The 576,716-nt window shown below is 38.3% G+C and overlaps 1 protein-coding gene, 2 long non-coding RNA genes and 1 pseudogene across 6 annotated transcripts; 1 reads left to right on the top strand and 3 right to left on the bottom strand.

The window, feature by feature from the left end:
* Positions 1-241,296: 241,296 nt before the first annotated feature.
* WDR72 (WD repeat domain 72) lies at positions 241,297-460,954 on the bottom strand. 3 transcript variants are annotated; one of them, XM_070579987.1, is made up of 20 exons: positions 460,698-460,954; positions 432,605-432,769; positions 426,669-426,775; positions 419,721-419,799; positions 418,432-418,606; positions 417,709-417,785; positions 416,539-416,658; positions 415,193-415,338; positions 414,714-414,810; positions 409,912-410,053; positions 408,045-408,290; positions 405,377-405,597; positions 402,522-402,717; positions 372,724-372,926; positions 330,773-331,590; positions 328,039-328,130; positions 323,976-324,055; positions 317,925-318,120; positions 247,351-247,455; positions 241,297-241,522 (listed from the first exon to the last, which is right to left on the bottom strand). In XM_070579987.1, the coding sequence occupies exons 2-20, from the start codon at positions 432,755-432,757 to the stop codon at positions 241,467-241,469; spliced, it is 3,309 nt and encodes a 1,102-aa protein (XP_070436088.1). In that variant the 5' UTR covers positions 432,758-432,769; positions 460,698-460,954; the 3' UTR covers positions 241,297-241,466. The 3 variants fall into 3 exon arrangements, with proteins under 3 accessions (XP_070436088.1, XP_070436099.1, XP_070436110.1); XM_070579998.1 differs by lacking the exon at positions 460,698-460,954 and adding an exon at positions 449,263-449,351; XM_070580009.1 differs by lacking the exons at positions 432,605-432,769; positions 460,698-460,954 and adding an exon at positions 427,999-428,105.
* A 33-nt stretch (positions 460,955-460,987) lies between these two features.
* LOC103556379 (uncharacterized) lies at positions 460,988-546,882 on the top strand. Of its 2 annotated transcripts, none has more exons than XR_011528372.1 (3): positions 460,988-461,149; positions 462,578-462,662; positions 478,193-480,438. It is a non-coding gene; the product is annotated as an uncharacterized lncRNA (long non-coding RNA). The 2 variants fall into 2 exon arrangements; XR_011528373.1 differs by lacking the exon at positions 478,193-480,438 and adding an exon at positions 539,817-546,882 and having other exon boundaries at positions 461,016-461,149.
* LOC103556380 (small ubiquitin-related modifier 2 pseudogene) lies at positions 514,318-515,615 on the bottom strand (annotated as a pseudogene).
* On the bottom strand, positions 533,933-540,672 carry LOC139076616 (uncharacterized). Its single transcript, XR_011528380.1, has 3 exons — positions 540,539-540,672; positions 537,103-537,160; positions 533,933-534,070 (listed from the first exon to the last, which is right to left on the bottom strand). It is a non-coding gene; the product is annotated as an uncharacterized lncRNA (long non-coding RNA).
* Positions 546,883-576,716: the final 29,834 nt, after the last annotated feature.

The following is a 576,716-nucleotide window of genomic DNA, read 5'->3' as shown; positions in this document are numbered from 1 at the left end:
CAGACCTACCCAGTCAGAAGCTCTGGAGGTGGAGTCTAGGAATCTGTGTTTTGACAGTCTCTCCAGGTGATTCTGTTGTATACTAAAGTTTGAGAAACACTGCTCAAAAGGTCGTGGTTTTCTAGCAGCACATTATTAATAGCAACAACTACTGCAGAAGGGGTGAAGAAAGGCACAGGCAGCCATCAAGGCTGATTAAGGGCAACCACAACAACCCATCAAAGAGTTTGGTCTGTGCCAGCCGTGGTGGTGCTTTCAGATATATGAGCTCACTTAATTTTGACCATAGTCTGTTAAAAAGATGGTATTAACCCAGTGTGGCCGGGGAGGAAACTGAGGCACAAACCTTTATCCAAGGTCACTGAGCAGGTAAGTTAGAGCTAGAAATCGAATTCTGGTCCGGCTGATCCCCTAACTCCTGCTTCTTCCACTATTCCACTTGGCCGCCTAAATCTTTAAAATGCACAACTTTATCCTTTGTGCTTAGTTTAAATGATTCCTATTTCAGGTAAATATTCTTTCTCTGTTTTTCATAATGCTGTATGTTTGTGAGCATCTGTATGTGAGTACTGTACTAAATTCTGCAGGTTAGCTATTTCATTTCAGCAAACATTTGTGGAGGAACTACTGTGTGCTGGGGTTGTAAAGGCAAATGCGGAAGTGCTCACGCTGGCAGCCTTGACCTCAAAATGCTTACTCAGATAACTGACCAGGATTCAAAATTACATGGAGAAAAATAGGTTAAAAATATCCCAGATATTTAATACAGATAGATCTTAAATATATAAGATTTATGATGCTAAGATAATGAGAAACTTCTCGATAGGTAATCATAGTAGCTAATGCTGAGATTGATCAATGTTGCTGACTAATTTTTACATTAGCTAGCTCAAGTCACAGTCTGAGGCAAGGGACAATGAGTAGCAAGTTTATACGAGAGTTTCATCCACATGTTCATAACAGTATTCATTCTTTCACAGCATCTTGAGGGTTTGCTATGTGTCTCGCACTTTACAAGGTGCTGCATGTGATAAGAAAGAACTGGAAAATAGTTCCTGCTCTCAGGGAGCTAGCAATGGACTTTGTCCTTTGACTTGCCCTGCTGTTATCAAGATCAATCACTTGTTTTAGAATAAAATGTTCAACTGTGCTTAAGGTCATCAGTGATCATCCCAGTATAAAAATGATTTGGTTTCTCACCAGCATTCTTGAATTTTGTTTACTATATAGGGGTCCCAGCTCAGTCAACCTTTTTTTTTTCAGTGAGGAAGATTGGCCCTGAGCTAATATCTGTTGCCAATCTTTCTCTTTTTGCTTGAGGAAGATTGTCCCTGAGCTAACGTCTGTTCCAATCTTCCTCTCTTTCGTATGTGGGATGCTGCCACAGCATGGCTGGATGATCGGTGTGCAGATCCACGCCCAGGATCTGAACCCGTGAACCCCAGGCCATTGAAGTGGAACATGTGAACTTAACCACTATGCCACTGGGCTAGCCTTTCAGTCAACCTTTTGTTTAAAAAAATCAAATATGAAGTCAAAGCATAAAGTCTTAACTAATGTAACAAATGCTTGACTTTTATTCATTCTGCAAACTGATGAGTGCTGTGATATGCAAAGATGAAAAAGAGAGTCTCTACACTCAAGGAAGTCACAGTGAGGCATCCAAACAAGATATTACAGTGAAAAGAGATGCATACTACCACAGGTACGTGCAAATAATGAATAGTCATCACGAGCAGAGCTATAGGTCTGTATGGTGAATTGCTTCATGGAGACAATGATAATTGAGAAGAGTTTTGAATGATTAGACATTCTCTGGGAAGACACAAGGGAAGGGAATTCTAAAGATAGGGAACAACATTTACAAAGGTATGGGTACATAAACTAGCATGACATATTAAGGAAACCATGGTTAGAGTTTGGGTGTATTTACGGTGAAGGGAAAGGAATTTAGGGAAAAGAAAATGTTCAAATACCAGGTTCAGGAAGTTGGAGCTCATTTGATGGGCAATAAGAACCCACTGCAGGATGTCAAGCAAGGCCAGATGTTCCTTAAGCAAGAGAATTAGAAGTTCAGATCTGTGCATTAAGTTCTATATGGCTGCAATGTGAAGAATGACTAGAATTATTATGGAGTTGGTGTGGATATCGAGGAGTAGATGAAGAAAGACTTGGGAGTGCACTTGACAGCATGTAGAAATTAAATGTGTAAGGTAAAGAGTATACAACTCTGAATATACAAATCTGCTTCACTTTTTTCATATTTGTTAGTCTGTGTTTGACTTTTATCACTTAGAAATTGATACTATTTGCACTAATTGTGAGTGTGACCACAAAGACCAATGTGTGGCCCGTTTCCCCTTTGAAAGTAATGACTTACAAAGACCTTCCTTTGCTTTGGAGGCCCACTTTCCACAAGAGCTTTGAAGAGCCTATTTACAACTTGGACTTTGAGGCTGAGTCTATAATATTGCCTCCAGCCACCATTTCCACATTGATCACGAAGCAAGCAATCAAACACCAAATGATTTATCTAATTCTGCAGACTTGCTGCTCATACACCCCAACTGCTCTGCTCCTGCCAGGTGGAGGCAGAAACAACTGATATACACCCAAATCAACACAGTTTTTGATGGCCTCTAGATGTGGCCTTGGACTCCAAAACATCCCTGATTCCCACCCTTTCCCACCTCCTATTATAAGTCTACTCTTCCTCTAATCTCCTGAAATTCTTTGCTGCTCTCTTGTCCTTTCTACCACAATTTGTATATATGCCTAGATTGTAAACTCCAGGATGGCATGGTCTTTGTCATAGTCATCTTTCTGTTAACCTCATTATTTTATGTAGAATGTGGAACATACTTATGATGCCTCAAATTTCCATCACCACACTTTTGTAGTCTTTCTTGTCATAAATAAGATACTCACTGCCTCCCTCACCATCTCATCCCCACCATAAGGACCAGAATGTGTAACTAAGAGCAATGGCTGTGCCAAGAAACTGACTGGCTCAGTGATGAGTCAACAGGTCCAGGTCAATGCAATCAGCAGAGATAAGAAAATATGGCTGGCTATTTCTTGAGATGGAAAATCTACCAAAGACAGTGAAATCTTGTGCCTCCGAACCTTATTTTTGGTAAATGCATCATCTTTTTTAAAAATATGATAATGACCTAGTGAAATATAAAGTAAGGTTTTTTTCAACACAATAAACGGATGGTTAATACCTTCAGGAAGAGTGCTGATTGGCATATCATCAGAGAGAGCTTGGGGCAAAGCTATACATGCCCTACAGGAGACCTTGGACCTAAAGTGGCTGAATTTTCAACTCCTGAAACACATTAGGTTCTGTATCAGGAACTTTCCATAAGCACTGCGATAAACACTATGGAGATATTTGTTGAATATAAATTAACTGTATGTTATCAAAACAAGAGAAATATTGAAATGGGAGTTTGGAAGTGTTTGTCACAGTCCAGTCCCACACTGGCTAGCTGATTGTCCTTGGGCAAATCATTTCCCTTTGCTGGGCCTCAGTTTCTTTATTGACTGGGTTGGATCAAGTGATCTTAATGTTTTCCAGCTCTAACTCAATGACTCTACTTTGCTGTGAAAAATGGTCCACAGATCTCCTAATGGAGCACTGTCCCTGGCTGGAAGATTTACAAAATCTTGAAAAAATCATCCCAATGATTACCTTAAATCATATTTTATAATTTTGAATGAGTGATAGTGTGTGGATTTTATTAACTGACATGACAAAACAGAAAAAAGGACGACTGAAGAAGACACTGCTAACATTCAGAGACAATGTTTTTGTTCAACCCAGTTGTACCACACTGGGCTATTTCTCTTTAGGAAAGTGGTATGATATGTATTCCAAGACTGGTCTTACATGTGGAAGAGGCAATTTTCTGAGTCAAGTGAAGGTTTGAAAGAAAGGCAGAAAAATCAATTATTTAGTGAATGATGTGATTGATCCTTAGCTTTTAAGAGTTCTTCCCAGTTTGGGGAGAAGACGTAAGTCCAGCTTGGTTTGATGTTCTTAATATCAAGAATCTGTTTCTTGTACATTTTCATTGTATTCTACGTGAGAACCCATTGGAAGGTAGGTAATAAATAACATGGTAAAAATATGGTTCATGTCTTCAGATCATTCATAAACTAGAAAAGATAAAATAGACTAAGAAGCAACAAAGATAGTAAACGTTCAAATTAGAAATACTTCAAGGTTTAAATATATTTAAAGTTAACATCATAAAATAATAACATACAGCCAAGTGAGAAAAAGAACAACCATGATGTTGAAATGCTTTTCTTTTCTTACTCAAATGATTGGTTCTGGTTTTAGATTCCACAGTTAGAACTTTCTGAATGGAAGATCAAGAAGTCCAAAGGAGCTATTAGTGTGATAGAATGGGGAAAGCCCACAGCCAGAAATTAAGAGAACTGGATGCTACTTCTGGCTCCACCACTAACTGAGTGAACTTGAGAAAGCTGCATCCCTTCTTTGGGCCTCAGTTTCCTCATCTGTAAAGTAAAGAAGTTGGGCTTGACCAGTGTTTCTCCATCTTGATAATTTATAGACCTCTTTGAACATTTCCATAGACGCCAGAACCCCATGGACCCCAGTTTGAGGAATAATGCCTTAAACTTGATTTCTTGGCACAGTATGTTTATAAATATAAGCCCAGATGCTGGTGCTGAAATCCTGGGACTGCTCTCCATTATATGGTGGTCATCCAATTGACTCACAATTTGCTTATCTTAATTGCTCCATTTAACAAATTACTACTTATTTGTGCTGGAGCTGTTCAAGGCATTTGGGATATATCCAAGGATAGACAAGATCATAGCCTTAAGGAAGCTTACATTCTAGAAGGGAGAAACAGATTATAAACAACAGAGATAGTAAATAAGAAAATTAATTTTGAGGAAAAAATTCAAAACATTTTCATGGGAAATTCAAGAACCTCTGCCAATATATCAATGGATCATGGTTTGAAAAGCATCTGACTAGAGGCACCCTTGAGGTCTGTCGTTCAGTGACTGTTGGTCACCCCTTTCAGTTTGAGCAGCAAGCGGAGAGCTTCCCCACCAAACTACCTAACTGAACAGAAACAGTTTTAATAGAAGTCTCACCAGATTCTAGAAGCAGCAAGGGACCTTCCGTGCCATTGGTTTGGTTTGCACCTCGCCTTGTTCTGAGTAACATGGAGGTGTTTCTAGGCACCAGGCCAAAACTTCACTGCAGGGCCCAGAGAGAGCACAACTCTGGAGAAAAATCATTAAATTAGGCAAAGATCCAATAAACTTAAATTTTCTGTTTTTGATTGCCTGCTGTGAGGAACACTATGACATGATTTAAAACGATGATTTAATGTAGCAAGAGGAGAGGGACTCTAAAAACCAAATAGTGCAGCCATACAGTTCTAATAAAATTAGTCTATTATGTGCAAATTGATTGCTAGTGCCTGGATTTACATGATGTTTATGATATCAGAATATCTGACAAAAATTGATGTCAATATTTATGCCTCTATAAATTACTCGCACAGCACTATTATGATGGCTTCTAATTAAAGTGGAACCAAACTAATTGACCTTTAAATCCAAAGGACTTTGTAACCCAAAACTAATTCACATTGGGATGGCAGGCTGCACTAGAATGGGAAGAAAGGGGGTTTTTGGGTGTCTTACTACAAAAAGATAACTATATATTCTGCAAGAGCTGGTTCCACCAAAAGATGGATTTTGATTTAATTCAACCTGCATTAAACTGCTGCTGTGTAGGTTCATGACAAACCACGTCCGTGGCTTTACACCTAGGGCATTCAAAAGATTTATTTTTTCAGGCAAGAAATACCTGCTGTCTCTTTTGAGTAGGTCAAATGAGACAATCGATGAAATCAAACCCTCTTTGCTTTATTTTAAATGTTTTATTTGGGAATAATTTATATTTAAAGAAAAGTTATAAACTAGACTTTGTTCTTCTTGGGGGCAGGGATTATATTTTATTCATGTTTTATAATTTCCTTTAACATCTAACACAGGGCCTGACAAAAAGCGGGAGTGCATTAGGATTTTATTTATTTTTAGGAAGAACACAAAAGGAGCAAAAACAAGCAATGCCCTGGTATTTGATAACATAAGATATTCTATCGTTATTCCTGACAAACCTTGGTCTTGGCTTTTCTTTTCCTCTTCTTAACGAATAGCCAATTAAGTTTTGACTAAATTATCTAAAATAAATCCAAATATTATTCTTTGAATATGCATTATTAGAAACACAAATGAAAATAATAATAAAAATAATTAACCTGAAGAATTTAAGTAATCATGGGGGAAGAAACGTGGTTGTTAGTCTGGAGTCAGAATAATCTGGATTCTGATTTTATTTCTTATATAAACTTGCTCTGTGTCCTTGAGCAGCTAACTCTTGTTGGGCATCTTGCCTCCTCAACTGTAAAATGAGGAAGGTGAGTTCTGTTCTTTCAGGTCCTTTGAAGCTGGAAGATGCTATTGCTTCCCATGCAAGCCTGGGAGGGTGTGTGTTTCTACTGGGCTGCGCTTTCTTTTCCTCTCTCTGCTCTTGTTTCACTGCAAGTGTGAAGAGGCAAAAGGATGAAATGCAGCTCTTACACTACTGTGTATTTTGATTAATGCATTTAACAAAAGAGATTGTTGCATGTTTAAAGTTCATCAGTCATGGTTTTCACACTTGTGCACATTGTCAATGTTCAATTGCACATTATTCTTGTCTTTGTACTGAAAAGATTTCTTTCTGGATTTTAGAGAGGGCTTTTCAGTTTTGTTATAAAACCTCATTACTTTTTTTATTACAGACTTAGTGGAGCCTTCTCTGTTGAATTGAATCATATGATTCACTATTAGCAGGATATTTAATACTATATCGTCTTTATATTGTTCAGTATTCTTCTCAGTTCTTTTATTTGCACTTTGGAAATGTCTCAGGAGAAGAAATTGAAAGATGATATTTCTTTGAAATAATTCACCTCCGTCCCAGGAAGGCAATATTTTAAAGATAATTATTTAAACAAAATATACTACCTTTTTCTAATTCTTATTAATTTAAGCTCTCTGCAATAGTGAATAGGGAGAAGGAGTAATTAAATGATCCAGAACATAATGTATTTTTTCACAAAATAAAACTGTTTTCTTTAAAAAAATTCTTTAAGATCATCAGCATGTGTCACATATTTTGTGAAATTTTCCTAAATTCCCCAAGGTGTTTACCTCTATTATGGTACTTATTAAGGTCTCTGCTACTGCCCCTTAAGAACAAGGAGTGCTCTCGGTCAACTATTAGGCACCCATGTTTGTTGACCGAAATAAAAGACTCCAATGCATTTATATAGTTATCTAACAAAACTGCCGGGGAAGTAGATGTGACATGGCTGAACATTATTTTTAGGTTAAATTTGCTTTTAGAAAGGTACGCCTTATCTACTTCAAAGTTTCTATGATCTTAGTAGCTACTCCACAATTTAGGTGATCTGGTTCGCTATTGCAGGGTAATAAACTACCTCTAAACTTAGTAGCTGAAAAAAACAATCATTTTATTTTGATTATGATTTTCTGGGTGAGGAATTTTGGAAGGGCTCAACTGAGTGGTTCATCCTTGAGGCAGTGGCATCAGCTGGCACAGCAGCTGGAGGACCTACTTCCAAAAAGGCGTCATCACTTACACGTCTGGTGCCTCAGTCCTCCTTGGCCGCTCTCTTTTTCTCTCTCTCCACATAGCATGTCTTCTTCCAGGGCCTTTCCACGTGACTTGGGCTTCCTACAGCATGGTGGTCTCAGGGTAATCAGACTCCTGATTGGTAGCTTACTTCCCCTAGAGTGATGGTTCCAGAAGGCTCAGAGAGAGATGGCCTGGCTTCTTATGACCGGGACTCAGCTGTTCCAGAACGTTACTTCCATCCCACTCTATTGACCAAACAAATCACTCAGGCTTGCCCAGGTTCAAGAGGAGGGAAGGAATAGATTCTACTTCTGAATGGAGCAATGGCATGGGCAGACAGGGAGAGAAGGAATAGATGGTGGTCATTGTGGAGACAAGCTACCACAGTAGGAGAAAAAATATATTTTTAGTTGGGAGAGCCATAGAGATAATATAATTCAACTCCCTTTTTCTATAGTCATGAAACATTTATTGTTCATTTTGACTCTGCCATCTGTCTATTGAAAACCTTTGGCTGAGTTTGAGTATTCTTAGTGGCAATAGTAAATAGGCCCGTCATTCAGTATAACATGCTGCCATCTTTGCTAGAAACCTACACACATTCGCCAAAACCATTAGAAAGATGAACTTAACCATCTCTTACTTTTGAAGTTTTCTCCTTTGCTGCAAAATCAACTAGGCCAAAAACGTGAGCCAATGTGGATTCTAGAAAACATTCATTTTCTTTATATTGACCTTAACTATGTTAGCAGAAGAACCAAAAAGATCTCCATCTCCCAGTTTCAGAAGATCTCATTCATTTACAACCTAAGACCATCGTCTTGGGATTTCATCATTTTTATACTGCACAAACATCTCCCGTGCTCCTCCTCATACTGTAGCTACTTAGTCCAGCTGCAGGCGACTTTGTTTGCATGTGGCTTTTCTCATTCACATATAATTAACATGAAAAGCATCCCACACCTGTGAAAGTAGGAATGTGTCCTTTGCGGTTCAGTCTTGGCTCAAACTTACGGTCCGTTGAACTTCCAAGCTGTGTTCTTGATCATCACATTTCAAGAAATTAAGCAATCTGCCATCTTCTCCTCTTCATTTTGTCCATTTGTTCCAACCTCAGGGACGTGGTTCTTACTGAGCTTCATAAGGCTAGAGACTGTTACCATGCATGTCCCTGCTCAAATGTCAGCTCATCAGAGAAGCCTTCCCTGACCAGCCCATCTAATGTTGCACCCCTTCCAGTCCTCTCTATAATATAATAAATTTATTTCCTTCTTAGCACTCTCTTTCTCAAATTACTTTTTCATTTGTTTCCTTGTTTATTATCTCTAATTTCCACTGTTGTATGTCCAGGTTCAAGTACCTGGTACCAAAGATCTGGGTAGGTGCTTAGTAACTATTTGTTGAGTAAAATAAATAACCACACAGAAAATTGAAAAGATGTTTGCTCTTAATTGATTGGTACTATAGTGACAAAGTAAAAATATCTTTTATGTATCAAAATAACACAAATAACCTTAAACTAAAATGAATTTCTCCAGTGGGGAAGAAGGCTTTCTTCTGAGGAGCTAAAATAATCAAACTTCATATTTAACAATCTACGGTACAGAGAACGGTTGTAGGATGACACTCACAAGCAAGAACTGAAACATTTAATAGCACTTTGAGATCGTAATATTTCATGTTGAATAGGTATTCTCAAAACCCTGTCGGTAAGAGTATAAATTAGGGAAAGCACTTACTAATATGTATCAAGAACATCAAAAAAAGAGTCCTTTCTTTTACTCACTCATTTTATTTCTGAGACTGCATCATAAGGAAAAATATGAAACAGAGCAAAATAATACGTATTGTGGTGTTCATTGAAATATTGGATATACAACTCTATATGTCTAACAGTTGTGGAACATTTCAGTAAGATATGACACACCTACATAATGAGAAATTACCTTCTCTATAAAAATCATGTTTACCGAGAGTGAATTAGCATCATAAAATGTTAATGAAAAAATTTCCAAGTATAAAAAGGTAGTGTACAAAATTGTATGTACAATTTCATTTCAACTATGCCCAAAAATAAATGTAGAGAAAAAATTGGAAATGAAATATACCAGGAAGTTTGCATGCGCTGTCACTGGATGATGAAACAGAGGTTCAATTCTTTTTTCTTCTTTACATTTTTATGTATTTTTCAAATCTCTTCCAATGAACATTGATTATTTTCATAAGCAGAAAATTAAACTAAAATTTAAGAGCTTTATAATAGATCAGTGCAATATTATTAAGTAAGGCTCTTTCAGCAATTGTGTGACTTGTTAGCTAACTTCATTGTCAAAAGGACCCAAATTCTAGTTCAGACAAGAAGACACAGCAACTGAATGAGGGGAAACAGCAAAATGTTACTAGTGGTTGATGTTTCAGCTTATGAAGATCATTTGTGGGGTTTTTTTTTGTTGTTGTGTGTGTTTGTGTTCAAAACAATTAATAATCCTAAATTTCATTTAAATATGTCCTGTAGAGTTGAAGTCTCTTTTCATTCCTATTTCATAGATAATTGGTTGAACATAGGAAATTGCCAATATTTTGCTTTTTCTGATCTACAATAAAATGGCATTTTCATGCATTTGACTTGATATTTTCTGTATCAAATATTGAGGTGATAACAATGCCTAGTGATTTTTGTAATGCCATGTACTGGCACTTTTTTCTTTTGCAAGTAATGTTGACACACATCTTCAAATAAATGGCTGTTCACATCCAGACTCATTTGGCAGAAACAATAAGTTTTCCTGCCAGTTCAGAGAGGGGAGAGGAGTTCAGAAAGACAAAAGGATTGAGAGAGACATTTTACAATATATCAAATATGAGTGATGATATCTCAGTTTGTACTTCAAAAAGCACTGGTAATACTTCATCTTTCAATAACACTTTATAGCTTACAAAGCATGTTCTTACTCATTATCTGATTTAATCCTCAAAACCTAAGAGGAAGATAATTTTATCCTCATTTTACTGTTTCTGAGTGATTGTGATTTACGAGGTCAGGCAGCTAGAAAGTAGAAGAGCTAAGACTTGAACCCAGATTAGCAATCTATATGACAGGAAAAATTTGCTAGCTAATTTGTGCGTGAAAAGAAGTCTGAATTTTGTAGAAATGAGTTATTGCCAATAATTAAAGTTTGGAAATCTAGTCATTTCTAAAGATAATTGTTGTCAAAAGGTTGCCTTGTGTTTCTCTTAAATTATCCTCATGTCCTTCACAATTATCTAAATCTTTTCAGTTTTTAAAATTGATGTTTTAAATATTCTATGACTATAAGTTTCACACATATATACATAAGCCTCTGAATTAACAACAAGAAAGAATCCATTTTTAGGACCAGTGTTTCTGGCAAATGCAGGAATTGATTTGAAATTGAAATGCAATTGAAAATCTATATAGCTGTCTATGAAGAATGGATTTTCAAAATGGCTATTTTCCAAAATGCATATTAACATTTGAGGGAAGAGGTAGAGAACCTTTTATTCTTAGAAGTCCTTGGGAGAGATCCACTTTGAGAATTACTTTTTCATTTGGAAGCTAGCAAATAACGTCATTTTAAATAAAATCATGACTTAGGGTAACAGAAAAGGAGTCAGGTAGCTTTTGTAGGAGAGCAGCCCTGAGAGGCCTATTGAACAATTTGCTTCTTGCCTAGAGAAAGAGGCATTCGTAAATAGAGGATGAAGAGCTGGGCCTGATTCCCATGGGCTTTTCTGTTTGGCCTGTCGATGGAGACCCCTGCACTTGATAAATACAGCACTGTGTTCCTCCTGGTTAGGGGTTGAAGAAAAATCCCACTAGTGCTGCCCACTTCACATTTATGGAATGACTGCCAGTTTCCTATTTGTTTGGGGCCATGTAAATCGCAAAATAAATAACAGCGACCCTCTCTTATAATGCAATGGACTGCACCACAGATAAGGGGGATTAAAATTATACTTACATTGGATTTTTCTGTGTACAATTTCATTAAGGATCACATGCCCTTAAGGAAATTAAAAAAAAAATCTTTCACCCTCATCTCTTGGTCTCATAAATGTGTTTACTGAAGGAAAATTTTATATTGGGAAATAATTTGCTCCTCTCTCCCCATAGTAGCTTGTTTTATCCTTGATAGCAAACAGATATTCTATTTCAAAATGATCTACCGGTATTAGTCAGTGCTTCTCTTAAAACGATTGGGAAAAATGCTCTTTATAAACCAGGATTTAAAGGAAATGCTGGAGAATGTTCTTGAGTCAACAGTAAATGCATACATCATCCACTTATGATTGTAATTTTGAATGATCTGGTTAACCTTTGAAATTTTGAAAGCTCCTATTTGTTGTTCCATATGCTAGTTTTTATGATGTATATTCATTCTCATGTGGAAAATCTCTGCCATTGTGAACATTCTTTTTAAAAATAGACACTGAACAGTGTCCTGGTTTCATGTGTGGCTAAAGCAAACTCAATCTGTGAGCTGGAATGCATTGGACATTGTTTCCAGTAGGTCAATAAAATGACAGATGGATTTGAGCCAAGTTGTAGCAGAGGACACACATTCTCTGTTGAAATAGCTGAAAAGACAAATTAATATTGAAGTGTGGAATACTGAATTGGAATGTCTTTCAGTGCACAGAAATAGACTGAAGTAGATTACCAAAATGAGACGTGCACTTCAGGCAACTAAGACAGAATTGCTATGCAAACACAAGGTGGGAAGTGAAGACTTGAGTGTGATAGTCTGAAAAGTGTAACAGCTCAACCTCCGTAATACATAGCGGGGGATCACAGAGACACCTCGAATTTCAGAACTTGTTCTATACCTTGAAATTTAGGAATTTCCATATTTGCAGTTCCCAGCTAAAATAATCTTTGTCACTTTTTTAAAAAGTTAGATCGATTTGGTTATTTATTGCAATCCCTTACTATATGTATAAGCAGTACATATTCATGAGTTGGATGTCCAGAGTATGAAATTCTTTGTTTTTTATTGCAGAAACATTGGCTTATAGCATTATATAAATTTCAGGTGTACGTCATTGTATTTTGATTCTTGTCTAGATTACATCATGTTCACCACCCAAAGACTAATTACAATCCATCGCCACACACATGTACCTAATCACCCCTTTCATCCCCCAACCCCTGCTCCCTACCCCTCTGCTAACCACCAATCTAATCTCTGTCTCTGTGTGGTTGTTCGTTGCTGTTTTTATCTTCTACATATGAGTGAGATCATATGGTATTTGACTTTCTCTCTCTGACTTATTTTGCTTAGCATAATACCCTCAACGTCCATCCATGTTGTCACAAATGGCCAGATTTCATTGTTTATTATGGCTGAGTAGTAGTCCATTGTGTATAAATATCACATCTTCTTTATCCATTTGTCCCTTGATGGGCACATAGGTTGCTTCTAAGCCTTGGCTATTGTGAATAATGCTGCAATGAACATAGGCGTGCATGTTTCTTTATGCATTTGTGTTTTCATGTTCTTCAAATAGATAGCCAGTAGAGGAATAGCTGGATCATATGGTGGTTCTATTCTTAATTTTTTGGATAATCTCCATACTGTTTTCCATAGTGGCTGCACCAGTTTGCACTCCCACCTGCAGAGTGTTAGAGTTCTTTTCTCTCTACATCCTCTCCAACACTTGTTGTTTCTTGTCTTGTTAATTACAGCCATTCTGATGGGAGTGAGGTGATGTCTCATTGCAGTTTTGATTTGCATTTCCCTGATAGCTAATGATGTTGAACATCCTTTTATGTGCCTGTTAGCCGTCTGTATATCTTCTTTGGAGAAATGTCTTTTCAGACCTTTTGCCCATTTTTTAAATTGGGTTATTAGTATTTTTGTTGTTGAGATGTATGAGTTCTTTATCTATGTTGGCTATTAAATCCTTATCAGATATATGGTTAGCAAATATCTTCTTGCAATTGTTAGGTTGCTGTAAACTTCCCTCTTATAACCATTTTTGCTGTATCCCATAAACTTTGGCATGTCATATTTTCATTTTCATACGTCTCCAGTTATTTTTTGATTTCTCCTTTGATTTCTTCATTGACCCAATCGTTGTTCAGTAGCATTTTGTTTAATCTCTACATGTTGTGGCTTTTCTGGTTTTCTTCCTGTAGTTTCATACCTTTGTGGTCAGAAAAGATGCTTGGTATTATTTCAATCTTCTTAAATTTATTGAGACTTGTTTTGTGGTCTAATACATGATCTATCCTGGAGAATGTTCCATGTGCATTTGAAAAGAATGTGTATTCTGTGGTTTTTGCATGGAATGTTCTGTATGTATCTAAGTCCATCTGGTCTAATGTGTCATTTAAGGCCAATGCTTCCTTATTGATCTTCTGTTTGGATGATCTATCCATTGGTATAAGTGGAGTGTTAAAGCCCCTTACTATTACTGTGTTGCTATCTATTTCTCCTTTTATGTCTGTTAATAATCGCTTTATATATTTAGGTGCTCCTATGTAGGATGTATAGATATTTACAAGTGTTATTCCTGTTAAATTGTTGAATTGCTCCTGTTGAATTGTTCCCTTTATCATTATGTAGTGCCCTTCTTTGTCTCTGTTACAGTTTTTGTGTTAAAATCTATTTTGTCTGATATAAGTATTGTTACCTTAGCTTTCTTTTTTTTTGGCCATTGCATGGAGTATCTTTTTCCATCCTTTCACTTTCAGTTTGTGAGTGTCTTTAGGTCTGAAGTGTGTCTCTTGTATGCAGCATATATATAGGTCTTCTTTTTCTTTTTAATCCAATCAGCCACCCTATGCCTTTTGATTGGAACATTTAGTCCATTGACATTTAAAGTAGCTATTGATAAGTATGTACTTAGTGCCATTTTGTTACTTTTTTTCTGGATGTTTTAGTAGTTCTTCTCTGTTCCTTTCTTCTTCTCTTGCTCTCCTCCCTTGTGGTTTGATGGCTTCTTTAAAATTATGTTTGGGTTCCTTTCTCTTAATTTTTTGTATATTCATTATAGGTTTCTGGTTTGCAATTACTATGAGGTTCATATACAATAACTTATGTATATAGCAATCTATGTTAAGTTAATGGTCTCTTTTGTTTGACTGCTTGCTAAAAGCTCTACTCTTTTACTTACCTCCTCACACATTTTGTGTTTTTGGTATCATTCCTAACACCTTTTCTGTCTGTGTGAATCTCTTACCCTCTTATCATGGAAATACGTAATTTTGTTTTTTTTTTTTTTGTCTTTTGGCCTTCATATTACCTTCATAGGTAGTTCATCTGCTACCTTTACTGTATTTTTGCCTTTGCCAGTGATTTTACTGCTTTTTTTTTTTTGATAATTTTCTTTTTCCTACTCGTGGTCTCCTCTTTTTCCCACTTAAATAAGTCCCTTTAGCATTTCTTCTAAGGCTGATTTATTGGTGATAAACTCTTAATTTTTGCTTGTCTGGGAAACTGTTTCTCTCTCCTTTCATTCTGTTTGATAACCTTTCAGGTAGAGTATTTTTGGCTGTAGATTTTTTCCTTTCTGTACTTTAAATATGTCATGCCACTCCCTTCTTGCCTGTAAGTTTTCTGCTGAGAAGTTAGCTGGCAGCCCTATGAGGTTTCCTTTGTATGTAACTTGTTGTCTTTCTCTTATAGCTTTTAGGATTCTTTATTTATTTTCAATTCTTGACATTTTAATTATAATGTTTCTTGGTATAGGCCTCTTTGGGTTTATCTTGTTTGGTGCTCTCTGTGCTTCCTGTACCTGGATGTCTGTTTCCTTCTTTTGGTTAGGAAAATTTTCAGCTATTATTTCTTCAAATAGATTCTCTGTCCCTTTGTCTCTTCTCATTCTGGGACACATATAATTCAGAGTTTAATGCACTTGATACTGTCTGAGAGGTTCCTTAGACTGTCCTCATTCTTTTAAATTCTTTTTTCTTTTATGTGTTCAGCTTGAGTGATTTCCTCTAGTCTTGTGTCTAACTCACTGATCATTCTTCTGGATCATCTACTTTGCTATTGAGTCCCTTTAGTGAACTTTTCATTTCCAGGATTGTATTCTTCATTTATGATTAGTTCTTTTTTATATTTTCTGATTCTTTGTTGATGTTCTCACTGAGTTCATCCATTATTCTCCCAAGATCAGTGAGCATCCTTATGACTTTTTGCTTGAACTCTTTGTCTGTCAGGTAGACTCTTTATCTCTGTTTCATTTAGTTCTTTTTCTGTGGATTTGTCTTGTCCTTTTCTTGGAACATATTCATTTGCCTCCTCATTTTGCCTCTTTCTCTGTGTTTATATCCATATATTAGGTTGGTCAGCTACATCTCCTGATCTTGGAGAGGTGGCCTTGTGTAAGAGATGCCTTATGAGGCCCAGCAGTGTGCTTACCTCTCATCACCAGTCCAAATGTTCCAGGAGTGACCCCTGTGTGGGTTACGTGTGTCCTTCTGCTGTGGTAGGGTTGCTCTTGCTGCAGGTTCCCAGGGAGACTTGGCTGTTCCCCTGCCTGACTATTTGTACTGCTCAGCTGCGTGTGGCTCTTATGAACCCCTCAGTCACTTTATTGGGCATGGGAAGTCCCAGCACAGTTTGCTGCAAGGTCTAATGGCACATTCCTGCTGAAGTTTTTCTGTTAAGTGAGTAGGCCCCCAGAGTGGCTGGTTGCTGGGCTCAAGGGCTTACAATTGATGTAGGCCTCTGGCCTGCAAGGCTCTTGTCAGCTCTCTCAGTATTGCAGTTGAGTGGGGCTGGCTCCAGACATTGGAGCACCCAATTGTTTCAGGCTTTGGAAGGTTGGGCTGATCCCCTATGTGGCTGTTTGAGAAGCTCAAGTCTTCTGCAGCTGACAAGGCCCACCACCAATAGGGCCACACACACCATCAACACAGTCCTGCCCTGTGCTTGTGCCCCAAGCCCCTAAAGCAGACCCAGTAGCCCCACTGCAGAGGCCCCACACACACCACCAAAGCCCCACACATTCCATGCACTCCTCATGCATGCCCTGTCCTGCAGAGGCAGATCCACTCACCTGGCTGCAGAGGATCCAGGCACCCAGCCCATGCAGGCCCTCAAGTTGTCTGAGTGCCTGCTCTTAGGTGGGGCCAGTCCTTAGGGTGGCCTATCTGCACTGGTTGAGCTGGATTAAATCAGTGCCCTAGTGGGTGGGGCAGAACCTAGGATAACAGGCCAGGAGAAGAACTCCAATGGGATCTGCCAGCATCTGTGTCAGCACACCTGTACTAGGTCACAATAATGGCTGCCGCCAATGTCTCAGCCCTTGGAGAGGTCTCACCTCTCACTGAAATGAATCCAGAGCCTATCAGCTGAGTCTCTTGTGCATGTTTCTTTCTGGTGATTTTATGTTGCTTTCCAAAATGGGTGAATTTGTGCAGGGTCCTTTAAGAAACAGCTTTTTCCCCATGTGTCTGATAGCTTTCCTGGGGGTATTCCCCATTCTTGTTAGTAGCCAGCAAAGCCAGATCTTATGAGACTTGTCTTGGTTGTGCCGAGTCCAAAGGATGCTTATAGTGGTAATGCTCCCCTGCTCAGTTCCCCTACTCCTCCATGGAAGGCTGTGTAGCTTAGGATTTCTTCCAGCCAGACACGAATTGTCACAGCTTTTGAGAGTGGCTTTTTTTCTCTCCAGAATGGAATTTCTGTCTCTTCCACCTCACTCAGGACTGTCCCTTCTTGTGGGGTTTCTTTTTATCCAGTTTTCAGTTCTCTCTCAGGAGTAATTGTTCCCAGAGTGGTTATAAATTGGTTTTGTCCCTGGGAGGAGGTGAGTTCAGAGTTTACATATGCCACCATCTTGACTCCTCTCTTCCATCTTTGTCATTTTTATTCCACTCTAAGAATATGTATTTTTAAAGGATATTTTCCAAAATATTTAGGGTTGGGGGGAAAGTACTAGTCTCATTTAACAGCTTATTAATGCAGGGGGAAAAGCAACAAAATAACACAAAACTTTAAATGTTGAGTCAAAACCTACATGACATCCATTGCCCACAAAAAAGTTCAAATCCTTTCATAGTCTAACACCCTATGTACTTCATAATAAGGCTTATATTTTATTTCCTATAATATCTTTTATAGATCAAATTCAAGGAGAAAACTACATCTTTATTTTCACTAAACTTTAAGTGAAGTTTAGCTTTCCTTTGATAATGAATTCAGGAAATCAGTCACAGGAATATTAACAGCGCTGTGATTTTGTTACTAACAGAAATTACAGATATTTTCACATAACATTATAGTTGTTGCAGGTGTCTTGAAATATATTTTTTCCAGCTCATAATGACTTTTAAACTATGGTTATTATTAGACTCACACATATAACACAAAACAAATTATATATATATAAATTTTTAATTGAGGTATGATAGTTTATAACATTGTGAAATTTCAATTGTACGTTATTATTTGTCAGTCATCTTATAGGAGCCCACCCCCACCCCTCTTCCCCCTGGTAACCACTAAATAGTTCTCTTTGTCCAGGTGTTTGTTCATCTTCCACATATGAGTGAAATCATGCAGTGTTTGTCTTTCTCTATCTGGCTTATTTCGCTTAACATAATACCCTCAAGGTCTATCCATGTTGTTGTGATTGGGATGATTTTGTCATTCTTTTTAGCTGAGTAGTATTCCGTTGTATATATATACCATATCTTCTCTATCCATTCATCAGTCAATGGGCACTTAGGTTGCTTCCATGTCTGGCTATTGTGAGTAACGCTGCAATGGACATAGGGGTGCATAAGTCTCTTCAAATTACTGATTTCAAGTTCTTTGGATAGACACTCAGTAGTGGCATGGCTAGATCATATGGTATTTCTATTTTTAGTTTTTTGAGACATCTCCATACTGTTTTCCATAGTGGCTGAACCAGTTTACATTTCCATCAGCAGTGTATGAGGGTTCCCTTTTCTTCACGACCTCTCCAACATTTGTTATTTTTTGGCTTGGCTATTCACTATTTTTGGTGTATTTCACTATATTTGTTTTTCTTTGTAATTCTATTTTATTTTATGCATTAAAAACAAATCTGAAGATGTGGCCCAGAGGCATCACCAGACTCCCAAAGCGGCCTATGGCACAAGAAAGGTTAAAAATCTTTGGAAAAACTGACCTTAATGGTCATCTCCAAACTGCCATGCATTCAATTTTAAGCCTATGCCTTTGCCTGGAAGACTGTTTCCCCCATGCTCCATTTTCATCCTTTAAGGTCCAGTCCAGATGTTATGACATCCATCAGATTGCTTCTGATCCCACTAGTCAGAACCAGTTGATCTTCCTTTATACTCCATAAAAATTGCTTTTTATGTTTCTTTTAGAACTTATCCTGCCTTTTATTCTAATTAGTTGCTTTGTTCTATGTCTTTGCTTTTAGAGTATAAGCTTTTTGGGGGCAGGAATATTGTCTTATTTAATTACCATTTCTTTATTGAATCTAACTTAATCTTAGAGTGGTTGGAGAACGTGGTCTTTACATTGATACTTTGGAATTTACTGAGACTTTCTCTGTGGCTTGATGTATGACCAATTTTTGTAAATGTTCCATTTATACTTGGTATAATCTGAAGCAGTTGGGTGCAGGTTTGCTGATTGTGTAATTCAAATCTATATTCCTACTTTTTCTTTTTTCCCTGCTCAAGTTATCAATTATTTACGGAGGTGTGTTAAAGTCTCCTGCTGTAATGGTAGATGTGTTAATTTCTTATTTTAGTTTTGTCATTTAGCTTTATAGATTTTAAATCAATATTATTAGGTACATAAAAATTTAGAACTGTTATATCTTCCTGATGAACTGGACCTTTAATCAATATGCTATTATTTTATCTTTAATAATGCTTTTTTTTTGGGATCACAATATGTTTTCTCTGATATAGATATAACCAGCTGTCAGTTAGGTTATAATTTTACTGCTATCTTTTTCCATTCCTTTACTACCTTTCTGTGCCATAATGCTTTAGGTGTGTCTTTTGAAAATAACATAATGCAGGATTTTGTGTATTTTAAAACATTCATTCTGAAAATACTTGTTTTTCACCTGAAGAGTTTAGTCAATTTACAGTGTTTGTGATTACCAATATATTTTTATTCATTTCTAACATCTTTTAAATTTTCCCTTTGCCCTGCCTTTTCTAGACTGGTATTCCTCCTTTTTTTAAAAAAAAAAAAAAAAAAGCTTTTCAGATTGAGCTATTTCCTCCCTCACTACATTTTTTCTCTATTAATTTGAAAGTCTTAAGTCTATTTGTATTATTTTAGTCATTCCCTGAAAAGTTTAATAGTCGTATTTAAAAGTCTAACATTTATCAATGTCTTTACCTTCCTTTCAAATAACATAAAGAATTTGAAAAAGTTTTGCCCACTCCTGTCTTGCTTATTTATTTACTATTGTTCTTTTTAGTTCCATAAATTTCCACATATTTACCAATTTATTTGCTCACCACTCCTTTTTCTCAGACTTTTGTGTCATCTTACTTTTGCCTTTAGAATTTCCTTTACTCACATTTTTTTGGTAAAAATTCTGTTTTTGTCATCTAAAAATGTTTTTTATTTTACCTTTCCTCCATTTAAATAGTTTTGTTGGGTATAGAATTATAAGTTGACACCAATATTTTTCTAAGCACTTCAAAAATGTGATACTACTTAGTTTGGACTTTTATCTTACTAAGCCAATTGTTAATCCGTTTTTCCTTTGTAGGTAATTCTGCCCCATCCCTCTTACCTTGAGCTGATTTTTGTCTTTAGTGTCTGGTACTTTCACCACACTGTGTCTAGGTATGCATTATTTTTTATTTATTTTGCTTTGAATGTGACGATATTTCTAAATTTGAGAGTTTCATACCTCTCATAATATCCGGACAATTTTCAGTCCTTATCTCATTGAATTTTGTGTGTGTGTGTGAGTAAAATTGGCCCTGAGCTAACGTCTCTTGCCAATCTTCCTCTTTTATGTGTGTGTGGTTTTTTTTTCGCTTGAGGATGCTTGTCCCTGAGCTAATATCTCTGCCAATCTCCCTCTATTTTTCACATGTGGGACATCACCACAACATGGTTTGGTGAGCAGTGTGTGGGTCCTCACCGAGGATCCAAACCTGTGAAGCCCAGGCCACTGAAATGGAGCACATGAACTTAACCACTATGTCTCTGGGTTGGCCCCTCATTGAATATTTTATTGTTTCTCTTTCTAATTCTTTCTATTGTCTTAGTCTAGGTCTCTGATTAGACATATATTGGACCATCTCACTCTACCCTGCATGTCTCTTAACTTCTCTCTCATGTTTTTCATCTCTTTGTTGCACTGAGCTATCTTCTATCTAGGTCATTTCTCATGTCTATCTTCTAGCTCACACATTTTTTTCTTTAGCTGTGTCTAATCTGTTTAACACATATATTCAGTTCTAATTTCAGTTACCGTACTTTTTGTATTAGAAATTCTATCTGGTTCTTTTTAAGTCTGCCTGGCTTATTTTATGGTCTCATTTGTTTGTTGTACTTTTAATTCTCTCTTTTATTTCTTCAAACATGTTAATCGTTAATATTCTACACCTGTCAAGTCTAATATATGCTGTATTTGTAGGTATGACCCTGCAGTATGTTGTTTCTGCAGATCCTTTCTCATGGTGGTTTACATCCTTGTACGGTTAGTGATTTTTATTTTTTTAATTGTGAGCTTACATTCCTTGGGCTTTCCTATTGCTGCTGTAACAAATTACCATAAACTTGGTGGCTTAAAACAACACAAACTTACTCTCTTATAGTTCTGGAGGTCAGAAGTTCAGAAAGTAATTCTTTGGTCTGAAACCAAGATGTTGGCAAGGCTATACTCCCTCCAGAGGCTCTAGAAGATAATCCATTTTTTGCCTTTTCCAGCTTTTAGAGCTGCATTGCTTGCATTTCTTGATTCATGGCCCCTTCTTCCATCTTCAAGGCTAGCAATGTAGCATCTTAAATCTTTCTCTGTAATGTCTTCACATCGCATTCTCCTCTCTGTCAAATCTCCCTCTGTATCCTTTTTACAAGGACGCTTATGATTACCTTTAGGGCCTACTCAGATAATGTAGGATAATTTCCCCATATCAAGATCCTTAACTTAATCTTATCTGTAAAGTCTCTTTTGCTATATTAGGTAACATTCAAAGGTTCCAGGGATTAAAATATGGACATTTTGAGAGGCCGTTGTTCAGCCTACCACAGACTTTATCTGTGGAAATTATTTGAGACCTGGTTTTAAAGTATGTTCCTCCATAAAAGACTTGTACTTCTCCCAGGTTTTGCTGGTACTACCAAGATGGAACTAATTTAAACTAAAGTTTTATGAATTTTTGGACCAGATGGTTAGTATATCTTTCAGCCTAGATTTGCATGAGTTCAGCTTACAGAAGAAAACTTTCCCTTGTGTTTTTAGTTATCCAGAGCCAAAACTAAGACAATCATGTATCCCAGTCATCTCCCTGTGTGGGGTAATTTTTTTTCTATTTTTCCTACTGACAGCATTAGAAGATCCAGGCTTTAGGTGGGGCTTCAATTAACTTCTTACAGTACTCAGGCCCTAGGCTTTGTCTCCTGTTTCCTGTAGGCGGTCTCAGGAATTAAACTCAGACTATTGACTGCCAGAATGGACATATTTCTCCAGGGCAAATGCTGGTTCCAACATTCACCCCTGTGGATTAGCATTTTCTATATTTTATTTCTGATGCACAAGAAATTCTCTTACTTTTCCTTCAGCACAGCCATGCTTTATTTTTTAAAACATAATTTATTCATCATTTTTAAGTGTACTGGATTAGCAGGAAATTCTCCAAAATTAGGTAGCAATATTGCTAGAAACAGAAGTCAGATATTTAAAGAGTGTCTAATTTGTCCCTCTTCCCAGCAACTAAAACAATGGCATCCAAACTGTGACTAATAAATGTTAAATTAAAAATATAGCAGATTGGAGCTTGGAAGGACATTAAAATTGAGTAGTGGTAGAGATCATATGGCATGAGGAGTCTAAAGTATTTACTATTTGGCCTATTATAGAAAAAGTTTGCCAAAGCCTTTTCTAGAGAGTTATTTTTGACCCCACCACAAGGCCAGAATAGGGATGGTAATAAGTTCATCCTCAGAAGTCTCAGTTTGTCTTGGGGAGTATGTCCTTCGTTTTGGCAATAGAGAACCACCTGGCCTCGGAAATGCCTCTTAGCTTCATGAACCCCAGGGATCAACTCCCATGTCTATTTTTTCTGCAACCACTGATACAACTAATGTGCGAAGAGCCAGCATGTGGAACATTCTTTTACTGGGACCCCTCTTCCTTTCTGTGTGTCCACCTAACTGACTCATTAATTGCTGAGATGATAACATATGGCTTCATGTTGACTTATAGATTTAATATGTTTGAAGGAGAAGAACGAGGAATCTGGGATGGCATCTTGGTTCTGCAACCAATTAGCCAAACGGATGTGGAGAAGCCATATCATATCTCTGAGCCTCACTCTGTAGAGTGTAGAAAGAAAGGTAAATTTAGTGACCTGTAAGTTCCTGTCTACTCCAGTGTTCTCTGACTCTAAAGTCAGAATAAAACGTTTTATCTCTTTTCCCCAAGGTATAGTTCCTTCCTCCTCCATGAAGATTAGATGAGTAAATATATGTAAAGTCTTGGGAACAGGGCTTGACACAAAATATGTTCTCAATGAATGTTAGCTATTATATTGCTGACATTAATATTACCAAAATCCTTTAGACAAGGTGAAAGCCTGCAATCATTAATCATTTTTTTATGGATAGTAGTCCCTTACTTCCCTGGTGAGAATTTGTTTGCGCACCTGTAGCATTGGAAAGAAATTCTGATTGGCATAAAACAGCATCCCAATGTTCTCTATGCTTTCAGATGGATTGATTAACCTCCCCACTGCTGCTGACTGCACCGCCAGCAGGTGAACCACAAGCCACAAAGCATTGACCAAAATATGCATCTGCAAAAGAAAGACAAGGAATTAAAGAAATTCAACTTTGAAAGCACAGCTGGGCCAGGGTTTCCTGGCAATGTCTACACACTGAATTGGGGAAAAGTAGAGGTTATCGTGATGGATTTGTTAGGACAGTGGCATGCTTGTTGCAGAGGTGAGGATGACTCTCAGCCACCTTGCTCTTTCTTGCTAGAAGTCTGTTGTCCCACATGTATTCTGCATCATTCAGGGTCCTAGAAGGAAATAATTTACCCGAGATAGTTCAAATGTAGCAACATTAATATACAGAGGAGGCAATGTTAAGGCAAAGTTAAAAGAACCATTGAGGGATGTTGAGGCAACCAGAGGTTAGAAATGGTGGAAACTATTATCACCACTAGCACTAAAGTGGCAAAGAAGGAAAGAGTGTGACTGGAACCCAGAGAGAGCTGGGGCCAAGGAGGAGGGGCTGCTTGGCAAAGGGCAGTTATGGAGGGGTGCTGCTACTGCCAGGCAAGCAGGAAAGGAACAGGGAAGAGATACTTCATCTCCTGATCCTCCTGCCCTCTGATCGCTTGTGGTGCCTTCCAGTTGAAAACCAGCCAGCAAGGGAGCCCAGGAAATGCCTCCACAGCACAGGGCAGAGCAGAGAATGGATGAGAGGTTTCAGGGAGAAGAGAGAACAACTACCCTTTTCCTCTGGAGCTTTTGCTCTGATGCCTCTCTGCCTGGGTATTTTTCTGGTGCCTTTGACACATCGTCTCCTATTGGTGATTTGTGGATGAGAATGTGTAAGTGAGGGCAAGTGTACATTCCTTTTGCCTAGTCTTTGTGTTGTAATGAAAAAAGTACCCAATTTGAACCAGGATACCTGACTTCTGGACTGTTAAAGAAAAAATTGTTCATGACACCCGTTAAAATGGTAAGGCAGACTTTATTCAGGACTACTATAACAGGATTTTGCAGTAGCGGAGAGAGAGTGAGCTCAACTCTGAAGACGACAAGGAATAGTGGGCATTTATAGCCAAGGAGCAGGGTGAGGGGGTCGATGGATGGAAAATTACTAAGATGAGACATCAAGGGTATGGGGGATTCTGCCTAAACTGATCGAACACAATTTTTGCTGAAGGCAGGCCAGGGAGATTAGACATGACCTGGGGGATGGTGGAGGATGAGGAATTTGGACAGATATTGAGGTGGGGGATTCTGGCTACACTGACTGCGGAAGATTCTTGCCAAAACTGGACTCTTGAAGACATGCCCAAGAACAGAGTCTGGTCAGGCTCAGAGGATCCTGTCTGGAGTTTGGTCAAGGAAAGAGTCTCTGTCATGTTTCAGCTCTGCCAAAAATTTACGTAATCTTAGGCGAGTCATTTAACCTCTCAAAGTCTTGGTTTTTATCTGCAAAATTGAGTTAATAGCATGTGTCTAATCTTTCTCATCAGAGTTCAAGAATCAAATATACTAATTAATGGTTAAAAGAAAGCTTCAAAATCAATGTGGGGAGAAAAGCCTTGAGACTAGAGTGGAAACCGAAGGGCTGTTTTTACTAGGGACTTTGTGATTCTTGGTGCACACATGGTGTGGCTTGGGGATCTGAGTAACAACACATAGAACAATGTGGCAGAGATTGCTTTTTATCCACTAATTCCATTCTTCCCTTTTTCCATAGCATTTGAATTATAATTTGGCACATGGCTGCCCAGAGACACTCCGTTTCACAGCCTCCCTTGCTAGGTGAGGACACGTGAGTTGAGTACATTCTCTGCAGTGGAATGTGAGCAGAAGAGATGTGTGCCACTTTCAGGCTTGTCCCATGAACCCTCTCACATTTGTTCCTCCACATTCTCCCCTTCTTCTCCTTGCAAGGGAGACCAACAGAGTGGTCTAGAAGCCAGCCATTGAAGGTGGCAGAGCCACCATCAGCTTGGGGCCTTGAAAGACTGTGAAGAACTGAGCCTCCTACCACAAAATCTTCCTCACTGAATTGGACACTCATTTTGAGTATCTCTTTGGTATGAGAGAATCAGGCTTCTTTTTTCCTTTAAGTCTCTGAATGCAGGAGTCTCTTTATTTCAGTAGCTTAGCCTACCCTAAAACAGGGAGCAGATCATTTCCCACCTTTCTGCTCAGAATACAACCTGGCTTTGTCAGTATGGTGACAGGGTAGAGGAGAATATTGGAGATGGCATTTGAGATGGGCACATAGCACCTTTGCAGAAGTCGTTGGCTGGGGTTTCCATCTAGTTGTGGCAGGATCTCCTGACATCAGGGCTTGCAGGAGGCAGACATCAACGAAGAGGCTGTAGCAGAAAAATGTGAGCCTATGTGCTGTTAGCGCTTGTGAGACCCTCTTGAACCTTTCAGAAATAAATGGGAGATCGTCTTACAGGGAGTACAGGGAGAGCAGTTAATTCCTACAGAAGCAGCCAAAGTCTATTAGCTACAAAATTTGCAATATTAATCCTTATTAATGACACCTATTTTTACCTTGTATCAGAATGCTTTGGTCTACAAGAAACAGTCAACTTGAGTCAGGTTAGCTTAAACAATATGTACATTTATTACCTTACATAACAAGAAGCACCAAAGTGGAACAGACTCCTGGCAACGCAGTCAGGGTTCTGCATCTGTTCTCTGGGATTCTCTCAGCTCTGTCCTCATCCACGTGGATGATTTCTTCTCAGGTTGGCTTTTCTAATCATCATGAGATGGCTCTCAGCAACAATTGTTGCAATGTATTTACTTGTTCACCTCCAATAAGAGAGAGGGAAGGGGAAGGAAACAGAGGAAGGGAAAGTAGATGAAAGAAAGCAAAAGAGAGAGAAAACTGTTCTCCCAACCATAGTACCAGGTTCTTCTCTTTGGTCTTATTGGGTCAACTCCAGTCATGTGCCCTCCTCTAGACCAACAACTGTCCTCCTGGAAATGCTGTGCTCCATGGCTTAAGCTGGGACTCTGACCATCATTGGCAAAAAGCATGAGATTGTCGTCATGGCCTAGACCAAAGGTCTGCAAACTATGGCCCACAGGCCAAATCCAACTTTCCACCTTATAATTATGGCCTAAGAGCTAAGGAATTTTTACCTTTTTAAATGGCCATGTAAGAATTTAAATAAAACCTTCCATTTTGCCTCTTGGTCTACAAAATCTAAAATATTTACCATCTGGCCCTGTAAGAAAAAGTTTGCCACGTCCTGGTCTAGACCAATCAGAATCTGTCTTTGGAGATGGGGATGATGGGCCACCTTTCCTTGAGGCATGTGGATGGTGTTGGGAGAATTCCCAAAGTGCTAGGGAAGCTTGCTTGGAAATATGAGCATGGAAAGGTCTAACGTGGCAATGTCAAATACTCATAAACTTTGGTCAACGGTGTCACAATTCCTTCCATTAGTGCATATTACTAATATTATTAATCAATATTTATTGTGTCTGTTATTTTGTGCTGAGATGTCTATTTTCTAGGTACCAAGGTAATAATCAGAACTTGCCAGTGAACAACTTCTCATCCTTAACTGGCCCAAACACTTAAGACTCCTCCCCCTAACCTTTCGTTTTAGTGTGGTGTAGGGGATGAGGGTCTCAAGTAATACATGTGCAAAGTGGACCATCTAGTTCCTAGGGCGCCGCATCAAATGATATAAAGCACTACAAGTAATAAGATCTTGTCAGTGCAGACTGGGGTCACCCATAAATGATGTTCACTTAAGCTCTCCCAAAGGCTAAAACAATAATATAAAACTTGATCCTGTGTTTGGAGTGTAGCTAGAGGAACGTGTAATTTAGATTTTAAAAATCAATGTAAATTAGTCTTAATCTGAATTCACTTCAAGAGAAAAGCAATAGTCCAGGAGATAGTACAATGATTAGGAATCAATTTTTACTGGTTTTCTGTCTTTCTTTTTTTAATTAAGATTATGATAGTTTACAACCTTGTGAGATTTCAGTTGTACATTATTGTTAGTCATGTTGTGGGTACACCACTTTACCCTTTGTGCCCTCCTGCCCTGCCTTTTCCCTGGTAACCGCCAATCAGTTCTCCTTGTCTATAAGTTAACTTCCACCTATGAGTGGAGTCATTTAGAGTTCGTCTTTCTCTGTCTGGCTTATTTCGCTTAACATAATACTCCCAAGGTCCATCCATGTTGATGCGAATGGGATGATTTTGTCCTTTTTTATGGCTGAGTAGTATTCCATTGTGTATATATACCATATCTTCTTTATCCAATCATCAGTTGCTGGGCACTTAGGTTGGTTCCACGTCTTGGCTATTGCAAATAATGCTGCGATGAAGATGGGGGTGCATGGGACTCTTGGAATTGCTGATTTCAGGTTCTTAGGATAGATACCCAGTAGTGGGATGGCTGGGTCATAAGGTATTTCTATTTTTAGCTTTCTGATAAATCTCCATACTGTTTTCCATAGTGGCTGCACCAGTTTGCATTCCCACCAACAGTGTATGAGGGTTCCTTTTTCTCCACAACCTCTCCAACATTTGTCACTCTTGGTTTTGGATATTTTTGCCAATCTAATGGGTGTAAGGTGATATCTTAGTGTAGTTTTGATTTGCATTTCCCTGATGATTAGTGATAATGAGCATCTTTTCATGTGTCTATTGGCCATCCTTATATCTTCTTTGGAAAAATGTCTGTTCATGTCCTCTGCCCATTTTTTGATTGGGTTTTTTGTTTTTTTGTTGTTGAGCTGTGTGAGTTCTTTATATATTATGGAGATTAACTCTTTGTTGGATAAGTAGCTTGTAAATATTTTTTTCCCAATTAGAGGGCTGTTTTTTTGTTTCAATCCTGTTTTCCCTTGCCTTGAAGAAGCTCTTTAGTCTGATGAAGTCCCATTTGTTTATTCTTTCTATTGTTTCCCTCATCTGAGGAGTTATGGTGTCCGAAAAGATTCTTTTGAAACTGATGTCAAAGAGTGTACTGCCTATGTTCTCTTCTAGAAGACTTATTGTTTCAGGCCTAATCTTTAGGTCTTTAATCCATTTTGAGTTTATTTTTGTGAATGGTGAAAAAGAATGGTCAATTTTCAATCTTTTACATTTGGCTGTCCAGTTTTCCCAGCACCATTTATTAAAGAGACTTTCTTTTCTCCATTGTAGGCCCTCAGCTCCTTTGTCGAAGATTAGCTGTCCATAGATGTGTGGTTTTATTTCTGGGCTTTCAATTCTGTTCCATTGATCTGTGCACCTGTTTTTGTACCAGTACCATGCTGTTTGGATTACTGTAGCTTTGTAGTATGTTTTGAAGTCAGGGATTGTGATGCCTCCGGCTTTTTTTTCTTACTCAGGATTGCTTTAGCAATTCGCGGTCTTTTGTTGCCCCATATGAATTTTAGGATTCTTTGTGCAATTTCTGTAAAGAATGTCATTGGGATTCTGATTGGGATAGTGTTGAATCTGTAGATTGCTTTAGGTAGTATGGACATTTTAGCTATGTTTATTCTTCCAATCCATGTGCATGGAGTGTCTTTCCATCTCTTTATGTCGTCATCAATTTCTTTCAAGAAAGTCTTGTGGGTTTCATTGTATAAATCTTTCACTTCCTTGGTTAAATTTATCCCAAGGTATTTTGTTCTTTTCGTTGCAATTGTGAATGGGATTGAGTTCTTGAGTTCTTTTTCTGTTAGTTTATTGTTAGTGTATAGAAATGCTACTGATTTATGTATGTTGATTTTATACCCTGCAACTTTGCTGTAGCTGTTGATTGTTTCTAATAGTTTTCCTATGGATTCTTTGGGGTTTTCTATATCTAAGATCATGTCATCTGCAAACAGCGAGAGTTTTACTTCTTCATTGCCTATTCAGATTTCTTTTATTTCTTTTTCCTGCCAAATTGCTCTGGCCAACACCTCCAGTACTATGTTGAATAGGAGTGGTGAAAGTGGGCACCCTTGTCTTGTTCCTGTTCTGAAAGGGATGGCTTTCAGTTTTTGTCCATTGAGTATGATGTTGGCTGTGGGTCTGTCATATATGGCCTTTATTATGTTGAGGTACTTTCCTTCTATACCATTTTATTGAGGGTTTTTATCATAAATGGATGTTGGATCTTGTCGAGTGCTTTCTCTGCGTCTATTGAGATGATCATGTGGTTTTTGTTTTTCATTTTGTTGATGTAGTGTATCATGTTGATTGACTTGCGGATGTTGAACCATCCCTGTGTCCCTGGTATAAATCCCACTTGATCATGGTGTATAATCCTTTTGATGTATTGCTGTATTCGGTTCCCCAGAATTTTGTTGAGGATTTTCGCAGTTCATCAGTGATATTGGCCTGTAGTTCTCCTTCTTTGTGTTGTCCTTGTCAGGTTTGGGGATCAGGGTGATGTTGGCTTCATAGAATGTGTTAGGGAGTGCTCCATCTTCCTCAATTTTCTGGAACAGTTTGAGAAGGATGGGTATTAAATCTTCTTTGAATGTTTGGTAGAATTCTCCAGAGAAGCCGTCTGGTCCTGGACTCTTATTTTTGGGGAGGTTTTTGATTACTGTTTCTATGTCTTTACTTGTGATTGGTCTATTCAGATTCTCTATTTCTTCCTGATTCAGTTTGGGGAGGTTGTAAGAGTCTAGGAATTTGTCCATTTCTTCTAGGTTGTTCAATTTGTTGGCATATAGTTTTTCATAGTATTCTCTTATGATCCCTTGTATTTCTTTGGTATCCATTGTGATTTGTCCTCTCTCATTCCTAATTTTATTTATTTGAGATTTCTCTCTTCTTTTCTTAGTGAGTCTGGGTAAGGGTTTGTCTATTTTGTTAATTTTATCGAAGAACCAACTCTTTGTTTCATTGATCCTTTCTACTGTCTTTTTTGTTTCAATATCGTTTATTTCTGCTCTAATTTTTATTATTTCTCTCCTTCTACTGACTTTGGGCTTTGTTTGTTCTTCTTTTTCTAATTCTGTTAGGTGTCGTTTGAGGTTGCTTATGTGAGATTTTTCTTGTTTAGTGAGGTGAGCCTGTATTGCAATGAATTTCCCTTTTAGGACTGCTTTTGCTGTGTCCCAAATGAGTTGGTATGGCGTGTTTTCATTTTCATTTGTCTCCAGATAATCTTTGATTTCTTCTTTAATTTCTTCAATAATCCATTGTTTGTTCAGTAGTGTGTTGTTTAGTCTCCACGTTTTTGCACCTTTCCCTGCTTTATTCTTGTAGTTGATTTCTAGTTTCATAGAATTATGATCAGAAAAGATGCTTGATATTATTTCAACTCTCTTGTATTTATTGATGCCTGCTTTGTTTCCCAAGATATGGTCTATCCTTGAGAATGTTCCATGTGCACTTGAGAAGAATGTGTAACCTGCTGTTTTTGGATGAAGTGTTCTCTATATATCTATTAAGTCCATCTGGTCTAATTTTTCATTTAATTCTATAATTTCCTTGTTGATTTTCTGTCTGGATGTTCTGTCCATTGGTGTTAATGGTGTGTTGAAGTCCCCTACTATTATTGTATTGTTGCTGATGTCTCCTTTTAGTTCTGTTAAGAGTTGCTTTACAAATTTTGGTGTTCCTGTGTTGGGAGCGTATATATTTATCAGTGTTATGTCATCTTGGTGGAGTGTCCCTTTTATCATTATATACTGTCCCTCTTTGTCTTTCTTTATCTGTTTTGCTTTGAAGTCTACTTTGTCTGATATTAGTATAGCAACACCTGCTTTCTTTTGTTCATTATTAGCTTGGAGTATTGTCTTCCATCCCTTCATTCTGAGTCTGTGTTTGTCTTTGGGGCTGAGGTGTGTTTCCTGGAGGCAGCATATTGTTGGGTCTTGTTCTTTGATCCATCCTGCCATTCTGTGTGTTTTGATTGGAGAGTTCAATCTGTTTACATTTAGAGTGATTATTGAAATGTGGGGGCCTACCGCTGCCATTTTATATCTTGTTTTCCGGTTCTCTTGCATTTCCTTTGTTTCTCGTCCCATGATTTTTGGATTACTAATTCAGGTATGTAAATTTCTGTATTGGGTGTCTTCTTATTTGTAATTTGTGTCTTTATTCTTGTTATTTGTTTAGTGGTTACCAGATGGTTAGTATAAAACATCTCATAGATGAGATAGTCCATTTTCTGATAGCCTCTTATTTCCTTAAATTAAAACCTTCTATCCCTTTTCTCTTCCCCTTCTAGGTTGTTACTGTCAGATTTTTTTCCCCCTTCTTTCTTGTGTTGTGAGTTTGTGGTTAAAATGACAGGGTTATATTTATTCTTGGTGTTTCTCTTCCTTTTATCTTTAATGTTTTATTTAACTTTTGCTAACCTGTTCTGATGGAGAGCTGCTACGTTCTGTTATTGTCCTTCTACTTATCTCCTTTGCTCTTGGCTTTGTAGCCCCTTTCCTTTTTTTGGTTTTTCAGGTATGAGGGTTTTCCTGAGCATTTCTTGAAGAGGAGGTTTTGTGGCAATGAACTCCCTTAATTTTTGTTTATCTGGGAAAGTTTTTATTTCTCCCTCGTATTTGAAGGATATTTTCGCTGGGTAGAGTATTCTTGGCTGTAGGATTTTGCCCTTCAGAGTTTTGAATATATCATTCCACTCTCTTCTAGCCTGTAAAGTTTCTGCTGAGAAATCTGCTGATAGCCTTATGGGGGTTCCTTTGTAGGTTATTTTCTTCTGCCTGTCTGCCCTTAGTATTTTCTTGTCATTGACTTTTGCTAGCTTCACTACTATATGCCTTGGGGTTGGTCTTCTTGCATTGATAAAGTTTGGAGATCTATTGGCCTCAGTCACATCAAGTTCCATCTCTCTCCCCAGGTTTGGGAAGTTCTCAGCCATTATTTCTTTGAACAGGCTTTCTGCCCCCCTCCCCGTCTCTTCTCCCTCTGGTATACCTATAATCCTTGCATTGCATCTCCTAATTGAGTCAGATAATTCTCGGAGAGTTTCTTCATTTCTTTTTAGTCTTAGTTCTCTCTCCTCCTCTGCCTGCAGCATTTCTATATTCCTATCTTCCAAATTTCTAATTCTGTCCTCCATATTATCGGCCCTACTGTTCAGTGCATCTAGATTTTTCTTAATCTGCTCTATTGTGTTCTTCATTTCCAGTATTTCTGTTTGGTTCTTCTTTATAGTATCAAACTCTTTTGTGACATAGCTCCTGAACTCGTTGAGTTGTCTATCTGAATTCTCTTTTAACTCTTTGAGTTTTTTAATGATGGCTGTTTTGAAGTCATTGTCATTTAGGTTATATATTTCATGTCTTTGGGATTGTTTTCTGGGTATTTGTCATTTTCCTTCTGTTCTGGAGATATAATACATTTTTTCATATTGCTTGATTGTGTAGATTTGTGCCTCTGCATAGAGATAGAGTTTAGTTACTGCTTCCACTTGTTTCTACTGGTGTGGTGGGGGAACAGCTGTTTATACTGCACCAACCAGGAATGCTATCAGCTATTGTTAACTGGGCCTGGGCCCCTCCTTGTAGTCACAGTGGTCATGTGTGGTCCCTCTTCAGCTGTGGGGGCAGTCACAAGGGGGCTTCAGGTTGCTGGTGCCTACTGTTGCAGACGACCCAGACGTGCTCCCTCCTTAGGGTCTGCAGCCATGTTATGGGCTTTCCCAGTGGCCAGGGGCAGGATCACTTATATTTGCAGCTCTGTCACTGTTGGTGCCCACAAAATCTCACTTGTCCACTATAGGTCACAGCAGAGCTATGGGCATCTTCTGCAGTCTGTGGTTAGCTCACTTAGCTATGCTACTTTTGTCCCAGGGTCTTCCAGCCTTGTGGTTGCTGGGTGGGGGCTCTCTACTAGTGCTGTAAAGAGGCTTTCGCTGAGGCTGCTGTGAGACTGTAGAGTTTCCCCCTGGGCCATGGAGCCAGGCTGCTGGAACTCCACCCAGTCCCAGTCCTCTCCCCTAGGATCTTGGGGAGCCCCTTGCCCTGTCTAGGGGACAGCCGGAGACCATGAGGTCAGTGGCAGCTGGCCGGCTGCTGCCCTGCCTGGGATTCTCCTCTTCGGGACCCTCCCGGTGTTCTGAATGCTGGGCGGAGCCTTTCCACTAATGGTGAGTATAGGCTTTCCCTGCTGCCAGAACGGGACCCCAGAGTTTCCCTCTGGGCCGCGGAGCCAGCCACTGGAACTCCACTCAGCCCTAGTTCTCTCCCAGGAGATCTCCGGTAGCCCCGTGCCCTGACTGGGCGACAGCTGCAGTCCATAAGACCGGTGGCAGCAGCTGGTGGGCTGCTGCTCCATTTGGGATTCTCTTCGGGAGCCTCCTGGTGTTGTGGTTGCTGGGCGGCCTCTCTGCTAATGGCGAGTAGAGGCTTTGCCTGTTGCCAAAATGGAACCCTGGAGTCCCCCCCTGGGCCATGGAGCCGGCTGCTGGAACTCCACCCAACCCCAGTCCTCTCCCAGGAGATCTCTGGTAGCCCCGTGCCCCGACTGGGTGACAGCTGCAGTCTGTGAGACCGGCAGTGGCAGCTGGCAGGCTGCTGCCCCATTCAGGATTCTCTTTGGGAGCTTGCCGGTGTCCTGGTTGCTGGGAAGGGCCTCTCCGCTAATGGCAAGTAGAGGTTTTCCCTGCCGCCTCCGGTGTGGGAGTCTGGGGTTTCCCCCTGGGCTTAGGTGTAATTGCGGGGGGCTTAGGTAGGGCTGTGGTCACCTGTTTCCACCATCGCTCCTCTGGTGTGGGCACCCTCCTGCCCTTTGTGTGTGGTGATGTTCTGGGGGTGTCCGCTGGAAGAAAGCCACTTGCAGGTACTAGGCTGTTTGGGGGTCGGGGTTGGAGAGTTCTCACCCATCTCCACCTCCTCCCGGGGGGAAGTCCGTCCGTCTTCCGATGTATAGCAGCACGGGTGTCTCAGGCGTCCTGAGATGCTATATGGATATCCTTTGTTAAGTGATGAATGTCCAATTAGATGTAGATTCGAAGGGGGAGAGACAAAGAAGACTACTCACGCCGCCATCTTGGTCCTTTCTTCTGGTTTTATTTCTTTAACATCTCATACATTTGGTATCTGAGACCAGCTCTATAATGTTAGAAAGAGGTAAAACACCAGTTGATCATGGTGAGCGATTGGCCGCTATTTATCTACTGAAGAGGCTTTGAGATTGTGGTTTAGTTTAGGAGTTACTGGGCAAGGCTGATACTGGGAAGGGAAGTTTCTTGGTGCAAACTGTAATCCTTGACTAAGTATTTAGAGACACAAAGAAATTAAGCAAGGGGCAAGGAGAGAACATTCATGAAACTGCTTATGGTCTACAATGAGGGCTGCTGGCTTGGAACACAGTCTCATTTGAGGTGTTGATTTAAATCACTGCTTAAATGTGACCTGAGGCAATTTTGGTGAAAAGTACAGTCTGTAAACTGTAAAGTGCAATGTGATCATTAGGCATTATGGTTATTCTTCTATTTTACCCTTCCATGTCAGTTCCTTCATCTATCCTTAATTGCTCTTAAAATCAATATCTGGACCAATTCATGCCAAGAGAAGAAGGCCACACACAGAAACATAGCCATTCGGGGCCTGAGAGCGGAATGTGTGAGTATGTGTGTGTGCATGCATGTGCACTTTTATGTCATGAATCACAAGGATTAGTCATTGATCAGGGGGAATAAGAAGAATCAAAATACGAGCTATGATTTATTGAGAGCCTACCATGGAGCAGCTTCTACCCAGGCACTTGTGGATGCTCCCTGCTGGGGTCTACTCAGAAGGGTCTTGGTGCTGGAAAGCCTGAGTCCATGAAGGTCTTGTCCTAGCTTGTTATGACTTGGCCTTCCTGGTGGGAGAGCTCCTGGGAGTGACTGATTCCAAAATATGTGATTGCTCTGGGAAAATGCCCCACCTGGACCCCCCAACCAAACTTCTCATCTGAAAAACTGCAAGGGAAATATGATTGCAAAGTTCAGCAAGTCATGCGTGGCTCACCAAGATCTAGAAGCAAAGAGAAGGTCCTTTTTTTCAAATCTTAGGTGGGCCTGAAATGGGGAACTCTTGGTTTCATGTCTTCTGGGCTTTACCCAGAGGTGTTCACAGATCAAAGAAGAAGAAAAGCCATCCTCAAAGGAAAGACGGGATGAAGAGAAGAATCTCTCTTGTCGCTTTTGTCAATCTCTGTACTCCTCCCATCTGCAGGGAGAGTGAGAGGGGAGGACTACCAGGATGGAATTCACCCCATTGTACAGATGGGACTCCAACCTAGGTTCAGGACCTTCAGGGGGCCACACTGACTGGGCGGTTGTCTGTAGAGCTGGGGCTCCACCTAATCGCCTTGCCCAGGGAATTGGCTCAGCGTGTAGCCTTTGCGTGGTCTCGGTGTGAATCCTGGATCTGCCTCTGGGCATTTTGGAGGAGTGAATAATACATTGAAAAATGTTGAATGTTTGGTTAAGGAGGGTTTGTAAGAGTAGCCCCCAACTCACATGAGCCCGATTGTTTCTGCACTGGTTTCTAAACCGTCCAAGTAATTTCTTTAGTGGATGAGCCTATTGTGGTTGTCTCTTTGGCTATTCAACAAATGTTTCAGTTTCTCCCCTTCAGGGCACACGAGAGAAGTGCGTTTTCCTGCCCCTCCTTGAAGGGTGCCTGTGGGTGCTGGGCATTCTCTGTTTGCCCTTTATAAATGTTCCCTACCCTGCTATGCTCTGCTCCACACCCCAGAGGACCAACTCTTTTGGACTGCATAATCCAGGTGCCTTAATAATTTTGTCACTATCTAACCTAAATCTTAGAATGAGCTGTTCCCTCTTTTAAGATTCAGATGAAATTAACCTACCCCTAGCTTCATGGATTGTCTTTCTGTACATTCAGGGCCGTCATTATTTCTCATTTTTTTCTCCTAGATATGGAAGAGTATCCATATGCATTCGTTTATCTACGCCCACTCCCCAAACCCACAATCATAAGGCCTTTGTGTGTGTAACAGACTTTACTAAGTGTTTGAGGAAAAAGGAGGCAGATTATATCACAGATAGCTGAACAATTTAGAATTGAATAGCAAATATAATTACTGGGGTTATTGTCCCGTTGTTCCTTCCATCAATTTAGGCTTTAGTCTTTCATACACTTGCTCATCCTTTTCTTTCCTTTGCCCCTCCTTTAACCCAGCCCTCCTTCTGCATAACCAAAGATTGTCAATAGCTCTGTTAGATGGGGGCACAGGTTCTCTGGGCCTTCCTTCCCCTCCTCCTCCACCTGCCTCTGCAGCGGGAAGGGAGCTGAACAGAGAGACATTCCACATCATCATGGATTATGTCACCTCATGCCCACACCATCCTCTACAGCCCCATTGATCTCCGGGCAACCTTCAGGATAGAACCTTCAGAATACAACCTTGGGGTTTCAAATGCTTACCCACCTCCACATACACTCTGATTCCAATTTGCATTGCCTTTCTTTGCTTCTTCTCACCATAGGTATGGAAAAGTCTTGACAGTGCTGACCAAGAGAAGAGGAGCCAAGGAGGCCTAGTTGTAGGCAAGACCATAGACTGCCAGTTGGTGACCACAAAAGCTTCGCATTGGTGTGTGGGAACCAGAGCTGGCTTGATTCCAAACCAGACTCATTCTGCGGGCAGAGGTACCCTAGGGACTTACACTAGGGTACTCACTGTTTGGGGAATTCTGGATCCTGGCCATCTCTCCATTTCTTTCTACGACAAAACACAAACTATGAAAACAAATCCCTCATCATTACTGGGAAATTAACGCAAAGCCTATGCGTTAATTTCTAACTCAGAATCGCTTCACTTTCTCCATCCTCCCCACCAGTGTCCTATTTCAGGTCCTCATATCCTTTGCCTGGACAAGCACTGTCTCCTAATGGTCTGTGTGCCTTCTGCTTCTCTGCCACCCTGCTTGTCTTCTGCACTGCTACTAGTGAGCTTCCCAAAATCGGGTGCAACTGAGTCAACCCCTTCTCTGTATTTTAGCTAAACAATATTTTCGTTGTGGATTTTCTCTCTAATAATGGAGGTAGTACTTGCTCATTGTAAAAATACAGACAATAAATATTTAGAGAGAAAAAATGAACTCCTTCTGATCCAGCTCCAATCCCTCCCTAGAGATGGCCACAGTTAGTAGTTTATTTTGTGTCTTTCCATACATTTTCCTATGTGTGGACAAACACGTGCACAGACATAAATACAGGTGCACGTGTATATATACACGCACACTTTGGTACCTACTTTTCTGCAACTTGATCTTTTCCCTTAAAAATATATGGAGGGATATTTCCCTGTCAATACACATCAACTTAGCCTTTATTTTCAAAGGCTGTGAAATAGTCCATTTATTTTATGGTTTTACTGATATTTGTTCAACCAATCCCCTGTTGATGAACATTTAAGTTGTTAACAGTTTTTACTGTTACAGACTGTGTGTTTCAGTGAATAGTGTTGTATCTATCTATCCATATCTTAGGTATTTAAATGGCTACTGACCCTTGCTTTCAGATCCCTGGCATTTAAAAGAAATTAAAAACATTTTATAAATCACAAATGTATAGTTTAAAAAATCAAACAGCAGTACTAGATTTATAATGAGAAAGAGCAGTCCCTTGCCCCGTGCTACTCTACATTGCCAGTTTCAGCTCCCCATACGCAACTTCTTTACCTGTGCTATGATCTCATTTCTTTTCTCATACAATTTATGATTTTCTCTGGAATGATCAATTATCTCATTTTTAAAATTTTCTTAATTTTCCACATATGTAGCACTTTTTACCCCAAATTTATTAATAAAAGTGAAAATCTTCTTTTTATACTTTCAAACTCTCTGGTCATCCCAACAGTTTATTTTCATTTTTATTTTTTTCTTGGAGATGTCTTTTTCTACAGATTTCTGTCTTTTTTTTCCAATGAGGGGTCATTTTTTTCTAAGACTGCTGCACAACTGTCAGTTGTCATCTTGGGACTTGCATTCACGTCCACTGGCATACTCCTTCGGTCTCTTGGCTGTGTTGGATTTCCTCTTTCTTCAGTGATGGATCTTCCTTTTTCTCATTTACCACTGTATCCATAGCACCTAGCACAATACCTCCACAGAGGAAGCATTCAAATTTTTGCTGACTGAAAGAATGAATAAACGTGTGATTGGATTAATGTCTTAACTGCTAGGCTAGACCATTGGTTGGGATTCCAGAAAAAGAAGATATCTCCATGTTTGCTAAGAATTCAGTGAAACCCCCGGAGAGCAAACTTGAGGGGACACTGGTAACAAGTAAACACACACATGTGAGCTGCATGGTCTAGCGTAGTGGTGGAATCCATAGCAGTGGAAAAGTATAAAGCTGGCTGGTCTTTGCGGGAATTCAGCCTCCTGCCCTTGGCCTCATTAACTCCCTACTCTGTCCAACTGAGCCAACCAGCCACAGGCAAGCAGCTCATGAAATAGCCTGGTAAGCTGGCCCCGATATCACAGCTGCTGGCTCTCTGGCCCTAATGAGGATTGCTATTGTCCTTGAATTTAGCCCAATTCCTCCCAGCAGGCTGCCCTTTAAGGACGTGTCTTATCAGCAGTCGCTTGCCCCAACAAGGTGAGGAGGGTTTCCTCCTCTCATAATGACTCTCTATGTGTTTTGTCCAGACCAATTTACTACTGCAACCCACCTTCACTCAGTAGAGCTTTGCTCTAAGCTCCAGAGGTTAAGGTCAAGCTTTCTTCAAAAGTCTTTCTTCCAAAACCTTAAATCATTTATTTGTCTGCCTTCCACTGCACTTTTTCAAGCTCAGTCAGCATTACCCTTTCCTCGCACACGGTTCAGGATTGCAGGAACCTCGCAGAATACAGACTGTTGATGCCTCGCAGGCCCTCTTTGACTCTCAGATTTGCACGAGAGCAGACAGCCCCCAGGTAAGAGCCTTTCTCTTCTGGCTGCCTCTGTGTATTTCAGAATTCCTGGTTGTCAGGGCCCGTTGCTTTCATCCGATTGCATAGATGTGGAGACTATCCAGCGAGCAGGTAAAGGGGAGAGGCTGCCTTTGAAAGGGGATTAAAGGGCAGGTGTGAGGATACAGGAGGCTAACCAGAGTGGGGGCTGCTTGGGGCAGTTTTCTCTCCCACTTTCCAAGGTGGGAGACTTTCTTTCAAAAATCAAGTTGACTCATCCTTACCAAGGTCCTACTCTGTGCTGATATGTATATATCATGTCATTGAATCTCTACAATAACTTCACAGGATAGGAAACTGAGTCTTCAGAGGTTGACTTGCCCAAGGTCGCATAACTAATGAGGAGCCCAACTGGGATTTAAATTTAGGCCTGAATTCTCCAAAGGTCATGGATATTGTCAAACATGGTGGGTGGACCAGAGACAGGGGAAAGTAAGGAAGAGAGCCAGGCCCTCCAGGACTGGGGACACAGCATCCTATCTCCCTGTGGTGGAACCAGGGATGCACCGCTCAGAATTCCCTTCTAGCAAGGACCTGATACCCAGCTGCTGCGATGGGCTCAGCAGACAGCCTCTGTCTGAAGCTCCTTCAAGGTTGGCCTAAACGTCAGAGTCTGAGCCTCAGTGAGATGTGACACCCAACACACGACAAGTGCTAGGGCTCCTAGAACGTGGGACTTTTAGTGCTGAAACAAGGAAAGTCTTGGGCAGGCCAGGACAAGCTGGTCACCCTATGACAACACTGATGGACCATATCCATTCCACAGTTCCCCACTGCATGGGCCAACGCTTTGTCTGACCTCTGACCTGCATCACAGTCCTATTTTCCCCTCTGTCGAGCCTGTTTCTTCCCCTCCCTTCCATAGGTGCTGATCCCTGATAAGCATCTTGCACATCAGATTCTATCCCAGCCTTTGCTTCTGGAGACCCCCCCTGCAAACTCCCACTGCCAGAGAGCACCAGTGCCCAGGAGGAATGCAGAAGGACCCCAACCAACTGAAGCCCCAGGCAGAAAGGGGTACCATATGTGGGAGGGAGTTGGGCTAGGAGATGTGACATTTCTGCTCTCAGACACGGAGACCCTCCAACTGCGAAGCTCACGGTACACAAGACCAGACTGATGATATTCTGACTCACTAAGCTCTCGTTGGTTAGAGGAGAGGATGAAACAGCCTGCAGGTAACCAGAGACATCTGGAACACGGCAAGGAGGGATGGGCAACACCGGCTTCCTCAGACATTTCCACGGCTATTCCTGCTCCCGTTTGCAGATGTTCTTATTACCCCCCATCTTCAGCTGCTCGCCTATGTTTTTCTTTTCTACTCCTACCTGGCCTTTCCTCGTGGTTGCATTTTGGGGAGGATATTTTATAACTGACTGAAGGGCTCTCTAGATGCTTCTTAATTTAAAAATGGATTTTGGTGATGATGTATTTTTTCAGTTAAAAAAAAAAATCCTGCTCCTGGAAATGAACTTTTTCCTTAACTATAGGTCAGAGACAATGTCTTTCCCCTAGGAAAACCTGCCTCTGAGTCCCAATGTAGCCATATATGTCTGCCCTACTCAAGTGTGCATTAAGATGGCAGATGCCTCTCTGCATGTGTCCCAAGGCCCCTGGAATTGCCAAGGCAGGATGGTTGGGGACAGGTGTTTGGACAGGAAGATAGACAGTAGTCAAGGAGTCATCTCCTCTAATAGGTAAAGTCCTCTCTATGTGACAGCTCTGCCACATCCGCGCCACATACTTCTTTACACTTCATCACACCTGTTCACACTGGGGGCATTGACGAAGCAATTAACAGCACCCTCGTGGTGCTCACACATCACTTTGCATCAAACTGGCCATTCTCTTGACAGGGGCTGACGTTTACCATCTCCATTGGAAACTTTCCAAGGAATGAATCAAAACACAACCAAACTCAATCACAAAATTATTGAGAGGATTGGTAAAGGCCATAGGCACTTCAAGTTGCAAGTGGGAGTGAAATCTCTGTTGTGTATTTTAACATGACAGCAGTTGCAATGTGTGGAGCACCAACTACCACTTGCATTTGACCTTGGGAAAAGAGGATTCCCTCTGACCTGAATTTCATCATTAAGAAAATGCAGATAATAATACTTATGATTTCTACCTCCCAGAGTTGTTGAGGATCAAATGAAATACCGTGTCTGAAAGCACAGTTGCCAAACAGCAAAGAGCTATGTCAATGCAAGATATTTTAGTATACTGCAAAAACATAAACTATAACACGTGCAATCAACCCAGCAATAACAGATTGATGAAGAAATTCATCAGAAAGACTGGTAAGTTAAAAAAAACCAAAACAGCGGTAATGGCCATTATCGGTAGCACAGCCAGATAGAATTAAGTCTTATGAAGAGATTATTTTGTACCGGATATTTCTTATTTGCTTTCCTACAATTCAGACACCAACAGTTTGATTGAAAGAGTCATGCAGGAAATTGTTCTTAAAGACTAGTGTGGAAAAAAAGGCACAGAGAGTTTAAGTAACTTGTTTGAGGTCACACAGCTAGTAAGTGTTAGAGCTAGAATTCAGTCCAGGCAGTCTGTCCCCAAATCTTTGCATGTTGTCATTCACTATACTACATCTCTGAGAGAGGAGGAAAGAAGGTGAAAGGAAGGTGGGTGATTGACAGGCTCTGAGAGGGGCAAGGAAGAAAAAAAGGTATTCCGTGCAGAAAGCACTGTGATACGCAGCTCTGAGCACTGGCAGGAAGATGAAGGGAAGGGGAGACCAGGGCAGCTGCCAGCCCAATTTGGCAGGCAGCCGAGTGGAGAGGTGAGGCTTCTTTTTGACAAGAGCAGCTCAGCAGCTACATGGACAGCCTGAGAAATGCAGAAGTTGATCCTCAGATGTGAGACCCACACACAGTTGGAGGACTGAAAGGCTGAGATCGTGGGTGTCTGGAAGCAAGAGGGCCACTGGGCAAGCTTCAGACTTTCAAGACACAGCTCCACACACAGGTAAGAGCGGCAATGACCACAGCAGCACCGCCAAAGAGGAGACACCAGCAAACTCACCCAGGCATTCCTGAGTAAAATCCTAAGACTTTCCAGAGAGCTCTGGGCCAGGCCCTTAGTCCTCACCAAGGCAAATGTGTGCTGCCAAACCGGACAGAATAAAACTCATGAGCGTGCAAAATCCAACTCATCCTTTGCCAGTAAAACGCCTCCCCTAGGAACCCACGCAGTGGGCGAGGCCTCCTCTGTTCAATGTCTGCGCTGTAATTGAATCTAATCCTTTGCTGGATTTGAAAGAAACACGCAAATGGATCCTTCATTCTGCTGCCTGCTCTGGGGTTTCCCTGTCTGCCTATTTTCCCCCTAGGGAATTGGCATTGGCGTTGGGTTGTAGACTGACCCTCATTCTATCCCAGGAAGGAATTTCTGGGATAGAGTGGATTTTCTATCCCTTGGTACAGGACTTACTCTTCTCCTGACTTAGGGATGCTGCTAGGCCCCTGGGACAGGCATTTGGTCAGCGTTCCAACCTCCTGCAATCCCCCCGTGAAGGGGCCTCATTCTACCTGGTGGGTGGCGTTTTGAATACCTGGATGAGCTACTGTGGTTCTTTTCTTTCCTTTCACCACCAGCCTTCTCATTCCTTAATCCTTGCACTTCGCGTCTCTCTATCCAGCCACAAGAAGAGATCTCTTCAAGGTCACTGGGGACCCGCAAATCCACCTGCCTCCCCTTAGTCCACATGCCTCATAATATCCAGACTGCATTCAACACAGTTGACCCATGGCTCTTTCTTAAAACTGTCTCCTCCCTTGGTGTCCCTGATTCCACTTGGCCTGAATTCTTCTCCTCTTTCCCCAGCCGTGGCTGTGCTCTCCCTCTTGAGCCCTTCTCCTTCTGCCACTGGGTCCCATGCACAAGGCATAGCTCTAAGGTGAGCGCTGGGCCCTGACACGAAGGGCTGAGCAAAACAGGCTGCTTCAGGGAGGGTTTCTCAGGATCTGGGGCAGCTTAGAGATTTGGGGTCGGGGCCTCCTAACCAGAAATATATAGGGGCATGCAGAATAGTTCTGGCCTCCAGTATAGTTTTACCTTGAAGAGCAGTTTCATTTTTCTTATTTTTGAAAAGAGAGGCTGCATGTTCTGACAGTTTGATACAGTGTATGAAATTGCTGATTTATCTTGTCTTAAGAACAGATCTGGCAGCTAAAGGTCCATGATGCTTATTTTATAAATATAAATATATCATAGTCAAGCCTCTTTAAAGCACTGGTGTCAAGGGACAAAAGAGCCTCCATCCTTACTGGGTGGCCACTTTATGTGAAGTTATGTTTTAAGAGACGGCACTGCCCTATGGTAAATCTGAATCAACATAATAACCGGGCATGCCGTAATACTGTCCAGCTGGATAACAAAATACGGTATGTTTGGTTTAAGGTCCACCAGGGGGATTTAAGTATCATTTTCTCCATGAACGCCGTTAACATTAACTATTACAATCCCTCTTGGTCTCTCTAGTGAGGTTTACCACAGTTGCATCAAGCATGAAAGCAAATGAAATTTGTGTTAAGACTCAGTAACCTTTTAATTCACTGAATTAAGGCTTTCCCAATTAGAGGCGAAAGGCAGATCTAGGAGAAGAAATGTGTGAGTATTTTCTTTCTGTTTAAAGACTTTTTGGATTAAAAGATATTGGAACGGATAACACCACAAAATTAGTTTTTGCTGTGATGGCAAGGTTAAGACTTCTGCTGTTGCTAGGATATACTGCCCTATCACAGCTGATCTTGACGGTGGAAATTGGTGCCTTAATTTCCCAGTGGTCCGTGCTACTTCTGACTTAGGCCTCATTCTGGTTAATCACACTGTCATTCTCACTGCAGATTGCCTTTTGACATCTTCATCTGCTCAAGGGTCCTGCAGCCAAGACTCAGTGTGTGGAGTCAATTCAACGGGCTTCAGTGGTCAAGGCCTGGTCTCTGGGACCTGGTACTCATGGGAGAGGAGAGGAGTTTAGGAAGACACATGCCACAGCTGGAAGCAAGGTTGGAAGGGAAACAGTATTTCTCTTTGTGTACATGAAGCTGTGATGGGGAGCCATATACAAATAAAATTATGGACAGAATCTTAATGGGCAAAGTTGAAGTCTATAATAATTAGAACCAGAGATTTCTAGTGAAGTAACACTAATTTTAAAAAATCTATCACTTACATTTTTGAACCCAAGGAAGATGGAAAAATCGGGTGTATTGTATTTGAAATCTAGCTTTTATCAACCCGTATTGTATGTACCAGTTAGTACATAAACAAAAGACTTTGAGCCAGTACCTCAATTCCCCAGTCTACAACGGCTCATCCAAAGTATTTCCTTGTTGCCAGTTATTTGTTCTAATATCTAAAAATGTCAAGGATAGATATTTCTCATTAGAATGTTATCTCAATAGAAAGCCCTGACTTGAATTATCACTGGCATTTCTTTAGCAACCAGTTTCAGGTCTAGTGTGTAACAGATACATCTCCAAAACTCGCGCAAGTCGATCAGGTAAGTAACACGGAACTAAAGCTTGGAGATTTTAAGTCAGTTGCCCAGGGACGTAGCTGGTAAATGGCAGAGCGGATTTGAATCCTTGTCTCCTTGGCCCCGAAGCCCATAGTCTTTCCATTACAATACATTAAACTGCCTCCTTTACAACATTGGAAGTTGCAGCATCTATTTCTGGAAGCACCAGCTTTATAAGTTACAAATTACAAATACTCATTATGGTAAAAATAGACTCAGAGTCTTTTCTCTTACAATTATGTTATAGGAAGGATCCTGGACTGGGGCCCCCCAAAGAACCCATACCTTGTCAGTAAGAGACTACAAGTAGGGAGGGTTAGTAAGGGGCAATTTTGCAATTTTGTTGCCACCAAGAGTAGGGTCATCAATGACATCCCTCCTCCAGATGCATAGTTCCCACCTGCATCAGTTTGCTGAAGCGTTTTTTCCTTCCAGAATACTCCCTCATGTGCGGACCGTCTGCTGCACCAGGGTTATGAAATCCAGTGCTTAGTGTCTACCAGGGTTTCTATGAGTGACCCACAGGGCTGTTGTGCACAGGCAGCCTGGGGTATGCAGCAGAATCTGGCACTCTGAGTTGACCCCCATAGCCACTTCACTGGATATAAAGGCAGCAGGGGTCACTGTGGGAATCACGTAAAACCCAGGAATCCCGAGGTTGCAACCGGGTCAAAAGATAAAATGCCTAGACCTGAGGACAGAACTCAAGAATGAGTGTGAGAATGATGTGACAGGACAGCCTTAAGGGGCCTTATGGGTTCCCAAAGAGTGGTCTATTTCCTCTCCCCAAACTTTTAGCATCTCAGTTTCCTCTCACAGTTTTGAGCACTTGCTGTATGTGTCTGTGAAATACTCTCACACGAATGATCTTACATCATCCTCCCAACATACCCTATGAGGCAGATACTATTCTTATAACGATGTACAGATAAGGAAACTGAGGCCAGAGAAGCAAAATGACAATTTTTGTCAGAGCTGATAAGTGGCGAAGGCTGGATTGGAGCCCCAGTCTTCCTGACTCCTGGTCTGGCACTTCCCCTCCGCAGCACTGCCTTCTGATGGACAGCTGATGTACACTTGGTCTGATTTCAATAGCTCCAGATGTTGAACTGATGTGTGCCTTTACTCTACAGATGCCAGCATGAAAATATTCACTGTGACCATCTTGTCCTGTTTAACAGAGAGTTAATTTGAAAAAACAAACCACTGGTTTTCTCTCTGGGATGCTAATGAGTTGCACCTCTGTGACGGAGTGTGCATGGGGCGCTGGCTGTGACTAGACCTCTCCACACAGTGGGGCCCTCCCAGCCACTTGTCCTCCTTCCTTATTGCCCTATTGATTGGCCTCTTTCATTTACAGAGAATGCCGCCCTTGAAGAAGAAGATAAATGGCTGTGAGTGTTTGCTCTGATCCCCTTCCTTCCTGCTAATGACTGAAGAAACCTGAAATACTGGGTTTGGGGGCCGTGGGTAGACACACCTTCCAATATACAAGACCCAGGAGTCAGAGCGACAGAGCAGAAGAGGCAAAAGCAAATCTGAGGCAGCCACCGCCTCTTCCTCTGCCTGCAGGTGAGGAAACCCCTCTTTACGGACGTATCATTTTTATAGGCCGAATGGATTTCTCAGTTATAGAGAAAGGTAGATGCTTGTTCAACTTTTTTGTTAAAATTAGCAGATTGGTGAGCCAAAAAAGTACTATAGGGCCCATTCTTTGTGGAGTAAAAGAAAATATTATCCCAGAACAGACCATCTCTAGCTTCTTTATTAACCCTCTGTTTCTGAAAATGTCTGCTGGTTCTCAGAACATACATGGCGAATTGACCCCTTTCCTCCGCAGGGCCCAGTGCAGCATTCAGCAGGTGCAGCTCAGAGATAAAGGTTAACTCATTGGAAATAACCCCCAAAATAGCACGCACAGAGTGCTGATGACAGTTTGCATACAGCCAAGAAAAGAGGCTTTTAAGAGATGACGGGAATTGGTGCCTTCACAAACAGCAGGTGGGGTCGAAATAGCTGACATCCTTAAAGAAATTTTGGAAGAGGATGCAAGCCGGCCTTCATCCCGGGTGGTCAGTCCACTTTCCTTTGTGCGTCAAGTTTGTCTTCGTTTTGGCACTGTAACTAAATACCCCATCCAAAATGAATCAGTCGTTCACTGACACACACTCTGCAAACTGGATTCAGTCCCTTTTGGCTCTCGCAAATTCAAAGGCTGCCTCCAGCTAACCAAGTACTTCCACTGTCAGGGCCAGTCAGGCGGACAGAATTCGTTTTTCCAGTACATCCCACCCATGTGCTATCCAGGTTTTAATCCACGGTTCCCCACTGAGCAGGCTCCTTTAACTGTTTACAAGCCATACATTCTGAATAGATGTAAAACTCAGCATTGATTTTTATTTGAAGCTTAGAGAGGGTTCACTTGCTCTTTCTGAAGCAGATGCCACCAATAATTACACTTGCGGCAGAACCGTGCAGAGTGGTCCAGATCAACCGCGGTTTCTGGAATAACAGGAATCACCTAGCATGGAAATGAGCAGTTTATTTCTCTTCCTTCTTTAGTACAGGTCTCAACATTTCTCATCGCCCTGCTACACCTCTGTAGGGATGTACATAGCATACAGATTTCCTTCTGTACCTTTCTTTCCTTTATAAAATACTTGACTATAGTGCCAATAAAAATGGCCTCTTGTAAAGCGCTTTTCAGCAAATAAAGTAGATATATACTTTAATGCACAAAGAGACTAGATAGGATGTTTAAATAATCTTGGGGATAGAAAGTTGTTCTCTTCTCCCTACTTGCAGAAGAGAAAACTGAGGCTCAGAGAGTTCGAGCAATTTACCCAAGGCCACATAGATAATAAAAGGCAGACCTGAAACAGGAAGTCAGGCCACCTAATTTCAGAGCCAGAGCTCTTTCCATTATTCTATGCTGCCTCCGGAGAATGCCTTCATGGAGGGAATTTTTCCCTCTAAAACCCTGTAGTGGCCTTTTCAACATGCTGAAGTCTGAGCCAGAGGATCCGGGGCATATACCACCCAGTCCACATCCACAAAGAGCAGACAGGCACAGAGGGATGCAGAGCATACAAACGGCTGCTCTAAAGCCCAGCCATCAATATGGATTACTGCACAGCTGATGGCGTCCGAGGAGAGCCGCGTCAATTTAGCAACAGGCAGTGATGAACAGTGTGTGCTCTGTCCTCATCCGTTTTGCATGCACCTAGAGATGGGCAAACCTGCCACTTGAAAAATAGTGGGGTACACAGGCCAGCCGGTGTCCCCACAGTACACAAAATCCTCCATTTCTGTCCGTTCTCCTGCGGCTCTGTGAGAGGGTCCGGACAAGGCTCAGATCATTACTGCAGCCCTTTGGAAGCCGATGTGGCTCAGCAGACCGGACTCAGCAAGGGCTGGCCTCTATTGGCGGGTCTTGAACCTTCCTGCCCTCTCTGTCCTTTGCCTTTCCATCCCCCACAGCTGCCGTGGAGCTGACAATAAAAAACGATGCCCTAGGCTGTCCTGTTTTTATTATTAGTTATATGGCATCATAAATGTACATAGAGATGTTCAGTAAATGAAATTGTGCCAAACACCAAACAGGGCCACTGCCCCAAAGATCTTTTGGCCTTAGGGCAGTGGCAGAACAATATAAGAGGAACAAAGGGAGCTGAGAGCCAGATGAGGTGAGGTTTTAGTACTCTTTGGCCTTTTGCAGGGGGAGGAACCGGCAGTCCAGAAGGCTGATGGAGAGATATGGCATGCAAAATGCATCGTGGCCACAAAGGGACTTCAAGGCCAGCAGCCCAAGCTCCCAGTAACGGGCTGGGGATGATTTCGGAAAGTCAAGGGAATCAGGCCCTTCTATTATTTAACAAGATAAATAAGGAGGGGGTGAGAATAAATGTGCGAATATTTGCTTTTGATCATGGGCAATCTGACTTTGTTAGGAGAGGCAGGAGCTGCAGGCTCACCCCTTTGTAAGCGTCCCTTCGGATTCCACATAGTATTAAATTGCACAGACTTCTCCGGCAGAGGCAATGTGTAAATATAGGACAATAACTGGAAATTTATGAGGTTAAATACTCAGGAATTGCTGAGTAGTAAAATGAAGAGACATAAATTACAGGAAATGCTGCCCTTCAATGAATACATTGTCCATAATAATGAAACTTTCAAAAGGCAACCGTAACCAAATATCAGAAGAGGGTATGAAAGGAGAAAAGGCAAGTAAAGACGCGGGACTAGGACAGCCCACAGTCAGAGCTGCGCTGTCACTGTTAAACGGTCAGACCAGCTCCCTTTGATTTCTGTGGCTCTTTGTCCTCAGGGAGCACAAGGTAGAATCATTGTTTAAAGGAGGTGAGCAGGTATAGCAAAAGGAGTATGAGGAGTGTGGTCTGAGGAGATGCTGTGCCTCCCTACCCGTGTGACCTTGGCCAAGTTACTAATCTATGTGATCTGCAGTCTTCCCATCTGTAATATGGTTTTCATAAAACCTACTTTACAGAATTATCATGAGAATTAAAAGGGAGAGACATGTAAACTACTTAGCCCAGGTCATAGGACTGTTTAAAAAAAAGGAAGTGTTCCCTCTAAGACCTTTATCAAATAACAAGAAAGTGTCAGCAAAATACGTATAAGGAAGATGGGTTCAGGCCAGAGAGATTGGGAAAGACTTCTCAGCTGGGGAAGCATTTGAAAACGAGGTTAGGTTTTGATGAAGAGATGGGAAGGACAGGAATCAAGTCAATGCAGAAAGAGGACAAGGAGCGTTCTGGGACTGGGAGGCAGGGGAAATGGAGGGGAGTAAGAGAGATGGGCATTGGGCCCAAATTGTAAGGGTCCTGACTGTCGTGCTAAGTCAACGGGAAATGGAGGGGAGTAAGAGAGATGGGCATTGGGCCCAAATCGTAAGGGTCCTGACTGTCATGCTAAGTCAACTGGCTGTTGTTCCATAGGCACTAGGGAGACATCAGAGGTATCAGAACAGGGAGTGACATATCAGAGAGGTGTTTCGGGAAGATGACTCTGGTATAGTGTAAAAAATATATTCAAGTGGGGAAAGACCAAAAGCAGGGAGACCAATTGGGAGGCTGTGGCCGTAGTGCAGGCAAGCACTAACGAGGGCCTAGCTGGGACAGAGGTGGCGGGAAGTGAACTGAAGGGACAAATGTGGAACACTGAGGAGGCTGATATGGCAGGGTTTGGTTATTGATCGATTGTGGGGTGAGGGACAGCAAGGAGTGTAAGAAGTCTCTGAGGTTCCAAGTCTAGGGAACTAAGGATCTGGTAATGTCATTAACAAAAATGAAGATGGATGAGTTGGTAAAATTGATTTATTGAGTCTGAGGTACTCATAGAATTTCCAAGAAGAGCTGTTGAAGAGGCTACTGGCAGTGCCTTGAGTCTAGACTAACACCCAGATTTGGGAATCATGGACATTGTAGTCTAAGTTGAAGCTATACCAGTGATGGTGTCTACTGAGGGAAAGAGTATGATTGGGGTGGAAGCAAGTGGGAAAGAGGGGAGGAGAAGACAAGGGCAAACACCAGAGAATGTGTCTGTTTGGGGGCAGGAAAAGGAGGCTGCAAAGGAGGTGAAGATAGAGCATGAGAGAGACAGGGCCAAGAAGGGCATTTTGAGGCAATGGAACCATCATCAGTATCTAGAATCAGAGAAGAGCTGAGGTGGGTAAGAGCTAAGAAGCCTTGGGTCTTGGAGACTTTTTAAACTTAGATTTAATCTCTGCCTTCTTCCAAAAGACATTTGAAGAGACTTAAAAGATTAGACCACACTTCAAATGCCATAATTGAAATAAACATTTTAAGAAGACAACTCAAAAGCCAACAAGTAGGAGGCAAGAGGGGTGAGGTAGGTGCTGCACCTGAGCACTAAGAAGAGCATTGAACTCCTCAACCGGTAGGAGATTTTGAGGTCGTGGAGTGCCTTTAAGGTTCGGTTTCATCAGGGGTAGAAGACACACAGTTTAGAATGCAAAGGGATGTGGGGTGAGGCGGTGAGGAAGGAAGTGGAAGAGCAAGTCCAGATAACCTCTAAGAGTGGTTTTGTGGTGCAGAGGAAGAAAAAGGAGGACAATATCGACATCGAAGTTAGGATGTAAGTTGTGATGACAAAGAAGAAAAAGGATGAACAGATACACTGGCCGAGCACATGAGAGAGACAAAAGCAGCCTCTCCTCTATATACCCTTTCTATCAGAAAGACCAATGTGAGAAAACTGCACACAGTAGATGGCCTCTCACTTAGACATAAGTAAAGATACGAAGAAAGAACATTCTGCTGGGAACGGTGAGTGGGGTGGGTGCAGCTAGAGCAAAGGGGCTGAGGTGCAGACACAGCGTGGCACCTCTTAAGTAGGGAAGAGTCTGTTTCTCATATGGCATTTAATAATCTACCTCTTGAGTTCCACTCAACGCAAAGGGTTCTTAACTTAATGGGTGACAAGCAGTTAAGTGGAGACATTTTCCTGGTGCATCATGGGAGAACTTACCCAGAGGTCCCAAAGAGAGAGGATCCCAGACACTCTAACATGGAAAGAGGTGGAGTTGCTGGGAGGACCCAGGGAAAGGGCCATACTGGGCCCCCTCCCCCTGGTCAGGGAGTGCAAACGCCCCCTATGGGCCCCAGGCTTGCTCTCCTCCTCAATCTCAGGTGCTCCTGTCTGGAAACGAAAGGTGTAGAGGAGTGTGGGTGGACGCAGAGCACTTCTCTGTGGGCCTTCACCCTCATTCTCCCATTTCTCGAATCTTTATCTGTGTTAGCAGTTTCCAAGCTTTTAAAAATCACAGGATGCTTTCAGCTTTTCTTTTGACTTGATAGAACCCCGAGATGACATGACCTAAAAGTATTGTCACCTTTGTTGTTGGTTTTTTAATTTGAAAATAAAGTTAAGGCATGAGAATCAAGCAAAATTATTCACATGTAATGGATCAGCAATAGCCATTTGTTGAAATATTTGAAAACTCTTTGATGCTATTTTATTGGATGCTTTTGTTTAAATCTTTGATACTCTTGGGCAAAGTGTTTTCTTATGGAAACCAGAACAGTTACTATTACTGCTTTCTTTCAACTGGAGCCCCTGGTCATTTTAAAAAGAAAAAGGGGTTATAGGAAACTGAGGGATACCAGAACTGACCGTTTTTAGAATTTTCTATGTGTCAGGCAATTTACATCTATTAATATTTTTCCAACTTCAAGCAATCCTGTATGGCCACTTAAATATGAGGCTCAGAACAGTTAACTGACTTGCCCCACATCCAGCAGTAAGGTCAGGAATTGAGTCCAGGAACAACTGACTTGAAAATCCATCTTCTTTCCCTTAGACCACACTGACTCCCATAGCAGGAGACAACAAGGCAGGAAAGCAGCCACACACTGGGCTCCTTCTCCCTTAAGTTCCGAAAAGGGTTCCTACCGTGGTTCCAAGTGTCTGCCAGCATGCCTATGCCTCAAATGAGCTGTGTATGTGCATCTCCACTGGGTATGTCTGTTGCTCAAAAGTGTTTTGTAGAATAGTGATTAGACTCCTTCTGTACCTACAACAGGTAGAACATGGACTAATGGTGGAAGTCGAAAGGAGACAGATTGTAGGTGAATACAAGGAAGAGCTTTCTAAAAGAGTAGCCCTTTATATGTGAAGGTGTGAAAGAAAAATCACAACTAAGGACATAGAATGTATCTGGAAGTGCAATAAATAATAATAGGCACTATTATACCCCATTATACAGGTGAGTAAACTGAGCTGTAGTGTGGTAAGGTAATTCACCAAGATGGAGCAGGAATTTTTCCCAGTTTGTCTAGAAGCTCCTCGCAGGCAAAGGAAACAGGGCCTGTGCAATGGACCAGAGGATCTGTTGTATATCAGTCTGTGTTCTCCATCCCATACCTGAATTCTAACATGCAAACAAAATGGTAGACTGGAACCAAAGGTCAAATGGCAAAGGTAACGTTCTCTACTTTTTCATGGTGGTTCTTTCACCAAGAAATTGCATGGAGGGCCTCTGAACTGTGACCTAACTCATTCTCCCTGACTATTTCTTCATGAAAGTTCATTTAACTAATTATTCACTTAATATTTATTGAGAATCCTGTATTGTAAAAATGATATTAAATCCTGGAGATACAGTGATGACCAAGACATGGTTCCTACCCTCAAAGGGCCCCCAGTTCCCACAAGAGGAAACAAGGCAAGTCCACAAGCAATTACCACAAATCAGGCTGTGGTGAAATACCCTGAGAGAGGCAGCCACAAGAAAGTGTTATGGGATTTGGAGAAGGGAATACGAAATAATTTTTAATGGAGGTAGGGGATCTGAAAACACTTCATGAAAACAAAATCACAAAAAACGTATTTTGAAAAGTGGATCAAATTTCAGTAGAGACAGGAAGGGAAGATCTGAGTTAGGGTCTTGATAATTAAAAAGCAAAGAGTGTGCAGGGAAGCGGAGACCAAAGACATAAACAGGGATTAATGGAGGTAAGATGGAAAGTCATGCTGGACTGAAATGTGAGCCATCTTGAAAATTGTGGACTTTTAACTTGACTTGGAGGACAATAGGCGGTATTAACAAATGAAAGCAAAGAAGGACAGTCTCCTTGGCTGCAGAACCAAGGAGAAGGGCAAGCCTTTACACAGGCTTGGGAGACAGCCAGATCCCACTCTGAATCCTGACTCCTCCCCTGCTAGTTCTGAAGCTATGAGCATGTTATTTCTTCTCAGTTTCCTCATCTATAAAAGGGAAAAAATAACACTTACATTGTCAATCTATTGGGAAGATTGAATGAAACACTGTGTATACATCCCTTAGCAGATAACCAGCTTTGGTGAATTTATTAAAACCAAAATTAGGAGCAGCCTGCTGGATCAATGTGTCTCATTCACTCGCCAGTTTCTCTGGAAAACATGTTAACTGCTTTGTGCCTGGGATTTTTACAATCTCCTCCATATTTGGCATACTCTGACGAAAAACGCCATCGTATCAGCAGATTTTGCTTCCATTTTGCCGTGGTGAGCATCAGGGCACTGGCATATTCCCCGCCATGGGCTTTCTCTGTGGGCTCTCTCTCTCTGAACTTCTATCCAGTAACAACCACACCACACAGCCAGGATAATGACATGGGACTGATCCCAAGGCCTCATCCAGGGCCCAAAACGAACTCTAGGGGAGAAGAAAAAGCAATTAACCGGTCTGTGTCTACAAGGCAAAAATAATGGGAAGAAAGTCATCTCAAGTGACTGTTTGTGAGTCAGCCTGAGATACTGACCAAGGTGCTGTGCCTTTGATGGGGAGATGGTGACACCTCTGTGAGGTCATCCCTTTTTCAGATTTGATGCGGTTCTTGAATGCACAGCACAGACTATTACCTGTGCTTTCCTTCACATGCTGTGATTACGTGTTCAGTAAATAGCACGGAGACTGTAAAGACTTTGTTGTGAAATCAAGCAACATTAACTCATTAAGTCAATAATTCATGGACTCTTTTATCTAAAGTGGCAACATCACACCATCAATTCACAAAACAGCCACTTCTCTGAAGTGTGTGTGATGATAATAATGGATTTTCTAACAATACCCTCTCAAAGCAAGGTCACTGCGCCCAGATGCTGTGGACATGCCGATCTGACCTAGGTCAGCAAAACAAGCTTTATTATTGAACCTAATTATGAACTATCAAGATAATGGTCTAGACTAAACTGTTTCCTAGGGGATTATTTAGAAACTAGTAAGCCATTTTAGTTTTAAATCTACTGTGCTTGGCAGTACCTGTGATCAGGCAAGAAATGTATTTGCTGTGTAGAATGCACCAACTACACTTGGTGCAAATACTTTGGAATCTTAGGAATAGTAGTGACATTATACAATGTTATACTGCGCTTGTATGTAATTTTCAGGTTACTGGCTATACTGTTATATACTCATCTTACATACTGATAGCTATATAGGTATAGGTATATATCAGATAATGCTCATAATGAAGTATGCAATTCTGAGTATTTGTAGGCAGTTGTGCAATGTGGCACACAGGGACACATGGTTTGCTGCAGCTGCTTTTGTGTCTTAACTTGGAAAGAACTTGTAAAGGTATTTATTTCTCATATTGATTGAGAGGTTTTCACCTGCCATCAGATTTGCGGTTAACATGTTTCTCCTATTCAGATTCACAGACTACATTTCTTTATTGCCCGACACTGGGTCATGCTTCCATACTGGCTTACTTTTGCATCAGAGTTAACATTGGGATGGAGTTCTGGGAAAGAAACCAAAGTACAGAATATATTCTGGATTGTAAACCGCACCAGCAGGTTTATAATAGCTTTTGGGGAAAATTCCCATTAAAGGTAGGCAGTGATTATAAGATAAACCACCAAATCAGAAGTGTTAAATTGAGTAAAAATGCATCTCAGACTTGAGGAAATAAGATATACCCTATTTGACTGGCGAAGTCCTGGTAAAGCTAGTCATCTGGCATGAATGAAGACTACATTTTCAGGGATAACAGTAATACCATGACCACTGAAACCAGCGTTTTGTGATTTCAGGCCAGCATCTTCACCTCCTTGCCAATGAAATAAAACACTTTGAGGTCATATCAAGCCATCTTTGCTGATGTGCAATCGGTTATAGGGTGTGTATATTTCTCAACTCTTTAGCATTTTAAATGTAAGTCTCAAAGATTACCTGACAAAAAGGTTTCAGACAATACTACAATTAAGAGCAGTATCAACCTCCAGAGTTTCTGCTTCATAATTTTTGCATGGAATTTTGCAGGAATTTTGCAATAAAGCTTGGATCTCTAAAACTAGAAAAGGGGCAAGTAGTGTGGTAGTTGCTAATATGGTCTCTGTAATCATAGTGGTGGGTTTGCGTCCTGCCTTTCCCAGTTTGTAGAAATGACTGTGGACCATGTGCTTTAACCTCTGTATGACTTGGTACTCTCCACTCTAAAATGGCGAGAATGATAGCCCCTATATCACAGGCTGGTTGGGAAGATAAGATAAAGTAATATCCATAAAGTGCCTGGCACTTAGTAAGCACTACTAAATATAAATTATCATTCCTCAATAAAAATTGCCTGATAGTACCATTTATAGGATTTCTTCCTTGGGTTGTCTTAAAATTTTTCTTTCTTGATCTGGATCAAGGAGCAGAGTTCCTACCGTGGTTATCTTCTCCCTTTGGTCTTAGCAGCTTAAACCTTTGATTACACTGCAATGATTTGTTTTTCCTTGCCTCTCTTTATTTCCAACATTTTTTACAATAAACATGTTAGTGAGTAATTGGGGTGGGGCTTACAAAACAAAACTCTCTCTTCCCATGTGTATACACACACACACCACACACACACAAATGCACAGACAAGCCCCAAATTTAGAACCATTTCAATGACAGTGATTCTGCAGAATTTTTCAATAAATCTACCAAAATAAATAAACAGACTAAAAACCGAGCAGTGGAAATATGTGGGAATAGACTTTGTTAAAATATTTGCTTGCAGAGCGTATATTTTTTTTCCTCTCCCATGCCGTAAGATTTCATAAGAAATCTTTCTCATTTCTTATGACTTTAAAATTTGGCAGCAGTAAATTTGGTACAGGAAAGAAATATTCATGGAACTTTTGTAAGAACTCAAATAATGACCCCACCAAAACCTTCCCCTCTGTTCAAGTTATAATGAAACGGTTTTACATAAGTAGTACATTTACTAGAAATATTACCAGCCACACAGGTAGTTAAATTATTACATTAAGTTGTGTGGAGAGAGGAAAAAAAATCATATTTAAGTAAAGTCATTTCATTTACATTCTGTCCTAAATTAAGAAGGATAAAATTAACTAAAGTCTGTAACTTTAAGTCATTGGAAATATGCTTCTTTCTATTTATAATGTAAAATAATTTTGCGTCTTTTATTCCCTGTATCTGAGTTTTCAATAATAATAATAAAAATAACACCTGCTATTGAAAAACGTCAATTTATTTAATGGTTGGGAATTCTTCTTTTAACTTCGGGTAATCTTCTTATGACTCAATTAATATAAAAAGACACAAGAAAAAAGAGAATTCTTAATATATGAGTGTCCCCCAAATAAACAGATGTTTCTATCTTAAGAACTAATCAACTCTTTGGGAGTTAATCAACAAATTCCAAAACGGTGCCCAGGCCATAATTAACCACTTCTTCTCGGAGAGAGCACCCATCATGGTGAGGGTGCAGGGTTTGATTAGCATCACTTCACTGGCAGAGCAGCTTCCAGGCTGCACTTAAACAACTAATCTGCAACATCACTCTTGGCCTTGGTGGCGGCTGCCCACATGTAAGGGCTTCAGGACGCAGAAGATTAATTACTCCAACACGTAATTCACGAGAGCCCAGGGCCCTGAAGCCTTGATAACAAAGCTGCCTGAGATTGATTAGTGGTGGCTCTGGCAGTGAGGTTTGGGCTTCTGTAGTGCCCATGTCAAAATGGCATAATAGGATGGAGCCAGAGAGAGCTTGAGAACCACACAGGTATGGAAGACCACAGCCCACAGGCAGAGATTCCTTCATCGAGAACTTCGCAGTTCTTGCTTCTCATGTTTCTGGCTGAAGCTCTGTACTTAATTTCTTCTATGACTTGTGGGCCACTTCAGAAAGGTGTTCACATTTCTTACCAGCCAAAGTAGGTGGAGAACAGTTAGAATATTAATACCAATAATTCCTTGCAGTTGGTGCCCACAAGCACCAGAAAAAGAATAAACGAATGAACAAATGAATGGATTAAATGTGTTAAGTGCTTTGCAATTTACAGAATGTTCTTACACGTATGGTCTCAATTGAGCCTTTTATCTGGTGAGTTTGGTATCAGTGTCTTCGCTTTTAAAGGTAAACTCCTCTTTTCTGTACTCTCAACACTTCTGAGATGAAATGTGTGGATTTTCCAGACCAAGCAATTCTGATGCTAACTACCTGGAGTTCGTGCAGACTCCGCAGGTTAAGAGCTCAATCCCACTAGCCTGCCCCCACTTCAGAAGCCCGTCTTAAGTCCCAGGTTGTCGCCTGTACTTCTGACCTACCAGCTACAAATCAGGGGTTCCCACGCCACCCTCCTAAAGTTCAGTGATTTGCTAGAACAACTCGGGAAGGTGCTTTGCTTACTGTTACTGGTTTATTGTAATGAATATGACAGAGGAACAGCCCGATGGAAGAGAAATGTATGGTAAAGTATGTGGGAAGGGGTGCGGAGCTTCTCTCTTGGGGTGCACCATCTCTTCAACCCCATTGTTTAGGGCTTTTATGGAGGCTTCATTATAGAGGCATGATTGATTAAATTACTGGCCATTGGTACATAAGTCAGTCTCCAGCCCGGGAGGTCTGATGGTGGGTCTGAAAGTTTTAACTCTCTAATCAATGGTTGGGTCCTCTGGCCACCAGCCCCCATCCTCAAAGTGCCAACTAATTAATATAAACTTAGGTGTGGTGAAATGGGGCTCATTATGAGTAACGAAAGATGCTCCTCTCACTCCCTCCACTGAGGAAGATACAAGGGTTATAGAAGCTCTGTGCCAGGAACCTGACAAGGACCAAATATACGTTTCTTATTATATCACAACATCACAACTTCGAAGGTGGGGAAACTGACATTCTGAGCAGTGAAATGACTTGCTCAGACGCTTGTTGATTGAACGTAGTAAAATAAAGGCCAGAAACCAGAAATTCTAAATACTAATCTGGTGCTCTTTCTACTTCACCTGACAAGAAGGCTGGGCAGAGAAGACCTGGCCTGGGGACAGCAAAAGAGGTTAAGAAGGCAAAGGAAAATGAGACAAAGAAAAAGTGGGTGAATTGAAAGCCCAGAGATAAAACCACACATCTATGGACAGCTAATCTTCGACAAAGGAGCAGAGGGCCTACAATGGAGAAAAGAAAGTCTCTTCAACAAATGGTGCTGGGAAAACTGGACAGCCACATGCAAAAGATTGAAAATTGACCATTCTTTTTCACCACACACCAAAATAAACTCAAAATGGATCAAAGACCTAAAGATTAGGCCTGAGACAATAAGTCTTTTGGAAGAGAATATAGGCAGTACACTCTTTGACATCAGTTTCAAAAGAATCTTTTCGGACACTGCAACTCCTCAGTTGAGGGAAACAATAGAAAGAATAAACAAATGGGACTTCATCAGACTAAAGAGCTTCTTCAAGGCAAGGGAAAACAGGATTGAAACAAAAAAACAGCTCACTAATTGGGAAAAAATATTTACAAGCCACTTATCCGACAAAGGGTTAATCTCCATAATATACAAAGAACTCACACTGCTTAACAACAAAAAAACAAACAACCCGATCAAAAAATGGGCAGAGGACATGAACAGACATTTCTCAAAAGAAGATATGAATATGGCCAATAGACACATGAAAAGATGTTCATCATCGCTAATCATCAGGGAAATGCAAATCAAAACTACACTAAGATATCACCTTACCCCCGTTAGATTGGCAAAAACATCCAAAACCAAGAACGACAAATGTTGGAGAGGTTGTGGAGAAAGAGGAACCCTCATACACTGTTGGTGGGAATGCAAACTGGTACAGCCACTATGGAAAACAGTATGGAGATTTCTCAAAAAGTTAAAAATAGAAATACCCTATGACCCAGCCATCCCATTACTGGGTATCTATCCTAAGAACCTGATATCAGATATCTCAAGAGTCCGTTGCACCCCTATGTTCATTGCAGCATTATTTACAATAGCCAAGACGTGGAACCAGCCTACATGCCCAGAAACTAATGATTGGATAAAGAAGATGTGGTATATATACACAATGGAATACTACTCAGCCATAAAAAAAGACGAAATTGGCCCATTCACAACAATGTGGATGGACCTCGAGGGTATTATGTTAAGCGAAATAAGTCAGTCAGAGAAAGACGAACTCTATATGACTCCACTCATAGGTGGAAATTAGTATATTGAGAAGGAGATCTGATTGGTGGTTACCAGGGAAAAGGGGGGGTGGGGGGAGGGTACGGAGGGGGAAGTGGTGTACCCACAACATGACTAACAAAAATGTACAACTGAAATCTCACAAGGTTGTAATCTATCATAACATTAATAAAAAAAAAAAAAAAAAAAAAAAAAGTGGGTGAAGAGTTTCTCTGCTTGCTTCTGTATGTAATGTCTAATGAAAATATAATGAGATAGATTTTACGACAAACACTGCAAAGTCCACCCGCAATTGTGTGGTGTTCCCTTCAGAATGGTCACCCTGGGATGAGGAGAAGATCATGGTTGATGGTTGAAACTGTGTTTCAGAGAAAGAAGTCAGCCTGTGCTCTCCAAGGGAGCTTGGCTGTGCCCTCTGACTTCCACTCTGCTGTGGCTTCCCAGGTGCTAAGTGGCAAGGGTGAGCCTCCACAGAGCCACCACCACTAAGGCATTCTGTCACTTTATGACACAACTGCAAACATTCTTTTTGAATTTGTGGTGTACGTTGTTGACAGTCTTCCTGAACAGATACAGCACTTCAATAAAGTGCTACTTCTCTTAATGCTTGAGTTGTCCTGTGAAGTATACATTATTTTTATTCCCATTTTATAGATCATAAAATAGAGGTTCAGAGAAGCTAAATTACTTGTCTAAGATCACACAGCTAATAATAGGGTGATAGTTTGATTAATTCATTCAATAAATAAATGTGTATTGAATACCTTCTATACACTATTTTAGAGGATACAGCAGTAAACAAGACCAACAAAGTCTCTGCCTCATGGAGCTTACATTTAAAAATTCTGATGATAAATCTGGAAATAAGAAATAAATGAAGAGAGGCTGGCCCCACGGTGTAGTGTTAGGTTTGGTCCATTCTGCTTTGGTAGCCCAGGTTCATAGGTTCGTATCCTGGGCACAGACCTACACTGCTTGTCAGCCATGCTGTGCTGGTGACCCACCTACAAAACAGAGGGAGATTGGCACAGATGTTAGCTCAGGGACAACCTTCCTCAAGAAAAAAAGAGGAACATTGGTAACAGATGTTCCCTCAGGGTGGCTCTTCCTCAACATAAATAAACAAACAAATAAATAATATAAATAAATAAATGAATGCCGTGATCCACAGCTGCCTAAGAATTCTAGGACTTCATTCCAGGGCATAAATTCTCTCTGCGATGTGTCTTTCTCCAGGCATGTTCTCTACGTCACTCTTTCCCCTAGAGGGAAGGCCTTCTTCCATCTGTATTCATGGGCTATGGAAACTGTTCCCATCCCTCTTGCACTGGTCCCTGACCAATGACTTAGCAGCTGCCCATAGTAGCAGCCTGGGCACATCTTCCTGTGTACAGGTGACGACACTGAGAGCATCCTCCATCCAGGCTAGGTGCAACCCTGCCTGATAACCATGACCACAACACCGTTTCTCAGGTATTCACGGGATCCCAGCACTGTGCTAAGCATATGAATTAATGCATTTACTCCTCACAACAACCTTAAGAGGTAGGCACTACATTTTCCACTTGAGATATCTGAGTCACCAAATATCTAGCCCAAGCCACAGAGTAGGATTGAAAACCAGATCTCTGTGACTTTGGAGCTGGGCCTCAACCATCATGCACAGCAATGTGGAGCTGACCCACCACTCAGGCCTCTCTGTGGCCTGACCGGCTGTGCTAAAAGTAGTTTTCCTGCTGCCAGATTTGCCTATCAAGTTACAGGAGGAACTGCAGCTCCTTACAAATGATTGTTGATGATTATTCTTTAAAGTAGTTTTGTAACATATGAGTTTTCTAATTAACTTTCCATTTTTAAGGCATAAACGTAATTATTTAAAATTTTTTGTTTTTTTACTTGAGGAGTTTTAAGACAAAGCAGATTATACAACTTTGACTCAGCAGAGAATTTGCATTTCTTCCATGTTACATGTCTTCTTGACATAGAAGGGCTTTGGGTTCCCTGAGAACACCATTCCCTTGACATGCAAAGGGAGAACTGAGCACAGGGTAGCAGAAGGTCAAAGCAAATTTGTGGAGAATTTTATTATAATGATGCTCATTTCCTGGACAAGAAAAGTAAATTAGTCCTTTGGGGGACAATGGAAATTCTTTCAGGGATGTGGTCAGTTGAAGGGTTATGGCTATTCAGCAACATTACTTCTTTAGTTCCTTCCCAGAGAATTATAATTTCAGGACAGAACAAGGTACAAGGTACTTACAAAAAGTGTAGCTTTTGTTGGATGTTTTTTCCCTTAACAGAACACTTGTTGTTTTTATGTAATTCGTTCTCCAAGGAATTTTGTGTAACTGTACACAACATGGACCATTCCAGGCAATGGCATGGTGTACACCTATGTTGCTGATATGTGTACAAGGATGCCTGATGGCAGAAGTTATGTGATCTGTGTATATTTCAATTGATTTGGAGGGAGGGAGGAGACTAATGGCACCATCAGCTTATTTAACTCTCACTTGGTATGAGTAAATAGATACATTTGAACCAATCATACTAATTATATCTCTGACCTAGCTCACCTAGCATGATCTGCCCTACCTGGTGCACCATATTGGCTTCTTTTCTAGAAATAGGGGGGAAATTGACAAGAAAATCTCAGAGCCTCTATTATAGACAGGACAATTATCATCATTTCCTGACAACAGAGGAAGGTGAAAGAGTTTTTCCTCAGTTGTTAAGAAAAACTACCTTTCAACCTTTCCCCTTCTTCACTTTCAGCATTTCAACTATCATCTCTAGGTGCTTAAATGATAAAGCCTCTAAAGACCCTGGATCTACAGGAGGAAAGGTCTGTAAGGGCATGAAAGCACCAGCCAAAGGAAAGCAGACACAAAATCTCCAATGTAGAGGGTTTGAGAAAGAGGTGACCCCATCACATAGCAGCAGCATTCACGCCAGGTGCTCCTGTACACCTCAACTGCCCAATATCACCAGACAGGAAGGGCTTCAGGGGATTTGCTGTGTTGCATGTGCTTCTGGAACTTCAAGGGTATTACTCTGCATGCCTGGCACCCTCTCAGTGTAGAGACTGCATAGTTTATTTGATTTAGGTATTTCCACAACAACAACAGTGGGAACACTTACTGAGCACTTGCTGTGTTCCAGTTACTTTACATGTACCTTGTCATTTGGTCCTGACAACGAGCCTATGAAGTCGGTACTACTGTCATCGTAATTCTTCAGATAATTAAATTGAAGCACAGAAAGGTTAGTAGTTGGCTCACTATCATACAAGGAGTAAGCAATGGGGCCAGGACTCAAACCTAGACATTCTAATGCCTAAATCTAGGCTTGTAACCCCTAAACTACTGGTCTTCTCTTAGGCTTAGCTGTCTGCTTATTTGCTCTCAAGATTTCTCTGGTTCTGGCCACTTATCTTCAGTATCAATCAGGTACATAATGCAGTCAGCTACAAGAAATAGAAAATCTAACTAACAAAAGCTTAAAAATCAGCGAAGGGTGTTTTCTCATGTGTCACAAGTCCAGAGGTAGCAATTGTTTGTATTGGTCCAGCAGTTCATGGATGTCAGGATAGATGTTGCTGCCACACTCTTGGCCTTTCCTCATGGGCATAATTTAATAGCAGCAGCTCCAACCATCACGTTTGCATTCTAGGCATGAAGAATTAAGAAGGGCAGCACCAGCTGTATCTATCCTCCTTTAGCAATGAAGCAAAAGCTTTACCTAAAACTCCCAGCAGACTTTGGCTTTTGTTCTCATTGGCCAGAACTGTGCCATATGGCATCTCCCAACTGCAAGAGAGGCTAAAACACAAGCAATTAGCTGGGCACATTGCTTCCTTAAACAATATTGGGCTCCTACTAACTAGAACAAAAGGAGCATGCAGAATGGGCAAACAGTTTTGGTAGATAGCAAGCTGTCTCAAAATATCTGTTCTTGCTTTCTGCCATGGTAATAGAATATTCACTGGGTGTATGGCCACTTAACTAAAGACTACATTTCCCAGCCTCTCTTGCTGCTGAATGCGGCCATGTGACTAAGTTCAGGCTGGTGGTGTTTGGGTAGATACGACACATGCCTCTTTCAGGTCCTGCCCATAAAATGATCAGCTGTGCTCTAGCCCTTTGTCTTCTTCCTATTAGCAGGGAAGTAGCAAGAACTGGGATGCTACCTTGGACTCAATGTTGAACACGGCAGAACTGACTACTGGCCCTTGATGGCCTGCCCACTTTTGGACTATTACATGAGAGAGAAATAGATCATTTCTATTTTGGATGGGTCACTGTATTTTTGGTCTTTGTTACAGCAGTTTAGCTTGTACCCCAACCATCACAGCAAATAATACTCTCTGCCACCTCATCTACACTAGATCTCAGTCCATGGTGTGCCCTAAAAAATTCTACCCTGGCCACTGGCCACCAAGTCATGGTCTCTGCTCATGCTGCTCACCAGGCTACTGCGGCCAGTGATGCTGCTCAGCCCAGTAGATAACCACGTCTCTATCATTGTATTTTCATGTGGGTTTCCTAGAGTCTGTTCAGTCTGGTCAGTATAAGGGGAAATGGGCTTTCTTGGTTTGGAGAAGGAAAAAATAGTTGCTAGGAGCCATTGTTTTCTCATCTTTCAACCCAAGCCCAGAAAGCAAAGAGCCAAGCCAGTCCTTCTAAGAGTTTCCCTGTTTTCCACTTTCAAACCTATTCCTTTCTGAGAAGAAAGAGGAAGGGAACAAAAGATAGTGCTTCAACAGCTCAGAGCTCAAGTAAAAAGGCTGTCAACCTGATGGAAAATCTTTTAGCACTGATAAACTTCAAACTCTTTTCTAATAGTCCTCTTAAGCCCCTTTTGTCTTTCTTAGTTGCAAATTTTATTGAGTTTTATCTTTTGGTTTGATATTTGCTTTTTTTTTCTTTTGAACTGCAAAGGCAGCATTTTAGGGAAAAATGATTTGATATATATGAATGATATTAATTTTTAAAATGTGATTTGCATTCATCTTTTCCATACATATATTCCACAAAATTAGTTTGTGGGCAGAGTTGATCTTGTAAAACTGAAGAGTCAATGAATTTTGTCTCCTGCCTTTTTTCCTTTTCTTGCATTTTTCTGCCCTTTCAAACCTTCTCCATCACTTTCCCTCCAGAACATCTCGGCTTGGTTATGCTTCCCTGATCTCTCTTGCTATTAAAAAGCACCTTCCTCAAGACTATTAAGGTCATCAAAAACAAGAAAAGTCTGAGCAACTGTCACAGATCGGAGGAGGCTAAAGAGACAAGATGACAAAATGTAAAATGGTGGGGCCGGCCCAGAGGCATAGTGCTTAAGTTCGTGTGCTCTGCCTCAGTGGCCCGGGCTTTGTGGGTTCAGATCCCCAGTACGGACCTGCACACTGCTCATCAAGCCATGCTGTGGCAGCGTCCCACATTCAAAATAGAGGAAGATTGGCATGGGTGTTCCCTCAGGGACAATCTTCCTCAAGCAAAAGGAAGAAGATTGGCAATAGATGTTAGCTCAGGTCCAATCTTCCTCACCAAAACAAAAAAAAAGCAAAATGGCATCCTGGATTGGATACCAAAAAAAGGACAGTAGGGAAAAACTGATGAAGTCCAAATATGTGTGGAGTTTAGTTAATAGTAATGAACCAGAGTTGGTTTCTTAGTTATGACAAACGTATCACAGTAACAATGCGCGATGGTAACAAGAGGGGACACTGGCTGTGGGCTAGAGGAGAACTCTGCAGTACCTTTGTAACTCTTTCGTAAATCTAAAACTATTCTAAAATGAACGTTTGTTTTTAAAAACAAACACTTGTAAAAACTAAAAAATAAGGGAGAAAAGCACCTGGCAAACTTGTTCACAGTAAGGATTTGGGGACACAATGCCAAGTCATTGTGGAGTACTTCCCTAAGGCAGCTTTTTCTGAAGTATGTTTCTCGGCATGCAGTCCTCTTGATGCTCCAGGACCAAATGTCCATTGGTCAAATGTTTGGTTCGCATTATTCCTCCCTTAGAAATTCCTAATACATGGACATAATTCATAGTACGTATAATACACATTAACTCAAAGAAGTCCTGAAATCAAGAGACCTCTTTATCTAATACGGAGTTTCCCGCATTTATTTGGCCATGTGAACTTTTTTTCTCAAAGTATTGCTTCCTGTGGAAATATTATGCTGCGAATACATTCTGGGAGAGCTGGCCCAGGGGAAGCAATCCTTAGCTTGGAAGCTTGGATGGTGAAAGTTTAGGGATGGCATTAAACCTCTGGGACAAAACTTCATGGTATCGCTCATGTCATCCCACGGTACTCCACCGAGCCACAAATGTGACTCCTCGGGGAATGATCAAGCTACAGGAAAATCACTAAGGTTTTATTATAGATACAAAGGATGCAAATTATACTTAGAAACACACAATGTCAGTCTCCTGACTCTGCTAATTGACTCCAACTTTAATGGCACTAGGCTCATTATTCCCCTTTTAGCAGTGTCCAACATCAGCATTTGGGAGCCTTTGAAACCATATGCATCTTGGATAGGTTGCAGTTTGATCACTTAAAGCAGCAAGGATCAATTGTCCAGGCTTTAGCTAGATGGGGCTGCAAACCAGTCGCGGGACGGCTGATCCTCTCACTTCAGCTGCCTTCCAACTAGTACTGAGTGCTGCACCCACATCAATGGGTCAGTGATCCATGCCAGTTAAAGCTGCTCAGAGGTACGGAGAGAAGTTGCTTTATGAAACTCAGCTTCAGAAATATGGGAGCAGCTAAAGGGTTTTTAGGTACCAAGTGGTCTTTAACCTATTTGTCAAATATTTATAAGTCCCCTCGAGCTATAGTCTCCCATATGTGTGTGACAAGTATGTTGAACAACACAACTTCTGATGTAATCAAAATACAACTACTACTTTCTTTCCTCACTGCTCTGCTGACACTTTATTCCATGTGAGGAATCTCTCCTGTCCCCGAAAGAAACCCGTGCTGGTTCCTGATTTTGCAGGTCACTCCAAGGTAAAGAGAGACCAAGAGTCCCTTTAAGTCACAAACACTGCCTCAATTCGGAAAATGAAATGTCCAGAATTTATTTATTTATTTTGTGATAATAAAGTCTCTAAATGCAAGTTAGGGTCCCTGCACTGGGGCCAGCTGCAGCCTGAATGCCTGAAGCGGGTGAGGAGAGGGTGGGCTCCCTGCTCTGCTCACTTTGTTCCTGACTGTAGCTGGTGCTAGCTTGCTCGTTGTCTATGAGGACAGAGCGAGTAGCAGGGAGAAATATAGGGGTAGCAGATTTTGTACATGGCTAGGTGGCATCTCACCATCTAGGCCAGGGAGATGATAGAAGCTGATTCTCTTTGGAAAAAGTGATGGCAGACTCTTGGGGGCGCCCTATTTCCTCTCCCAGTTTCCTGATCGTGGGAGATGCAGCTCTGTTCCAGGCTAGAGACTCCTTCCTCAGTCCCTGGGAATCCTGTGCTCTATTTTAGCTTTTTCCTGATGGAGCCAACTCACCTCGTGTAGGTGACTCCATCAAGTGAGACTTAGATCACCCCACATCTGCATCTCAGGAAGCATTCCCACACCCCAGAAGCCTTGCCCTAGCAAACTCTGGGACAGCAGTTCCAAGTATTCCCATAGAACCTTCTTCACTGGGCAAGAGGGGAAGGCACCAGCAGCCCCCTCCCACCCCCTTACACACACATCCCTAGCACGGGAGTAGGGGGTGAAATGGAGCTTGCAGCTATTTTCTCTAAAGACACCCCTCTCGTGAAATTCTTCTCTTTCCTTCTCCCTCTCTCTCTCCTTCTCTTCACATTGTGACTTTTTAAATTTAATCATTGATCTCATGAGGAATCCTAGAGTCTCAAAAATGATTTTTGAAATTTCACTTGAAAGTGCGCATTTGAGGTCCAGCTTCACATCTTAGAGTCTGAGATCTATTGTGCTGGTGCCTCAGTGACACTGAGGGAGGAATAGTCTGATTTTATCACCCTGTCATCCTGCTACACGTGTCAAAAAGCTATGAGATGCTTTTATTTCTGCGATAGTCAGCGTATTTCAGAGAGGATTCAATATTGCCATTTCTAGGCACAACAACATCCAGTGCTCAAAATTCTACCTAGTCTGAATAAAGCCTCCAGAACGAGATTACTAAACTTACAAAGATTTTTCTTTTTTTGCAGGAAGCAGAAAAGGCTTAATTCACCTTTTAAAAATGACATAATCTGTTCTATTAGTCTAAAGTTATTTTACCAAGGAATTTAAAAGCTTTGAAGATGTGAATTTCATTAACAAAAACCTTGAGAGCATTAAAACCACGTGTAGTGCAAGAAATTTGATTCTGTTGGAGTGATCATCATTTTTTATCACTAAAGTATCGTTCAAAACCTTTCCATTTGTACAGACTTCATTTGGATTTATTCGCTAAATCAACATAGATTTGTTGAGTGCCTGTAATATGCAAGACGCTGTGCTAGGTGCTAGAAATAAAATAATAAGCAAAAGGAGAATATATTCCACTGGGGGCTACTGGCGGGATGGCTGATGAGATGGAGACCCAGTGACTCCTCCACTTTCCAAAGGCCCTACAGTAGCTAGCTGCAGCCCGGGAAGTGCCTTACAATCCATGGGTGGTATAGTCTACAGCAGGGGTTGACAAAATTCTTCCATAAAGGGCCAGATAGTAAACTTTTTTAGGTTTTGTGAACCATGTGGTCTCTGTTGTAACTATTCAACTCTGCCATTGTAGCACAAAGCAGCCACAGACCGTAAGTAAACAAAGGAGCCTAGCTGGGTTCCAATAAAACTTTGCCTACAAAACCAGGCAACAGATAACCCAGTTAAAAAATGGGCAAAGGATTTGAATGGCCCTTCCTCTAAAGAATACATACAAATGATTCATGAGCACATGAAATGATGCTCCATATCATTAGTCAGTATAGAAATGAAAACCAAAACCACAATGAGATGTCACTTCACCCTCTCTAGAATGGCTGTAATCAAAAAGAAAATAGCAAAAGTTGAGTGAGGATGCGGAGAAATTGGAACCTTCATGCCTTGCTGGTGGGAATGTAAAGTCACGCAGCCACTTTGAGAAATAGTCTAGCAGTTCCTCAAAATGTTAAAAATAGAGTTACCATATGAACCAGCAATTATGCTCCAACGTATCTACCCAAGAAAAATGAAAACATATGGCCATGAAACTGGTACAGCCTCTATGGAAAACAGTATGAAGTTTACTCAAAAAATAAAACATGGAACTATCTTATGATCCAGAAATTCCACTTCTGAGTACACATCCAAAAGAAATTAAAACACATCTCATAGAGATATCTGCACTCCCGTGTTCACTGCAGCATTATTCACAATAGCCAAGATGTGGAAACAACAGATAAAGTGTCTGTCAACAGATGAATGGATAAAGAAGATGTGGTTTTATATACACACACACACACACACACACACACACACAGTGGAATATTATTCAGTCATGAGAAAGAAGGAACTCCTGCCATTTGCGACAACATAGATGGACTTTGAGGGCATTATGCTAAGTAAAATAAGTGAGACAAAGACAAACACTGTATGACATCACTTATATGTGGAATCTAAAACAGCCAAACTCATAGAAAGAGGGAGTAGAATGGAAGGTACCAAGGGCTGGAGGGTAGAGGCAATGGGGAAATATTGGCCAAAGGGTACAAACTTTTGGTTACAAGTCACATATTATGAATTTCAACTTCAGACTGGTATGTGCAAGTATGTGCCACACAACTCTTTCTGTATATCTAAAATCATCCCTTATCAGTCTTATTCACTGCAATCCACCAATCCCATCCTCCACTCCAGACCCCCTGCCAATTTTTCCTCTTACCACATTCTCAATTGCAGTTAGCGATATTACCATCCACATTGTGTTCAAGTCATAAATCTAGGAGGTTTCTCTTGCTCCTCACCACCCCTAACTGCCTTGCATGCCCACCCACCATGTTCCAAATTTACCCAGCTCTGTCAACTGTATCTCCTAAATATTTCATTAGTCTTTCTATTTCAGTTCATTCCAGTTCCTACTGCCATATTTTGGTCCTTAAGCATATGATAAAAGCCTCCTGGTCTTCCAGCCTATATCCTTGGCCCTCTCCAATTCATCCTCTTCCTAATGGCTAGAACAGGGAAATCTACATGAAATGTAGATTTATATGTGTCACTGCAATCTTCATAGGAAGTCCTAACAACTATGGATTAATGTCCAAGTTTATCATAACAGATGCTTTCCCATCCTTTTGCTCCTATTTATCTCTCCGCCCTAAAGTCACTATCTCCTCTTATACTCCAACAACACAAAATGAGGTAAAGTGCACCATATGTATCATTGTTTCATAGCTCCGTCCTTCTCTGCCCCATATACTCTTTCTTCTGTTTTGAGTCAGTGACACCTACAATCAGTTCTGCTGTTACATGACATGCGTGTTCCTAAAAATCACTGTGCTGTGTAAAACTGCACAATAACCACCCCCACCCCCCACCACCAAATAGGGTTAGGAGCACAGCACTCAAAAACTTCCCAAGTGACACATGTAAAAATAAGATAAGACCCTAATAAAAACCGTTGCATAGTTTTATACACGTTAAATGGTTAAGAAAAACACAAATGCTACATCAGTGGGGCACTTCCCCTTGAAAAAGACCTGCTCGTGTAAGTGGGCAGCAGAAGAGCTGCAGCCGGTGAGCCATTGTGAAGTGGTGGAAGGAGGGTTAGGTGAAATTTAGGGGAAAGTTGTAACTCCACATGTGGATGGGTGTGACTCTTAATACCCGCAGTGAACTGAGGAAGCTGTTAGATGTTTGAGGTGTATGAACATGTTTATTTGGTTATTTTTATGCAGCTCATTTCAGCAATGTGCCATTTTCTGTGTCTCCTCAGTGGTTGCTCCTCATGCACAAGCAAATACTAAATTAGTTCACACTCAAATTATCCCCTAGTATATCAATCATGCTGGAACAAATTCACATCTCTGAAACAAGCCTTATAGCAGAACTGACTATACTTGTCTTTCAAAGGATAGAAGAGTGGCAGAAAATGAGCCTGGAGCATTTTGGAATTCCAGAATAATGAACTACTCAAAAAAGAAAAAACCCGCAATGATGAGGTTATGCCAAAGGGACATAGGAGACAACTGGAGGAGTTCCTAATGGCCAAACCTGGAACAATTTGAGCAAGAAAATAAAGAAAGTAGTATTGGATTAAAACTCAAAGAAAATAAATATCCATGAGTTCATACTAAGTAAATAAATGATTTAATAAATAAATAGATGAAAGCAAAGAGATAAATCTCTTGTGCAGAAGAATTCCAAATAACTGACGTAGATACTCTATCCTCAAGGAGAGGGACCATAGTTCCCTGTTCCTTTAGTGTGGGCTATGCATCATGACTTCCTTCCAAAAAGCACAGTATGGGAAGGGGCTGGGGGTTGGAAGTCAACTTCAAAGTGGAGAAACCTGACAAACGGTACCCCAGCCAGGTGATCGGGTGATCCAAGTCAACACTAACAGCGATAAGTTATACTGATTGTATGTAGCCTTGATGTGATGTGATGAAAATGGCACTTTACCTCTGTGTGCCTCTCTCAAAAACTCAGAACCCCAGTTTAATTATAAAGAAAAGCATTAGACAACTCCCAAGAGAGGGATGTTTTATAAATGACCAGTACACTTGAAAACTCTCAAGGTCATCAAAAGCAAGGAAAGTCTGAGAAACTCAGAGGCAAGAGGAGCCTAAGGAGACAAGACAACTAAATCTAATGTGGCACCTTAGACGGGATCCTAGGATGGAGAAATGACATTTGGAAAAACTAAGAAAGTCTGAATGAATTATGGACTTTACTTAACAATAATATATCAATATTAGTTCATTAATTGTAACAAATGCACCACACTAGAGTAAGATGTTAACCATGAGAAATTCTTATGGTTATGTATGGGAACTCTCTGAACTATCTTTAAATTTTTTCTATAAATCTGAAACTGTCCTAAAGAATAAAGTTTATTAAAAAAAAAAAAAATTGGAGGAAAAAGCAACACATCTTCCACAAACTCCCTTCTCAGACCCAATCCAAGCTAAGTCAGCCCTTAATCCTACCTTCTCATGTATTCCATCAGTGTGTAATCACCTGTTTCCTCTCCCCTAGACATTTATCTTCTTCAAGGACGGAAGCAGGTTATATTTATTTTTTTTATCTCCAGTACTTAGAACTGCTCCTGTTAATAAAAGTTGCCCAATACGTTATGTATTATATTAAAACACACTGCTAAATATTAATTGATGTATCTACTTTGTGTAACTCACATTTTCCCTTGTCAAATATTAGTAAGCCAAAGAGTCAGATATATGTTAAATATGGCTGAATCCTCTTCTTGACTCTTCAAAGTCTTTTCTTTTGTTGGCACCTGAGAGAAAAGAGAGAGCAAACGAGTGAGCAATATTTCCCCATCCTGAAACCCTCTCCCCCACTGAGCGATAGGTTTCTGATTTTGACACTTTCATCTGCCTTTTCATCTGCATTCACTTCTGTCTTCTGTAACAGCATGTCAATCTAAGAAATCAAAGTGATTCTAAATAATCCATATGCCCAACATCTAAGTACTTCTTCCTTGAACCGATATGTTCTGTTTCCAGGGTCTCTTAGGTGACCCTTCAGGCAGGGAGCTCTAGGACTGTGCTGCTTGTGAATGACCACTCAGCTCCTCACTGGGCACGAGACTCGTCTTCTGGTTCATCTGTGTTGTTTGTCTTTAATCCAAACTTCCCTCAGGACCTAATGAGTTGATCAGACTACCTGACCGATGGGGGTCAGTGCTAGTTCAAACATCGGTGCTCACTTTCCCATCAAAAGCAGTTAATTTCAGGAAGAACATATTGGCAGCAGGACACTTTTCATTTTAGAACAGACGCTAAAAATAGGAAACCATATTAAGACAGGTAGCTGGAAAGAAGCTGTGATTGCTCTCTCATTTAACTGAAGACATAGCTCATAGTGAAGGAGGCATTTGAAAACAAAACAATTTTACAGAGAGTTTATTTCTTTGTTAGTTTTCATATTCAGTAGAAGCATCAAGTCATAGTGATGTTTTCCCATAAATACACATAAATGAATAATCTCTGAATGACTCCAAATGCTGACATGACACAGAGGATTTGAGCATAAGATGAGAACCCAGTGGTCTTTAAAATAGGTCTCTTCTAACAAGAAAAGTCCTGACTCAAAGATTCTGCACAGTCTATAGTCAGGATATCATACAGTATATCTGAATCAAAATTTGAAGCAAGGTCAGGAAAAGGTAATATTTTGAAATTAGTGAAAAATAGAGCACATGATCACGCTATCAGAGATCAACAAAGGTGAGCTTCATCGGAAGACGGTTTGTAGATATGCTCCTATGGAACCAGAAACCAACATGTATCCAAGCATTGCCCTGAAACTGGCAAGGGGACTGTGTCTAGGAGACAGGAATGTGTGTCCTGCTCAATAGATAGGTGTGTTCTTAGGTAGACTGTATCTTGGATAAAATACAACAGCATTAATTTAATAGACATTTATTCACATTGGACAAGACATGGTAGGGATAAAAAGACAGAAAATGCCACAGCGTCATCCAAATGATCCTTGCCCTCATTCTGTAATGTAGAAACAACCTTATGATTAATTGTTCTGTTAGTAAGGTACCTTAATACAGACAATAGGGACACTGTGGAGAGCTGGCACGAGGACTCTGGTCCCTGGAAAGATGTTCTACATTGTGAGCAATTTGGCATTTTGCTTTGCAAATAAGCTACTTATGAGTTTGGTTAACATGAGTCAGACACTGAGCATATGGTCACTCCTGATGGAACAAATTAAAACAAGTTTTTGAACCTGAAAAGCTGAGGTGAAGTCTGGGACCCATGGTGACATATTCTAAGCTTACCCTGGATTGGTAAACTAACCTCACTCTTTAATATCACTGTAGTAGGGGCTGGCTCTATGGCCAAGTGGTCAAGTTTGCACGCTCCGCCTCGGTGGCCCACTGCTTCAGATCCTGGGTGCAGACATGGCACAGTTCATCAAACCATGCTGAGGCAGCATCCCACATAGCACAACCAGATGGACCTACAACTAGAATATACAACTATGTACTGAGGGCTTTGCGGAGGAGAAGAAAAAAGAAAGATTGGCAACAGATGTTAGCTCAGCTGCCAATCTTTAAAAATAAAAATCACTGTAGCACAGCATAGTCAGCTTCATCTTCTGCGGTGTCATTAGCCCAAAAGACTCTCTATCCCAAATATGTCTGTATTTGACTTTGGAACATATTAACATTCTGGGGAGTAGACTTTTCATCATGGTTTAAATTTATAGTGAAATTATTTTTCTATAATGACTATTATTTCATTATTAATCAAAAGAGAATGAAGAAAGAAGACACGAAATGGTAGAACCAAGGGACATTGGATTGAAATTAAAATTCATCCTGGATAATCTATAAATTGGTAGCACTCACAAAGAGGGACAGTGGGAACCTCAACTGATCTATCTATCATGATCTATCTATCATCTATCTATTATCATATAAATGTCATCTATCTATCTATCTATCTATCTATCCATCACGTATTGTGCGCGAGAGTACCTTATTTAAGCACATTTCTTTCAGACTTCATAAACTTCAAATTATAGTTCAGAGACTCTGCCTGATCAATAACTAAAGAAAAAGATTCAAGAGACAGATATGATTTGGATAAAGCGATGTATACTTCCTGTCTTTCAGATCAGAGCCCACAACTCTGAGTTCCCAACCTCATGACAGCATCCAACATTCTACAGAGGAAAATAATAAATCCTAAACCTGTGTCATTACTCCTTCCAGATGCTCTCTTTATCTTTTTGTGCCTTCCTTTTTTATCAAGGAAGAGGCTCTCTGAGGATTCGATGCAAGTTTTTTGTGATGATCTGGATACTGGTTCAGGAAAGAAAAATAATTTCCTTGTTGAGTCAATCAAGGATGGATGAGTCGCTTTGAAATATGTCTGTCTCTGACTACTAGTCATATTCTTCAAAGATCCTCACCATCAATAAGAATTATAACCTCTGAAATGCTTTTCCTTAATGAAAAAGTATTTTCATTTTGATAATGTAGCATGTGATTAGAAAGACTCTTTAATTGACTTACTTTCTGGTGGTTTTGAAATGATTTTGAGATTTTTCTCGGAGAAGGAATTTCATTCACCAGAATAAAAGCTGGGCTGAATCTTCCCACGCAGGTGCCAGCAGGGAAGGCAGTCACCATGGGCTTCCCTTTGTTGTTCTTTTGGGCAAAGCCCTCTTGGGCAGCTGCCCTGAAAACAGCCTACAAGTGAGGCGACACTGCAGGTTGCAGGCAATTATTATATTAGCTCTGAGTCCCTGAGTATTTATTATGCTCCAGGCGTTCTGTCATCACTTCGTATGAATTATCTACCTCAGTCATCGCCTCAACCCTATGAACATTATCCCCGTTTTATAGGAGAGGAAATTGAGTCTGGAGAGGTTCAATGATCTGTCCAAAGACTCATAGCTAACTAATGTAGGGTCAGGATTTAAAGTGAGGTTAATTAGAATCTAAACCGTGTGCTTTCAGCCAATGTGCTGTACCTACTTCTAGTATAGCAAGGTGATAGGAGTATTGAGAAACCTGGAAAACTTATTTTGCTTCTCCAAGAATTTTCATTTCTCCTCTCTGACTCTGCCCACTTTCTCCCTGAAACCGACCAAATCAGAAGGCTGCAGTCTTATAAAATTTGGACCTTTCCTAAAAGCAAACTTGGCAAAGACAAATACTGGACAAGCAGAAGCTAATCCGTATGTGACTTCTCCTATTTCGTCGAACTCAGGAGCACTGATTGTGCGATGCACTGTGATTTTATATACACTGGGAAAGAGAAAAGGCTGCCAATTAAATTGACATGATGTTTTCTTATCACTTAGAATTTCTATTTTAAACTTCTTGGAAAAGCTTATTTAGACTCTACTAAACAGCATTTTTAATATTTTATCATCCATATGTATCCATGAAAACTATTTTAAAAAGTGGATATACTCTTTCTGAAACTTCCTTACATTTAGAGTCCTACTCTTCTCAATTTACTTACTTAGCTATGACTATACCTTTCCACACATATCATCCTCAGTGCCATCAAGTGCATTGAGGATGTAACATTTCTGAAAGAAGTCCATAAATAAACTAAAAGCCATTTGTTCTGGGCTCCTGGACTGGCTTTACCGCTATGTAGAGGTAGGCTAGCTTTGGGGATGCTGCTGAACACATCTGATTTACTTTCTTTCCCAGCACACAACCAACTGGTTTTTCGAAGTTAAGCAGGCTTCCTTATTGTTCCCTAGATTTTCTTCCAAGCCCTGACACCTGTTCTGTAGGCTTTGCTGTGAGTGCTTTTATGCTCTTTCAAGCATGCAAGCCAGTGGTTCTGAAACTTGAGTGCGCATCAGAATCACCTGGAAGTTGAAACACAGATTGCTGAATCAGATTTTCTGTTTCAGTTAAGACTGGGGTGGGGCCTATGTATTTGCATTTCTTACAGATTCCCAGGTGATGGTGATGCTGCTAGTGGGAGAGGCAGACACTCTTAGAATCATTGGCATAAGCAATCTCAACCAAACCACTGCCATGCTGACAGCCATTGCAAGATTTCATTGAATTTCAGAGACGGTCTGATTTCAGAGATACTAAAATTTGAAAAAAATACACATCTTTGAATTGATGAAATATAATAAATCCATTTTCCCTTTAACTTGAGCTGTAATATGTTTCATTCTAATTGATTGTCAATTGACTTTTATTTAATCTATTCATTAACTTACTCATAATATTCTTTGCTCATTCCAAAGATGGAATGAAATGGTTTCTATGATTTTAGCTAAAGTTTCTTCTTCCTAATGTTGTAGGCAAAAAAATGGTCTGTAGATATATGAATATGACCGTGTTTATATATGATTATATGTAAATGCGTAGAGGGGCTCACTCTACACGCCAAACTCTGCAGGCTGACATGAGTTGCCTTCATGGCGCAGCCCTCTTCACCTCTGATTACTAGAAAGTACTTCTTTACATATATGACCTGAAGGACCAAGTAATCAGCCAACATTATGAGACAAGCTAACAAAGAACCCCATGAGATAGACGACTGTACCTGCATGTCACATACTTCTCTTATTCTGAGAAAACACACGAGAAATATTTCTATCCAGTCCTATTATTGGGAACAGGTGTCTTTGTCCTAAATAACTTTTTTGGGGGTCCTTACGGGTAAATTTGCCATTGATCATGTTTCCCTTTTTCCTTTTTCTCCCTGGTCACTTACAATTCAGTTTCTTGCCACCTTTTAACATCTAGCTGGACTTTTCTCCCTCTGCTCTTGGACCCCTGTGGCCTCTCACATCTTTACCCTCCGGCCTCTCCACCCTCAGACTGGGCTGCTCTCTGCTGAGTAGATGTCGGTTCCCCTGAGCGAGGCTGAGACTTTCTCGCTGGGATTCACTCCATCATTAGATGCCAGAAGAGAGACTGAAGCCATTTTCTCAATCTGAGTCTGAGACCTTCTTATAGTGCAATCTTTGCAAGGTGCATATGATTCCTGGGATACCTGGGTGCCCACTGTCCACTGGAGATGTGGTAGGTGCATTCTGTTGCAACCTTGAGCTGGTTATGCCTATTATGTTCTACATTTCTGAATGTCAGCTGGCTACCCTGAGCACAGGTCATCTGGTCATCTGTTTTCTCCAGTACCTTCCATGTTTCTTCTTCATGCAATCTCTTCCATCCCAATATTTCCACTGTGGTCTCATGAACCTTGTTCTCTGAGCTTGTTTGCCCTCATCACCAAACATTTCTTTCACCTTCTCTCCCATCAAAAACCTAACTTCACCTGGAGGACTTTCCTCTGGTCAGCCTTTTAAGGAGAGGCAGCTTTTTCTCCCACTCCAAGAGCCTCAGAATCAGGAGGTAGGGCCAGCATTCTCCTGGCAAAATCCCTGCTGACTGATAGGTGTGTCATTCAGCTTGACCACTCTCTCTGTATCTCCTCATTATGGCCACCTACCATTATTCCAGTTACTCCCTATTTACTGAAAACAGGGGCATCTGACTTACGGACTCATTCCCCTAAACTTTTTCTGCTGTTGTTCTGGGTGACTTCAATTTGATATCGATGTTGTACTCAAGATTTGCTCCTTAATTTTCTGACTGGAGAAGATGAAATAAGAAAGACTGGATTTTCCCTTCTGCCTGAAAATTAAAAGCAAAGGTTTTCAAGGCACTAGGCATTAGGCAACAAAGGACAGGGACCCCTGAAGGGTGAAAAACAAATGAGGTGAGCTGTCTGATTTCCCCAGCTAACGTCCTGGGGATTGCTTCTGGGCTGTGGTGCAGGGAGAAGGATCCCAGGTGGAGCCCAGCAGTCTCCCTGAGCTAAGATGGAGATGGGAATCCAGGTAGGCCAAAGCGGCCAGAGGTCATAAGACAGAGTACCAAAGAGGAGAGAGTTTTACAAAGAAAGAGTTTTGGGGATCTAAAGAGGGTCTCCCTCAAATCTTCAGCTGTTTACTCATTAGCATGATCATGTCACAAAACTACCCACAGCTTGGGAAAGAACCAACTGAGAGGATTAGAGGAAATGATCTTCAGAGTGCACACGGGGCAGCAATAGTTCTGATCTCGTTCCCACAAGTCAGAGAAGAAAATTTCATAACTCATGGGGCATTAGTGAGAGTACTCAAAAGAAAAACTTAGTCCTAGATGAAACTCTGCTCTGGTCCTACCTGAGAAAGCTTAAAAGCAAGATCCAAAGGGATCAAACTGTTTATAAGAAACTGCACTGTATCCCAGAACAAATTTCAAATATATTTATAGCAAAGGAAAAATAACTAGCTCTTAAAAATGTAAAATTCACAATGTTTGCGCTCTAATCAAAGATTACGAGGTATGCAAAGAAAAAGGAAAATGTGACCCATACTGAGGAGAGAAACCAATCAAACAAAACCATTCTAGAAATAACTTAGAGGATAAAATTATATTCAAGGACATAAAAATACTCATTATAACTGTATTTAATATGGTCAAGTAGCTAGAGGAAAGATTGAACACGTTAAGTAGAGACATGAAAGATATAAAAGAGACCCACATACAACATCGAAGGATAAAACCCACAATACCTGATACAAAAAATGCACTGCAGGGAATTAATAATCAGATTAGACATAACAGAAGGGGAAATTTATGAACTTTCAAGCTTAGCAATAGAAATCATCCAAAATGAAATACAGAGGAAACTTCAACACATCTTTTTGAAGGGATACAACTCAACACATAACACAAGGTCACAGGGTATAAGGGATGACACACAACAATCAAATATATTCCTATATATCAGTAATAAAAATTAGGAATTGAAATAATAAATGATACATTTACAATAGCAGCAAAAATTTACTTAGGGATAATTATAACAAAATGTGTAAGACCTGTACACTGAAAACTACAAAATGTTGCAGACACAAATTAAGGAAAACCTAAATAAATGGGAAGATATATTCCATTCATAGATTAGAAGACTAATTATTATAAAAATGTCAATTCTCCTCAAATCCATCTATAGGTTCAATGTAATGCCAATCAAGATCCAAGCAGGCTTTTTGCAGAAATAGACAAGCTGAATCTAAAATACATATGGAAATGCAGAGTACCTAGAAGAGCTAAAACAATTCTGAAAAGGAAGAAAAAAGTTGGAAGATTTACATTTCCTGATTTAAAGACTTACTAAAAATCTTCAACACTCAAAATAGTGTGATATTGTCGTGAAGTTAAGCATGTAGATCAATGGAGCTGAACAGTCCAGAATTACACCCACGCATATACAGTCAATTGACTTCTAACAATGGTGCTAAAGCAATTCAATGGAAGGAAAAGATTGTCTTTCAAACAGATGATTCTGGTACAATTGGATATCCATATGCAAAAAATTAATTTTGACATTTATCTAATCATACACAAAAACTAACTCTAAATGGATCATCTACCTAATGTAATAGCTAGCACTATAAAACATTTAGAGAAATACCTAGGAGAAATTCTTTGTGACTTTGGGTTAGGCAATTAGTTCTCAGATAAGACATAAAAAACACAGACCATAAAAGAAAAAATTGATAAATTGTACTTCTTAAGAATTAAAAGTTTTGCTCTTCAAAATACACTATTAATAAAATGAAAAGGCAAGCTTCTAACTCGGAGAAAACATTTGCAAAACCTATATCTGATAAGGATTTGATTTAAAATATACAAAGCACTCAAGTCTATAATAAAAAGACAAGCAACCCAATAAAAGATGGGTAAAAGGTTTGAATAGACACTTTACCAAAGGTGATATATAGATGAAGAATAAGCATATGAGAAGATGTTTAACATTATTAGTCATTAGGGAAATGCAAATGACAACCAAAGCCAATAGTATTATACAGCCACTAGAATGGTTAATATTAAAACGACTGACAGCAGCAAGTGACAGTGAGGATGTGGAGTGGCTGGAATGCTCATACATTGCAGATGAGAACACAAAAACGGTACAACCACTTTAGTAAAGTTGGTAGGTCCTTAAAAATTTAACCATACCATATGACTTACAATATGACCCAGGAATCCCAGTTCTAGTATTCAAGAGAAATGAAAAGGTATGTTCACACCAAGATGTGTATATGAATGTGTGTAATGGTTTTACTCATAATATCCAAAAAGTGGTGAATGTATAAATATATTGTGATACATTCATACAATTGAATACTACTCAGGAATAAAAAGAATGAACTCCTGATACACACAACAACATGGTTGAATCTCAAAAGCATTATGCTAAATAAAGAAGCCAGATACAAAATGCTATCACTCTATTTATATGAAATTGAAAAAAGGCAAAACTACAGTGACAGAAAGCAGATCAGTGGTTGCTATGGCAAGGGGTGAGGGGAGGTGACTGATTGCAAAGGGGCATGAGAAAACTGGGTTGATGAAACTGTTCTTCGTGATGACTGTGGTGGTGGCATGACTATACATTTGTCAAAACTCATTGAATTGTGAATTTAAAATGAAGTTGATTTTAAAAATCACGTGTCCTATTTTTTTGTTAAATGCAGTGGACATTATTCTTATTTGCACTCTATATAGCAATTGACAATGTTGACTACTGACTTCTTGAAATTATCTCTTTCCATGTCTTCTATGACACCACATTTTCTTGGTTCTTTCCCTAGCTCTCTGGTAATTCACCTTAAGTCTCTTTCCAGGATTCTCTTCCTTCAATTGTTCATTAGATATTGGAGGTCCTCAGGGGTCTGTTAGGAGCCCTGTTCTCTCTTCCATCCATTTGGATGCTCTCATCCAATCTCCCAGTTTCAACTGCTTTGGATATACTCATCTCTCTATAACTCCAACTTAGATCTCTCTCCTGAGATTCAGACCCATATATGCAGCCACTTACTGGAATCTCCATTTGGTTGTACCACTGACATGTCAAACTCAACAAGTTAAAAACTCAACTCATCTCATCCCCTTTACATGTCCTCTCTATCTCAGTGAGGGGCATACTATACCCCATACCCTTCCTTTCCCTCAACACTCACATCTAATTGATTAGCAAGTTCTGTCAGTTCTACCTTCTGCTCTCTCTCTTTTTCCGTCTGCTTTTCTCCATCTTCACTGCTACTCTCCTAGTTTAGAACACCTTCACCTATCTCCTGGATCACCCCCAACAGCTTTCTGACTGGTTTCCTTACCCTCGAACTTTTCTCTGTTTCTATTCCAGTCTGGCTTCTGAAAAACTATAGATTAAGATCAGAGGACTTTAGTATTGCTTGTCAACTCCCCAGACATCGCTGACATTTGGACTTCATTGTTTCTACTTATGCAAATGGAAACATGAAGATCATAATCTCTAGGAATATCAATCACACTAAGAATAACAACCAGTAGTAATAAAATAATAGTAACAGTTCCTTTCTTTAGAACATTAGGCTTTAGGATGCACTGTCACATGTATATTTTATTCTCAAAGATGTTCTTATGCACAATTCATAGTTGGGGGAACTGAGACTTGAATCACATTCAATGTTCACCATAGTAACAGCTCAGGGATTTAAATTCTTCTATTTTCCAACCCAAAGCTCTTTCCTGTGCTCCAAGCTATACCATAACATAGGTTGTGTTTTACATTTAAAACGCCAATGACTCAGTTCTTAAATGGAGAAAACCATAGAAGTAATCAGAATCTATCCTGCACAAAGCTGTACCTACGTCTATTGAGATGAATGGAGTAGAAGAGCCGTTCTCTGACCATTGGCCACTCAGATAACTGTGATGAGAGTCTTAATGCAGCACCACGAATGCAGCTTCACATACGGGAAACCAGAACATCAGTTATGCCTGTTACAGCAATATTTAGAAAAAACAATAGTGGCCATCTTTGCTTCTTAGCACTTTTTCTCATTTTCTTTGACTGTTCAGGAAAAAAAATCAACAGATTCTATCTCATTTGTCCATTTGTTTGAAAGAGAAGTTGCTCTATTTTTAAAGTTACAATCAATAATCTTGAAAATAGAAACAATACTTGTAATTGACCAAGACATTTTTTTATAAAGGTAAAAAATCCGATGAGTACATTCAAAGTTTAGTTCAGGAGCAAAGAGTGGTATTTATTTGCCCCTTTATTTGAGAGCCCTGAGCTGTCCCTCTATCCGAGGTACATTATGAAGCTGGAATAGGAAGACTGCCCGTACTTAATTGAGGAGGAATAGTAACCTATAGCCTGATCTGACATTTGCCCTGTTCACTAGGGAGGAGCTATTTAAAGGGTTTCAAAAAATAGCTGCCAGCAGCCTTAATTTAATAACTGTGCTGAGCTATTGGGGAGCACCCAGACGCGGATCCCCTGTGGGAAATAAAATCCAGCCGAAGGAGGAAGTAATGGTTACCCTGTAGGCCCAGGATTCCCAGGGTTAGAGAACTTTGTTTAAGGGGTTATCAGACTAATTACTCATACACAGGCCAGTGGAAGTTTTCCCAATTGAGTCATCTTGTACTATGCTGGCTCCTTCAAACTATGGTTATTTGTCATATTATAGAAAATACCGAGGGCCAGGAGTATTTGTAGGTGTAAACTTACAACATCTCACGTAGCACTAAAGTTTGACGATGAGATGAACTCAACTTTATTTCAGTGTTGTGACTTTTTCTTTCCCTTTATTCTTCCTCACTTCAGGCCTCACCTTCCCCATGGTGTCAGTCTTTGGGTTCTAATTATGCAGACTTACATTATTCTGCCAGAGCATCTAAGAACCAGTTTAGCTGTTAAAATAACTTTATTCCCTAAGCCATATTTTCCTCCACTGCAATAGCTTCAATACCAGGGCAAGTAAACAATGACTAAACAAAAGATGGTGGCAGCTATCTCCACATGCTCTGTTCTTATGCCTAAAATCTCAAAGAAATGCTGAATTCCCCAAGCAATGGAAATGATCCTCAGATTTGAAGAGAAGCCATTTATTTCCTGGTGTACTTCACACTTCACCTTCAGAACTGCCATTTTTATAATTGTCCAATTCAGAATTCAAATATAGTACTGTTCTGCCTAGAAATTCAAGGCAAACTCAAGGGCTAACAGCAAAATAGCCATTGTCTTTTATGCATTAGATGCAAATGTTTTAAAGTGTTTTCTTCTACCGTCATATAGAGGAGCTAAGGCTCTCAAGCCAGATAGAAAGTAAGTTTTCAGAGATACTTCCTGATTTGCTAGCGTGGGTTGGATTTACTCATATTTGCCTAACCGGCTCTAAACCACAAAATGATGTTCCAGTCCCCATTATTTTCTGCAAACAAGTTATCGGGGCAAGGCATGCGGGGAGTGGGAGAAATTTAAGAGTAAAATAAATGCAGCCGTGATATGAGAGGCAAATGCACAGACCTGGGGGCCTGGAGATCTGGGTCTAATCTGAGCTCTGTCACTAACTTCTGGGCAGTTTGCTTCATCTCTCTGGGCCTCAGTTTCTCTGTTTGCTAAATGAAGGGCTTAGACCAGATGAACAATCAGGTCTTACTGGCTCTGACATTCTACATTTTTGTGGGAGATAAGCAATCCTGTAAAAGCAGGTAATGATTACAACCAAGTATTCCCTCCAACACAAAGTATGTTTTCATGGGGGAAACTGGGAAAGCAAGTGACCAACCCCAGAGAAGTTACAGAGCCCTGGGGAGGTGACCATCTTAGTAGATAGGTAGCTAGACTCAGGAATCATCACTGCCTTCAAACAAGCAATGGAACTCTGGGGGAGATCTAATTGGGAGAGGCAGCTCGGGCAGCTTGTGAGCAAGTCAGGGCCAAGGAGGTGACAGGTCTGTACAATGGACACACACACACACACACTGAGATTTCAGGCAGGTTCCTTTTTACGTAGCTCAAGCTTGGAAATCGAGCCTATTGTTCTCCCAGAAAAGATTTTCTTTTTTCTCTTTCAAGCATTAGGAAAGCAATTTGCTAGTCTATACTGTTTATTTCTTGACTTCCAGCACCGATACCCCACTTCCAGCCTGAAATGATTAAATGGCAGTTACAACTGGTAAGGAGTCACACCCAGTGGGTTGCTAATTAGCATAGACACCCCATCATTGGGTTAAAGAAGAAACGTTCAGGAAAAGAACTGCACAGTAAGACCCGTTCTCCACTCCCACTTGTTCTCTTGGATGGGACAGCTCACTGGAGAGTCATTTTCATCTGTTCTCATCAAGCTTCCGTGCACCATATTTGTCCCAATCTCTCTCCTTCCAGTATTTTGAAAAGCTTATCCACAATGTTTTTCTTGAAAATTTCTTCTCCTTCTTTCACCTGTTGAGATCCAGGAATATTTCTTTCGTTTTTCTTTTTGAAACGGCAACAACAGTTATAATATTTTTTTTCAGGTGCTTTATGTACAGGTGGTCATGCATGTTTGCCTTTGCAAAAACCAAGTTAAGTTAAAGAGTCAAGTGCTTGCTTCTACTTGATTTGTGCAGTGGGTGGGTGGTCCGCACTGCCAGCTGTCTCCCTTCATGCATTCCTTTTCCCTCCTTCTGTCCCATCTCTAGTCCCCTACCCCTCACCATTAATCCTCTGTTTCTTGAACAGGCACTTCACAAAAATGGGCATCCAGATGGCTAATTTACAAACGCAAATGGATCAACTTTATTATTTATAAGGGAAATATAGACTAAAACCACAATGAGATAGCTGTATTATCCATTATCGTGGCTAAAACTAAGAGAATTGACAATAACAAGTGTTAGCAAGTTAATGCAAATGATGGAACTCTCATGCACAGCTAGGGGGAGTCTAAAGTGGCCAAAATTACTTTGAAAAACTAGTAGTATCTACTACAGCTACACACAGCAACATGAATGACTCTCGCAGATCTAACGTTGAATGAAAGAAGCCAGGCAAAAAAGAGTACATACTGTTAATTCATTCACATGAATTAAAGATAAAACTAAACTATGGTGATAAGAGTCAGAATAGTGGTTGTCTTTCATGGGGAGGGGTGGTTGTTTGCTGTGAAGGAAAACAAGGGAGTCTTCAACAATGTTGGAAATATCCTCCACCTTGATCTGGGTCATAGTTATATGACTGTATCACATATAAAAGTTCATCCAGTTACACACTTAAGGATAGCATATTCTACTGTTTATTGTGGCATAATAGACCAATAGCAGAAAAAGACAAAAATAGTTTTCCCCAGGGAGTGAATGTAGCAGACCCTGATCATTTCCTTGTCATGTTTCATGTGCTCACTAAAATCAAGTGTTACAGAAGTGTCTGAACATCAGTGTTTTTAAGTGCACTGGATGTTACTTTCTAATGACTCTAATTCTGATGACTTGTGGATCATATTTGGAAGACACTGTAAAGAAAGTCTAGGAATAGCAGCTCTACACATTAAGACACACCTGTAGGCTGAGTACTCAACCAGATATCTGAGAGAATCTTTCCAAATGATTCAATAGCAGGCTGGCACCTGCCTGCTGGTTCCACTTTATAAGAAAGATAAATTAATAAAAAGAAGAGCATCAGATAATGAAGATCATTCAATTAAATTAAATAGTTACTGTTACAGTAGACAGTGTTATAGGAGCTGAGGTGATTCAAAGATGAACAGGACAGGCTTCTGTTATCAAGGTACTTACCTTTATTGGTTGCGGGAAGCAGGTATGCACGGAGCTAAGTGTCATTTTAGGAAAAGAGAGTAGGAGGTAGGAGAGAGGCATAATATGTTACCGGGGCACAACCAAGAGAATAGTGGAAGGCTTCCTGGATGGGTAGCATTCTACTAGAGTCTTGAAGGATGGGAAGGGATTTCACAGATGTAAGTGGGAAAATGGAAGGGGAGAAGGACACATCATCTCAGGAGGAAAACAAAGCCAAGTTTGATAGGACCACCCTTCAGCTACTCTCAGTTTGAAGGTCCCCATCTCATGTAATGGCTCATTTGTGCTGACAAGTGTTCTAGTCTGAACCTAGTGGCTGCCTTACCACCATAAGCATCTGACCTTACCGCTTCTGCTCCAGATGCTGATATATGAGAGTCTGTGACACGGGCAGTGATGGGTGCTCTGTAATGTCGCTTCAAACCTACAACAGATTAGTGAAAAGGAGACCTTTGAACATGGACCCCTGGCACCTTTGCAGCACTTAAGAGCCCTCGCTCTTCTGACTTGGAGATAACTTACCAAAAGGCCAAGCATGGGTTTAATTTATTGCCAAACTGGTTTAAAAGTGAGAGCAAAAACAGACTTTAGCATTTGTTTTTTCTAATTTGCCATGAGGTTGAAGTCCATCTCTTGCAATAAGAAATCACTCTTACGGACAACTAGGGTGAGAAGCTCATCCTGTGTCGCATTTTATGGGCTCAAAAGCATGAGGATTAGAATAAGTCTTTCACCCCATCTTATTTGACTGAAAAGATCTTTGATCTTTTCTCAACCTCCTAACAAAGGCTCCCACATTTACTATTTTCCTTCTTTCAAAAAAGATCATGAAACTTCACATGGATAAAGGCTTCCCTGAGTTATATAAGGTGATTGTTTAATTTATCCCCCAGACGGTGATACCTTTGTTAGAGTGTTTGGTCCTCCATTTGGATGAGATGTCAGGACATAGGCACAATGTAGGACCATCTTGGGAAAATCAGGATATATGAGCATCTTCCTTATTATAGAGAGAAAAATTTGAGGAAACAAAGTAAAATTTCAAACAGTGCCTTAAAATAAGCATCAGATTTGGAAATGACCATTGAAAATCACTGCCACTGCTGGGCATGGAAGTTCTGCACAGTTACTGAAGAGGAAGGAGCAAGTTTCATCTCTCACATTATGTTTCATTGAAGAGGTAGAATCTCATTTCCTATCCTTGGCATATTTTAGTATCTTTGTGACAGTGAAATATGGGTGAAGCTCTAAAATTGTGATTTCTGGTGCTTTCCCTTTGCTCCCTGAAAGAGAGCTCCTATCAGTCAGCATGCTTCCCATCACCACAAGGTCTGGTGGGGAGGTGAAAAAGGCAAGGCACAGCACACAAAGGTTTTGCTAATTCAAAATTCGTCATTGAGATATTTGGAATTATGAATGTTTAACTAAGTTTAATGTTCCTATTATATCATAACCATGTACTTTATGCTTTAGTTTATACTCTTCTTATTTTTAAAAAAATATACTTTAAATGTGAATACATTCACCATCTGACCACATGAACTAGCTAATACACACATGCTTGTGTGTTATTGGTTGTGGGAAGCAGGTGGATCACTATGGATCACAGTAGATCATTCTGTATCCTCAGTGATAGGGGCCTGAGCCCAGACGGTTGATCATCTGACCCCCATAAGCCCCTACTCTGACTGGTATCCCGCAGACTGGCATTTGGGGTCTCCAGGAATTAGCATCAGTTCAGAGCTGTTGTCCAGTAATCCCCTTCCTAAATGCACAGTCACTCTGGTAAATGGCCACAGCCCCTCTGGAAAAGACCGAAGGGGAAGATACACAGTGTAAATTGGTGGTGGTGTAATAGATTCCCTTCTCTAGAGGATCCAGCCTCCCCCTCATTCAAGGGGCTTTGGGTTTGTGAACTGCCCCAATCTTCAGAATTTGGGACTCTCTATTGTGATAATTCAAGTCAGACTTCCTTTTTACCAGACTTAGAGCTTTCCCACTTACACCAATCAAGTGAAGCTTTTTTGATTGTTGCTTTGACTCTGTTGCCCTTTATCGTAATCATGCTCATGTAATCTTTGGTGATTAAGTACCACCACTTGGCCTCTGCCATCGAGAAACTCATCATCCCTGTTGAATTCAGAAATCCCAGTTTGATCCCAGAGATCCCAGTAGCATTTCCCACTATCATTCATGACCTACACTGAATGGCACCACAGAGCTCTTCACGGATGATGGGGCTCCTATCATAAATGTAGTTCTCACAGCTTGGACAGAGGAAGGATACTCCAGAACTTTCCAGAGAACATAGTAAGAGGGTGAATGAAGTTCTTACATAATGAATCCGCTCTAGTGTTCCAGTCTCCGAAAGACTGCAGGTCCCTTTTAAAACCTGTGTCCCAAAATTATACCTTAAGAAACTAAACAAAGAAGAGCAAGGTGGATCAGAGTAAGTAAAAGGAAAGATGTAAAAAATAAATGTTTAAATGAAATAATAATAATAAACATTTAAATAAATAGTGAATGAAATTGGAAACAAACAACCAATTGACAAAATTCACAAATGAGTACTATGGAGCTGTAAAAATGAAAGCAGGCTATCATCATTTACTACAATGAAATACTCCTTAGGATATGTTGTTAGGTGAAATAAATCAAGGTGAGAAAATGTGTACGTGTTATGCTATTATTTATTTAAGAGGGGTTTATAAAAATACACATGTATTTCATTATGTTTTCCACAACTATGAAAAGACAAGCCATTAGAATTGGGAAACAATAGAATAAGGTAGAAAAGACAGGAATAGAAGGTCGACTTCTTGGAACATACCTTACTTTAGGGATTTGACTTTAGAATCTTGAAAATAGTTTACATAACTATAAAATACAACTAAGTTGAAAGGAATCCCTTTAAACAAAGACTATTTTTAGTAATTGTATTTTTATTGATAGGGTTAGTGCTTTTATTATCCAACTGTTATATACGATATAGCTATTTTGGGATAAACCAAATGAGTAATTATCTTCATGTCATTAATAAATACAATTTTTGTTATGGGAAAAAGGAGGTGCAGATGCAAGATCAATGAGGCTAAGTAAAAATACTGTGTTCATGAATCTGAATTGGAAGTACAGTAGTCCCCCTTTATCCACGAGGATTACGTTCCAAGACCCTCTAGTGGATGCCTGAAATCTTGGATAGTACCAAAGTCTGCATATACAGTTTTTTTCCTCTACATACATACTTCTGATAAAATTTAATTTATAAATTAGGCACAGTAAGAGGTTAACAACAATAACTAAAATAGAACAATAATAATAATACACTGTAATGAAAGTTATGTGAATGTGGTCTCTCTCTCTTCAAATATCTTATTGTACTGTTCTCACCCTTCTTCTTCTAGTGATGATGTGAGGTGATACAATGCCTACGTGATGAGGGGAAGTGAAGTGAACGATGCAGTCACTGTGACATAGCATTATTTTGGGACCGAGGTTGACCGTGGGTAACTAAAATCTCACAAACGAAGCTGTAGGTAAGGGGGGACTACTGTATCAGCATGAATTTATTATGTATTTCAACTTTATTTAAAAACACAGATTTTTTAATGACTTCCACTAATAGTGGAATCACCTTTTGTGAACCAACCTTCTTACCAATCACAATTAGAAAAATTGGATAAAATACCAAGAGCATCAATTTGAAGACATCAGAGAGCTTCCAAAGCTGCCAGGATCTAAGGAGAAAAAGTTCAGAGAGTAGAAAAGCCCAGGAAGTGAGCTATTCTACAGTATTGTAGTTTGGGACTGAGAGCAAAGCAGAGCAAAAATTGGTGGCTCCGTGGTTGGGAAGCTGAGAGGCAGTTTTGTTAGCATGGTGGTGCTGGGGAAACTTGTGGTTCTTGGAGTTCAAAGTGGGCCAAGGAGGAGGAGTGCTGTTCATAATTTCAGATTTCTATTTAGGAATTCTTAGAGCTCCCCCTGCCCCGAGGAATAAGAGTGAACCGGAAATTGACCAGCACATAAAAAAGAGTACAACAAAATTTCAAAGCTGCTCAGTCCCAGTCATGGACTAAGGTGATCTGCTTTTATTTTACCACCTGAACGAAAGCAAAAATCTCCTCTAGAGAAAGATAACACCAACAAGAACCTCTAATTATCTCTATAACATTTTATAAACAATGTCTGGTATCCAATGAAAAATTAGTAAGCATAACAGAATACAGGATCAAATGACCAAAAACTAAGAGAAAATACCAGATAATAGAATTAGACTCACAGGTAATGGAGATATTAAAGAAATCAGGCATGATTTTAAAATAACTGTGATGAATAGGTAAGGAAAAGAAATGACAAAATAAATTCTCGAGAGAACTCGATTTTATAAAAAAAGTCAAATGAAAACCCTAGTACTAAAATGTATAATAATTGAAATTAAGGACTCAATAGATGGGTTTAACAGGAGATTAGACACAGAAGAAGACAGATTAGTGAAATCAGAAGGTAGATCAGCAGAAAATATCCAGTCTAAAGCACAAAGAGAAAAACGTGGATAGAAAAACAAAAGAGTCTAAGAGACATATGACACAGTATTTATGTCTAACAAATGCATAATTTCCTCAGAATGAGAGGAAAGAAAGATGGTATAAAAACAGTATTGGTAAAGAGGCCGGCGCTGGTGGCCCAGTGGTTAAGTTCAGTGTGAGCTCTGCTTCTGCGGCATGGGTTCAGTTCCCAGGTGCAGACCTACACCACTCTGTTAGTGGCTGTGCTGTGCTGGTGGCCCGCACACTAAAGAACAGAGGAAGATTGGCATGCATGTTAGCTCAGGGCGAATCTTCCTCGGCAAAAAATATGTATATACATTGGTAGAGATATTAGCTGTAAATTTTCCAGAACCTCAAAGTCATCAATTCCGAGATTCAAGCTCTATAAACTCCCAGCTGTATAAATACAAGACATATAGTAGTTAACCTGCTGAAAGCGATGCAAAAAGAAAGAAAATTAAAGCTCTCAGGAAAAGAAAAAGACTTTCCCTTTAAAGGAGGAGCAATAAAATATATAGCTGACCTCAACAGAAATCATGGAAGCAGGGAAAATGTTTATAGTTCTGAAAGTTAACTACTAACCTAAAATTCTATATCCAATGAAAGTATTCTTCAAATATAAATATGAAATAAAGATATTTTTGCCAAAACAAAAATTTTGGAGCATTACCATTTTGAAAAAATACTCTTAAAATTGGTAATTTAATCATATGCAAATTGCTTATCAATACAGCTAATTTAAAAAGAAAAAGAAATACTAAAGGGAGTTCTTGAGGCAGGGTAAAACGACCCCAGAGGAAAACATGGAACTTAGGGAAGAAATGAAGAACACTAGATAGGATATATCTGTGGGTAAATCTAAATGAATATTGATTGTACAGAACAGTAATTTTAATGTCTTCCAGAGTTTAAAATATAAGTAGAATTAAAATACATGTCAAAAACAGAACAGGAGGGGCTGGCCACGAGGCCGAGTGGTTAAGTTCGTGCGCTCCGCTGCAGGCGGCCCAGTGTTTCGTTGGTTCCAATCCTGGGTGCGGACATGGCACTGCTCATCAGACCACGCTGAGGCAGCGTCCCACATGCCACAACTAGAAGAACCCACAACGAAGAATACACAACTATGTACCGGGGGGGCTTTGGGGAGAAAAAGGAAAACATAAAATCTTTAAAAAAAAAAAAAAAACAGAACAGGAAGTTCAAGAGTTAATGTGTTCAAAGTCCTTGTATTTTCATGGAAATGGTGAAAGTAGTAACTCTTATTTATCTCTATTAAGTCAAGATACATATTATATTCTTTATGGTAACAACTCAGAGCAAAGTAGAGAAATATATAATTAACAAGCTAACATCTTTTAATAAAATACTATTATTACTCTAATGGATTATTTATTAGATGTGATAATAATTTGGACATCTGTTTATATTTATTCCTAGGTATCTTATATTTTTGTTGCTATTAGAAATGATATATTTTAAATGTATTATTTTTAACATATTGTTGCTAGTATATAAACACATAATTGTTTTTATATACTAATTTGTACCTAACTCAACTAGCTAAATTCTCTTATTCATAATTTTTTTTGAGTTCTATTGGCAATCATATTATCTGTACATAATTGTAGAGGTTTTTTTTTTTATTCTTATGTCCTATTTCTTTCTCTTGTTTTATTGTATTTGCTGGAATCTTTAATACAATATTGAATAGAAGCAGGGACTCTGGACATCTGTGTCTTGCTTCTGATGATTAAGGGAATCTTTACATATGATATTTGCACTTGTTTTTTGTTATGAGATTAATGAAGTTCCCTTCTATTTCTAATTTACTAAAAATAATTTTATTATGAATATTATTAAATAATTTTTATACATTACTCAAATAATTTCTTTTTTCTTATTCATCTATTAGTGTAGTGAATTACATTAATAGATTTTTCTAAAGTTAAATCAATCTTGAGTTACTGGAATAAGCTCAACGTGGTAATGATATATTATATTTTTTATATATTGTTGAATTCCATTTGCTAATATTTTGTTTATGATTCTTGCATCTACAATTATAAATAAAATTGGCCGGTAATCATTCTCTCTTTTATTGTCCTTGTCCAGTTTTGATACAAGGATTATCCGTTTTCATAAAATAAGATGGGGAATATTCACTCTATTTTCTAATTGCTGGAAGAATTTGCAAGTGGCTGAGTCTACTTCTTGAAAGCTTTTAAAGCTTATTTGTAAGATCATCTGGGCCTGGAGTTTTCTTTGTTGGAATATTTTATATTAATTTTCTTTCTACTTCTTCAGTTCATTTTGGGAAGTATATTTTGTTTTAGAAATTTCTCTATATTGTGTAAATTTTCAGATTGTGTAAGTTTTAAATTTGCTGATGTAAAGCTGTTTATTTTATTATGTTTTCTTTTTATTCTTTAATATATTTCTAGTTTCTTCTTTTTAACTGCTCCTACTTTTGTATCTTCTTTCTTTCTTTTACTAATCAGTCTTGCCAGACGTTTATCTACTTATTAGTTATTTCAAAGAATCAACTTTTGTCTTTGCTGGTACTGTGTTTACTATTTAATTAATTTCTGGTTTTAACCTTTATTATCTCTATTTTTTTCTAATTCCTTTGGTTTATTCTATTATTATTTTTCTAACTTCTTAGTTTGAACATTTACACTGTTAATTTTCAGCCTCTCTGTCTTCTCTTCTTACATAAGCATTTAAAGCTAGAAATTTCTCTCAAAGCACAGCACTAGTTACATCCTACACGATTTGATATGTGGTTATTCTTTTTCAGTTTAGTCCCTCCAGTCCTTCTTGCTTACACAGCCCTCTGATGTGTTAAAAATATGAGTTCTGTAATTTATCCAGATTTTCAGTTTTTCTCAGTGGGAATGTTGGCTTTTTCTGAGTTATTCCGCCCTAACCAAATGTGGAAGTACCACTCATTCTTTCTTCAACAGATCTTTTCTTTTTTTAATAGATTTTATGTTTTAGAGCAATTTTAGGTCCACAGAAAAATTCAGCAGGGGGCCAGCCCAGTGGTGCAGCAGTTAAGTTCGCACGTTCCCCTTTGGCGGCCTAGGGATGCTGGTTTGGATCCCAGGTGCGGACCTGTGCACCTCTTGTTAAGCCATGCTGTGGCAGGCGTCCCACATATAAAGTAGAGGAAGATGGGCATGGATTTTAGCTCAGGGCCAGTCTTCCTCAACAAAAAGAGGAGGATTGGTGGTAGATGCTAGCTTAGGGCTAATCTTCCTCAAAAAAAAAAAAAAAAATCAGCAGAAAGTACAGAGTGCCCATGTACTCCCTGAAATCCCAGACACAACCTCCCTCACTATCAACATCCCCTACCAGAGTGGTACATTTGTTTCCATCAATAAATCTGCATCTTCTCACATAGAGTCCATCATTTACCTTAGGATTCACTCTTGGTGCTGTGCATCCTATGCATTTTGGCAAATGTATAATGACATGTATCCACCATTATACTATCATACAGAATAGTTTCACTGCCCTGAAAATCTACCGTGCTTTGCCTATTCATCTCTCCCTTCCGCCAACCCTCAGGAACTTCTGATCTTTCTACTGTCTCCATAGTTTTGGCTTTTCCAGAATGTCATATGGTTGGAACCGTACAGCATGCAGCATTTTCAGATTAGCTTTGTTCCCTAGTAATATACATTTAATATTCCTCCATGTTCTTACATGGCTTGATAGCTCATTTCTTTTTATCACTGAATAATAGTCCACTGTCTGGATGTTCCACAGTTTATCCATTTACCTACATGGAGATCTGCATTGCTTCCAAGTTTTGGCAATTATGAATAAAGCTGCTATAAACATCTGTGTGCGGGTTTTTATGTGAACATTAGTTTTCAACTCATTTGGTTAAATACCAAGGAACCCAATAGCCAGATGGTATGACAAGAGTATGTTTAGTTTTGTAGGCAACTGCCAAACCGTCTTCCAAAGTGGCTAAACCATTTTTTATTTCCTCCAGCAATGAATGAGTTTCCTCACCAGCATTTGACATCAGCATTTTGGATTTTTGCCATTCTACTAGATGTGTAGTCACGTCTTGTTTTAATTTGCAATTTCCTAATGACATATGATGTTGAGCATCTTTTCATCTGCTTACTTGCCATCTGTATATCTTCCTTGGTGAGGAGGTGTTTGTTCATCCCTTTTGCCCATTTTAAAATCAGGTGATTTGTTTTATTATTGTTGGGTTTTAAGAGTTCTTTGTATATTTTGAATAACAGTCCTTTATCAGATATGTCTTTTGCACAAATTTTCTCCCAGTCTGTGGCTGGTCTTCTCATTCTCTTGACAGTGTCTTGATAGGGTCTCTGAAGGTAAAATAGAAGTTTAAAATTTTAGTGATGTCTACCTTATCAATAATTTCCTTTGTGGATCATGCCTTTGGTGGTGTATCTAAAAAATCACTACCAAACCCAAGGTCATCTAGATTTTCTTCTATCTTATCTTCTAGGAATTTTATATTTTTGTGTTTAGGTCTATGATCCATTTTGAGTTAATTTTTGTGAATAATGTAATGTGCGTGTCTAAATTCTTTTTTTTTTTTGGCATTTGGATGTCCACTTGTTCAATCACCATGCTAATCTGGTTCTTAAGCTATTCAATGAGTTTTAAATCGTAAAGATTCTGTTTTTCACTGTTAGAAGCTAATCTGGTTTATTTATAAATCATTTACTTGATCATTTTTTATAATATGTTTTTTTGTTCATATCTTCTTCATACCAACTTCAAAAATTTTATGCACAGTTATTTTTTAGTCTGCGTCTGGGCATTCCAATATCTGAGATTTGTCAGAGTCTAACTTTTGTGCTTGGTTGGTTCTGCTAACCCTTGGTGGCTTACCTCCTCATGTTTATGGTGTTATTTTTTATTGTGAACTTATATTTAGCTGAACTTAATCGATATCTCAAGGAGCTGGGTTGATAACGCACTCTTCAAGGAAAAATTAGTGTTTACTTCTGTCGGATGTCATGGGCATTATTAAACTGAGACCACTTATTTAGTTTCTTAGCATGCCGTTTCCATGACTAAACACAGAGTAGAAATTCGAGTCTCAGACCCATCTGAGAGCTGGTCTGTGGTTAAAAATGCTTGGTAGATACTATTATTATTATTATTGTCCTTACTATTATTTTCTATCTAGAAGATAACAAGTGAAGGCAAGTTTCCTTGTTGTCTCACTGTGCACCAAGCAAATTTTTACCTAGCTCTCATTACTGAGTCTGCAGCACCTTCAAGCATACTGGCTTTATGTGGAGTTTTCAGATTCAGCTCCAACTTCGCAGTGGACTAAGATACAGTCCTGTGTTCCACATATCACCATTAGCCCCCAACTTCTAGTTTCAGGTTGACGACATTTGCTATCAGGGCAACCTCTACTCACTTATTCTGGTTTCTGGATGTATTTGCTTAACATTCTGGTTTCAACTCCCTTTTAGGGAGTTGCCTCGCTTTTTAGTGGGCTCAGCAATGCCTAAGCATATGTGTCGCAGTTTCGACATCATCTAGGAGTTTTGCAGAGGGAAGGCTCTTCAAAATATTCAGTCTAGAATTCTTGTAGAAGCTGAAGCCTGATGGTTCTGTTTTTACATCAACTTGTAGATTCATTGTCTTCTCAAATCTCTCTAGGGTATTGATTAGAGTTTTCTTTTAAGTTTCCTCTGTCCCCCAAATTATTTTTTTCAGGGGCTATGCTTCCTGCTGTTTATTTTTGTATCTCTTTAACATTCCAGGGGTTTCCTCAAATATCTGGTGACCTTAGCTTATTGGCTCATATTTAAAAATGAGATAACAGAGACTCTGTTTGCAGATTTGTGTTATATTAACAGAGCTATTTAACCATTGGTTGATAAAGTGCAGAACTCATAGTAACAGGGGGAGCCCTGACTTTAAAAAAACAACTAAAAGTCTTCTCTTGAGAACTTCTTAAGAATTTCTTAAGAGAGGAAGCTTCTGATTTCTTTGCCTTTGGGGTAGATGCCTGACTGTCTTCAAGATGCTGCATGAAAGAGCAGAGGAGGAATTGCAGGTGGTGATTCACTGTTCCATTGACCAGCTTTCAATTAATCACAAGGTTTTCAGTTCCACATCTTACTCTGGCTCCCACATTTGCCCTTCGTTATTCTTTGTTGTTCTGAGACTCAACCTTTCTGTGGTTTTGCCAGACTGTTGGCATCCGCCTTAGCTGTAGCCCTCGGTGCTTATTTTGGGCTGCGACTTTCTCCTCCTGCACTGTCAGGTACCACTCCTCCATCCGCTTAACTTGTAGAAAACTTCCTCCTGCTGAAGAACTCTCCCATTTTCTTAATTGTTCAGGTTTTATTTTTCCGTTTATTAATTTATATGATATTTCTGGAGGAAGAGGAGATAAATTCACAGAGTCAACCCAGTTTTTTTTAATTGGAATTTCTATATACCTGACCTCTGACTATAATAGCTGGGTAGAGTGTCTTAGTCCATTCAGGCTGCTAGAACAAAATTCCAGAGGTGCAGAAACCAAAGACTGAGTATGAACAACAGCAGAAATTTATTGCTTACAGTTCTCGGGGGTGAAGCCCAAGAGCAAGGAGCTGGCAGAGTCAGTGGCTGGTTGGGGCTTGCTTCCTGGTTTGTAGATGGTGGTCTTCTCACTGTGTCTTCACGCGGTAGAAGAGGCAAGAGAGCTCTCTTGGGCCTCTTTTATAAGGGCACTAATATCATGCATGAGGGCTCCCCCCCATGACCCAACGCCCTCTCAAAGGCCTCACCTCCAAACACCATCACATAGGGAACTAGGGGGGGATACAAATATTCAGTCCACTGCATAGTCTTCCCAGTTCAGGTAACTATGTAGAGCTGTATGTGAATGGATTCTTTAGCTTGAGGCATTCTGCAGTTGAGAAGAAAATACATTGGGAATAGCCGACTTCATATTCTGCAGATAGATTCCGTAACAATTGAGAACGTGGACTCTGAAGTCAGAAAGATCCAGGGTCAAACCGCAACACTGCAACTTATCCATTTCATTTATTGTGTGACCTTAAGTAAGTCACTTCACCTCTCTGAGCCTCACTTTCCTCATCTTTAAAAGCCATACTTACCTCCTAGACTGGACAGAAGAATTAAATGAACATCACCCAGTGAACGCTGAGTAAATGCTACTCCTATAATTAACGTCACCTATAATAAGAACTATACCCAGTCTGTTCCACATGGTTGGTTATATACAATCTTGTCCATGATGCCTATTTCTTAGACATCATTTTTGCATTTGCCCAGACTTTAGGTGAGAAATTTGTATTGACGTCTATAGGAGGTCACTGTTCTTTCAGTACACCCTGCAAAATGCCAGGCTTTCTGCCTCTCTAAACTGAAAGCGTCCATGTGTGTTGGTTACCTGTCCTCTCAATTATAACCAGCATTCTTTCATACAACATGTGATGAAAAAGAGCTAAAGGACTTTCGTCTTGGAGGCCATGGTGAAGATGTATTACCCACCATTGTGCAGGACCATGACAATTCTTACTTAATGTTTAACAAGCCTGTAAGGCACAGCAGAGGTATTATTACGCTCATTTAACAGAGGAAAGAGTTGAGGTGCAGAGAAATTAAGTTGTGTACCTTGGGCCTTTATATTTGAAGCGTCACCTCATTCTGGCCCTCACGTGGTGGTTCAGGGAATGTCTCCAGTTTATGCTGGCTCTCCCTTTCCCCTTGCAGTTTCCAGCTGTATTTCCTGTACTTTAGCATTGCAAGTGTGATGGATTGCTGAAAATTGGATGGCTGGAGAGGAGAGGGGTTTGGACGGTATATGAGACATATGCAAATCTCTAAGTGCACAAATGATGATGGATAGATGTTGTTCTACTATGTGAATTAGCTGTAAATGTATTTTTGTGATTCAATTTAGGTTGGAGGATCTAACCTTAGAGGTTCTAAGTAATGAGGCATTAACTTCACTACTATTTTTTCAAACTACCACAAAATATAAGCACGTCAAAAAAATGAATCAGATGATGATAGCTGGTTTATGGGTGGTCTTTTTAATATCATTATTGCCATGGCAAACCCAAGCAAAATGAATTTGGTCATTTCCATAAAATCCCCAGTGAGCAATAGTTTCTATTCAGAGTCAAGGCTCACATCTTGGTAGGTCTGCCCACAGCTGCTCAGATGGGGCCCACGGCTGTGTAGGTTATCTTTCCTGGATTGAGGCGGGCCCCTCTGAGTCAAGATTTCTGACATTGCCATTCAGGGTTAACTCATCCAGGGAACCTGAAAATTTGCATTTAGGATCCAGAGTGGTTCTATATTTTATTCCCCAAGAGAGTTGTCAGCTCCACTGTTCCAAGGATCTACTGAAACTTCTTATATTATCTGCTTTGTGGGACTACATTTCTGGGTTTTCTCTCTTTGTCCAGCTCTAAATAAACTTGTGACCTGATCTTACACTCTCTTCCTGGTTTTAACATCACGCTCCTGTAGGATCCTGCTCCTAGTAACTATGCCCTGGAGCCTCCTAAAACCTCAGGCAACAGGCCATGCGAATTCAGCAATCCTGCTTTGATCAGGTCCACGTTAAGCCCAACCTTTGTCTGTTAGGGAAGGAGGAGGGGGCTGGAAGAACCCTCTTCTCTCTAGTTTAGTGTTTAACTAGCCCTTTCTTCCTTCCTCCATACATACCCGCTGCCCTCAGAACCGCCATTTCCTCTCAGATCCACATGACTGATAACACCAAGCAGTGTTTCATAGACTTTTTAACCACCAAGGATGCTAATTACTACTTTCCCCTCCATAGATACCATGTTTTAAAAGATTTTTATCTATCAAGCTTGATTATTAATTCATTTTCAGATTTCTTTATTTGTCAAATACATATACACATGCCAATCAGATTTTTTTTATTGTGGTAAGAACCCCTAATGTGACATCTACCCTCTTAACAAATTTTCAAATGTACAATATAGTATTGTGGATTATAAGTACAATGCTGTACAGCACATCTCTAGAGCTCATTCATCTTCCTTGACTGAAACTTTACGCCCGTTGATTAGTAACTGCCCATTTCCCTCTTCACCCAGCCCCTGGCAACCCCATTACACTCTTTGAGTCTACAAATTTGGCTATACCTCTGATAAGTGGAATCATGCAGTACAGTGGTCCCCCCTTATCCGTGGTGATATGTTCCAAGACCCCCAGTGGAAGCCTGAAACCACGGATAGCACCAAACCCTGTATATATATTATGTTTTTTCCTATACATACATAGCTATGATAAAGTTTAATTTATAAATTAGGTACAGTAAAAGATTAACAACACTAATAATAAAGTAGAACAATTATAACTATATACTGCAATAAAAGTTACTGTAGATCTTAGGAACCTCAACATTTTATTCTTTTTTTTCTTATTAAGTAGAGAACTTTCACCTTTTCACTTAAAGGAAGCATTTTATGGCTTCTCTTTGGCATATCCGAATTGCCAGCATCACTACTTTTGCACTTGGGGGCCATTATTAAGTAAAATAAGAGTTACTTGATCACAAGCACTGCGATGCCATGACAGCTGACCTGATACCTGAGGTGGTTACTAAGTGACTAATGGACAGGTAGCCTGTGGATGTGCTGGACAAAGGGATGATTCAATAGCTGGGTGGTGCAAGATTTCATCAGGATACTCAGAACAGCACACAATTTAAAACTTATGAATTGTTTATTTCTGGAATTTTTCATTTAGTATTTTTGGACCACAGTTGACCATGGGTAACTGAAACCAAGGAGAGTAAAACTGCAGATCCAGGGGACTATTTGTCTTTCTGTGATTGGCCTATTTCACTTAGCATGATCTCCTCAAGGTGCATCTATGTTGTAACATATTACATAATTTCTTTCTTTTTAAAGGCTGAATAGTATTCCATTTTATGTGTATACCGTGTATATTTTCTTTATCCATTCATCTGCCAATGGACATTTAGGTTGTTTCTACATCTTGGCTATTGCGAATGGTGCTACCATGCATGTAGGAGTGCTAATATCTCTTCAGGATCCTGATTTCAGGTTTTTTGGGATAAATACCCAGATGTGAGATTACTGGATCACATGGCAGTCCTATTTTTTGAGGAACCTCCATACTGTTTTCCATGGTGGCTGCACCATTTTGCATTCCTATCAACAGGGTTCAATGGTTCTAATTTCTCTACGGCCTTGTCAACACTTGTTGTCTTTTGTTTTTTTGATAAGAGCCACTTGACAGGTGTGAATTGATATCTCATTGTGGTTTTGATTTACATTTCCTGATAAGTGGTGTTGGTGGTATTGTGGTGAGCAGAGCTGTTTTCCGATCAGATTTTATCAGTACAAGATAACCAGGCTTACCACACTGATTTGATAGCGTCATTCCAGCCAAAAGCAAAGAAACGTAAATTGTAGTTAGCCTTTGCAGCCTTGTTAATATTTTCCATTCAGCTCTTTTATATTGGAATCTTTGCTCCTAAGTTACAACTGCTGATTATTGTTTTTCCTCTCAGAGGGAGTTCATCTGAACAGGGCAAAAAGCTTCAAGCTAGAGATAAAACTCAAAAGGGAAAATCAGGCAGTTGCTAAGGAAAGATCTCTAGGGATATTCGGAACTTTTTGGGCCTCTGAAATAATTCTATAAAGTTAGACATTCAATTAGACTGTGAACTAAAAATAAACAGTGCATCTAAGAAAAATCTAATAGAACAAATTTCAGGAAGATCATTGAACACTGTAAATGTTGTCAGCGGCATCTCTGATGTGGTCATAGTTAGGACATGGTGCCATTAAAGTCAGATAAACAAAAAAGCGATTAAAGAGGAGGGGACTAATGAATAGTTTCTGTTTAATTGGTAGGGGAGGTATGCATCAGGTGAATCTAAGACGCAGCCAGTTTTGAAAACCACTGCTTGTAATCTCAAATTGTAATTTGAGAACAGTTGTTCTTGAACTTTAACGTGCATCAGAATCACCTGGAGGGCTTGTTAAACTACAAATTGCCCACCCCAGAGTTTCCGACTCAGCGGGACTGAGGTCGGTGCTATCCTTGCATTTTCAACAGGCTCCCAGGTAACGTCGATGCTACTGATCTGGGAAGAACATGTTGAGAACCTAAGGTAGGTAGGTACATGCTCGTCTCCCTCTAGACTGCAAGCTGTGTAAAGGAAGGGGGCCTTGTCTTGGCCAATTGGTAGCAAAATGTCTGGCACGTACTGAACGCTTAAGAGATGTTGTATTACAGATCAGTACGTTAAAATACAAATCAGTGTTACGTGAGTTTAAACATGGCAAACCACAAGGTCCAAAGCTCGATCCTTCCCATGATGGCCCCAGACTGAAGTTTCTAGACCTGCCAGTTCGGACCTTGAGCCACCCCCATCCCCTCCAAGGGTTTCAGGCTGAATCTTACAGTTCAAGGATGCGGGCTCAAAATCTGAAAGCTCATCTGTTTTCATCAACTGCCCTATACTCTTCACTTTTAAAACATCAAAAATACCTCTCCTGGCACTGGTTTTTTAATTTTTTTCCTAAATCCTTATTTCAGGCAAATTATTCATATCTTAGATTTGTATTAATTAGTTAGAAAATGGTGTTTTACAACATTTTTTGATCTGTGGATAGAAAAAAAATTATTGTGATTTAAAGAACAAAGTTACGCAGCCTAATGGATATCATAAACATTCCTGCCTTCCTCTTTACCAGGTTCCATAAACACATTTTTAGGAGTTAACTGGAATCTTTCTTCATTTAGCAAAGCATTACTGCCCATGCAGCATCTGTGTCCTACATTCAGGGAACACATGGATGAGCAAGATCCAGCCCTGGCCCTCCAGAGGCCCACAGGCTGCTGAGCCTACGGCAGCTTGGCGAGGGCCCGAGGTGGCTATCAATCCCCTGTGTGGTCCAGGGCAGCACGAAGGAGAGGCCTGTGGTCCAGCCCAGGAGAAAGAGGGGGTGACACAGGGGGAGGGGGAGCTAATCCTTAGAGAGGAGACATTTTTATTATTCACCTGGTGAATCCTTCTGAGACTGCTTTTAATAAAGAAAAAAGAAAAGGAGGCTTTTTAGGCCCGAAATTGTGAACAAGTCCCATTTCAGAAATACAGGGAACAAACAGGCTTCCTTCATAAAATTTAACTGTTGTTATAAGAGGGTAAAAAGCAAGATTCTGAGATCCTCAGGATTTTTGCTGGTTGGTGGGTGCCGGTAGCCCCCTCTACTCCAACCACCACACCAACCAACTCCCCTCCCCCCGGTACACATATGTACGCAAACATGCACTCATCAAATCTTCTCTGGTAATTTTTTCAAGTGGACCCTTTGTTTGTTCTGCTGTGTGTCCCAGTGTCAGCCACTCTGACTCCTCGGCAGACATTAAGGATAAGGAAGCAATTACACTCTTGACAAAGCACATTTATGGACACTTTCTATGTCAGTTCAAACCCTTTCCCCTAGAAAGTCTTGCCTTTGGCTGCCTGTAGATAGGGAGGCCTTTGAGAGCCAGTATGTGTGCGTGTGTGTACCATCACAGCTTCAGAAAACACTGACACATTTAGAATCCTTTCTCATCTTTGCCTTCTGTTAAAACAACCAAGGATTATAATACTTGATCTTTAAGTGTGAGACATTACTTTTGGAAAAAGATTTATCAAATCCCCCTCAAATATAACTCCTTAGGTTTTCATGGTTTGGAGAGAATCCATTCTCTTGTAAAACAAGTTTTTTTTTAAAAAAAATCTCATTGATTTTGAGGCGAGCTTGTGGTTGGGATGTGCACACTGGTTTCTGTTCAGGAATACCTCTGGAGTTCTCTCTAGATGGGCCAGCATACTTGTCTCACTACAGAGCAATGATAAAATCATTTTAGTCTAAACAGGATAGCTTTTCTTTACTATCAAGCATATTTTAGATTTTATTTTTCTGAATCCTTTTCAATCTTGAATGAAAGGAAGACGTGCATTTCTACTTTTTTCCTGATTTCCAGGCTGGATATTTATTTTACACATCTTTCTCTCACCAGAAACTATACTTGAGAAAAAGTGCATTTTCTTTTCTTCTCTGTGTCTGTGGAACTTTCCTATTTTTCTGTACATCTGTAACATCTTTGTAGACACCTGATTTGGGCTTGGCTTTCGTTCCAAAAAGATTCCACTTTAAAATTCCCTCTGAACAAAAACATGGATAGTGAAATGCATAGCTTAAAATGTTAAATCAACTCAAGAAGAACAAGATGTAAGAAGAGATAAAAACACAAAATGAACAGAGATGTATATCTCACGAATTTTGTTTAGAGCAGTACAACAAAGGAAAATAATTGTATCTCTGTCCAAGGGTTGTTGCAAAGATTAAATTAATTAACACACATCAAGCAGTTACGACTGCCCGACCCTGTCAGTGCTCAGTAGTGTTAGCTATTATTATTATCTGAAAAAATAAAAGATAGAATTTAAGACAGCATTGATGCCCAGTGTTTTGTGGAGGAGGAATCTGGTCAAGGATTATAAATACCTGATTTTAAGTTTATTTGAAACGCCCCACTCCCTGGCTTTTTAACCTTCCATCATTCTAGATAGAAGTCGATATATTTTCCACATGGGAAACAAAACAGCCTCTCCTTTTCCTAACCGCTCACCCTATTAAGGAGATGGTGGCCTCTGAGGCACACACAAAACGAATAATAATAATAATGAGATCCTTTCTTGAGGCCATCCTTTCCTAAGTCCGGGTTTGTTGTTGGCTAGTCACTGGTTCATCACTCAGAGCCCTGGGTTTGGGGCTACGTAAGCGGCTCTCTCTCCAACAGGATGACTCTCCGCTAATTGGAATGAGAAGTTAATCTCTCTCAAACTGAACCCAGCTGAGTCTCCGAGAGCAATGATGTATTTAAAAGATCTCTGGCAGTCCAGGGCATGTGGCACTAACCGGATTTAGCTCATTAGCAAATCGGCAAGGCCCTGCTGACACTGCACCCAGAATAAAATACATGAGGCCAGCCCGTGCCCTGTGGGCACCTACAGCATGACTACATAATAAAAAGGCATTTATTAATAATCTCATTGGTCACACAATACAAAAGAAGGCAACAAGGAGTCAAACGCTGTCATTTGTCGTGACTAGAGAAGCCTAATTAAAATAAGTGTCATGTGATTAACCTTTGAAAAATTAATCTGGTATAAAAAAAGTCACAAAAACAAGGAGATAGGCTCTTAAAGTAAATTTAATGCAATGGGCACTATTCAGAAGAATTCTGAGCTCTCAAAGTAACCACTTGAGCTTTAGTTTTTGGGTGGTGAACATGATGTAATCTACACAGAATTTGAAAAATATTAACGATGTACACCTGAAACTTATATAATGTTATAATCCAATGTTACTGCAATAAAAAAATTAATTTAAAAAATACAATAGGCAGCTGTTGTATGCACTTGGATCAAATTGCATGTGCTCATGAAATGTTAGTGCCACTGACAGCAAAGAGCAATTAGCGAATTTAACAAGTGGGTGTCTATTGTTAAAGATAACGGCTGACCACAGAGAAACAGGGTGCATGGTGGTAAAGAGCATAGGATTTTGGTATCATCCATCTAGATTTGAGTTCAGATTCTTCCACTTACCACCTATGTGTCCTTGGACAATTTTCTCAACCTTTTAGTATCTCATCTTTTAGTTTCTCCATCTGTAAAATGGAGATACTAATATGTCTCATGTGATTCTTGTGATGATTAAATAAGATAGTATAAGTAAGCTTTCAGCACAGAGTTAGGCACATCGTAAGTGCTCAAAAACTGTTAGTGATGATAAAAAGCACTTGTTAGCTTAAGATCCTTGCTATGCAGAAAGCAGTTTGCTCTGCATGGAAGGCATGTGACGTGCACACAGCACTGTGAGCTGTGATGCTTCGATGCTGGTCATGGAGATTTTTCCAGGATCTTGCTGACAGTGGTCCTGTCTTGTGATTTAATGTCAGGGGTGGCACATTGGTAATCCTGAAGGAAGGTTACAGGCTATGGCAGGACAAGTTTCCCGAAGGTTCGAGGATAACATTTGTACATTTGGTCTAGCCCCAGAATGCTCAACTCAAATCCTACAGGCGCCAGGCAGGGACTGAACTGGCTGGGAAGTGTGGGGGCTTTGGCAGCGCCACTCAGGTGAAGCCACTTTCTGCCATGTGGCAATACAAGTCTGATGTTGCCAGATATTCTGAGTTTTACAAGGGATGCTAGAAGTAATGATTTTCATGGGAAATGTCCCATTTTGAAAAACACTCTGCTGGCCACAACCAGTCCTTCATCCAGGCCTGGGACTGGGGTGAGGCAAGTGAGGTACTCATCTCAGGGGCAAAACTTAAGGGAGTGCCCAAAAATTCAGTAATCAAATATCTTAATGCACTGTTTTAAAAATTGAAATCAAAGCAAAAAAAATTCACGATAAAGAAAATATCAAAATCTTAAATTAAGACAGGATCGGTGTTACTAACTTTTCCTTTTGCTTGAGGCTCCAGCATAGCTCTGCACAGCACTGCCTTCAGCCTTCAGCTTGCAACCTCTGGTCTGGACTCTGCCACCTGACTGCCAGGCCGACTGCTAGCTTTGCATTGGACCAACTCATGAAACAACCAAGATATTGCCCCAAATAAGATAGTTGGATAAATTATCGATTAGTGTTAAGGATATACTCGATTCCATCTTTATTCAACTAAATTTCACTAATATCAACTAAAGAGGAATTAATGAAAAGTCAGAATTAATCTATTTGTAAATAAAAATGTTGTGTTGCTTTCTAATACGATTATCTAAGAAAATATACTACTAATAAAATGGCTTCAAATGGATGACCCACTTTTATGAACAGAAAAGAAGAGATTTATAAATAGGTAGTAGGACAGGCATTCCGGAGTCGAAAATCCTCTTTGAAAGCACATGCAACATCTGAGTATGTTCTGTTTCTCACTTTTCATCAAATTCTTATACGGCCCAGGACCCCAGAGGACCAGGAATGACTGCAATATAGCATGAAGAAGAGAACACGCGCTCTGAAGCCAGCCAGACCTGGATTTAAATCCTGACTCTTCCCTGCCTTGATACCTTGGACAAGACAAATAATCTCTTTCTTAGTTTTCATATCGGTAAAATTGGACCATCTCAGGGGCTGGCCCTGTGGCCGAGCGGTTAGGTTCACGCACTCCGCTGCAGGCGGCCCAGTGTTTCGTTGGTTCGAATCCTGGGCACGGACATGGCACTGCTCATCAAACCACGCTGAGGCAGCGTCCCACATGCCACAGCTAGAAGGACCCACAACGAAGAGTATACAACTATGTACTGGGGGGCTTTGGGGAGAAAAAGGAAAAAATAAAATCTTTAAAAAAAAAAAAAAAATAGGACCATCTCATAGGCTTGTTGTAGAGACCAAAGTGGATAATACATCATGTTATCTCCTGATTCTTGGTCTGGCCGCAGACACTTGGTACATGCCAGTTGTCATTATCATTTAGCATATTCACTCAAACCGTCCCCTGCCAACATCCTTAAAAATACATGATTATATTTAAGAAAGTTAATTATGTCCTTTATTTATGCTATTAATTTGCTTAGTTCATCTTTTCTTCAAAACAGCCAAAATTCAGCTTCAGTTTGGGTAGAATCACTCCAAATCCTGAATTCAACGGCACCTAAATGAGAAAAGTTTAACTGTACTTGATACAGCAAGTTTTTTCCCTTTAAATTAAAAAAAAAAAGCATTAAAACCATAAACTGGCAAAATCAATGGCTGTAGCCTTATTGCACATTCTGAGAGGAGAATGACTACTGGCCAGTGAGTGACACAACCTAATGCACCACAGGGCGGTGCGGGACGTGGTCCAGTAGAATCAGCGGTGGAATTCAACTGCAGCAGCCGGGTCTCCTGGTGTTCAGTTTTGTAATAATGTTCCTGGTATCTCTGTGTAACATGGACCCTCCCGAGATGAGAAACAGCATCGTAACTCAGTGGCTCTGGGTTCAAATCCCCTTCCCACCACAAATTTGCAGAGTGACTCAGGGCAAGTTCAATTAACTTATCCGAGCCTTAGTTTCACCCGTTGTAAATTATTTCCCAGAGGGCTTCCCACTGGAGCCCTGTCATGTGCATTTAAGAAAAATGCGAAACTTGCATAGCTTTGCTATCCTCTGCAATACATCTTTATTTTATGTTTCTTCTCCTCCCAACTGTTCTTCTAAGAAGCAGCTAGGATTTCTCATTTAATCAGGAAGCCATTTTTTATCATCCATGAAAGTGTAAAAACTCTATCAGTTACAATTGGAAATTTATGTCAGGTTCATCTGATTGGAACTTAACTCTATTTCATTAATACGGAGAAATGTCACCCTTTTAACTAATGAAATGCATCCAAAGAGAGCTATATATTTAAAGGTATATCATCAGAACTAGCCATATGCAAAATGCCTTTCAGAGTCCACACAGACTCCTCAACAGCACTTGCTCTCTCTCGCGTGTGCATCCCTGACCCAAGTAAAAACTCCTTTTTACCGGAGGAGGCAATGTTTCATTATGGAGAAAAACTATTTCCATTGCTTCCCCATCCAAGGAAAATATTTATGTATTAACCTCCCACTTAGGTATATTTTAAGGCATTATAAAACCTTTAGTTAAAAATATTCGATGCCACAGATGACAATCTGGAATACATCTTGAAGACCAGAGGATTTGCAGAAACACTCGAAGCCAGTTAATTTTTTTTAAAGTCACAGTTTATTGAATTTTAAGTGCAGAGAGAAGATTCTTTTTTTTTAAAGATTAGCACCTGAGCTAACATCTGTTGCCCATCTTCTTTTTTGTTTTCTCTGCTTTTTCTCCCTAAAGCCCCCAGGTACATAGTTGTATATTCTAGTTGTGAATTCCTCTGGTTGTGCTATGTGGGACGCCACCTCAGCTTGGCCTGATGAGCGGTGCCGTGTCCGCGCCCAGGATCCAAACCAGCAAGACCCTGGGCCACTGAAGCCAAGCGCATGAACTTAACCACTCCGCCACGGGGTCGGCCCCAGGTGCCAGTTAATTTTGAGGCAGTACCACTCTCACTAACGGTTTTCTCTGCTTCTGTCCTTCACCATGCTACCAAATCTATCATCAGGAGGTGCCCAAGGAACGGGTTTTTAAAACATCACCCCAAATCTGGTTAGGAAGTCCCATCCCTTCTTCCTGTTGGCAGCATCTTCAAGAAGACTTTGTAGAAGCAAACGGTAGAGTCTTCAAAAGAAATCACTGAGCAGATCCTGTCTCTGGGGCTGCCGTCTTAGCTCTCCAATACAGAGCTGGTGGGTCAGCAAAGCAGTGCTGAACCCTGAGCACAAGCCAGCAGACTCCATGGAGAAGTTGGTTTTTCATCTTCCCTTTCTTTCTCTTCCTCCCTTTTCCCTTTCCTTCCTCTCTCTCTTCCTCCCCTCCCCTTCCTCCCTTGCTTCCTTTCCTTCTTTTTCCACCTATTTATTAATTTATTAAAAAAAACACTTACTTACAGTCTGGTATTATCAAGTACAGTGTTAGGCTCTGGAAATATGAATGAATGCCCTCGGAGAGCCCTCCAGTTCAGTGACAGGAGGTCTTCATGTATTAAATAACCCAACAATGGGATGCTGTGTAATAGAGCTCAAAGGTGAGGAGATCACCTCTGCTTACCTGGGTCTGGAAGAGGAGGCGACTTTGAAGTGGCTTGTGAAAGAGCAATCATGAGTTTGCCAGGCCAATGTGGAGGGAGGACATTTCAGGTAGAGAAGTCAATAGGGACAAGGTGTGGCACATGGCAGTACCCAGGCGACATCATGCACCTGGACACTTTAAGCGGATAGTACAGAGGAACCTGAGTGTGGGGGCAAGAGGGGATAAAGCTGGACAGGTAAACCAGAGAGGACACTGGGGCCAGATCTGGGAAGACACCCCAAACAGATTCGAGAGAGGTTTGAAGCCACTACTGTGGCTCAGACGCTGTTCTTGACGCTCAGGACATAGTCCACGTTCTCAGGAAACTCATATTATCTGGTGAAAAGACAGACAATAAAGAAGTAAAGTCTAATCTGTCAGATCTTGATAAATGTTATTAAGAAAACAAATAGGTTAATAGGATTGAATAGGATAGAGAACACTGGGGGCATTCTCCTTTGGATAGGACAGACAGGGAAGCCCCCTCTAAGGAGATGACACGCAAAAGAATATGTACTTTTCACATTTACTTACTTTGAGGGGATACCTGGAGATCTGTGTTTTTAAAAAGCATCCCAAAATCCTGATGCGCAGCTGAGGTGGAGCAGCCCCACCCAAAGTGGTGGGGCCACTGGAGCATTTCACACCGGCAGGGTGACCTGGCTGAGTGTGTGTCCTGGAGGCATAGCTCATTGTGAGCGGCACTGACATCTGTGGGGAATGAAGCTTGGAGCCTCTGGACTGGAGAAGGGAAGCCTGTTGGGAAATCACTAGGTAGTGATGGGGAGCTGGCAGGTGGAATTATATCTACGGGCCTCTGCCTGCAGAGGTGGAAAAGACTCGGGCTGAACTGGCATCAAAGGAGCTCAAAACTTGGGACCCAAAGAGATGGAGGTAAGAACCACAACTGCGATGGCCCCTACTGTAGCCAGCCAGCCATCACCCTGGACAGCTTTCCCAGAAAACCTCACCCAGGAGGTAGATTTCATTTTAGCTTTACTAAAGCTAAAATGAATCCAGCGTTCAGCAACTTTTCCTGTAATAGACTAGACAGCAAATATTTTAGGTTTTATAGGTCACAGTGTCTCTGTCACAACTATTCAACCCTGCCATTATAGCTCAAGAACACCCTTAGACAATATGCAAATGAGTGGCTGTGGCTGAGTTCCCAGAAGACTTTATTTACAAAAACAGGCACCTGGCTAGTTTGGCCCGTGGGTGGTAGTGTTGTTAGTGTCATGTCCTCCCTTCCCCGCCTCTAAGCTGTCCAAGAGATTCTTAGGATTGTGGCCCTAGGCTCTAATGGAAGGAGGCCAGTGAATATCTTCCTAGGTATATATAAATATTATAAAGAACTTTACTTTCTTATATTTATTAAGTAGCAAGTTTAGACTCTATTTCTAGCTCTGCTGGTCCTGGTTTTGTGCTTTGTTGGCTGGCGGAATTGTCATATACTTAATTGCACAGCGTGAGAGCATTCATGGGGATCAGAAGACCTGGGTTTAAAGTCCATCTACCTTCCCATGTGGCTTTACCTCTCAGAGCCTCAGTTTCCTCTTGATTAAATTGAGAGGGTTGGACTGGGTGACTTTTAAGGCCCTGTCTGGCAATAATAGTCTAATTCTGTGTGCTTTGTACATTAGCTGGGATGCTAGTGATATTTGATAAATAGAGGCCCAAAGAGAAGAGGTGGAAGTCAACCAGATGAGAAATGACCTTAGTCTAGATGAGGGGTTTGGCAGCGTGGATGGAGATGACAGCATGCAGATGACAGATGTTCATAGTATGATGCCAAGCACACTATTAAAATGAAATGAATGAGTGAGGTTGTCAATGTGAATGGAAATTGGATGGATGTGGATATCATGGGATAGAAAAGAGCAGATGATCCTGAAACCTTGAGTCTGAAGACAAAGGCCTTTACCATGTTCAGTTTGGATGAAGGGTGGGGAATAGATGGATGTAGACCCAAAATGGTGACCTGGAAGTAAATCGCAAAGTAAGGGCTGAAGGAGTCTGGCTGAGGATCTTTTAAATGTGGGCACATCCACTACCTGAAGCTGGCCTTTACATCCCCCATCCAATTCCATCTGGTGTGTGACTTCTAGAGAAATATTCCCCAGCACATAGCTTCTACCCTGTAATTTGACTGCTCAGGAAACCGTGGCTCCCTCTCACCCATCTCCTTGCACCAGCATTCTAGATGGCTGATAATCTGGCCCACCTGAAATTTTAGGTCCTATGGTTTCCTTCAACCTCTTCACAAATCCTATACCCCACACCCCAGCATCTCACTGACCCCTGAGCACACCTGGGCTTTTCCACCTCCATGTCTACCGTGAATCACAGACTTCCCTTATCTGGAGTATACTTTCTCTCTTTTCTTTCTACGCCTGCACCCCCTGTCCTTCAAGCCTCACTATTACCCTGAACTTTTCATGCTACCAAGTCCATAGTGTCTTTGTTCTTCCTCACATTCCCCAACCCCTAATGCTCGTGGCTACATCGGGTAAGTTTTACACACTGCCTGACGCAGGAAACCCACCCCTGCAGCGTGTCTCCTCTGCATAATTCTGCAGCCTGTGTGGATTTGTATAACCTTTGGGCAACTCGGAGAAGTTCAGTTCTAATCCCCATTTGGGAAAACCGAGGCTCATAGGGTGGGGACCAGCTGACAGCAGAGAGGAGTCAGGGAGAGAAAAGAATCCACACTGACTGAGCACCTTCTATGCAGCAAGAGCTATTTTGATACCTTAGAAACATCGTTTCCTTTCATTTTGCAACAACCCTGCAAAGTAAGTTGTGAAATCCCCATTTTCACAGGTGAGAAAACTGGTTGAGAAAAATTGGGTAACTTGGCCAAGACTGGAAAGGAACTAAGCGGTGGGTCTGGAGTCAGCAGGGGCGTGTAAGATGAAGCCCACGCGGTCGTGACTAGAAGAAGAACAGCACTGCAAAGAGCTTTGGAGACAGGCAGGCCCCAGATTAAACACGGAAGGTTAAATGCGAAGATGCCCAACCATGCCTTGCACAGAGTAGGTGTTTAATAAATTGTAGTTATGATTATTAAACCACATTTCGAGGCTATAGTATTTTATTTCCTCTTTGAATGTCCTATATTACTCAGCAAAGATATTACTCAAGATTTCTCATATAATTGATATAAGAGCTGTTTGATCTACATTTTGCCAAGTAATTGGTTTGACATTTTTCTTTTTCTAATTTGGATGGGTGTGCTGTCTCCACATGTCACACAAAAGAAGACCAAATTTGAGAGAATGTGCAGTGTCGCATGTAGTCTATAATAAGTACCCCGAGTAACAGCTGTCTTTATTTTCATCACTGCCATTGCTAACACATGGTAGGTGTTTAATACAAATATATTCCATGATACTGTTGAATCAATGAACATGTTTAGGAAGTGCAATTGGTCATCTTGTCATCACTTTGGGCACATTTACTCCTGATGACTCTACTGAATGGATCTAGAGTTCATTCCACTTGTTCTTAAACAATTCATCATCAAAACCTCCTGGTTTTTGTTGTTTCTTAAATCACAGATTCTTGGGCCATATCCCTGGAGAATCTGCTTTCCTAGCTCTGGATGTTTAAGAAGCTCCCCAGGAAGATTTGCTCACCAGTCAGGTTTGGAGATACCACATATCTAGATGGTGATGACCAGCTTCCACCCACACTTGCCAAATACACTCTCTCTTTAGCTGAGGAGGCACTCAATGGCCATGAATCAAATTTCCTCAAGGCTGACCAACCACTGGCAACAACATCGCCCTTCCTTCTACCCTATGCTGATCACAAGCCTCCGGAAGACAGTGCCCATTGGAAAGGAAGCAGGCGCTGTTATTCAGGTCAACTTGATGCTAGAAGAGCAAAGGAAAGAGGAGGCAGAGGGAATAATGAGGAACCCTAGGTCCTATAGGCCACCCTGCCAAAGAAAGCCCCTGGCATTGCTGAGTGCTCATCCTGAGGGCACCCTGGTTCCGTCCTTTCTGGTCTCAGGCTGGAAACGTTCCTGTTGGACGCAGGCAGAGCTTCCAATATGCTGAGAAGCCACTCTTCACCCCTCTCACCACGACTTTCCATCCTCTACTCCTTGGTCTTAACTTCTCAGGTACTGAAAGTTCTCCTGGACCTTCTAACATCCCCCACATGGCCTGATGTCAGGATGGCAACTGCCACTCTTTGTGAGACAAGTCAGCGTGTTAAAGGGGAAGCAGGCAAGGCACATGAAATGGGGACTCCACAATCGTAGGTTGGAACCAGCCAGGCCTTTGCCCGTGCCAGGATCTCAGTCTGCAGCTCTGTCCTTGTTTTCCTGAGCCCAGGATGCTGGCTTTCCTAGACAGGCACCAACAGACTCAGCCAGGCGCCACACCAAATTCATCTTTTGTTCCAGACTTAATAGTATCGACCTGGATGGGTCACAAAGAAAATGTGATAAAAAATGTGCTTTGAAAACATTAACTTGCTGAAAAATATAAGAATAAAAATAATTGTAAAAACCTTTTTGAGAGCTTATTTAGTTCTTGGGAATGCAAAGAAGATATGAAAGAGTCCTGGCAATATCTATAAAAATTGGGGTAGATGTTATCATTACTAGACACAAAAATATTCTAATTAAAAATTTTAACGCTATTAAATTTTAACATTAACAAAAACAAATATCTTTCTACGTAGAGATTTCCAAAGCAGTAACAATTTTATTTTTGTTTGTTTTGCTTCATTTTCTATTTTTGCATTATGACATACATGGAAGATATTGGTGGAGATCTTTCTATTGTGGCAAGATATACATAACATAAAATTTACCACTTTTAAGTGTCTTGGACAGATTGTTTTTCTCTTTTATTTTTTGTTCAGTCTCTTGCCTATATTCTTTGCTAATTTTTATTTACTTTAAATAGATATTCAAAGATTTTCAGATGTTTTTAAGTCATGTAGATACCCAACTTTGATTAAGCTCCAAAACATGTGCCAATTACTGTTCTAAATGTTTCATACATCTTGTCTCATTTATTCCTTGCAGCAACCCTTGTTCAAAGTCACATGGCTAGCAAGAGGAGCCGCTGGGAAGAGTTTTCTATACTGCAGAGGCTAGATGCTAAAACAATATCCATTGCCTCTATGGCTCTGAATATCACAGATGAGTCCACTTTGCTGAAGACAAAATTAACGGACATCCTAAATAATGTACTTAAGTCTCTCGGATTCCACCACTGTAAAAAAAGCCTGAACAAATAGAACAAACAGAATCTTCTTAGGTTTTACAATTTGCATTCAGTTTCCCTGAAGACTCTGAATAACTGCCACAACCCAATATGTCCAAGGTTGGGATAGAACCATCATTACTTAACCCACAAATGGAATCATAAAGTTCTCATTTGTATACAAAAGGAAGGATGGGCATTCATCCACTATTGTGTGGTGGTGTAGCTCCAACTCAGGCTCTTTAGTGGACTGAGTGCAAATCCTGACTCACACCTTGTTGACTGCTACTTAATCTCTCTAGAACTCAGATTTCTAATCGGTACAATGGAGATGAGAGTAATACCTACCTCCTTGGATTGTAAAGATTAAAGCGCCTGGTACATTGCTAAATTCTAGAGAGAGACTAGCTATGATCAGCCATTCACTGGGCAAATATTCATTGAATTTGTCCTGTGTGCCAGGCACAGGGCTGGCTTGGCGCAGATGACTAAAACGTGGCCGTAACTCTTCATACGCCCGAAAGGGTAGACATGGATGAACAAATTCTACAATGGAGGCTGTTATACAAATCTCCACAAAGTGGAAAGACAGAGAGGAAGTGGGGATGGGAGCAGGAAACAGAGAGGGCTTCAGGGAGGAGGGGCTTGTTCTTGGCTAACACCTACTGCATTTCTATGCTATACAAAACAAACTCTGCTGAAAATTTTGTCCAAAAAAACTATATTTTTAAAAAACTTTTTATTGAGTTAATGATAGGTTACAATCTTGTGAAATTTCAGTTGTATATTATTGTCTGTCAGTCGTGTTGTAGGTGCACCCCTTCACCCTTTGTGCCCACCCCGCCTTTCCCCTGGTAGCCACTAATCTGTTCTCTTTGTCCACAGGTTTAAATTCCTCATATGAGTGGAGTCATACAGAGATTGTCGTTTTCTATCTGGCTTATTTCACTTAACATAATTCCCTCAAGGTCCATCCATGTTATTTTAAAAATACCTTTATCCTCCTTAACTAAACTGTAAACAAATAGCACTAACCACCACAAAAGGAGAGAACGTGGAGCTTTTTGATGGTCAAGAAGAGAGGCAGAACCCCGCTTGCCATTGGTAGTGTTCTGTGCTGTGAGAACTCACGATTATCTTTGGGTCCTGGAGGGCAGTTCTGTATAAACTGAATCTGACATTCTGAGCTAGTTTCCTAAGTCAATATTACCATTGAAAGGAAACCATTGATCAACCAAGTGGAGCTGCTAAAAATGGATTCCAGCCTGGGAAAAATTCAGTGGGGGAAGCTGTGAATGTGCCTGGCCTGTCTAGGCAGGGCTGGGTTCTTTGTGATTCAACTGGGTGCAAGCTGAGGGCTGCCAGCCAGACAAACCAGTAGCAATGATCACCTCGCTCACCAGGCTCCAGATCCCAAGCACCCACTTAGGGCAGAGGAGGGTGGGAGGAAGAAGCAGGCCTCCCCGTGTGGACCGGGCAGACATAAGGTCTGCCGTGGCTCAGTAGCCATCCACAGATCCCAGCTAATTTCAGCCTCCCCAGAAGCTTGACTCTATAATGAGGGGCTGGTGGTGGCTTGGCGCGTCTCTGCCCTCCTTTCTTGCTTAGTGGCTCATCACACTTTGTTGGAGACGAACAATGGGGGGAGGGGCTAGGAGGCCTGCGAGTTAGACAAAGAAGGAAACTGTGCCTTGGCCGGATCCACGCCAATTATGTCTGAATAAACAAATCCACAGTACGAGCTAAGAGCCTTCCCTCCCCACCTCACCCTATTTTTATTTATTTTTATCTTGGTCTGGAAAGTTGGACATATTCCCTGTACCGTCCTGGTACCCAGATGGCCTGTTTGAGTAAGCAGTGGGGAAGAAGGTCAATAATACATCAGCATGCAGAGTCTCCGCTAAGGTCAGTCCTGCATAAAATATACCGTGACAACCTGAGGGCAAGTTTAAAATGGTGCTCCACAACGGGGTGGGGGTGGGGGCGGTACAGATGCTGCCTTCTCACAACGGCTATGAAACTGACGTCTGGCCCCCAAAAGTCTACACTACTGGGTTCATATAGTGGTCTTTTAGGAAAAGTTTTCTTCACACACAGGAGTGCTCATGATCCAAGTGAGGAGGATTTTAAGAGAGTCTGTCTTCGTATATAAATACCTGTGTTAGAGGCTTTTTCAAAAATAATCAGATCCACTTGCCCCAAACGGGAGCACAATGGCTACCACAGTGTCTCAAATTCTGTCCTATTGAATCAGCTCCATATGTGTGTATATATATATATGTATATATACATATATTTTTTTGGTCTCAAGATATGTTTGAATAAGATGTGAGTGCTGAACTAGCTGTTTTAAGATTCTTGTTATTGAGAGGCATTTCTCAATTATATTTGGATTATGAGTTTTTAACTAATAAAGATAAAAGTAGATAAATGTGGATAGAGTCACTGGGTATTTTATAAGGGTTCTGCTTCTCTCTTCCTTTTTTAAGATTGGGGGAAACCCAACAGCACCTTTTTAATGTAAAAAATAGAAGAAAAGTCCATTTCACTTGGGGAATGTATTCAAATTGGAGGTGAATACTGACACAAATATTCTCAAAGATTGATCCAGGTTGAAGCGTGTTGTGCATGGGTTTACTGTTCAACTTGCAAGTAATTTGTAAGGCCAGAGTCAGTCTTGACTATGAAACATTGTATCACTGTGATTGGAATCAATAGTTCTTGCACTGTCATTTGTCACATATTTACAAGCTTGAAAAATAGTTCATTTTGTCCTCATCCCATAACTCAAAAGATTGAATCAGAGCCCTGGAGGGATCTGCCAACAGGACACATTCATTACTGATCACCCGTCTTGGTGAGGTTATAATCACAACCACACCAAAAATAGAATATAAATAAAAATTAAAGCACTGCTCATTTGGTACACTCTTAAATATTTTCAGCTTCAAATATTTAAAAGTCTGCAGGGAGATCTCCATCACCTTGGTGACCTACCTCATTGACCACAAAGAGAAAATTCATTGAAGCTGATTTTCCCATAACACTCTCAAAACATTCAAAGGTATCATTTTTTTTTTTTTAAAGAAGAAAAATCAAAATCTAGAGTTAATGGTCCAAAAACTTCATAAAGTATACTTCTTCCAGCCACCTCGTGTATAGTTCATAAATGACCTTCTATTCCCATGAAAGATTTGTAGAAGACATTTAAAGATAATGCTTTCAATTTTAAGATAAAAGATTTATGAATGATAGAACTTGTGTCTATGAAATCACTAATCCCAACTCTCTAATATTTCAGATGGAGAGCTTCATAAAATGAAAAGACTGCCCATAAAGTTGTACCACACCTGCTGTCAGAGACAATCAGTAATAGAATTGCAAAGTGAATATTGAAAAGGATGTGAGATGTGCGCATTTTGGGTTATAATAATGTATTTTAAGTCCCCTTCACTCTACTGCTGTATTGATAAAATATTAATGGTTGAAGTGCTGGGGGGCCAATTCAGATTCTTTAAACAAGTCCCCAGAATTTAACAGATAAATACGTTGTTCATCACATTTACTTGCTAAAATAAGCCCAAATGCTAGGATTGCAACTAGTTTCTTTAGGCATTTTCCTGACTGAATTCAACCTGTGGGGGGTTGAATTTCTCGAGTCTCAGCCTGAATCAACCTAAAAACTCCAGATTGCCTTCCAAATGCTCAGTTGAGTGGCTCTGTATAGATACAGCCTGTCATCTCTTTTGTTAGAACAAGGCTGAAAACCGATGTGATATATCAGTCATTCCCTCCCTAAATCTCTTTAATTTGTAACTTTAATATGTAGGTTCTATGACTTTAATATTTATTTTATGAAGTAACCCCATTTCCTCCATTCACATCCTCACCGAGAATGGCTGAAATTCTACTAGAAGCCATGCTGAGGCGGAGCGTCTGATCTATCTCTGTCTCTTTGGAGAAGAGGTGGGAAGGCACAGCTTCTCATGAGGAGGGAGACCTGAACTTGAACATAGAGAGTTCGTGATGTCTGCCCATGCATGCGTCTGCTTTCAAGAAGAAAGAGAGTGGGTGGTGCAACAGGAGATTTGCACCCTCTTCCTCTGCAGCCAAATCCAGAGGTGTCCCTTCCATGACCTAGGATTATGTATTCTGGCTTGAAAAGATAAGCTGGGTAAATTAGACTCATTCTCTGATAACTTAACTGAGAGACAGAATGAGAAGTCGTCAGTGGGGCGTGTGCTAGAAGTAAAAGGTTTTATAGGGATGTGGCTGGGGCAACCATTGCTGGCCACATGCAAGATGAGACAGCTCACCCTCAGAAAGAGAAGAGAATGCAGCGCCCAGGCAGGCGGTGCTGAGAGAAAGAGAGAGAAAAAACTGGTCCTGGGTGCAGCCATAGCTCTGGTCTTTCAGAGGCGTAGCTGTTCAGCCTTGCTCAGATTCTCGAGAAACCTCTCTGTAAACACACAAGTCTCCTCTGTTTGGAACTTGCTTGAATGACCTTCTCTCTCTTGAAATTCCAAAAACAGAACGAGATGTATTTAATGTTCTGTCCAAATCAGAGCTAAGCCATCAAGATTGCGGACGTTATGATGTTCATTCCGTGTTACCGGCATGCTTCTCTGAAGATCAGTGCCTACTGAAGTTCGATTTCGGGGCCTGTCTTTGTACCTCTTATACTCTAACAGGAGACACAGATATTCAGTCGCAAGTAGTAGAAAAATGCCTGGTGAAGTGGATAAGTAGATGTGCTGAGAAAGGCTGGGAACTGTGCTAGTAACCTGACAAACTAATTGGAAGCCTCAGATATTCTATGGTAGAGGTAGCTGACTTATAATTTGGGGACAGGAGTGTAGGGAGATGACACAGCCCAAAGGAACATGCATTTTGAGTGGAATCCAGGGGGAGGAAACTTTTCCTTCTGGGCAAAAAGCACAGGGTCGAGTCCATGAAATCTGGGTTTGAATTCTGACTCGGCCATTTCCTGGCTATGTGACCTTGAACGAGTTACTTGATGTCTGAGTCTCCATTGTATTTGTGAAATTGCTATAATAATAACTTTTCTTACAGAGAGGCGATGATTAAATAAGATAATATATGCAAAACAGGGCGTTGAATAAATAAACATTTTGCCGAGATCAAAGGAAAAGGTTTATTGTCTTCGTCACTGAAGCTTATTTCTCTGTCAAAAATCTACTGAGAAGCTCATCACATGTATTATCAAAATAGTTCGTATTCAGGGAAACTCAAAGAATTTAGTAAGCATCGTCTCTGGCTCACAGATCATTTCTGAGAGCTGGTTTGGTGGCAAATGTTAATACATCCATTTTACTGATGAGGAAGCAGTTTCTCAGGATAAATGAAACTCAAAACCAGATAGCAGTGGCACTCTTGAAAAGGAAGCTATAGGGAATTTAGGGGGAACAGGCTATACTCTCTTGAGTTTATTAGGGGAACCTGTGATTGTTGCAAACCAGACCCCCTGATAGACTATTTAATTTTGTGGCTGTGGGATCTGATAAAGTATTTCTTTGTTATTTCTGTTTTGGCAGCAAGTTCAAATGTTCAAACAATAAACTTCCTATGAGGATATCCTTAAATGGTCTTTATTATGCAATTTCAAAACTGCATTCATGCTTATCTACTTAAAAAAGACATTAGGCTGTTATCGTTACTAATACTTTAAGCTTATCATGACCATTTCTGATATTAATCTACATATGTACTAATTCCTCATCTGCTGCTCTTAGCAATTGAATCCCTCATTAAGACCTCCCCCACTTCGTTTGTGAAGACAGGTGGAAGATAATTGCTGAATGTAGATTTCTTTGTTCTCTGTATCCTAAATTTCATTGTCTCTTTAAAGATCCAAATTGCCCTTGACATTTATCTCTGTGCACATGAGAGCATTTTTATTAACAGCTGAAATTATATATATACACATATATACATATGATGTGATGCTCATTATTTACTGTTTCTTCTGCCTTTCTAACTTGCTGCATCCTCTTTCTATAACCTAACTAATTTTCCTGGGACAAAAAGTCATGGAGAATTAACAAGAGCAGAATTCGAAGAAACACAAACTAAAGAAGGAAATAAAGGAGGGCACCCAGGAATAACACATTTATAAATGCCAGATGTGTTTTGATTTGTGGCAATTATGTAGAAAAAACTTAACGATACTTCCCCAAAGTAAGTAGACAATGTGACATTATGAAGCATTGACATATAAGGAATGGGGTCTGCTATGCAAGAAGATAATCCACTCTACAAAATAATTGGAAAACAGCTGGATGAGAAAGAATCAAGTTTAGTCCACGGAACATATGTCAGTCTCAGAGAGGCCAGACCAGAATGCGATTGAGTAAGGAAAGGTGGATCAAGATGAGCTGACTGTCACTGGGTCTGGAGAAAAGAATGTGTGAGTTGATGGCACATAGATCATCTGCATTTGGCCAGGAGAGGAGGGGCCAGGGATGAAGGTCTTGCAGGGTGTCTTCAGCATGGTACCCTGGCCAAAGAGCGCCTGACTGCAGTCCGCTTCTTAAATTCAGTCGGCAGATGTTGCGCATTCCTCTGGACCATACGCTCTGCTATATGCCCAGGGTCAGTACGGAAGATGGGTAAGCTCCGTGCCTTGTCCCTCTCCTTGCTTTGCGCAAGCAAAACCTTTTTCTCCTCAGCACCGAACATTATCTAACATACCATTGAGTTTCTATTTGCTTTCTTCTCTGTCTTCCCTGCAATAAAATGCAAGTGTTATTAAGATAGGGATGTGAATTCAGTAGTGTCAGTTCACTGCTGTATCCTCATTGTCTAGAACAGTACCTGGCACATGGTGGTGCTCAGTTAGGTTAGTGAATAAATTGATCAGAAGTTAACAAACAAGGAAATAAACCTATACAATTAAGAATGCTATAAAGAAGATAAAGAAAACGTCTGTAAAATTCTCCCCTTGGCCCGCATAAGACACATGACTCTCCTCATTTTGGTGCATATCCTTCCATTCACAGAAAAGTAAACGTGTTTCCCCTTGCCTTCTGTTTCTCAAGCAGCTTTTTCTTTGTCCTTAACAACACATTGCTTATCTATCTCATAATATAGCTTTAATTGGTTGCATAATATTCCATTGTTTAGCCTATGTCATATATTTAAGCAATTCCCTGTTGATAAATATTTAAGTTGTTTTCCTTGTTTTGTATTATAGACAGTGCTGTGTTGGGTCTCTGTAAACAAGTATCTTAACATACTTGTCTTATGTCATTCTTAGAATTAATTCCGAAAAGCAAATTCACTAGGTTAAAAAGTATGTCTAGTTATATGTTGATACATATTTTCAAATCATCCTCCAGAGCACACACATTTGTGTTCATAACACCAGAGAAAGAAAATATCAATTTTCCCCACAACTATCAACTCCTGGTATTCTTCTTTTTTTGTGTTTGTTAATATCATAAAAAAATTTGTATTTCATCATTACCATGATTCACATTTCTTTGGTTTCTCTTAAGTTTAGATGCTCTATATACAATTTAGCCATCTGTATTTGTGTGTGCGTGTGTGTGTGCGTGCACATTGTTTGTTCTTGTCTTCTGCTTATTTTTCTACTGTAGTAGAACAATATTTTTGAAGATTTATTTTGAAATCTACAGTCTTTCCAAATTGGCCTATATTAAAAAATTCAACGTACAAGGCCTAAAAACATAGGATCTTTATTTCCAGAAGAAATGAAAAGTACACACACACATTTGGGCAGTAAAACAGTATGATATTAGTCATCTGATAGAAGCGGCATATTTCCTAAGAATTCCTGAATTCTAACTTCAAATATCTACCTCAATTCAGCCTTTATGTTGAGCACAATATCCACTATTCTAAGACTTGATGGCACCAGTACTATCTGGAGAGAGATTAAAGAATAGCTCACGTAAATGGAGAGGACCTCGGATGCTATTTCTTCAAGGATGCAGAGCCACTATACTCCTCAAACATTCTGGATGCGCTTGGGAGTTCGTGTGTTGCCAGATACGCCTACCGACTTCCAGGCCAGAAAAGGCTCAATCTCTTTCAAAGTGCAGCTTTTTTGCCATTTTGGGAGCAGCGGCAGTGAAACTCATTTATGCTGGTCCCATGTGGCTCTGTGTCTGGTATAGATTGTTCAAATCTCTTGGTCCCACCAGAAAACCTATAAGCCTGATGCTAAGTTGTCTCCTGTGTGTCATTTTGGCTCATATCCTTTTGCTCAACCTGTCATCCTTCCTTTTCTGTCCTTAGAGGACGATGCGAAAAGCCCCATTTGAAGGACATGCACAATCCCTAAATATCCCAGCAACATCAAAATCTTGCCATAAAAAGCATTATCCTTTACCTGTGTACCTCCTCTCTAACTAGAGTGAAGAGCTGTGCAGTAAAGCGTGCCCAGAAGCTCACAAGTTTCTGTTCTGTCGAAACCGTAAAGGAAGAGAACTTTGTGCTGAAATTATCCTCCTTTCTTTCTCCTACCACTGTTTCTTCTCTTCCATGTGTGTCTTGTCTGTCTCAGGCCTAAAGTCTTGTCACTACAGGGACGCTTGTCTTCATCTGTACCACGGACACTCCCTGGGACATGGCAACGGAGGTCACTTTCACTTTCTGAAAATGATAATTCATACTTTCCTCCAAAATGCACATTTCTGAACTTGACTAGATTTCAGTGAAATAGAAACTGACTTGAATGCACTGAAAATTTTAAAATTCTGCTGGCAACTGATGAATAATAGGATTTTTTGGATGCCTTTATGAAACTGTATCTGAGAGGTTGTTTTTGAATGTGGACCAAGGAGTCATCCCATGCAGTTTCATCCTAGAATAGAAAGTAAAAGAATGTTTGGTTGTACGTTTTTTCATATATGCATTAAGAGTTCAAACATATTTAGGCTAAATATCATAAGTATGACCAATATTTTCAAAATAATAGATATATGCATTATATGTGAGATATCCATATTTTGGAATAAAAAGTAGACATATATGTGCTTATTTAATGTTTAATTTATTTAATAAATTAATACGGCCAACACAAAAGTGGGTTTTCAGCTCCTTAGTCTGTATATTTAATATACATCCTCACCAGTTTGACTGTTCCTTCCCTGAGACCATAAAGCTCTTTAGGATTTTACTTGTCATCATTTCAAGACCATACAGGCGTCTGTTCCAAAGCTATTATTAAAATTGCTGAAGATGTCCTCTAGCATCCTCTGCTGCAGATGCAAAGACTCATTTCCCTTTCCTGTAGACTCTTGTTCCTTATTTGGAAGCACTCAATAATAAACAAAGCAGGAAGCTGGAAGCACAGGCCCCCTCTGAAATGGCTGAGCAGTATTCAATCTGGTGGCAAAAAAAAATAAACAAATAAAATTATGCTAGTGATGAGACATCACTTACATATACACTCAGGAAGCAGAGAGTGGCCGTCCACTCTGGGACTTAATAACAAGGCACATATTAATGCGTCTTTCCATCTAAAGGAAGGGTCAACCCCACTTAGCAGGCAGCCGTGCAATAGGGAGGTGCAGCCTGAAGAATGCGATTCGTGGGTCCATGTCAAGGTCGGATGTGTTCATGGTGGCTGGGGCCGTGGAACGTATCTTTCAAACATCACAGCGGTAAGGCCCAGAAGATTCTTTCTGAGACACAGTCAGTGCCTATGCCAGACCCCTCTGCTCATCTCTGTCACTGCCTCTGGACTCACCTTCTCAGTCCTTCTGGAGATGTCCTTTTGCTTCTTCTTCGACATTTGTGGCTCAGTTTAAGTCATCTTTCACAAACCCTTCCCCAGGGGCACCAGGATATTGAGAGTGTGGGATTTAGACCTGGAGAGAACCACCATTTCCTCGGCCACATACTAGCTCTGTGGCCATAGCCAAGTAACCTAAAGTTCCTACACCTGTAAAACAGGTGTAAGAATCATGCCTGTTTCTCAGGGTCGTTGTGTAGATTATAAGGTAATATTGAATGGTAGCTGTTAAACTGAACAACGAGTATATGGGGCTCATTGTATTATTCTCTCTGCTTTTGTGTACATCTGAGCATTTCCATGATAAAAATCTCTTCATCAAATGTAATGCATATAAAGCACCCAGCACATAGTAGGTAATTTCTATTTCTCCTTCCTTCCCACTCAATCTTCACTCTTTCTCCTCCTCAGAGCTTTCATGGTTGCTCATTCCTCAGATGCTCCTTAATGAGACCCCCAAGGAAGACCTGGCAAGGTGGATAACATCAGGCAAAGGAGCCCTTGTTATCAGTGGAGGCTCTAAATCCAGACTCCAGTGTGGGCACCTCATGGGCTTGGCCCTGCCATGGCGCCTGCAGTGCTCTTTTCTTTTTCGCTGAGGAAGATTCACCCTGAGCCAACATCTGTTGCCAATCCTCTTTTCGTATGTGAGCTGCCACCATAGCATGGCCACTGACAGACAAGTGGTGTAGGTCTCTGCCCGGGAACTGAACCCAGGCCTCTGAAGCAGAGTGTGCCAAACTTAACTACTAGGCCACTGGGGCTGGCCCTGCGGGGCTCTTTTCCTGCAGGCCAGAGGCAGACCTAAAGCCTCAGCCAGCTGAGTAACTTCTTGAGCTTTCCTTTGGGCCCATATCCTAATTTTGCACCTGTAGATACTTCAACTCTCATAATGGGGAGAAATAAATTGAAGGGAAGGAAGAGGGAGGAAAACAACTTTTCCCCAGGGCCTAAAGCCGAACTGTCTCAGCCGCTCACTCCTGGCTACTGCAGAGATGGCCCCTCTGCCCCAACAGGGGAAGGAGACTGGCCCTTCTTAGGGACCAGCGCTCTCAAGGAACAAGCCAGAAAATGGCGGCATGTGGGAGCCACAACGAGCAACAGAGGGAACTCTTCACAAGGTCCTGAGTTTTATTCCCTTTGTTCCTCTTTCCTTCTCTCGCGAGGGTCCAGGAAATGTCGTCATTCTTGAGGCCTCTTCCTGGGAGGCGGCAGCGCACCAGGTGATGGTGGTGGGAGGAGCCTTGAATTCTTCTCAGAAGAAACAGAAGCTTAGGGTAAAGCCATTTATTTGCTTTCTGTCAGAAACCAGGGAGGGAATGTGATGGGTAGGTTAAAAGGAGCAGTGAGAAGGGGACGTGGGCTTGCAATAAGGAGTCTGACTCCGTCTTTTGGTTGTTGACTGCAGACAGCTTTGAAACCTCACTTCTTCCTCTTCCCCTTCTACCCTACGCCCAAGAAAGCCGTGTGTCCCCTCCTTTGGCACCAGTGGAAGATTGAAACCGTGTAGGCCCCAGCCCTCCTGCAGGAACTCTCCCTCGCCCTGGCCCCAACCCTACCCATCATAAAAGCCCAGCCAGTCTCCTTTCCTTGCTCTCTCAAGTCATTTTCAGACCAGTTTGGGAAGCCTTTCCTGCTCCTTCCAGAAAAGCCTCAATTATATAAATAACAAACTTTTTATACCCTGTTGGTGTGTGTGCGGCAACATCAGCCTCAGCATCCGAACCAAACGCTGTTTCCAAATGGTGGCTTCCACAGGAATAGAAAGAAGGAATGGTAATATTACCATCAGCTATTTCTGAGTGACTGGATTATGAGCGATTTATTTTTCTTTTATAGTTTTCTGTAAAGGTCCAAATTAGTAAATATTTTAGGCTTTCCAGGCCACATAATTATTCAACTATATAACTATTCAACTCTACTCAACATTCAACTAGCAGTGTAAAAGCAGCCACAGACAATACTAAACAAATGAGTGTGGCTGTGTTTCAATAAAACTTTATTTATAAATATAGGTGGAGGGCCAGATTTGACCTGCAGGTCATAGTTTACCAACCCCTGCTCTGATGTTTCTACACTGAAAGTCTATTACTTACATGATTAAAAAATACGACATTTAGGGGCTGGCCCAATGGTTTAGTGGTTAAGTTTGTGCACTTTGCTTTGGCAGCCCAGGTTCACCATTTCAGATCCCAGGTGTGGACTTACAGACTTACATCACTCATCAAGCCACACTATGGCAGGGTCCCACATACAAAATAGAGGAAGATTAGCATAGATGTTAGCTCAGCGGCAATCTTCCTCAAGCAAAAAGAGGAAGATTGGCAACAGATGTTAGCTCAGGGCCAATCTTCCTCACCAAAAGAAAGAAAGACGACATTTATAAAAATAGAAAAATTGTGACACATTGGTGATCTTAAGGCCTATTGGTCAGCTCTTACGGAGGTGATAAAAGGAGACAATAGGAGCTGGCCCTCTCTTTATCTATGGTTTCTTAAGGAGGCTGGCTTACTTCAAGAGAGGGAAGTCTTAGTGTCTTAGATTGTCCTACTCTTCCCCCATGAGATGCCTCTGCTCCGGCCCCCTGACTTTGCCAGGATTAATAACTGCTCCAGTCTCGTGTCTTATAATCTGGAATGAAAGAGCACATCCTGAAAGGAGTCTATTGATCCCAGGCTTCTAGTAGCAGTAGAATAACTGAGACTCTTGGAGAAAGCTTCCGATAAACTCAACATGGTATCATTGACTGACCATTACTTGGTGTTCCTTTTCACTGGACTTAGGCTTTCCTGATTTGTTTCTGCTGACAAGGCTGGGACCTTTCAGGAGAATGAGATGGGGCTGAGCAGCTCTAGAAAATTCTACCCTCTGCCCAGCAACTCTGGGGAATTCCCACCAGGGTTCATATTTCAGGAAAAATACTACCAGACTTCCAAAATGCTGCTTTGGCCCTGGCCATGTTCAAAAGCCCCCGACTTTCTCTTCTAAAGTGTGTTTCTCTAATCAGCAGGATTGCTGTGAAGGAAACACCAAGTGTGGCAGAAATTGTCTTCCTATTGGGAGAACGGGGGAGAGTAGGTGCTTGAATGTGGGAACGTCAGAGCTCAGAGTGAAGGCAATTATTTTCCCCCATGTAGCTCAGCGTGGAAGAGAAATTAGCCAGGAAAAGGCAGGCAGCTTCTCTGCCCCCAGTGTCATGGGCAGCTGCAGTGAGAGGGCGCCCCTTACACCTGGGCACACGAAGCCTGTGCTGGCCCAGCAGGCCTCGTGGCCCAGGCCCAGGATTCTGGAGATGCTCTCAGAGGCCTGGGCCAGGAAGGAGCTGGAAGGAGATTGATCATTTCTGGACTCCTTGTGGGAGCTGGAGGTGAAACCTGGAAGACAATGCTTAGGCATCTTCCCCAGTAGGAACATTTTTCAAAATCAAAATTGACTCAGAGGAATAACATTATATCCGCTCCCCGGATTGACACTCATCCTTCCAGGCTCAATTTTTACCCAAATCAAGTAACAAAACTGACAGTGGTCTGTTCCGCTTTCTATGAGCTAAGCCCAAAGACGGGGCCCCAAACAGCTTATCTAGTGAGAATGGGAAGGGTTTTAATGGGATGACCTTCACCCGGGTTTCCCTCAGGGAGGGGCAGGCTATGGATTCAGGCTTCCCAGGAGCACATACTGTTAAACCCAGCTCGACCCTGGTGATCAGGAAGGTTCAAGTTCCTCTTGGAGCCTTGCTGTGTGAGGTCTCCCCATCCTCCTCTTCCCTTTGCGCTCTGCGGCATCAGAAGTGTTAGAAGATTCTGACAGAGGCCTGAGATAAGGGGTACTGTATTGGCCAGAGAAAAGGAGGATTTCTAATGCAGGCACCTGTCATTTCTGTGTGGCTAAGCAATCCTGTGCTGGCTTTTATGTTTCCAGAACTCATTTGTTTCAAAGGCAAAAATGAGAACTCCCCTGGGGCCTACAGGGTTCAGTTCTTAACTATGTTAGTGACTGTGTTAGCTCAAGGCTGTGCCAAACAAACCCCCTAGTCTCAGTGGTTTAACACAATATTCATTTTTCTCATTTGTGCACAAGTCCAATGCAGATGTTCCTGTCTGGAGGGTGGCTTTGCTCCACATGGTCTTTCAGGGACCCAGGCTCCTTCTACCTTGTGTCTCCTGCTTCTTCTAGGGTCTCAGAGTCTTCTCCAGTTACTGACAGGTGGGGAACAAAGCAATGGGAAGGCATATCTACTTCTTATCCACTCGGACCCGAAAGGGATACACGTCCCTTCTGACCACATTCTATTCCTGATAATTAGTTGCACAGTCACACCTAGAGGCCAGGCAACTGTGACATGCAGTCCCCGGTTGGGCAGCCACTTCCCAGCAACAAGCTGACACTATGGGTCAGGGGTGGTCAGCTGCCTGTCAGTATCTTCACTGCCTGTCCGCCCCTCCCAGAGCTGCCTGCTGATGCTGCTGCTCACATCCAGGATGACTGTCGCTGAGATGCTGCTTCACTTTGCCCTGCCACTGTCCCTCTATTCTTAGAGGTCCCTCAGGTAGCATTTCATTTCTGCAAATGCTTCATTCTAAGCTAAAGATAGATGTGGAGCTGGGGTTGGGGTGGGGGGAACTCTAGGAAGGAAGGCCAAGCTGGCTGCTTTAACAGAAGTTGACGGTGCCTGTAGTAGGGCCAGGTTCGCTTGGGGCTGGGGAAGTGAGAGGGGAGAGTTAATGGTCACCAGCATGAAAGGCGTGGCCTGACAACCTGAGGGATGCAACTGTCAAGTGGGAGACGGTCCAAGATGGCTTAGTGAGCAGAGTTCTGTGCAAAGTCGTTGCTCCAAGTGAGACGACCAAGAGTTTCCATTTCTTTACATGGAGCGTGTGTGATAAGGTAAACATTTAAAAAGAAAATTGTAACAATCTGGATGTCAGTGGTGCTAGACAATTCCCAGTTGCTTCTGATCCATTTTAACACAACTTCTGATAAATTTCTCCTTGATGCTTTTCCTTCTCCAAGGTCTTATCCAGGGTCTTCGTTTCTAGGGCGTTGTTAAATTGTTTCCAAGTCTTTCTGGAGCTATTCTCTCCTTGTTCCTCAGAAAACTCCTGTGGGCTAGGAAGCACACAGAAAGCTTGAACGACACAGGAGATATGATGTCACATGGCCAACTCAGAACAGCACTACCTCCCAGATGTCCCAGACATCCTTAACGTTCTCAGATGCCCCAAGTGTTCTGACTCCCAGGATCTAAATTTAATTGGACTAGGCTATCTTTCTCATCTCTTTCACAGTCCATCTCACTGGAAGAATTCCTGTTCAAAGAACCTTCTGGACACCAAGCAGTGGGCCATGCAGCTGTTTCCTACTGCATCCTCTCGCTACAAACCCTCCCACGGCAATGGGTCAGAAAAGTTTTCTTCAAACCAGTGTGCTTAGAAATACTCACAGCTTACCTTGGCACACCTTCATCAGTATAGAAAGAGAAGGGATTTTCACGAATCATCATATGGACAGTCCCCATCTCCAAATCCTTACAAGTCAAGACACCTCAGTGCCTCGTTATGGATGGGGAAAGTGAGCACATGCCGCAGAGTACCATGTCCATTAATGGAAAAGAACCACCACCCTTATCCAGAAGTTGAAGTTCTACTGCGTGCCCTCCCTAGGGGGAGATGAAGAGTTTCCACCCCTGATATGCTGCCCCCAGTGGCCTTTGTGGTCTACTTCTTTATACTCCAGCAGGTGAGAGGCGGCCTAAATCGATGTGCCGAGCACAGATTTGGAAAAATCCACTCTCTGCCAGGTACTAGCTGTGTGATCTTGGAGAAAGTACCTAATTCTCTGTTCCTGGATTTCTCATCTGTAAAATGGGGATGATAACCTGTCTTGTAGGGTTGTTGTGAGGATTAAATGTGTTGATGATATAAAGCGCTTTCAGCTGTGCCCAGTGCATAATTAGCACAACATAAGCACTTGCTATTTTGTAATGAACATTATTTGCCCAGGTGTGGTCTGCCAACTAGCAGTGGGAAATCTGCCAGACTGCAGGGAATTTTGCCTCGGCCTTGCATGCTTTCTGAAATCCGTACCTTGGTTGGGCTCACTTAGGTTTAGTTCTCTCCAGAGGAAGAGGAGTAACAGGGAGTAGAAACTGTGCCAGCAGCTTACTTCTGCACCTGTTGAATGGCTGGCTTGCTCTAAAACTGATTGTTTGGTTTTCATATAACTTATTGTTCAAACTAGGCTACTTCTGAGGGTCCAAAAAATGTTAAACCAAATGGGACACCATGTCAAGAGTGATAATCCAGGAATACCCCAGAAAATCAAGACATAAACCTATGGTCACCCTAATACCATTGATTTGAGGTTTGACTATTTGATCTCCTGCAGCACTATGTTAATACTTATGACATTTAGTACAGCATTGCACAGTGCATTAGGCACTTAGACGTGTTGTTGACTCCTTTCAACATCCTTGTGAAATAGATTTTATTATTTTCCCCATTTTATAGATGAGGCAACAGAGGTTTATGATGTGCTAAAGTTACACCAATACTAAGCAGCCCCATTCTCTCTGTTCTACCGTGTGAAGGTTTCCTTTATTCCCAGAGACCTCCCAGTTTTGGAACATCTTAAACAACTTTGGGCAACCATTTAGCTGAACTGTCCGGTCCACATGCTTTCAAGATTCCCATTGCTTGTCTGGTCTCTGATTAAGTTTGTGCCCACAACAAGGCATAAAAGTAATTTTAAAAACTATTAAAAGAGATGTATGAGTTATTTATCTTTTCTCTGGGCCATAATATAGGGGAAGATGGTTTTTGGAAGGAGAAAATTTAAACTCTGGCTCTACCGATCACCAGCTGTGAGATCTGGCCTCAGTCTCTCACACTCTTTGTGCCACAGTTCCTGGAATTGTAAGCGTTCCTTATCTGTAAAATGGGAATAATAACACTTGCCTAGTTTTGTAAGGATTAAAAGAGCTACTGTCGGGAAAGAGCTTAGCAAATAGTAAGTGCTAAAAATAGAAATAAAATGATGAGGATGATTGTTTTAATTACTGAAGACCTAAAAGAATAATCTTTGAAACAGATGAACAAATAGGTAAGCAAATAATCAGCAACCAGGAAGCCTTAAAAGAAAATGTTATGCCTTCCTGTCTAAAAATGTATCCTATACTTGCACAAGTATGCAAGTATGCAAAGATGCATACACAGGATTTTCATCATTACGTTATTTGTAAATGCAGAACACAGGATATATTTGACTTTGGCTAATAATCATGGTATCTCTATCATTGAATTAGACGGGCAGTCTACTTACTTTTTATAAGCGGAAACACTCTGGGTCTGGTGACCAGAAGTCGGATTGAGTCACCACAATATAGAGGTGCAGCCCTACCAAGCCCCGTACCGGAGCCAGGGTGCAGACCCAGAGCCCCTGGGATGAAATGGAGTTAGGGTCCCCTGGAGGCAGGAGTTTCCTACATTACCAAAAATGTATACTGTAAATCTCCCTCCTGCACTTCTTTGTGATAAAAGTCAGTGGAAAACTATATGACAACTCACTGCAGGCAGGACTGCTAATGGTCCAGACTCTTCAGGAATGAAGATTTAGGTCATCCCACAGGACAAGGAACGTCTGTAGCTGAGGGACGACTCTAGCTAAGGTGCTTGCCAAGGGCAGAGAAATATGGACTGAATAATAACAGAAGGTACTTACAAGTACTAAGTCTAACCACGTGACAGGTTGAGGAAACAAAGGCTGTAATAGTTACGAGCATTTCTTCAATATTTTCATCTAAATATATTTGCATATACATTAGCCAATTTTGTCTTCTTCTTTCTCAATCCTCTAAGATAAAATGTGTCAATCTCATCACGAGAAAAAAAATATAAATATGTGAGGTGCTGGATGTTGACTAAACTTATTGTGGTAATTATTTCAAAATATATACATATATCAAATCACTATGTTGTACATATAAGACTAATACAGCATTATATCAATTATATCTCAATACAACCAGAAAAAAAGGAGAAAAAAGATATGTCAGTAGTAGTTGACCCTATAGCTCAGTATGTAAATTATAGGCTATCAAAAAGAAAGCGTGACTCAGAAGAAGAAAAAACATCAGCCACATATGAGTAAAACGACTTTTTGTCCTCTTTTGTAGACAAGGTTAGTGTGTTTTGCAGGAGGGCTAGTTGCATCCTGTTAGGTGTAAACAAGATTTTGCTACTGTCTTTATTTGGAAGTTATGTGTGGTTAGAGAAGTGTGTATGGAAGCCATGTTGACAAGGGGTGGACTGCAGTGGCTTTGTATTTTGTCAACTTTGCCAAGCTGGAACTATGTTTCCAAGAATTCTCTTTCCTGTATGATTTTGGATTAGGGTTGGTCACAAGAGGTATTTATCTAAGATTTGGGAGGTGAAGTTAAGCAGCCGCCTTTTTCATGCTCTGAGGGTGCTGTCAGGGCACTGTGACAGCTTGTGCATGTTGCTACTGATATGGGGGCTCACGTTGGTGGCAGTGGGCAGCACCCAGGCCTGCAGCTCCTCCCACTCCCACTAGACCTCCTCCTTCACGTTCCTGGGCCAGATGTGAGTTCAGTCTCATGGATGAAAGTGCCAGCTTCTGCTTGTCACCCACCTCATCAAGATTGGAGTAACGGAGAGACAATCATGGGTTCCAGTCTGCCCTTGCTCTCTCTTACTTCATGTCCAGTTTCTTTGCCCCTGCTGCCATCACAGCTGACCTGGAGTAAGTTCAGCCTGCCGCCAGGTGCAGCAGCCTTACAGGCCCTCCTTCACACCTCCCATAATTGTGGACGTTCTTACCCCTGCTAAAAATCCCATATTCTACACCACTCGGAGTGGCTCTGCTTGTCTGAGCAAGCTCTGACCTATCAGAGCAAAATCTAATACCCATTATCTTGCTTTTTATATCCAATTTGATAGTCTAGATGTCCAGCTTTGCATGACAGTAGATTTTATCACACTGATCCCAGACTTCCCATGGCCACAGTTAGCTGGAGCCGAGCAGCGGCTGCTCCCCGGAATGACTCAGGCACTGTCCAATTTGCTACAGTCCCCATCTGGCCCGGTTCACTCATTTATATTTCATGCCTGGTCCCCAAAAACATTTGGGTTTCTGACCCCTGCACTGGAGGCATTCTGAAAAGATATGGTCTGATTTCTGTTCACTGGACTTGAAGACTTTGTTATTGCCTGATGCAGACCAAACAATATTTTCAGGTTGGCTGAGTGGCATGTAACAAAAGTTCTAGTATCTCATTAAAATAAATATTCATTCTTTATTAAAATTATTATTCCACCCTCGTAAGCATAGAATAACACCCACATTTCATTCAGTAGACACAAGCTCAGGTACCTCCCCCAGAGAGAGAATGTAAGTCGGTAGCATGATGGGAATTATGCTTTTCACAAGCTTTGGGGTTGAAAAAGACTTGAGGCAATACCCAGTTGTATGGATTTCAAACTCCTCCACCATCATTCCAGTTCCTTGGAAGCTCTTCTGGGCTCAGAGATGGGGCTGTGGGTCTCAGCAGGTGAGGCTCCTCCACTCTGTTCAACCAGAGAAGCTTGATGTTACTCGTTTGGGTTTCTCTTGAACTTTCTTTTGCTGTAAAAAAAGGGACCTTGCCTAACCCTCTCATTTTACAAATGAGGAACTTTAGGGACAAAGAGTCTCAAAGTTAACAACTAACTACTGAATGAGGTGTAACAAGATCTCAGGACTCCAGACTGCCGTCCAAGGATTTAGCTCATACACCTACTGTCTCAAGAGGCATTGTATTGGTTGTGTCAAGAGAACTGGATTATGCCCCAAGATCAGACGGATGTGGGTAGATCAGCTTCATGACCAACCCAGAAGGGGCTAAACCTAGGATGGGGCTGGTTCCCTCTCAGCTGTGTGGGGGAGACTTACAACCCTTATTATCAGTCTTTCGAGGTCTCTGTGCCAGGACCTGAATGAATAAGAAACAGAGAAACATTCAGAAGTTATTTATTTCCCTATTTAACTGAGGCAGTTTATTTTTTTTTCTTAAAGAAGAGGCATCTTGTTCCCTTTAAATCCACTTAGACAAAAACTAGATGTTATTGACAGAAGGCCTGTGATATGCATCTCAGGTTTTATATGGGGATTTTCATTTTGTCACATTCAGTTTAAGCCACCAGCCTAATTTAATTACAATTAATGAATCACCATTCACCCTGAGGCAAAACCAGGTTTTCTTGCTGAAGAGGTGTTCAGTGCATAGCATTCAAATTCATGACCTAGACCTCAAATTAACGGGCTGTCCATTAAGAATGGATGAGTGGCTTTGAAGACTGCATTTATCGGTTGTCGACAGTCCTCTCTTGCAGTCCCTAGCAGTCCCTTTGGAAGAGACAATCAGAACAACGGGAGATCCCGCAGAGGGAATGTCTAGGGCTACCTACTGCCAAATGAGGTTTCATTAAAGAATAGCTTTGCCCTTGCGGGGGTGGAGTCTATCAAGTGGTAGTTAGTCCTGGGTTGTGAGAAGAGGTTCCGTTTCGGCAGCAGGATTTTCTGTACCCAGAAAGCAATCAGCCAGCTGAGAGATGCCATCCTTCCCACAGCAGGGGATGCTTCCATCCGGCGTCCAACCCCTAAGGGTCTTACTGTTGGGGAAAAGCTAATGAAACCCTACTCCCAATTCATCCAGTGGGGATTTGGTGCGTAGCTATGTGCCTAAAGCTCAAGATATTTAGACAACAATGCCACGAAGTGTAGCGGTATGTGTAAGTATGAGGGGTGTAGACAATCTTGAGGGACAAGAAGGAGGTTCGTCTTGCAGAGCTGTCAGTCACAGCATGCTTGCCAGGGTTGACTATTCAGCCAGTCTAATTGGCTGGCTTGGTGGCCCTTTCTTCCTTCTACTGCTCCACCGGGCAAAGAGGGCACCATTGCATGAGAGAAAGGGACATCCTTAGGTAAATGCTACGGGAGCTGTGCTTCTGCTAGCACTCCAATGGTACAGGATTCAGAGACTGAGATGGGTACCTCAGAGCTATAAGAGGTGTAAGAATGACCCAGAGAAGCAAGAAGGCCTGAGAGTTGTCATTCGTGGTACTGACTGCAGAATGTACGACGGCTGCCCACAGCCAGGCCCGTGGATGCGCAGGGCACTGCTCTGCCTAGAGGGGTGGGATCCTTCTGGGGGTGAGTCGCAATGACTGCTGAGTCAGTCTCTCTGACATTTGCAGCCCTGTCTGCAGCCTCCACTGAGTGTCGGCCATGGCTGTGGCTGCTTCTAGTGGAGCAGTGCTAGCCTAGAGCAGTTCTTCACCTGGCCACCACACGCTGTGCCCTTTCATCTCTGTTCAGTGTGGTGCTGACTCCCCACAGCTGTGTGCCCCGAGGGCCCCAGCCAGAGGGTCCGCACTGGCCTTCACCAGACCCCTCACGTCTCAGACTCCTGGAGCCCTGGCCCATCCCCCTTTCTCTCAAGAAGCTTCAACCGGAGTTGCAACTCTCTTCTTCTGATTTCTACCTCTGCCGCTTTCCTGCAGTCACCCTTGACTTAAACAACCTCCCTTTTCAGGTGGGCAAGTCACCCTGCTGCCTCCCTTGAATTCTCTGTAGAAGCCCCAACTGGCACGTGAGGCTGGAGAGTGGGAATGACCAGGTGCCCAGCTAGGGGGAGATGCGCTAACTCTGAGAAATGAAGTTTGTGGAGATTGAACTTGACTTCCTCCCTGCCAGCCTCCCTAATTCCTCTGGCCAGCATCCCTCTCTTCTCTTTCTATAGCCCATGGGACTTTCTAAGCTAAGTCTGAACGTCCAATTTAACGTTTGATACCTGTTCATTCATTTAGCAGGACAGAGCAGGGCCCGTGGGATCACATGGAGGCAAATGACCTGGTTCTTGTCCCCAAAGAGCTGACCATTTTGTTGAGGAGACATCATCATCAACAGCAACAACAACAACAACAACACACACACACGCAATTAAATAGCAAGACAACAATGCAAAGTTTGCTTCAGGACTGGATATAAGAAATGCCAAATGAGTGCTCTCAACCTTAAGCGTGGTCTGAGTTGGGTGGAGGCAGGAGTCTGTGGGCTGGGATGTGATTATGAGAGTGATATAAGCTTGTCCAAAAAGAGGGTGAGAATTCGATAAGCTTGTGCCGTGACGCTGTACCATCACATTCTCTACTTATTTAACGTGTCAGGTTGTCTCCTCAGCCAGACTACAAGTGCAGGAACCCTGCCCCATGTTCCTTCTGGATCTTTCTCTTCTTACAGAGAAAAACGCAAAGTCTTCTTGGAGTGTATGCCAGAGACATGCACTGGATTGAATCCAATTAAGTCACACCCTGAGACATTCGTGCTGGGCTTGTCCACATAGAAGAGAACTTGAGGTCTCAGGCCAGCTTGAGGGAAAAGGACTCTCCAGGCACTAAAAGTCACTTAGACCCTCCCGGGAAATGCAAACTTGCCCTTCTCTGAGCAACTGCAGCACGGTCAGAAATTCTCCTTTCTAGCCTATGCCTTTCTAGGAAGACCAAAAGAGTTTGCACTAATAATTTTTACAATAATTATCATCTGATTATCACTTTCCCCAAGGTGAAATTGTCATGAATATTAGGATTCATGGACTCTCACGTGCAGAGACACCTTCCAAAATCTTGTACTTAATAATTTAAAATTCCTTCTCTTAAAGAGGGCCCCGCAAATGGTATTAGCTTCAGTCCTCAGAAAATTTAGATCTGTCTCTGCAGTTTATTATTCATTTACTAAATGCTTTTCTCATAGAAGCCTCACAACAGTCTCAAGAGGTAAATTCTATATAATTTGGACTTTATCAAGAGTCCCAGAGAGGTGCACTGACTTGCTCAAGGTCACAGAGCAAGTTGATAAAGATTCAACTTCTATAAACGAGTTTCAGAGCAGAGATGAGATATTCTTATAAATTATCCAAGATAGAACGCTGGAGTCTTTTCATTTCCTCTCCCAGACAGTGAAAATGAGAACACAGCTCTGAGTAACACTCTGTTCTTTCGAAGTTACCCTCTCCTGTAAGGTGAGAAGGCTGGGGTTGTGGTCCAAGGCTGGCAGGGCTCACAGGAGCAGACACCAAATGGAATTCTGCGGTTATTGGTGCTTAAAGTCCACTGCATTCTCCACTTCAAACCACAGCAGCGAAGGTATAGGGAACAGTGTTGGGAAAACTGCCTTAAATTGAAGACAAGTCTGCAGCATCCAAAGTGTTCATAGTTTCTGAATTTCATTTTGTTTTCTGTCTTTTTTTGGCAGCAAGGAAGTCAATCATGTCTCATGGGATGGTTCTTTTGTACAGGAAGGAAGTGTGCCCACATCCAGTCATTTGTGAATAGGTACTTGCTCATCAAACATTTCACGAGCATCCACTCTGAGCCACACATGGTGAGAGGGGCTGGCCACAGCCTCGTCGTGAGCACTGCTGAGTCACAGGCCATTTAGGCCACCATATCTCTTTCTGGAAACACTTAGGCCTCAGATCCCTTAAAGTGAGGCTCATCGGAGGGCCAGGAACGTGGGTAGAGGGCCTGCATGAGAGTGCCACGTGGCCAAAGGCCTCAAATGCACATTTCTCAACTTTTCTTGAGTGAGGTTTTAGAGATATCATCATAATAAGATTGAACGGAGACGTTCATAATACATCTTGTAACATGTGTCCCATTTTCAGAGACACAACAGATTGTTATAGATGTAAATGCTGGCTTAACCCCTTTGTTCTTTGGCTTCACTATCTTCCGACAGAGATAACAATAGTAATAACAATAATAGTGGCTATACTTACTGAATACCACGTTCTTACTGCTGTGCTAACCATTTATAAAAATTATCTTTTTGATTTCTACCAAAAACTTGTGAAATAGGAACTGTGGTTGTCTCCATTTTACAGATGTGGAAACTAAGGCTTAGAGGTAATAAACTAACCCCTCGTGAGCTGTGTAGATAATGTTGAGTATAAACCAACAGAACAGTCACACAAAGTCTGTGTAACTCAACTTTCCTTTGCCAGATTTAAATTATAAAGCACACAGACCTTTCCAGTAATACTCAGAGAAGCAATTTCACACCAGAAACTTTCTCAGAGGCTGGTGTCTCACAAATGAGAGCCCCTCTGTTTCTGGGGGCTTTTGTGTTATTCCCAACAATTATTTTTCATTTTCCTCTGCCGAGCAAGCCAATAATTGGTGACTTCTCATCTAGTGGCTTCCCTGGATGACAAATCACATTACTCTGAATTCCCCACAGCTTTCTAACTCTCTCCAAGTCCAGTGGTTGGAAACAGCGAATGAAACTTTGACCACCTGTGTTCGTGACAAGGAGACCAGGATTCCAATGGCCCTCGGTTACTGGTGACAAGGCCCGTGGCCTCAGGAGGCCTCAGTTCCCTGGAGCTGCTCTGTGGACTCAGATCAGGCAGAGACAAATGTTGAAGGTTTGGGGCTATATTCATTTCCTGTGGCTGCCATAACAAATTACCACAGACTTGGTGGCTTACAACATTAGAAATTTATTCTTGCACAGAAGTCTGAAATAAAAGCATCTGCAGGGCTGTGCCCCTTCTGGAGGCTTTATTGGAGAATCCCTCCCCCCTCTTCCTGCTTCTGGTGGTTCCAGTTGTTGGTGGCTTGTGACTGCCTAACTCCAACCTCTGGCTCTTCAACCTCTGTCTTCTTCACATGGCCTTCTCCTCTTCTGTCTCTTATAAGGACATTTGTCATTGGATTTAGAGCTCATGCAGGTAGTCCAGGATGACCCCATCTTGAGATTGTTAACTTAATTGCATCTGGAAAGATCTCTTTTCCAAATCATCTCACGTGCACAGGTTCCGGGGTAAGGACTTCGATGTATCTTTTGGGGGACCGTCATTAAACCCACAACAGGGTCCATGCAAAGTTCTCTCTCCTAGCTCCAATTTTTAGCATGGACATGGCAAAAGACTGAGGGATATCATTAAAGTTGCACAGATCTCCAGCTTTTAAATAACTTGGCTGTTACTTCTCCAGCTTCTATTTTACAAACAATTTTTGAGTATCTACTGGGCAAGACCCTGGGAGCTCAGAGCTAACCTGAACTGCAAGCCTGTTCTCTACTTGTCAGAATCTAATTAGATAGACAAGAGCACAAATACTTATGATCCAATGTGGCTTTTTCTCTAAAAGGGGTGTGTACAAAGAGATCATATAAGGTGTTCAGTGAACATGTAAAGAAGGCAGGGCAGGCAGTCTAGATGCTCTTTTGTAATCATGGAAACTGAGGCCCCATGAACTGAATGGTCTAAGATCCCATGGCTCAGACATGATGGAACTGAGGCTTAAACCCGGAGCTTCTGACAGTTGATTAGAGGTCACATGCTTCTGGCAGCTGAAAAAAGAGCTTGACCTTCTAGAAGGCAGATCCTTATGTTCTTAGTGACTCTCTTTATTGGATCTGGAGAGCAACCACGGGGGAAGGTTATATAGCCTGGTGATTATCTAACATTCTTGCTTTATATCTCATTGATCTTCCTCTTCTTTTTTTCTTTACCTCTTCCTTTTCTTTTTCGAGTCAGGAGATGATGGATATGGAAACCCAAAGTATCTTTTGATAAGACATTTTCAAACAGCAATCAAACAGGAGAGCAAGGTCCTAGGCCAAGAAACACTGTAAATTATAATTTTGCTGTAAATATGTTGCACATTGACTTCCTTCTTAGCCTTTCCTTCTGGGAGAAGCTCTGCGAAGCCCTTGAGGTGAGACTTGCTTCAGTCTGCCCCTCTTCTCACTCTCTTATGTATTCTATTCATTTACTCAGAGGCTCCATCTGGGGAGAGGGGTAGGGACAGATGCACAATTATCATGGGCACATAGGGGTCCTCAGGATTGGGCTCATTGAGATGCTCCATTCAGTTCAACAGACACTTATTGAGCACCTACGAAGAGTCAGTCACTGTGCTTGACACTAGGATGCAAAGACAAGACAAGGTAGAGGCTCTGCCTTCAAGGAGCTTATTGTCTGATGGACTCACAGGACATAAACACTTGCTGCTGAGCAGAAGGAACAAGTACATTGGAGAAAAATCCATTGCCAAGGTTCCTACCAGTAGACCCAAGGGAACGCAGGATAAGCCAAAGCAGACTGATGGCTGGAGATGGGTTATTCTTGCAGGGCGACATGGAGACTGACGGAGATCACATTTCTATATGGCTTATAGAATAATGGCTTAGACTGAACCTGCAGGTAGCAAAATTGGGGACGAATGGGATCATGGCAAAACAGTCTCCAAATTATAAATTCTTTACCAATCCAGATGCTATAGGGCAATCTTACTGCCTCAAAGAATTTTGACATTCAAAACAAGCATCCACATCTCCTTTGATAGACGTGTTGTAAGAATAAAGAAAGATAATAAACTATTATTAACAGTTATTATGCTGCCAATTAGGCTGAGTATGTCTTCTTGTCCAGGCTTACTACTGGCCTTTTTCTGCCCTGACACAAATTTCAAAGTGATCCTGTCATGTCCTTTCTCTGGGGCCCAGTTGCTCTTTCTGGGGGCGTAACCTCGTCAAATGGTTGTTGGGAAACTCTTTTTTTTAAAATGCACATTTATTTAGCAATTCCAAAAGAGTTATTGCTAAGAATAATTTATGTAAGCTCTAAACTGAAACTACTTCCTTGTCAAAAGCCATTGTAGCTATTTTTCAGATCCCATAGATAGTGTCACAGAAGAGCATTTGCTCTTTGTTGTTCCAATATAATAGTGGGGTAAAAATGGCAGATGATACTACAGAAGGAAAAGGAGATAGATGCAACATGCAAGGTGTCCCAGTTGAATGGGAATCATCAGAAGCCCGTTGAGGATATAACAGGAGCTCAGGGTAACATAAGCCCATCTACAGTTGTAGGGCCCTGAGGCAAATGTGGACTTCTTCCTTGTATACTGGACCTCTCCATCTGATCCTGATTTCTGGTGTAATCCAAAATGATTTCTTGAACACAAGATGCCTTTCTACTCAATGGGGATGAAGGTCAATGTTGAAATTTCAACAGGCAGCCAGGAAAGAAATAGTGTGTTGATTCTGGGATAAGTGACTGTTCTGAAACCCTCTTAAACACTTCAGGTCCTCTCAGCCCTGCCTGTCTCTTATGCCAGCCACAGCAGCAAGCTTTGCACGGGTGTGACCTGGGACCATTGTGCCTCAGGCTCCTGCTGTCCTCGGTCTACTGCCTTGTGGATCACCACAGGAACCCATTCATTTGACTTCCGGAATGCAACCTAGAAGTGAATGGAAGTTAACACCGCATGAGTGGGACTTCCATCAATGAGGGATAGAAGCTGATGAATAAACACCTTCCCCTTTCTACTCTAAGGAGGCACTTCTAAGATGTGTTTCTTAAAACTTCTCAGATGGTCCTCTGGGATGAAGCAATCTGTGTGGGGTGGCCATGCAACCTTGAATTGGAATCCCTCCTTCCCTGCTTCCTTCTCCACCTTTTCCTCCTGCTCCCTGGATTTACATGTGCATACCCATTTCTAGGGAACTCAAGGTAAGATGGTAGTCATTAAAAAAACCCCTATTTTTGGAAGTCACTAGATCTGCATTAAAACAAACAATCTCCACCATCACCACCCCAAGACCCTTAGGATTTGTAGATTTAGAATTTTCATTTTTATCAATTTGTAGGGGACTCTCAAGTTCACTGAGATATGATCATTTATAATAATGGTGCTGAAGCATCCTGGGAGTCTTGTCCCAGAAGAGCTATTTGGCTAATGAGACTGACCCCTCAGTTAAGTATCTTCTTGGTTAATGCACAGACAAGGATGTGCTATAAAGATGATGAAGACACTGCACCCCACCTAGCAATTTTTCTGCAGGGCTTCTTCTTCCCCCTCTCCTGGTGGTCTGCTGACCAGAGCTGGGAATCAGTGTTATAGGAGACTGTGACTTGGTTTTCTTGTAGCTCATGGAAAATGAATGCTGGACAGCATTCTCCTCCTCTTCCCACTTTTTTTTTTTTTTGGCTGAGGAAGATTCACCCTGAGCTAACATCTGTTGCCAATCTTCCTCTTTTTTAATGTGAGCCACTGCCACAGCATGGCCACTGATGAGTGGTATAGGTCTGCACCTGGGAACCAAACCTGGGTTACTGAACTGGAGCGTGCTGAACTTAACCACTAGGCCACTGGAGCTGGCCCTCATCCTGCTTTTTACAGCATTTATTCATTTGGGAACAACTTGTGCCATCTTAGGCAGGAATCATGGAGTGAATCCCTAAAGAGAGTTATCACCTATGTGTACAATCTAGTTTAAAAAAGTCTGGTTGAAGTCAATCCAAAGCATAAGTTTATTTTAACAGCTGATCAAATTCTATCAAAAACTTCCATTAAAAGATGGATGTTAGGGGGCTGGCTGAGTGGCACAGTGGTTAAGTTCACGTGTTCTGCTTCAGCAACACAGGGTTTGCCATTTTGGATCCCAGGTACAGACCTACACACCTCTCTGCAAGCCATGCTATGGCAGGCATCCCACATATAAAGTAGAGGAAGATGGGCATGGATGTAGCTCAGGGCCAGTCTTCCTCAGCAAAAAAAGGGGGATTGGCAACAGATGTTAGCTCAGGGCTAATCTTCCCCCCAAAAAAACAAAAGAAAAAGATGGATGTTGGGGGGCCAACCCGATGGCATAGTGGTTAAACTTGGCGTGCTCCACTTCAGCAGCCTGGAGTTCATGGGTTTGGATCCTGGGCGTGGACCTATACTGCTCGCCAAGCCATGCTGTGGCAGTGACCCACATACAAAAACCAGAGGAAGACTGGCACAGATGTTAGCTCAGGGCCAATCTTCCTTAAGCAAAAAGGGGAAGATTGGCAACAGATGTTAGCTCAAGACCAATATTCCTCACCAAAAAAGAAAAAGAAAAAAAAATGGACGTCGGCCTCTGGAGTGCCGGTAAAGTTCTATTTGTTGATCTGGGTGCCGATTATGTGGATGTGTTCATTTTGTGAAAACTAACCAAGCTATGGCCTTGGAACCTATGCACTGAAGATTCTTGTATGTGTGTTAAACTTCAATAAAGAAAGTTTGCTAAAAATTAAAAATGGTTGTTGTCTGCTTCTATCTTTTGAAAAAGCTTTCTGTTAACACCTGGAATCTGTCCCATTAGTAGTACATACATTCACATGTAAGATGCCAGGTCCAGATCTCATCTCTGGCAATGTAAGTGCTCTCACTGGGGAATTATTTTAATACCTTGCTGTCTGGTGATGAGAGGCCGATCTAAGACCATCAGTCTATCATAGCCCTTCGCTTGCCTTGTGCTTGGAGGTTTTGGCTGCGTTTTCCTTCAGCGGTGTGTTTTTAATCCTTGCCCCTCACTGGGTTTGAATCTAACACCTCCATTTGTCCTCTGACTTGGGAACCAGTTTTGTTGAGAAATTAGAGAAGCTTCTCAGTTTGGTCTAGGAACGGGATCTGGGTCTTTTCCCATTTGTGTGGATTTTGTCAAGCCTTGCCCTTGACAAAATTATGAAATATGTGAAGTTTTTGTTCGTTCATACGTCATTCATTTGTTTCTTCCTTTCTTCACTCTAAAAATTTCTTGAATGTGCCAAGCACTGTGCTAGGTTGTGAAACTACTAGAGGGAGTGACGTGTAGACCTGGGCCTCCGGGAGAATTTGGTCTAGAATGATGTTTCCTGAAATACATTCCTCACAACCTAGTTTCATAGGGCTTTCTTTAAAAAAATAAAAAGGGAAGCAAAGTATTACATACTAATTGCCCTTCTTAAAGATTCTCATTGTATATCAGCCTTAAAAATTCTGAAAAGTCTGGCCTATGAAAATGTTTCTCTTTGTTTAACCCAGTTTTTCCCAAATGTATTTTGTCAAGTAACCTTTCCCCATCTTCTTTTTTTTTTGGTGGCTCCTATTAAAATCCTTCAGGCTCCAGTTCTGGGAATGTTACGTACCCCGGTGCCATGACTCTCCTTTGAAGCCTCTCCTGAGGGGGCCCCAGGGATTCTGAATCTCTAGGCAGTGCCCCCCACCTCCCACACAACCACTGATGCCCACGCTGGCCCAGACTAAGCCTGGTCTCCCAGCCTCACTCTCATAGGAGTGAATCATTAAAAAATGACTCAGTGGCCGCCTGTTTAGCCTTTTCAGACGGCAGGCAGCAAGGTGAGTGTCGTACTTACATTGCTTCCTTTGTCCTTCAAACAATCCTCTGAGGTCGGTGTGAGTGTTCCCATTTGACAGAGGAGGAAAATTAAGAATGATAGCAGTTCAGCAACTTTCCAAGGACACTCAACTAACAAATTGCAGAGATGAATATGAGCTCTGGCCTATGTGACTCCAAAGCTCGAGCCCGTTATCGGTCAGCCAGCATTTCCCAAGTGAGTTACCCGAGCTGACTTTAATAGAATAATGAACACTTTTAAATATATATTCGTTATAAGGAATATTAGACAAATATAATCAGTATAATAAGCTTGGGATGACATTTCCCTTTGAAATAAATTTCTTTCAGTAAAAAAATAAGTAGATCTAAAGAAAAAACATTATGTTAATAATTATTATTATAACTAAGCCCATCTGCTTCCTATCGTTTGTACATATTCCTGATATCCCTCTAGGAAACTACAGACCCGGTCCCTCTGCTGACTTCACTCCTGGGTGGCATTCCTCACACTGGTGGTAAAGTCTCCTGGGAACCATGGACACGACCCCAGGGGTTCCATAAAATTTTCTTAATTTTATACATTGATTTTGAATCCAATATTTAAAAATATTTTTATCTATTATAGATGAAAGCATCTTTTGCAGTGATAAGTAGCATTTGAAAGATATTTTTGATAAAGGTTTTCATTTCTTAAGTTAGTTTCTCTTCAAATGAAGTTTCCCTTTATTAATTTTTTAAAATGGCTGAGCCAGCCCTGATGGTCTAGTGGTTTAAGTTTGGCACTCTGGCTTTGGTGGCCTGGGTTCGTTTCCCCATCATGGAACCACATGAACTGTCTGTCAGTTGCCATGCTGTGGTGGCTGCTTAAAATAGAGGAATTAGAAGGACTTACAATTAGGATATACAACCATGCACTGGGGCTTTGGAGAGAAAAAAAAGGAATAGTGGCAACAGATGTTAGCTCTGGGTGAGTTGTTGCCTGCAAAAAATGAAAAAAGTACATAATGCACCATGTAAGGATAAGTTATTATGAATTATTATTCATTAAATTATAAAGTTAGGTAAGACATACTTTTTTCCCTTCAAGGAAAGTGATAGATGAAAGAGTAAGGATAATACAAGTTCCATTTAGGTGAGAAGTTCAAGAGGCACAAAATGGTATGCCAGTGTAGGAAAGAGAGAGAGAGAGAACTCGAATAAGAGCCATAGAGAAAGTTCTGTTGAGTAGGCGTGCACCACACTCCATCTTCTATTTGTTTCCTAAAGTGCAGTGTGAGGGAATTTTCTAATGTGGCCAGTTCCAGTGTGGAGTAAAGCAGGACCCTGAGATGAATCGGTCCCCTTGGACCACGGGAGTTTGCAGGGCCTCCCTGAGATGGCCCCACCTGGACTTCCTGTTTTGTAGACTGTCAGAGACCACAGATGTTGAGGGTGGTGGTGGAGGTTTTGAGAAGATGCACACTTAGAAATGACGAGATAAGTCATCATTGAGTTCCAGACTTGACTATCTATCATATTGACCTCTCCATTTGGATATTTAATAGGTATCTTTGTGGGAATGACAGTAAAAGTCAAAACAACCCCTGTAGGGGAGGCACAGTGAGTGGATTGCCCTAATTCTAGCCACAATAAAGGAAGAAAGGGTTGCTCATTTGTTTAGTAAGCTACGGTGGAAGCTAGGAACAAACCTGGTCAAAATGAGAGACAGAAGCAAAATTAATATGCGTACTAATTAATTTCACAGTAGGAGGGAAACTAAATCCAGGGTAGGATAACAAAACCACATTTATAAGACAAAACAAGCTTTCAAATCATTGCTTCTGTATTTGTCTTCTGAAGTAGACTGACAGGAGAGGCCCATGTCATATTCTCCTTTTACTTCCTACCTCTTCCTAATGGGATTTATGGAAGCTTTCTTCTATAAAGCTTGGCCCTCAGCCCTCTTCTCCGTCCACGCTTTTCTCCATAGGTAACTGCCTTTATCTCGTTGCTTTAAACATCATCTATATGCCAACGACCTCCACATTTATATCTCTAGCTCAGACATTTCCACTAAGCTCTAGACTTGTATATCTGACAGCCGAATTGATTTCTCCACTTGGATATCCAGGAAACATTTCAAATTTTAAAATGGCCAAATAGAATTCTTAACTTTCGCTCCCAAGCCTGTTCTGCCCTGAATCTTCTTACCTCCATAAGTGGCACCACTATACATACACCCACATCCTCAGGACAAAAACTTTAATTCATCTTTTATCCTCACCCATTGCATCTAATTTATCAGCAAGTCCTGTTGATTCCACCTACAAAGTATATCTCAACTCAGCCCCAATTTCTCCATTTTCATTCCAACTACCCTTGTGTGAGACATCACCATCTCTCACCTGGACAATGACAATGGTCTCCGGACAGTGATCTCTCTGGTTCCCACTCTTGCTCCCCGACAGTGCTTTCTCCATACAGCAGCTAGAGGGATCTTTATAAATCAGATCATGTCACACTTAAAATCTTCCAATCTTTCCTCATCGGGAACACTGACAACACCAAATGCCGGCAAGGATGTGGAGCTACAGGAATTCTCATTCATTGCTGGTGGGAATACAAAATGGCACAGACACTTTGAAAGACAGTTTGGCAGTTTCTTACAAAACTAAATATACTCTTACAATATGATCCAGCAATCATGCTCCTTGCTATGTACCTGAAGGAGTTGAGAGCTTATATAAATGCAAACACCTGCACACAGATGTTTATAACAGCTTTATTCATAACTGTCAAAACTTAGAAGCAACCAAGATGTCCTACAGTGGGTGAATGGATAAATAAACTGTGGTGCATCTAGAGAATGGAATATTTTTCAGAGCTAAAAGGAAATGAGCTATCAAGCAGTGAAAAGACATGGAGGAAACTTAAATGCAAATTACTAAGTGAAAGAAGCCAGTCTGAAAAAGCTACATGCTGTATGATTCCATCTACAGGACATTCTGAAAAAGGCAAAACTATGGAGACAATAAAAAGATCAGCGGGTACCAGTAGTTCAGAGAAGCGAGGGAGGAAGGCGGGGAGGTGGAACACAGGACTTTCAGGGCAGTGAAACTATTCTGAATGATACTGTAATAGCAGAAACATGTCATTACACGTTTGTCCAAACTCAGACAATATACACCCCCAGGAGTGGACCCTAATGGAAACTATGGACTCTTGCTTTAGATAAGATTTACTTTAGGGAATTGTCCAGAAAATCACACAGGTATCTATTTTATTTACATCCATATCAGTGTCACATCAATTTCGTTATCTGTAAAAGGAAACATGACATAAGGCCTTGTAGAAATGTACACAGGGAACAATGCCTGGAATATTACAATAATTATGAATGTTTTCAGATTCCCTGAGGTCTCTTAAAACACGCTGGGCCAAGTCAAGCACATACAAGCTTAGTTAGCCAATTTCTGTGTTCTGGCCCTTTCCTACCTTTTCTTCCTTCTCAATGTGGTCAGCCCTGCTTTGATTCACAATTTCAGGAAGAAAGCAGCACTTAACGATGGTATCTAGGGTTTTGTACTATCAAGCATACTATCTAGAAATAATGAAACTTCTGCCAGTCAACAGGTGTAAACCAAAACTGCTCCATGGAAACTAGACGTTCCACGCTCATCAGGACTTCAGTTTTAAGAGCTCCCTAGGGTCTGCTTACATTCCTGACCTTTTCAGGTTGGAGCTCCTTGTCCCTGACACAACCCGCAGATGCCTTTGAAAGATACAAAGGTGCATTTCCAGGACCAGTTCTATGGCATAGTGGTTAAGTTCGCATGCTCTGCTTTGGCAGCCCGGGATTGGCTGGTTCAGATCCCGGGAGGCGAGCTACGCACCACTGGCAGATGTTAGCTCAGGGCTAATCTTCCTCAAAGAGTACACAACAAAACAGGGGCTGGCCCGGTGGTGCACCTTCCACTGTGGTGGCCCAGGGTTCCCGGTTCCAATCCCGGGTGCAGATATGGCACCACTTGGCAAGCCCTGCTGTGGCAGGCGTCCCACATATAAAGTAGAGGAAGATGGGCACAGATGTTAGCTCAGGACCAGTCTTCCTTAGCAAACAAAGGAGGAGGCTTTGTGGCGGATGTTAGCTCAGGACTAATCGTCCTCAAGAGAAACACAACAAAACAAAGGTGAATTTCCATAAAAAGGGCAGCCTGGCTCCCTAGATAACTATGATATTCAAATCAGCTTACATAGAGAAGTCCATTCCCAAGATCCAGGGCTGATACGTGAATAGCATTGCACATATCCGAATTCTTCCTCCTCCTGGGCAGTCTGTTAGCACTCTGGGAATGGCAGCTATAGTGTGCCCGACTTGTTCCAGCTTAAATAGTTCACTCCTTATAGCTTACTCAACCAGTTGCTTCTGCAGTAAGACAAGGCCTGGACATAGGCATTTAACAAAACTTCTTCTACTAACTTCGGTTGATAACTGCTTCATCAATATTATTCAACCCTGCATCATCCTCTCTCTTGACTGTCGTGCCACCAGAAGAGCATTAAAATGTCCATGGAGTTAATTAGTTCTGCCCTATAAGCCCATCACTGAATGCTTTTAAATGTGTATTTGCGAAAGCTAGAGCTCTCTTTGACTTGAATCTCTGGGCTAGGTCCTCTTGTTATGGTCATAATCCCTCTAGGCTTATGCTAGTTGCGGCTTCAAAGGGCCAATCATCTTGGAGGGTTCCACAGTAAAGACTTAAAGTTTGTCTACAAGGCCAGACTGAAAGAGCTCTTTTCCAGTTGACTTGGTTTTATCAGCCACAATATCAGCCAGTCAATGAGCTATCTACGGACTCATGCATGGTTGATCCAATTCAGTTGTTAAGGTGCCTGAAATAACATCAATCTCATTGATTGCTTCACCATTAATGACAATCAGCCTTTATGATGACCAAAAGAACCTATTTGATTGGGAAATTATCAATAGAGTCATAATCATAGCATTTAGATATGGACCAGGTGGGTCCCAGGGGATGTTTCCTTTCCTCAATCCCAAAAGATGAGTCTTCCTGATTCTGATTATGATCAGGAAATGTCTTGTGTGTGTGAAGGGAAAGGGAGGACAGAGGGTGTGAGGCACTTTAGGACAATTCTTTTCTCAACAAGCACATGTGAGGGCCTTCCTTTGATTAGTGATCATAGTCAAAGAGGCTCTATTTCTAATTCTCATAATTACCATGAACTTGTGGTAGTCACTGCATTCCTCACAGAGACCCACTTGTTCTCTCAAATTCTGATAAGCTGGCAATGACATGTGGGATAGACCATAATTTTATCAACTACCTTGAATCGGCCACATGTGAGCTGAGTCAATGCAAAATGATTGCCCATAATCTGCTTTTTCCCCCCATTTTGCTTCAAATGGAAGCAAGCGTATATGTTATATATATTATTTACATTTATCTGGTTTGTGTTCATTTGTTTCCAGTTTAAAGAGAAATGAGCAAATCTGGTCCACTATTTATTCAGAGGAGGAAAAAGTGTTCTAATGCCAAAAGCTCCCAAATATACTTCATATTATTTTTGGAAGTAAGTAGGAACTAAATTAAACATTTTTTAAGAATAAAAAATGTTTCAAAACCTGAAATTACATTGAAACATTAAATTTATAGAAAAATGTAGGGGAAAGTATCCTAAAAGCCATTTTGTATGAGAAAGGAAAAGTTTTATAGAAGAATACAGAATAAGTATAAAGAGCATGAAAATGGAAACATGCAAAATAAAAACATTTAAAAGCATTGAAGTGCAATTACTTAAACTATTTCTCTACCTGGAAAACAGAGACTAACGAATTACAACGGTAATGTACATATTGTCAGACAAGAATATTCTCTCCCACAATTTGGGCTTTTGGGTTAGGGAGAAGTTTGAAGAAAGGAGCCAGACTAGTTAGTAGTTAGCCTCTCGCATTAAGGACATGTTGCGCTCATACACCTTTCAGAGCACACCTTTTCCCATTCCTGGTGGGTTCCATGCATTTCTCTTGACTCTCTACTTCTTAATGAACTGACTGAGTTAAACTTGACCACAGAAATCAACTTCATGCACTTGAAAAAATGCTGACACCTTATTTTACCACAGACTTGACAAATGCTGGTGCTATCACATAAATTTTTATTGGGGGAAAAAGCTGTTTTGTCTGACTAGACACTAACTTTTCTTTTGAAAATTTAAATTATATTTAAGGAGCAACTGATATTTACCATCTTCAGAGTATGGAATGTTGCCTTTTAAGTAAAAGAAGTGCTCCCTTGTGCTCTGTAATTGCTAAGAACGACAGGCTCTGGGACAATTTCTGCTATTAAAGGAATGCTTGGGCTGCAAGGCAAGAGGTCCTCTTGCAGAAAGAGTCTTGGCTCAAAGGGGCTGGGTTCAAGATGGCTGTGTCCTTGTTCCAGAAGCTATGCTTTTGCTCCACTAAAACCAACACCGCAACTCCTCTGTTCTTTTACTTTCTTTCCATTCAGCCCTAACCTTCTTATTCACCTGCTGTATGATCCTAGGGAGGAGAAATTTATTTCTCCTGGCACTCAGTTTTCCCACCTGGAAAATGAGGATTCGAGGCTCGCTCAGTGGTTCACAACCTTTTGTTCCGATGGCACACCCTTAAAGGAGGCCATTCATGCAAGCACTCTCTTTGGTATACCTAGATTTAACAAAGCTCAGAGTACTACGACAATTTGTCAATTGCTCTCTGATGGTGAATCAATGACGGTCACGCATCGTTGGCTGCGGAGAAGGTAAGGTATCAGCTGTAACGCTGACTTTCTCCCATTCAATAAGTCTTTCACCATGCAGATGGCTGAGCCTGGAGTCCCTTTAGGTATAACTTTAAATGGTCTCTAATTTAAACAAAATTTTAAAGTAAATAATATCCAACTTTGGTACTTTATTTTGCTTAACAAATTACTTCTTACATTCCTCCCAGCTGTTTAGAAGACATAAGTGTTTTGTGAGGCTGTAATAAGGAAATGCAGGGTCTCAGCAACGAGAATTAACCAACTGCTGTTACAACAAGCAATGGATCTCACAAACATGTACTGAGGGGAAGAAACCAGATACGCAAGAATAAATATGGCAGGGTTTCACTTACATAAAGTTGAAAACAGGCAACACGAATAGGCAGTGAGAGAAATTTGACTAGTACTTATGTTTGTTGGGAGGAATTGGCCTGGAGGGGCAGGAGATGCATTTCCGGGGTTCTTGTAAAGTTGTGTTTCTTTATCTAGGTGGGGTACGTGTTCACTTTGTGAAAATTCATCACACACTAGGCAAGATTTGAACACTTTTCTGAATGGATGTGTTTACTTAAAATGAATACATAAATAAAAGATATGCAGGGCTAGGTGCCATCAGCACAGAATAACATCCACATTATCCTTTCAGTGTTTACTGTGTGCCAGGCAAAAGGTTTCTGGATACATTATCTCGTTTAACTCTCACGACACTATTAGAATACTATTATTATCCCCAGTTTACTGATGAGAAAACCACAATATAAAGAGAGAAATTAATTTGTCCAAGGTCCGTGCAGGGAGGTAATAAGCAATAGAGACACAGACTTTTCATTGCCAAGCACATGTTCTGAACTACCACACTGCCGAAAGCAATGAGCTCTGTTACGCACCCCAGTGTGTCTGGGGCAAGTCATCTGCTGTCTTGGAGCCTCAGCTTCTTCCACTGCTTCTTTTAGTTCTCCCATTCTAGCTCCACCTCGATTTGCTAACAGATACCTGTGTCTCTCCACTTCCCCTTTTGTCCTTGGCCCCCTCCCCTCAGAAAAGTCTCCTGTTACAGCCCAATGGGATATTAGCATGCAAACAGAACTTTAGCCCAAAGCACAAGTGCAGAACCATTGTTTTCCTTTTCCTTTGTAGGTGAGTGGAGTGGTACACATGCCAGGATTGCCTGAGTCTGTCCTGCTGGAATGTTGTTATTATTTGATACAATTCTGTCAACCTTTAAATCGTCCTTGTGGCATCCTTGCCACCACCCAAACATGGGTGGGTTTTTCTAAACAAGGCCCTGCTGCTCCACCATCCTATTCATTAGAATGGGATTCTACCTGGATAATGCCTTTTGAGGAATGCATCCCAGCATTTGAGGCAGCTCCCAGCAGAACAACCTGCCATTTGTGATGCCTCCTTCAGGTTAAACATTTTAGATTAATCAATAAGTAAATGGCAAATAAATGGCATGAGCCCCATGTCCAATATAAATAAGATCAACTGAAGAAGCAGAAAAGGGCAGTTTCAACATTGTCCAATACGCCTTGAGCCCTGCTGCCTTCAGCTCTACTTGAGGTGAAATAGCCAGAGGAAAAGTGAACAATGAAGTGCATCATCCAGATGTTTTAGAACATTAGGGTGTCTGGCGTCCTTTACCTTAAGACACTGACTTCATTTTGAGGTGCCAGAGGTGTTATTGTTCTGAATTTTTGTCACCCAGAAGGAAGGTCACGACTCTGGCGAGACAGTCTCCTTCCTACAATATAAATCGAACCAGCCAGCCTCGGAACACAGCGCGATGAAAATGCCAAGGCCAGCGCAGAAGCATCACTGGCTCTGAGAATTTGCCAAATGCTGCCCCAAATGTATGTTTCATAAGGAATTCCATTCGTTTCTCCCAATTCTTTCTGCTAATTTACTTCAGTTACATTTTTCAGATGTGTAATATCTCATTTTTGAGGAAAAATACGTTGCAGCCAAAAGAGCTGACCTTCGTGCATTTTCAGACTCTCCGCTGTGTACCTGACAAATGAGGCACCAAGGCCTTTCCATATTCTGTTTGGGGGTCTATTGGCTGAGGAATCCTCGGTCATCCCACCTGCCTGGCATCTAGGATCATGATGAATTGTCTCCAACTCTAGCCTCAGATTGTTTTTTAACATTTAATTTAGTTTCTTCCTGTGCTTGGATGAACATGGCCATGTTATGGATTTCTGCTCTAATGTACACCAGCAGGCTGGAAGAACAAGCCTCAGCAAGCTGTGGAAATTAGAGAGGCTGGATCAATAGGCAAGGTCACGACCCCCTGGCTCCGATTCTGTACACTGTCCTGAAATTCTCTCCCCTGAAAATCTTCCTGCTGCTTCTAATGTGAATCCATGTGTATTCCCAGAGAGGAATTCATGTAAACCAGCCTCCCCCAACCTCTCACATCTCGGGGAGGGACACCCATCACCACAAACACTGAAAAATTTGTGTAAAGCACAGCCTAGGAATATAAACATCTAGGCATTTGCTTTATGTGCTGTTTGTTAACTCCATTGTCCAAAGACCCTTTCAGAGGGATGACAAACGGAGGAGGACAAAGAGAGAGCAGACCTGCCAATTCTGGAGCAAACCTCTAAGAAATTATCTTGTATGATACACACACTTCAAACAAAGGGACGCAATCCTCTGAGCCTACGTCTTGAAATTTTTATGGAACACAGAATTGTAAAAATCAACCTGATTTAAACTCTGAGAAATATCTCTGGGCTCGATGAAATAGGTTGGGGAGAAAATATTTGAAAATATTTTAAAGCTAGCAGGTGCCAATAATACTACAAATTTAGATCTTTTCGATACAAAGGACCTGCTTTTCCAAATACAAAGCAATATTCTTAACAAACTAGTTTCCCATCTGGAGATTTAGAAGTTGATGTTGCACAGTTATAATTTTCCTAGGTGGAAATAACTAATGCATCAAAACCTCACACCTACAAAAGCAAACCCGCTACTGGTAATTTATCATTTTCACTAATCACTGGTTCCAAAGTGACCTGACATCAAAATGATCAATTTAGAAAAAAAATCTTAAATATATCTGCCTTTTGAGGAAAAGGTTAAGGGTGTGGGAAAAAATGGGAGAAGGAGGGAGGTTCAGGTCAGGAGGAAGAAGAGGAAAGCCCCAAAAGCCCTTTTCTCCTGGTTTGTGGGTGCGACTTTCACTTCAGAAACCTGAAGCCGCACAGCCCAGAGAAGCAGGATCTCTTTTATTTAGAGAGTAAATTTAGTGCGTGATAAGGTACATCCTTATCTTTCCCCTCATTCAGGAGCAACAGCAGAAGCACTTTCTATACAGCCCGGTAATTCTACAATGTTTGGTAGTTTGGCTTCATAATTTAGATAACTGGATTCTAGTCAGAGGGGGTAAACTTCTGTTTCATTTTTGACAAACCACTTAGTCAATCTCTCATCTTTCTTTTATATTAGGGATGTTAGGTGAAATAACATCACACTTTAAATCTCCAAATGGAAAATTAGTTTATTGAGAATATTGCTGTGTACTTGAGAATGTAAGTCTTTGCTGGCAGAGGATGTTATCTGCAAGAACTCTGGAATGTTAGGATGTTTTCTTCACAGCACAGAGACTCATTGCAAAAGAGAAGAGTAAATCTTGCATTTTGCCAGTACTTTATTTTGAAAGGAAAATATGCACAAATACGCTGTTTCTTTGTAGGTGCAGCAAGAATCCCATTCTGTGGGGGTAGCCTCAAAGACCTTATATGTGAACAGGGCTGGTGAGGGAGCGGTTTAGAAGACACAAAGAGGTGAGTGATAAGAATTTTTCTTCCACTGCTAGTGCTGTTTTTCTACCTCATTTTTCAGTAGAGGCTTTCAGTTTGGAAATAAATCCCAAGTTTGATCGCAATGGCAGTCACAAAAAGTATTTGGATGAATAAATGGCAATTTTGAATCATAAAGTCAAGAGCAGTATCTAACCTAATCTCAAGAGCATCTCCTTTTAGGTGAATAAAGTCATCATGTCAGTTTTTCCAATGAGGTATGTAAGATCTGAGACATTTAGACTTCTGGCCCAAGGTCTCCCAGCTCGGGGTAGTGGGTAGACTGGAACTCTGTGTTTCTGCCTACTGCTATAGGGCTTTGCCTTCATAGAAAGCTGTATCCCCTTTTCAAGGCTCTACTCTAATACAGGGTTCTGCCCTCTAGTGCAGGGCTCTATTGTCCATACAGAACTCTACTACAGTAAAGGGTTCCATCCCAACAAAGGACCCTACTCCAAAACAAGGCTCTACTCCAAGTACAAGGGTATTCAGCCTTACTCTATTTGTTGAAGAAATCACAAACTCTGCCCAGGTTCGAGGGGAGAGAAAATAGACCTCACCTCTAAGTGGAAGGAGCCTCAACATCACATTGTAAGGTGAGCAGATGGAATGGGAGATATTGTTGCATATAGGAAAATACAATCTGCCATAATCTGCCTTCCGGCCACAACAATTCAAATCCTCCTACATACAAAATATACTCATGCCCTCCCTCCAAGCCTCCAAGTCTCCTCACATTGAGGCATCAACTGGAAGTCCAGGATCTCATCATGTTAATCAGGTCCTGATGAGAAGGAAGCTCCTCCAGCGCAGTTCCTCTCTTTCAGGTCCTAGAGCACTAGTCCTGTTGTTATGAAGCACCGTGCACTAAAGAGACATCATATAGAGTGGATAACTTGTCTCTGGTCCCCTTGGTATCAGATAGGGTGGTTATAAGGTTGGGGGCTGGAATCATCTGAAGTGTCATTCACTCGCATGTCTGATAGGTGATGCTGGATGTTAGCTAGAGTTTCTCAGTTTCTCTCCAGGCGGACCTTTCCACGTGATCCGTTTGTGTGGAGAGTTTGGTTTCCTCATCACTTTCCCAGAACAAACATCCTAAAGAGTGAGCTAGCTGGAAGCTATGGTCTTTAAGAGAGCTGGCCTCAGAAGTCACATAGCATCACTCTGCAGTACTCTGTTGGTTGGAGCAGACCCCAGCTCTGTCCAGATTCAAGTGGAGGAGCCCTAGGCTCCAGTCTCAGCGGAAGAAGCCTCAAAGATACGTCATAAGAAGAGTAGGTGGGAAGGAAGATATGACTGTGATCATTTAGGGAAATGCAATCAGTTGGAATGGGCTGCCTTCCAAATGAGTGAACTCCTTGTCACTGGGGCCGTTCACACTGAGGCTGAATGACCAGCAGTCAGTGGTGCTATAGAAGAGGCTCTACTATGGGTAGAAGGTTTGAATAAATGACCTTTGAGGCCTCTTCCAACTCTCAGATGCTATGACACTAGGAAAAGTTTAATTGAACCCAGGTAATCTGAAGACTTCTAGAAGCTGAATTGAATAGCTCTGTGGCATATAAGAAAAAGAGCAGGAGAAATGGGATGTACGGATAAATTGAAGGTGCCAAGAATGCAGTCCTAGGATAACCCGTGTCCAAATACCATGAGCCTGTCTCCAAATAAGAGCAAAGGGCCGTGACCTCACAGCCAGAGTCCAGAGGCATACTGTCCAGGCTGGTGAGGAAGGTGGCAGCTCATGTGGCAGTTCATGTTAAGAACTGAAATCAGAGTGAACCTGAGCACAAGTAGAGAAGGGGTTGTCCTCTCTGTTGGCCCAGAATGTAAGCACAGACAAGGTGAGGAGCCTTTGAGCCAGCCCTGATGGTCTAGTGGTTAAAGGTTCAGTGCTTTGGCAGCCTGGGTTCACTTCCTGGTCACAGAACCACACCACCTATGTGTCAGTAACCATGCTGTGGCAGTGGCTCACATAGAAGAACTAGAAGGGCTTACAACTAGGATATACAACCATGCACTGGGGCTCTGGGGAGAAGGGGAAAAAAAATAGAGGAACATTGGCAATAGATGTTAGCTCAGGGCGAATCCCTCCCTAAAAAAAGGAAAAGGCAAGGAGCCTTTGGACTAATGAGAGTCAAATGTGGTTGTGCATGTGAAAGGGCTTTATACACTGAAAAGTGATACGTCAAACTTGTTTATTGTGTTGGGACTTCTAATCACACCAAGCAGAGATTTCTGTAAACCAAGCTGAACCTTTTTTTGCTCTCTGTCCCACACATGGGTTGCTTACCTTTGGTCAGATCATCTTTCTATGAAGCGATTTGTCCCCATGCATTTCCCATGAGACCCTTTCTTAGCATTCTTAGTCAACCATTCAGTTTGGTTAAAATATCGGTTCCGAACCAACGGCAGGGGTTGTGTCAGTGGACATAGCCTGAGTGTATTGCTCTAGGTCTGCTTGTCATCTCTTACTGTATCCTCTTCCCATCAGTTTTTCAAAACCAGGCACTTTTTCTGCTGCCCTTCACTGGGCTGGCTTCCAGCAGTACCTTGTCTGGGGCAGAATTGTACTGGCGAATGCATAATTCAGTGGTTTGTACTTTACATCTATTAACCATGGCACCAAATGCAGGAATGACACAATGTTGAGGCTTTTGCTTAGATAGTGTTTTTCCTGAGTGAAGCTTAACATTCAAACCAATTTATAGTTCCTTTGCATAGTAGATAAGTATCATAATAGTCTTTTAATAGATGACGGCGGAAATACATACATTATAAGGTCAATGTCATTGCAAATTATTACAACAGGTCTAATTCAGGGGTCCTAACTCCCCATATCTAACTTTTACTACTAGATTACGCATAGTACATAGTAGGTATTTAAAAATATCCATTCAACTTTATTATATTATCAATAGGCAATTAAACAAAATGCAATTTCAAGGCTTTTTTTTTTTTTTTTTTTAATCCAAGACTGACTTAAGACAGACCCATTCAACTGGTTTGTAAATCTCTGGCAAAATAATAACCATTATGTTCCCATTGGATAAACGATGGCAGCCAGATAGGTCTCAACTAACTAAACATTGTATTTTATTTGCCCTTATGCTAGTTTTGGAAGTAGAAATAGAGCTATTATGGAAAATCTTTATTTCTTTTCCATACTTTACACTAAATACCTTTTAAAAAGTGCACATACTCATTGTTCTATTCATTCACAGAACAAGCCTTGGAGATCTGTTGGTATAGATATTGTTCTCATTTAAAAGATAGGAGTCAAAAGGCTAGAAGTGATTCATTTGGAATTAGAGCTTAGGCCCATTCTGTGGTTCAATTTTCTTTCTAATACACTGTGATGTTAGCTAATAAAATAATAATAACAACAACAGCAACTATTCATTGAGCGTTTATTGTGCCCCAGTCCATATGCAGCACTTCACCCACATTATCACATGTAATCTTCACACAGGCTCTTGAAGGGGACACTTTTACTAGTATTATTTTACAGATGAATAAACTCAGGTTCAGAGAGTTTGGGTAACTTGTGACAAAGTTCTAAACTAAAAAAGATGGATTTTGAGACCATGCAAAAGTGGTTAACCACAATGCTGTGCAATTTCTCATGCCAGATACCACAGAGAAAATTGGAGATGATAGGAAAGAGTGTGGGTGAAAGAAATGGGTAAGTACAAACATTATTTTTTTCTAAAATAACATTTTAATTTCTAAAACTAAGACTCAGCCATTATATGAATGAAATCCTTACTTCTGTAAGGTTAAAGGGACCCCCCCCTCCCTCCCTATTACATTGTCACAGACCAGTTAATGTTCAAATAGGAAGCAATGTGCTCTGGAGTGTATTTATATTTTATAAGATGGAATAGGCCATTTTCATGCCCCATTCACTTAGCCCTGTTCTCTATCTGTATCCTGGTAACACCTAAGTGTCTGTCCATTCAAGGGTATCATCCAACTTGGACAGGCCAGCTTGGGTAAACCACACTTTCCAGTTGCCTGGTTATCATTACTAATGTATCAGAATGCGTTCTGAGAGCTTCTGTGCATCTTTCAACCCATGAGCCACAGTTTTCTTATTCAACATCTTGTCTGTAGAAATTAGGCTTCTTGTTTTATGTGATCGTTTTCTGCCTCATGCTAGTTCTTCAGGGCCTCCATTGCAGGCTTCTCATCAGCCACTCTCATTGATGCTAAAGGCAGTGATGAGAGTATTTAGATTAAGAAAGTTTCCTTAAGAACTCTTTCATCCTGATCTTCTTCAATAGCCAAAATTTTGGGAAACATCAAATGAGTCCAGGAGCTTAACTCAGTCTGACCCTGAGATGTCAAGTTATATATAAAATATCTTGATCCAAGTGTCAAGGTGAGTTGAGCAAGACCAGGTTCCTGAGTCCCCATTAGGATACTCTGCCCACTTAACTCCCCATCACAGCACTAAGGATCACATGATCACTGATTTCCAAAGCAAGAGACTCAACAATATGTTGGAATCAACATTGCCGCTGGTTTGCACAGCAAACCTATGGCCAAAATATCCTTCCACCTTTCCTTTCTGAACCTAAAACTATGACCTGAGTCTGGATACTTCCATTTCTCTTCTTCTTTTTCTGTTATTAAAATACAACCCCTCATCAAGTGTTCTTTCTGACAGATAATTGAAAATTCCTCTAAATTGCTTCTTACCTAAACAGGAAGCACCCATGGTTTTCAAACACTTGCCATTCCATGTCATGTGGAATCATATCGAACAAATAACTTCATTTAAAAGTGTGGACCATGGTGAATGGGGATTGCTATTGTCTGAATTTTTGTGCCTCCCAAAATTCATATGTTCAAATCCTAACCCCCAAAGATGGTGGTATTAGGAGGTGGGGCCTTTGGGAGGTACTTAGGTCATGAGGGTGGAGCCTTCATGAATGGCATTAGGGTTCTCATAAAAGAGACCTCGCAGAGATCCCTCACCCCTTCCACTCTGTGAAGACAGCATGAGAAGTCTGTGACCCAGAAGAGGGCTCTCTCCTGACCATGGTTGTGCCTTAATCTTGGAATTTTAGCCTCTAAAACTGTGAATGTTTCTTTTGCTTATGAGCTCCTACTCTGAACATCAGACTAAGCCCAAACAGCCTAAGACAGCGTTTGTCTATGTAATAACACCATCTTCAAGGAAACTGAAGTTTGTCATTACCTGTGATCCTCACTTATCTGCTGCAGTAATTTTTTCAAGGTTGTGAAGGCTCTCCTTCTGGCTAAATCCAAGTCTCTATCTCTTCTCTTTGTAGCTCTTAATACTGGTGACCATTTATTTGAAGCTTGTGGTAAAATTATCCCTAGCAAACGATACCCCCATGTTTCTCTCCCCTGGTTCTCTCCCATCTATCTGATTCATTCTCCTCACATAGGGACCTCAGCTCTTATTTTTCCAAAATCTCATCCTGAGAGTATCTACCAGTCTTAGATTTGAATACTATCACTGTGGACATAACTTTCAAATCTGCCTCTCCAACTTAGTCCTGTATCCTTTATCCTGCCAGTTTCTTAAGATCAGCATATACCAAATCTAATCCATCATTTCTCCCCAAACTATTTTTGTCCTGATTTTTCAATTTCTGAGAAAAATTAAGATGTGAAGTTTAGGTGAATGTGGACTGATGTGGTAGCATGAAAAACTAGAAGAAAGAAATGTGCTTGCAAGAACTTTCCAAGGAATAAATATAGGATTTAATGACTGGTGAGATGTAAGGAATGATTTAAAGATAAAGAAACTATTATTAGCCTAAGCGTCTCCTCAGTGTCCCTGCAATGGGCTTTACGTCACTTTTGACCCCATTCTTTGTTCTTGCCTTACCTCCTTTCTCCAACTAACCAAAGTACTTTCTCTAAATTACTCCTTCTTATGTTTATCCTCCACTGAGCCAGTCATAGTTATAAGCTAAATAAATATTTGTTAAAAGAATGACTCTCATTTTCAATTTTCTTGAGGAAACTGATGTGACCCGCTAGTGGCTGTCAGTAGCTTTGAATGCCATTCTCTCAATTCAGCTCTCTGCTGACAACTTTGGAGGTTATTGTTGTTTCCAGTTTGTGGTGGGAACCTAAAATCCACATGATTCTTCTGTCAACTGATCTGTGGCAGAACTCTCTTGGAAGCACAATCATTCCAGGTCTTGGTTAATCCCTGCTGAGAGGACTGCCATTTCCAGCTCTATTCATCCCTTTACCAGAGGACTTTGTGGCACCTGTGGGAGGCAGATGTCCCAAAGATGTCCACATCCTCATCTCGATAACCTGTGAATATGTTAGATTACATGGCAAAAGGTCTTCGCAGATCTGATTAAAGATTTGAGATGAGGGACTATCCTAGACTAACCAGGTGGACTCAATGTAAGCATGAGCATCTTTATAAGGGAAAGAGGAAGGCAGAAGAGTGAGAGGGAGATGTGATGATGGAAGCAGAGGTTGGAGTGATATTGCTGGAAGGGGACCACAAGCCAAGGAATGAAGGCAGCCTCTAGAATCTAGAAAAGGCAAGGGACAAATTTTCCCCTAGAGCTTCTAGAAGAAATGCAGCCCTGCTGATCCATAGATTTTAACCCTTTGTGGCCCTGTTTGCACTTTTGACCTCCAGAACTATAAGATAATGAGTTTGTGTTGTTTTAAGCCTCTAAATTTGTGGCAGTGTGTTACAGAAGCTATAAGAATATAATAATCCCCTAAACCAAACACTCTTCACCACCCTGTTATCCTGGTCATTGCCTAAGACTCACCATTCTCTTCCGTTTTCTCCCAGACTCTCATCCACAGGCTGCTCCGTGCTTCCTCTGCGGATCTGACCTCCCACCAAGCCTCTCCTTTTCAGATCTTTCCCCTGAGTTCTCTAGGCTTTCTTTTAGATTGCACACAAACTCCCCTGTGTTCTCAGACTCTCCACCAAATGCATCCCCTAACTGCCAGCCATAACTGTGCAATGCTCTTTCCTGAGGACACCAACACCCCTGAAAGTCCCTCAAGAAGACACCTTTATTTTTCTTATATCCCCAGTATCTTACTCCCAAAATTGTACGGCTTACCAAACACGACTCTTTTACCCTTGTGTAAAAATCCCTGGTGCTTACAGACTACTCATGATATTTGGCCATATCATTCTTGACTTCTTGTCACTCTCATTTTCTAGGTTCGTGGTAACTCCTCGTTTATTGAAGATTTTAAACTGGGATCACTTAATTGGATCTGTGCACCAAGCTCTGCTCTCATCTTGGGGGATTTGACAATTCTTAAGAGCAATCTATCCTAGCCAATCCATTTCTTGATCTCTTGTACTCCAGTAACCTTCACTTCCACTCCACTTCAGCCATTAATTCCCAGGGGCACACTCTGGGCCTTTTCATCACTTAGAGTTTCTCTACCTCTGAAATTTTGCATTCAAATATAGTATAAACTATTGAGTTAAAAAATTAGAGGCAAAATAAAAAGTTAAAGACAAAAATAACCAGAACCCATTATCTAGCCCCACTCCACCCCACTCCAAAGGAAACACTGGATCTTCCTCTCACGATGCCTGTCTCAGTAAACGGCAGTCCCATCCACATGTGTGCCCAAGACAAACACTTAGATACTGTCTTTAATTCTACCTCTGCCTTCCAATTTCCACATCCAATCATTATAAATTCCTCTCGAGTTTACCTTCTATCTCTGAAACCTGTCCTTTTCTCTCCAGCCCCACTATCACTACACTAATTAATCTTTTCTCTGTATTACTGCTAATTTCTAGTTGTTCTCTCTCCAACTGATTCCTTCACACACACCAAACCCAATTCTTTTCAGGTTAAGGTTGATCTTTCTGAAATATATTGTGCTCATGTTATTTCTCTGCTTAAAATCTTTCAAGAGTTTCCCATTGCCTTTGTAACAAAGGTCTTCTTAACATATCCTTAACAGCTGACTGCTGCTTACCGAGGGAGCTTCACCTGGTACACTTGCCACATGTCATCCCTTCTCCCCTCCCATCCCAAACACACTCATTCTAAAGTTGTCCTGAACTACTTTCAGTTTTCCAAACTAATTTTGCTGTCAGTGTCACCTCCAAGCTTTTCTACCTGCTGCTTTCTCTGGGAATAACTCTGTTTCACACCTTATCTGATGACACCATACATCCTTCAGATCTTAGCTAACCTATTACTTTTTCTGAAAAGTCTTGCTTTATTTCCCATCCTGCCTTCTCTCATCTCGTCATTGAGAAAGGCTCCTTTTCTGTGGAGCAACCTGTGCTTACATCTCTTCTAGCACTTGTCACACTCTACTACAAACGTCTCTTTAGTTATCTCTCCAACCAGTTTGTAAACTTGAGGAAAGACCAAGTCTTTTTTACTCTTGAAGTTTCGATGCATGACACAGACAATAAGAAATTTTTACTGAAGCAACAAATTAACTAAATACAGATTTGTGTTCCTAAATATACTCTCTCCCTTTTTACTACCTTTACTAATTTGAGGCTTCTTATATCTATCCCAATTAGAGTTAAACTTTAACATCTAGATTAAATAATGTCTTGATGCATGCTCTCTAGGTGGTTCATTTTGTCCATTCACATTAGCAAAAATGATCTTTTTTTCATGACCTATATTTGACCCACACTGGCTTATGGACATGGTATTCTAATCCATCCAGCCATCATCAGTCCTGTCTTAAGACATTTCCAACCCCCAAGGCCTTCCTATGCATCCTGTTCTGGCTTAAGCAAGTATCTGTGTGGCTCCTGAAATATCCCAACCACACCATTACCAACAACCCTACCTACAGTCAAATAGAGAAGCCAGGACCCAACTCACAATTTGTTCCTTGGTCAGATTGAAACCCTAATCTGGCCTCTGAGTGGCTGGAAACCACCTCTACAGACCACTATACTCTCAGCTAGTCTAAAAAACACTGATTCAAAGACTTCTTGTCCAACCACAAAGAGAATGATTACTAAGAAACTCTGAGAGAACCATTCTAATGAGATAATAATGAGATGAATGTCAATCCCCTCTTACATAGAATGACGAGGCTGCAAACCTTTCCAAGTAAGAAAACTCTTTTTTTCTTGCAAAAATATCCCAAGACTCTACATGATAGGTGTTGTGCTGTTGGTTGATGGACAACAAAGAAGCTCCTATGAATTCATTAGCACTTTAAAATAAATGTATTCATTATTAATCACAGAAGCAATTTACATGTTTTAAAAAATTATAGCACATACATGTATAAGAAGTATGAGCACACGAACTTGCAATAGCTGTAATGTTTCCCAGGCTTGAGAATTGCTCACAGTTTGAGAAATTTTTAGTTAGAAAACCACTAAAATCCATTCCACCATTAACATTCTCTGATTCTATTAGTTTAGCTAACCCCCCATCACTAGTCAGATCAGAGCTTCTCACTCTCTTTAATTCAGCATTTCCTAAACTTTGTACCATGGAAATCTACTTGTTGATTAAAAGAAGGGCTTCAGGTCAAAAACTTTTGGGAAATGCACATAATATTGTCTCCTTAGAGATGTTTCATATGTATAACCATATTAAAGCCTTCAAGAAACAGTAAAGAAATTTGTTTATATTATTTAATCCAGTATTTCTCAACTTTATTTGTCCATGGAACAGTGTTTTTCCCCATGGAACACCTATCAACATATGGAGCAGTGACATGAGAAAACACAGTTTGTAAACACTAGGCTAGTGGGCGGGACACTGTCAGCCAAGGGAATAGGAAGTCCAAGAGAACCACATCCCACTGGTTATTACACGCATTATGTATTCATCCTCAGGTAGGGGCCAAGGCTGAGTAGATGTGCATGACAGTCTGAAAGATTTTGATCCAGAGTTGTGGCCACTCGTGCAAATCACATAGTCATTGAACCAAATTTGGGGCATGGCAGAGATTCTGAAAAATCCGTTTGGCCTCTCAGATTACAGTGTAGTTGCAAATCTTTCTGTCCTAAAGACATAACCGTGCTCTTTAATGTCTCAGATGCTGACCCTTAAGAAGCATGATTCACACAACAAAGCTGATTCTACACCAGGATGAGAAGGATGGGTGCTCTCAGTGTGGCGTGATAAATTTCCTGAAAAAAGACCTGCATCTTCCTCAGCATTCCAGCATGCACTAACCCACTGCATTTGTCAGAATAAATGCAAAGCATCTCAGTCACCTTCTGGTTCAGCACAGACATGTTCAGCATCCAAGGCAGGCTGGAGAGGAGATAAGGAAACTCTTCTGGGTGTAGCCGTAAGGTCAACAAATTGGAAAAAGCCACAACTCACCCTTGGGAAGGATTAAATACGCTGACATCCTCCAAATTGATTTACCTAGATCAGACCGCATGTTAATGAGGCCAGCAAGTTACTCTAATTCATTGTTACTGTTCTAAATGCAGAGACCTTTTCACATCAAAGAGGCGGGACCATGGATTCAAATGAGCGTCACTTACTTGTGGCTTGTCACTCACCCTGTCTGGGCCAGTGTCCTCAGAGCCATTTATAATTGCTGTCATCTAAACCAGTCCAAAAAGAACTGGACATTCAAAGAGCACAGCCCCCAAACAATGAAATGTGTTTTCTTCCCCTGTTACTGGCACCTCTGAATAGAGGGGCATACATGCTCTTAGCCCGCAGAGTGTAAGCACTTAGATTTCTTCTGGGTGCAGACACGTCTAAGTGCTCGAAGAATTTCTATTATTTGAAGTATCCCCTTGAAAATGTCTCATTCACTTTCTAAAGCTGACTCCTCGGTAACACCAAAATGTTATTTATACTACAGATCTCAATTTTGCCCAAATTATGAGCTGGGAAGGAGGATTTCTTAATGGCTTCACATCATTTAGCTGTAAGCTTTATCTGTATCGAAAGGTAAAGGTCATGCCTATATGAAAGCAATATTTATTGGTGTATTTATATGATACTCACACAGTGCTTTGCATTAATCATCTAATAAGTTTCCCTAATAGGTAAAAGAATACATCAGTTGCAAGGCCGGGTAGTAAATACTTTAGGCTTCGTAGGCCATATGATCTATTGCAACTTTTCAACACAGTTCAAAAGCCACAGTTGATATGTAAATGAATGTATGTGACTGTATTCCAATAAATTTTTATTTATGGACAACGATGAAATTTGAATTTCATATAATTTTTGTGCCACAAAATATTATTCTTAAAAAAATTTTTTTCAGCAATTTAAAAAAGTAAAAACCATTCTTTGCTGGTGGGGCTGTACTAAAACAGGTGGCAGGCTGCATTTGGCCCATAGATTATTGACCCCTGCCTTAACCTGTAGCTTTGAAAATAAGGCATATAACCTCTTTCCTTACATTTCATTTTCAAGTTCTTTACCAACATGAACTCATTCCACCTGATATGATAAGAAGATCAGTGGAACCATGAAAATACATACAGAACAACTATTGCAGTGTGTGAATGCTAGTAATTTCAGATTTTACTTTTACAGAATTAGGAGAGTATCCGGAAGAAAAAAAAATCAAGAGGCATAAAGATGATTTTCCTTACAATATGTACTTTAAGAAAGATTGCTGTGATTTTTCTTGTACTTTTACTACTCGTAAAGTTTCTCCCCATAAAATTGTACTCCTAGATTCATAATGGATTATGACTTTTGCTTTCTAACAAATGAATTTTCATTCTTCATAGTCACAGAAAACTCCATAATAAAAGTTACTTTTTCTGATTACAAAAGCTGTATTTGTTTCTTTTAGACTACATGGAAAATGCATAAGAGCGCAGATTACTTTTAGGTCAAGAAAGATTGCCGTTTAAAACCAAGAGATTTTTAAAATCGTCTCCCACGTGTTTATAGCCAGTATATAAAAATTTTTCTGTTGGCAAATCAAATGTGAAATAGAACACTTGGCTTCTTGGCTAGAAAGCTTACAGTTTAACCCTGCGTGTAGATTCAGGGTGAAGCAAAGGTCTCTAATTCTAAATATTTGTTGGTAAATATTACTCCATCAGCTACTTGGAAATCAGTTTCCATCAGATTGGGTAAAGTGGGCTAACCAAACAAAGCAGCAATTAAGACTCCAGGCAGAACACGGCCTCTACTTTTCTTCTCCCTGTGCCTGTGCTGTGTCCATTTGTCCCTGGCCTCAGTCCTCCCACCCTCTGCTTTCTTCGGTATAAAATGTCTTTGGCTTGCAAAGAACATCAGTGAGTTTATGAATACATTTTGTAGCAGGCTCACTATACACTGCGGGCCGCACAGGTGTTCCTTCTTTGAGAAGGCTCCATCTGGGTAACTGTGGCTTCTTCGAGTCATCTTGCTTCCTGGCAGGTAGCTCAGAGCCACGGCCCTGTTGCTGCTTCCCTTTAATGGGAACAGGAGTGCCAAGAGGGCAGCCATGGACTTGCAGGGCTTTCTTAAAGCAGATTCTGCTCTTTAAAGAGAAATAACAGTAATCCTTTGCCTGCAAACCCCTCTCCCCTGCCCCCAACCCACATCCCAAAATCAGACAGGCCAGATGTTTGTGAAAACTGCAGTTTCTGCAATCAAAAGTACAACATTTACCATAGCTTTTATCAAAGATTTCAATTCCCCTCATCTTAAGGAAAATGACCCTTTTATTTTGTTGTGGACATAAAATTATGGCCCTGGGAAAATTGGAAGCATTTCCGTTGAGGGAAATCAATTTTCTCACTGCCACATATGATCAACATGTCACAGCCATCACCCAGATAATAATGGTAAAGTACAAGTAAAATGGTTGGTAATACTGGCTTTAAAGGTAGAAACAGAGAGAAGCAAGATAACACCCCCACCTATTTTTAAAGCGTGTTTGCAAAAAGAAAAAAAAAAGAAGAAAAACCTCTAACGGTTATTTTTGTTCTTTAATTTTCTTCCTTCCCGCCCCACTTTCTTCCTCTGCTCGTGCTTTCTAGAGTATGAGTATTCTATTTTGTGTACTAATCGGCGAAAGCATTAATGAAACTGTAGAGATATGTGTTCTTCCTGGAAAAGAGTAAGCACTTTATGTGTAAACCACTCTGGCTCCTTTTCAATCATCCTGTTAATGGGTGGCTAATTGTCAAAAGATGTGACCAGTGTGAGATGACCCAAGAGTGTGTTTAGGTGGGAGGCAACAGGGAAAGTACAGAAGCGGCTTCTTAATTTGGATCCTGCAAACAAAAGGAAACATCAAATCTGACCTCGCTGCTGGAGTGTTAATGGCACTCTCCCCATCGCCCCCTGCCACTTAGCATCTTTTGTGCCCCACCCTGGGAAGCTTCCCGGCAGAAGCGTGCATTAGCAGAACTCTACAGTTACAAAATGCTGCTTACTACAGACAAGGGGAAAAAAGCCTTCAGAGTGATTAAATGTTCTTTGGACAAACACACCCACAGCCATAAATGTGCCATTTTTATTTCAGGCAGGCTTCTCAGTGACGTCCCTGCTATGGCCCCAGCACAAAGGAGTGTGGTACCCAGGATGTCATGGAAGCCCTTCAAAGAAGATCCAACACGATCCCTCTTTATAGGAAAGTTGGCTCCACATGTGCATATGGGAAGCTAAAACTGCATTAATTCAGACCAAGACTATAACAGAGAAAATAGGAGGCAAGATTTTGGCAAAACTTCAAATATTTTAAATAATTTAACCATTGCAAAACATCAAACAAAACCAACTGCTTATTGTGGAATAAGAAAGAGAGAAGGAAGTGAAAATGAGAGGAAACCGAACCACTGAAATCTAGGCTAAGGGAATGTCACAGTTAAAGTCATTGTGTCATGCACAAAGATGTTCACAGAAGTATTATTTAGAACTGAAAATAACTGACATGTCTAGCGATAATGGATTTAAAAGGATAAACTATGGCACATGCATTTGATAACACATTTTTGCAGCTATTAGAAATAATGATTTTGGAAAAAAGAAATATGGGGGAAAAGCATAGACTATGGCTTTAAGTAAAAAATAATAAGAAGAAGAAGTTATAGCTATGGAAAAATGCATGCTCAGGAAAACATACCAAAAAGAATGCTGTGGTTGTGTTAGGACAGTGGTATTATGGGTGAAATGTTTCCCTTCTATGTCTATTGGTAGTGATTTGGATATTGTATTAATTAAAAGCAAAATAAAACAAAAAACTAGGCAGAAATAAGCCCTAAGAAGCTCTTTTTTGGGTGGAGAACATCATTCAAAAAGGATAATTTTTTTCCAGATTTTATTAAAATGTGTTAACACCACATTTGTCCTGTGATTAGGTGACAAATTGGGAATGAAAGGACCCAGTAGGCTCTTTCTAGCTCAGAGGAGGCCATTTCACTCTGTTCCTTAGAGCAACACCCCCAGGGTCCTCCCAACTCAGCCTTCAAAACGTTGTATGCCTCTGTGCTGCTGATTTCCACAAAGAAACTGACATGGAATTTGGAGATCCTAGACGGTGCCTAAAAGTTCAGTGACGGGTAGCTAGATAGCATCTATACTCAAAGAGGAACAAAACTATCTGTTTTCTCATTCATTTTATAACCTTTTTTCCCCAAACCTGCATTTCACACACTGGATATGTGAATAGTGCATCTGAAGTTTATTTCTAGCTAATCTCTTTTTTTAAAAAAACTAAGAGTTGTCCGAGGTATCCATATCCCAGCTCATTTCCCATTCACACTTCCCAAAATGGGTGGGTTATCTTCAGGTCAGGATGCAAATCCTGCATCAGGAAAATATCCACCCTAATGGGGGAGACTTGGGTGCCTATTGGTCCACTTAACACTGTGGCGGGTGAGGCTCTCAGCTCTCCAGACAGCGGGATGAACCATGTGTTGGAAAAGATCAAACTCAGTGGCTTATTGGAGTGGAATGGTTGGGAGAGAGGTGTTCAAAGAACACTTCCTGTCAGTTAGTAAAAGCACATCGATAAAAATAAATCAATGCCCACTTGTTTTCTAGGAATCTGCTTCATATTCAGCAAAGGTTCCCATTATGCTGCATTTCTGATCGAGTAGCCTAGAAAAGATGTGGTTAAGCTAGGGTAAACTACCCTGAAGAAAAGCATTACTCTGAGGTGCTGCATCTTCCCTTATGCCCCAAAATGCAAAGCACAGATAAACTTAGCTACAAACAAATAAAATGTTCTGGGACTTATTTGACAAGTGGATTGGGAAGGAATTGCCTTGGATTGGATAACTTGAGTTTGATTCTTGACTTATTCATTGGGCTTCTGTGCGGTTTTGATTGTCTTCCCCTATTAGGGCCTTAGCTTTATTAATTGTGAAATAAAATGGTCGAACTAGATCAGGGAACTCTACATGGCACATACACCACCACTCGGCTATGCAATACTTGTGACAGACATTGTTAATCAACTGTGGCTCTTTCCCACTGAGCCAGGCTGAGGCCTCAGAATCCTTCATTTGACAGTGTTCCGGGCAGCCATTATTAATTGATAAGTTTAGATATAATGGATAAAACTTTCCCATTACAGGCCAAAATGATTTCCCAGGTCTCTGACCCTCCATGACCCTGTAAGCTCTTTCTCAACCCTCAACAGAAGAGAACTAAGACCTCTTCCATTAGATATCTAGACGCTCAAGTCCACTGACACTCTGTAGACTCCAGATCAACTTTGCTCCATATTTACATCTAAGTGGTTCTATTTTTCAAGAATTACTGTGCTAAAAGCACCAATTTAACCAAATTATTTCCCTTTTTAGTAGCCAATTTGTACCAATGGCAGATACCAAGTGTTTCTTTGTCCGGCATGAGTTATCCAGCAATACCTACCACAGCCATCCGATATACTACATAAGAGGACATGCATTATTAATTCTTGCAAGTGCAGGGTGATATTCAGTAATTCGTAAGTTTAATAGTTGATATACAATGTTATACATAATTTTATCTTCTCCCCAAATCCATAATAAAGAAGAACAATATTGGCCCCTTGTATAGGTCAGCTGTCACACATGTCAGAATCCAACCAAACTGCTACATTAAATGCTCAAGCTATGAAAACAGATACCATGTTCCTTCCCCAAAACCTGAGGTCCTCCACTGTCTCACTGGCTCCAGACTCATTGCTCTGTGCTTTATAGCCTGTTATTAGCTGGATTTATTACTGTGCTCTCATGTCTTATTATTAATCTTCACATTGTTACTCTATTTAGAGAGACCTGCTGGTTGTCTCTGTCCCAGGCTTGGTGAGGCAAGTGAGGAGATTAAGGTGTAAAATCTGAAGAGACACACTTTCAGAGTAGTCTCTCCTTAAATTTTGCACCCAGGCAGTTCACTTGCCTTATTCTGGTTCTGGCTTTGCCTAGTATGATCAACCAAAAATAACAATTTTTATTTCTTTCTTGGTTTTCAGCTCTTCAAAGCCAATTCACATGCAGAATCTCATCTTATTCTCTCAGGCCTTAGAAAGGCCAATGCTATTATTTTTCCCACTCTACAGGTTGAGCAAATCTGAGTTTGAGAAAAGTTAAAGTTAGGGAGTGTTAAGGTTAGAACTCGATATCAAGTCTTCTGAATCTGAGCAGAATATTCTTTCCAGGAGAATGAGACTATAAACTCCCTTTTCTGTGCTCTGTGAAAAGCATGGTCTTCTCTTCTGTCAAAATCCAGATTTTTAACTAAACTTTTCAATTCTAATTATTTCATTTATTCTGAGATTTTCCCCATACCCATGCATTATTCCTCATTTGTTTTGCAAATATCTATTACGTGTTATTATCTCTTACTGGGGTTTTTTTTTTTTTTTGGTTCTGTTCCTTAATAGGTTGGATACTCCTTGAAGTGTGAACAATATACAATAAATAAAATTCTATGTATTGATAGAGCCTGAACTTGTCGATGAACACTGTGAAGGATAGAAAGATTTGCGTTATAGCTAAGTTTTAGAGATGAAGTGAGTGATAAGGAATGATGATAACAACTAGCATTTATTGAGGACATTAATGTTGCAAGGACTATGCTAAGCAGCTAACATGCAACATTTCCATGAATTTCATAACTTGATGAGGTAGGGATTGTTATTCACATTTTAAAGATGAGAAAACAGTTTCAGGAGAAAAAAGCTTTAGTAAAAATAGCAAACTACACAAGGTCACAGCACTTGTACATGTCAGGGCCAGGATTCAAACCCAGGTCTGACTCCAAAATCTATGCTTTTGAATGATTATTCCACAGCTGTGGATCCAGTGAGGGGTCAAGTTGGAAACTGGCCCTGAGATTTAGTTGCTTCTTCATTGTCTTAGTCTGCTTCCCATGTTCACAAACTAGTGTAGGCATTTAATGTCTTTTTGTTTCAGGGGAACTGGTAACTTCAGCATAATTTTAGTCGATCTTTACTTTAGAGATTTAAATGTCTCCTTACTTGAAGTTAAAGCCTAAGTAGAAACATTACAAACCTCTATATCTGCTACTTGGTTATCAAATGGATGTAGTGTCTTTGGAGCATGCAAATACAAAGATGGCTCAGTAGGGTGTGGTCTTCATGTCTGTGCCTTGCAAGCTAAGAAGCATAATAAGGCTTGTGATAATTAAATACTGGTGGATCCCCAAAGGCATAAGAGAAGTGGGTTGCAAGAACATGTAGCACTGGGATGGCAAATAGGCAGCATGGCTCATCTATCCCGGCCTTCTTTCCCATGGGGCTCTGCAGTGGCCTCACAATGCATTTCAGCACAGAACTCCAGGCAGCCACTACCCATTTACCAGGGTTGGCTCTAGAGAGGAAACTTATTTGGCATCGTCGGCCATGGACTGGCAGAGACTTAGTTTCCAACCCTGGAAACTACTTATTCGCTGAGTGGCCCTGGGCAAGTTATTTAACCTTGAAGATCCTCAATCACATTATTGTTAAATAGAGACCCTGGTAGTACCTTCTTCCCAGGGTTGCTATGAGGTATAAAATGAGATGCATATAGCACAGGACCTGAATAGACGTTAATTATCCTTGAAAAGAAAACAGGGACAGTGCCTCTTTAAATCTCCTTTCTAACTGCAAATTCATCCAGGAAATAAAAAATAACGTAGAAGACTCTAATATCCCTCCCACCTTTTTTGCTTTTTTGATTTCTGAGCTTAGTGAGAATAATCTGAGTTTTCGCAGATTTTTCTTCTTTTTAATCATTTGGTGGCATCAGTTCACGGAATTTGGAGTTAGCCAGACCCAGGTCTGAGTTTCAATTCTGTTATTTACTCAGTGACTAAGAGCAAATTACTAAACTTCCTGAGCTTCAGTCTCCTCGTCTACAAACCAGGAATAGCATTACCTATACCACAAAGTTATTGTGAGATTAAAACAAGACAAAGCACATAAGCCGTAAATCACTTGGTAAATATTCCTTGTAATTCCCGCAGGGCAGGTCTCTAAGGGGCACCTGTGTCCATTCCAGTGAAAGGAGACATCTGGCCATGACACTGCACTTTGAGCTTGTCCTGTTTGGTGTAGCCATTGTGCTAGCTGTTGTTTACCTAACTCTGATGAAGTTACTCAGTTCTCGTCCTTGGCTACTTCCTGGCGCTTGTGCAATATCTCCTGATTTGAGGCTGGATTTCTGCAGATCATATAACCTGGTCACAGCAGAAGTAGTTATGCTTTAACTCTCTTTTCAACTCGGTGTAATGAACTATCAAGTGGAAAGAGAGGGAAGGGATTCGGGGTCAGAGCTGGGGAATATTGGGAGTGATCTTCTTGATCTTTTGCATCTGATTCAATAATTATTGATTGCCTACCGTACACCAGGCTCAAAGGTATAAACAGGACACACCCTTGCCTCGAGGAGCTCAGAGCCTGGTGATGCGATGAGAATAAGTTTTCACTTATATGAACAGTTACACAAAAACTAAGTTGGATGTAATAAGTGATCCCTTCAAGAAATGTATGTAAGTGTGCACATATCAACCTCAAGGAGAATACAAATACATTTACTCAAAAAATCCCCTTGAACTTGAAAGAAAGAAAATACATACATCTTTCTTTAAAGAAGAATAGAAATAAAAGCTACTAAGACATACTCAGACTTTAAATGTGTATATAAGTTTTACTAAACATATATGGAAATTGAACCTGAAAATTTTTTCAAGTGTGTATACACATGTATACATACCATACCTGAAGAGTTCAGTGAACTTTCACAAACTGGAGATGTTTATGGAACCAGCACACAGATCAAGAAATAGAACCTTACCAGCACCCGAGAATCCCTGCATCATGTCCCTTCTAGTCACTGCCCCCAGATCAACCAATACCTTGTACTCTAATAGCATGAAATGTTTTGTATCTGTGTATTCTATATAAACAGAATCATAAAGTATAATCTACAAATTTTAAAGACATTTTCCTTCCAAATTTCAATTCATTATTGATGCTTTCTTCATTAAACAAAACCAGGAAAAGTTGACCCACTGTGAAACATAGGCTTGGAATAAAGTATTTTCAGGCTTGCATAAAAATCACCAACTCTTTCTGCCCAGGACGATGCCTTTTGTACCTGGCTGTCCTGATCTTGGAGGTTACACTTTAGAATGTGAACTCATTCATTACAAAATGCTTTATTTGATTGAGGGCCAGGTACTCGCTTCCCAGCAACACAGCTTAAGTAAATGCCCAACTCAGACAGTCAACATTACTGTCTCAAAAATCTTTCATTCTGACATATTATCACACATTTGTCATTAGGGAACTACATACCCACATATGTCCATAAATATTTGGTCTTGGTAGACCCAGGTTGACCTGCTTGAGAATCAGAAGGAAAAAAACCCTTATCTCTGTCCTTGGAAAGCGTACAATTAAATGAAGGGAAAGTTTGAATGCGGCCTCTGAGAGACTTTGTTTCCCTGAAAACAAAATCATTTCGCTCTAGTCAATCAATAACTCTGCATGGTAAATGTGAATCTTAGGCTCAGATAGAGGTTATCGGCCATAACATTTCTTAACACTTTCATAATGTTATCAGGAATTAAAAGGTAACATTTATCAAATATTTACAAGTTGCGTGGGACACAGCACAGTGTAAACATATGAATCTGATAATCTCCAAGCTGCAGTTTTAAAACAGATCCAAAAAAATCTCAAAAATGTTTGCTCTTCGATGATGCATTCTCCATCATGTAAAAATTTAACTATTGAGATGCTCTAATAACATGCAGAATGGGTCACACAAGGAGGAATGTGTCTTAGGTGAAAAGTTAATATCAACACGGATGAAAGAGATTGCATTAGGCAGGTTATGCCGACCAAGAAGGACGTATGTTTTCTAAATGAACATTGAAAAAACTATTATATAATGGAAAATGTGAGACTAATATTGTTTACTTCAGTTGACTTCACATGAAAGGTGTGTACTAAAACACACAAAAACAAAACAGTCCTATCTTCCTATGGTCAACTCTATTCTCCTTTTTGTTGCCCATTGTGGCATTTCTCCAGGTTCTTCGGGGGCAGAAACCTTGTTTCTCTTTCTCTCTCGTCAGTCCCCTGGGAACTTTGCCTCTATGTATGGTTCCAGCCCAGAGCCTCCATAGCGGCCTCTCTCATAGTGGATCCTCTGTTCTATTAATTAGAGATAGTCTAGAAGAACAAGGAGGAAGAAGAGGAAGAGGGATGAGGGGGAGAAGGAAGCCGAGAGGAGGCGGAAAAAGTGGAGGAGAGAAGTGTAAACTGACAGGCAACAATCTTAAAGGTCATTAGCTGGAAAAAGAGAGTCACACAGCCCCACACCCCAATCTCTACACTCCCCCTCCTCCTGGTAGACTTGACGTCCCAGGACACCATGGTTCAGTCCTAACCCACGCCCTGCATGCTGTCGGCCCTAGTCTTTCACCTCTGGGCCATGTGTGAGGGCCAGAGGACAGACAGAACTGGAGTGGGTTTGACTGGAGAGTAAGGTATAGCTAGAGTGGTCTGAAAGGTTTAGAACAATGAAATAGCACTTTCCAAAAAAGAAAACTTCCTAAAGTAGATTTTGTTAGTAGAACATTTCTTTCTTTGTTTTCAGAGTTGGAAGTGTTTACATTGTGAATTTCTTAGCCCTTTAAATCTGAGAACTGTATTTAATTCTACAGTGATGGCTGAAGGCAGCCAGAAATTCAAGGTTGCATTGCAAGGGTAATTGGAAATAAGGCCCAGATGGCCTAACAGAAATAGAACCTCCCAAAAATGTTTCTTCTTAAAATATAATAAGTGAAGATTTTTATCAAATATGAGAAGAGAAATTGAGGGCCAAAGAGAATTAAACTTGAATATTATGAAACATTGGGCTTCTACAGAACAAGCATATGTACATTTTTTATTCCAGTGTTTGCCGGTGTGTTAAGTACTACAAGTCGTGCAATATAACTACTTATTTTTATTTACTTGCATGACAAATTAATGAAATAAAGAGCAGCCTAAGCTTTTTAAATTAGACTATAGAATAGAAATCAGCCACCACTTCATTAAATGGGACCTTTAATGGATATTCACCCTGTATAAATATGAGTGGGAAAAAGGAGAGCTTTATAACTAATTGACTTCCTGCCCCAGGCACCCAAACGTCTTTCTGCAACTCTGGATTTGTCCCTCCAGGATACTACTGCCAAAATGATCAACACAAGGCCCCAAAATAACAATTTATTCTGCCCAAAGGACATTGTGCCCTCAGTCTCCTGGCCAGATGAATCGGCACAATTACATCCTTCTCTCTTGCGTTCCCCCTCAGGGTATCCTAGGTGTCAAGGCTTTACATGTTGCGAGGATTCAGAGCAAAAAATCTGCTAAGAGGGAAGACAGTGCTACAAGTGTCTTCCTAGATTCTTAGGTCCAAACTGATGGAGCAAAACACAAATCCTCCATTGGTTTGTTGCCTTCAAAACTTCACTGCCCCTCAGGCACATCCACAGATCAAGAGGAGAGTTAAATCCTTTCCCAACGCCTGACACAAATATATTGGTGTTAACCAACGATGGCCGCAAATTAGCCAATTTCAAATCTTCTTTTTCAAGCACTCCCCTCTTCCCTCCTCCCACCAAGAGTTAGTGACAAAGACCGCAGCACAAATGCCGGTTTAATCTCCCGAGCTCCAGTTCTCTTTTTCTGAAGTAGTCTGATAGAGAGGAAAACATACATTCATTTCTGCTTTAGGAAATAAAATTCCTTCAGTGCGGTTTCTTGATGATCACCTTTTATTTGCTTTGCCTTTTTTGCCTTCAAACTCTCTTCGAGTACTGAGAAGTACTTTTCCTTTGGACAGAGCTGGCTTTTAAAAAATGTTCCTTGTACTCATTTTTCTTTCTGAGTCAGACTCACTGAGCTCTGCGTGAACAAACTGTTTCATCAGGAAACCCCACAGCTCACCCTCGGGATGTTTGGAAACAGGTGTGTGTCTGCTGCAAAAGCTTTTCTGGATGTAAGTAAGTTCAAGGTGGGGCTCTTAATAATGAGCTGGGTCATTGGGAGAGGAAGGTGGTTATTCCCTCAGACATCCCATCCCCCCTGAGGTCCCCACTGCCCGTGTGAGGATGAGTGACTCTAGCCCCACACACAGGTAGACACCTGACCAGTGCTTCTGACCCTCAAGAGCTTCCTGTTAAAAGATAATTCACACCACTATTTAAATGCTATTTAAAAGAGATATTGCAGGGCTGGCCCCGTGGCTGAGTGGTTAAGTTCACATGCACCGCTTCGGTGGCCCAGTGTTTCGCTGGTTCGGATCCTGGGCGCGGACATGGCACTGCTCATTAGGCCACGTTGAGGCAGCATCCCACATGCCACAACTAGAAGGACCCACAACTAAAATATACAACTATGTACTTGGGGGATTTGGAGAGAAAAAGCAGAAAAAAAAAAAAGAAGATTGGCAGCAGTTGTTAGCTCAGGGGCCAATCTTTAAAAAAAAGGAAGATTGGCAACAGTTGTTAGCTCAGGGGCCAATCTTAAAAAAAAAAAAAAAGAGATATTGCTATTACTTGGTAGGGAGAGGGGTCGAGAGGAGGAAAAGGCCAGGAAGATTGTTCTCAATGAAAAGGAAAAGGAGAATTATACAAGAACTTCTCAGGAGTTCATTAAGACTAAATTCACAAAATTTTGCAACAAAACACATAAATAGGCCATATCTACTCACTGCCTATTTCATCTTTCGGACACTTACCAAGAAGGACATAGCTTTCTATTGAACTTTAAATTTTAACGAAGATTAATTAGTTTGAAGGATCACCTTCATTCTCCATTTGCTCATTTGTTCATTCATTCATTCAATATTAATTATTGAGTGTCAACTATATGTCAGGTGTGGTGGTACGTACTGGGGAAACGACAGTGAGCTGAACCAGACACCTCTACCTCTCTGTGTAGATGATGGAAGAGCCATTAATCAACTCATCACACAAACAAATATAAAATTACTAAGCCCTCTGAGGAGAGGGGCATGCGACTATGCAAACCTATAGTAGGGTTTTCCGGCCTAGTCAGGAAGGTCAGGAAACACTTACCCAAGGAAGTGTCAATTGAGCTTGGATGTGCAGGAGGAAAAGTACTCAAGGAACTGAAGGTGTGGCTGGATTGGAGAGAGTGAGGATGGATGGGAGGTAAGATAAAGCAGAAACAGGCCTTTAGGGACAGGATCATGCAGGACTTGGGCTTTATCCTAAGAGCAATGGAAAGCCATTGAAGGGTTTTGTACAGGAGAAATGATAGGATAGGATACAATATGATATGAATGACATATGATATGACATGACATAACATAATATGCTCAGGTTGGATTTGTCTGGCTGCAGCATGTTGATGGCGGCAAGAACAGAAGGGCAGGCAAGCTATCAATAGACTGAAAGAGACCAGAAAGCTGGATGAGTGGAGGGGATTTCATTCAGAAATCTTTACAAATTAATTAAATCAGTCTGATACTTATGAGGCAGATCAGACCCTGGTTTTTATCAGACACACCATATAATTCTTCTAGTGGGGCCTGTAGACCTTTTCCCACTCCCCTCCTAATAGCCCCTTCCCTCCATTTATTCAACAGAGGATTTTGTTCTGCCACTTACAAGCCAAAATCACTCAGCCAACCTGTCTTAGAATCTTTGTTTGTAAAAGGGCTAATTGTAGTCTCCAGGCTTTCCTCAAGGGGTTGGTGATTATGAATATAATCTACAGTAACAGGTAAGCAATGGCCTTGTACTCTAGAACACGTGAGATCAATGTAGGCTGGCATTATTGCAACGCTCCTAATTATGTGTGATGTCCACCTGCTCTGGGAGTTAACAGCAAGTTGGTATGAATATTTTGGAGAGAAAAAAATTTCAAATGCTTTAATTAGGCTACTCAGCCAATTCCTAGCCAAGGCAATAACTAGTTCAGAAATAAAGGACAAAACAGAAGCAAGGCTGGAGAGGGAATTGGGGTGACTTCAAAGCCCCAGCCTCAGGTCTCTGCACACTATAAGGCTGTACTCCAATCCACTTGCCATGGTGAAAAGGCATGTGTAACAGCAGCAGGTGGCTCTCATGCCCTCAGAACGCAGCCATTCACAGCTGCAAGGAGCTAGAAAGGTTTTAGAACTGAGAGATGACATCACTGCTCTCCGTCAGGGACAATGGTTGGGAAGAGCCACTAATTTCCCCAGAAGAACAAACAGAGCCATGCTTACCCTTCAACTTCTGTTTGTGTAAGCAGGGTCAGGATTTGATCAAACAAACCTATTTTGCCAGTGAAGGGGATGAAGGGCACCTCAGGGACGGGAGAGGGTAGCAGAAGAGTCAGGGCAGAGAAGCAAATGAAAGTATATCAAACTTATAATGGGCCTTCCATCCATAGTCTGTGGGAGACCAAGCTACTGCAGGAATCAGAACCTCTCATATCTCTCTGTTCTCTGCCCTCTTGCCCTTCCTCATCAAATTTTGGTGTACTCTCTGATGACTTTGGGAGTAGAAAGAGCCCTACTTAAATTCCAGGGAGGAGCAGGCAGTCATGAACATCTTTGTGGAGAGGAATGCAGAGAACAGAAGGAAAAGGTCTGGAGCATCCCCTTCATCTGTGAGCATTGCCTCCAATGCATTGAGAATCAGTCCTAACTTTACGACACCCTCGGTCTCTCCTAGGGTCGTTTCAAATGTATTGGAAAGCTTCTCCCCAAATTGAAGCAGTGAATTCTAATGTACGATAGACATATCCAGTGTGCAATAGCTCTAGATATTTCTATTCTCTCCTGGTAAGGTAGTACTCCCTGGAGGACGTTGTGAGGAGGTGCTCAAGGAATCCAAACCATGCTTATAGGAAGTTTCAACTTGAGAGCAGGGAGGGCTCTTATTGTCTGAGAAGGTAAGACCCTGAGAATCCCACTTCCTGTCTCTCAAAGAGCCTTTGGGACTGTGTGTTTGTGACTGTGTGTATGTGACGGGGGGGTAGGAGTTTTGCGTATTTGCCTTTGTAAGAGATGGGGTGTGTGGAGTGGAGCTGAGGAAACTTCTGAAGAAGTTTGGATGGTCTATCAAATCCAATAAACATTTACTGACGTGATTGTAGTTTGAGATGGTCTTGAAGATGGGTAGGACTTAGGAGGCTGAGATAGGTTGGGAATTGGCAACACATTGCAACTAGAAGAAGTAGCCAGAGCAAGGAAAATGAAATATGAAAATGCGGGACTTAGACAAAAAAATATCCAGTCAGCCAGTATGGCTGCACATTTCTGAGCTGGTTATGGAGGAAAAAATAAGACTGTAAAGCTTGAGAATGATCACATTAGAGAGGGTTTGGAAAGCCGGTCAGAAAAGGCGGGAGGACCATTTACTCAATCATTCCAGAAATATTTATTGAGTCTGACTATGTATATATCTATGCCAGACACAGTTCCAGGTGCTTGGAATACATCAGGGAACAAAAAAGATGAACATTCCCGCTGTTATGGGATTACATTCCAGGGATGACAATCCACTACTATCTGCCATTGACTCTTAATGTTCCTAAACTAATTTCATCTTTACAACAAGCTCACGAGGTTGATACTGTGATTAACCTGCTTTTACAGATGGGAAAATTGAGGCACTGGAAGGCTAGGCATATTGCCCAAGGTCACACATGTAGTAAATGTTTACTGTCACTCTTAACTACTGCATTACACTCGTTGTTTAAGAGCTGGAAGAAAAGAATTTCAAGGTGGTACGTTTGGCGAGGGGGGCTGGTGAAGAGTCAGCAATGGCAAGATCATACCATAATGAAACCCCATAGACAAGGTGGCCAATCAACAGACTGTTCTTTCTCACAGTTCCGGAGGCTGGAAGCCTGAGATCAGGGTGCCAGCATGGTCAGATTCTGCCGAGAGCTCCCTTCCTGGCTTGCAAACAGCTGCCTTCTTGCTGTGTCCTCACATGCCCTCACATGTGTGTGGAGAGAGAGAATTCTCTCTCTTCTTTTTTCTAACCACCTTATTGTGGTATGATTGACATACAAAAAGCTGTGCATATACATGCTTAATGTATACAACTTGGTGAGTTTGAAGATAACTCTGTATCCATGAAACCATCACCACAATCTATGCCATAAACGCATTCATCACCTCCAAAAGTTTCCTCCTGCCCTATTTATTTATTTATTATTTTGTGTATGTTATAAGAACAATTAACTAAAAAGCAAACTCATAGACAGAGAGAATGGAATGGTGGCTGCCAAGGGCTAGGGGGAGGGGGAAACAAAGAGGTTTTAGTCCAGGGTACTAAGTTGCAGTTATACAAAATGACTAAATCCTAGAGATCTGTCAGCTAGTGCCTATAGTTAGCAATACCATTTTGCATACTTATACATTTGCTGAGACATCTTAAGTGTTTTCTTCCTCTTCTTATAAGGGCCCCAATCCTATCAGATCAGGACTCCACCCCTATGATCTTATTCAACCTTAATTACTTCTAAAAGCCTTGTCTCTAAGTACAGTCACATTGAGAGTTAGACTTCAACATTTGAATTTGGCCGAGGGACACAGTTCAGCTCACAGTACCAGGCAACATTAAGATTTTAAAAATTCTCTAGTAATTGTCCATGCTTGCCACTTACATGTGTTTTCTCATTTAATCCTGTTCATAGCCCTAGGCAGTGGGCGATATTCTCCCCATTTGACAGATTGTGGAAAATGAAGTTGCAAGAATTTAAAGACATTTTTTAGCCACTCCTACATCTGTCGGTGGTCCCTGACTTATTACTCTAGATTCGCCTTCTCTGCACCACACGCATCTCCTGACTGCTGCCCACACCGCAGACTTAGTGCCTGGCTCAGTCCTGAAGGCTCTGTGATCCCTGGAGAGGGGGCTCTCAGCCTGCAGGGGAGGGTCCTCCTGTGCCCTGAGGCCCTACGCGGGGCAGAGGGCCTGGAAGAGCTTCCTGGGTGCTGGGAAACAGCTCGGCTTGGGGAACCCAGTCTGGAGAGGAGATGCAGAGAAGGAAGGTTTGAGTGGAGAATTTATTTAAGTCAGTTTAAGAAAGATGACTTTTTTAAAGTTTTACAAAAAACTTTTTTAAAGAACTTTCAATGGGAAAAATGGCAGATAATTTCCCAGGATATAATTATTGAGTTATTTGGGAGAAATTAAAATGACTACACAGAGAAATCTGAACTTCCTTTTTTCATGACTACCTCCCATGGACTTGCTTTTTTAAATGCCTTCATTCTTTCATTCATTTCCCCGTGGTCTGTTATGAACACGGCTCTGTGGAAGGGCTGAGGAAAATGTGTCTGTAATTGCTGTGAAAAGCTTCTGGAAAGTGCCACGAAAAAGGAGTCTAGCTAAAACTATGAGAATGCGTTGGTCAAATGGTTCACTACAGACACTTTCGTCTTTCCATCCTGTCTATCTGTTCTTCTAGATAGAACCATGCAGAGTTGGGATGCCTAGAAACTGACTTGCTCCTCAGGTGACAAGAAGTGAGCATTAACAACATTCTATCACTTGCATCTTGTGTACCAACAGCTCTGTGGGAAAGGTAAATCAAAGCTGGAGCTAAATTCAACAGCGTATATTTGAACAAGTTAATGTATTTTCTCTTAAAGTCATAATAAGTAACAGAGAAACATGAGTTTGTTATGAGATGTCTATTATTAGTGAGCTGATATTGGTCTCCTGAAATTCTAATAGTTCATCTTTGCTTTCGAACACTCTCAGATCCTACATTTAATTGAGTCATTCCTCTGCACTTGGAGAATTCACATATGTTAAATAATTTAATCTTCACAATGACCTACAAGGGTGCAGTTATTTCCATGTTACAAGGGAGGAAACTGAAGCTCAGAGAAATGAGTGATGCATGCCAGTTCTATCTCCTGTAGGTTCCCTGAGGACTGTGCCTATGCAAATTCATCATATCTCCAGGGCTCACTGATTATCTGCTGTATAGAAGATGCTCAGTAGTATTTGTGAAGTTACCAAAAAGCACAAGATCTGAGACTTAGAGTTTTGGCTATAATGGCAGCAAATATCAGAATGGCTTCTCATTTACTAATAATAGAGAATTATTTCCCTGCTTGGGGCACTACTCTTGAAGCATTATAGACACACTTTGCAATATCTGTTTGGACTTTTCTACTCTTTTTAATAACACAAGAGACACAATGTTCACTGTGTAAGAATTAGGGAGTGCAAATGAACAGTAAGAAGAAAAACAACAACAAACAAATTTAAGTCACTGGAAATCCATCCACTCAGAAACACTTGCTCATGTTCTGCAACATGCTTGGCTATAACAAAATCTGTATTCCATTTCCTAAATAAAAGAAGTATCTTTCCCATCTACTTTCTGAGTCTTTCTTGGAGTCAAAGACAAGACAGGTTCTCTCTTTATGATCACCCAACAGGATCTACTAGGACCATTCCTTGGGACTGTGGACCAGAAATACATCACTGGGGATGACAAGCCTCCCATTTCAAACATTTTTACCCAACTGCTATCAGTTAAACATAAGCCCAAGGGCAACCTGCGAAGGGCAACGACTTTGTCCTCAGCCTCATGTTGTTCAGTGGAAAGAACATGTTTAGGTGATTTGCTGCTACCCAGCAGTGTGCCCTTTCAGTGCCGCCTTGTAAAAGGGAAGGTGATCACTCAAATAGTGACCAGGGTTACTTCCAGTCCAAGAATGCTATGTCTCCGTCTACAAAGTTAAAAAGGCAATGTGTATAAGGTGAGTATAACTCCCCTGCCAGCCTCCTCCATGAGAGGTGGGCTGGGTGGAGCTAAGTAAGCACACTGTACTCCCATTGCGAGTTGCCTCGTGAACTCAATACCAGTTGCTTCCCCACTGCCAATCACTGCTGGACGGTAAGTAACTATATTTGTCAGGGTTCTCCAGAGAAACAGATATATATTTATATAGGAATTGGCTCAGGGATTATGGAGGCTGCGAAGTCCCACAGTCTGCTGTCTACAAGCTGGAGAACTCAGAAAGCCAGTGATGTAATTCAATCCAAGTCTGAAGGCTCTAGAACCAGAAGCATCAACGTCTGAAAGCAGGAGAAAATGGATGTTTCAGCTTAGAGAGAAGGAGAATTCATCCTTCTCCACCTTTTTGCTCTATTCGGTGTTCAGTGGGTTGGATGATGGCCACCCACTTTGATGAGGGCGATTTGCATTACTCAAGTTTGTGAATTCAAATACTAATCTCTTCTGGAAACACCCTCACAAACACACCCAGAAAGAATGTTTTGCCAGCTATTTGGGCATCCCTTAGCTCAGTCAAATTGACACATAAAATTAACCATCACAGGAACATTGTCTTATTGACTTTGGAGTCTGAGGGCGCAGACACCAAAGGAAGATGGAGAGAGGCACCCATTTCTCCACCAAAATACAACATCCCAACGGGCTTCTCTTGTTGAAACCACAATAGCCCTGTCTGACTGACGGATGACAGGAACTTTCATTTACCATTAAAGCATCTCAAAGAAATTAGAGGGTAGGTTTCAGGTCCCTCAAGATGAGATCCAGATCTGTAATAGCCATCTACCCCTGCTCCTGGCTAGTCACCTACCTACCAGAATAGGCCAATTGGTTTTCCAAGTTCTCTTTTCTCCTACAACCTAGGACTTAGACATACTTCCTTATAATTACTTGCCCAAAATACATCCTTATTTCTCTGACTTCATTTGACTTAAACGATAACTAAAAGGTTGATTTGATTGGTAAGAGATATTAAGAAAGAAGCCATCTATCCCAGTAAAATTCCTTTACCACTGTCAAATAGTGCTTTGTTTTTCTCTCAACTCGTACCTCTCCTTGGTGCCCTAAAGTCACTGGAGCCTTGTGCTTTGCCTGGCTCTGCCCCATGTCCCTCTTTCCTAATAGCAATGGATGGATAGTTCTCAAGAGTGAGGAAAGTTCTTTGCTAAGGGTACTGCCATCAGTCTTACTCCACAAGAGCTTTCCTTTCTTATTCTTTTACTATTATTTTTAAGATCTATGGCTTGATTTCTGTAAGGGAGGTAGGGGAAGAGTGGCAAATGTGGAGGGAGAGAAAAAAGTAACATGATATTATCTTCTGTAGAAAATGCATTTTGGGTGTCGAGAGCTGACAGGGGAAAAACACACAGACATTCAAGGCAAAAGACTTGATGGAAGCTTAGGAGACTAATCCTGATGCTTACTTTATTTTCTTTTTAATGGGATGTCAGTTCTGAAGAATAAACGTCTTCCCTGAATCCAGAGTTATAAGCACTTATTTGTCTAGATAAAGTACAGAAAAGAAATATTGTGTGGTGCGGCCCATAAGTCATCTTCATGGCCTTTCAGGTAAACTACCAAGGATTTTTACTGTTCAACTCAGTGGAACACAAATTGGTAAACTGAGAGCTAAGTGATCATGACCACTGAAGCAGTCCAGAGCTGACACCCAAAATTTCATCTTAATCTGAAATGGCAACATCAATTACCTGCAAACGTGCCACAATAGGGGATGCCCACGAAAAAGGGCAGCAGGCATCAGGTGCTTCAAGGAAAGCATCATTTCAGGGAATTGACTGAAATCATTCAAAGAGTTTTCCTTTTTTAAATTGGACCTGCTATTAAAATTGAAAGCAGTGATTAAGGAGGCTTCAAGTTCCAGTCCAAACTTAAAATCTGAAGAATGGTGGTCAGGACCCAATGTATATGTGGGCTTGAGTTTGTATTTTTTTTTTAATTGTTTTTGTGTGTGTTTGAGGAAGATTCACCCCGAGCTAACATCTGTGCCAATCTTCCTTTATTTTGTGCACGGAATGCCTCCACAGCACTCACGGCTGACGAGTGGAGTAGGTCCTCACCTGGATCCAAACCAGAAAACCTGGGCCCCTGAAGCAGAGTGCACAGAACTTTAACCACTTGGCCACAGGGCTGGCCCCTTGACTTTGTATTTTTGATTTATTTCATCAGCATTATCTAGAAAAAAGGAACACACTTTGGCTGGACTCTTAGATACTTCTAGACTCTATCTGACCCAATTCACGTTTTATGAATTTTTTTCTTCTTTTTTAGTGACCATAATGTGCCAGGCATTGTGTCCGAGGGCTAAGGCCACAGAGATGTATACAGACAGTCTCTCCCTTCCTGGAGCTCACAGTTTAGTGGGAAGAGAACATGCCCATGACTATGACACAACAGACTAAGGGCCACATTAGTCATTTGATTACAATCACCATTTAAGTGGAGACCTGAGGAGTGTGTCATTAATTCTGCTTGGAGAGACAGGAAAAGGGTTCTTGGATCCTGTGACATCAGCCAAATCTCCTACATTCTCAAAGTTTTCCTCAGGCCCACATACCCCTGACAAGAGTAGAAATAGAGGCCCAAAAAGCAGAGTCCAAGTATTTAAAAGTCATAAGTCAAGCTAACGGACTCATAAATAAATTATGCTTTACTGTCATACATTGACAAATGTAACTTAATCACAACCTGGAAGGCCAACTTTGAATTTAGACTTCTGGGAGTTCATATGGTATCATGCAGAGAGCAGGCCTAGCTCCTGGCTCCTGCCTTAAAGTCAACTGATCTTATGTTTCCATCTTGGCTCCATCATAAAGAGTCTCTAAGTTTCCTTGGAACCTGGTAGATTGGCCAGTCCTGAGGAGGATGGGCTGGGGAAGAGCACATATAGGCCCAGAGATGTTTGGGGCAGGAAATTGTGGGTCCTAGTACCTACAGTGTGGTCCAGAAAAGGTGTACTGTTTCCGAGTGGGAGCATCTCCGAGATACACATACCCCTTGCTCATGTGTCAAGATGCAGACAGCAAAGGACAAGAGCAGAGGTCTCTGCTGTGCGGCCCAGGACAGGGGCCTGTCTTGGTCAGGTCTGAGAGTAGTACTCACTCCTCCCTTCTCATTCTTGCTCTAACTAAAACCTAGTTCTTCCCTGAGGATATTGTTTCCCTGAAGCGTTCTCAGGGGGTGGCTGTTTTCCTCTTGCACTTCTTAAATCTGGGGTAGGTGTCTTCCTTGCTCCTTATTGCCACTCCCAGAACATTCTCCCTCTCTCTACCCTCTTCCAAGATTGAGCCCTTGAACTGTATCACCTGCTACCTCACCTTGTGACCGCCATCCACAAACCTGCAGGTCACTTACTCTCATTTCTTAAGGGTTTTTAGCATCTAGATCCCTGCCAGTCTCTTCAGAACAATCTATGTGAAATTTTTGGTGATTTCAATTTCCACCTAGGTAATGCTTCTCAGTTCCTTAACCTCCTGTCTTTCACTAATCTTGTCCTTTACCCTACCTCAGTCAATCATTCTCATGGTTACATGCTAGACTTGTCATTTTCAATAACTGTACCCCCTCCATAATGTCAATTTCAAGCAGTCCTCCTACTTTTTCTAGTCATTCCCTCTAATACTGTTATTCCTACAAATCTTCAACCACATCAGGACTTCCAATCCATTGATCCCATCTCCTTTACTTTTCCTCTGTCCTACGCCCACCTCATCTCATCATTTCTCTCCTGATCCAACCTCAGTTCATGGCCAATCTTTATAATGTCTTTTGCTTTCATCCCAGTCTCCTTTGTCCCACTCTTGCTTTATCGCCCCCTCTTAAAGCTCCCCAGTTAAAGCCAATCCTCTTCCTATTCTATGGCTGCTCACACAAAATGGAAAGTTTTGGTAAACCCAAATTCAGACTAATTCAAGCTTAAATTCACAGTCTCTAAGTATATAGGCCTTAGTGCTGCCCAGCAATCCTTCTATGCTCTCCTAGAACATTCTTTCTCTCTTACATGTCTGCTTCATCCCTTTTCCTCTTTCCAAAAGCTTCAAATCTTTCCTCTCTGCATTCTCTGATAATAACCTGGCTGCCTGTCTTGCTAAGGAGGCAGAAGCAGTCAGAATGGAACTTCCACTCCACATCTGTCCACCTGCTGCTTGCGTTTGAACCCATATTCCCCATATTCCTGCCTGCTACTGTTTGAACTGTCCTTGCCCCTGGCTAAGAAAAAAATCCTCCACTTGTACGTGGCATCTCATCCCCTCCTGTTTATTCAAAGACCTCACCACAGCAATTATCCTTTTATTCTTCTGTGTTATCAAAATTCTCCAATCTACTCAATTGTTCCCATCAGAATATAAACATGGTATTATTTGCCTCATCTTAAAAACTAAGAAAAACCCCAACACTTGCTTGGTCTCTCTTGATGCACAACTCTCGCCACCTATTACACTGTTTCTCTGCTCCCCTTACTTGATGCTTTTTTTTTTTTTCTGCTTTATTTCCCAACCCCCCCCAGTACGTAGTTGTATATCTTAGTTGCAGGTCCTTCTAGTTGTGGGCCGCCTCAACAGGGCCTGACGAGCAGTGCCACGTCCGCGCCCAGGATCCGAACCCTGGGCCACCTCAGTGGAGCGCATGAACTTAACCACTCGGCCACGGAGCCGGCCCCTACTTGATGCTTTTGATTTATCTCCTCCCATTCTTTCTTGAACCCACTCCATTCAAGCTTTTGCCCCAACTACTTGACTGAAAATATTTTAGACAAGGTCACTTATGACTTCCACGTGGCTAGATCCAATGGTTAATTCTCTATCATACTAACTTGATCTGTCAGTGGCTTTGATACACTGTCTACAACAGTGGCTTTCATACACTGTCTACAACAGTGGTTACCAATAGTTCCTCCCAACCCTGAACACTTATGCTACTCCTCCCATCAAAAGGTGACACTTGTTTCTCTGGTGGGGCCTTGTGACTTGCTTTGACCAATAGAATGCATTGGAAGGATGCCGTGCCAGTGCCAAGCCTAGGACTGCATTCTCTTTTGCTTTCTCTCTCTCTCACTCTCATTTGTATCTATATTCATATCTATTCTCTTAAAAATTCTTACTGCTTGGTAGATAATATATTATAGTGTAAGCTCAATAAATAACTGCTAATAAAAACACAGATGTTGGAATTTTGAGAGGAGCCTTGAAGAATGAACAAGAAATCAGGACGAAAGAAGATGGGTAGGGAAGGCAGAGAGGCGTTAAAATTCATAGAAGGTTTGGGACGCCTGGTGGTTCTTTGTATCTCAACTATTAGGATGGGAAGAAAGCAATAGTGAAGGTTGGCCCAGGTTATGAACAGTCACGAATTCCATGCTTACCTACTCAGGTTTGAATTTTACCCTCTGTAGCCTAAGGAGCTTCTGTGCTAGAGCTTCCAGATGGAACTTTTTAAGCGTAGGCCTCAGTCACTTCACTGTTCCAGGATTTACAATGACTCCTCCCTATTTTCTACTCCTTTTAGTCCTTATCTTTCCTTTTTGACTTTCTTTCTTTCTACATTTTACTTTCCAACTCTCAATTTGTCATTTAGGTAGGCGACACTGCTCACTGGGCCATGAACACACTGCTCTTTCCAGACAGTCTTTCCTGGTGCTTCTCTTTACCTCCTGATGTCCTTACTACCCCATCCCCTCTATAAATCCTATTTACTCCTTGAGGTCTTGCCTTGCCCTTAGAGGCTCCAAGAATCTTTTGCCAATCAAAAACCCCACAGATTTTTCCCCATTCTCTCAATTCCCTTTTTAATTATGGTTAATACATCTTGGTATGGCACTGGATTGTTCTCTGCATATGTTTTATGTGATTAATCTTAAAATCCAAGTATGTAATAAACTTTTGAGGGCAGCATTTACATCTTATGACACATTTTGGAATTCTCTGCAGTCTTAGTGTAGTTGGGAGGGTAGCGGTTGTGAGCTGGGGTTAAGTAGGACACACCCCAGGTGTCTGCTATCAAGAGATGGGATGGAATGACAGAGGGGGATCCTGGTAGCGTCTGTGGTGCCCATGACTTATGTACAAGGAAGTGGTTATTTTATTCTGAGACCTGTTCCAAGTGTCCCCTACCTAAAGAGAAGAGTATGGCCTCCCCTCGCCCCACCACCAGCCCTCCATAGGGCAGCAAATGTACAGGAATGCAGATCATAAAGTGCAAAGATGGAAAATGGGATAGTAGCACTGGAAAAACAGAGAAATGAGGTTACTGGAGTTGGTATTTTAAGAACCTGTGCTTCTGTTTTAGTATCACAAATTGTGGAGGTAGAAACATCAGTGGTCAGAGCTATGGAATAGCTAAAGATCAATTTAAAATCTGAACCAGGCACAATTTCTGAAGGAAAGTCTGAGAATTCTCTGTAATTGCTATGAAAAGCCAATGACAAGAGGCTGCTTTAAATAAAGAGCAGAATGGCCTGAAACAAAATCAAAGAACACAGAACAAGCAGACAATGTCAAATCTGAATGACAAAAGAAAATGTAAAACGGTTTTACCAATTTCTTACAGAGGAAAGTTGGAAAATTAATACCAGAACCATACTGTTTATTATGGCATTATAGCACATATTATTCCTACGGAGATTCCTTTCTTGCAAACGGTTCACATATTCCTTAAGTTTGAACAATGCTGGTGTAATGGAAAACACTAGGAACTAGGCTTCAGGTCCTATATATGTCTATTGCTAACTGCTCATTTGGTCATTCATGTATTCATTCAATCATTCCAACAAAACTTTTTGAAAACCTATTTATATCTATTTATAGTCTAATCTCTTTGTGAGCTTAAGCAACTGTCATACCTTTGGAATTCAGATTACTCATTGTAAAATAGGAATGGCAATTCCCATACTAACAACATTACAAGGTCTACAGAGAATCAGATGAGATGATGTGAAAAGGAATTAAACTATAGATATAACCTATCTTTTTTTCTAGAAAAGAAATATAAGTTCATCTAACTTATTTAAACCTGGTCAAAGTAATGTCGTAATTATCTTGAAACTACTACTGCAAAACCATCTTTTGATTTTCTAAGCCACTATTGAAACTATGAGCAGAGCTTGGTCATCATTCTGAGTACTTTCAACACTCCATATGTGGTTGAATTTTACTTGAAAATTGTCAAATATCAGTTGGGATTAGTCTGATTCCATTGATCTCTTCACCCAGTTAAATAGAAAATACCACATTCAGAGACTAGCACATGAAACAAAAACAAAAAACCTCTGTTGCTCATAAAGGAGTCCAGAAAGTAGCAGAGAGGGCTGCAGTGAACTGCTCCTCGGCACAGACACTACCTCTTGTCTTCCAGAAAGCCCTGTCTTGTCCATTTGTGTCCAGGTGGTCTCAGAGTGCACCTTACACTGGTGCCGACATTCAACGTGCTTTATGAAGATGCCTCCCAGTTCTTTCCCTTCATGCAAAGAGGCCAGTCTGTAAAAAACCTTGCTGAGTAGTTGTAAACTCAACTGACAGAGTATCCAGAATATTAGCATACGCATCTTTCTAGCCTAGGGATGGAAGAAGATTGGTTACTTTTGGGTGGTTGCTCAAAAAGTGAGAAAATTTAGATGTATAACCACTTTCCTCTTTTTCTGGCTTAGCTTCTCACCTATGACCAAGCTCCTTCCTGCATGTAAATGGGCCATTTAGGAGGCAGAAAAAAAAATCTCATGATAGGTGGGATAATTTTAACCCCATTACCAGGTTTTTAGTGTATACACAAAGTCAGAGACAAACAAACATTGCTCAGGACCTGGGCTAGATACCTGTCAGCAATATCACCAAATAGAAGGAGAACTTCTTCCTTGACCCAATATCTGTAAATCCCCATTGCAGTTGTCCCTGCTCTCCCCCTTGCATGTGACATACTTGTCTGCTCTGAGCTTTAGAGTTCACAGAGCACTGTCCCTGGACTCTCTCATTTCATAATCACAACTTGGCGAGGTTTATTATCCTCAGTTTATAGAGGATAATTCCAGAGGATGAATTCATCCTCATAGGCTCAGTGAGCTTGATCGGAATTCAGGTCTTCTGACTCCCAGGGCTTTGCTGGTGATGTTTTGAACCAGCCTGTACGTGCAGGAAAAGGGACCTAGCACTGGGTGATAGACAAATTGTCATAGCACCTTGGATGTTCTGTATGAGTCACCTGACCACTAATTCCATTTATGGAAATTTATAAAGAAATCCCCAAACTTCACAACTTATTTATTACTGCCCTTGTCATCATTTTTGCACTTTGCCGACCTTGACAGGGTACACTACATATCCGGGTATATCGTAAAGCTTCATACAAGTTCCGTTAACCCATCATACTGAAAACCATGCTTTCTCACCCCTGGCATGTAACAGTGTTTGGGGGAAGTTTTTAAAAATATACACTCTGAAGCTGCATTGATAGAAATACAGTATTTGGAATATAGTAGGGGATAGTACCACTCTATGCTGGTCAGATCACTTCTCAAACACAACTTTCAGTTCAAGCCATTGATAAAATAAATATTGCATGTATCCTGAGGATCATGCCTCCACCGCTAGGAACTAGGAACGAAGGATTTGAGCCTGGGGATGAAAAAATGTAGGGAGAACATGATCGCTGTTCTCACTTTCGCAAAGGCTGTCAAAGGGAAGAAGGATTAGACTCACTCTGTGCTGCCCTTCAGGGCTGAACTAGGGTCAGCGGGTGGAAGCAACAGGGAGGCAGATTGAGGCTCCATGGAAGGAAGAGCTGTCTAAATTATTAGGTCAGCTCACGCTGGAGTGAGTTGCCTCAGGAGGTAGGGAGCTCCTAGGTACCAGCAATGTACATGCAGAGGCTGAGCTGTTCTTTGGCAGAGCTGTCACTGCAGGTGTTCAAGCACCAGAAGGGGATTTAAAACAATAACATCTCAGATACCTTTTATTCCAGATATTCTTGGGTCCTGGGACTCATGGCGAAGGAGCCTGCTTAAAGCCTTCTCTCTTGTTTCAGGCTGTCTAAACCAGCTTTCTTGAACACCTCCACCAACAGGCAAACAGGAATTTATTGTTTTTGGCTATCCCTTTGGGCTTATTCTCAATTCTTCCTTATTTTCCCTTATTTAGGCAGAAGAATTTATTCCACAGTGGAAGTGTAGATATCCTTGAATTTCTTATAAACTCCTGAAATATAAGATAAAGTGTCAGTTTTTCTTTTTAACAAGCACTTTGTATTTTTAAAGCAGTTTTAGGTTCACAGCAAACTTGAGAAGAAGGTACAGAGATATCCTGTATACACCCTGCCTTCACATATGCAGCGCCTCACCCATTATCAACATCCGCCGTCAGAGTGGTACGTTTGTTACAACTGATGAACTTGCGCTGATATATTATAACAACCCAAAGTCCATAGTTTACATTAGGGTTCACTCTTGGTTGTACATTCTGTGAGTTTTGATAAATGTATGATGACATGTATCATTATAGTGTTTCTTTTTATAGAAAACATAGTACCACTCTGGTGGGGGATGTTGATAATAGGGGAGGCTATGCATGTGTGAAGGCAAGGGGTATACAGGAAATCTCTCTACCTTCCTCTCAATTTTGCTGTGAACCTAAAATTTCTATTAAAAAATTTTTCTCTATATATTAAAAAACAGTTTGTGCAAAAAGACCTTGACCCTGTCAGATTTCTGTGAAGGGGATTGTTCTGCTCTTTCATGAGCTCTTCTGGTCACATTATCAACAAGAAATAAAGGCACAAACTTCATAATTGAGTGGAGTGTGACATAGGAAATTTTTTCAGAGATATGGACAGGGTTTAGAAAAATAAATTGTACAGAACCCAGGGTCTAATATTGGCAGGTGTAGTTACCATCCTGAAGAAGCAAGAAGGAACAGCAGTTTCAAAAACCCACCGAAGGTCACTGTATGGAAAGAATGACTCTCTGGAGCTGGGCCTCTGATAGAGAGACCAGCTAACCCACCATGACCTGGCAGAGAGGAAGCTGAGGGAAATCTCTCTCATCCTCATTTTCCTCCCACCCTCTGTCATCTACTAGTGCCTCTTACTGGGCAGAACCAACTGGAAGCCAACAGACGAGAGTTCCTGTTGATGCTGTCCACATGGGTCAGCCTCACAGGGCACGAAGTAGTGTGTAGAAGGGTACAGGGTGGACATGGGGAGACCAGCAGAAAACGTCCAGCACTGTCCTCTCTTACAGCACACGCCCGGGTAGCCATTTACTGTCTGCTGTCCTTGTAGTTTGGAACTTACTTCCTAGTAGAGCCTACTTAATTAACCAAGACTTGCAATTGGCTTTAAAATAGGGTTAAAAGCAATAATTATTTTAAAAGAAAAGTTCTATCTTCTGATTATGAAAACTAAAAAATTTATCAACAATAAACATTTCAATGGAAATCAAATATTTGGATCCACTTAAGAAAGAGCTTTATAATAGGGGATTCATAAAATCTCCTGCTTCCCAAAATGCTTCATCAAAGTTGAACAGCTCCTTTTCTCAAGGCAGCCACAGCCTTTTTATTGGCTCTTTCTCCCACAGCCATCTGGTACTGTCTTTGATGGGAAATCTGGGATATATCTTCTAATTTCATTCCAAACATTCATATTCAATAAAACATTGTATCATCTTTTTTAGATAATCAAAATATTCAATTTTATTAGATAGGTTAAATGTAAGGAAGATAGTTTCAATATTAATATTTGTTGTGAAGCCTGTAACAAGCTGCCAATAGAAGATACACACTTGGTTTACGGGATGTGAAACACCATGACGTCAGGGAAATCAATGTGCTTATGACTGGAGAGAGGGGGGATGGGCTAGATGGGGAAACCAGATTCTGTGCACACACTTCCCCCTCCTTGCCCATAAGGAACTATCAGAAAGCTAGTGAGTCTGATATTTAAACATAAATTCACTGTAATTTGGTGCTTTTCAATGGAGGTTTTCAGAGCTCAATTTCAGTTTCATCACAAAGTGGAATTTCAGAGTGACTTGACAATAACAGGTTTGCTCTTGAGAAATGGAAGTGGAAAGTGAAGTCTGGATCCCCCTGACTTACCCTGCTGTAGGCTCTCAGCCTCTTCTAGAGTGAAGAGGGTGCTCAATGTTGATGGAAACACGGTAAGCTACCTTGTGGGAACCTCTTTAGTGAAGCCAAATGTTTACTGTAGCAGAAATATCTGAATCTTACTGAGAAATTCATAGCATTAAAAGTAAAAAGCATTGCGTAGACTAGTAGACTCATATATTTAACCTCCTGTAAAGTCTAACATGCTTTTGGGCTCAAATAAAATATATGCAAATAGGTCCTGATGGAGTTCTATATTTTGATCCTGAATTTCACTAGTTTTGTATATAGGAGGGTTTTCTTTGTCACGCATCCAGCTAGAGGAGCTGATAAAACAAAGGCAAAGGTGTGTTGTGCTGCCCCAAAGAACAGATCCAGATGGTTTCCAAAACAGAAATTGTCCCCAAACAATCACCGTAAATCTTTCACATTGGGGACCAGGTTTAAAGAATGTGGTTGAGCTGAGAGTTTGTAGATGCTCTCTGCGACTGTTTAGATTCTGATGGGGATGTAAGTGGTATCAGAGGTGTCTCAGATCCAAAAACGGTAGCTAATAAAAACTAAAAATCAAATCTTCTGTTTAATAATTTGGAATTCAATTCCATTTAAATTTGATAGAAAATAAAACTATTAATAGAATTCCTAAAAACACTGGGGTAAAAGGAGGAAAGGAAAAAGTATAATTTGTTGTCAGGAATCAGATATAAGGTGGTAGAAAATTTATCTTGTGGTCTTGGTTTAAACAAGCAGGGTTTAGATAGCACTGCTCCATTATTGCATACCAGTTACAATTCAAGGATATGACAGGATTCAGTTCAGGTTATTAATATATGACTCTCTTATAATTTACATTTTGATAAATATTGTCCAGGGAAAATGGTTTTTTTTTCAGATTCAACATGTTGCTTTTCTTAGAAAATACTCAAAGCAGATGCCTTTCTTAAGTAAAGTTGAAACTTGTACGAATTAATCAAAAGGACATTTTCAGTTCAAATAATGGAAAGCTACCCATTGATCAAATAATTGGAGGTTGGGCAGAGGGAGAATCCAGAATATATTACATGTTATCCCAACCCTTGTACAAATATATCTTGGGAGACAGTCTGCTTGGTTCTTTTGCAATAGAGTCAGTTTGAAAAGCAACATAAAACCTTCACTATGTCATGTGCATTTTGTACACTTTACAGTGTTTTGGTAATAAAATATGGAAAGGGTTTGTCAGAGTGTGAAAATGACAAATGATTACATATAAATTTTTTCTTATGTTTCAGGTGGGAATGGAGGCAGAGAATGGTGTAAAATGGTTACACTTTCTCTTAAATTTTGAACCGTTTAACAAACAAGATAAAAAACTGCCTATTTACTCCTTCTTCCCAAAGTTGTCTGTCACTGGAAGAAGAAAAAAGCAATAATGTAATTAGCAATCAGCATGGAGCAGGAAGAAATTGCAGTGTTAGGCCAATGGTAGAATGCAGCATTTCCTTTCAAAATCCTACACAAGCACACAGGGCAGAGACTATGCAATTGCTGAGCATTCTTTGTTCCCAAGGTCATATTTCTTACATGGGTGACCTTGAACAAAATACCAAAACCTCATTATGTCAAGACACTCACTGCTTCAACATTCCTCAGCAGTTGCCCATCGTTCGAGGATGACATTCTCATCACTCCAAATAGCATACAGGATCCTTCACAACCTGACCCTCGCCTGCCTCTTCAATCTCATATTCTGACACCCACACATCCACCAATCACCACAGATGTATCACAATTAATTATGGTAGAGCCTAAGTGGACTGTGTCCGCTTAGCCCCCATGCCTTTCTTTACTCATTCAATAAATATTTTGGGGATATCTGCTGTGTGCCAGACACCGTGCCAAGAGCTAAGAATAAATGAGGAGCAAGGCAACATGACCCAAGGACTCATGCAATTTATACTCTAGTGGGGATAACAAAGAAAAATAACACACCCCTGCCGAAGTAAGTAAATAAAAATAAATAAAATAATTAAATTGCGATAGGTGCTGGGAAGAAAAAAAACCAGAGTGTTGACACAGAGACTAAAAGGGAATGAGGGGCATAAGGTGATGACATTTAGAATGCGCCAGGTGGAGACCTGGGGCCAAGACTTCTAGACAGTGGAAACAACATATGCAAGGTTTAAAGTATGAAAGACTTTCTCAGGTTCAATGAATTGAATAAACTCCAATGTCGCTGGAGTATGGTGTGGGGGACACAGCACTAAGTGAAGATGAAGGGGTAGCCAGACCTCACGTCAATCAGGGCCTTCTAGCTCATAGCAAAGAGTTTATTCCAAGTGCAATTAGAAGTTATTGGTTGGCTTTAAACAAAGTCGTAACATAGTTCAATTTATGTTTTTAAAAGATTGCTCTGGCATCTGTGTGATGAATGAATTAGAGAAAGACGAGAGAGAGGTACAGTTACTTAGGAGGTTATTCTGGCAGATCAGAAAAGAGATAATAGTGGATGAACTCAAGAGATATATGGGAGTAGAATTAACAATGCAAGTGATGTTCCCTATTTTTTGACTAATTCCTACTACCTTAAAGTCCCAACCTAAGCATCACCCCCCCTAAAAAGCTACTTTGAAACCCCGTCAATCCTCACAGAGTTAGAAAGCCCCTCCTGTTCTGTAAGGAGCCTGTCACATGGCTCCACAACATGACATGCCCTAATGTTGACTTCCTTGCCTGCTTTCTATAGGACTATGAACTTTTTTTAGGACAATGGCTGTGTCTTATCCATTTCTGTATCCTTGGCCTGAGCACAGAGCCCACTGCATCAAAGGTGCACAACAGATGTCAAATGTGTGGGTGCCTCATGCCCTCCGGACTGTTGGAGAGCTCTCCATGTGACATGAAACACTGAGTGGGAGCCAGATCTAGGGGCTTGGTATTGATTCTCATATTGAAAGGACTGTGGAAGAGCTGCCGCATACCTATATCTGTTAGAAGTGACCAAGAAATCTCAGACAGGAAGCCAAATTGATTTTTCCAAGGCCATTTCAGGGGAAGGAGTTCTTGACAAAGGTGGACTTTCTCAAAAGTACTTCGAGTTCCATTTCTAAACCCTGCTGCGACAATTACAGTTCAGTAACACTTGCTTGCAACACAGAGCTTAGCAGACACTGTCATTTTTGACAAGGCGTTTGCATTTATCAGGTGTGTGTCTGGGAACTGTTGGACAGAAATCATAACCAAGCTGTCACCATGGCCTCCCATTACCTTCAAGCGGATTCATTTTAATTCAACTCCGTAAAGATTTAAGTGGCCGGCGTGCACCAGGTGGTGTGCCCGGATGTTAGGATAGAAATGGATGTCAGAATATTTGTAAAAGGTCTCTATTTGTAAGGAACCCATAGTCCTGTGGGGCAAACGATTCAGTAAGCACTGCAGTTCAGGATGTTAAGAGGCTATAATGTGTATTTATAACATTATATGTATATACTTGGTGAGAGAAAACATAACAGGATAATTTATTCATTCTTCTAGGAGGAATAGAGTATATATTTGGTTAGAAAGGGGCTTAACTCAAGCTGGATCAGTAGGAGTTGATCTATCTCTCTCTGTCAACTTCCCAGATGCAGGGAAGCCCAAGGCTTAAAGGCACTGGCTCCAGAGGTAGAATGTCTGGGTTCAAATCAATTACTTCATGACCTGCGTAACCTCTGCCAAATTATTTAACAACTCTTCACCTTAGCTCACTCAACTGTGAAATGGGATAACAATAGTATATACCCCATAGAGTTGCTATGAGCGTTAAATGAATTCCTGCATATGAACATGAAAATGTCGTACCAGGCAGAGAAAACAGCATGTGGAAAGGCAATGGGTGTCCATGGAATGTGAAGGAAGAGCAAACCTCTGGTGTGAACAGAGTACAAGGTGTGTTCAGAGAAGGAGATTGGAGGGAAGATTGGAAACATGGTTTATGGTCCAGATTCTGAAGCGCTTTGTAAACCATGCTGAGAAATTTGGATTCTATGCCATAGGTAATGAAGAAATACCAATGGTTTCAAAGAGTGGAGTGATATGATAATGTCTATGTCTTAGAAGGATTCTTCTGGCAAGAGTAGAAAGGTTGGACTAGAAGGAGAAAGAAAGTGAGAGGCAGAGTACAAGCAGGTGGTTATAGCAATAATCCATGAGAGTTGATTTAAAACCTAGAATAGGGTGGCAGCAGTAGGGAATGCTAACCTACTAAGTTGAAGGTTTCCCAAATATTTTGACCACAGCACTCTTCTTTCCTTATATAATATTTCAAGAATTCATCAGGACACAGTTTGGGGAATGCTGGCTCAACATCCACTCATTTTTTTGATGTTTTTATTTTGTCTCTTTGCATCCTTGTGCATCTCTGATTTTCCATTCCTATAAGCCAGCAGGGAATCATGATCACAGACAGAGGTACTTGTAAATTATCTGACGTGGACAGTTTAGCAGATCAATAAATGAGCAAGTGTTCCATGGAAACCGAGTTTATGCTGAGCTCTCCGGATTTTCACATTAGCCAGCCCTCTGCCATAATGCTCTCTTCCCTTTGCTGCCAGAGAAGCTTTGTGGTAACAGTTGTATTTGGGTAATATTGTATTTGGGTAATATTTGGGTAATGTTGTTGACATACATTTTAGATTCAAAGGAGAAAAAAAATGATGCTCTAGGGGTTAGAATTTCCTTCCTAACGTGTTTGGTGCCATTCTCTCTGAAAATAAAAACAACAAATTCTGAGAATGCACCAGATATTATTCTAAGTGCTACAGACATAAACAAACAACACACACACAAACGTGCACACTATTTAATCTTCACAATAACACTGCAAGGCAGGCACCATTATTATTCCTACTCTATGGATGAGCAAACTGAGTCACAGAGAAGGCCAAAGTCACATAGCTAGTAAAGATTAAAACTAGGAGGGTCAGTGGCAACAGCTGCTGTTTAATAAATGTTGAATGAATGTGTGAGTGAATGAGCGAGGGAGTGAACTGAATGAACAAGACACGGGTGGTAAGCATTAGAAAAGAAAGAAAAGGGGCCAGTGGCACAGCGGTTAAGTTTGCACGTTCTGCTTCAATGGCCCACGGTTCGCTAGTTCAGATCCCGGGTGCGGATCTACACACCACTTGTCAAGCCATGCTGTGGGAGGCATCCCACATATAAAGTAGAGGAAGATGGGCACGGATGTTAGCTCAGGGCCAGTCTTCCTCAGCACAAAGAGGAGGACTGGCGGTGGATGTTAGCTCAGGGCTAATCTTCCTTAAAAAAAAGAAAAGAAAGAAAAAATTATACACTCAGGTTAAGGACAACCTTAGGAATGAAAACAGAAAAGGAGGCCCCTTGTTAACCTGGGAAATATTCCAAAGAAATTATTCTCCAAATGAGAGAGTTGAAGTAGAGGTAGTAAAGAAGAAAAAAGAGTGAAATCTACCCAAGATTACAGAAAATATAGCACATTGTTAACACATTTCTCTGTTGTCAAGATCAAGCTCTTGTATTATTATTGGCCCTTATAAGCAGCATTTGAAACAGATACCATTTCAACTGCGAAGAGTTTACTGAGTGAGACCCAAGAAATGTTTGCAATTTGCTGAATTCTGTGACCTCGAGAATAGAAATGGCATCTGTGTATCTAGAAAGAGGTGCAGAATGCGTCCTGAGGAAGGCTTGCTGACACAGTTCTAAATAGGACCTGAAGCTGTCTAAGCTCTTACTCAGCTTCTAGGCACGTAGTCCTGTGTCAGTGTTATCAGAGGACAAAAGAAGAAATATCATCAGTCAGTAAACATTTCCAGAGCATATACTAGTGCTAAATACTAGGGAACCCAAAACGGGATAAAATATAATCCCTAATCTCAAACGCCTCCTAATCAATTGGGAGGGAGAGGAGACAAACACAATTATACGTTCAGGTGACAGGCTTATAAAATCGACTGTTCCAATAAAACATACCCAGTAAGGTACAGTATGCAAATATAGCACATGAGTTGTATAAGAAAGACCAAAATTACAAAACAAATTTGAGTAAGAATGGCTCAACAAGGATTTAGGACCAGAGAATGAATTTTAGATGGTTCTAGATTATTAAGCAACGGATGATGAGAATATTTCAAGAAGGAGGGGAAGCAGCAATATCTAATGCTGATAAAAAATCAGGGACACTGTGCAATGGTTAAAAAAAAAAGCCTTTGGGCTTCCCCACTGGAGAAGGATTTTACTGACTTTGAATTATGAAATTAATTACCCAGAGGCTATACTGCTAACTACAAACTATTATTTCATCTGAAAGCAGAATCCACTCTTAGATCTTCATAATTCATTCTCCTAATCTTTCCACTTTGGGTTCTTTGGTCTTCAGAGCCCTAGAAATCTTCTCTCATGCTTCCAATTCTTTCATTTCCAAAGTAGGCATCCATAAGGTGTTCTGAGTCACTTTTTCAGACATCACAGAAACTCTGCTTTCTTACTAGTTTAGAATTCTGTCCTTCTCCAACCAGTCCGTGACCCTGGATGAGGCACAGCTGAGCACCTATCCAATTAGGCTCATCTTTATGCTAGGAGGTAGACCCAGGCCAACATCGTCTTCAAGCTGGTCTTCGTGCTGTACTTTTATATGAGTGCACAGCTCTCGTGTCACAGTAGGCAACCCGATGCTGACATATAGCAAACCCTGATTGCCATCAATCTGCTCCCAGAACCATCTACCCAACTATCATAAGATATCACTTTGGGGCTGACATCTTTGGGACTTAGTCCCAGGCAGGAGATGTGAGTCACCCAGGGATGACAGTCTGATCAAAATGCATGATGGATAGGGTCTAACCATCATCCCATCACTCATGAGCAAGGAGGCAAAAATTGTCAAGGTAGCAGTGTCAGGTGTGGGGAAGGTAATTTCTGACAAGTGATTAATGCCAAGGAGCAAGCAATCATCCAGGTGCTGCCAAGAGAAATGGGCAGTTACATATTTTTTTTCTTGGACAATGCCTCCCTTCCCCCACTCTTGACCTCTGGTTATACAGTATGCTGCAGAGAAACCTCACAGATGACTTTTTTTCTTTCCCAAATTCTAAATACGTAGGCCCCTCAAAATCTAGAGCTTATATACACTCTACACACACACATACACCAAACGTAATTTTAGTTAAGACCTCATAGCCCCATCATCTTTGGAAAAACAACTGAAATTTTCCCCAGTTAACATTACTCTAATGGTCATTAAAGAAGCAATAGGTCAGTGTGGCTGGGGCCAAACGTTGGTTTCATTCATGATCTGGAGCAAATGATCGTACCTCTCTTTGTCTCAGCTTCCTCATCTATAAAATAACATTGTTTCGAGTATTAAAGGAGAATCTCTCACCTTTGTGTTTTATGGTAAATGCTTAAGAAGTGCTAGGTAATATTATTATTGTCCTCTGTGATGCTTGCCACATATGAGAGAAAATTCTCAAAAACTGCAACAATTTTGTGGAACATAGGGCACCTGAAGGAGGCAGGTAAAATGGGCGAGGGTAGAGAGGATACTTTGAACATTTGGATTAAAACAAAATGGGCGTGGGTCCTTTGAGATGGGAAGTGGAGCAAAACAGCAGAGGGCAGGGAACAAAAGCCACCCTTAAAACAGCTGAAAGCTGGTCCTCCTTTCCACCAAGGCCCATGAGGAGACGTCCTCAGCTTTCTCAATACATGGAGGATTTAGTGAGGTAGTAAGATCTGACAAATGATCCCAGGACTCATCTGTGCAGCCAACAGGGAGGAGAAATCCAGTCCAAGGTCACACTGGGAACAGGCTTGGATATGCTGAGGGTGGGCACACTGCAGCTTCACTCAGGCTCCAGGCAAGAGACAGAAGCCACACTAGCTATTTTAACAGAGAGAATTTGATATTGACAAATAAAAATGGCAAGCAATAGGATATATTGGAGAATATGAGGAAGTCATTTGGTGTAAACCTAATTCGGCCTGACCTTGTCTTTCCAAAAGGGCTTCTCCATGGCCGTTGAGCATGCATTGTATATCTGCTTTAGACATTCCCTATGGCAAGAACAAAGGCCCTTGAGATAAAGGTGAAACTTCCCTCCCCCTCCCAAAGTTGGCATTCCCTTAAGGATTAAGCATCTTTCCTCAGGCTAGGAACCGATTGCTGCACTCACCTGTGACCACCCAGCTCAAGACAATACACTTGCCTCCTGCTACGCCCGCCAACACAGCAGACCCACTACCTGCTGTGTCCATCAAGCGCTGTGCCAACAGGGCTATCTTGTGACTATCGTGGGAGGGACATTTCAATCATATGTGAAATGTCCTGTATGGGGGTATATAACCACTCTGTATACCTCACTTCTTTGGTGCCCTTTATTCCTTTGGGAAGAAAGACCCCGGGCCATGGTCCTCAGATTTCAGCTCAGAATAAACTCACCCAAATTTTCATTTATAGATTGGTTATGGATTATTTTCGTTCACAATATAAAGACTTGTTAAGTATGTTTTGAAGAACCGAAAATGTAAAAGAGAACTCTAAGGTATTACAGAGGGAGCAAGTGCAAGAAGCAGCTTCAAGCCTTGGGTTGAGGGAACCAAGGGAAGAGGTTACAACTGTTCCACCTTGGAAGCCTGGCCAAAGGGCCCCTTGGAGCTGAAAGTCAGGCCTCTGAGGTAGGAGCGCTGCTCAGCTGGAGCTGGGGTTCTTGAGGGTGTCATGTGGGAGAGACTGACTGCCAACAGGACTCAGTTGCTGCTACCAGAACATGAAGACACTTACTGAGGCTAGGGAGCCCCTGACAGGAACAGGAAACCTACAGGAAAGAAGGAGCAAGTCACTTCTCCCCACTGGGGCCTTGCATTCTCCCTCTGGCGCCCCCTACTGGATGCACCTATCAAGGAGACTCTGGCAAAGCAGAAATATGTAATTTGTGTCCCTGCTGGGACACAAAACAGTGTAGAGGAGTGTGAGTGTGGAGCTGAGACACAGTAGCTTGTTAGTGGCACACTGTCTACCATCCATCCACCCACCCAATAAACACTGCCTCCTTACTGGGTGCCAAACATTGGGGGTTAAGATGCAGTACATTGCCCTTCAGGAATGCAGGCAAGGGCAAGCCAAGAAAAAGAAAGAGAATATGATATAGACAGTGCCTGAAAAATGTAGACCAGTGTGGGGAGAGGGAGGAAAGGGAGAGAAACTGCCCTGAGCTGAATGTTAAAAATGAGTAGGGATCCGTGAGAAGAAACGGAAAGCAGGTAGACACTGATATATGGAAGAACAAATCAGGAGGGGTCTGAGATGCCATATATGGAATTGGGATATTTTTCCTCAAGGCAATGAGAAAACACCAAGAGTTTTAATGTGACATAACCAGGTTTTGAGAAAAACATTTTGAAAGTGGTTAGAATGGTGGCAGACTGGCCTGATTTAAAAAAATGCAATAGTCTAGGAATGAATTTAAGTTTCTAAGTAATTAATACATTTACAATATAAAAATGATATGAAAAGGTAAATGCTAGGAAATCTATCTATCCATTAACCTGCTGAAGGATTTCTTGATTGCTTCTAGGTGTTGGCAATTATGAATAAAGCTGCTATAAATGTCAATGTGCAGGGTTTTGTGTAGACATAAGCTTTCAACTCCTTTGGACAAATACCAAGGAGCATGACTGCTGGATAATATGGTAAGAGTATGTTTAGTTTTGTAAAAAACCACCAAGCTGTCTTCCAAAATGGCTGCACCTTTTGCATTGCCACCAGCAATGAATGAGAGTCCTTATTACTCCACATCCCTGCCAGCATTTGGTGTTGTCAGTGTTCCAGATTTTGGCCATGCTAACAGGTGTGTGGAAGTATCTCATTGTTGTTTTAATTTGCATTTCTCTGATGATATATGATGTGGAGCATCTTTTCACCATCCGTATCTCTTTGGTGAGGTGTCTGTTAAAGTCTTTAACTTTTTTGTAATTGGGTTGTTTGTTTTCTTTTGGTTGCATTTTAAGAGTTCTTTGTGTATTTTGGATAATTGTCCTTTATCAAATGTGTATTTTGCAAATGTTTTTTCCCCATCTGTGGCTTGTCTTCTCATTCTCTTGACATTGTCTTTCACAGAGCAGAAGTTTTTAATTTTAATGAAGCCCAGCTTATTAATGATTTCTTTCATGGGTTGTGCCTTTGGTGTCATATCTAAAAAGGCATTACCATATCCAAAGTCATCTAGGTTTTCTTCTATGTCATTTTATAGGAGTTACATAAGTTTGCATTTTACATTTAGATCTATGATCCATTTTGAGTTAATTTCTGTGAACAGTGTAAAGTCTGTGTCTAGACTCAACTTTTTTGCATGTAAATGTCCAGTTGTGCCAGCACCATTTGTTGAAGAAACTATGAGCTCTGTTGTATTGCCTTGGCTGCTTTATCAAAGGTTGGTTGGCTATATTTATGAGGGTCTGTTTCTGGACTCTCTATTCTGTTTCATTGATCTATTTGTCTATTTTTCTTTCACCAATACCGCACTGTCTTGATTACTGTAGCTTTATAGTAAGTCTTGAAGTTGGATAGTGTTAGTCCTCCAATTTTGTTCTTCTCTTTCAATATTGTGTTGGCTATTTTTGGTCTTTTGCCTCTCCATATAAACTTTAGAATCTGTTTGTCTATATTCATAAAATAACTTGATGGGATTTTGATTGAGATTGCACTGAATCTGTAGATCAGGTCAGGAAGAATTGACATCTTGACAATATTGACTCTTCCTATCCGTGAACACAGAATATCTCTCCATTTATTTAGTTCTTTGATTTTGTTCATCAGAGTTTTGTAGGTTTCCTCTTATGGACCTTGTACACATTTTGTTAGATTTATACTTAAGTATTTCATATTTTGGTGTGCTAATATAAATAGTATTGTGTTTTTAATTTCAAATTCTATTTGTTTATTGCTGGTATATAGGAAAGCAATTGACTTTTATATATCAACCTTGTATCCTGAAAACTTGCTATAATCACTTATTAGTTCCAGGAGTTTTTTCATCAATTCTGTCAGATTTCTAAATTGCTGATCATGTCATCTGCAAACAAAGACAATTTTATGTCTTCATTCTCAAGCTGTACACCTTTTATTTCCTTTTCTTGCCTTATTGCATTAGTAAGGACTTCGAGTACAATGTTGAAGACGAGTGGTGAGAGGGGACATGCTTGCCCTGTACCTGATCTTAGTGGAAAAGCTTCAAGTTTCTCACAATTAAGTATAATGCTAACTGTAGGCTTTTTGTAAACATTCTTTATCAAGTTGAGAAAGTTCCCCTCTATTCCGAGTTTACTGAGGGTTTTATCATATGTGTTGAATTTTACTTTTGCTGCACCTATTGATATGATGATGTGACTTTTGTTTTTTAGTCTGTTGAGGTGATTGATTACATTAGTTGATTTTCAAACGTTAAACCAGACTTGCATACCTGGGATAAATCCCATTTGGTTGTGGTGTATAATTCTTTTCATACATTTTTGGATTTGATTTGCTAATATTTTGTTGCAGGTTTTTGCATATTGCTTACCTTTGTACTTCTGTAGGTAAGGTTTTTTTTTCCTTTGGCTTCTTTCAGGATTTTTACTTTATCTTTGGTTTTCTGTAATTTGAAAATCATATGCCTGGGTGTAGTTTTTTGACATTCAACTTCTTGAGGTTCTCTGAGCTTCCTGGATCTGTTGTTTGGTGTCTGACATTAACTTGGGGAAATTCTAGTTGTTATTGTTTCATATATTTCTTCTGTACCATTCGCTCTTTCTTTCCTTTTGGTATTCCTGTTATGCACATGTTATACCTTTTGTAGTTGTCCCATAGTCCTTGGATTTTCCGTTCTTTTTTTTTTCTGTATTTGTTCGCTTTGCTGAAAACTGAAAAGTTTTCAAGAATTCTATTGATGTATCCTATAGCTCAGAGGTTCTTTTCTCAGCCATCTCTAGTCTACTAAAAGTCCATCAAAGGCATTCTTCATTTCTGTTACAGTGTTTTCTAATCTCTAGCATTTTGGGAGAGTTGCTATTTAGAATTTTCATCTCTCTGCCTATATCACCATTTTGCATGCTGTCTACTTTATCTGTTACAGCCCTTAGCATATTAATCATAGTTGTTTTAAGTTCCCAGTCTGATAATTCTAACATCCTTGCCATATCTGGTTCTGATGCTTGCTCTCACTCTTCAAATTGTGTTTTTTCCCTTTTGGTATGCTTTGTAATTTTTTTCTTGATAGCTGGTCATGATGTACTGAGTAAAAGGAACTACTATAAGTAGTAATGTGGTGGTAAGTGTGGTGAGGGGGGAAGCATCTGTAGTCCTATGGTTAAGTCTCAGGCTTTTATTGAGCACATGCCTCTGGACTGTGAACTGCACAAGTGGTTCTCAGCTTTTTTCTTCCCTGTTAGATAGGATAGGATGGTTAGGTGGACTGGAGTTGGGTATTTCTCTTCCCAAGGTCAGTTAGGTTCTTACAATACTCTAGCAGGTTAGGCTCTGGTTAATTAGTTTCTCCTGGGGGCAGGCCTTATTAAGAAGAGCAGAGTGCTCTGATGTATTTCAAAATGGTTCCTGTTCCCCTCCCCCTGCCAGAAGCATGAGGGGATTTTTCTCCGATGTTTACTGTGGGAATATGGTTAAGCTCCTGGAGGCAAATCTCACAATATTGTGGGGACTCCCCTATGACTGAGTCTCCTGGAGTTTTTAACTCTCAGAGTTGTCCACACTTAGCCTCCAGCAATTTATCAATTATAGTTCAGGTTTTCTTCTCCACTCCAGGTTCCCCTGGCAGTTTCCGCTCCTGAGGCTCTGCTCCAGTAAGCAGTGACTCCCTGGATTTGCCTGTCTCTCCAATGTCAGGGGCAGATGTTTGCCTCTTTACTCTCCTCTCTTATGGATCCAAGAAGTGTTGTTGATTTTTCAGTCTGCTCAGCTTTTTACTTGTTGTTAGGACAGAATGGCAACTTCCAGGCTCCTTATATTTGAAACCAGAAACTAGAAGTCTCTTTTACCTGTTTTTCTACAATATACTACATATTATACTAGCTTTTAAATAGAAATTACTGCTAATATTTAAGCCTTTCTCAGCGACTCAGAGAATTTATTATGAGCACTAAGTTCACAATTTATGAAATAAGACCTGTAGTCACCAAGGGTATATTTGCCTCTATGTTAAGTGGCTCCAGATTGCAAACGTTGCAGATGCTTTGTACAGATTTTCTATCTCCTCCCTTTCTCCTGGTCACTATTAGGAGGCCTGCCAGTAGCCTCTCTGCTCTCTTCTAACTGGGAGCTAACTGGATAGCTAAGGATTCTCTAATGAAGAAAGTTTGTGAGTGCCCGTTCATACCTATCTCTGTAGTTACTCCTTGCCCTGACTTTTTCTTCTCTTGGGGTAGATTCAATCAGGATAATTGCTGGATTTGTCCAGCTTTGGGTAACTCTCTGCTATACTGATGATGTTTCTGTTTTCTGAATTCTCTGCTCTCCAGTTTCCAGATTGTGAATCCAGGCTCCGTTCGTGTTGTACTTACTAACTTGCTTAGGTGCTTAGACTAAGCTGTAATCAAAAACATATTTGCTTGAAAATGTCTTCATCATATGGGAGGATAAAGTCTAGTTCAAATGTCACCTCTTCTGTGATACTTTTCACAATTCCTTCAGTTCGGTTTAATTTTTCTTTCTTCTCTAGATTCAGAGCATCTTATTCATACCTAAAATATTTATTTTCTTGTACCTTGCAGTTTAAGAGGTTATTTATGCCTGTCTCCCTATGCCCTGCTCTATTCCACCACCAGCATTGTACCCCATCCCACTGTACCCCCAACTCTAATTTTAAATACTGGGATCTGCATCAGCTCGTAGCAGAGGCTCAATATTTGCTGCATTTGAACATCCTTATGAATTGTGAATATGAAAACCAATTATAATCAAGCCTTCTAACTCTGACTACAAACTCTTCCAAAAGCACAGTGAGCGGGGGAAAAGTCTCTGGGCGGGAATATTTTGAAGAGTCGGTCTTGCTGTTTCAGACGATTGGGATGATCCTTCCCCTTCTGCGTACTCTCCCTGCACTTAGGAATTTTCTCTCCATTTGCTTGGTATCCATGCATTATATTACCAGGGCTCTGGGCCCTGGCTACAAATCTTTCTAAGACAGGTCACTTCCCTTATGTCCAACATTCCTTACCCTAGCCAGAGTGCTTTCTCTTCTGCAACTTTCTTCATGGCAGTTACAAAAACACAATCCACTGATCCTGACCCCTGCTTGTGCATTCACTGCTTTCCAGGTGAGAATCTGCTGTGCTCCCTTTGGCTCTTAGCTGCTTCCCTGGGGCTCCCCAGACATTTGGCTACCAGTTGTCTCATAGCCTCTCTACCTACCATCTGCCCCATGGGAGACTGACTATATTGTTACATCCTTCTCTTTCTCACTCTCTATATAATAAAAGAGTTATTTACTTGAATAGAAGGCCCTTTCCCCCAGGAAACAGACTAGAAATTATTTCTATGGTACTTTAGGTTTTCTCATTTTCCCTTTAGTAAAGCAGCAGGATCCTGAGGCTGGGTTTCAAACATGTCACTCTCCATATGAGTTTCACTGGCCTTAGTGGCCTCTGTTTTCACTGCTTATTTTTTTTCTTTTGTTCTCCCTTCATTGACAGAGTAGAAAGTATCACTAATATGTCTTGTTATACTTTCCAATAGCAATACCCTGATTTCTTAATAATAATGGGCTTCCACTTTTGATCACCAGCAGTACCAAGAGTTTTTTTCTGGATTCTGTGGTCTGTTCTCAACCTCTAGGATTCACATTTGTTACAAACTTCATTTTAGAGATGCAGTTTGCATTTTATTCTCATCCAATGTAACAGCAATTATATTTGTTTAACTGATTCAAAACCAATTTTGATTAATAGATAGATCGGTGAAAAGATAGATAGATAGATAAATACTTTTCTCTAAATCAAGATTTCTCAACCTTGGGACTATCGACATTTTAGGCTGGATAATTCTTTGTTGTGGGAAGCTGTCCTATTTATTGTGGATGTTTAATAGCATCCCTGGCCTCTCTTAACGCACTAGATAGTAGTCTTCCCCCGACCTCAAAGTTTTACAACCAAAAATATCTTTAGATATAACCAAATGTTCCTGGAGGGCAAAAACACCCCTAGTCAGGAGTCACTGCTCTAAACTTATTCTCCCAATTATTAGTAAATAATAATGACAAAATATTTTTTTACCATTTTTAAAGTTAATATACAGTGAGTGAATACTGTACACCAGGCCCTTTTGAAAGCATGTTCACATATAAACTTATTTAGTGCTTAAAATATCTCTATGAGTTAAGTATGAGGAAAGAGAAGAGAGTCAGATAGCTAGTAAATGGTGGAGCTGATTTTTAAACAATTAGCCAATTCTAAGGCTCATGCTTTTTACAATTATGTATTACATTTTACATCTTATCTTCCATGACATAGCTATATCTATCTATGTGAACCTTTTTCTTGAAGGATAAAGTTTTCATCTCTCTAGCTCATTAGTACTGAGCCTAAGCATGATTCTTCAGCCATAGTAGGCATCATGGAATGCTAGTTGAACTGAATATCTTATAGTTTGATGTGAGAATGAAATATTGCCATACTTTGCACACAGTAGGTTTCCAATAAATATTTGCTAAATTAATATACTACACAGTCTAGAAAAACCAGATGTCTTACCCTCTTTTGGTTTTCTACATCCCTCTGAACTTTTACAATGGGGGGTAGGGGAGTGATGGGGGGTCATTTTGAGATAACATTTGTACTCCTTTTCATCTGTTGACTTTAATATAACCTTTCTGAATGTTTTCCTTCCACTCATTATTTTCTTTCTAATTTGGTCTTGGTCAAGAATCATAACCAGAGTAATGTTGCATTATCTTTACATGGCACCATTTTCTGAGGAAGTAAAGCCGTATTACAAACACTATTCAATTTATCCTTAGTCTTTAGTGAGGAGAGTAGGGGATATTATTTTTTCCTTTTAGCAGACAGGGTTAATTGGAGGCATCAAATAACTGACACACCCAAAGATTATTAAATCAAATTCCTGGCTCCTAATCCATAGCATTATCATTACTAAAGTTAACTTCTCTATTAAGAAATATTAGAGCCCTCACGCTCTATCCCCACCCCCTTGATTTACTCAGTAGGCATGGACTGTTTCCTATAGACAGACATTGTGGAGATGAAGAAAAACACACTTATTTTTTGCCCAAACCATCCTGACTACTCTGCTAGTCACTTTAAATTTGTAAGCTCATTTTGGAGTAGGTATTAGCATCTCCGTTTAAAAAAATGAGGCTGAGAGAAATTAAGAAATCTGCCCCAAATCTACAGCTAGAAACTATCAAAACCAGGTATCAAAAATGGTTCAAGTTTCAACAGCATTTCTACTATTGCTGTGTTTTAATTAATTCCCACCAAGTTTTCTTTAAATAAGAAGCCATCAGAACAAATCAGCACCTTCTCTAAGTGCTCCACAATTGTTCAAGAATCAGCCTTCCCACTGAAGCAGAAAAGGAAGAAGTAGAAGAGTATCTTCTGGGTCCACAGGTTGTACATATGAAACTAGAGCATAAGCCAGGTACGCTCTGGAGGGGCTAGAAGAGTGAAACTTGTTTGCTCTTGCCTTCTCCCCAAGAATACCGAGACTGTGTGTGGAAGGGCTGCCACTGTGTACTCCAGAGATTGTTGCATTTCTTGAGCAGATGATGTGATTCCAGGATACTCCACATGGCACTTTGGGTTTCTTATAGCTGAAAGGTGCTATATACATGTCAGATATTATTATCCAGCACTTATAAAAAATGTTTCCACTTATTGGTGTGGACTCACGGTTGAACAGCTTAGAGATGATAGTTCTTGCTGGTAATAGCAGTCAGAATAGCAGTGTAAATGGCCCTTTTTGCTATACTTTGCTCTGTATTTTACCATTTTTTTGCTCTATAATCCAGTCTGGCCTGGAACAACAGAGGAAGATATTTGCTGACAAGCCTTAAAAATAGAAAGATGACTATTTTTCTTATTGTGGTCAAGGTCAACAGCAAGGAAGGAATTTCCGTGAGTGCATCATAAACAAAGTTAGACCACAAGAAGGTTTTTTTTTGAGGAAGATTTGCCCTGAGCTAACTACTGCCAATCCTCCTCTTTTTGCTGAGGAAGTGTGGCCCTGAGCTAACATCCGTGCCCATCTTCCTCCACTTTACACATGGGATGCCTACCACACCATGGCTTTTGCCAAGCAGCGCCATGTTCCCACCTGGGATCTGAACCGGCAAACCCCGGGCTGCCAAGAAGCAGAACGGGCAAACTTAACCGCTGTGCCACTGGGCCGGCCCCCACAAGAAGCTTTTAAAAATGCTAGAATGTAACATTTTTGCTTTTAAAACTCATAATGTAAATGCTATTATCCTCTGGCGGCACAACCATTGTATTTGGAAATGTGCATATTTTATTGGTAGAAAATGCAATATATTGCAACTTCTTTATGTTTTCAATCTAATTTTGAAATCTCCTTTTAGGACAATCATCTGGGTTCTGAATTATTTGGCTTGGCCAATTGTGCTACCCACTTATTTCCATTGGCTTCCTATCTATTCTTCAAGCTTCTGTAAGAAGCCACTAGATATGCCCATCCCTTGACCTTGGTGTCATTGAACTCTTCACGATCAACTATTGTTCAGCTAAGGGGATAGTGCTACTTTGGGAAGCAAAAATCCCTATTCTTTTTATTTCCAGTTTGGCTACAACTTAGATTTCCACTTTAGTGTTAGGAAAACCTCAGTATGGCAGAGAAATGAGCTTTTCCTTTTTCTTTCTCTCTGAGACCTAACAAAACTACTCTTTATATTCGTATGCACTAGTTACAACTTTTCAATTACAAACCATTGTTGTATACGTTGACTTAAATAATTCTCAAAATTTCTTGAATTAGGCATGATTCCTACTTTTCAGAGAAGGAAACTGAATACAGAGAAGTTAAATGAAATGCCCAAGAGCACACAATCATTAAATCTAGTCAGAACTAAATTTCAAATACAGGTCTCTTGATTTCAAATTCCAAAAACTTTCCTTTATTTGGGGGGTTTGGACATTTCCTGTAAAAAACTAAACAGTAGATATTTTCTGTTTTGCAGGCCACAGGATTTCTGTTGCAAATACTCAACTCTGCCCTTGCAGAGAGAAGTCAGCCATAGACAATATGTAAACAAATGGCCGTGTTCCAATAAAACTTTATGTATAAACCGGGCAGCAGCTGGGCTGTAGTTTGCCAACCTCTGCTTTATATTATGTTTCCCCTGTAATTCTATTCCATTTGGGATTATTTATAGACTCTCTTCTGGTTAAATGTTCATAAAGTTTATTTATAAAGATTAGAAAGAAGAGAAAATAACTTCTGCATTGTTTCCTAACCTAAGCTACAGGGGACAAAATTTACTAGTGTAATAGCCAATTAATGAAGTAGAAACAGCGCTGGACTTAGAGTCAAAAACTTAGATTTGAAATTGGGCTCTATACAATCTCAGAGATGTGTGACCTGAAGGAAGTCATTAAATTCTCTGAGACACGAGCTAATATGATTTTAACAGTTGTTTCACAGGGTGCTCACAAGGATCAAGCATGGTGTACGTGGCAGTGACTGAGCCCGTACCTGCTGTATAGTAAGCCCTCAATAAAGACTTGTCAAATCTCTGAATTTCTGTTGTAACATAATGAGAGCTTTCTGTCTTATTATTCTGGGGTTTGGGTGAAGAAATATGAGCATGATGTCAGTCAGGTCATTTCAGGTACGTTTGCTGAGCCATTAGTTTTTAAACCCAAATGCTAATAAAAAGCAGCTTTTACAGAATTCTTGGATTATGGGTATTACTATATTTCTACTAAAATTTGTTTTCCAGCTATTGATTGTAATCAGAGGTGTGGTAGCCTTTGTGGTTGGTTCTCCCAACATCCATTCTACTCTCTAAACATTAATCTAAGAGAATCCTGGTAATCCTATTTATCTTCTTGGTGATTGGTTTAGGAATAGCGTGTCTCCTAGTCCTGGTCATTGAGGTAAGAGAGGAATTCTGCTGTGCAAAGCCTTCTGTAAAAAGTTTCTTCCCTCCTGAGGATGCATAAAAAGAGACTGTTCCTTTCTTCCTCTGCACGTCCTTCTCGCTAGAGGTTTTGCCTGGAATGACCAAGCCAGCATGCAACCGTGAGGGGACAGCTGAAGGCGAGGCTGACAGAGGATGGCAGAGCGGAAGGATGCAAAGGACTGTGACTTCTGATGACCCTGTTGGGCCTCTGAAGCAACCAACCCGGGAATCTTGTTATGTTAGGTAACAAGGTTATCTAAGGTGTTGTTTCAGCCCATTTGATTGGAGTGTTTGATTCCTCGAAGTCCTGATACTGCAGCTTGGTCTCATATATTGTTCTGTATAATTTTTACGTGACTTATGAGCTAAGCATGAAAATGAGAAATGTTGATTGCTTCTTGATTCTGCCACTCATTAACTGAATGATTTCTGGAGAATCATTTTACTTCTTTGGGTTTTGGATTTTCTATTCATGTAATAAGGGAGTCAGATCAAAGGATTAAACTTCAAATATATTTCCCTGTTCTAATAATCTATAATATAATCCATGATAAGGCATAGAAATGCCTCCTTAATTCTTTCCCACAACACATTTTAGTCTAGATCTAAGCTGTCCAATATTCCAATATGTTAGCCATTAGACACAGGTAGCTAGTCCAAATTGAGATGTGCTAGAAGTGTAAAATATGTATAGGATTTTGAAGACTTGGTCTGACAAAGGGAATATAAAATATCTCATTGGTTACTTTTATATTGCTTACATGTTGAAATAATATGTTTAGATACATAGGGTTAAATAAAATATATTATTGAAATTAATTACCCTTACATCTTTTTACTTTTTTAATATGGCTACTAGAAGATTTATAATTACTTAAGTCATTCACCTTATATTTCAGTAGGACAGTGCTGATCTAGATTGTATCATGTGTACTACAGCTCAGCAAAAGCAGTTCTCATGGAGGTCAGACTGGAATAAATGCCAACAAAGAATTTGTTAATACAAAGGCTTGTAGAATTTTCTTCTGCACCTTACTTCAAGGACAAGAAGTATCTATTTTTCTTCTATTGAAATTAGTTTTCTCATTCTAACAAAAGAAAATTCTGAAAACTCAACCCAGAAGCAGGTTGAATATGGCATCAGGTATGAACAGAACAGAAACTTAAAAGAGAAAATTCTCTGGAATGTTGAAATATTGAGAAAAAGAACAGATAGGTATAAGTTTGTTTTGTCTTCCTGTCAATGGAAGATATTCAGGTTCTAATGATTAGGAAGTTCTCTCAATACAAAGAAACAAATGGTGGAAGAGAGTGGTTTCCATAGCGTGCCCTCCCACAGTGAGCTCTGCTCGGGCCAAGTACTTTCAACTTGGTGTCCTGATGTCCACCATATTCACACATATGTAGCACCAGGATCTACATTCTACTCTGTGGCCTATATCATTTTAGCAGATGAGCACTGCAGGGTCTCACATGCTCAGCAATAAACTACGAGCCCTTTAACAGCCATGTGTCCTTCTGGCCCCCTTCTGGGTGGAACGCCAACCCTCTGGGATTTGTAATGATATAGGGCCTGGCCAATGCGGATCTTAACTTGTCTCACTCAAAGAGCATCACTTCTTGAAGGAACACAGACCCTTCTGAGGCAGCTGCTACTCCTGGGAACGTTGGTCCTACCAAGGGCAGTCCCTCTTGGCAAGCACATAGCCTTTAGTCCCCTGCATATATAAGCAACCCCTCTCTGCCCACAGTAGCAGGTGCAAAACTCCATCCAGCCAGCTGCCCCTGGACACTCCCTGTAAGTCAGTCCCAATAAACTTATACGTCTCTTACGCTGTCTCCGGGTCTTTTCTTCAGTCCCTCTGTTACCTATCCCACACTGCTTGCTCAGTCGAGCGTGTGGCCAGACAAGCACCTACTCATCATTCAACATGGGGTCTAAGAATAGAAGTAACTGCAAGCTACTGACTTTCCACTTAACGACTGAAGTTTTATGCTTTGTACTTTTTGGCAAACTGTAATCTGCAGGCCAAAGCCAGTCTACCACCCGGGCCCAGGAGCCTAAAATATTTACTATCTGGCCCTTTACAGAAAAAGCTTGCTGACCTCTGCTCTAGATATCCTTTTAATGAAAATGAAAGAGAGAGATACAGAGAGAGAGACAGAGATGGAGACAGAGACAGAGGGGAAAAGCCAAGAGAGGGAATCAGCTGAGATTTTTATGACCAGGGAAAAATCCATCCAGGGCACTAGCTACACTGTGCTGCTGTCTTTAAGTTCATGGTAGAGACAATGTTCTCGAGAACTTTCCACTTCACCTTGGACCAGTGCTCAAGCAGGGTTAGAGTAGATCTCGCTGAGATTATGCAAGGCAAGACTTAAAGAAAGAGCAACTCGCTCATCTCCATAACTCTTTTTCTTTTATCAGCTGCTTTGCTTTAACTTTATTCTTTTAATTTACTGCCTTTTTCTTGTTTTAATATTTCTCTGTTTTTTAACTGCTTAAGTTGAATAATTACTTTCTTGAGTTTTTTTATTGAAAAAATTATTTTATGCTATTAACTCTCAGGACAGTTTTGACGGCATTTTGCAAGTTTTTGTATGTAATATTCTTGTTATAAGATCTAACGCAGCTCTTACTTTGTTTTTTCTTTCACCCAGGAGTTATTTATGAGAGTGTTCTCATATTGCCAAATAGATGAGATTTATTATTTGCTTACCTATTTTAGCAAATGCTTTTAAAACATGTCTCTTGATAATCACATAATTTCTCTCCATTAACTTACTGATGGGGTTAATTTTGTGAATATATTTTGTTAAACAATCCTTAAGCTTCTGCTGGATTTAATTAGAATTTATTTATTTATCATCTATTTATTATTTATTTATTCTATTACCTTTAAGAAGTTTCGATCTGGTACTTACTATATTCCAGGCATTGTTATTTTTACTTAGTATGTTTGCATAGTTCTAAACACTTGATAAATATAAACTCATGTAATACTTTATTTAGAATTTTTTCCTCAATATGATTAACTGAGATTGCTTTGAAGTGGTGAGTGTATGTCATATGCATATGTGCTATTATTGTTAAGTTCAGGGTACTTATTGGAGACACATAAAATTAATTGGGGAGCTTTTTATTTTTGTATTTTAATAGTACAGAAATTATCTGTTTCTGGAAGGTTTAGTGGAAGTCCCTAATAAAACCATTTGACTTGGTGTTCTATGGAGAGGAGATACTTTCTGGACAACTTTAAAAAATTGTTCTATGATTATTCACTTACACAGGTATTCCATTTCTTCTTGAGTTAATTTTAGATACTAACATTTTGTTTTCCAGAAAATTATCAAATTACAAGTAGGTCTACACACGAACGTATACACACATACATATGAAAGTCTTGATTAGAATTTCATTAATTAGAAATTTATAAGGATAATTAGCATTTTTATAATTTTGAGTCTTCCCATCCAGGAAAATGGTATGTCCCATGATTTTTTTCAATCATCTTTAATACCATTCAGTAAAATTTTATAGGTTTTTTCCAAATAATTTACATACATTTGGATTAAGTTTTCTTTATCCTAGCTTCTAAGTGTTGTTAGTAATGTCAATGGAGTCTTTTTCTGTTCCTTTTGATGACTGGTTATTCCCAGTGTATAGGAAAGTTATTGCTTTGTATGTTTATGTGGCCATCTTACCACAATTTCATTTCTGTTGGTCCTCTTGGAATTTATTTATATCATTTGTAAATTTTGTTAATTTGTTCTTCCTTTATAATGCATATCACCATTTATTATTTTGTCTTTTTGCATTGACCACACCATAGAATCATTTTGAGAAGCAATGGTGAACAGTTGACCTCAGTATATCTGTTTCTGATTTAAATAGAATGCCTTTAGTGTCTCATGGTTAAGTATAAAATTTGCTACAGATTCCTGGTTTTTTATTTATCATACTGAGGAAGTATCCTTCTCTTCCTAGTTAATTAAAAAGTTTAGTTTTTTAAATTGTTATTTTATTTGTTATAGTTTTTAAATTTTAAATTAAGAATAGATATTGACTTTTATTAAGTGGCTTTCTGCCATCTATGAACAGGATCAATCACTTGGTTTCTGTGTTTTAAACTATTAATGAGATGAATAATTTGCCTGCCTTATTAAAGTTATGGAGTTCTCACTACGTGCTGTTAGGGTAAGGAAAAAATAGCCCCTTCATCATCAGTGTCTCAGGGGCTCCTTGGCAGGAGGAGAGAGGAACAGTTTTCAGATTGATGGCTCCATTCTCAAGCCAAATGGTTGAGAAACTGAAATTGGACTTGGCAGTTCCTTCCAGCTATTCCTCTTCTCTTTCTTCTTTGTTACTTTCAGTGCTCAAGTCTTAGAATTAGTGATATCTCTACTCATTTTGCCTATTTTTAACATTTAGTTTTCAACTGGACCTAACCAATCTGGTTGCAATGGCTCTCTACAGAAGCTTTATTGACACTAGTTTTTCTCCTTTATCTCTTTATAGGTTTTGACACCCCGCCTCACTCGTCGCTCCTTAAGTCTTGCTGAGACTGGGGTTTTTAAACAGAATTCATTCACTCTCTTTGTCACTATTGAAGAGTTTGCTGATCACTATATGCTACCTACGGCAATCCAGGTCTACCAATGTGTAGAATCCAATAAAATCCCACCTTTACTCTTGCATTAGTTAGGGTTCTCCAGAGAAACAGAGTCAACAAGATAGATAGATTGATAGAGACAGAGATAAAGATAGAGAGGTAGAGATATAGAGATAGAGATGATAGAGATATATAGAGAGATTTTAAGGAATTGGCTCATGCAATTATGGAGGCCAGTTCTGGCATGTCTGAAGTCTGAAATCTGTGAGGCAGGGCAGCAGGATGATAACTCAGGCAGGGTTCCTATATTGTAGTCTTGAGAAGAATTCCTTCTACTTTGGGAAACCTCAGTCTTTGTTGTTAAGGCCTTCGACAGATTAGATGGTGCTCACAAAAATTATGGAAGGTAACCAGCTTTACTTAAAGTCTACTGATTTAAATGTTAATCATATCTTTAAAAATGCCTTCACATTAATGCCTAAATTGGTGTTTGACAGAATAACTTGTCATCATTGCCTAGCCAAGTTAACATATACAATTAACCATTGCAACTCCCATACTCTTTTCTCCTACTCTAGAATTCGTGTGCTTTCAGTAGGTGAGAAATGTATTATGTTGTTATCAAGGATTTAGGTTGTATTACTCTTTGTAGTTTTTTATACCCTTTGCTTTCCCCCCTTATTGTCAGCAGTATTCATTGTCTCAGGGGAAAGATGACAAGATGCACAAGCAAATTACATTCTTTTGAGTTGCAATAAGGCTTTTGCATTTTAAAATCCTTAGTTCTATAATACTAGAGTAAAATGTTTATGTCACAAAGAACAAATCTGAGAAAATAGACAAGTCAGGCTATCTCATTGCAGAAAAGGTAAAGATTACATGGGGAGGACAAAGAGAAGACAAATAGCTTAGATGTAGGTGGATTCCTAAAAAGTAATCCTGTGTGTTACCCACAGTCTGTTTCCTAGTTAGGGGTGGGGTGCAGAGTAGAAACTTGAGACAGAGTTCAGAATTCAAGAACAGTGGAGAGCTCTATCTGAATTTCTGGGTGGAGCTCAGGAGGATTACAAACTCCACAAAACGTTCCTGCATGCAGCCTGACATAGATGTGGTTGAGTAGAAATGCCGAAGACAGCCACATGCTGTGTCAGTGAAGTTCAGGAGATTCAAATCTTTTCTGTTTATCTCACTGGGGCTTGGAAGGACCTGAAAGTGAGCCAGACTAGAGATGCCTATTGCTAGAAAAGAGGGCAGAAGTAGCTGAGATATGTATGGGCAGATGACCAAAGACCAGAGAGGAATGATTCAAAATATTTTTTCCCCTCTAGACACTGTTTATCTGGATATACTATTATCTGTCCATCTAGTATGGACAGATTATGACTGAATAGTCTCCAGACACCTGCACCGCTCTACTACTAGACTGACATTACCTGTCAGAGGTGACCATACATCTCCATTTGCCAGGGATATTCCTGATTCATACTGGTTGCTTGACACATAATTGTTAAATAGTGGTCCCTCTCACTCTAGAAAGTGTCCTACTTTGCACTAAAAACTATATGATCTCCTACCTAAGCCCTCAAAACTTGGAGACAACATAGGAGAAAAACTGCGAAGTCTGAACCAGTTCAGATTGTTTCTTCTACCTGGAAAAATAAGGAAGAAAATCTAAAATAGAAATTAAATTCATTTATAGAGAAAAGATTGAGTTTTGGGCATACACAAGACTGTGTACTGAAATTCACCTTTCCTATTTAAAAGGCACCTAAACCTCAGGAGTTTGCATCTTGAAACCTATTACACTATGCACAAACTATTACTTGAATACAATAGGATATATAAAGTTTCAATATTTTACATGTTTAATTTCTGGTTAAAGTTCTTGTAGTTCCTTTATTCCAGCAGCAGATGTAATCCTCACTAATTTATTATTATAAGATGGTAGAAAGCAAGGAATACTTTACGAAGGGCTTCACAAGCCCAGCTAAGGGGGTTTGGATTATATTCAAGGGAGTAAAAGACTGAGATTTGTGTTTTAGAGAGAGTGCTTGGGCAAAAGTGTGGATGATGGTCTGGAGGCAGAAGGACCAGTCTGGAGGCTCCTAAGGCAATCTGAGCGGGAAATGAGCCTGAACTGAGGAAGTGACAGTGGGAATGCCAAGAGGACAGATTGGAGAGCCACTTAGAAAATCAAATGGAAAAATATTGGGAGACCAATTTTACACTAGGAGTGAGAAACAGAGATTTATGGAGATAGAGAATGAATTCAGCATGGGACACATTGACTTGAGGTTCCTGTGTGACGTTCAGGAGATGATGGTTTTTCAGGTGAATTTTGGGGTATGGAGTTGGACATGAAGATGTGTATGAGGGATGTGTAATATGGGGTTACCAGCTTATAAGAGTTAGGGAAAGTCGTAAGCATTGAAAAAAAAGAAAAAATAAGGTGATTGCTCTTTCTTTGTCTCTCAACAGATGATAATATAACCCAAGTAAGTTTCTTCTGAAGTCAGGCTAGAAGGTATTATTTTGAAATAAATAAAACAATATAACACTCTAACTTTTGGTTGGTAATTTATGTAGGAAGAATTTTACCTTAGACCAGTGTTTCTCGACTGGGGGCAATTTTGTCCCTGCAGGGGACATTTAGCAACGTCTGGAGACATTTTGGGTTGTCATAACTGGATGGGGGCATGGGGATTTGTAACTGGCATTTGGTGGTAGAGGCCAGGGATGCTATTAAATATCCCACAATGCACAGGACAGCTCCCACTGAACAAAGAATTATCCGGCCCAATATGTCAATAGTGCCGAGGTTGAAGAACTTCTGCCTCAGACAATTGAGCTAACAATTTTGTTGAAAGAGCTGAAATCATCCTTGAACTGTTTTTCTGATCAAGAAACACCACAGAAGGACATTGATGTAATGCATGAAAGAACCTTGATATTCTGGCTGGGAGGTCCATTCTAGTTAAAGTCTAGTTAGCTTTCTAACTCAAAAGGTCACTTATCTGGTCAAAAGCCCTTGAGTGCACGGGAGCACTCTGGGCACACACCACATTGAAGGCTCCAAGAAAGTATGGCACTTTTACTCACTGACTCCACAACATAGGTTAGCAGTTGATGCAAAGATAACAAGTTCCATAGCATGAGAACAGATGGGAAAGCATATATCACCAAATACATCTCAAAAGTGGAGGATTGCAAATGACCATTAAATTAGGCTACCGCATTGCCAGATACGAGGACAAAAGGTGGTGAAGGGGGTGAGCAATGTAAGACCATAGTTAAGAGCACAGGTTCCTGAGTCCAACTATCTGGGTTTGCAAGACTCCTGGTTGTATGATTCGTTAGTTGCGTGATCTTAAGCAAGTTACTTATTCTCTTACGTGTTACACTTTTTTCATTTGTAAAATGGGGGTAAAAATAAGACCTGACTCAAAGAGTTATTTTTGGGAGTAAATCAAATATCACATACAGAGCTAGCAGAGTGATTGACACACGACAGACTCTAAATAGATGTCATCCACATGTGCTTTGGCAGCCTAGCTGGTAGAGTGTGCTATCAATGGAGCAAAAGAAGACCTAGACCCAGTCCACTGCTTCCAAAGTGACCTTCCGCTAAGGGCTTTCAGGTAATTGCCACAAAGATGTTTACAGTATTAATGCTGGGAGTATGAAAATACCTAGTTTTTCTTTTTTAATCAAATCAGTAATTTGCTGATCCATTTTTATTAAAAGTGGTGATATTCTTGCTGTTGATTCCCCTAGTTTCTGCCATAACGAAAGGGAGTAAATGAAATAGATTCATGCTTTTCAAATTGTCGTCTCATACTCCTAATGAAAAACTGGGATCTTCAGATAACGCTACAGTTATAAGACATTAAATGATTCCAAAGAGTCTGAATGCAGAACCTGCATGCATACTAACTACACTGTAATATTTAACTTGTTTTTTCACTGCTTACTAGCTATGTGGTCTTTAGAAAATTACTTAGCCTTTCTGTGTTTCTATTTCCTTGTCTATAAAATGGGATAGAAAGTATCTCATAAAATGACTGTGAAGATTAAATAAGAAACTGTACATAAATTGTTTGGCACAGCACAACCAGAAAATGTTAGTTATTAAAATTTTGTGCATTTAGCAAACATAAATGTATATGCATGCAAAACTTAAATGATTTTTAAAAGATAAGCTACAGGGAAAGATCCAAGATGGCGCCGTGAGTAGTCCTCTTTGTCTCTCCCCCTTCGAGTCTACAATTATTTGGACACTTATCGCTTGACAAAGGATATCCAGACAGCATCTCAGGACGTCTGAGAGACCCACGCGACTATACATCGGAAGGCGGATGGACTTTCCTCCGGGAGGATGTGGAAATAGGTGAAAACTCTCCGACCCCGACGAGCAGCCTAGTACCCGCAAGCGGCTTTCTTCCAACGGATGCCCCCAGAGGATCTACACACATCTAGGGCAGGAGCGAGCACACAACAGAGGAGCGACGGTGGAAACAGGTGACCAGAACCCTACCTAAACCCCCCGCAATTACTCCTAAACGCAGAGGGAAACTTTGGAGTTGCACACCTGAGCCCGCGGGGAGAGTCTCTCCCCGCCATTGGCGGGGAGTCCCCGCCGGGGGTTCGCGGCACCCGGAGGGTCCCAGAGAGAGTCGCTGAGGGTACGGAGGTCTCCCAGTTGCCGTTGCCCGCCCCGTGGGACTAGGGATTGCCGGAGATCTCAGAGAGGACCGGGGCTGGGGGAAGTTTCAAAGGCCGGCTCTGCGACCCGGACGGGAAGCGCCAAAGTTCTGCCTGGGCAGCAGACAAAACTCTCTGTCTGCCATTAGCAGAGGGGCCACGCCGAGCATTCACGGCTCCGGGAGAGGCCCGGAGAGAATCCCAGAGGGCGGGGCGACCCCCAGCTGCCGTTGCCCGCCCCGTGGGACTAGGGATAGCCGGAGATCTCGGAGAGGACCGGGGCTGGGGGACGTTTCAAAGGCCGGCTCTGCGACCCGGATGGGAAGCGCCGGAGTTCCGCCCGGGCAGCAGACAAAACCCTCTGTCTGCCATTAGCAGAGGGGCCACGCCGAGCATTCACGGCTCCGGGAGAGGCCCGGAGAGAATCCCGGAGAGAATTCCAGAGGGCGGGGCTACCCCCAGCTGCCGTTGCCCACCCCGTGGGTCTAGGGATAGCCGGAGATCTCAGAGAGGACTGGGGCTGGGGGGAGTTCCAGAGACCCAGCTTCGTAGCCTAGGGGGAAACCCTACAGGCTCACAGCAGCCTTAGGGAAAGCCTCTGCACAGCACCAGTAGAAGGCACCCAGCCACCAGCCACAAGGCTGGAAGACCCCAGGGCAAAAGCAGCATAGCTAGGTGAACTAACCACAGACTGTAGAAGATGCCAATAGCTCTCCTACGACCCATAGAGGACAAGTGAGATTTTGTGGGTGCCGACAGCAACGGAGCGACAAATATAAGTGATCCCACCCCTGGCCGCTGGAAAAGCCCATAACACCATTGCAGACCCCAAGGAGAGAGCACATCTAGGTGGGCTGCAACAGTAGGCACCAGCAGCCTGAAGGCCCCCTGTGACAGCCCCCACAGCAGAGGAGGGAATCCAAAGGGCCACTGTGGCTACGAGGAGGGGCCCAGGCCCAGTTAGCAACTGCGGACAGGGTTCCTGGTTGGTGCAGTATAAACAGCTGCTCCCCCACCGCAGCAGCTGAAACAAGTGAAAGGAGCAACTAAACTCTATCTCCATGCGGAGGCACAAATCAACAACATCAAGCAATATGAAAAAATACATTAAATCTCCAGAACAGAAAGAAAGTAACAAATACACAGAAAACAATCCCAAAGAAAATGAGATATATAACCTAAATGATGATGACTTCAAAACAGCCATCATTAAAATTCTCAATGAGTTAAGAGAGAGTTCTGACCGTCAACTCAACGAGTTCAGGAGCTATATCACAAAAGAGTTTGATGCGATAAAGAAGAACCAAACAGAAATATTGGAAATGAAGAACACAATAGAGGAGATTAAGAAAAATCTAGATGCTCTGAACAGTAGGGCCGATAATATGGAGGAAAGAATTAGCAATTTGGAAGATGGCAATATAGAATTGCTGCAGGCAGAGGAGGACAGAGAAGCAAGACTAAAAAGAAATGAAGAAACTCTCCGAGAATTATCAGACACAATTAGGAGATGCAACGTAAGGATTATAGGTATACCAGAGGGAGAAGAGAAGGAGAAAGGGGCAGAAAGCCTATTCAAAGAAATAATGGCTGAGAACTTCCCAAATCTGGTGAGGGAGATGGATCTTCAGGTGACAGAAGCCAATAGATCTCCAAACTTTATCAATGCAAGAAGACCAACTCCACGCCATATAGTAGTGAAGCTAGCAAAAGTCAACGACAAGGAGAAAATACTAAGGACAGCCAGGCAAAAGAAACTAACCTACAAAGGAACCCCCATCAGGCTATCAGCAGATTTCTCAGCAGAAACTTTACAGGCTAGAAGAGAGTGTAATGATATATTCAAAAATCTGAAGGACAAAAATCTACAGCCGAGAATTCTCTACCCAGCGAAAATATCCTTCAAATACGATGGAGAAATAAAAACTTTCCCAGATAGACAAAAATTAAGGGAGTTCATTGCCACAAAACCTCCTCTTCAGGAAATCCTCAGGAAAACCCTCATTCCTGAAAAATCCAAAAAAGGAAAGGGGCTACAAAACCAAGAGCAGAGGAGATAAGTAGAAGGACAACAACAGAGAGTAGCAGCTCTACATCAGAACAGATTAAACCATGGGACGAGAAACAAAGGAAACTGAAGAAAAGCGGAAAACAAGACACAAAATGGTAGTGGTAGGCCCCCACATCTCAATAATCACTCTAAATGTAAATGGATTGAACTCCCCAATCAAAAGACACAGAGTGGCAGGATGGATCAAAGAACAAGACCCAACAATATGCTGCCTCCAGGAAACACACCTCAGCCCCAAAGACAAACACAGACTCAGAGTGAAGGGATGGAGAACAATACTCCAAGCTAATAATGAACAAAAGAAAGCAGGTGTCGCTATACTAATATCAGACAAGGTAGATTTCAAAGCAAAACAGATAAAGAAAGATAAAGAGGGACAGTATATAATGATAAAAGGGACTCTCCACCAAGAAGACATAACACTTATAAATATATACGCACCCAACACAGGAGCACCAAAATTTGTAAAGCAACTCTTAATAGAACTAAAAGAAGACATCAACAACAATACAATAATAGTAGGGGACCTCAACACACCATTAACACCAATGGACAGAACATCCAGACAGAAAATCAACAAGGAAATAATAGAATTAAATGAAAAATTAGACCAGATGGACTTAATAGATACATATAGAACACTTCATCCAAAAACAGCAGGTTACACATTCTTCTCAAGTGCACATGGAACATTCTCAAGGATTGACCATATTTTGGGAACCAAAGCAAACATCAATAAATACAAGAGAGTTGAAATAATATCAAGCATCTTTTCTGATCATAATGCTATTAAACTAGAAATCAACTACAAGAAAAAAGCAGAGAAAGGTGCAAAAATGTGGAGACTAAACAACACGCTTCTCAACAAACAATGGATCATTGAAGAAATTAAAGAAGAAATCAAATTTTATCTGGAGACTAATGAAAATGAGAACACGACATACCAAAACATTTGGGATGCAGCAAAAGCAGTCCTAAGAGGGAAATTCATCGCAATACAGGCCCACCTCACTAAACAAGAAAAAGCTCACATAAGCAACCTCAAACGACACCTAACAGAACTAGAAAAAGAAGAACAAACAAAGCCCAGAGTCAGTAAAAGGAGGGAAATAATAAAAATAAGAGCAGAAATAAATGATATTGAAACAAAAAAGACAATAGAAAGGATCAATGAAACAAAGAGTTGGTTCTTCGAAAGAATTAACAAAATTGACAAACCCCTAGCCAGACTCACCAAGAAAAGAAGAGAGAAATCGCAAATTAATAAAATTAGGAATGACAGAGGAGAAATCACAACAGATACCAATGAAATACAAGAGATCATAAGAGAATACTATGAAAAACTATATGCCAACAAATTGAACAACCTGGAAGAAATGGACAAATTCCTAGACTCCTACAATCTCCCCAAACTGAATCAGGAAGAAATGGAGAATCTGAATAGGCCAATCACAAGTAAGGAAATAGAAATGGTAATCAAAAACCTCCCCAAAAATAAGAGTCCAGGACCAGACGGCTTCTCTGGAGAATTCTACCAAACATTCAAAGAAGACTTAATACCTATTTTCCTCAAACTGTTCCAGAAAATTGAGAAAGATGGAGAACTCCCTAACACATTCTATGAAGCCAACATCACCCTGATCCCCAAATCTGACAAGGACAACACAAAGAAGGAGAACTACAGGCCAATATCACTGATGAACATAGATGCAAAAATCCTCAACAAAATTTTGGCAAACCGATTACAGCAATACATCAAAAAGATTATACACCGTGATCAAGTGGGATTTATACCAGGGACACAGGGATGGTTCAACATCCGCAAGTCAATCAACGTGATACACTACATCAACAAAATGAAAAACAAAAACCACATGATCATCTCTATAGATGCAGAGAAAGCATTCGACAAGATCCAACACCCATTTATGATAAAAACCCTCAGTAAAATGGGTATAGAAGGAAAGTACCTCAACATAATAAAGGCCATATATGATAGACCCACAGCCAACATCATACTCAATGGACAAAAACTGAAAGCCATCCCTCTGAGGACAGGAACAAGACAAGGGTGCCCACTTTCACCACTCCTATTCAACATAGTACTGGAGGTGCTGGCCAGAGCAATTCGGCAGGAAAAAGAAATAAAAGGAATCCAAATAGGTAATGAAGAAGTAAAACTCTCATTGTTTGCAGACGACATGATCTTATATATAGAAAACCCCAAAGAATCCACAGAAAAACTATTAGAAATAATCAACAACTACAGCAAAGTAGCAGGGTATAAAATTAACGTGCATAAATCAGTAGCATTTCTATACACTAACAATGAACTAACAGAAAAAGAACTCAAGAACTCAATCCCATTCACAATCACAACGAAAAGAATAAAATAACTTGGGATAAACTTAACCAAGGAAGTGAAGGATCTATACAATGAAAACTACAAGACTTTCTTGAAAGAAATTGACGATGACATAAAGAGATGGAAAGACATTCCTTGCACATGGATTGGAAGAATAAACATAGTTAAAATGTCCATACTACCTAAAGCAATATACAGATTCAATGCTATCCCAATCAGAATCCCAAGAACATTCTTCACAGATATTGAACAAACAATCCTAAAATTCATATGGGGCAACAAAAGACCGCAAATTGCTAAAGCAATCCTGAGCAAGAAAAACAAAGCCGGCGGAATCACAATCCCAGATTTCAAAACATACTACAAAGCTACAGTGATCAAAACAGCATGGTACTGGTACAAAAACAGGTCCACAGATCAATGGAACAGAATTGAAAGCCCAGAGATAAAACCACACATCTATGGACAGCTAATCTTCGACAAAGGAGCTGAGGGCCTACAATGGAGAAAAGAAAGTCTCTTCAACAAATGGTGCTGGGAAAACTGGACAGCCACATGCAAAAGATTGAAAATTGACCAGTCTTTTTCACCACACACCAAAATAAACTCAAAATGGATCAAAGACCTAAAGATTAGGCCTGAGACAATAAGTCTTTTGGAAGAGAATATAGGCAGTACACTCTTTGACATCAGTTTCAAAAGAATCTTTTCGGACACTGTAACTCCTCAGTTGAGGGAAACAATAGAAAGAATAAACAAATGGGACTTAATCAGACTAAAGAGCTTCTTCAAGGCAAGGGAAAACAGGATTGAAACAAAAAAACAGCTCACTAATTGGGAAAAAATATTCACAAGCCACTTATGCGACAAAGGGTTAATCTCCATAATATATAAAGAACTCACACGGCTTAACAGCAAAAAAACAAAGAACCCGATCAAAACATGGGCAGAGGACATGAACAGACATTTCTCAAAAGAAGATATGAATATGGCCAATAGACACATGAAAAGATGTTCATCATCGCTAATCATCAGGGAAATGCAAATCAAAACTACACTAAGATATCACCTTACACCCGTTAGATTGGCAAAAACATCCAAAACCAAGAGTGACAAATGTTGGAGAGGTTGTGGAGAAAAAGGAACCCTCATACACTGTTGGTGGGAATGCAAACTGGTACAACCACTATGGAAAACAGTATGGAGATTTCTCAAAAAGTTAAAAATAGAAATACCCTATGACCCAGCCATCCCATTACTGGGTATCTATCCTAAGAACCTGATATCAGAAATCTCAAGAGTCCGTTGCACCCCTATGTTCATCGCAGCATTATTTACAATAGCCAAGACGTGGAACCAGCCTACATGCCCAGAAACTGATGATTGGATAAAGAAGATGTGGTATATATACACAATGGAATACTACTCAGCTATAAAAAAAGACAAAATTGGCCCATTCACAACAACGTGGATGGACCTCGAGGGTATTATGTTAAGCGAAATAAGCCAGTCAGACAAAGACGAACTCTATATGACTCCACTCATAGGTGGAATTTAGTATATTGATATGGAGATCTGATCGGTGGTTACCAGGGAAAAGGGGGGGTGGGGGGAGGGCACAGAGGGGGAAGTGGTGTACCCACAACATGACTAACAAAAATGTACAACTGAAATCTCACAAGGTTGTAATCTATCATAACATTAATTAAAAAAAAAAGATAAACTACAAAATTCAAGAAAAATCTCACATTTATAGTGTGCTATTTTGAGGCTACTTCTGTGTACTATTTTGCTTTTCTTCTAAGAAAACTTTGGTAAATTTTTGAGAAGTACAGATGTAAGTGGCCTTCTAGTCTACTGGACATCTATGCAGGCATAGAATATTCTTGAACAATATTCTTAGATGCTATCCAAAAAAAACCTTATGAATAGCTACACACTCAGTATCATTTTCAGCTGTTTAAATTTCACTATCTCACACTCTTTAATCACACATTGCACTCATTAATCATGCTACAAAGGAGGATCATTAACAATTGTGGCCAAATGTGCAGGAGAATCCCCTGCCTGGAAGCCATGGGTGCTGGATTACTCCAGAGACTGGGTTACACCCAACTGTGGTGGGGCAGCATCAAATGTGTGACATCGCTGTGGAGTTCAGAGGAACCGCACAACCCACGTAATTTCTTGAGCTATGATCCTGAGCAATCAGAGAGATACAAAGATAGGACCAGATACAAGGCAAGCAGAGGTGAGATGCTCAAAGGTGCCAGATAGTTCTTTTTGTAAATAAATTCAATATACCAACACTTCTATAACAAAGTTTGTAAAGGAGGAATTTACCCACTGTTTCAGATTAATTGAAGTTCTCAATTTTAGTGATTCCTTAGCTGTTTCCTCTCTCTCTCTCTCTCTCTCTCTCTCTCTCTATGTATCTATATATGCCCATATTCTATTGACTTATAGAAGATGGGGATTTAGCTTTCTTTCCCCCATTCCCCACTCCTTTCATCCATCTCCCTCATTCTCCTGATAGTTATATTATCTTTTTTGTTAGAGTAATAATTACTTTGTAATAATTACTTGTTTTATTCACAGTTGGACCATGTAATATACTATAATTACATTTTTTTCTCTCTCTTTTCATTTGCTTAGTTTTCTTTCACACACAATACCTATCACTAACTCACCACCAAGCCTATTGATAGGACCCTGAAATCATTCTCAGTACAGTCCAGTTTATCAGGTAATCTACCAGTTTTATAGTTGTCCTGGAGGCATCCCTACTGGAATCCTCTACTTTCTGCTACAACTGGCCCGGTTGCTTTCTAGGTTCACATACAGCAGTAGACATGCAATCTACTGTCATTGTGCTCTGGGGAATGTCCTTCTTTTCTATATTGTATATGCTTCTTTTTCTCGGTTTACTCCATCTTGAAGGTAGATCATATCCTCTAGTAGTTTTATGAGAAAGAATGTGTGGAAGATAGATTGGCTAAGTATAGAATTCCTAGGTGGAAATGGTTTTCATTAGGATATTTAAGTCATTGCCTCATATTCTTCTATCATCCTTAATTACAATTGAGAAGTCTCATGCCATTATGATTTCCTATCATTTGCACTGGGCAAAAGTTCTCTTCCTTTTCCTGAAGTTTTTAAGATCATGCCTTTTTCTAGTGTTCTGAACTTTCACTAGAATGTGCATTGGTGTGGATCTTTTTCATAAATTTTACCGGGCGCACCATGGGTTCTGGAATTTGTTTTCATCATTTCTGGAAACTTTGCTCGATTTGATTTTACATAATTTTCTTCCCGCTGATTTCCTGTTTACTCTTTCTGGGACCCTCATTAATATTATTTTTAATATTGGACCTCCTCTAATTTAATTGATCTTTAAATTTTCATATTGTCGCTCCTATTTTCTACTTTCTGAGAGATTTCCTCGATTATATCTTCCAAACTTTTTTTTGGAAAAAGAAATTGCTAGCCTTTGAGTGTGTATGTGTATGTATTGTTCACTGCTGTATTCTCAATGGCTAGAACAGTGAGTGGCACATAGTTGAAGCTGAAAAAAAGATTTGCTGAATTGAATAAATAACTGCTATCACATATTTTTAACTTTGTGAATGTTCTTTTTTATAGCCTCTTATTTTTGTTTCTTGAAGGTAATTTCCTCTCTTATCTCTCTGATTGTATTAATTATAGATGTTTGGGATTTTCTTGTAACATACCATATTGCTCGTTTTTGCTGTCACCTTCTACTTGTTTTAATCTCTGTCTTTCCTATTGAAAGCTTTCTTCATTTATCCAATGATTCTTGGCTCTCCAACTAGTGAGGCACAAAAATATTTTGTGTTCTTGGGCACACCATAGGGTGTTTTGGGTGTGATGTTTCACTGAAGGAGCCTGAGTAGGCAGCATCTGTAGATATTTTTTATCAGCTGTTTTTAAAAATTTTTAATTGTGGTAAAATAGACATAACATAAAATTTACTATCTTAACCATTTTTAAGTGTACAGTTCAGCAGTGTTAGTACATGTACACTCTTGTGCAACTAATCTCCAGAACTCTTTCATCTTGCAAAACTGAAACATTAAACCCATTAAACAAGAACTCTTCATTCTTCCTTCCCTCTCCCTCCTGGTAACCACCATGCTACTTTCTATGAATTTGACTACTCTAGGTTCCTCATATAGTTGGAATCATACAGTATCTGTCATTTTGTGACTGGTTTATTTCACTCAACATAATGTCCTCAAGGTTCATTCATGTTGTAGCATGTGTCAGAATTTTTAAGGCTGAATAATATTCCATTATATATATATACCACATTTTGTTCATCCATTCATCTGTCAATGGATGCATGGGTTCCTTCCACTTTCTGGCCATGGTGAATAATGCTGCTATGAACATGGGTATACAAATATCTCTTTGAAATCCTGCTTTCAGATCTTCTTTTGGATATGTACTCGGAAGTGGAATTGCTGGATTATATGGTAATTCTATTTTACATTTTAAAAAAAATTATATAACTTTTAATATATATTTTTTTAGGAAGATGGGCCCTGTGCTAACATCTGTTGCCAATCTTCCCCCACTTTTTTTCTCCCCAAAGCCCCCCAGTACATAGCTTTATATCCTAGTTTAGGTTCCTCTCGTTCTTTGATGTGGGATGCTACCCCAGCATGGCTTGATGAGCAGTGCTAGGTCCACACCCAGGATCCGAACCCGTGAACCCAACCGCTCAGCCATGGGGCCAGCCCCTATTTTACATTTTTTAAGGTACCATCATACTGTTTTCCATAGAAGCCACACTATTTTATCTTCCCACCAACAGTGCACAAGAGTTTCAATTTCTTGACATCCTCATCAACATTTGTCATTGTCTGTTTTTTTGATAGCAGCCATCTTAATGTGTGTGAGGTGGTATCTCATTGTAGTTCTGATTTGCATTTCCCTAATGATTAGTGACGTTGAGCATCTTTTCATGTGCTTCTTGGCCTCAGGCTGGTTATTTAATCAGAAAAGAATCATCTGTCTCTTGTCTAGTGTTTGTAAGAATGGTTATCAGCATTTTGGGAGCAAAGCAGAAGGGAAGTGGGTGTGTGGCCAACCTGTTCAGGGAAGGAAACTCCAGGCATCAGCTGAGGAGAGAAATGGATGTGGGAATCAAGAATATTAACTGTTTCTTTCAGTTCTTCTGTTTCAGCCACGCCTGTACCCCCACTTTCGGAGGTGATAGTTGACTTCAGTGTCTGAGCCTTTAAGGCGCTCTGCAACACCAACCAGCTCCCTTCTTGGCATCATCTCCTATGGCATTTATTTGCCTTCTGGTTTTTAAAATTTTGCCGTTGTTATTCCTTTTCCCGTTCTCTATTTTTCTTCTGGGTTTATATCTTTTATCCCATGATTTCAATGGGGCTTCAGGAGAGGGTGGAGATGAATGTGTGTCTTTAATTTTCCATTTTAATTGAAAATCCCTCTAGTCATTTTATCATTATTATTCCTAATCAATACTCTTTTTTTTTCCACTTAGAGAGGGGAAAGGAGGGGCGGAAACAGAGAAATATCGTGAGACATTTCACCAACCTTTATTAAAGTAAAAATAAGGATGAGCATCCCTCTAGATACATTCTGTTGGTGTTTGATGTCCCTGATGCCATAGTCAGCCCCCTACTTTGGCCCTTCCTTGACTCAGATTTTCTACTCATTTCATCCATTTTCAGATTTTTGCCTAATAGGAAAACATTTCTAATACACACCATCCTCATTGGGAAGGTAGAATTTTATCTACACTGTTTTGCTTTACACACAGTCTTTCAGGGATTCATTGACTTTCTATGTTTGGGATACCTCTTTAGAAGTACTTATGTCTTTTGGTTTGGTCTCATTCATCACACTCATACGAAACTATAGAAACATGCTTTTTAGTGTTAACTGATGATATGAAGACTGATAGAAATCAAGAGGGAAGTTACTTGTTGTTTAGTACAACCTTAGATGGACCATGGCCTATCTCATTCCGACATAAAACATCCCCAGAGGATTATCTTTCATGAGCCAGAAGAAAAACTATCTACTATTTACTATTTATTATTACTCACTGAGCTGGGGAAAGTCTTTACCTTTAAAAAAATTGTTGAAAACTTTGAAACTAGCCCTAGATCCCAGGAGTACTCAGTTAACATGAAACATTTTAAAAGAGGAAATTCTTACCAAAACAATTTATATAGCTTGGTTATGTCCAATCTGAGTAAAAAGCTTGCTTGAGCACCTGGAGATCCATTATGGTTATCTAAAATTAAGATTCTAAGCAGACTTTTTTGGTATGTGTAGTAACTTCAATTATTTGTAATATTATGTTCAATAATAGTAGTACATACATATGGTGCTTGAGAAATTGGAATTATTAGTCTCAGTGTATAGATGAGAAAATTGAAGTTCAAGGTACTATATGAACTACTTTGCTAATGTCAAATAACTAGTAAGAAAGGGAAGGAGCTGAGACACATGCCAATACTTCAGACTCCATGTTCAATGCCTGCTACAATGCAAAACACTTGCATTAAACTACATAGATATTTGGGGAAAGTAATCAAAGATACGAAGGACAAAAGAAGTGACGAATGGAATAAACTAGATTGAAACATGTTAGATACAGAACCCGCTCCTCAATCTACCTTCTCCAAACCATTCAATGGCCTCCTCGTAGCCTGGGAATTAAATTGGCGTCTTCTTCACCTGTGTCTGGAATTGTGTATATTTGCTTGGTATTTCGGACACGTTGAATAACCCTATGTAAAAAGAACACTCTGAAGATTCCTTCACACAAGCTGCCTATGTTTGCTATAACATGTATTAGTTCTAGCAAAATGCCAGGAATTGGAGAAAAGCTTACTGCTCATCGGTTTCCAACATTAAGGAAATCGATTTATATAAGGTGGGCATCCTGGTTTCATTCTGCCTGGGTACACTAGCCACTAGCTTTCTCAAGGCAGTGACCTACATCCACACAATGATTCAACACCCTCAGTGTTAGTCTGCCTGTCCTCTGTTTGTCTTCTGGCTTCCCTTTCAGGTGCCCTGGGCCTGTCTGCTCGGACTTAGCCTTCATTTGATTTGCACACAGAACTAACTTGAATGCAGTCACCTCTCCTTAGGACAATCAGAGAAAATGCCTTCATTTGGAAGACTAAAGGAAAATCTCTCCACATTGACTAAATACGCTGACTTTTTAGATGCTTTAATATGCTGACTTTTTAGATGCTTACAAAGAATAAAGGGGCAGACTTTTACTATTTCCCAGAAAAAACTTAGGTGGTAGTGGGATAAAGCAGTTTTCTTCCTTTTCCTTCAGAGAAAGGCTTTAGCCTGAGGGAAGGTAAAGAAGTAAGATCCTAGTAAATAAAGAAACAGAAACCTAATACTACCAACATGTATGAGAGCAGAATATGACTTCTGTATTAAGGGAAATGATAAATGTTTTCACATTATGGGAACCGCTTTAGCACAACCTTAAAATAGTGCTTTAGAGATATGTGAGGACATAGAGAAATTTGTCTCTACACTTTAAACCTTTTCTCTTCCACAAGGATTTTTAGTAAGAATATGCTTTGGACTAGAGCTAAGAGAATGTGAAAGGAAATTTCTAACCTTGAGTGTTGCTGCCACCTACATGGCAGGAAGACTACACACAAAACCCAACACCTTTCCAGACAGGCATCAGCTGCAGGATACTTTCTATGAAAACATATTTTAGAAATTCCCAAATTTGTTTCTTTATTTGACTATCCCAATGACAAATGAAATGACAGTATTTGTTATTTTTACCTCACTTCCTATCTCAAATTCTTGCAGAAATTGGACCAACTGGTTTTGCTTAGATTGGTGGGAATACATTGATTATTTGAAATAGGGGCTCATCTAAGGAAATCTTTCTTATCATAAAAACAATCCCAGGGGCAACTTGATCCCTGTGGCTATGACTGTCTCAGGGAGAGGAGGAAGGCTCTTAATCTCACTGTGCTACAGGTTTTTGCCTTTTTCTTTTTTCCTGGCAGGCTCTAAAATACAGAAATAAAAATTAAATAAAACAATGTTTTCTCAGTTGATTATAACTATAAATTGATGCAAATAGAGATAACATAAATATAAGAATTCTTTTGACATACAAGAGAGGTTATTTCTGATAGGAAATGTAGTTGTCACTGCAGAATTAACAGGAAATCTCTTTAAAAGTCTAAAAGAAACTTGTAATATGTCAAGAACACATCATAGACTGTCCTTTTATCTTAGATGGCATCATTTGAGGCCATGATGCTAGTGACTGAGGCTGTGTGAAAACACCTTCTCCCAAGAACATACACATGCAAGATTGAAAACACGACTGATGACTTTACAAAGAATTGCTAAGTGAATAAATGATAGGTTTTGTAAGCATGTACCGACCAATTATTGCTATTGCATAACGTTATCAATATTGGCATTTTGCTGGCATTTGGCACTTTGCAGCTTTAGGCACAGTGTTGTACTAAACATGTACTAATTATATTTGCTGTTAAAAACCTTGCATCCTTGAATAAAAAATCACTGCTACTTTTCCGATTAGTAGTGTGTTGAAGACAGAAAAGATCTCTAAAACTGATGATAGGAATTCATGCTTTTGTACAGTGATAAAAAGGCATTTGGAGAAACAATGTCAAAAGAAAGAACCACACATGCTCGACAGTTCCCCCTGCAAACCTCTAGAAGTAAGCTATTTTAAACATTTTCAATGGTCTATGGCTTTAGTTTTCACATGGTATTAAAATAACTATTTCTTACCATTTGTATCATTATAATCACGCTCATAATGATGCAATTGTCACAGTCTATTTACTTGTGGTATGCTTCCTGGGTTAAAAGTGAATTTATCCCAGACTTAATGAACAGGGCCTAAGACTAGAAGGTGGCAAAAAAATTCAGTAATCAAGCTAAATATATTTTAATACAATATTTATAAAAATCAAATTAATGCAAAAAAATCCATGATACAGAAATTTTAAATGCAGATGGGATCTGAGAAGGTTGGGATGAGAGGGAGAGGTGTGAGGGAGTTGTGCCAAGACAGACGTCACCCCAGTCCCCTCCCGCCAATGAGATGAACTGATGTGCGCAGTCTTGCAGGGCTCAGTTGGATGGGAGTTTCCTGAGGCATGCTCTTACTGGAAGACCTGTTCATTCCAGTTTACATTTTTCTCTTACATGCCATCTGTAGGGTCCTCGTTGATGAAATCACAGTGCAAAGCAGTCTTGGGACCACTGAACATGAAGCCACACAATTTCATCAAAAATGTATCTATGCAAGATTTTTTTTTTTTTTTTAAAGATTGGCACCTGGGCTAACAACTGTTGCCAATATATATATATATATTTCTGTTTTATCTCCCCAAATCCCCCCTGTACACAGTTGTATCTCTTAGTTGCAGGTCCTTCTAGTTGTGGGATGTGGGATGCCGCCTCAACGTGGCCTGACGAGCGGTGCCACGTCCGCGCCCAGGATCCGAACCCTGGGCCGCCGCAGCAGAGCGCGCGAACTTAACCACTCAGCCACAGAGCCGGCCCCTATGCAAGAAAGTCTTAACCGCAAAGTTTTTGGTCACAGCTAGTTTTGAAAGTATTTTACAATGCCAACTATGTACATGTTTACAAAGCAGTGACTTTCATATGAAATTAGACACAACTTTGGGTACTTTACATGTGAAACAACATTTTGTGGAGAATCAAAGCGTAAATAGCACTGCTTTTAAATAACTGCATAATCAAAAAGTGGGCAATGTAAAATTTTTAAAATTACACAAATGAGTCCATTTTGTGAAAATAAGACTTTTAAATCAATTGGAATTAATGTATTCTGAGCTTTCACTTTAAATACATGGCATAACACTTAATTTTTAAAAATTCAATTATTATAATGTGCCTTAAAAACATTGAAGAGAAAGAATAGCTTTTATAAAATGTTCATTTAAATAATTATAAAAGGCTTTTTAAATACAGAACATTAGAGGAAAATGTACAAAGAAGGAAATAAAAATTACCCCCCAATACTACCATTTAGAGATAGACTGTTAATATTTAGCAAAATATTTTCTTATCATTTTTCTAATAGTGACATTTTCAAAGTAGCCTTAACTTAGTTTCTAAAACAGCAATAGACTGTTTCAGGCCTGAAGCCACCTATCTAATTGTACATTTCTAATACTATAAATTTTACCTTCTATTTGAAGTGCTGTACAGTATTCAAACTGCTTTCCATACATCATCTCATGGAGTGCCTTTGCATGCATAAGCCCTGTCAGGGAAGTCTCATCACGGGTGGGAAGTGGGGCTCTGAGAAGCACAGCAAGGACACACTGCCTGGACACATGGCAATGAGGCCTCGGCGCTAAAGCCTAAATTCTTTCCAAGATTCTTTCCTCAGCAATGTAGGCAGTGTGTAACTCTACCATGAATAACAGGATCCCAGCTTGCAAATTTGAAAATACGATATTCCTTAGAGGGAAATACATAATCATAAATATTGCCAAGATTATTATCAAAAAAGAAATACAAGATAATTTTTTTAATGATTTATTTATTACAATGACAGGGAAGACTCTGGATACAAACACATCCACTAATACAATGACTCCACTTGTTACCTGAGGCTGGATGTAGAAAAGGACAAACACATAATCAAGAGGCGGTCAGTTTTGAGTTTCTAGCTATGGTACCAAGTGGTTAGGGTCACCATGTGGTTGATCTGGTTAATTATGTGGCAGCTTACTATTTCAAGTTCTCTTTGCAATAGAAATTTCTGGAACATGTTGAACATAAGTCAATATAAATTAAAGAAATGATGTTTAAACAGACTCATGGATTTGTGTCAAAACACACTTGTACACGGATATTAGGGAACATTATTTAAATATTTATCTCTAAAACTCTCATTTTAGAAATTAAAAGTTTTGATAGTTAATGGCCCTGGCCTCCAGAATTCATATTGGTAAAAAGATTTTAATTACTCATTTAATATGAATTATTAAATTTTAGCAACTGTAAAATATGATGTCAAAAAATTCTTAAAAATCTCATTTAGAAATGTCAGGGTCACACTAGTTCTAATTTTCTATAGCTAGTGGCATCATAAAATATTTACCAAGGATTCAATATTGGTTTCCTTACACCTGAAAAAATGCTAAATTTGGCACTTATTTTGATTCTTCTTTGAAAAGGGAATAACAGGACATAGCTATAAAAATAAAGAAGCTTGTTTTTAATAAACCTAACAGAACTTGAGCATCCAAATCAGTTTTAACTATTAAAATTGCCCTATTGATAGGACATATACTTATTTGATATTGCCATCATTAAAAATGTTTTTGGGAGTTCTTCTTGCAATGGCCTCAGAGCCAGTACACAACATGCAAGAAAAGGTGTTCCATTGCTTAGCTTGTTACCTTCTTTTATTCTGAAACTTGTTCTAAGTAGTTTTTGACTATTTCCAAAGAGGGGAAAGTATACATGTTGATTTGCAAAGGATGACAATTTTCCATGATTATTCATATTAACAATGTTACTATTTTTGAAGTACAACTCAACAGTAATTTCAAGCAAAGGTATCATATTGCAGGGGAAAAATACACATTTCTATCTACTTTAAAGGAGTCACATTCATTTGATGTCTACGTTCTGGTATATTCATTCAGGTCAATCATTAATTATAGGTTCCTTCAGGGTAGGGACCATACTACTTCAATTATATAGTTCTATTCTAATCTCTCCCTCTCCCATGCCCACTGCATCCCAGCACAGAAGCTGATGCTGGTGCCCTCCGAAACGTTTGGTGAATTGAAGTGACTGGAACTTCCCTATTGGATACATAGATAGATATAAATATCATATATTTAACACTCTATTTCCATTTTTCTATGATTTAGGCAATATTTGTATTCATATGCACAGTAGTAATCTTTTTGATGATTTTCTATAAATCCAGAAATTATACAGTATAAATCAAAGCAAATACGTCAGATCACTAAGGGCTTTAATAGATGAGCAATTTATGTCTCTTCCTACTTATATTGCTTCTCATATTTTAGTTTAAGAATTCCTGCTAGTCAAGCTTCTTTCTGGGAAAAGAACTGTAAGAGTTTATATTTTATAAGGATCAATTGTGACGTGCTATAAGCAGATTCCCTTTCCCTAGTTCCCATCTATGGCCAACGAGATCAACCTTTAGCTAAAGACATTAGCCTCTATGTCATTAGAAGTCCAAATTAACTTGACGGCACAAGATTGGTCCCTGTTATACTGTGTATCACTTATTTGGGCTAATTGATGACTAAATGGAACTGGCTATTTGTTGACAACATTTCACGCTTAGGGATGAGATTTACTGCAGGGTGATTGATCTAAATTAAAGCATCTACTAAAACAAAATGTCCTAACCTAACAAATCAAACAAATTTGGTAAAGTTTTAGATTAAATACATTGAAGCAACAGTAAATTTAAAAGCATTATGTGTTATATTGCTTAAAAACAATGTGGTTTTAATGTTGCTTATCATACAATTCAGGGACTGAAAAGATGGAAGAAAAACTAAAATGGTATTAAATTTATCTCCATTGGCTGGCATTCCGTGTTGGAAATATTTTTTAAAAAGTAAGAAGCAGTACTATATAATAATTTAGACAATGATTTTTTAGAATTAGATGAACCTGGGTATTTTCAATCAGTAATTACACTTTCAATACACTCTGAAGTATTAGCAAATCTACTACAACTTAGTAACTTGAGTTATTAATAACATTATATATGGCTTATATACAATGATAAATGGCATGTTTTGGGTTTTTTAATTTGTCCAAATTCTGTTGCTATAGATGAGATTCCATTTAGCACAGCTTGCAGGAGCACAGCTTTGCTATCCAGGAATGATGCCTTGGCTCACCTAGAAAGAAAAGAGATTATATGGTTATTTGGTGAAATAAAGAAAGAAGGGAAGGAGGAAGGAAGGGAGACAGGAAGGCAGTGAGAGAGAGAAGGATGAAAGAAAGAAGGAATGAGAAAAGAAAGGAAGAAAGGGAGGAAGGAAGAAATTGCCTATAATTTCTACATTTCTCTTCTATCTTGCAATAACATATGTTAAGATAATAAAAATATTCTCGTCTTATAAACCAGGCCCCAGGTAAATATGTTAATACAATAAAAATATTCTTGTCTTATAAACTAGGCCCCAGGTAAATATATTTTAATTGCACACACTATTAATATAGGTTCTTCTTTTAATTGCCAAGAAAGATGAATGTTTTCAACAAGATGAATTGGGTTTGAAATTATTAAATTTCCATAAATTTCAAGTGGCTGAATTGTTCTTAGAGAAACCCACAGCTGCAGTTTTAAGGTCAAATGTTATAAATGTTACTTGAAATATGATTTGAGCTAAAGAATCAAAAAAAGCATTTAATTTTCAGACTACTTGGATGATTGTTATTGTAGGCTAAAAAATATAACTTAATTTAAGTTAATTTGACTATCAAACTAAGTGGAGCATCATGCCTTAGTGAACTACCTCTAAATACATTTATATTAATGATGTGCTCATGTATAGTAACTCCTATTCCTACTGGCAAAAACTCAAAAAGCTGATTATGTGGTTTAGTTAACCAATATTCAGTATTGTATGATATATACACTATATAGTGTATATATAAATATATTTATAAGTATAAATATATATAAATATTATATATTTATATATATAAATATGAATGCATATTATTACCCTAGAATTCTACATCTTTTAAAAGTTATTAGGTTGATGTTTAAATTCTTCCCTTTAGATAAATTTTTTAAACTATTGATATTGTTAAATGCAACTAAAAGAAAGAACTTAAACGTTTTTTGCTACTGAAATTGTTCTTACTTCTAGAACACTTTTTTTAGTGCTAACCATAAGTGTGTTCTCGACAGCTATGATTGATGGGCTGCTCATACATTCCACATCTTTTCTGCTTCATGCATCATCATCAGCCATCTCCAACACTCCAGTTCTGAATCTGTCCTACTTTCTGTTACCTGATTTTTGCTAGTGATTCATGAGCCAGAATAGTAAAAGAAAAAAAACATCCACCTTGGCTTTTCACATGTAGTATCCCCTGGAAACCATGAGAAATCTAGTTTTGTTCATCAGATTCATGCAAATGCAATATTGATTGACAATGATGTATACAGATCTACACACATAACGTGCTATATAAAAACCACTAAAATGTTCTATTAATGACAGAACACATACTGATTATAACCTACTTCAGAATGATGTGAAAATGCTTGTCTGAATGCTTTTATTTGTACTTTCAAGCTCTCTCTTGTCACTACTATTTTCAGCTGAAGCTATATTTAAGTGCACGGTCCCTGGTGTACTATGAAGTACAATCCTTAATTTTCCAAGCCAATAAGGTGATAAAAGCTCAAGGTCTCTCATTAACACTTGGATAACAATTGTGATGTCACACGAAATTTTTTATCATCGTGAGTACAAAGATGAGGGGCAAGGAACACTTTTTATCATATTCTGGAGAACGCGGATTGAGCTTTAATCACTGTGGAAGAGTTAACAAGAAGTTAACCAGCGAAAGACTAGACTGAACTATTTTTCTGATAGCATCTTTCAGATTCAGGAGCAACCAGGCCTTAAAGAGCCAAAGAAAGAAAGCCTAATGGCCCTAAAATCTCAAAAAAGGGAGCTGCAAGTTCACGATGTTGTCTCAGTGCTTCTATTACTAGACATCAACGTTATTCCCACTGGTTATGGGAATGTATAAATGCCAGTGAAGAAGCAAGTAGACTTCACAGACTCTGAACCAGAAACTTCAATCTGTGATTCACCTGTGAGTCAAAACTCCTTGCTAATGAATAATTCCTAAGAAAAGACACTGCTGAGGGAGACCTTAACCTATCAGACAAGACCTCCAGGTTCACTAGTGGGGTCAGAGTAACAAGAATGCTCTGGTCTAAAGTTGCTTTGCCAACCTTAATGGACTACAGGCACTCACCTGGGTATACAGCTTGAACCAATAAAGAGATCACAATGGCATGATGAATAAGGTAGAGCACTCTGGAGACCAGGTGAATGACCACTCCACTAGGCATCTAAATTGTGACCTATATGCACACACCAGCCCATTTACAAATGGGTCATCCTAGTCAATTCAGTACTGGAGAAGCAGTGATGTCAATGGAGAAATAAGTTCAAACAGACTGAGTTCAAAACCCATTGTATTAAAAGATAATCAATTGACAAAGTCAATCTTACCATTTTATATATATTCTAAACACTTGATTTTATTGATTACATTTAAAAATGTTCTATCAATGTTTTAAAAACTTCAACCTCATCTTTAAAAAACACTATTTTAGTTTTTCTGTGCTTCAATGTTCCTTTGCTCTCTGCATATGCAAATAAGTTGTTATTAGCAACATGAAGCTATAAGCGCTGAATTAAAATGATGTTTACAGGATGTGCAAAGAAAAGACTATTTGGAAAGAACAATATATAGGCAATATTCTTGAACTGTGCTTGGATGGGAAACTGATTTTTTGTTTTCATTTTCTATATGCTCTTCGAACAACTGGTCTATTCATTAAAAATGATGTAATAAATATATTAGTCATTTAGAATTGCATAGATAAAACCATGTAAGGTCAATATCCATTAAAGCTAGAAGACTGACCACATACATTCAACTTTGTAACTGGGAGATTTTGCATGTACATGAAAATGTTAAAAGGAATTTTAAATGAGTGATAAATATTCCAGGTGAAAATGGTAAGAATGATGCATTCAGATTTAAATGCACTCCTTTCCATATAAGGAATAATGAATATACTACAGTCATGTGCTGCTTAACGACGTTTCTATCAACAACGAATGACATATATGATTGTGGTTCCATAAGATTAGTACTATACAACTTAGATGCGTAGTAGGCTATAACCATCCAGGTTTGTGTAACTACTCTATGATGTTTGCACAACCACGAAATTGCCTAACGATGCATTTCTCAGAATGTAGCCCTGTAGTTAAGTGACGCACGACTGTAATACAATTATAAGCTTAGCTACTGAAGCACCTCTGTTGATTTGAAGACATCTTCCCAAAGCTTATCACTTAAAAACTCCAAATTTTGTTTTTTTCTTCCAACAAAGGTGGTTAAACTTAGTTTCCAGAGAAACACCACTCATACCTGGTAAATAGAGGTAACTAAACCACCATATAAAGCAATGTTTATAGTTTTGGAGCCCCCGCATTTGAATGACTTGATATTTTGAAGTTAATTTGTGGACACTGAGAAGTGGACAGTCATATTTTCACAGTTCAAGAAAGTCTCCCAGGGACACCAATTTCACAAATCTTCCTTCGTGTTCAATTTTAAGAATTTTGCCTCTCAAATGCTCATACTTCAAGGAAATGCACTCTCTCATCAAAATCTTTCTACTAAACAAGCACCTCTGTCAGAAGTGTCTTAATTTCTTATCACAGAATTTTATCCACACAAGGAGCAATAAATAATTCATGTCACTGCCTCTTTGTTGTGTGTCCCTGAACTGCACAGAGCTGGAAGGCTGACAGCTGTGTCAGGACAAGCACCAAAGATCTGACATGACAAGTGACTAACAAGTTTCTTTCAGTTCATAGTGAAAGAAGACAATGGCCCAAAGTGCAGAAAGAAATCCTGAAACAAAATAAAACTGCTTCTTTCTTTTTACCTAAGTGTGTGCTATGAGCTTATTTCCAACCCACAAGCCCTGGTCATTTTATAGGACTGCCCAGCCCCCTTTATTCCTCACACTCGCTTGGCCATTTACGCCTGGCCACGGATCAATATGAGCAATTCTTGGAGAAATACGATGTCTCCATGACAACCAAGCCACAAATTCTCAGTGGAAGGCAGTGAGACCAGTAGTGAACTCTCTAGAGGTTTCTAGGCCTATAAGGCAAGACGTCTTAAAATGCAGGAATGGACAGAGGAAAAAGCCAGAGTAATTCATTCTTTATTACCAGTTTAATGATGTCCGATGTATAGAACACTACTCACTTTTAAAGTTAAGATTCTTTATCAGTGCCTATATTTCCTAATTAATCTTTCTGTTTTGATATATCGTTTTGTTTATATAAATCAGACGGATTATGTTATATTTGAATCACTACAATTGCACTCATATTGAGGAACGATAGAAATTTATTCTACTTCTGATATGGTTTAAAACTGATCTATTCTTGCCGAAAACAATTAACTCTTAGGTAAAAACTTGACTCATGAATTTAACTGCCTGACAAACGGTCAATAGAAAACTGTTTACTAAGACATTTTAAAAACCTAGTCGAAATTAGATAATTTTAGTCAAAACTAGGAATAATTTTAAAATAGTTTTTTATAGAAATTTAATGTTACTACTACACTCTCTCTTTTAGATTGGGACTAATCTACATTTGTCTTCTAGATATTATGGCAGGGGGTGGGGTTAACGTGCTGATTAAAAATTTCTGTTATTGCTAAAGATGCCATTTCTCAGGTGCACGGGATGCTAAAGCAGGAGTGTGCTTGAGAACAGACACACAGCAGCTGTTCATCTTTGAGGAACCTTGGTGTGGTGGAGGGGACTGAAATATAACGCCAGTGCCACTGGGCCTATTGGGGTTCCGAGATGACTTAGGGGACCTGACATAGATTGCAGGCTGCACCTTTCACTGAAAATTAAATCTCAGTAGCTCTCCTCGGGGAAGGATCAGGGGACTGTTTGCAGCTGCCCCCTGTCAGCGAAGGCTACAAGATTTGGAAATCTCTTAACTAAGCTGACAGGCCACAGAGAGGATGAATCAAAAATCTGATACATGGATCAGCACACAAAGATGCAAGAGGGTAGAGGGTACACAGGAGCCAGAGAAAACAGGAAAGAAAACGTTCAATGGGGGGAGGTAGTTAACTCTTTCACTCATGGAAATACATGGAAATAAGGTACCCTCTGGCACCTTAGGGCTTTGTACTGATCTAGGAATGTCATTCTACTTTTGCAAGATTTTTTTTCTTTTAATTAATTAGTTAAGACTAAGCATGCTTCAAAACAAAACAAAAACAGAGAGAAAAACTCATGCTCAAGTGTTTCTGGTCAAATCCTTCCGGTACATTTCAGTCTATTCTTTCCACAAAGAAAATACAAACATAAGTAACTTGGACATAGGGTAAATTTTATTGAGTGAGGAAGGGTTACTATTTTCTTTTTTCTTGTTCTGAACAGTTGACAACATCCATGAGTCCATTATTGTGATGCTAAAATCCTCTCACCCCAGTTAGAGTTCTGTTTGTATTTAGAAACGTAAATAGATAGTAATGGGGACAATTTGTTTCTCTTTTCTCGAACTCTCCACTTGCGCTTGATCCCATTATTTGAAATATTTAAAATGTTGTCATGTCTCCAGTTTCCAATCTCTGCCTCTATTAACCAGTTTAGCCTAAAATTGATGATAATGAACTAATAGTGTCAGCTTCCCTTCTCAGTCATAAAGCCTTTGTACTTCCTCCAACTGAATTCTTGATGAAAGAGGAAAAGATAACAGCTCCACACTGTGACCCCTGGAGGTGACCATTAATTTGACAGTGCAGCTGCTAAGAGAAAACAGCATTGCAATGTCCTCTTCCCCCACCCCCTTCCAAGGACCCCAAAGCTGTGTCAAATTTATCATTTTATACTTGACTATTTTTAAATGGCTTTCACCTGGGCTCTCAGACTCTTCGAAGACACATCTGTCAGGCACGTCCTCGGTGTCTTGGAACTTTGCCGAGTTTGAGTTGCTGTCATGCTTGACCGGACTGACTGGAGCTATTAAAAAAAGAGAGCGAGAAAGAGAGAAGAAAGAAAGAGAGCGATGAAAAAGTAGTAACAAACACCATTAAAACATTTCCCTTCAGTTCCACAGATATTTCCAGGGACACACTATGTAAACACAAATAATAAATTGAAATAAAATGTATCCTCTAAGTATGTATTGGCAGACATGTAATTAGTTGAAAAATCTATAGATGAGACTTTATCTTAGAAGAAAAATAAGTTCATGGCATCAGCTTAAAAGCTACAAAGTAACAAAGTGATCCCTTCGAAGTAGAAATCGTATTTTGAATGCATAAATCTAAAACAATACAGTCAATTAATGGCAACAGGACACAGAGAGAAGAACATCGGGCTAGTCAATTAGAAAGACCAGCTCTAGGCTGGTGCAATGGCTCCTTTTGTTGCACAAATCACAGCTGATGAACACTTTTTATGCATTTTGGTTCTCTTTCATCAAATTAAAAACTATGGTACCAAACACCAATAAAAAGCTCTATAAAAATAAATTTAAAAATGTAGAATGAACACATTGCAAACGATAATAAGGAGGGCTGATGTCATGAATGGTAGATCTCTAGACATTATTTTCTGAGCAGGAATTATGAACAGAAACCAAAGCTAGCAAAGGAATCTAAAATTTCCTATAAACTCATTGCAACCACTAAATTTCATTACAGAAGCATAGACTCAAGTTTCCACATTTTTCTAGAAGTTGTAATACGTGGTCTAAATTATCTCCACAAGTAACGTATTTCCATATTACATTTGTTCAGGAATCATTTGTCAGGATAAGTGGACATTGTCTTCATGAAGAAACTTCGTGAATAACAAAACAAAGCAAGCCTGCAATAATATAAATTATGTCATACTTACTGGTCTGAAGCCAAACAACATAAATATGTATATTATTGACTACATTGGAATTCTATCTATCACAAATTGCTGCAGTAAACACTATCACTGTCTCCTCAGGTCGTGATAACACACACAACATATTATTTGTAAGCCATAAATGCAATCAAGAAAATACAGATTTATAAGTCATACATGAAATAACAAGTTTGTTGGCACAGGGGCAGAGCTTGGCTGCTGTTCCTGAACCTCCATTAGGAGATGAGAGAGCAAACGTAGAGGCTAAAGCCTGTGTTACTTCACACATTCAATAAGTGACACAAAGGAGTGCTGCCAGAGGTCCAAGCAGCATTAGTAGAGCTCACACCTTATATACTTCTTGTCTTGTTTTCACGGGGTGTGCATAGGGTTGGTGATCATAACCTGGGGCCCACATACACACACTTTAAAGGAGACTAGCAACATAATTCTGGTTCAAATATTCTCTTCAAACAGTGTTACCAACTCTCTCAGGAAACATATAACACTTCTCTGTTCTGTGGAAGTGAGAGTGTGGAGTTTGAATTCACTGCTTCTCTAAAACTTTTTGTTTGGGAACAAAATATGAGAAAAAATGTATGAAATTCTGATTTTAAATAAATAAATCTGATTTTTCATTTTGTGCATTTGAATTTTCTGAAAAAAAATATGGAAGTAGGTACTGCGTCTGTTTCATTTATGTCTGTGTGCTGGGTGTATAACAGTGCCTGGGCCTTAGAAGGTATTCTCAAATGATTTATGGAATGAATGAACGAACAAATGAACAAAGCAGACACGCCATGCTAGATATCCTCCTGATCCAAGGATATGTGCTTTGAATTATCTTTAAGTGGATCTATTCAGTTTCTTGTTTAGGCCCACATGAGACAAAGGATGTATATTTGCAAAATGGTGGTATGGATTAGTCTGTGACTTGGAAGAAGTGACACATATGGCCTAAGTAGTTATTGGGGTAGCCGCCTTTAACCTTCCTCAGTTTAGTTCATACTTAGAGATTATTTTTGAATCCATAGATTTTTGTGAAATTTTAAGTGAGATAATTAAACACATTGAAGTTGTAGAATACTATTACATTCGTCAAGATTTCCTTGTCTGTTTTAATAATTTTTATTTCCATATTTCTTACTTGTTAATTTTCTGAAATATTTACATTGGTATTTATAATTGGAAATTAACCATACAGCTAAATCTATTACTAATCGCCAATGAGGTAGCATCTGTGTTTATTTCAGCAAATGTTTTGCACTTGTCATCCCATACACTGTTCTTTTGTAATGTAAAACTTTCACCCATTCATTCATTCATTCATTCCTCCAACAAGACTCTGTCCTAGACACAGGGGCCTCAAGGAGGAAGAGAGCATGGTATTAGTACAACAAAGTAAATGTCTAGAATCATTTTTAGTGACCACATTTAGACCACATTTAGCAATAATGTGGTCTCAGGATGAACTGACATCCCAGTCCTCTCAAAAAGCCAGAAAGTTAGATGTAGTTTTAGCTGCCTGATCTTCATTAAATTCACACTAGTAGGTACCATGCAGTGATTTTTGTCTCCACCTCTGATTTTGGAGGGTGTGGTTTGTTTGGGAGTAGGAGAGTAGAGAAGGTTATTCTTCAGATATTTTGCTTAATTATACTTTAGCTTCCAAATCTGAGATGGTACAAGATTTGTCATCTTTACTGGTATCCAATTAAATTTACTGTAGAAGAAATGCCTACATTCTATCAACTGGGAACAACTGACATTGGAGAGGTTAATTACTGCCATTCCACCCTTTTTCTTTGATAGGCTAATCTTTGCAATTGTTCTTTTGGGTGTTTCCTGTGATGTTTCATCATTAAACTCTGACATGCTGCGTGACCAAGGCTTCTCTAATGAATCATTTCAAAAATGATGAAATCAACAAATATTGATCTAGTGCTTGTTATAAGTAGAGCTCTCTGCTAGACCATGTGAGGGGTAAAAAACAATGAAGGCACTTTTAATGTGCCCTCATACAACTTGTGATCTAGCTGAGGTAAAATGAAAATTTATTAGCAGGAGCATTAAAAACAATGTTCCAAGAGTGACATGGTTTTAGGAAGGCAGAGGTAATTCCCCTACAATAGGATAGTTGGGAAGTGAAATTTGAATTAGATCTCCTTGATAGGGAATATGAGTAGCACAAAAGGAGCCCATTCAAAGCAAAAGAAAAAGGTGTGAACCTGGGCATGGCCAAAGAAATATATTAACTTTGTGCCACAAATGTACTTGTTAACAGATTGTTGCTGCCAACTTTTGTATGAATTTTTAATGAATGCTCCTTACATGTCTCTTTGAGCTTTTCCTGAATTGCTGTTGTGGCTAATTTTTCTCACCTGTAGAAGTTAGCTATAGACAGGTTTTTCCTTGCCTAGATAGTCAATAATTTGATCTTTACTGATGGTGGGCCCATTTATCACAGTAAGTTGTCCTTTCACTATACATATTGACTTTTATTTATCAATACCAAAGTCCATTTGTAGCTCATCACTAAAGTTCTTGGATATTTTCAGTAGTTTTTGAAGATGCATTTTAGAGCTTGGCAGAGAGATACTTTTGACATCAATATAGTGCAAATTGTTGCTAGGCTCATCCTTAACTTAAAATCAACTGTTTATTTCCTCTGTAATGGATTCTGAAATAGTCTGCATTTGGGGGGCGAGGGGTAAAAAAGACAAACTCGTTTTGACAGTTCTACAGCTGAAAGATGTAAGGCTGTTCCATTTACTCATCATACACCTCAAAATATTGACAACTGAAAGGCCAGTGTTTTAAATATCTTTGGTAGCTAAAGAGAAGGAGAAGTCCATGTACTTTGTATGGATGTGCTTGATTACAGTGTGTTTAATTATGAGTATAATTCTTCTAGATCCTAAAGAAATGAATGGTTCAACTATAGACAGTTGAATCTTCTCAATCTTACAGTGTCACTATGAATCAACTCAAAAAATCTTTCTAGAGGCTTAGAAGAAGGAAAAATTACATTAACTTCAAGTAGAAGTAAATACCAATGTAATACTCACAGATCACAAAAGACTGCAATATATTTTAAATTAGATACAAGCATAATCAGCAAAAAGACTTTAAGGGATAACACCAAATTTGTAAACAAAGAGGATGTCATTTGAACAGACCTCAAATTTAGTTTACAAAGTGGTTCTCTGTGGACAGATGTCTTATCAGGAAATGTATCTGGCTAAAGAGCTATGTACATATTACCCCTACTTTAAGAGTATCTACTGAGATAATCAAGTGATAGGACCTCTTGATTACACTGGAATAGCAATAGCTACACCCTGCATCAGATTTCAGGCCAACTTTGTTTTCAGTGTGGACTGGACACTGGAAAAAAAAATCATATAGAGATGCCAAGAATTAAATAAAATAATGCTTCTTTATAATTAAGTAATAACTTTTATGGACAAGTTCAGCAAGATGAGTTAACATTAAACTTACGTGTCTTTGCTATCTTCCTGTAATTGTAATCTGACATGGAATACTACTTTCTAAGTGACATTTTCTAGTATGAATTTTTTTAAGGATGATATATTTTTCAACTGGTAAAGAAATGAATTTTCCAGATGCTATGAAGGGTAACTATTATTTTAGTATCTTTACTAGATTCATAGAATTGAAATTATTTTATTTAAATATTTTGTATACGTATATACACATATATAATACACATGCAAAACAAGGATCAAATTATTGACTATCTGGTTTAAGGGAAAGAAAAAAACCTGTGTAGAGTTAACTTCTACAGGTGAGATGTATGCCTAGACCAGCCAACTAATTTGGGGAAAGATAAATTTTAATGAGAAAGAGGTATATTGTTTACTGAATCTTTGTAAACAACACTTTATTCCTCTCAGATACAGAAAGTCCCCCGCTATCCAGGATGTTTGTACAATGGGCTTCTTGGTAAGGCTGACAAACAACCACATATATCTGTAGCCTAATGCAAGGCACAAGGCAGGTACTTATGAAAGGATAGAGTAAAACTGCTAATGAGGATTCCTCATATTAAAAAAGCAATGATTAACTTCACTTGTAGTTTAAGGGAGAAATCTTAAGGTCAGGCCTATGGTTTACAGTTCAAACATACCCAAATACTCCCACAATCTGTTATTAATCCCAACAGGCAGTCTGCATAAAGAAAGAGACCCTATCTGTCTTATTTCTGAATGGAAAATAAAATTCCTCATTGTTTAGCACCCAAACATATGTATTAATTGCCACAAAAGTGAATATCAACAATTTCAGCATAGACATGAACTTCTGAGTTCCTGAGGGGGAAGATGTTGTACTAGAAAAAACCTTCATTAACAGAACCCAGAAGATCTGTTTTTTTAATTCTGTCTCTGCTCCTAAGAATGTGACCTTGAGCATGTCATTTCACTTGCCTGGACTTAGGTAATTTGATTAATAAAATTAGAGAGTTGGATTGGACAACCTGCTTGACATCTTCTGGCTCTGAGATTCAAATATTTTGCCAGTTAAGAATCCAAGACCAACCAATCACTCATTGTATCATTGAACAGGATACCAAGAGGCTAGTGGCTATGAAACTGGCCTTGGAAATAATAAGGATGTCTGAGGTCCTTTCTGAATTAAGTGAGATTGCTATTTTTTGACAACTGGCAATACCCAGTGTGACTGAGGGACAGAGGAAATCAGGGCAACTTCAGAGAGAGAGGTGGGTAGCTGCAATGCCAGGGTAAGACAGCCCTATGGAAAGATGACCAAGAAAGGACTGAGGCTGCAGTAGGGCTACTTGAGAGAAAAAGCAAGGTGACTCCTTGGCATAGAAAAGCATCTATCAGATGTTGACCAATGGTGTAAAAAAAATCTTTAAAACCAAACATTTAAAAAAAAATAACTTATACCTTACCATTCTTGGAATCGTATTTATGCTATTACTTTCTTTAAACAACCCCTCTCTTCATCAATCAATTTGACAAATATGAACTTCAGTACAAGATGAATCATCCTAAAGTAAATTAATTAGGTCCACATAATAATTGCAAGAAGCACAGTTGCAGTGGACAAGGCCTGGCCTGGAAGATAGATGGTCTGGCTTAGGTTAGGCTACATGTGCACTAGACTCCTCCGAGGACTGGCTCCATCTTGGCTTTGGGGCCCCAGCCACAAAGAGGTTCCCAATTATTGTTTGTCAAGTGAATACAAAGTGTATTCCTGTGGAATTGTATTTTCCTCAAGTCAAATCTCTTAAAGAGAGAATCAGTAGAGTCCAGTTCTTTCTATTCCTTTCATACGTAAGGATGGGGCCCATGAAGTCATTTGTCTTAGTCGAGCCTGGCATGAAAACCAGCTCTAATCAAATTATGTAAACTCTCAGATTGAAACAGACTATAGAGACACATTGAGATGCAGGAGGGAGAGAGGATGACAAAGGAAACGTCTAAGTTAGAAAGTAAGAAAGAAAAATAGTAGGAAATGATGCAATTCTTGCTTCTTTTTTGGCTGCATTTCCTCACCCCATAAAAGGGTAATTCTCAGAGTTACCAATGAGAGGTTTGCCTAGATTTCTTCATGTGCTCCTTTAGAGCCCCATTTCCTTGGCAAGCAGTGTTCCAAGCAGAGAGGTGCTGAGCAGATAAACAGGCAGCTTTTTCTTTTTTTTAGCATTAAATCAAAATAATTTCCATAACTTTGATTCTTAAGCATTACTAAAAATTCAGAGTGGAAATAACTCAGGGAAACATTACTTATTTTTATTTCTTATATTTATCTATAACCTGGTAAAGATGAGAATTCCTAGATGCAAGGAAGAAACTGGTCAAATCAGCAACCTCAACCCCAGCTTTCTACATCAAATCATGGAGATAATTATTCAAGACAAAGGGACTCAGGAACATCTTACCTGAAAGGACCCCTTCATCACTAAAAGGAAGTATAGATGATGAATGAGTTCAAGAATGCATAGAAATTAACTGTCACACTCTTCATGTAGTTTAGATTCTGCAAAAGTCATTTGACTTTTCTCATAATGACCAAATCCTACGGTTAAATACAGAAATGCATTAATTTCACTGTTCGGAAGCTCAAGAAGTTGAAAGCAGGAATAGATTCGAAAGAAGAAAATGAATAGATTCCCACACATTGACAAATTAAAGGACAGTCAGTAAAGTGAGAATTCTAAGAGAAATTTATAGTAAACTTCCCCACTTGCATTTGAAAATTTAAAAGAAAGTCAGGAAAACAAAAGAGACTCTTCAAACAAAAGAGCATCAAGCTAGCATTTGAGACTAGAGAGAAACGTGATTTATATATCAACTTAAGATAAGGATTCACAGCATAGGGCAATTTAAACCACAGCAAAGTCTAAAGTTATCCGTAAGGAAAAACACTAGAAGCATTTTCCTTTTGAATCAATGGGAGAAGAAACTGTCACATGGAACTACTATTGGAATTTGTAAGAGCAGCAAGCTTTCCATAGGCTGAACCTAAGATGATACCCTCAGCATGGGAGAATGGTTGGCAGGCAGTCTTCAATTCCCAGCTGACAGCCATTTCTATTTCAAGGGAAAACATTTGTTGCAGACGTTTAGTCAAGTGTCAGAGTTCTTTCATCTCTAGATAGGAAATGGAAAATAAGGAAATCAAATTATCTAGACTGTGCCTTTGGTTTCTAGTTCTTTGTCAACTTTAAGAAGGATGCAAGGAAGAAAAGGCCTAAGTTACGTATTTTGTATTATTAGGCTTAGTTGCTCTGAATGTGGTTCATTTTCATTTGAAAGACATCAAAATGGTATGTTAGTGTACTTGAGAACTTACTGCAATTGAATGGAAGATATGCTTGGATGCTAATAATGCGCTTTCCCACTGTATTATAATGCAATCAGCAGCAAGCATCACTTTCTCATACCCCACACCCCACATATGCACTCATACTGGACATAGAAAACATAGGTGATCTGTTGGCATTGATTGCTTCTTATGGTCATGCATATAAAATATAGCCACTCCCTTCAAAATATTAATTTTGCTGGGGAATAAATAATCGAAAGATGCCTTCTCATATCCTCAAGCTGTGTCACTGAGTGAACCTCAGTATTTGTACTAATATCTCTAAGAGATGGTTGCCAAGATATAGAAATGAACTTGATAAGTAGTAGAGAGATTCATTTTGATACTAGACAAGCCAGAGACATCTATAAATAAAGGATAAGAGAAATATACCCAAAGGAAGCAAAGTTTTAAAGAGCAAACATGCATGTGGATAAAGGAAAACCTGCAACTGTAATCTAATGAGACTTTCCAAAAAACTGATTCAATACAAAAGAGATGTTATCATAATTGGAGGACTAAGAAATAGGAAACAAAAGGTAACAAATAGATATTTCTAGATAAGACAGTATAAAACAGTGTCCTAGATTAGTGTAAAGTACTCCTCATAATAAATTGTCATAAATTGTTTGAAAGAATACATGGTAAAATCTCTAGGACTATAGACGACACTAAGGGTTTCTGAGTTGTGAAATGTTAGAAGACAATCACAGGCTGAATCAGTGGGAATACATGCTAAGTATGCATTTCAGTATAATAGTAAATTCTGGGAAAGATTTAAAGGAAACAGGATCCAAAGTATACGTGACAAGAACACGGCCCTGAGCTATCATTTGCTATGACTCCAGGACATCAGGCCAATGTAAAAATGTAGGCAAATGGTTAACAGAAGGCTGGCACTTTAGGAAGAGGATGATCAACACAATAAATCAACCACAAGAAAATCAACAAGTGAGCCCAGGAGGCCTCTGCACCTGAAACCCTGCATGTCTCCAGTGATCACAGCCAATACAGGACACGATAGAATTTAAGAGGCTAACCAAAGGTCTGGGAGGAGAGTTTATACAATATCAGAACACCTCAAAAAGAAATTAGGAAGACCAAGACTCCAGTATGGAAGTAAATCTGAAGAAGAATGGGACCGATATTTGTAAAATTGCCAAGGAGTTATATACATCTATTACTGCCATTTTCTCACCTGTAGCTCTTCCAGCCCCTCAAGATGATTATACTCTCACCCTACTTTCCATTACCAGACTGACTTCTCTATTTTAATAGCCTGATAAGACGTGTTTGTCCCTCCAGTAATTCTTAAACTGAGACAAGTCATACCCCTAACTCCAAGGTCTGGTCACGTAGCTTCTGTGTAGAAAAACCTGCAACCACCTCTATTCAGTCAGCAATGGGAGATTCCAGAGCCATGAATTTGAAGGTCTTTCATGATAGTCTCAACTCACATTTAGAGGTTTCTTACTGGATGCTGGCCCTCACCCATTCCTCCCCGTCTTAGACTCTGATATCACATACTATAGCTGGAAGAGACCACTCATTGTCCCCTGGATATGCCATTTATTTTCTACATGGGTACCTTTGTGAAGATCCCCAGCAGGAGAGATCCTCTCTCACCCCAATCTCCAATTCTCTGCTTGCCAAAATACTCCCCTTCATTCAAGACTCAGGTCAAATGCCCCCTTTTCCATGAAGTCTTCATCAACCCAGCAGTTAACATTAATTTTTCTCCCCTCTTCTGTGTTTGTTAGCACTTTGTTTGGCCTGTGTTATTCTTCTTACCCCATTCTTTGGTTCTTGTGTCTGACTACTTCACTGGGTTACATTAATAGGGAAGCAAGATATTTTAGACATATCTTGAAATTTTTAGGCTGATGTCATGAGGATAACTTTGCTTCTCTACCCTGGAACTTCTAGTGTTGCAATCAGAAGACTAGGCTAGAAGAATCACAGGCCTGACCCAATGTGTCAGTTTCTGTCATTCTTAGCTTGTCTCAGACACTTAGAAATTCAGACTGTATGCACGTTCCACTAACAAGATGAGTAAGCGCTCATGGGACAGCTTACTTATGGACAGTGATGGCTAGGGGAGTCTACTTTCTCCACATTGAATGAGGTTATGTAGACATCAGGTGGACCATGCTGAGCAAGATCTCTAGGCTAAAGCATCATTTATACAACATTCACTTCCCTTCCCTTCACAGAACTTTATAAAATAAGAGCCATACATTGTAAAATATTATACCTAGTCCCTACAACAGAAGGGAAAATTCACTGATTTCCACTCTCTTTTCCTTACCCTCATAAATCATAAAGTTAAATTTACCCTAGGGATTTCATTTCTCTGAGCTCAGTGTACAGGCATAAAACAAATTTTGTTCTCGCAAGACATCCCATTTTTGTTTCATTAGTTCAAGGAAAGGGCCACTCAATTTTTAAAGCATTTGGTTTGATCTTTGCTATGATTCATGCTATCTAACATCCACAGACACACTTTATATACTGAAATGTATCTTATATATATAATGTGTCTCCATGGACCCCATAATGGTGGTACCTTCACATAAAGTACTCAGAAGCTACCTTACAGACACATGAGTCTAGGAAAGGTGACCAGTAAAAGAAAATAAACTTATTTGTTGACTATTTAAATAGCTATTGTTTTGCCCAAGTTCTTATTCTACAATAGTTTTCTCTCTCTCTCTCTTTATGAAAGGCAAAATGCTTCCCTGGAGATGGGAAAGGGAGTACTCTAAGAAATTTTCCTCAAATGTGTGTTCTAACATTCTATTTTATACATTTTCATTCTATGTTTAATCATCTTATTGATATTTCATTCTACAGAGAAGGAGGTGATAAAAATTTTTATTAATGTAATAAAAGAAAAAAGAAATAAAGATGATTTGTCATAATTTAACTAGATAAAATGAATTCTTGTGATCTTAACATCAGAACAGACTATGATTTCTAAAGGAATATTGAATTATGGACACAGGATTTTTACATAATAGAACCATTTACACTTACCATTTAATCACATTAAATAATTCTTATGGTTCTATTGGTTCATATACTTTTTTTGTCTCTAAATTCTTTCCACAGAACAGTTAAGTTATTTGAAAAGGTTTTCTCATTCTACTGCAATGGAGAGGCTTTCTCCCACTCCTCTAATAGTCAAAATTAGATTTTCCATGCTGGGTATCTACAGGGAACCATGATCATCAGGCTATGCATAGAACCTCGCTCTCTTCATGAATTAAAGATCACACAGATTTATTTCTCAAAAAACAAATAGGGAAAGGAGATTTGGATTAAACTTGTTTTGCCAAATTATGGTTATTACTTTGTTTTAAAAGCCTAAAGATCATAGGGAGCTCAGACCAAGCACAGCACAGTTGGAGTTTGCAAAATGACAGCTCAAGCAAGGAGGAAGCAGCTCTTTCCACAGTATTTCTCTCATATTTCCCACAGGAAAGTTGTCCAACTTCAAGGCACTCAGTACAGCCAGAGCAGAGAGGTAAACAAAAATGCTATAGAAGTCTGTTTCATTGACAAATCTACAACACAGATAAAGTTGGCCTTCTTCCAAGAATAAACAGCCCCCAACTTCTCTCCATCCTGTGGAACAGAATCTCAGAGATTCCAATCCATACACGGCAGAAGACCCTGGCCTCCAGTCACCCAGCTAGTTATCCATGGAAGTGGCTCAAGGCTGACACTCAGATTGACTGGTTCACACTAATTTACTTCACACAGATTCCATTTATCTCCTAGAAGATCCCCTGGCAGCAGCTTATAATGGCATATCCTAGGATGCCTGCCTGCATGCGTTTTTAAAGCAGCAGCGCTTGATGAATCTGAGTTCAGAAAACAGTTCACAGATTGAAGAGTAGGTGCAATCAGAAAACATCAAGAGGCACAGCTGGGACTTGGTAGCTTGCTTGACTGGTCTGGGCAGCTGAGCATTAACTGTGTCTGCTTTTCTGCTGGCTGTTCACTGCCACTGGGACAAATCAGAGAGCCACTTCCTTTTTCCTATACTACTCACCTTCCAAAGGAAAAGAGAAAAGAAAGTGAATCATCATCCAAGTAGCATGTGCAGCTGTAGGGAGAGCTAATTTGACTTTACTCTTTAAATATTATGATATTGCTGATCTAGGTAAAACTACAGATGATAGTTCTGAGGTTAAGATGCTGGATATTTGGACTAGGCAAAATGTAGCTAGAAAAAAAAGTAAAAGAGAACTCCAAATTATTTTATTTACTTTCAACAATGAGGTCCAAAGAGCTGGCTGAGATACTGTGATTGTGAGGCTAGTTGGTTACTACCCTGATGCTTGCTCTCCTGTGTCCACTGCAGAGCTTGGGGAAAGACACAAAAGGACTCGATATTTGTCACGTGAATAAATGGGTGGATGAATGTATGAACAAACAAGTCACTGTTCTCTATTTGACATTTTAGAAGTGTGGTAAACCACTGACTATTTTTAAATTAAGGCATGAAATACCAAGAATCCTAATGGTAACATGGTCAGAATCCAAAGGCAGAGGCAATTGAGAAGATCTTTTAATGGCAGTGAAGCTAACGGTATTAAACAATAACAATTCAGTAGCAAATCTACCAAAGCAGTGACAAAGCACATTTAGTACTTAGAAGGTTAAACACTCAGCTGCAGTAGCCGGTTGATGGAAAAAAGTAGGATTAAGGCTTTTGCATGAGTCTTGACATGATCGTGTTGTCTGCCTGCTGTCTTAAGCTTTGAAAAACAGCTGGGATCATCTTCTTATAAGCTCCAACTCAAAGATGTTTAAGCAGTCCTCAATCCAATTAAACAGAGGTAAATAGAAGGAAGAATTCTACTGAATACTTCATCACATTTTTTCTTAATGAAAAACAGCATAATTGCAGGTTACACAGCTCCTTAATCTCACATTAAATCTAATAGATTGCTGACTTATACAGAGCATGGCAGTCCCAGCTTTCTATATTGGTGTGCTTAATTTTAGGTCATTATCCTTTATTATGTGACTTGTAATCCTTAAAGCCCATGATTGTGTCTGGATATTTGGCAAGGATTGTACTTGGCAATACAGGGATTCTAGTTCTAAGTGATGATTTAATTGAAAGATATAGATGATTAGATGTTGAAAGAATTACATATATTGCTTTTCTTTTGTAATAGGCTAGTTTCTTATAAATGTTTGCTTTGACAAACACTGTTTAAGATCCCTATTCAATTTTAGGGGTCTGCTAAAAAGGACAGCTTTCACAACTGAAAGACAAGTAGCTTATTGTTATGGAAATTTATCCATATGCTAGTAAAATAGCCAATTCAAAGAAAATCCTGGCTCATCCACAAACTGGCTAACTATAGTCAAGTTACTTAATCTTTCTGTGTCTCAGTTTCCTCATCTACAAAATAGTAATAATGATAATAATGATTAACAGTAATAATTCTACCAGATGCATGGAATTGTTGTTACAATTAAATGAGTTAAAACATGCAAAGTGCTTAGACTAGTGGCTAGAAAGCAGAAAGCCTAAATAAATCCAATATTATTATTATTATTATTACATTTGTCCTTGCTTAGAAATGTGTGTAATTGGCAATCAGATGCCCAGGCTTCAGATCAAGGCACTTTATTTTACTAGCAATATAGTAATATTTAAAATTTAACTGAAACATTTTAAAGTTATTCAATCTTGAACTTCACTTAAAATTGTAGAAGTCTAGAGGATAACGTTTGTGGCCCATTTTAAAAAAATAGTTAGTATAAATTTGATGATATCCATAGCCAGAAAACATCCTGCACAAAGTCATCTATAATTCTCCTTTTTCCTATCAAAAGTGCTAAATATGGAAAGAAGTAAAACTGGTTTCTGACAATGCAAGCAAACTAAGTACAGCTCTTTCACCATAACTCATGTAGGATGTTTGATTGCCAGGCTTTTTACTGGTTTCCAGTCTATACTATGTTTGAAGGATGCGCTAGTACTAAAATTGAAAGTCTAATCCAGCTCAGCCTCATCAAAGGCAAAAACATTACTGGAGGGCGGTCATTTGACAGAGTACAAACCTCAAACACAGAAATAGTGGTTTACTTGTTACTGACATTCCCTTCTCTCTCATTTCTAGGGTAGATAGCACCATAAAATACCATATCAAATAACAAATAAAACAACTCTCTTCCTTGAACATCAGGTTAAACCTTCAAAAAAGTATGGCTTATATTCATCTTAATCACAAAGCTGAAAAAACTGTATATTTATTTCAGTTCATTATTATGTTCCATAAACATAAATCATAACGTTTTCATTTTTAAGGTAAGATAGGATAAATTAAGATTATTTTACATCCATCTCTGGCCATAGCTAAAAACATATCTTGTTTGATCCAGATATTTTTAGAACTGTTCCCCCTGCCCCTACACATACAGTAGATCACAAAATTAATCAGATCACTACATAGTTGATTCCTCTGTAAAAGTAACTGCAATAACTGGACAGAGCCCTGGTGATTGCCAAGATCTTAGCAAGTACATTTAGATATTAAGTAGTACCTTGCTTTTGGTATTGTACAACACATACTCCATGAACTCTCATTAATATGAATTTACTGATGTTAGCAATATTACAAATTTGAACAATGTTCAGAATATAAATAGAACAAGAAATGGGTCAAGTTATTCATAAGGGAAAGAAAATTAGATTGTCATAAGATTTTGATGACAACACTTCACCCAAGAAGATAAAGGAGTAACATGTTTTAAAAGTTCAGGGAAGGAAAAATTTGAGCTGAGATTTTCTATCCAGCAAAATCGATCTTTAACTATAAAGGCTGTAAGCGGATATGAACATGCAATAAGTTAAGGAATATTATTTGAATAAACCTTTCCTAAGGGATTTACTAGAGAATGAGCTTTAGACAACTAGCATAATCGAAGAAACATCAGCATAAGAACAGGAGGTAAATCTACACGCACCTGTAGGACTAAGACTAAATGATGGTTATAGAAATACAACCATATCCTCTGACAATGCAGGGATAGAACAACTACAAAAAAATGGAGGGGACTGGAAGGATATGGAGAGAGCGTAAAAAGCAAGATATGCTCATTGATAACATTGTAAGTATTACCTGGGAGTAAGAGAATATTATTTCAAATTAGACGCTGGGAGGGAGGGAGTTGAAATGTTACTAGCAACCTTATTTCAATATTTCTCATAGTTAAGAACCAACTGGCAAGAGTAAAAAAAAAAGTTATTATATAAAGGTATTAGCATAAAGGTAAGGCATTGGAACAAAAAAGAAACTTTCCTAAATAGTTCCCCACTTCTCCTCCCCAAAAAAAGACACAGATAGAGCAGAGAGATTTTAAGGAAAATCAAATAAAACAGATCGCATAGTGAAAGGATATATACAACTTCATATATTTGTGTGTCTGCACAAATTTACCGACATTATCAATAAATGTTAATGGACTTAATTAACCTATTAGAAGAAAGGATGATCAAATTGACTAACAAAGTAAAATCTAACACTGTGTTGTATAAGAGAGACACAGTAAAAACAGAGATTAAGAAAGATTAAAAATAAAAAGGACAGGATATAAACAAAAAGAAAGCAGCTGTCACAATATTATTGAACATGGTGGACTGCAAACCAAAGAGCATCAAATAAGGACGCAAAGAAGGGTATTTATGATGCTAAAAGCCACAATTCACAATTAAGTTATTTTAATTACTAATATATGGGCATGTAATAACACAGCCACTTTAGTAAAACAAACTACAGGAAGTGCAAAGAGAAATAAAAACTGATAATAGATAACTTTAGCACATCCCTCTCAATTTAAGACAGATGATGGAGAGAAAATATTGACAAGCATGCAGAAAACTTACACAATGAAATCAATAAGGTAGATCTTAACAATTAAACTCTGAATGCCAATAATAGCACACCTGGTCTTTAAGTGTACATGAAACATTCATGAAAATTGGCCACAACCTAAACTCGGAAGTAAATCCCCCAATATTCCAAGGAATAGAATTACTGCAGACAATATTCTCTGATCACATAGAATAAAGCTAGAAATTAGTAAGAATATATATATAAAAAAAATCTTTCCACCTGGAAATTTCAAAACATATTACTAAATGATTCTTGGCTCAAAATGGAAATTCAATACAAAATTGAAGAATTTTTTCAAAATGACAATAATGAAAGCATAACATAACAGAATCCATGAAGTCAATGCACAATTAATCCAGTTATGAAAGGACATTTTATAGCATTAAATACCTGATTAATAAAAGTGAAAATGAATTAAGTATCCAACTGGAAAATGTAGGTAAAGAACAATAAAGTAAACTCAAAGATACCAAGAGGAAAGAATTAATAAAGATAATGACTTAAAGAACAGTAAAACAGAAGAACCAAGAAAAAAATCCAAAAGTTGTTCTTAACAAAATAATCAATAAAACCAACAATTCACTAGCAAATCTAATCAAGTAAAGGGAAAACTCAAGAACACATAAAATGAAAAATGAAAGGGGGGAAATAGCTATCAAGAGAGAGGAAATTTTAAAAAGTCATAAAAGATGGCAGTGGTCAACTTTATACAGATTAATTTGAACATCTAAATTAAATAATTAATTTTATGGAAAAATTGGTAATGATCAAAAGGGCGAATGGACAACTTACCAGAACAGAAGTAGGGAAAGAAATCTTATTTGACAAAATTTAACACCTAGTTATGTAAAAACACTTAATAAAATAGGGTTGTCAGATATTTCTTTGATATGATGAAATATATACGCCTCAGCCCCAAAGCCAGAATACTACTTAATAGAGAAACACTCGTGACTTTCCCACCAAAGTAAAGAAAATAATGGGATGCTCACCATTTCCAACTCCTATACAACATTGTGTTGGAAATATTCATCAAAGCAATTAGGTAAATGAAAAAAATTAGACACATATAACTGGAAAGGAAGAAGTTAGACTTTAAAAAGTTTTTTTGGTGAGGAAGATTGGCCCTGAGCAAACATCTGCGCCAATCTTCTTATACTTTGTATGTGGGATGTTGCCACAGCATGGCTTAATGAGCGACGTGTAGGTCTGCACCTGGGATCCAAATCCTGAACCCTAGGCTGCTGAAGTGGAGAATGCAAACTTAACAACTATGCCATTGGTCTGGCTCCCGTAAAGCCATTTTTTTATTGGAAGATACAATTATATGTCTGGAAAACTCAAAGAATCTATGGAAAACTATTGCAGCAAAAAGATAATTTAGTAAAGCAGCACAGTATATGAATCAATAGTCTTCAAAAATACAAACATGGGCCAGCCCAGTGGCGTAGGCGTTAAGTTCACACGTTCTGCTTCTCAGCAGCCCAGGGTTTGCTCGTTTGGATCCTGGGTGTGGACATGGCACTGCTTGGCAAAAGCCATGCTGTGGTAGGTGTGGCACATTTAAAGTAGAGGAAGACGGGCATGGATGTTAGCTCAGGGCCAGTCTTCCTCAGCAAAGAGAGGAGGATTGGCAGTAGTTAGCTCAGGGCTAATCTTCCTCAAAAAAAACCCAAACAAAACTAGTTGGAAGATATAATAAACAAGAAGGCTCTATTTACAAATAATTTTTGTTTTTAGGAAGACTGACCTGAGTTAACATCTGCTGCCAATCCTCCTCTTTTTCCTGAGGAAGATTGGCCCTGAGCTAACATCTGTGCCCATATTCCTATACTTTATATGTGAGATGCCTGCCACAGCATGGCTTGATAAGTGGTGCATAGGTCCATGCCAGGGATCTGAACTGGCAAAGTTGGGGCCACCAAAGCAGAGCACGTGAACTTAACTGAGACACCACCAGGCCGACCCTATTTACAAATAATTTTTAAAAATAGTAAGAAATATCCAAAATTTATATGAGGAAAACTCTAAAACACTCTTCAAAAACACAAAAGTAGATCTGAATAAATGGCAAGATATAACTTATTCTTGTAAGGTAAAACTTTGATCAAGTTATTGAATTTCTTAACTCTCTGAATTTAGTCCTATGGCATATCATTAAAAAAAAAAAAACAAGTTCAGAGAAGTCACAGGGATTCCATTTTAGAGGAAGAACATGGCCTTGGATCTGAATTCGTGATTTGGTGTTGAATAGACTACACTCAGTCTCCTGAGAATTGTAATTATCACATGAGAAAACACACACACAAAATTTCAATATAAAGGTTTTTAACATAAAATTTAAACAAATAGAGTGGGTATTTTCATCAAACCATCTGGAAATGATTTGTTAGAAATGAGTTGCATGAACATTTAATGCTCTGATATTGCAGAATAACCGAAGCATTACTATTATAATATCATTACTTCCCTAAACAATGAGTGCTGACTGTGTGCCAGGCGCTGTGTGAAGTGTGGGGTACACAGTGGTGATCAATCTCTATTTTACTAGTAACCTCTTATTTCAGTGGTAATCTCTGTATTTCAGGTTTCATTGGTTCTAAACCATTGAATATTGCCCATTTACTAGAAGAATACTCACCATAGAGTAAAAGGCAGACTGAAAACACAGGCTCAGAGTAGACAGGAACAGGGAACAGCTAAAATTTCTTCATAGTAAGAACTGCATTAGTCTCCAGTGGATGCCACCCCTGGAGTGAACGTATTTCATCCACTTGTTCTGCCCTTGCCTCACTCATCTTAAGGTTCTAAGCCTCAGAAGATTAATTGGTGGGTTGCGCTACAGGCACCCGCCCACCCCTTGGCCATACTGTGGTCATGATAGAGGACTTGATCTAGTGGTAAGTACTTCAAGCACGCCTATGGTGTCTGAAGGGGGAGGACAAATGACTTATTGTCTCTGAAGAAATACACCAAAGAAAATGGGGTGCTCTCAGGGCAGCAACGAATGTTGGGCAGCACAAAAAGGACAGATGTCACTGATGTCCCAAGGTTGATATGATAAGCTGCATGACTTCTTTATAACTGACCACTTAGATTTTTCTGCTAAGTCTATACTGAACGTGAAGCAATCTTATCCAATGAAAAATGAGGCGTATAAAATTGATCAGAGAGTATTCATCTACTCTGCTCACTCCCTATAGCAGTTTAGAACTATGTGTTGGTCACCTCCTACCTAAATCTTCCTTTCTTTAAAGCATATGTTAGCATTGCACCGCATTCCTGGCCTTCCTTCTACACGAACCTGTGGTAAGGTATCTTTCATAAGTAAGACTTCCCAAACAGAAGAGAAATGGCTGGTGCCACCTTCCTCCTGTGGAGTAAGCAGAGCGGGCCTGATGTGAGGACTTGAGTCTATCACACAGCAAGGTTAGTTTCCATCACACACTGGGCTTGGAATTCCTGTTGTGCATCTGGCCCATGTGCAGAATTTCAGCTGACTTCAAAGAGAGTGATTTTGAGGAAAGAGAGTTAGTCACCAAAAGGAGAAAGTGAGGCATTAATCTTTGATAAGCTCCATTTACTAATTTATAAAGGCAATGGGAATTGGGGTGAGGTGAAAAAGTAAGCACTGAGGGAACTATCTGACGTGAATGCCAATGATTTTCTGACCATGTCATGAACTCTGCTTTCTGGGGCAAAATGTACAGCTTGACTGTAAAACATTACATATTGTTTGGTAGCTTATAAGTGATTATGAAATTCAAAAATGCCAATTCTGGCCACTGAAAAATGGAAGAGCCATTTGCTAGAAGGGACTTGTAAGAACTAAGTGGTTACAGAAGACATTTTTAGAATTCAAAGTCAACAGAGAGAGACTGGCATAGACAGCAGCGTAAATAGTGCTCACATTTTTGTGTTCATCTTCTTAATCCTAACATAGAGAAGCCTGGGAATGACAGGCAAGAAGATGGAGAAACAATCTGGGGAAACTTAGAAAAGAAAGAGAACCAACAACTGTGCCCTGAGCATAAAGAACACAAACAGAAAAAGGTAAGAACAGTTTGTGGCAGTTAAGTATGGACAATATTGCTTTATTTATTCTTAGCTATTTTTATTGCACTCAACATTTTATTTATCCAGCATTTTATCCATTCAACAATATACATATTTTGGGGACCCTAGTAAATCAGGTCTTCATTGCTTCCATAGACTTCCTGGGCACCCACTACACCACTGGTCCTTGAAGTGTGGTTTCTGGACCAGCAGCAGCAGCATCTAGGAACTTGTTAGACATGCAGATCTCAGGCCTGACCCCAGACCTACTGAATCAACAACTCTGGGTGTGGGCCCAGGAATCTATTTTAACAAGCCTTCTAGGTGATTCTGAGGCACACTTGAATCTGAGAACCACTGAGCCACTCTACACTCTTGGTTTGAGCCATTTTTCATGGCTCATCTAGTTTTGTATGTATGAGTGTAAAGAGATGTGAAGGCAGAGATCATTTAAAAGACTGGTTTGTGCTTTATTTCTTCACAGAGCAACATTTGAGGGATCAAGCTATTTGCATTTCTATTTTACTGTAAAGGGTACTGAGTCAGGAAGTTAGTGACTCAGATCCAAGTGAATAAAGTAAGAGGTTAAGAGAGATCCTGGGAAGATCATATTTTGTAACTTAATAACTGAATGACAGAGCTCTAACCAGTCTATCAAGGCTACTCGAATTCTGATTTGAGGTCTAGCCACATCCTTCCTCTCCTCAGCCTCTCCCTCTCCTCCACAGTAAATGTTGGGATTTCCACAGAAGCAATGGTGAAAAAATTATCATAAACACCAGAGGCTGCAAACCTGCTATACATTAGAATTACCTAGAACAATTTATGAACATATCTATGACTGACCCAACTCATAATAATTAAATCAGAATGGGGGTGGGGGGGAGGTTATAGCCCAGGTGATTCTAGTTAGCAACCATCATTAGGAACTACTGACCTTTGCAATTCCATAGTGATTAAATTAGATAATCTATTTAAAACACCTGACGAAATAACGGGCATTTGTAGCAGGTGTTTAAGAAATGTTCCCTCCTATATCTTTTTCGCCTGCTCCACAAAAAAATTGTCGAAAGGAAAGGTACCAATTAACACCTTTTCATAGAGTCCATGTACCTCTCCTCACTTCCTGACTTCCATAATACTTGCCTGTGCCCAAAGTTTCTGTAACTCATTATATCTCAAATTTTATGTCAAAATGTTTCCTCCTTGTATGTCTTTCTTCTTGACCTACATGTAAACTCCTTGATGGCAAAGAGCCTATTGTTATAATAGATTTCAAAATTTCTTCCTTTCAGGACCTGATGTTCATGATCATTCTGTTATCTTCCCCCTACTTTCGAATGCCTACAACAGGCAACCACAGAGCTCCTGATCCAGGAACCAGCTCGCTCCTACTGAACATGCTCTAGCCTTGAATCATGATCTATTATTGCCCAGATTTTTGCCTTATTCTTGTGCTCAACTCCATAATACATTCCCAAATTCAATACTTAAGCCTTAGGACCCAGATTTAGGTCCTAGGATTTCCCAGTTATCTGTCCCATCTGTCATTATTTGCTTTCCTTTTCATTCATGGAGATACTTTGCAATCATGAAAATACACAGTTATCTTCCTGGGTGAACTGCTGGTGTCCTCCTTAGTAATACAAACCCCATGAGTCAGAATTTCAATTAAATCAGAAATATTTAAGTTTAATTAAATGCAACCACTGTTTATTGAACACTGCTTTGTGCCAAGTACTGTTGTAAGTGTTGAGGAAATAGGCATGATGAGACATGATGTCCTGCAGTTCCTTCCCTCCCTCACGGGTCTTGACCAAGTATCAGCAAACTATTTTCTTAAAGGGCCAGACTGTACATATTTTAGACTTGTGGGCCATTCTGACCCTCAACTCTGCAGTTATAGCATAAAAGCAGCCACAGAAAATACATAAACTAATGGGTGACGGTTGTGTTCCAATAAACCTTTATTTACAAAAACAAACAGCAGGCTGGATTTGGCCCACAGGCTGTAGTTTGCAGACTCCTGGTCTTGACCATTTCTGGCTGGCTTATCAAGCCACCAGTCGAGTCCAAGTTTCCACAGCACAAGGATGGTGATGATATTAATTGAGAGCTCATCAGAGTCTCTGAACCTAGGTTTAGAAACAAAATTGTCTCCATCTGTCTACTTATTAAGAATTAAATTAAACATAAAATTTACTCTGTCTTTCCCTTCAAAGCCCCATCCAACCACCACACTGGTCCAACAGAGAAAAAGATGTGTTTTGACCTCCTCCATAGGGAATGGTTAGGGAAACGAATAGAGATTTTCTGTACTCATATTATCTTCTCAGATAAATAGGACTCCATTCTAGAAGTGCTATAAATCAAGAAGAGAGAATTAAAGTACCATTAATTCAAGGAATAGTTATTGAGCACCTACTATGTAATAGGTCTTGGAATTGAGATCTTGGGGATGGAGTAGCAAACAAAACACACAGGATCTCCATCGCTTATAAAGCTTAGAATCTTACTATGAGACATACAATAAATATATAAACATTAAGAACTATAAATAATTACCAATTACACATGACAATAAGTGGTCTGAAAGAAAATCACAGCATGCTATGAGAAGGAATAATGGAGTGAAATTAATGAAGCTCAGAGGTTAGGCCTCTCTAAGGAAGCAAGACCCAAAGGATGGGTAGAAATCAGGTGAAGAGTGGGTGATGGGAAAGATCACAGGTTAAATGGGTGCCTTGCAAAAGTTTATTAAAGTCCTGAGGAAGGAAGGAGCTTGGACCAGTCCGGGGACTAGAAGAAGGCCTGTGCTACTGGGGCCCAGAAAATGGGGAAGCAACTGGCCAGGACTGAAGCTGGAGAGGGAGAGAGATCAAACCATAAGCCTAACAGAACTGGTTTAGGATTTTGTATTGTATCTTCATTGCAATGAGAAGACATCAAAATAATTTATGCAGGAAGTGGCATGATTAGACTTACATTTTAAAAAGATCGTTTTGACTGCTGTGTAAAAAATGGCTTGGAAAGGGAAATTTGATCAAACGCACTCTCCACCTTCCTCCTTTCAGCATCTTTGGGGAAAGCGCCTTTAAGCAACTATGTAGAGTAAGGAGATGGGTAACAGGAAAGTCTACTCTCTCTTCCCCAGGGTATAACTGGACAAATTTATTACCATAAATTTGGTTCCCAGTGCAAACACACAATTATAATTCTATATACAAATCAAATAAAAGATCAAAATTCCATTTATGAATCATAGAGTCACCATGTAAAATAATTCCTTTAAGATTCAAATATCAGATGGTCTGGTCAAAGAAAGCAGGGAACCAGAGGTGGAAACTCCCTTGAAGAGAATTCTGGTAACGAAAGGCATCAATGAAAGGGGTGGTACAAATAGATGTAGGGTGATAATTTTGATATGGAAGAAGACTTAGAATAGACACACACACACACAGACATGCAAACACAATCTACTGGGCTGGAGGCTTCTGACCTTGTCTGGCAGTTGGTCTCCATTTGGTATCATGGTCCTGTGAGATCGGGTTGGGGAAGGAAGTGAAGTGACGATTTGACCATCTGCTGCTGAGCATACTCAGAGAAAGGACAGAGTGTTGTTGATTGGAATGCTTCATAAGTGTCACCTGACATTTTTAGAGTATCCCCAAATGAATAGTTATACATCTATCTCTGTGTATGTGCACAGTATTATGTATAAATACACAAAGACACAGTCATTCTCAGGTAATTTCATATTGGTGACAAAGCTATATATCCAAAATTAGAGTTGTAACTTTAGCTGTAGAGTATATTAATCCCTCAGTGGGCTCATGAGTGCCACATATTCTCCATTATTTGTTGACTAGCTTGTCAGAGTTATTCATCATACACAGTGTCACAAAGCACATGGTCACTTCTCACATGTCTGCACCAAGGGCAAGACCAATGTGACCTTTGACTTTTTGTTTTACAAAAGATAAAATTATTCCTTAGGAACATTGTCTATTTGCACAGCTACCCAATCTGCTATTGAAGGAGACTCAATTTTCTGCAATATTGCTGTTAAATGTTTATAGCTAATTTTACAGTATAGGGATAGATGTCTGAATATTTTCCAATCTATTCTCTACTGGAGTAGGTTTTAACTGCATCTCTTATATTTTATGGGAGGAGAGATAGAAAATAATGAAGTGGTTTAGAAAATTCATTTTCCTGGATGATGAAAAAGCTGTATAATATAGAATAATGCTTCCAAATATCCTCTGAGTTGGAAGACATGTTAACACATTTGTCTGTCATTTATATCTCTTCCTCAAGCAAATATTAACAGGTAAATATCTAATGCCATTTGATTTCACTCTCTTTTGCTTTGGAAACCTATGACTACCCAAACTCAGGAAGAGTTGGCATGGTGAGTACCAGTTTCTGTGGAGTACAGGAGCCTTACAGAGAGTAGTGGAATCCCAAATGTGGGCTGAATGGTTCAAACCACAGCCAAAAAAATGACTTCGACCACTGTTAACAGTCATTATCATTTAAATCTCTAGAAATCTCATGAAAAAAAAGAAAAGAAAAACAAAAACTAATGGCTTTCTTTTGAGGACCTTTCCACAACCAATAATTGAGAATATTACACTTTTAGATAGGGGAGGAGAAAATCATAATATCCAACAGAAGGTAGAAGTAATTTTATTATCTGGCAAGATAGTGGCTTCATCATTAAAAAATTCAACCAACTAGAATACAACATCCTTTGACCTACCAGATAAAAGGTCAGAAGGCAATTTTGAATAATAAATGAGACCTGTTGACCTCATGACCCAAATCTGGCAGGGTCAGTGTTTCCCCTTTCAGCAGATGCTGCTGGCAGACACACACACACAGACAGCTCAGCTAATGAGCTGCCTCAACCCAGGTTGTAGGTGCTGTGGTACTTTAGTGTCAGGTAACACAAGAGAGAATAGGTTTTTAAAGCTGTTGTGTCACGTAAAGAGATATTTATAGAAATATTTCTATTGTTCTTCTAAGGAGCCTATTTTCCTACTTCCTAATGCTTCTATTTAGCTGTTAAATTTAGTAGAAACCTAAGTGGTGGCCAAGGTTTTTCTTCTAATTCTGATTTCCTTTATTATTTTAGCACTGGCAAAAAATAAAAGTTCCTTTTGCTATATTTATTTCATTTATATTATCAGCAAGATGATTTTATAAGAATTTTCTGAATATAGGAATGAGCCTACTTTTCCTAAAGATGTGACTTTTGCCCTTCATTTCACTGCAGATAGTCTTTGTATTTAGATAAAGGATTTAGATGTACACAGTATTAAGCTATGTGGATATTTCTATCTTAATCGTTAAAATGTTTAATCTTATTTGAATGACACAGTGATCTAATCCAGAACTTTTAAACTTTTCAACAAAAATAAAAACAGAAATATAGTTTTAAACTAAACTATCCATCCTTATAATTTTAATCTTTTAAATTTTTCATTATTGCTTTCGGGAAAAATCAACTGTTATAAAGTCAACCTGGTAAACGTTTACATTATTTTAATAAATACGTTTTAATAAGTCTCATTTTGGCATTTTTGATTAAGAACATGCACAGTGCATTTCTGTTTACTTGATATTCTTTTAAATAAAAAATGTCAGGAGCCTGACCAAGTTCCAGTTTAGCTAATTATATTTATCTTGCTGGGTTCCCTTTGGGTTCCCTTTCAGCTTTCAACTGAAAATGATATTCTTCTTCACTCTTCATATTAAACTCTTGCCAATTTGTGAATTGCAGAAGGGCCACTTAGTAAAATAACATTATCTCATTTTGCAGTAATATAACACAGGTGAGATGGGAGTGTTACGAACCAAATTTGTTTTTTGAAAAAAAAAGACAACCGTGGAGGATTTGAAGAAAACCTCACCACATATTCATCACAATTCCCCATGTCTGCCCAAAATAAAAAGGCAAAATGGCAACCAAAACTAGTTGTTGTTCAATTGGTTTCAGCTTATTCAACTTGATACAACTGAATAAGTACATTTGGAACACTTTTGGTGTGCAGGGTCTTAATAAGCATAACTGTGTTATGTGAAAACATTTTGTCTCGTGCATATTGAATTCTTCAACAAAGTCACAAGTTTTACAAAGTAAAAGCACCTGATCTTGATTTATGGTGAGGTCATATTCTAATTAATAATATTGAATACTACTGCTATATAGACATGCAGCAGCTAAACTATGATACGGGGAAGAAAGGAAGTGAGTTCACAGGCTTGAGGAGAATAAAAGGACACCTGGTGGGTATTGTGGAACACTTCTCAGTCTCATTAAAGCGCTTCACATTTCTTTTCACTTAGCCTCACTACAACCTCATGTGGAATACATGCAGTTGTGTGCTGGTAAATGTTTAACAATCTGCTCTAAAAAACAAACAAAAACACTAATTTGCACCATTTGCTGATTTTCAGGATGTGAATACTCCCACCATAATCAACTTCAAGCTATCAAGTGATGTCACTAAACACAGAGCTGGGAAGGGATGCATACAATTGGCTCTCAGGAGCTGGTGCTAGCTGGCTCCATCACACCATCAGACACAGGGCAGATATTAGTATCTTTGTTTTGGAGTTGAGAAAACTAAGGTGGAGAGATTAAGGGATTAATCTGAGATGAAGAGGTAAAGAATAGCAGGGTTGATACCAGACACCTTTTACTACCAGGTTCTGAACTTTTCTCCCCTTTCTGTTCTGTGAAGCCATTTAGGGCAAAAAAGAAGGAAGAGAAAGTGCCGCAAGAGTAAAGAAACCGTTTCCTGACACAGGGAAGCACACACCCTTGACAGAGGCCTCAGGGCAGACATCGACACAAAGGAAAGAAACAGTGGAAGAGAGATGCAGACAGAGAGGAGAGAACAGTGGAGAGAGCTGGGAAAATATAGGAAAGGTAAGAGGAGAGAAACAGAGAAATGGTCACATATACAGAAAAAAAGAAATATAGATAGATAGACAGATAGATAGATAGATACAGAGGGGGCAAGGGGGGAGGAGAGAGGGAGGGAGAGAGAGAGAGAGACAGAGAGACAGAGAGACAGAGAGAGAGAGAGAGAGAGAGAGAGAGAGAACCAGACAGAAAGAGCACCAGAAAGGGAACCAGCAAGTCTTCTAAGAACAAAGCCTGCTGCCTCAGACACCACTGTCCCAAACTTTGACTAGATTTGCCTCCTTTCCCTATAAGGATTGCTTTGCCCTTATCTAAGCAGGTATTCTTAAGACCGTATATGCTGAGGATGTATTGGTCTCTGCATTTACGAAGTACTTTTACATCCCTGGCCATCCAGTGGTATACGACAGCCAGTAACAGGTACATCCGTGAATAAAGTCTATTCTTCTCTGGAGGCCTTCTTTCTCCTATGATGCTCGTCTGAGGTTGTACACCAAATGAACCATTTGGGGTGGGGTTGTGGGGGTAGGGGAAGGCAAATGGTCCAATTCACTTACTCAAAGACAAAGCAAAAGGAAACCAGTTTAACAAGACAATAATTAAATTTGTTTTCATCTGGCAGAACCGCACGACAAATATGATCCAAATGGCTTTGTTTAGTAGATTTTGAACTACTCAACAGAGCTTCGTTTAGTAGATTTTGAAGACCAGTGAAAAGAATTCCACATTAAATGTCTGGAGCAGGGGGTAGGAACCCCTGGCCTTTGACTTAATTTCATCTAGGCAATAAGGCAGATTAAAGATGATATCCTGATTTATTCCTATAATTAATAAAAGCCAACATGTAGTTGAAGGTCTTCAGCCATAATATATTGAAATGTCACAAGTTTGGGACTATCATTCCATGACATTTCACCTCTCTCTCTTTTCGTGTATACGTTAATTTTCCCTTTTGGCTCATTTGGCTCTTTCTCACTTTGGTCCCTCCTCTCCTTCGTGCTGTAATACATGGACGTCTTATTTGTGGTATTCTTTGTAGTTTTCTAATCCCTGTTAATATAACAACAAACCACTTAGTAGTTCTTATTTCTCTCAATTCCCCCACCCCTCTACCCTATCAAGTAAATTAAAATGTGGTTTGGTTTATTTGTTTTACATTCAGACCTCTTATTTGATTATTTTGCTGGATTCATGGCTTAAAATAAAAAAAAAGAAATGTTTCCCAGCCCTTCATGATAGTATTACTTTGAAAAGAAGACAAGGTATTTTACATTCATTATCTAAAAAGTCTTACAGTACTCCTTCAGAAAAAGGGGCTATTATTTTCATTTACAAAATAAGGGAAGACAAAAGGATTGAGGTAATTTATTTGACAAATAGTAAAATGAACTGAGGCTTGAATCTGTATTTCTACATTACTATATTCTATGATATTTTCTACTATACTACACACTATTTCAAAATCAAAATATACACTAAATTTTAAACACCTTTTCTCTGAAGATAAATGTTTGGATAAGAATATATTCCATCATTTCTCTACGGAGAAGAGAAATAATAATGCTCTTCTTTACTTGCCAATGTAAATGTTTAAGAGAGGCATAATGAAGAGGAAAATGTATAAATGGAGCTCATATAATGTCCATCTCTTAGAGAAAACATTTTACCATCAGTTATATAATAAGATTAGGTTATTTAACATTAGTATGAGGATATGGGTTATGCTGATGAAATCACTTAAACTTTCAGCATAAGAAAAAACTATAAGGTAAAGTATTGTCTTTAGAACTAAGGATTCACATTCCCTCCTTCATTTTAGTTTTCATTATGTTGTGAAGAAGTCACTTTTTTTCCAAATCTGTTACTTCGCAGAATTCGCCTAAGTGCTTCTAGAAGCACTGCCTCTGTAGGGTCTGGAAATCAGCAGGGTGACATTCAGCAGTGTTCCTGTACATGGATGGATGGAACTGACTTTCCAACTGTCACCTATGTCACCCAGATCGTCCACGTGAAGAAGGCTGACTTGGCACCGAGCTGGCAATTATCTGGTGAGCCCAGCCCAGTAAACTGCCTAGACTGACAAAAGTTCAAAGAATAAATATAATTGCATCGGGAAATCACGGAGAATCCTTTCTGATGATTCTAAATGCAATATCTTGACTGGATTCAGTTCGCAATAGCAGGCCAATCAAGCCATCTAAAATAAGACCAAAAATACAGACTGCTATTACGGGTACTCTATAACCTAGTTCAAAACATAGCATAAATCCAGTCTTTATAAAAATGTCAGCTATTGGTATACATAATGCTGAGTACATGTAGAAAAGTTACTAATGTCATACAATACACATTACACATACAACACAATACATATAGATGTACACATTACACATCCAGCTACAATAAGCTGAATGAAGAATTCAGGTTAATAGAGCAACAATGAAAAGGAGTCTCACTGTGAATACGTAAAAAAGAAAAAAGAAATAAAAGATTTATTGACAGTAGGAATCTGACTTCAACAATTAAACAATGCTTATTGCCACTGTTCCTCAGCTAGGACAAGAAACTGCACTTTAAAACGTAATTTACTTTATTAGCTCTTAGTATCAGGCTATCCAGAGAGCTTAGATGCCAAGAGGCAGTACCACAGCAATATGAGTGAAATGTACAATTATAGCATCATTATACTTAGTTTTCTAAGGTTAAGAAGTTCTTTCCTGTTTTCTAAATGGAGGGAGTCATGTTGTATTCAGCATTTAATAAATTTTTCTGAACTGTCAGATAATCTTTGAGAAACAAGTTGACTGATGCCTTTAGTACGATAATAAGAGCACCTAAAGAAAGGAGCACTATATGTAAACTTACTTTGGGTGAACTTCAGGGTCACCAAGACATTAAGATGGCTCAGAGTTTCATCTCACATGCCACATCCAAAAAGATTACAATAACTGATAGGAAGGATGTGTCCAAAAGATTTCTAATGCTGCATCTAGACCAAACAAGAAACAGTGCCTTGATCCATGAGCAACATCTGCCATAAGCCAGGAATGGAGGACAGAAAGCTCACATGGCACCTTTTGTGATCTTGCGTAATGAGATCTGGGCTGAGCTCAAGAGATATCCAGCCCCATGAACCTGGGAAAGTGGCCATCGACCATCCTGAGGCTCAGTTTCTTTACCTTTAAATGAAGGGGGTGCTACTAGATAATTTCTGAGGTTCTCGTTATCCCTGACATAATTTCCTAGCAGCTAATATTTGCACAGTGATATTACAATCCTAAAAATCTTTTATATATATTAATTTCTTGTATCATTATTAATAATTTATAGATAAAAAAACTAAAGTTCAAGGAAGCTAACCACAGTGACACATGGTGTACTGCTGGGATCCAAACATTAGTTTCCATCCAAATAACACACTGCCTCATACATATACAAATGTACATTTCTACGGACACACCAACTATATTTCCTACTTCAGCACCTAACAAATTGTCATGTGCCAATCCCCTGACTCCGTCCCCCTAGGTCTCCCAATTCTTGCCCATGGTAGAGATCACTAATCTATCATAGCAGCCTTTCTTACTTAGCCTAGCATATTGTAAGATTCCTCAACACATCACTGCTGGAGCCACTATCAGTTGGTGCGTCTCTCACTCAGGAGGGACTAGTCTCCTGGACTTCCTCAACAATGAAAAAGGTCTCTAGCCAGAGCTAAATCTTGAAGCCCAGAATCAAGTGAAGCAGCAGATGCTTTCCTCCTCTAGACCTTGCTGTCTGCTTTGTGGGTCATGAAAACAAATGAGCTGAGCCATCATGTTGTCAATGGAAAGCATTAGAGGAAGCAGTTTATTACCTCTGCTGAGGCTCGCTTGGACAAAATAGACAACGCTGGTATATGACCCTGAAAAAAGAAAATGCTTCCACTGTCTTCACTACCATATCTGGATTATATGGAATACTGGGTAGAAATGACTTCTTCCCTTATTGTCACTGAAATAGTAGCAGTGGTGGAACCACGAGAAGTGGGGTAGAGCTCATGGCAAGAGCCCAATCCACCATCTTTCCATGAACATTGACTAACACAGCTCCACTGCTACCGTAAATGTGTCCTGGAACCTACTGCTCCTTCTATAATAGGAATTTATAGACTCCAATATTAATTTTAATGTTTTATCCAATCTTAATAGCAAACAATTATCCTATAATAGTATATTCTTAATTGTCCACATTTTAAACATTATCTATGACATATTTAATTCCAGATTACCTCTTCCTATCATCTAGCCGATTTTTGGGATTGCTCCAGCGGACGCCAACTGTTCAAGACAAACCAAATTAGAAGTATTTATGTATAGCATAGGGTAGCCCTGATAGTTAAAAAACAAAACCAAATTCTGAAAGAATGGGCTGTAAACTCTTTGCATCAGATTTCATTAGACAACTCAAACTTCATCAAATGTTATTCTATAGATACTACCCTCTATCCTTGATCTTTAGGAAAATGGCTTAGGGGTGGAGTGAAGGAGGAGCAAGGATTATTTCATTACCTCTCAAAATGATGATTTAGCAATTCAACATTCCATTAAAGTATGTTTAATGCAGTGTTGAATTGATTTCCTAATTTATAAATTCAAAAAAGTTAAAGTCCACCCACTAGGTTGCTGTATAAGACAGGACCCTGTAATGCATTCCAAAACCTTATGTAGATGATTTCTTGATTTTTTATGCAACTTCTTCCTTCCAATTGAGCCAATGAGTGAAGCTAGCTTATTCTGATTCACAGCAGTAAATGGCACCTGGCTTTCGATTTCATTTTTGTGATAGGATTTTTTTTACAGTGAAGAAAGAAAATGGCTTCAGAATAAAAGTCTCTTAAAGAATCTTTTTTTCCCCCCCCAAAAAAAGCCTTTCAAAAGTGAGACACTCTAGGCTCTGGCCCAATGGTGTAGTGGTTAAGTCCACGCATTCAGTTTCGGTGGCCTGAGGTTCGCTGGTTCGGATCTTGGGCCTGGACCTACAGACCCCTCATCAAGCCATGCTGTGGTGGCATCCCACAGAGAGGAACTAGAAGGACTTAAAACGATGTACTAGGGCTTTGGGGAGAGGAAAAAAATAAAAGAGGAAGATTGGCAACCTGTTAGCTGAGGGGCCAATCTTTCTCACCAAAAGAAAAAAAAAAGAAAAAGAGGCATTCTACTTTTTAACTTACTCTATTTGCATACCTAAAATGTGTATGATTTTTATTAAATCCAGCTCTTGGAGAGTTAGTATCTCAGGCATACAGACAAAGAGTTATCTCTTCAGTTTATCAACGTATGAATCAAATCAAGAATTTAGAAATATTAAAAAAAAGCAATAGCAAGCTTTATAGGTTACCTATAACTTGTTAATGTATTTTTCTGCTTGAGTGTTAGCATTTTTTTTTTTGGACTGAAAGACATGGACTCTGTTACTGCCATGGTATTTCCTTTTCTTTTAGCCATGAGCTAGAAAGAAGAAATGCTTTTCATTCCCAACATGAACAAAGTTAATGATGATAAATGCATGGATTTTTTTTTTCTCAAAAGTACAATAAAAGTTTAAGAAAAAGCGTGCATGTTTTCCTTTCTTTTTAAAATATGTTATTAAAGATTAGGTGGAGATCAGCCTCCCCACTAGACTCTTATTTTTCCTTACAGTAACTGTAGGAAAGCTCATTTGCAGACAGCTGCAATATGAGCTTCCTTTCCTTGCCCTGTCGTTGACCTTCAACCTGATCTGAAAGAACCACCTTCTTTCAAAGTGAGAAGTTATTCATTTTCCATAATAGCTCTATTCTGGGCCTCCTTAGCAGAAACCGGCAATTGTGTCCAAATAAGAAGGTTTTGTGATCCTGACTACTGTTTTTACACAAGAGGACAAAACCACTAGGAAATTTCTGTTCCGACAGCCACAGTAGGCAGCCCCAAAGTTGGTGTTTAAAACTATGGCTGATGTGCAGTGATCACAAAAAGAGAAAGAAAAATCATTAGGAGTTCACACTCGCTCTGGTTATATACTAGGGTTTGCCAATTATGTTCTCTTAACTTGACAGCTTATTCATTGAGCAAGAGCTGCTACATTAGAAGTTAGCTGACAGTCTGCTGCATGCAACTTTAAAATAAAACCACCACATGAAGAGAAGTGAGAAACATAAATGATAAGCCTATTGGATAATCATTACAAATAAATAAAAAGCCTTTGATACAAGCAATTAGTCACAAGCATTACAAGTTGAAATGCAGTCCAGTGTTAAAGAGACAGTTTAGAAGCACATGGCACATTTATCACAGCGCCACAGACAAGTTATTGAGCTGTCTGTGAAAAAACAGAGCCAAACAGGAAAGCTTTCAGCAGCGAGCAGCAGTTGAGGTCCTTGATTGATAGAGCTAGATGATGCAAAGCTGTCCGCTGGCTTTCTGCAAATAAAGTGAAGGAACTCAAGGTCTTTCATGGTGCTCTCTGACCACAGATGAACAGCTACTTTATTATGGCCCGTACTGAGGTTGCACCTTGCTCCATATTCTCCCGCTTTCTGATGCACATGGTTAACTTGACCAACCAGCCATTGTGTTTAACATAAGGGTCTGCCATCTTCCCATTTTTTTTTTTTAAAGATTTACTATAAAGGACAGAAGATAGCACTGGCTAAAAGCTCTAATTCTTTACTTGTCCTTACTAACAACTCTTTTAACCACAGTGGTATAAAGGAAGAATGTTGTCGTAGGCTTCCGATGCCTACTTCTTGCTTGGGTATGTTCTAACTCCAAGGAGTCGAAAGCAAGGATGTTCAGAACCATCACCCCCAATATGCAAGATGATTTTTTTGCCCAAGAATCAAGATGCTGTATTTATTCTTATTTTCATTTTGTGCTTTAAAATAGGGAATAGGGTGTCAGTTGCTTTTAGCAGGTTTCAATGACCGAAATTTGTTTTGCTAAGGAGTTTAACAGGAAATAATAAAATGCTTTGATCCTCGTTTCTAGCTTGATTTTTGTCAACTAAATTTATTAATCTCAAAATAGCCAGTCTGCATTCTTCTAGAGCTATTCTTATTTATATATCCTCAAAAAAAAAGAATGAATGAGAAGAAGAGGAAGACTCACTCTAGAATCATTTTAAAAGACTACATTTTTCCATACTATCTCTTTATACATCATTCTCAGAGTTCATTCTCTAAAGATACTATTATCATAATCCTGGTTTGAGATTAGAACATTATAAATCTTCAAGTTCTAGTCCTTTATTGACATTTTAGAGTTGTATTATTTGTGTCTGAGTATCATAGACTTAGACTGCATTGTTCAGAACGCTTGGAATTCTGTCTTTAACAAATGAGTAAACCAATATGGCACAGCCAACAGAGTTCACCTGAAATTAATTCTGAAAAAGATATATTTATTTCTAAAACTGAAGTGTGTAACCAAAACCTAATATTAGACTCCCCTCCTCCAAAAAAAAAAATAGAAATTGTAATCTACTTTAAAATTTCCTAAAAAACAAAGATATTGAAAGCTATTAATCTGTCCAGAACCCAAATTCATATCCCAAACATAAAATTATAAAGCAAAGTAATTATAAAAAACATAATCGAAGTATAACTTAGTTTTACTGTGTTTAAAATTATCATCAATGAGGGTATTCCGCTACACAAAATAAGAATATGCTTTGCTGCATTCTGGCTCTATTTCCTCTTACAGCTAAGGGGGGGTGGAAATGGTTTGCTTCTCCCTAGGAACTCCCATATTTCCCAATACTTAAATTCCTTGTTATTCAAAGTACCTGTCACCTGAGGAATTCTTAGACTATCTAAGACCTCACCCCACAAAAGAACTCTGCCTTTTAACAAGTTCCCTGAGCCATTCACATGCACTTCACATTTGAAAACCCCAGCTTTAACGCAGTAGTTCTCAGTCCTGCCAGCATTTTAGGTTCACTTGAGGACCTCTTAAAAAATAGGGATGCAAGGAGGTGGCTGGCGGCGCAGCAGTTAAGTTCGCACCGCGCTCCGCTTCGGTGGCCTGGGGTTCACCGGTTCGGACCCCACATGCATACCTACACACCACTCACCAAGCCATGCTGAGACAGAAGTCCCACATATAAAGCAGAGGAAGGTGGGCACAGATTAGCTCAGGGCCAGTCTTCCTCAGCAAAAAGAGGAGGATTGGTGGTGGATGTTAGCTCAGGGCTAATCTTCCTCCAAAAAACAACAAAAAAATAGGGTTGTGATAGGGATGTAAGCACTCTGCTATAAACCAATTAAATCATAATTTCTGACAGTAGGGACCAAGCACTGGTATTTTTAAAAGCTCCCCAGGTGATTCAAATGTGCCTCCAGAGACAGCGACCACCATTCCAATCAAAGCTATGTAACCTGTTGTGTTTGTACAGCAGCTGCTAGGAAGCTCAAGTAGTCAAGATAAATCATTTAGGTAAATTAGAGCAATTTTTCTTTAATTTCAGCTTTATTGAGGAATGATTGACAAATAAAATTGAAAGACTTTAAGTGTACATTGTGATGGTGATTTGATATACATATACATTGTGAACTGATTCCCTCTCTCTAGTTAATTAACACATCACCTCAAACATTTATCTTTTTTTTCCTTTGGTGAGAACATTTAAATTCTATTCTTTTAGTAAATTTCAATTATACAATACAGTGTTATCAACTACAGTCACCATGGTTTACATTAGATCCTCAAACCTTATTCATCTTATAGCTGAAAGTTTGCACCCTTTTACCAACCTCTCCTTATTTCCCTCACCCCACAGCCCCTGGCAACCACTTTTCTACTCTCTGTTTCTATGAGCTTGACTTTTTTTAAAAAAAAGATTCCAAATATAAGTGATACCATGCAATGTTTGTCTTTGTCTGGCTTATTTTACTTAGCATAATACCCTCGAGTTCCACTCAGGTTGTCACAAATGCGGTAAATTACAATATTAATTATCATTTTGTATTAAGAGCAACAAACAATAAGTTAAAAAGTAATATATGTATATCTCATGCTGGTCACTCCATTAAGCTTCTTCTTGTACATTTTTTTCATTTATCTCTCAAAGCAATGTTATTTTTCCCATTTTACATATAAGCAAACTGAGACTAGGATTGGTAGCATAAATTGATCAAAGTCACATAGCTCATTAGCAGCAGAACAGCCAGGAATCAAAACCACCTGTGTCTGACTACCGAGTTACACTCTTAAATCTCTTTGTGTATTCAATTCTTGCAGCTTTTCTCAATCTGTGAAATAGTTTTCTTTTAATTGGCACCTCTCTTTCAGACACGCACAAACCCCTTACTTCTGTCTTAGTTCCTATCTTTGGTTTAGACTCTGGAAGGATGAGTGGGCCTCAAACTTTACCATGATTTAAAATCAACTGAAGAGTTTGCTAAAACACAAGTTGCTGATTCAGTTAGTCTTCAGCAGGGCACCAAGAATTTGTAGTTCTAAGGAGATCCCGGGCGATGCTGATGCTGCTGGTCCAACTTTAAGAATCACTGGGCTAGATTAATTGCAGTGGATCTTATTATGTTACTTGTATTCATTTTGAGCTTCCTCAACCATTTATGTAAATAGAAAGGATATATACAAGTAAAAATAGGAAAGAAGGGACAGAAGGATGATGATATATAAACTATGTTAATTAGAACTGATGATAAAATAAAACTTCAAGTAAGTGATTTCCTATCCCCTATAGAAACCTTTCCCAAGAAATAAGTGGATTTCAGTATTCTTTTCTCTACAAAGCTAAAATTAGACTTGGTGTGTGATAGTAGGCAATGCCTGTATTCTAAAAATCAAAGAAACTTACATTATGACATTGCTTGGAAAATAAATGAGCAATTATGAAAAATTTTTAAGTCTTCTATGCTTTGTGTTCCCTAAGTTACTTAAATCATATCAAGATATGTTTAATTATTCCATGAAATGTTTTGCTTGAAGTTATAAATTACATTGTCTGAAACAATAAAAGCAAAGGATTTTCTTGAACTTATCATAGTGATTTATGTTCTTAGTGCAAAACTGACAATTTACGATATACACTTGGTTTTTCTTCACCACTTTTAGAAAGAAATATCCCACACAACAGAATAGTAGCTAGGAAGATGCCCCTAATTATTTGTGTTGGATATTGGTCCGATGAGATTCACAGAACGGTATTTACGTGAATCAGTTTCAGCAAAGGCAAGTCTTTGGAACTTTACGATTTAAAGTTAACAAGCAGACTAATTTATTAAATTGGAAATTAGGCATAGAAAATATGAATTTAACAGCCTCTTTCTCTTCCTGGCCTGAGTAAAGTTTAAAAGAAACAAATTTGTATCTTTCACTTAGAACTTCAGTGACACATGTACTTTATTTGAGTTATTAAGATAAAGAAAAGTAAGGTCTGCTTGTTATAACAAAGATATTTTTTAAATGTTCATTAACACCCACGTTTGAGGTGAAGCTGTTTGATCTAGTCATAGGCATGTCAGGTGGAACACAATTCTTAAGATTTTTTTAAAATGTGAAATACTGTTCCTGCGAAAAGTTGGTTGGATGACATAAAGAGCATGGGCTTGCCTATCACACTGATTACTTGATGTAATAGTAAGCAAGCTTAAGTGAACTGCGTGTCTTCAATCTTTCCAATCACTTAGGGATGGGCATCAGAGCTCGCCATCCATCATCCCTGGCCTGAAACATACGGTACATCAGCAATCTTGGGCTGACCTAAATGATAGTAAAAGCCACTATGCTGTTCACAATAAGAAATTGTTGTCCACTGAATTACAGGTTTGTGATTAGATTGCTAACATGGCCAACTTGATGTATAAGTGAAGTGTCCAGGGAAGATATTCTTTAGGATCTTCTGAAGATTAATTTATACCCTTGAAATGTAGACCAATCACAGAGTCAAAAAATATGTCAAGGTATTTTTCTTGCAACCAAGAAAGCCCAGCTGTTATAACAGTCATTAATTTATTTCTGGCACCTTTATCTGCAACAGAATTTAATAAACAAGATGTCTAATGGCTATCATCTTGGCATGGCTAGAATTGCTTGACACGATAATTAATTTTTTGGAGTCAAATTCATATGGAGAGTAGTTAGATACTATTAGGAATATAAACCTGAAATGTCAACTGCTCCACATAATTTAAATTTTTATATTTAAAAAATTCTAAATCAGACCAAATACCTATCTAAAATTTCTAGTTGTGTGCTATGTTCTCATATCTCAGAACTGTCTAAAGATATCATGCAAATTACCTGGTAGACATGCCATGTATTATTTCCTTCACTTCCTTTCCTAAGATTAAAAGAACTAGAATTTAAACGTAAACTTTAAAGAAATTATCTCCAGGTCAACTACATAGCCTTAAAACAAGATTGTCAAAGGAGATAGGAGGCCTGGCTTTGACTCAAGGTTCTGTGTCTAAATCTTCTATATGGCCTTAGATAAGCGACTTGGTTGCTCTTACCATCAGTATCTCTATCTGGTATAAGAGTGGTATTTGCTAGTCTAGCCAAAGTCTTATTTAGGAGGATGGTATTCATTTCTTTAACATTTACTGACCACCTCTATTTTCCAGTCACATTACTAAGTGCATAAAATGATGAAGACCCGAGTTCTGCTGAAAGCCTAGTGGAAGGAGACAGACAAGAAAACAGGCAAGTACAATATAAAGCTTAGTGTGTGTAGAAAAACTAGCCAGGCACTTATGAGAAATGAAAATTCTGGGGGCTCCATAAGCCCAGATTCTGAGTCAACAGATCTAAGTCTGGGCTCACATACACACCTTTTTGACACGTAATTTAGATAATTCTAGTGCAGATAGTCAGTGGTCTAAAAGAGAATTTCCTAAGCACAAGGAATAAGCTCTGGGTGCTTTGAGGGGTATAGGAAAACATTTGACTCAATCTTAAAAGCCCTGAAAAGGTTTTGGGGAAAGTTGGTAGAGAAACAGAAACTCCACGGGGGCATAATCTGGGCACAATAGAGGGAAGAGAGGGGAAAGGGTTCCCAGTCAGGGAACTGCGTGAGAGCGAGCTTGGGGACCTTAGGCAGCTTAGTTTAGAAAACTCAAGAGGCCAAGACAGAAGATGCATTTGAAGAAGTTGGAAGGAGATTATCATGAAAGATATCTGTTTCCCTTTTTAATCATTTATTTCTGAACACATGGGCATGGAACAAAACATGTAAAAAGGATATACAATGAAAAGTTTTCTTTCCATTCTCTCCCCAGCTGCTCATTTCTCTTTCTAGGAGGAAAATACCATTAACAGTTTTTTTGTGTATCTTTTCACAGATATTAAATGCATATACAAGAATGTATTAATATATATTCCTAACACTCTGTCCCAATAAATTAAAGAATAAGGTATACTATGCACAGTTCTGCACCTTGCTTTTTTTGACATAATATATTTTGGAGATTGAGCCACATCTTATTCTTTGTAAAACACTGTATATAGTATTCCATATATACACACATCATGACTTATTTTACCATTCACTTGCTGATGGATAATTAGCTTATTTCCAGTCTTTCACTCTTACGAGCAGTACTCTAAAGAATAAACTTGTACCTAAGCCATTTCAAATGTGTGCACAGATGTTAAATTCCAAGAAACAGAATTTTGGAGTCAAAGGGAATTGGTGTTTAACATGTTGGTAGATTGTGCCAAATCTACCATGAGGCTGTACTAATTTGCAATCCCACATGCAAAGTATGAGAAGACTGTTAACTTATTCTCCAAAAAGGAGTTTGACCTTTATTTTGAGAAAACTGGGGAGTAAATCAAGGGTCTTAAGAGGAGGAATAACTTGATTGGGCTTGTATTTTAGAAAGATATGCCCCCACTGCAATGTGGAGAATGGGTGGATTGGTGTAGGTAAGACAGGAAGCAAGAAGGGTAGTTAGAAAGCTATGTAGAAATTAGCCAAGAAGAAATAACCTGGTATGGATTATGTGGAAGGACAAAGATCTTTACTCAGCATATATTATATGCCAAACTCTGTGCTGAGCATCTAAACTGTATTATCTCATTTATTACTTACAACAATACTGACAGATAGCTATTGTTATTTCTGATTTCAGACAAAAAACAAAAGTAAAACAAAGCTGCAGCTCATAAGTTAATTAGTTGTCCATGTTTATACAGGTAGTACATGGCAAAACTGGGACTCAAATCCAGGGAAGAATTAGTTCAGAGCGCGTGATTTTAACCATTACAATATCCTGTTTGGAATGGAGAAAAGGATGCATTTGAGACTTATCAGAGATAGGATTGACAGAATTTAGCAACTGACTGGATGCAGAGCATAAAGAAAGGGGACATAACCATATTGTCTGCTGAGAACCCACAAAGACTTAAAATTGGAAAGTAAGGGATGAGGGTTGGGGGTAAATTTGATTTTAGTTTGAGGAGCCAGTGAGAGGTGAAGTAGAGGATGTCTCTACTGTCTTGGGAGCAGGAGAGCAGTCTGGCCTGGAGGTGTAGATGCCAGCAACATCAGTAAATAGCCACTATGCTTGGAAGCCACCAGAATGGGTGAGCTCACCCAGGGAGCAACATTTAAGGAACAGGACAGAGATGAGGAGAACATGAAAGAGATTAAGAATGAATCAAGAAATAAGAAGAAAGGAAGGAAAACCAGAAGAAAATATTCTCTCTCGCAAACCAAATAAAAACAAACTAAAACAAAAACACTTTGAATTACTTTACAAATAAATTATTAATACTCTTTTTTCCTTATGTCTAAGATCTCTCATATATTATGAAAGTAATGTTCATAAAATGTTCCCCGAACACAAAGAAAGAATAGATTACTAATACAGCCCCACCAGTACTGTCTTGTGGAGGTGATAGTCCAGGGAAAAATCACTTTCCCTAAGCTGGCTGAGAGTCCTGATACATTTCTTTAAAGCTCTAATAACCATGCAGAAAAGTGTCAAATTGAGGATTTAAAGGCAACGGCTGTAGTCCCAGGAGAGTGTCTGGGAGTGATTTCTATGTACCTGACATAACTCAGAAGCAGAAGAGTCACACTCAATGGCTAGGAGAATTCTCCTGCACCATCTCATATAAATCTACAGAGGGCTACCGAAGGTTTATGTGAGCTGTGTGTCCAACACGTGTTAGAAAATCAGTCTCCTTATATTTTCCCTGTAAATCCTTCCAGGAGTCTTCTAGGTTTAAGGGGGACCTTCACATTTGGAATCGAGAAATGAGTATAGATTTTCTGAGACTGCCTAGATTGTGTAATATGCAGTTCATACAATATATTTGGGGGGAAGAATATGTAGGTGCTGTCAGTCAATTGATGGATTCAGCCTCAAGAAGTTCAAACCTGCCCACTCTCCCCAACTTCCTCCCAAGGGAAAAAAAGACCTCTTTTCAAAGGAAGTACATTCTCTGAAAGTGGCTGAACAATCTCTGTAGCCTTTCTAGTGTGTGGCACGACCTGGAGAGATGGGACTGATTTTCTTGTTTAACAGTTTATAGAATCTGTCTTGTAAACTACCAATATCTCCTATATTAGCAAATCACATGCCACTTCTGAATATACCAAAGCTGAAAATTTATGATTGGACTGAAATATAGAATATAAACACATTTTTCTGTGTTTAAACTGATCTTTATAGGAACAGAAGCTCTGAAAATGATATAAATAAAATTGTAATTATTATTACAATATTCCAAAAAACAATTAAATACCTAATATATACTATTAATAGCTAAATTTTTAACACATATTTTTAATTATTAGGCCAGATTTTATATTTTATAAATAAAAAATACTAAAATAATTATTTCTAAGCTTTATCAGAAATATCTTAAATTCAATATTCTTCCATTCTATCAAGTTTTATCTTTGACATCAATTGCTTATTATCTTGAACATAAACATAGTTGCCTTAAACAAAAAAAGAAAACTATGGATTATTTAGGATGTTCCAAATAAAGCTTTGATTTTAGGCATTTTTTCCTCCTAAGTTTATTTTCTTTAAGTAAACTCTACTTAATTTCTAAATATTAGTCAGCGTATATCTGATTTTTAAAAATAGGAGGGTTTATTTAGATCAAATGCAAAAGAATTCTTTACCACTTAATAGTGAATCACATATCTGTGGATCACACATATGTGTATGTATGTGGAAGCAGCAGCCTTATTTATTATTATTTTTGGTGCTGAAAGCCTGGAACAAACAGCAGCAGCTTTAAAGAGCAGTTCCTCTTAAGCGCATAAGCCTTTGTTTTTACAGATCCTTAAAAATATTCAGAACAATGAAATCAATTTTTATGGGGTGGAAAATAGAGATTTTCTAACCAGTCTCATACCCAAAACAGTGACTCTGACTTCTTGATTGCCACTGTTTAAACAATAAAAATAACAGGTAGCTCACTACCTAATGAGGCAGGCTGTTCCATCATTCATCAGATCTAGGAGTTTGAATATTTTTCCTTAAATACTCTATACAAATCTCCTTAGATGTGCCGCAATGGCCCTTGCTCTGGCTTCTGGAACAATCCCAATAGTCTTCCCTCTTTTCAATAGGGTGGTCACTAATCATGCCTCCCATGCTAAGATTTTAGTTTTTGAAGCAAACATTTCTATTTCCTCTGGTCAGTATTCCACCACATCGCTTTGACAGTCCCCCATCAATTCCTGCTCTAAAAGCACTGCTTATCATCTTTAGCAGAAACAATAGACCATCTTACTAAATATGACACAACTCTATGTATAGGGTTATTATTTCCCAGGACGTGGGTCCTTAGTTTCTATCAATGCAAACTATATTATGAGCATATGTAACTGGAAAATACTGTTGACACATAAATATTTCCACTTTCTTTTGGAGTTTAGCACAAAGAATAGAGAAAATTTTTAATTATGATATATTTAAATTGTAAGATAACATTCAATTTACCAATTTGTCTTAGAGTAATCAGGAGAATTAGAAGAACTCAGAGCGTTTAAGCAAAGTGGGGAGTTTATTGAAACATACACACAAGTCCAAGGTTTTCTTTCCTCTTTATAGGACTATGGTCTGTTCCTTTCTGCACATATGATCATTCTTCTTTCTCTCTCTCTGCAGATTGGTCTTCTATGCTTTGAATTACTATAGCCGGCCCATCCCTATCTTTATGTGGTCATTCTGATCTACATCAAATAGAAACTGGATTGGGCCTCTACATTCCTAGCTTCCAATTTCTGAGACAGAAAATCTCATTTTGTCCCAGGTCTCTACCCACTACTGGTTCAATTAAGAGATGACCAAGGTTACAAGGTTATACGACCAGTGGCTCATGTATCTGTACTGTAGGTACAGGTTCTCTGAAAGGTCATGGACAAGGCTGTGGAAGAAGGAAGCATCAGCCAGACAGGTACCCTGAGAGTTGTCTACTGTAATACTATTGAAGCATGTGTCTCTTGGCTAAAACACAATATTAAATATAGAGCCAAGATTGATATCTTGAATAGTTACACTATGAAATCACCCATTCAAGTCATAAGAATTCTATATATCAGGAATTCCATCTAATATCTGTGCATCAGCTTATGAGGCATTTATTTGCATTCACAAGACTAAATAGGATGTGGATAGCACAAGATATGAGCCACCTGCACATCCTGAAAGAGGTATAGTTGCTGTAGCTTTAATTAAGCCCCTCTTATCACGCTGCTTAGGTCTGCTCTCAGAAGAGCAATGATCTCATTCCTCATGCCCCACTAGGATGTCATTATGTGAGTGAGAGAATACAATTTGTGTTGTTTCATCTGTATTTACTTTTATGTTTTGGTTTGTTTATCTTTACATTAATGGTGAATTACAAAAAAAAAATGAGCCATGAAAACAATGAACATTTAAAGTAGGTGGTTCTTTGTGGTCTTCAGAGAAGGTGTGTAAAGGTCATTCACACTCAATTCAGTGGAAGTGAGTTGGTCTTCCACCAAGAAAAATAAGCTTTTGTAGGTACACATTCTCTCTTTTTCTCTTCTTCTTATGATTTCTTCCTCTTACACTGAAAGATTGCATTTTTAAAAAAGCTTATTAATACAAAAAATAGGAGAAAATATTCAGGATGTAGGGCTAGGAAAAGTGTTGCTAGTTAGACTTGACTTCAAAAGCATAACCCATAAAAGAAAAAACTGATAAATTAGACTTCATCACAACTAAAAAAAATTTCTGCAGGAGAGAATGGGGACATTGCTGCAAGAAACTTTTGACCTTTCTTGGAAATTGCCCTCAGCATTCAAGAGCCAACTTGATTAGCGATGCCCCAGAAGTTGCATACTCTACCAGGGTGGCCTGCACCCAAGGACAACTGATAGTGGGGTAAAAAGCAGCACAGGTCTTTTATAACTATTCACGCTGTGCTCTAGGCATTGCTTTTCTGGAAACGTTCCTGATCTTCATCAGCATCCAGCAACAATTAAGGCTCTCCTTTTCAGAGAACCACATTTTCTACCCTTTTACCACAAGTATGAATTTTCCACAATGATTGAGTTTTTTATTAACTGGAAATTCAACTAAAGAAAAGCACTATTATGTTGCTATATTGAATATTAGTGCCCATAGAGTTGGAGTTGGGAGGAGGTAGATGTGGCCAGTTTTCAGTCAAGAGACTCTCCCCCATGGTCAAGGATTCCAAATAGTGCCAACCACTCTGATAGCAAATGTTGTGTTAAAAGGCCGTTTATCTTTTTTTTTGTGATATTCAAATATCAAATGAATTAACTTCGTTTCTCTTTTGCTAAGTATCTCATTTTGACTAAACACCTTCAAATGTGTATGTGAGTGTATTTTTTTCATTCTAAGATACCATCAATTCTAAAATGTGTTATCAATTTTATAACAGTCCTTAGACCGAAGGAAATTCCATACTAATTGTCCACATTGGTATCATCTCACCATGACATACATTTATTCATGCAATACATATCCCTTTCTTTTCCAATATCCTAACAACACTAGAATCTAATACTGTGTGTTCAAAGGCTAGGACTTTTCTGATTCACTTTTGGCCATTGCCTCTCTGTACAATGTCATTTGATGAACTGCTTTTCATGATTTTTGCTTATAATTTTAACTCCTTTATCAATTTTAACATCAACTGTTTCATTTCCGTTTTCTATGTGTTGATGTCATAGTTTTGTTTTTGTCTTTATTTCTTTAATTGAATGACATATCCCAGGATATTAAACAGATCCTCTTGAAAGTCATCTGGAAACTTTTTAGTCCTTTATAACGCATGAGTTGGTTACACGAATATACCCAGATTGAAAATTTGATGATCTCTCATGAAAGATTTACCCATTTTTACTGTCTTTAATTGTATCTCTTGGTGTGACAATCAGTCTTCTGTATACAAGGCAATCTTTGTTTCAGTTCTATGTCACAGTGTAATCCTTCTGAAGATATTTTAAGTGACAATTAAAAATCCAAACTTAGTTTAAAATTTAGCCACAAGCAGTGCTACTATGGCAAATAATTCAACTGAATGAAAATTGAATGAAAAGGTGCCTTCTACACATGGCTAAGTTCATGCATAGGCAAAGACACTCATTCTCTGGATGACTGGCAGCTGTCTTTAACTTAGATTCATGCATTCATTCAGCAAATATTTATTTACAGCCAAATATTGACAAGAATAGACCTAGGTACTAAGGAAAGAGGGCAAATAATATGGACTAAAACTTCACTCTCATTGAGCTTATGTTTTTCAATTATGCGAAGCACCAGATTTCAGAAATGATAAAATGTGGAGAACTATGGAAAATACGAATCTCAGAATAGAGAAGAAAAAATGATGTAACTTTAGGGTCTTTCAGATATTCTAATTCAACTGTTTCTAATGCATTTAATTTTATTAAAACTTCTCCAAAAGAGATTGCTTTAGTATTCACATATTTTCCTTGAAAAGATATTTCTTTAATTATATAATTTGTAATGCAAAATATTGCAGTTTTATATAACAAGTGACATAAAACCCAGACCTTCTCCTCCTCCTTTTTTTTCTTCTATAAAACAAATTAATAGAGAATTTTCATAGGGTATACTCCATTTACTTTCCCTGTACTCAGATATGAAAAAGTACATATGGGGACAGGAAGGAGTACATGGGTGTTCATGATGGTCGTGCTGGATAGGATGAAAACAACTCATACATCAAGCCCTCACTTCAAAGCAAGGAAAACTTCCAACGGACACTGTCCTAGAGTGCATTTAAACAGGCTGCTAAAAATTAAACGCTCTCTATATATATACATGTGCATGTGTAATTTATACATGTTATGCTTTGATACATACATATTTTAAAAAGCAATATAGAGAAATTACTAGCAGATTTTTTTTTCACATGAGTACTAACACATCATATGTTCCAAACTCAAAAGGAGAATTGCTACTAATTGTATTTGAAAACTGCCAAGTGAACATCCACTTTCATGTGTAAATGTGGACTTAATCTTTGATGTTCATGGGAAGTGATTCATGGCCAGTTTCTACAATATGCTAAGGAGAAGCTTTATATCTGGGTACTGACACTTTATGTATTAGGCTATAATCAATACTATTCGCTACATGCTCTGTCACTGAAATAAAACTGTGATTGTTCTGCAAATAAAGTTTTAATTACTAACACAAACATCCCTGTTTAGATATATAGTAACCATGTATATCCCCTAACACAACTTTATTACCAGGTATAAAAATCAACCTACATTTTAAAAGCCTTAAAATGTTGATATCTGAAAGGTACAGCATGAGCCTGCATATCGGTTTTTTTGTGCAAACAGCTCAGACATCTTAGGAGGGAGACCGAACTCAGTTTCCTCGTCTGTACAATAATAGTTCTAGCTCACAAAGCTGTTACCAAAATGAAATGAGATAATGTGTGCAAAGTACAAGAATTTTTAGGCTGCTACTAAAATTGGGGAAGGGTAAAAATCTGAATTTGAGTATTGATGCCTGTAATCAGGTTAGTATTAACCTGTGCATTTCAACAGCTGCTGTCAACACCTTAACACGCAGATATTTAATAGTTAATGTTAAGCCTATGCAATCATTTAGCTCATTCAGCTATCTCAGAGGGGAGAACTGACAGCCAACGACTTCTGCATGATTGGAAGACATCGCTGGAGCCCACTGAGACAACTGGTCTCCCTTCTTTAGCCCCTTCAGTCTTTGATCCATGTCGCATACTGAGAAGTACCTAAAGCAGAGACCCGAAAACTTTCTAGCACCTAAAGTATGGCATGCAAAACCTTTCACAAACTGGCCCCACTTCAACCTTAAGCCCGCTCCATTCACCCATGAGGTTGTAGTCTAATTACACTCCTAAAGTAGCTCTATGATATTGTGATATTATCAGTCTGTGGGGTGTCTAACCCTCTCTAGATGGTGCACCCAAGGGCTGTACTCCAAAGTACAAGAGTTTGGCTGGCGGAAAGTCAACCAGTGCATGCCTTTCCACATCTCCCAAGATAATCACACTTGAAAGGAATCCCCATTGTTAGCATCTTTCACAGATCCCTTGAGATATCAGTAAGATGAATATTTTGACATCAAATTTTAAGGATGTTCAGAAAAAAAGAAGTAAGGTGTAACGCCTCCAGCTTCTCTGAGGCTCTGGTAAGCAGGTGGGTTCAGAGCAGCCACTCCCATTGCCCCAAGCAAAGGAAATACCTTAATGTATTCCTTGTGTCTTATTACTTTTTGTATGTATGGTAATTTGTGTGCCCACTACTTATTAAGTGAAATTTGGATGCCTGTTAAATGATAATTCCTTTCCTCTTCCCTTCTTCCTCAAATCCCACAGACATGCACACACAGAGTTTTTCAAGCTAAAGCTATTTCTTCATGTTGTTAAGCAAGTCAAAAACTCAGATTCCTGTAAGAGCCTAGTGAAAATTGATTAAAGCAAGTTTGGCAGGTACTGAGATAATCTGGAGAGCACACACGCACTCTGAAAAAGCTGTCTGTCATAACTCAGCTCCAGCCTACTGACGTCACACTAAAATGATAACTCAGTGTGGTCTCTCTTCCCATTTTTCTTTAGGAGTCAGAAATACAAAATATTTCATGAAATCTCCTGGTTTTTAAATGTTGGCAATTAAGTCTTTTCTTTTTTTCCCCATAAAAAGTATAATGTAAATCAAACAAACAGAGTACACATACAGGGAACCAGTTTGAACCTGTCTTAGAGCTCTAAGACTTGACAGCTTCTAGAAATTACTAGTACACATCTGAGCTTGAAAAGATCTACCGCTCCTTCCAAAACACGAGGATGCTACCTGTAAGCACCAAGGCTGTTCATGGCTGGGTTCCAGTGTGCTGTCTTTCCTTATGTAAGAAGGTTGGAGAGTACCTGACTCATAAAATTATGGCTCTCATTTTAATCAGCAAGGAAGAATTTCTGCACTGTAAAATCTTATTAGGGAATTTGATTGCAAATTGAATGTGGTCCAGCACCTCTCCAAAGCTCATTTAAGATATTTGATATTTGAGAGAAAAAGCCTAAATGGGCATGTTAACTGTCCATTTATCTACACTATTCCAAGTTCTTTCCCTGCACTCTCAGACCATCAGAAAATAATGTCTTGGACCACATTATCTCAGTCAATCAAAGACGTGGCTTCTGAGCTCTGACTCAATATCATATCCTTTGATTTTATAGACAGCTGATAAAAAAAAGTGTCACATTTAAGAGCATTTTTTGGTACCTTTTGGCAAACTGGTTGGAGGTATATTCTACTGTGTGACTTAATACTGCTTTATATTGGAACTCATGTGATAGATTCCAAGAAAAATAGTTCCAGGAAACCATGTTTATCCTCACAGATGCATCTGTATATGATGTCTTAATGGGAAACAATTTTTTTCTTCAGTTGTCAGGTCAAACTTCAAAAACTACATTAAGTGAGGATAAGAATTCTGGGTTCGCTTCTGAGTTTTTGAAGCCCTTACTGACCCTCCCCCATTATTTGTCCATTAACGTTAATGTTGTCTTTAGGTTTCAGGTAACTGGGAATAACCCAGCTATAATAATTTATTTTTATTCAAGTGATTTGATTTTGGGTGGGCAACACTTTTCAAAATTTATTTACTCCATTTTGTATAATATTGTTTTGCTTTTTTTTTTTTTTTTTTGGTGAGGAAGATTGTTCCTGAGCTAACATCTGTGCCAATCTGCCTCTCCTTTTTATGTGGGATGCTGCCACAGCATGGGCTGATGAGCAGTGTGTAGATCCACGCCTGGGATCCAAACCTGTGAACCCTGGGTCACCAAAGCGTAGTGCGTGAACTCAACCACTACACCACTGGGGCTGCCCCTTATTTTGCTTTTTTATTTATAAATACAATTCTTAAAAAATAACAAAAATTCTATATACATCATGAATTTTGGTGGGCATTTCTGCTCCCAAAATGTCGTCTTCATTTCTTATAACAGGGCCTGAAATTTTAACTTTAGGAGTACGTTATTTGTGGTTTTAAATGCATGTTGCAATTCTAGAATTCCTAGAATTGTAACCTATCTATTTGCTTATCAAATATTTATGGAGTATCTGCTGGGTACCTGGCACTGACCTAGGCACTGGAGATACAGTGATGAGCAAATTAGACACATTCCTTTCCCATCATGGAGCTCACAATCTCATGGGGAGTAGACAAGAAAACAGGCAATGACAATACAAGGCTATCAGTGTTGTGACAGAAGCGCAGGGTAGGCCACCTAACCTATTTCAAGGGAACAGAGAGGGTATCCCAGAGGATGTAAGGTTCACTTTGGGACATGAAGGTCTAGGAAAGTGGGAGAGGGGAAAGGCTTTCAGGCAGGGGCTATAGGCTCCACAAGGCTGTCTTTTTCATTGTTGTGTCCTCAGAGCCTTGCTCACTGCTCGGCTCATGCAGGGCACTCAGAACTTTTTAAATAGATAAATGAGTGAAGGAATAGCATGTGTGAAGGCTGACAGCCAAGCAGGGTTAGGTTCTTTGGAGGAACTAAAAGGGTTTGGTTTGGCTGAATTGTAGAGTTCGAAGTGGGTAGCAGAGGGCAAGATGAGACTAGAGAGGCATCCAGCAGCCAGTTGAAAATGATCCTCATGAATCATTTAAACAATAAGTACTTTATCCTAAGAGAAAAGGGAAGCCACATGTGCTTAAAAAATAATTAAAAAAAATCCATTTTCCATTTCTGCATAAGAGCTTGACTTTTGGTTAAATTTAGCTGGATTCTGGGGCCAGACCCATGGCCAAGTGGTTAAGTTCGGGTGCTCCTCTTTGGCGGCCTGGGGTTTCACTGGTTTGGAAGGCCTCCTGCTGCCCTGCAGGCAAGCTGTGTTTCTTAATCTCTGTTCTTTTGAGCAGACAGATGCCAGATGTGGTACATGGTCATCTTGAGTCTGAATATTTGGTTGAGCCTAAAGAAGAATCTCTGGTGGGCATTGCACCACTGAAGGGTTTTAGGTAGGAGAGTTAATATGAACAGATTTGTTTTTATAGCATCACTTTAGCTATTAAAGACAACTGCCTCTAGGACAAGTTACTCTAATAATACAGTAACCAGAATTAGTTAATAGCCCTCCTGGAATGAGATAGAAGCCTCAAAGGGGAAAAAGAGAGAGAAATACCTTCCTTTTAAGTTTCTTCTAGATCTAGAGGCTCTAAGCCCATCAAGTGGGACTTACAGGAATGCAAACTGCTTTCCATGTCTTTTTGTGTGTGGTTCATCTGTCACCTACTGGAGAAAACATTAAGCTTGACTGGCAAATAAGAACAACCAGAGGGAAAGGAAGAAATACTAAGTGGAGACCACCAGGCCATTTTTAAAAAATCAGCAAATATTGGAAAGAGTTAGATCTGAATACTGTCTCTGTTTAACTAGCTGTGTGACCTTAAACAAGTCACTGGGCCTCTTTGAGCTTCAGGTTCCTAAGGAGAAAAACAAAGGGCTTAGACTCAATGACTTCCAAATGATCTTGACTCAAAGGTCCTAAGAGTCCTATTATCCGAGTACCACTCATATGCCAGGTACTACACTAATCTCTAATACCCCTCCCTCCCCCATAAGGACATTCAAAATCAAGTAAACACCAAGTGCTTTACAACAGAAAGATCAAGGAGTCAGGGACAAAAGCTAGAGTCAGTCTTTAGTCCATGGTGGAACTGAGGACAGTTAATTCTCTACACCAAATTTCATCCTGTGTAACATAGTGATCATATCCAACACTGAAGACTTTTTATTATATGCTTTAGATTCCTCAAGTGGCGGGTGCTACAGTAGGCTCTGACAGGCCAATCTAATCTGAGATCACCCAAGATAGTCACCCGCATGTCTACAGTATTTAAGCAATGTTTGCCCACCATAAACTCTCAGTGACTGCTGATGATTGACAGAATTAATAGAGATAATTAATAATTTAGTACTCATGCTCTTCAACCATCTTGAAGTAAGACACAAAAATCCAGTATAATTTAAGCTTAATATCTAAAACAAAATGATGCAAAGTGAAAATAATAATAATTTAATTTTAAAAAGTATGTCTCCAAGAGATCTAAGCACTTTCATATCTTAAGGGGACACTAAAATGTACCATAAATGATATATGGTTGTGACATTAAGAATGCAGGGGAAAACCTTCGTTTTTACAAAAAGTTTTGAATTAGGAAATTTTAGTGAAAAGCATTGCATGTACTTCTAGGAAATCTCATCAGGATCTCAGTGTAATAGCCATTTGTAAAAGAGCCCTGAACTGAGTCCATGCCAGGGAGCATTATTGGAAAATGGCCCGCTCCAACGACTTCCTGGAATTCCTCTCTGTGCAAGTCAGCAGCTTGCTTGGTACTAGCTGGGCACTAAATTGAGGCACTGGGAAACATATGGGCATATCCTGAGGTGATATGGTTTGTGGTTTATCACTTGAATCTTAAAACAAGGCAGTCAGACTACAGCTCACACTATTCAAATCACGAGATCAAACTTCAATTTTTTAATAAAACATACAACTAAAAGCGACCATTGAAAAAAATAAAATTGGGGTAATTAGGCAAGTATTTGTTGCGGTGCCACAATTTTGTAGTAGGTGCAGGGGTGTTCAGAAGAAACTATATAGCCTCTCTCCTCATGACCCTGTCCACTGGTTTCCAACCTGCGTTCCATGGAATCTTGGCATTTCTTGGAAGGAATTACCTAATCGTCTGATTCAAATTTTATTTTTAAATTATGTACTCTAGCTATTGTTAAAGAACCATGACTTTAAAAGGAATATTTTTATACTAATTTTTAATAAACTTGAAAACCATAAACATAGTGATTTATGCTGCCAAATAACTGTTTCCATGTAGATCCCAAGATTAATCTCTGTGCTTCTATTTAAATTTATACATATATCACTGATTAAAGCAGTTGTGTGTATTTAATGTTGGTAGGAGGTAGTTTCACTCAGGTAAAACTGCACAAATAAGTGCTATTGATGTGCCATTCTGCTTATCAGGATAAATCATATTTTTTTTTCACTACAACATATCCAGAGCAGTATACTAAAATGAATACCAAAAGTTTATATGACTGCCATCCATCTGTCTTAATTTCAAATCCCATAATTCATCGAAATATCCTTGATCTCAGTGCTTAACTTTGTAATATATAAGTTATTATAAACTACTAAGATACAGTTTGTCTAGTTAATTGGTTGCTTCATTTTTACAAAAGGTTCAGATGCTTACAAAAGTTTTAAAATATCTATTTAGATCACTTCTCAAATAACAAAAGGAAGGTAGTCACTGGTAAAAATCTTTAGAAATGTTTATGCTTTACATATCAGATAGAAGTTACTGGTGAACCTTGGCTTATTTTTCTAATATCTTGCAAACTCTCGATTATTGCTGTGTAGAAAATCTCATGAAAAGGTGACAACAACTTAATTCACTTCATAGTGTAGAAATTATCTTGCATTAACTTTCTGATATATAAGCAACTAGGTATATGGGGACAGCACACAGCTCTTTCCTCTAGGAATCAGAAGTGGAAAATTTTAGAACTTGCATTCTAAAAAAGCACTTTCTAATAGAAAAAGCCTATGAAGGTTTACTTGACTTTTCACATATCTGATTTGACAAAAGGAATTAATAGTTTTGGAATACTGCTACACATTAAAAGAATAGATTAAAAATATGAAAATTTATAATTATGGCTTGTGAATTTGGGAAAGTGAAGATTAGGCAAGGACAATAGGGAAAGTGAGACGATATTCAATACAACTAGGAAGGGAAACCTGCCAATTGTAATAAATAAAATGATTTATGATCCCTTCACCCTCTTCATATAGTTGTTATAACTGGAGCATCTAAGTGCTTTATACCATTAGTCACTAGGATATTGCAGTTTCATTATTACATTTTTTTCAGTACCTTTTATATTTATGATTTATGCCTACAGAATAACTAGAAAAACCATATATGCTTTACATACAGATTCCAGAAGGAGACAGAACTCAGCTAAGTCAACTTATTTTTTAAATCCAGTTTTGTAATTGGGTTATAAGACACGTGGTTTTCCAGTAAAACATACTCCTGTAGCTTCACTTTCCACGTATGGACTTCTTCCAGGGCTGTTCTGCTTTCTTAAGCTATATCATGGTGGAATCTTATCCTTTATAATGTTTTGGAGAAAGCTGAGGGTGGCGCCTGCACAATTTGATTTGGTGTAAAAATACACACCAAATCTGATTTCTGTTACATTAAGGCTTCTCTGACAAAATATACAGAACAAGAAATGAAGTGAATTGTGTTTTAGAAATATCTTGCAAGCTTGTTTCCCCGAATACCTGACCACTAATTTTTAAAAATGGATCAAAACCCACTTTAATTGAATATTTAATAGATGATTTAATGGTCAAGTTAAGATACATTTTAAATGCTAAATATAAAAATGATTTGTGTTTGCTTACTGGAAATATTTGTAATACAAGTGAACATATGTAATAAACTAATATTTAAAGCAAATTTATTATGGAAGAAATGAAATGACTATCTTCAATTTCATACTATATTCATCAAACTATATTTTTGACTAATATTTGGCTTTTATAATCTGAATATCATAACAGTGGATTGCCATTAAAGGCAGAAATAGTTTAACTCATTTTTTTAATGTGTAATATATTTTCCTTTAAAATGAGCCATTGGAAATATAAAAATGGCAATATCCTCCCAGGGAAAGGCCTGAATTTAGCTAGAGGAAAACACATCAATTTTCATAAGTAAATGAACTTACTCTTGTAAATTTCATGCTCTACATGATGCCCCGTGAAACAGTGTAATTTACAGAAAAGAATTTGCGATTAGCAAATAGGAGCATACAATCTAGTCTAAGGCCATTTTCCAAGAAGTCATATCAACACAGCAAAGGTACCTAAGTCTATCGTGCCCTACTTTGCCTCATTGAAATGCGCAAAGGCTCTCTTCATTTGATATCTGTAAAGAGAAATAAAAAACACTTGCCAAAACCTTTTGAAAAAAGTAAGGGGCTAGGTAAGTACTAGAAAAGGCATGCTAGTCATTTGAAACTAATCCATCTAATATTTTTTTAGTCTCCGAAAATAATGTTTAAATAGATATTTCTGGGGCCTTGAAATGGGCATTTCCTCACAGTACATTGTGAGCAGACTTTAGCTAATTTGGAGAGCTTGAAATATGAGATCCCTAAGAAAATTCTAAAAACTCTTTTGCATCCCTCAACATTAAACACAGACACAGTATGGTATCTGAGTACTACTATTACCTAGAGAGTCCTCCGACAGCTCTACTCCAGAAAAAAGACTGAATAAAAATTTTCATTCCTTTTCAGTATCATGAGAACCCCAGAAAAATGTTAATGGGTATGTTACTGTTCACATAGGTGAGCAGGCAAGTCTACACTGCATTACAGGTATTTTGCCATTACCTTCTGAAACACTGTTTCACAGTGCAGGGTATGTCATGTAAAAAATAAATGATACTGCCCAATCTCAGCAGTTTGAAAGAAACATAAATCAATGGCATAAGGGAAGCAGGTGATGTAATGACTCTAGACTTAAGTAGATGGCTTGAAGAGATGAATCATGAAGTTTAACCTTTGAAATTATTCATTGGATATTAATATAAACATATGGAAAAGCACATTTCAAAGTTACCTTGCTTTGCTAAAATTCTATTCATTAAATCAAGATTTTTCTAAGTGGTAAAGGGAAATAATATATCTTATTCCTGGAAAATGTCTAATAGCAAACATTTAATAAGCCTGGTCTTACTTAATGTTTCAGTTAAGGATGTTTGTAGAAAAGGAGGTCAATAATGTCTACATAAATCCATACACACAAAAAAGAAAAAAAATGGATGGTGAAACCCAAACTTGTCAATAAATGGTAAATGATACAAATGTATCCAAAGGAAGTGAGAAATCAGACCAAATACTAGTGTATTCAAGTTGGGAAAAATTCAACTTTTTGAACTGATTTAAGGAAGGTGGGAGATTGAGATAACGGCTAAATATAAAGACAGACAAATAACTTCAAATTAGCACCAAGAGCCACAGCAACTCAGAAGGTGCTACTAACATGTTCCGGACTTTGACGATCCTGAATGATGTTCAGTGATGGTTGGTCTAAAATCAGGGAGTCAGAATTTCTTTCCCCCATGTAATGTGAATGTACTTTCTTTCTCCATGTGGGACGTGAAGCACAAATTTTCCATCTAAATACCCTAACTTCATGAAGAGTCAATAAAAAAATCAAGAAAAACGAGCACTGCTCTACAAATAAGATATTAAACACAGATATTCCGACAAAATTTGAGCACAAGGGTTTCTTTGTATCTCCTGCTCTACTCACTCTCCACTTTGCACTGGATGTGTCTCACTTCTCCTCTTAAAATAATGTTTAATGGCTCCCTTTATCTTGACAAAGTCTCTATCAGCCCAATGGAAATTACAGAACAAAACTGACCCTTAGAGGAGGTCTGTATGAACTGGAAATAGCAAGGCCCTTGTACCACCACCTTGCTTAGCCATTGTCCCAAGAAGAGCATGGCCTCTGCTCCAATGTGGGGATGGATCCTGGAGGTGCCAACAGCTGGAAGCTGTCAGTTAGCCACACTCCTCACAGCTGGGCAAGTAGTCCTTTCTTGTAGAGTGATCTAAGCAGTGCATCTCTCCATGCCTGCCACGCCATTATTCTCCAAAGCACATGTGAATGTCTACCCCTGTGTGAAGCCTCTAAAAATCATTCCCAGGCAATTGGTGGCTCTCCATGCTTCCACAGAATTGTGAACTTTAGTATCTTTCATACTGCATTGTGGTCTCATTATCTTTACAGGACTCTGCCTTTTGGAAAGTGGAAATCACGTCATATTCTTTTCAGATTCCTAGTAGATAGCTTGAGAAACAGAACACCTAACATATAACATATACAAAAGAGGTAAAGTGAATTGACAGATGGATGGATGGACCTACCAGCTGAGTAATCAATCAGATTGGTTATTCCCTACTCTGGTGCAGAGACACCAGAGTTATACTTGTATATGTCAAAGGGTATTATGAACTTCTCAAAAAATAACTTTAATATACTTTAATACTAATGGGTTATTGGACTTTATGGATAAGATAGATAAAAAATTAGTATGTTCTAAGCCAAAGTTTTGGAATTATATTCTCAATCATTTAAGTGAACCTATTTGTATACCGCTTTCCATCCATTTTTCTCATTTCCAGTTTGCTGAATTCACAGATTGGAAATAGGTCATCTAATTTTTAAATTCTAGATGTACTTTGCTTATTCTGCATCATAAAATAATAATTTAATTTCAATTGTAAATTTTGGAGTTTTCTTTGATGACTTCCTTAGAGAATGCTTAGTAGCTCAGTAACATGTGCTCTGCATTTAATCAGCCAACATTGACTCTATGCCAGGCTCAGAGGCACACTTTGAGGACACAGATGAAAGTGAAAGGATAGGACAAGAAGCTCTTTTTCTAAAGGAGGAGACAGAACTGTAATCAGATGATTTTACTACACAGCCTGGGAAGTACTATGACCAAAGTATAAACAACATGGGTGGAACACAAAGGAAAGAGCAAACACGGGGGAGCTGAGGAAGGAACTTCTTGAGTTAGTTGAGGGTTACTAATTTGATTTCATCTCCCTGTGCACTTTTAAAATGGGAGAGGGACAGAAACAAAGAAAGGCCTCAGAACATACATAATCCCTTTCCCAAAGGCAGTGGTTCTTGGTAGGGTTGGCACTGCCTCCTAGGGGAAGGCTTTGGAAACTGCTGAGGTGAGGGACGTTTGGTTTCCCCAGTGACTGTGGAGACACTGGCATTTAGCGGGCAGACACCAGAAATGCCAGATGTCCTGCAGTGCTCAGGACAGTCCTTCACAATGAATAGTTGTCCTGATATTTCATGTGGTTTCCAAATATTCCATTGGACATTCACGGAAGTGAAACCCTGTTGATAATTTCCTGAGCCCAGAAGCTAACTTTATTTTACACATAGGAATCTTTCAAGGTGTTAAACATCCTGAATTTTTTAGGAAGGGCACTAAACCTGCATATCAAGAAATAGCAATATTTTGCTGCTATTGTTTGTCCAGAACTTTACCATGAAAATCCATTTGGACAGTCACGTCACTGACAGCACTATCACACGTGTGCATTTGTAACTGCTGTCTTCTCAGCAATGGGATGTGTCCCTGTCAGCCTTTTATTAAATCTTGTAATACAGTCACGCCCAAGCTTTTACCTACTGAGGCACATATTATTTTATTATAAACTACTTTTTGTTTTTTTCCCTTTAAATTGTATATAAATTATGTGTGTAGATAGGTTGTACTACTCATGAATTTCATTTTAGGATTATAAAGGGAGTATTACCAAATACTGACTATAAGGTCGATGCTGGAATTGAAAGGAATTGAGAACTACTACACTTAAATTTTCTAAAAGTTCAAGACTGACCTCATTCTCATGAGAAGAAACCTAAGGAGCTGGAAGAGTGTTCACAATTACAGCGCTCTTATGTATATTCAGCTACTAAGGAGTGCTTTTACATTGCCCCACATTAGCAGGGCCGCCTGGCTGGAGGACAGCTGTCCTGCACAGGTTTAAATAACTGGCCCATGTTCATTTGTAGCAGGTAAAAGAAAAAAAATATAACAACTCATCTTTGAACTGTCTTCATTTCTTGCAGCTTATTCTTGGGGGCTGAAAATGAAGTACGCTGCCTTTTTTTTGCTTTCAAATATCTGTTGGCATTAATTTTTCCTAGTGGCTCTCTAGACAGCTAAATTGTTCCTGAACTAAAGAGATAAATTTGAAGAAATGCCTCTGGATTAACACTGTAGAAGAAAACCACTGTCCCTATAATGACCTTTTCCATTCTCTTCCTACCTATAGACTATTAACATATTACTTAGTATTTTTTTCATCCTGCCTTAGACCAGAGTTCTTTGATACGTATCTGTCACTGTCATTTATCATTCGTCCTTTCACTCAGGCAACAAACATGTAATGAGCACCCATCACGAGCCACGTGGTGCATTAGCTGCTAGGAGCACAAGATTAATAAGTTCCAACTTTTGCCCTCAAGGAGTTCAGAGACGTGGGAAAGAAAGGCAAATAAAGAATTAGAGTGCAGATGATATACACTATTTGGAAGGATATACATAAGAGTAGAAAGTGACATAATTGAAAATTTCAGTACCTTACATGGAACCTTAGACATACCAAGTGCTTAATGAGAGATGTTTTAAAGTTATTTAAATTGCTCCAAGGCTGAAAATTGGACAGATACATTCACGAGTTAAAATGGAAAAATAAAGCTCCTGTTAGCAAGGTGAATGACATTCTGAGGGAATGGGATATTCCAACGGCACGGGGACAAATGAATGTTTTCCTTCTCTTACCATTTCTCTAGCAATTGCCTGGCCACATGCCAGACACTGTGCTATCTGCTGAAAATACAAAGCTGACTAAATCTCTTGCTTTTTCTCTCAAGGAATTTAATTGTGCTGAAATTGTTTCCAGAATTAGGAATTCATATCCATATTGGCTAATAGAATTGCCTTTGATGGAGGAACTAATATCACTCAAATTCCCAGGCTCAGAAGTAAGGATGGAGTTAATAGGGAGCAGGCTGACCCAGGTGATCTAGTTTGTAAAGAGGGCTCCAAATTAGCAGCTTAAGGGCTACTTGCTACAGGAGATCAGGAATGAGCCAGACGTCCAGAGAAAGACAAGTGAGTCAGAACCCAGGATGTGAATCCAAAACCTGAGGAAAGCGCTTGATGCAGCAGCTCCTTAAATACTTCCATGGAGAAGCCGTAGTTGAATGAGGAGCAAGAAGATGAGTTTTAGCAAGGCTTGGGGCTCTCTAAAAATATCAGAATGAAATCAGATCATGACAAAATGAGTAGTGAAGAGCCAAATAATCAATCATCAGAAAAGAGAAGCTTTCTAGATGGTTACAAGCTAGATTCATTTGTGTGCCTATTTTTAATTTTTTGGGAGCCTACTGTGTGTACACCACATGATCCTAGGATGATAACGCTCAGAAAACACAATTTTAGCGTATATTCAAGACGATATCTAGCTGCAATGGGAAAGTAATCAGCTGATTTTCCTTGTCTCCTCTTTCTTTTACTAATTAGGAGCTGGCTGAATCTTTAGTACAAGCTATCCTACAGTCCATCCATTCATTCATCTACTCAATAATCACTTATTATCAGCTATTAGGTGAAGGCCTATCCTAGGACTGGGAGGAAAAAGATAAATAGACCTGACCCCTGTCCTTGAGGGGTCAATATTGGGAGGCCAGTCTCAGCTTGGGAGAACGATAGTGCAAAACACATTGGTTTCAGCAACAAAATCTAGATCACTTTTTCTTTGTCAGTAAATTTAAATGGGTATGTAGACGATAATCAATAAAGTTGTGCCTGCACAACTGTTACCAAGGAAATATTTAACTCAGTTTCTTAATAGTACTGTTGCTGTGCAGTTGGGCCAGGCTGGCATTCTGATTGCTCCTGAGGAAAAAAGACAATAAAATACTCTAGTTCTTCATATGCCAAGATGAAAATCATCAATCTCAATCTCCGTGAAAGATGGAACTACTTTTGGAACAAGAGCAGTGAACTCTATCAGTCTTTCTAAGGCAATACAATCTTTAAGATGATACAGAGAGGGCTGAGCCAGTGGAGAAGTTCAGAAGAATTTATATGGGGAAAAAGGGAAATGATGAAATTTCTCCATCAATTTTACAAGGAGCTAAAAATAAGACAGGACATATATTAAACCCAAATGACAACAGTGTTTTTTGAAAGGTATGTAATATATTCTAAGTGCTAAATAATTTACTTGCTTATCACATATAAATTCATCTTCATCTAAAATATGAGTACCTTCATATTTAAATAAGATTATCTATTACATAATTCAAATTAATCTATAAGAATGGAAATTTAAATTTCCTCTTCTCTTCTTCCCACACTGGTGATGCTTTCCCTTTTCAACTAATATGTATATACCAAATCTTTTTCATTTCTAGCATTTACTAGTTGTTATTTCCAGTTCTCAGGCATAAAAGCTTCTATTTTTTTAACCACTAAAACGTATATTTATATAAATTCATATTCTAAATAAAAGTCTTTGTATTTAGTACATCTTTAGTAAGATGGCTTTTGGAGCCACACTCAAAGGTTAGTAGAAAATAGGTATTTGATATTTGCTGATTACATTTTTCAAGAGAATCCTTCCTTTGTTGTTAATGCCAAATATCTGAGTTTTTGCTGCCTTGTAATCCCCAACCTGGATAACGTCTACCTCTGTAACTGCCAAATAGGAAGCACCTGCTAAATATTTGTTGAATTAAGAACTAGTGAAGGAGAATTGTGGTTAATTGGGAGGCAATGCCAGGTAGTGACAAAGAAACCAGACTTCCTGCGTCTGACTCCTGGCTCTGCTGCCTGTTGGTAGTAAGATCTTAGGCAAGTTACTTAAGTTCTTTGTATATGTCTTCTCATCAATAAAATGGGCATAACAATAGTACCTATCCCATAGGATGGTGGCCTGGATCAAATGATTTAAGGTATGTGGGGCATTTAGAACAAACTAAGCCATAAGAGTATTAGCTGTTATGATTATTATTGTCATTATCACTGTCATCGTTATTCTGGAAGGCTGAAGGGTAGGAAAAAAAGGAGTTGACACAATGAGATTCAAAGAGGACAGGGATGTTCTCTGGAGAAGAAATTTGAGACATATGGGTTTCTTTCTAATGTCCAGGCTCCTCATTCATGCATGTATTCATCAGATGATTCTTGGGAGGAAAATAAGGGCTTAAGGTGGCTTTAGTGGTCTTAGCAAACAGCTACCTTCTCTTACCTCAGCTTTTTGCTTGGCCAAGTCATATTCAACTTTCAGATCTTGGATCAGGCATCTTCTAAGAAGACTTCTTTACCCCAAAGACTGGGTTCTGTGCCTCTTTGATGTGCTCTCACAGCCTCTTCAGTGGCATCTGACACACTTTTAAGGTTATTCTGCTGCTAGTGTGTATCTCTGAATGGAGATTTCCAACTTATTCTCTTTGGTATCCCCAACTTTTGGATCAATGCATAGAAGCATAGAGGAGATAAAGAGGAGTGATGCATAAAGCTTTATTCAGGAGAGTTTGAAAGATGGTGTCCTAGGAGGATCCTGAGCTTACATCCTCCCACAGACACTACAAACGTACAACTACCTGTGAAACAATTTCCTCTGAGAGAGATCTGGAAACTGGATGAAAAGAACTTCCACAACAAGGACAACACAGAGAGGGGTAGAAGAAAAGAGATATAGTCCTGCTGAGGAAAAACATACCCTAGCCAGGGCACTTCACAGTTGAGAGCTATCTCAAAGGTATGGAGCTTTTCGCAGAGGAGCGGGGGATTTGAGCTCCATGTTAGGCACCCCAGCCCTTAGATCCAACCCAAGAGAGAACAGACTCCAAAACACCTGGCTTTGAAAACGAATAGGGAATACACCCAGGAAAACTATAGAACTTCAGGGCAAGGAAAATCTGCCCTTAAAGGGCCCATGCACAGATTCACTCCACCCAAAAACCAGCACAGAAACACCAGACAGAAAAGTTCATAGTCCATTGGTAAAAGAGATTCACTTACTAAGCTCAAAGTGCATCCTGGAGAGGCAGGAGGCGGCTGGGCCCACCCTGTCCCAGGGACTGAGACATTGATGGCAGCCATTTTTGGGATCTAGTCCAGCCATGCTGAAACAGATGCTAACAGGTGCCATTTTGAAATCCTTCCTCTAGTTTGGTAGCATAGGGCCTGCCCTGCCCACTAGAGCACTCGAGGAAATCAAGCACAGACAGGCAGTGCAGGCAGCTGGCCCCAGGGACCCGCACTGCCCAGCAGCAAGTCCACAGCAGACTTGTACCACCAGGCCTTGCAACCAGCCACACAGGGGATCAGCCCCACCCAATGTGCCTGAAACAGCTGCCACCGGGGGCCTGTCCTGCCCACTAGCGTGCCTGAGGCAGTTGTGTACCACCACGCCACATAGCCAGCCTGTGCCAGAGGGCCATCCTGCCTAAAAGTGAGCTAGCAACAGCTGTGCAAGCAGCCTCACCAGGGGCCTGCCCCAGCCACCAGTGCACCCAAGGCAGCCAAGCACTGCTGGATCATGCAGCCAGCCACACTGGGGGCCTGCAGGAGTTCCATACCCCTGGACCTAGCAACCAGCCACACCAGGAGCCTAACCCACTCTCCAGGAAACCTGCAGTAATTGTGTGCTCCCAGGTCTCCCAGCCAGCTGTGCCAGGGGTTGCCCCATCCAATAATGAGCCTTTAGCAGCTACACATGCCTGGGCCGCTCAATCAGCTGGCCTGGGGGCCAGCCCAGACTACCCACATGCCTGCAGCAATCGTTTTAGCCCTGCCACAACAGAAGGGCACATGCAGCCTACACAGGGGACACCCCTGGAGCATTTGGCATGGATGACAAGAGGGGAGCATGCTGCTGGTTTCTATAAGGCATCTCCTACAGAAGGCCACATTTCCAAGATCAGGACAATACACAGAAATAAGCACAGAGAAACAGGAAAAATGAGGAGACAAAGGAGTATGTTCCAAATAAAAGAACAGGACAAATCTTCAGAAAAAGAACTAAACAAAACAGAGATAAACAATCTACCTGATAAAGAGTACAAACTAATGGTCATAGGGATGCTCACGGAACCAGGGAGAAGAATAGATGAACACAGAGAGAACTTCAAAAAAGAATTAGAAAATACAAAAAACAACCAATCAGAGCTGAAGAATACAATATATACACAATACACAAAATACAATAAATACACAAAAAATAAAAAGGAACCCAAACATAACACTAAAGAAACCCATCAAAATGCAAAGGAAGAAAGTGAGAGAAGAAGAAAGGAATAGAGAAGAACTACAAAACCACCCAGAAGAAAAGTAGCAAAATGGCAATAAGTACATACTTATCAATAATTACTTTAAATGGAAATGGACTAAATGCTCCAATAAAAAGACATAAGAAAGCTGAATGGATAAAAAACCAAAACCCATATATATGCTGCATACAAGAGATATACTTCAGATCTAAAGACACTCACAGATTGAAAGCGAAGGGATGGAAAAAGATATTCCATGCAAATGGAATTGAACAGAAAGCTGGAGTAGCAATACTTGTATCAGACAAAATAGACTTTATTTATTTATTACAAATTTTTTTTTTGAGGAAGAGTAGGCCTGAGCTAACATCCACTGCCAATCCTTCTCTTTTTTGCTGAGGAAGACTGGCCCTGAGCTAACATCTGTGCCCATCTTCCTCTACTTTATATGTGGGATGCCTGCCACAGCATGGTTTGACAAGCGATGTGTAGGCCTGCACCTGGGATCTGAACTGGCGAACTCTGGGCCACCGAAGTGGAATGTGCAAACTTAACTGCTGCGCTACTGGGCTGGTCCCCAAAATAGACTTTAAAATAAAAATTGTAACAAGAGACAAAGAAGGGCATTGCTTAATGATAAAGGGTATAATCCAACAAGAGGATATAACACTTGTAAATATCTATGCACCCAACCTAGGAACACCTAAATACATAAAGCAAATATTAACAGACACAAAAGATGAAATTGACAGTAACACAATAACAGTAGGGGATTTTAACACCCCACTTACATCAATGGATAGATCATCCAGACAGAAGATGAATAAGGAAACATTGGCCATAAATGACACATTAGACCAGATGGACTTAATAGATATATACAGAAAATTTCATTAAAAAACTGCAGAATACACACTCTTTTCAAATGCACATGGAAGATTCTCCAGGATAGATTACATATTAGGCCACAAAACAAGTCTCAATAAATTTGAGATTGAAATAATATCCAACATCCTTTCTGACCACAATGGTATGAAACTAGAATTAGCTACAAGAAGAAAACTGGAAAAGTTACAAGTATGTGGAGATTAAACAAAATGCTACTGAACAGGTCAACAGAGAAATCCAAAAATACCTGGAGACAAACAAAAATAAAAATACAACATACCAAAATCTATGGGACACAGCAAAAGTAGCACTAAGTGGGAAGTTTATAACAATACAGGCCTACCTCAAGAAACAAGAAAAATCTCAAACAAACAATCTAACATTATACATAAAGGAAGTAGAAAAAGAACGAAACCTAAAATCACTAGAAGGAAGGAGATAATAAAAATCAGAGAGGAAATAACTGAAATAGAGACTAAAAAGATAAGAGAAAAGATCAATGAAACTAAGAGCTGGTTCCTTGGAAATATAAGCAATGTTGACAAACCTTTAGCTAGACTCACTAAGAAAAAGCAGAGAGAAAGCTCAAATAAATAAAATCAGAAATGAAAGCAGAGAAATTACAACAGATATCACAGAAATACAAAGGATAATAGGAGAATACTGTGAAAACAGTACACTATACTATACACTAACAAATTGGCTAAACTAGAAGAAATAGACAAATTCTTAGAATTAGCCAACCTTCCAAAACTGAATCAAGCAAAAATAGAAAATATTAATAGACCAATCACTAGTAAGGAGATCAAAACAGGAACCAAAAACCTCACAAAAAACAAAAGTCCAGGACCAGATGGTTTCCCTGGTGAACTCTACTGATTCCAAAAAGATTTAGGGGCTGGCCCTGTGACGTAGTGGTTAAGTTTGGTGCACTCCACTTCAGTGGCCCAGATTTGTGGGTTTGGTTTCTGAGCGTGGACCTACATCACTTGTTAGCGATGCTGTGGCAGCGACCCACATACAAAATAGAGGAAGATTGGCACAGATGTTAGCTCAGGGTTAATCTTCCTAAAGAAAAAAAAAAGACTTAATACTTGTTCTTTTCAAACTCTCCAAAAAATTGAAGGGCAGGGGACACTTCCTAACTCATGTTACAAGGCCAACATGACCCTGATACCAAAACTAGACAAGCACAACACAAAAAATAAAATTACAGGCCAATATTGCTGATGAACTTAGATGCAAAAATCCTCAACAAAACATTAGCAAATTGAATACAATATATTAATAGGATCATACAACACGATCAAGTGGGATTTATTCCAAAGACTCAAGGATGCTTCAATATCCATAAATCAATCAACATGATATACACATTAACAAAATGAAGAATAAAAATCACACGATCCTCAATAGATGTAAAGAAAGCATTCACCAAGATTCAGCATCCATTTATGATAAAAACTCTGAATAAAATGGGTATAGAAGGAAAGTACCTCAACATAATAAAGCCAATGTACAACAAATCCATACAAACATGATACTCAACGGTGAAAAACTGAAAGCTATTCCTCTAAGAATAGGAACAAGACAAGGATGCCCACTTTTGCCACTCTTATTCAACACAATATCAGAAGTCTTAGAGCAATTAGGCAAGAAAAAGAAAAGAAAATATACACAAAAATAGAAATTTCAAAAGGACATTAACACACACACACACACATGCAAACATCTCGTGATGTAGTTTATGATAGATTTGGCAATGCCATTTACAACTTAATTGCTTAAGCTTGCATTATTAGTATTATCTTCAATTCAGTTTCTTGGCAGGAGACTCTTGTCCATTTTTTGAGGGCTAGTTTAGTTAGAATGAGAAAATCAAATCTGTAGGTATCGAAGCACGGCCATTTGAAACTGAATGCAGCAGGGACATCCTTCTGTGGAGTGGGTCTTCCACTTTTCCTTCAGCATACCTAGAATAACATATATGACTCTGCACCACCTGACATAGGAATCAAGTCAGGACATCAGGGTCAATCCGTGTTTAAAATATTTTTCGTTGAAAAAAATATAAGTATAGATTTTCATTACCTTACTCCTCTATATCCAATCCATTGGCAAACACATTCAGTTATACCTTCAAAATACATTCAGAATCTGATCAGCTCTCACTTTCTCCATCCAGGCCACCCTATTTGTTCCAAGCTGCCATCATCTGGATTAGCATAGTGGCCTCCCAACTGGTCTCCTTGCTTCTGTCCTTGGCCTCTGACTGCAGGCAACATGATCCCACTAAAATATGTGACATTTGTCTGCTCAATTGGTTTCTCATCTTAGAGAGAAAGCCCAAGACCTCACTATGGCACAAAAGGCCTTCTATGATGTGTCCCCCCATTACTTCTCTGCTCCTTGCTCACACAGACCTTTCCTAAATGACTTCTGTGGCCATAAAGAAGAATGCATTGGCCTTCTCACTTAGCCTGGAGACCTCACAGGGGGTGGTGGAAAATGCATTAACTATAAATAAAGACAGTCAAGAAAGAGTTTCCCTGTGAGGTAGTCAACTATGTTTCAATGCCTTTCCCCGACTAGGAAGAATCCTTTCTGAGAAATTCAGCAGGCAGAGGAACTCTGCCCTGAGCCAGTAATTCTACTGATGGCCACCAGGACCACAAAACTTTTCTGTTGAATAGATGTTTATTCCCTGATTTACTACAAATGCATGGTTTTATTTAAACAAAGAGCACATTTTCCTTATTTAATTTTGTAGATAAGTCTTTGAAAACGATGCATGTAATAAAGATTATTTGCAATACCCACATTTGATGCATCATCTTCACAACCACACAGTTTAACGTGAATTTAAATTCAGTCAATAATTCCAAGGTGACAGTTTTATCTACAAAGCCTCCATTTCTATTTCAACCAATTTATTTAATGGAACAATTTAGAGCACTTGTTTAAACTGATCCAAATAACACACACAGAAAAGTAAAGGGAAATAACTCTCAAATGCATTTTAATAAAGAAACCATTGCTGTTTTTAAAGCAATGAATTTTAGCTCAAATGTGAGTGTTAATTGTACAGTTTCTTATTAAAAAGATTCAAGGAAGACAGCAATGTAATCATCATAAAAATGTAAACTCAGATAAAACTATTCTCCCATAAAATATTGATGAACAAATATTAAGACCTTAAGTAAAACACATGCTGTGAAATGTAACCAGTGAAAACACTGAAAAAGAAATAAGATACAAAATTGTAAAATTCAAACACATGTTATGCTTCAACTCTCCCTTCTTTTGATTTCCATTGCTTCCTAGATGCATCTCATGTACAAATAGTTCAAGAAACCCGGTGATTTTCTTGATTACAAGGGCTGAGATGGCAATGATTGAACACTCTGCATTTTCTTTGGTAATAGAAAGCATGATTTATGAGAAAGGAATAAAAATCTAAGAAAACCACTCAATAAATTATCCAATTTTCACATCAAGCTGATTTAGAGCAAATTTCCTTCATGCTGCCAATATGGAAAATGCAGCTTACTGGATAAGAACACAGTGTTTAACAGAATATCTGGGTTTGCTTCCCTGTTCTTAGTAATTTTGTGACTGTCAACAAGGCACATAGCCTCTTATATATTCCAGTTTATTCATTTAAAAAGTGGGATAATAATAAAAAGGATGTCTAAAAGTGCAAGATGTACACCACTGGTGGCAGTCAAGATAGCTGGTTTAGTGATAGACTTTTTTCCAATACTGTTTATTTTAATGTGTATGAGAACAATACATAATTAGTATGTCAAATAAAAAACTTACAGAGATAATTTCTCAGGATAAGTCTAGGTAGCACCTGGGAATCTCTTTCTCAGAGAGTAGTTCTTTTCAGCTGTACTTCAAAACTTCATTTCCATAAACATGGACATTTAAAAAACTGTACAATTGTTTACACAAATGACTCAAATATTGGAAACAGAGCCTGAGTTCATGTGGAGTATATGAAAATTAAAAGAAAAAGTGAGATAACATTCAAAAAGTACTTAGCATAGTGTCGGAGTGTATTAATTGTTATTATTTTTTCCTTCTGATCTATTATTGCCGTATTACCATAATGCTAATAAACCAAATATACTCCAGCCTGGCATGAAAGAAATTTATGATTATCTGTGCATAATAAAACCATCATCTGTTACTTTCCAAATGATTTATGTACAAAATGCATCACCAAGAAACCAAGAAAAAATAAAAGAAATTAGGAAAAAAAGAGAGGAGAAGAGCTTACAGAGGACAAATGAGCAAGGACCTTACAAAATTAAACAATATAAGCCTTTTATCATAAGATATTTGGTAAGATGATATATGTTACAGTGATAGTGGGGCTAAGTAAATCTGCCTATAAAATTTGAAGAACAATCACACCCAGTGAATAATACCTACACCATCTCCTTAACCTTTGAATCACAACATTCGAAATAAATAAAATAGCTTTTTACTTATTTATTTTTAAAAATTCCATTAAGTAATTCAGTACCTATCACTGTAATCAAGGTCTAAAACTTTTCCTGTAATTTCACTAATCTTTTCTGAATAATTTTAAAAACAAAAGGGGAAAAAAGGCAATGTTAATATCTAACACAATATTGCTTGGAAATTCTCCTCTCTGATGCATGTTATGTGTTTCCTATTTAATTGCAATTGCAGTCAATATTTTCCTACAAGAAGTATTTCCCAAGAAAATATATCCTCAGCATTTTACGAATATATTTCTTTTAAACAGGATATTCTATATTTTATCCATCAACATCTAAAGTAGCTTTACTATTTTTGGGTTCCAAGTCTTATCACAAACTCACCCTAATTTTTTTTGACATTGGCAAAGGATCTTTCAATATTGATCAAAAGATAGTTAATATCTAATTTAAAATCTGGATGTCTTTAGTCACAGTAAGACTAAATTCCATAGTATCAATAGTTCTTAAACCAGAGAATTAACTGGGGACAGAACAGGGCCCAACCAGTGAAACTTCAAATGATGGGTAAGCTATGTGACAGCAAAACTCATCAGAAGTTTCACCTTGATGGCCTCCATGAATTTCTCCCCTAGAAAAGAGGGCTTTGGGTCAATGGATAAGTTAGACACTGAAGATTTGAGATAATACACAGAAATATCACCTAATGAGAGTTAATATGTGACAAATGACACTAGCTATCTTTGGAGACTTGGAGGAAACCTATTAATGACACTATGGGTGCCTCTCCAAATGATTCAAGAACTCAAATATACTCACCGAAAATTAGTTTAAAAAGGAATTTTCTACTTCTTGCTTGAAAGGTATAATACAACTACAATTATGTGATATGATCAAAAAGGAGCTTCTTCAAGTGGGTGAATTTCCCAGATAACTAAAGCTAATTTCTGGACAACAAACAAATGACTTGAAATCACCATCGAGCTTTATCAAGTTACTTATTAAATTTACCGTCCTCAGTGACTGTGTTGGCATTGGGGAATATTCTATTTTGATTGCTGGCCTTTACTGAAAAAGCCTTTTCCTGCCACATATCCTCTCTCGCCACATAACGCTCTCCAATCAGTCTCATAAAAATAATGAGAAATAAATATAACACATTTTTAAGAATGGCACTTGTTCTAATATTTAACAGTTCCAATATAGCAACACTCCTCTGAATCCCAGATAAATAAAGGAAAATCTCTTTTTGAGAGCTAAAAGAGGTACCTGACAATTTTTAACAATCCAGAACATGTAAATTTGTAACACGTTTTCCTGACAAAAATATCCATTTAATCATATTATAAATTAATTTGTTCACCACAAGCTTACTAACAAAGTTGAAATCAAATTTGTACTTAATTTTCTTTTACTGTTTTTAATCTCTATTTTTAAAAGTCACAGCTAACAGGCTGAAAAATCAGATAAAATTTTACAGTAGAAATTTGATTCACTTGGGAGCCATAAACCATAAACATTATCATTACGAAGTTACAATGATAAAATTTGTTATACAATCAAGTGGTCCAACTATAAATAAGCTTATTAGTTGGTACATTTCGTATTCCCAGAAAAGGAAAAAACTGACACATAGCTATTATCAAGGTATCACATGAAAACAAATTTAGGACCCATTATTATCAGGGTATCTTTATAATGTACATCCCATTAAGCTATTACTATTAATCTTGTTTTCATTTTTATTCACTTAACTTTAAAACATTTTTATAAATGACATAAATTTTTGTTCTGGAAAATATGTATTGATTATACTAGAATTTAGAAGTTCTTTAAAAACTCAACAACTATAAAAGGAAATTGATTGCAGAATAGGTCAGAAACAGGCTTGGTTTTTGCAGAAATGATATATTGTGAACTCATATTCTCAACACGTTCTAAGTAGTACAAAAAGTTCTGATGAAAGAGCACGCCAATAAATTTTGCACTTACTTTGGAGAGGCAAAGTGTCCGTAATACACTGTAAATCTAGCTCTTCAGCCCATCCCCCCTTTGGCAGGATCTGTATCATCTCCCAGTTACCATTCTCTGTCATGGACTCTGGTTGACTGTCGATTGGTGCCTTTCTCAATGTCTTCATGTGCTGTTGAACTTCCGCCAAGAGAACAGCTTGTATTGCTTCAGTAACCTGTAAAGTTTTTTTTTTAATGAATTATTTTTAGTACTATTACAAATGCTTGGGGTTTTGCACAAAACCCAAAGCCTGGAATTTTTATTTGAATTGGTTTCAGATATAAATTGCTTTGCTCCATTCCACTAGAATTAGCATCTGAAACAACTGAAATGCAGATACTGAGAATTGGCACTCAAACCACACACTGTTCTTCTTTTGCAAACTCAAGAGATTCTGAAAGGAAAGTTGAAGAATTCCCAATTCTTTCTCCTAAAATATTTTCATTTCCACCAGATGATAAAGAAAATTAATTTGAATATATCATATTGCTCTTAAAGACAAGCTTAGCTCCTCAAACAGTGTCTAGAACTAAAGCACTGTTTAGCTAAAAACACTTGATTTACACTAGGTTTAATACAGAAGGTTAAAGACAAGACTTTTATAATAAATCTCACTAAACTGTATGCATGTGTATGTGATTTTATACCACCTAAAATACCTCAAAGTGTGCCTTCCAATTATTGTACATACCCAGTCAAGGACCTGTATTTGGGTGTGTGGGGAGGATGCTTGTCACAGGGCATCGAATCCAATATTTTCATTTTTAAAATGAAGAATCTGGGACATGACATCCCAAGGTCATAAAGACTTGGTAGACAGGACTTCTGACCCCTGATTCTATGTCCTTTGTAATATATGTCCTCCAGCGAGTCTATATCCTTGTCTCTCAATAAAAAGCCAGTGATGATGTACCTTAGCCTCTTCCTGGCAAGAGATGAGGCAAGGTCCAAGAATAGGACAGAGTTCAAGGAAAGCTAAGAGTCGAATCAGGAAAGGAAGAGAACCACTGATCTAGGTGGACTTGGGGCACCTCCCATTATCCTTCTTTGGCTCATAGTTAAACTTTTCATATAGCCACATCCCAATGTCTTTTCCCCTCAAAAGCCCGCCCTGTGTCAAGACGACTCATATTCCCCAATTGCCACTGTGCCTTCTGCATTATATCCAGTCTACCTATAGGATGCTTAGAGCTAGGGCTTTGGGACAACACCAATCGAGACTGGTGATCTAGAGATGCTGATGCCAAAAACAGAACAGATATTAATCTAAATATTTATCTAGTCTCTTTTATGTGTTGTGACAGCATATGAGACCTTTTGGCTCCAGGAACACTCAGAGAGCTTATGCTTATGTCAGTTGCTCACTGAACTTCTGGGGCAGAAGGAGCTGGGTATCTGACTTTTAAATATAGGAAGCTTTCCAAAAGTTTCAGAGCAGCTTCCTGACCACTGATCATTCACCTGTTCTTGTCCACTGAAATGATTGCTTAGGTTGTGAAAAAAGGATAATGAATGATGTGATTTTACTATTGCATACAATGTCTACTAACATTGTGGTACTGCCTGTCACAACATAGGTACATAATGCTTCTCATGCACATCACGTGAGGAAACACTCAACAATGTGATGGCTATTGAGTACCATGAATCTAACATATAGTTTTATGTATCATGACACTGGTGCATCATGCCTATTAATATCTACTATGTAATGAGATATAGGATATATTAACTATTAGATATGACATTTACTAACATACTACTCTATAGCACAATATAGATGAACCATGCTTATTTATGTATATCATATGATGGGAAAAACTGTACTAATTATTCATGAACAATTTTACATCACTGAACTTATTTCATTTTAGTTTTGTCACACATTTTATTTGATGGCACTGCTTTCAAGATGTGGATGATGTGGTAGAAACAGTTCTGAGTCAGAAATGAGAAGGCTCAAACTTCTGATCCAGCTATGACAGTTACTACAATGTAACCTTTGACAAGTCACGTATTACTCTGGGACTTCATGTCCTCACTTATAAAACAAAGTCTGTGATACTGAGAGAGGCTAGGATGAGAGCTTTCAATCACAGAATCCTGTACGGAACATGCTTCTGTCCATACCTATAAATCAAGAGTACATTAGAGGATGTCCTCAGACCCATCTATGTCCAGACTATGGTATACTCCTCAGAAGGGGCAGTTTGACCATATGCTCCCATGGGATTATGGCTGCCCTCTCACACTGGGATCATTATCACCTCTGAGGAGAACTCACAGTTATGATTTAGGACGTCCTCTATCTCACTGGATATACAACTTGGATCAATATTCTTTCTTAAAAATACACAGAGACTTACGTAATTTAACATTTCTAATTATTAGATTTATATAGCAAGACCACAGTTTTTAACTATTGAATTCTGGAGCTTTTTGACATATTTGTCACTAAAAATGCTATCTCAAGAATAATTACTATGAATATCACTGGAAAACAAGAAGAAGTAGAAATAAGAGAATAAAATATATTAACCATAATGAGTAGGACACTCAGAGCCACAAAACTTAAAAGTGAATACTGAAAGGCATACACCCAATTGGAAACAAACTCAAAATACATACTTTATGCTGTATAGAATCAATACTCAGCACGACTCCAATTCACAGAGAAATTGTACATCATATAAACACATAATACTGTTATCACAGGATCTGGTATACAGTGGGCACTAAATAAATGATAATGGAATAGAAATAGATTTTGTATACTTAAAAAATATAAATTAGGGGCTGGCCCGATGGTGTAGTCGTTAAGTTCATGTGCTCTGCTTCAGTGGCCTGGGGTTTGCAGGTTGGATCCCGGGTGCGGACATACACACTGCACATCAATCATGCTGTGGTGGCATCCCATATATAAAATAGACGAAGATTGCCGCAGATGTTAGCTCAGGGCCAATCTTCCTCATCAAAATATATATACATATATATGTAAATATATATGTGTGTATATATATATATATATAAACTGTGGAAAGCAGAATTTGTTGACAATTTCTGACTAACAACACTTGAGTCTGTCTAGTACATAAATATAGTAGATAAATTTTGTACATTGCTAGTAGGCATAGAATTTTCTGCAACAAAATATAAACTTTTTAGACAATAATTTATATAACTGTGTGACTTTAATAATGATCCAGAATTGAAAGCACTATGGCTATAAAGCTGTCTTCCAAATGCATATAAATAAGTTTCTCTGAAAAGACAGATATGCAAAGTATTACATTCTTATGAGGGAATGTGCAAAGATTCAAAATAAGGTTTACAAATCCACTGGCTGGAAACAGACAGCCAGAAATCTGGGCCATAAAGTTATTATTATAAGTATTACTGTAACCTAGGAAAGCTAAAAATTTTAATGGTTTTCTACTAACACCTTGAAACTGCAAAGTACTACAAAATAACACAGAGAATTATGAAGACTCATAGGAGGCCCCATGTCCTACTTGTGGTTTCCATTTCCAGATTTTCTGCTATAAAAACATTTCCCAACATTCAAGCTCACACTGGTCTTTAATGTTTTTGAAGCATCTCCTAGAAAGGCAACATTTCTCCCTGGAGGCCTGGATGTCATGATTTCACCCACTGTTGATAGATTATAAAATCCCTTAGAGCAGTATCAGAAACATGCAAATTAGCAACTCCAAAACCTTGCTATTGCTTTTCCAGCATCTATTTCTATGTTGGATATGTTTCATGTGTGAAAAGCAAAAGAGACAATCTCCAGACAAACTCATTCACCTGGAAAATAACTCATTCTTACCTCCTCCCTTAAAGGTACCCTCTGCTTCAATTTTTTTTTTAAAGCTAGGCAAATCTTTTTTTTTTTCTTTTTAAAGATTGGCACCTGAGCTAACATCTGTTGCAAATCATTTTCTTTTTCCTTCTTCTCCCAAAAGGCCCCCAATACATAGTTGTATATTCTAGTTGTAGGCCCGTCTGGCTGTGCTATGTGGGACGCTGCCTCAGCATGGCTTGATGAGCTGTGCCATGTTCCCACCCAGGATCTGAACGGGTGAAACCCTGGGCCGCCGAAGCAGAGCACGCGAACTTAACCACTTGGCTGTGGGGCCAGTCCCCCTTCAATTTTTGAAATAGGATTTCCTCTGTTTTACAAAAGCATCCCATTACCACCTATTGCTCCTAAAACACATAAAAAGTAGACTTAAGTTAACACGATTTGACTAAGTGCTTAAATGAACAGCTTTATAAGGAATTAGAAGATTAGTTAATGAAGCATTGAAATGTATACTTGAAAGAGCCTCCATTGTTCCTGAAGGGCCCAGGAATTCTCATTTCCACTTTATACATGAGGAAAATAAATAATCAATAAGTTAAACATCTTCCAGAGTCATTCATCAGGTGAGTGACAGAGATGAGAGGAGAACTTTGAAGCTTAGATTTCCCACAGAGTGAGTAATAAATGCTCTGGTAATACTGGTCCTGCTGCCAGCATTTTACACAAGGTCATAGAATCATAGAACCTTAAAGGTCCATCAGTCCAAAGATGTCCAAACCACATTAAAATTTATTTGAAGGTCAAATGAACAACTACAAATGATCTTTAGTTAAAGCAAATCAGGATAAATGTTCTGTTGAATTCTTTTCCTTATGGATTTTCTTTTCCAGCACTAAGGATATCTTTGGCTACTGGGGGAAAAAAAAATATCGCCTTTAATAAATAGACTCTTTCATTACAGTGATTGCTAATATGCTGGTAAAGTCAACATGTGCTAATGTTTGTCTGATTATCAAGAGGCTTTTTGCATAGGTATTCATTAAATATTTATTGACTGGTTACTGTCACGACTGATTTCCTGGGCATTGGTGAAAGAGGGGTGAGTGAGACAGACAAAGTCCCTGCTCTCAGCAAGCTTCTATAACAGTGAGAAGACAAGATAAGCAAGCAAAAAAGCAAATGGTATAACTTCCATTAAAAGCAAGCACAACAAAGACAATAAAATTGGGTAACGTGCTGGTGACAGGAGGCAAGGGGTGGGGAGGGTGCAGTGATAATACTAGATGGAGCGATTAGGGAATACTCTGAAGTGCTGTTTTGAGCAAAGACTCAGATGATGAATGGAAAAATGAGAATTCTAGCCTGAGAAAAATGTAAAGTCCTAAGTGGAAATGGGTTTATATATTAGGTCAAAGTGGCTAGTAAGAAACAGGGGGAGAATGATGAGTGAAGAGGTTAGGCTAGGAGCAAATCACGTAGAAACTTCCAGGCATGGTTTCAAGAGCCATTCTAACTGTTTATTTGGTTTCATGGTGTCAGCCCCCACAGTTTGTTCTGAGTTATCTTTCTTTGTTTTCCTGTAACCAAGCATAATCATTTGTAATTGGAGTTATTGCTATTCTCATCTTGCAAATTTGACATTTATTAAGCTTATGAAGAAGAATAAAGTTCCAATAAATATTCATCTAATCAATGCAGAGACATTTATCGTACGGTGTACAAAGCTACCCAGTTAGTTTTTAGGACCCCAAAAAAGCCTTAAAAGAGAAAGAAGGATTTAAATTGGGCATTAAGGAAACAGCTCTCTAAATCAGCTCACAGATGAAGTACTTTCAGCATAGAAAAATGATTTCTAATTACACATACTGAATTCCCAAGCCCAGGGACCTTTACATCATGGCACATTTTGAAATCAAATAATAGACAATTCTGCCACAAATTGAAACCTCAAAGGGCAATAAGTTACCTATAATAACACAAACATCCCTTCCTCAGCCCCCTCTAGTCATACCTGCTAACGTGGTGCATCCTTGCATCTGCTATTTTCCACTTTTCCTCTCATTACTAGTCTCTGCATTAGGCCTGTTAAATGAAATGCCTTGGGAGGACATTTTGTGAGGACAGGAGTACCTACTCACTTGTACCCTCAGGAAGAGGGGAGTATGAATGAACCACAGCAGCAAGGAAACCTTCCAATAATTTCAAGACGATGAACTGTATCATACCTGCACAGACTGGTCTCTCCAACAGGAAATTAGCTTCAAAAGTGAAACATCAGCTGTCGGTATATGGGATTCATTCTTACCTAGAAATATATAGAACACATTCATATCTTGAGAGTATTAAAAATGGATGCAACCCAATGGTCCTCAACCCCAGCTGCACATTAGAATCACTTGGGGAGCTTCTTATTTTTTTTCACAAACACCAGTGTCCAGGTTCAATCTTACAGAGATTCTCATTTAATAGGTCGCAGGGTGAGGATGGGGCAGGTATTAATATTTTGTAAAAGTACCTCAGATGATTCTCATGTATAGCCAGAGTCGAGAACCATTAATTAGTTGATATGTATTTCTAACAATTATATAAATACATATTCACATTAAATTAAATTCATCTTTACACTTTAAACCCATCTTTGTACCCTTTTGACAATAGAAGTAACGACTAATATTCCTACCCAAAACAGATCATCAAATTTTACAATTCCTTCCTCATACAAATAGTTCCTGAAATTCTACCTTGCCATAAATCAGTATCTACCACACAGAAATCACATAAAAGACTTTCTTTGATTTGTCCTTACCCAGCTATAGTACTATGATCAATAGGTATAGCACTTATGTTTTAATTTGACTCATTTGGTTATGTATTGTTTCTTTTAAGTTTGCCCTCTTGAAAGTTCTTTTTATCTATTTGCCTTAATGTTAAGTGTGAAATTTTAAGAGTAAGCTAGGGTTTGGTTTATTTAAATTGATCCATAGAGTGTCCAGCAGTTTCCTACACAAAAAAGCACTTAATAAGTACCTTTTCATAAAATGTACATATTATCATCCAAATGAAAAATCGATGAATTAAGGCTTTCTGAAAACTAAAATGTATTATCTAGGTGCCAGATCCCAGGAATGAGATAAGAAAGAATGATGAGGGCTTGCCTGCACTGGAGTGAAAATTACTATAATTGTCTATTTAAATTAACGTATTAATATATGTTTGAAAGCTGGTACCAACTATTTAAATTAGCAGTATTAATGCAATATGCTTGTCATTGAATCACCATTTTATATGTTAATAACTGTGTATATATGTGTATGAATATATGTATATTATACACACACATATAAGAATATATATATATTCACACACATATATCACATTAGTAGTTAAGGGAAATGTGATAGAAGGTATTGGATATAATGTAAACTGAGAATATGAAGGAAATACACATGAAAATTCTGGGTCACTATTAACATCATTATCTTTTCCTGATGGAACACATAACGTGAATTTGCAATGACCAAGATCAGTGCATAAAAATTTAAATATGATAGAGCACTACGATTTTGAAGTCATATTTACCATTTCTTCATGAGCACAGCAGGTAAGAGAAAATCTTCTTTTGATCTCTCTCCTGTTTCCCTCTTTCATTTTGTTGACCTTGTGACTCTACCATCAAAGCTAAGTATTGGCCTCAACTACCTCTACTTACTGGCATCACGGGGTACTTCACAGTGCACTTTAATGTGATGTTAAAATTTTAATATGAGGTAGAAATAAGAGCCAACTTTTCTTGGCAATGTCAGTGAGTTAAAGAATTAATTGCAACTTCAGGGAGAAAGATAAAAAGAAAACATCTCAGCTTTACCAGTATTACTCAGTCACCATTTCTGCTGACAGAAGTGGATATTGGTTCTTGTCAACCCTTTAGAATGAGCAACTCAGAGCATTATTTTATTCTTCGGGCTTTGACTTTATAGAATTAATAGCATGAAGTTAATCCCTCCTTTCCTTTCACCTCCTGTCTTCCAATTATTAAAACACAAAACCATGTTTCCTTAGTACCTAACTGAATTTTAAATGCTATAAATGCCACCTTGAAATACCAGGGACACTATTCAGTAGTAACACTAGTTGCTCAGGCTGCTTTGGTTGGGGCAGCCATAGGAAAAGCTGGGGCCTTTTGGCTCTGGTTAGCTATTCTCTCAGTCTCTGCAGAAACCACTTATAATGTGCCTTTAACTCAAATCCCTTTCTCAGTGTTATAAAAAATGAAAATGAGCATAAATACCCTAATAAGGGCTACTACTAAGGAGAAGGTAGGCAACCCAGACTGGCACCATATGATGGGAACACTACTTGTATCATAAAAGTGAGAAGTGGTTTGACATACTGGCAAGAGCAAGGGATTTGGAATCAGACAGAGCTGGAGTGGAATCCTGGACCCTTGGCTTAATAGCTATTAGACTATGAGTGAGACATCTAACTTCTCTGAGCCTCAATTTTCCTAAGGGTAAAACACAAATAGTTCCTCCTATGTGCAGGGTTGTCTATATATTAATTGAGGTAATATATGTAAAGTCATTAGCATAATTCTTTGAACATACTAGGTACTCAATAATTGGAAGCTATTAATAAACTGTCACTTTAAAATATCTCAAATATTCTTTTCAATAGCCCTGAGAGGGCCCCTATGTACTGTTCTTCAGGTAATCCCAGTGTATTGATCTTCTACTCCATAACTTTGGAGGCAATATGCACAACAAGTCTGGAATCTTATTCTCATTTTACAAATGCAGTAAATTCGGCTTTTAAAGGAGTAAAAGACATGCCCAAAGTTACACAAGGAGTAAGTGGCAGAACTGGATCTTGAACCTCAGCTGTATGTCTCCAAAATTACTGTTCTATTCACTATTCTTCCATTAATCCCAAAGTATTTGCTTAGTTTCTTGAAGGCATTTTCCTAGCAACTGGGAAAATAGCAGTGAATAAAATTGTCCTAAAAAAATAACCCCTATGGAGCTTAGATTTTAGTAGCAGGAAGTAGACGGCAAATGAAAAAACAATATATAGTATGTCGGAGAGTGAAAAGGATTATGGAAACACTAAAACAGGGAAAGAGGTAGGGTGTGCTTGGGAGAAGAGAGGGCACCTCACTGATAAAATGGCTTTTGAGCAAGAATTGAAGGATGTAGGGTGGGGGTGGGGGGAGCAGCAGGTTGGCCTCTGTGGAATCTGGGAAAAAAGCACTCCAGGCAGAGGCAACAGACAGTGCAAAGGCCCTAAGATGTACCTGTCATGTTTGGGTAAGAGTAAAAGGCCAGTACGGCTAGAACTCCAGGAGCACGGGTAAGCACAAAGAGATGAGGTCAGATTGGGGGGGAGGGGGCGGGGGCGGTGTGATGACACAGGCAGATCAGCCAGGTGAGCTCTCCTAAGGACTGTAGCTTTTATTCAGAGTGAAACAGAAGCCGCTGAAAGGTTTTAGGCAGAAGCATGAGGTTTTGACATAGTTTTGAATAGATCACTCTAGCTGCGTGGTTGAGAATAGAGTGTAGGAACAAAGAATAGGAGCAGACAGGTGGTTAGGAGACTTCTGTCATCATCCAGGCAAGAGGCGATGAAGGGTCACACCATGGGTGGTCGTGTAGGTGGGGAGAAGCAGTCAGAATCTGGGATATATTCTGAAGGTAGAACCAATATGATTACTAAAAGATTGGATGTGGGGTATGAGAGAAAGGGTAAAGTCAAAATGACACCAAAGTTCTTGGCCTGAACAACTAGAAGGATAGAATTGCCATTTACTGAGATGTCAAAGATTTGGAGAAGCTGGTTTTGGGGATGAAGTAGCCATTTGGCATCAAAAGAAAACCTAAACACTCAGAACAATTCAAGGACCACTATATAAACTTCTGAAATAGCTCTAAAATTCTATAATCACTTATTTGGTGTTAAAGATATTAATATACTTCTCCATAAATCACATGTGACCTTAAACATCCAAATATTTCCTTTGCTGAAAAGTTTCAGACTTTCAGGCATTTCAAAGATCATTTGATGAAATCCATCACATTATGTGTCTTACAAGATGTTATTTAATAAACAAATTTCATATATATTTCAAATATATGCAGAAAGCAAAACTATAACCATGTGAAATGAAAACTAAATCAAATAATAAATACACACACTGCTCGTTCTAAACTGTAGAGTGCTATCCAGTTATAGAAAGACTAGTTATTTTATTTTATAGAAGAAAAATAAATCAGACTATATCTGTGGTTCCTTTACCATTACGTAAGTAACCATGGAAGCTTGAAATCTTCAAAACATCATTCCCAGGACTTTTCATCTTGTTATGCACAGAGTCCATTTTGAAAGAACTGTTGAAAAAAAGATTTAAAGGATATTATTAAATATGTCTGAAAAATATTCTGAGAAATAAATTGAAGATATGGGTGCATGACCACTTTAACAAATTTGGGAATTGAACACCTCACTTTTTGAATTTCTTCCATATTAACGTCTTTGGTGAGTCTTATTTCCCCACTTTGCTCCTGCCTAGAACTTAACCCCAATTGAATTGTGAATCTTAGTTTACCAGAATTGTCTCGTGATCCAGTTTTACAGGAGAGGCCTTGTTACTTTAGGTCATGTGATCTGTGGCTAATGCAATAAATTCTGGAATCCTAATATGTTGACATCTGCCAAAGAATTCTCACCAGGTACTGTCAAGACCTGATGGAGGCAGGCTTACCCTAGTCCATTGATTCATAGGAACTTTCCAGTTCTCATAGGCAGATGGCTCTTTCCTTAAAATTCAGTTACATCATGCACCCAGTTATTAAGCATACCAGGATTTCTCAACCTTTACAACCACAGTGAAATGTTACTGAAATTGTCAAATTTGTTAGAAGGGTTTGGTGTGACAAATCCAATACACATTATTTTGATTTCCTGAAAAATGACCTGCAGTTTCTGACAGCAGATTGAATCTAAAGTGACTGATGTAGGGAAGCAGTCTCTAATTCTGACACCTTCATTCAAAAATTTGTTTTAATGAAGAATTCTGTAAAGAATTAACTAATGTGTGGCAACGATTTTAAGGCCATTTCATGGAAGGCATGCTGAAAGTCCATAATCTCCTGTAAAGGGCACCAGACACACCCTCGACCTCCTGTACTCCACATCAGGAACAAAGTCAGAATAAAAACTGGAAAACAATACTAAGTCCCTTATCTACTCTGTGGGATCATGATTAGGCGGACAAATAAAATTGGTTAGTAGTCCAAGGTTTTAAGAATTTGAAGAAATCTTAGTGATCACCTATCTCACCCACCTCATTCTGTAAATGAGGACAGTGTGGGCCAGAAGGCTAAGTGACTGCTCCACAGCCACATGACCAGTTAAACAGCAAAACTGGATTCACTCTCAGATTTTTTAGGCTCCAGGCTGCCTTCATTTTTTTTTTTTTTTTTTTTACCATAGTTTAGGTGCTCTGTAATTTTCTTAGCAATAGAAAGAAAAGAAAGAGAAGTCTATCTGAAATTAAAAATATATACATCTAGCTAGGCACTCAAAATGAATGAAAGAAAAGAAAATAGAGGAAAAGTAAGTATACGAATCACAGAGATCCACCAGTCTCTGTTTCTCACTATTAGGGCCACCAAACATAAAATAGAAAACTCTGTAGCATAGAAGCATTATAATGGAAGGAAACATTACACTGAATCCTATGTAATCCATATGGACTTGCTGCCAGATTGTAGGCTCACTGAGGGAAGGAACTGTGTCTATTTACTGTTCCTGGCACAGGTATTTGTTGAACTGAGCTCTTGTCAATGAACAGAAATGTCAAGGACTGTTTAGCACCATGTAGTGGGCAGTTCAAACAGTATCTCTTCCATAAAGGCTTTCTGATGGTTTCATCTCACACTAATTATTCTCTTTACACTGACCACCTGTAATACTTATCTATCCTATGAATGTTTTTCCTTGTTCCTTTACCCTGCTTCAGAGTTTCCTACTTATTTCACGTGCATTATCTTTATCATTTGAATGAGTTCCTACCCAAAGGAGAGATTTATTTATATTTCCTCTGTAGGCTAGTGTTAAGGCCAGTAAGGATTTGGTGCATTGAATTCAATCCTCTAACATCAGACTATGGAAAACCACGTTGAATTTTAGCAGTGGGAGAGGGTAAACATCCAGAGTCAAGGTTAGTAATTAATTAGGCTCTAGAATAAGCCTTGAATCAGCATCTAGGGAACTGAACGAATCTTGAGGTTGATACTTTCTCTTCATAAGCCTCAATATCCTCATCTATACAATGAGCAAAATAATAGTACCTGTATCCCAGCTTTGCTGTGCATATGAAATGAAATCATGTATGTAAAGAGCTTATATGGTGACTAGTAGACATTAAACATTCAAAAAAATAGTTATTATTACTGAACTGTAGTTTCTAGAAATGAATTACTGATAGTCTCTTCTATTTTAATACGCCAGGGTACAAATTAAATAGTGGAATTTGAGGTGTAAAATCTTCAAACATTTCCTTTCCTGATGATATATGAAATACATCATAGGCATTTACCTAAATGTTCTTTGTTCCTACTTAATTCACAGCAAGGCTAACGGATTTTAAGGTGTGCACAAATCTATCTATCTATCGAATCATTCAGCATCCATCAGTATGATTTCCCTGGCACATATTATGAGAGCAAAGGATTTGTTGTTTTGTTGAATGCAACAAATTTTGAAGTTTTTTTGAATGAATAAATTTTAAAACATATAGATTTATTGTCTAAATTATCTTCTAATACCAAAGAATTAAAAGGTAGATTTTCTTAAATATGTTTTGAGCCGAAGGAATTCTTGCATATTTACTCTTTATGAGAAGAAAGGAAGGAAAGAAGGAAAGGAGAGAGGGAGGGAAGAAGGCTAGAGAGCTGAATATTGCAAATAATGATAACATTTTTAAAGTCTAGAATAATAATAGTCAAAATTTCTAGGCATGTCTTACCTGTCAATTCCACATGCCAATTCTAAAGGCATGTTAACTAACTTATTAACTAAAAATATTCTGCTCAATAAATAAACTATAGTTTTTGACTCTTGCAAAGAATCACAATCATTTTCCAGTCCTCTCTGCATCCCAGTCTGATTTGGAAGAGTGGATGTGTATTTATTTGACAAGTCCAAAACTTTACTGGAAAACAAATTTACTTTTGAATAGTCTTTTTTCATTTCAGCATTGCATACATCCCAACCTGGCAGCATCAATGAGAAGTGATCTTCACTTGAAGCAAGTCCTAAAGAAACGGGACCCTGAAGCTTTAAAATATTGAGATGCTTAATGCAGAGATTATCTAATTCTTTATCCACGCCCCATGGTAAAAGGCAAGAGAGAAGCAATTTAGCTGTGTCTATTGTGAGGTTGGCATCGACTTTTCTCGATGGCTTAGGGTGCATCTTTTTGGAGCACTTCATTTTCTTTTGCCTTTTAATGCCATCATTTTCTTCTAAGAATTTGATGGTATTATCTCCTTGGGTTGGGCTTTCACTAACAGGCTTGGCTTGTGCCTCCGCTGGGAGAGGACCACAGGCAGTTTTATTTCTTTTCAGCGTCAATGTTTTCTTCTCGACTGTGCTTTTGGCTCTTCTCAGAATCTCACTACCATAAAACGAATTGGAAGGGTCAACATCACAGACTGGAGTTGGCAACAAAAGTTCAACAAGGTTTTCCAGATCAAATAAAAGGATATGAAAGCCAGTGCTACTCCATTTTGTTTTCACAGGCAAGACATTAAAAGGTCCTGAGAAACACTTGGCATCAGCAACCTAAGTGAGATAAAAAAAGTTATGTGTCAAAGTTCTTATTTTTTAAGTGGTTTTATTATAGTTTCCATGATATTAAAATGGCATAAAAAGGAAATATTAAGTAACAGTACAACTAAAGGCAAGTCATTTCAATTTTTTTGTCTTAGCTGTAAAAATTCCCCTCTAGGGGCCGGCCTGGGGGCACAGTGGTTAAGTTCACATGTTCTGCTTCTCAATGGCCCAGGGTTCACCGGTTCAGATCCCCGGTGCGGACATGGCACTGCTTGGCACGCCATGCTGTGGTAGGCGTCCCACATATAAAGTAGAGGAAGATGGGCACGAATGTTAGCTCAGGGCCAGGCTTCCTCAGCAAAAAAGAGGAGGACTGGCAGTAGTTAGCTCAGGACTAATCTTCCTCAAAAAAAGAAAAAATAAATAAATAAAATAAATAAATAAAAATTCCCCTCTAAATTAAACATTCTACATTCTAAGATTCTTTGAAAACTTTTTTTCCTTTCTAAAACTTATTTTTCTCTAAAAAATTATGAATTAGGCCTGTGGAGTAAGACAGCATCAGATTAACGTCCTTTAATACACACTTTCACTTCTTCCTATCAATATAATACTGAAGACATACAACAGGGAAAAAGTGGGTTTGAACACTAAAGAGAACAGTTAGAACATCTACAAGAATTTAGGAAGTCTTTTACTAAAAATGGTCTCTCCAAATGTGTTAAAATTTTAAATAATTGGAAGTAACCTAAATGTTAAACAATATCAAATTGCTTTTTTTTTAAGGCTCACCTTGTGGACTTGCATTATTCTTTCTCTGCCTAAAATGAGTTTGCCCTAAATACTAGCATAGTGGGCCCCTATATTTCAGTTATGTTCCTTCTCACATATAAAGCCTTCCTTGAGTACCTAATCCCTCATACCAACCCATTACTCTCCATCCTCTTTCCTGCCTTTTTTTCTTCTTCGTACTTATGATTACCTTATATTATATGAAATATTTGTTTACTGTATATTTTCCCCAATAGCATTCAAACTTCACCTTTGCAGGAGTTTTATGTATTACTTTGGTCCTAAGGCCTTTAAGATGATGCAGCATTATTAAGAGGCTCAATAAATATTTCTTGAATGAGCTTATCATATTTATACAACAGAATACCACTGAAATTTTTTTTGAGGAAGATTAGCCCTGAGCTAACATCTGCTGCCAATCCTCCTCTTTTTGCTGAGGAAGACTGGCCCTCAGCTAACATTCGTGCCCATCTTCCTCTATTTTATGTAGGATGCCTGCCACAGCATGGCTTGACAAGCAGTGCATAGGTCCGCACCCAGGATCCCAACTGGCAAACGCTGGGCCTCCAAAGCGAAACGTGTGAACTTAACCGCTGCACCACCGGGCCAGCTTCTCAAATATTTTTAAATGATGGTGTAAAACTATATTTATTGGGAAAAGAAGTGTTCTATTAGGCAGGAAAAATAATCCCCTTTTTGTAAAACTATATGTGTGTGAATATATAGATATTTCTACATATTGATATATACATATATACACATAAGCACAAATATATGTATATAAATATATAGTTAATATATAATATAAGCACATATATTATACATAGTCAATACATATATAGTCAATATAAATATATGTGTGTGTACATACATCTGTTATATATATAGTCACAAAGAATATGCAACAAAATGTTAAAAACAGTTAATTGAGAAGAGGGGATTAAAATGATCTTTATACTTTAGGGGCTTTTGGTTTTTTTATTTAGTCTTTTGGAATTTTTTGCAGTGATGATCTATTTAATTTACAATCATAGAAAGAGAAAATTTTAAAAAACAACCATAAATAATTTCTAAAAGTAAAAAGACAAAATGGGGACAAACCTAAAAAACACATTTTTCCACCAATAAGATAGTAGAAGGGTTAGTATAATTATTAACAAATAATTTCTGAAAACCAAAAATAGTACTATACAGACTGAAACATGGGCAAATAGCATCAACAGCAATTCACAAAGAATAATATTCAAATTAAAATATTGATTACCACCAGTAGTAATTAAGAAGTGAAATTAAGATAATACTATTCATTACCTATTAATTTAGCAAAAAGAGTTTCTTACATTAATTTATTTAATGTTTAATACATACAAAATAATATATAAATCATACATTTAGTCTTTGTAAGATTATCAGTGTTGTAGACCAAGAAACATGGACATAACTATACAGTATCATTATCCATAAGTGCTCCAAACTAGAAACAACCTAAATGTCCATCTATAGTGGAATGGATAGACATTGTGATGTATCCATGCAATGGAAAAATATGCAACAATGTAAATGAAAGAACTATAGACATTCAAAAACATGTATAAAATGTATGACTCTACCAACATAATGTTGACCAAAGAAGCTGGACACAAAGGAATTAACTGTCTGCCTTATCTATAAGGATACTGGTTACCTTTGGAGGACATAATTTCTGGGGTGCTGAATATTTTACTACTTAATCTATGTAGTGATTATGCAGGTGTGTGCTTTGTGACAGTTCACTGAGCTGTATATTTTTGTCCTGTGTTCTGGTTTTTTTTTTCCTATAGGTGTTACATATTTCATAGTAAATAAATAATGTAAATGAAAAGTTAAAGGAATATTAACCAAGTGTCCCCATCCAGGTTAGAAAATAGAACCTGTCCTGATTCTATACCCCTGCCTACTGTCAGAGGTAACCAATATTGGAATTTCATGTTCATGATTTCTTTGCTTAGGTTAAATATATACTCCTAATAGACCTATTTAATTTTGCATGTTTTTTTATTTTCATATAAATATTAATTGTGCTATTTATAATTTTCCCTGATTTACTTATGCTGAATTTGACTTTTGCAAAATTCATGGTGATGATTATAGTTGTATGTGGTTCTTTCATTTTCACTGCTTAAAGTATTACATTCAATGATAACTATAGCTTATTTATCCATTGCTTTTAAGTCGATATGTAAATTATTTTCAAGATTTACTATTACAAAAAGAAAAAGTTTACAGTGAATATTCTTTGGGTAAAGACTTTTGGTGCACATTTTCAAAAGTTTCTAGAGTAACATTGATAATTCACAGAATATGCACATCTTCAACTCTATGAGACTATTTCAAGTTTTTTCCTCAAATGATTGTACCAATTTATAAATCTCATAGCATTGTATAAAGAGTTTCCATGTTCCACATCCTTATTAACACAGGATCTCATTTTTGTCAATATGAAGAATATAAGTTGGTATCCCTTGTAGTTTTAATTTTCATTTCTTTATTACCATTAATTGAATATTATTGCAATATTTCATTGGCCTTTTATGTTTGTTCTATAAAATGCCTACCTATGGTTTTTATAAACTTTCTATTCGTGCTTTTCTTATTGATTTTTAGGCTTATGTATTTATTCTGGAAGTAATATTTTGTTGGTTATGTGGTCCAAATATCTTCCATTTGTGGCTTGTCTTTTCACTATTTTTATTAGTCTTTTCTGAAGAACATAGAATTCCTATTTTTAAACTGTCAAATTTAAGAAACATTTACTTTAAAGATTATACCTTTTGAGTCTTCTTTAAAAAGAAAAATGAAAACTTTCCCTATCTAGAGGAAATAAAAATTTTTATCTATACTTTTTCTAAAATTTAAAGTTCCACACAAGTTTTTAATTCTTTAATACTTTTTCATTTTCATGTTTGGTTTGCAATAGGGAATAATTGTCATTTTTCTAATGTCGATATCCAAATGTTCCATCATCATTTGTGAATTTGTCCTTTTCTCACTGATCTGTTACCTAGGACATTAATCAATTTATCTATGGCTGTACAATACTCCATTGTTTAATAGCTTTACAAAAAGACAAAATCTGGTTGGTAGTTTCTCGTATCCTGTTCTTCCTATGGTCTTTTACTCTTCTATATAAATGTGTGGATGTTCCTAGAGTTCCAGATTATATCTCCCACTTATTTAGACCCTGGTTAATTTCTTTTGATAGCTTTGTAGTTGTTCAAAAGATTGTTTATATGATTTGCTTATCAATTTTTAATCTTTCTGTAGCATCTATAACTATGGGTCCTTTTCATTTCTGGTATTATTTTGGTTGCTTTTGTTTTTTTCTTGCTAGAGGTTTGTCAATTTTTATATTCTTTTCAAAGAATCAAATTTTGACTTTGCAGATCCTCTCAATGGAACAACGTTTTTCTTGGAGGATGGTTTCACTGAGTATACTATTTTAACTTGACTTATTTTCTCACAGCATTTTTGAAGGCATTATTCTGTGGTCTTCTGGCTTGCTTTGAAGTGGTTGAGATGTCAGCAGGTAGTCTGCCACTCCACTTGTCTTTTCCACTGCTTTTTAGATCTTTTTATCTTTAATGTTCTGCTTAGAATTGTAGAGTCACCACAATTCTTCTAGGTGTGGGTGTTTTCCACTAAGCCTACATCATATCTGAGTATTCCTATATTTCATTAATTTTGTGGCATTCTCAGACTTATCTCTCTATTTTCTCTCCCTATTCTATTATTCCCTTCTGCAACCCTGATTAGCTATTTGTCAGACAGTCTATCCCGTTTCAAGATTTTCATGTCTTTGTCTCTCTGTGCCACATGCTGGGCAATCATTTCAGAATTTTTCTTTTAGTTTGCCAATTTTCTTCTCACCTGTCTTTACTTTGCCATTTAACTTACCCATTGAGTTTCTAATTTTTGATTTTTACATTTTTTCATTTCCAGAAGTACTATTTGGTCCCTTTAAAAAACAAATTGGTCACTTTTATAGCCAGTTACTTCTTACTCATATTTTTAAACCCTTCTTTTATTTTTTAAAGACTCTTATTTTGTGTGCTATGTCTGTAATTCCAATTTTTAAAATCTTCATGAGTATGACTCTGTTTTTTGATTTTGCTGATGCTCTCCTGTTTCCTTATATGTTTTGCAATTCTGTGTGTGTGTGTGTGTGTGCATGTGTGAAACGTTATTGGTGAGGATCCTTTGAGACATGGGTTGAAGATGCATACTTCAGGAGAGGATTTGTGTTTGCGACTGCCAGGTACCCAGGGGTACTACAAACAGGGCCCTCTTTAAACAAAAATTTCAGTGTAAGAGTTTTTCATTCTTTGCTGGTAGTGTGAATTCTGAACCTTAACCTGTGTGAAGTCTGGATTATGGTTATTACTTCTCAGGTAAAACTACTTTCCCCCATCCATCAAGGGTTAAAGCCAACAAACACAAATGTCTTTATTATCTCCTTTTGTGGAATATATCCATCACCTAGGTTCACTTTTTCACTGCATATGTAGCTCTTAGAGGATAATGGATTTATGCAGTGATCTCCAACCCAACTTCCCATCAATGCACTGGACATGGACATTCTCTCTAATCATCTGTGTAGCAGTTACAAGTAAAACTGAGTGAACTCAGGGCTTAGCAAATGCTCTTTCAGCTTTCTTCCCACCTGTCTGGATTTGTGCTCTCATTTAGATTTTTATCTCTAACACTTTCTTTTTAACTCAGATATGTATTATTTTTAGGGGTGCATTTTAAAATATCTTCTCCACTACTTTTAGAGACTCGAGCAGAACTGATGCTTAAACTATTCACTCACAAAGAGATAGAAAATTGGGTTTGTAAAGAGCATTAAAAATTAAAATATTCAGTTTTGATAACAAAGAGAGAAAATAGGCACTCTCTTACACTGCATGATGGGTATAAACTGGTACCCTTTTTATGGAAGGAAGTTGGCAAAATATATCAACAACCTTAAAATATTATATACCCTTGGATGGAGAAATTCTTTTAAAAATAATTTATCCTAAGGGTAAAATTACAAAGATGCACACAATTATATGAAAAAGAATGTTCATTATAGAATTTTGTATATGAATAAGCTGAAAACAACTTACATGTTCCATGATATAGATTTGGCTAAATATATGATAGTATATGCACACATTAAAACACTAAGCAGATATTAAAAAGAGTTCTTTGTAAAATATATAATGCCATGGCAAGAAATTCTCATATACTGCTGATGGAAAACACCTAGAGTTAAAAAGTACAATTCCATCTTTTACAAAATTGCAGTGATTTCTTAATATCTCATATGATTATATCTATTTTTAAAATAAGTTATACAAAAACCTATACTTTACCATGCTAAACAAAAGTTCTTTTAAAAAAGTAATCAAAATTGCCAAAGAAATTGTCAATAATAGATATGGCTATCTGTTTTTCACATGTACCTCCAAAACAAAAGTACAATAATCAGATTAAACTTAGAAGCATAACAAAAAAATTACAAGACAAATAATCAAAGACTAATATTTTAGATATACAAAGAACTCAAAAAATTAATTAGTAAAATACTCATGACTCAAGAGATAAAATAAGCAAAGGAGATTAAAAACACAACAGAGGGGAACAGTTTTTAAATCATTTGCCTCTGTAAAAAAAAAGTGTAAAATTTTATATACTATACTGGTTTTGATCACTTAAATTAGCGAAAATTTTTGCAAATTTAATAACAAACAAAAAGTAGAGTATCCCACCTGTTGAGCACTCATTTCAACCTGGACTCTGAAAAGATCTAGATGGCCAAAACCTTTTTCAAAAACATTGTGGCAATATAGATCAAGAATCTTAAAAATATTCAGTATCCTCTCCTCTAATTTAGATGTTATCTCTTGTTTTGGAGGTCACCGTTCCCAGTTCCTTCCTTTGGACTTATCCCTGGTTTTCATTCACTCAGCATTCATTCAAGAGGTCCCTGCTGAGGGCCTACTAAGTAGAACACAGTGTGAGCAGCTGTCCACACAACGCAGAACAAGACCCAGCACCTGCATGGATGCAGCTCACCCTCTTTACACACAGAGGGGAGAGAGACAGTGCCAAGCAATAACCACATCTTTTGGATGAGGGCAGAGAAAGGGCAAATATAGGAAACTATAAACGTATGAAGCAGGTACCTCACATCCAGCCTTGAGGACACAAGAAAGGGCCTAAGCAGAAGTGACCACAGAGGGGCTGGCCTGGTAGTGTAGCCGTTAAGTTCATGCACTCCGCTTCAGCAGCCCAGGGTTCACCAGTTTGGATCCCAGGTGCAGACCTACTCATCACTTATCAAGCTGCGCTGTGGCAGGCGTCCCACGTATAAAGTAGAGGAAGATGGGCACAGACGTTAGCTCAGGGCCAATCTTCCTCAGCAAAAAGAGAAAGATTGGCAATAGATGTTAGCTCAGGGCTAATCTTCCTCAAAAAAAAAGTGACAAAAGAGATATGAAAGATTAAGGAGAAATGAACGAAAGAAAAGTGGGAGGCCAAGTATTCTAAGCAAAGGGAAGAGCATGAGAAGACCCTGGAGTGATGGCTGGAAGAGGGGTGAGAAGGTATGTAGATAGCATGTAGTGTAAAAATTTCAGCACGGCTAGAGAGTAGAATACGGGAATGTAGAATGAGCCAGACAGGACAGGAGGCAGATTACATTAAAGCCTTGCTAACTGCTGAGTTTCAGATTTATACTAAGTGCATTTATGACCCTTGAAGTGGTATTTAAGCAAGGAAGTCACCCAGTCACAAACTATTGCCATGGTTTTTTCTGAATTACCAGTTAATCAAGCAGGCTGAAGGCAGGGTTCTGCCCTCCTATGCACTTCTGCATCCTCAAAGCTATAATCTTCTCTGGCCACAGCATCTAGACCTCCTTAATTACTGGGCCAATCAAAATGATGGCAATGATTCTGGCAATATGACACACTCCCTAGTCTGGTCTCATCTTCTTATTTTGTGATCCACACAGCCACAATAGGCCCATTTCACTGCTGTAAACAAAAGTCCTAAATTTCTGTCCCTAAATATGATCACCTTAAGGCTCAGGAGCAACTGGATGCTTTACAGTATTTTCAAATCATAAATGTTATTCCAAATTTATTTAACATACAACAAATTTCATTTCTATTTGGAAACAAGTCCATTAGATTATATTTTAATAATCCAAGTCAATTGTTATATTTTAACGTCCTAAAATGATTAAATATTATAATTCTAGCCTGTCATTATTGTTTGAAATTTTTTAAATCTTTTAAGAAATAATGAGTATATTTTAAGTCACCAAAGGACTTTAAAAACAGTATTTACCATTATTTTGGATATAAGTAACATAGAATGACAATAAATGCCTATAATAGTAATTCCTGAGTTTTCACATATTATAGATTGGGCATACATGATATACTTAGTAATGTTTAGAAAAGGCTATAGTTAATCTTAACCTTATTTATATTTATACATTATCTAGATACAATATATTCCTCAGACAAGAATTCTATTAAAAGTAGCCTGCTAAATCATGACTGATATCCTGCAAAAATATGAATATACTTAGATTACTTTTAGGATGATAGAGTATATCTAAACCATCATTATAATAGAAGTGTTTTAGAAACATTCATCATTTTGATTACAATAAAAAAGTCTAGAATAAGTACTTAAACACAAAAAGTATTTCCTTCAATCTACGTCACTGCAAAAATGTGAAAGCTAAAGATAAATTTTAAGTTAGTAGTTCACATGTTGTTGAGAGAATGCTCTCTGATTGCCTGACAGATAATTCCCCAAAATGTCCTGTCCGGGCTTTGCACACATAGACAAGGTGCTGGTGTTTCCCCAACATCACATCACTGTTAGTCCTACTCTCTGAAGTTCCAGGTTGAGGCAAGAGAGGAGATGCTGTTTACAATCAGGACAGCAAGAGGGTATTGCTGAAGGATGATGTCCATTCCAGCCCCCTTATTTTCGGTAAGGCTGGGGAGAAAATGGTACCGATACACCTACATGTGAATGCCGTAAACAGCAGGTGGGGAATAAGAAGAGGCACACAGAGCAGAGCTCTATGTCTGAAGTACGCAGACTTTGGGAAAAGCTACTGAGTCAGAAAGTCTGCAAGTAGAATCCCAGATGGCCAGCGGGCCGAAATCATTCCTCTAGTGCTGGCAAGATCCCAGACTGAATGACAAGTGAAACTGAAGTCAACAACACAAAATTCAAACTTGCAACAACCCAATATACATATAAAAGGGAAACCCAAAAAGACTCCAAAGTTTAGAGGAAAAACTGTAATAGGTATGAAGTATAAGTCGAACACCTTTATGAAAAAGAAGTCTATTCATTTATTTTTTTTTCCTTCATCCTCCTGTGTTCAGCTTGTGCCTTTTCCTTTTTCATCTGATTCAGAAAGACAAAATGATTAAACAAGACAGGTTTTACCCCCTGCCTTTGAAGGTGGAAACGCATTGTCTAACAATATGTTCTGATAAATCTTCTCTCTGAAAACATATTGGATCCCCCACTGTGTTTGTTGTAAAAGGATTTCACTGCCCAACCTACCACAACCACAAAATACATTTGGTAAAACTGATGCTTAAAACTATCTTCATCTTCTCACTTTTGTGAATTTGTGCAATAATACCTAATACAAATATTTAAATACTAAGTAAGAAAACATATAAATGAAAGCTGCAAAAATATTTTAGACATTTTGTCATGACAGAGCAAGAAGAATTTAAAAATTACCTAATTGGACGCTTTCCCCTTAAACTAAGGGAAAATGAGGAACAGAGAAGTAGAGTGACTTGTTCAAAGTTACTCATTTGGTAAATAGCCAAGTCAGGATTCCCAAGTCTATTTTTTCTGACTATTCTTCAGATGACATTATCTACTTAAATTTTTCAAAGAATAGAATAATGTTTCCTATTTATCATTTCTAAGATATACAAGGGATCCTCATCAGCTAAGGATTTATTTTATGAAATGTCATATTCACTGAGATGTATAAGGAAGAAAAAGTCATCATTAAGTGAAAATATTCACAATCAACTGATCATTTATAAAATTAGTACCCAAACACTCCTCTCTTTCTAACATAAAGGCCCATCTCCATCCATTTGTCAGCCTCTGAATGATTATTAGATAATGCGATCCAATTGCAAAGTAGATAGCAAATACTGTTAAAGATGCAGGATTATACTAAATCCGGACAGTGATGTCACACCTGACTCACACCCAATGCCACTGACAAATAAGGATCCAGCAGAGGACACCAGTTAAGGACTGAAGAAGAGAAAATTAATCCAGATCCTTCAAATGACACATCTTTTAATATAAAGTGTATAAGAGAAGCTTGTTGATTGAAAACTTGAATATCATTTAAATACTTTTCTAAAGTAATTCTTTATTATTATTATGAAGTTATATTATGAAATAATATTATTTCAAAATAATTATTTCAAAATAATTTATTATGAAATAAAATGTCACATATTGTGAACCATACAATTTAATTAGCAAAATATACAAAATAAAGCACATGATTCATTCTACAGTCATATAAAGCATTAGTACATAATTCCAATCATAATCTAAATTTTGCTAAATATAAAATGTTACATTACTTTGATAATTTAAATTCCATTTTTAAGTTAAAAATAATTTTTTTTAATCCTTTAACAGCTAACTCATCAGTTTAACCTGTCCTCTCTAACGCCTCTGACCAGTGGTGGACCATCTTTTACTTTCTGTATTCTGATCACAGGAACTAAGATAGCTGCTTTTCAATAATCTCACCTCTTTTTGTTCTCAACCTTCTTTTTCCAGGTGTGCTTATAACTTTCACCACATGTTTTAATAACATGCAAGAATTGAGGAACTCGTCATGTAAAATATAAGAAAACAAAGTTTAGTAATCTGAAAGACCCTATGGTGATGAGTCATTCTAAAAACTAATGGCTAACTAGGTATGGATGAAGCCACTGAAACAGATTGGAAAATAATCATAAAAATATACAAACATTCTGCACTCTGAAACCTCTGAAAATTTCTAAATTCTTTCTATTCTTTAAATAAACAAAGACTGGAAGTCACAGTTGATGCGTTACAAGTGTAGTTCACGCAAGGAAAAAAGATTAGTAGCAAATATATCTATACTCAAGGAAAAGTAGCCACATCGAAAGATTTATGACAATGGGAATTTTTCAAATAAGGGATGGCGCAGATGATGGGGGAAACGTGATATCTATGTATTGGACGCTATCACTTTCTCTATGGATTTTCCTTTTCTGGACATTTTATATAAACGGAATCATTCAATATGTGCACTTTTGCATCTGGCTTCTTTCACTTAAGCAAAATGTTTTGCGATTCATTCATATTGTAGTATGTATCAATATTAGATTCTTTTTTATTGCTGCATCCCTATTAGTTTTGTACTGGACAAATGATCTTATAATTGAAGAGAAATAAAAATGTTTTAACATGTTGATCTGAGATCTTTATGCTGATGAAAACATTTCCTTTGCACAACATTTCTTTCCTTCCACATTTTCACCATTTGAGTTTAGGGACCATTATCATTTTATGTGGCTTTTCCCAGAACACCTTTACTTGTTGCCTACCTTGAACCCAGCCTGCACAGTACTGCCAGAGTAATCTAGGGTCAAACAAACAAACAAACAAACAAACCAAAACTGCTTTGAATATATTACATTTAGATTCTGAAAAGCTCCCAAATGCCTGTGGAATTACGTCCAAATTCATGGGGTTGGCATCCCCGGCTTCCAGTCTAGCCCTTTTCTCTCTGCCTTGTGTAACTTTACTACCCCTCCTCCATTGGGTCAGATTTCTCTGACTGATCCTCCTCCATGTTTGACTTGTGTCCACGTCTGTGCCTTTGCCTCTGCTTGTCACCTCAACAGCCATCCTTCTCTTCTCAGGCTCTACCCCAAATCCTACTCCTACAGTGCTACATCCCTGCCCACTCCAGCCCCATATTCTCTCTCCTCTCTCAACTCTTGAGCACTTACTCTCTGTATCACACTTTGAGCCTTAGGTAGTCACGGAACATTTTCATGTGTGAAAGTTTCATCTTCCCCAAAGAGCGAAGCTCTTTCAATCCAGGAACTGTATCTTCTGGTGTGAGCTATTTGAGAGCAGGATTCATATCTAATTCTTCTTCTTCTTCTTCTGCTTCTTTTTTGCTACTTCCCAAATCTATATTTTGCAAATAGTAGTATTCAAGGATATTCATGGAATAAAAAATATTTATATGTCCTACAAAAGCAGCAAAATGAATTCACGAAATAGTACTGACTAACTAATGAATGCGGTTTTGTCCATCCTTAACCCTAAGACAAGAAGTGAACAGAAGTAAATTTCGACATTACTATCACTACTTCACCCACAAAGAGCTGGGAATAATTCCTAAGATATGCATGTCCAATCTTTTACTGCAACATTAGACAGGGTCTTTCTTCAGGTGTGAGATAAAAAAGTTACCACCACAGTTGGGGCTTCCTAAAGGCAGCTCCATCACTGCCAAATATTCCCAAATACTCCCACCTTAGCAAAGTAAGAGATGCTCAAGTCTAATTTTCAATCAGCATGGCTTTCATTCCCTTCCAATCACACAACAGAGGGTTATGCTGGTGTAGAAAAATGACACAAGGAAGAACAATGACAGATTTCTGCTCCATTGCAACACGGCAAAGGCTTATTTAACTATGGTCCTGGAAGTCAGGGAAAGTGACATTTAGTCACCGGTACTTCAACAAAGCAAACATCCGTCTAGACTTGTAATCAGGATTTTATACTTATTCCTAATCACATTCTTTGGCACACGCATTTTACCAAATTACAAGGAAACATATTGAAAAGTCAGAAATTTTTTTTTAACTTTAAAATATCAAGAAGGTATTATTTGTGCTCTAAAACATGTGTATTAAACCATAGTTACCACAGCAGCAGCCTCTTCAGTAAGCCTACTCCATCTCCTGACCTGCCTGCAGCCACATTCTCCCAGTGAACCAGACTTAAACTGGACACCATCTTTTCCTCCTCTTCCCTTAATCCTCATTTTCTTCAGTGCCTCTCATACCATGTCCCTTCCTTCACCTTTAAATCATTCATTCAATCAGCTATCCATCAAATGTTTACTAAGCATCTACTGTGTGCCAGGTGCTGTGCCATATGTGGAAGACTCAGTGGTGAGCAAGACAGACAGTCCCTGATGCATTCAGCTTGCGGTCTAGATCATCTCACTCAAACTTCTTCCCAGCCTCCTCTAATTGCAATCAGTGCTTGGCACTGCTGCCTGATTCTTCTGTGGTTCATAGTTTGTCTTGGCCTTTCAGTCTTTTCTGATTTCTCTCCCTCTGTGTTTCTTCTCATGCTGAGATTGCCCTAACCCCCATCTACAGAAATTCTACCCCTAAATAAAGCTCATTTTCCCAAGAGACTTCCTTACCCAAACCTTTTCTAATCTCCCTTTCTGGTTGTAATCTTGTTTCATGACACTTTGATTTCTTTTCCAACATTTACCTTTTGTCATCAGTATATGTACAAGTATCATTATTTTCTCCTCCTCCAGTCTCTAAGGAGAGTATGCCTCACCTCAGCGCATTACACCAGTAGGAATTTAGGAATGCGTTCTGTTACGAGTTCATAAAACATGAGGTTTTTTTATAGGAGACTTCATTGAGCCTAACAGTGCCAGATAAGCTGAGTCACAGAACCACTGAGGAAAAATATACTTATTTCATGTCATTCTCCCTCCAGAAACTACTCAATACTGAAACGTAATGGTTGAGGATGTTATTCCAGGTCTTTTTGAAAAATAACAAATAAAAACCAGCACGTTTTTAAAAATTATTACTAAGTATGCCTTTGTTTATGGTAACTTGGGATTCAGCCCTTGGGTGTCAGTCCTGCACCTTTCCATAAGCCCATCTCTAATCTGTGTGATCAGAGAAATTCACTTAGGAAACTGTCGCTTAAGTGAAAAATAAGTGTCTCACAACACTAGCCCATTTAAGCACCTAATTACAGGGTCAGTCAAGAGTCAACCTGCTTCATAACAGATTGCCCTGGCCAGTGGGTTCCTGTCTACCCAGAGCTTCAGTTAGGGTGCCCCCACTCTTGGGTCCTGGTATACTTGGATGTCATTGTCCTGACTTTGGACTGTGTCTCCTCCAAATTTTATTAATGCAGAATTTGGACTAATTTGGAAAAGGACAAAAATATTCTTTAAGTAAAAGCCATTTCTCCATAGATTACAAATGAAAACCACCGTTTTCTATGCCTTCTCTGAACATACCTATGCCTAAAATCATGGAGCAGTTTTCTGGTTCTTTTTAAAATTTTTTGAAAGGGAATTTCAGGGTGAAAAGATATGCACCTTTAAAATGTTGGTTAAATTAGACTGTGCTCCTGCAAGTTAGTTTCAAAACACACTTCAACCAAAAGTGAGTGTATATAAGTTATTCTGTCATAACATTAACGAGTTCAGCACTTCTTTTAATATTTATTCATCTGATAATAGGAAATTTGCATTGATGTTCTTTAGTAAGAAAAACTTAATGACTATTTTTATTTTTCTGATATTTAAGAGTTAATCTTTGTCCAATTTCCTATTTTACTATTTATCTTTACCATACCAATTTGTAAGAACCCCTTTGTATATAAAGATATTAATCCTCTATAGAATATATTGCAAATATTGTTCAAATCTCATTAGGCTATAAATTTATAGATTTTGGGGAGTTTTGCAATACAATTTAAAAATTTTTAAACAGTAAAAACTATAATTTTTTTCATGTATCTTTTGGGAATTTTGCCACTCAAATCTTTCAAACCCAATTACTAAAAACATTATTATATATTTTCTTCTAGTAATCTATCTATATTTAAAACTTTTATTCATCTGAAGTTTATTTTTATTAAAGCTAGAAAGTAGGGATATAATTTCATATTTTACCAAAAAATTATGCTCAATTATACAGAAGCCACTTATTAACTTTCCCCTATGATTTTAAGTGCCATTTTTTCCAAACAGCAATTTATAATTTATATGCATGCTCATTTCTGGACTCTTTTTCTTTTCCACTTATCTATTTGTCTGTTCTTGAAGCACTAACGAACTCTGTTGCAGATAAATAGATAGATGGATGGATAGATAGATAATGTTTGACATCTCAGAAGGACGCTCCATGCCCATCATTCTTCTTTCTAATTTTTCTTAGCTCATTTTATAAATTTATTTTTTCAAAAGAATTTTGTAATCAACTCATGAAGTTCCCAAAAACCCACCAAGGAGATTTTGAAATTTGTGTTATTAAATGTATAGATTTGTGACTATGAGAAATCTTTAAAATACTGTGCTTTCTACAACTAGAAGGACCCACAACTAAAACATATACAACTACATACTGGGGGGATTTGGGGAGAAAAAGCAGAAAGGAAAAAAAAAGATTGGCAACAGTTGTTAGCTGAGCTGCCAATCTTTGAAAAAAAATAAAAAATAAAAAAATAAAATAAAATACTGTGCTTTTCTTCTGCGGTTACATTGAGTTATTAAATCAACATATTTTTCATGTCTTTTAGTATTTTTTAAAACATGTTTTCATAAAGGTTTTGGATATTTATCCTTTTTTATTTTCTTCTTTTCTATTGCTATTATCAATGAAATTTCTATATTCATTGTACCTTCTAACTAGTGTTTTTTATATTAGTATATGAGTTTTGTTTTCAGCACTCCATACTTAACTTTATTTTTTGTTTGTTTTATTAGGTTTTCTATTCCATTCACATTTTTTATATAGATTATCCACTATTACTATATTTGAATAAAAGTAATTTGTTTCATTCTTCCCATTTTTACTACTTAAATTTCTTTTTTTCATCCTTTGCATTTGCTAAAACTGCCAGAAAAAAAGAAAGTAAAAGAATAGTAGAGACAGTATGCTATTATAAATTAAATTCGTATGATTATTGCAGTTTTTTATTTAAAAAATCATTTGATTGGGGCCGGCCTGGTGGCGCAGCAGTTAAGTTTGCACCTTCTGCTTCTCGGCAGCCCAGGGTTCGCCAGTTCGGATCCCGGGTGAGGTCATGGCACTGCCTGGCACGCCATGCTGTGGTAGGTGTCCCACATACAAAGTAGAGGAAGATGGGCACGGATGTTAGCTCAGGGCCAGGCTTCCTCAGCAAAAAGAGGAGGACTGGTAGTAGTTAGCTCAGGGCTAATCTTACTCAAAAAAATAAATAAATAAAAAATGAAAATAAAAATACACAACTTTGTAACAGGGGGCTTTGGGCGAAAAAGGAAAAATAAAATCTTAAAAACAAACAAACAAACAAACAAACAAAAATCATTTGATTCACACATTTTCTTAATATTGGCTAAGTTGGAATGGTTTCCCTAGGTCCATTTATGTGAATAAGCATCCTTCTCTAATCCCTGTCATTCAAATTTGATTTACACAGTAATATCAGGTAAATGAAAGAATACTGGGTCCATTTTAACATCATAAACTAGTAATAATTGCATATTAACATAGCCAATATAGCTTTCCCCATCAAAGATTTTCTGAAAGAGAAAACTAAAATAGTATTTATTGGGGGCTTCGTCCAAAGTCTAACCATAGTAGATCTGTATATACTGATAGAGACAGATGTCTGTCAAATATTTTTGACTTAACAAAACAACTTTAGAATAGTATCTATAATATAATCTCATTTCTCTGTGAAAAAGAAATTTATACACATGCACACACCAACACACATGTCTATATTTTATGGTCTAGAAAGGAACACATCAACAGCATCACAGTAGTGGAGGCTAACACAACAGCTATGGTTTGAAGAGTGAGAGAGGTTTCTTTACTATCCATAAATGTCAGGGTCTTCCCTGTACTGTCAGGCATTCATTTCCTAAAATTCAGCCTTGATCCATTAGTGATACATAAAAACCAATACTGCTACATTGTATTTTGGAAAGTCTTAAATTACAACATAAACTGTACCTGAAAAGTCAAATTACTGTATATATTACTGACATGATATCCAGGAAAAGAAAATGCTTTTATATTTTCCCCCCTCAAATATATCAAGACATGCCATCTACTTTGACTGACTTAATACACATAACCACATAAAAATTTCATGGAAAGTACAACTTAAATGCTATTTTACCTATCCACCTTCTTGTCTCTGAAGGATGTTTACCATTGGGATTCAACTTATTCTGGGAACTCTGCTACCTCCCTTAAAATACACATTTCCATTAGCTGATGCGAGTCCCACATTGGTTTACCCTCTTTCCTAAGACACTAGCTTTTTTCCTAATAAGACACACACTCCTGATGAACGAGCTCCTCCTTTGCCTGTTACCTTGCCCTTTGGCTGATTCTATGGTAGAAAATACAAGTTAGAAAGAAAAGTGAAAGAATTGTTATTAAATGTAATGATAAATTAACATTTATCCAGTGCTAAAATGTTTTCACACAATTTTCACTTTCGAATTATTTGGTCTAAAAAAATAGAACTCAGAAGTAAGGCAGATATTGACTTAAGGATTCTTTGGTTTATGAATATTTACGACATGGGGCATAATGAGTGCCTGGTCTCCATACCAGCAGCAAATTAATTAACTAATGTAATAATAACTCAATGTTTATTGAGGAGAAAATTTTAATTCAGCAAGTCAAACAATCCCTTGAAAAGCAGAAACAAGTTATTAGCAATTTTTTTTTTTCTTTCAGAAATGCCTTCTTCTATCTGTCCTTGAAAAGATGATAAAGCTCCATTCTAGCCTTGAAAGCTGAAGTCCCTGGTTGTTTTGAAGTGCTAAGCACTAAGGTTTCTAAAATAAAAAACAACAACAACAAACAAACACATAGATACAGAGAACAGATTGGTGGTTACCAGAGGAGATGAGCAGAAGGGGGTGGGTGAAAGGGGTGACAGGGCACATATGTACAGTGATGGGTGGTAATTAGACTTTGGGTGGTGAACATGATGTAGTCTACACAGAAATCGAAACATGAAGTACAACTGAAATTGATATGATGTCATAAACCAATGTCACCTCAATAAAAATTAATTAAAAAATAAATAAAATTAATGGGAGCTGGCTTGGGATGTTTCCCACCAACTGCCTTTGGGGTAATCAAATACAGTGCTAAGAACCCTGTCAAAAAGTGAAGGAGAGTGAAGAAGAAGTTGAATCTTGTCTGGAGCTTTCTAGCTCCTCACATATCTAGTTTTAGTCCAGAATAATCCTAGATAATGTTTGCTTAAATTAAAAGCTGAAACGTGTGTGCTTGTGTGTAGAAAGAGAGAAAATAATGCTTTTCAACAATTTACTGATTTCCAAGATCAAACCTAAAATGTCTAAACTTTAATTAAAGAGGCATTTCCATGGAGAATTATAATAACACGTCATTTAATTTTATATGTGCAAACTAAATGTATGAAAGACTACTTTATCCACTAAAAATGTATACAGTAACAAACTTTTAATGCAGCACCTGGACTCTCCATTATAAAAACAAAATCAACTTCAAGTATTATGTTTAACTGTAAATGTTGTTAATATTGCTCTGTATATAATTATTTGAGGAATAAATTTCTATCACGATTTGAGGAAAATGGGGTATCTATCAGTCATGAAATGGAGTGATCCTTGAGGTAAACTCAAGTGTTTGAGGAAGGGAAGAGTATCCATATGCTTATTGATTTTTACTCATTCTATATAGGTGGGGCTATTTTAAAGCAGACACAAACAAACCAAAAACACAAACTGTACTTCACATATACAACTGGAAATGTGAAATAAGATTTATTTTACTATATCTGTGCTTGCAATTGGAAATTCTCTCCTTTAATCTGTCTTTTCTCAGCACTATATAGTTTATCCTACGATATTTTTATGGAATAAATCTAGGCATTCAAAAGAACTTACTCATATTCCTGCATGGGAAATTATCTTTATTGACAGAAGCCAGGAACTATTTTTAAAAGGATTTTTTGTATCGGTTGACTAAATGAAGATCTACAAAGGGCTTTGCTCATATCACACCAAATACATCTCAACATTTATAACAAATGATTCAGTTTCATAGAAAACCATAAGCAGGTAGAGATATACCAGTTACAAAAAACATATACCTTACAAAGATGTGGAAAACCATTGATGGAATAAGAATGAAGAAACACCCTAACAACGTATAAATCAAACAACGTGCCACTCATTTTTGACCTATTGAGCCCTCGCTCGCTGGAGACAGCTGATGGTCGTAAAAACTGTCTCCCTCCAAAAGGTCAGTGGAGAGCAGCGTGATTGGCAGCACAAATAGAAGACAAAGGAGAAAGCCTTCAATCTGCAGCTGACACACAGGAAGAACATAGGGAGCTGAGTTTACAACAGAGACAATATTACCAAGCTAATGGCATGGGCAATCATGGGGCTACCATGCATCCTGGGTATCAGCAGGGCAGCTATTTTCAGCTAAGTGTTAGAGTACCTTTTTGCTTTCTCTCACCACTGCAGGGGTAAAACAACCTAGTGCAGGAAACCTACTGACTGGTAATAAATTACTATATTGGATACTTTTTGTTTTCTTTCAGCAATGACTTTACTGTGCATTCTTGCTATCATTACCAATTAAAGTGGAGCCTGCTTTAGTGAACTGTATCTAACAGTATATCAGTTCCGACGCTCCAATTGCTTTGGCAAGTATCACAGGGTCAAGAGGCTCCTTTGACCTTTATCATCTAAGTCTTTCTGACCACTCACTATTTGAAGCAATCTCAGCTGAACAGATGGACACTTTCTGTGACACTATAAAGCATAGAATATAAAGATAAATGAAATTGTGTTTCAGGCTTCAAACTGGTTTATGAGTGTAAAATACTGTTAGTGTATCTTACAAAATCTCCAGTTTTAAAGTGCACACTCTGACTCTGGCTAATGGTCAAAATTGCTTGATTCTTTTTTAATTTTATGTTTTGTTTTTTAAGTTTGAGGAACAGCAGAATTTTGTACAGCACAACTAAGGGTTACCTGGAACATTTTAATTATTACAACAATAGCCTATTTTAAAATGAAGGGTATACTTTTCATTACTGTGCAATGATATCATTGCACGTTTTTCTATTAATGATGCATCAAGAAAGTCATACCGTACACAGAAAAATTAAGACTATAAGTGATGAATGAAGATTTCAATTTGCCTTAGGCATAAATTTTTCTCTTAAACTATGTCATTTACCTACTGGAAGAAGATCTTAGTATTTTTACGTATCTGGATGTGAAAGGAAAATGACTAAGTAGCACCTTTATATTTTATTAATCTGTTTGTTAGTATACCATCATGGGTATTTCAATATTTTGAAATTTTTACTTTAACGTAAAGTAGAAGATGTATATTTTTCTTCATTTGAACTAAAGGTTGGTCTCCTTTAAATAAAGTGGTCATATAACTTATTGTTCAAACTAGGCCACTTTTGAGAGTGGAATAGCTCACTATTAATAATTATATTGGAATAATAGGCATACACCAGAATTGTCCCAGTGAGCCTGGATGTATGGTCACCCTATCTTAAAGGAATATGGCAAAAAGTATGTTTATTAAAAAAAAAAATCTGTATTTCTGTATCACTCTTGAAATGTGACTATTGTTTTGTAAATCACAATCATAATTCTATGTCTATTTTTTAAATGACTAAAAAGATAATTTTTTTAACTTTCAAGTTCAATTTACTTAGTTTCAATTGTTAAAAACTTCTGATTTGTAGTAAATGAAAAAATAACCAAAGCCCCGGCATAAGAATATTAATGAATCATTCATAACTTTTTATTTCTATATTTTATGCTTATAAAGTTTATATAACTAGTATCCTGTTATGGTATTTCCAAAATGATCTCTCAGCAATCAAATAAATTTCTGTAAGGCAAACAAATTTGGTTGCAGGCAAGTAAGAAAAAATAGATATAATCGATTTAGAGTTAAACAAACCACCTACCACTTTTAAAGAACTTAGAAGTTCAGGGAGAGAGGGAGGCATAGAGGAAGGGAAAGAAGAAGGTAGACAAAATTACCAAGAGGTCAGTAGGAATGTTTCAGAGAATTCTGGAATGGGAAATGGCTAATAGGTTAGAGACAGATGCATACTCCCCACAAAAAAGAACCATAACCACAGTTGTGCCCTCACCTTCTGAAAAGGGACAAAAATCAAATACCAGCTTTACAGTTTCAGGTTTTTTGTAAGTAATTCTGAAAAGTAAATGCACAACACAATCTCCTTTCTAGGCAATGAAATACCAAAGTGACAGAGACCTAATTAAGGGAAAGGCACTGAGAGAGTTCAGAAAATAACGGCAAGTTGACATGTGGCCAAATACGAATTATCGAAAATAATTCACGTAATCAAACGATAAGGACTGAATATTTGTGTCCTCCCAAAATTCACATGTTGAAACTGTAATCTCAATGTGATGGTATTTGGAGGTGGGGCCTTTGTGAGGTAATTAGGTTATGAGGAGGTACCCTGATGAATGGGATTAGTGCCCTTATAAGAAGAGGCCAGAGAGCTAGCTGGCTGTCTTTCCACCATATGTAGGTACAACAAAAAGACAGCCATCTGCATCCACGAAGAGGTCCTTCATCAAACACTAAATCAGCCAGCACCTTGATCTTGGACTTCCCAGCCTCCAGAACTATGAGAAATAAATGTCTGTTTCTTATAAGCCACCCAGTATAAAGAATTTTGTTATAGCAGCCTAAGCTATCAAAAAGAAAAATCTAGAAGTGATTAAGGATCATTGCTGATAAACTTCTCTAACATTTTACTGAAGCCAAAAAACCCCTCCAAAATGTAGGGCATCACCAGTACTAGAGACAATATAGAAAAGATTATCCTATCTTGGTACTAAGCTATGGTGAGGACTCCATCAGAATGCTGGCTAAATCTGGCCAGATCTCAAGAACAAAATGTGAAGGGGCAGAACTATTTTTGCACACAAAAAGACTAAAAAATAATATGACTCAGTCTAGAACCTTGAAAAGATACGTTTCATTATTGTAAAATCATAATAATACAGAATACGAAATGTTAACTCAGACACCAAATTCTGAATTATAGAAGAGACTAAAAATATTGATATACATTTACAGATTTAAAAAACGAATTAGTAAGAGAAACAAGAGACATCTGAAAGCAATCCTTAACTTTACAAAAATAGCTTTTGCTATATTATTTTCTCCTTTAATAAACAATGCTAATACTATTTACACAGCATTAAAAATACAGAAAAACAAGAACAAAAAGAAAATTAAAATCATTCATAATCAAAACATCTAGGGAGATCCTTAACTTTTTGAAGTAGAAATCTGGACAGAAACCATGCTTTCCCACAAAATTTCAAAGAATTTTATAGACAAAAAGGGTCTTGGAAATTCCATCTGTATAGTCATTAGTATTTTACCAAATGCTTCTAGTTTTCCTCCTTTCCTAGCACATGGCTTCTGCTTCATCTGTCTGGTCTCTGGGACTACGAAGAGCAGAGACTCTCTTCTAACCTCAGATTGGTACATGGAGTGAGCAAGAAATAAATTTAGGTTATTTTTAGTTAATGAGATTTGAGGCATTGTTTGTTGCTAGAGTATAATCTAGTATATCTTGATCTAAACATTATCCAACTTGATATCAAAAGATAGATGAATACATAGATAACTGTAAAGGATAAACATCCATATTAATTCTCCACTCTACTCTCTACTACTACCATACTCATACTTCCGTACTCTCCATACTTCACTTCTGACGCCAGATGTGTTGGGGTTTTCCCACACCAAACAGTTCTCAGATACCAGAGCAGGATGTCCTCCAATTTAATGCAATTCTGACACTACCTACCTGAAAATTGCATCTGATCCCACAGGTTAAGGGCTTAGTCCCACAAGACTAGCCCCACTCCCAAACTTCATATGCCAATTGGAAGTCCAGGTTGTCACTTGTGTTTCTAACCAACTGACTATAAATCAGAGGTTCCTACAACTTCTTCTTTGGGTTCAATCATTTGCTAGAATGGCTCACAGAACTCAGGAAAACAGTTTACTTACTAGATAACCAGTTTATTATAAAGGATCTTAAAGGGTAGGAATCAACTATGAGATGAAGAGATACATAGGACAAGGTATGTGGGAAGGGGCACGAAGCTTCCATGCCCTCTCTAGGAGCACCACCTCCATGTGTTCAGCAACCCAGAAGCTTTCCAAATCTGGTACTTTCACCTTTTTATGGATGCTTCATTACATAGGCATGATTGATTAAATCGTTGGTCATTAGTAATTAATTCACCCTCCAAATCCCTCTACTCGCCAGAGGTCACCGGGTGGAGCTCTGAGTTCCAACCCTCTAATCACGCAGTTGGTTCCCTTGGCAAGCAGCCCATCATCCTGAGGCTATCTAGGGGCATTCCAAAAATCACCTCATTAACATAAACTTACAGGTTGTTGAAAAGGCTTGTTACAAGTAACAAAAGACACCTTTATGGCTTTTATCATTAAGGAAATTCCAAGGGTTTTATGAACTGTCTACCAGAAACCTTGGATGAAGACCAAATATATATTTCTTACTATATCACAATATCGCAATAATCAAGAGAGGCTTGGTGACTGATTCACTCATGCGGCCATTCATTTAGTCAACCAATGTGCTCAAGTGCCAAAGTTTAAATTAGAACGTAAATTGACTACTCCCACTCCGGTGCTCTTTCCACCACAAAAAAATATGATCTCATGTTTATGTGCCTTATGTTTTCCCTAGAAACTACTAGCAGACACGGAAACCAATTTTTTTCTGCCCATTTCTGAAACATGGTCACAACTGTTTGAATGAACACTTCATAATTCAACTTTGGTCTACTTTGCAACTTATAAACAAATTCAACGACACCCATAGAAAAAAATTAACTTGTCCTATCTGCTTTTTTTTTTTTTTTTGAGGAAGATTAGCCCTGAGCTAACATCTACTGCCAATCCTCCTCTTTTTGCTGAGGAAGATGGCCCTGAGCTAACATCCATGCCCATCTTCCTCCACTTTATATGCGGGACGCCTACCACAGCATGGCGTGTCAAGCGGCGCCAGGTCCGCATCCAGGATCTGAACCGGCGAACCCTGGGCCTCCAAAGCAGTACGTGTGAACTTAACCACTGCACCACCAGGCCAGTCCCTCTGCTCTTTTTAAATAGCAACTGTTTCCTTCAAGTTTTTTACCTCTCTATGTACATAATTGTCAATTAAGATAACAAGTATGTGTGGCTAAATTACTCTGTACTCATCCCCCAGCAGAGACAAAAAGTAATTAAAAGAGATGTGCTGTGGATATGCTAATTTGACTTACTCCAGTCACCCTTGCTTCTCAACTATAACATGTCAATGGTATCATGCTAATGCTTTCTAAACATCATACTAATAAACTTATAATTGGCCAAAAGGTCAGAAAGAATGTAGTTTGAAGGAAAAATAACTTAGTCAGAATTGGTTTACCACTAAGTAGACCAAAGGACCAAAAAAAAAAGTGCTTTTTCTCTTTGGAATGATTCTTAGGTGTATTTACATAAAGAGTAATCAGCCAAACACTTATTTTTAGATATATGTCTCTGTGTGGCCACGAGATATTTTAGTCAATTCAATTTAACACATACTTATAAAATTGAAATCAATATCCTCACCTAAAAAAAGTGTATAATTTAAACTAAAGTTAATGAAATGCCTAATTGAGCAAACGAGTTCTTTCAAATGACCATGCCATGCTAATTTGTCACATATCTTATAATTGATTGACAAGATCAAGTTTGTAGACTACCTTAAAGAAGAAGTGACGGAAATAAGACAAAAATTTCTAAAAAGTCAAAACAGATTTCACAAACCAGGCTCCAAAATTGAGTGAAAACAGTTATAACTTTCAGCAAAGAGGGAACATGACAAGAACACCTGTTAATGACAATAACTGAATACAGTTTTTTCCCAGTGGAAAGCTTCCACTCTTTTTCCTGTGTTCTATTACACTTATTTATAATGGAAAATAACCACAGCTTGCCTATTGCAGGAGTCAGAAAACAATGGCTAGCAGTCCAAATCCTGCCTACCACCTCCTTTTGTAAATAGAATATTATTGGAACAGAAATGCTTATTTGTTTATGCACCATCTATGGCTGTTTTGGCATTACAAAGGCAGAGCTGAGAAGCTGTGACAAAAATGTCACATTGTATCACACACAAAGCCAAAAATATTTACTATCTGTAAAGCCAAACTTTACAGAAAAAGTTTGCCAACCCCTGGCCTATTCTAAATTAACAGGAATTTTAAATGTATACAAAAATATTTTTTCTAGGCAAAACCATAATATAAATATAAAGCATACAATTTAAGGTGTCAAATTCCCCTGACTCAGATAAGTTGTATTGTAACAGAGGACTCTATCTTAACGTTGTATTGGTTGTTCATTTGTCCCTTATGTGAGTTTCCACTACAAATATAAGTTGCTCTCAGAAATATAAGGCCAAGTTCAAAGGCTTTTTATTTTCCTGCAAGAGTACAAGACACAGTCATCTTCCACGATTCCCACTGTATATTCTATCTCCAGTCATACCAATTTCTCATCAATCCCCCACTCACTACCCATCTTTATATTTTGGACTTTTGGATCTGCTGTTCCCCACACCAACATCTTATTCATCCATTAAGATTTAGACCTAACATGACTTCTGCATTCTGCAGACAGCATTGGTCTTACCATCTACAGGGGTTCCAGTGGCACTTCGGGACATAGGCCTACTAGAGCACATATATCATATCATAGCTTTTACCAGTTTGATGTTCAAAAACTCAACACCAACTAATAATTTCCTTCTCTTGCTGCAACTATACAATAGCTTCCTCTTCATGACACCCCTTCTCCTCTAATCCAATTTTCTACGTAGGAACCAAAGTGATCTTTCTAAAACATAAATCAGATCACATCACTCCTTTTGAGTAAAACCATGAAGACTCCCCTTAGTACTTAGAACTCAAGCTCCATGCTTTGGATTATCACATTCAGCATAGTCTGCACCTACTTTCCTCTCCAATATGAACTTCTAATTCTCTCCCCATACACTTCTCTCCAGTCACACTGGCCTCATTGACTTCATTGCCTATGTCAAGCTCATTCCAACTTAAGGCCTTTTGCAGTAGCTGTTTGCCTAGAATATTCTCTCCTCTGAGAGTGACATGGCTTGCTCCATTTTGCCTTTCAGACTTAGTATAGATACTGCCTCCTCCTCTGACCCTCTCTGACCACTCAGCCTACAACAAACCCCCAGGCACTATCGCACTGCCTGATCTTCATTCCCTGCACAGTCCTTAGCACTATCCGACATTCTTGTTTTGTTTTTTGTATTTTTTAAAATTACAGTCTATCTCCTCTCACTAGAAATGTAAGTACCATGAATGGCAGGACTTCGTTGAAATTCCTGGTATCAAGAAGTGTGTCTGGCACATAGTAGGTGTTCAATGAATATTTGCTGAATAAATAAAGTATTCTGTTCCGCATTCCACGCTACAAAACATATATAACATACAGACACAGCTGTTTGTTTTCAAGGAGCTTAAGGCCTAATTGAGAAGATAAGACAAATAAATACCTGTAAAATAACTAGGCAATACATAGCTAACTTACAAATGTTTGTCTACCAGGTGCACATTAAATAGTGCATGCATATGCTGTAGTATGGGTAGGATTTGACTAAGTGGAGAGAAGAACATCCTCTGTATGTGACTTTAGGCAGGAAGAGATGCATGGAGAGCACAGTCAGCAGGGCAGTCAGGCGGAGGAGCACTGGCCTGCCCACAGTGACTGAGAGGCATCCTCACTAGAGGCAAGGAAACAAGGAAGAAGAGCAAATCCTACAAGAGTTGGTGTCTCCGGGGACTGATACTCTAGCACGCTACCCTACATTCCAACAATAGGGAGTTACCTAAAAGCATTTATTGTCACACACATCACGGAGTGGAATCAGCCCTCTCCTCACCAACCTGTGATGAGAGGGAGAGAGCAGCAATTTTCAAATGATCTATGAAAGTAGGAAGTGATGTTTGCCACTTGAGGGATGCAGGATTGTGCCAGAGACTCTGCATCTGGGAAATGAGACATAAATCAGGCCTCTTCATATTTATTACACTTACATTTCTAAAAGTTATTACAAACCTGTTGATTAGATTGTTGCCGGCTTCAGGGGTTTTGTATTGAGGGGAGGGCTTAGTAAAGTAATTATTTGAGGGAAACAGAGGGCTCATGATATGCAATACAATCCTCAGGCTATTTTTGAGTGCTTATTTTAGATAATCGTTACTAGAAAAAGGAGTCTGAAATTTAGGGGCAAGTGATTGGGGCAATAACATAAATTTGGCTGAAGTAAGAAACTATTTGATGAAACTTCCCTTTAATCTTTCTTTTCCAGCCTATATCAGCTCACTGTTGTGCCCACCTTAGCTACTGTGAACCATTGCTCCCTAATGTGCTGAACATCCTAAATTTCATCACCAATGCTTAATAATTTTTTCTTATAAACTTTAGAATTGATTTGGACTGTTCTAAATATCAATATGCCTTATCAACTTTTGAATTGATTGAGACGGGTGTTTAAATATCGGTGGGGTAGCTGTTATTGACTATTTTGCTGGGTTACTCCCCTCTGTAAGATCCAGCCACATGTAAAACCCAATTTGAACTTAAAGCAATTGACTGGAAAAATAAATACACTTTTTTTTTTCCTGTTAGTCATTTTAATTTTTTTTCCTTACAATTCAAAAAAAGAAGGATTCTCTACTTTCTTATCATCTATCTTTCATGTTTAGACTTTAGTAGTTTTCAGTCCATGTTTTTATTCAACAAATATTTCTGAATGCCTGACATGTGTCAGACATGTGCTAGATGATAAGGATAGTGTAATAAGCTGGCAGAGCAAGTCACTGCCCACTTTGAGCTTATACTGCCATGGAAGGTGGGGAAGATAAACAATGAAATGAAAAGGATGCTGAGAAAGAGAAAATGGGAGGTGGGTTCCTATTTACTTTATAGGGGAGTGACACTGAAACTTAAACTTGAAGGTGAAGAATCAGGGGGAAAACCTTCTGGCAGAAGACCAGCAGTAGTGGGAATATGAGTTTCTTTAATGAGGCCAAGTAGCTGGGGATTAAATATCTTGGCAATGGTCCCAAATCTAGTTGATGTTTTTCAATATATCTTTCATGTGTGCTTGATAATTTTGGATATTATTCTGAGGATGAATACAATTCAGCTTAATAATAATTGAATGTCAATTTCCTAGGCTCTTTTCTTCCCATCCAGGTCATCCTGGTGGAAGTTAAAAAGACTATTTCATAAACTGTAATGTGAACTCAAGAGATTGGAAAGTCACATGACTGAAGAATATGTGTAATCTTTACAGGACATTTACCCAACCTCCAAGATAAGTATCAAAATCAAATTTAAAGCTCAGAAGGTATTTTTGCGAAGAAAAGAGTAGATATCATTTCAAGTTTAGGAGATACAATAAAAATTACATAATAATAATAATGGCTAGCAATTTGAATTTTATGAATATTCTGAAATATTAAAAGGGATGTTTTCTAGGTTTTGATTATGCAGCCAAGTGTCCAGAATTTAAAACAAAGTTACCAGAGGATAGTAAAACTCAACTTAAATTATTCCCCAAGTATCACGCATCAACTACTGACTACACCTGCTCTAATTCCAAAGTGAGGAAATTTTTAATTATAGTATGGTGTTGCATGTTACTCTGAAGAAATTAGGCATATCTCGAAAATGGGAATCAAAAGAAACCATATTAAATGACTTATTGACTTATTGAGAAGACATCAGGTAACTCTAAGATGTTTGGAAAAGCTTTACAGGATATAATGTATCATTTACACATAATGAAGTACTGAGTATTTTGTAGATTATATTGCTTAGTTCTATTATACTTCATCATTTACCTATAATTTAAGCACCACTTATTATGCCTTTTTTTGCAGACAGATAAAAAGGCCAAAGTCCTTAAGTTTAATCCATTAGTGAAAGATAAACAGATTTTGATAAGTATTTCCTGTTATAAAACTGAATTCTGATAAAGAATAATAATATAATGCTTTGAAATATAAGAACTTAGTCCTAGAGTCAATGACACAGACTATTAGGTCAAGGCAAAAAACCATCAAGCTGTGGCCCCATAACTGGGTCACAAAATCAGTGAAGCAAACCATCATCTGAGGTGCTGTGTGTGATCTGGGCACTTACTCATGGTGCAACTCATTATATCTGATGTATCTGATCCCAACTGCTCTCTTGATTAAGAGAGAAAGTAGATCACTTAAGTCAAACAGATATTTCATGGCATAATTTATCACGACTAATGGAATTATCATAAAAAGGCAAATAAAATTTTGACAAAACATATTCAAAATTGGTAGTTTTGCTACTATCATATTAACTCCAGATATCCTTGATAACACTAGAAATTGCATGCCTAAGGTAAAAGCATGTTCTATAGATTGGTTAAGCTGATCATTAGCATAACTAAACACCACGGGCATAAAGCAAAAATACGCTTAAAGACCCTAAACACAATTTGTTACCATCTATAAACTTGACTTTAACTATTAGTGACAGAGTTGAACAAAAGATAGGTTCTTTGTAATTAAAAATGTTGGGCTGCCAAACATATGATAAAAAAATTTTGTGGAAGTTCTAGATTCAGGTATCTTCTTAGATCTGGAAAGCCATATCAACTGTCAAATGATTCTCTCATTTAAGTCTCATGATAATCATGCAGGAAGAGACAGGACCTATGTTATTCTTTCCTTACTCTGCCATATACGATTGATGCCACGCTACGGTTTTTGTAAAACAGAGTTTGGCCTGAGAGACAGTTCTGCCATAGCACAGGCCAACTCTCTGCAAGACTAGCGTCAAAGGTCCCAAAGAGAAATAAGAGTCTTAATTCAAATTTCAGAAATGATTAGTAACAGGACAGCTAATCAGAGCATTTGGGCAGAGGTTAAATGTTCCAGAACCAGAAGAAGAGAGTACTAGTCCTAAAACAGTAGTCATCCTGAGTTAGAATGATTTCCCATCTGTAGGCAGAATTATAAGACTGCCCCTAAGATTCCCAGCCCCTGTGAAACATATCTTCTTCCAGTTACTCAACCAAACCCTAATCTAGGCAGTGCTGTAAAGGATCATGCCCATGTAATTAAGGTCCCAAATCAGTTGACTTTCAGATAGGCAGATTATCTGAGTAGTCCTGATCAAATCAGACTGAGTTTTTGAAAGCAGAGAGTATTTTACAGCTGGTGGCAGAGGGAAAACTCAGAGGTTCAAAGTATGAAGGGGACTAGATGCACAAGTACTCCACTGCTGGCTTTAAGATGAAGGCGTCTATATAGTGAGGAACATGTAGCCCCTGATCAACACCCAGCAAGAATGCATGGACCCCAGTCCTACAACCAAAAGGAACTGAATTCTGCCAATAACCTGAAGAAGCTTGGAAGAGGACCCCCAGCCTCAGATGATACAGCAACCTCAGCCCACACCTAGATTTTTGCCATGTGAGATCCTGAACAGAGAACCCAGTCAGGCCATGCTGGACTCCTGGTACAAAGAAACTGTGATATAGTAAATGTGTATTGTTCTAAGCCTCCACGTTTGTGGCAATTTGTTACATAGCAATAGAAAACTAAAACACTGTCATCTTGAAGGGTTCAGACAGAAGCCAGAGTGCTCATCAGTGAGAGCAGAGATTGAGGACTCTGGTTCCTAGCAAGGCAAGTTGGAAGGAAGAGGTATACTTGGCAGGGTAATCAGACAGAGAAAAGAAAAATCAGAGATCCAAGCAAAAGTTAAATCCCACCCACTAATCACAGCAAAAGCAGGGAATTCTGAAATTCTGGAACTATAGAAACATCTAAAACTAACTTTTAGTACACCAGATCCCAAGCTTAGTTGGCAATGAACATTCAAGAAAATGGGGCGGGGAAGTGAAGACAGGACAACACGGGAACCCAGCAGTGAAAGAAATTTGGCAGGTCGGAGCCTGGCTGCAAGGTCCACCCATTAGTGGGTTCAGCTACACTGGGACTAAGAGAGAGAAAACAGGAAACAACAGGTCCCAGTTTGGGTTCTAAACCTAATTTACTGCATGATTCAATCAAGACTGGGCTCCAAAATTCTTCTAAGTAAAGAAAGGAGGGAACGGGTAACTTGACCACTTCCAGTTCTAACATGCTACAATGCTAAAACTAGAAATAAAGGGTCTGATGAACCTGTATCCCTCCATTACTACTCTCTATGCATCCAGATTAATATTTTAGTTCAAGGAGCAAAACGGAAAGCAAAATATTGACTACCAGAGAGTAAAGGGAGAAAGCTGTTTTGTATAATGACCAGAGACTCCTAGTGGGAGCTGGGAAGAAAGTAGTAAAGGCGAGCATAACTGTATATTTTGTAAGCTTTCATAAGGACTTTCTAATCATCAGGCCTTGAACAAGTGAAGACAAAAAAACAACTAAAATTTTAAGTCTTATTTGGATGTGCATGAAGTTAAATATGTGCATAAGAGAGACCCTGTTGCTCACAGCAGCCTCTTATGACCATTTTTTATATCTGATAGTAACAATCATGCTTGGACCAAAAGCTTATGCAGGATATCTTACCTTAGGATTAAAACAGCAGTTTCCAAAGTAATTATGAGCTTTACAGTGTGTAGAAAATTAAAAATAATGTAATTGATGTCATTATTTGTATTTAATGTCATAAATGCCATTTGGGGATGCAGAGAACTGGTTCTGCCTTCAGGATGTCACTATTAAAACCAAATTCAGAAAAATGGATGAGAATATTAGCTGGATTTATTTTTCAAATAAGTTCACTCTCTTCATTCCAATGAATAAAGCCGAATACATTTTGTTTTTACCAACATAGGGTAAAGATTCCATGAGAATAAATGCTTTCTTTTCCGAGAATGGCTTCCTGCTACATTTCTGCATTTGCTGCTCTCTTAGGGCCAGTTTCAACATAAGTCATTGGTACAGAAGTAGTGCTCCTGGTGGGATTCCTTTAAATGGGTCCAGATGGTACTCTCAGTCAATAAGTGATATTACCAGCTTTCAAAAAGAAAGATTTAATTCTCCTTCTTTTCTTTCCTGTTATAAGTCACTAACCCTGTTAGTTAACTCAACATCTGAATTTCTACAAACTTCACTTTTTACTCCTGAAAATATCATCCCTTGTGGTAGTCATCAAAAATAGGACAGAAACACAAAATATTCATGATGGAGGACAATGACTTGGTTACCAAGGAAACTCCAAGTTTCTGTAAAGGGGTAACATGCACCATCACCTTTTAATCAGAACCAGCAAGTTGCTCAATAACAAAGCATCCAAATCCACTGGAGTATATTTGTATCCCAGCAGATACAGACTTCTTTCAGTAGGTTGAATAGGTCCATCTTTGGATCCTACAAGAAGCTGAGTCTTAACATGTTTGGAAAAGTCACAAGTTTTTAAAAAGCAAAACTAATTTACAACTGAGAAGAAAAAAGTAGGAAAGGAAAGAAAAAGTGAAGGTGAAAAAAAAAAGTACCTAAACGGCTCCAGGTGGGTAATACGGTATGGACATGATTACAAAATTCATAGCTTGTAAAATATTTATATAAAATTATTAATGTAAATGAAGGCAACTTAAAGACATGTTTTAACAAATTATGCTACTCTCCCTAGATGAAGCTAAATATAAAATTAAAATGCCTGATATGGTTAACTTTTATTCCTGTTTCTATGCTAGAATCACCCCCTCCCCACAAGTCAGTTGATGGCTATAATCAGAATATTTAATTCAAGAAGAAAGTTATAATCTTAGATTTTCATGTTTCTTACAGGGTTGATGAATGTGGTGGGGGTAGGGGAAGGAACTGGGTAAATCAGGGCTAAATCTAGTACTAAAGAAATGACAGAAACATTTATTCAGTGAAAAGAGTTACTTTAGAATTAACAGAAGAGAGAACATTTTTTGAAACCAGCTAAAACCCAAGTAGAACAAACCCTTTCTCTGGTAGAAGTCACAACCGCCTATCAGCAATTATAAAAACAATAACACTGACCTTGAATCAGCCTTAAAGGTCTTTGCACGAAATTATATTATCAGCTTTATGAATTTTCAGTTTCTATCTCAGCCACAAATTCAATAAATGCAGAGTTGGTCAGTAATAGGAACATGGCTATTTTAACAGCCTACGCTGAAAAAGGCTTTTGAGAAAGTACATATTATACCACCATTTTTCCATATTAAAAATGACAGCTCTTTCAAACTTGTTCAGTATACCTTAGACAAACACTTATGACATCTGAGGTAAACAACAATAAAAATTCAAAATCAAATTCAGTCAAAACTAGAAATGATTTAAATAAATTATATCTACAATCCTGGGAAATCAACAATCAGCTAAAAGGTTTTTATACCTGGAAATTTTTAAAAATTCAACATCTGGATTCAAAGTAAACTCTCGAAACATTTTCTTTTCTCATCTTGAGTATATAATTTCACTTCCTATTCTGTATCTTAAATATAACAGCTAGCAACAGCAGAAAAACCCAATGGACAAAAGAGCCATTGTGTGTAGTTATTGTAATTAACAGGTTCAATATCTATTACTGCCAGACAGGTATCATAGCAACCTTGTATTGCTGAAAACTGCTAGAAAACTCTTCAAAACCAGCAAGACTCTGCTTTAGGGAAATCTTCGACAACACCAGGGACATTACCGGCTGTCAACATCTGTGGGTGTTGCTATGGGCACAGCCACAAAGAACCCTGCTATCTTTACACAAAGGTATACACACAGAGAAGATGGGAAGGACACAGAAGATAAACTGATAAGAAAATCAAAAAGAAGAAATAATTGTGCTGGCAATATGCAATAGCCACACAATTTTGAGTCCATGTTTTACACTAATTCTTTTCTATTATACCTGGAGAATCCAAATTCAACTTAACTGTAATTGTCACTAAACATGAACCAGGGGATGGAAGTAATATCCTAGAACTCTGTACTCGTACCATTTATCATGTCTTAATTTGAAACCAAAGTGAATTACATCTAAAATAATATTTAAACTTCCACTTATAAACCCTTGATCGTCATTTATAAATCTAGAGAAGGGAAAAGAACAGGTTACTATGAACAAGAACCCAATATTGATTTTTTGGCGGTGCAGTAAGGCATCTCCATTCTATTTGGCTGCTGTCAAAGCCACTCTTTAACAGCTGGAGTCAAATTGCACTATTTACAGCAAGAGCCCTTGTCAAGTGGACCATAAGTATCCTAACAATACACTATTCAAATGGCACTTTGCCACACAAATTGCTGACTTGATGAATAACCTATGTCAATGACTAAGGCCAATATAAAAGTTTCATTTTTACGAGAGGTTTTACATTCACACATTAAGTAAGCTTTTTTGAAGCACTATTAGGCTATATATTTCAGGCCTTTGGACGCTGAAAATAATTAAAATCTGTTTAAATACATCAAGGGAACTTGACAACATTAATATGGATCTGGTGTTAACTACATTTGTCACACGAGTCAGAATAGTGCCCTTCTGCTCCTGGCACTCCCCACCGGCACGTGCAGCACAATGTGGACTTTAACCAGCCGCACGCCATGAAAGACGAGCATTCTCCTTCTGTGCCTCTGATTCATGGTCAACGAATGTTTAGATACAAGCAAAGCTTTGAAGTCCTGTGAGGAAATTCAGGGTTGCTTCTGGGTGCAAGGCGGACAGCTGCAGTCATTTAATCCCACGTTTCCCACTTTTCATAGTGACTCTGGGACCTCTTAAATTAGTTTTGAAACAAAGCTGTGATATGCTTTTCATGGTTTTCCTCACCATTTGAGGTAAGTTTCACCAAAAAAAGTTTAAACTCATGCCACAAAGTGAGAAAAAGGACATCTTTCATAAAGCAGCTATAAAAAAGTATTAAGTATTACAGAAATTTTTACTTAACTTACAGTAGTTAAAATTATATATAAAATGCTTATGAGAAATGGTTATACTCTGTCAAAAATTTGCATCACCTCACATGCGTTCAAAAAGAAAACTGCCTTGTATATTTCTCTGCCATTGTATATTTCTCCATTCTATCTTACTAGGAAGAGTGTTATCATTTAGGCACTGAAGTTTTAAGTTGGAATTCACTAAATTAAAATACTTAAAAATCTTAATCTAATGTTTACAGAGAGTAATTCCTATATTTTCATAAAGTGCTTGCATGTCTAATAATAAAAATCTATTTTCTAATATTGTACAAAATTGATGGAAAATATTTTCTGCATTAGAAAAAAATAGTTATATGCTGTTTATTACTTTAAAAAGAATATATCAAAAATTAACTACTGATCAAAAAAGTGAAAATTATCATCCTATATTGAGGATTTACCCCTACATAATATAATTAATTGTTCCCAAAAAGATATTATTTGTCCTTTTCTATAGTGATTCAATTTTGATAATAAAATATAGATAGGTCAATAAAAACAGAGTTAATTTGCAACATGTAGTATTGCCACAATGAATTGTTATTTCATATTTATACATGTAGAGTTGCAGGTGACATTTTGAAATCTTACCATTTAGAAACCACTATAGCTAGTTCTACCTTGGTTAACTTTTTGAGTCATAAAATAGGAAAGAACTAACGCTTCATTCTGATAAAGTAATAAGTAGTAGTGTGGTCGAATTTTCTGTTGGTGGCCTTACCAGTGCATCATCTATCTGTGTTTTATGAGAGGTAGCAGGATAAAGCTCTAACAAGATTTTTGAGCAAATGGCACCAAATAGATATCACTTTAAGGTCAACTAAAGGTTAAAAAAATATAAATGTATTTCTAGAAAACTCAACTGGAACGTAAATAAATGCAATTGTATCTTTATTTATAATCAGTTTTATATGTTTAGATAAAGATACATGTATAAATAAATGCATTATTTGAGGAAAATTCCATTAAAAAATCTTGCTTAGATTAGGAGCTATAATGTGCACATGTTTTCTACAAAGGGCAAATTTTCAATCCCATGAATTTCAAGATTTCTGTCAGGGAAGAGACTGGATATAGGTCTTTTGGATTACATTCCACATAGTGCAGAAGTTGGGATAAATTTCTTTATTAAAAATTCAGATATCTAGAGAGAGAGGAAGTGTTGGGTATTTTGCCCATTGCTCCTAGGACCTCACGATCTCCAAGTCTAGAGAGGACCGTTTAGATCAGAAATTGGCAACTATAGCTAAAGAGCACCAAATCTGGTCCACTGCCTGTTTTTGTAAAAATTTTATTGGAGCAGAACCACACCCCTTTGTGTAAGAATTGCCTATGGGGACTTCCATGCTCCAACAGCATAACTGAATAGATACAACAACAAAACTCTGGCCTGCAAGGCCTAAAGTATTTACTGCCTGGCCCCTTACAAAAAATTTTGCTTATCCCTAGTCTGTTTAAATATTGTCTAGGACAAAGCAAACCACGTATGTAATTTTAAACTGCCTAGTAGATATATTAAAAAAAAAAGTTTATAAAGGTGAGAATCGAGAGCTCAGAAATAAACCCACACATCTATGAACAGCTGATTTTTGACAAGGGAGCCAAGAACATGCAATGGAGAAGGGAAAGTCTCTTCAATAAATGGCGTTGGGAAAACTGGACAGCCACATGCAAAAGAATGAAAACAGACCATTATCTTACACTATACACAAAAATTAACTCAAAATGGATTAAAGACTTGAACGTATGACCTGAAACCATAACACTTCTAGAAGAATGCATAGGCAGTACACTCTTCAACATCAGTCTTAGCAGCGTTTTTTCAAGTACTATCTCTGACCAGGCAAAGGAAACAATAGAAAAAATCAACAAACGGGACTACATCAAACTAAAAAGCTCTGCACAGCAAAGGAAACCATCATCAAAATGAAAAGACAACCTAACAATTGGGAGAAGATATTTGCAAACCACATGTCTGATAAGAGGTTAATATCCAAAATATATAAAGAACTCATACATCAACAACAAAAAAACAAAGAACCCAACTAAAAAATGAGCAAAAGATCTGAAGAGACACTTTTCCAAAGAAGATATACAGATGGCCACAGGCACATGAAAAGATGTTCAACATCACTAATTATTAGGGAAATACAAATCAAAACTACAATGAGATATCACCTCATGCCCATCAGAATGGCTATAATTAACAAGAGAACAAATAGCAAGAGTTGGAGAGGATGCGGAGTAAAGGAAACTCTCATACACTGCTGGCAGGAGTGAAACTGGTGCAGCCACTATGGAAAACAGTATGGAGATTCCTCAAAAAATTAAGAATAGAACTACCATATGATCCACCTATTTCACTGCTGGGTATTTATCCAAAGAAGATGAAAACAGGAATGTGTAAAGATATATGCACCCCTATGCTCACTGCAGCATTATTCACAATAGCCAAGACTTGGAAGCAACATAGGTGCCCATCAAGGGACGAATGGATAAAGAAGATGGGTGTATATATACAATGGAATACTATTTGGCTCACTCATAAATCTCACTCATAAATAGAAGATAAAAACAACAACAAACAAACATATGGAGATAAAGATTGGATTGGTGGTTACCAGAGGTGAGGTGGGGAGGGAGGAGTGCAAAAGGGGTAATCAGGCACATGTGTATGGTGATGGATGGTAATTAATCTTTAGGTGGTGAGCATGATGTAATCTACACAGAAATCTAAATGTAATGATATACACCTGTAATTTATATAATGTTATAAACCAATGTTACCTCAATTAAAAAAAAAGTGAAACTGATTTTAGTGATGTATTTTATTTAACCCTATATATCCAAAATATCATTTTAACATGTGTTAGCCAAATTTCAAGTGCTCAATAGCCATATGTGATTAATGGCTACCATATTAAACAGTGCAGCTCTAAATAAGCAACAAGAGGTTGCTGTTGGGGATCCATTTGACAAAAAATCAGTTTTTAAAAAAAGGCATTCTCAGGACACTACAATGGGTCTAAAGTGAGACAGTTAAAATAATCCTGTTTATCCTTTTACTCATGTTACAGACAAGAAATGAAGAAAAAGAATCTAAAATCAACCAATCAACCAACTGGGAAAACAGACCTTCTCTCCTTAAAATATGATGATGATTTCTGCCATACAGACATGACTTTAGTAAGGCTGTTTATTTCCTACTTTGAAGCTAAATTCCTCCCGCTGCAATTTAAACAGTTTCTATCTTGTTTTAGCCTCAGCACAATCTGAGAAAAGCAGTTTCCCATTACTAATATGATATTGTATTCCTTTAAATCCTTTAAGACTCTTGCCCTGTTCTATCCCAAAGACTTTTCTTTGTCTAGCTGCACAAATTCAACTCCTCTAATATTTCAAATTAGACCCATTTTCAAAATGTTTTATTATAGTTGTTGTTCTCTTTAAAACCTTTTCCCAAATTTATATGCACTCTTCAAATGCAAGAAGAAAAAGCAAAAACTGTATTCTAATAAATTCCAAATATTGTTAAACAGAAAGAGCTCACTGCACAGATCTTACAAGCAACTCTTCTGTTTAAACAGTTTACTCTACCAGCCAGAAATATTTCACTTGTGTCTCACTAATATCCACACACAAAAAAACCCTGAAACTCAAAGTAACCTTAGACAGTTCTAAATTTCACAGGCTTACTGTCTCTCATTTTTCCCACTTCTAAAATGAGTGTGATTTAAATCCGCTTCTTTAAAATTGATGTTTTTCTTATGATAACTCATGAAGCATTTTACTACATTAACAACAAGAAGGATGGAGAATTTATAAGCACTCTTGAAATTTCATGCTTATCAAATTTGTAAATGCAGATAAAACAATCTCAATGGCTTAAATCTAAGAGGATGAAATATGAAGACGTGCAGTATATAAGTGAAGAAGATATAACTTAGGAGAAGCAGAAATAATAATAGCTGTAGTTAACAGCAATCTCAATAATAACAGAAGTATAGTACATAGAACAAAGGAGGTGATGGTCCTGTCTAATTCAATTCTCTGACTCTGTAGAGAGTGAAGGTTAGAAATTGGAGTCATCTAAGGTAAAGCGGGGCAGCTAAGAAATAAAGTTGGAGTCAGCCTTAGAGTAGGAAAACAAGACCCTAGCATTTTATTGCTTCCTGGAATCAAGAAAGAAACAAAATTATATAAAGAAAATGAAATCTATATATACTATTATTACTACCGAAACGGTAGCTCTGAGGTCCTCTAAGAAACTGAAAGAAATAGCAATCAGTTTACCTTCTGGGAATTCAACTAGTAAAATAGGCACTTGATGAATGAGATTTGTTCCTGCAGACCCTAGACATCTAAATCCACAAGTCAAGAGACATCTCCAAGTTCTCATCTACTATTCTAGCATATAATTTCCATTATAAGATGCATTATGAACAGAGAGCCACAAATCACATTACGATGGGAATGCTTGGCAGTCAGCTGGGCTCACTCACTGGGCTTTACATACCCCAACCTTTTATTTTTATTTATTTATTGTATTTTTTTTGGCCCTGAGCTAACATCTGTTGCCAATCTTCCTCTTCTTTTTTTCTTTTCTCCCCAAAGCCCCAGTATGTAGTTGTATATCCTAGTTACAGACCATTCCAGTTCTTCTATGTGGGATGCCACTACAGCATGCCTTGATGAGTGGTGTGTAGGTCCATGCCCAGGATCTGAACTGGGGAACCCTCAGCCGCCAAAGCAGAGCATGTGAACTTAACCACTTGGCCACGGGGTTGGCCCCACCCCAAGCATTCAATACAGAATATGTGTGGTTAAATTTCCCACCTTAGGAGACTAAAACCTTATGACTTTCATCTGCAGTTGTGAATGTTAAATTTTCATGATATTGATAAAATTGTCCTGGTAAAACATGACCTCTTTCAAGTTAAGAACATGAAAAATAGATTTGAGAAATCTAAGACAATCTGACTAAATGAGAACAGAAAAATAAAAGCTGAAGCCTAATCACTGATTTTAACAACTGAAGGAGGAAAGTATAAACAAAAGTAGGTGGCCTAAATGGACTCTTAAAAAGAGAAATCTAAAATTTACAAAGTTTTCAATGTATATCAGCCTTGACTAAGGGAGATAGTGCACTGATGGGCTGAAAGAGATGACTGCATTAGACTCTCAGAGCTCAATGAATGAATACTTAGAAAGCCCACTTCTGGAAATATATCCAATTAAATAATACTGAATATGAAAAATCTTTAGGTTCATAGATGTGTTATTCATAAAAATGAAACATAAAAAACAATCCACATATTAAGCTATAGGAAAATAATTCATATCAGTAATAGCAAATACACAGGATAGAACATAATACACCCACTAAAAAGAAATAGATAATATTATGAAAATAGGTTTACATGAAAAAACATTACATTAGATATATGCATATAAATGGCATAGTTACAACAACATGATAAGAGGATAACCTGGAGGCACAGATGACAAAATGATGGAAGAGTCCCTTAAAAAAATTAGATTAAGTTACTATATCACGTTTAGAATGGAGAAATAATAAAGTTCATCTAAATTTCTGTGAAGCTGGTTGATTTGGTTTATGAAAATAAAAGCAAACTCCATCACTGTGTACTAATTAAGGCTCAGAATCCCAAGGAGCTGGTGATCTTAGAGATGCTGAATATATCAAAAGAACTGTCCATATAATGACCCAGTTTTTATGATACCTTTTTGGTTTATTTTCAATCAGCATTTTAAAAAGAGGTCAACTAATCTCAATTGAAAAAAAAAATGAATCCAGACCACAGAATATAGAGTTTTTTCTCCACCACTCCATTGAAAACCACCTAGAATTCAAGAGTTAACATAAAATTGGTTCAATTTTGACAAGCCAGAACCTATCTTGTCAAAAAGAATGCTAGATCAAGCATAATGAACACTCAAAAAGTTATCCTGATTCACCCAAGATCCCCTGGTAGACACGTATGGTAGACGCGATCCTCTGTGAGTTCTTGTTTTTGTGCTGATATTCAACTGCTGCATATTTATGATGGCATACTGCTTCTTACTCGGGGTTGATATTGCTCTTTGTGAGTAGCAGCTTGATTTGAACTTACCTGACATGAAGACTCCACCTGCAGACCAGGGCAAGGTACTGGCCCAAACTGGTAGGAGCTGGAGGATTTCTGTTCTATACTTTTGTGCTTATGTGTCTCTGAGGCAACTGGAAGTACAGATTCAGGCTTTAGAAGCTGAGAATCATCACAACAATTAAGAATAATTCTTGCTCTTTCTCCCGTTTCATGTCTTTCCAAAGTGCCTGGAAAACAAGATTAGAAATAAAAATTTATGCAAAATATTTACCCCCAAGGAGTAAAAAGAACAAAATACTTTTAAAAGAAAATCACAATTCTTTAAGTTATCATGCCTTACTATCTTCTTGCCACCAAAAAGCAGCCTGGCAGCTTTCTCTAAATTATTCAAATCACCATCTTACAAAGGCTGAAATTATGGATATGAAAAGCTCAACCTCCTCTTTGTGCTTTCTCGTCCACTGAAATCAACAGGGCATTCATAGTCTTTAACAGTAAAATCTCTTACTTATTATACAGTATGCAAGTGATCAATAACAAACAACTATGGAATATTTTAGTGCTGTCCCCTAGTGTTCCAAATCACAAACAACAGAGAATCCACAGGGCTTTGCTTGGGTTCCCAAGCTTAAAATGTTTCTATTGATAATACATAATTTAACTGAATAGGGCAAGTCAGAACACAGATGCTTTGTATTTCTGCCTCCATCACCCACATGCCCTCACAGCTTCAGGAATGCAGGCCACTCCAGGGTTTTGTTGTTGTTGTTGTTTTTATATCCTTCGGCTTTTATTTTCTGTTATTAGAAAGAAAAAAAAAATTCTTTGCCCTCTTCTCTGCCATTCTTCCAGTTTCAGAATTTCAAGGTGCTAGCAAGTTCAATTTAAAGTTAAGAGAGGGCTGGCCCCGTGGCCGAGTGGTTAAGTTCGCGCGCTCCGCTGCCGGCGGCCCAGTGTTTCGTTGGTTCGAATCCTGGGCGCGGATATGGCACTGCTCATCAGACCATGCTGAGGCAGGTCCCACATACCACAACTAGAAGAACCCACAACGAAGAATATACAACTATGTACCAGGGGGCTTTGGGGAGAAAAAGGAAATAATAAAATCTTTAAAAAAAAATAAATAAATAAAATAAAATAAAGTTAAGAGAAACAGGGGCTGGCCTGGTGGTGCAGTGGTTAAGTGCTCACGTTCCACTTTAGCAGCCCTGGCTTTGCCGGTTCAGATCCCGGGTATGGACATGGCACCACTCAGCAAGCCATGCTATGGCAGGCATGCCACATATAAAGTAGAGGAAGATGGGCACAGATGTCAGCTCAGGACCAGTCTTCCTCAGCAAAAAGAGGAGGATTGGCAGCAGGTGTTAGCTCAGTGCTAATCTTCCTCAAAAGACAAACAAACAAAAATAATAAAGAGGAACAAGTACAAAATAGAGCAAAAGTATCAGAAGACAATTCACAAAGAGTTGTTGTTTTTATAAAATATAATGCCACACGTTCAGTGAAATACTAATAAATGAGAATCAATCATGGCCACTGTTATATAGGTTATGAGTTCATATGAATTATTCATACTATATTAAATATATAACCTATATCCCACTAAGTAAAGATGCTAAGGAAATTAACTTGACATACAACTTAAATACAGATTCCACATCCTATTATTCCTTTCCTACTAATGAGAAAGAAATAACTGTACTGTTTGTTAAGAAGGAAAAAGATTATTATTGATAGCATTAAGAAAATATCAATTTAAAATAATTACTATAAGAAAACAGAAATAATTCTATATCACCATGTCTTTAGATAGGTAGATAGGTTTGAAGATTATGACTATCTAATCCTTTCTCATTTCTCCTCCTCTCTTCCATATCTTTCCTTTACAGTAACTAGACTACCATTAGTTGGTATTTTGGATTCTGCATCAGTAACAGCTACTATGCTAAAATATCGGGTAGAAATTCAGTCTTTAGTCCTTTAACAGTGATATTTTTTCATTATAACATTTCTATTTAACATATAAACTTATAAACATATTATTTCTCTAAGCTTTCCTTTTCTTTCAAGATTGATATATCTTCAACAAATGAAACTGGCAGCAACAAGAAAATCCTTTCTCTCAAGGATGTCCATAACAGCAGTTTCTCAAACCTACTTCCTAGAAATGCATTCCAGAACTTGTAAATGTGACTCTTGGTAAAATTCATCGTCTTTTTGAGGAATTTCCCTTTGAATATGGTTTCCCCATGGATATTTTCTTCTCACAGGTTTTCTGTGGCCCCTCAAATTATATTTTTCAAAGATTTTGGGAATTCTTGAGAAAGAATTTATTGTACTTTAATAAATATGATATGTGCCTTATACGACACATTGTAGATATTCATATATTTTATACTACACTTAATGTCTTACATAAACACAACTGTTTCTTGTACTTTTCAGCGATGAAAGTAGTTTACCTACAAACTTGGGCAGCTGTTATCCATTTTCATTCATGCACAGATAACTGATCAACCTAGCATCAGTTATGTACCGTTCACTGTGCCACATGCTGGCAATTTATACTAAACAAGAATGACTGAGTCCTGGTCCCCCGGACTTAAAATCTGGAGCTTACTTAACATCTGATGGTTGTGCAGAGGCAAGAAATACCTGAAAACTAATTTGCTATAATATTTAAAGTAACATTTAAGCTATTTTGACTCCAAACTAAAAATCTCCCATTCTAACAAAATGTTGGACACTTGGTTTTGTGAACAATAATTTCCATCATGATTAATTATAAAATACTTAAAAAAATAATTAGATTATTTTGTCTCAAAGAACTGGGTGAAGCACAAATGTGACATATGAAGTGGTTAGAGTGAGTCAATTTCTTTTCAAGTTATCAGACAAAGAAATTACATATCCAAAACAATAAATTGATTTGGTAATAAGTTCAGGACAACAGCTTTTAAAACCCTTGGTCAAAACCCTGGCAGTGGATAGATAGGGATTTCCATGTGCCAGTTATCCATTTATTGTTGCTTAGTTCCAAAGTCACCCTTCATTGCCTCTTCTGTGAAAATGGATATGTGCTCTTCAAATATTTTTCCTTCAGCAGCTGGTGTGATGTTAACCTTTGTGGATAAAAGGTGTTAGAAAGATCTAGTATAAGAAACAGTTCTTTTTTTCTTGGTTCTGGTGTGCTCTGTTGCAGCAGCACGGGTGGCTTCCCCAGCACCAGCCTCCTGCAGTGCATGACAGCCAGCAGTACCCAGCAGGCAGCAGCCTCTCTTGGCATACTCTTTGTGAGGTTTTGTAGCAGAGTGCCTCCAGCAAGACATCTCCCTGTGAACAACTTTCCCTAGTACCCTAGAGGGCACATTCCTGGCAAGTTCCATCATACCACACCACACCACACCACATCACAGCAGCTCCTCGACCATCCAGTGACCACAGCTATGACCTCTCCAATGAGGTCAAGATCTTAGCCCTGGGGGCTGGCCCTGTGGCCGAGTGGTTAAGTTCTCGCGCTCCGCCGCAGGCGGCCCAGTGTTTCATCGGTTCAAATCCTGGGCGCGGACGTGTCACTGCTCATCAAACCGCACAGAGACGGAGTCCCACATACCACAACTAGAAGGACCCACAGCTAAGAATATACAACTGTGTACCGGGGTGCTTTGGGGAGAAAAAGAAAAAAATAAAATCTTTAAAAAAAAAAAAAGTTCTTAGCCCTGGGGAGTCTCTTCCTCACGCAGGCTATCTCAGCTTCAAGGGTAACGGTTACTTCTTAAATCTGCTATTCCTATATTCTTTAGAGTTTTCTTTCGTTCTTAGTATCAATTCCTCACCTCCAAATTCTTTGTGATAGTTGTTCTTTTTTTTTTTTTATGCTTTTTGGTGAGGAAGATTGGCCCTGGGCTAACATCTGTTGCCAATCTTCCTCTTTTTTTGTTTTCCTCTTCAAAGCCCCAGTACATAGTATATATCCTAGCTGTAGGTCATTCTAGTTCTTCTACGTGTGATGCTGGCACAGCATGGCTTGATGAGCAGTGTGTAGGTCTGTACCTGGGATCTGAACTTGTGAAACCCAGTCCACTGAAATGGAGCAAGCGAACTTAATTACTCAGCCACGGGTCAGCCCCGATAATTCTTTATATTAAATTTTCTCTGTTCAAATTACTGTATCATTTCTCTCTCTGGTTAGACCCTAACTAATATATCATGGTAAATCACTTCCAATGCAGAATGTTCCTTTAAATATATCCCTAAAATTTTGGAATTCACATAACTTCAGGAATATATTTCAATTGTTAGGGGGAGTCTATGGCAAAGGCAGTAACCTGGGAGGGAGAGTGTGACCCCAAGGAGGTCCAACGAGGGATGCAACTCTAACAAGCTGTCTTTGGCAAGACACAGAACAGTCACTCTTCCTGATATTAAAGAAATATCAAAAAAAAATTACAAAATTGCTTAATTCAACTTCCAATTTCAAAGAAAAGTTTGCTTTCCAAAGTGAACTCAATGATAGTTAGATCTTTTCTGAGAGAAAACTCACACTTGCTCTTCATTTGGATCAATGTGAACATAAGGAAAGATGTAAAGACATATGAGTAAAATATTATTGAAAGTGACAATATCATTTCCTCCTTCAAAGTAGATACAATGCAAAAATTACCATAAAATCTACCTCAAGTAAAATTTTCATCATACAACACGCTTTCCATGTAAATATGCAAATATCTTGCATTTTTTTCTATTACTTACTAATATGAGCTTTAGTACAATTGTTTTAATCCTAAACTATTTAATAGTACATTAGAGAATGGAGCCAATCATAAGAAAAGAGAGCTTAAAACAGCTAGTGTTCTAACCAAAAGGAAAGGAAAGATGGCACCAGCAAGCATTTGAAGCAATTTTCATTGACCCCAAATTGCCTATTCCTCAAAAAGCCAGTGCACAGAAATATAAGGAGCAGCTGACTCTCTTTGCAGAGCCCCAGGGCCAAATAGTCAATACCTTCATTTGTATACCCTGCTTTCACCAAAAACTCAACACACCCTACAGCATAACTAATCACTTTTTTTTAACCAGAACTTTCTCTATGACCCCCTTCGCAACCTGGTGTCTAGCCACTGTCCTCTCTACCAGTCAAGGCTGATGGCCTGGAGACATCATTGCATTAGGGGGAGAGTGGAGGGGAGGAATTGCAGACTCAGCACCAGACTGCCCTACACTTGATACTCGTTTTACTCTTCCCAGTTGTGTGGTTTGGGGCAAGTCATTTTACATTTCTGTGCCTCAGTTTCCTCATCTGCACAATGGAGTTAATAATAATTCTTACCTCCCAGGGTTACTATGAACATTAACTTGAGTAGCTATTTTAAGAGGTTTAGCGGGTTCTGGGACACAATGAGTGCTGTGCTATATGACAGCCTCTCTCTGACACACGACAGGTTCTCATTCAGCCCCTTGTGAGCAGTTTAACAAACCTTCTCAGCTCTGTGGCTCTGGCATCTGCCTGACACCCAGGCCTGAGGTCATTGCGCATATGACCAGCATGGGCCCCCATTTCGTCCTACCTGAGACTTGAGCCTCCTCAATCAGCCTTGCCTCTCAGGCTAGGTTATCATCAAAATCAGAGTAGGATTATATATTTGATTTATTTTTTAATCCTCCTCAGTAAACCAGACTGAAGCCTGGCATAAATTAAAGGCTAGATAAGTACTTCTTAATGGATTATATGACATCAGCAACCTGGCTAATGATTTTTTACTGTGGCTACACTTGGGATTAAATCCAAACTCCTTGACCTATAAGTCATATTCTCTCCTCTGTTTCTTCCCATGTCACCCCCCACCCTGTTCACAAATTAGATCTTTTTTAAAAAAAGATCCTTGAAAATAAACAAATCCTTTCCTGATAGCTCCATCTCACTCTTTAAGTATTACCCCCAAATCTCACCTCCTTAGAGAGACCTTTCTAAAGTAAATTCTTCTCTTTTGTATTGTTTTCTATCTCAGCTTTTTTCCTTTACTTTACAGAACTTAATACATTTGCAATTGGTATATTTCATTTGCTTGCTTAAATTCAGGGCTGCCTTCCTACTACATGCTAAATTCTTCTTGACAGGTAAGTATTTTATGAACTTGGTACAAAGCAGAGCTCAACACATGTCCACTGAATGAATAAATTAAATTTGATCTTTTCCCTGTAGCAGCGGAAGAAGATAGCTACGAAAGCATCAGCTATGAATGCCAAACTATACTCGTTATAAACTTTAACCCTAGAGCCTAGGAGGGGCCAACAATGGGAAAAGTAGCATTCACATGTCTGACGGCTGTCCTAGCTCTCAGCTATGTTGCCAGGTCATTCCTGATGCCCTAAGAACTTGGAATTGGAAACAGCAAGTCAGTCTCTGAATGTGACATATTAACTTGACCTGTAGAGTAGCCGTGTCTTAACCTATGGAAAGAAGAGCAGAATATGCTAGTCTACAGAGAGAAAAGAATAAGAAAATGCACAGAGAGAGGCAGAGATGGGGAGGGAGAGGGAAGGAAAGAGAGACAGAGGGAGGGAAGGAGGGTGAAGGGGGAGAGAGAGAGACATCTTCAACTTTCAAGTTCTGTTTTTAGTCCCTTCCTAAGGACTACTACCACTGAGGTCTCTGCAACATTCCTGAATCCTTACCATAAATACCTCTTTCTGATAGAAACCAACTTAACTTGGCTTCTAAGTGCTTCCTACTTACCTAAAGGGTCCTAATAAAGAGAGGACAGAGGAGATGTTTCCATTATTGTGAAGGCCAAGTGTGAGAACATCCAAACAGACTTGCAAAATTAACATGTAAAGTTCCAGGTAGAGATCAGAGCAGTGAGATAAAGGCTTAAGCATTATCAGCCCTTGGGTGGGGATTAAATCTCAAGGAAAAATGCCATCTCCAAGAGAATTTGGAGCGAGTTGAGTCAAGAGACAAGCACAAAACCTTTAGCAGTTTCTGCACGTAAAGAGGAAAGGAAAGAAGGAAGATTCAGAAACCGTGTAATCAGGATGTTGCTAAAATACGGCCATATTTTAAATGCATTAAGATTTTCAATATTTATAGGATGCCTACAGTTTTCCGTTCATTTTGTTTTTAAATAAGGCAGAGAATCATTTTGGGTTATGCCTGTTATAAAATCTGGTTTTGAAGCTTCAACTATCTTAAAACAAGATGCGTGCACCACGAAGGATGCTGCCTTCAATTGTGGTAGAAGAACAAGACAGAGGGTAAAAAGAACACTTTTAGGTGATAAAATATACCTTATAGATGTAACAGACCTGAATATCTACATAAACAAAGGGAAGAGGGAGTAATAATATTCTACACTTTAATTCCCCTCCAAACAGTCAAAACTTGCTCCCTTGACTTTATTTCTCTTGTAATTTGCCCATATTTTAATATTTGTTGTCTTCTATCTAAACATTTTTTCAACTCTCACAACTATTTGCTTTCTAAAATCAACAAAATTATCATAGCCTACCATCAATTAATGAACAGCTTTAAATTACATATTTTAAACCCCCAGCCAGACAAACTCTATCCTACAACTTAACAAATAGGTCCACTAAGTCTGTGGAAAAAGGAATAGCTACTATCCCAAAATACAGAAATGGTTAAAAAGCAATCATAGTCACTTGATGAATCCATCTGCAAATGATCAGGAATAAAACTAAGATTCAAAAACAATACCCAGATGTAGTCACATTTTATCACATTGCACAGAAACATTTTATCTACTTAAAAATCATACATAAATAAACTTGAGACAATAATTGGCTTATAACTCCTGGTGCTTTTCCTCAGAAGAACATAGTAGAAATAGCTTTACTACAGGAACAGAAAATCCTCGCAGCCCACGAAAATCACATGTATTACAAACCAACAAATTTTAAACAATTCATTTCACAAGAAAAAGAAACATTTTCAATTAAATATTCTCTGTATTATGGGATTGTGAAAACACCAGAATTTAGTAAATAATTCCTATTATGTGATTAGTAATGAAAATAAATCGTACTTATACGAACAGGGCATGACAGCAATATGTGAGTGGATACACGACAGAGTTACATCTTCTGTCTGCCTCAGGCAGGTATTTTCTAACTGAATTCACCACGATATTGAGCAGTGATTAAGAGGACAGTTACATTTCAAAGTGAGTCTCTCTAAAACACAATAGGAAAAGACAAATGGCCTCACTACCACATTTAGTAGTCAAATTCATAAAATCAGCTTTCAACAAAACAGCGGACTGACAGCTATAATCAAATTTTACGTATCAAGGAATCTGACCACTGGGTCCGTTGTAAGATTTATCATTTATCTTCAGTTACACATGAAGTTCATTGCCTTGCTCACAGAAGTGTATGGAGATCGACCTGGTGCCCCCTTCCTAACAAAACCATTTCACAGTTACTGCATCTTACTCCAGAAAACGTATAACTGATGAGGGTTCTGACCAGGGACAGGGGACCCTGGAGGTATTAAACTTAGCTAGCTAAAAAATAATGGAGAGGTGGGAAAAGAGAATAAATCTGAAAATATTAAATTAGGCTTAAAGGCACATACCTTCATTCCTAAACATGTTTGAATAGAACAAATTCAGCTGTAAAATAGACTGCGGGTGTGGCTCATTTTGTTCAATATAAAGGTCCTAATATGACAACAAACTCATGATTGGCTTCTCATCAACATTCTATAGCTTAAGGGTATATAGAATACAGTTTTACAAAGTCTCCGACCACCACGACCTTAACCCCAGCTCTGCCACAGTCTCCAGCACGTTCAGAGCAATACTGGGATTTATCAGCTGGGCCATACTCAACTCTCACACCTAATTCTGACCACTGACCTCCAGAAAAACAGAATAAAGGGACAGGAGTGCGGTGAAGGAAAAAAAGGATTAAAACACAGAGAGATTTAAAGTTGCTGAGATATATAAAGAATACAAATAATGCATTAATTTTAAACAAATTTTAAACTAGGGTTTTCTTGATAAGGTATTTATACTTCTTAAATTCTCCCTCTTCTTAAACACATACTAACAACATAGAGTCTACTATGATTAAGTTTTAATTTTTAACCTCACTCAAAAACTTAATACAATTTACCACGAACTTAAGAGGTGAATGTTTACAGAAAAGTTTTTCTGTATTATGATGTGAAGAATATATCTGTTTATAATTATTTATTATATACAAAACATTAAAATTGTATTGCTTCTAAGTATTGCAAAGTGTTATTCATTGTGCATTGAATTCTTTATGCCAGACATACTTATTTTTAAATTTTAAAATGTTTCAAAAATACATTTTTTTCTGTCATAAAAACAAATAAATGTAAAGGCTGGCTAGATATTTCATACTATTTTTATAACCATTTCCTCTACTCTTATGCTCTGAGTATCAGGAACTATGAAGATATTCACTAAATCGCTGAAGATTGAACAATCATATACCACATCAAAAAAAGACCTTTTAAAGCACTCAATTATTTCAGAGGGAATCATATGTAAAATATAAATATTTTTAATCCTTTTAATTATCGTCATCAAAATTGCCATTAGCTAGCATTAATTGCGTGCTAAGTGGTTTGCTTAGCACTTCATATATCTCATTTAATTCTTAAAACAGTGCAGCAGTTGGGAAAATTTTCAATAGTTCATGAAAAAGATGAAGATCCCAATTCATTTGGCCCTAAGGCATTTTATTTTAAAATGTTTTTGGTACCTCTGAAATATGTAATTCCGTGTTTTACTAGAGGTTTACAAAATACATGTAGCACATAGTTTACCTTTCAAATGACCCAAAGTCATCACTAGACATTGGTAATAGTATTGGGGCTAAGACCCAGTAATGCCCTCTGGAATTATTGATCAGGACTGTCACAGAATGGCTATCTAGGTTCTCTAAATAGACAGAGGTCTTTGGTGGGTTCTTAACTCTAGAACGATTTCCTTTTTCTTCTTCTTTAGCCCGAGCATTTATCCTATTCCACTCACCACCATCACTGTTTCTGTAGTTTATAATTTGCTGCCACTTCCTCTAAGTGGTTTGTATGTAGTTTTATACCATGGAAGGAGTCTTACAGAATATAAATAGTTTCTGACATGAGCCATTTTCCTACCCAACTCTGAATTAGAAAACAACAACGGAACATTAATTCAGCCTTAAAAAAAGAGGAAATTCTGACACATGCTATAACTTAGATGAACCCTGAGGACATTATACTAAGTAAAATAAGCCAGTCACAAAAAGACAAATACTGTGTGATTCTACTTATATGAGGTACCTAGAGGAGCCAAATTCATAGACACAAAAAGTAGAATGGTAGCTGTGAAGGGCTGAGGGGCAGGAAGAACAGATACTGACCATTTATGGGGTGTAAGGTGTCATTTTGGGAAGATGAAAAAGCTCTGGAGATGGATGATGGTGATGGTTGTACAACAATGTGAATGTACACAACACCCCCGAACTGTGCATTTAAAAATACTTAAATTGGTAAATTTTATGTTATGTATATTTTACCACACACACAAAAAGCATCTATGTTGATAAGACAGCCCAAGGAAAATACAAACAAAAAGAGAAGTACACTGAGAATAAACCCAGGAAATAATAGAGTATACAGAAATAGGGCAACCTAAGGAAGAGGGCCTACTGACCACCGGGAGAAGGCAGTATCATCTAAGGCTGAGGGCAGAGAGAGAGAGAAGAAGGACATTGATGACAGACTGATTGCAGAGAAGTCTAGACTCTCCACTAAGAGAAAGACAACTGAACTTGGCTGTGAGGTAACCTTAAGAAGAACAGTGCCTTCGGAATAGTGTAGGCAGAAGCCAGATTAAAATGTGCTAAATAAACGGGAGGCAAAAAAATAAAAGAAAGAGTATAGATGGCATTTGTAGAAAACTACCAATTATTTTGAGGAGAATGACAGAGAAAGATAATAAAGGCTCCAAATCTCTTATTCAAACATTAGGACCTAGGATTTTAGAACTCACGATTTTTCAGATTTTGGAGAGACAGGATAATGCACATATATATATATATATAGTATACATATAGTATACATCAGGGTCTGGGAGAGCAAACAGTAATCAAACATGTCACATACTTGCAGAAAAGAAAATAGTCACACCTGGTGGATAAATAACCTCATCTGAGTTAAGGTTTGGTTTTGCTGCTTTACCAGAAACTAAAAAGAAAAAAAAAATCGTTCTGTTCTCAGATTTTAAATTGTGGCTAAGAGAATGTGGATCTGTAATCAAAATAATTGGTAGCTTGTAGGCCAGAACTCACCAAAGAGATATTCTCTGAGACGAGTTAGTAGGATGCTCAGTTTTCTGCAATATAGGATATAAGATCATGTATTTAACTTCTCTTTCTATCTATACAAGTAAGCTTAGTCATCTAATTCCAAACCCCCAGTTTGGCTGATTGTTTTGTCTATGTCATCTATGATTAGATCATAACGCACTAAAGATTCTTTTAAACCCAGTGCTTTAAAGAAAGCACACTTCCTTTATAAAATCATTGATGAGGGATAGCTTTGCTAACGGATCAATCTTGGGAGAAGGATCAAGGTTGTAAGAAATGAAGATAAGAACATTTTTTAATGATAGACATAAAATAAGCAATATGTAACAATATGACTTTTGAACTAGACTTACATTTGATGCTTTTGGAAGTAAGAAAAATGGGATGACAAAAGAAAGTTAACCTCCAGTGGAAATCATGGATTAAAAGTAAATTGCTTTGTCAAATCTTCTTATTCCAGTTATTTTTCTGGAATGTTAACTCATAAACATTCTCAGTTTTGATCTATCAGCATAAAGTACAATTCATTTAACTAAATTTACAAAAACAACATGCTATGTGCTCAAACGACAAACTGACTGTAAGATGACATCTTGTGTCCCTCAGTGGAGTTTCTGGTACCCTGATGCTTCAGAATCTGCTTGCACTTGAATGTGAAAAGGATTGGGGAAAACAGTGGGGAAATCCATGTCCAGGACTTTTCAACAAGGTTGAGATTAGCAACCAACAATTTTTTTTTTTTTTTGTAACACCCAAGATAAAATCTGACAACATTCCCACAGTCAAATTCTCCACTCACTACTCCCAAGCCAAGGACTTGACCTTCGGATTTGTTTTCACTTGATTCATCCTAGAAACACAAGAGATTTTTCCCATCAAATCCTAACAAGTAAGTTAATGGTAGAAGTTGGATATTATTGATACACTCAGATGAATCAAGTGCATCCAATATCCTTTTATCTCTCAGCCAAATCAGAGAACCTACTTTCCCAGAGAATAACAATCATTACAGTCCACTGAGTCTTGCTTTTCCAATCGTTTCTGCGGCAGCTGGCTGCTGGGAAGTTGCTAGGGAATTGAAAGGAGGCAGCGTGGGGAGGGGCAGATGGCTCCTTTGGGTTTATTTCACCAAACATGGCAGCTGTGAAACCCACTAACGTTCCAAGTGTCCATATAAAATGCTCACAGAAGGGGCTAGGCTAAGGAGGAGCCACAGAGCAGCCATGCCAACATGTTTCTCTTTCTGCTGCTATAAAATAAGCTCCCGAGAACATTAAAAGCAATTACATAACAAACATATCCAGCCAGCACTCGATGCAAAAGTGTAATCAGACCACAGGAATCAGCTAAAACCGATCATAGTGAGTATTTTTCTTTACTAAATGAAAACCCAAGAAGATAGCAACTGCCAAAGGAAACAATAAAGGCAGTAAAGGGTGGGACTTAATTGGCGAAAGTAATTTTAAGAACAGAAACTATTTATTTTTATCATTAGAATGAGATTGTATTGATTTTCATATTTGTTTCTGAGCGTACAAAATATTCCAAAGATATCCTGCAAATACCACAATAATATGCCTAACATATATTAAGATGCCAGGAGATCAAAAAAAAAGGTGGAGTTGAATAATACCTTAATTAAAATGCACACACACACGCAAATGCCTGTGTATGTTTTACACCAGATAAAAGTTAATCATATAATTAGAATTTAAGAATAAGTCTGAGGTATCTAAAAACAACATAAAACCATATTCATATAAAGTACAATTCTGTAATAAAACATAGATAATTGTTCAAATATTTATAACTAATAAATATTGACAAAGAAGCAAATCCAAATTGGGGAAAGGAAAATTATTTATGTTTCTTTTGTTAATAGCCTTTCAATGTAATATCTGGATTTTAAAGAGCACAGCAGAAACTGCCCCAAGCAGATCATTTTTTTTCTTGAATTTTTCTACATTCTTGCAATTTCCTCACTTTGTAAAGTTTGTAAAATTATAAGAATAAATTCACATTGATATAATTTTACCAAAGTAGAGGTCCATATTCCCTAGATGGAGTTACAGAAGACTACTGTGGGGTGAGGAGGGGGGGCATGCATTGTTGCATGTGCACGTGTGTATGCACACACACGCAAGTAAAAGTGTCTACCAAGGCTTTATACTGAACTGAAAACTGTATACAATGACATTCATGTGCCTCTCTCCAGTAGTGCCGAGTTAACTGTTGGATTTAATTTTGTTGAAAATAATGTTAAACTCTTTATTATTATTGTATTTTTGCTCTGGAATTAAAAACAAAGGCAGACATCAACATATACTCCCCAGCTGTCCTGCAACCATTGAGTAATTTCGATGAATCCCACATTAAAAATCATTTAGACTAACAGGGAGTTTTTAATGTTCTTCATGCCATGAACCTTTTCAGCAGTCTGGGGAAACCAATGCAGACTTTTTCACACTATTTGTTTAAAATGTTGGAAATAAAATATATAAGATTTTAAAGGATATCAATTATATTGAAATACAATCATCAAAATATTTTAAAAACAAAACAATTGCTTCTTTATTAATGTATTAAATAGCAAGAGCTGAGGTATGCCTACATGTTTATGGCAGTGACAAACATAAATAATACTTTGAGATATTGGTGACCACTGTAGTGTGATAGGAAAATATCTGTGATGTCTATTATTGACAAAGTCACAGGTATTGCTAATACAGCTGTGAAGTGTTCCCTACATTCAAAATGGAAAGAAATACTTAATTTCATTTAGGGTTCACAAACTCTTTAAAAAAGGACTTGTGGATTGTGGAGCCAGGGAAGGAAAATGGTTTTCTGAAGCTCCCCATTACACCTCCCAGGGTGTTACATTAATAATGAAGATAATGAACAAATAATCGGATAACACTTTACCAAAGACTTTCATGATATGAAAATACATAAGCATGTCTCCATATAGATTAATATGTAAAAGAATAAAATACTGAAAGTATAGTACACCAACCATTAATAATGATTATCTACAAATGTTAGGATTCTATTGCTTTTTAAAAATGTCTTCTTTATACTTTCTGTATTTCTGGTTTTTCTCTTTATTTAGTTGAAATTGACGTAACATACAATGAACCATTTTAAAGTACAAAAGTCAGTAGCATTTAGTGCATTCACAATATTTTGCAACTATATTTGAAAACCTCTACTTTCAAAACTTTTTCATCACCCCTGAAAAATACCCCTGTAGTTTAAACCTTGACAGTCCTTTTTCTTCTTTTTTTTATAATGCAAGTGCCTGACTTAAGTCTCACTTCAACGAGGCACTCATTTCAAAGAGGGCTGTCTCAATCAACACATTACCAGCCACACAACTAGATAAAGAGCCAGGCTCCTCCCCTGACTGAGGACCCTTTGTTTTAGAGGGGCCTTTGTTTGGTTGATTTAAATAACTAAACATCTGGGAAGCTTGTTTTTTTACTTTTATGCCTTTAAATTCCCACTCTTATGTTTAAAATTCACCAAGAAAAAGTAGAGCCCATGAAATTCTAGGCCCCACTCTCAACACCAATAAAAGCAGAACTCCAGGCCCATGCATACTCTCTCTACCTGCAACCTCAATGTGTGGCCCTAGGTGTGCTGTGTAATTTCTAGGTCCTGTGAATAATAAACCTTTATTTTTTCAAAGTTTCCTGATGGTTGTTGATGCAGGGCATCTCGCAATCATAATAAGAACCACAAGGGCCAGTCGAACCACAACATTGGTTATTGATAGGCTGAGACTAGCACAAAATAATTGGTGTAGTTGGCAGGAATGTGTGATTTCCCTTGCAATTAACTGAGGGGAACTCCCTTTAGCTGCAACTTTCTTACTATTCACATAACTCTTGTGGTTGACACAATCTGGGAAAGGAACACCGCTTGCTGGGGGTCTGTCAGGCCGCTAAGTGCTTTCTTCCATTGTGTCTGTTGTCTGTTGCCTGCAGTATCCAACCCAAAAAGTCGAGGCTGCCATAATAATCCAACAATCTCCCCAGAGCAGCATAATCAAGGCCATGTGGTCTAATGAGATGATTAGACCACTAGTTATAAAGACCTTAATTGACTATTACTGTGTGGAGGGGTCCGCCACACCTCAAGGCTAAGGAGAACTAAGGAGGGTGAATTGGATAGCAAGGCTATTGTCACCACGCAAGGAGAGGCTCTGGGTTAAAGACAAGAGGAAAAGATTCCTTCAGGTGAAGAGCATAGGATACCTACACCTGCGACCAATGAGTCAGTGCGTCATGCATGGATTGTTGAGTCATACCTGGACTATGTACCCTAACCCAGAAGAGTAAAATAGCCCCACAACTGGAAACCAACGGTACCACTAGAGGGAAAATACAACAGAGGCCTACTGTCTCTGTGTCACCACTTCACTCACTACTGTCTCTCTCTGTCCACTGACCTAATGGGATATTGTGGGTCCAATCCCTGGCATGATGTTACTAAAAAAAAAAAATATATTAATGGACAAATATAAATGTCCTGAACATCTGGTGCCAGAGCCTCCTAAGAACCCTGAGGAGGTACACTAGCTCCTTGATAAATGCAAAACCCCATGGACACTGCCTGGGTGTTATTCAATGCTATGCATACTAACACACCAAGGCTCTGGTATTATGAGCCAGAGGCCTTGGGGCTTTTCCCAAAGACCCTGCACATATCACGCTAGCGGAGGCAGATCCCCAATCCTGGAGAGTCCTCTTAGGACACCCTGGAAAGGAAAGTGGCCACCTACGAAGAGGGTTCACAGTGACACCATGCAAAATTTTCTGGTAACAACATGTAAGATTAAAGTAACAGGAGAAAATCAAGAAGTAGAAACTAAGATCAAAAACTATACCTTAATTGAAAGTCAAACTTAAAGATTTTATGCAGCAGGAAGGAGAAAGGGGAACTAATTGGCTATTGTGGGGTTTTTTGTTGTTTACTTGTTTGGAATGGGCTCTGAATTGTTAACTCCTGGCTGCCAAAATGTGTCAATAGGTCAGTATCTATAAAGGCCCTAAATTCCTTAACTGTCTTAAAGATTCATCCAGGCTATATATTTGTGAGCTCTGAGGTACCACAGATACTAAACTCCCTCAGCTTCCCCTGACTTTTTCTCCAAAAAAGGGAAACTCAACTTTTAACCCTAAAGCTGACAGAGTTATTGAGCCCTGTAGTGAGTAAGAAGAGGGAAATGGAAATCAAAGGCCCCTAGAGCCCCCAATATTTGTACCAGGGCCCTCGCTTTCCTCACTTGGATATTTATTGCCTGGCGCTATGCCCATCTTTGCACAGTGATCACCGCTGAGGCTCACAGTGAATGGAAAACATCAAGATGAAGCCCATTTCCTACTGCGAAAAATTGGCATGGTCCAACGGGTTTATCATTTCCATGACCATAATGACCCAAAGGACACCTCTTCATTTCCAGCCCTGAAGAGGCCCAATTTGGCCCTGAGTGCAGAGAATTACTTTTACAGGGTGCTCTCCCTAATTATAGGGCAGCACTACTACATGTTATTGGGACTGCCAAAATCATCCAAAAGGCACTAAAATTTTGAGGAGAAAACTTACATTCTTTCTCTGTTCCTTGAAGATGTAAATCTTACCATGTCTTTGAAATGTAAACCTCCCAGGAGATAACTAAAACACAGCCCATACTTGCCACAAACTAAAGAAATATTTTTTAAAAAGGTAATAGAGGGTTTTCCTCAAGCCTCCTAGGACTAATAATCATAAGCATTGGCATTAATCAACCATATTTAGCATTCCTTTAAAATATAAGATCTCTGCATCTGTATGTTCACATGTGTCTATATACGTATGTCATAGATATGATATTTTTCTATCTCTGGATGATATTGTCAAAATTCATTTGTAAAAGAGCTCTACCTGATTAGGTTAAAAAGTAAGTACTTACGAATTAAGTATTTCTAAATTTCAGAAATATCATAGAAATTAACCCAAATGTTTTTCAAATTCATGTGCTCTAGGATTAATCTTCAGTAAATAAAAGCTAGTTTAAAGTTGTCGGTTTAATTAAAACAGGCATGTCTTTAGAGTTATCAGTATCAAATATAATACTTTTATTCTACATGGTTTTACTAATCAAATAAGTTCATGCTTTCTCTGTTATAAAATTTGTCAGCGAGAAGACAATTTAGGATGATGACTGACTTTATCTAATGAAGTTTTTGTAGATAATCTAAACATAATTGTTAATAACAAATTATTTAAATAGATATAAATGGGATAAAAGTTTCTAGGTGAACTTTCCAGCAAATAGTTTCTAAAATCTTTTGGTGACTAGAAACAGCAAAATTCTGCTACATTAAAATAAATGAGTTAAGTCAAATTCATTGCATATCTAGATCATCTCCAAATAAAATAAAATAAAAACTAAAACATTACTAAAAATAGGTTTATCCACTTTTGGCTTCCTTTACAGAGGAACTAAAGATATTTGGATTGTTTTTTTTTAGGAAGATTAGCCCTGAGCTAACATCTGCTGCCAATCCTCCTCTTTTTGCTGAGGAAAACTGGCCCTGAGGTAACATCTGTGCCCATCTTCCTCTACTTTATATTTGGGACGTATACCACAGCATGGCTTGCCAAGTGGTGCCATGTCTGCACCTGGGATCTGAACCGGTGAACCCCAGGCTGCCAAAATGGAACGTGTGCACTTAAGCGCTGTGCCACTGGGCTGGCCCCTAAAGATATTTGGATTTATTGGTAAATATGTTTGTGCTACCATGAAAAATTTACTGTGAGGAAAATATACTTTTAGGAATTATCAAATGTATTCATAAATTTGCCAGTAACAGACCATTAGTAATTATTTAAAGCTACTAAAAATAACAAGGGAAACATCTCTGTATGCAAGGAAAGTAGGTTATGTGTTTTTGGTAAAAGAGGGAATGGAGATGCATTTTGCTGAGGGAAATAAAAGTGATTCTGTCCTAAAATGAGGTTGGGAAATAGGAAAAACATAGGACAAAATCTGAAGGTAAAAGAAAATTATAGAAGGTTTGTGAAAAAAGGAATCTTGGGAAGGAATTTTAGGTGTGGTGAAGCTGGCTAAGATTAAAATGAATTTATTTGAGTTAAAACATAGTTTTAATATCAAAAGTAAGCTGGTACAAAATTAGAATTTGGCTTTCTCTTTGTTAAAAGGACAAACATTCTTGGGCTATTAGACCACTCTTGATGAGAGATTGTAAAAGGTTTTTCTTTATCTTTTAAAATAATCTGTGTAAAAGGAAAGATTTTATGTTTTATCAAAGTAATTTCCTTCATGTTATCTTTATCATCAGGTCTTTGATTACTTAAATAAACTCAATCTTTTTGATATTAAAAGAACTAGGGTTTGCTTGGAAGTATGTAACCTTCTATATTTGCCTTTGAAATTTTGTTTTCGTCACATTGGTTAAATGGATAATTAAGTATGGTTTCATAATTATCTGTGATCCTATTTAGTCATATCTCCAAACCATTTTTTATATTTTGACAAACTTTCTAAAATTTTAATTCTAAATGAAATCTTTTTGATCTTGAACTAACTTTGGGATTTTTCCAGAGGGACCCTGGAACATCTCAAAATATTTGTTCCCTCTCCTTACATAAAAAAAAAAAGAGAGAGAGAGAGGGGCCAGCCCTGTGGCGCAGTGATTAAGTGTGGACATTCTGCTTCAGTGGCCCAGGGTTCGCGGGTTTGGATCCCAGGTGCAGACATGGCACCGCTTGGCAAGCCATGCTGTGGTAGGCATCTCATATGTAAAGCAGAGAAAGATGGATGTTAGTTGAGGGCCAGTCTTCCTCAGCAAAAAGAGGAGGATTGGCAGCAGATGTTAGCTCAGGGCTAATCTTCCTCAAAAAAAAAAAAAAAAACCAACAAAAAAGAGAGAGATATTACACTAATTAGGCTTACTTTGGTATGTTAAATTACATAGGAAACTTTGTCAACTAAGTGATGATAAACCTCTTAGGTTATATTGCATGGGTGAATGTTATTAATATAAGCCTTCTAGAAATTGTATAACTTTCTTAGAAATCAGGTGTCCTAGTATAATGTTCTCACTTTTAATTCTAGTTATTATCTTAAAATGCTGTGTGTATCACAGAAAACCAAATTTCCTTGTCAATTGCATTAAATAAACTCTCATCAGATCTTTAATAATGGGCACTTATAACTTCTTTGTCATTTATAGAGTTATTTTTTTACTCTGATGCTTTTACAAAAGTATTCTTGCCAAAGTACCTCCTCTTGGGGCCAGCTTGGTGGCATAGTGGTTAAGTTCATGCATTCCGCTTTGGTGGCCCAGGCTTCACTGGTTTGGATCCCAGGCATGGACCTATGCACTACTTATCAAGCCATGATGTGCTAGGCATCTCACATATAAGATAGAGGAAGATGGGCACTGATGTTAGCTCAGGGCCAATCTTTCTTAAAAAAAAAAAAAGTGCTTCAACTTCAAGGAGAATTCATAGAAAAAATTGCATAGGAAGTACAGCTTTCTGATAACTTGAAGATCATGAAACTGAACTGGATAAGAATTTCCATACAAGTGGAAAAACTGGATTCAAACAGAACAAAAATTAATAACAGGAGACTGAATGAACTGAAGAGAAATGATTATAAGTTTTATGACTTCTTATTTGAAACATTGCTGTTTCTCTAATGTTTTGCTTTTCCAGATTTAAGGAAACTTTTTCTCTTAAGCTATCTATCACTTAAAGCAATTTGGTAAAATATACCTTTGTAAACAAAGATGTAGCATTTAATGTTTCTCACTACATGATCTCTCCAGATTCAGAAACTCTTAGCGAGTATTCTTATTTTCATGATAATATAGTTATTTGCATAAGTTCAATAAGAATCTGTTCTCCTTGTAACAGGACACAATTGCAAATATTGGTTATATTAACAAAGCTTTGACTGCAATGTCATGTTTGAGAGAGACATACATAGACTCAGATATGACCAGATAGCTCTAAGGAACTAAGGTTGACTTTATGAGCCAATAAAGTCCCTTGAAAAGTCTGGCCTGGTACGTTGCTTACAGGGTCCCCAGCAGCCTTACCAGAAGAGTAAGAAAGGTCACTTTCTGGCAGGTCCAGGAAGCTCAGGATATTTGGGGGATCTCAAGGAGAAACAAATTCACCCAAATCTATAGGTATGGCAGGTGAAGTCTAATGGCAAGTATTTGGCTTGGCTTCTTAGACTGGAGAGGCTTTTAAAAGTTTAATCTGTGATTCCTTATGAAAGTTTCCAGCCATGCAGACTTAAAAGAGCTTATATTGTCAATCACTATTCTTGCTGCACCTATGTAAATAATCAGGCCAAGTTTATTAAAACTAGACTCAATTTGCAAACATAGTATACTATAGGTACTATAGTTATCTTTGATAGAAATGGGGATAATTGTAGACAGAAAAATTGTTTCAGTAGAAACTATAATACACACTTGTGGATATTAGATTCTGGTTCTGTTAATTGCTTCTGAGGTTTTATTTTCTGCCTGTAAAATGAATTCTTCTTGTTTCCTCCAACACTGGGCTACAACTCTCCATACTAACATTTCCAGTTTTTCTCCCACCCTTCTGACTTGGAATCATTGAGAAGTAAAACTGCCCTTTTTTCTGAAGATATGCAAACTAAAGTGGAACAACTTTATATAAACTTTAGAGAAGGCACCACAACAGCTCCTGTATTGACAATCTTTATGCCTGTTGCTATGCTGGCCACTCAGAAAGATCACCAAAGACATTCCAACTGCAAGCCAGGAATACCTGTCAGATTGCCACTGCCTACCCTAACTCTATGTGAAGATGCTTTGAGCCTGACATCTAGAAATCTTCTTGACTGGTTGCCTTCAGAACTCAGAATCTGGGATTGTTTTCTGCTCCAGTCATTAACCGTTTTTTTTTTTTTTCTCTTGTCTTTGTAGAAATGGCTCTTATTAAATATTTGATGCAAATGCTTGTACCATGTAGGCCTAATTTGGGGAACCCACCTGCATCACCAGCTTCTGAAATGAGGCAGAACCCTCTCGATGAACTGATCTATTCTCAGGGCTACAAGACTGGTTCAATGAGATATGGAACAATCTACCAACTTAGGACAGGTTCAAACCCACTGATACCAGATGGCCCAATATTTCACAATATTATCCAAATATTTGAACAGATTCCGAGGGCCCCTAAGATTACTGACTTAGTTTCATTGTGGGACTCTTCAAATTTCGGACAATGGCTATGGACTGGATTTCAGGCTATTGCCTGTATAATTATTATAGGATTTGCCACTATAATCCTATTTAGACGTGTACTTTCTGGATTATAACACGCCCTACTCCTGACTTTTAGCATATCAGCTATCCAGGCAGTTAATGTCTTCATCATTGACTTTGAGGCCCAGGTATCACAGGGTGGATTGTGGTGTAGTAAGCCCTGACAGTTGTTTTTTTGCTGTTTTTTGTAATGCAAGTGCCTGACTTAAGCTTTGATTGCCAAGGCATTCACTTTAAAGAGGCACCCATTTCAAAGTTGGCTATCTCAAATAAACACACTGCAAGCCATGACTAGATAAAGAGCCAAGTCACCTCCCCCTACCGAGGCTCATTTATTTTAGAGATCTTGGTTGATTTCAATAACTGACTGTCTGGGCGACTTGTTCTTTTCTCTTCCTGTGCTTTAAATTCCTACTGTTATGTTTTAAATTCACCAGTAAAGAGTGAGCCCACGAAACCCTAGGCCCCACACTCAACCCCAATATAAGCAGGACCCCAGGCCTGTGTTCACGCTCTCTCTCTACTTGCAACCTCCCTATGTGGCCCCAGGTATGCTGTGTAATTTCCAGGTCCTGTGAGTAATAAACCCTTATTTTTTCAAAGTTTCCTGATGGTTGTCGCTGCAGGGCATCTGGCAATCATAATAAGAACCACAAGGACTGGTCCAACGACAAAAGTGCTTATTGATAGGCTGAGAGTGGCACAAAATAAGCCCATACTCACTAAGTAATGGCTCCCCATTCTCCCCTCCCCTCATCTCCTGGCAACTACTAATCTGGTTTCTATCTCTATGGATTTGCTTATTCTGGATATTTCATATAAAAGAAATCACACAATATGTGATGTTTTGTGTCTAGCTTCTTTCATTTAGCAGAATGTTTTCAAGGTTCATCCAAGTTGTAGCATGTATCACTACCGCATTTCTTTTTAGGGTGGAATAATATTTCATTGTATGTATATACCACAATTTACTCATCCATTCATCCATTGATGGACATTTAGGTTATTTCCATCTTTTGGCTATTATGAATAATGCTCCTATGAACATGCATGCACAAGTTTTTGCATGAACATATATTTTCATTTCTCTTGAGGGTATACCAAAGAGTGGAATTGCAGACTCATATGGTAATTCTATGTGTAACTTTTTGAGGAACTGCCCAACTCTTCTCTACAGCGGCTGTACCATTTTATACTCCCACCAGCAATATACAAGGGTTTCTATTTCTTGCATTTTTGGCCAAAATTGTTATTTCCTTTTTTTTTTATTATAAGTATCCTAGTGAATGTGAAGTGTATCTCACTGGAATTTTGATTTGCATTTCCCTGATGGCTAATGATGTCAATAATCTTTTCATGTGCTTGTTGCCTATTTGCATATCTTCTTTGAAAAAATGTCTATTCAAGTCCTTTGTCCTTTTTAAAATTAGTTTGTTTGTCTGGTTCTATTATAAGAGTTCTTTATATACTCTGGATATTAAACCCTTATCATGTATATGATAATTTTTCCCATTCTGTAGACTGTCTTTTCACATTCTTGATAATGTCCCTTGATGCACAAAAGTTTTTAATTTTTGTGAAGTCCTATTTATCTATTTTTGTTTTCTTGCTCTGGTTTCTTTTTTATTAAAGCAACCATGTGGTGTGTATATATATATATGTGTTGTCTGTGTGTGTGTGTATAATATAACACATTATGTATAACATATGTTATATAGCAATATATATGTTGTGTATATATGTATGTATATGAATATATATACACAATATAAATACAATATAATACAATAATATAATACACACACATATATAGTAGTTTAAAAAATAAAGCCAATATTCTCACATATAGGAACTTCTTATATCTTTTTGGAAACATTGTGTTAAGTATCATCATCATCACCCTGAGGAAACCAAGGCCCTGATCAATTTAGTGATTTGCCAAAGAATGCACAAACTAACAGTAGCAGAATCTTCTGTCTCTAAACATTAGACAATAACGTTAGCTTGACACATTAACGGGGAATAATGAGTCATATGAAATGATTTATGCTTATGGAAGCTAAATGTTTTTAAAATTTTCAGTTAAATTCAACAAATATTTGTTGATTTCTTCCCAAGTGTCAGGTGCTGTTCTAGCTTCTGGGAATAGAACAGTGAACAAAACAGTTCATTCCTAGTGTTTTTAGGCTAGTGAGGAGGACAGATATTAACCCTGAAATTATAAGTATGAAATTGTAAGTACACTGTGCTATGGCAGCAAGTAATCAAAATCTCCCCCACACTAACTTGCCCTCACCCCCACCTCCAGTTAAGAGCTCAGAACACTCATGAGTACATTTGGGCACTTTAGCATACTCCACAGACCACTTTCTTATATGTTGTCCTACATTTTTTCAAATTGTTTCAAAGGTACAAATTGTCCCTGATTATACTGAAAGCTCTTTAAGGAAAAAGGACATATGTGATAATTCTCGAATACTTCAGAGTGGTATGCATTTCATCAGAACAAGAAATAATTGTTGAGCTCAACTAGAATGGAGACAGGGAGATAAGGAGGCAGGGACAATGAAACTTTAAGTACAAACTGGTATGGTAATATATGAAGGATTTATAATAAGTTATAGTTCATGTTTATTCATTGCTAACTGCCATTCAGAGATGGTGAGTCTTTGAAGAGTTAAAAGTGGATGGGGTAATATATATTGGACAGGATAGAAGAAAAATTCAACCCTGGCAGTCTGAATCCCAAGGCTCATGGTCATAACTTCTCTGGATACTAATTCCCACTTAATACATTATACTTTGACAATTATGCAAAAACTTAGTAGCTAAGCTGCAGACAAAGTTCATATACACAAGCGTGTACATATGTGCAAGCACGCATGCACACACACATACACACACAATACTACATGAATGAAAATCTCAAATTATAGTGTATCTGTGATAAGTAGGGCCAAGGAGGAAGAAATAAAGATTCAAAAAATTGGCAATAAACTAAAAATATATGTTGAGCAATAACATCAGTAATTATTATAATAAAGAAGAAAAGGTCTTGGAAAAGGTGATATAGGAAATATCTCACCCTGTGCTTTAATGTATCCCATTTTTCTTTTCTAAAAACAATCATCCCAAGAGGGTTCCATCTGTAATCTACCACAACAAAATAACGTGCCTTTGAGAAAATGACATACTGGAGAGACTATTACCTGCCAGATGCTGCATATCCAAAACCTACCTTTAACACACTTATAATGAAAGTCATACTCTGATAGTGCTGGCAAGGCAGTTGACACTATGTGACTTTACCCCTATGTCTACAGAGGGTGACCTTGATGAGAAAACCAAGCAAAACTGTCCCTGAGAATGGTATAGTTGGTACCTAGTGGAATTTTAAAATTTCATTTTATACACTATATACTATAAAAGAAGGCAACCAAGTAAATAAAACTTGTGTCCTGGAACAGTACTTCTCCATGCAGTGACCTTGTGTGATATTTTGGTATGGCAAAGTAAGAAGTTACTCACACAATTCTATTCTATTGGGGAAAATAGGACTGCATATTTCTGGGAAACAGTGTCCTGCATGTATCTATACATCTGTCACCCTAAACAATTAAAACAAACTCAGACCTATAATAGAAGATTAAATATTGGATATTTTATAAAAATATGGCCTATTAGTTACTACTTGACAAACCTCATCTTATCTTTCCTAATAGTTTATTTTTTTAATTTTCTTTTTAAGACTATGTACTTTGAAATCACAGAAGGACAAATGCTTCATTTATTTAGCATCATAGTAGACTGAATAATTTTCTAACTATCTGCTACTAATTTCACTAAGGAAAAGATATTAAGAGAGAGACAATTTAACACCTGTGGTGAAAATAACTCCGAAACGTATTATCTTCTTCCTTACTTCCTTAATTTCGTATGCATAGGCTTTGTTCCAATGGTCTGTTTATAAGACGGTTGTTTTAAAACTCAGAATGTGTTTTCCCACAGAAACCATGTCATAACCAGAGGCTGGGTCCTCTGGCCACGCTACAAGAATAAAGCTTCCTGCTCAAGGTTGCACAGCTCACATTACCTGAGCAGAAACAGGAAGAAATGAACAAAAATAGACTCACATGAGTTCTACCCACTCATTGGCCAAAGACTTCGGTTCCCTTTGAATTCTAGGCCCCAAGGACTTCTGAGATATCCTTAGATCTGGAATCCACTGTGCCTATCATATCTTTAAATATCTCTTCTGAAGCCAGGATTACCTGGGAAGGAGAAAGCCCAGCTCTCCAGCAGGAATCATGGGGCGTAGACTGGCAGCTGCCCAACACCCATGCAGACATATTTAAGAGCTTCCTGAACAGGGGAAACAATTTCAGCATTTCTTTGGTAACCATCTTCCCATGAGCACAGGAAAAACTGCCCTGAGCAGTGACACATAGTTTTGCCTCTCCTCCCTTTCCCGTCAGCTGTCACTTCTGCTGTCAGAGTGCCCGCCACTCATCCTTTCCCCACTTGTAATCTGCTGTTTCTAATCTGTCATCTGAGCAATCAGATGACCAGAGCTGGGAGAACTGTGTGCAAACTGAGAGCCAAGCTCTGACAGATAGCCAGAGACCCTCTTCTTCAGAAGAGCATTAGCAGGTTTCCTGGCAGCCATTTTTTGGTCTTCTCAGAGCTTTTCTTATTTAATTCCCTGCTTGACAGTCTCAAAAAGCTGACCCCTATCTGCAAGAGGTGCTCCTCTCATTCGGTACAGTGGAGATCACACCAGAACAAAAGAAAGAGATACACATTCTAGTGCAGGTGCCCAACACCCCGCCTGGAGAGCTTCAGAGTCAAAAGATCTGTGTTCCATTTCTTCACTAGCAAAATGTGTATAACCATACAGAGTCAGTGAGGTATAATGGATTAAAAATTATAAACTGTTTTGGAATGAGTTATTATGAAAATAGTGATCTTTTTAAAGAACTATCATCATTCTTAGGGGTCTATAAACTATGGCTGCAGGGCAAATCCAGCCTGCTGCCTGTTTTTGTACATAAAGTTTTATTGGAACACAGCCTCAGCCACTCCTTTATGTATCAGCTATGGCTTCTCCTTTGCTACAAGGGCAGAGTTCAGAAGTTGCAACAGAGATCATACGGCCCACGAAACTGAAAATATTTACTATCCAGCCCTTTCCAAAGAAAGTTTTTCTGACCTAGCTTATCAAGAAATGTTTTATTTTCAAGAAAGTAAGGTTTCAGTTTCCCACAAAAAAAAATCCAGTTGCTTAATATGGCATATTTCATAACACAAGCCATAAGCTTAACAGAAGACCTTCAATAATAATAATTACAGTTATATTAATAACACACAAGAAATTCATTACACAAGCTTTCTGCTATGTAAATCCATTACTGTGAACAGAAAAGTCCTCAGAATTATTTTAAATTCAATTCTTAAAAGAATAATGAGCTCATAGCTGAGATTTATTTCTGGTGTGTATTTTAGAGGAAAAAATCAGTATTACATTATCCCTATTGTGTCTCACAGCAAAGAGGGTGACAAAGCTGCCCAGAGTTGTTAGTGCCAAACACACTGTGGGAGCTCAAATATTAATCAAAATGACATCTCCAATTTTTTCCCTTCCTAATCAGGCCTAAACATCATGGGACATCTGGCAAATCAATAAGCAAACCAAGATGCCCTCATCACTCCTAACCTAGCAGTGCTGCAGTTTTAGTCAGAAGACGAGGGCCCTCACTGTTAATGAATACTTCCTTACTCTGGTGTCTGCCTCTCCCACGAGATGAGCATGCCCACCTCTGATGCCAAACTCCACCCAGGTACGCGTCTGACTATGCCATCGTCACAGGAAGAAACACCTCTTATGCTTTTAAGATAAAATAAGCAAGGGGGTACATGGCTATAGAATATGTTTGTGCATTCTACCAAAGAGAATCAATAAATGAATGAATAAATCCCATGAATAAAGCAAGAATAGGCTGTTAAAAAGTGTCTGTGAAAAACTGAAAAAGTCTCATCTCCCATCCTCTAACCTAGGGGAACGTGGCACAGGGACTGACCTTTACCGCACCCCACCAATCTTCCAGGAAGGTAGGCTTTTGGCACAGTTGAGAATTAATTACTTTTGGCCTCGAGCCTCTTCCTCTGTCATTTCTTTCTACACCCCCTTCCCCCAAACCCTTATGCCACTGGCACCTCCTATTCTCTCTCTATGAGCTCCGAAGTTGCTCTAGTGCTGAAAGAGCTGATAAATGCCTTCGCGTCAATTTATTCCTCCTTCATATATTTAAAGGAAGCAGAGTGCTGGAGAAATGAAGCAAAGAATAGGTATGTTCACATATGGAGCTAAGTCTGAACCTTTTAACAAAGCTCAAAGGCAACGATCCAGGAAAAATTGGCTGGAGTAGAAAATACACAGACTTAACACCTGAGAAGTGATTATGTATTTTTGGAGTATAAAAAGAAACAATAAAATTAAAATACAATGTGAATAAATATGGGCTCAAGAAGTGCTAGTGGTTTGGCTTCCCTCCTTTACTGCCCACCCCATCAAAAGATACATAAATAAAAAGCTGCAGAGCCTGAAAGGTATCCTGATGGGGCAATGGAACCATAAATACTTGTGAGTGCTCAGATATTTCTTTATTCTCACTAGGTTCTATTTTCTAGGAAAAATATTTTGGATTAGCAAGTGTTAACAATTGAAAACAATGCAATTGTACATATTTATAAGTGTATGTGTTTTATAGACTCAGATTTCACAAGCAGAAGGTAAGATTTTGCTGCATTATTTGATAATAGTAATAGGGAATATTATTAAGGGCTGAGCACCTACAGGCCTGGTTATGAGCATTGTTAAGTATTAGTTCACTTAATCCTAACAGGAAGGTGCTATTATTACTCCCATTTCACAGATGAGGAAATTGACATGGAGAGAAGCCAAGTTATTTGCCCAAGGTCAAAGAGCTCTTCATTAGGAGGTCCTGGAAGCAAGTCCAGACTTGAGAGTCTATTTTATCTATCATATTCAACAGTCACTCAGGTTGATAGATTACCTAAGAATTCTAAAACTCTCCCAATTTTGTGTGTATCGTGCAGAGAACAATGGGGGGGCCTCATTTGGTTCACCAATTACTAGCTGTGCAATCTCGCACATTTGCTATAACAACTTCAAATTCTTCATCAATAAAATGGGGAATAATACCTTTTACACCTACCCTAGAAATTGTAATAATCTAATGGGAAAATGAGCACGAAAACCCGTCAAAGCTTTAAAGCAAGGTACAAATGCAAGGTAGCATTACATTGCACCCTCTATACACCAGTACATTAGCCATCATCATTAACACACAAAAGTCAAATGTAAAGAATATAGCAATTATTTTGGTGACGTATGGCTCTAAACTATAATATTATAAACTATCCAGTCTGTTAATAACACCCAACATAAACCCACCACTGATTAATCAATAAAAATCATGCAATGGCTTCAGTGAAATGTACTCTCGAGCGCACTCCGCTGACTCGCATGCATTAATTACCTTGCCTTATTTGATATGTTCCAGTATTTGCCTGAAATGCTTAACTCTCAATCTTAGGTTATACAGCAAAACTTTTTAAAAACTTTAAAGTTCAAAGTATACATTCTCTATGCTATGATATCAAAAGTTCAACTGAACCACTCAGTTTTCAGTTTCCCTGACTCAACTTTTTGGAGTTTTGTAATTAATTATATTCCATTATTACTGATCATCAATTAGCTCAAAATGTTGCTGAGATGGTGAGTATGCTGAAGGAGGCAGAATTTAACGATAATTTGAGACTAGCAGGACACTAAATTTCTCCCTTGTTAATAATTAAAGTAGATAACTTATATTTTTATTTATAGCTTCCAGAAATATCCGGCTCATTCCTGCGCATTGCCCTGTCAGCTAATCATCAGTTGGTCAGGATCTGACTTAGGCCCTTGTGTTTTATTTTCCACACATGCCTTCAACTAAAGCCATTACATGGAGCCCAACCAAAGGTTAAAGAAAGTGAGGTCGTCACTGCTACTTCTGTAGAATTCTCTACCCAGTCAAATGCTTTGATGTCATAAATACGTAAAGGATGAAAAGGGGCAAAATTTCAATTTACCTGTTTCAATTTCCCAGATGTAAACAGAGTCATCTGCACATCCAACAATTAAAAAATTCTCAACTGGGTGCCATTTTATCATCCTCACAGGGAAAAGGTGTTTCCGGGCATGCAGGAGGCAGCTCTTCCCCTCAAGATGAAGGAGAACCACGGAATGGTCACTGCACACACAGCAAATTACCTGATCACTTCTTAGCTGTGAGAAAAAAAAAAAAAAAAACATTCTTGTGTAAGTAAATGATCAAACGCTTTCTTTAAAATTAAATCAGATGTTTTCCCCTAGCAAAATAAAATTTTTATTAAAACCGCATTTACAAAGTGACATTTCTGCTTTCTACAGCACCTCTCCACATAACACTCTACTGAGTAGATTTTAAACTCAACACCTATCAGGAAGGTCAAGAGATGCAAGTAAAAAGGAGAATTCCAGGCCAGATCTACTTATAAGATAAATGAAGGACTTGACCATCACTCAGCAAATTCAGGCAATGAGGCAGACATCGGAAATAATGCAGAATAAAATAAACCCCAGAACTAATTTGTTGCCACAAAAAGAAGCTATTTGTAGACACAAGCTTAGGTCCAAGAGTATCATGAGCTGATATTTTTCATTTAGAGCCTCAAAATGTGATTTGGTGCTGTTCCCAGAACTATACAGATTCTAATCCAAACAGGAAACTCTGTGTAGACACAATCTAAAAGAAGTAAGCATTAGATCGTTCCAACTGAATGTACAACTTCAAAGACACAATGACCAAAAATAGGCTCATAGAACAAAGATTCTTAAGATACTTTTTTTAAAGGGTCAGCATGTGGTTACCTTGAACACAGTTTAGGACAAAAACTATCCGTGCTGGGTGCTGCTGAGGTTAATCTGGGAGGAATTTACAGGGCACCTCTGTGCCTTACCACAAGGGCCATCCATTAGCCTGCCCATGAAGGGGGGCAGGTGGGGTGGGGTGGCTGGAGGAGGGGGGAAACAGGGAGTGGCTCTTCTACCTTGCCTGTGTTTATTTTCTGACCACCATGCTGAGTGGATTCTCCAACTTTCACTAAGGCACCTAGCCAGAGTTTCAGCTGCTAGTTGGGATCTCTTGAGAAGCTCCCAGTGCCCATCATTGACCTCTTTCTGTGGGACATTGGGAAGCATATTATTTTTCTTAATTCTTTTTAGAGACTACAGAAATCTTGAGGAAAAAAATTACAAAATGGCAGGTATGCTAGACCGGGAGAGAATGAGGCAGATGACATTGCCTCTCCACTACCTGGAGAACCTGCCTAACTCACAGCTTCTAGAATGGGCAGCCCAATGTACTTGAGGAAACTTACACACACACACAACACGTGAACACAGTCCCTATGGCCAGGAGTAGACATACACTGGAGACCCACACTAGGCCAATCAAATTCTCTTTCCTAGGCATTTGAAATTGTAAAGTTAGAGGAGGCACAGGAAGAAGCAAGATAAGGGAGCATTCACAGAAAGGCAGACTCTTTCAGGATAAAGTACTCAAAGGATAACCTTGGTTTCTGAATTTAAGTTCAAGTTCCACTGGGTGCTTGCTGTAGCATTTTGTCTTGGATGTCTAAAGGATCGTCTCTCCTCTTATACCCTTCAATAAACTCCCTTTTAATTTGACTTGGTTTGAATGGGTCCTGATCCTTAGAGTTAAATCATCTGTGACTGAGGCAAAAGTAAAAGGGATCAGGAGTGGAATGGACTTGAACTACATTCCTGGAGCAGAGAGAAAAAACTAGTTTAAAAAAAAACAGGGAGAGGTACCTTAGGAATAAAAGACATATCAAGGTATCCTGAATCAAGATGTGGAAGTGCTTTTTTTTAAAGTCACTTAACTTTGTTTCACTGTTATGTTTAATCGTTTGTGTTGCTGAAATATTGCTTTCATTATGTCTTACTACAAAAATACAGTGTAAATTTTCTGAGTTTACTTTGGAGCTGATTTTTTATAATATTACTATGGAGAAATAATTTTTATAAGCCAATCAACTAATTTACAAACTCAGGAACTCAAAAGTTTGTTGTTTATATTTTAACAAAGACATCAACTTTATGGAAGCTGAATTTAAGTTGACATTGCAAAAGAAAATTATACCAAAGTGTTTCCTTTTGCCTGGAACAAGCCAGATGCTCACAAATTTGCTAAAGCTCATTATTTGTTAAATAAATGAAAGAGCAAGCAAAATCTATCTAAGAAAAGAAAATGTAACTATCAATATTATTATAAAAGTAAATTGTTGAAGGCAAAAGTTAATTTCTATTTGAATAGTTTTTACATTGCGTTTATTACTTTTTTTTTATTTCTGAGGAAGATTTGCCCTGAGCTAACACATGTTGCCAATCTTCCTCTTTTTGTATGTGGGCCGCCACCACAGCATGGCCACTCACTGACAACTGGTGTAGGTCTGTACCCAGGAACCAAACCCAGGCCACCAAAGCAGAGTGCGCCAAACTTAACCACTAGGCCACCAGGGCCAGCCTTGAGTGTTTACAACTTTTATTGAAAAAGAAAAGACAATTTCATTAAAAATTAAGACACATAACCAAGGAAAAAAAATTTAAGTACTTAAGGAGAATTAACTGGCTCTTGTAAAGCCAAGTATTGACAAAATTTCTGCTTTAGAACCACCTTATTTGTATAAGCTATAATAATAATAAAATGCATATAAAAAGATTAGAAAGGAGTATATAAAAATCACCCAGTTGTATTATGGGCACATACAACTTTTCTTTCTGTGGGAATATGGGCTATTTTTCCTTTTGTTTTTTAAACATTCTGTAATGTTATATAACTTTTAAACTTACATGTTATATTTTACTCTTTGTCTTAACTTACTCTGAAGTTCTCTGGTGACATCAAAAGACTTGTTACTGGACCAGCTTCCAAAACGAATTTATGCAAAATTTCTTCAGTAAAGATATTCCACAAAATGACACACGAATCCCGGTCCCCAGACACTAGCCAACTTTGGTCTAATTTTGAAGAGAGACCATGTGGGTAAAGTAATGAAGTAACACTTTGGTGATGACCTTTGAGAATTTTGTGAGGAAGGGAATCTGGAAAACAACCAAAGACCAAATAATAAAAAAGTTATTTTTGCTCAAGAAATAGTCCCGAGATTTTCTTTTATAAATTTTTCACGTAAGGAAACCACATATAAGTAAAGGTAGGCAGTTGACTAAGAAAATTAGTGAGCAACCCCTGGACCATCTCAAAAGACAAGAGCCTCATGATAAGCCGTTGATGAAGAACTGAAGTTGGTTGTTCAAAATCCACTAATTCTTTACGGAGTTAGCAAGTCACCAATTCCAGTGCCATGAAATAGCAAACGCTGTTCCCAAAGAATGAACAATTCATACATTTGGCCTCTACAAAAATAAGCTCAGAACATTAGTGCTGTCCTTTAAATTAGCATGACCAAGTCTACCACAAAAGAAAAGCAAAGTTTCACAGAACACTTTTGCTCTAAACGGTGTTGGAGATTACCTAGTTCCACCTCACTGTTTTACAAAATATTTGTTTTACAGATAAAGTATCCGAGGCTCAGAGAGTTAAGTGGTTTGATTCCAAGTGTGAAAAAGCACAGCAAAATGTTTAAGAGCATAGCTTTGCTGTTAAACAAATCTGGCTCTGTTTTTCTGGGTCTGTCACTTACTAGATGCGTCACCAAGGACAAGATGCATCTTCCCTCTAAGCCACAGCTACTGCATCTGAAAAATTGGGGTAATAATACCACTTATTTCACACAAGACTGTTGTGTGGAATAAATAATTTCCATAAACTCTTAGCACTGGCATTTGGTAGGAACCTGGGTATTTCATACCATAGCTGTACTAGAATACAGAGCAACTGACACCCAGTTTCCACACTGCTTCTTTCTTCATCATTAGATAACCCTAAAAAATTGGAGAGGAACGCAGATCACAAACTCTTTATTCAAATTGAAAATCATTATTACTTCTATTAAAGAATCACTGGTTACTTGTATTGCATCCAGTACATCCTCATTTTACACCTTCTAACAAATAAAAATGAATATTAATTCAAATGCTACAAGTCAAATGTAGGTTTCTGCTTGTTTTCTGATAAACCAGCCTAGATAAAAAATGCTAAGGTCTTAAGCTTTTTCAGTAACTTTTGACAGCAGCCGTTGAACTGTATAGTAGTACATTATCTCTCCTTGGTTCATTGTTATTCACTCTTCTATTTCAGTCAATCACAAATGAGTAACATTTAGTAAGTACCCAAAGTATGCTGAGCACAATAGTAGGCAATTTAACAAGGGTTTTTTATTTTTATTTTTTATTTTTTTATTTTTTTTTTGAGGAAGATTAGCCCTGAGCTAACATCCATACCCATCTTCCTCTACTTTATACATGGGATGCCTACCACAGCATGGCTTTTGCCAAGTGATGCCATGTCCACATCTGGGATCGGAACCAGCGAACCCCGGGCCGCCAAGAATTGGAACGTGTGAACTTAACCACTGTGCCACTGGGCCGGCCCCCAAGATTTTTTTAAAAAATTGAGATTTGGTCTTTACTCTTAAAGGCCTTGCATTCTAGTGGGATCCTTATAGTAAAATGGGTATACAAATTTATCTGTACATCCCCAAATCTCAATCACCTCCTACATTTCCTTCCTTTACCAAGACAACTTAATGCATAACAGTCTTTATTTAATAGGTATTCGCTGTTGTAAAGCACAAAGACATATAAGAACATATTCATATTTCATTAACAAAGAAATAAAAACTAAAACAGGAAGATACCATTTTCTCCTGATTGGCAATTAAAAAGTTTAATAGCACACAAAGTTGGCTAAGGTTTAGGGAAAAAGGCATTCTCATAGGATCTTAGTGGACACATATGCACATTGATATATGTTTACATTTTTAGATATATTTTCAAAATTAAAAATATATACAAATGTTGATCCAGTAATTCCACTCCTGAGAATTAATTCTACAGATATACCCACATATATATGCAAAGATAGTTAATTTTGCATTGTCTTTAGTAGCCAAGACTAAAACCAGTATCAATAGATTTTTAAAATTAAAATTTGATTATTATTAATCATTTAAAATAAGCTCATAAAGAATATGCTTCAAAATATTTTATTAAGATTTGTCTAAAGACATTTCAGTAAAGTGTGTAGTAAAACGCTTCTATGACAATTAGAAGAATGCATACTGCTATGTTGGTATGTGCTTGTATATGCATAAAAAATTTTGAGAAGGGTATAAAGAAACTTACTAGCAGTTGCCTTCGGTGAAGGGAACGGGAAGATCAAGGAAGGAGAGAAACATAGTTCTCATTGTATAACCTTACATTTGACTTTTAAAAAAATCTAGATGTACGTTTTATTTAACATTAAAATACGTACACGTTTATCAGCAAATGCCAGCAAATTTTTTAAGCTTTGGCAATCTTCTTAGTATAGCTTATTAAAGTTGAAGCTTAGGAAATTAAATAAATAGGGTCAAATAAAATTCAATGACCTTTTAATAAAGAATCGCCTTCTAGAAGTCCTGCTTTGGCAGCATTCAAAGCCTGTGTAATGAAAATTGTCCCATCTTCACAGCCACATATTAGTTTATCAAGACTTGGAACATACTCTGATGAAGTGACTACTGCAGTTCCAGTCCCATCTTTAAATCCAGAGAAGTGATCAGTAATACTTTGTGACATGGTATCGTGCTTATCAAAATTATCTTGAAGGGTCCAGGTGCTAGTTATTGGTATCTCTAAAAGGAAAACAAAAAAGAAAAATTTGGTTTATAAATTCATCATGGATATGGAAAATATTATCAAGGCACCATCCCTTGGGTTACACAGAGGCTCTTTTGCTATCCTAATAGTGGGCTATGGGCAGAAAAGTTCTCCTACCATGCACTGTCTCCATCAAAATGCTATTTTATTGGTCCTCTGTCCTTCAATACAGGAAGCCTCAGAAGAATAGACGTGTATTAGTACATTCATTTTAGATTTAGGTCAACTGAAAAGAACTGAGAAACTCATGTAACGATGTAAAATGGTGGACCAAACTATTTGCCTTTGTAACGTTAAGAAGGAAAACTGAGGGTCTATTAGTTGCGTGAGGTAAATGAAAGAAACTTATTCTTTAAATGTCAGGGATATGAATATCTCAAAGTCATACCAAGCTCCCAGGCAACTATCTATGGCTACCAAGAGCACTGGTTATCATTTACATAGCTGACCAACCAATCATTTGACATGTGCCTCAGGTAGGCTCAGGAAGTGAGACAGCCTTGGCATCCAGAAGCAAAGAAGGAAAGTTAAAGCTGACCTACCTCGCTATGAAAAGGCCTCCTTGACGTTGAAGTACACATGCCACAGTGACTATGAAAACTTCAACCCCAAATCTTAGACTAACACCAAGAGTTGTCATAGACTTATACAGTTCTAATTATAAGCAAGGGTGGCTAGATGCTTAATTCTGTTGCTGGGAAGTAGAACAGACATGAGAAACCCTAGAGCCACCATCAAGCAGACTCAGCAGTGGGCATGGTATACTTTTTAACTCTTAAAATTGAACTTGTAAGAAGAAACTTTTTCACACCCAATACCAAATTCTAAGTCTATTTCCTGACCCATTTCTTATTAATCTAGGTCTATTACGAACTATTTCGAAAACATCTGGAGCAGGAACACTAAAAGTTATACCAGTAAACTTGTTAACTGATAGAACCCTGGGCTTAGAAATTCAAGTTTTGAAAATAGGGACCCTGTTTCTGCTCTGCCCCAGACCATCTCACAGAGATGATTCACTGATTTTGGAATAACGGAAAAAGAGTAAGATAGGATTCCTCAATTTGGAATACATAGTCCCAGGAGTTCGAAAGTTCTCCACAATAATGTTTACTTTGATGATTTCAGTTTTGTATTTTAAGAAAAGTTCAAATAAGCAAATGATAAATCATCTAATTATTCAAATTGCCAAATGTTTTAGTGTCCAAATTTATATCTGTGCTTGTAGTTCCAAGCATATGTAATAATCCCAATAGAGAAATTGATTGAAAAAGAGTATAGGATATGGAGTGACAAATTCAAAAATAAGAAAATGATGTATCAACCTATCCTATATTCACATTGCTAGCATTCATTTCATTTCAATAAAACATCACTCACATTAAATTGATGTTAATTTGAATTATATTGGTTATATTGTTGTATAATATCTAGAAGCATCATATTTATACCTATTTATGTTGGCATCTAATGCATAGTAGTACACAAGAAAATTTTTCTTGTTTGTAGCCTCATGCTACTCAACTTAGAAAAGCAATGAGTTAATCATAAACTAGTTATCAAAAGACATGTGATTAGAAATGGAAATTGTCTTACCTCTAGGAGACCCATCAAACTTGGATACAGGAACATCAGGGATGTGCCACAAAGTAATTCTTCCGGAGACTTCTCCAGAGAAAAGAACCTTATAAAAAGGCTCTTTTCTTTCATTTATGTAGCCCATAATAAAGGGATTGCTCTGGTCCAAAACAACAAGTTAGCTTTTATGTAGGGAAAATATCTAAGTATAAAATGACAGCCACTGTTTGTAAATGGAGGAACAAGACTCCATAGATGAACTAAATTATTTCCATTTATTTCCTACTCTTTTAAAAATTGCAAGTGAATTAAGTGAAATAATCTCTTAGGACAAAAAATTTTTATAAAACAAGAAGCAAAGTCATCAGCTAGACTTCAGAGAGTTAACAAGACTATCCAACATTTATTGAACAGGTTCTATGTATGTATTACACATACTGCTTGGAGCTTTACGTGTGTTCATTAAATAATCTTCACAATAATCCTGCGAAGTTGGTACTATTATTGTCTTCATTTCACAGATGAGTAAACTGAGAGTGAAGAGGTTGATTTATCTAAGGTGATACAGACAGCAACAGGCTTTTGAGTCCAGTAATTTTGACTCAAGAGCCCATGTCTTGATGACAATCCTCTACAGTCCACTAAGGAGGTCTGATATCCTTATGGTCCCTTCAGTTCCAATTGTAGTTAAAATAGCAACAACTAATATTTGTATAGTAATTTTGTGTTCTTAATATGCTTTCCACTTTCTGTTGACCATTTTTCAGTTTTAACATACCTGATTTCAAATTTCCCAAACAGCCACAAAGAAAAATGAGTCCACAACTTATACATATATTTATATTAATATGTATTACATAATATTACATATAAATGTATATATATAGTTATAATTTTGCCGAGACAGAGAATAAATATTGGGCAACAGCACTCTGAAAGATGCTTTCACTAGTGAATGAACCTAGTACCTCAGTGCAGTGCAGATATTCTTTGGGCAGGCTTGTGTATAGAGATTATGCACAAGAGATCAAAATGGTTAAGTGATAAGAAAAACAAAACCCCAAACTTCTTTTAATGTCCAAATAAAAGCCATCCTGAGAAGAAAGCCAACTGGTGGGTGCTAGAATTAAATCTAAGAAAGTGATAGTTCCTAGTCAGGAAATGTATGTTTGAAGGTTCGGATTTAGAAATATTAGTGGAAAAAAATCTATAAGCTATCTTTAGAGAATATTAAGGGTCAAAATATTTCTACAATCCTCACAACAAAACTACGAAGTAAGTAAATACTGTTATTATTCCTGGTATGGAGATAAGGAAGCTAAGACAGGAAGAGAATAAGAAACTAATCTAAGATCGTGCAACCAAGATATGTAATCCTCTATGATCCCAAGAAATGAGAACATTGCAGAAGAGAAAACAGTTCCAATGAAGTTAGTTCTCTGAATAGATTTTTTTTTTTTTTAAAGATTCAGAAGACACTTTGGAGTCTTGTAGTTCTCATGGTCATCTTTTCTGTAGGTGTTAGAGATGTTGTTGATAAAATGTGGTTAAATTGGCTTCTCAAACTCTCTCAGCCTTTAGGAACTTGGAATTGACTAGTGTAACTCCCTCTTGATTTTGATATGGGGATGAAGCTGCAGAGAGGCTGGGTGGTGACTCAAGTTGGTAGCAGCTATGTCTGCTCCCTCCAAGCTCCAAGCACTGCCCTGTGGGGAGCCCACACTGCCCAAGCTGCTATCATCCCCTCTGCCTTCACCTTCTGTGCTGCCATTCTTCACTTGCTCACACCTACTCCTTGACCCCTCGACCCTTCTCATTCCTAGTTTTTCCCTCACTAGTTCTGCTATTCACCTGAAAACTGCCTCAGAGCCCCCTACTATATGAATTTTGATTTTTCATCACAGTACCCAGTACCCATCACAAGGAGTACCCATCCTCCAAGAGGTAATAAAATAGTCATTAAGAGTGAATTCTCTTGGGCTAACTGCCTGGATTCAAATCCTGGTTTTAGCATATATTAACTCTATCAAAAGAACCAATTTCTTGACTTAGGCAATTTACTTAACCACTCTGTGTCTCATTTTCCCTAACCATGAAAGAAGGCTAATAAAAGCACCTACTATATGGGATTACTGTCAGGATTAATAAGTTGACAAAGGTAAGGTGATTAGAGTGGTACCAGGCATTTGGTACATACTCAATAAATATTAGCCATTCTTATTATCCACTTCTCAGAACAATTAAGAAACTCACTCCAGAGACCCATTGCCAGACTCTGGGGCCAAACTACCTTGGTTCAAATCTTGGGAACTGACCTCTCTGAACATCAGTTTCAAAATGAGGTCATGGTGGGAACTCATGTAAATAAGGCAGTGTGTGTATGTGTGACATAATAAAGGCTCAATAAAAGTTATCTTTTATCATCATTATTGTCATTACTCTTATTCATGCTCCCAAATTCCTTATCTACAATTCTCAGGCTATTTCTATCCCAACTACTCCCATCTCAGCACTGCACTCTTACTCTATACCTAAGACCCTGGGAAGCTCAGTTCCTCATCTCAACAGTCTGGGCCCCTGCCACAGATGTCAGTGATCATCAGCTGTAATTTGAAGCTAGGGAGACTCTCATAAAGCTACTGGAAGGAAGGAGGAGTCCCCATTCTTGCTACTGCAACTCCATCGGCAGATATGTTCCCGCATTACAAATGGGAACTCTGAGAACATGTTACTGTCAAACTCTGAGATTTAATTCTATGGTATTATTCGAAAAAAAAAAAGGAGTCCAGTCAATACAACATGTTTACAGAGCACCCTTTTCAAAGTTCACTGTGTCTATTGAACTCATCTCCCACCTCACGAAAAGGCCTTCATTGCCTTCTAGCTTCAAGAGAGACTAAGAAATCTTACATTTCGTGAACATTAATATTTTGAATAAGAAGAATAATGTCTGTCTTCAATTTCTTGGCTCGATAAAGGGCAAGCAAAGGTCCAAGGATGGGTAGACCAACTTCTTTTAGTTTCAGATCATTCTATTCATATTTCATTGGCTTCCAAGTACCTCCTTCATTTTTTTTTTAAAGATTGGCACCTGAGCTAACAACTGTTGCCAATCTTCCTTTTTTTTTCTGCTTCTCCCCAAATCCCTCAAATACATAGTTGTATATTTTAGTTGCAAGTCCTTCTAGTTGTGGCATATGGGGCGCCGCCTCAATGTGGCCTGATGAGCTGCGCCATGTCCGCGCCCAGGATCCGAACCAGCCAAACCCTGGGCCGCCAAAGCAGAGTGTGCAAACTTAACCACTCGGCCATGGGCTGACCCCTCCCATCTTTAAGATACACAAAGAACTGTGGTTGTCTAAACAAGAATTATTGAGAGAAGACCCATAAATCTTTGTCTTCATATTTTGAAAAACAAAGCAAGGTAGCTTCCCATAAGATTATTATTCTTAACTTAACTTTTAATTGTTGTACTTTTTCCTAGTAGTTACGTATATCATTGCTATTTTCAGTAGACTAGAAGCTCCTAAAGGACACTATATTTAGCTTGTAGGCCAAACTGTGCTTTATAAGTATGCATTCTGGAGCTGGAAAAGAAGAAAGGAAAGGTCCTTTAAAAAAACTAAAATGCCTTTCTGAGTAAGCCACAATATTGTTCTTGTGATCAACAGCAAAACAAGGCTCTATTGTTCCCTACAAATGAAATTAGAAATAGTGCTTGATGCCATAATTCTAAAGTTTTCCTGTGCCCCACTGGCACTTGGATTTCTAATTTTTGGCTGACAGTTTCTTAATCAAGTTTTTGCAACAAAACCTCACAGATATGTTAAAAGGACAATCCCTGAACTATAGGATTTCCAACAGCTATGCTGCCTAATTAAGCAAACCATCACTCTGTAAAAACTAACATGCTTCCTTGGTTGACACATCAATAATTCAAAACTCCTCCATTCTCAGTGAAATACCTTTTGGGATAATTAACTGATGACTAAGTCCAAAAAAAAGACACTTTAGTTAACATTATTAAAATAAAGTAACTGCTTAAATTTTCAGGCTTCAGAGTGTCAAAGATATAATTCAGTCGAGTAAATGCTCACAATTATACCCTCAACTCTCTGCCAGGAATCATAATTATATTTGTTTTAAAAGAAAATTTATTCAGAATAGCTAAATACATGTGAAAATGATCTCAATATACAGTTAAGCAAAAAAAAAAAAAGCAAGATATAAACCATTTGATTAAGTCTAAAAATTGGAGTAGATACATCAAAATGTTTATACCATTGTATTAAACCATCTATCAAAAGGGGCAGTGAAAAGATGTATGCGTGTATGTAAAAGTATGTGTATATATATATATGTAGAGAGAGAGAAAATAAATATGGCAAAATGTTGACAGTTAGTGAATCCAGGTAAAGGGTATATGAGTGATCATTGTACCATTCTTGTAACTTTTCAAATAATTGAAAAAGGTCCCATTAAAATAAGTAAATACACAAAATAAACAATATTCATAGTGAATATTAATGTTGGTAAAATCAGGAATTTTAATTCTTCCTTTGTCTTTTTAACATTTATAACTTTTTTACAATAAATATGCTTTGTTTAGTTAATCAGACTTCAAAATATAGATTTTTTTGTAAAGGCAAAGTTTCCTCTTCAGTAGCCATTAACAATTAAATTTGATTTTCTCGTTAACAACTTGATGTGATTCTTCAATTCAATTTGTTCAAGCTTGAGTCTGTTACAGACAAAGCAACGCTTATCTAAGAAATGGAGTGAAATAAAGCTTTGAGGCAGTCACTCTTTTCTTGCATTACCTTATTTTCCTGCACAGAAGTAGAGCACAGTAAATGAGGATAAATGGTCTCTTTAAGCACTCTTCCATCAGCAGGGTATATGCTTTTTGAAAGCCCACTGTGTGGCAAAAAAATAAAAAGCAAAGTTTAGAACTTTGGGGTTCTTTATTCATTTTTTTCCCCTCCCACTTTCAAAAGCCGGATGGTACCATTCAAGTTTCTAAACTCCAGTTAGAAATTGTTGGGTTAATAATTACAAGTGACTTTTTGAAAACGCAGCACCAGCTGTACAAGTTATACATGGTTAATCTCACTCCTTCATCCCCTGCTGTTTTATACAAAGGCTGAAGCCCACCAAGCCCAGAGTAAATCTTCTAGTGCCAAAGTTGTTTTGTTCTGGTTTTTGATCATGGGCAGCATGCAGGGATTTTTCCATAATAAACCTCCCAAAGTTCATTTTCTACCTGAATGTTTTGTATGCTGCTCCCATCTGAGCCCACCTGTTCAGCAGCTGATAGATATAACTGTGACCATCTTCTGTCCAGATGATGATTCTGTGAGCATCAAGCACCTCGCCACCAGCAAAGAACTGCCCGCTTCTACTAACTTCAGTCCGCAGAAGGGAAAAATCACAATAATCATAAACCTAAAATACAAAATTAATGATGCACATTAACAAAAGCTTACAATCTAATCTGCCAATGAGATGAAAGACAAATTATGCTTATCAAGACTATTTTGATGACAGTGTTAATGCAACAACACATTAAGTATTAATAAAAGGCCACACTGTACTCATGTATCAAGATAATATTTTACTAGTACTTTTTTTCACATTTATCCTAAGGTAGATTTCAGTGGATAAACTTCATCTGACTGTATTATTCCAGAATGTGCCAGTTAAGCACAAAGACTAAAAATCTCAAAATTTCTATATAATTTTATTCTTTCCATATGGATAGTTCAACTTTGTAACATGTGAAAATTTATAACACAAAAAAGTTTATATAGCAGAAATTCTTTATTAGACCATGTACTTTATATTTTTGTTCAAAAATAGATTACCAGCATATAACTAAGACAATATAGCTTTTTTTTTTTAACTGAGCCAAGTATACGAAACATTAAAGAAAAAGAGGATGCTATCAACTGATGGTAACTTAGCTTTTCTTTCTTCTTGAAGATGTCAGTGAATATATTCACAAGAAAGGAATGTATATTCATTAAAAACAAATGTATGGGCTGGCCAAGTGGTTAAGTTCGTGTGCTCTGCTTCGGCGGCCTAGGGTTTCGCCAGTTCGGATCCTGGGCGTGGACATGGCACTGCTCATCAAGCCATGCTGAGGCAGCGTCCCACATGCCACAACTAGAAGGACCCACAACTAAAAATACACAACTATGTACCAGGGGACTTTGGGAGAAAAAGAAAAAATTAAAATATCTTTAAAAAAAAATGTAGTGACAAAGCTGAAAAAGAAAAAATATCTAAAGATAAGATCAATTTATGTAGATGAAAAGTATTAGTTTTCTTTTTAATTCTAAAGTGTAGGCACCAACTTTTGAAAATAATCTAGACATAAATGCTCATTATTATTATGGTTTGTTATTAATAAAATTAGGACATGCTACTATATAAATAATATCCTGGGAAGAAAACAGCTGAATGCGGGGAGTGGAAGACTGATAAAAGTCTGTCATAAAAGACAAGACATTCCATGCTCTGGTAATAATATTATTAAGAGTCTGTATCATATTTAAATTATATTTTTATAATTGTTGCACTGAACAAGAAAAAAACAAGCTACATTTGTATATCACTGGTATTTATTATGTTATTTTATAATACCTTCCAACATTTAGAAAATACCACCAATAGAAGTCTCTCTGTATACGTGCAAAATCGTATTGTCCGGCAATTCAGGGAGTCGAGCGATTTGGATTCCTTTTCATAGACATCTTGCTTTTCCTTCAAAAGGAATGAAAACATTTTAGTCCTAGTTCTAGGCAATTTATATAGGACTGTAGGAGAAGATTTACTCTCCTGTACAACAGAAGTAGATCGCACCCTTACTATAAAATGAAAAGTACCCCAGTGTCCTTTTGCAGACAAGTTACTTTGCAAAGAGATTCTGACCGGAAAACCCACTTGGACTCAAGGGCTCATTATATATAATCATTCAAGAAACATTCTGTGAGGGACTTTGATGGATGCTGAGAATGTAAAGATAAGAATAAGTTATTGACTTTCAGACAGGGCAGAAAGATAAAAAATAAGTAAAACAATTTCTTAAAAACCTTGCAGTATCTTAATTGCTAAAATGGAAAAATAAAGTGTTCTGAAAAAAACAGAAGTGTGGCCAACAGAACACACAGAATATTATTCTCCATGAGTTTCTGAAAATTCTGGGGTGTGTTTCTTGGGCTCAGTATGTCAAAACAATTCCTAGGCTTTTGCAGTGAAGAAATTCCTAAGGGAGAGCCCAGTGGTCCAAGGGGCAGCCAAAACAATTTTGTCACCAGCACAAACACTATGACTGTTCTTTTGTGCATGACCTCAACTTGTAGCCTGATGCCAGGGAGCAGGTGAATATAATGGACTCCCAGTGTATGTGACCCTCAGCTGTTCTTCGTCATCTCCCTGACACCCCTCATACACCCCAGGAGAAAGGGAGTCTTCTACTGTAAGGGACAGAAAGATATTCTTCTATGACAGTTTTCTTTTTTTAATTAAAAATGTGATCAGTGTGTGTGTGCATGCATATGTGGGTGTGTATGTGTGTGTGTGGGAGATCAAAACATTTGTATATGCATGGAGAAAAGGTTGGAAAGTTACAATCCAACCATATCCAATGCTTATCTATGGGAAGAAGGACAGGGAAAGTACAGGGAAGTAAAATTTATAGACTTCTATATTATTTAAACTTTTAATAATGAGTGTGTAATACCCGTATAATTAAAAAAAGTCAATAAATATGCTTGAAATTGGAGAAGAAAGGGTAGAATTTCACAAGCCAACCTGAATGCTGTTGATAGATGAAGAGAGATCCCAGACTTTGAGCTCACCAGTTACTGATACCACCAAGAGAGAATCTTCTGCAAAAACAACAAAGACCACATATAAGCTGACCACTGCTATACCTGGTTGGTGTAAAGATCATTTCACAGCCGCTGAAGGATCATGCAGGCCTATGTAGGTGGAAAATATCCAGCTTTTTTATTTAATAAAAAATAAACATTTTAGATCATGTTTTAAAATTTCAAAGTGACCTCCACGTAAAAGGAGAGCACCACTTAAAGCAGAAGCACACTGCAAGCCACCATGTTGGCAACGTTACCACTTCCTATTTCAGAAATAAAGAGTCAGCCTTTCCTTTCTTGTGTAGTTACTCATTACAGAAACTAAATTCTCTTCATTACTACAGCCAGAAGACGCAGCAGGGCAAAAATTCTGAGTCTTGTTAATCCACAACACACACTTGCTTGTCACTCTTAAATGTACCAAGCAGAACTGGGTCATGGAAACATAGGGTCTCCTCTTTCGCTTCCTTACGTCTCACTGACTTTCCAAAAAACTTGAACCACTGGCATGAGCGTTTTCAGTTTTTCTTGATCTGACTTAGAGTGCTACCCCCACCGACATAAAAAAGCATTCTGAACTCTTGCCCAACAACTTAACAAATAGTTCAAAAAGTTATATTTTTATATGCACTCTTAGTGTTATATAATACCCATCTATTACCTTGTATTCTCATGGAGTGTACAATGCACATGCAGTTAATCCAATCAGGAGACTGAGATGATGTAAAAGTGTGGACAACAGCCAAACTTTTGGCATCAATTATAAGAATGTCTTGATATTCTCCACAACACAGAAGCCAGCCTTCTCCTGTCATCCGGAATGAGCAGTGATAATACTATGCAAAAGGAATTCAAAGTGAAATTTAATTATCACCAGCAATTAACATAATTTTGGCTGTGTGAAGACTTCTTCAGATTTTAGTTTTTATCACCTATTCAATTAAGGTATTAGACTGAATAGCAACTAAAATTTCTTTTAGTTCAACTATTCCATACATCTAAAGTATTGATTTTGCACTTTAGTCTTATATATATTTCATCATTTTTCTGGAGAAAGAGGAATCTTTTGAGAAGGAGGAATCTTATTTCAAATCATGGAAAGCTCACAAGTATACTATTTCTGGAGTGCTATGTAGTACTAAACAACAACAACAAAACCAGGTTCCTTATCCTGGCAACACTGCTATATGTTAAGAAGAAATAAAAGTGTGTGAAGGGCATTCGAGGAATTCTTGTGCCAAATAAATCATGAGAATGACTTTCATTAAAGATTGAGTAGTATATTCTACCCTTGATGAGCTCACTCATTGTGCAGGTTTTGGTTCTAGAAAGGAGTTTGCAAATGTTGCAATGCAAGACATCGATGCTAACCCAATGAGTGACATACAAAAAACACTGTCAGCACCATTGGAATAACACAACTACCTTACATAGATACTTGGAGTCCATCTACACAAAAGTCAAAATCTGTTTTAAATACTAGGAAGTGATTATAAGGTTTATGGCCATGCCTCTTGCTCTCGTTTCATAAATAAGAAATTTAGAAGTTAAGAATCTATCCACTCAAAAAGATTAAAATTGGGAACAAGAGAAAAAAAGTTTTTGCTTTATAAAATAGCACGCCATCAAAATGGAATCTTTCTGTGTGTGTGTGTCTGCATGTGTGTGTGTTTTTTGTGAATGTACCTACGGAAAAATAAAAAAATTGTCTTTCAAATTTATCTATGTTGAAAGAAAGAGAAATAAGAGAGAGAATCAGAAAAAAATTGGTTGAATAATAACTTTGGGGAAAGAAAAACGCCAAAATAACAGATGATAACTACTCTAATGACAAAACAAAAATTTAAGAAAAGCATATCTTCCAAAGACATTTCTTTACTATGTGTGTAGCAAATGCTCTAAAGGAATTGTAGAATCCAGAAGTGTTCTCAGGGAAGTGCACGTACTTACACAGATTGCCGTGTGCCTGTAAGGAAGTGTGGCCTTCTCCACGCACTGTCCGTTGGTGACATTCCAAATACACATCTCCCTAGCAGAGATAACTTTGTATTATTCTCTGTCATTTCCACTCAATTGGCTGGAATAATTTTTGTGCCACCAAGTTTTTCTTTAGTGCTGCACTTAAATGCAGCCGGATCATTTATGTGGCTTTTTGTTACAGATTATTGGGCAAGAAAATGTTGTGGTCATTAGCAGGGATGACATACTGTATCTGTGTCTTTTTGTTTGGGTAATTACACCCTGCCTGCAGCCTACAAACCTGACTTTAGCGCCAACCTGACCTACAACAAATTGTGGGGATACAGCTATCATAGCCTGTGAGAATGACAGCACAACAATCTTTCCATGGAAACTGCATCCTCTTGAAAATGGTTTATTTCACTGAACTTAAACTACATATTCTGAAAAGCATAATGCATCAAGTGCTGCATCTTGTGGAGAAGACGCATCATTTTTGTAAAAATAAACAGTGCCACCAAGAGGCCTTGGTCTATCATTGATATGGTTTATTTGGGTGATCATTGATACAGTTTATTTCTTTGCTTCCCCTGAAATCCTGAAATCATCCTGGCCACTTAATGCTTAGAAAATTCTCATTGTTCAGAAAACTCTGACTTGGTTACGTGAATGTTACAAAGAGATAGACACAGTTATAAAATACAGTTACACAATATATCCAGTGTAAGGTAGCTTATATGATTTCTGTTCACAAAATAAAGAATGGCTGTTTCAGAGTTGTTTGGCAATATTCTTCAGTTTTGACAGTTTTAACACATAAGCAAAATTTTCCACGGAAGAAAAATGAAAGCTTTATTGGCTTTAAAGGAGAAGCTGCTATTTAGAAGCAAAAGATAAGAACTAATAATGTTAAATGCTTATTCATTTGGTAATCGCAGGCTTTTTCGTTTTTCTAGCCAAACAGTGGAACTCAATCTTTAAATCAGTGGTTCTCAACCTGCAGCGATTTTGCCCCCCAAAGGACATTTGACAATGTTTAGAGATATTTTAGTATCACAACTAGGAACACACTACTGGCATCTAGTGGGGAAAGGCCAGTGATGCTGCTAAACAACCTACAATACATAGGATGGTCTCCCACAACAAAGAATTCTCTGTTGGTCCAAAATGTCATAAGCACTGAGGGTGAGAAACCATGTTCTAGATATAGAAACAAAATATTCCTGGCTTTTTTCTCTCTCTGTTTATACCCAGCCTTATTCCAAAAAGGATTTGAGACACGCAACTCAATAACAGGGGAAAAAATTTGTGTGTGTATGTGTCCGAAAAATAAGACTGGGAGAAAGGGAGAAACTGAAATAATGTATCTCAAAGGTAAAGAAATAGACATCGAAAGTAAAGAAACCGAATCTTAAGCAGTCATCAATATAAAGTTTTACCTCTGAGAAGGAATTTCTTTACAAGGAATTTGAGTGCATCACCTCTAGCTAGACATCAACAATCACTTATGAATATTTCAAAAATTACCCTCAGAGATTCTAATTCCATGGCTCTGTTCTGGGAACTTGGCATATGGGATTTTGAAAAACTCCTGGTCAGTTAATCTGTTTTTCGGTAAGTCTATCTGCAAACTTGTGATTCTAAACTCTGGCTATATATTAGAATTATCAGGGAGCTTTTTAAAAATATTGATGTCTGGGACCCAACCCAGATGCCAAGCCAGGCTAATTAAATCACCTTTTCCAGGGTTTGGAGCCTGGGCATCAGTGAAAGCTCTCCTCCCAGGGAAACTAATTCTCTAAACTCTCTCAGATTCTAATGCTTTCCCTGTTTGCTTATTATCTTACTTTCTATCCTAAATTTTGAAAAACAAAAATATCAAAAGGCAAAATTGATTCTTTACCTATCGATTCTATTTAAGAAAAGAAATCAAATTCACTGTGTATCAAAAGCAGCATCAGCATTGTAGCTAGAACTATACAAGTTATATACTTAAGAAGACATGAAAATTAATTAATTAATTAAGATGCATATTCCTCTTTTCTTTTTCAAATACTGTTGCCAAAGTTTTTACATAGATTAAATCACCTTCACTTATTAAAAAAACTTAAATTTAACGATTTCCAAACTTTTTGAATTGCTTTTTATTTCAATGAAAAGAAAAACAGAGAAAAATACCTACAACATATAAAATTATAAAATTGTTAAATTCCTCCTAAAGTTCCTTTTTTTAAAAATTCTTTTAAATTCAACGCTATATCTCTACCTTAGGACCTCAATAAAAATTCATTCAATAGATAAATATATCAGTCACCACTCTTCCATACACCTTCCATCTTTCAGAAATATCCTATTTTCTCTTAGTCCCATTCCTATTCACATATTTGTGTGCTTATGACAGTTATTGCTTTGCTCAAATTTTCACAAAGCATCTAGAGGGAGAGGAGATAAAAGTGAACGCTTGGTTTGCCATCTTGAATCGGAAGTCCATTATATCCTTCAAACTCTGTTTTCTCTTGTCTTCCATTATACGTTTGGGTTTTCTCCGTCATTTTCAGGCTCTTCGTCTTCTGCCTGCTTCTTAAATGTTAGTTTTCCTTAGATTTTTGTCTTAGGCTTTGTTACAGTCTCACATTCAGGAGGATGGGCACAGATTTTAGCTCAGGGCCAATCTTCCTCAGCAAAAAAGGAGGAAGATTGGCGGTGGATGTGAGCTCACGGCTAATTGTCCTCAAAATAAATAAATCAATAAATAGCATCTTCCTTTTGTTCCCTATTCTCAATGATTGGTATTGTCATCAATGAGTTTCCCAAGTCATTCTTGATCTTGTACTTTTTCTAAATGCCCCAAATGTGGGGTCCTCACTACTCCAAATACCTTCTCTGAACCAGCAGCATCAGCATCATCCAGGAATGTGTTAGAAGTGCAAGTTCCTGAACATCAGCCCAGACCTACTGAATCTGTACCTCCAGGAGCGGGGCCCAGAAATCCGTATTTAAACAAGCTCAGCAAGTGATCCTAATGCAAACTCAGGTTTAAGGAACACTTTCCTAGAAGACTCCAAGACTGGGTGCCTGCCTATCTCCCTAGTCTCATCTCTTGCTGGTTATTAAAAGTCTTATTAGGGGTCCGCCTCGTGGCATAATGGTTAAGTTTGTGTGTTCCACTTCTGTGGCCCAGGGTTTCCTGGTTTGGATTCCAGGCGCAGACCTAGCACTGCTTGTCAAGACCTGCTGTGGCAGGCGTCCCACAAATAAAATAGAGGAGGATGCGCGCAGATGTTAGCTCAGGGTCAATCTTCCTCAGGAAAAAGAGGAAGATTGACAGCAGATGTTAGCTGAGGGCTAATCTTCCTTAAAAAGAAATTTTTAAAAAAAAAGTCTTATTAATAAGTAAGAATCCTCTTTCTCAAGGCCAAGGCTTTTTTGGTCCTAAGGTTTTATGAAGTACTATATTTATTAATATAAAATATAAATACAGCCATAACCTTATTTTGATTAGTATTCTTCTGATAAATCTTTTTCCATCCATTTACTTTTTTTTTAAAGATTGGCACCTGAGCTAACAACCGTTGCCAATTTTTTTTTTTCTGCTTTATCTCCCCAAACCCCCCCGTACCTAGTTGTATAGCTTAGTTGTGGGTCCTTCTAGTTGTGGCATGTGGGACGCCGCCTCAACATGACCTGACGAGCAGTGCCATGTCCACGCCCAGGATCTGAACCCTGGGCCACCGCAGCGGAGTACGCGAACTTAACCACTCGGCCACGGGGCCAGCCCCTCCATCCATTTACTTTTAATTTTTCTATGTCCTTATGCTGTTCCTGCTTTTTAAATTGTTTGGCAATCTTTGTAATTTAAGTGGGTTTAGTTCCTTTATGGAATTGAGACTATTGTTTTATTCAGATTTATTTCAACAATCTTATTTTGTGCTTTCTATTGTTCCATTTATTTTTGTCTCCTTTGGATTGAACAATATTTTTTTCTTTTTAAGGTGGAAGTTATATATTCTACTTCTTTTGTCTGTTCTACCTACTCTGGAAATGTCAACACGTATATCTAGTTAAAGTCTAAAGTTAATCAACATCTTTATCCACCTCTAGAACACCAGAACACACGGCATCTGATCACTACACTATTATATCCAATTGCTGATTGGGTAGTGTGTATGTGTGGGAGGATGGGATACATACATATATATATATGAACATTATTGTCCTATTTGTTAGTGCCGTGGAGTCCATTTCCACTCCTAGAGAGCCTGTGTACAGCAGAGCGGAACCTTGCCCTGTCTTTTTGTGCCATCCTCTCACTTTCCAGAGCTATGTTAGACAATGCTCTGCTGCTATTCAAAGGGTTTTCATGGCCAATTTTTTTAGAAGTGAGCGGCAAAGTCCTTCTTCTTAGTCTGTCTTAGTCTAGAAGCTCTGCTGAGACCTGTCCACCATAGGTGACCTGCTGGTATTTGAAATTCCGGTGGCATCACAGCAACACACAGCCTCTGCAGTATGACAATCAACAAATGGGTGAGGCGGTGCCCCGACCGGGAAACAAATCCCAGGCCCCAATGGTGAGAGCACTGAATCTCAACCACTAGACCACCAGGGCTGGCTTATTGTCTTATAGTCTGTGTTTATTTAAATTTTCTAAAAAATTTGCTGGGTTTTATTCAATATTCCTTCTTCCAGCTCAGATCTTCCTTCTGAAACCAATGTTCTTCTCATTGAAGAATATATAATTTAGGAGTTCATTATTCATAGAGGGTCTCTTGGCAGCGAGCACTCTTAGTATTTGTCTTAAATGTTACTATATTGCCATCACTTTTGGAAGATGTTTTTGCTAGAGATATAATTCTAAGATGACAGATATTTTATCTCAACTTTTTGAAGATTTCACTGCTGTCTAGTTTGCATGTTACTGTTGAGAAGTCTCAGTTTAATTAACTTTCCTTTATAAATAATTTGCTTTTTCTCACTGACTACTTTCAGAATCTTCCCTTTTTCTTTGGCATTCCACCATTTCAACATCAAGTCTCCAGCTGTTTATTTCCTTTCATTTATCCAGGAATTCACTGAGATTATTGAATCTTAGCGTTTATGCCTACAGATAAAGTAACACTTTGGGAAAAAAATGAAAAACTGAGTCATGAGGCAATTTTGGGTCCCCTCTGATCATTTTGGAGGCAGGAATACTAAGCCTACAGGCATATCCTGGGACTTCTCAAAGCTAAAAAATCACTGTTGTTTGGGGGCAATAATGGGCAAAGCCTAGTAAATTTAGTAACTTCCAACAGAGTAAATTAGGATTTGTTAAGCATGAAGTAGCTGAAGTGTAGGTACTGTCTAAGAAGTATCTTTTTTTTTTTAAAGATTTTATTTTTTTCCTTTTTCTCCCCAAAGCCCCCCAGTACATAGTTGTATATTCTTCGGTGTAGGTCCTTCTAGTTGTGGCATGTGGGACGCTGCCTCAGCGTGGTTTGATGAGCAGTGCCATGTCCGCGCCCAGGATTCGAACCAACGAAACACTGGGCCGCCGCAGCAGAGCGCGCGAACTTAACCACTCGGCCACGGGGCCAGCCCCTCTAAGAAGTATCTTATAGATGCAGGCTAAGTTTTGCACTCCAAAGGAACAGAGTTCTAGAAAATCCAAATTATTTTGGAAAAGGAAAACCAAACCAGGTCCCCTGGCTCTTTAACAATCATATTTACAGGGCTCATACAAGCTGAATTCATCCATCATCAAGAATATGTCCATTAACCCTGGTTTCTTTTTTGGAGCTAGGCCACTGTGGGCAAAAACCTCAAGCTGGAACTCAGTTATTTTCAGATCTATTTCTTACTTAGCTATTAATTTTCCTAACTCTCTAAGTAGTCTCAGAATAAATTCACCATCCCCCAAATTTTCCAGATTTGGAATAAATATCTCAACATGTGTAACAGGCTTTGTAGGAGCACTAGTGTATGAAAGCTACTGACAATTGTTAAAAAAGAAGGTACTAGGACATTTCACATTAGCCTTGCCCAAAGTTTAATCTCTCTAAGTATAACAATTATGGCTTTGTTATAAACTATGAGAATAGGTACCCTTTGATATCTCTTCCACTAGCCATTTTGTTAAACTATTCAGTTTCTACAAGTTGAACACTTGATTCCTCATTATTCTTTCGACAGAGCCATATATATAATTTCTCCTTGAGTTAAAAACAGAAAAGGAAGGGGTTCTTTTGTTTCAACCTCAACCCAATCCCTCATTCACAAACACATGCCGAATCGATTCCGCATTCCTGAGTATACTTTGGCAAATAACTCAGCAGCGGAGTCTAGTTCATAGCAGCTCTTACATCAGTGGGGCTTTTTCCTACAGCTAAGTCCTATTTCATTGAAACAAACCTCACTTTCATGAAACTCAAATCACTGTCTATGTGGCATCCCTTTTCTCTCCCATCATTCCACTTTCAAGCAAATCCTCTCCTCTGTTCGTGTTATAACGATATCAGACGAGGGTACAACATGAAGATTGTAACTACTGAATTGTTTTACAAAACTATGAAGCATTAGATGGGTTTGCTTAACAGCTCAAAGTGAGTTTCTATATGAAAAAAGACAAGCACCCAGACTTTTCCATTTCAAATTTTATAATAGGTGGCATTTGCCAGTATCCTTCGCACAATGAGGCTGCCGCAAGCCCTATACATGTTTGGGTGTTGATTTTGGTCCCAGTTCAGTAAAAAAAGAGTTTTAGATTGCGAGTCATAGCACCAATTACATTCCTTGGCACTATCACACAAATTACTCAATCATTCAAGATCTAGATTTTCCTATATGTAGAAGGAACATGTTAATCACTAAGGCTTCCTCCATCCTAGAATTCTGTACCCCAACATAGGTTTTAAAAAGGGAGAGGGAATGGAGACAGGTACAAGTTCCACACATCTTACCTACCCATTTTCAGCAGCACTAACGACATAGGGCTGTTTAGAGAAGTCCCTTGCTCTTGCCAAACATGTTACTGAAGCCGAATGACCAAATAGAAGTTCTTTAGCCGAAATCTGAAAATGATGAGGGCAAGCTTTTAAACATCTGTTGACTTTTTAGTTCAAGAATATAAACATGACATTATAGAAACATTCATAATTCTGACTAGAAAATCCTGTTATGTTTTTGCTGTACATAAGTTTCAGGAAAACTGATATAAGGCATATCAAAATCCACAGAATAATAAACTCCTAGATAGAGGAATTGTGTTGTACATATTTTTTTGTTTATTTTTCGTTTTGTATCCATCATGAAACCTAGCTGATTGCTAGACCTGTTTTACAACATCTAGGTTTTGAATACAAATAAGTCAGTGCTGATGTTTATTATGCACAAAATGTACCTCAAATGATAGTAGCTTATTAACGTGCAAATTTCGGATTTCAGAAATGAGTTTACAAAATAATACAAAAAAAGATTACCCTTTTTGTAACCATTATAATACCTTATTTGGCTACCTGCCTCAGAAATAGTTATATTAACTTTTCTACATTAAAAATAAAATTGCAACTAAGCTATTATTTAAAATGCCACTGTTTTCTTCCTATATTCGAATTTAAAAATATGGCACCAATGGCTATTTCTTCCATTACCTCATGTGTGAAAAAAGTCTATTCTTTATTATTTTGTAAAAGAAGATTGTAAAAATTAAACTACAAAACAGAAAACGTGTAAGATACCCTCAAATGGAGAAGAGGTTGTCAACAAGGGACTAAAAGTTTAATTTGAATGAGTAGAAAACTTGAGGTTAATAAAACTTGTCTCATGGGTAATAATCTATTTTCCAAATGAATTAATATTCATTATGTTTTTTCTGAACTATGCAAACATATACGTAGGTAATAACCCAACCATAGCAATGAGGACAAATTATTTCATATGATAATTGTTCTCTGCCTTCATCTTATTTCTATCATAATCAGAAATATTTCTTTAAAAGGTCTGTTGTCAGACTAAATTTCTAGTGCTACAAAGAGGGTTTTGTATTTGGTTAGAATCACTTATAACCCAAGTTCTGACTCTCTCCCTTTTTCCTGGGAAACTCAGAAGGTTCCATCTCAGAAAACAACATAATATCTTTCCCCATCATCACACTTGGAAATGCATACCCCTATGAATTTAACCCCATTCCAATATATACAGGCCAAATTAAACAATGAATGAGTGCTCCTCAAGGACATTCCCTCCTCCAGAGAAAATCCACTATGAACAAAATGTCAGAATGGAACACCAATGCCTTTCATATGAAGTCCTCATTCTGCTAAATCCCTACGCATAGTTGAAGCTACATGAACAGTTGAAGCTGTTACAATTCACTATAATCTCCTCATTTTATCACATTCTAGAACAGCTGCAAAGAATAACAAAAAAATTCTACAATAACACCGAGTCATTGTCATGACGACATCCAGGAGACCTTTACTTCTATTCATTGTCTCTACCTCTAGAAGCATTTGTCCCCACTTATGCCCGCCCGAGGTACTTCTAACAGCACATTGAGAGAGGGGAAAGAATGCATAAGATGACAAGTGTTTACGACCATATTCCAAACACTGGTACAACTATGAACAGTGTTCAATCTCCCTTTCACAGGTGAGGAAATTGAGGTTCAAAGGATATAAGGCATTTGCCCAATATCGCAGAGTTGGTAAATATTGGAGCTAGAACTTTACCTAGATTTATATTTTTTCTTTCTACACAACATTGCTATTCTTCATTTCATCATTGTTGTGTTGCCTTCTGAGTACTAAACAGACAGAAAAACAAAATATACCAAAACTAAGGGAATATATCTGAGAGGATGTTCAAGTCACCTTTTTCTATGCTTAAAGGTGTGATGAATACCAGCAATCAATACCAGGAAACCCAGGTAAGGAAGTTCCTAGCATGGGACTTGGAGAAGCATCTCATTAGTGGACCTCTCAAAGCTCTGGGGAAACCAGAGGGCTCTGGGAGTCAGACTCAGAGCCTGGAAATAGCATGCATAATATAGGCATGTGATGGGAAGCCCAGGATGAGGAAACACTTATTCTCCAGCTCCCCTGCACCCTGCCATCCTACCACCCATGGACAGGGAAAGAGTAAGATGTGTACCCAAGCCCCTAATGAATACTAGGATACTCCAAGATATCCAGAACTTAAATCATCATCTTTCCCTCTCCATTCCTAATCATTATACAAATACATAATACCATCATCCCACCAGTCCCACCCATCACCCAACCCCAAATCTGGAACGTATCTTCGACTGTTCCTGCTCCTTTACCTTGAATCCAACTGGTGGCTCAGTTCTGTCCATTCTGTTTTTCTAACATCTTTCCAGGTTTCATCTCCTCATCATTTCAATTTCCACTGATCTGATTCATGTTCAAAAACTTCCTGACTAAATAACTACAGAAGCCTCCTGCCCATAGTCCCATCTCCACCTCCCTTCAATATGCCCTTCACATTAATACCAAGTGATGTTCTATATTACAAATATAATGAAACAGTATCATGTCATCTCCTCTCATACAACATCCTCAAAATCCCTTAATATCACCACTGCTTTTAATTAGGATGTAGGATTAGCTCTTGCTAGTTTTTTAAAAAAATCTAAACCCCTCAGCATGTCAGATTCCATGTTGAGTCTGCTCTGTCCTTTCCAGATGTGCCTATCACCACTAACTTACCATGTTCCAGGTCTACTCAACTACTTTTACCAGTTCCCTGAAGGCAAAATATTCATGCCTTTCACACACACTTATCATTCTCTGTCTGCAATCTCCTCCCACCTTCTTTTCCTGTTCAAGTCCTGTGCATCCTTTAGGACTCAACTCAAGCATCACCCTCAGAAAGACTTCAAAAGCACAATGAGATACCACTTCAGAATGAGAGGATGGCTATTATAAAACAAAAATCAAACTAACTAAAAGGAAATAGCAATGTTGATGAGGATGTGGAGAAAAGGGAACCCTTGTACTCTGCTGGTGAGAATGTAAAATGGTGCAGCTGCTATGGAAAACAGTTTGGCAGCTCCTCAAAAAATTTAAAATAGAACTACCATGTGACCTAGCAATCTGACTTCTAGGTATACACACCAAAGAAGTACAAGTAGTGACTCAAACAGATGTTTGTACATACAGGTTCATAGCAGCATCATTCACAATAGTCAAAAGCTGGAAGCAACTCAAGTGTCCATTGATGGATGAATGGATAAACAAAATGTGGTATGTACATACAAGGGAATATTATTCAGCCCTAAAAGGAAATTCTGACACATGCCACAACATGGATAAACCTTGAGGACGCCAGGCTAAGTGAAATAAGCCAGTCACAAAAGGATACATACTGTATGATTCTACTTATATGAGATACATAGAGTAGTCAAATTCACAGAGACAGGAGGTATCCCACTGCTCTACAACTTCCTATTTAGAAGCCTGTCTTCCACACTAGACTGAGAAACTCAAAAGAGAGATCTGTGCCTAGAACAAAAAGCATCTGTGTAATTTGTCTAATGACTCCCTAAGTAAGTGTCCTCAGGTTTGTTTTTCCACTTTATATGGTGGCAAGTGAGTATTTAAGACCACAGAACATGATGTATTGTCTTACCTAAATCCTTTTGGACGGGAGATGGAGCTTTCCAAATTTAGTATGAAGAGGAAATAAATGGCTTCCAGGTCACTTTACACCCCCTCCTTGTAACTTTCTTCTTCCCTTCCTGCTGTCCTCCCCCTGATATGTCCACTGGCTTTAGCATGCCCTACAGCTACAATCTCTCATGTCCTCAAAGCCCTCCCTTTTCTTCCTCTGCCCAAATTATTCCTTTATATATAAAAATTTTTTAATAAAAATCAAATTAAACTACCAAGCATTAAAATATTAATGATGGACCACTCACTTGACTGCCTTACAGGTAGCAAGATTGGTTGAGATTTAAAAATGCCCTTGATTTTTGAAAAGCCTAGAGTGTTCCCTGCTAATAGTTGATCTGTTGTCATGTAGGGGTGAGAGTCTTAGGAAAAATCAGAGAAAATGTTCATTCTTTCTGATCATACGGTTAGCCACAGAAAATGTGAAGGAAAACTCGCACGTCGAAAATCTCACATTCATATTAATTGGTCTCACATTTATGTTATTAACTTTCTCACAATGTCCTGACAGTGAATTTCCAAAACATAAAGCTGATCCAATCCCCTACTAAAATCTCTTCAATGGTTCTCCTTGTTTTTTCCCACCCCAGCTGATCTGATTCCCATTCCCCTCCTATATCTACTATGGATTTCTCAATATTGGCACTATTGGTATTTTGGATGGGATAATTCTTTGTTGTGAAGGGGTCTCATGTGCAGTATAGGATGTTTAAAGCATCCCTGGCCCCTACTCACTAGATGCCGGTAGCATCCCCCTTCCTCTAGCTGTGACAACCAAAATTATCTGTAGATGGTACCAAATGTCTCTTGTGGGTCAATTTCGCTCTCTGTTAAGAATCTCTAATCCCAAGCGAAAGACTTGCTCCTAAGAAAAGCATGGCATAACTTCTCCCACTAAAGATGCAGTGTAGACTACTTCCTATTTAGAATATGTTGTATTATAACATAACTGCACCTCATTAGCCTATGTCTGTCCTCTACTATAATGCAATATCTTGGGCAGCCAGCACAAAGTCTTCCTATTCATGTCTGAACTCAGGTACCTAGCATAATGCCTAACTTATGCACTCAATAAATGCATGCTGAATAAATTCCAGGAACATATGTGAAAAGATAGAGATGCTAGGATTCCAGATTTCTTAAGCTTATAGTAATTTACATATGACAAGACAATTACCCCAGCCAGAAAACACTACACTTCAACATTAAAAGTAGTTTAGACATTTCAAGTAATTTAGGAGTCTGAGTTAAACTATAAGAGATAATAAATGTGAAGGCCAATTTTCAAAGCTCAATTGTTGCAATAATGCCAGTTCCTTCTTTCAGGAATGTTCATAAACATTGAGCTGAGCTGGTCTGCTATGCACTTCTTGGCAGTCCTGCAGTGTAGCTGTTCAGTGAAGGGAGATGTTAATTAATTACTCTATAAAATAGAATTACAATTAATTGTTAATTTAGGTTTTAAAGTGACAAACTTTAAAGGCTAAAAATAGTCTTTGATCTTTAAAAGGCTTCTTAATGAGGGCAGTATACTTTAAGTACGTCATTAGTTTAAATGTTCAAATTGGGTCTAGAGGCTGCTGGAGCTAAGCAAATATCTATTCCAATATGTTAAATGTTTATGACTTGGGACAGGGACAATTAATTGCTAATCAATGGGCCAAATCCTAGGTGAGGTCAGGTTCTGAAATAGGAGGATGACAATAGTAAATTGGATTTAGAGCTTTTTGATGTGATCTGTAAAAAATCACAGGCAAGCAGAGACTAAAAGAATCGCAAGAAGGTCAAACCGACAGAAACACCCAGATAATTAAGATATTACTCATTTATTTAATAGTGGTTTTCAAGGATGCCCTTTGTTTAGATTAATGAGCCATAATTTTTAGAATTATACTTACATGTCTGTAGTTCAGTTACTTAAGCATATAATTCAGGATATAAAACAGTAAAACTCAGCATAGCTTAAAGGGTGATAACACTTAGCTGGTAGCTAAGATTAGCAATACTCATAATATAATTTTCCAATATGATCTTGATCCACCATATAACACTTAATTTTCCCCAAATTCAGAATTAAAACCAATCTACTACTTCAGTAAGCATCTTTTTAACAATCACGCAAACTTCCACTGTCACTGCAGGTAGAAGAAGCAAGCTGTGCTTATTTTGTGAGCATTGTCTTTTTCAATATGAATAGTTTCCACTAACCTTTAGTTCAGGTGAGAGATTCCAGAGACAAAGCTGCCCCTCTTGACTCCCAGTTACAACCGTCTGCTGGTCATCGGTGATCATGATTGCAGTGATGCTGTGTGGAGGGGCCTTCCTCCCCCAGAGTGCCACTGCCTGCAAGGAGGGCCTCATGTTGAATGAATCCTGGACACACAGAGGAGGGAAGAGGTATACACAGTCATCATTCTTAAATTTGGGGGAACTGGTCATATCACAAGGTGGATTTATGATGACATAAACTTTAACAACATTTTCTCCCAGAGCTATGGAGTGGGGCGCTTCCCCATCAGTTAGAGGAGAAGGTAGTCTTCAGACATTGAAATGACCATGCTCAGTGTTAATCCATCAAAGAGGAATAACTTTTATTCCAATTCTTGATTATTGATGCTGATGAAGAGAAGGCTAGGAATAGTCTATCCACTCTTCCCTAAGCTCTTACTGTGGGTGGTTGCCACCCACAGTAGAATATGAATATTCTACTATTGATATGCATATGAATTGTAGCAGAATATGAATATTCTACATCCTATAGAATATTATATTCTGTATACAGAAAGCTGTCATATTCTGTATATATTCTTATAAGCTGTCGTACTCTGTATATAGAATATAATATTCTATTCTACAGAATAGAGCTGTCTACACACTATAATTTGAAGACAGCTTTGCAAACTCTCTCTCCATAAATGTCACCTCATCTAGATAACAAATATCTGAACTTTGCTATTAAAAAGTAAATCTAGGGGGCTGACCCCATGGCCAAATGGTTAAGTTTGTGCCCTCTGCTTAGGTGGCCCAGAGTTTCACCGGTTTGAATCCTGGGCACGGACCTGGCACTGCTCATCAAGCCATGCTGAGGCGGCATTCCACATGCCACAACAAGAAGGACCCACAACTAAAAATACCCAACTATGTATCGGGGGGCTTTGGGAGAAAAAGGAAAAATAAAATCTTTAAAAAAAAAAAAAAGTAAATCTATTCCAAAAACGTTTCCTAGTCTTCAAAGATTCATATAAGACTGTTATGATTTCTGCTATATTCATGTTATACCTTTGCTATTTATAATAATAATTTTTATTTTTATATTTATATTTGGTATCTTCCTAAACAATACTTTTAGAAAAATCACTACCTTCATTTGCTAGTTACAAGGGTTAAAATGAACACATAATTACCAAAAACTGCTTGCCTGTGCACCACCCAAAATAATCTGAAATATAACCCAGTAATATGAGCATTACATTTTTGAACCATTGAGTTAAATGTTCTCCAAATAGGCATTATTTTCTGAAATACAAATAATTTGGGGATGAATAACACTTTAAGTCCTTAGAATAAATCAGTAAATTTTCTCCTCTAAGTATATATGACATTAATGTCATTAAAAAATGTCAAAGAGGGGCCAGCCCGGTGGTATAGTGGCATGGTGGTTAAGTTTGCATGCTCTGCTTTGGTGGCCCAGAGTTGGTGCATTCAGATCCCGAGTGTGAACCTAGCCCTGCTAGTCAGGCCGTGCCTTGGCAGCATCCCACATAAAGTGGAGGAAGATTGGCACAGATGTGGGCTCAGAGACAATCTTGCTCAAGGAGAAAGAGGAGGACTGGAAACAGATGTTAGCTCAAGGCCAATCTTCCTCACACACACACACACAACCTCATCAAATGTACATTTTCAATACCTATATATAAATATATACATACATATATTTGTATATACAAACAAACATATTGCATGTCAATTATATTTTAATAAAGCTGTTTAAAAAAAAGAAAGCATTTTGGAAGACACTTCCACAACCAAGATTGCATATGATTTCCACAGAAACAAACAACCCCAGTGACAAATAAGCTCACAATTAAAAATGAAAAAACATTCAGGAAATAATAAACCAGAGCAAAAAGAGCAATTAGTATTCCAGGAAATAATGATAAGAAAACAATCTAAAAACACATTGCAAAAGAAGAACGAATATATTAAATTTATTATAAACTATCAAAGAGACAAAGAAATTTAAAACCCTAAGAAAAAAGACAGCCTATAAAAAAATAAACAGGCAAAATTTTAAAAGAAACAATACTACCTTTAGAAATAAAATATAATCATTGGAATATAACAAATGTCAATTAATAGGATAAATCAGAATAGACTCAAGTGAAGAATCAATAGATTTAAAGAGAATTCTCAAGAAATTACACAGAATACAGCAAGAAATGGAAAAGAATTAGAAAATGAATGAAAAAAAATCAGAGAAATTAATATTAATCAGGATGTTAAGAGCTATAGATGATAAAATGATAACACAACATTTATCTAACATAAGCTCCAAAAAAAGGTAGAACTCTCTCTTTCTGGCTATTTCAGTCCTAAAACTATCAGGTAGAGAGGGCATGAGTAGGGCGTGGGAGGTCAAACTGCATAAAGAGGGCATCCTTATAGCAGATGCATGTGGAGTCAGAGCCCAGGGAGAGTGAATAGGGTGTTCACACATGGGGCAGTTCCATGTGAGTTGCAGAGCCCAGGCAGAGTGAAGAGGAATATAGTGTGCAAGCCTGTCTTGTACTGAGTGTTGGAGCCTGAGCAAGGTAAGGAAGGAGTTCACACAATGAGCTGCCTCAACAAGGGTTGTCATGAGCCTAAAAGGGATGAGGATGGCAAAGGAAGGGACCCTGGTGTGGGAGGTCAGTGCCTGTGTAGGGTGGGAAGCATATTCATACGGAAGAGAGATCCAGTGTGGAGTGCTAGAGCCCAAGCAGAGAATGATGGTGTTCATCTTGGGGAGGGAGGTATAGGCAAAGAGGTCAGAGGCTGGGCAGAGTGAGGAAGACGTTCATTTACAAGGATGGCCAGGCATAGAGTGCTGCAGCCCAGAGAAGATAAGAAAGGTGTGCATGTTGGGGAAAGTTCAGCACATCATGGAGGGGTAAGGAGGGCTACTGCCCAAAAGTATAACCAGACATAATGAGGGAACACAGGGGGGCTGCAGGGTAGTCACACATGGGGTCAGTGAACAGCTTCACAAGGGATGATGAAGATATATAATGATCAGGAGGGCATGCATATAGAGGACAGGGCAGCAGAAAATTGGCTGCATAAAGGGTAAATGATCAAATAAGTAAGATATTACTAGGATAACAGGAACCAGATTTCTTACCATGAGAAAAGGGAGTCAGAAATATAGAAAGGAAGAAAACTAGAATGATCCCTGTGGTGTTGGAGTGGAATCAGAGGTCTTGGTGTGAAATAAACGTAGATGTAAACAGACACAAACACACACATTTCTTATTTCTGTTTGCTGAGGGCTGAGGGGCAGCAGCAATGGCAATGAGCTCACTTACCATCTTCTACACACTATTCTCTATAAGAGGAACCAGGGTTTCTTGGGAAGTTAGTTGATTCCAGGCGTGAAGCAGGGAAAACACAAGATGATACTGGAACATGTTGTTGAAAGCAAGGAAGTGCTCTATGAATGAGGGAGACACAGCAAAAAGACATGGGAGCCAACTTGAAGAGGCTCCCACTGGCAAATTATGGACAACGTGAGCATTAAAATAAATAATGTGAGGAATAGATTATAACTCCTTGAATAAAATAGGAAACCATGAGTTCACACTGATAATTACTAATTACAAAAGGGAAAAGAGTAACTTTACAGTGGAAAATCCTTGCAGATACCTCCTTAATCAAGTGATGAAAGTTAGCCACCAGTGATAGGACAAAGCAAATTCATGTGCCACGTGATAGGATGCAATGAGAAGAACACAACATCATTTCTGCAATATTTCTGCCAAAGATGCATGACCTGGATCTAATCATGACAAATACAAATTGAAGGACTCTCTACAAAATAACTGGCCTGTAATCTTCTAACATGTCAAGGTCATGAAAGTCAAAGGAAGACTGAGAAACTACTCCAACTAAAGGAAACTCAGGAGACGTGACAACTAAATGCAACATGTGATTCTAGACTGGATTCTTTTGCTATAACTGATATTATTGGTGTAAGTGGAAAAAACTTGATTGGGGTATAGGGACTGTATGGAAGTAATATATCAATGTTAATTTCCTAACTTTAAGGATTTATTGTGATTGTGTAGGAGAATGTTTTTGTTCTGGGAAACATAAAGTATTCTGAAAAGATGAGGTAACAAATTCGCAACTTACTCAAATAATTTTCAGGTAAACAGTTCTGTGAACCATACCTACTACTTATCTGTAAGTCTGAGATTGTTTTTAAAAATATATCATTAGGGCTGGCCTGGTGGCATAGTGGTTAAGTTCACGTGCTCCAATTCGGTGGCCCAGGGTTCGCTGGTTTGGATCCTGGGCACGGACCTACGTACCGCTTATCAAGCCATGCTGTGGCAGGCATCCCACACGCAAAATAAAGGAAGATGAGCACAGACATTAGCTCAGGGCCAATCTTCCTCCGCAAAAAAGAGGAGGATTAGAAGTGGATGTTAGCTCAGGGCTAATCTTCCTCAAAAAAACACACACTATATATATATAAATAAAATTAAATAATTAATGATAGACAATTTTCCAAAATGTTTCAAAAATATGAAAACTTAGATTCAAGAATCCAATAAGCATTAAAGATTAAAACAAAAATAGACACCAAAGCACATCTTGGAGAAACTGCAGTATACTAGAAGCAAAGTGTGAAAGAAATGAAATGACCCAAAAAAGAAACAGTAAGTATGCCTAAAGCAAATTTCTCCACAGCAAAATGATGGCCAGAAGCTACTGGAATTTTACCTGCAAAATGCTGAAGGGAGGTGAATGTCAATCTAGGTTTTTGTATCTAGTTATCATTTAATGTGAGGGCACTATAAAGACATTTCTCCAATAAATAAGGCCAGAGAAAATAGAGCATTTACAGACCTTGCTGAAACAATTATGAAAGGATGTGCTTTAGGGAAAATATATTAAATCAAAAAGAAAGGAATAAAATGGAATACAAGATGCAGCGGTAATCAGAAATCAGTAAGCACACAAGTAAATCTAAATGAGCATTATTTGTAAAATAATAATACTAATAATGATGAAGTGACTAACTGAGGAAATTAAAGAGGTAAATTAAAAGTCCAGATAAGAATATGAAAGAAAAGGAAGTGGAACGTTAAAGCATTCGAATGGTCTTGTATGCATGCAAAGAGAGCAGAGATACTGATTAAATTTTCTTAAGGGAAGAATTCATAACAAGATGCTAAAAGAAAAAAAAAAATTGTGTGTAACCTTCAAACCTTTAGGTGGTAAAAGGAAATAAAGAAAAATTATCAATCCAATAGAAGAAAAAATTTTATTACAGCAAACAAGCATGGAAAATAGAAAACGTAAAACTAATTGGTAAATTCACATCCAAACATATCAGAATTTACAATAAATAGACAAATTAAACTTATTAGTTAAAAGACAAAGATTCTCAATTAGATTATATCCTACCATATCCTATTTATAAGAAATTCCTGAAGTATTAACATAGAAAGTTTGAAAATAAGAGATGGGCAATGATAAACCAGGCAAATAATAATGAAAGAAAACTGATACAATTTTAGACAAAATAGGCTTTAGGGTAAAAGCATTACTGGAGAAGGGGAAAAAGGTCACTATATAATGATTAAATAAATCATTCACCAGAAAAGAATAAGATCTCCAATCTGTAGGTACTCAATAGAAGAGCTTCAAAATACATAAAACACGATCTTGCAAAGAAAAGTTGATAAATTTACTATTAAAGAGGCAGATTTTACATATCTGCATTAGTAATAAATAGATCAAGCAGACAAAAAAAATGTAAGGAGAGAAAACACTTGAAGCACATAATTTGGGTTTATAATGTTATGGACATACAGAGATTCCTGCTCCCAGGTATTGAAAAAGATCCCATTAAATCATATATATAACATTTATAAAACTGACCATTTTAGATCACAAAATATGTCTCAACGGGTCCCAAAGGATTTTATATCATATAGGCAACTTTGTTATTGTTACATAAGTCATGTCAGCTCCACCTCCTGGTGACCTCATGAATGAGTGATGGCCGCAATGTCCCGTCCGCTACAGCCCTTCTCAGCTTCTGTAGCCTCATGCCTATGGCTTCCCCTATGGAGTCAATCCATTATCTCAGTTTTGGTCTTCCTCTTTTCCTGCTACCTTCAATTTTTCCCTGCATTACTGTCTTTTTCCAAAGAGTCCTGCCTTCTCATGAGGTGCCCAAAGTAGGATAGCCTTAATTTTATCATTTTTGCCTCCAGCGGTGCTTCGGGCTTAATTTGCTCTAGGACCCACTCCTTTATCGGGCAGTCCAGGGTATCCATAGAGCTCTCCTCCAATGCCATACTTCAAATGAATCCATTTTTTTCCTGTCAGCCTTCTTCACTGTCCAGCTTTCAGACCCGTACATAGTAATTGGGAATACGAGGGTGTGGATAATCTTGGCCTTCGTCTCTAATGACACTTCCTTACGTTGATGATCTTTCCTAATTCTTTCATTGCTGCCCTTCTGAGTCTCAGTCTTCTTTTGATTTCTTGGCTTCAGTCTCCATTTAAATTGATGACTGACTCAAGGTAAACAAAATCTTTAACAATTTCAGTGTCTTCATTGTCTATGTTAAAGTTGTGTAGTTCTTCTGTAGTCATGATTTTGTCTTCTTGATGTTCAAATGCAGTCCTGCTTTGGCACTTTCTTCTTTCACTTTCATCAGACATCATTTCAAGTCATTTCTGCTTTCTGCCAGTAAGATGGTGCCATCTGTATATCTTAGATTATTGATATTTCTTCCTCCAATTTTCACTCCTTCATCTGAGTCTAGCCTAGTTTTTTGTATGATATGTTCTGAATACAGATTAACCTGATAAGGAGATAAAACACATCTTTGTCTGACACCTTTGCATATATGAAACCCTTCAGTCCCTCCATATTCTGTCCTGATAGTGGCTTCTCATCCACAATACCCACAGGGGCACTTACATTTCACAGGTATTTGGTGATTGCGACACCACAGACCAGAGCACACGTGGTTTGAACCCACACATCATGCAGCAGAAGGTAATCATAAACCACTCCTGCATTTTCCTTTTTTTCCTTTTTCTCTTTCTTTTAATTTTTTTTTACTTTGAAAACTGTCTGATGAGACAATCCAAAATAGGCAAGATAATCATGACCAAAATGAATATAAATCTGAAAGCTTAGCTCAACAGACACACACAACACAAGTTTGAAATTCTCCCTCCCTAAATATTTGGAAACTAACATAAATATATTCTAAATGTTCCTTGTGGTATCAAGGAAACATGATGAAAATTAGATATTATTAAGACACAAAAGACAATGAAGACTTTGTATAATGAAACTTTTCAGATGTAGATTTTGTATTAGAAGGGAAATTATAGCCTTAAATGCAAGTAGTAAGAAAAAAAAGATGGACAATTAATGAGCTAAGCATCTAAATTAAAATCTTATATAAAAGAAGAGCAGCATAGGGGCTAGCCCTGTGGCATAGTAGTTAAGTCTGGCACACTCTGCTTCGGTAGCCAGGGTTCGCGGGTTCAGATCCTGGGCATGGACATACACCATTCATCAAGCCATGCTGTGGCATGACCCACATACAAAATAGAGGAAGATTGGCACAGATGTTAGCTCAGGGACAAATCTTCCTTAAAGCAAACAAACAAAAAAAAAACCCAACCAACCAACCAACAAAAGACAGGAAGAGTAGCAACAGATGTTAGAGCAAATCTTCCTCACCAAAAAGAAAAAACAAAAGAGAGAGAGCAGGGTAAATCCAAAGAATGCAGAAGAAAACAATACAGACAAGATCACACATTAATATAATAATAATTTTTTAAAAAGGAAACAATCTACACAGCCAAAACCTTGTTCTTTGAAAATTGAAATAATATGAGTAAATCTATGGCAAGTTTGATAAGTTTGATAAGGAAGTAATTAAAAACACTAAAAAATAATATAAAGAAAAAATAATTTAACATAAATATGTTAAATGGGAATATTATAAGTAACTGTATGCCAAAAATTTGGAAAGATTAAGTGAAATAATTTTTATAGAAGTACAGATTACTAGAACCAAATGACATGAAATAGACAACACAAATATACCCGTAACCATTAAAAAGTAAAGCTACACACACCCATTTTAGCAAAAACTTTATATTGGAGTATAATCTTAGGAATTAGCAGGTACATCTTTACATATGAAAACATAGGGCAAATCCACATAAATTCTTCTAAGTAAAATGACAGCTCATATAACAGCTCACTTGTATTCAAATCAACAGATGAGAGAGGGGGAGCAAGAAGCAAAGAAAGTTGGAACATAATGATTTCCAACTGAAGCAAGCAGAGGAAAAAAGTGAATCAAAACAAAGAAACAGAAGACTAAAACCCCCACAAAACTTGTTGGTAGAGTGGCAAAATCTGGCAGTCTTGGGGCTCGTAGTGTAAGAGCAAATCGGCTCAAATCTCCACCACTCCTGGGGGTTCCATGGTATTCCAGCTCAGGACAGTTACTGCCCATCATGGCCCCGATCTGGCTGAATAAAAGATGATGAAATGCCTAATACACTCTGTTTAAGAAGGCAGAAAAGCAGAAAGTAGTAGTTTTAACAATATCTAAGACAAAGAGTTAAATAGATAGTAAGTTTCATTTATCAGGAAAATTCACTTTGGGGGAACAGCTCAGACCCATGAATATCAGATGAATGTGACACAAGTGAAGATTGCAAAGCTGGTAGTGAGAAGGACCCACATGGGTGTGTTTAACATTCTGCTACTAAGAATCACTACTCCTAACTTTGTATTAGTCTTTTCACCGTAGTGCCTAGAATTACAATGAAAATCACCATTCAAAAATCATTTGCATTTTGACCTCCACTCCTGGCTTGGCTAATATGTGCTTCTCAGAACTAAGAAGCTGTAGAAAAGAGAGTGCTCATGGTCACATCCCTCCAAAGGAAACTAGGCATTTTTTTTCTCCTTAGGCAATGTACACCTGACTCTTGTCCAAGGACTCTCCTGATACCTTTTTAACTTTACCTAGGAAAGCGTAGGCAAGGCAACTTGTCTAGACTGCTAAGTACAACCACAGCAGAAAGAAATTTGGGGAACATTTACCAGGAAATTAATACATTTGTAATGATTAACATGATACTAAAGATAAATAATTCCTGAAGTGAGTTATTTACATCCCTATTACTCTGGAAAATTAGCTTCTCTTACTTGATTCACTGCAACTTTGTCTACGCAACAATCAGCCACTTTGTATTATTCTGGTTTTTTAACATCCCTTGAAATTATCTACTCTGCATTGATGTCTCCCCAATGAAATGATACAATTCCCCCAAGAATATAGACCAGACCTTGCTTAGTGTAACGCCTGGCCCATAGTGGGCACTTGATAAATATTCTTTTAACCAAACTGATCTTGATGCTTCTTCCTTTTATATTCTTTGTGAAAGATAGGAATCATGTCTTAGACATTATTATATTTCCTACAGTGCCTGAAGCACAGTGCTCTGAACATAGGAAAGTGGTAAATATTGGTTGAATAAATTCTTTTCTTTATTATTTTTAAGCTCTATATTTCGAGAGGGACAGAGTTGGCTAAGAGTATGAGCTTTAAATTGGCTTAGAATTAAATGTGAGCCCCTTAATCCCTCTGAGCTTCAATTTTCTCCTCTATAACCTGGGAATAACAACACCACCTAGCTCAGAGTGGTTGTGAGGTTGAAGTGAGAGCATGCTTATAATGAAGAGCACAGAGTGGAATTCAGTAAATTACTATTATTTTTATATTAGCTCCCATACTTCTGGATAATAGCAACAGTTACCCATATATCAAACTTTTTCACCATTACACTTTTGCTTTACACTTTTGCTTATTCAAATTAAATTCATCTTAAATTCAATAGACTTTAAATCCTCTGAAAGCAGGAACTTCTGTCTGATTTGTCCATTGCCGTATTCTCAGGGCCCAGAAAAGGGCTGGGACAGACAGGTAGTCAACAACTATTTGCTGAATGGATGAATAAATGAATGGAAATATATATTATAGTCTAAAGACTCACATCTGGGAAAGCATCCACCCATTCAAATATTTACAAATACTTAGGAATGTATCAAAATACAAGGTGCTCAGAGTTTAGAAAATCAAATAAGTCAAAGAATTTCAAATATTAAAATCCCTAATAGTCATAGGATTCCTAACACATCCAAATTAGAAAACAAAAAGCACCAAGGCCAAAGCCACAAGAAATCACGTCTTAACCAGAATTCATCCTGAACAATCCAGATTGCTAACAGTAGTGAAAACAGACCTGGAATTCAGAGACATAGTTCTAAGGCTTCTATTACCTCTTATTATCCTTATTTCCAGACTATAAAAGCAATATGTAGTAAAATGAGGATACTATCACCTGCAATGCCTACATCTCAGTATTCTTATGAGAAATAAATTCAATGATGTAAATAAAAGCATATGGGTATAAATATACATATTATGCTATCATTATGCCTTACATATATCACTGACATTATAAACTTCCATAAATCTAGAATTTAGGGCAAGAGTGTCCTTGAGGATCACTATCTAATCCCCCTTGCTTCTAAGAAAGCTGACAATGAGAAACGTGGTCTAGACAACTCTTCAGATTACCTCTAATTCCGAGAGACTAGGCGAATTGTACAGTGAGAATAAGTAACTGATTAAAAGGCTGCATATCTCCTAAGTTATTTTTTCAGATTCTTTTTTTTTCTTGCAGCAAACTTTTAAAAGTGACCCCAGAAACTTAGAGCCTTGCTATCAATAGGAGAGAGAGCAAATCTATATCTTCTGAGATCCTGTACAATTCCCCAGGAATGTCTAATCAAAAATAAACCTCAGAGGGCTGGCCCCGTGGCTGAGTGGTTAAGTTCGCGCGCTCTGCTGCAGGCGGCCCAGTGTTTCGTTGGTTCGAATCCTGGGCGCGGACATGGCACTGCTCATCAGGCCACGCTGAGGCAGCATCCCACATGCCACAACTAGAAGGACCCACAACGAAGAATATACAACTATGTACTGGGGGGCTTTGGGGAGAAAAAGGAAAAAAAAATAAAAATAAACCTCAGAGAAAAAGGTCTATTGTAGAGTCTCTAACCTAGAGGGAAACTCTGTGATGTGGGGGAGTAAGTTATGCTCCTGACAGAAGTATACTGTCCCGTTTCAAATGATTATCTGTCTAGATGAGTTTTAAAATCTTTGGAAAAGGATTACAAACCTCTATCCCAGTTTATAATTATTGTATTTATACAATTTATAATTTATAATTATTGTACAAATTTGAGTACCCAACTGATGTTTTGGAATGTCTAAATCAAGACTATGGATAGATGTTTATAGGTCCTTAAATGATTTCTAAATCTGGTCTATTTAAAGGCAATTTAAAATAAATACTTCCATTGGAGAAAAAAAAGTAGACATTAAAAAAAAAAAATACTTGGGGGCTGGCCCGGTGGTATAGCAGTTAGGTTCATATGCTCCGCTTCAGAGGCCTGGGGTTCACAGGTTTGGATCCCGGGTGCGGATCTAGCACCGCTCATCAAGCCCTGCTGTGGCAGCGTCCCACATAAAATAGAGGAAGACTGGCACATATGTTGGCTTAGCGACAATCTTCCTCATGCAAAAAGAGGAAGATTGGCAACAGATGTTAGCGCTAGGCCAATCTTCCTCACACACACACAAAATGTTACATAGACAGGAATAAAGTTACAGACTACATTATAAAGGGCAAACAAATTTCTCTCATTTGGATCTAGTCACAGTACCAAGCACAACATTTTAGATTTTAATATTGTATTTTCTAACTCATATAAACAATATAATCAATAGCTTATCATATAATCAGTATAGCTATTTAAATAATTATATAAACACTCACACACAAAACTATACCCATAAGTGACTCTCAAATAATTTCTACACAAAGTTTTGAATGCAGTCTACTCAGATGTCACAATGGATTCTCAGAGGTAGAATCCCCCATGTAAATGAATTACTCACTAGTTATATAGTTGAATATATAGAGATATATAGATATCTATACATATTCCACTGGTCTTCCCAAAGTGACTTTACTATGTAACAAGTGCTCTGGACATGTATAAGTGCCATGGGAACACAGATAAGAGTGTGTTGTGACCTATAGAGAATAGCTGGTGTTTTATCATCTTTCCCATCCTTCTGATTTTCATCCCCTTTTTCAACAATATATAATCTCTCAAAACCCCTTTCATACATATATATTTATTATTTTCTTATTTCTGAAAAGTATAATGAAAAATAATTTTAAGGAAAAAGATTATTTTAGATCTAGTAATTATTAAACTATGTATTACAAAGCTGATTTTGATATATTTTTATATATAAAGATAAATTCAATTTATTCCTAACTATAACAAAAACCATAACATTAAATTTAAATATGTTATTTTAATATTACGTATTTAAATATAGATTGAAATTTAGGTACATAGGAAATAAAACCAAAACTGCATCTGTGACATAATGTTTGGATTTCCTATCTTATATGGTTAATAAAGTCAAAGGAATCATTTTTATAATTTCCACGTTGTGTTTCTAAATTAGAGAGGAAGCTTCAGACTTTTATTTGCAAATGGTTTTTAGTCTTTCAAAATACATGAAGTTTGTGAATATTTTTCCTTTTCAGAAAAAGCCATATTCAATGAAATCGTTCTGATTTTCCCCTTTTTAATATTGATTTTAAAGTCCTAGTGACGGTTTGATGTTCTATACAAGACTCTTTATCAGATGAACGCACTTTACGGATTGAAGGATTCCTTCTCGTAATGAATCTGCAGCATTCTTACTGTTTTCACTTTCAGTGACACAGGATTTCAACAACAGATTTCTGTGCTTCCTTTCTATACCCAATAGCTGACTATAATATAAATTAAAACAGAGCTTCCCTAGCTGTATGCCATGGCACATACTGGCCCGTGAATAGTTGATATGAGGCGTGAGAGAAATTGAAACCCTCAACTCAGTGTGTGTACAAAGACAATCATTTTCTGTGTTTATACTTTGACGTGAAAAAGGATGGGAAACATTGAATTAAGTAAAACTTGTCTAGGAACACAAATAATTTAAAAGCTAGGTCCAAACCATTAATTACAGAGTTTGGAAAACAATACTTATAACTAAGAAATAAACCTCCTGGTGATGCAGTCACACTGATTGCACAAACTCTCGTCATGAGCACCTGGAAGCTCCCAAACTGTTCCATTTTAAAGGGAAATTTTAAAAAATAATATATTTTTAAGTAGAAATAGCAAAGGGCTACCTAATCTAACAATGTGAGCTTACTAATCGCCTCCCAAACCACAGGGGCTCTTAACTCACCAGTAAGGAAACACCGACAAACTTGTAAATTGCGGCTGACAAAGGATGGGTATGTCTTTTCAATGTTTGATCCCTAGTCACTAGCACACTGCCCGCCACACACATGACATTCAATAAATATTTCTTAAGTGACTGTATTTCATCTTGAAAATGGAGCAATAGTTCACCAGAAACTGGAAGAAACTTTAAGAATGTGGAGTTAAACTCTTATTTTGCTTATGAGGAAGTAGAGAAAAGGTGATGAGACTTTCCTACAACCAGAGAGTCTTCTTGTTCTGGTAGAACTAGATGCTGAGGAAAGTTACCTCTCCTGCTCCCCTCTTTGTGTTCCCTCCAAATGGATGGAAATATAAGGTTTCTGATTCTAGGATGATTATTAGGTCATATCCAGCACACCAACATCTCCATTAAGTTAATTCAACATATACTTTATTATGAAGAAAAGAGGCAAGAAAATAGAATACAGTCAGACAGATTTTTGTCTTTTTCCTCCCTTAACAGCTAGCAAATATTCTTTGAACTTCAGCTTTCTCGTGACAGAATGGGAAAGATAATTACCTTGGAAAACTGATGTGAGGACAGGTGATTCTTCACAGAAAATGCGCATAATTCCTTGTTCATAATTGGTACTCAGTAACTGTTTCTTGAATGAATGAATGAATGAGGCAATGAATTACTATAATTTTATACCGGGGGCAGAGAATGTGACTATCACTTTCTAGCAATACCTTTCTCGGTGTGAGATTTCTTTCCTTACTTTTGCAATACGGTAACTACAGTTTCTTTTCTCAAAAATATTGTGGGCATATACTAGATTATTTGGCCATGAAAATGTAAAATTTGTTAATATTACTTCTAAAATCTATGATGATCTTTTAATCAATGACTCCAGGTCAAACTAGGGCTGTAAGATTTAGCAAATAAAAATACAAGATGTCTAGATAAATTTGAATTTCAGATAAACAACAAATAATTTTTTTAGCATAAGTATGTTCTAAGAAATATTTGGGACAAGTTTACACTAAAAAGAAAACACTGCCTATTGCATGGGACACGCTTATAAAAAATTATTTATTGTTTATCTGAAATCCAAATTTAACTGGATATCCTAGGGCCACTGTCAACCCTAGGCTACAGCCAAATGGGAGCCCTGGAACTCAGTATCACTCCCCTCCCTCCTTCTACAGATGAAGGAACAAGACCCAGGAAAGTTACTTGGCCAGAGTAACCCAGGCAGAGAGTAGCTGAGCAAGAACCAGAAGCAGGTCTACTTTCAACCTGCTTAGAACTCTCCCCCTGCACACCATGACAAAGATGACCCAGACTTCCCTACCTGAAAATTTTAGTGATCTGCTAAGCAAAATTCTTCGTTATGTTGGTGCTTCTTAAAAAAAATTTTTTTTTTTTTTGGAGGAAGATTAGCCCTGAGCTAACTGCTGCCAATCCTCCTCATTTTTGCTGAGGAAGATTAGCCCTGAGCCAACATCCATGCCCATCTTCCTCTACTTTATATGTGGGACGCCTACCACAGCATGGCGTGCCAAGCGGTGGCATGTCGAACCCAGGATCTGAACCTGCGAACCCCAGGCCACCGAAGCCAAACATGCGCACCTAACTGCTGTGCCACCAGGCTGGCCCCCAAAATATTTTTTAAAGTCAAGCAAAACAACAACAATAAAATCTCTTCTATTCAGGTTCCAATGTGGCCTCCACTGACTTTAAAAGCTGGGCTAGCACTTCCTGGTCCTTTCCCCATAAATACGATACCTGGCAAGCACAAAACAACACACATTACAGACCCATCCTCCTTCTCACCTTCATCTTCTTCCTTGTAACAATTTGTTTTGATCACTCTGACTCATCTGAGGCTAGTAGAATAATGAGTGTGACGCAAATACGGTTTTGCGGCAGGTGCGGACTGAACACTGGAATAGTTTACCTCATCATAAATACCTTTCTTCAGGGACACGCCCAGACACTGAGTCTTTGCCTTACTAGCCTCAAAGACAGAGACAAATCTTGAACCCCTTGACTGAGGACAGCCAATCAAAAAATACAAAGAACAAAGTTCTCGGTCACCATGCATGAATTCTGAGAGTAACCTCCTGACTAAAGGAAACATCTGTGAGGAAAGTAAAAATAACGTAGCAGAAGCTTTGAGATAAAACAGATCTGGGCTTGAATTTCAGATCTGCCACTTCCAGTCGTATGATCTCTCTGATCCATCTTTTAAGTGGAGAGGAATCCTACCTACTTTCTTCAAACCTCATACATTGGCACCATGGGGGATACAAATGAATTACTTCATCATTCTTTCCTTCACAAAAGATAACCTGGTCATCTTGAGCCCAGAGGGAGTTTTGTTTCTAAATTTAGACTTTAGGTTAAAAAAGGTTGGAGTGCTAAAAGTAATCAAATTGTACACTTTAAATGGGTGTTGTATATTGTATGTAAATTATACCTTAATAAAGCTGAAAAAATAGATTGGAGATTAGAGTAAAGCAATTTGGTCAATGTCACACAGCTAGCTAGTAAGTCGCAATAAACTGGAAGAGGATAAAGTAGGGCTTCATGAAAGAACAGGAGAAGTTAAGCTGTAGAGAAAGTATCTGGGTAGCAGGGTAGGCCAGAGTCGGAGGTATCTGAACCACAAGGGACTATGAAGCACGCAGCCTCAGGAGTCCACGGGAGCCTAAGGGTTTGTGCACAGCTGGTTTCAGCAGAAACCCTGTCCCCCCAACCTTTTTGTTTGCAGATGCTCCCAAAGCAAAAGATCTTATTTTATCAACAGATTGTAATCAGATCACTCCTTAGAAAAGGTAAAAAATTGTTCCTACAAAGTCTAAGGCTGCCCTAGGCATATTTGAATAACACATAAAAATCTACCTGGTCTACCCACTGGAGCATGACTATTTCAGAATTAACCCCTAACCAACATCAAAGCCAAGCTCCTTCAAACATGTCATTATTCAGTGATTAATTGCTACTTAAGAAATTCTAGAAGGTAATGCGTTTTAGGTAGGGAATATCTTGACAGGTAAAGTTAATGGTAAAATAACCCAGAGTTCAAGAGAAGAATTAACCAGTTATGCAAATTAATCTCTGAACTCCAAATACCCAAAACAGCCAAGAAATCACATCTCTATAACTATACGATGAGGTTTTTGTCACAGCTCGAAGCTTTCCCAGCCTTGAGAGTCAAAGATTTTCACAAAGTATTACCTTCAAACTTCACCTCCATGCTCATTAAGCTGTAGTACAGAAGAGCTAACACAGCTGAATTAATGCCAAGTCCGTTCCATTTATAGTCACTGTGAAAGAGATGAGCATTCAGCTTGTAAAAGAAATTTGAGAAGGACAACTCATTTCTTTCTGGGTAGCTCGTTCACTTTTACTTATATTCAGTCAGTGAACAACTTCATGGAACTCCAATTCTCTTTTCTAAAGCCTTAGTTTTAGGCTTTAAGAAGTTGATTTGTTTTCCTTTTAATTTCTACATTTAACTCTGTGAATATTTACAAAGTCTTTGTTTTGTTTTTGTTTAACCTAGATGTATCTAACATGAACAAAAAAATACCTCTGTTCTAGTCCATTCTTAAATAACTTCAACAAATATTCATCAAGAACCAAATGTATTCAAGGTGGTGGGTTGGGCTACAGAGAACACAAAGAACAGAAAAACACTGTCCCTGACCTCAAAGTAATTACAACTGAGTCATGTTATAATTAGTTTTAACTAAGTATTCCTGCTACTGGGCAAAACAACTGTTTTTTTGTGTGTGAATCTATAAACTTATTTTCAATCTTGAGCCACATTCTTCTTTGCCATATCCAAATACAATCTAAAACTATTTACCTATTTCTTTAAATTAACTCACTTTATTTTAGAGTATTAAATTAACTTATTTAAGAATAATTTAAATCACACAAGTATTTCTTTTAGAATTATCTTAATCATTAACATCCATATAAAATCATGGGGTTTGAAGTGCTGGTTAGATTTTTTTCAAAATGCATTTTAAAGAAATAGTCGTCTATTACCATAAATGTTTGCTGTGCACTACCTAAAGTCATATTGGGAAACATGTCTCTAATCCATTCCCATAGTAAAGTCTTTTCTTCTACTCTTTCAAGACCTCACCCCAACCCAGGCAATTCCTTACACCCCAAAACTCTTAGTTGGTGATCCTTCCTTCCAATTAACGAAGAAAATCAAGGCACTTAGACATGAGCTTCTGCTCATCCCTTGAACATTCCATATCTTTTCCTTATTTTTAGCTTATTTTTCTAAGATATCCATACTAATCTGCTATAATAACATTTTTATCTTTAGCCCAAATTTCATCTTCTGTCACCTCAGTTACTCCTTTTTTTAACCCTTATTTTGTGTATCTTTAACTGGTCTCCTTTTTCTTTGGCTCCTTTGCCCTTACTTATATACATTTAGTTACTAAATATTTAATGAGTATCTATATGTGCAAGAGACCATGCAAGATTCTAGGGATGTAGACAAGAAGGGTAAAGACAGTCACAAACCTCCAAGGAGCTCACCAGTGTCTAAGGAGACAGGTGAGTCCTGAGTTACCAACGGTGTGATCAGGGCTATGTAAAGTAAATGCAAGAGTGTTTGGGGAGGAAACACAAGTGGAACTTGAAACCAAACATGGGAAGGATTTCTCTAAGAGATAACATCTAAGCTCAAATTCCTAATCTTATAGACGTTAAACTTTATTTTCCTCATCCATGAAATGGGAATAATATCTACCTTACTTGGCAGTAATAAGAGGAGGGAGACAGCAGGTACTCAGTGATGAGGCCCTAGAGTTAGTCAGCCTGGATTCCAATGCCAACTCTACTACTGTATGGCCTTGGATAGGTTACTTTATAACTGTGTATTGGATTCCTCATCAATAAAGTGTAAATAAATAATAATATCAATCTGATAGGGTTGATATGAGAGTTAAGTTGGATAATCCATGGAAATCATTAGATAGTAAGCATTCAATAAATGCTAGCCACCATTATTGGAAGGCTTTTTAAATCTCAAAATCTGTGTAAAAATCCTGCTAAGTAAACAGTGGTACAACAAGTAGAATCCTTGCCATTTACACTATTTCATTTTATTATTCATAATTTACAGTATATTCTATTAAATGAATTAAACAGGGGAGATGAAGATAAAACTCCAAAGGGACCAAATTGGCAAAGTAGAACAAAATCTACCATCTTCCCATCGGTTATGGGTTGAATTGAACCCACCTTGAAATTCATATGTTGAAGTCCTAACCCGCAGTACCTCAGAATGTGACCTTATTTGGAGATGGGGTCATTGAAGATATAATTAAGTGAAGATGAGGTTGTGCTGGATTAGAGTGGGCCCCTAATCTAATATGACTAGTATTCATACAAAACAGGGAAATTTGAAGACAGACGCACACAGGGAGAGAGCCACGTGAAGATGAAAGGCAGAGATAGGGTGATAGTTCTATAAGCTAATGAACACCAAAGATTGCCAGAAGACCACCAGAAGGTAGGGGTAAGGCATGGGACAGATTCTTCCTCATAGCCCTCAGAAAGAACCAACCCTGCTGACACCTTGATTTCAGGCTCCTAACCTCTAGAACTATAGACAATAAATTTCTGTTGTTTAAGCCACTCAATTTATGGTACTTTGTGACAGCAGCCCTAGAAAACTAATACATCATCTAACAGATTTTGTTTCTTTCTAGTCAGAACAGAAATCTTAATAATACACATATCAATTCTTGAGACATACACTTAAATTGTATACTGAATCATGCAACTGGCATATACCAAATTCTGTTCTCTATTTCCTTTGTGTAATAAATCTCCTTTCTGTCCACATTATTGGCTCCCTAAAAAAAGAATATAGTTATTTATTCATTCAACAGGTATTTATTGAAAGCCCTACTAAATGAAAGATGAAAAAACACAGGTTCCTGGCCTCTAGGAATTCACAACCTATGAGTCAAGTCATAAGTACATAAATAACTGTTGCAAAGTAGGCTGGGATGAGAATTCCCAAGGTACAAGAGCAAAGCTCGCTTCACTCCCATGGTCGTTGATGGCATATTCCATACACCTCAGCTTCTCTCTTAGAAAAATTCTGTGTTTTTCCATGGGCCAGTTGTCTCCTTCCTTGGCCCTGACATCTACTTCTCTTTTCTCAACTTCAGCACAAGCTGACACTGGAAGGCAGTCCACTGCCTTTATGGCAATCCTTTCCTCCCCAAATAAACAGATGGAAGGCTCTTCCACAGGCAGGGATATGAACCAATGCAGACAAGTCCTGCTTGGAGAAGCCTCCCTAATGCACATGATTCTAGTGTTTTCTGACTCTGCCCACAAAACAGGGACACCTCTGCCAGGGAAGTCTTTAAAAGCACCCTCTTCCGCTCCTGAATCCTAGCAGAAGCTTGGCCAAAACAGATTCACATCAAGGAGGCTTATGCATGCAGAATTCTATGGTGGTTTGGAGAGAGTGGTAAAGGAGGCATAGCATTTGAGGGCCGTAATTGAAAGGAATCTTAGCCTTACCAGAATACCCAAATTTTTAAAAACATATTTTCTGGGACTTCTAGCCCGTTCTAGCATTAATTCAAGACACACAAGGTGAGTCATTGCAACCATTCTTCTCATCTTAATGGATTTTCTGTCATGAGCAAAGATAAGCCCTATCTCCTCTTTGTATTCCCCTACTTCATGTCTTTACAGCATTTTCCCTAGCCCTGGCTCCTCCCACTTTCCCACTTTCCTACTTTCCCAGAACACATCCCCACCTTCTGCCTTAAATGTCCTTTCTCTTTCTTCCCAAACTTAGGACATAGTGTTGGGGCTGGCCCAGTGGTGTAGTGGTTAAGTTCACGTGCTCCACTTGAGTGGCCTGGGGTTTGCAGGTTTGGATCCCAGGCGAGGACCTAGCACCACTCGTCAAGCCACACTGTGGCAGCATCCCACATAAAATAGAGGAAGATCGGCACAGATGTTAGGTCAACAACAATGTTCCTCAAGCAAGAAGAGGAAGATTGGCAACAGAAGTTAGCTCAAGGCCAATCTTCCTCACAAAATAAATAAATAAATAAAAGGTGAAAAATAAGCCTGGAGAGATTTGATGAGCAGTGTTCAATTAAAAAACAGAAAAGATATAGTGTTGCAAATTCAATTCAAGTGTTTACTGAATGGCAACTAGAATCGTGGGCATTCCAGACATTGTGCTGGGGGCTTTCCCACGCATTATCTCATTTAATCTGCACACCTACCATTGGTGTTATTAAGAAAGGAGACTTGGTGAATCTAAATCCCTTGGCTAGGATTACATCCTTAAATCTGTCTGACTTCAGGGGCTGGCCCCGTGGCCGAGTGGTTAAGTTTGCGTGCTCTGCTGCAGGCGGCCCAGTGTTTCGTTGGTTCGAATCCTGGGTGCGGACATGGCACTGCTCATCACACCACGCTGAGGCAGCGTCCCACATGCCACAACTAGAAGATCCCACAACGAAGAATACACAACTATGTACCGGGGGGCATTGGGGAGAAAAAGGAAAAAATAAAATCTTTAAAAAAAAAAAAAAAATCTGTCCGACTTCAAGGACAATCTCACTTCTCAAAGGGCTTGAGAGTGAGAGTATACAACAATGACACCACTACCTGTTTACAATTTACAGTTCCTGTTTACAGACAAGCCATTCCACCTATTTCTTTAAAACAAAACAAAAACAACTTCGGTTCAAATACAGGGGTGGTTAAGGTGCCAAATCACTCATTAATCCAAGGGTAAATGTATAAGTAGATTTTCTCTACTTAACCTACAAAACCTACTCATTACATGTGTGGAAGTACATGCATGGGCAAGAGTGTTTTCAGAGCAGCAGGACTTTGAAAACAACAAGAAGCCCATTGTAACAGTGGTGTCATGGAACAAGGCTCAGTACAAAGTGAGATTTCTACACTGCAATGATTTCAATGCAGCACATGTCCCAGAGGTAGCCCAGGGAGACAGGGAAGGGTTTGACTGGAGCTACAGGCCAACAGAAATCAGGCAAATGTGGCACTTTCTAATATGTGCCGGCCTCTACTTATTCTAAAAGAAATGTCCCTGGCAAGGGGAAGCCCTTGTCTCTGCTCTGCTGGGTTTCTGTTGACCAAAGAAGTCACTGTCCAGTGATATCAAGAAATTCTGTCCCTAGGGCATAAATAAATACCTGACTCCTACAGTTCATGGGTGTATGAGAGCTCAAGAGGCCTGGAATTGATCCAACCCATTTTACTTGGCAAGAAACCACCTAGTAATACCTTGTTTGTATTTCTTGGAGGAGGGACACAAGAAACACTTATTTCATTCCACACAATAATTCACCACAATCAGAGGGAGCACAGTAAGGGCAACACCATCTCCCAGCTGCTGATTACATCAAAGGCTTGCAGCACAAATTCAATTTTATGATGTTAATCTCAGCCTGCCACTCAGAAATTTTCTCTGAGGGATATGATTTTTCTCTGGATTTCATTTTAAGAATGATTTTCTTTGTCCACAATCAATAAAGATATGTTTTCATCAGAAGACTCTATCTTGGTAGAATTCAATTGGCTATTTCAATCCCTTTTGGTGACACAATATTAATTAAAATAGTTTATGTTGCACTTCAACGGGAAAAAGAGGCAGTGAAAATAGTAGCTACTCAGAACACATGTTCTATACACATCAACATGGAGGGCAGAAAATAATTTTCTCCTTCTCCAGGTGTCAGATATTAGCTATTCAAGACAGTTGCTCTGACTTGGTCTATCTCTGTGATCTCACTGAAAAAAACACTGAAGCTCTTCCTGTTTGCATTTATTGTTCAATAGGAAATCAAAATGCACAGAAAAGATGCTTCAAATGCTCACTTCCCAGTGCCTCAGAAAGAAGAGAAATCAGTGTTTGTGTGCCCATGTAGCATGATGGGCTATCAAGAATCACAGTCACTGTTTCTCCTAACTGAAAAAAAAAAAAATATACTGTTATTAAAATTTATTTTTGTTTTCAATTTCTAAATAATGATCACATTAAATACACTGCACTTCTCAAAAGCAAGCATATAGAATTAGCCCAGAGTTTTCCACATTTAGAAAAGAGGAGAAAATTATTAAATGTGTTACAGAAAATAACTGAATTTTGTCTTAACAGCAGTTTTGGAAGTAGCAGTTAATTTACTTAAGTATTTATGAAGCATCTACTACCTGCCTGACTCTGGTCACCAGTTGAGACTGAGAGGAAGGGACCAGTCTCTGGCCCACGATGATGACAGATCATGGAACCTCCATCACCTCAGAGTGAGAAGGGCTGAGGCTTGATTCCCACAAGGTATATGGAGCACCGAAGGCAGGCTGCACTTAACCCTGTCTGGGGAGGGGATCAGGAGGGCTTCTCAAAGGGAAGTTTAATTACTAAAATATTCAGCTGGTAATTTATATCCACAGTTAAAAATTTTTTTTAAAAGGTAGCTTAGTCTCCAACTAGGTCTCTATAGACCAAATCTTCTCATGTTCGTAGTCTTGAAATCATCCATTATTACACTTCTTAACGTAAGAAGGTGGCAATGAACTGTTAAAAGATAAACTGAGGCATATTAAGAATTTTAAGAGTTTATTTGAGCAAAAATAGATTTGAATCAGGCAGTGCCAAACTGGAAGTGGTTAGGAGCACTCTGCCGACAGGAGCTCAGGGAGAGAATTTATAGAGAAAAGGCAGAAGCAGAGTAAGGAAATTATTGATTAGCTATAGCGTAAAGCGGAGTTGGCTGTTTGTGATTGGTTGTCCTTAGGTTTCAATTTCATAACCTTGAGGCATTTACTGGCTTAGATTTTGGTTTGCTAATGTAGGCAGCCATGGCAGTAGAGCCACCTCAGTCTAATGGCCTCCTTGTTTAATTTAGCAAAAAAAAGTGGGTGTATTGATACCCCAAAGAGTCTAAGGATTTCACAGAGCTCTGCGTAGATCTCACTCAGTCCATTTCTTCAAAGAGGGGTCTGAATCTGTAAGTGCTCAAAGAATACTCTTTTAGACTAATCTGGATGTTACTATATCAAAAGGAGAGAAAAGCATCAAATTAAGAGCAGCATGGAAATTTACAGACATTCAGTCCAAGTCCCTATTTTACGGATTAAAAAACAACAACAACAGAAAGGTAAGTTGACTTGGTTAAAGGCAAAGAGAGTCAGAGTTTGAGTTTGTTTAGACACTTAGACAGCAATGATAAGGTCTAGACAGAGAGATTACACTATTCACCAGAGAATCTACGTAAATGTGTAGAAGAATGCTGGAAAAACATTGATTAAAAAAAAAGAAAGTATCTATCAGCATCAGAATTAACCACAAGGCTTACTGAAATGCAGAATCCTGGGCCCCTGGCTGGCTGTACTAAATGAGAAGGCTCTAAGATATAGGGCCCAGGAATTTGAATTTTCACTAGCCCTCCAAAGACATTCTTATTCACAACTGAGGCTAAGGAACTTCATTCAATCTCAGCATCCCCCATGCACAGCACAATTAATTAAAAATTCAAATTAATTGATGAAATTTAAACAACATGCACTGAGTGTATGACAAAAAAGAACAATTCCCTCAAAAAGTTCTTATTCTGGGCCTCGTGTGTATGACCTAACGAAAATGCCAATATCCGGCCTGATCTGGGCCTTCTCTAGTAAACAGTCCTGGCTTGGCCCTCTGACCCACTATTTTTCCCTGCAATGAATGAAATCTAAAGTAGGTAAATTCTTTTGCTATCTACAGCTGTCTCAACGGCATGTACAATTCTTCCCTGTTTTGTAGGACTTTGCAACAAAACTGCCTGAGGTCCTCTCTTTGAAATTCATGTGGGAAAAAGGCCTAAAGGGGGACATTCTAGATATTCAATTGTTCAGGAAATTTGTAAACACTGTTTGCATGAAAGACAATTTATACACGATCAAGTTGGAATTTCAAGACAAAGTTTTCCAAATTTAAAAAGAATTTTAAGAGCTAACAATAGTAAAGAAAAATCGCAAGAGGGTAAAATCTTATAACAAATTCCTCCCAAAATGTTCAGTTTGCATTTCGGTACTCCAAAATAACTAACCAATTTTCAATATCCCCTCCCCACAAAAATTTTTTCTAAGACTCACTTCAATAGCTTCAGACTGACACAATGACTGGAGCACGAAGCAGGGCCTAAAATGGTCTGAGATTCTATCATGCAAATGGCAGGAATGCTAACTTTTGCCCCCAAAGAACTCTCAATGTGATCAGAACTCCTTTTATAGAGCCTGCCCCTGATATACAGGCTAACAACACAGCCTTTGTGTGTTGAAGGAAAGACAGTAGTGGTTGGGGAAACTCTTCCGAAAGAGAAGAGTTACAACATTTCTTGGTCAGCTTTTTATAACATGCGTGAAATGATAAATCCCTTCCATACTCAAGGCTAGATTAGTGTTGTGTTTTCTCTAATCAAGAGAATGAGATGGGTGGAGGGAACCACACTGGTTGATTGTCAACTGTGCATCAGATGGCCTCATGTTTTACACACAACTAAGTCTTCCAGCAAAGTTTTGAGGTAGACACCCTCATAGGAAAGACTTGAAGGTTAAATCAGTACCAAATAATGTAAAATATACAATCCTCATTTTACGTTTGAGGAAACTAAAGCTCAGAGAGGCAAAATAATTTGCCAATGTTCCATAGCCAGAAAAGGATGGGACAGCATGGAGACCGTGTGCCATGATTTGCACTTGTCATGCTCTCTCACTCTATCATACCGTCATACAAATTTTTCCCTCAGACTGGAATCCTCTTTCTCAGCATTTCCTCTTGGCAAACTCCCATAAAACTGGAACCTTCAAAACTGGAACTAAATTTTAACTCATTTGAGCCTCTTCTGGTTGATATTTAGCACTCCTCAACTCCCAGCATTCCCTTTTCTCCTTATCAGACCTCTTATCGCTCTGCTATAATTACTCACGTGACCTGAACTATACTATGAATGCTTGGAGGCAGGAACCTGCCCTGTTTTCCTTTGCATTCCTCTATCAGGGCATTCTACGTATAACAAGAAGTCAAAAAATGTTGAGGAGGAAGTCAAACAACTAATGTAATAGTTATGAATGGATATGATATGGCTTCAAGAGTTGCCTCTCTTTTCTCCTTTCTTGCTTCAGACAAATCAGTTTGAAAATGGTCATCTCGAGTGTAACTCTGAGGTCCACACAAAGAGCAAAAGGTACACATAGAAACGTATCTTGGATATAGACGTGAATTCTAATTTCTACTAAAGCAGCCTAAAATCATATCAGCTTTCTGGGCCCTTACAACTCACTGCTGACTCAGAGAAAACACAGTCAATTAAACATGAGGTTGATGGTTCAGTTAATTACAACTTCCTCATCTTGTACTTGCTTATTTTTCAAACACCCAGGTATAGGTCTTCACATTTTTCCAGGTAAAATTCCATCTTCTTCAAAGGGAAAGAGGAGGGAGGTCACTGTTGAAATACAATTCCTACCATTTTTGACTATTGAGTTGCAGACACTGTGCTACTTACGCTATGTGCATCACTTCATTTGCTCTTCATAATGACCTCAGGCATTATTATTATCTGTATACTAAAAAGGAGGAAAATGAGGCTTGGAGACATAAATAACTTGCCCAAGACCAGAGCTAGAAAACAGAGACAGATCCACCAGTCTCCAAAACTCAAGCTCTTAATCACTGCACTGCACTGCTATTGTGGGGTGGGGGTGGGGGGGGGGCCAGCATGTAAGGACACCCTCTGGAAATGAGAGCAAACTCTAGAAGGCATACTTCTCTAGAGCAGTGATACCTAGCTCTAGATATAAGGATTTGCCTTTTATAGAAGAGTTCAAAGGGACCAGAATGTCCATTACGACCAAAGACAAGCTCCTCATTTTGAGGACAAAAATGACACACATATGTTAAGGGACTTGCTGGGACCCCAAAGTTAACTTGGGAACTTGCCAGGACTTCAAAGCTGATCCGGTACTAGAGCTCAGGGCACCGATGCCTTTAGTCCTGGTCCCCACCTCATCTCCCTGCCTACAATTCAATCTAGAGCAGAACTGAATCTAAAAATACTAACAACTGGGAAAAATAACTATACTTTCAGAACAGAGTCCCAGAGAGATGTTCTTTATAATGCACTAACAGAATTATTAATGAGATGCCACATATTGTGAGTAACATTATTAAATAACAGAAAGAATAAGTGAATTGTGAAGCCACAAAGATATCGGAATGCAGCAACTTTGAAATATTCCTAATAGCATTATTTTCAAGGTTCCACGAAGTTATTTCATAACTTAAATACACTTCTATTCCAGCTGGCCTCTATTAAGTAGAACCTTAGACTTCTAAAGCATTTACTTCATTGGGTAGAGACTATCAATGTAAGATTTCACACACAGGGAGAAGCTTAACAGTTGATATTTTGTTGATAAAATAATTATAATTTTAAAATATCTTTCCCAAAAAGAATTCAACAGAGTCCCAAGTTTTGCGGTTTAAAAAAATAGCCATTTTACTACATGGACAGTTTCCCTTTTGCCTCCAACCCTTCTCATTCTTTACAGAAAACACTATTGGTACATTTTAATTTTGAATTGGAACCAAAGGAAGGTTAGGAACAAAAGTCACAAGACCAAACTAACCACAAATACTTGCATGACAAAAGTGGGTGCTTTCCTCACCCCTGGTCTTTAAGGGGTGAGAATCAAGGAGGGTGGAGGGCAACCTCACTGGGTGTAGGGGGCCTGGAAAGGGAGGGTGGGTAGGGAAGGGGATGAAAGAAACAAAAGTTTCTAAACCCTTTCTGTAGGAAAAAATATTCCCAACAGGTGACCTAGTCTCCAGTAGGTGACCTTGTCTCCAACAGGTGACCTTGAACTCATTTAGCATAAAACTGCGAGAGAAAGGGAAAAAAAGGTAACCTTGCTATATAGCCACGTTCTGTTTGGATCTTAGTTAACTGTTTAGAAATATACACAAAAATGCTCTAGTGAATGAGGAGGGTGGAATAAGGAAGCACCTGTCCCGGAAGTGAATATTCCCAGTATTTCATCTTCTCCAGATTTTTGTCAGAGCAGACATCTCCCCTCCCCCCCGACCCAGCTTTATTTTCCTGCCCCTTGTCCAGCTTTACAAGTGGGAAAAGTCTTGTGACAGCTGGCTTTATGCCTGGCTCGGCCGCAGGTGCGCGGCAAGGAAAGTTTTCACCGGATCTCCCCGCCCTGGACAGCCCGCAAGCTGTCACAGCCGCGCCAGCCCGAGTCGTTTTCCCAGCTACTGAGCTCAATTTTGAAATTAATTCAACCGACTCTCGTTCCTTAGAAGTCCAACTTCGCAGTCTCAAGAAACGCTCTCAATGGTGAATGGCGGGTCCCTAAAAGTCTCAGGGGGCAGACGCCTCCCAGGGCCACAGGTGGGAATAGGAGGCCCTCACCAACCGCCCCCTCTCCCGCCCCCTCCCCTGACCGGAAAGGACCAACGTGTCCGATGAGCGACTTCTGTCACTACGGATGCGACATCTGGACAAGAGTTTGAAGAGAGAATTTTCCACGTGCAAGAACTTGGAGCAAAAGAAGAGGTCATAGCAACTGCTACACGCGCTCACCTTCCTTCCCCGCCCCTCAGTATCCAAACGCCGGGCCTGCGCGTTTTCTGAGGGCGGGAAGCCGGGCGGGCACCAGCCCGGGGCAGCCGGTGACCCAGCGCCCGGGACGCGGAGCCTGAGCCCAGCCCGGGGGCGCCCGCCTTACCCGAGCCCCGAGCAGGGAGCAGCAGGGGCCTGGCAGTCTGGCAGAAACAGCGGTTGAGCAGAGGGGCGGCCCTTCTGGGCAGTGGGGACCAGCCCCGGCCCCGCCCCGCCCCGCCCCGCCCCCGCCCCAAGCCCCACCCCGCCGCGCCCACTCCCGCCTGGCCCCGCCCCGCCCCTCGCTCGCCAGGCTCCCTCCGGCTGCCGCCGGCCCGCCGGTCCCTGCTTAGCTCCCTGGCGTGGCTGCTGAACCTGCCGGCCCGCAGCCTTCGAGGTGGCCTGTCCTTCCAGGGCTGAGAGTTCGAGGTCAGGTGAGGAAAATCAAGGGAGGCCGGGCGGCGCACCCTCGGCCCCGGACCCTGGCAGGGCCCTTTGAGATGAGAAGGCATGAGAGGAAGTTCCCCTCAAGACTGCATCCGCCTAGCAGGGGACAGTGAGATTCGAGGGTCTAGAATGGGGCGGGGGGGAAACTCACCATTGAAATCGGCCTCCTAACCTGCTTTGAGTCGGCCAAGTACCGCGACGGACCGAGTGGTTTAGAAAAATGTGAGGAACAGTGTGTCTTCTCAGTTATTTTACTTTCCAGTCCATACCCTCTGGGCAGCCTAGTCGTGAATGCTAAGACTCCCGGAAGCAGGTGGGGAGAAATTCTAAACACTGGCTTTTCACTGATACCTAGCTTCCCAAATACTAAGGATATTTAGTAAGAGCCTAAGTTTTAGGTCTCCTCTGGGGTCAAAGTTCGCATGTACCCCGAATCTTCCTGTGTGAAATCCCTTTGACTGGGACACTCCCCTCACCTTCTCCATCCTCTGCCTGGTCAGTTTCTGTTCTTGGTTCCCTTGGAAGCTCATGTCCCCCATGCAGGTTAGGTTTTCCTGCTGTTCACTCTCAGGATACTTCAATTCCTCTGTCATGACACTTGTTAGACTTAGTGCAACTGCTTGTTGCATTGGCCTCCCCTCCTTGACTGTCAGCTCAAGCATATAGTAAATACATAATAAATATTGTTGAATGATGACATGCGTGTAACAGTCGACTGTTAAGATTCCCCCAGGCCCCGGCTCTTTAATGAATTTCTCACTTATCGTCGCCTCTAAGTCTGCAGGATCTTATTTCAAATATTCCCACTCCTACCCCATTCCCAAGTCTTCATCCTACCTCTTGGGCAGATTCTTCTTCAGTCTCTGTAGAGGTGCGGCGTGGAAAAAGCCCTAGACTTGGTTCCTCTTGTCTGAGCTCTTCTGTAACTAGTTCTGTTGTTTTTAAAGGCCCTCAATCTCTCTGGGTCTCAGATCAGAGCGCTTGATATTTTTAGGGCCTGCGCAAATGGAAAGAAAGGAAAAAGGAAAAAAAGAACTTTTAGGTTGAAGAAAATGTTATAATATATAATATTAATTTATTGGTCTTTATACCAATGCAATTGTTGACAGTGGTGAACTTTACCCAAGCCCTGCAATTCTAGAAAACAGTAAGAGTTAAAGAAATCTTCCCACCCCTTTGTGTTCTGGAAATGGTTTACTGCAAGGAATCATCCATCCCCAAATGAAATAGATAAGAGGTCCTGATAAGACTTACCTTGTTTATCAATGACCAGACTGGCCACAGACCCTCCAAATTCTCATTCTTTGCTTCATAAATGATTAGCTGATTTGTTTGTGCTTGCTAACCAATCTGAACAAGATACCCGCTACCTTGACTTGACCAAACTTTAGTTAGTCTTCTCTCTTTCTCCCTAGACCTCAACGTTGACCCATCCTCCCTCAGCCTGAGCCAGAATACACCCCTCCTTGACAGCCCACCTGACAATAGGCTGGCCACCAGGTAAAACTTTCTCTTCTCTTCCATAAGATCATGCCACTCTAACTCAGCCCTCTTCCCCACATCCTGTCCTCTCCAGCATTGTGTATTGCTTCCTAGAAAAGAAAAGACCTTTTCTGCCTAACCTTTGAAAGGCTTACGGATCTAAGGATCAGAGCTTTCTTCCTCATGTAGTGCCCCCTCCCCACTGCAATAGTCCCTTATAAAATCTTTTTGAATAAAGTCTCTCCTTTCCTCATTCTAATTTGTTTTTATTTGACCTCATAAAATATAATTTTTATGGAGGAAGGGGCCCCCAAATGCGAAAGTGCCTTGTCTCAGATTCCTGTCTGTAAAATAGAAAAGTTGGATTAGGTAGATCAAGATCATTTTTGGCTCCAAAACTAATGAATTCAGAAGGAGAATTTCCAAAGAAGTCAAATCAGACCATATAGGCCTCAGCAAGAAGAGCAAGCTGGCCACTGAGAGCCAAACTGGCCACTTGGAAGTGTTTGATTTGGCTAGCCTGGTATTGTTACTGTTATTTTTTAAATTGAGTTTGAATGTCACAGGCCTCTTCACTCCCTGTAGTCTTCACCATTTTTATTACCTGTGTGGCCACTGAAGGCATTTAAATTTGTGTTCCTAGAATACTTTTGTGCTCTCAGAAAAGAGCCTTGAATTACCAAAATGTCTCCTCCCTTTCCTCCCACCACATGGATAGCGATAGCTGTTAATCTCTATACTATAGGATTCAGGTGTTTGAACAAAAGGACAAATATTTCGTTCATAGTTGAAATGTGTTTCTGTGATAAGATGCTATCCAGTGCAATCATTTCTCCTTTTTAAGCAGTGAAAGATTTTTACCAAATAAAATAAATATCCCTGGAGGGTATATGGTAAATTAACTTCAAATCAGAATAGAATCTCTGACATAATATAATACAAAAATGAATAGAAATAATGCATAAGGAAATTAATTTGGCCAATTCTGTGAAATAATAAATAATAACTTGTGATGCTTTTAATACATGTCCAAAAATTCTGTGATACTCCTCCCTTTGATGGAGCCTAATTCGCCTCCCCTTGAGTGTGGGCTGTACTTAGTGACTGGCTTCTAACAAATAGAATGTGGTAGAAATTATGGAGAGTAACTATCAAGTGTACATCATAAAATGACATTGTAGCTTCCATCTTGTTCTCGCTGTTTCTTGGATCACTCTCTCTGAAAGCCAACTAACATGTTGTTGGGACATTTGAGCAGTTCTATAGAGGCCCATGTGGTTAGGAATGAAGCTTCTTGCCAACAGCTGTCAAGGAACTGAGGCCACCTGATATGAGAATACCATCTTTGAAATGGATCCTCCAGTCTCAACTGACATCTTGACTGGAACCTCATGAGAGACCCTGTATCAGAACCACGCAGTTCAGCCACTCTTTAATCCCTGACCCACAGATACTCTGCAATCATAAATGTTTGTAGTCTTTAAGCAGTTGTTTTGCAGTGTTTTGTTACATAGCAATAGAAAACAAATACAGAATTTATTCAGGAAACTTCCATGATGATGATGTGCTAAAGATGATAATACTAATAATATCAGGCATTTTAGAGTTTTCTGCATTATAATGCTTTATCTATCTTCCAAACCCCTTTTGATAGCCTGAACTATGTAGACATTTATCCTTCTTCTAACTATCCAGTCTTTGCTCCTCTTTCCTATGTTTGGAGAATTCTCACCTTCCTTATGAGGCAGAACCTGTGTCTTCCTTGGAGAAGCTGCAAAACAGTACCATTGTTTACTGTTTGATGTTCCGTTATACACAGGACACGAACACATGTTCTATGGTTGTGCCAATCAGATTCACAGCCCCAGACAAAATACATCCTGGTGAGGGAGATGGCAGCACCACAGCCATATCTGGTTTCCAGAGGCAGCAGTGCAGTGCTTCTAGCAGCTGCATCCAACCTCTGGCAGCAGAGGTGTCAGTTTCTGTGCCTAGTGCTGATGGCAGCCATGCCTCCGTGGTACCAGTGCTGCAGTGTGATTTTGGACTTTGTCATGACTGCATAACATCCAAATTTAGTTTTCCATTTCCCTAGAGAGATCCAATATCCTTTTATAAAATCATTTTATGCTTAGATTATCAAGTATTGCTTTCTCTTGCACACAACTAAAAACCCTGACTGCTACCGGCAGATACTATCTCCATTTTACAGATGAGAACATTGTAAATGTTGTGTTACTAGATACAAGTAGCAAGTGATAGAGTTGGAATATATTGATTAGTACAGATTGAACTAAGCAAACAAACTTTTAAATTTAGCATTTAAAAGATAAAGGGTTTAGATACTTTAATAAATAATGTTTTTCTTTAAACGAGATGAAATGCTGGATCTCTGCCCTGATCCACATATTAAATTCCAAGCTTATGGCACTGAACCCTTTACTGCTGCAGAAATGGACTATGCTCTTCTAAGCTTCCTTGATATTGCACAGATACTTCTTCCTACAAATACTTTTCTCTCTCCATCCCTGCCTCCAGCAAATTTAATCAATTTGCCTCTTCTAACTTCAAAACCCAGGTTTAGTGATGATTCCTCTTTGCAGCATCTTCTGAGCCCTCAGGAAGAAGTAATTGTTACCCACTCCTAATGTTCTCCCAGGGTTTTGTTTCTATCCATGATGAAATACTTAATAAGCCCCTTTACCTATCTGAACAACCCCACCCCAGCCCAACAAAAGAAAGAGAAAGACTCCAGACTCTGCCCAACCAATGGAGAGAATCCTGAAAAATAAGGAGATAGGACAAAGTCTACTTATTAAACAGGGGCCTCAGTGCTTAAATGCCATCAGCTATAAGAATGCTGGCAAGTAGGCATATAATCCCATGCAGAACACTGGAGACATTTTCTCAAAAGAAAATGGGATGATTCTAGAAAAAGTTCTCAAGAAAAATGACATTTGCAAATTTCTCTTGTAAATAGATGAGTACCCATCTAACTGTGAAGGTCACTACTTGACAAGTCCAGCTGTTACACAAAGAATGTCCACTTGAATTTGACTGCCTTACTTTTACATTTTAATAAGAAGTAAAGGATCACCAGAATTATGTAGAAAATCTCCAATATGAAAGAAATTAAAATGTATAAATTAGAAAAGGGAAAAGGAAGAAACAGAGACAATTCAGGGAACAGAATAAAATTTTAAATAAGAAAGCATTATCAGGGAGAGGAGAAGCTGAATCCATTAAACAAGATTAAGAAACTTTTTTTTTTTAAGATTGGCACCTGAGCTAACAACTGTTGCCAATCTTCTTTTTTTTCTTCTTCTTCGCCCCAAAGCCCCCCAGTGTATAGTTGTATATTCTAGTTGTAAGTGCCTCTGGTTGTATTATGTAGGATGCTGCCTCACCGTGGCCTGATGAGCGGTGCCATGTCCGTGTCCAGGATCTGAACCAGCCAAACCCTGGGCCGCCAAAGCAGAGTGCGCGAACTTAACCACTCTGCTACGGGACCAGCCCCTAAAACACTATATGTTTTAAAAAGAAACAAATAGAGAATGAATATTTCTTTGGAATTAAAGCAATGCTAAAAATGTATACATTTCAATAGAAAGATTAAAAAATAAAGTTAAGAAAATCTTTGTGCAAGTAAGTAACAAAGATAAAGAGATTGACAATGGGAAAGAAGAAAAAACTAGATCAATCCTGGAGTTTCAACACTTACCAATCACTCCCCTAAGAGACAACAGAGAAAAAGGTAGGCTGGGGATGACTGACCAAAGAAATAACAGAAGGAAATCTAATAGAAATAAAGAACATAAATTTCCAGGAAGAAAGAGCCCACTAAGTGCCCAGGGAAATAAAAATAAATCTTATGCAGATGTTTATTGCAGCTTTATTCATAACCAGAAATAACTCAGATGTCCTTCAGCTGGTGAATATACAACCTGACGTATCTATATGTGCACCAAGGGAAAGACTCAATATTGTAAAAATTCTCTTCAAACTAATCTGTAAAGTTGGTGTAATCCCAACCAAAATTCCATCAGAAATTTCTATACAGATTGACAAACTGATTTTAAAATTATGTGAAAAGGCAAAAGAACTAGCATAGTCAACAATTTTGAAAAAGAAGAACAAATGTAGAGGATTCACATTCTCTGATTTCAAAACTTACTATCAAACTACAGTGATACACTATACTACAGTGGTAGTGGTGAAAGGACAGACATACAGATCATTGAAACAAAACAGTCCAGAAACAGACCTGCACATAAATAGTGTCAACTGATTTTTTTTAAAAAGATGCAAATGCAGTTGAATGGAGAAAGGATTGTCTTTCCAACAAATAGTGCTGGAACTGTTGTCATCCATACATTGAATCAATGAATGCACTTCAACCCTTATCTTGCGTCCTATACAAAAATTAACTAAAAATGTATCATAGATCTAAATGTAAAACATAAAACTATAAATCTTCTTGAAGAAAACATAGGAGAAAAATCTTTGTGATATTGGGTTAGGCACAGGTTTCTAGATATGACATCAAAAAGTATGACTCATAAAAGAAAAAATTGAAAAATTGGATGTCATCAAAATTAAAGACTTCTGGTATATGAAAAGCACTGTTAAGAAAAAGTAAAGAAAAGCCACAGACTAGGAGAAATTATTTTCAAATTATATATCTGATAAAAGATTTGTATCCAGAATATAAAATGAACTCTCCAAACTCAGTAATAAAAAAACTAAGAACTAAATTAAAAAATGCCGAAGTATTTGGCCATTTCACCAAAAAAAATATTACAGATGGAAAATGAACACATGAGACACATGTTCAACATCAATCAGTTATTAAAGAAGTGAAAATTAAGCCACTATGGGGTATCACTAAACCACTATTAAAATGGTTAAAATTTAAAAAAAGAGAAACTGTTGATGACAAATGCCAGTGAAAATACCAAAAACCTAGAAATTCTCATACAATGATAGTGACATTGGAAAGTGGTTTTGAAACTTTGGAAAATGGTTTAGCAGTTTCTTACAAAGTTAAACATGTACTTGCTTTCTGATCTAACAATACTACTCCTTGGTATTTACCCAAGATAAGTGAAAATTTATGTTCATACAAAATCCTGTATGCAAATACTTATGGAAACAACTCAAATGTCTTTATCTGGTCAATATATAAATTCTGGTATATCCGTATATGGGAATACTAATCAGCAATAAAATAGGACTAACTAGGGGCTGACGCATGGCGTAGTGGTTGAGTTTGGTGTGCTCTGCTTCAGCAGCCCAGGTTCATGGGTTTGGACCCTCAGGTGCAGACCTACACCACTTGTCCGCCATTGCTGTGGCAGCAACCCACATATGAAATAGAGGAAAGATTTGCAACAGATGTTAGTTCATGGCTAATCTTCCTCAGCAAAAAAAGGAACAAACTGTTGATACACACAAAAATGTGGATGCATTGTGCTGAATTAAACAAGTCAGACATTCTAGAAATGGCAAAACTAGAGGGACAGAAAACATATTAGTGGTTGCCAGAGGCATGGGATAGCCTTTTGGGGTAATGGAGCTGTTCTATATCTTGAATGTGTATCTATTACACCAAAAAGTGTGAATTTTACTGTATTGAAATTTTAAAAAATAACCAGGAACTAAAGAGTCACTCATTTGACCATGTAGAACTAAGTAGAGAGGCTAGAATACATTTATTACCAGTATAATACCAACTGAGCAAAAGAATGCAAAACCCTTCAGTGCCTGGGTAGGCCAAGGATAATTTTAAGGAATACCATATCAGGATGATATTTCACAAATAGAAAAAAATATATAGGGTGAGATGCCTCATTTCTGCAACCTTTACTGTATTTATTTGAAATTATTTGCAATTTTTGTGTCTCAGTAGCTAATACCAGAGTCTTCTCTACGGCAGAGCCTTCCTTTTCTTAAAAGCTGAAATTACTTGAAATTCAAGAGAAGATCTGAATATTTATGATCTGTAAATTCTGAGCCTTCCATTAACTATGGGATTATAAACAAACCACGCAATCTTCAGGAAGATAATCATTTTTATCAGTGAGGGAAAGTCCTCTGTAAACTGTCAGCAATATGCACGTGTGAGACACGAGAATTATTAAAATAATTCTGTCCTGTAGGTACAGACATGGAGCCCCCCTCTCTCTCTCTCCGCCCCCCCCCCCCCCCCCCCCGCCTCTGTCTCTCTCTCTTATCTGGCTTGCTCTGGGTGACAAACCATCCTCATGATAGCCAACACTAAAACTGCAGACATAATGCCTAGAGGGATGTATCTTGTTCTTCAGGGCAGGGTCTCTTCACTTTATTTGTAAGACTCTCAAAGATCATGATGTTGTATATGAATTTTCACTGACAAAGGACTCTGCCAGCATTGAGACCAAGGGACCAGCTGATTTCGAAAGTCTTGTTTGGGATCCTTGTTCTAAGCAGTTCCCAAACTTTAAGATTTCATAGATCATAAAATTTCAAAGAAAATGGGGGAGAACAAACATAGGATTATCAATTCTAATTTTGCCAACAAATATCATTAAAAACAAAACAAATTAAAAAAATCCTTATCAAAGCAAAATGAAAACCTACCAAATTACATTATTATGAAATTACACAATGCCCAGGACAATGAGCAGAATCTAAAAGAGAGAAAAATAAAGGTCTCCTGCAAAGGAAGAAGTGTAATTGACTTTAGACTTTTCTGTACCAAGGCAGGTGGTAAAAAATAGGGAATCAAAGTCTTCAAATTTTTGAGGAGAAATGATTTTCAAATAAGAATTCTATATCTAGCCAAGTTAACAATTATGAGGCATTTTCATTCATGCAAGAACGAAAAAGATAAATGTTTCATACACAATTTTAGGAAGCCATGAAGGATATCTTCAACAAAACAAAGATGTTAACCGGCTAAAAGGAAAGCACGATACCCAGAAGTTATGGGAACAGAGGAGTCAACAGGAGAAAGCAGTGAAGGAAAAATCCAGTATGAGACATGTGCCCAAAGCCCGAAAGTAGCCAGTCCACAGTGGAATGGAGAAAAGAGGTGTAAAAAAGTCTCTAGAGGAGAAAAAAGTGGAATTGATGGATTACCTGATATGGATGCACAGTTGGAAAATTATTAAGAGACATTTCTTGAGTCTGTTTGATCATTGAGGGGAAAGCACCAAAAAATTAAACACGAAACCACACAAGTACTTAAGTTAACATTTAAAATAAAAAAAAAAAATAGCACTTACCATGATAATAATAATAGCTGACATTTGTACCAAAAAAAATGTAAATGAAATTCGCTCTACTTAAAATTTGCTAGAAGATTATAATGGACGTGTATTCTTTTGGGCTTCCCTGGCTCTTGGAATGCTCTTTGTTTTGGGAGAAATTTCTCACTCTACCAACTTCTACTCCCCCAAGATAAAAGATAAAACTTTCTTGCCCAGTTTACCTTACAGTCAGGGTCAGGTGCATAATCTAGATTCACCAATCAGATACACCCATAGGAGACGTGGGTTAACATAGATGGGACAGAGTAGGTGCCTTTCAGAATTCAGCCGTGTTGGTGGCAGAGACCTCTGCTTCCAGACACAGCAGTGATGGTGGCTCTAGTGATAAGATCCTGTGCCCACAGCAGTGACAAGGGTCCTGATGCTTGTGCCCAGTAGCAATGGCATTCACGTCTCCACAGAGCAGTTCTAAACCATTAGTTGTCCTTGGCAATGCTCACCGTATACTTTAATAAATTAATTTTGTGCTGAAACTTTTAGAGTGGGTTTCTGTCATTTACAACTTAAACCAGCAATGCATAATAAGAATTTAGCATTTACTGTTGACATTTCACAAGCATTCTTTCACTAGATTATAATCCCCTAAACCAAGACTATGTAATATGAGAAGTATGAAAAACCTGACAATGGCAAAGATGTGTAGTGACTGAAAGATTGCCTTCTGATCAGTCACTGGGGAGGGAAGTCTAGGACTTGCAATTTTCGTGCTATGCAGCTTAAGCCCTACCTATAAAAATTATAGAGTTCTAGACACTATCAAGTCCAACATGACATTTTAGCTAGGAGAATGGAGGCCTTAAGAACTTAAGGGATTCTCTCAAGGTTGTGCATTTTGTTATGACAGGGCTGGGCTCAAATTTCAACCTTTTAGTACAATGGTCTTCCTACCCCCACATTGTGTTGAAAAAATGAAAATTGTGTGCTCTGTGTGTGTGTTTTCTTGAACTGGCAGTGAGATTGAAGATCCTTGGGTGACTTTTAAAGAAGTTATAAGCCTGTGAAACTAGGAGCTTAAAAAAATGATGGCAGGTTCTTGATTAAAGCAGTGCCATTGAGCAGCCCTATAATATAATATTTTAGGTGAAAAGTAACATTTAGACAGGTTATTTTTCTAGCGCTTGATTTCAAGGTCAAATATGTTTCTTCTTCGTGTTTTGGAAGTGCCTACGTTGAAAGCAAAATGAGAAAAGACAAGTAAACACATTTTTTATGATAGAATTCTGGATCTTAAAAAGGGTAGATATTGAAGCAATTTGAAGTTACTACCACAGTGACCAAACCTGGTTATTTTCCATGCTCTAAATGCTTCATGTAACAGCACAATAATTACCTGAGACAATATCTTAGAAAGAATGACCCAGATGCAGTTTGAATTTTGCAGTCTCCTTGTGAATTCTGCTCAGCTGTCTATATAAATGATTGTAACATTGTGTACTTAATCATCAGGAAATGGAAGTTTCCAGAAGAAAAACTGTCCCATAGATTTTAGCACATTCTGACATGAAGGGAAGGTTAATTCCCAGAACTTAATTATATTAGCATCCCAGGAAGTGTCAAGGAACAGAGTTGTCTACAGTTAGTATCCTAGTACTGTATATATTATCCTGAGAAAATCAATTCACAAACTAGGACCATACTCCAATTTATAACAGCAACAATGCCTTACATTTGGGTAGTGCTCCTTCAGCAAACTTTCATACATATTATTTTTAACTGATGCAATGAAAGGAGAAGATGCACAAATAACAGAGAGAGGACATGACATAGAAATTGTTTGCTTTGGACTAGGCATTGCTTTTAGCAATTCTGCATGATGTCACTTCTTTCCTTTAGATTGTCTTTCATGTTTTTTCACTTTAATTGAATCCAGCTCATTTCAGGGATAATGTAAACCCTTCAGTTCTCAACTTTCCATCCTCAGAAATAATCCAGATCACTTCCCAGTTGCCCACTTCTGAGACCTGATACTACAAGAAGAGGGAGAGAGGAGCAAGCATATGAGCGTCCCATTCCAGACTCTAAATGACTTCAGCCTGAGATGACATCTGATGGCATCCTTGTGAGAGATCTCAAGCAAAAGCAGTAGAAGTATCCCGCTGAGCCCAGTCAACCCCAGAACTAGGGGGCATAGTAAAATGATTGACATTTAAGGCACCAATCGACAACTGAGATGGAATTAGGTAGCTATCTTAGTCCATTTGGGCTCCTATAAAAAAATACCACAGATTGAGTGGTTTATTAACAACAAACGTTTATTTCTCATAGTTCTGGAAGCTGAGAGGTTCAAGATCATGGTGCAGGCAGATTCAGTGTCAGATGAGGGCCCACTTCCTGGTTCATAAACCATGCCTTCTAGCTCACACGGTAGAAAGAGTTAGGGAACTCTGTGGGAGTCTCTTTTATAATAGCACTCATCCCATTCATGAGTGTTCCACTCTTATGACCTAATCACCTCCCAAAGGCCATCAATTTGGGCATTAGGTTTCAACATGTGAATTTGGCAGGGGATGCAAACATTCAGTCCATAGCAGTAGCTAAATGTGCTCCTGTACGTGATGAAAAACTAAAACATGTGCAACTGGGTTAGGGGCCAAAGCTGAAAGGACCTCAAGGAGATTGTAAAAGTTGGTTTGATCATAAACTAAATTGTATTCCCAACACATACTGCAGCATTCAGAAAATGGTATAGATGCTAAATAAATGTCTGATAAATAAACAAATGAGGTCTTGTAAACAAGTAAAACAAATATCCCAATTTAAAAATGTGCAAAAAGAATAAATAGGCATTTTTCCCAGGACACAAATATCTAGGAGATATGTAAAAGCTTGCTCAATCTCACAAATATTCAAAGAAATGCAAATTAAAATAGTATCCTCACTGGGTGTTTTTCTGTTTGTTTTGCCCATCAAACTGACCAAAATAAAATAGAATGATGCTAGGAAGGCATGCACTCTTATATTTGCTAGTGTGAGTGAATATTGTTAAAATGTTTTTGGAGGGCAGTTAGCAATATGTACTAAATGCCTCAAAAATGTATATGCCTTTTGACCAAAAAATTTAATTTTTAGGAAATTTTCCTGAGAGAATAAGTAAGAATTACACAAAGGTTTAGTCATAAATATTATCTCAATGCAGCATTTTTTATTATAATAAAAATTTGTTTATGATTATCTGACTTTAAGAGATGAATTAAATTGTGGTGTATCAAAAATGATGCTGCAAGATTATATTTATGAGCTTAAGAAGATGTTCATGATACATTGCTGAGTAAAAAAAAACAGGTAACATAATAATGTATTTGATATCCCATTTTTATTAAAATATTACATAATATATAATATAAAATATATTATATGATTATATACACATATATAATCTTAAATTTTTTATATATGAAATATATCATAGATATATATGAAAAAAGTCTGAGAAAGCATACTAGGGAGTATTAGCAGGTAAACTGCATAGTGTGAGTGAGGCTAGAGATGCATGCAGGTACCAGATAATTCAGGGCCTTTAGTTCTGAACAGAAATTTGGTTATTTCCTCCATAGCATACAGCCATTGTGAGATTTTAAAGCAGAGTAACAAAAAGATCTGACTGTAATGATTGCTGTGTGGAATATTTTGGAGGTGAGCAAGAGAAGCAGCTGTAGCACGGTGACTGAGAACTTGGACCCCACAGCAAGACAGTCTGGAGTTGAATCCGAGCTACCCCACTTAAAAGCTCTGTAACCATGGGCAAAAGCTCTGTCATCTTTAAGCTCTCTAGGCCCCAGGTTTCCTCTTCTATAAAATGGTGATGGTAATAATACTTACCTCTCAGGAAGGCTATGAGGATCAGGCAATGCAGTGTAAAGTGTTAGTGTCCAGAGTAGGACCTAACACATAATAAGCTCTATATGTTACTGTAATTCTTTTTTTAAAAATAAGGAGGCTCACAGAGGTTGAGGAACTTACTCAAAGCTATACAACTATAATTTTGCAATAATGGTGTAGCTTCAGTTGATGATAAAGTAGAATGATCATACATTTCCTGGGTTATAGTAGGGCACACCATATCACCAACTAATATCCCAAAAGGAGAACAACTCTAACTATTGAAGATGTGATAATAAATCATGATGGTATTTGCATATGCATATTTGATTCCAAGTACAGTAAGATATGTAAAACATAAGTGAAGTTCTATTACTTTTTGAAACAACTGTAAATATCATGGTTTTTTCATGTTCTGTATCCAGAGAGTTTTACCTCGTCTATCTGGTTAGCTCCTTCCAATGCAATGCCTCTGCTCTGGAAGTCGGGGGAGAGTAGATGGATTTAAAATGGGGGGAAGGAACACGGTGATGTACACTCCTCCTCTGGGAGTCAAACCTACATCTGCCTAGCTCCAAAGTTTATGCTTAGTCCATTGATTTACAGGCTTTCACTTCACTTTCAGTGTGGTCGATTTAGGTCTCCTGAGATAACATTAATGAGAAGCTCAAATTTCCTTGGTCACCACAGAGTGACACTGCCAGAAAGGGGTTATTAACAGGTCTGGCTGTTGACAAACTTGTTGAGTGGGAGTGATGTGGATTAAGGCTGCCCCAGCTAGAGAAGCCCAAGGTGACCTGGCCTACATGCCAAACTATACGACCCAGTGGACTTTTTTTATGGTATGAATTAGGACTGCCCCAGGGAGAGAAGCCCAGGGCATCCTCACCTACATGCCGATCTATATGGCCAGATTCGTATCTAAAGTTATATGACCGCACAATAACCAGACCCCATCTGCACTGAAATCATTTAATGACTTTTTACATCATCTTTTCTTTTCTCCAGTAAAAATAAGTCACGTACCCATGCCTTATAAAATTAGCCCTAACCCTCAACTCAGGGCAGCAGTAGAAGCTCTGACCGCCCGTGGGTCCTGTCCCCACGCACCAGCTCTGCCTGCCCATGGGTCCTGTCCCCATGCCAGTGGGGGCAGCAGCTGCTCTGCCTGCCCATGGGCCCTGTCCCCATGCCAGTGGGGGCAGCAGAAGCGGCGGCAGCAGAAGCTCTGACTGCCCATGGGTCCTGTCCCCATGCTATTCTATTCTCTAAATAAAAGAGCACTACTGCCGGATCTTAAGAGTCTAAGAAATCTTTCTTTTGACTCCTCGGCTCACCGACCCCGCATCAGGAGAAGTTGGTGTAGGCTTACCCTTTCATTTCTTTCAGCTAGTTTATTTATTCTGGCTCTCACTTCAACTTGTTATCTCCCTGAGAGCACGCTCATTCCTAACTTCCCCCTCCTAAATCCCCTTTCATCAGAGAGGGCATCATGACCCAAGTTATCTCATTAACCTGTGCTGATAGGCCAATGGTGCTGATTGGGTTATCCCATTCTGTTGTGCATCAAGAATACAGCAATCAAGGGCCAGCCCGGTGGCAGAGAGGTTAAGTGCACAAGTTCCGCTTCAGCGGCCCAGGGTTTGCTGGTTGGGATCCCAGGTTCGGATATGGCACTGCTTGGCACACTATGCTGTGGTAGGCGTCCCACATATAAAGTAGAGGAAGACGGGTGTGTATGTTAGCTCAGGGCCAGTCTTCCTCAGCGAAAAGAGGAGGATTGGCAGCAGTTAGCTCAGCACTAATCTTCCTCAAAAAAAAAAGAATACAGCAATCAAGAAATGTTTAGGCTCTTTGGGTGCTGGAGAAAAAGCAATAAACAGTCTATCAGACCTTGGTGCTATCTTATAGACTAAAATACTTACATCCTTTCAAATGGATAGTGTGAAAGTCTAGATAGAATTTCTCCCAATCAACCATATTCTTTTATTGTTTATTCCCCATTATGTGTGATAAGAAAAGCCAGACGTATTGAAGTTTTCTATATCCCTTAGCAGTGGATTAAGGTATTTTTAGCTGGTGCACTAACTGATCACTGTGTTTACTGCCTTTATCTCTCTTCCTTAGAGGGAAATATTCTAATTCCCAAAACCTTATCAAGATCCTCCTAATTTTAAGCTATACCTCCTTATTGATTAGTCCTTTCTTCTCTACTTATTTCCAGATAACAACTAAACCTCACTTAAGACATTAATTTGAGTCTCTTGGGAATCTAGTGCATGTGTAAGAGTCTTAAAATATTAGTGTTTTAACCTAGACTAAGAATCTATTGATGAAATTTCAGATATCCTAACAGGGTCCAAATAATGAGAAAGATTCACATTTAGAAAGTAAGCCCATTGGCTGAATCTCCTAAGATCTCTCCTGGAATTAAATAGAAGTGATGGTTGTAAAAAACCAGTCATGTTAAGAAGCCTCTGCTTCTTTTGTAGGATGATAGGACAGTAAAGGACTGGAAAGATCATCTGGCAGTAGTTCTCCACTGGGGCTGTGACAATTCCTGGGGTTGCTCCTAGCATTTAGCACCAGGGGTCCAGAACGCCCACAGTGTAGCACTTCCCTGATAAGCGGCACTGTTCGTCTACCCTTTCGCCAAGGGGAAGGAAACGCACCGTGGAATCTTTTCCCCAAAGTCATATGCATGGCCAGTGGCAGAGCTGGAGACAGAACTTGGAACTCCGTCCCAGTATTTTTTCCACTAGAACCACTTTTCTACATAACTGCTCCCTATACAGACAAAGAAAATTGTCCCATTCAAAAGAGTTTCTTTCAGGTGTGATTCTCTCATTCTCCTTAGCTGTTATCTCTCACACTCTAAACCCTCCTTTGGGATGGTTTTCAGTCACATTTCAGAAACTACATAAGAAAATCATTCTCATTATGCTGCAGTATGACATGTTTTTGTGGGGGAAGGTAGCAGTTATATTGTTCATATCCTCAAAAATGCTTTTATTAAACTTGATCACTTGCTTTATTTCCCTACTTAATCCAAATAACTTTTGACTCCTTTAGAAAACCAAACCTACCTTCATATGTATAAAATGTGTTGTTTTTAAGCATCGAAAGGAATGAACATGCAGTTCTCATTCAACATATAACATTCACTGCAAGTGTCTTGTGTGCCAGGGTTGTGTTAGGTTCTGTGGGTGCAGAAAATATAATGTGAAAAGAAAAAAAGATGACCTCTCTTTCAGATGCTCTCAGAGAGGACAGACTTGTGAGAAGGTGAGTCCAATATAGTGGACATAGCGATACGATGGGATGCTATTTGAATGTGGAGAAGGGGCACTTAAGCCCAATGTGGGTAGTCAGATAGGTCTTCTGGAGGATTGATTTCCCAGTTTAGAACTGAGGGGTAGCAGGTGATAATCATACAAAATGGTAGTAAAAAGAGAGTTTTAGGATAAGAAGAATTGGCGATGGAAATCTAGACAAGATTTGCCTCTGCAAATGTTGGGTTACACAAGGAAATGTGTCACAATTGTGGAAAAGCAAATAGTTTAGTTTGGCAGAAACATAGATAAGCTGCCTGTCAGTTGGCAAATGGGAATGGAAGGGATAAAGAGGCTAGGATGAGACCGGATGCAACAGAATTTATGAGCCAGGCCAAGGACTTTGGGCTTTATCTTGGGAAAATAAGTAACCACTGAATGGTTTTCAGAAGATATTTGGTAATTCCAAAAATAGAATTTTGAATAAATAATCAGCTTCTAAAAATGAGAGCTTCATAGAACAATATTCGTTAGATGCAGAATATATAGTCTGACATTCTTGTTGAAATTCCTCACATCCACTCCCATCAATATTGTAAACATTTCTGATCCTGGACCAAGTTTGGCACAGATCCTATCCTCCATTTCTACACTCAATGATAAGCCTCTGTCCTCAACCAATACTATTCTGAACTAGTGCTCATCAGTGCTGGGGAGAGATGGTATAGTAAAGAATGAGGAGACATCAGTTCAGGGTACATGAGGACACTGTCAAAGAGGGAGGATTTATTGCATTATTATACACACAACACAATTAAATATTAATGAAAATGTCACTTTTCCTGTCATTACCAGGCTTTTGTTTTGCAAAGATAATCTACTGAACCAAGTGGTGAAAGACACATAGTGTTATTTGTATCTGAGTGAATGTTGGAGATGTAGTTAAGAACGTTTTGGAAAAAATATGGTTTTACAAATTGCTAAAGGATAGATGAGCAAAAATGTCCACTGGAGATAGCTCCAGTAATTAAAGAGGTATCTTTGGGTGCTGACCAAGGAATGCTTTTTATGTGTAACAGTATTTACAGTCTATTGTTCTTCCGCGTTAAATTAAAGCACCCACCATACTCACGTGTTTTCTTTGTAGGAGGTGTCGAATTTCACATGCTGATATACAAGTGAAAATTCCATCGGAGCCTCAATAAAGTAGAAGGGAAACATTCTTCAGAAGATTGACTATGAAAAAAAGTAATAAACATGGCAGTAGTGAAAGTATAAAGGTTTTCTCACGACAGAAGAGCTTTGTACTTATTTAAAATCAGATGGCAAGGAGACAGATGGCGAGAGATTAAAGACAGTGAAGAAGGGAAAGGAAATAGGACGTTAATATTTTTCTGAGACAACATGAAAGAATGAAAGAAAGTAAATTGAAACATGAGAATGTAGAGGCAAATGAGTAAGAAACAGAAAATCATTGTTTATTTATACCTCCTCTATTTTCTAAAAGAATTTGAAAGAGCTTAGAAAAGAGGACACCGGAATAATAAAGTTAATAAACAGAAGAAAGACCAGGACTCAAAAAGGAGGAAGAAGCAAACATGATCACCATGAGAGCTGATAGAGCTGGGTGATTGAGTGTCAAATTTGGCTCCAAAGTTTTTGGCAATTGGAGCAAAGGGGAAATGTGATATGTTTCCAGGTACCTCCTGCTGCATAACAAACCACCTCAAAACTGTGACTTAGAATATTAACAATCATTTATTATTATGTCTCGTGGTTCTGTGAGTTGAACTGGCGTATAGTTCAGCAGGGAGGTTCTGGCTCTTGATCTGTCACGCAGTTCTGGTCAGTGGCTGGGGCTTGAGTTGTCTGAAGACGAGCTCGTTCACATGTCTGGAAAGTCGCATGGGCTGGAAAGACTCAAACAACAGGGCTCAAATGCTGGGGCTTTCAAGCATCTGTGTTTCTGTGTGTTCTCTCTAGCATGGTAACTTCAAGGTAATTCCAAAGATACATGCAAGCAGAAGCTGTATTCCCTTTATGACCTACCCTTGGAAGTCACTCAGCATCACTCCCTCTGCAGTTCTTTAGAAGCAAGTCTCTAAGGCTGATCTATGTTCAAGGGGAGGGGAATGAGTTCCCTTTTTGAAGAAAGGAACTGCTAAATAATCTGTAACATATTTTAAAACTACCACAGGATATAACAGATTTCTCATTGTCAAAATGGTAACAATGTATCACTTGTCCAAGCTTGCACCTGATGTCCGTCTTGTGATTTAGATGACGTAAGGGGGAGGATCATTAAGCGTGAGAGTAGAGATGAACAGATGGTGAGATTAAGGAGAACGGTGTGTGTTTAGAATATCTCTTCATAGAAGCATATAATCCCAGCATTGCAGAGCCTTGCTTCTCAAAGTGTAGTCTAAGACCAGCAGCATCTGCACAATGAGAGTTTGTTAGAAATGCAGAATCTTGGCCCCAACCTCAGACCTACTGAATCAGAATTGCATTTTAGCAAGACCACACAGGGGATTCCTGTGCATAATAAAGTTTGAAAAGCACTGGTTAAGAGGCCAAATCGAATTCTTGGGTAGTGGGGAGGGACAAATTGTTGCTGTGTACACACTTAGAGCAGGCTGTGTGTCCTCCTTTATGGGACAAAACAGAATATGAGTGGGATAAGGCAGTTACTAAATAGTGGAGTCCTCTGAGATTGAGAATTCCATACATTCATTGACGAGGACATCTAGGATGGGTGTTCGATACTTAGGTGGAATTGAAATAGAAATAAGAACTAAGTGGTTTGGGGAAAGGGTGCAGTTATGGAGGATGAAGGTTGGAATAAGGCTGGAGAGCTGATATTGCAGAAGTATGAACAATGGTATCCAAATAAATGGTAGCCAGAAAGGAAAAATACCAAGCTGGTTTTCAGAGACAGAGAAATATTATTTTGGTGCACTGGAATTGTGTTGTATGGAATGTTACATGAAGCAAGTAGATTATTGACTGAGGCATTAACTTTGTTTTACAGAAATATCTGTAGTAATGACATTTATTATCCTGATAAATATCCTATATATAGTTAAGGGCAGACAACTAACAGAATGGTATCAAATATTGGCAAATTGCAGTCCACCGACACTGATATTTCAAATTGTTTTGTGTATGTGGTTTCTATTAATAGTGTAGGGCTTGGATACTGTAGGTATCCTTGAAGAAAGGGCTGATACCAATTCTGGGCCAGGAAATGAATAAAATGTGTCTGGAATATCTTGTCATACTGAAAGACAAGGAAGCTATTAGAGACAACTGAGTTCGTGTCAAATGGACATCAGAGCTAATTTGAAGGGGGTTGCAGTTGCCAAAGATGAAAGAATATTAGCACAAAAAAAAGAATAATAATGATAATGGATTGAGACATATCAAATATGTTAAAATCCATTAGTTCTTAACAATACTCACACACAAAACTTTCATTAGTCACCTTTGGGAGATGCTGTGGAACCAACACTTTATTCTAAAAATTAACAAATGAAGTGAAACAATTGAGCATTTATATCACATTTCTTGTACAAATAGTATTTAAGGGTGCCAAATAGTTAATTTGGGAAAGACTTTTTAAACTAATTTCAGTGAATAAATATGGGAACAATGGTAAAATTAGAATGTCACCATTGAACTCCTAATGAAATAATGGATTTAGGCCATGATCATCAACGGCTATTAAAAACCATTAGGTGAATTGCTGATGGAGAGTTTTATAATGGTGGATCAGGCTGACAACAGCAATCCTATTGCCCAATCTTAATGTTACAAAAAAGAGAAAAACTGGACATTATGAGCCTCCTAATGGAACTACACAACACCCCTATAAAATCATCATGCCATTAATCTAGGCTGAATTTGATCGAGCCTTTAGCTTTCCAGAAAATATAGGAGCCAGAGGAATGTGTAAAAGTCCCCATCGGGAGGCAATCAGCAAAGTTTAGAATGTGGGACTCCACTTTCTTCAACAAATAAATTGTGAGGGAAGAAAAATAGTGAGGGAGAATTTATAGATTAAAAGATATATAAGAGACTATGGGTTTCAGTTCTAACATATAAAGGGCTAGGAAATTGTCATTTCCCTTCCTACAGTAAGAAAAATTGCTGAATAAAACCCTGAAAATTAGTTTTTTCTTAGACACATTAGAGAACTGAAGCCACAGGACAACTGCCACCTTATAATCTGGAGAGACAAGTGGTTACAGAGAATCTCAGCCAAGATGAGCTGACATGAGCAGACACCACTGGAGCCAGAAACAGCCAAGGGGACTTAAATGGTAATTTTGCTGAATTCTTGGAGGCTGAGTGTTGACTAGCTTGAGAGTAAGAAACTGCTAGGTCCCAGGCTTATGGGGTCCACATACTTTTGAAGGTTTTTACCTCTAGAAACCTACGAGGATTCCAAGGTATAGATCTGAGAAAAATCTCACTTGGGACAGGGAGAGGGGAAAGTAATCATTTTGAATTATGTGTATGGGAAAAATAGCCATTGGGAATACTCCCAGCATGGACTTCCTGACAAAGGCCTGCCCTCCTTAATTTAAACAAGGGGAAATACTTTATCAGAGCCTGTCTGACCCTGGGGCAAGGCAATAAGCCAACTCTAGTCCCTCTAGCTTTCCTATCTCACCTGAAGGGAGGAAAAAAAGGCTAAAAAACTTTTGTGAAGGTCACAGCCCAGGGACATAGGCCCAGTGAGATATAATCATAAGATTATAGAACATTTTGCCTTCCTATACGTTACCATCACATCAACAGAGTTTCAGTACAATAGCAGTGGATTATGATTGAGAGAACTGCAAGACACAGGCTCAATTTAAGAAACTGCACTTAAAGAAACTCAAAAACAAGAGAAGGGGTGAAAAATGGACTCTAGAAGAAACCAAAGTCTTTGGTACCTACAGTTAAAGCAAAACTTTAAACACAGCTCAACGTCTTGCTAGATTAAGATAAAACCTTGCACTAAAGGCCTGTTTATTTCATTTCCCATTGCTCAGTACATCATGTCCTGCTTTCAACAAGAAATGCAAGGGATGCTAAAAGGCCAGAAAAAGAACAATCTGAAGACAAAAAGCAAGCATGAGGATCAGCCTCAGATGTGACAGAGATTTTAGAATTATCAGATAGGGAATTTAAAATATCTGTGATTCATTGATTAATATGTGAAGGACCCCAGTGGAAAAATAATACAACATGCAAAAAAGATGGGTAATGTAAGTAAAGAGATGGAAACCCTAAGTAAAAATCAAAAAGGAATGCTAGAAATCAAAACCACTGTATCAGAAATGAAGAATCCCTTTCATGGTCTCATTAGACTGGACATAGCCAAGGAAAGAATCAGTGAGTTTGAAGATATGTCAAGAAAATTTCCCAAAGTGAAATGCAAAGAAAAAAAGAATAATAAAAAAGAACAAATTATCCAATAAATATGGGACAATTATAAAAGATATACTGTGTGCATAATTGGAATACTAGAAAGAGAAGGAAGAGAAAAAGGAGCAAAAACATTTAAAGTAATAATGGTTGAAGATTTTCTGAAATTAATGACAGAAAACAAACCACCACAGATCCAGGAAACTTAGAGAACACTAAACAGGGTAAATATGAAAAAACAGACATATTGTATTAAAATGGTATAAAGTCAAAGATAAAGAGAAAACTTCTAAAGAAGTCAGGGGACAAAACAAAACATCTTACCATTAAAGAAACAGTGGTAAGAATTACAGTAGAGTTCTTGACAGAAATCATGCAAGCAAAAAAGAGTGGAGCAAAATATTTAATGTGTTGAATGAATGAAAAACACCAACCTAAAATTCTATGTTCAGCAAATTTATCCTTCAAAAGTGAAGGAGAAATAAATACTTTTTCAGACAAACAAAAACTGAGGAAATTAATCAACAGTAGACCTGTCCTGCAAAAACTGTTAAAGAAGTTCTTCACAGGGAAGGAAAATGATGTAGGTCAGAAACTCAGATCTATATAAAGAAAGGGAGCATCAGAGAAGGAATAAATGAAAGATAAAAATCTTTTATTTTTCTTATTCTTAATTGATCTAACAGTTAACTGTTCAAAGTAATAATTGTAAAAATATTGGGTGATTTTGACATATGGATAAATAAAATGAATGATGGCAATGTTATAAGGGATGAGAGGGAGGAATTGGTGATACTCTTGTAAGGTACCTGCACTACCCATGAAGTGGCATAGTGTTATTTCAAGCGTAAACTTAGATTAGCTGTAAATGTATATTGCAACCTCTAAGGCAAACACAAAAAGGAGGAGAAAGAAGTATAGTTGATTTGCTAAGAGAGGAGAAAAAATAGAATCTTGTGGCATGCTCAATTAAAACCAGAAAAGGGAGAAAAAGAGAAGAATATTTTAAAAAGGGAACAGAGAACAAATGGTATGAATAGAAAACAGTTAAAAACATGGTATATATTAATTCAACTGTATCAGTAGTCACAAATAGGTTAGAAATAAAGGATGTGAAAGGGCATACCAGAATAACACTAATCAAAAGAAAGATGAAGTAGTTAATAAATTTCAGACAAAGCAAACTTAAAAGCAAGGAAAATTACCAGAGATAAAGAGAGGGCATAACACAATGATAAATCAGTCAATTCTCTAAGAAGACATAACGGTACTTAACATGGTTTCATCTAGCAACAGAGCATCAAAATATGTGAGGCTAGAACTGCAAGGAAATATAAACAAATCCATAATTATGGTTGCAAACTTCAACATCCCTTTTTCAGTGATTGATAGGTCTAGAAGGCAGAAAATCAGTAAGGGTATAGTGGAACTAAACAACATGATCAATCAAATGCATCTAACTGCATCTATAGAATACTTCCAAGAACAGCATTATACATGTTGTTCTCAAGCTCACATGGAACATTCACCAAAATAGGCCATGTTCTAGATCATAAAACACACCTTAAAATTTTAAATAATAGAAATCATCCAAATATGTCCCAGATCACAATGGACTCAAACTGGAAATCAATCAAAGAAATACAGATATAGATCAAACACCATAATTCTAAATAAGTAACACATGGATCAAAGAAGTATCTAGAGATACTAAAATATTTTGAGCTAAACAAAAATGAAAACACTACTTATTAAAATTTGTGAGATGCAGCAAAATTAGTGTTTAGAGGGAAATTTATAGCACTGAGTGCACATGTATTTGAGAATAAGATAGAGCTAAAATAAATTTAAGCTTACATATTAGGAAAGTGTAGAAAGAAGAGCAATAAAAGCCTAATCCAAGTAGAAGACAAGAAGTAAATAAAAATTAAAGCAGAAATCAAAGAAATTGAAAACAGTAACTTAATAGAGAAAATTAACAAAACCAAAAGATGGTTCTTTGAAAAGATCAATAAAGTTGATAAACCTCTAGTCAGACAGAATAACCAGGAAAAAAGAGAGAAGATGCAAATTATTAATATCAGAAATAAAAGAGGGGGGATACACAAAAGTCAATTACTTTCTTATATACCAGCAACAAATAAGTGGAATTTGAAATTAAAAATACAATAGTTTCCATTAGCATCAAAAAAAAAACCTAAATAGAATGTAGTATTTGGTATAAATATAACAAAGTATATATAAGATCCATATCAGGAAACTACAAAATTCTGAGGAATGAAATCAAAGAAGATCTAAATAAATGGAGAGATATTCCATGTTTATGAATTGGAAGACAATACTGTTAAGATGTCAGTTCTTCTCAACTTGATCTATAGATTCAATTCAATTCCAACAAAATATTAGCCAGATTATTTTGTGGATATTGGCAAACTGATCCTAAAGTTTGTATTGAAAAGCAAAAGACCCAGAATAGCAAACATAATACAGAAGAAGAACAAAATTGGAAGACACTATCCAACTTCAGGATTTATTATAAACCTACAATAATCGAGACTGTCTGTAGCATTAGTGAAAGAATGGATAAATAGATCAGTGGATCAGAAAAGAGAGCCAAGAAATAGACCCACAAATACTGTCAACTGATCTTTGACAAAAGAGCAAAGACATTTCAAGAGATAAAGGATAATCTTTTCAACAAATGCTGGGACAAGTGGACATCCAATGTAAAATAATGAATCTAGACACACAAATTGCATGTTTCACAAATTATCTCAAAATGGATCATAGACCTAAACATAAAATATAAAGCTAGAAAATATCTAAAAGATAACACAGGAGAAAATCTAGATAATCTTGAAATTGGCAATGACTTCTAATACCACATCAAAGCATGATCTATGAAAAAAATTGATAAGTTGGACTTAATTAAAATAAAAACTTCTGCTCTGTGAAAGACGATGTCAAGAGAATGAGAAGACAAGTCACAGACTAGGAGAAAATATTTGCAAAAGACACACTTGTTAAAGAACTGTTATCTGAAATATGCAAAGAACTCTTAAAACTCAACAATAAAAAACTAAACAACTCAATGGAAAAATGGACCCAAGACCTTAAAAGACACCTCACCAAAGAAGATATACAGATGGCAAATAAGCATATGAAAAGATAGTCCATATCATAAGTCATCAAGGAAATGTAGATTGAAACAAGAATAAGATACCACTACATCCCTATAAGAATAGCCAAAACTTGTTACACTGACAGCACTAAATGCTGACAAGGATGGAGAGTAACAGGAACTCTCATACATGCTGATGGGAAATCAAAATGGAGGACATTTTGGGAGACATTTTGGTGGTTTCTTACAAAACTAAACATATTCTAACTTTATGATCCAGCAATCACACTCCTTGGTATTTACTTAAAGGAGTTGAAAACTTATGTCCACACAAAAACCTGCACACAGATAGTTATAGCAACTTTATTCGTAACTGTCAAAACTTGGACGCAACCAAGATATCCTTCAGTAGTCAAAGGTATAAATAAACTGTGGTACATCCAGACAACAGAATATTATCCAGTGCTAAAAAGAAATGAGCTATCAAGCCATGAAAAGACATGGAGGAACCTCAAATACATATTACTAAGTGAACGAAGCCAATCTGATAAGGCATGGTATGATTCCAAATCTATGACTTCCTGGAAAAGGCAAAACTATGGAGACAATGAAAAGATTGGTAGTTGTAAGGAGTTTGAGGGGGGGGTGGGGGATGAATAGGTGAAGTACAGAGCATGTTTAGGATGGTGAAACTATTCTGTATGATAATGTGTTGCCAGCGTTATGCATTTGTTAAAACAGAACTTTACAATGAAAGGAATGAACCTCAATGTATGCAATTTTTGCAAAGTTTTTTAGGATGTTTTGTAGTCACAAGAAAAAATGCAGACTATGACAAAAGAATCTAACTGTGTCACAAACAAATGAAACAATCTCACTGAGGAGTTGGGGGAAGGGTGCTAACTAACCTAAGTAACTTTGGAAATGAATGGAGTCTGTAGACTGAAGGCAAAAGGAACTGCACATAAACACTATATCCTAGTTGATAAATGTCTTCCATGGGTTATAAGTTAGCAATTTTTGTTGTAAACTGGTATACAGGTATATTAGAATTAAACAATTAAACAAATAGAGGGTAGATGATAGGAGCCAGGTTTCTCACTGTTGTGGGAATTTACAGATATGCAAGGGGAGGAGGCTAGAATGATCCATGTGGTAATGGATTACATCAATAAGAACTCACGTTTAAGTTAATATGGGTACAAATGGTTACATGTAGAAATATTTATAGATGTGTATATGTATGTGTCAGTATACATGCATGTATTTCTTTACTTTGTCAGCTTAGAGGGCCTAAAAGAAACAACACACCAGTAGCAGCAAGTATACCAACTATCCAGACTATGGTTTCCAATACCATTCTCCAAAAAAAGCAACTGGGGCTCCTTGGAGAAATGGGTGATGCTAGGGCTGTGGCAGGAATATACAAGAGGAGACTGGAGCATCTTGTAGTGCCAGAATGTAAAAAAGTGCTTAAAAAATAAATAAATAAACCCTACACACAACATTGATGAGGATATGTCAAAGGGGCACAGGAGCTGCATGTAACCCCCCTATTCATTATATGAAGAATGACCCCAAAGATATCTGTTTCTAATCTCTGGAACCTGGAAATGTTACCCTATAAGAAAAAATGGTCTTTGCAGTGTTGTTTAGTAAGGAAGATTATCCTACATAATCTGATTGGACCCTAAACACAATCACATGTAATCTAATTGGAGGGAGGCAGAGGGAGCTTTGACATAGACACAGAGAGGAAGAGGAGGCAATGTGTTCATGGAGGCAGAGATTAGAGTGAGGTGGCCACAAGCTAAGGATTGCTGATGTCTGCCAGAAGCTGGAAGAGGCAAGGAATGAATTCTCTGCCTTCAAAGGAAGCACAGCTTGGCCAACACTTTGTTTTTGACTCAGTGAAACTGATTTTGACATCTGGCCTCCAGAACTGTCAGAGAATAAAGTGCTGTTGTTGTAAGCCATCGACTTTGTGGTGATTTGTTGCAGCAGCCCTGGAAAACTAATATAGCCAACTGAACGATCTCCAAATGGCCAAAGTCAGAAGAATTTGAGGAACAAAGTTAAGCAAGTAGTATTGGATTATAACCCAAAGTATGAAATAAATATCCATGAGTTCATACTGATATAAATAAATGATGGGATAAATATATAAATGGGATAGAAGAGACAAATCTCTCATACAGAAGAATTCCACAGCAATTATGTAGATGCCTCCCCACTCAATGAGGTGGAGCATAGCTCTCTTCTCCTTAAGTGTGGGCTGTGCATAGCGACTTCCAGAGAGTACACATGAAAAGCAGGAAAAAGGAGTAATTTTATAAACACTGCTTCACCTAGATGATCAAGGTCATCATCAACAGTCATGAATCAGGTTAACAGGTTGCTATGGATCAGATTGCTATGAAATAATGAATATGGCACTTTACCTCTGTTATCTTTCTCCTCAAGACCATAAGCCCTGTCTAATCATGGTAAAAATGTCAAATTCTCCTAGAGGGGCATCCTGCAATATACCTGACTCCTGAAAACTGGCAAGGTTATCAAAAACAAGGAAAGGCTGAGAAACTGTTTACAGCCAAGAGAAGCTATTTTTGTTTAGTGTTTCCTTCTATTTATATGTGTTGCTTTTGAACAAAATTAACTTCTCTGCTAATTGTACCATTCGGGCCATCTCAATTTGGATTTATTTTTACTCCTTTTGTTCTTGATATAGGCCACATAGTTCTGTGTCTTCACATGTCTAGTGAGTTGTGATTGGATACCTGATATTATGAATGATGCATAGTAGACACGTGGAAGAGTGACTTATATTCTAATCAACAGTTAACTTGGCTGGACCAAACTCCATATTCTATCCCCTCTGCCGTCAGTGGCTGACATTTTCCTCAGATCTGTGGTTTCCAGCTTCTGTTTTTGTTCCTTCTTTTACTAGTTTCTCTGTGGCCTCCTTTGTGAATATTAGTTTAGTGGTCCACCAACATTTCAGGCCAACATTGGTCGCATATTTTGAGACTCACCCACTACGTGACTCTTTCCTTCCAAACTGCCCTCTTTAGCCTTCTGATTGCTCTCCAAAACCTGAACTCTAGCCTCGTAGCGTCACAGTGGTAAGACTTTGGCATTCTGCTGCCCTGAGCTGCTGTGCACACTGGGAATTGTCCCCAGGCAAGAAGCTCCAAATTCCCCAGTCTCACAGGTGCAATTCCTGTTTTTCCAGAGTAGATTTCCTTCCAGTTTTTACCTGTTTTTGGTTATTTTCCAGTGCCTCCAGATGGGTTTTCTTCGTAAACATTTTTGTTCAAATTTTAGAACTTTACATCTGTGAGTGGTTTGGTCTATCCAAGCTACTCCAGCATATCAGATAAAATAGTCAGTCAATGAACTCTTTTTGGAGGTTCAGCAAAGTTTAGCCCAGTTTAAAATGAGACAGACCTCTGCTCTATTTCTTTCTCATTTTTATTCCATAAACATTTATTTAGTGCTTATTAGGTACTGGGAACAGTTCTAAGTTCTTTGCAAATACCAACTCATTTATTCCTCACAAACAACCCCAGTGGAAACTGCTATTATTTTTCTCATTTGCCAACAGAAAAACTGAAGTAAAGAGAGGTTCAGTTACTTGCCAGAGTAACACACAGCTAGAAAATGGGCTAATTGCTGAACCCAGCTTACTGTTTAGGCATAGGTCATTCTTCTTAACTATTCAAAAAGAAACAAGTTGATGCAGGGATTTTGAATGTCCCTCAAATCATGCATAATGCTGCCTTTTATAGTCCACGAGAGTAACTGAAATAGTCTCTATCAGATATCCTGGTTGTAAGGCTGGCTCTCCCATTAATTTTATACATGACTGGTATATCATGTCTCTTATCTCCCAGCCCCAGTTTAGTCATCTATGAAGTGGAGTGATACTATGTTTAACTCTAACAGCATGCATACTCCAGAAAGATCAGAAGACAAGCAATTCATCCACCTGTGTATTTCCTCTTTGTCTCCACTAGAGGGTGGAGTGAGACCAGACAGACTTGGTTACAAGAATTGAAAAAAGAAACTCTACTGTAAAAAGTTTATTTAAAAAAACTTTTTTTAGATCGTGTAATACTATGCATTATAAAAAATGTAGGACATAAAGAAGAAATCATCACCTTACCCATTCTCCTTCTCTCACGTTCTACATTTAGTTGATGACTGTATTATGTAGAGTCTAACAGGGATTTCAGCGGTTTACAACTGGATTCTAATGTTGCTGGTGCCATAGAGCCCGTTCTTCCTTACTTCGCTTATCTCCTTGACCTCTAATAGTTCTGATTTCCATGAGTGCTGAGGACACTGATGCATGTAAGGCTTGAACTCTCTCCCCATTTGGAGTGCATAAAGGACTACCAGATGCAGAGGTAGACCGCAGACAGGGAGGAAGCAGACACAGAAGAAATTCACTCTAAGCAAAGAAAGCATCTAGCATGACTTTTCGACTCAACAATGAGGACTGAGAGTTAGACTGTGCAAGTTTCAAGGTAGTGATGGTATGTGACCTCATGCCAATCCAGCTATCCTGGTAGCCTGTGTGCTCCCTGTGGAAAAATGGGTGGCGTGTGTCCTGAAAACTTCTCTCACTACGCTCTATAGAACATCATTGCTCAATCTACCCTGCTTTGGACATTCTGCAATTAAAGACAATAGGGATGGGGGACTGTGAGGTGAATAGCCTTTCCTGCTTCATAAGATACTGCTGAGATTCCGCTGCATTTTGAGACTGAGCACTGGTGGCCAGGGGAAATCAGCAAATTTCTGGATTTCAGAGCAGAAGATGCTGGTGGCAAGGGGAATGCTGAAATTTTTGTTGTTGTTGTTCTGTAAGCACATGTAGGAAATCCACTGCAAACTCTCAGAAATATTTTGGAGAGATTGTACAGAGGAAAGGAAGTCCTGCTTGGGCCTGTGAGGCTTGGAGCTAGCAAGATTAGAATATAAATTTGTGTGACTCAGTCTGCCCTCACAGGCTTGAGAGGTTTGGAGATATCTACCTTTCATAGATGTCTCTCAAATTTGTCTCTTTCTCTCTGCTCCCCGTGCCACTGCATACTTCATTTCTCACCCAGAGAAATTTCTCACTTCTTAGCCTGGATCCTACCTTCTGTCTTTCTCCAAGTTTCAATCCGTTGTTGACATGAACGCCAGACTGATTTTCTGTGGCACAAATTAAATTATTAATTGTCACTCTTCTGCTTAAAAATCTCAGCGGTGAGCCAGCCCTGATAGCCTGGTGGTTAAAGCTCAGCATGCTCCACTTCGGTGACCCAGGTTCAGTTCCTGGGCTCAGAACCACAACTATCAGTAGCCATGTGGTGCTGGTGGCTCATATAGAACAGCTAGAAGGACTTGCAACTATAATATACAACTATGTACTGGGCTTTGGGGAGGAAAAGAAAATCTCAATGGCTCCTCATTTCTTTGGAAAAGTATCCAATCTCCTATATTGATTTGGAAGATTTTTTCATGATTTGACTTCAGTCACCCTGCTTAGACATTTCATTCACCTTCCCATCTTGTACTTTATGCTCTAGTCACATTTAACTGTTGACAGTTTCATGAACTGATCATGTATCTTATTTTTGTGCATTTCAGTGTCTTCCTTATCTTTACATTCACAGTGTTTAGTACAATGTGTGTATAATAGGTACTTGATAAATATTCATTTAATAAGTGAATGAACAGGATGTGCTCATATGTTCTCTGAGATGGACTCAAGAGAGAGAAATTGCAAGACTCAAACATTTTCAAGAGGTGATGAAATTCAAGGTTATAATGATACTAATAACAATAGTAATATTATTACTAATACTATTAGTAACAATAGGTAGCATTTATTGAGCACTGACTATCAGGTATTCTTGCCATAAGATCCATTGTAATATCCCTTTGATCCTCCCCACAATCCTATGAAGTAGATACTACTATACCCATTGAACAGAAAAGAAAGCTGAGGCACAGTGTAGTTTAGAAACTTGCTTAGGGGCCGGCTCAGTGGCGCAGCAGTTAAGGGCACATGTTCGGCTTCTCCGCGGCCCGAGGTTCGCTCGTTTGGATCCCAGGTGTGGATATGGCACCGCTTGGCTCAGCATGCTGTGGTAGGCGTCCCACATATAAAGTAGAGGAAGATAGGCACAGACATTAGCTCAGGGCCAGTCTTCCTCAGCAAAAAGAGGAGGATTGGCAGCGGATGTCAGCTCAGGGCTAATCTTCCTTAAAAAAAAAAAAAAGCAAGAAACTTGCTTAAATTAATCTGGCCAGCAAAAGGTGGAGCCAAAATTTGAATACAGTCAAACTAACACCAGAACCTGCATGTCATGTGACTGTGGAGTATACTGGGGGTGGAGAACGTCTGTGGCATGAAAGTGAACATCATTGGTTTTGAAAAATTTGAGGAATTGTAATGTCAAGGTGTTAAAAGGAATATTGACCTGGATTTTTTATTATCTGTTCCTTGTTTACATTCTCCACTAGAAGGAAAACACTAAAGGAGAAGGGAATTTGCCTCTCTTTCACATTGAATACCAAGCGCCTAGAAAGTGTTTAGCATATATCAATAGTAGTTACTCCATAAAAATTGAGGGAAGAAAGGAATTATAAAGGATTTGTTGAAATTACAAAAGATCTGTTTTTGGCATTACCTTCATTTTACCAAATGTATTTTAAGTTCCTTAAGTGTATGTAACTTTCTTTGCCTCCTTTCAGTTAGTCTGGCACTGTGTATAATAAGTGTTTAATAAGTAATTATTGATTGGTTGAAGAGTGTCAGAAAAATTAATGAAAGACTTTGAAATGGTCACCCTGTTGGCTGATCTCTGCCTTTCAATATCTTTGGCTATTTTACAACTCAATAAAATGTAGAAAATTAATAATAATACAACTGATTTTGTCCATAGAAATGCTAATTAGTTGTGCCTGGTGGGATGTAATTGATTATTGATCTATTCCATTTCAGCATTTTTTATCTGACTATATACATGTGTTTGAATACTTTGAACAGGTTATAAAAACTTACTGATTCCCTCATTAATTAATGAGTTAAGTAAAATCTTTGACACAGAATCATTTTATATCTGTATGAGAGTCATGATTTTACCCTCTTTTAAAAACCATCCATTAACAAGACAAACACAAATATTTCTTTTCATTCACAGCTATGCTTCTTAGAAGGGGCAATGACAGTATATGTGGTATCTCTATATACAATCATTCAGTTATGAGGATCCACTCTAAATAGTTTGTGTTTGGAGTTAAGCATTGTGTTTTCTGTCCAGTTGAGGCATGCCTTTCTTTTTAAATTTTCAACTCTTTGACAACTTTTTAAAAAGTGGGAGTCAGGTAGAAATTTATAGTCTTGCTAGACATGTTAATAGTGTCTGTCTACCAGATGTTGCCCTAACGTCTTAGGATCCATAGAAAACAAAAGAGCTAGCCTTCCTTTCATATGTAGGTTATTCTTGGTAGTACATGTATAAACTGGTGATATTTTATGTCTTAATATGGGGGCTGACACAGGCAGGATTGGAGACAAAACTCAGGTCTTTATGTTTCTCCACATTTCTGCTTTCCTGACAGAGACACTTCTCCATATAACATTGCAAATTTTTCTCTCACTACTTAGTTATGATAAATCTTTTTTCAGAAGCACCCTTCTAATTAAATTATAATCATTCACAAGTAAGCCTAAAATACATGGTCATTTTCTGTATCATGTAAGAGTCCTCTTAGTTCTTGAGCAGCATCCATTCAGACATCATCCATAGTGACAGTCTTTGAGGATTATGATAAAGACTACCTGCTTGATCAAACTTTAGTCAGACGCTTCTGACTAAAGCAGGAAGAAAAAACTGCCCAAATCCCATGCATAGTAAGGAATACCACCTGTCTGAGGATTCTTGATGGGGGAGAGTCCTGGGTGGCTTGAATTTCTTTTCATCACCTCTGACTCCATTCGCCTGAATTCCTGATCTCACCTGTATCTTCCTCACCCGTATCTTCCTCTCTATGATTGCTCTTCTCTCTGCTCTCTAAAAACTTGATATGGAACAGAAAACTTTTTCCTCTGTTTCCCTCCAAACATTAGTCATACAGAGATTCAGAAAGTGAAAGCAATTTACTTAGAATACAGTGATGGAGCAGAGACATAACTTCACGTTTGTCCACCTCCAAACCCAGAGTTATTTGACTTATTGTGAGAGAGTGAAACAAATGAAATGGTGAAAATTCATAAATTTTTATTTCAAAGGGAAAACTTTTCCTGTTTAGAGCAATGATTTTTATATAGGTACCCACTATTTGGGGATTGTTATTACCATGTATTATGTAAGAGTTAATTGTGTATAAAATTATCTAACATTCAAACGTGCAAATAACTATGTAGTCCCTAATTCTTTAATAGAATTTAGCTCTCTACCAACGACTATACCAAAGTAGGCCACTAGGTGTCGCTCTGGCACAGAAATTATCTAAAAAGGCCCCTAGAAAGCAAGCGAACTCGCCTTCGAGGTAGAAGATGCTCTATTTTGCCTTCTCAAGTACTTAGCCCTGGGTATCCATCTACCCTGGGGAAAGATTAAAATTATTTTGCTACCAAGAGAAATATAATAGATGGCTTTATTCAAATTCCAACAGACTTAATAAAAAAGAAAAATCACTTTTAGAATAGTAACAGCAAAACCAATATACTTAGGAATAAACCTAACTAGAATATGCACAACCCATATGAGAAAAACTTTGCAGCAGCCTTGAAAGACACAAAAATAGCTTTGAGCAAATTAATGGACATGACTTCTTTATGGATAAGATATGTCAGTGACAAGAGGGTGTCAGTTCTCCTCAAGTTAACACATATATTTAATGCTATCCCAATTGAAAGGCCACAGATATTTCTGGAGCAAGACAAATTGCTTCTAAGCTTCATATGAAAACCTAAGCTTGCAAGAATAGCTATGAAAGTCTTGTTTGAAAAAAGAACAACAAGGGAGCCTAACCATGCCAGATATTAAAATATCCTATAAAGCCTCTGTAATTAAAACATTATGATACTGGTGGATAATAGACAGACTAGTGGAGAGAATAGCAAATCCAGAAACAGACCCAAGTACATATAGAAGTATTTTATATTAAATATGTGGCTGCTCAAATCTCTTGGGGAAAAGATAGGCTTTTAAATAAATGGTATTGTGACAAGTTATGGTCATAGGGTCATACCCAATATCATACATCAGAATAAATTCCAAATGGACCAAAGATATAAATGTAAAAAAACTCATATAAGTTAGAAGAAAACTTGGGTGAATTCCTTTAAACTTTATAACTAAGATGACCTCCCATATAACTGTATAACTATGAATTCTTCTCTGTGATTAAAAATCCAGATGAAATAAAAGATAGATGAGTGTGATTCCAAAATATGTTTTGCATGTCAAAAAGAAATTATAGGCAAGGTCAAATGACAAATGACACACTGGGACAAAATATTTTCAAAATATATCACAGATAAAAGAATAATTATATATACGTATACACACACAATTTCTTTAACATATGATAAACTTTTAAAAATAGAAAATAAAAGACCAAACATTAAGTGGAAATATGGGCAAAAGACATGAGTCCAGAATTCATAGAAAAATATTTACAAATGGTCTTTAAACATATAATATGCTCAACTCTTTCATAACAAGAGAAATGCAAATTAAAACAATATCGACATATCATTTTCACCTATCAAAGAGTAAAGAGTTTGTCTATGCACTTTGCTAGCAAAGGTGTAGAGAAACAGGCACTCATACTATTGGTGGTAATTGCGAAATGGTGGAACCTACATAGAAAGGAACTTGGAAATATTTAATACAACCACATATTCATATATCCTTTGACACAGAAATCTTTGTAGGAATCGAACCTGAAGGTACACCTCTATTAATACAAAACAAAATATGCACATGGTTATTCATTTCAGAATTATTCATAAGCACAAAAGATTGGAAATAATCTTAATGCCCATCCTGGAAGAATGATTGAATAAACTATGGCACATCCACCCAATGGAGTTATTTGTGGCCAAAAAATAAAATGAGTATCTCTAGAAACTGATATAGAGTGTTTCCAGATATATTGTTAAGTTGTATAAGGAAGTATAAAATAACAAATCTATCATGCTAACTTTTATATAAGAAATAAGGGGAAATAAGATAAATAAACTCATTTTTGTAAAAAAAGAAAAATAAATATAGAAATTATAAACTAGAAACTCCTAAAAATGGTTACCTAAATGGCAAGGATGAGAATAGGATGAAAATGAAACTTCTTTATGTTTCCTTTTTTATATAGATTAGGCCTTTTGACCAAATTTTTTGCAAAACAACTGATCTGGACTCTAAAAATATCAACCATGAAGGACAGAAAAAGTTGGGCAACTATTCTAGCTTAAAGGAGACTAAAGAACCATTTTTTTTTTTTTTATCAAAAGTGCACAAATTATAAAGAAGAGCTGTTCACTTTTGACTTTCGCACTTCAATGAAACTTTAACTTTAAAAGATATAAACATTATAAATTCTTCATGATGCCTCCAGAGAACCTTTTTAAAGAACATAAATAACCTTTCTCCCTCCCACCTCATTTTACTGATACTTTTGACTAGTTATCACTTCTATATTGAGGTTAGAAGGCATGGAGAATAATCCTCCAATAAGAAAAAAGAAAAAAAAACAAGCTTTGCTGTTTTGGGTGTGAGATGTGGGCTGTCTTCTTTTCAAATTTGGCCTCAAATGTTTGAAATTCAATAGATAAATTAAGCTGGTTTTTAAAAGGCAATTGATTTCATTTGGATATAAAAACAATGTTGCAATTATTGTTTAAATTGAGAACAGAAGAGGTACCTGGGTTGTAGGAAACAGCACATTAGTTCAACAAAAGTACTTGTGAAAAATTTCTGACATTCCTCAACTGAAAAAAAGTATTTTGGGATAAAGTTTGAAATTAAAATCCATTCCTGGAAAAAAAATTGAGCATATATGAAGAGTGTTTGTTTGGTAACTACAGAAAATATTACCTTATTTTTCTTTTTTCTTTTTGTTTCTGAGCTCTGACTTAAGGTTAGGATGAAGCTTGCTAGATTATATTTGTGAAAGAAAATTTCTACTTTAGAAGAGTATGAGAAATCAATGTGTTACCTACTCTTGCACAATCCATAAAAATTATAAGACAGATCTTTTTTTAGTGGTCTAGCTCATCAAATTAAATTTAAGAAAGACTTGGTTCTTAATTAATCATATTGAGACCCATAAAGGAAAACCATAACTCCATCAAAGAGTTAAAATTATATGTTAATGTTTATTATGGTAAACATTTATTATGGTAAATGGAAAAATATAATTAATAGTGATTTTCAAATCATGTCTAATTTTGTTTTATCTATACTGATCTCGATGTCTCCTCCTCTGAATTATTTTGAAACCAATCACAGACATCATATCATTTCTAGGTTAGATTATATATTATCAGGATCTTTATGTTTATTCTTTTTTTTTTTTTTTATAAAGAGCCAGGCCAGATGATCTTTTTCTTTTTTTTAAAGATTGGCACCTGAGCTAACATCGGTTGCCAATCTTTTTTATTTTTTTTTCTTCTTCTCCCCAAAGCACACCAGTATATAGTTGTATATCCTAGTTGTGAGTGCCTCTGGTTGTGCTATATGGGATGCTGCTTCAACGTGACCTGATGAACGGTGCCATGTCTGCTCCCAGGATCCCAACTGGTGAAACCCTGGGCCACCAAAGCAGAGCGTGCCAACTTACCCACTTGGCAATGGGGGCCCACCCTATATTTATTCTTCTTATTATAAAAAGGGTACGTCTAAGTTATTAGCAATAATAAACCTCGACACAATGAAATAATACACTGCATTTCTGTAGTTCTTTAGTTTATCAAACTTTACTAGTACTTTGTGGCATATGTCACATGAACTTTATAGCTTTTCAAAATCTAGATATTTTTCTGATGAGATCCCTGGTTATAATAACAAATACAATTTTTTTCATTGTATAATGCAATTTGTCAGTTTTGGAATATCTGCATAGCTTCATGAACCAATGTTCTATGAATGACCAGTGTATAAGTGGGGGACAAAATTGGCCACCCTAGAATATATCTCTTTGCCTTGATAGAACAAAAGACTCTGAAAGAAACTTTGGCCTCCCCACCTAACTGCCTAAAACAATTTAAGATAGAAAGCCTTGTCCCCATGACAGGCCATCACCATAGATACCTCTGGATATCAGTAGACTGTGAGGGTCCATGCTAAGCCCATCCTTATCAAAGTTCTGTCTACCAAACATTTGCTTTTCCATTTCCATGTGAATTGCCTTCCTTCCCTTTGAAGCCCCAAACCACTACCCGCAACATCCTCCGTTGTCTTTAACTGAAGGTGATATTTAAGCTGGCAGCTGGGCCGTTTTGGCGAGTTGCTCAGTTCTCCTGGGTGTCTCCCACGTACACATGTTATAAAGCTTTGTTTGATTTTCTCCTGTTATTCTGTCTCATGTCAATTTAATTTGTAGCCCAGCCAGAAGGACCCAGAGGGTAGAGGATTTATCTTCCTCCCTTACATATGACATTACAAAGTCACACATTACTAAAGCATCTGTTCAAAGTATAAGATAGACCAATGGATTTGAACTCAATAGTGTATGAAAATTTCGGTGATGTGGCTTCCTATTCCACATTGCAACTAGCCTAAAAAACTGCCATCTATTGAGCTTTGATGAGTATCAAAGAAGAATAACCATAATTACCTGAAAAGTTATTAAAATACTACTCCCTTTTCCAACTACATATCTGTGTGAGGCCAGATGATTATTTATGTACTCCAACCAAAACAGCGTATTAAAACGGATTGGATGCAGCAGCATACATAAGAATGTAGCTATCTTCTATTAAGACTGACATTAAGGGGTTTTCAAAATTGTGAAACAGTCACAAATTTCATCACTTTTTTAAAATATAGGTAATCTTCAAAAACTAAATTTTTTAATGTTAAAATATTGATTTATTATTGCTATTTTAAAGTAAATCATATTTTTTAAATTCTCAGTTTATTTCCTAATATGGTAAATATTTGTAGATATAGCCCATATAAACAAAAGTTCTTTGTGGTCCTCAATTATTTTTAGGAGTGTAGAGGATTCATGAGACCAAAATGTTTGAGAATTGCTTACCTAGCTTATTCTGAATCATATTCAGATTTTTCAAGAAAATGGAAGGCAATGGATACTTAACGATTCTCTACCTCATACTAAAGATTGTACATATTTCATCATACTCGATGCATTTTATCTTTTTTGACTTCTCATAATAGTACTGTAAATTTTATACTCACTTCATGATTGAGGAACACAAGATTTGGAAGTGTTACTTAAAATCCCCAAGGTTGTGCAATTGGCAGGGGAGAAATTCAAACCCAGGTCTGAATGACTGAAGACCTTTCCATTCTTACACTTAAATCTGTTGACTTCTACAACTGTGATGTGAAATAAGGCGAGTGCAGACACTCTTTTCACAGTTCCAGAAAATGAAACAATCCAAGTGACCCATATCTAGCAATCGTAGCTCCAGCTCAGGACACACAATTTTCAAATATGGCTTCATCCCTTGATTAAAAAAAAAAAACAATCCTGTTTGGAATAGGAGTTCAACTTGAGTGGATGCATTTTGGGGCCAGGATGACAAACTGAAGACCCGAGTGATACTTTTGTTTTATATTTCCTTCAATTTTTCACCATGATTTATGGGCAAAGGATTGAATTTGACCTGCCTTGGAATTAAATTTTCTTTTCCTATTTCCCTTTAGGAAAACCTTGGTGACTCTTGTCCAAGATTGTCACTTTATTAAAAAATATTCTCCTCTATAACTTAGACACATAAATTTTTACATTTTCATTTCTACTCACAACTTAGTGTTTTGGCCTCCCTTCACATCATAACTGGAAAAACACTTAAAATATAAAATGAAAGCAAAGTGAATGAAAAAAATCTGTAGATAGAATTAGAAATTATCCACCCAAGAATTAAGGTACTCCTGCTTACTATGATTTATGTGTACAAAATTAAAGATGAAAGACGCTCTTCTCAGATAGACTCTGAGCAGCTTTGGAACAGCATCTGCCTTATTCTCTTTGGTTAGCCCATTGCCTACTCAGCAAGTATAATACAGAAAATACTCAATTCCCATTTGTTTAATTGTAGAAGAAAATTGACTTTAAAATGTACATCTCCTCTAATTTAAAAGCTTTTGCTCTGCTTTATAATTCATTTTGTTATATAGCCTAGATGCTAATTTCCATGTCACAGAATGTATTATTTTGGAAAAACAGTAGGGAAAGCTATCTACTCAGGATGAATGCATTGAAAATCCAAAAAGTTTCCTTGTACATAATCCACCTTAACAGTTTTTTTTTCTTTATCACTAAGTAAGAAAGACTTTTCGTGAATAGGAGGATTTTTGTTTTTAATTTTAATTAAGGCAGATGGTTAATTTAAATGGTAAATGGTACTGTTGGGGAAATATAACTAAAAACAAAATCTTCTCCCAACCCAGAAATCCTCTTCACAAAGTTAGGTGGAAAAGAAGACACTTTATTATTGAATAATCATTAAAACAGAAATGTGATGTGCATCACAGGTGATAAACTAAGAGATCTCAAAGACAGAAAGAAATCTCACTCTTTTCTAGAGCGAAGCAGATAAAACCCTTTACATACATGTTCTCAAGATAAACAATAACTAGTCCTTAAGTAAGAGGACTTAACAACACTGTTTGTCACGCATAGTTCATCCTAACTTAAATAGGTAATTGGGGTGACCATCTATCTTATCTAATTAGCTTTATCCAGAGGAAAACCAAACCTGGCATATCTTTATGACAGGAGGTAGTTTTGCAACTTGGAGCAAGGTACACAGGGAAGTTCGGCTCCTACTCTCTCGCAGAAACTGGGAGATAGGGGTGCTATCTTCCTTGATGTTTACATTTCAAACAGATGGCTCCAGGTCCTTGAGAAAGACATTCCTAGATCATGAAGCTGACAAACAGCCAATGTAGTCTTCAAAGGGATTTATATACATTTCAAAGAGAGTAGGTAGTACTTACAGTTATAAATTTCAAATTTTCTAAAGTAAATGCTCAAAGAAAAAGGAGAGGGAAATTTCTTCCTTTATGTTCAGCAGAGAGAATTAAGCCTCTCATTTTTAATTTATATTTGTCCTTATAGTATCTACCCTCTGGTTACTTCATGCAAATGTTTATGTAACTGAGTAGGGCTAGTGAAGAGAGACGGAGAGCACTGAACTCATCTCACTCATACCCTTTTTTTTTTTTCGTAGTTTGTCTTTTTCTCATCTTTCTGAATGTTAAACTTGGTACTTCTTAACCAAGCCATGACCTGAAGTGACTAGTATTCTGCAAGTGAAGAAGATTCCTTTAAGTTCGTTCTTCAAGATCCTGGCATGCTGAGAGGTCTGAGAACAGCTTTCTCAACTTCCTCCCCCTTGGTCTCAGACTCACAAGCTCCAAATTAACCTCTGGTTAATAAATACAGGTTAATAAGTAAAGGGACTAAATGTCCCTTTAATCATTATTCAAATTATCTCTCTTTTTTTCCCTTTTTGCTTCCTTCTCAAAATTATTCTTTGTTACAGTTTCTTATTTAAAACTATTTTGCTACATATAGCACATTTCAGGTATAGGCCAATGGAAGGAAGGGTTCAAATAATCACTGTAGTAAATGTGTCTGGAAAGACTTTCTTCTCTTGCTTCCCATGATGGTGTACTCTCCTGGTTTTCCTCCTACTTCACTGGCTGCCACTTCTTGGTCTCCTTACAGGCTCCTCCTCCTCTACTTGACCCCAAATGAAGGAGCGCTTCGGTATAGAATCAGGAGTTCTCTCCTTATTCACTATCACTCCATAGGTGGTTTCTTCTAGTCCCATGGATTTAAATACCATCTGATGTTGATGAATACAAATTTATATGTCCAGCTCTGAGCTTTCCTATCAGTTCCAAACTTTTATATCCGATAACTTACTTGAAAACTCAACTAAATGGCTGATAGCAGCTCACATTTAATTTGTAGAAATGGAGCTCTTGATGTCCCCCAGTCTACTTTTCTCCTAGGCTTCTTGATTCAATAAATGATGCTATTATCCATTCAATTGCTCATTCAAAACACAAAACAAAACAAAAACCTAGTCATTTCATTGACTTACGTGGTCCACATCAGACCCATCAGAAAGCTCTGTTGATTCTACTTCTAAAATATATTTCATATCCACTCCTTCTCTCAATTCTTACAACCACCACAATAGACCAACCCACCATCCTTTCTTATGAAAGGATGAGAGACTGCCTTTCAACCAGTCTCTCTACTTTCACTCTTTAACTTCTTCCTCCATGTATCAACCACCATGATCTTTTAAAAATGTGAATCTTATTACTTCAGTAACCACATGATATACATTTTTTTTTTTTTAAGATTTTATTTTTTCCTTTTTCTCCCCAAAGCCCCCCGGTACATAGTTGTGTATTCTTCGTTGTGGGTTCCTCTAGTTGTGGCATGTGGGACGCTGCCTCAGCGTGGTCTGACGAGCAGTGCCATGTCCGCGCCCAGGATTCGAACCGACGAAACACTGGGCCGCCTGCAGCGGAGCGCGCGAACTTAACCACTCAGCCACGGAGCCAGCCCCCCACATGATATACATTTAAGAACTTTCCATTGCACTTAGAATTAAATTAAAAGTCTTTATTGGTGTATTCTTCACACTTTTTTGTTCAAATGCCCCTCATTTAAAGATGGGCAACTAAGAGTAAATATAGGAGAAAACTTCCTTGCATTAAAAAAAAATCAACATGTTAAAATAAAAGAGTTACATAGCTCTGCTAAATGTATTCAACTAAATATTAAATATAACAAGCAAAATTATTTTGTAAAATCATCCTTTAGTGAGATGCATAGGACTTTTATTTTCAATTAGACCATATTTCTGTAGATTAATATTTTTTTATAGCTAGAATAAGACAGGGTTCAGGGTTCAGCATTAGTTCTAGTAAATAAATGACAAGCGATAGGATATATTAGAGTATATGAGGAAGCCTTAGGCGTTAACCTAATTCGGCCTCACCTTGTTTTTTGAAAAGGGCCTGACATGGCTGTTGAGCATGCTTTGTATATGTGCTTTACCCATTTGCTATGTTCCAAAGATAAGAACAAATGGTCTTAACATAAAGATGAAACTTCCCCCACATTGGCATTTCCTTAAGGATAAGCATCTCTCCCTAGGCTAGGAATTAATTGTTATGCTCACCCTGTGACCACCCAGCTAGAGACAATAGACCTGCTGTGTGAGTCACTGTGCCGGCTGGGCCATCTCATGACTGTTGTAAAAGGGACATTCCAATCATGTGATACATGCTCTTTGACAGTATATAACCACTTTGTACACCCCACTTCTTTGGTGCCCTTCTTTCCTTAGGGAAGGAAGGCCCCAGGCTAGTCCTCGGATCTGGCTTGTAATAAACTCACCCCAATTTTGATTTATAGATTGGTTATGGATTATTTTCATCAACAGTTCCATTCTTATCGTGGACTTTAGTATTTTTTTGCATAGCCACATTTCAGTTGTACTCATTGTTCAGATATGCCTTAATAAGTGTAATAGAGAGATGAACCCTTAAGAATTATTATATATGGTTATATTTGTAATTTCACTTCATGGCTAAAACTATTAATTTATAATTATGCATTTGGCGAAACAAACACATCCTATCAACATTTGAGAGGGAGGAAACCATTCTAATTGACCAAAGTTTGTTTTCTATAGTTCAGAACATAACATTATAGGTTGTAACTTCGGAATGTTTTGTTCTACACCCATACTTAAGTGGATATTAAGAATGCAACTTTGTAGAAATTAACAGCAAAAAAGAATAGAACCTGTTAGTCATTATTAAATATGTGCTTATAAAATGTCCACTATTTACAGGAGAATCTATAATACATTCCTGTAAATTTTTTTTTTGAGATTCTGTATTTCTTTTTTTTTCTTAAAGATTGGCACCTGAGCTAACATCTGTTGCCAGATTTCTTTCATCTTCTCCCCAAAGCCCCACAGTACCTAGTTGTATATTGCAAGTCCTTCTGGTTGTGTTATGTGGGATGCTGCCTCGGCATGGCTTGGTGAGTGGTGCTAGGTCTGCGCCAAGGATCTGAACTGGGGAAACCCTGGGCTGCTGAAGTGCAATGCGTGAACTTAACCACTTGGCCATGGGGCTGGCCTCTCATTCCTGTTAATTTAAAGCTAATAAATGAATCATGAAAATATATAAAATAGTGGATAAGTGGCTGAGTGACGATAAATAAATGACAAGCAATAGGATATATTGGAGTATGTGAGGAAGCCATTTGGTGTAAAACTATTTTGGCCTGAACTTATTTTTCTAAAAGGGCCTGATGTGGCTGTTGAGCATGCATTGTATATCTGCTTTAAGTATTTGCTATGTCCCAAAGAGAAGAAGAATGCCTTTAAAGATAAGGATGTAACTTCCTCCACATCAGAATTTCCTTAAGGATAAGCATCTCTCTCTAAACTAAGGATTGGTTGCTGACCTGCTGCACTCACCTTGTGACCACTCACCTTGAGACTACCCACCTGCTGTGTTCATGGAATTGCTGTGCTGGTAAAGCAATCTCGTGACTCTTGTACAAAGGGATGTTCCAATCATATGTGATACATGCTCTTTGACTATAGATAACCACTCTGTACACTCTCACTTCTTTCAAGTGCTCCGTTCTTTTGTGAAAGGACTCTCCTGGGCTACATGGTCCTCAGGGTAGGCCCATAATAAACTCAACCCAATTTTGATTTATAGGTTAGTTGTGGATTATTTGCATCGACAGTGACAACAAGCAGGAGGCTTTCGCCATGTAAAATGGTAAGTATGGCTTCACAGTACTCCCTGATGTTTTAGCAACAGTTAATGAGATCTATATTTCCCAAAACTCTGAATAAATATTTAAAAAAAGAATTTTAAAAACCTCTATTTTATCTCTAATATATGTATATTTTCATTTATAATGTAATGTTGATTGGAGGAAAACATAGAACCTTTGACCTTGTCCTTAACGTCGTGCAAAACGTGCAGCTGAGACACAGACTACTTCGTGGACAGTAGCAGTGTACAATATCACTGGCTGTATTACCAGAACTCACCCAAAATCATGGCCTTCCTTAGATCTGTATCTAAACTGAGTCTTGTGTAAAGTGGAACTTATAGTCACTGATTCTTAGAGTGTGCATCATATACAGATTTCAATATACTCCTTTCTTTATAGATTTATTTCTAAAAAGGCTTATAGTTATTGAGTTTTGATTGCTATCATGTTATCTTGTTTAATTTTTCCTACTTAAAAGGTATCTCTTTCAGAAAATCATAGTGTTTGAAAATCCATACTTTTTTTTTTTTGAGGAAGATTAGCCCTGAGCTAACTAATGCCAATCCTCCTCTTTTTGCTGAGGAAGACTGGCCCTGAGCTAACATCCCTGCCTGTCTTCCTCTACTTTATATGTGGGACACCTACCACAGCATGGCTTTTGCCAAGTGGTGCCATGTCCACACCCGGGATACAAACCAGCGAACCCCGGGCCAGCGAGAAGCAGAACGTGCGAACTTAACTGCTGCACCACTGGGCTGGCCCACAAAATCCATACTTTTTAAATGACGTATTTTTCCCAGAAATATATTTAGAAACTTAAATAGGATTAAATAATGATGTTAAAAAGATAAAATGGCTTCACCATTAATTTTTTTTCAAACCATGTACTTCATATTTCATGCCACTGTATTTTTCTTTTTCTAGTTTAATTCTTTTGATAATTATGCTTCAGTTTGCAGATGCAGTCACAGTAGGCTATCTTTCCAAGGTGTGGGTCATTCCATCAAGACATATGCATTTGCCTGTTCTCTGAAAACAGTCTCAGCAAGAAATGGACAATTCAATTTTTATTCAGGCAAAGCAGAATTCTAAAAAGCAGGCTGTAATTTTAGGATATATTTTGTACATCACCTTGAATTTGATGTATTGACCCTTAAACACTATTTTATTTTTCTACATGACAAATAAGAAATATGGAGAATCTTAAATTTTTTTTCGTTGTAAAAGTAAAGCATGCTTATTATATAAAAAAATGGGGAAGTAGAAGGAATAAAATACCACGTCTTTGGAAGAATGTGTAATGGTTTGGAGCACAGATTTTTAGGGTCTAATAGACTAAGTTCATATCCTAGCTGTGCCATGAACTAACTGTATGACCTTGGGAATGTTAATGTACTTGCCTGTGCCTCAGTTTCTACAATTGAAGAATAGAGACGACGTTAATACTAACTATACCATAGGGTTGCTGTGAGATGAAATAAGTCATTCAGGTAAACCATCTGGCTCCAGGAAATATTTAGTAAGCATTCACTAACATCATCCAAAACAACCATTGTTGATTATTTGCTATTATGCTTTTTTCTCATGTATTTTTAACATTTGTTATAATAATAATATATGAATATGTATGCATGTATCGCTTTTCTTTTAAAATTAATTTTTAATAATTTTTTTATGACTGCAAAATTGTTTCTTACTCTTTGTAGTAAAATAAATGCAGATAGCACATTGGCTAAAAAGTCTTGTTCTGATCATGGAAGCCATTTAAAATGCTTTAGGGAGAGGGATAAGGGGCACATATGTACAGTAATGGATGGCAACTAGATGAACGCAATGTAGTCTATACAGAAGTTGAGATATAAGGATGTACACCTGAAATTTATATAATATTATAAACTAATGTTACCTCAATAAAAAAAAGTACTTTTTCTAGAGTGTCTTAGAGCACTGGTATAAACAGTTGAGCGTAGCCCTCCTCATCTGTGAGAATGCACAATATAACTGAACATTGGATACTTATCCCGAGGGAAATTAGACATCCCTCCTGGTAATTTATCTTCAGAGAGCACTTACAATGGGGTCCGTATGCTGCCTGCCTCAGTGATAGATATGTAACTTACAGTCAGTGTCTCTAAGGGAAACAGTCCCATTTACCACCCATCACCAGTTTCTATCTTGTTTCACCCAGGATAGAGTTCCCAGAAGACTCTTTGAACAGGAAAGAAGCTCTAACATTTTGTGAGACTGAAATATCTTAGTCATTGCCGTAGCAAAATACCACTGGCTGGGTGGCTTAAGCAACAGAAATTTATTTCTCATAGTTCCGGAGGCTGGAAAGTCCAAGATCAAGGTGCCAGCTGATTCAATTTCTGAAGAGGTCTCTCTTGCTGGTGGGCAAATAACCACCTTCTCACTGTGTCCCTGCACAAAGAGAGAGAAATCTTCCTCTACTTACAAGCATTCCTCTTATATGCATTTCTATCGGATTAGGGCTCCATCCTTATGACCTCATTTAACCTTAATTACCTTCTAAAGACCCTATCTCCAGATAGATACGGTTATATTGGGGTTAGGGCTTCAACATACAAATTTTAGAAGAAAACAATTCAGCTCTCGTATTCTGTACAGGTGAAGAGGAATTCAGGAAATGTCAATCCTATAATCTGGGTGAGTGCATTCTCCTTGCCCTACTATAGGACAGAAAAGAAATTTCTCCATTTTGTTGAACATCCCACATAATATCCTCATTAAAACATTTAGTGAACAGCTTACTGTGTGCTAGGAACGGTGCTGAGTCCTGGGGCTTGAGCTCTGTTCTTCAGAAACTCCATTGCCTCCACATCTAAACTCAAACTATGTTTCAAGTCTTTCAATGATTTGACCTCATCCATTTGGCGAAATTTACTTCTCGCATAGTATTCCAGTGTGAACCATTCACTCTACTTCATCTGTTTTTCTGCAAATGCTTTTGAGTGCTTACCATATGCTGAGTATATTGTTGGCATTGCGAATACAGAGACAACCAAACAAAATCCCTGCTTTCATAGATTTTAAAGCTAGTATGGGGCTCGGACAATAAACAAACAGAATAACATGATATCAGTTAGTAACCCTTATTGTGAAGAAATAATGATAGAAGGAGAGAGAAAAATTTAGGGGAATATATGTGCCATTTTACATACAGTGGTTAAAGAAGTTTTCTTGAATAATGGGGGTATTTTAATAATTGAGGGAAGGAGTTGTGTGACTATTTAGGGAAAGAGCATTCTAGGTAGAGGGCAGAGCAAGTGTGAAGTTCTTGAAGTGGGACCACGCTTGAAGTGGAGTAGCAAGCTGACCAAAGTGGGTGAGTGCAATAAACTAGAGGAAAGAATGGTGGAGATATAATTGAAGAGAGAGCCAGGGGCCAGATCATGCAAGACTTTGGAGCATGATGTCTTTGAGTTTCAAGTACGAAGGAAGCCTTTGGGAAGTTTGATGGCTGTGTTGAGAATAGGAAATAGCAGGCAAGTGTGAAGACAGGAGGCACTAGCAGTCATCCAGTCTAGAAGACCCATCTCTGCCTCATTATTATGTCTCACCTGCATTCCTGCTTCCTCCCCTTTTCTCTGATCTCTTAGTTGGTATTATACCACTCTTCTCTCCATTTGTTCAATCCTTTGTGATCCAGCTCAGGTCATTGTCTGATTTTATTCACTTCCAGCATATTTTATACTGGGGAAAAACATTGCAGGTGACTTATTTTCACATCTTTCAAATAGTTTAACACTCCTGGATTCTGGCAACTAAATCCATCATTTGGAAAATGATTTCTTAAATGTGTATGATTCTATTTTATTAAAGTAACACTTTTTTTTCCTGCTTTTTTTCTCCCCAAATCCCCCCAGTACATAGTTGTATATTTTAGTTGTGGGTCCTTCTAGTTTTGGCCTGTGGGACACTGTCTCAGCGTGGCCTGACGAGTGGTGCCATGTCTGTGCCCAGGATCCGAACACGTGAAATCCCGGACTACCGAAGCAGAGCACGCGAACTTTACCACTCAGCCAAGGGGCCGGCCCCATAAAGTAACACTTTTCTTACCTGCTGATTTCTGACTCCAAAGCCTTCTCTAAATGGAATGCAAAAGAGAATCCAGAAAAATATGCCTCTGGGCTGCCAGAAAAGATGCCCTAAAGTCCGTATGTTTTCCTCTTGCAGTCTCATATCCACAAACGACTGATAGAAGAGACAGATGATATTTAGAAGAGACATGTTAGAAGAGATACATGGTGGACTTGGCAAGAAGTTTCTCTCTTTTCCTGTTTCTAGGGATCTCACTTATTATCCCACTGACCATAAAGAAGAATTTGTTTTTCCCCAGCTGATAGGATGGACTACTCATCTTACTCAGCATAATATAGGGTAAAGTCAGTCCCACAGTATGTAAACCACTCCATCAGTAGGCAATATTAGGGACACCTGAAGAAATGAACTGGGATGTTCTGACCTGAAGGAGCAAGGATATATCTGACATTTTTTAAAGTTCAGAAGTGAGAGGTCCTGGGAGAGCTATAGTTGACAAGTTAGAAAGCGTTTCTAATTCTTATTTTTTTCTTTTTTTCTTTTAAGATTGGCACCTGGGCTAACAACTGTTGCCAATCTTCCTCTTTTTTTTTTTAAGGATTGGCACCTGAGCTAACAACTGTTGCCAATCTTTTTTTTTTCCTGCTTTATCTCCCGAAACACCCCCTGTACACAGCTGCATATCTTACTTGCCGGTCCTTCTAGTTGTGGGATGTGGGACACCGCCTCAACGTGGCCTGATGAGCAGTGCCATGTCCCCGCCTAGGATCCGAACCCTGGGCAGCAGAGTACGCAAACTTAACCACTCAGCCACGGAGCCGGCCCCTCTAATTCTTAAGCTTTCTGTTCTTCTCTTCCACTTCCATGTCTTTCCACTGTTCATCTTCCTTTTTATGTATCTCTTTGCCATCTCCCTACCTGGGAGGAAGGAGGGTGAGTTTTTTGTATCATCCTATTTAATCAGTCTATTCTTTAAGAACCAGAGAGAAATTTCTGGAAATAATGAAAAAATAGAGCACAATGCTTAGACATTGTATCTCAAGACTGCCTGCTAAAGCATTACTCTTTATAATGGTGACTGCATAATGCATTTATTTAAGTTTAGCGTCTATTTTTTATGTTGCAGCTGTGGCACCTGAATTAATCAAGATTAATAATGGCTCTGCAAATAATGAGCAGTGTTGAAACAACTGTGGCATTGGTTCTCAATGAATGACTGTTGAATTCAATTTCAATAATAATCTGTCCCATTAAATGAATGACACAAGTCCTGAGAAAGGCAACTTGTATATCCTGCTCATAATTATGACAGCTCTGAGGAGATAGGAAGGCCCTTTGTGGGCTCCTTAAAAAGACAATAAAATGGAAATTTTACTCAGGTTTCCAACAGACCTCTGGATTGGGCCAGAGCGGCTTGAAACTTGCTACTATCAGTTATTGGTTGTGTGAGGTATAATTTCTCTAAGTTTGAATTTTCTTATCTATAAGATGGTAATAATGATTGACACCACTCTTAGACTTTGACAAGAAAGGCCCTTGCCCTGGGCCCTACTCTGGCCCTTTTCTGACTATGCCCTTCCCCAAGGTGTGAAGAGTTAGCATGGCTAAGGACATGTGCCCACCCAGAGCCTGCAGCACCCCTGTCTCCACCCCACAGACCACTCCAAGTATCTAGGACCCCAGAATTTTAGGCTTATAGAGCTCTGAGTCTGCTTTCAGAGCCTGCCTGAGGTAGCCAAGGAGGGGCTGCCTGAGGGATGGGAGGGTGTGAATGGAGCTTGTATGTTCAGCTAGACACCCACAATTGTGCATTTCAGGCACCTTCTGCAGTGCAGGTGGAGCTTGAGACAAGAAGAGAAGAATGGTGCACATAGGATGGGTACCCTAGGGTACCCGTGTGTACCCTAGGGCAGCCACATTTCTGCAAACCTCCAAGGAATGAGAACAAGAAATTTGAAACTGGAATTCCAGGTTGTTATGATGTACATTTTTCAAGGTAGGGGGATGGAATATATTTTATTTAGCAGGTTGTTACCTTGATTTACTATTATTTTTAAAGATCATTTGTAATTTGAGATAATCGCAAATTCACATGCAGTTGTAAGAAAAAATACAAGGGATCTCTGGTACATTTTGCCTAGTTTCCCCAAATGGTAACATTTTGCAAAATTATAACATAGTATCACAATCCAGATATTGACATTGATACAATCCAAAGATCATGTTCTGATTTCCCCAATTTTACTTGTACTGCTTGGTGTGTCTGTGTGTATTAAGTTCTACAGATTTTACCACCTGTGTAGGTTCCTGTATTTATTACCACAGTCAAGACACTAAACAGTTCTAATGCCACAAGGATTCCTTGTGAATTTATTACTTTTAAATATATAGACACATAGAATGTCTCAGCAAATGAGGGAGAGTAGTGTTAAAAATAAATGTTTGACTTCGGCTAAATTGAAAGTAAAGTAATCTATCAGAAAGCAGGACACTTCTGACAGGGAAAACCCTTCCTGAAACCAAATGCTACTATTAACCCAGTGATTCCATTGGGACAGGTGTTTTTTTTTCCCACACGGGCATTTATAGATGGGGATTGTGGGAGGGTTGTACTTGAAATTGCTGCCTCTGATTCCCGGGTCAGGTTGTTTCTCTGTCCTTTATTGCTCAAATACTCCATATCTATATATTGTTAGCCCAACACTCCTTTTATTCTTTATTGCTCAATATTCTGTGTCTATGAATACAGGAAAGCTGACCCTGAGGCAACTCTCACATTTTAGCAAAGCTCTTAGGCTTCCTAGGAGCTCTGATTTCCATAGAGTTTGTAGGAGAGTTGAGGGCCCTCCTGCACATCTTATTAGGAACCACAAACTTCTCAGGCTTACACTCTACCCTGGATATAGGTTTTAGGGCAACTAGGCCAACTCATGTTCTACTGAGTGGTTAACAAGGCAGAAAGGGCTTTTATTACCTGCTAATAGTGGGAGTTACTATTGAAGCATGTGAAAAAAGAGAAAGCACTATGCAAGGAGGAGATAAAAGATAAGACCCACAGAGAAATAATCCAATGAAAAGAATTACGGTTAGGTTATAGTCAGGATTCAGCTTTGGAACAGTCCCACCCCTGAACTCCCTGCAGCTTGTCCCAAATGTTCTGCGGTCCACCCTGGAATCCGTTTGATGGTTGGCAGGAGCTTCTGTTCTACCTCCGTCCACCAGATACAGCCTGTTGGCCCGCTGACAGGCTGGCTCATTCTTCAAGCTCTTCTTTTCCAGTCTTTTGGCATCTAAGTCTCTGTATTTTCAGCAGTTGGTTGACTCCTAACAGGAGCCAAGACCTAATCTGGGAACGAAGCCAGGATCCAGGGCAGCCAAAAAGGCAAAAGTTGGCTGTGAAAGTAAACCTAGTGCTTCCTCAGGAACTCTGGGTGTTAGCAATGCTATGGAAGCAAACCCTTTGTTTAATTTAGGGTCCATGTTTTTGGTAGAGATATATATACACACACACACACATATTTTTTCCCATATATATGTTAGACAAATGACTGAAACCCCAAATTTAGTGCAACTGTGAACATATATTTGTGATAGTTGCTAAGAACATAATCTGGGTAGCAGAATTACATAGGGAGGAGTGGGAGGGAGCAGAAGGTAATTCTATTTGCAACTTGAGTGCTGTCAAAGCATATTTCGGGAGAAATTTAATTTTATTTCAGTCTTATAAGTCTTTTTTGGTTCTTTAATTTTTTTAAATACAGAAAGATTATTAATAAATAAATAAGACCATTATCTTACCATACAGAAAAAATGACTGTTAGTTTCTTTTCTTTTATCCATATATTTACCATAAATCATATTTGTAAGAGTTTAAAAGTAGTATATGATTATTATACAAAATATGGAAAAATCAAAAATAGAAATGAAATTAAAATCATCCATAATATACTACCCATAACACCACTATTGACATTTTGGTGTATATCCTTCTAAAATGTGTGTGTATATACCATTTGTGAAAACATATGCAATACATGCTTTAACAAAGTTGAGTTATAATATATACCTATTTTATAATCTGCTTTTTCTACTTAATGATGTAGCTTGAACATTTTCCCATATTCTTATAAAACATGACTTTTAATGATTAAATAGTATTCCATCACACAGATGTGCCATAATTGACTTCACAGTTTTCTTATTTTGGATATGTAAGTGGTTTCCAATTTGTCATTGTAGAATAGAATGTGGCAGAAATTTAGTACTTCTGCATTCGGTGTCAGAGGGACTTGCTGAAAATGACTGTTCATTCTGTCTGTTGCTGCCAGCCCCTGCTGTTTCCGGAAACTTGCTGTATCAACCATCTCTTTTCCCATTGAGAGCATGGGGATCTTATTATAAAGGTGGTATAGCTAAGAGTGTGGCTGCGGCAAGGCCAAACCGACCTGGGTTCAAATCTTAAACCTGCCATTTTCCAGCTCTCAAAGACTCAGTTATCTCACATTTAATTAGGGTTATTGTAAGGATACATGAGACAAGGTACCTAAATTTATGTTGCTATTTAGCTGATAGTGTTATCACTTATTTTCTCTTCTTTGAGATGTATTTATTGAGCAGTTGAATGTGGCAAGCATTGTGTTAGGTGCTGAAGATACAAAGATGGGAAAAACAAGCATAGCCCTGGCCCTGTGGCTTTTGACAGGCCAGTGTTATAGACAATCAACAAGCAATCATGTTTTTAAAAATTCAGAATTGCAGCTATGCCAAGTGCTAGGAAGGAGAGAGACCTGGTACAAGGAGATCTGTCAGAGGGGATTTGATGTGGCCACAGAGGGGCTCTTGTGTTCTCAGAGGGAACATGGGCCTTTGCGCTTTGATTCTGGACAAGAAGAGAGGGCTACAGGGAGACTGGTATCTACCAGAAAATGCTCTACTTGCTCTAAGATCTTTTCTTGTCTTCTCTCCCAAATGAAAAGAAACTGTATGAATGTGACTTTGCAATGGTACACTGCAGACTGGGACCAGCAGGAAATGTCTTTAACTCTTTCCTGCCCACTGTGCATGGCCTTTGATGATCTTTCTTGTTTATAGTATCTGTGCTTTCATAGCCTTTTGTCCATTCCTCCAAGATGGATTGTTGAAATATGCTTCTTTGCCTGAGTGTCTGTTCTCTCCCATCTTCTTTACTCTGCCGCACTGGCAATCGTCATATTGCCAGTGCTTAGCAGGGCACTGGGCACACAGTAGGTTCTCACAACATGCATGGTAGGGCAGCTGCTAGAGAGGGTTCAGTGAAGAAGGGGACGAAGGCATTCCAGACAAGGAGACATGAGGTAAATTGGTGAGAAAGGATGAGCAACATCACCTGCAATAAGAGTATCAAGGTATGGCTGTATCAGGAGCAGGGAGAGGCTGGGGAAAGGCTGTTAGGTGGAAAAATAGGAGACGACACTAGGAAAGTAGTTGGAGCTGAGTTGTGAAATGTCTTCTGTCATTAATACTAGAAACAAATTTTAAGAAAACAGACTGGAAAAGAGAAGAGGGCTTTAAAAAAATAGAAGTTAAATACTGCTAATTATCTGACAGCACAGAAAAACAACAGAGAGCAAAACAAATCCTCCCAGCTGTGATCAGCTTGCTTAAGGATCTTGAACTTCACAAGCCTCTCGGGAACTAAAACCTTCATGGTCTGCTATCCTTGCAATCATGAAGTTAATATCATCTTCAATGTCTGAAGGTAAAGGGGCCTTTAAAACAGAGAAATATAGCATCTTATTTTTTAAAAATTTTTGGTTAGTTTTTATATTTTTATTTTAAAATATATAGACAATAAGATTTTATAACTTTAACATCATGAATACATTTCTCATTATTAACAAATGTCTTCATACACCAATAGATTAGAAAGTTTACTTGCATAAACTTTCAAGTTTATGCAGCAAAGTAAGAAATCTCATTGTTACTGGAATAAATAGGCACTTAATATGCTTGGCTCCATTCTGTTATCTATGGATTATAGAGAGGTTTTATGTGAATGTGTTCCTGTGTGTAAAACTGTGTTTCCAAAGAACTCACTTAATTACCTCTTGTCCTAATTCCTAGAGACACACTTGGGGGCTCATACTGACTGGGCTGTGAGGCTGCCTGCTATCTCATTCTGGTCTCTTCCCTGAGGATTCAGGATTCCTGACCTCAGCCAGAACGGATTATACCCCATGAGTGGGCAATCATATAGATTTTGCCAACAAACATTCTGATTTGGTGCCAAGCCTGGGGAAAAAATAGGTATATAAGAGTCCAAGAAAACAGATGCCACACTCAAATTAGGGTAATTTAAAGAGGGTTTATTTATGAGAGACTAATTACAGAAGTTCGGAGGAGTGAAGGTCCTATCAGAATTTCTAAGAGATGAGTAACTCCTTTCATGTGCAGCTTTGCATATCATTGCCTGTTTGGAAAAGAAAATGCAGTGTACCTGTGTGCATACATCAGCAATTTTATGTACAATTAAAATGAATCAAGAAGAGGAAAATGAAAGACTAAAGAAAATCTACCATAGTCATCAGGGGGTGTTGAAATCAAATCACAGTTTTCTAATTTAGACTACATTGCCTTACGCAGGAGCACAGTTCTAGAGAAAAGTAGCATGTTCTTTCCTTATTTACTAGACAAGCTCTGTCTGCTGCTGGAACACACCAGCAGTGTCTTGATTCTCCATTTCCAGCTCTGCAGGAGCATCTGTTTTATTGATTGGCTGCCCACCAAATCAGGAGCTGATCTGCCTTATTGAAAAGCCCTGTGTTCACAATATGTTTTCATTAGTTTACTAAGTGGTATAAACATCTTAAACTGCACTGCAGCACCTCCCCTGCAAGTTCAAATTAATTTGATCTTTATTCTCAGTCTTGACTCTGTACATGGGCTTTTCATTGGCCAAGGTCAATGTGGAGTAGTTTTAGCTGCTATTTTACAAAAGAGGTGCTGGACAGCATCACACTAGCACACAGACAGCATTAGGAGACAGCAAGAGAGGGAGGTGATAGTCTTTCTGGAAGTTTTAATATTTTGCTTTTGTATTTACATGTTTAGTATAACTGGAATTGTTTTTTGTATATAGTGTGAGGTAGGGACCCAATTTCACTTTTCTTTATATGGATTTCCCCCCCAGCACTATTTATTGAATAGTCCACCCTTTCCCCAGTGATTTGCAATGCCACTGAACACATATAAGGAAATGTGTGTTGGTCAGATTCTGAGCTCTGAATTGCGTTCTATTGGTCTGTTTTTTTTTCTTTAATAAAATTAACTACTTTCCTTTCTTTTTCCTTTTTTTTTTTATTGAGGTAACATTCGTTTATAACGTTATATAAATTTCAAGTGTAGATCATTATATTTCGATTTCTGTGTAGACTGCATCATGTTCACCACCCAAAGACTAATTATCATTCATCACCATACACATGTGCCAGTCACCCCATTAGCCCTCCTCGCTCTCCCCTTCCCCTCTGGTAACCACCAATCTAATCTCTGTATCTATGTGATTGTTTGTTGTTGTTGTTTTTATCTTCTATTTATGAGTGAGATCATACAGTATTCGACTTTCCCCCTCTGACTTATTTCACTTAGCATAGTACCCTCAAGGTCCATCCATGTTGTTGCAAATGGCAAGATTTCATCTTCTTTTATAGCTGAGTAGTATTCCATTGTGTATATATACCACATCTTCTTTATCCATTAGTCCTTTGATGGGTAATTTGTTTCCAAGTCTTGGTTATTGTGAATAATGCTGCAGTGAACACACAGGTGCATTTATCTTTACGCATTCATGTTTTCATGTACTTTGGGTAAATACCCAGCAATAGAATAGCTGGATTGTATGGTAGTTCTATTCAAAATTTTTTGAGGAATCTCCATACTGTTTTCCATAGTGGCTGCACCAGTTTGCATTCCCACCAGCAGTAAATGAGGGTTCCCTTTTCTTCACATCTCCAACACTTATTTCTTGTCTTGTTAATTATAGGCATTCTGATAGGAATGAGGTGATATCTCATTGTAGTTTTGATTTGCATTTCCCTAATAATTAGTGATGTTGAACATCTTTTCATGTGCCTTTTGGCCATCTGTATATCTTCTTTGGAAAGATGTCTGTTTAGATCTTTTACCCATTTTTTAATGGGGTTGTTTGGTTTTTTGTTGTGGCGATGTATGAGTTTTTATATATTTTGGATATTAACCCCTTATGAGATATATGGTTTGCAGATATCTTCTCCCAGTTGTTGGGTTGTCTTTTCATTTTGTTGATGGTTTCCTTTGCTGTGAAGAAGTTTTTTAGTTTGATGTAGTCCCATTTGTTGATTTTTTTTTCAATTGTTTCCCTTGCCCGGTCAGACATGGTACTTGAAAACATGCTGCTAAGACTGATGTCAAAGAGTGTACTCCTTATGTTTTCTTCCAGAAGTTTCATGGTTTCAGGTTTTACATTCTAGTCTTTAATCCATTTTGAGTTAATTTTTATGTATGGTGTAAGATAATGGTCTACTTTCATTCTTTTACATGTGGCTGTCCAGTTTTCCGAACTCCATTTATTAAAGAGACTTTCCTTTCTCCATTGTATGTTCTTGGCTCCCTTGTTGAAAGTTAGCTGTCCGTAGATGTGTGGGTTTATTTCTGGGCTCTCAGTTCTGTTCCATTGATCTGTGTGTCTGTTTTTGTGCCAGTACCATGTTGTGTTGATTATTAGACCTTTGTAGTATATTTTGAAATCAGGGAGTGTGATACCTTCAGCTTTGTTCCTTTTTCTCAGGATTCCTTTGGCTATTTGTGGTCTTTTGTTGTTCCATGTAAATTTTGAGATTCTTTGTTCTATTTCTGTGAAAAATGTCATTGGAACTTTGATAGGGATTGCATTGAATCTATAGTCACTTTAGGAAGTATGGACATTTTTAACTATGTTAATTCTTCCAATCCAAGATCACAGAATATTTTTCCATTTCTTTATGTCTTCTTCAATTTCTTTCAACAATGTTTTACAGTTTTCAGTGTACAGGTCTTCCACCTCTTTGGTTAAATTTATTCCTTGGTATTTTATTCTTTTTTTGCAGTTGTAAATGGGACTGTATTCTTAGTGTACAGATGCTCAACTGATTTTGGTATGTTGATTTTGTATCCTGCAACTTTATTGCATTCATTTATTATTTCTAAAAGCTTTTTGGTATATACTTTAGGATTTTCTATATATAAAATCATGTCATCTGCAAATAGAGACAATTTCACTTCTTCTTTTCCATTTGGTTCCCTTTTATCTCTTTTTCTTGTCTGATTGCTCTGGCTAGGACTTCCAATACTATGTTAAATAAGAGTGGTGAAAGTGGGCATCCTTGTCTGGTTCCTGATCTTAAAAGGATACCTTTCAGCTTTTCTCCATTGAGTATGATATTACCTGTGGGTCTGTCATATATGAGCTTTATTATGCTGAGGTACTTTCCTTCTATACCCATTTTATTCATGGTTTTCATCATGAATGGATGCTGTATCTTCTCAAATGCTTTCTCCACATCTATTGAGATGATCATGTGATTTTTATTCTTCATTTTGTTAATGTGGTGTATCATGTTGATTGATTTGTGGATGTTGAACCATTCCTGCATCCCTGGAATAAATCCCACTTCATCATGGTGTATGATCTTTTTAATGTATTGTTATATTCAATTTGCTAGTATTTTGTTGAGGATTTTTGCATCAAGGTTCATCAGTGATATTGTCTTGTAATTTTCTTTTTTTGTGTTGTCCTTGTCTGGTTTTGGTATGACGGTAGTGTTGGCCTCACAGAACGAGTTAGGAAGCTTCCCTTCCTTTCCAATTTTTTGGAAGCATTTGAGAAGGATAGGTATTGTCTTCTTTAATGTTTGGTAGAATTCAACATGGAAGCCATCTGGTCCTGGGCTTTTATTTTTGGGGAGGTTTTTGATTACTGTTGCAATCTCCTTACTGGAGATTGGTCTATTCAAATTCTCTGTTTTTTTTTTTTATTCAATTTTGGAAGGTTGTATGACTCTAAGAATTTATCCATTTCTTCTAGATTATCCAATTTGTTGGCATATAGCTTTTCATAGTATTCTTGTATAATCTTTTGTATTTCTGAGATGTCCATTGTAATGTCTCCTCTTTTGTTTCTGATTTTATTTATTCAATGCATTACTTTTAAATCAATGTATTCCTACCAACTTGCTAAACTAATGGCTTAATTAGTTAGTTTATTTGACTTAATGTTGCTATTTTGTTGGGTAGAGTTTCCTCCTTTAATCATCAGTTTGGGGGAGTATTTTTCTATTTTTTACTCTTCATTAAAAAGTTTAAATTAGCTTATAATTTTTCATGAAAAATTTTAAAATTCGTATTGGGATAATATAAATTTATAGATCAATTTGGGAAGGATCCATATCTTTAAATATTATCTTCTTATCTATAAGCATGATATATTTATCCATTATTTGTCTTCTTTAATGCTTTCAAAAAGTTTTATAATTTTCTCCATAAAATTATCACACATATGTTATGCCATTCGTTCATTCATTCACTTATTATTTTCTTAGAGAGCTTACTTTTCAAATAGCAAATTTGCCAGCATTGTGTCCTTCTTGATTTTAGATCAATGTGGTTTTTTTCATTAGTTGTGATGTTTACTGTAGGCTTTTGTAGATATGTTTTTATCAAGTTAAGTTCCTTTCTAGACTTAGTTTTTACTATGAATAGATGTTAAATTTTATTGAATGCTTTAATTCATCTGTTGAGATGGCTATAGGGTTTTCTTCTTAATGTGGAAAATTACATTAATTGATTTTTGAGTATTAAAACATTCTAACATCTCTATTCAACTTGATCATGATGAACTGTGTTTTTATACATTTAAATTTCTCTTGAAATTTCATTTAGGATATATGCATAATTTTGTGAGATGGATTAACCTATAATTTTCCATTCTCATACTGTTCTTGTCTGATTTTAGGTCAATATTTTGCCATCCTTATAAAATAATTTAGAGAAGATTTGCTTAATTTTTTGTTTTCTGGAAAAGTTTATAAAAACATTTGAATATTTGATATAAATTACTAGTAAGCCCTAAAGTCTTGGTGATTTTCTGCAAAGAGGAGGTTGGTTAGAATTTTACTATTAATTCAATTTCTGGTTTCAGATATATTCAGATTTTTAATTTCTTATTAAGTTATGTCTGATAAATAATGTTATAGGAAATTTAAAATTTGTCCAGGTTTTCAAATTCATTGACATAGTATCTTCTAAATGTGATTATAGCTCTAGCTATGACCTTTTTTGATTCCAAGTATTTTATATTTGTTCTTCTCTCTTTTTTCCATGATTTCTAAAATATGTATAAAATGTGTATATGCATGACTATGTAGGCATGCACATATGTGTATATGTATACTTGTCTGTGGGGGGGTGTGTGTGCACTCTTTCACACTGTGAGAAACTTGACTCCCAACAACACCACATTTACTTAATTGTTCAATTCTATAATACATCTAAAGCAGTTTTAGAACCACTTCAATATGCTATCTAATGACAATTTCTATTACTAAGAACACTTTTGGTCTTAAGGATAATTTTGTGTGATAAAATTTTGCTTCACTAGCTTTCATCCTTTTTTTCCCTTTCAGTGTCTTTGCATTTTAGCTTTGACTCCTATAAATGACATATGAATTTTCTCATCTGCTGTGACAAACTCTGTTTTTTAACTTGCTGTTTTAGTTCATTCACATCTGTTATGATTACTGTGGATATTTGGACGTATCTCTAACATTTTATATGGTACTTTCTATTTGTTCCTTTTTTTCCTCTGCTTTTTTCCCCTCCTACATTGCCTTCATTGGATTGATTTATTTTTTGCTCTCTTTGGTTGAAAATTATGTATACTATTTTTATTTTTTAAAGGTTACCTGTAAAATTTTGATACGCAGATGTGTTATAATGATGGCTAATATTAATTAATAACTCTATATGAGAACTTTAGAAGACTTAACTCTAATTTCCTGCCTCTCATCCTACATGTTATTGATAGCAAGTATTTTATTTCTGTTCTATCTTTTACTGTCCCTCTCATCCAGTAAGACTCATATCTCTAAGTTTATTAAAACTGCAAATACTTTCAGTGATTTGTTACTTGTAACCAAATGAATTTTGACAGGATGATAGAGCAGCTTCTCCAACTTCACATTTGGGTGTTTATGCTAAGAACCTACTCCTTCAACACTATATAAAAATTAGCAATTGATATTATGATGTTTATTATTAATCTTAGAGAATTGTCTCCTCAATGAAATTATACTCAGAGGAAGAAGCATACATGTTAAGTATTTTAGCTATGAGGAAATAATTTGAGGACAGCAACCATATGCCTGAAAACCATTTCTCTTGTTCTAAACTTTAGAAAATTGTCTCCTTAGAATTTCAACTCTATCAAAATGAGATAATATGCTAAACTAAGTAATTTACCAAAAGCTTGCTGTCAAGGAGTTCATCGATATTCTCTGGAAAGCAGTATGGCTTACATCTGCTTCTGGCTAAGTGAAACCAGAGGCTCAAACTGGGAAGAAGCATGGAGAAAAGAGAATTGGAATGGAGGTCTGAGAGATTTGAGCAGCAGTAAGTTGAGGTACTAGGCCCTGGCGGTGGAGCTCAAGGACAGGGTTCAAAATGTGGAGGACCAGCAAATGGTTAACACAACCTCTTCTTGCCTTGATGTCCAGTTCTTATAGCACTTGAGTAATTCTTCTAAATTCTTCTATCATCATTACAGGCCCCATTTTTGCTATGAATCAAGGCATTGAGGAAGTGTCAATGTAAGCCCTCAAAACTGGGATGGGAAGAAAAAGAGGATCAGATATGAATGAGCAGGATCCATTATTACTGACCTGTGAGCAGAGCAGAGGGGGCATAGCAAAAGGGAACATAATTCTAGGTGCCAGGATTGCAGTGTGATAAGTGAAGGTATCGGATTCAGAGTCTCAGTCCAGGCTCAGAGCTGTTAGAAGTGAGCGAGAAGTCAAAATTTAGGGGCTCAGGTCTGGCACAGACAAAGTACAGAGGGTCTCATAAACAGCGATGATTTGCTTTTGTTTGCCTTTTTTTGACTGCTTACTGTGTGCCAAGAAATTCATAAATATCATCTCTAATGTTCTCAAGAATCTTGGAGAATTGGAGTATTTTCAATCCCTATTTTACATGAAGAAACTGGGATTAAAAGGTGTTAGGAGATTGACCATTTTACATCTATCAGTCAGCAGAGCTAGGATTTATGTATCAGTTTATTTTACTCAGAGTCTGTGCTTTTTCCACTACAGCTTGCCATCTCTCAATGAAATGAATTCCTGTTCCTTTCAACTGGGTCTTGACAGATCCAACCACAGGTTAGGCTGAAAAATACGCATTTTTCCTTCTTTAAAATATGTCTTGGGTGGATTTTCTTATTCTGCACTTCATCACAACCTCTTTCTCCAGACATTTTTATTAAGCATAAATCCGCAGGCAACTAATAGACATTAAAGGAGTTAGGTCAGATATCCTACCTGAGAACCAATATGTGGAAAGATTACCTACCATATGAAATGAAAAAGAAAATGTTTGTAGTACATGTGATAAATGGGTGCTTCCCACGAGATGCCCTAGGAATAGAAGGTTTGTGATTTTTGTTTAGGAAAGATTGTTTTCTTAATAAGATCTATGGTCTTATTTAATGGAAATGAACCCTGGAAGATTGTCAGGGATTTTATGTGGATTTGTACTGCTTGCCAGAGATAGTAAATAAGATTGTCACTGCAGCTGATTAATTTTCAGGACAAAATTTGCATCTCCTTTCTTCAGGGATAGTGTTGCCATGGTGATGTTATGACATCAAGCTTTGCACAGAGCATTGCTGCTTCTTACCTATTGACTTTGGCATGAGTTGGGTAGAAAGAATATCTTGACCATTTGGGGAAGATTTTTATATGTGTTAAAGCCAGGGTAAGGATATAGAATTGTCTGTTAAAATTTTGACTCTGTGACTGTCTTAATACCTCTTTCTATTTTGATGGCCGTTGTAATATTCTGAACATAAGTGTGAAGACCAAACTATATGCTTGCATTTGCGTAAATGTAAGCTTTCAGTAAGTGTGTTTCTTTTACACTCTGAAAATTGTACAGACTTTTATTCCTATTGAGCAGGAGAATTGGAATCTTTGCATAGTGGAAAGAACATTGACCTTAGAGTGGGAAATAGAAATTAAAGTCCAATATTGCTTTCTACTATGTGACTTTGAATTTAATCTCCGTGAATTTTGTTTTGCTTATTCATAAAGTGTGAATAGTTTCTGTTGTTGAGAAGATAAAAAACCACTTTCCAGGTATAAAGTATCATCACATATGAACTTCCTGGCAACACAGCACTCTGGTTTACCTTCGGGGAAACTATTCTCCATTATTTTCAATCCATAATGTTCAGATTAGACTGACAATTTCCCTAGACATTGACCGAGGTTGTGACACAGAACTGGCCAATTAGCGTTCTGAATCTCCCTGGTCATAATAAATAGTTTAGGATGGATTCATAACACAAGCCACGCCACTGAGAAACCTTCTTGAGACTTCTGTTGAATATATTTAGAGAACTATACTCTCTTTCAAGTATAGTTGCTTAGCTGGTAGGATATAAGTCTGAGTTGAGAGATATCTGTGTTACCAGTTGGGGACATTTAGCCTAAAAATCAAGTTGACACATAGAGAAATTGAGCTGAGGGAGAGAGATGGCACAGTTTGACCACTTGCACTCTTCAGCATCTGCTCCTTAATGTTTCAAAAATTATGTGAGCTGATTTATTGCTTAAGCTGATTTGAGTTGGGTTTCTATCACTTGAAACTGAAGAAATTCTGCATACTTGAATCACCAACATACTTATATAGATACACAGATTATTTTTAATTAAAAATTGCTAATTATCTAGAATTTTGCTCATAGCTAGAGTAGTCAAAGATCAGCCATCTCTGACTTTGATATAACATTCCCCTTAGATGTTTCTCAGTTGAATTTTTTTTTACCATATTAACATTTCTTTTTATGAACATTGAATTGGGTCAGTTATGTAGTAAGTATAATTGATTTTTTAGAATGGATATTTTTTTGCTTTATTTGCTGGCATTTTACTTATTTTTTACAATAAGTAATGAAACCATGACACTAGGGATATTGTTTATGGAGGGACAAATGGGTGAGAAGAGGACCAAGGTTAGAAGCCTGAAGACAGTATGTCATACATATATGGAGAAGGAAGAGTCCATGAAGGAGAATGAAAATGAAGGTAAAGTGCTACAGAGTCTAGTGAGTAACTGAAATCTTTCAGGAGTGGGATAAAGATCTGCATATTTAAATGCAACACAGGAACCCAGTAAAATAGAGGCTGAAAATTTCCTTTGGGATCAGCATTTAAGAAGCTATCAGTAATTAGTGAGGGCAATTTCATGAGATTTGTTGAGAGGTTCTATTTCAGTGAAATGAGAAATGGGTGAATATTTAAAAATTGGAGTTGAAAAGTGGAGATAACTAATTGAAGAAGCATAAGAAGAGAAGGAGAGAAAGATGGTGGAAATAGGAGTAGAACATAGGATCAGGGAGAGTTTAAAATATTTTAAGAATGGAAGACCCTAAGTATGTTGATAGGCTGAAAACAAGCAGCCAGTTTAAAGGAGATGTGACATATAAAAGGGGGAATTGATAAAGGTGGGCCCCAGCTGAGAAAGAAAAAAATGAATAGCAGAGCATATATAAATGTGTTGACCTTGAACAGAAAAGACACCACCTCTGAAATCAGAAGAAAGGAGGCAACAAGTGTGTCAGTATAGAAAAGTATGTTGACTGGGAATTAGAAAGCTGGAGATCACCACTGATAATTTTAATTTTCTTACTGAAGGAGAAGGCAAAGTTATAAATGAGACAAGGAAATTTGGCCACTCTAAAAGAAAAACAGAGCTGGACAGTTGTTAAAGGTGGCAAGACAGATTTTATTCTAGTACAGTAGGAGAGAGACTTCAATATGAACTGAGCTCATCTTTGCTGAAACAAAAAGTGAGAGGCTTTTTAAATGCTGGGGTGTCCTAAAGGAAAAGGACTGGAAGACATTGGTGGGTGGGGAGGCTGATCGATGTGATTAGGCAAGTTGTGTTTGCTAATTGGCTCCTACCCTCACACAGAAACTGGGAGAGAGGGCCCTATATTTCTTGATGGTTACGTTTCAGAAGGATGGCTCCCAGGTTTTTGAGAAAAACATTCCTGGATTGTAGAAGATACATCTCAAAGGGTTAGAGAAAAGATTTACAATGGCAAATTTCCTAAAGTAAATGACCTAAGACAAAGGAGATCAGGAGCCCATAGTCAGGTTTTGGCTGGAAGAAACAGCAAATTCTCTTGGCAGCATTGAAATTTCTCGGGCAGGCATTTTAAGGGGTCTGGGCTCATCACCCTAAGGACATGGCCTCAAGCTGGCCATGATCTTGCTAGGGTTTGGCCAAGAGAAGGGTGTTTGTCACCACACTGGTACTGACTTTCCCAAGATCATACTGATTTGGATGATTTAGGTGTGAATCCAGGTGAAGCAGCAAGCCCTAAATATAGACTGAAATTTAAGCAATCTCGTAGAAAACTCTCTAAAATGATCATATAAAAATTGATGACAGAATGTTAAGTTTAGAGTAATATGGAAAACTGAAACACACAAATAGATTAAAAAGCACATAACTACACAATTAGAATCATAAAAGAAGGAACTACGGAGCAGACCCAGAAGTCAGGCACAACTGTTTCACTTTGCCTACAGCCTTCAACACTGTCTTGTAATATGGAGTTGATTTTTAATTCCACAGCATATTACTTCATCATGCATTCAATGTTTTGATCATTATAAGATTTATTGAATACCTACTATATGCCAAGCACTGGTCTGGGGATGAAAAGCTCAATATAACTGAAACTATTTATGAATTGTGTGCTGTATATATTTATGCTTAATTTAACTGTCAGTAAATTGTATGTGATTCAGTACATGAGGTGGTGAAGTTTTACTTCTGAATCTTTTTATTTTCCATAATGTTCTGAATTCAAAGATATCTTTTAGGTATTGTTAATGAGACATGTTTGAACTAGAACAAACTCAATTGACATTTGTAGGCAGCACCTCTTTCTTTTATTGGGCAGAATCCTTGTACTGAAATGATTTCATCAAATCTTTGCATCCACATGGCATTGTGTAATATGATGTCTGAGAAACATAACTAATGAATCCATGAAATTAGTTGTCTTAGTCTGTTGGGGTTGCTATAACAAAATGCCATAGACTGGATGGCTCATAAACAATGGAAATTTTTTCTCACAGTTCTGGAGGCTGGGAAGTCCAAGATCAAGTTGTTGGCAGATTCAGTGTCTGATGAGAGCTGACTTTCTGACTCATAGATGGCCATCTTTTCATGGTGTCCTCATATGTCAGAGAACAAGGGATCTCTCAGGGGTCCCTTTTATAAGGGCACTAATCTCACTCATGAGGGCTCTGACATCATGACCCAATCACCCTCTAAAGTCTCCACCTAATATACCATCATCCTGAGGATTAGGATTCTAAAATATGACTTTTGGAGGGAAACAAACCTACAGTTCATGGCATTTAGTGATGTTCTTCATTTGGTAAAGAGAATTCAAATTTTATGGTGGATTATCTTTTGTTTTGTTTGCTTGTATTTATTTAGTTTTTATAACAACTAGAAAATCCATGAGATTAGTGATGCCACAAACTTACTGTGTCTTCCAGTTCTCTGCTCTCTAATTCTGCATTATCTAATCTGCTGTTATTCTTATCCTATGAAGTTTCTGCTTTTGACATTTTATTTTAGTCTTTCTTAAAGTTGTATTTGTTTCTTTTTTATATCTTCCATTTCTTTTGTTATCTTTATTTTTTCCTTACATCTTTGGGCGTATATAGTGTATTTAAATCAAATGTTTTAACATCTCTATCTGATAATTTCATCCTCTCTGTCATTTCTAAGTGTGTTTCTATTGACAGATTTTTCTTCTAGCTATTGCTCATATTTTTCCTGGTTCTTCATATGTCTGCTCATTTTTGGTTGGATACCAGACATTTTAATATTACGTTATCAAATGCCTAGATTTTGTTATTTTCCTGTAAAGAATGCTGGACTTTGTTCACAGTAGGGTTAACTCTTGTATCAGTGTGATCATTCTGAGGCTTGTTTTAAGGTTGTTTATAGTGAGTATAGAGTAGCCTTTGCTTTAGCTCCAATTCTAATGTCTGGCCTTTTAGTAGTATGTTCACTGGGGCCTTTTACTCTGGCTGTTGGGAACTTGAATTATTCCAGGCCATATGTGAGCTCGGGAATTTTTCATCTCACAGGTTTCTATAATTGTTCTTTCCTCATGGTATTTCCCCCTACATATGCACTGACTGCTATTCAGCCATAGCCTTAAAGTAACCCAAAGATAAATTTCTAGAATTTTTTCACTTCATAGCTTCTATCTCCCAGGTACTCTGCTCTGGGAATTTTATCTACTTTTACCTCTTGAAATCTGAGCTCTTTCTTTAGGCTCTTTTCCAGTCATTCTTGTCTGTGATGCTATCTGAAAATTGCCTCAGGCAGAAAGTATGGACACTTATAAGGTTTATCTCATTTGCTTTATTTTCCTCTGGCATCATAGCCTTACACTACCTACAGTCTGATATGTAAAAATAGTTTTTATTTTATATAATTTTTCTAGTTGTTTATGGCCATAGGTTAATTTTGGATTCTGGTACTCCTTCAATATTGGTAGTGGAAATCAACTTACTTGCTTTTTGGGTAGCTAATGGTGAAATAGAGAAAAGAATATCATATATCTGAGTAAATTGCTGGAGAACTAATTTTAACTTTAAAGGACAATCTTAATAATTGATTTTCCCTATGACCCAATAGTTGAGCATGTAAGGGAAAGGTAAGAGTATTTGACTCAGATGAACACACATACCAAGCACATCCATGGCTCATGAACCTTGATTACTGCCTACATGCTGTGACTTGGCATATGCCTCCAACTCCCTGAGATATGTGTATTCTTTGGTAGGAGCTACTTGCCTGAAGTCATCCCCAGAGAATTTATTCCCCATCATGGCCATTCAGCAGAGAGTATTTGAATCATAGTAGCTTATGGTTTTATTATTCCAAGTAATTTTGAATTTTAGATAGGAGGCTTTAAATTGAGAAGCACCTTTGAATGACTTTGATGTTGCTTTTATAGTCACCGTGATAGGCAGCATTGTTAAGAGAAACTTGAACTAGTCTGCATTAAAAAAATGAGCTGTTTCTGTTTTACTCCCTTGAGGGGCAAAGAAGACAGGGATATAGCATAGAAGTGGAGAAGAGGGGCTAGAATAGAGGATAAAATAGCATTGTGGGAGCCTGAAGCCCTGGTTATAGATCTTTTAAAATAGAGAATTAGTAATAAGAAGAAGGAGAAGGAAGAAGAAGAGAAGAATAAGGAAAGAGGAGGTATTTGAGAAAGAAGACTACCTAATAGTAGATTTTAAGTTGTTTGTGTTTCTGTGATGTAAATACTTCTAACATCCAAAATCTTTAATAGGGTTGGCTAAACACAAAAATAAATGACTGAGTAAATTTTGTATAAATTAAGGAAAAGCGTGAGTTCCCACATCTAGATTGGTACCGGGCAGAACAGAAATAGCATGCAAGAGATAGAAAGGCTACCCTGAACTGAGCTAGTACTGGGAGCAGAAGCTTGAAATCAGATTTGGGAACACAAACTCCTGGGAATTTTCAGAAATCTGAAAGAAGGCATTAAACTTTTCAAATTCTATGAAGAGAGATTTAGCAAACTATTTTCGTAGCTCTAATGAGCAGAATGACCCTAAGTGACCTGTGTTAACCCCAGGCTCTGTGCTGCCTAATACCAGGAAGATTCTACGAGTCACTGAGCATCTATTATTAACCAACTGCTGCTGGCAATGGCAGTCTGCTGGAGGAAAATTATGCGCAGAAAAGATTCCGTTTCTTCCTCAGATTTTGGCAGAGAAGTAGGAGGAAAATTATCTGAAAAATGAAATGATTTAATATAAATGTTATATGATAAGCTAGCTTTTTTTGGATGACACTTGCATTATCAGGCTGAAAGTACAGTGGTGAGCTGGTGTGAAGGTTCTCTTTAATATTCCTTAAAATAATAAATGCAAAGTTATTTTTAAAACAACTTAGTCACCCAGAATTGATTTCATTCCCAAAGGCAGTTCATAAATTAAGATTTACACTTAACATGCTGCTTTCTTAATTTGGAACATGTTAGTATAATAAAATGACACACATTATTTTGGAACTTCTAATTTAGCTCTTGCAGAAATGTTATTTTTATGCTCTATATGAATGTTATATGTCATGTTTAATTTCTTCACTTTTGTTATGTACATCTATAATATTGGTGGTTAGATAGAAATGAGAATAGGCAAAATATTATCTAGTATTCTATCAACTGAAATTCTGTTTTATAGCATATTTACACACACTGAAAATTGAACTATAAAATTTTGATATGTATTTTGAATCATTTGCTTGGGAATATTATTGAATTAAATTATGCTTGATTTCATTTTAGTATTGTGACGTGACTTATAATTTTCAATGATAAAACAACTCACAGTTGTATATCATCCATTGTCTCATTTTTTCCTCATAATGAGATTGGGAAACAGGCTGAGGAAAATAATGCTTATCTGTGGCCTAATGGCTAATACATTGCCTCTTAAATTTTATAAGTGTAAATATGCATAGAGTTCATATTCATGATTTATTTTAATTCTGAAAAGAATTGATAGATAGGATGGAATAAAAACAGGACTCAGTCATAGTCCCATGATTCAAATTATCATTTTATGCCATAGATATATTTCATTTGAGATCAAAATATTCTTATATGCATTTAGAAATATTTCTGGGTAATGATGTTTAATATTTGAAATCTGCTAAATTTAAATATTAAAAATTTTTAACAACGATTTTGTTTTCTTATTTTCATTTTGTAAATAAGCATGTACTATTCATAGAATAAAGCTAGTTACCATGCATTCATCAAAGCAGTTAATAATCACAATAAAACAAAAAAGAATCCTATATAGTCTTATAATATTTTGATCTTATTTTAAAAACATGAATATTTAAACAATAATGAAGTTGTATAGTATGAAGGAAATAATTTGTACAGTTATTTATTGCATTTGCTAGATGAATGATTATTTTCAAACTATTTTTTTGTCCGAACTTAACATATCACCCTGACTGCCACACAAAATCAAACTGCAAACACTAATGGATGTTCTGGGCCAGTTGTTTCCAGACATTTAAATTTCACAGACTGGTGAAATTAAAAGGAAAACAAATAAAGAGGTTGGCCCAGGTTTGTCAGTATTTCCCATTGCCAGTGAGAACATTAAACAAAACAAGACAAAATTGTTTACAATTATCATTATTTCATAAAAGGGAGGCTATAAAAACTTCATCTAAACAGGTATCAAGAGAACATAATTTTCAGCTGTTACCCAGACCCTCTGTTTATCTCCCTGGCTAAATTCTTCGCTCCACACCTAATTTCTGATACCTGTTTGTGTTGTCTTTCCATTGCATAAACTTTCTGATTCCACTTCTGGCTTTGGTGACCTACGTTTTCTATAAAGGTTTTGGCTATGCACACTCCCTTGCTTTGCCATTCTCTGCTGCTTTAGGGTAAGAGATCCCTGTGCTACCCTCTTGCTTCTTGGAATCCCCCACTCTAGCTGTGATAGCCCCAGCTTTGATAAAAAATTCAGACATATTTTTCCCCACCTGAATCAAATTTCAGTTCTGCTAGTTATACTATCATGGTGCATCTTCTCTTCCTGGATATTAATGCTGCCTTGTTGTCCATAACATTTAAAATAGGAGCATATTTTGTTCAATTGTATAATATAGTTGTCTTAAGCTTTCAAGATGTGTGGAGCTTTTATATTACTTAAAAAAAATAATTTACCAAAGTGAGATTCACATGATGATATATTTTAAATGATATTTTACAGAATGTTTCTATGACCTGAAATTTTCAAAATTTCAAAATTAAAGAAAGATGTTTTGAGGATCTTCCAGCAGTAACTTAGAGTTGAAGGGAACCACAGAGGTCATTGTTCCACCATTCCACCCATAATGTAGAGTAATAACATCTGAATTAAATGGTCATACAACCTCTATTTGGGCACTTCTAGTCATGGGGATGTCATTTCCACATAAGGTGTCTCTTTCTGTTGTTGGGCAACCTCATTGGAAATTTCTTTCTTAGGATGACCTGAAATCTGCAAGTCTATATCTTTTTCTAATCTTAGCCCTTGGACTGTTTGAAGATAGCTGTCAAATCCACCAGGAATCTTTGCTTCTCTGGGTTAAATATTCCTAGTCCCTTCAACCATTCACTTTTCATGTGACATGTTTTTCAGATCCTTAATTTTTCAGACTAAATTTTCCTAAATATGTTGACTATTTTAACAGTGTTCTGATTCACATTGGCTCCCAGAGCTGGACATGACATTCCTGAGAAAAGTCTTGCAAAACAGAGAATGATGGACTATTTCTTTTGGGTCACCTGGATAAAGTGCTCCAATTGATACAGTGTGAGATTGGGTTAGATTCTCAGAAGTGTTCACATGAATTTTGTAATAAAAAAATCCCTAGATTTAATCTTTGCTGCTGAAATAGGTTCTTTCTACTTAGTTCTTGTACATTTGAATTTCTGAACCAAAATGTGGGGCTTCAGATTTATCTTTGTTAAAATTAACATTGCCAATACATTTTAGCATTCAGTTTAAGATGGAGATACTTCATATTATAGAAAGAGATCATTTTGAATCTTAATTTTATTAAAAATGAATCTGTTCAAGGACTCTATATTCGAGATCTCCTATCATCTTTATACTTTGTCATTAATTCACATTATTGGGTATAGTTGTCTAAAAGCCATGAATCTAATTAAGTACATTTTATTATTCAGCCCATGTTTTATTTAAGGATATAATTGGAAACTTTATTGCTTACTTTCTAAAAGACAATGGTATCTGAAGAGACATTTCAAACATAAAATGACTCAATTCGATAATTTTTGCTTATGTTATTTTTGTTTTCTATAAGTTCATTGGACTTTTTTTTCTGTCAAAATAAAAATATAGACTCTTCATAAAAAATATGTTTCTTAACATCGGTACTCTAGAAAGTGGAGCCTGAGGCAACAATTTCAGTGTTGCTGCCTAAAGAGGTATGAACACATGTGTGTGGTAAGATATAGGGAAAATAAGAAGTGAAGCAAGGAAAGACGTGAAACACAGTGAGCTGGAAACAGACCCAGCAGGTTGCTCAGTGGGCATGTCTGCTTGGCATTCAGAATAGGAACAGAGGATTGTAAGGAGAAAACACAACTCAGAGTGGTCCAATGAAGAGAGTTAAAAGGGAGGAATATATCTGTGCTGTCTCCTGCTTTGCATTAGTCAAGGTTCATCCACACTAACTCCCCATATTGCCACCAGCTCAGCTATCTTGTCTCTCCAACTTAGTTTTCCCCTGGTATATCTGTGTCTGCCAGTACTTGGTTAGGAGGCATCAAATCTCAAATCTGGAATTAAATCAGATGTATTAGTCTGTTCAGGCTGCCATAACAAAATAGCATAGACTGGGTGGCCTAACAACAGAAATTTATTTCTCACAGTTCTGGAGGCTGGGAAGTTCAAAATCAGAGTGCTAGGATGGTCGGGTTCTGGTGAGCTTTCTTGCTGCCTTGCAGTTGAGAGCTTGAGGAGCTCTTTGGAGCTCTCTGCTGCTTTCTTGCTGAGTCCTCACATGGCAGAGAGAGAGAGAGAGAGAGACAAGCTCCCAGGTGTCTCTTCTTATAAGGGCACTAATCCCATCATGAAGACTCCACCCTCATGATCTCATCTAACATACTTACCTCTCAAAGCCCTCATCTCCAAATACCATTTCATTGTGGGTTGGCGTTTCAACATATGGAGTCTTAGGGAACACAATTCAGTCCATAGCATCCATTGCTGTCCCTCCTATGCAATTCATGTCCATCTCACATGTAAAATACATTCATCCTATCCAACAGCCCCAAAACTATTAGCTCATTCTAGCTAAAACTCTAAAGTCTAGAGTCCAGTCTTATCTAAATATCATCTAAATCAGATATGAGTGAAATTCAAGATAGAATTCATCTTGAGGCAGAATTCTTCTCCATCTGTGAATCTGTGAAACCAGAAAAGTGATGTGCTTCCAAAATATAAAGGTGGACAGGTACAGGGTAGATATTCCCATTCCAAAAGGTAGAAATTGGAAGGAAGAAAGGAGTGACAGGTCCCAAGCAGGTCCAAAACCTAGCAAGGCAACTTCTATTAGATCTGATTCTCTTTGGTTTGATGCTCTGCCCTCCATGCTCACTGTAGTGGCAGCACCACCCTCACGGCTTTTGGGGCAGCCCTGTCCCTTTGGCTCAATATTAGGCAGGAAACAATAGAAATAACACACATTGCTAATTGTGTAAATCAGTAAAATCTTTCTAGAGGGCAGTTTTGCAATGCAAATCAAAAGCCATAAAATTTTGCATATTCTTTGATGCAATAATTCAAATTCTAGCTATTTATAATAATGATATGCTATAGTTGCACAAAACATTTCAATACAAGAATATCTATCGCAATTTGTATATTATAATGAAAAAAGTAGAAACTCCAAATGCCAACAATCAGAGATTGATGTAGTCGTTCAATAGACTAGTATGCAGCCAAAAGGAGTAACAGTGAATATCATACTCAGACCATTTAATATCATGTAAAAAATTCGAGGTATAATAAATGAACAAAGCAGGTTACCAAACAACATTCCAATTGTGGTAGATGCTATGTGTGCAACAGCCCATACATTCACCCTCACTATTTCAGTGTATTCTTGCTATATTTCCAATTGAGTTTTCTTTGTCCATGTGCTTAGCAGCCAGAAGTGCTGAAGAATTATGCTCCTGGATGAGCTGTCAGCCAATAATTGATGGAATTCATGTATAAACAGCCCATTCACCCCTTTGTTGAGATAACTTTGAGACCCATGCTCCATACTGTCTCCTAGAGTTGGGGTCAGCTCCAGTTACTCACAGTGGTAACTTCCCAGGTAATGTGCCCTCTATTGGCTGCTTTCCGTTCTCTTCTCTGTCTCCTACCTGTGTTTCCAGACATCATCACTCACATGAGCTACTAGCACTTGAATCTTTGTCACAAGCTTTTCTTAGGGAAATCCAACCTAGAATACCAATTCAAACAAAATTTCAATTAAAAATAATATTTATGTCTATACCAAACTGACTGGAAATATGTACACTGAATTAGCAACATTGGTTATTTCTGGAGATGGTGAGCTTATAGGTGGGTATTTTCTTCCTTTTTACTTATTTGCATTATCTTTAATGAATCTGGAAGAAGAAAAAAATAAGTTATTTTAAACAGGAAAAACCAACAAATGTTTTTCTTGCTTTTCACTCTTTCTCAATCCCATTTTCAATTCAGTCCCTGCAAAGGAAAGTGCCTTAATATGAATTCCATTGATTTACAGTGCAAAGACATATTGCATAATTATATCATGGCTTTCTGTCAAAGGAATATTAAAGGCAATATAGGCCTCAAGCAGTTTCTGTAGCAAGTGAATTTCAATTTTAAACTTTCAATATTCTCTCTGCATTGGCTACATCTTTAAATATTTTAGACCTAAGAAATTCCCTTTTTCACCAGAAGAAGATTGGCCCATAAAAACCAATAGTGTTTGCAGAATTGTAGGTATAGACATCCCTGAAGAATGCCCTCTTTCTAGATTGTTTTATTTATTATAAAGTAACCCTGATTCCTTCTAGATGAAAAGATATCAAACCTTATGATGGGTTTCAGAAATGTTCATTTTCACAGAGCTTGAAGGGCAATTGTTTGACTATCACACAATTCTATTTGTCAGAATGGAGAGAAGAGTAAATTCTCTAAACAAGTCTTTGAGTCTATGAAATGAGCAGTGTAGTGAGTGGGAAAGGGCATTGAACCAAGAGTCAGGACCTGAATTCATAGCCTTGGAACAGCTACTGACCTGCTTGTTGGGCTGTGGGTGTGGCAAACTTTCAAGCAGAGAGGAAAGATTGAGAAAATTAAAGGAATGAGTTAATGTCTACTGGGAATAGACAAGATACATGATGAATAAACTGATCTAATTTGGACTATCTTTTCTTTTCCTACATTGGATAAAGACCCGAATACTGAAAAATATTTCTTTACCCTAAGAAAAACAATGGTGCAGGTGTGACTGATAAATAGCAAATGTACTTGGCCTCAGTTACGAAGGGTGTGGTTGGAACCATAGTCCATGGGTGATTGTATTAGTCTGCTAGGGCCATCATAATAAAATATCACAGACTGAGTGCCTTCAACAACAGAAACTATTTACTCCTAGTTCTACAGGCTGGAAGTTCAAGATCCAGACATCAGCAGGTGTGATTTCTCCTGCGGCCTCTCCCCTTGTCTTACAGATGACCAGCTTCTCATTGTGTCCTCTCATGGCCTTTTCTCTGTGCACGTGCTCCTGGTGTCTCTTTCTTTTCTTATAAGGAAACCAGTCCCATTGGATTAGAACCCCACCCTAATGGACTCATTTTGTCTTAATCACTTCCTTAAAGACCTTATCTCCATATAGAGTTACATTCTGAAGTACTGGGGGTTGGGACTTCAACTTACAAATTTTGAGTGACACAATTCAGCCCATAACAGTGACTTAGGTAGGAAGGTGAAAGAATGATGAAGCTTCAGGTTTTGAGGACCGCTGAACTCCATAACTTAATGATCCAGCAAAATCTACTTTGAATCTCAGGTTATGTATTTTTTGATAGAGCTTTGAAAATATGTATCTAAAATTATATTTCTATTTAACTGTTTATTTTCTTCTTAATTGCAAATATAGAAATTTGCTAAAAATTGGCTCTACTTAAAAGTAAGTTAACTATGAAACAGTCACACACAAAAAATTGATTACATATTATTAGGCCAAAAGAAAAATGTCAATAAATCCCCCAAAGTAGAAATCCTGAATCCACAAAGCAATAGAGCAAGAAATCAGTGACTAGAAGATGGTAAAATAAAATAAAAAAGCAAAATAAGACAGTAAAATAACCACAAAGAAATCATGTTTAAAATGAAACTTTTCTAAAAACTCAGGTTAAAGAGGCAAGCAAAAATTATGTGGTAGACAAAGGTAGTAAAAAATCTTTTCAACTGCTGTTCTTCAGTACTCTGAAATTATGAAGCTATTATATCACAGTTACAACAGTAAATATTTTCCATAAATGATAGTGAAAACAAAACATATTAAAACTTTATATTCTTTTTTGAAAGTGTAGGGGAGGAAGACATTTCCTCTCCCCACTGTGGGTTCTTCTGGCCAGAGAACAAATTAAATTCACATGAGACAGAATAACAGGAGAAAATTAAACAAAGCTTTATAACATGTATACATGGGAGAGGCTCAGGCAAGCTGAGCAACTCGCCAAAATGGCTGAAGCCCCCACCTTAAATATCATCTTCAGCTAAAGACAAAGGATGTTGGGGGTGGGGGGAGTCAGTTACAGGAAGTTATCAGACAAGCACAGTAAACAAATGCAGATTTAAGTCCTCGCCTGTGGCGTTGGTTAAGAGTTTCTAGAGCTAAGGTCATCCACCTTCTTCCTGGTACAGAGAGGGAGACACATTTACAGATGGAGAATTCCTTTACAATGTAAATGTCTCTTAACAAAGGGTAAGTAAACTCTGCTTCTCAGAGTTCCTTTCCTGTCTGCAGTTTATTAAAAGTAACCAGCCCCAAATAATCCTCATGCCAAAGAGACATATCTTGGGGTGGCCAATGCCAGTCCCCCACAAAAGCAAAAAACCCAATCAATTCAAAATATATGAGCTTTACATTTCACCTCAGAAGACAGATAAGTGGCAATACTAAAGAAATAAGAATCAAGGAATTAATGAAGATAAGAGCAGAAATTAATGAAATAGCAAAAATATTGCCTTCAGAGCTATTTCTTTGAAAAGACCATATAGACAACACAAATATGCAATATTAGTAATGAGGAAGTATTTACTCAGATAATGAAGAAATTTAACAATTTCAAATGAATACTAACTATACATTTATGTGAGCAAATTTGAATATGTAGATGAAATGGATAACTTTCCTGAAAAACAATTAGCAATTTAGCTTCAAGAACAGGTAAAAGCAATAAAGAAAGATAATCAAAGAGCTCTCTCCCCCACCTTGCTCCTGATCCACAGTCACCAGATCCAAATGTTTGGGCAGCAAATCCAACCTGAACTTCAAGACAAAAAAATTTGAGATGGTTAAGTTATTGCAAAGCATAAAGACATAGAAATTAGCAATTCATACTATGAAACTGTTATGTCACTAGTTGTCACATTCTGTTGTCACAGTCACATAAGTGTTGGAGGATAGCACTAAAAAGAAATTTGCAGACTTTTTTCATATATGAAGATAGAAACAAAAGTATTAAAAACAGTCATCTAAATATCTAGCAAAATTTTAAAATAACACTATGTCATATTTGAGAAGCTCAGGGATAGTTCAACACTCAGAAATCTTGAAGTCATTCACTACATCAGTAATTAAGCAGAGAAAGTATATGATTGATTCTAGAAAGGCCATTTGATAAAGTTCAACATCCATTTCTGAGGAACATCTTTAGTAACTTGGAAATATACTTAATTTGAAAAGAGTTTTTATCAGCAATTAGCGGTAGAAATAATACTCATGGAGAAACACCAGAGGAATTCCCAATAAATTTAAGAAAAAGACAAAGATGTCCACTCTCATTACTATTATTTAACATCAGACTGGAGGTCAAGGGGTACAAATGAGCAGTTAAAGCAGAAGAAATGCAAATGAACAATGAATAATAAGCATGAGAAAACATGCTTCTCTGTAGTAATAATAGGAACGAAAACTAAAACTACAATAAAATACAGTTTTTACCTAGCAGATGAAATATGAATGATGTTCAATTTTGGTGAAATTGCTCCCATTACCTAAGCCCTTCTTATGCCTTCAGAAGTGTCCACTTCCTGCCCTCTCTCTTTTAGTGCCCTGCTTCTCTGTGGACCAATGAAAATCACTTTACAACTAGTTCTTTACGAATCCTGAAGCCTCAAGGCATCCACTGAAAGTCAATGGCTTTCTCTTCTGGAAAAAACTCTGCAGATGGAAAAGTTCTGAGGAATTGAGAGAGGGGTGGAGTGGGGTGTGGGGAGAGCTCTGGTCCTGTGGATGGTGATTGTTTTCCCTAAAGTATCTAAGAATAAACACACCTTGTCACTATGAGGATTGATTTCCTTCCTGCCCGTTAATGTGATTTGTATCCTATTTCCTGTAAAATAATAACCCTTACTTTATGTTGCTAAGGTGCACTCTTTCTCTCCTTGTCCAAGGTTATATTACAAACCTTTATCACATTAATCTATCTATGAATAGAAAACAGCCAAGTTGCTGCTCTGATGACCAGAAGTTTCCACTGACCACCTGACTGGAATTGCAGGCAGGCAGGGAGGGGTGGAGGACATTTCAATGTACTCTCACCTCGCTGGCAATTGGAAAAGCGTTGTATTATATGCTTCAGCTGATCAACCAAAATGCAGCCAGGGGCCGTTTGGACTGGTAGTCTATGGTTCTTTGTAACAAAAGGACACATTTAAACAAGAAAATAGGTACAATGATCCACCTGAGGATCAGCCCCTGGGGTATCTTTCCTGGGTCTGGAGGCTGAATGCTCAGCTTGTATTAACTGTGCTGCAGGGGTCAGAAGAGGGGTCAAGGGAGACCTAACAGCCTGTGCAGCCTGCCCCAGCAGGGTCCTTATCTCCGCTTAATGTACAAAGTGTTCTTGCCTGGGAAAGTGCCCTGTCCACAAAGAGTCATATATCTCCTCTTGTTTAAACCACAGACAGCTAGGATTGTTGATTTTGCTTTTGGCCAAACCATAAAGAGCTAAAAATGGCCCATATGGTCTGGAGGGATGAAAATAAGTTAAATCCTAAACTAGAGACTCGATTCCATTACTCAGGCATGTGGAAATGCTCTTTAAGGCTTTCTATAGAGACTTCACCGAGGGCCTGATTTAAAACCAAGAATAGTCAAGGACAGAAAGCTAACCGATAATCCACCATATTTGATGACAGACAGACAGCGATCTGGAATCAGCGTCTGGGACGTGAAGGTAGAAAGCTTAGGGCAGTGGATGACGAGCAGTCCCTGCAGTCACAGAGGACTGCCACATGGGGGCGGCAAACCTTTGCAATCATGAAGTGGTCAGCTCCACTTGCTTTAAGGCGGTTTGACTCAGATGAGATATCACTTGTCTCACGAGCTAGGTAAAAGCAAGTGTTCGTACACTGACTTAAGACATTCACGACTTTGATTTCTTTTGAAGACATTTCGTGGGTAGAAGGAAATCATTAATGTTTCCCTCCATGATGTCATGCTTTGCTCCATAAAAAAGGGAATCCATAGAAACTTCCTGTGGGCTTACTCACTTTTCTTGCAATATTAGTATACATTTCCCCTCTCCTTGAAACAGTTCATTAATAATATTTTGGAGTTCATGTAGCTTTGTCCTAAATACCTTAACTAATTCTCGCAATATCCCTATTACATGAAGATCAGATCCTTTGGGTTCTTCATTATCCTTTTATGATACAGTTTTGTCTAAATCCTTCTTCAATAAAATCGGAAATATTTTGTCTTGCATACCAAGTCTCACCCACCAAAAATGCTTTTTTCCTACTTTTCTCCTCTCCTTCAAGCAGTTAATTTTTATCTTTATAGAACATTAATATACATCAAATATTGCTTGCTGCTGTCTCCTGATATGCATCCTCCCCTTTTCTGTAATGACACACTTCCTGAATTTTTGCAGTATGTGCTATTCCTTTTCATCTTTCTTTCTTCTTTTTCCCACTAGCTGTAATGGAGATGTCCTGGGCCATGTAAATGAATGCATCAGAGCAAGAAGATTGAAGAGTCCTTGGCCATCCAGCTTGCCTTCCTAGGACTGCTTACACGTGGATGAAAGGAAAATACACCCTATCTTATTTAAGCCACCATAGTTTGGAGCTTCTGTTACAGCAAGTGAGCCAATGTCCTAACTAATTCAACTAGTATGTGCCAGGTGATAGTTCAGCACCTTATGTACATTCTCACATTTAATCTTCACAACCACTCTATAAGGCGAGTCTTGTCATTATTTCCATTTTACAAATGAGTAAACCAAGGCACAGAAATTTAAGAAGTTTGGCCAAGGTCACACAGCTAATAAATAAGAGGACTAGAGCCTCTGCTCTGAATCCCCATGCCATACATTTATTCAAGGCCCCAGTGACTAAGAGTCATCAGAATGATTGTAACGACTTCCTCTCCAGCCTCCATGTCTCTAGGCTCTGCATCTTCTAATCTACCCTACACATTAGCTCATTTAACCTTCCTAAAGGTCTGTACTGACCTGGTCCCAAACCTCAAATATTCACTGTTACCTTCAAGATACATTTCAAGTGCTCATAATTCAAGATTCTCACAATCTGGCTGTAGTTTACCCTCTGATATCATCTCTCATTATTCCTCTAGGCTGACTGTACCTATAACAGACCTTGTTAGGGGCATGCATATAAAATCATATTCTTTACTCACTTTCTTCAGCAAGGTAAGGTTCTTTAAATGACAACTTCCTCAGGTCACATGGCTTTTTGGTCACTCTAGTTCTTAAAAAGTCCAGTCTAGTGCAATTTTAAACTCCAGTTTTACCTTCTCCCTGCCACTTCCACAGGCTTCATCTTTGTTCCAGGAAATCTTCAGGATGGTAGGATATTGCCTGTGCCTGCTCTCCTCTTTCCTTCCTGCCCTGATTCTAGATCCTTTGGTGTGTTAAGGAGGAGGAAGAGGGTCAGGGACAAGTCCTTTTTCCTTTTGTGGCTGTTGTTGTAGTCTTCTCTCTGGGGTTGTCCCTGTTTCTCTAACACCAAATTGCTGTCAATGCCTTCTGTGTTTTAGGCCTCCAAGTGATAGCTCTGGGGAGGGGAAGCTGTGAGTTTCTGGGATTCCCTGTGGAAGTTGAGGTTCTTGTGGAAGGTCCGTTCTGAATCTTCCTCTTCCCACTCTGTCTCCTTCTCCAACCAAGCAGTATGCTGCAGCCTCTTGTTGCTGGAGTATCCCTCCTTTGTTGCCTGCAAAATGGCTCAATTTGGCTCCTTTTCCATGATGATCTGACCCACGGAAACACCTGCAGCAGCTTTTCCTTGTCAAATTGTGGGCTTGTGAGCTGCCCTACAGCCACATCCCTTTTCCCTTCTCTCTCTCTTTGTTCTTTACCTCAGTTCAAAGTCCGTGTAAACATACTTCTAACCATGGGATGAAATATCAATTACCTTTATGTGCTGAGTAAATGTCTTGGAAGCCATATCACTTGGCTTTAGGGGAGGATTGAGCACTTTCTCCCTCTTCCATTGGGAGGAGAAGGGAAAATAATCTAACACCCTTGTCCTGGCACATGACTTAAATTTCTGCCATTTCCTCCACTCCTCTCCACCCTCCCACCATTGCATGTTCCTCTGCTTGTGTAGACTGGATGGGAGAGTTGACATGGGCTAATGATTGTAGAGCAGATGAGATGGCTTAGCTACCTCTAAAAAGTCTTAAAAAGGTGTCTAATTTTTCAAGAGTTTTCAGAATGTGCTTGTTGTCAGCTATTGGTCCTTTGCTTTAAGTTATAGTGCCCACTCTGGGAAAACAAGAAGAGCCTAATTCAGTGTTCTTATACATTCCAAAGTAGGTATATTTCTTACAATAAAGGTAATAACTAGACTTTACTGTGCATTTAATCTGTGTTAGGTACTGTACAAAGTACTGTAATGCATTATCTCATTTAAACCTTTGACAACCCAATGGAGTATGCATTATTAATATCATTCTCATTTTATAGATGAAAACAATTGAAACTTAAATAAGTTATACAACTTTTCTAAGGCCACACATGTGGGAAGTGGCAGTACCAGGACTGGAGCCCAGGTCTGTCTGACTTCTGTGCCCATGCCCTTAACCTCTATGACAGGTTGTCTCCAAACACGTCATGCACTATGCCTTTACTTATATCATTGAAATTGGGGGACTTAGAGATTATCCAATTAGATATTTCCATCATGTAGATGAGAACCTTCACCTAGAGAGGACAGCTGGATTTATCAAGGTCACACACCAGAACTTTCCTTTTTGAAATGCCTCCCTTACTGTCCTATATATCCAAACCCTATATAGCCTTCAATACCTAGCTCAGATCCCAACCCATTCCACCTCCCAAAGCCTTCCCTGTCTGGCCCGGTCCTCAGTGGACTCACATTCCTCTGAAACTTATACCACTTTCTGCTGGTACCTCTTACTTAGCACTTCCACATAGACTGTCATGCATTTCTTTAATTGCCATGTGACTAATTAAAAGAATCCTTTCATGTGCACGTGACTTTTCCTCTCATATAGATTGTAAGTAACTTGAGCAGAAAACTTTGAAAAATATTCTCTCATGTTGCAATTTTAGTTCAATTTGTAGAAAATGTATTGAGCACCTAATAACACAATGTACCTGGAGATGAGTAAGAAAATCTCTAATCTCAAGGAACTTTCTTTTTTTTAGTAAGGAACGTAATTTAAGTGCACAAATTATTACTTTTAAAAGAACAAGTTATATAAGTGCCACAGCTCTGAAACTTGAAAGGACAGATTACATCTGGTTTGATGGGATCTGAGAGACTTCATGGAGGAAGTAGATTTAAGGTCAGCCTTGAAGGTGATGATGTGGTTTTATGAACATTGAAGGCAAAGGAAATGCAAGAAAAAGTGAAGGGAAAGACAAACGGTGCTCAGGGTAAAGGCTCACTATGGCCTGCGTGGGTTGCAGCGTGTGGCCCAGCAGGTTGACTGTGGACCACAGGCTTGTTTTGTTTGACCACCATAAGATTTCCTTCCACTTATAATCTGAATGCGTTTAGGTGGGTCCTGCCTAGTCTGTGTACTCTCTGTAGTTTTCCAACAGGCTGCTACACATTTTTACCTTGGTTGCCTAGACCCTAAAGGCTTTTGAGTGAGGAGGGTAGCAGGAGGATGCTCGTAAGGTGGCTTGGAGGCCAATATTATGTCAAGGTAAAGATTTTTCAAACAAATCATTGGGGAAGAGACTCATATTTGTGAGTGAAAAAGTAATGTGATTGGAGCTGCACTTGGGGACAATGGATCTGGCAGTGGTGTGTAAGACTGAGCAGAAAAAAGTAGGAATCAAGTAAGAAATCAATGTCCTCTTTGACCCCTCGCAGCCTGTGGCACAAGTAGTTATGCTTCTCCAATACTTCTTGTGGTCTGTGGTCTGCGTTACACACTGTAGCACTGTCCTGTGTGCTCTAATTTTTTCTGTTGCAGCAGTCTTTACTCAAACACTAGAGATCTAGGGTTGTACCTTGTATCTTTTGTGTGTCACTCAATACTGGCACACGATAGGCAGTCCACAGAGAAATTGTTTGATGGGAGATTCAGTGTTACTTCTCTGGAGGTAACAAGAGGTGGTGAGGAAGGGACATTAATTCATGTGCTATATCAATTTAAATTATTAAAGAAGTTCTCTCAGATACCTGAACACAGGACATGTGTTTTAAAATGCTTTTGTTTGGCTCTGGTCCCACATAATGACCTTTTATGCTAAATAGGCTTTCCTGTTGGAGATAAAATTTCTTTATTTTTCTAGTCTGACATGCGTGATGTGATCTGAATTATTCATGATTGTCTTTAGCTTTTGCTCATGTTGCGTTTTGAAGTCCAGTATGCACAGGCATTTTGGTATAATGTGATGCTAAACATTCTCATTAATACATTGAAGTCTGTTTTTCTAATCCAATGGAAAGTTAAAACCTGTAAGCTCAAGTACTAAAACTTCTATTGAGTTCTCAATTAAGTCATTCTCAAAATCGAACCTACCTATTTCAATATTATGTTTAAAACTGAAGGCTTGAGGGGTTGACTCAGGAGTATGTTGATCTTCGTAGGACTAGTGAACAGTCCTGGCAATTCAATTGCCCCGTGTTGTCTCCACATTATAAAACAATAATGAGGAGCCGGCCCCATGTCTGAGTGGTGAAGTTTGCGCGCTCCACTGCGGCGGCCCAGGGTTTTGCTGGTTCAGATCCTGGGCGTGTGGACATGGCACCGCTCATCAGGCCGTGCTGAGGCGGCATCCCACATGCTACAACTAGAAGGACCCACAACTAAAAATATACAACTACGTACCAGGGGGTTTTGGGGAGAAGAAGGAAAAATAAAATCTTTTTAAAAAAACAAGAATGTTAAGATATTAAGAAAATGCTATAGACATGGATTGATTTCTTCTATAAAAAGCCTCACATCTTATAGTGCTCACATACCTCCTTGCCTTGGAAATCAACTGAGAACAGAAACTGCTGTCAATGTTAGGAATTTTTTTGTTCCAGATGGTTTTTTATAACATTATCTTTGGACAAGTCATCCAGGTTTATACCTTTTACAAAATATGGGCAACAAAGCAGACGTAGACTGTTACAATTACCCATTTATCATTGCCTCATCATAGAAGTATTTTTTATTATATTGTTAGTCTTTTTTGTACTTATAAAAACAATATACTAGTTGTAAAAACAAAACAACAAACAAACACAGAGATGAGTAAGACAGAGAAGGCTTCCTATTCTTCTCGCCAGAGATAACCACTGTCAACTGTTTCACCATTTGATGTTCAGTGGGACAGATAGATAGATAAATGGGATTTTTGGTGCTTTGACCAAAAAATAAATAATGGTGTTCTTGTAAGTCCAAGTATGGCATATTCTTCTGGAATCACTAAGGCAATTTATTTCATGTGTGGATTTTATCTTGATCTAAGATCCAACAACTTTAGTGGGGCATGTTTCTTAACCCCGTGATCATTGAAGGACTGCTCACTAATCTCAGGCTGTTAGATCTCAGGCTGTTAAACTCTTCTGTGCAATAATTTAAATCAGTGGCTGAGTTAACCGGTGGATGCTAGGTTATTGGGATGCTGGTGGATAACTTGAGTTACTGGGGCCTAGAGATTCTGGAAGTGGTTTCCCTGGGTAATTTAGGAAGTTGTCAAGAGAAGTTCTCTCTGCGATAATATAGTAATATGACAAAAAGTCAGGTTAAAAAGGTCATTTTAAGATAATTATTCGATTTGATTAGATGAATCATGCAAAAATGTTTCTGTGTACCAGATGTAGTTTATAGCAGATCTAGAAAAGACTCCTGTTGTCCTTTACCTTCCCCTCTCCGATGTCTCCTGCCTCATCAATCCCTCAATGCCATGTTCACTCCCTGAGAGTGAGCAGAAGCTCCTAGGATCACAGGCTCAGGGAAGACAGAATCTAGCTCAGGGAGGTTTCTGCTCGGAATTGTAGAGGATTGCCTAGGGTTAATCCAGCTTGAGGAGGGGAGGAGAAAGAAAGGGAGAGACACGTGAAGGAGAAGAAAAACGAAGAGAGAAGAAAAGAGAAGAAAGCTCACCTTTTACAAAATATATTGAGGTAAAAAATATAGAGAAAGAAACGTACAGATCTTAAGTGTAGAATCAGATGAGGACATGTAGACACCTGTGTAAATAATGCTCAATAAATATATGGAACATTTCCTTTACCCCAGACAGTTTCTTCACTCTGTCTCCAGTCAAATCTGTGCCACCCTCCCTACAACTCTGGTGATTTCTGTCACTATAGATTACTTTTGACTGTTCTTGAGCTTCATGTAAATGGCATCATACTGTATGTTCTCTTTTGTATCTGGCTTTTTTTGTTCCGTATAAAGTTTTTAAGATTCATCCATGTTGTTTGTATCATAATTCTTTCTTTTTTAGTGCTATGATTCCGCTTTATGAATATACTACATTTGTCTGCTCATGATACTTGTCTTTCTGTTTTGTTTTGTCATGTTTTATTTGATTGTTTTATTTTGTGTCCTGGTTACTGCAATTTCAATATTTGAAATGAAGATACATGAGTTCACAATGATAAGGGACCAGATCATTTGGAAATGATGATAATTGAAATCTGCAGTCGACTTAGGAACTTCATCTGTGCCCATTATTATCATCTTCTCACTACCAAACTTTAAACTGAAGCTAATGTCCTTTGAAGTGCCCAGGTCTGCTTGGTAATAACATTTCACATTTATGCAGGACTCTACAGTTTACAAAGCATTTTCATACACAAAATTTTCTTTCACCTTGATCAACGCTAAGAGTTTCTAGGTGCTGGATTTTGAAATAGAGAGTCAAGTAAATGAACTTTCTTGTCCTGTCTTCCCAAATTCTAATTTTGTGATGAGATGCTCTGTCAGGTTTCTCTGGAACTGTAATAGGAATTACTAATTCTCTGAGTGGCTGTAAGGGCCTGGCTAGGGCTTCAGTGCAGTCAACATACTGGCCTGCTGAGTGTGCCTGTTTATAGCCACATGGTTCTTGTCTGTGCTGCTCCTTGTGCACCCTTGGTCTTTTACATGTTTCTTTTTAAAAGTAAGGGATATTTGGAGGCTTTTCTCAAAGAAATAAAGGAAAGAGATAGCTGCCTTAAATCAAGATATTTTCAATGCAGTTTAGTTCTGAAATCACTTAAGGAAAAAACAACTTTTGTATAAGTGTCCTGTTGCATTGCTGAAAGACTACTATTTTATTCATGGAACCAGCCAATAAATGAAACTGTGGAGCAATGAATGTGCTTATGCAAACTATTTGATATCTGGAGGAATGATGACCTTCAGAAAATTTACTATATTATATTATGAGCACTTTGACTTTTATTTTAAAACAGCTTTTGCTTTTGGACAGTTAAATCATATCTGATCATGGTTCCCTTGGAAAAGAGAGTCATCTCCAAATTCTCTTTATAGAGAAGACATACCTTGTACATTTCGATGGCTTTATAAAAGTAGCATATTCAAAAGTAAAAAGAAAAAAATTTTAGCAAAGAAAATATTCCTTCATGATTTTAAATAGGTTCAATTTTTATCAAATGCATGTGTGGAAATAGCATTTATGTTAGTGGTTTTTTATAGATTCTATCAGTAAGTAATGAACTTTGCGCTTCTAGATTTTATAAGTATACTCGTGATTTTTTGAAAGTAAATCCTGATTCTTTTTTTAAAGTAAAAATATTATATACAGGCCATGTAATCTAATGTTTAAGATATGATAAAAAATTTAAATAAATTTCTTATGCTTTGTGTGTGTGTGTGTTTGTGATTTTTCTTCTTTGTTTTCAGGCAACACATTTTATCAAGGATGACTGGCATTTTGGTTTAAAGTGTGCAGTTACTCCACAACACTCTGTGAAGTAAACAGGGCAAGTACTGTTCCCATTTTACAGATATGGGAAGGTGACTGTAATATTAAGGGGCTAGAAAGAGGTGAGGTTGAAATTAAAATTCAGCCCCTCAGAGAGATTTTCCAGTGCTCTCCTGCTACACTTTTATTTTTTTGCTTGTCTTTTCCAGTTTTTGGTGCAGCCACCCAAGGAGAGGACTAGGAGCAAAGCCAAGAACAGAAAGAGTCTGCAAAGGGTGTAATGAGAGCTCTGGATGAGCAGTAATTTTACTCAGATCTGAGAACTAGAAAGCTGGCTGAAAAACTGTATCATAAAGATTGAAGAAACTAGATGGGAAATCAATATTCATCTACAATACACTTTATTGACCAATTACTTAAATTTCAAAGAAGTTAATTTGTGTTGCAGTAGCTTTGCAATTGTTTTCTGAAGAGCTGAAGAAATAACCCAATCCTGTTTGAAGTGCATGTTCGGTTTTCAGCGGGGCTTGTGTGCTGTGCTTTAGAGTACAACGGCGGGTCAGCATTTTGGTGACAGCATGAAAGGGCTTTAGTTTCAAGAAGCTTCTGTGAGGTCAGCTGTGGGCTCTCCTGAGACCAAATTCTGATCTATGATCTGGATGATGCAGTCTGCTCTTGAAATGAGATTTCTAACAGGAATTAACCACCACAGCCTCTTTTTCCTCACTTCAAAAGCAAGCTGCTTTGTCATCCTTCCTTTACTGAAATTATCACAAAAGAAGGGTTTGAGAGGGAATTGTTCTGTTTAAGACATTGCAGCAGATAAGAAACAAAATAAGATGTGGGAGATTGCTCACTGCTCCCTCCCAACACCATTGCTTCTTACTCCCCTTAGAGAATACCCTTAGTTTTAATGTTCATGAATAAAAGAAGGAGCCTATGAGTAAGAGTCTGAATTTTTAAGGCAATCAAGAAACATACCAAGAGAGAAAAGAACTTAGGGATGAACTGGAAGTGGAACAGGAAAGAAGCAATCCTTTTTCTGTATCGCCCCAAGTAATGTTGGTCTTGTCAAATGAATCACAGCTTGAGTCTAGTTTCAGCAGTGTCTGAGCCACAGCAAAGAATAAGCCCATCCTTTAAGGGCTGCATTAACTTCTCTAAGCCAGTAGGAGAAGCTGGATATGTGTGTGTGTGTAAATTTAAATCTGATTGGTTTTGTTTGTTTTGAACGAGGAGAAATGAAACCTGTCAAGTGTCTAAGTTCTTCTGAGCCTCAGACTAGCCATGCTGGTTGGAGAGATTGCTGCTTACCCAAGTTTCCATGGTTAGGGAATGTTAGAGCTGAAAATTGTGTCCAAGTCTGTGGAACTGTACCCTATCCCCATCCCATTGTCAAAGTGGTCATTTTAAGTATCTTAAAGTTAAAAAGATTTGTCTTGTATTGGGATCATAACTTCTGATTTGAGGACATTTGAAATCAAATTCATGTAAATTTTCAGGAAGTTTTGCTCAGCCATACACCACTTTCAGCCACTTTAAGCCAGATTAACATGAATGAGAAATAATGTAAAGAGCATCCTTTAGAGAATGAATAGGGGCTGTCAACTTCTTCTTGATTCTCTTTCCGGGTCATAATTTAATTATCCATTGCTGGACATATAACTTAAGCAGCCAGTCAAAGCTTTTAACCACCCAATTAGAAAGTTCTTTAGTCGGTTTTCTCATGTCCTGGAAATTGTGAGGTTTGAAAGTTGATTTTGTCGTTTGCAATCAGACTCCTGACCAGTACATTTCTTAGTTTGGGGAATGTTTAAAGGGTTTATATTCTCAAAAATCTTTCAATGGCTTCCAATAAATAGATTATTCCTACATTAGCTACATAAAACCATAAAGTACCCTGCTAAAATACAGATATCATCGGGAAGGACTATACATCAAGCCTCCAACATCTGTGATCACTTTAACCCTAAACATCTTTCTGCTATCTAGTCAGCAGCCTCTTTGAGTATTCACAGAAAAGTCAGCACAGGTCAGTTTTGAAGGAAAAGAAAGGTCAGACACAAACATCATAAGAGGTAGGGAGAAGACACCTTCGGTTTGAAAATGCCCAGAATGTGCATGGTTATGGGAAGTTAGCCTCTGTAAAATGGGTATAAATAATACTTAGTGAAAGTTATATGAAGATTAATTGGGCAAATGCATTTTAAGATATTGAATATGGTGCCTAGCTCTTATTTTATGTTCAGCAAATGTCAGCTATTGCTACTATAATAAAAATATTAAAATATTTAACATAATTATGTTTTTGATTTTTAAACTACTTCACAATCTTCCGTTATCTCATGGCTGTTTCATTTTTATTGTACAGTTCTTACAAAAATATGGTATTATCTTTGAGATTTGCAAGTCTGGAAATTATTATTTTCTGTAGTACTATTGCTTATAATAGTTTTTGAATATACCTAAGGTTATCACGTTATAATATATTATTCATGATACTTCATGTGACCCAGAGTCATTGTTTCTATCTGTGTTTGTGTGTCTGTGCACAATTAATTTTATAATATGTCAGACATATTGTATGTCTCGTGACACGGAATCAGAATTATTCATATTGGCAAGTGTCAAAGCCATGCCCTTTGAGAAAAAGCATTTCAATATTTTTCCACATTTCAACACTTTTCTACCATTTTATAGGACAACAGAGCTAATTGAGGCATAATTTACATTTATTGAAAATGGATTTGGTGATAGTGGCCCATTTTCTTCCCAAAACTTTGTTTAATCAGTACATCCAAGAAACAGTTTTGGTGGAGAGGTGAATGAAACATTCTTGAGGTCCTCATTTATGTGTTAACATGATCTCTGCAGAGGTTATTAAGTGTTAAAAAACTATATAGCTTTGGGAAAATGTTATCTCCACTGATGATGATATTATGATTTTTTTTCTTTAATAGACATCTTCCGGTTATCTTTTTTTTTAATATCCAGAGAATCTTGGAAGAGCTATATAGCTACAGCACGTGAGAAAACCAATCTTGTAGGAAAAGATGCAATGGAGAACCAGCGATTGATTTTTTTTTAACTTAAAATGACACAAATTTATTATCTTACCTTAGGTGAATGCCAGCCTTAGAAAAGAGTAAAGCAGCTGGTGGTAGATCTGGGTTGCAGGCTATAACTTTGGAAGCCTCAAAAATGGGGAATTTGTTTCTTTTCACTTCTGACATCAAATATTGTTGCTGTTTGCTTTGAAATATTTCCTCTTGTTATCAGTCATAGCCCTGCAAAGGCTGACAAGTAAAACATATTTCTCAGGTTTTTGGATGGAGTCACAAGCGAAAGATAACTCTTAGAAGATAACTGTCTTTTTTGCATCAAATTCAAGAGTTTAATTTTCTTAACCCAAAAGGAGAGAACCTAATGACAATTCGGATCTATCACATGTCCTTTCATGGAGCTGTTGGTAAAGCAATTAAATGCATAAATGACAGAAATGATAGATATTGGTTCGATTATTGCAGGCAGAGTATGTATTTTTCCAAGATTAGATTTTTATGACAAGATTTTTTTTGGTCATAATACAGAGCTGTTATTTGTCAAAGAAGTTATATTTGTTTTTGGTTGCTGCAAAAATCTCAGAGGAAAAATTCCCAGGCTCATTTTTACTTTTAAGAAGTACAAAAAACTGAAGAGTAAGATTTTTCTTTCAAAATAGTTTTGTTTTGACTTTGAAAGCCTCAGACTTCCTCAAAGCATTATAATATTTGGAATAAGCATGCAAAATTTTTCAAGGTTTTGGTATTTATCTTTTTTCATAATTCTGGGCAAAAATTTGTATGGAAAGTCTGAGGATAGATTTCTTTCATTTTCTCTCTTCAGTTTCCAGTTTTTCAAGTTGCTTTTATGTGGAAGTCTGGGGGAAATGCTTCAGCTCCTGTTCACAGCTGAGTCTAGGTGTCCACGAGGCCAGTCGAGACCCTTGTTATTTTTATAGTGATTGATAAAAGAGACTTGCAGAGTGCTTAAAGCTGGAAGGAATTGTCCAAACCAACTATATAATCCTGTTGTTTTTCAAATGGGAAACTGAGGTATAGGGAGATGAAGGGACCTGTCAAGGTCATATGATCAGCTAATGTCAGAATTGTGATCCAGGCAGACTGACTCTCCATTCAGCGATTTTCTCAGTAATTTCCTGGGATCCTTTTTACTTCACTCTTGACTTGCTCCCAACTCATTCCATTCCAACTGGTCCCTCATCTTGAGCAGGCTACTATTTTGGCCTCAATCCTGCCCTTTGGATATATTGACTGAGTGGGATTTCCCTGTCTCAAGTCTTGGCATTCTCTGAGTGGTTTTGACTTGGACTTACTCTTCCAGAGGTTTTAGCTCCTGAGGACCTTGAGAAGGGCTCCTTCTCCACCTGTTGGCCTTCACTGCTGCTGCTGCTGCTCAGGCTCCCATCACCACCACCATTTATTCAATTACTACTTTTTGTCAGGCACTGTGCTGGGAACTTTATAAAAACAAGCTCATGTACTCCACACAACAGTTTTTATGGTGGATATTTTGCCACCTTGCAGTTGAGGAACTCAAATCTCAGAGAGATGAAATCATATCCCCATACTTTTAGAGTGGTAAATTCAAGCTGATGTTAAAACCCAGGAATGTTCAAATCCCATTCTGTTTCAACACTCCTCAGTCCCAGTCTGAATGGCATAAAGCTCAGATTTGGGGTAATAAATCATTGCAAGTTGCACTGCTTAGGGGACTCTGGCTCTGTAACATATCTTTATTTATGTATTAACTCATGAGGCTTCCTTCTTTGGGCTTGTCTGGTGTTAATACTTCCTGGCTTTCTGCTCTTAGGGCTCTGTGTTCAATATTCTGCCCTGTTACATGTTCTGGATATGGGAAGGGGAACAGTTAAACATCACTCTGTTGGCTGAAACAGTAACTCCTTTTTGCCAAAACGGTCACTTCCTGATTGAAACTCCAGTGAATACAGACCCTTCAAATGGCAGGCTCATAGAATGCTGTGACATGTTTGATGTAACACCATTGAACAATACCATCTTCTTCCCTACCTCCCACTCCTGCAACTCAATGGACAAATTCCTTTCTTAACCATTTCATATTCACTATCATGATCAGAAGGGGTCTGTGGCAGCATTTGTTCCAGCAGCTGCCAAAGGACATCTGCTGCCTTGTTGGCTAAAGCAAGTTGCATCAACCCACTTTGCTGTACCCTGTTGGCAGCCCCTTAGATTTAAAGGTACTTGGAAGGCTCTCATATGACTGCCTTGTGTTAAATATTTCCTAGTAGGTTACTTCACTGAATGAATGGAAAAGGAGGAAAAAGTATTCATTTAGTGCTTATTATGTACATAGAAATATACTAGAAATATTCACATATATTATGTGAATTGATCCCCACAGTAATGGTATGAAGTCAGGAATTTTATTCTCATTTTGGAGAGACATTAAATGACTTATTCAGGATTACATAATTAGAAATGGGTTCAGTAAGCTTTTGAATCTAGATGAGACTGACTCTATATGTATATTTCTAAGCTACCCCTGAATACTCCAGGAGCCTGGGTGCCAGGCCTCCATTATCCTATCCATCATTACTCTCCCCTTATGAGGGTTATGGCTTCAAAAATCCTGATAAGAATCTTTGCTAGTCTTTGGAATTTTTATCTCTGTTCATCAAAGAAAGGTGATTTACACTGTTACAAAGAGACTAATTTAGAAATCTATAGCTTCCTATAGTTTCCACTTTCCCCACCCCACTCAGTGACTGGACAGATTTTTGGTGAAGAAAGATATAGTGTGCTCCTCGTAGATATGGTAGGGTGACACTTTTTCTCTTTTGGCAAAGATCCAGCAGATTCTTTCACCTGGTGGTTTGATGAAAAACCAAGGTAAGATGTTTTGTTTATGTTCTGAGTCTCAAGAGAAAAAAATCCAGATGGCTAGAGCAGCTGACTAATTCTCCTTTCTCTGGATTGATACCTCCAAACGTGAAGTTGAAAAGAAAGAGAATTCTATTTCTAACCATTGTGCTCTTTCTCTGTCTCTCTCTCTCTTCCCACTCCACCCACTCCTACTTTCATCCCCTATGGCCAGCTCTAGCCAACTCAGTAGCGCCTTTGCCCCACACACGATCCATATACACCGATCTTCTTTTTAAAAGACGTCCCTTTCTATGAAGCTGAATATAGATTTTAGTTTTCTTTTTATAATTCACGTCACCTTGCTAAACTTGAATTTCTTTTCCTGAAAAACAAGAAGATTAAATTGAAATATTTCAGGATTCAATATGTTTCTCAACCTGGTGAAAATAAACGAACTTTAATGAGCAATTTTTATTCTTTACTCCGTGTAAAATTTTAGCAGCGGCCTCACCAGCCACAAGGCAACTGCCTCTGTTCACTGCTGTGAGGCAGAGACTTGTTGCCATTTCTCTCAGGTTCTACCGCTGCGGAGCCTCCTTCTGTCCACTTCCCATTCATGGATATCCCCTTCTTTCTAAGGTCGCTTATTTGTTTCGTGGTCACCCACTAGTTCTCTCTGCCTCTGCCCTAGGGGCTGACCAGGCAGAAGCTTCTGCCCCAAACCTTCCCCTGACTCCCCGACTAAGGCTGGTCCTGTCCAAACATGTTACAGGTTTCATCAGACAATATGCAATTCAACAAATGTGTTTAGTGCCTACCATGTGCAAGCTTGCGATGGTTGCTGTTTCTATCTAGTGATACAACCTCACCAAGGAGAAAGTTTTGTAGAAAGGAAAGCCTGGGGTAAGTTTATTAATCCTACTCCCCTTTTGAAGGACTTTTATATTTTTCTCAATATCCAACTAAAAATCTGATTTAAAAATAAGCTTTTTCTATATAAATAAGAATCTTGATAAGAAAAAATATATATGATGTGTTACTTATATAGTTTAAGGTTTCCAAAAGGGAGAAATAATATGCTTATCTACCGGGTTTTATATTTTAGGCATGGTTTTCAAGAGTATCCATGTCCTAGTCCTGAGATTACAGTTCTAAAAGTCTCCAGTATGTGTTTAAGGAATTTGATGTTATAGAAAATAGAGGGTAAGAAGATTATTACGTATGAGTTATGAAAGTATTTATTAATATATTTTATGCTCATTAAAAGCAGATAGTAAGGCAGCATATTAAATAGAAAGTCAATAATAGTTTACAAATCTTAAATTAGTAGTAATGGGTAACATACCCTTCCTAGCTCAAAAAAACCCACTTTAGGATTTTATTCCTCCAAATTTTAATGAGATATTCATTAATTTTTTCAGCTTTATCATGTATTATGTGGGATTGACCTCCAAAATTGGCATTTGTTCCAAAAGCAGTGGAGTGGAATTGTTGATTCTTGCCTTCTAGGTCCCATGATTCCAGAAACACAGAGAAATTAATGACTAAGATGTAATAATATGTAAAGCATTAGGAATTCCTTCGCATGTCTAAGTAGGCATTCCTCAGCCCTGATAAGTTATTCACTCTAGTTCTGTTTATGGCCACTTCAGGCCAAAGCATGTCTTAGAATCTCCTCTTTCATAAGACCCCACTTCCTTCTCTCTTAAAAGACCCTTAAGTACTGTTTTAAAGCTCAGAATTGCTATCCCTCAGATTTTTTTTATTTCTTGTTGGCAGCATTACAGCACTTTCCCCCTGCTCCAGGTGAATGTCATTGCTTGTATGACAACATTCTAGAACTACACATTCAAATTTGGAAATTCCCTTTTTGGAATTCCACTCATCTTATTCTAACTTCTGGTGCAATTACTTTGGTAGTTCTCCTATTCATCTTAATTATATTGTAAGCTTTTCAAGCACTACGTTCTCTCATCTTTGTTTACCCAGCAGCATCTACCAGGGATCTTGCAGACAGAGGCTACACCACAAACACTGGCTGAAATGAATTATTGAGTTACTGTTTGGTACCATTGTGCTGGCAATGGAAAGTCAATATTTATTGTTCAGAAAAGAATGACTTTTGTCTAACACATGATTGTTTCTTTTAAATTTCATAATATATTAGATTGAACCACATTAAATTGCTATTTTTATAGTTCAAAAATTGACAAAGTTTGAAAATATTGATAATTTCATATAGTTCAACTTATATTATTATTAATATTTATTTTTTCAATGTTTTAGGCATTTGTGTAACTTTCGGACACTCAGATAGCAATTATTAATTTTTCAGATCCTAAGGAGGTCTTTATAATATAGGATCTAATTTGTGAGCATTCAGACCATTGTATCGGGATATTCTACATTTTTCCCTTTAGTTTTTCCCCAGACAAGCTCTCTCTCTTTATAGTGATGAAGTTAATCAGTCTTCAAAATTTCAAAAGCATATGGAATTTATGTGAATAGAAGCATTGCTTTTCTGAAGAGTTTCAAAGTCAGTGATCTTTGTTTTTATTTGTTTTTTTATTACTTAGAGCATATGGAAAGGATGATTTGTTGCCATTCAGTTATGTTTCTTTGATTTTTGCCTACGATAGAGATTTATTTAGGAAAAATTATGTGGATATTGGGTTTCTGTGTCTATCCAGTTCACATGCAATCTCTTTTAGCATTTTTAAACTTTGCGTATCAAACACTGAACCACTGGGGCCGGCCCCATGGCACAGAGGTTAAGTGCGTACCTGCCGCTTCCGCGGCCCGGGGTTCGTCAGTTCCGCCTCGGTGCGGACATGGCACCCTTTGGGAAGCCATGCTGTGGCAGGTGTCCCACATATAAAGTAGAGAAAGATGGGCACGGATGTTAGCTTAGGGCCAGTCTTCCTCAGCAAAAAGAGGGAGATTTGCAGCAGTTAGCTCAGGGCTCATCTTCCTCAAAAAAAGAAAAAAAAAGATTCGCTTTAAAAAAAAAAAGGGGGGGCTGGTTGGTGGCATAGCGGTTAAGTTCATACATTCTGCTTTGGCGGCCCTGCGTTCCTGGTTCGGATCCCGGGTGTGGACATGGCACTGCTTGGCAAGCCATGCTGTGGCAGGCCTCCCACACATAAAGTAGAAGAAGATGGGCATGGATGTTAGCTCAGGCTAATCTTCCTCAAAAATAAATAAATAAATAAATTAAATTAAAAAAAATAAAAAACTGAACCAGTGATCTGTTCCTCCCCCAAATCTTCCTCATCTTAACTAATGGCAATTTCATCTTTTCCACTGACTAGTCCAAAAAGCATGATGTCATTACTGGGTCATCTTCCTTTCACACCCCACATCCAAGTAATCAGAAATTCCCTTTTGACTCTACCTTCACTTCCGCATCTCCCACCCTGTCTCAGACAACCATCATTTCTTATCTGCATTACTACAATGACCTCCAAAAAAAAATCTCCTTGCTTTTATTCTTGTTCATTTATTTCCTATTCTCAAAAACAGTCAAAGTAATGTTTTTAAAACAAGTCAGATCATGTTACTCTTCTGCTTAAAACCATACAATGGCTCTCCATTTCACTCAGAGTGAAAGCCAGAGTCCTTAGAATGATCTATAAGGCTCTAAATGATCTGCCTCCTCCCCCTACAACCATCCTAGCCCTGCCTTGTCACCTCTCTGACTTCTTCCCCTCTCTCATTCTCTTTCAGCCACTCAACCTTCTTGCTATCACTTGAACATGCCAGGCACTCTCCCATTGAGGGCAAAAATCCAAACGAGTGCCCCACACGTGAGTAGGTGCTCAATAAATATTTGTTGAATTAAATTGAAGTTAGCTCAGATTGGTAGCTATAATGATAAGATTTAGGATTTGGCATTACCATTCTTCTTTTGCTTGAGTCGTATGTCATAGCATGCACCCATACATAAGTTCCTTTCTTCCTTCAAATATCTTTTTTTTCCCCCAGTTGGTAAGGTGGACTTGAGAGAACTTCCACAGTATATTTTTAAAGATAAGTCAGATTTGGAATGGCATAAGCATCTTAGTTATTAAAACTGTGGACAAGTGTGTTTGGAGTATTGACCAATATAGGAGGGTTTTTCTAATTCTATGAAATGATTTGGTATAATTGTCCATGATCAAATTATAGATTCATTAAGATGGATTTATTTACCATTGTCTGCAGGTCACCACCTGCCTAGTTTAAATTTAGTAGATGGTGAAAAAGCTAGATTGTTAGATGAATACATAGCTACAAGTTCTGTTTTTTGTTAGTCATTCATAAACATGATAATATTGACAAGTAGTCTGAATGTTAAGGCCTTTTTGAGCACTGATAACTAAATCGTAACACCATTTATTATCACCAAAGTTTGTGAAAGGTTTACAGGTTTTTTGGGGATGACATTTCATAGCAATAACAAGTAATTTTGTTTTTTAATTATAGAGCACAACATCATCTTGTCTTCTCTGATGGCCAAAGGAAGAAACTATGTTTATTTTTGTCTATGCTTCAAGTACTTCTTATGGAGCATTAAGTTTCTTAGTTTATGAAATTAGTGTTCCCTAGGGGCAATACAAGTAACATACAGAAATGAATTGCACTTAAAGATTTTATATTATTGACCGATGATTTGTTCGTAACAACTGTGTTTTAATCATTAATACATCTTCTAATTCAAGTGAACAAATTTATTTTTTTATTTTCATTTACAGCCAAAAATTTTGTTTTTTGTTTTAAATAGAATCTCTTCTAGGCTTGAGTGAGATTTCTATAACTAAGTTGGGAATATCACCAGTGACTAAAATATTTGATAAATAATTCTTGAGTTTATAAATAAAATATGTCAATTTAGAATTTGGAATAGTTGGTATTTTTATAGGCTTCAAGAAACTGTGAGGATATAGTGATTTTTAACAAAGGTTAAAATATATGCATTAATCTTATTTAAGCATGACATATACATGCCAAGATTTTAGAATTACAAGAAATTTGGACAAAGACCAAAATATACAAATCACAACATCATTAAAGTGTAAACAGATTTTGGAAGGAAGAAATAAAACTGTCTTTGTTTGCAGATGGCAAGATTGACTATGAAGAAAGTCTCACACAGTTGATGAAAAGAAAACAAAACCTTGAACTAAATAGCAAGTATTGCAATATCACAGGATACGATGTTGACATACAGAAGTCAATTGCTTTTCTATATGCTAGCAATGAATAATTGCAATACTAATTTAAAAACATAATACCGTTTATATTAGCACTAAAAATGACATACTTAAATATAAATCTAATAAAATATGTAAAGGATATATATGAGGAAAATCACAAAATTCTGATAAAAGAAATCAAAGATCTAAGTAAATGGATAGATTTTTCCATCTTTATGTATTGGAAGACTCAATATTGTTAAGACGTCAGTCTTCCCAACTTGATCTATAGATTCAACATAATCTCAATCAAAATCCCAGCAATCTTTTTTGTAGATATCGACAAACTGATATTAAGTTCTATGGAAAGGCAAAAGACCCATAATAGACAACACAAGACTGAGGAAGAAGAAAGTTGGAGGGCTGATGTTAACTGATTTCGAGACTTATTATAAAGCTGCAATAATCAAGACAGTGTGGTATTGGGAAAACAATAGACACAAAGATCAATAGAAGATAACATAGGAGAAAATCTAGGTGACTTTGAGCTTAGCGATGAGTTTTTAGATACAAAACCTAAGTCACAATCTATAAAAGCAAAATATTAATAAGTTGAACATTATTAAAATTAAAAACTTCTGCTCTGTGAGGAACACTATTAAGAAATTGAAGTAGTAAGTCACAAACTGGGAGAAAATATTGGTAAAACACATATCTTATGAAGTCGTTTCCAAAATATGAAACAAAGATTTCCCAAAACTCAAAATAAGAAAATAAACAACCCAATTAAAAAAAGATCTAAGATATCTTAATAGACACCTCACCAAGATGATATATAGATAGGAAATAAGCATATGAAAAGATTGTCAACATCATTTGTCATTAGGGATTGTAAATTAAAACAACAATGAAATATCACTAAACAACTGTTGGAATGGCTAAATCCAAAACACTGACAATATCAAATGCTGACAAGGATGTGGACAAACAAGAGTTCTCATTCATTTCCAGTGGGAATGCAAAAATGGTACAGCCACTTTGGAAGACAGGAAGTTTCTTACAAATCTAAACATAGTCTTACCATATGACCCAGTAATTGTGCTCCAAGGTACTTATCCAATTGAGTTGAAAACTTATACAGACACAAAAACCTACATGCAAATGGTTATGGCAGCTTTATTCATAATCACCAAAAATTGGAAGCAAGCAAGATGTACTTCAACAGGTAAATGGATAAAGAAACTCTGGTACATACATATAATAGAATTTTATTTAGCAATAATAAGCTATCAAGCCATGAAAAGATGTGGATGAAACTTTAATGTGCATTTCTATGTAAAATAAGCTAATTTTAAAAGGCTATATACTGTAAGATTTCAATTATATGACATTCTAGAAAAGGCAAAACTATAGAGAAAAAGATCAGTGGTGGCCAGAAGTTCAGGAGGAGGCAGAAATGAGTAAGTGAAGCTAAAGGATTTTAGTCAGTGAAACTATTGTGATACTATAATGGTGGAGTCATGAGATTATGCGTTTTTCAAAACCAATAGAACTTTGTAACACAAAAAATGAACCTTAATACATATGCAAATCATTCTTATAAAAATCATTTAGAAGGTCAGGAGATTTCCGGAAGCATGCAGACTGTGACAAGAGAATATATGTGCACAATCTCACTTATAGGGATGGGAGAAAAGATGCTGACATAAGTAGGTCTGGAAATGAGTGGGGTCTAACACCAAAGGCAAAAGGAACAGCACACAAGCACTGTGCTCTCATTAATAAAGTTGTTTCCCATCAAGCACCGATTAACAAAACTGACACTGCTCTACTTGTATACTGGAATTGAATAATTATGTGAACGAATGGTGGATGGTGGGAGCCAGGTCTCTCACTGTTGGGTTAGCAATTTACAGATAACTAAGGGGAGCAGGTTGGAATGGTCCATATAGTAATGGATAAGAGTTGGAGACCTTACAAAGAACTCACGTTTAGATGGTTATGTATAGAAATATTTATAGATATGTATATATACATTTGTTAGTACACATACGTATATGTCTTTGCTCTGTCAGTTGAGAGGGCGTCAAAACAGAAAAGGCAACCTAGAACTAATGAGCACAGCTAACAACTAATCTTGGTTTCTAATACCATTCAAGTAGAAATACCTGACATTTTCTAATACCAAGGCTTCTTGGAGAAATGGCTATTTCTAGATCTGGGGCAGGAAATATACAAGATGAGCTTGGAGCATCTTGTATTTCCAGAAAGTAAGGGAATGCTCAAAAACACACACACAAACAGAATATAACAAAGCCAAACCCACATTGATAGGGATGTGTCAAAGGGGCACCGGAGTCAACTGAAAGAGCTCTTAAAGGCCAAAGCTAGAAAAATTTGAGCAACAAAATGAAGTAATATTTGGTTATAACCCAAAGTATAAAGCAAATATCTACAGGTTCATACTGATATAAGTAAATAATGGAATGAATTAACAAGTCGGGGGAAAAGACAAATCTCTCATGTAGAACTTTTATAAATAATTTATAAAGATACTACACCCTAAGGAGGAGGAGTATAATTCTCGACTCCTTAGGTACTGCTGCATGTAGTGACTTTCTTCCAAAGAATGTGGTGTTTAAAAAAGCGGAGGGGGAAGGTAAGAGTGACTTTACAGAGGAGAAATCTAATAAACACTATTTGAACCAGACGATTGAGGTCACCATCACCAGTCATAAATCAGGTTGATAGTACATACCCTTGGTGTGATGTGATGAAATTGACACTTTACTTCCGATTTTCCTCCCCCAAACCCATAACTCTAGTCTAATCATGGGGAAAACATCAGACAAATTGCAATATGGGAACTCTCTATACTATCTTCTCAATTTTGTAAATCAAAACTGTTCTAAAAAATAAAGTTTATGTAAAAACTTGACTATGTTATGAAACATCTATTCTTGTTTACTTTCTTATGATCCTTTATTATTTAACATATGTATTTTTTCACTCTGCTCTGCACAGTATTATGTTGATAATTATAATGCTTCTAAATTTAAATATTATGTATAATTATCCAGTGAACATTTTCATGAATAAAGCTTTTTCTGTGGTTAGGATTATTTCTTAAAGGTATTTCCCAGAAATGAAATTATCAGGTCAATAGGTAATAGTCTTTGTCTTTTGAAAGATAGGTTATAGAAGATTTAGGCATGATCTGATACTGTTTAAATCTTAGATGAAATAACTCAAGGTTGATAAATTGACAAAATAAAAACATTTTCTGTAAAATGTATTTCAGAATGCTTCTGTAAACATAACTAAAATATATCCCAGCTTAAGTAAACTGTATATCTAACTAATAATACTTATAATCCCTTGTAGATGAATTTTGTATTCTCCAGCTGTCTGTGAAATTAGAATGTATGCAGATAGCTGAAGAATGAGTACTGATTTTTGCTTAGCTGAGGAATGAATACTGATTTTTGCATTTCATAGGAGTTATAAATGAGAAAAATTTACCCACCTCTGAATTCATTATCATTAACATTTCCACCAGCTTTATAGTGTCTACTCCAAGTTCTTCAAAGTTTTGAGAAATTACTGCTCTTAGATGAGCATTGAAAGTATGAACTAAGACTAACATTAATCTATTGTTTAATCTTGATGTTTTTAACAAAGATAGGGTTCTCATAAGATGCAAAAAAATTGAGACTGTCTCAGTCTGAAGGTGAGGTTGAGGCCATTTGGTTCAGTGATTTTCAACTTTTAGTATTTCTCTGAGGTTCTTCAGAGCTCTGCAAACATTTTATTTGATTTTTTTCTTAAAAATACATCTGAACGAAATTAAAATGATGAGTAAATAAAAGTAACCCATGACTCCTAATATGCTAATATCGGATATGACACATTAGTGACCATCATCAAGTTAATTTGAATTGCCAATGTAATATACTTTTGTGAGTCCCAAGATCAACACTTCTGCAGTCATCTATGGAAATATATTTGAGTATCTTATAAACATGTTGATTGTGAAGCATGTAACCATCATTGTTTCATTTGCTATTTGTCTGATTTTTAACTTACTTATGACAAATGTGAGAAATATACTACTGGAGCCCAAATATGCCAAGCCCAATTAAGTGACAGTAAGTCTAGATCTAATAGTGAATTATATTTTAATCTTCCATTGTAGTTTTAACACTTATCTTAAGTTGGATGCTACTTTGCACTTCTGGTTCAGTTTGGTATAAGACTCCTCTGAGCTTTCATGGAATATTTGTTTTTCAAAGGTATCATTTGTAAATAAGTGTATATGAATCAGTATTTTCCTCTAAATGCTGAATATCAGGATGAATATTACTATTATAATATTCAATATGATTGTTATTAAATAATACATTGGATGCTGAAGTATACATACATTTGTACCCCTAAGCATTATGACAGACTCATTGCTTACTCAATTTCTACTCTATCCCTTTTCCTTAAGTGAACCAGGTTCAGGGCAACTGAATATTTTTCAGCAGAGACACTTAATCAGCTAAAAAACATTCATGTTTCTCAGTCTCCCTAAAGATGCAAGGGGCATCTGCTGGGGATTCCTAGGGAAGTCTCCCTTTCCCAATGCAGATACTATTCTGTATTCCTTGGCACTTCTTTCTCTGCAATGCCTGGAATGTGAATATGAGACCGCTATCTTGCATGATGGCCATGAGCATAAAAACTGCACCCTAAGGACAGTGAGTAGAAACATTGAAGACACCCAGATACCATTGACATCATGAAACTACTCCACCAGTCCTAGACTGCCTACATCGGACCTTCTTGTCAAATGAGAAAAATAAACTTTTAGTTGGGAAAGTCACATAGGTAATTTGTTTGGGTTTTTCTTACATGTAATTACTTAAAAATTGTGAAAATTACTGATGGAGTTCAACTTCTCCATTTTATAGAGGAATTAACTGAGCCTTACTTTCCTCCTTCACTTTATAACAACTTACCCAACCTTATTCTTCTTCATGGTGCCTAAAATCAGCTGAAAATTTATATTTATTTACTGTCTGTCTGCCACACTAGAACGTAAGTTGCATGAGGTTAAGGACTAGATCTTTCTTGTCCACTGCTATATCCTTAGCACCTAAAACAGTGTCTCATACTGCAGAGACTCTAATGTTCATTCAATAAATGAATCAATCAGTGAGCCTTCAGAGGGGTAGATAGACCAAGAAAATGGTAAAAGAGGAATTACAATCCAATCTCCTGATGACCCTTCATCACACTACTTGATGGTTTGGGGGCTTTTTCAAGTCCGTGGAGAACAAGATAATTCTATATACACATTTAAACAGCAACACATCACAATTCAGTTGAATCTACTCACAATGTCATCAAACTCTTGTAGCATCATCTCTTCAGACTTATACCTCACAGTGTGCCATTTTTGATACTTTTCTTGAATTTCCATGACTGGAAACAACATCTTAATGGGCTTTATATGTGGATCCCTTTCTTGGAAAATCACAAAACACATTAGCATATTAAAGATATGTAGCATATTAAAGATAAGCTGATATGTACTATAATAAAAAATCCATTTAACTTTATCTTACACTTTCCAGATTTGTTTTCTTTCAGTATGCCCTGCCTATCTTCGTTTTGTTGCTAATTCCTACTAAAAACTCTGAGGAATTAATATTGCACTTTGAAAAACTGTGAGTCTTGACCATTGTAGTTCTTGGTGGGTATTTTGTGCCCTTCAGTTTCTTATGATTCAAGCCTTGATGAGCATAGCTGTCTGATGATAAAAACACTGCTCTCTACAAGTGCTCTCTTATTGGGCTAACTCTTCCAGCCGTGAGATTCATGCTGGTCAGTTCAATATAAGAACTAGATCGCCTCTTCCTGCTGGTGCTTACAGTCCCGAAAATGTAGCCTACACTCCTTTTACACAAAGATGATAACAATGATCATCATCATCATCTAGCATTAGAGTTAGAACTACACTATTGTTGTAAATCAATCTTGTTTATCTTTTAAACATAGTCCTAATAAAATTATTTTAAATCATCAATGGTGATATCATAAGGTTATTGATTACAGTTTTTCTTGACCTACCAGATTCTAAAAGTCTATTTAAATTCTTGCCTACAGACACGATCACCCGTACACCACAGACACACACATTTATTTTTTTCCTAATAGCTATATGTATTCTTCACAAAATCAAACTTTTCCCTAATTGGCTTGCTCCACGCAGCCTAAAGAGGGAGGTCACCATGGCCTCTTCTGATTCGCTGGTAAATGAGAAAAGAAGCAAAAGGCATCAGCTTACTAGGGGAGCAGAGTGTTGACTGGGCCATTTTATTTTATTTTATTTATTTATTGACACCTGAGCTAACATCTGTTGCTGCCAATCTTCTTTTTTCCTTTTTCTTCTCCCCAAAAACCCCAAGTACACAGTTGTATATTCTAGTTGTAGGTACTTCTGGTTGTGCTATGTGGGATGCTGCCTCAGTATGGCCTGATGAGCAATGCCATGTCTGCACCCAGGATCTAAACCGGTGAAACCCTGGGCCACTGAAACTGAGTGCGCGAACTTAACCACTTGGCCATGGAGCCTGCCCCATGGGCCATTTTTAAGTTAATGGGTTTTAAAAAGTAGGTATCAACGTGTTCCATGTCTTTATCCTTTCCTCAGGGCTTCTCCCTTGCCACTGACTTATCTCAGCAGATGACCTTTATTCCTATTTAAAGTGAAAACTGAGGTGTTCTCAATCTACAAAGTTACCCATAGCCACACTCATTCTTATTCCTTCCCACTTGCCTCAATAAAAGAAACTACCTTTTTTTCCTAGGCTAATACCTTCACTTGCACCTGAGCTCCCATCTCTTTCTATATTCTCCAAGATCATGCTCTTTCAGTCATACCTCTGTCTTCAGTATTTGCAATATTTTCCTCTCTTATGATTCTTTCCTCATGGCTTATAACAATACTCATTTTTTTTTAATTAAAAAATCCTTTTTTCATCCAATTTCCCATTCCAGTTGCACCCTCCTTTCTGTCCTTCCTTTTACAGTCAAGTTTCTTTGAAAGAGTTGTCTTAACTCCCTGTCTTCACTTTCTCCACTTCTAGCATTCTCCTGAGTGCCAAAGCCATTATGCCTCTGGGACAAGTTTTGCTCAGATCAACAGTGATCTAACATATGCAAATCCTGTGGGCTCCTTTAAGGACTCCTCTTACTTGTAATACTCCCTGACCCTAATCCCATCTACATGGACTTTTCTAGAGAAAGGAGACAGACAGGTTGAAGGAATTCAGCCAAATATCTACTTCAACAAGGTTTCCAGTTGTAGCCAAGCACTGGCAGTAACGGAAGAGAAAGAAGACTAATATTGCTAGAAAGTGCACTGAATAAAGGAATAATGTCATCAGCTAGTGGTTGTGGAACATGAGGACCTAATATGCATAGTTTGGGGCAGCAGAAAGGAGAACATGGAGAGAAGAGCCCAATTGCAATGACAGATGGGGCACCAGAAAATAGTTGTGACTAAGAAGTCTGATTTATTTATTCATTCATTTCTTTAATTAACTCATATTAAATACAACCTACATGCAAAGCACAGGGAATACAGTGTTTCAAGAAGTAGATAATTCATTGTTAATATTAGCAGAAGCAAGAAATCTGTAGTTATAGAAGTCAATGCAGAAACTGTTTGGTCAAGGATCTTCAGGGGATTTTGTGGGACAAGGATGCATAGTGACTGTAGCATAAATGGATCACAGTATCAGGGAAGGCAACTGAAACTTATTTTGGAATAATATAAGGTATGAAGGAAGGAAATAATGGTGTAATAAGGGATTATAGGAGAGAGAGAAGGAAAATCATACGCAGTAGAAGCTTCAAAGGTGGCAATGATGAGGCTGGAATGCTGGGACATGCGTCCTATTAAAATTACTTTTGGAGGGCCGACCTGGTGGCATAGTGGTTAAGTTCATGCACTCTGCTTCAGTGGCCTGGGATTTGCAGTTTCCGATCCTGGCATGGACCTACACACCACTTATCAAGCCATGCTGTGGGGATGTCCTGTATACGACGTGGAGGAAGATCGGCACAGATGTTACTCAGGGACATTCTTTTTCAAGCAAAAAGAGGAAGATTGGCAATAGATGTTAGCTCAGGGCCAATATCTCTCACTAAAAAAAAAATAGTACCTTTGGAAGTTGCCAATGGAAATCACATAGTCAATGTGAAGTTTTATTTTGTTAGAAATAAAGACAAGATAATGCCAATGCAATTATTTGTTTGCTTAAAAAAGCCAAATTTTGTTTTCTGGGTTTACACTCCAGCACAGGGGATAAAGTCTTCATAAAAATTCAAATAAGTTATGTTGATATATGGATATTAGTCTCCATTTTAGTACTGTAAAGCCACTGCAGACTGCATGACATCAGATCAACTCAGATTTCAAGATTGCCTTGACTCCAACAGATGTAACCCATTAGAATTTCCTAGTGTAAATAAAAGGACTCAAACATATTGTTCTACATCACAAGATTTCTTGATGGAGCCTATCAAAATAAATCAGAAGCACATCCATCAAATGTCACTTGAAATATTTCAGAGTATAATCTCTCAAGAGAAAATGATTTCCATTCTGATTAAGTTTCTTGATTTTGAAATCCAGCCAGAGCAAAGCAAATCTGATCAAAGTCCTCTTCATTAATTTAAAATTTTGATGATATCTCCATGAGGACCTGGATGGCCATAGGCTGACCAAATAATTTTGCCCTTCTTCAATTCCATTGCCCTCAGCCAAATCAATAGAGTGGCAATTCCCATGAATCTCCAAGCTATCCACAATGATCAGACCAGGTACACTGTTGTCCAGTGACTTTCTCTAGAAATATTCTTTAGCCTGAGAGCAGGCATAGGAAAACAGGGTGTAAGCACGATCTGGCAATAGGAAGCTGGAAATTGAAGGGTTGTGTTCAAGTCTAGGACAGCTGGGATATCATATGTACAGCCTAATTGGCATTTAATGAGAAGGTGTTTATTGAAGACTTCTCTGAAAGCTGCATTGGGGGTTGTGGGAGAGTGAAAGGAAAGGAGATAATGAAGTTTCCATCTGAGATAGGGAGGGCTTAGTATTTAGACCTTGGAAGCACATAAGAAAGGAAAGACAATGTGAAGTAGAGATGTCATTGTGCAAAATGTAAAAGGTCAAAACACTTGAACCTTAGTGGGTCTTTAACATGAATATCCACATACCTAATAATTCTTAATTGGTTGGTTGGCTGATTGATTGGTTTACTTGGCCAAATGCAAGCCTCAGAATTATGATTTTAAACCTCAATAAGGAGACCTTCGGTAGGGGAAAACTGAACTTTTCTGCAGAAATGGTGGAACATACTGGGTTCTGTTTCCAGTGCAGAATAGTGCCATATTTATCAAATAACACTTTTAGGTATCATTTGAGGAATTTATGAATCTTCATTTACCTCATTTGCAAATGATAAAACATTTAATATATCCAAATACTTTATACAAATAAATGCACATTTTAAAGCATAATAATTTGGAATGCAAATATAATGGAAAATCTCACTTTAATTTTTATCCATATGCACTGTGCTTTGCACTGTACAAATGCCAGAAGATATCATCATGTAAATATTTTCAATAAAAATGAACAAAATCATTCTTTCAGTGTTTTTTGGATTAACTCTAAACTATTTTGCTTTCCTTCAGGGCATTAGGGATGTTACCATATTGCTTTCACAAAGGAAACATTCTATTTTGCAAAATTCAAAGTGTATTCACAAAGTAGGTTACTCTGAACTTTATAGGGGGATCTCAAAATCTTGAAATCTCAGATCCTTATTCTTAAATCAAATGTTCTTCTCAAGTACCTCAAATCAGAACAGTGAGAAAAGACCCTATATTTTCATGCTCATGAACATAAATTTTGGAATCAGCTTGCTGGATTTATACTCTGGCTCTACTACTTATTAGTTTTGGTGGCTTGGGCAGATTACTTAACCTTTATGATGCTGTTTTCATTCATCTGAAGAGTAGTTAGAATTATAGTTTCCACCTATAAGTGTTGTTGCAAGGATTAATGATATAAGGAAAACGATACAAACAGGAACTTTACATAATAAATGTTCGACATTTTTATAAAAATCTGTCCAAGGAAAATAGATATTCCAAGGGCCTTGGAACAGAGGCATGCATGGAGAGGAAATCACAAGCAGAAATGATACATATTTGTTAAGCACTGAATGCATGACACATGGAACTCCCTGCTTTAGGGTAGAGGTATGAAAAATAGAGGGCATGTTGCTACTCCTGACACATTAAACAAATTGAAATTGCAAATATTGTAATGCAAACTTAGAGAACATGCAAATACTTGCTGTCCTATACTCTTGCTAGAGTGTGGTGTTTAGTGGCTGAGGGAACCCTGGGAGACCATTAGAAGTCTCTGTAGGGGGCTGGCCCAGTTGCATAGTGGTTAAGTTTGCACACTCCACTTCAGTGGCCCAGGATTTGAGGGTTTGGATCCCAGGTGTGGACCTACACACTGCTCAACAAGTCATGCTGTGTGGCGTCACGTATACAAAATAGAGGAATATTGGCACAGATGTTAGCTCAGGGACAATCTTCTTCAAGCAAAAAGAGGAAGATTGGCACGGATGTTAGCTCAGGGCCAATCTTATTCACCAAACAGGCAAAAACCAATCTCTGTAATGGAGTTATGTGAATAGTCCTACTACTGCTCCAAGGTTTATCAATCCAGCATGGACTATTTATATTGCTGCCTCTGAATTTCCACAAAATTCTGATGTTCAACATCCACTTTAGCAAGATTTGCTTAGGTTACATTTGATGATTCTGTCTGGCAACTCTTCTCTATTCTTCTAGTAACAACCTTCTCCTCCCTTCTGCGTGGCGTGTAGGTGGAACAGTCAATCAAGATGTCCCATTTTTCTTTGGCCAAGGGATCAGCCAGGGCAATTAAACTTTCACTCCAGGATATTGAATCTCGAGTGGACAGATTCAAAGACTAAAATGGTTATCTCTGCGTCTTCCAGATGGCGGTGTATACAAAGCCTGTTTCTGAACTTTTGCTTCAAGTACATGAACTACTCAATATCCTTCCATTAATGTCATTTTTTTTTAAACTTAGAGTGCATTTCTGTTTTATTAAATAAAAGGACTCCTAAGATCAGGAGGTATCTGATTAATAGAGTACACAGTCCATGATTTTGCCTATTTTCTGGTAGTTGATATAAATACTAAATTGATAATATACTGCATTCAAAAGAAATAATACATTTAATTTTTTTAATAAATATTTGTGATACAAATAAACATTTGTAATAAAAGATCAGCACTGAGCAGACCAATAGAGTAGATCTTGTCTAAAACAGGTGAGAAAGCCAGATAGGAAGAGTTTTACTTCAAATTTGCCTCAGAAATTGAGTATTCCTCTGTTCATTTCTCATTGTTGATCTTGACCGAGTCACTTAATCTCTTTCTCTGAATAAGTTTCCTCATCTGTAACGTGGGGATAACAATACCTCTGGCGAAAAGTTACTTTAATTATTGACTGAGATGATGAGTATGAAAGTGTCTGGCACACGATTTCACTCACGGCAAGAATTCTGTAAATAATAGTTCTGTAAATAATATTTATTTATTATTATCTAATTAAGCATTCATGTCTTTCTCCTTTCCCAAAGAGTAGAGGCCATATCTATTTTCTTTACCATTGTACCTCTAGTTCTAAACATAATGCTTATATAAGCAGTGCTCAATAAATATTTGTTGAATAAATGAGTAAAATAAAAGCAAAATGAGAACTAGAACCATTAGAGATTATATCACCCTTGACATACAGTTTGTTTTTTATTTTGTTCTAGTTAGTCAAAATTAAGAAATTCTTAATTTTCATAGATATAATTGTTTTAATATATGTATCTTGGAGCTTTAGGATTTACTTCAATTAAACTGAGAAGTTTGAAAGAGGAGTGTAGGAAATTTTCCCTTTAAGTGGTTAAATATTCTACTTGCTGTTAGCATGTCTTACTATAAGTGTAAAAAAACGATGAGAGTAGGTACTTGGCAATATTATCCCTGTTCAGTGTTAGGCACGCGCTCATTATCCACACTCTGTGCAGGAACATGTGCACATCCTTGTCATTGAAGACAGTGCTCCTTTTTTGTCCTAGTGCCTTGGTTGTTCTATTTTTACCTTACCAAGCTTGCAGAGACTTGTATTAAAGGAGACTTAGGCAGTACTGGCAAGCTTCTGGCTAATGGTACATACATACTGAGAGTTAATAGGAGAAGCTTTATTCCAGGATTTACACAAAAAAATGGTGGGGTTGGCAGTACATAACCCATTGGGGAGTATCCACTGTGTTAAAAATGTAGCATATAAACCTTTGGTTTTACACATTTTCAAAAATTACTATTTTAGGGTCTGGCACGGTGGTGTAGTGGTTAAGCTTGTGTTCACCACTTCAGCAGCCCAGGATTCACAGGTTCAGAGAAGAAGATTGGCACAGATCTTAGCTCAAAGCTAATCTTCCTCAGCAAAAAGAGGAAGATTGGCAACAGGTGGTAGCTCAGGGGCCAATCTTCCTCATCAAAAAAAAAAAAAAAATACTGGGGTTGGCCTGGTGGTGCAGCAAAGTTCTCATGTTCTGCTTCGGCAGACACAAATGACACATGCTAATTGTAGAACAATAAAATATTAGAAAATATATTAGAAACATGGTAAAAATATTAAACAATTTTATCTTGAACACAAACATTGCTAATAATTGGTTCCATATATCTAAAACAAATTTATATGCATGGCTTGTACATAGACATATATATATAAATATAATAGTTTTATCAAAAAACTATCACATGTGCATGATGAAGATTTAAACACGAAAGGCATATTCTCTGTAAAGTAAGTTTCCCATCCCGCCCCCTGAGTGCCCAAGTTCCGCTCCTCAGAGGACTCTGCCATCACTAGTGTTCTCTGCATTCTTGTAGAAATACCTAATTGAGATAAGCATATTTATGTGTATCTCATTTTAAAATTCCGTATGGGAACATTTTTCTGTGCTGTGGTTTTTTTTTTTTAAACCACTTTATTTTGGAGATTTTATTCTATCTCAGCACATATTAAATTATATATCTAACAATGAAATAAGAATCAAGACTTAGGAAACCCTGAAGCACCAGGGCATGGTTTTAGTGCTGATCTAGTCCAACGCCCCCATTTTATAGGTGAGGAGACTGAGACTCAGGAGGTAATGTGAAAATGAGACCGTAACAGAGCAGGGACTGGAGCCCAGGCATCCTGGTTCTCAATCCTGTGACTTTGCATTATACCCAGGGGTAAATTGAAAGAAATCCTAGAATTTACACACAGGGAAAAGTAAAATATTGAAAGGAAGAAATAAAATGTCATGAGGATGGTAACTACAGTGATTCATTCACTGTATTCAGTGGAGAAAAGTTTTGGGCTTGTTTGCTAAAAGTTTTGCCTGGAGCAGCTTATCTTTCTGACTCAGATGCTGATAACCTGGAGCAGATATTTAAAGCTCCTTTTAAAGGAATTTTGCCGTGGTTTGGACCTGAGTGAAATGTGATGCTGCTGCAATTACCAGCTTTCTGCAGGCCAGTAAAAAGGCGAGGGATTCCCCCTCCCTCCTCTCTAGCCCCACGGCGTGTCTGTGCCCCAGTGTGCCTACCTCAGACTGGGGTGGGTCCAAGGGACCCGCACTAGGCACTGCCGAGCGCCCAGGCCAATTCCGCTGAGGGTTGTTCAGTTCTGGGCCTGCACCCTGGGGCCCAGGTCAGCCCAGTTCTCCAATCAGAGCTCCAGGGGCGCTTTTCACAGAAACGCTCTACCTAATTAGGCAAGATATTTTATAAGCTAAAAAATCTATGGGGATACTGCTTCATCAAACACATTGAGGAGACAGTAATTTTCTATACACTTTTTTTAACACCTTACTTTCCTCCTGGGCCAAATCAACTTGCCCACAATCCATGTAGTTAGTTCTCTCTGAAAGCCCCTCTAACTACTTCCCACAAAGTAGCCATACTTCACTATGGGAATTTTTCTGGGTCTCTTTAGCAAAACATCATTTAAATTCACATATAACTGTGAATTTAGGGTATACCATCTTTCCAGTAGAGTACTACAGTTTATTAGACTTAGAATTTAAAACTTGGAAAACACGTAATAAAGCCAATGGATCCTGACTTTCAATTCATTCTGTAAACATAATTTTGAGCACATACTTGCTATAGGTGTCTGGGCAGGGATTAGGGTAGGCAGGGTGCTTGGGCAGGGTGAATGATCAATATGATATAGTTTCTACTCAAGCGAGGAGTCCAATCCATGCACGATTAGCTATTATACAGAGAGGACCCCCTTTGATGCTCACTTACGCCTACTGGATTTTAAAAGAGGAGTACAATAACAGGCTCTAGAGAAGACAGGGCCTCAAATATCACAGAGGCCTAAAGAGAAACTGTGAAAAAAATGCGAAATTTACCCAATTGTAGTAGATTAGATAAAACTTAGAGGAAAACAGAACTGTATATTTATCAAACATCTAGAGAGGAAATAAATTTTTATGTCAAGTAAAAAAAGCAGATCATAAATGAAAACATTTACAAATATGATTTTTAAAAGCTTTCACTTACATTCGTGAAAAATTTCAAAGAACCAAAATAAGAATATAGACTATGGACTGGGAAAATATTGTAGCAACTGTGACCAACAAAGGATTAATATTTCTTATATTAAAAGTGTTCATATAAATAAAAAATCACAAAGTCTTCAAAAGACAAATGAACAAAGGATTTAAGCAGGTATTTCATAAATGACAGAATACAATTAGTAAACAAATATTTGAAAACTATGTTCAATTTCTCTAGCAAGCAAAATAGTACAAATTAAATAAGAAGGTTGTATCTTAGCTTACTTATTACATCCGCAAAAATTTTAGAATATAAACCAATAGTGTCACACTGTAGTGTATTAAATATTTGTTGAATGAATAGAGAGATGGATTGATGAATATTAGGGGGAATAAAAGATACAAATTTTTTTGTATTATGATTGAAATCTATGCATGTGAACGAAGGCACACATATGAAAAAGTACTGATGCAATAATGCTCATTGCTCTTTATCTCAGTTTCCTTCTCCATAAAATGGAGAAAAAGGAATGCATTACTTTCAATAGTCCTTCCTTTTATTTAATTTCTCTTCCCAAGTTTCCTTTTTTCCCCAAATTTCTATTACCGTATTATATTTATTATACTTTTGAAATAAAAATCTATAAAGTAAAGCCTTCAAAGTAAAAAACTTATAAATTGCACATAGATTGTTGTAAGAGAGGGGCAGTGTAGTAGGGTAGTCTGAGATCAGGACTAGTCATGGTCCAGGGAATGGTAATAGAAGAGCTAGCTGCCCAGGGCAGTGATCTCCAGTACAACCCAGGTCATTAGCTATACCTGGGCTTGGAGGGTTGACTGGGGGGAGCTAAGAATATAACCTCAGTCAGGGCTTGGCGGCAAGTGTTCAGGTCAGTTGAGGATGGTACAACATTGTCTGTCTGAGAAGGACATCCTGAACAGTGAGAATCCTACTTGTCATTTATCTGTACTACTGCTGCATATTCCCTGAAATGTCCTACTCCCTAATGAAGTTTCCTTCTGCACTTGAATCTAAAGAGTAGCCTGTCCTGGAATGGAAAGGTTGAGAGGAAAGTAGCACGGGGAAAGGAAGCAGAGGGAGAATGGGAAAGGCCGAGACTTGCCAGATAAAGAAAACAGACTCAACGGTAGTCAGAATTGGGAAGTAGAACTGCTTTCATTGTCCAATACTCAGAAACTCTATCCAACGTTGTGCAAAGTGTGCTTCTATTTCAGAATTACCGGAGTTGATTTCTAAAAATGCAGATCACCGAGCCTAATCCAGAACACCTGAATCCTAGTCCCTGAGGGTATGCATTTTATGCACCTTCTCAAAGTGATTCTCACGCCCTTTAAAAGAAGCCTATAAAGGACCTATGCATTCCCCGTTCCCGGATCCCATCACTGGAGGTCCTGAGGCACTGCAGCTGGGGTGCTGTCAAGGTATGGGCATTTTTAGCAAGCACTTTGGGGCTTTGAGGCAGGTGGGTCACAAATTGCACTTAGGGAAAAGATGTTATAGGTTCTTTGGATAAACTTAAAAATTGGCAGGAAAACAAAGAATCAGATGACCTGACTGAGATTAGATATTAATCAGAATGGCATCCTAATTCCTTACTTATTTACTTATCTATTTATTCATATATTTTTATGATACTCTAGTCCTGGTGAATTTGTTTAATATTTAAATACACATGATATGAGAACTTTGTGAGAGACTCTTGTCCTTTCTCATCCCCACACCATCATTACTGGGTATCATGTAGGTTGTAAACATGCGAAGGAATGACTTTTGTGAGCTCATTTCTTGAATGTGAGAGGTGATTTCATGCAATTGAACGTCCCAGAATTCTTTAACAGGTGGCTGCAGTTAATGCCTGAGTCAGAAGTGGCTACCCTCTGGTGTCGAATACCCTCCTTCCAGCTGGCTATGCCTTTAAGACTGGAAATCAGAACAAAGTGGGAAGGCACTAGCCTCCCAGAGATTTTGGCAAAGAAAACACAAAGAAGAAAGAAGAGAAAACAGAAAGTTGAGATTTCTTGTTGGCCCTGGGGGAGGGAACTTCTACTTGAGTCCACCAGTTTTTAGGTAATGAGTAGTCGTTGATTGACATTTGTCTGAATGCAGGCTTGACATTGGTGGAGATCCAGGGTAACGAACATCTCAAAACTCTTATGGGGAAAACTTTGGATTTAAAGAAAGGTAACTCAGTGATAATTCAGATCATGGACAGAAATGTGACACGTAAGAAAGGCCTCTTCATCTTCTTCCCTTTTACCCCACTCCACTCCTCACCACACACACACACTCACACACACACACACACATCATACACACACACACTCATACACACACACTCATACACACACACATTCATACACACACACACTCACACACTCATACACACACTCATACACACACTCACACACTCATACACACACATTCATACACACACACTCACACTCATACACACACACTCATACCCACACACTCATACCCACACACTCACACACACTCATACACACTCATACACACACTCACACACTCATACACACACTCATACACACACACTCATACACACACACACTCATACACACACACTCATACACACACACATACACACACACTCATACACCCTCACACCCATTTTAGTCACTGTGTTATTCTTCCTCTAGAAGATAGGAAAGTAGGACAGCAAGAGATATATGAAGTGGAATCAGCTTTTCGGGCTTAGGACAATAGGATTTGGGGCTATGTAACGTTCTTAACTACTTTCCTTGATTTTGTTTAAGAAATCATAGTTTTTCATTATTAGCTATTTCCTTTATTGCCCTACCTAAATATTTAGTAACTTATAACACAGTCGCCTGTTTTAACTGAGAGAGGAGAAAGAATGAAAGGGTGTTTGTTCAATATTGTTTAGTGCAGCATGTTTTAAGGAGAGTAAGATATTCCTGGGGCTGGGATGGTAGTAGCAGTAGGATCAGAAAAAGAGGACCCAGAAGGGGAAGTGAGACTCGAGGAGAAACAGTCATGAATACTTAGACAATAAATTCTCCCCCTGCCTCCGGCAAGAGTCTCCTGCCAGCATTTTATTTGCTCAAAACTTACGGTTTCTAAATTCTGTTTTAATAAAGATGATTGATTGTTCACTTTCAACCCTGACTTACTGGGTTTTTTTTGTATTTTTGCTAGTTTTGTCTTTTTTTGAGTATGGAAGCCACTCAATTGCAGAAGCAACAGGGACTCAAATCAGTGGTATATTGAGGCCCTGTTTTGTGCTGCTCTCATGACTAAGTGCGGCTCTGGGGAGATGAGCAGGTATTTGGCCTCAGGCCCAGCTGCCTCCCTCCTGTTGTCAACAACTGTTTATTTCCCTATTAAGATTCTTTCTATTTTCTCACCCTCTTGTCATAAATCACACTTTTTAACAGCTTGTTAACAGTCTTTTTGGTTAAGGCAGAGGTGAAAATAATATCTCAACCTTCAACCTTTTGTAGCTTGTAAATTATTCTCCCTCTCCCTCAGGGGAGCATTAGTCTGTGACACTGATATTTTTGTCCCTGGCTAGTGAGTCTGGTTTATGTCTGTTCCCTGCTATGACAGCCAAGTCAATGCTGAGCACAGGGGCTGTCCCAGCCCCTCTACATGATGTTACACACTGTCTGCGGCTACTGGAGACTGCACACTCCCATTGCCTGGTGACT

Source organism: Equus przewalskii, chromosome 1, assembly GCF_037783145.1.
Source record: "Equus przewalskii isolate Varuska chromosome 1, EquPr2, whole genome shotgun sequence".
NCBI lineage: Eukaryota > Metazoa > Chordata > Mammalia > Perissodactyla > Equidae > Equus > Equus przewalskii.
Note: the sequence above shows the minus strand (reverse complement) of the source record. Positions and strands in the feature narration are given on the sequence as shown.

Coding starts and splice junctions, on each gene's coding strand:
- WDR72 (XM_070579987.1), bottom strand. CDS start 432,757: ATGAGGCCCTCCTTGCAGGCAGTGGCACTCTGGGGGAGGAAGGCCCCT. Junction 426,776..432,604: donor ATCTCTCACCTGAACTAAAG/GTTAGTGGAAAC, acceptor CATCATTTTCAG/ATTTCGGCTAAAGAACTTCT. Junction 414,811..415,192: donor ATCTATCAGCTGCTGAACAG/GTGGGCTCAGAT, acceptor TTTGCCACACAG/TGGGCTTTCAAAAAGCATAT.